This window comes from Mesoplodon mirus (assembly GCF_964341445.2).
Source record: "Mesoplodon mirus genome assembly, chromosome: X".
In the NCBI taxonomy this organism is placed as follows: Eukaryota; Metazoa; Chordata; class Mammalia; order Artiodactyla; family Ziphiidae; genus Mesoplodon; species Mesoplodon mirus.
Window position 1 is genome coordinate 49,883,583 of NC_138981.1, and position 573,431 is coordinate 50,457,013.

The 573,431-nt window shown below is 37.6% G+C and overlaps 1 protein-coding gene and 1 pseudogene across 9 annotated transcripts; both read left to right on the top strand.

The window, feature by feature from the left end:
- Positions 1-39,554: 39,554 nt before the first annotated feature.
- On the top strand, positions 39,555-354,158 carry KLF8 (KLF transcription factor 8). 8 transcript variants are annotated; one of them, XM_082610208.1, is made up of 8 exons: positions 39,555-40,179; positions 90,983-91,034; positions 91,790-91,969; positions 301,614-301,687; positions 314,695-315,259; positions 317,897-318,002; positions 318,614-318,753; positions 353,914-354,158. In XM_082610208.1, exons 4-8 carry the CDS (start codon positions 301,616-301,618, stop codon positions 354,093-354,095), a joined length of 1,065 nt encoding a protein of 354 aa, XP_082466334.1. In that variant the 5' UTR covers positions 39,555-40,179; positions 90,983-91,034; positions 91,790-91,969; positions 301,614-301,615; the 3' UTR covers positions 354,096-354,158. The 8 variants fall into 8 exon arrangements, 7 of the variants coding, with proteins under 7 accessions (XP_082466334.1, XP_082466331.1, XP_082466330.1 ...); XM_082610205.1 differs by lacking the exon at positions 91,790-91,969 and having other exon boundaries at positions 39,555-39,752; positions 40,064-40,179; XM_082610204.1 differs by lacking the exon at positions 91,790-91,969 and having other exon boundaries at positions 39,555-39,747; positions 40,064-40,179.
- On the top strand, positions 289,103-289,848 carry LOC309796834 (transcription factor Spi-C-like; annotated as a pseudogene). Its single transcript has one exon. The product of its transcript is annotated as a transcription factor Spi-C-like (transcript).
- Positions 354,159-573,431: the final 219,273 nt, after the last annotated feature.

Genomic DNA, 573,431 nt, shown 5'->3' on the forward strand with positions numbered 1-573,431 from the left:
TCCTTAAATTCCATATATATGTGTGAGCATACGGTATTTGCCTTTCTCTTTCTTACTTACTTCACTCTATATGACAGACTCTAGGTCCATCCACCTCATTACAAATAGCTCAATTTCGTTTCTTTTTATGGCTGAGTAATATTCCATTGTATATATGTGCCACATCTTCTTTATCCATTCATCTGATGATGGACACTTAGGTTGTTTCCATCTCCTGGCTATTGTAAATAGACCTGCAATGAACATTTTGGTACATGACACTATTTTGTTTGTTTGTTTTGTTTTGTTTTGTTTTTTACATCTTAATTGGAATATAATTGCTTTACAATGGCATGTTAGTTTCTGCTTTATAAAAAAGTGAATCAGTTATACATATACATATGTTCCCATATCTCTTCCCGCTTCCATCTCCCTCCCTCCCACCCTCCATATCCCAAACCTTTGGTGGTCACAAAGTACCGAGCTGAACTCCCTGTGCTATGTCCCTGCTTCCCACTAGCTATCTATGTTATGATTGGTAGTGTATATATGTCCATGCCACTCTCTCACTTTGTCAAATCTTACCATTCCCCCTCCCCATATCCTCAAGTCCATTCTCTAGTAGGTCTGTGTCTTTACTCCTGTCTTACACCTAGGTTCTTCATGACATTATTTTTTTTCTTAAATTCCATATATGTGTGTGTGTGTGTGTGTGTGTGTGTGTGTGTGTGTGTGTTAGCATATGGTATTTCTCTTTCCCTTTTGGGCTTCACTCTGTATGACGGACTCTAGGTCCACCCACCACATTACAAATAGCTCAATTTTGTTTCTTTATATGGCTGAGTAATATTCCAGAATATATATGTTCCACATCTTCTTTATCCATCCATCTGATGATGGACACTTAGGTTGTCTCCATCTCTGGGCTATTGTAAATAGAGCAGCAATGAACATTTTGGTACATGACTCTTTTTGAATTATGGTTTTCTCAGGGTATATGCCCAGTACTGGGATTGCTGGGTCATATGGTAGTCTTATTTGTAGCTTTTTAAAGGAACCTCCATACTATTCTCCATAGTGGCTGTACCAATTCACATTCCCAACAGCAGTGTAAGAGTGTTCTCTTTTCTCCACACTCTCTCCAGCATTTATTGTTTCTAGATGTTTTGATGATGGCCATTCTGACTGGTGTGAGATGATATCTCATTGTAGTTTTGATTTGCATTTCTCTAATGATTAATGATGTTGAGCATTCTTTCATGTTTGTTGGCACTCTGTATATCTTTGTTGGAGAAATATCTATTAAGGTCTTCTGCCCATTTTTGGATTGGTTTGTTTGTTTTTTTTAATTGAGCTGCATATGGTGTTTGTAAATTTTGGAGATTAATCCTTTGTCATTTGCTTCATTTGCAAATATTTTCTCCCATTCTGTGGCTTTTCTTTTTGTCTGGTTTATGGTTTCTTTTGCTGTGGAAAAGTTTGAAATTTAATAAGGTCCCATTTGCTTATTTTTGTTTTTATTTCTATTTCTCTAGGAGGTATGTCAAAAAGGATCTTGCTGTGATTTACATCATAGAGTGTTCTGCCTATGTTTTCCTCTAAGAGTTTGATAGTTTCTGGCCCTACATTTAGGTCTTTAATCCATTTTGAGCTTATTTTTGTGTATGGTGTTAGGGAGTGATCTAATCTCATACTTTTACATGTACCTGTCCATTTTTCACAGCACCACCTGTTGAAGAGGCTGCCTTTTCTCCACTGTACATTCTTGCCTCCTCTATCAAAAATAAGGTGACCATATGTGAATGGGTTTATCTCTTGGCTTTCTATCTTCTTCCATTGATCTATCTTTCTGTTTTTGTGCCAGTACCATTCTGTCTTGATTACTATAGCTTTGTAGTATAGTCTGAAGTCAGGGAGCCTGATTCCTCCAGGTTCGTTTGTCATTCTCAAGATTTTTGGCTATTTGGTGTTTTCTGTGTTACCATACAAGTTGTGAAATTTTTTGCTCTAGTTCTGTGAAAAAATGCCAGTGGTAGTTTGATAGGGATTGCATTGAATCTGTAGATTGGTTTGGGCACTAGAGTCATTTTCACAATATTGATTCTTCCAATCCAAGAACATGGTATATCTCTCCATCTATTTGTATCATCTTTAATTATTTTCATCAGTGTCTTATAATTTTCTGCATAGAGGTTTTTTGTCTACTTAGGTAGGTTTATTCCTAGATATTTTATTCTTTTTGTTGCAATGGTAAATGGCAGTGTTTTCTTGATTTCACTTTCAGATTTTTCATCATTAGTATATAGGAATGCCAGAGATTTCTGTGCATTAATTTTGTATCCTGCTACTTTACTAAATTCATTGATTAGGTCTAGTAGATTTCTGGTAGCATCTTTAGGATTCTCTATGTATACTATCATGTCATCTGCATACAGTGACAGCTTTACTTCTTCTTTTCCGATTTGGATTCCATTTATTTCCCTTTCTTCTCTGATTGCTATGGCTATAACTTCCAAAACTATGTTGAATAAGACTGGTGAGAGTGGGCAACCATGTCTTGTTCCTTATCTTATTGGAAAAGGTTTCAGTTTCTCACAATTGAGGATGATGTTGGCTGTGGGTTTGTCTTATATGTCCTTTATTATGTTGAGGAAATTTCCCTCTATGCCTACTTTCTGCAGGGTTTTTATCATAAATGGGTGTTGAATTTTGTCAAAAGTTTTCTCCACATCTATTGTGATGACCATATGGTTCTTCTCCTTCAATTTGTTAATATGGTGTATCACACTGATTGATTTGAGTATAGTGAAGAATCCTTGCATTCCTGGAATAAACCCCACTTGATCATGGTGTATGATCCTTTTAATATGCTGTTGGATTCTGTTTGCTAGTATTTTGTTGAGGATATTTGCATCTATGTTCATCAGTGATATTGGCCTGTAGTTTTCTTTCTTTGTGACATCCTTGTCTGATTTTGGTATCAGGGTGATGGTGGCCTCGTAGAATGAGTTTGGGAGTGTCCCTCCCTCTGCTCTATTTTGAAAGAGTTTGAGAAGGATAGGTATTAGCTCTTCTCTAAACATTTGATAGAATTCTCCTGTGAAGCCATCTGGTCCTGGGCTTTGGTTTGTTGGAAGATTTTTAATCACAGTTTCAATTTCTGTGCTTATGATTCGTCTGTTCATATTTTCTAATTCTTCCTGATTCAGTCTTTGCAGTTTGTGCATTTCTAAGAATTTGTCCGTTTCTTCCAGGTTGTCCATTTTATTGGCATAGAGTTTCTTGTAGTAATCTCTCATGATCTTTTATATTTCTGCAGTGTCATTTGTTACTTCTCCTTTTTCATTTCTAATTCTGTTGATTTGAGTCTTCCTTTTTTTCTTGATGAATCAGGCTAATGGTTTATCAATTTTGTTTATCTTCTCAAAGATCCAGCTTTTAGTTTTATTGATCTTTGCTATCATTTCCTTCATTTATTTTTCATTTATTTCCGATCTGATCTTTATGATTTCTTTCTTTCTGCTAACTTTGGGGGCTTTTTGTTCTTCTTTCTCTAATTGCTTTAGGTGCAAGTTTAGGTTGTTTATTCGAGATGTTTCCTGTTTCTTAAGGTAGGATTGTATTGCTATAAGCTTCTCTCTTAGAACTGCTTTTGCTGCAACCCACAGATTTTGGGTCATCGTGTCTCCATTGTCATTTGTTTCTAGTTTCGTAGTTCCCATTGTTTTTGGTGTCTGTCCCCATTGGCTAAAGTCAGTTCAGTGTGCTTTGTAGTTTCCTTGTGGAGGGGACTAGTGTCTGTGTTTTGGTGGATGAGGTTGTATCTTTTCTTTCTGGTGGGCATGTCTACATCTGGTGGTGTGTTTTGGGGTGTCTATGAACTTATTATGTTTTTAGGCAGCCTCTCTGCTAATGGGTGGGCTTGTGTTCCTGTCTTGTTAGTTGTTTGGCATAGGGTGTCCAGCACTGTAGCTTGCTGGTCGTTGAGTAAAGCTGGGTGCTGGTGTTGAGTTGGAGATCTCTGGGAGATTTTCGCCATTTGATATTACATAGCGCTGGGAGGTCTCTTCTGGACAGTGTCCTGAAGTTGGCTTCCCACCTCAGAGGCCCAGCACTGACTCCTGGCTGTAGCACCAAGAGCCTTTCATCCACATGTCTCCAAATAAAAGGGAGAAAATTTGGAAAGAAATAATTAGTAGAAATAGAAAGAAAGAAAGAAAGAAAGAGGATAAAGAAAATAAAATAAAGTAAGGTAAAATAAAATAAAGTTATTAAAATAAATAAAAATAGTTATTAAGAAAAAAACATTTTTTAAAAAAGTAAAAAAAATACAAAAAAAATACACGGCTAGAACCCTAGGACAAATGTTGAAAGCAAAGCTATACAGACAAAATCTCACACAGAAGCATACACATACACACTCACAAAAAGATGAAAAGTGGAAAAAATAATGAATCTTGCTCTCAAAGTCCACCTCCTCAATTTGGGATAATTTGTTGTCTATTCATGTATTCCACAGAGGCAGGGTACATCAAGTTGACTGTGGAGATTTAGTCCTCTGCTCCTGTTGCTGCTGGGAGAGTTTTCCCTTTCTCTTCTTTGTTTGCACAGCTCCCAGGTTTCAGCTTTGGACTTGGCCCCACCTCTGCGTGTAGGCCACTGGAGGGCGTCTGTTGTTCGCTCAGACAGGACACGGTTAAAGGAGCTGCTGATTCGGGGGCTCTGGCTCACTCAGGCCGGGTGTTGGGAGGGGTATGGTGTGCGCGGTGAGCCTGCAGCAGCAGAGGCTGGCGTGACATTGCACCAGCCTGAGGTGCGCCGTGCGTTCTCCCAGGGAAGTTGTCCCTGGATCACGGGACCCTGGCAGTGGCGGGCTGCATAGGCTCCCCAGAATGGAGGTGTGTAGAGTGACCTGCGCTCGTATACAGGCTTCCTGGTGGCAGCAGCAGCAGCCTTAGCTTCTCATGCCCGTCTCTGGGGGCTGTGCTGTTAACTGCAGCTCTCGCCCATCTCTGGAGCTCCTTTAAGCAGCGCTCTTAATCCCCTCTCCTCACGCACCAGGAAACAAAGAGGGAAGAAGAAGTCTCTTGCCTCTTCGGCAGGTCCAGACTTTTTCCCGGACTCCCTCCCAGCTGGGCGTGGTGCACTAACCCCTTCAGGCTGTGTTCACACTGCCAGTTCTTTCCCTGTGCTCTGACTGAAGCCAGAGCCTCAGCTCCCAGCCCCGCCTGCCCTGGCGGGTGAGCAGACAAGCCTGTAGGGCTGGTGAGTGCTGGTCGGCACCGATACTCTGTGCGGAAATCTCTCCGCCTTGCCCTCTGCACCCCTGTTGCTGCGATCTCTTCCGTGGCCCCGAAGCTCACCACCCCCCCGCCACCCACAGTCTCTGCCCGCAAAGGGGCTTCTAGTGTGTGGAAACCTTTCCTCTTTCACCGCTCCCTTCCACTGGTGCAAGTCCCATCTCTATTCTTTTCTCTCTGTTTATTCTTTTTTCTTTTGTCTTACCCAGGTACGTGGGGAGTTTCTTTCACTTGGGGAGGTCTGAGTTCTTCTGCCAGCGTTCAGTAGGTGTGCTGTAGGAGTTGTTCCACGTGTAGATGTATTTCTGATATATCTGTGGGGAGGAAGGTGATCTCTGTGTCTTACTCTTCCACCATCTTCCCCCTCTCTTCCCGTGACATATATTTTTGCTATCTCTTTTTTTTCTTGATGAGTGGGATTGTATTCCTGTCTTACTGTTTGTTTGCCCTGAGGCTTGCAACACTGGTTTTGTAGTCTGTTGTGTAGAGCTGCGTCTTAGTGCTTCAATGAGGAACTCTGGGAAACCTCACTCCAATAAATATTACCTAGTGTCTGAGGTTCTCTGTTAGTCCAATGTTTCGGACTCAGAGCTCACAACTTAGGAGCTATAGGCCAACCCCTAGCTCGTGAACCCAGATCCTGCAAGCCACATGGAGCAGCAAAAAAGAAAAGAAAAGGAGAACAATAACAAAGTAAAAAATAAAATTAGACTAGGAAACTTACAGATACGTTAGAAAGAATATAATAGTAAATATATAGATGAAACAACTATTGGAAGGTAAAGCAGAACCACAATATCAAAAGAAAGGAGGAGAAAAAAAGAAAGCTGGAAAAGGCCTTAGCCCCGCAGGGCTGGAAAAGACCCTGGTGGGTGTAGGGGGTGGGGCTTAGGCAAAAAGGAACAGAAGTTGCCCAGGCGTGCCTCTCACCTCTGGTCTCAGAAGCTAGGGGACCGGCCTGGGAGCTCAGCAGGTTTCCTGGGCTTGAGTGGGTGGGGCAAACGCCCTCCCTTACTTCTCTTCCTCCCGTCCTGGACGGCCCCTCCCATCTGCCTCTCCTGTTCTCTCCCTGACCTCCCGCCTTCGCCCCCGGGACCAACATGGCCTGGAGGAGGCCTCCAAGGGCATAGGACATGGCCTGAGAGCTGGACAGACATTTTCAACTGATTGGGCAGGGGAATTGCTGGGCACACTTCCCCCTGGTCCGAGCACCCAAGGGTCCTTCCAGGCGTGGGAATACCTCCCCCCTCTCAGCCACCCCTCAGCGGTGCCAGTCCTTTCTGGTCTCCACTTCTCCTCCCCCCTCAGTCCCCCCACATCCTACCAGTTCCCTTGGGGGTTCCTCCCACTCCTTGGGCGGCAAGGCCTCCCACCAGTGTCTGGCACGTGCCTTAGTTGTGGGGAGGTGCAAACTCTGCATCTTCTCACACCACCATCTTGACTCTACCCCACTTTCTATTTCTATATTCCAGTATTCTCTCTCTGGAAGTACTTCTTTGCCCAAACTGGAGCTATGGACTCAGTCCCTTCATCATTCTTATGGCCTTTACTATTTCAGTGCTGTCTTTTGTCAGTGCTTTTAAGTGTAAACCACTCCCTGTATTATGTCTCAACCTACACCCTCCTGTTTGGTCTATATCATTGGTACCCTGACTCCTGGTTTTTGCTCTTGCCAGTGTCTTCACATTCAGTATGTTTACTTGGATCCTGACTCATAAAGTGGTAAGGTAATAAAATTTGCATGCAAAATGCAAAAGCATGTAAAGCACAATTACCTTTATAACTACTTTAACCATAAAGCACAATATATATGGTTTTGTGAATACAGCTCTGTAGAATAACACACAGGTACCTGAAGGTTTGAGAACCACTCAACTAGACTAAAGCAAAGAACCTCTATATCCAGATGTCTTGTCCTTCAAATCATATACCTGTAAGATGGTCATCAAATTCCCAATGTTGAAATGAGATATTTGAAGAGAATTCAAAAGTGCCTCCATGTGTACAAAAATTTGTTTGTTGTTGTAAGAATTAAATGAGATAATAGAGTCATACTTTATGGCATAGGGGCTTGTGGGTGATTAGATTTTAAGGTAAATTAAAAGTGGTGGTGTGACTATTTTTAATAATTAAATTTCAGTTCAGCCTGTGCCTTCTTTCCTGATCCAGGTCTCTGCATGCTGACTTCTACTGTTCTGCTCTAAGCATGGGGAAAATCTCTATGCCTTCCTGTATGGAATTCCTCTCTGGTATATGATCCTTTACTTAGGAACTTGGTTATTACAACCTGTGCCCTTTTTCTCAGGTCCAATCCTTGGACTCCAATCTCCTGCCAGCATTCACTTGCCTGGATCTGACGCACCATGTAGTCTGATACTACTCTTGCTCCTTTCTGTTTGCTTTAAGACCCTATGGCCTATACCTCACCATTACTCCAAATGCTTTATTCTGAGCACTGGCCAACAGCATGTTCTATTCCTGGGTATGTCCTCCTGACATTTTAAAATTGCACACCTTGCCTCTACCTAATTTTAGTTAGATATCAGGAGAGATGGCGTGGAGAAATGGAACGGAAAGGGGTTTTGGAGTCAGATGTTCCTAGTTTCCAATTCTGCTTTAATCATTTACTAGCTCTGTAACCTTAAGTGAGCTGCTTCTCATCTCTGGATTTCAGTTCCTTCACTTGTGAAAAAGGAATACCTGCCTTGAGAGTTGTAGAAGTGCTGGTTCATAGTGTTTACTCCCATAGTCTTCAAAATCATTATAATTTACTTGTGTATAATGCTTTTCAGCTCTGTTGGTATCTCCAATCTCCAACTTGACTTTTTAACCTACTCATTTATTCACCATTTATTAAGTATCTATTATGGACTTGGCACTGTACTGGCTGCCAAGAATACAAAAGATGGATAAGAGAATGTTCCCTGTCCTTCAGAAGCTCACAGTTAGGAATTCTATTAAAGATACAAAGATGGTATAAAGGAGGAAGTATCAATCAAACTAGTTTTCTCATCTGATTAGTGGGGAGAAAAGTGCCTTATCTCAGAGGATTGTTTGAGGTTCAAATAAGTATTGTATGAACTGCTCTGAACAGTATAGCTCCGTAGATTTGATTTCAATATGATTGTAACAGACATTTACTAAGAATCACAACAGTCGAGGAAACGCAACACTCCAAGAAAGGCTGAAAGCTCGTAAGGGAAAAGCTGTGGCGCTGGGGCCCGGACCCAAGAGGAGCTAACCCACCACGTCCAGAGGCAGCGGGGAAGCAGCCGGGAAGCCGGGAGTTCAAGGAGCCCAGAGTTGCCCTGTATTCTTGGTGAAACATTTTCCTGGTTTCTGCAACAACGAGAGCTGTTTTCCACACCAGGGTGTCTGGGCTCCTCTGAAAGCATGTCACATCATCATTCACCACCAACTTGGCATAAATAGGATGATAAAATAAAAGAATTGAAATAGTGTGGGGCTGACCCCGGAGGAGGATGGCGGAAGAGTAAGACACGGAGATCACCTTCCTCCCCACAGATACATCAGAAATTCATCTACACATGGAACAACTCCTACAGAACACCTACTGAACGCTGACAGAAGACCTCAGACCCCCCAAAAGGCAAGAAACTCCCCACATACCTGGGTAGGGCAAAAGAAAAAAAGAATAAACAGAGACAATAGGATAGGGATGGGACCTGCACCCGTGGGAGGGAGCCGTGAAGGAGGGAAGGTTTCTATACACTACAAGCCCCTTCGTGGGCGGAGACTGCAGGTGGCGGAGGGGGAAAGCTTCGGAGTAGCGGAGGAGAGCACAGCAACAGGGGTGCGGAGGGCAAAGCGGAGAGATTCTGGCACAGAGGACCGGTGCCCTCAGGCACACAACAGCCTGAGAAGCTTGTCTGCTCGGCCGCCGGGGCGGGCGGGGCTGGGAGCTGAGGCTCGGGTATCGGCTTTCAGTCGGAGCGCAGGGAGAGGACTGGGGCTGGCGGCAGGAAGAGAGCCTGAAGGGGTTAGTGCACCATGGCTAGCCCGGAGGGAGTCCAGGGAAAAAGTCTGGAGCTGCCGAAGAGGCAAGAGACTTTTTTTCCCTTTTGTTTCCTGGTGCGCGAGGAGAGGGCATTAAGAGGGCTGCTTGGGGAAGCGCCGAAGACAGGCTCGAGCCTCGGGTAAGGCGCGGACCTCGGTGACGGGCATGGGACGCTGGGGCGGCTGCTGCCGCCGCCGCCGCCGCCGCCGCCGCCGCGGGGCCTGTGTGCGAGCGCGGGTCACTGTCCGCCCCGCCTTCTGGGGGCGCCTGTGCACCTCGCCACTGCCGGGGTCCCGGGACCAGGGAATGGCTTTCCCGGGAAAGCGCATGCAGCGCCACAGGCTGCTGCAACGTCACGCCGGCCGCTGCCGCCGCAGGCCCGCCCCACACTGTGCGCCCCTCCCTCCCCTCTGCCTGAGTGAGCCAGAGCCCCCGAATCAGCGGCTCCTTTAAACCCGTCCTGTCTGAGCGAAGAACGGATGCCCTCCGGCGACCTATGTGCAGAGGCGGGGCCAGGTCCAAGGCTGAGACCCGGGAGCTGTGAGAGCAGAGACAGGGAAATCTCTCTGTGCAGCCTCGGAGGCAGCAGATTAAAGCTCCACGGTCCATTTGATGTGCCCTGCATCTGTGGAGTACGTGAATGGACAGCGAATCATCCCAAATTGAGGAAGTGGACTTTGAGGACAAGATTTAAGACTTTCCCCCCTTTTCCTCTTTTTACAACGAATTATCCCAAATTGAGGAGGTGGACTTGGAGAGCAAGATTTTTGATTTTTCCCCCTGCTCTCTTTTTGTGAATGTGTATGTGTAATCTTCTGTGTAAGATTCTCTCTGTATAGCTTTGCTTCCACCGTATGTCCCAGGGTTCTATCGGTCCATTTTTTTTTTCAATAATTACTTTCTAATTTTAATAACGCTACTACATTTCATACTTTATTCTATTTTACTTTACCTGCTCTTTCTTTTTTTCCTACCTTCCCTTCCTCCCTCCCTCCCTCCGCTCCTCCTTTCCGTCTTTCTTTTTCTTTCCTCCCTCCCTCCTTCCCACCTTTCTTCTTTCCACTTTCTTTTTCTTTCCTTCCTCCCTCCCTCCCTCCTGTCTTTCTTTCTTTCTTTCCTTCCTTCCTCCCTCCCTCCCTTCTTCCATTCACTTTTCCTTTTGCTTTCATTCCTCCATCCCTCCCTCCTTACTTTCCATCCTTCCTCCCTCCCACCCTCCTTTCTTTCGTCCTTCCTTCCTTTCTTCCCTTCTTCCTTTCTTTCCCTCTCTCTTTCTTTCTTCTACTAATTCTTTCTTTCTACTTTTTCTCCCTGTTATTCTGAGCCGGGTGGATGAAAGGCTCTTGGTGCTGCAGCCAGGAGTCAGTGCTGTGCCTCTGAAGTGGGAGAGCCAACTTCAGGACACGGGTCCACAAGAGACCTCCCAGCTCCACATAATATCAAGCAGCGAAAATCTCCCAGAGATCTCCATCCCAACACCAGCACCCAGCTTCAGTCAACGAGCAGCAAGCTACAGTGCTGGTCACCCTATGCCAAGCAACTAGCAAGGCAGGAACACAACCCCACCCATTAGTAGAGAGGCTACCTAAAAACATAATAAGGCCATAGGCACCCCAAAACACACCACCAGACGTGGACCTGTCCACCAGAAAGACAAGATTGAGCCTCAAACACCAGAACACAGGCATTAGTCCACCCCACCAGGAAGCCTACACAACCTACTGAAATAACCTTAGCCACTGGGGACAGACACCAAAAACAACGGGAACTACGAATCTGCAGCCTGCAAAAAGGAGACCCCAAACACAGTAACATAAGCAAAATGAGAAGACAGAAAAACACACAGCAGGAGAAGGAGCAAGATAAAAACCCACCAGATCTAACAAATGAAGAGGTAATAGGCAGTCTACCTGAAAAAGAATTCAGAATAATGATGGTAAAGATGATCCAAGATTCTATTTCCAAGATCCATTATCTTGGAAATAGAATACACAAAATGCAAGAAACAGTTAATAAGGACCTAGAAGAACTAAAGATGAATCAAGCATCGATTAAAAACACAATAAATGAAATGAAAAATACTCTAGATGGGATCAATAGCAGAATAACTGAGGCAGAAGAACGGATAAGTGAGGTGGAAGATAAAATAGTGGAAATAACTGCTGCAGAGCAAAATAAAGAAAAAAGAATGAAAAGAACAGAGGACAGTCTCAGAGACCTCTGGGACAACATTAAATGCACCAACATTCGAATTATAGGGGTTCCAGAAGAAGAAGAGAAAAAGAAAGGGACTGAGAAAATATTTGAAGAGATTATAGTTGAAAACTTCCCTAATATGGGAAAGGAAATAGTTAATCAAGTCCAGGAGGCACAGAGAGGCCCATACAGAATAAATCCAAAGAGAAATACGCCAAGACACATATTAATCAAACTGTCAAAAATTAAACACAAAGAAATCATATTAAAAGCAGCAAGGGAAAAACAACAAATAACACACAAGGGAATCCCCATCAGGTTAACAGCTGATCTCTCAGCAGAAACTCTACAAGCCAGAAGGGAGTGGCAGGACATAATTAAAGTGATGAAGGAGAGAAACCTGCAACCAAGATTACTCTACCCAGCAAGGATCTCATTCAGATTTGATGGAGAAATTAAAACGTTTACAGACAAGCAAAAGCTGAGAGAGTTCAGCACCACCAAACCAGCTTTACAACAAATGCTAAAGGAACTTCTCTAGGCAAGAAACACAACAGAAGGAAAATACCTACAATAACGAACCCAAAACAATTAAGGAAATGGGAATAGGAACATACATATCGATAATTACCTTAAATGTAAATGGACTAAATGCTCCCACCAAAAGACACAGATTGGCTGAATGGATACAAAAACAAGACCCATACATATGCTGTCTACAAGAGACCCACTTCAGACCTAGAGACACATACAGATTGAAAGTAAGGGGATGGAAAAAGATATTCCATGCAAATGGAAATCAAAAGAAAGCTGGAGTAGCAATTCTTATATCAGACAATATAGACTTTAAAATAAAGACTATTAAAAGAGACAAAGAAGGACACTACATAACGATAAAGGGATTGATCCAAGAAGAAGATATAACAATTGTAAATATTTATGCACCCAACATAGGAGCACCTCAATACATAAGGCAAATACTAACAGCCATAAAAGGAGAAATCGACAGTAACACAATCATAGTAGGGGACTTTAACACCCCACTTTCACCAATGGACAGATCATCCAAAATGAAAATAAATAAGGAAACACAAGCTTTAAATGATACATTAAACAAGATGGACTTAGTTGATATTTATAGGACATTCCATCCAAAAACAACAGGATACACATTTTTCTCAAGTGCTCATGGAACATTCTCCAGGATAGATCATATCTTGGGTCACAAATCAAGCCTTGGTAAATTTAAGAAAATTGAAATTGTATCAAGTATCTTTTCCGACCACAATGCTATGAGGCTAGACATGAATTACAGGAAAAGATCTGTAAAAACTACAAACACATCAAGGCTAAACAATACACTACTCAATAACGAAGTGATCACTGAAGAAATCAAAGAGGAAATTTAAAAATACCTAGAAACAAATGACAATGGAGACACGACGACCCAAAACCTATGGGACGCAGCAAAAGCAGTTCTAAGGGGGAAGTTTATAGCAATACAGTCCCACCTTAAGAAACAGGAAACATTTCGAGTAAACAACCTGACCCTGCACCTAAAGCAATTAGAGAAAGAAGAACAAAAAAACCCCAAAGTTAGCAGAAGGAAAGAAATCATAAAGATCAGATCAGAAATAAATGAAAAAGAAATGAAGGAAACGATAGCAAAGATCAACGAAACTAAAAGCTGGTTCTTTGCGAAGATAAACCATTAGCCTGACTCCTCAAGAAAAGAAGGGAGAAGACTCAAATCAATAGAATTAGAAATGAAAAAGGAGAAGTAACAACTGACACTGCAGAAATACAAAAGTTCATGAGAGATTACTATAAGCAACTCTATGCCAATAAAATGGACAACCTGGAAGAAATGGACAAATTCTTAGAAATGCACAACCTGCCAAGACTGAATCAGGAAGAAATAGAAAATATGAATAGATCAATCACAAGCACTGAAATTGAAACTGTGATTAAAAATCTTCCAACAAACAAAAGCCCAGGACCAGATGGCTTCACAGGAGAATTCTATCAAACATTTACAGAAGAGCTAAAACCCATCCTTCTCAAACTTTTCCAAACAATATCAGAGGAAGAAACACTCCCAAACTCATTCTACGAGGCCACCATCACCTTGATACCAAAACCAGGCAAGGATGTCACAAAGAAAGAAAACTACAGGCCAATATCACTGATGAACATAGATGCAAAAATCCTCAACAAAATACTAGCAAACAGAATCCAACAGCACATTAAAAGGATCATACACCATGATCAAGTGGGGTTTATTCCAGGAATGCAAGGATTCTTCAGTATACGCAAATCAGTCAATGTGATACACCATATTAACAAGTTGAAGGAGAAAAACCATATGATCATCTCAATAGATGCAGAGAAAGCTTTTGACAAAATTCAACACCCATTTATGATAAAAACCCTGCAGAAAGTAGGCATAGAGGGAACTTTCCTCAACATAATAAAGGCCATATATGACAAACCCACAGCCAACATTGTCCTCAATGGTGAAAAACTGAAACCATTTCCACTAAGATCAGGAACAAGACAAGGCTGCCCACTCTCACCACTCTTATTCAACCTAGTTTTGGAAGTTTTAGCCACAGCAATCAGAGAAAAAAGGAAATAAAAGGAATCCAAATCGGAAAAGAAGAAGTAAAGCTGTCACTGTTTGCAGAGGACATGATACTATACATAGAGAATCCTAAAGATGCTACCAGAAAACTACTAGAGCTAATCAATGAATTTAGTAAAGTAGCAGGATACAAAATTAATGCACAGAAATCTCTGGCATTCCTGTACACTAATGATGAAAAATCTGAAAATGAAATCAAGAAAACACTCCCATTTACCATTGCAACAAAAAGAATAAAATATCTAGGAATAAACCTACCTAAGGAGACAAAAGACCTGTATGCAGAAAACTATAAGACACTGATGAAAGAAATTAAAGATGATACAAATAGATGGAGAGATGTACCATGTTCTTGGATTGGAAGAATCAGCATTGTGAAAATGACTGTACTACCCAAAGCAATCTACAGATTCAATGCAATCCCTATCAAACTACCACTGGCATTTTTCACAGAACTAGAACAAAAAATTTCAAAATTTGTTTGGAAAAACAGAAGACCCCGAATAGCCAAAGCAATCTTGAGAACGAAAAACGGAGCTGGAGGAATCAGGCTCCCTGACTTCAGACTATACTACAAAGCTACAGTAATTAAGACAGTGTGGTACTGGCATAAAAACAGAAAGATAGATCAATGGATCAGGATAGAAAGCCCAGAGATAAACCCACGCACATATGGCCAACTTATCTTTGATAAAGGAGGCAGGAATGTACAGTGGAGAAAGGACAGCCTCTTCAATAAGTGGTGCTGGGAAAACTGGACAGGGACATGTAAAAGTTTGAGATTAGATCATTCCCTAACACCATACACAAAAATAAGCTCAAAATGGATTAAAGACTTAAATGTAAGGCCAGAAACTATCAAACTCTTAGAGGAAAACATAGGCAGAACACTCTATGACATAAATCACAGCAAGATCCTTTTGGACCCACCTCCTAGAGAAATGGAAATAAAAACAAAGATAAACAAATGGGACCTAATGAAACTTCAAAGCTTTTGCACAGCAAAGGAAACCATAAACAAGACCAAAAGACAACCCTCAGATTGGGAGAAAATATTTACAAATGAAGCAACTGACAAAGATTTAATCTGCAACATTTATAAACAGCTCATGCAGCTCAATAGCAAAAAAACAAACAACCCAATCCAAAAATGGGCAGAAGACTTAAATAGGCATTTCTCCAAAGAAAATATACAGACTGCCAACAAACACATGAAAGAATGCTCAACATCATTAATCATTAGAGAAATGCAAATCAAAACTACAATGAGATATCATCTCACAACAATCAGAATGGCCATCATCAAGAAATCTAGAAACAATAAATGCTGGAGAGGGTGTGGAGAAAAGGGAACCCTCTTGCACTGCTGGTGGGAATGTGAATTGGTACAGCCACTATGGAGAACAGTATGGAGGTTCCTTAAAAAACTAAGAATAGAACTACCATATGACCCAGCAATCCCACTACTGGGCATATACCCTGAGAAAACCATAATTCAAAAAGAGACATGTACCAAAATGTTCATTGCAGCTCTATTCACAATAGCCTGGAGATGGAAACAACCTAAGTGTCCATCATTGGATGAATGGATAAAGAAGATGTGGCAAATATATACAATGGAATATTACTCAGCCATAAAAAGAAACGAAACTGAGCTATTTGTAATGAGGTGGATAGACCTAGAGTCTGTCATACAGAGTGAAGTAAGTCAGAAAGAGAAAGACAAATACCGTATGCTAACACATATGTACGGAATTTTTAAAAAAATGTCATTAGGAACCCAGGGGTAAAACGGGAATAAAGACACAGACCTACTTGAGAATGGACTTGAGGATATGGGGAGGGGGAAGGGTAAGCTGTGACAAAGCGAGAGAGAGGCATGGACATATATACACTACCAAACGTAAGGTAGATAGCTAGTGGGAAGCAGCCGCAGAGCACAGGGAGATCAGCTCGGTGCTTTGTGACCACCTGGAGGGGTGGGATGGGGAGGGTGGGAGGGAGGGAGATGCATGAGGGAAGGGATGTGGGAACAGATGTATATGTATGACTGATTCACTCTGTTATAAAGCAGAAACTAATAAAAAAATAAAAGAAAAGAAAAGAAAAGAAAAAGAAAAGGTGACATGCTTAATTAAAATGAACAAAACACCTTTTTTGGCCGTGCCACATGGCTTGTGGGATTTTAGTTCCCCGACCAGGGATTGAACCTGGTGCCCCAGCAGTGAGAGCACTGAGTCCTAACCATTGGACCGCCAGGGAATTCCCCCCAAAACAACTCTTCTTAAGAAAAGAGCAGTGAAAACTTTTTCATAGTTCAGCACCAGCCACCAGTCCTTGAATGGACATTTGTAAGGCTGCTTCAAGACTTCTTTCAAGAATCTTCTAAAATCTGACCATTTATAATGTATACTATATCTAAGTACTTATTAATATTTTACTGTTAAATAATTCTTCAGTCACTTCATATGAAAGTCTATCTCTCTAGGAAGATAGTATATCTTAGAACAAGATTAGTAATGTCACCTTTGTACACCTCAAAATGTTAACTATGGGGCTTCCCTGGTGGTGCAGCGGTTGAGAGTCCGCCTGCCAATGCAGGGGACGTGGGTTCATGCCCTGGTCTGGGAAGATCCCACATGCCGCGGAGCGGCTGGGGCCGTGAGCCATGGCCCCTGAGCCTGTGCGTCCGGAGCCTGTGCTTCGCAACGGGAGAGGCCACAACAGTGAGAGGCCCGCGTACCGGAAAAAAAAAAAAAAAAAGGGTCCCAGAAGGAGAAGAGAGAGGGAAAGGACCTGGGAAAATATTTGAGGAGATAATAGCTGAAAAATCACCTAACATGGGAAAGTAATCCAAGTCCAGAAAGTACAGTGAGTCCCAGGCAGGATAAAAACAACGAGAAAAATGCCAAGACACACAGTAATCAAATTGACAAAAATTAAAGACAAAGAAAAAATATTAAAAGCTACAATGGAAAAATGACAAATAGCATACAAGGGAACACCCATAAGGTTATCAGCTGATTTCTCAGCAAAAATTCTGTAGGCCAGAAGCGAGTGGCATGATATATTTAAAGTGATGAAAGGAAAGATCTTACAACCAAGAATACTCTATCAGCAAGGCTCTCATTCATATATGATGGAAAAATCAAAAGCTTTACAGAAAAGCAAAAGTTAAGAGAATTCAGCACCACCACACAAGTTTTGCAACAGAAGCTAAAGGAACTCCTCTAGGCAAGAAAGAGACCAGCAACTTAAAACAACTTTGTACATTTGTTGACTGCTATATCAAAACCTCATGCGAACAGCAAACCCAAAAACTACAACAAATACACACACAAAAAGAAAAAGCACCCCAAACACAACACTAAAGATCGTCATCAAACCACAAGAGAAGAGAATAAATGAGGAAAGGAAGAAAAAAGACCTACAAAAGCAACCCAAAACAATTAAGAAAATGACAATAGGAACATACATAATGATAATTACCTTAAGTGTAAACGGATTAAATGCTCAAACCAAAAGACATAGACAGGCTGAGGGGGTACAAAAGCAAGACCCATATATATGCTGTCTACAAGAGACCCACTTCAGACCTAGGGATACATACAGATTGAAAGTGCGGGAATGGACGAATGTATTCCATGGAAATCAAAACAAAGTGGGAGTAGCAATACTCATATCAGACAAAATAGACTTTAAAATAAAGAATGTTACAAGAGACAAGGAAGGACACTACATAATGATCAAGGGATCAATCCAAGAAGAAGATTTAACAATTGTAAATATATATGCACCCAACTTATATGCACCTCAATATTACATATATTAACAGCCATAAAGGGAGAAATCACCAGTAACACGATAATATTGGGCGACTTTCACACCCCACTTTCATCAATGCCCAGATCAAGCAGATGGAAAATAATTAAGGAAACACAGGCTTTAAATGACACATTAGACCAGATGGACTTAATTGATATTTATAGAGCATTCCATCCAAAAGCAGCAGAATATACATTCTGCTCAAGTGCACATGGAATATTCTCCAGGATGCTGGGCCACAAAGCAAGCCACAGTAAATTTAACAAAATTGAAATATATGAAGCATCTTTTCTGAACACAATGCTATGAGATTAAAAATAAACTACAAAAAAAGAAAAAAAAACTTTGAAAAACATAAAAAAGTGGAGGCTTAACAGTATGCTACTAAACAACAAATGGACCACTGAAGAAATCAAAGAGGATTTAAAATGTGCAAAGACAAAAGACAATGAAAACACAAAAACCCAAAACCTGTGGGATGCACAAAAGAAGTTCTAAGAGGGAAGTTTATAGCAATACAGTCTTAACTCAGGAAACAAGAAAAATCTCAAATAAACAACCAAAACTTAACACCTAAAGCAACAAGAGACAGAGGAACAAACAAAACCTAAAGTTACTAGAAGGAAATAAATCATAAAATCCGAGCAAAAATAAATGAAAAAGGGACTAAGAAAATATTAGAAAAGATCAATGAAACTAAAAGCTGGTTCTTTGAAAAGATAAACAAAATTGATAACCCTTTAGCCAAACTCATCAAGAAAAAAGGAGGAGGACTCAAATTGATAAAATTAGAAATTAAAAAGGAGAAGTTACTACTGACACCACGGAAATACAAAGGATCATAAGAGACTACTACAAGAAGCTATATGACAGTAAAATGGACAACCTGGAAGAAATGGAAAAAATTCTTAGAAAGGTGAATGCTTCCAAGACTGAACAATGAATAGAAAATATGAAAAGACCAAGCACAAGCACTGATATTGAAACTGTGATTTAAAAACTCCCAACACACAAAAGTCAAGGAACTGATGGTTTCACAGGTGAATTCTATTAAACATTTAGAGAAGAGCTAACACCTATCCTTCTCAAACTCTTCCAAAATATAGCAGAGGGAGGAACACTCCCAAACTCATTCTACGAGACCACCATCACCTTGATACCAACCAGACAATGATACCTCAATAAAAGAAAATTACAGGCAGATATCACTGATGAACATAGACGCAAAGATCCTCAACAAGATACTAACAATCCAACTCCAATAATACATTAAAAGGATCACACACAATGACCAAGTGGGATTTATCCCAGGGATGAAAGGATTTTTCAATATCCCAAAATCAATCAGTGTGATACACCACATCAACAAATTGAAGAATAAAACCACATGATCATCTATCTCAATAGATGCAGATAAGGATTTTGAAAAAAATTCAGCACTGATTTATGATAAAAACTCTCCAGAAAGTGGGCATACAAGGAATCTACCTCAATGTAATAAAGGCCATAAATGATAAACCTACAGCTAACATCATACTTAAAGATAAAAAGCTGAAAGCATTTCCTCTACAATGAGGAAAAAGATAAGGGTGTCCACTCTTGCCACTTTTATTCAATATAGTTTTGGGAGTCTTGGATATGGCAATCAGAGAAGAAAAAATAAATAAATAAATAAATAAATAAATAAATAAATAAATAAAAGGAATCCAAATTGGAAAAGAAGCAAAACTGTCATTGCAGATGACATGCTACTATACACAGAGAATCCTAAAGATGCTACCAGAAAACTACTAGAGTTCATCAATGAATTTGTTAAAGTTGTAGGATACAAAATTAATGCACAGAAATCTCTGGCATTCCTATACACGAATGACAAAAAATCTGAAAGAGAAAATAAGGAAACACTCCCATTTATCACTGTGACAAAAAGAATAAAATACCTAGGAATAAAACTACCTAAGGAGGTAAAATATCTATATTCTGAAAGCTATAAGATGCTGATGAAAGAAGTCAAAGACGACACAAACAGATGGAAAGTTACACCATGTTCTTGGATTAGAAGAATCAATATTGTCAAAATGATTATACACCCCAAGACAGTCTATAGATACAGTGCAATCCCTATCAAATTATCAAAGGCATCTTTGGAGAACTAGAACAAAAAATCATGAAGTTTGTATGGAGACACGTAAGACCCCAAATAGTCAAAGCAATCTTGAGAAAGAAACACAGAGCTGGAGGAATCAGGCTACCTGATGTAAGGTTATACTACAAAGCTATAGTCATCAAAACAGTATGGTACTGGCACAAAAATAGAAATATAGATTAATGGAATAGGAGAGAAACCCCAGAAATAAACCCACACGCTTATGGTCAGTTAAGCTATGACAAAGGGGACTTCCCTGATGGCACAGTGGTTAACAATCTGCCTGCCAATGCAGGGGACATGGGTTCAATCCCTGGTCCAGGAAGATCCCAAATGCCATGGAGGATCTAAGTCCATGCACTGCAACTACTGGGCCTGTGTTCTAGATCCCACGAGCCACAACTACTGAAGCCTGCGCACCTAGAGCCCGTGCTCTGCAACAAAGAGAAGCCACCTTGATGAGAAGCCCACACACTGCAATGAAGAGTATCCCCCACTCACTGCAACTAGAGAAAGCCTGCATGCAGCAACAAAGACCCAATGCAGCCAAAAACAAACAAACAAACAAATAAATAAATAAATAAATAAACTTGTTTTTAAAAAGCTATGACAAAGGAGGCAAGACTATGCATTGTAGAAAAGACAGTCTACTCAATAAATGGTGCTGGGAAGACTGGATAGCTACATGTAAAAAAAATGAAATTAGAACATTCTTTAACATCATACACAAAAATAAACTCAAAATGGATTAAAGACATAAGTGTGAGACCAGACATTATAAAATGCTTAGAGGAAAATATAGGCAGAACACTCTAACATAAATTGCAGCAATATCTTTTCTGATCTGTCTCACAGGATAATGGAAATGAAATCAAAAGTAAACAAATGAGACCTAATCAAACTCAAAAGTTTTTGCACAGCAAAGGAAACAATAAACAAAAGGAAAAGACAACCCACAGATTGGGAGAAAATATTTGCAAATGATGTGAGCCAGAGGGATTAGTACCCAAAACTTATAAACAGCTCATGCAGCTTAATGTCATCAAAACAAAAAACCCAATCAAAAAATGGGCAAAAGAACTAGATAGACATTTCTCCAAAGAAGACCCACAGATGGCCAGGAGGCACATGAAAATATGTTCAATATCACTAATTATTAGAGAATTGCAAATATCACATCACACTAGTTAAAATATGTATCATCAAAAAATCCACAAACAATAAATGCTGGAGCGGGTGTGGAGAGAAGGAACTCTTACACTGTTTGTAAATTTATACAGCCACTGTGAAGAACAGTATGGAGGTTCCATAAGAAACTAAATATAGAGCTAACATATGATCATTCAACCACACTCCTGGGCATATATCTGGAGAAAAACATGGTTTGAAAGGATGCATGCACCCCAATGTTCATTGCAGCACTGTTTACAATAGCCAAGACATGGAAGCAACCTAAATGTCCATCAACAGAGAAATGGATAAAGAAGATGTGGTACATATATACAATGGAATATTACACAGCTGTTAAATAGAATTAAATAATGCCATTTGCAGTAACATGGATGGACCTAGAGATTTTCATACTGAGTGACATCAGACAGAGAAGGGGAAATATCATATGATATCACTTACATGAGGAATCTAAAAAGAAATGATACAAATGAACTTATTTATATTAAAACAACAGACTCACAGACTTAGAGAACAAACTTATGGTTACCACGGGGGAAGGGTGGGGGGAAAAGATAGTTAGGGAGTTTGGGATTGACATGTACACACTGCTATATTTAAAATGGGTAGCCAACAAGGACCTACCGTACAGCACAGGGAACTCTGTTCAATATTATGTAAGAACCTAAATGGGAAAAGAATTTGAAAAAGAGTAGATACATGTATATGTATAATTTAATCACTTTGTTGTACACCTGAAACCATCACAACATTGTTAATCAACTGTACTCCAATATAAAATAAAAAGTTTTTTAAAAAGAAATCAATGAAATAGAGATGAAGAAAACAATTGTAAAGATTTATGAAACTAAAAGCTTGTTATTTAAAAAGATAAACAAAATTGATAAATCTTTAGCCAGACTCATCAAGAAAAAAAAGGGAGAAGACCCAAATCAATAAAATGAGAAATGAAAAAGGAGTAGTTACAATGGACACCACTGAAACACAAAGGACCATGAGAGACTACTACCAGCATCTATATGACAATAAAATTGACAACCTAGAAGAAATGGGCAAATTCTTAGAAAAGTACAATCTCCAAACACTGAACTAGGAAGAAATAGAAAATATGAACAGAACAATCACAAGTAGTGAAAGCAAAACTGTGATTAAAAACTCCCAACAAACAAAAGTGGAGGACAAGATGGCTTCACAGACGAATTCTATTGAATATTTAGAGAAGAGGTAATATTCATCAGTCTGAAACTATTTCAAAAATTGCTTAGGAAGGAACACTCCCAAACTCATCCAATGAGGACACCATCACTTTAATACAAAAACCAGACAAAGATACCACACATAAAAGATTACAGGTCAATATCACTGATGAACACAGATGCAAAAATCCTCAACAAGATACTAGCAAACCAAATCCAACAGTACATTAAAAGGATCATACACCATGATCAAGTGGGATTTATCCCAGGGATGCAAGGATTTTACAATATCCCAAAATCAATCAGTGTGATACACCACATAAAAAAAATTAAAGAACGAAAATCATATGATCATCTCAATAGATGCAGATAAAGCTTTTGAAAAAATTCAGCACACATTTATGATAAAAAATCTCCAGAGAGTGAGCAGAGGGAGCTTACCTCAACATAATAAAGGCCATAAATGATAAACCTACAGCTAACATCATACTCAATGGTGAAAGGCTGAAAGTATTTCCTCTAAGATGAGGAACAACATAAGAGTGTCCACTCTCGCCACTTTTATTCAACATAGTTAGGAATTCTTAGCCACTGCAATCAGAGAAGAAAAAGAAATAAAAGGAATCCAAATTGGAAAAGAAGTAGAAATTCAAATCAAAACTACAATGAGATATCATCTCACACTGGTCAGAATGGCCATCATCAAAAAATCTAGAAACAATAAATGCTGGAGAGGGTGTGGAGAAAAGGGAACCCTCTTGCACTGTTGGTGGGAATGGAAATTGATACAGCCACTATGGAGAACAGTATGGAGGTTCCTTAAAAACATAAAAATAGAACTACCATATGACTGAGCAATCCCACTACTGGGCATATACCCTGAGAAAACCATAATTCAAAAAAGGTCATGTACCAAAATGTTCACTGAAGCTCTATTTACAATAGCCAGGACATGGAAGCAACCTAAGTGTCCATCAAAAGACGAATGGAAAAAGAATATGTGGCACATATATACAATGGAATATTACTCAGCCATAAAAAGGAACGAAACTGAGTTATTTGTAGTGTGGTAGATGGACCCAGAGACTGTCATACAAAGTGAAGTAAGTCAGGAAGAGAAAAACAAATGCCGTATGCTAACACATATATATGGAATCTAAAAAGAGAAAAAAATAGAAAATGGTCAGAAGAACCTAGGGGCAAGAAGGGAATAAAGATACAGACCTACTAGAGAATGGACTTGAGGATACAGGGAGGGGGAAGGGTAAGCTGGGACAAAGTGAGAGAGTGGCATGGAGATATATATATATATATATATATATATATATATATATATATATATATATATATATATATATATATATACACACACACACACTACCAAGCGTAAAATAGATAGCTAGTGGGAAGCAGCTGAATAGCACAGAGAGATCAGCCCGGTACTTTGTGACCACCTAGAGGGTTGGGATAGGGAGGGTGGGAGGGAGGGAGATGCAAGAGGGAAGAGATATGGGGACATATGTATATGTATAACTGATTCACTTTGTTATAAAGCAGAAACTGAAACACCATTGTAAAGCAATTATACTCTAATAAAGATGCTTAAAAAAAAAGAAGTAGGGGCTTCCCTGGTGGCGCAGTGGTTGAGAGTCCGCCTGCCAATGCAGGGGACGCGGGTTCGTGCCCCGGTCCGGGGGGATCCCGCATGCCGCGGAGTGGCTGGGCCCGTGAGCCATGGCCATTGAGCCTGAGCGTCCGGAGCCTGTGCTCCGCAACGGGAGAGGCCACAACAGTGAGAGGCCCGCGTACCACAAAAAAAAAAAAAAAAAAAAAAAAAGAAGTAAAGCTGTCACTGTTTGCAGATGACATGATGTTATACATATAAGATACTAAAGATGCTACCAGAAAACTACTAGAGCTCATCAATCAATTTGGTAAAGTTGCAGGATACAAAATTAATACCCAGAAATATTTTGCTTTCTCTAAACTAACAATGAAAGATCAGAGAGTGAAATTAAGGAAACAGTCCCATTTACCATTGTATCAAAAAATAATAAAATACCTAAGAATAAACCTACCTAAGGAGGCAAAAAACCTGTACTCTGAAAACTGTAAGACGGTAATGAAAGGAATTGAAGGTGACATAGATGGAAAGATATACCGTGTTCTTGGATAGGAAGAATCAATATTGTCAGAAAGACTATACTACCCAATGCAGTCTACAGATTCAATGCAATATCTACCTAATTACCAATGGCATTTTTGACAGAACTACAACAAAAAACCTTAAAATTTGTATGGAGACGCATAAGACCCCGAATAGCCAAAACAATTTTGAGGAAGAAAACGTAGCTGGAGGAATCAGTCTCTCTGATTTAAGGCTATACTACAAAACTAAAGTCATCAAAACAGTATGGTCCTCATACAAAAACAGAAATATAGATGAATGGAACAGGAAAGAAATCCCAGAAATATACCCATGCACTTATGGTCAATTAATCTACAACAAAGGAGGCAAGACTATACAATGGAGATGACAGTCTCTTCAGTAACTTATGCTAGGAATACTGGACAGCTACATGTTTAAAAAAATGAAATTAGAACATTCTTTAACAGCATACACAAAAATAAACTCTGATACTATAAAACTCTTAGAGGAAATCATAGGCAGAACTCTCTTTGACATAAACTGCAGCAATATGTTTTTTGATCCATCTCCTAGAGTAATGGAAATAAAAACAAAAATAAACAAATAGGACCTAATTAAAGTCAAATGGTTTTGCACAGTAAAGGAAACCACAAACAAATAAAAAAAGAAAAAAAACCACAGAATGGGAGAAAATATTTGCACACAATGCAATTGATAAGAGATTAATCTTCAAAATTTACAAGCAGCTCATGTGGCTCAATGTAAAAAGAAAAAAACAAACAACCCAATCAAAAATGGGCAGAAGACCTAAATAGACATTTCTCCAAAGAAGATATACAGATGGCCAAGAGGCATATGAAAAGATGTTCAACATCACTAATAATTAGAGAAATTCATATCAAAACTACAATGAGGTATCACCTCATACCAGTCAAAGTGGCCATCATCAAAAATCTACAAACAGTAAATGCTGGAGAGGGTGTGGGGAAAAGGGAACCCCCCTACACTGTAGGTGGGAATGTAAATTGGTACAGCCACTGTGGAGAACATTATGGAGGTTCCTTAAGAAACTAAAAATAGAGCTACCATATGATCCTGCAACCACACTCCTGGGCATATATCCGGAGATAAACATGGTTTGAAAGGATCTGTGCACCCCAATGTTCATTGCAGCACAATTTACAATAGCCAAGTCATGGAAGCAACCTAAATGGCCATCGACAGAGTAATGGATAAAGATGTGGTACATATATACAATGGAATATTACTCAGCCATTAAATAGAATGAAATAATGCCATTTGCAGCAACATGGATGGACCTAGAGATTGTCATACTGAGTGAAGTAAGTCAGACAGAGAAAGAGAAATATCGTATGATATTGCTTATATGAAGAATCTAAAAATAAATGATACAAACGAACTTATATGTATCATTTGTGAGTCTGAATCACAGATTCACAGACTTAGAGAATGAACTTATGGTTACCAGGGGACAAAGGTTGGGGGAAAGGATCGTTAGGTAGTTTAGGATTGACATGTACACACTGCTATATTTAAAATGGATAAACACAAAGCAAAAACATAGGCCTTGAGAAAATAAACAAACAAACAAAAAAATTTTCTAAAAAATCTGTTTTTTTATTTTTGATCCTAATAATAATAATTTCAATTTTTTAATAGCTTTTATGTCTTTGCTGAGATTTTCTATTTTCTATTTTTTATTTATCTCAAGAGAATTTAATTTATAATTGAATTTTGAAGCATTTTTATAATGGCTACCTTAAAATCCTTGCCAGATAATTCCACCAATTCAAAATTTCAGCGTTGGTATAAGTTGATTACCTTTACTTATTCGAGTTGTGATTTTCTTGACTTTTAGCATGACGAGTGATTTTCTATTGTATCCTGAAAATTTTGTCTACTACCTTAATATAATTTATTTCAGAAGGCAGTTACTTTGTTTCAGTTTAGCATGCCTACTTTGGTTGCCTGTGGTTTTAATGACAGTTTAACAGTCGTTCTGGTCTTATTTTGATTGACTTGCTGCCACTAGGGCTGTTGCTGGACCCTGCTGGTGGAACCTGAAGTGGCAAAAAGGGTTTCCCCAGGCCAGGCTTCTGGGTGTCTCTAGGTTTTCTGGTCCCCATTTGGAAAAGGGACGTCTTATGGCTACAAGATCAAAGATGCTTCCCTTGAAAGCCCTTGTTGTGGCAGGAAATGATGCCCTGCAGTGGGTGATGGTGAGTATTTCCTGAGCCAGATGCTTGTTGTGGTGGGATCCTCTATTTGTGCCCCTTGGCTTCTCTGGGCAAGTGAGATTCTCAGGCTTGTAGGATTGAAGGGTGATCTGCTTGCCTGGTCCAATAATCTCAGGGTAAAGGGAGCTTCATGACCAGTGGGGAAAAAGAATCTCCTCAGGCCAGGCTGCTTACTGTGGCTCAGTCTCTCTTCCTAGTTTTGTCTGTCCACCTGGGTATCTCTTAGCAGTCTCAGGATCTGCAGGGAAGGAGAGGACTTCTCCTGAACTCTTATACTTGGTGGGGCTTCCAATGGATTCCCCCTTGCTGGTGGTGTCAGAAGAATTCCCTTTTAATCTAGGGGAGAAATGTGCCTACTTGTGTTGTCTTTTTTTAAAACATCTTTATTGGAGTATAATTGCTTACTTGGGTTGTCTTTTGTTGCTAGGAAATGCTGGTTCTGGGTCACCTTCTTTTGTTGTGTGTGGGAAGGGGACATAAGATGGCCTGCTGACATGTTTCTCTAGTCCTGAGGTCACAAACAAGTTCACATTTTTCTTACTACCTTCTTACCACAGATTTCTCCTTTGGTTGTCTCTTGAATAATTTCAAGGGTTTATAGTTGTGCTTAGTGGATGGGAGCAAGGAAAAATAGGTCTATATCATCTTATATAGACGGGAAGTTCCCCAGTTATTTACTTTTAGCAGAATATACTTAGAGATTTCATGATTTAAAATGAAGTATTAGATTTCTGATAATGGAAGTTCCAGATACTCATGCCCACTCAGAAGTAGATGGTACTAGCAAAACCGTTCTCTCCCATAGAGAGAGAATCTATGGCAAAGAGAAATGCAGTACCATATTCCCTGTGAGCTCACTGGCTCTCCAGATGAAGGAGAGAGTAAAAGGCAAATTATTGATATTTATTCCCATAAATATTTTATTGATGAAATTCTAATAATAATATAATATATTATAATTATAATGATAATATTATTATAGTTGAATAGAATTTTGTAATACAGGTTTAATATTGAGAAGAATTAAATTTTTTAAAAATAGTGATATATATATATATTTTTTCTTATTTGGTTTTTAATTTTTTCCAGTTTTATTGAGATATAATTGACATACATGACTTTATAAGTTTAAAGTATACAGCATAATGGTTTGACTTACATACATATTTAAACGATTATCACTATAGATTTAGTTAGCATCCACCATCCCATATAGATACAATAAAAAGAAAATACAAAAAAAGAAAATAAATTTTTTCCTTGTAATGAGAACTCTTAGGATTTACTCTAAAAACTTTCATACATATCATACAGTAGTGTTAAATATAGTCATCATGCTGTACATGTACATGTGGTACTTATTTATCTTATACCTGGAAGTTTGTACTTTTTCACAACCTTCATCCAAGAATTAAGTTTTTAAGGTAATATTTCAAAGTTATTGTTCCTATTACCAAAATCAACTGAAATGTGTCTGTCAATGATGATTTGCTATGAGATTTTATGTATTTCGCCTTTGAAAATGTCTTTTCATACAGATAGGTACTGCCACATATTGATATTAATCCATGTGCATATGATTTTTTTAGTAATAATTTTCAAGAATACAAGTAAGTACATTTACAGTGTTGTGACACCATCACCATTATACATTTCTGAACTTTTTCCATTATCCCATACAGAAATTCTCTACCTATTAATCAATACTTCCCACTTCCTCCTTTCCCACCAGCCTCTGGTAATCTCTACTTTACCTTCTGTGTCTATTATTGAATAACTTGCCTTTTCTAAGTATATCATATAAGTGGAATCATACAACATTTGTCCTTTTGGGTCTGTTAAACGTTCATCCATGTTTTAGCATATATCAGAATTTCATTCTTCCAGATGTTAACTAAACTAAGGCAGAATAAATTCCATTGTATGCATATACTGTATTTTACTTATCCATTCATCTGTTAGTGGACATTTGGGTTGTTCATACCTTTTGGCTATTGTGAATAATGTTGCTATGAACATTAGTGTACAAGTATCTGTTTGGTTCCTTGCTTTCAATTCTTTTAAGTATACACCTAGGAGTGGATTGCTGGATCATACAGTAATTTCATGTTTACATTTTTAAGGAACCACCATGCTATTTTCCACAATGACTGCACAATTTTACATTCCTATCAGCAATATACAAGGTTTCCAATTTATCCGCATCCTCACGAACATCTATTTTCTTATTTTTTAAGATAATAATCATCCCAATGGACATGAAGTGTTATCTCATTGTGGTTTTGATTTGTATTTCCCTAGTGAGTAGTAATGTTGATCATATTTTCATATGCTTGCTGGCCATGTGTATATCTTCTTTGGAAAAATGTCTATTCAACTCTTTTGTCCATTTTTTGTATTGGGTTATTTTGTTGTTGTTTTTGAGTTGTAGGAGTTCTTTATATACGAATCTCTTATAAGATACATGATTTGGAATTATTTTCTCTCATTCAGTGGGTCTACATTTCACTCTCTTGATTGTGCAGAAAATTTTAAAATTTTGATGAAATCCAATGTATTTAGCTTTTTTTTCTTTTGTAGCCTAAGCTTTTGATGTCATATCCAAGTAATCAATGTGAAATCCAATTTCATGAAGCTTTCCCCCTATGTTTTCTTCTAAGAGTCTGATAGTTGTAGCTTTTACATTTAGGTCTTTAATCCATTTTGAGTTAATTTTTGTATATGATATAAGGTAAGGGTCCAACTTCATTATTTAACATGTGGACATAATTCTCCCAGAACCAATTGTTGAATTGACTGTCCTTTGCAAATTACTGATTTTTACAATTTGCTTTAAGGGAGTGATGACAGGAAGATGGCAAAAGAGGAGTTCTCTACTGTCATTTCTCCATGTAACATTGATTTTGTCCATTACCCACAGATGAGAGTACCTTTGTTGGAGTCCTTGAGTCCAGTGGAGAAGTTTGAGAGCACTGTTGGAGCAAAAATGTCTGAGAATAGATGCATTGAAGACGGTAAGAGAAACAACTTCACTTTGCCCATATCATCCCTTTCTCAAGGTGGTATGACTCAGTGCCTAGGGAGATCCCCTCAACACACAATTTTTCCCATAAGGGAAAGTGAGAGATGTGGGTGAATGGCTTTCCCAGACATGCAAGATGCTACCCAAAAGGCCCCATTCTTTCTCACCTTACCCAGATTACTAAGGTGATCTGCAAGGCTGAGGGGTTGGGAGAGGTTGGGAGCATAGCAGCCAGGGCTCAGAACTCATCAAAGGAACACTACTAACTTCTTCATTGTTCTTCCTATTAACTCATTCTCGGACACCATCAAGAATCCTGCCCATGAATTGCTGGGGATGCTCACTTGAAGAACACCCAAACTGGCACACAGCCACCCCAAATGCTCTGCCCATCTCCCCTTCACTCTCTTTAACCCTCCAATGTCCAGGTCCTCACATGTACTCTTGTAGACAGTGGGTGCTGGTACTTGCTAGTGTGCAAGTACAGAAAGCAGACCAAAATATGAGGGATAAGGAAAAGGCTCAGAGACTTAAGCATTTCAGGGCACCACCCTAGAAAAAACAAACAGGAGGCTCTCAGCACCCACTCTGGATTTGTAGGATGGAGAAAAGGCATACATACAACAGCAGCAGAATACACATTCTTAGAAATATTCTTCAGGATATATGTTGGGTCACAAAACAAGTCTTAACAAATTTAAGTAGACTGAAATCATATAAAGTATCTTCTTCAACCACAGTGGTATGAAACTAGATATCAATAACAGTACAAATGCTGGACAATTCACAAATATGTGGGAACTAAATAATACATCCTTAATAATAAATGTCTCAAGGAAGAAATCAAAAAATGTCCTGACACAAACAAAAATGAAAACACACCACCCCAAAATTTGCAGGATATAGCAAAAGTAGTTAGAAGAGGGAAGTTTATAGTGATAAACACCAACATTAAGAAAATATATATATATTTTATATATATATCTCAAAAAAATCCCTCAAACTCTATACCTCAAGGAACTAGAAAAAGAAGAAAAAACTAAGTCCAAAGTTAACAGAAGGAAGGAAATAACAAAAATCAAAACAGAAATAAATATAAAAGAGAACAGAAAAAAACAGAAAAGATCAACCAGACTAAGAGCTGTTTTTTTTGAAAAAACAGAGAAAGAAAGAGAAATCTTTAACTAGACTAAGAGAAGAGAGAAGATTAAAATAAAACCAGAAATGAAAGGGGAGACATTACAATTGATACTGCAGAAATAAAAAGGATCGTAAAAGACTACTATAAACAATAATCAGCCAAAACATTGGATAACCAAGAAGAAATAGACAAATCCTAGAAACATACAACCTACCAAGAACTGAATCATGAAGAATAGAAAATCTGAATAGACTTATAATTAGTAGGGAGATTGAATCAGTAATAAGAAATCTCCTAACAGGGAAAACCCCAGACCAGGTGGCTTAACTGATGTATTTTATCAAACAATTAAACAGGAATTAATGCCAATCTTTCTCAAATTCTTACAAAAAGTTGAAGAGGAGGGAGGCTTCCAAGCTCATTTTATCAACCAAGCTTTCTCCTGATACCAAAGCCAGGAAAGGATACTACACATAAAGAAAATTACAGGACTATATTTCTAATGAACATGGATGCAAAAATGCTCCAAAAACTACTAGCAAACTTAATTCACCAGCATATTAAAAGGATAATATATCATTTGGGGTTTATCACTGGGATGTGAGAATGGTTCAATATATACAATCAATAAATGTTATACATCACGTTAACAGAATAAAGAATAAAAATCATATGATCATCTCAATAGATGCAGGGAAAACATTCAAAAATTCAATATCCTTTCATGATAAAAACTCTCAACAAATTAATTATAGAAGGAATGTATCTCAACATAATTTATTATGTTATTATGCTATAATAACAAGCCCACAGGTAACATTATAATCAATGCTAAAAAGCTGAAAGACAAGGAGGCCCACTTTTCCCACTTTTCCCACTTTTATTCAACATATTATTTGGAAGTCCTAAACAGGGCAATTAGGCCAAAAAAAAAAAAAAAGAAAAAAGAAATAAAGGTATACAAGTCAGAAAGAAGTTAAATTATCTTTGTTTGCAAATGACCTGATCTTCTATAGAGAAAACCCTAAAGACTCCAAAAAACAAAACAAAACAAAACAAACAAACAAACAAAAAACTGTTGGAATTACTAAAAACATTCAGTAAAGTTGAAGGATACAAAATCAACATACAAAAATCAGTTCTGTTTCTATACACTGACAACAAACTATTTGAAAGAGAAATTAAGAAAGCAATGTCATTACAATAGCATCAAAAATAATAAAATACTTAGGAATAAATTTAACTAAGTAGGTAAAAAACCTGTACACTGAAAACTATAAGACACTGATGAGAGAAATTGATGAAGACCCAAATTAATGGAAAGATAGTCTGAGTTCTTGGGTTGGAAGAATAAATATTGTTAAAATGTCCATACTACCCAAAGTGATTTATAGGTTCAGTGCAATCTCTATCAAAATTCTGATGCCATTTTTTTTACAGAAAAATAAGCAAAAATCCTAAAATTTATATGGAACCCCAAAGGCCCTGAATACTCAAAGCAATCTTGAGCAAGAAGAACAAAGCTGGAGGTATCAAGTTTTCTGATTTCAAATTATGCTACAAAAGTATAGTAATCAAAACAGTATGGTTCTGGCATAAAAACCACCCATACATCAAGAGAACAGAATAGAGTGCACAAAAATAAACCCATGCATATATGCTCAACTAATCTTTGATGTGGGAGCAAAGAACACATAATGAGGAAAGGATAGTCTCTTCAATAAATGTTGGGGACTGGATGCTCACATGCAGTTGAATGAAACTGGACTCCTATCTTACACCACTCACAAAAATTAACTCAAAATGGATTAAATATTTAAAGGTAAGTCTTGGAACTTTAAAACTAATTGAAGAAAACAGGGCTAAAATCTCCTTGACATTGGTTTTGGCAATAATTTCATGAATATGACAACCAAAGCCAAGAAACAAAAGCAAAAATAAACAAGTGGGGCTACAATAAACTAAATGGCTTCTGCACAGCAAAGGAAACCATTAGCAAAATGAAAAGTCAACCTATGGAATGAAAGAAAATATTGCAAACCACATTTCTGGTAAGGGTTAATATTCAAAATATATAAAGAACTCACATAACTCAAAAGTAAAAAACAAAAACAAAACAAAACAAATGTTCAGATTAAAAAATGGACAAAGGACCTGAATATTTCCAAAGAAGACATACAAATGGCTAACAGATACTTGAACATATGCTCAACATTATCAATCAACAGGGAAATACAAATCAAAACCACAATGAGGAATCAACTCACACCTGTCATGATGGCTATTATCAAAAAGACAAGAGATAACAAATGTTGGTGAGGATGTGAAGAAAAGGGAACCTTTGTACACTGTTGGTGGAATGTTACTTGGTATAGCTATTATGGAAAACAGTATGGAGGTTTATCAAAAAATTAAATATAGAATTACCATATGATGCAGTAATCCCACTTCTGGTTATATATCCAAAGGAAACAAAATGAGTATCTTGAAGAGAGAGCTGTACTCCCATGTTCATTTCACCATTATTCACAAAGGCCAAGATATGGAAAGAACCTAAGTGTGTGCTGGAAAATGAATGCATAAAGAAAATGTGGCATATATATATATATATATATATATATATATATATATATAATAGTGGCATATATAATATAATGTATATTATAATGTACATAAAATAGACTATTATTAAGCCATAAAAAGAAGGAAATCCTGCCATTTGCAGCAACATGGATGAACCTAGAGGGCATTATGCTAAACCAGACAGGGAAAGGCAAATACTGTATGGTATCACTTATATGTGGAATCTGAAAAAAAAAAGTCAAATTCACAGACAAAGAGAGTGAATGATGGTTTCCAGGGGTTTGGGAGGTGGGGGAAATGGAAAAATGTTAGTCAAAGTGTACAAATTTTTAGTTATATGATGAATAAGTCCTGAGGATCTAATGAACAACATGGTGACTATAGTTAATAATATTGTATTTCATCCTTGAAATTTACTAAGAAAGGAGATCTTAAGCATTCTTACTACTGGATAAAAAAGGTAACTACATGAGGTGATGGATGTGTTAGATAACTTGATTTTGATAATCACTTCTCAATGATCAAATCATCATGTTGTACACTTTCAACTCATACAATTTTATGTGTCAATTATACCTCAAAGCTGAAAATAAAATAAAATTTGCTTTAAGATGACTCACTTTCTCCGTGCTGATGACTATTTTTCTTAATATTTATAAGAGCACTTTATATATTAAGGACATTAACCTTTGTTGAAAATACTTTCACCCAATTTGTCCTTTGCCTTTTGCCTTTACCTATGGTATGTGGTGGAATATTTAACTTTTGTCTGTTAACAAATCTACTTATGTTTTGCTTTGTGGTGTTTCCACTGGTGTCATGTTTTAAAGTAGCTTTCTCAATCCGAGAGAATTCCAGTATTCTTCTCTGGTCTTTTATAGTTTTTAAAAACATTGTTAGTGGAGTTCAGTTATGTAGAATTAGATTAATGATAATCTTTAGTCCTTGACACATTATTCCTTGTCCATTTACATCATTTATTTTTTTAATAATATAAAAAATATCTGGGACCACCACTCAAACCAAAACCTAGTACATTACCAATAACTTATATCTACCTATGGGTATCTATTCTATCCCATTCTCCTTCCTCAGAAGTAACCTAGAAATATCTAGAAGTATCTCTCATTCCCTTGACCTAAAAATAGTTTTATTATATATATGTATATGTGAAATGAATAGGCTACATATTTCTTAGTTCTACTTACTTTCAAACTTTATCAATTGATATTAAATCATGTGCTGTCTGTCTTCTGGGGCTTACTTTTTTCATTCAACATTATGTTATTAAAATCTGGTCATTGCGTTGCATTACTCTATTGTTAATTTCTATTTGAATAATTAATAGAAGCAAACCAGGTAAAGAGTGAGTAGAAGAGTACTTCAGGTGAAAGAATAGCATGTGTTAAGGTCCTGAGATGGACAAAAGCATGCCAATCTTGAGGAACTATAGAAAGGAACATGAGTGACTCTGGAGTACTGAGACTTGAGGGAAGAGTAATTGAAGATGAGCTTGGAGCAGCAGTCCAGGGAGGGACTACAAAGTGCCTTTTAAATCATAGTGAGGATCTGGTCTTTTTAAGTGCAATGGAAGTCATTAGGCAGAGGAATAACATGCTCTGGTTGGCCAATTTTAAAAGATTAATCTGGCTACTCAAAGAACAGATTGAGAAGAGGTAGCAAGAATCCAATCTTGAGGTGGGTGTTATTATTGTCCCCACTTTACAGATAAGAAAACTAAGGTTCAGAGAGAATCTATATATGGATCTAGAGTTCAGAGAGGCTTGGTTTTGAGACAGATCTAGGTATTCATCAGCTTATAGTCAGAGCTACAGAACTGAATGAGATCACCCTAGGAAGAGAGTATAGATAGAAAAGAAAAGAGGGTTAAGGAGATGGCTTGAGGTACTCTAATATATAGACTTAGTTAGAGGAGGAGAAAAGGAGACTAAAAAGGAGCAGTCAGTGAGGCAAGAGTAAAATTATGGAAGTATATTTGCCAAGAGAAAAAAAAATGCTTCAAGAAAGCAACAGCGGTCAACTATGCCAAAAAAAGGTAAAGCAAATTAAGAACTGAAAAGTGGCCACTTGATTTAGTAACATGGAGATGATCACTCTCTACTTCCTTAGCCATCTTAAGATATGCACAGAGGAGCTTGAAAGACGTATTATTATTGTCTCCTGTATTTTTGTGTGAAGAAGCTAGAGCTCAAAAGAATTAGGTAACTTGCCTCAAGCAAAACAGCTAGGGAATAACAGATTTAGAAATGGAAGTCTCCTCATTCCAAATCCAGTTTTCTTTCCATGGCATCACAGCTGCTTTTAATATATGGGAGGCTTTTTGGTTTGCTACATGAGTGACTGAGGTTACATGTGTAGTGCGGAACTGAATTCATTCCAATATGCCTTGAGTGTCCATTATGTACAAAACTCTGGGATAGTCATTGCAAAAGATTTGAAAATGAAAAAGACACAGACCATATTCCCAAGGAGCTTGTACAGTCTAGTAAGATAGCATCTATACAACTGTATCCTAAGACAATGTGGAAGTAATGGAAGCACAGAAAAGTGAGAATTTGGATTAGGTCTGGACCAATGACTTGGTGAGGGAGAGCTTGTTCATCTTCCCATTTACTGCTACATACTCACTCTATGTCTCGTAGAAAAATAAGCTCAATAAATACTTGTTATAGCAAGTATTGAGCTTCAAATTTTTGCCAGGCACATAGTGATTATAGCAGTAAATAAGTAGACTCTAGCTAGAATAATTAATAAAAGTTTAAAAAAATAGGGAACTAGGGAACTTATTGAAAGGATAGTGGGCTATCTCACAGGGTTAAAGGAAGAGTTGACTCAGAAACGGCAGGAACCAGGTTAGCTCTGGGTACGAAAGCAGTGTACATTTATGTATCTTCTCTCCACTTTAAAGTGACTCCCCACCTCTCCGAATTCCCAATCTCTGTTTCAACTCAAAATGTCATGTTCTTGGGAGAGAGAAACTAGTTGGGTCAGGGATATTCCCCTGGAATAAGTTACGATGGTCATTAAGGAAGGTTCACATATCACAGACACCAGACATGGCCATTACAGGACAACCCATGGTTTCAAACCAATTCCAAAGAGGTAAGTCCTTGTTAATTGGACATCAACTCCATCCCAAGTGTTATGTACTAAAATCTAACATCAAGAAGAATGAAATTAAGGGAATGTGTTCACTCTCCCAGAAGATTGATATTGCAAGCCTTTTCCCATCATAAGAACTTTCTGACATCAGTGAGCTGACCATAGGGAACTGACAGAACTTCTGAGATGGAAGGAGCCTTTGGTAACCATTAATTCACTTCCTTATTGTGCAATGAGGAATATGAAGCCCTTGCATGCAGTCTTACATGTAGTCACACAGCAAATAAGTGGTAGTACTGGGTAGACCTTTGATCTTGTGGGTCCTTTCTCTGCCTACGCTCTACAGTGCTTAACACTGTGCTGAGAACATAACTATAGAATCTTTCAAATCTCCCTGGGGTATTGTGCTCAGGTATAGGCAGCAACATAGCAAGAGGTATCTATCATCCATAGTCAGAAGTCTAGAGAATTGGGCCGAGCTGAAGTAGCTTCTATGAACAGACAGATAGCTGAGGTTAGACCACATGATGGATAAGCAATCAAGGATGTGTCAATGACAGCTTAAGACAGGGCTAAAAGACAGGATTCTTTTCCTCCTGAAGCTAAACAGCCCTAGCTCCTTCCACTAGAAAAGGGAAATGGCTGCCTCATATGACCTTGCATAAAAGTCACAGCTTACAGAATTGCTCAAATCATCCTTCTTCCTTTATGTAACCAATGAGTCTATTTTCAGCTGCTCCCCTTCCTCTTTAACCAATTAACATCCAGAAAACTGGGTTGTCTGCTCTTCCCAATATCATGATTGATTATAAGTTTAGTTTAAGAAATAGGTATAGTGTAGTGGGAAAGTGTGTATATCTGGAGCTGTACTACCTGGGTTCAAATCCTAGGTTTCACCATTTCCTAGGGGTGTGATTTTTGGCAAGTCACACTATTTCCCTGGGCTTTTGTTTTCTCACCTGTAAAATGAGGACAATAATAATAATGTCTACTTCATAGGGAGGTTGTGGGAATCCAATGATTTAATAATACATCCTTGGGGGTACAAGAGAGCATATACAGATAATCTGACTCCAAAAAAGGAACACACCTAGAGACAAAGATTCTATTAATTCAGATGAACCAGCCCCTCAAGAACTATGCTCCCTAGCACTGACTTGACAAAACTAAGAACACTTAACCCCCAGCAATCAGCTGCAAACCCTAAAAGCCAACCTAAAAGCACACTACTACTGCTCCAACTACCATTGCTAACAGCCCAGAGACAAGGTGTCCAGATGTTCTAAGAGAATACATGGGGCCAGTGGTTCATAACAGGTGCAATTCTCTGCTGCCTTTTTTGTTTGTTTGTTTGCTTTTATACATTTATTTATTTATTTTTGGCTGCATTGGGTCTTCATTGCTGCGTATGGGCTTTCTCTAGTTGTGGCAAGCAGGGGCTACTCTTCATTGCGGTGCATGGGCTTCTCATTGCAGTGGCTTCTCTTGTTGCAGAGTACAGGCTCTAGGTGCATGGTCTTCAGTAGTTGTGGCATGCGGGCTCAGTACTTGTGGATTGTGGACTCTAGAGTGCAGGCTCCGTTGTTGTGGCACACGGGCTTAGTTGCTCCACGGCATGTGGGATCTTCCCAGACCAGGGCTCCAACCCATGACCCCTGCATTGGCAGGCAGATTCTTAACCACTGTGCCACCAGGGAAGTCCTGTTTGTTGTTTAAAAACAGATAACATCCAGATAGATACAAGAAGAAATTGCCTTCAATTGTTCTTTCAACAAATATTAACTGAGCTCCTGCTATATGGCAGCCACTGTTCAGTGTGCTGAGGACAGAGCAGAGAACAAAATAGATGAGGTCCCTGCTCTTACTGAGCTTATATTCTAGTGGGAAATACATTTTACCACAGAAGCAAACACATATCTAAGATTGTTTTAGATTGTGATCAGTGCTGTGATAAAATAAAAAGGGATTAGGTCACAGAGAGTGCCTGGGCCATCTGAGCTACTTTAATCTCCCTTTCCTGCGATCTGAAGGATATAGGGGCCCACCATAGGTACAACCAGATAGAAAGAAAAGGAAGTGCAAAGTCCCTGAGGTCGGACAGATCTTAGCATATTGTAATAAAAAGGAGATCAGTGTTGCTAGAGGAGAGTGAACAAGGTTTTTATAAATCAAGTCAAAGAGGCTGGATCTATTGATGGTGGTGTTTGGGACCAGGAAATTGTGAGAGATTCTGGACAAATTTTAAAGACAGGGCCAATAGGATTTTTTGAAGAACTGTATGTGAAACACGAGAGAAAAGGAGGATTCAAGGGTGGCTCCAAGATTTTTGGCCTGAACAACCAGGTGTTCCCATTAACTGGAATGGAGAATGTAAGTAACTATGATTTCTGATGGGTCATTCTGGAATTCCACTAATAGCTGTGGATGGGACCTCAGGGCCCTTCTCCAACTTTGAGCAGCCTAGTTATGGAGTGGGGCGCTGGCATAGGACTGTTGTTTTGGGTGAGAGGAATGAAGCACATTTCTGGGAATCCCCGCCCGCTCTCCCCCGATTCTATTCATAAACCTGGAGATTTACACAGATGAGAGATAGAGAAGACTGAGCACATCGGGCCAGGCAAAACGGAGAGGCCCCAGGGACAGGAAATCTGCTGTAGCCACTTCAGTACAGAAACTGTACGAGAGTGGGCAGCGCCAATGAGGGCGCTGCAGGAACTTTCTTGGCGATCTAGGGAACCACTTTTTACCATAAACGAAGTAAAGAAAAGAGATGGGGTGGGGTTTCGTGGCCTAGCCGGCCGGAAGGAATTTGGGTGGAGCCGACTGTGCAAGTTTCGGGGCAGAGGGGTAGAGGAGGCCGCCACTAGCAACTAACCTCAGCTTCCTAAACTCAACAGAAATGTCGGAGGGGTTGTTGGAAGTGCCAGGAGCCCCGTGATTGTGTCTGCCCGCCAAAGAGAGATGGAAACCCAAGTTGTGCGGTGCAGCTTTAAAGGGGCTGGTGATTGACAGAATGTGTAGCAGTGGATGGGGTGGAGCCGCTGGGTGGGGTCTGGGACAGGCAGCTGGGAGAAACCAAAAGGAAGAAAAAAGAAAACCATAGCCCCTGATATCGCTAATGCCAGGCGGGGGAAGCTAGCCAGAAAGGGAGGACAAGAGTGTTTTAGAGCTCACCTCCATTCCTACCCCGATCGACTCTCTCAAACCCTTCTGTCTCCTTTTCAGATAATTAAAATCGAGTGTACACCGGCCCTAGTCGGTGCCCATTCACCCTAACTCTCCACTGAACTAGGTTTGTAGTACGAGGGAGTGAGGACCCCGAGTCCACCAGCTCAACCCCGGCCCCGCCCCGTCGGCCTGGCCCGGGGCTGGGAGGAGAGGATGCCTTTGGAGGCGCAGAATCCGAAAGTAAGTCCCTTTCATTTTGCCTCCTCACCCCTCCCCTTCCTTTTGCCACCCTCACTGGGGTCTCCGCTGGGGAGGGGGGGCGGTGGGGAAGAGCCACCTTACAGAAAGAGACTCTTTCAAGAAGGATCCGGAGGGTGGGGCAGGGTAGGGTGGGGTAAGAAGAGGAGGGGAGCGGAGGAGGGGTGGTGCTTTAAAGCCTAGGGGAGCTGCCACCCACGGGATAGGTACCTCAGAATTTGCTGATTGTATGATTAGAGCCTTGATTTCCTCTGCTGTCCTTAGAGCCTCGACTTATCCCTTCCAGGCGTCCTTTCTTTTTCTCACCCTCCAGCATCCCTATCTGGCTGCTTAAAGCTTCTAACCGTGAGCTGGGAAGGCTCCATCTTGCCTGGCTTCTTAAAGGGACAGTGCACTAGTTCAACTGTGAGAAATAGATCCTGGAAATTAGATTTCGAGAAGGATGGCACTGACTCACCTTACTATGACAATACGTGTGTGTTGGGGGAATTTGTACAGAGAGGACAGTTTTTCTTCCTCATACCAGCCTCCAAACTTGTTCTAATATCCAGTTGATTCTCAGGAGGTGCATCCTGGGCAATGTTGCCAAGTTGCACATTAGTTAACTGAAGAGTCAATAGGCTCTGCAGTTATAGCTCAAGAGGAAAATTTCTGTTTCCTAAGAGGTGCCATGGCATTGCAGAAGATTTGGAAAAAAATAATTTATTCTACAAATATTGATCGAGTGCCAGATTCACTGCCTGTGGCTGATCCCACTGCTGAGTGTCTGTAATATGTCAAGACCATGTAGAGTGGTGTTTCCTTTCTTAACAGATTGACGGCCAAGGTTTCTTCCTAGAGATGAATGTTGAATTTGATTCCAACATTTACCAAGTATGTGTCACGTGAAAGTTCCCACTGTTCATCTTTATTGCCTTTTCTTTAGTACCACATCCATATACCCAAGCCCAAGTGACTGGGAGATCCAGCTGGAAGAGATAGGAGCTCAAGTTCAAATGGCATGCAAAGAAAGAAGGGCAGGATGCTTCAATAGGGAAGCCAAGGCCACCTTGGCTAATATGTCATTCACATGTCCATGTACAGTCTGGAAGATTGTATTGGGGAGGGGGGCTTCACCAGCTCCCTTCTGTCGTTAAATAAAAGAACTGGTGTGGTGGAAACTTGTTAGAAGGCCTCATACAGATCAGTGGCATCTCTTCCAAGCTTATTTTTCTCATGTTTCTGCTTCTGGAGTGTGGCAGGTCTGGATGGAGCCTAATGATATCCCACAGGTCAAAGAGATGAAAACATGTTGTTTAAGGTTTTAGGTCTAATATTTCACTCTGGATTTTCTTTTTAAGGTATGGATTGTCTATATGTATGTATGTATTTATTTCTATTTGGTCAATGGAATGCCACAGCTTCCAACGCTCTGCAATTTACCAGTTCAACTGTCTCTGGTATTACACACACAAGGCACAGAGACCCTCCCTTCTTTAATGTGCTAGGTTTCTTTGCATCCCCAGTGTCAACTCCCATCAAGGGCCTGTGTTGATTCTAGGTTTCTCAGCAACATTTAGCTAAAGCACCTTCCTCCATCCCTTGTCTCAATTGGTTTTAAAAACCTCAAAATGACATTCGGAATGGCCATATCATTGAATCCACTGGATTCAGATAAAGAAGAAAGCCTCACTTAGTGTTCTTTCTCTCTAAAGTCCCTGGTTTATGGGGTCCTAAAAACAAAGGAAACATGAATTCAACTGGAACTCTCCTGGTTACTTTCATCAGTGGGAGTACAGTCTTGTCCTAGAGCAAAGAGCCACTTGTACATGTCACACACACTGAACTCTGCTATCCATACCCTGGCGTGGAAGGTGGGGAAGGAACTATGTGCTGACTCCACAGCCTGCCTCTTGCATTTAGTAAGCATGGAATATGTTAGGTATTGCTGTGCTTCCATTTTAATATTTGATTGTCCCTTTGCATTCATGTTGTTTTTTCTTTGGGAGAGGATATAACAGCAGGATATAGCTGTCATAAAATATGGTTGATGAAATATGGTTATTCACTTCCTAGGACAATGAAAGTTTTGTGAACCCACTAACAATTACTATAGGCAAACAATAGAAATCCTTCTCCAAAGGCTTCAAGTGGCTTTCCCAGAGCAATTAGTTTGTTGTCATTCATTCTGCTTCCTGGGATTGCAGATAATTTCTGTCTACACAGAGGCAAAAAGGGTTCATAAGGGATAACTGCAAAAAGGACACTTTGCACACACTCTCTATTTCACAAACAGTAGTTTTGACCCCCAACTCCCGTTGTGTAATGCCAGGATCTGGTGGGCTAGGCTGTTCTTGCCTAGACTAGTACAGCTCACCCCTACATTTACTTTGGTCTGAGTTCCTTCCTAGTTTTTCCTCAGCCTTCAAGGGTAAGGACCCGTGATAGGCAAAGGAATCAATACGAAAGTACATTGTGTTATGAGATTCATTAATTCATTCATTCAACAAACGTTTACTGACGATCTACTCTGTGTCATCACTGCACAAGACTCTGGAGAGTCTACAAGTCCCCTGCATTTTTGGAGACTGTATTCTAATGAGGGTGTGTTAGTGGAGGGGAAAGACAATAAACAAAAGTTTTTGTCAGGTGGGAATAAGATGGGAGAAAGGACTGGGGAGAGCTGTTTGATATAGAACAGTCAAGGAAGGCTTCTCTGTTATGGTGCTTTTTTTTTTTTAATTGGGGTACAGTTGCTTTACACTGTTGTGTTAGTTTCTGTACAAAGAAGTGAATCAACGATGTGTATACATATATCCCCTCCCTCTTGAACCTCCATCCCACTGCCCCTCATCCCACCCATCTAGGTCACCATAGAGCACCAAGCTGAGCTCCCTGTGCTATTCAGCAGGTTCCCACTAGCTATCTATTTAACACATGGTAGTGTATATATGTCAACCTTAATCTCCCAATTCATGCCAACCCCCCTTCCCCCACTGTGTCCAATGTCTGTTTTCTATGTCTGAGTCTTTATTCCTGCCCTGAAAATTGGTTCATCTGTATCATTTTTCTAGATTTCACATATAGGCATTAACATACAATATTTGCTTATCTCTTTCTGAATGACTTCATTCCATATGACAGTCTCTAGGTCCATCCACATCTCTACAAAAAACCCAATTTCATTCCTTTTTATGGCTGAGTAATATTCCAATGTATGTATTTACCACATCTTCTTTATCCATTCATCTATTGGTGGACATTTAGGTAGCTTCCATGTCCTGACTATTGTAAATAGTGCTGCAATGAACATTGGGGTAAATGTGTCTTTTTGAATTATGGTTTTCTCAGGGTATATACCTAGTAGTGGGATTGCTGAGTCATATGGTAGTTCTATTTTTAGTTTTGTAAGGAACCTCCATACTGTTCTCCATAGTGGCTGTATCAATTTATATTCCCACCAACAGTGCAAGAGGGTTCTCTTTTCTCCACACCTTCTCCAGCATTTATTGTTTGTAGATATTATGATGATGGCAGTTCTAATTGTTGTGATGTGATAACTCATTGTAGTTTTGAGTTGCATTTCTCTAATGATTAGTGATGTTGAGCATCCTTTCATGTGATTTTTGGCAATCTGTATATCTTCTTTAGAGAAATGTCTATTTAGATCTTCCACCCGTTTTTGGATTGGTTGTTTGCTTTATTGATATTGAGCTGCATGAGCTCTTTGTATACTTTGGAGATTAATCCCTTGTCAGTTGCTTCATTTGCAAATATTTTCTCCCATTTTGAGTGTTATCTTTTTGTTTCGTTTATGATTTTCTTTGCTGTGCAAAAGTTTTAAACTTTAATTAGGTGCCATTTATTTGGTTTTGTTTTTATTTCCATTACTCTAGGAGATGGATCAAAAAATACCTTGCTGCGATTTATGTCAAAGACTGTTTTTCCTGTGTTTTCCTCTAAGAGTTTTATAGAGTCCAGTCTTATATTTAGGTCTTTAATCCATTTTGAGTTTATTTTTGTGTATTGTCTTAGGGAGTGTTCTAATTTCATTCTTTTACATGTAGCTGGGCAGTTTTCCCAGCACCACTTATTGAAGTGTCTGTCTTTTCCCCATTGTATATCCTTGTTCCCTTTGTCATAGATTAGGTGTCCATTGGTGCATGGGTTTATCTCTGGGCTTTCTATCCTGTACCATTGATTAATATTTCTGTTTTTGTACAAGTACCATACTGTCTTGATTTCTGTAGCTTTGTAGTATAGTCTGAAGTCAGGGAGCCTGCTTTCTACAACTCCATTTTTTCTTTCTCAAGATTGCTTTGCCATTCAGAGTCTTTTGTGTTTCCATACAAATTGTGAAATTTTTTGTTCTAATTCTATGAAAAATGCCATTGGTAATTTGATAGGGATTGCACTGAATCTGTAGGTTGTTTTGGGTAGGATAGTCATTTTCACAATATTGATTCTTCCAATCCAAGTACATGGTATATCTCTCCATCTGTTTTTGTCATCTTTGATTTCTTTCATCAGTGTTTTATAGTTTTCTGAGTACAGGTTTTTGCCTCCTTAGGTAGGTTTATTCCAAGGTATTTTATTATTTTGTTGCAGTGGTAAATGGGAGTGTTTCCTTAACTTCTCTTTCAGATTTTTCGTCATTAGTGTATAGGAATGCCAGATATTTCTGTGCATTCATTTTGTATCCTGCTACTTTACCAAATTCATTGATTAGCTCTACTAGTTATCTGGTAGCATCTTTAGGATTCTCTATTTATCATGTCATCTACAAACAGTGACAGTTTTACTTCTTTTCCAATTTGGATTCCTTTTATTTATTTTTCTTCTCTGATTGCCATGGCTAGGACTTCCATAACTATGGTGAATAATAGTGGTAAGAATGGACATCCTTGTTTTGTTCCTGATCTTAGAGGCAATGCTTTCAGTTTTTCACCATTGAGAATGATGTTGGCTGTGGGTTTGTCGTATATGGCCTTTATTATGTTGAGGTAGGTTCCCTCTGTGCCCACTTTCTGGAGAGTTTTTATCATAAGTTGGTGTTGAATTTTGTCAAAAGCTTTTTCTGCATCTATTGAGATTGCCATATCGTTTTTATTCTTTAGTTTGTTAATATGGTGTATCACATTCATTGATTTGCATATATTGAAAAATCCTTGCATCCCTGGAATAAATCCCACTTGATCATAGTGTATGATCCTTTTAATGTGTTGTTGGATTCTGTTTGTAAGCATTTTATTGCGGATTTTTGCATCTATGTTCATCAGTGATATTGGCCTGTGATTTTCTTTTTTTGTGATATCTGGACTGGTTCTGGTATCAGGGTGATTGTAGCCTCGTAGAATGAGTTGAGAGTGTTCTTTCCTCTGCAGTTTTTTGGAGGAGTTGCGAAAGAAGGGTGTTAGCTCCTCATTAACGTTGGATAGAATTCGCCTGTGCAGCTATCTGGTCATGGACTTTTGTTTGTTGGAAGATTTTTAATCACAGTTTTAATCTGATTACTTGTGATTTGTCGGTTTATATTTTCTATTTCTATTAGGTTCAGTGTTGGAAGTTTGTACCTTTCCAAGAATTTGTCCACTTCTTCCAGGTTGTCCATTTTATTGGCTTGTTTTAGTCTCTTATGATCCTTTGTATTCCTGCAATATCAGTTGTAATTTCACCTTTCTCATTTCTAATTTTATTGATTTGAATCCTCTCACATTTTTTCTTGATGAGTTTGGCTAAAGGTTTATCATTTTTATATATCTTTATAAAGAACCAGCTTTTAATTTCATTGATTTTTGCTATGTTTTCTTCATTTCTATTTCAGTTATTTCTGCTTTAATTTTTATGATTTCTTTCCTCCTACTAACTTTGGGTTTTGTTTGTTCTTCTTTTTCCAGTTGCTTTAGGTGTAAGATTAGGTTGTTTATTTGAGATTTTTTTTCTCTTGAGGTAGGACTGTATTCTTATAAAATTCCCTTGTAGAACTGCTTTTGCTTCTTCCCATAGGTTTTGGGTCATCATGTTTTCATTGTCATTTGCTTCCATGAATTTTTTGATTTCCTCTATGACTTCTTCAGTGATCTCTTGATTATTTAGTAGCATATTGTTTAGCCTCCATGTTTTTGTTCTTTTATGTTTTTTTTTTCTGTAATTGATTTGTAATCTCATATCATTGTTGGAAAAGATTCTTGAAATGATTTCAATTTTCTTAAATTTACTGAGGGTTGATAAATGACCCAAGATGTGATGTATCCTGGAGAATGTTCCATGTGCATTTGAGAAGAAAGTGTATTCTGCCACTTTTGGATGGAATGTCCTATTAATATCAATTAAGTCTATTTGGTCTATTGTGTGATGTAAAACTTGTGTTTCCTTATTAATTTTCTGTCTAGATGATCTGTCCATTGGTGAAAGTGGGGTGTTAAAGTCCCCCACTATTATTGTGTTAATGTTGATTTCCCCTTTTATGGCTGTTAGCATTTGCCTTATGTATTAAGGTGCTTCTATGCTGGGTTCATAAATATGTAAAATTGTTATATCTTCTTCTTGGATTGATCCCTTGATCATTACGTAGTGTGCTTCCTTGTCTCTTGTAACAGTCTTTATTTTAAAGTCTATTTTATCTTATATGACTATTGCTACTCTGACTTTCTTTTGATTGCTATTTGAATGGAATATCTTTTTTCCATCCCTTCACTTTCAGTCTGTATGTGTCCCTAGGTCGGAAGTAAGTCTCTTGTAGACAGCATATATACAGGTCTTATTTTTGTATCCATTCAGCCAGTGTGTGTCTTTTGGTTGGAGCATTTAATTCATTTACATTCAAGGTTATTTTCAATGTGTACATTCCTATTACCATTTTCTTAATTGTTTTGGGTTTGTTTTTGTGGGTCTTTTTCGTCTCTTGTGTTTCCTGCTTAGAGAAGTTCCTTTAGCGTTTGTCATAGAGCTGGTTTTGTGGTGCTGAATTCTCTTAGCTTTTGCTTCTCTGTAAAGCTTTTGATTTCCCTGTTGAATCTGAATGAGATCCTTGTTGGGTAAAGTAATCCTGGTTGTAGGTTTTTCCCTTTCATCACTTTAAATATATCCTGCCACTCCCTTCTGGCCTGCAGAGTTTCTATTGGAAAATGAGCTGATAACATTGTGGGGATTCTGCTGCTTTTAATATTTTTTCTTTGAATTTAATTTTTGTTAGTTTGATTAGTATGATTTTTGGTGTGTTTCTCCTTGGGTTTATCCTGTATGGGACTCTCTGCCCTTTCTGGACTTGGGAGGCTATTTCCTTCCCCATGTTAGGGAAATTTTCAACTATAATCTATTCAAATATTTTCTCAGACACTTTCTCTCTCTCTTCTTCTTCTGGGACCCCTATAATTTGAATATTGGTGCATTTAATCTTGTTCCAGAGGTCTCTGAGATGGTCCTCATTTCTTATCATCCTTTTTTTCTTTTTTCTTCTCCTCAGCATTTATCTCCATCATTCTGTCTTCCAGCTCACTTTTTCATTCTTCTACCTCAGTTATTCTGCTACTGATTCCTTCTAGTGTATTTTTCTTTTCAGTTATCATGCTGTTCATCACTGTTTGTTTGTTCTTTAGTTCTTCTATGTCCTTGTTAAATGTTTCTTGTATTTTCTCGATCTATGCCTCCTTTGTATTTCCAAAATTTTGGATATCATCATCTATCTTTACTCTGAATTCTTTTTTAGGTAGATTGTCTATTTCCTCTTCATTTGTTTAGTCTTGTAGGTTTTTACCTTGCTCCTTCATCTGTAACTTTTTTTTGGTCTCTTTTTGTTTTGTTTTGCTTTGATGTGTGGTGCTGTGGTCCTGTCTTGCTGGTTGTTTAGCCTGAGGTGTCCAGCACTGGATCTTACAGGCAGTTGGGTGGAGCCATGTCTTGGTGCCAAGATGAGGACCTCCAGGAAAACTCACACCAATTTATATTCCCTGGGGCCTGAAGTTCATGTTAGCCCAGTGGCTCAGTGCTCCTGCCGGAAGAATGCAGGCCTGACCCTCAGCTTGGAAACGAAGAACTTGCAAGCCATGTGGCATGCCCCCCCCAAAAAAAGAAAAAATGGCAACAAACAAAAAGGAGCAGAACAATAACAAAGAATAAAAATTATAAAAATGAAACAACAAAGCAAAACAGAACCACAATAGCAAAAAAAAAAAAAAAAAAAAGCTGGAAGAGGCCTGAGTGGGGGGCTTAGGCTCAGGACCTGTGTGGCTGGAGGGGGCCCTGGAGGCAGAGGTTCAGGGCTGGAACCACAGCACACTCACTGGGGCCTGAGCAGTTGGGGGATATGCTGGCTGCATTCTCCTCCCATTCCCTGAAGGTCTTTCCCCATCCCCACTGATCCCCTCACCATGAGTGGACCCCTCCAAGCATGAGAACCCCTCCCCTCCCCAAGCCACCCTTCAGGGGCACCAGTCCCATCCTGCATCCCCTTTTCCTCCTCTACTCCTTCCCCCCCACCCCACATCCTACCCAGTCACACAAGGATTCCTTCTGTCCCCTTGGGTGTCCAAGGTCCCCCACCAGCACCGAGTAAGTGCCCTAGTTGTGAGGAGATGTGAACTCCATGTCCTCCTGTTCTGCCATCGTGACTCCACCCGATATGGTGATATTTAAGAATATAATGAATGAAGTGAGAGAGCCAGCCATGAGAATACCCAAGGGAAGGGTATTCTAGACAGATAAATTAGAATAGTAAAAGCTTGTTGTGTTCAAGGACTAGCAAGACCAATATCACTGGAGTGGAGAGGAAAAGAGTGGTAGGACATGATTTCAGAGAGACAGAGAGGGCCAGATCATATAGGACCTTGTAAATATTTTGGCTTTTATTCTGAGTGAGATAGTAAGGCATTTTTAAAGAAGATAAATAATCAATAATTATCATATTTAAAATTCTAGTCTAGTAAAGAGGATGTAGATGCAAGAGGGAAGAGATATGGGGACATGTGTATATGTATAACTGATTCACTTTGTTATAAAGCAGAAACTAACACACCATTGTAAAGCAATTATAGTCCAATAAAGGTGTTAAAACAAAACAAAACAAAACAAAACCTTGCAATCCTTCCTCAAAACTCTCAGAAAAAAAAAAAAGAAGAGGATGAATCTTCAATTGTTCATCTTGACACAAAGTGGTTTATGTTTGTATGATTTGGATAATAATACTCCTTTGGAAAAAAAATAGTAAGCTTATTGCTGAATTCATGTCAACTAATACAATTTAATTTTATACTAACTATTGTTTTATAACTATTATCTGAAAAAGTTTCAAACGCATTTGAAACTACTGAAATACAAAAAGTATTTTCAACATACTTATTTTAAAAATCACAATAAATTTATTAGCACTAGAAGAATGCTTAACCTTTTTAAGGAAACATCACAAGATTGTATAACTGATGTAACTGTTTTACTCTAGCATGAAATTTTGAAAATTATTCACTTGATAACTTTTTTTTTAACTTTCAGTCTTGCTGGAACACATGATTTCATGTAGATTATACACCATTCTTCTCCCCAAGCTCTTCCCAGTAGGGAAGTGTGTTTCATGTAACATTTCATTTAATCCTCAAAATAGCTTTGTGAGGTAGGCATTATTGTCATCTCCACTTTACAGAATATGACACTGAGGCACAGGAATGTAAAGTACTTTACCCAAGGTCACAGATCTAGTAAGCAAAAGAAGATCCATTCTCTCCTATGCCTTCTGAGAAGTTGTTCCATCAGCTTCCTTCTCTCCAATCTTCTTCAATTTATTTTTCCTTCTTTGGTTCTTCCACCCATCCAACCATTCCCACCTAATATACCTAACATTTTATTGAACACCTACTCTGTGCCAAGCCCTCTACTGAACACTTTGCATTTATCAATTCACATAATGCTCACAACAATCCTATTAAGTAAGTACCGTTGTTTCCCCAATATTTTAGTTGTGAATTTAAGACAGAAAAACAAGCAACTTTCCCAGTTTACACAGCTAGGAAGTAGCAGAAGTGAGATTTGAACCCCAAAATAAAGTCTACACCTTCACTGTTATGCTCTACTGCCTAATCTTTATCTTGCAAACACATTTTTCACTAAATTGATCTTTCTTTAACAACACTTACTCAAATTACCACCCTATTTTTCTGCAGTTTCCATTTAAATCATTATTGAAACTGCTCCTGCAAGAGTTACCTGAAGATCTCCTAAATGACATGTCAAGTGCTCTCTCATTAGGTTTTCAACATATTGACTCTACTACATTTGAGGCTGTTGTACTTTCCTTTCATCTTTAAAGCCTTCCCTTCCTTGTCTTCTGTGACGATACTCTATCTTGGATTTCCACCTACCTCTCTGATTGTTTTTCTTTTTTTCATTCTCTTACCTTGCTACTCTATACTCCTTATTTGGGTCATCTCATCTACTTAAGATTTTCAACTGCCATTTTTATGCTGATGAAGGCCTGTATGACAACTTGGCATCTCCAAACTGAACACTTTTTCTGAGCCTGGACCCACCCACTTGTCTGTTAACTGGACATCTTAACTTGACACCTCACATTTAATATGTCTAAAACTGAATTCATCATCAAACCCCAACATACCAATTTCTATCCCTGACCAACAGTCACATAATCAACTGAACAATAAAGCCTAGAGTCATCTATGACTCTTCTTTCTCCTTAACATCTAGATTCTGCTTCTTGAAGCTTTGTATGCTCCCCATCCTTATTTGTAGGGTCTTTGCTTAGTTTTTCAGCATGTATGACCTGGCCTATTAATATAGCTCCTTTACTGTTGTTTAATCTGCCTCCAGTCTCTATGGCCTTTGTTACGTGTTGAATTATGTCCTTCAAAATATGTTGGAGTCCTAATTTCTGGTACCATGGAATGTGACTGTATTTGGATACAGGGTATCTACAGAGGTAATCAAATTAAAATGAGGTAGTTAGGACAGGCCCTAATCCAGTATGACTGGTATCTTTATAAAAGTGGGAAATTTGGACTGAAAGACTCATAGAGGGAAGATGATCTGAAGAGACAGAGGGAGAAGACAGCCATCTGCAAGCCAAGGAGAGAGATCTAGAACAGATCCTTCTCTCAGAGCTCTCAGGAGAAACCAACTCTGGTGACACTTTGGTTTCAGAGTTATAGCCTCCAGAACTGTGAGACAATAATTGTTTTTTGTTGAAGCCCCCCTGGTTTTTAGTACTTTGTTGTGGTAGTCCTAGCAAACTAATACAAACTCCAATCTAGTTTACATATTAGGATGTTTCTAAAATACATGTTTTTATCTTGACAATCCTATGTTCAGAATTATTCAAAGACTCCCCATCATGTACAAGATTAAATCCCTGACTTTCAGTAAGACACTTCACAATTTTTCCTCAACTTACCTTTCATGTTTATGGCCAGTGACTTTTGCTTATCACAGGAGTTACATTTAACTAACTGCTACTTCTCGAACATGCCATGGTCTTTCACAAACACCATGTCTTTGTTCATACTATCAGGACTTCCATAAATGTTCTTTTTCCTCTTACAACTTATACCAATCCACCTCCACCTTTCCTTCTATTCCATCCCTCTCTTTTTGGTAAGCTCCTATACATAGCATGATACCCAATTCATTTTATCTGTGAAGGCTTGAAGTATAGGTAAGATTTGGTTAGCCAGAGTGGAGGGGAAAGGATATTCTAAGCAGGACGAACCATATAATCAAAGGCAGGTAATGAGGATCAGCATAATGTAGGTTAGAGGGGGATGGAGTAGAGTTAGAGAACTCTTTGCCTTTGGTGATAGTATAGATGGGACCAAAGTAGCTTCTGGAGAAGGAGCAAGGTCAATATTCTTCCTCTGTAGTGTCTCAGGGAAACAGCTAGGTCTCAAAGAATGTTATTATCTAGCTAATGTCACCTGATGATGAGATAGCCTATGTTTTGTTCCTTGGAAACCTGGTCTTTATAATAGCACCCTGAGCTTGGGGCACTTTTGCTGGTCGGTGATGGTATGGTAGCAGAGCAGAAAATATTCAGCAGGGTTCAGAGTTCTTTTCTACTATACCCTATTTAAACATGACTGAATATATTTACCATTTCTACTTATATAAAGCAGATGGTTTTGAACGGAGGAAGCAAAAATCATTCATTAATCTTACTCACTCATTCAGCATACATGCTCTAGGAGCCCTCTATGTGGACAGTTCTGTACTACAGAAAGGGAATACACAAATATAAGACCGCAGCCTTGCCCTGGAGCTCAGCTGGGAGAGAGGCAAAGCTCTAGCTAACATCTAGTGCTTGTTGGTTACTTACTATATGTCAGGGACAAAGCTAAGCATTGCATGCTTCTCATTTAAATTCCCAATAGGGTTATACCCATTTTGTAGAAAAGGACACAGTGTTAGAGACAGGCTGAGTAAATTCAGGAGGGAGGAATTGGAAAACTGAAAAGTAAGCAACTCATTAACATGAGTAGAAAAGATCTGGGTGACATTTGGGTGAAAAGGTCACAGAAGACTTGGTGGAGGAGGTGATGTTTGAGTCTTAAAGGATAAATAGGAGTTTTCAAGTGTCAATGAAAAAATTAACAGTCAATCTAAGAAAGAAATGGGAAATTTTATTTGAGCCAACCTGAGGATTATAACCTGAGAGACCATCTTTCAGAAAGCTCTAAGGACTGTTCAGCCCATTAGAGGTCAAAGCACAGTTATATGAGTTTTTGAGACAAAAGTTTATATGTCAAGTCATGTATTGACAGTTTAAACAATCCAGATCTACATATACAAAGTGGGTCATGGCTCATTGTGGCCCTTTGCAAGAATAAGAAGGAAGATTACCTCCTAAGGAGTTGTGACTCTTTATGAAATTAAGAAGGAATGTTATCTCCTAAGGAGGTCTGGTTAATGCAGATGCACAAGACACACTAAATGGAAGGAAGGAGGCCTGAGTGGGCAAAGAAAATTTTTATGTTTAAATTTTTCTTGTCTTGCCATAAAATATGAATTTTATTTCATCAATTCTCCCCTTCTGATCATTAATCTCTTGTTAGAAAGAATAAAGTGATAAAATATTTGACCCCTAAATGCCAGGGTGGTGACTTACCTGCCCTGGATCCATCATGTCCCTTGATGTCTTAATGGCCTGGTTCTTTTTTTCCTTTTAGTAGGTGGTACTAGTAAAATGTCTGGCAAGGACTAACAGTCGATTCCAAGTTGTCCAACAGGACTTATGCAATTTTACCTTTCATGTGCATTGTGTATGTTCATTTATATAGAACTATAGATGTGATCAAAATTGACAATAGAAATGACCATGTTGTTAGTAAAGTTTTAAGCTAAGATTCTCCTAAACCAAACAATTTTCCTAGCATTTTTCCTAAACAGGGAAGAGGATCATTTATAGTGGAAATTTGATTACTCATGTGTCATAAGATTAGTTAAAAAATGTTATGGCCAAATGGTCTTTGTGTGTGGTGAAGTATACGGATCTGATTTGATATTTGTTCATGTGGTTATCCAGTTTTCCCAACACCATTTGTTGAAGAGATGATCCTTTCCCTTCTGGCTGTTCTTGGATCCCTTCTCAAATATTAGTTGACCATATATGAGGAGATTTATTTCTGGGCTCTCTATTCTGTTCCATTGGTTTATGCATCTATTTTTATGCCAGTACCGTACTGTTTTCATTGTTATAGTTTTGTAGTATAGTTTGAAATCAGGACGTGTGATGCCTCCATTTTTATTCTTCTTTCTTCATGATTCCTTTGGCTATTTGGGGTCTTTTGGGGTTCTATACAAACGTTAGGATTTTATTATCTATCTCTGAGAAAAATGATATTGGAATTTTATTTTTACATCTTTATTGGAGTATAATTGCTTTACAATGGTGTGTTAGTTTCTGCTTTACAACAAAGTGAATCAGTTATACATATACATATGTTCCCATATCTCTTTCCTCTTGCATCTCCCTCCCTCCCAACCTAGCTATCCCACCCCTCTAGGTGGTCACAAAGCACCGAGCTGATCTCCCTGTGTGATGCGGCTGCTTCCCACTAGCTATCTATTTTACGTTTGGTAGTGTATATATATCCATGCCATTTTCTCACTTTGTCATAGCTTACACTTCCCCCTCCCCATGTGCTCAAGTCCATTATCTAGTAGGACTGTGTCTTTATTCCTGTCTTGCCCCTAGGTTCTTCATGACATGTTTTTTCTTAAATTCCATATATATGTGTTAGCATACAGCATTTGCCTTTCTCTTTCTGACTTACTTCATTCTGTATGACAGACTCTAGGTCTATCCACCTCATTACAAATAGCTCAGTTTCGTAACTTTTTATGACTGAGTAATATTCCATTGTATATATGTGCCATATCTTCTTTATCCATTTATCCGATGATGGACACTTAAGTTGTTTCAATCTCTGGGCTATTGTAAATAGAGCTGCAATGAACATTTTGGTACATGACTCTTTTTGAATTATGGAGTTCTAAGGGTATATGCCCAGTAGTGGGACTGCTGGGTCATATGGTAGTTCCATTAGTAGATTTTTAAGGAACCTCCATACTGTTCTCCATAGTGGCTGTACCAATTCACATTCCCACCAGCAGTGCAAGAGTGTTCCCTTTTCTCAACACCCTTTCCAGCATTTATTGTTTCTAGATTTTTTGATGATGGCCATTCTGACGGGTGTGATATGATATCTCACTGTAGTTTTGATTTGCAATTCTCTAATGATTAATGATGGTGAGCACGCTTTCATGTGTTTGTTGGCAGTCTGTATATCTTCGTTGGAGAAATGACTATTTAGGTCTTCTGCCCATTTTTGGATTGGGTTGTTTGTTTTTTTGTTATTGAGCTGCATGAGCTTATAAATTTTGGAGATAAATCCTTTGTCAGTTGCTTCATTTGCAAATACTTTCTCCCATTCTCAGGGTTGTCTTTTGGTCTTGTTTATGGTTTCCTTTGCTGTGCAAAAGCTTTGAAGTTTCATTAGATCCCATTTGTTTATTTTTGTTTTTATTTCCATTTCTCTAGGAGGTGGGTCCAAAAGGATCTTGCTGTGATTTATGTTATAAAGTGTCCTGCCTAAGTTTTCCTCTAAGAGTTTGATACTTTATGGCATTACATTTATGTCTTTAATCCATTTTGAGCTTATTTTTGTGTATGGTGTTAGGGAGTGATCTAATCTCATACTTTTACATGTCCCTGTCTAGTTTTCCCAGCACCACTTATTGAAGAGGCTGTCCTTTCTCCACTGTATATTCCTGCCTACTTTAACAAAGATAAGTTGACCATATGTGCGTGGGTTTATCTCTGAGATTTCCATCCTGTTCCATTGATCTGTCTGTCTGTTTTGTTGCCAGTACCATACTGTGATTACTGTAGCTTTGTAGTATAGTCTGAAGTCAGGGAGCCTGATTCCTCCAGCTCCATTTTTCGTTCTCAAGATTGCTTTGGCTATTCGTGGTCTTTTGTGTTTTCATACAAATTCTGAAATTTTTTGTTGTAGTTCTGTGAAAAAAAACCAGTGGTAGTTTGATAGGGATTGCATTGAATCTGTAGATTGCTTTGGGTAGTAGAATCATTTTAACAATATTGATTCTTCCAATACAGGGACATGGTATATCTCTCCTTCTATTTGTATCATCTTTAATTTCTTTCATCAGTGTCTTATAATTATCTGCATACAGGTCTTTTGTCTCCTTAGGTAGGTTTATTCCTAAATATTTTATTCTTTTTGTTGCAAAGGTAAATGGGAGTGATTTCTTGATTTCACTTTCAGATTTTTCATCATTAGTGTTTAGGAATGCCAGAGATTTTCATGCATTAATTTTGTATCTTGCTACTTTACCAAATTCATTGATTAGTTCTAGTAGTTTTCTGGTAGAATCTTTAGGATTCTCTATGTATAGTATCACGTCATCTTCAAACAGTGACAGCTTTACTTTTCTTTTCTGATTTGATTCCTTTTATTTCCTTTTCTTCTCTGATTGCTGTGGCTAAAACTTCCAAAACTATGTTGAATAAGAGTGGTGAGAGGGACTTCCGGGTAAGATGGCGGAAGAGTAAGACGCGGAGATCACCTTCCTCCCCACGGATACACCAGAAATACAGCTACACGTGGAACAACTCCTACAGAACACCTACTGAACGCTGGCAGAAGACCCCAGACCTCCCCAAAGGCAAGAAACTCCCCACATACCTGGGTAGGGCAAAGCGGAGAGATCCCCACACAGAGGATCGGTGCCGAGCGACACCCACCAGCCCGAGAGGCTTGTCTGCTCGCCCGCCGGGGCAGTCGGCACTGGGAGCTGAGGCGCGGGCTTCGGTCAGAGCGCAGGGAGAGGACTGGGGCTGGCTGCGAGAACTCAGCCGGAAGGGGGCTAATGTGCCATAGCTAGCCGGGAGGGAGTCCGGGAAAACTCTGGAGCTGCTGAAGAGGCAAGAGACTTTTTCTTCCCTCTTGGTTTCCTGGTGCGCGAGGAGAGGGGATTAAGAGCGCTGTTTAAAGGAGCTCCACAGACGGACGCGAGTCGCGACTGAAAGCGCGGAGCCCAGTGACAGGCGTGGGACGCTGGGGCTGCTGCTGCCGCCGCCAAGAAGCCTGTGTGCGAGCGCAGGTCACTGCCCACACCGCCCTTCCGGGAGCCTGTGCAGCCCGCCACTGCTGGGGTCCCGGGATCCAGGGGCGGCTTCCCTGGGAGAACGCACGGTGCGCCTCGGGCTGGTGCAACGTCACGCCGACCTCTGCCGCTACAGGCTCGCCCCGCACTCCGTGCCCCTCCCTCCCTCCCGGCCTGAGTGAGCCAGAATCCCCGAAGAGGCTGCTCCTTTAACCCTGTCCTGTCTGAGCGAAGAACAGACGCCCTCCGGCGACCTACACGCAGAGGCGGGGCCAAATCCAAAGCTGAGACCCAGGAGCTGTGAGAACAAAGAAGAGAAAGGGAAACCTCTCCCAGCAGCCTCAGAAGCAGCGGATTAAAGCTCCACAATCAACTTGATGTACCCTGCATCTGTGGAATACATGAATAGACAACACATCATCCCAAATTGAGGAGCCCGGAGTCAGTGCTGTGCCTCTGAGGTGGGAGAGCCAACTTCAGGACACTGGTCCACAAGAGACCTCCCAGCTCCACATAATATCAAACGGCGAAAATCTTCCAGAGATCTCCATCCCAACACCAGCACCCAGCTTCACTCAACGACCAGCAAGCTACAGTGCTGGACACCCTGAGCCAAACAACTAGCAAGACAGGAACACAACGCCACCCATTAGCAGAGAGGTGGCCTAAACTCATAAAAAGTCTGCAGACACCCCAAAACACATCACCAGACGTGGACCTGCCCACCAGAAAGACAAGATCCAGCCTCATCCACCAGAACACAGGCACTAGTCCCCTCCACCAGGAAGCCTACACAACCCACTAAACCAACCTTAGCCACTGGGGACAGACACCAAAAACAACGGGAACTACGAACCTGCAGCCTGCAAAAAGGAGACCCCAAACACAGTAACATAAGCAAAATGAGAAGACAGAAAAACACACAGCAGGAGAAGGAGCAAGATAAAAACCCACCAGACCTAACAAATGAAGAGGTAATAGGCACTCTACCTGAAAAAGAATTCAGAATAATGATGGTAAAGATGATCCAAGATTCTATTTCCCAGATCCAAAATCTTGGAAACAGAATAGACAAAATGCAAGAAACAGTTAACAAGGACCTAGAAGAACTAAAGATGAATCAAGCATCGATTAAAAACACAATACATGAAATAAAAAATACTCTAGATGGGATCAATAGCAGAATAACTGAGGCAGAAGAACGGATAAGTGAGGTGGAAGATAAAATAGTGGAAATAACTGCTGCAGAGCAAAATAAAGAAAAAAGAATGAAACGAACAGAGGACAGTCTCAGAGACCTCTGGGACAACATTAAACGCACCAACATTCGAATTATAGGGGTTCCAGAAGAAGAAGAGAAAAAGAAAGGGACTGAGAAAATATTTGAAGAGATTATAGTTGAAAACTTCCCTAATATGGGAAAGGAAATAGTTAATCAAGTCCAGGAGGCACAGAGAGTCCCATACAGAAAAAATCCAAGGAGAAATACGCCAAGACACATATTAATCAAACTGTCAAAAATTAAACACAAAGAAATCATATTAAAAGCAGCAAGGCAAAAACAACAAATAACACACAAGGGAATCCCCATCAGGATAACAGCTGATCTCTCAGCAGAAACTCTACAAGCCAGAAGGGAGTGGCAGGACATAATTAAAGTGATGAAGGAGAAAAACCTGCAACCAAGATTACTCTACCCAGCAAGGATCTCATTCAGATTTGATGGAGAAATTAAAACGTTTACAGACAAGCAAAAGCTGAGAGAGTTCAGCACCACCAAACCAGCTTTACAACAAATGCTAAAGGAACTTCTCTAGGCAAGAAACACAACAGAAGTAAAAGACCTACAATAACGAACCCAAAACAATTAAAAAAATGGGAATAGGAACATACATATCGATAATTACCTTAAATGTAAATGGACTAAATGCTCCCACCAAAAGACACAGAGTGGCTGAATGGATACAAAAACAAGACCCATATATATGCTGTCTACAAGAGACCCACTTCAGACCTAGAGACACATACAGACTGAAAGTGAGGGGATGGAAAAAGATATTCCATGCAAATGGAAACCAAAAGAAAGCTGGAGTAGCAATTCTCATATCAGACAAAATAGACTTTAAAATAAAGACTACTAGAAGAGACAAAGAAGGACACTACATAATGATCAAGGGATCGATCCAAGAAGAAGATATAACAATTGTAAATATTTATGCACCCAACATAGGAGCACCTCAATACATAAGGCAACTGCTAACAGCTATAAAAGAGGAAATCGACAGTAACACACTCATAGTAGGGGACTTTAACACCCCACTTTCACCAATGGACAGATCATCCAAAATGAAAATAAATAAGGAAACACAAGCTTTAAATGATACATTAAACAAGATGGACTTACTTGATATTTATAGGACATTCTATCCAAAAACAACAGAATACACATTTTTCTCAAGTGCTCATGGAACATTCTCCAGGATAGATCATATCTTGGGTCACAAATCAAGCCTTGGTAAATTTAAGAAAATTGAAATTGTATCAAGTATCTTTTCCGACCACAATGCTATGAGACTAGATATCAATTACAGGAAAAGAGCTGTAAAAAATACAAACACATGGAGGCTAAACAATACACTACTTAATAACGAAGTGATCACTGAAGAAATCAAAGAGGAAATTAAAAAATACCTAGAAACAAATGACAATGGAGACACGACGACCCAAAACCTATGGGATGCAGCAAAAGCAGTTCTAAGAGGGAAGTTTATAGCAATACAATCCCACCTTAAGAAACAGGAAACATCTCGAATAAACAACCTAACCTTGCACCTAAAGCAATTAGAGAAAGAAGAACAAAAACATCCCAAAGTTAGCAGAAGGAAAGAAATCATAAAAATCAGATCAGAAATAAATGAAAAAGAAATGAAGGAAATGATAGCAAAGATCAATAAAACTAAAAGCTGGTTCTTTGAGAAGATAAACAAAATTGATAAACCATTAGCCAGACTCATCAAGAAAAAAAGGGAGAAGACTCAAATCAATAGAATTAGAAATGAAAAAGGAGAAGTAACAACTGACACTGCAGAAATACAAAAGATCATGAGAGATTACTATAAGCAACTCTATGCCAATAAAATGGACAACCTGGAAGAAATGGACAAATTCTTAGAAATGCACAACCTGCCAAGACTGACTCAGGAAGAAATAGAAAATATGAATAGACCAATCACAAGCACTGAAATTGAAACGGTGATAAAAAATCTTCCAACAAACAAAAGCCCAGGACCAGATGGCTTCACAGGCGAATTCTATCAAGCATTTAGAGAAGAGCTAACACCTATCCTTCTGAAACTCTTCCAAAATATAGCAGAGGGAGGAACACTCCCAAATTCATTCTACGAGGCCACCATCACCTTGATACCAAAACCAGGCAAGGATGTCACAAAGAAAGAAAACTACAGGCCAATATCACTGATGAACATAGATGCAAAAATCCTCAACAAAATACTAGCAAACAGAATCCAACAGCACATTAAAAGGATCATACACCCTGATCAAGTGGGGTTTATTCCAGGAATGCAAGGATTCTTCAATATACGCAAATCAATCAACGTGATACACCATATTAACAAATTGAAGGAGAAAAACCATATGATCATCTCAATAGATGCAGAGAAAGCTTTCGACAAAATTCAACACCCATTTATGATAAAAACCCTGCAGAAAGTAGGCATAGAGGGAACTTTCCTCAACATAATAAAGGCCATATATGACAAACCCACAGCCAGCATCGTCCTCAATGGTGAAAAACTGAAACCATTTCCACTAAGATCAGGAACAAGACAAGGTTGCCCACTTTCACCACTCTTATTCAACCTAGTTTTGGAAGTTTTAGCCACAGCAATCAGAGAAGAAAAGGAAATAAAAGGAATCCAAATTGGAAAAGAAGAAGTAAAGCTGTCACTGTTTGCAGATGACATGATACTATACATAGAGAATCCTAAAGATGCTACCAGAAAACTACTAGAGTTAATCAATGAATTTGGTAAAGTTGCAGGATACAAAATTAATGCACAGAAATCTCTGGCATTCCTATATACTGATGATGAAAAATCTGAAAGTGAAATCAAGGAAACACTCCCATTTACCATTGCAACAAAAAGAATAAAATATCTAGGAATAAACCTACCTAAGGAGACAAAAGCCCTGTATGCAGAAAATTATAAGACACTGATGAAAGAAATTAAAGATGATACAAATAGATGGAGAGATGTACCATGTTCTTGGATTGGAAGAATCAACATTGTGAAAATGACTCTACTACCCAAAGCAATCTACAGGTTCAATGCAATCCCTATCAAACTACCACTGGCATTTTTCAAAGAACTAGAACAAAAAATTTCACAATTTGTATGGAAACACAAAAGACCCCGAATAGCCAAAGCAATCTTGAGAACGAAAAATGGAGCTGGAGGAATCAGGCTCCCTGACTTCAGACTATACTACAAAGCTACAGTAATCAAGACAGTATGGTACTGGCACAAAAACAGAAAGATAGATCAATGGAACAGGATAGAAAGCCCAGAGTTAAACCCACGGACATATGGTCACCTTATCTTTGATAAAGGAGGCAGGACTGTACAGTGGAGAAAGGACAGTCTCTTCAATAAGTGGTGCTGGGAAAACTGGATAGGGACATGTAAAAGTATGAGATTAGATCACTCCCTAACACCATACACAAAAATAAGCTCAAAATGGATTAAAGACCTAAATGTAAGGCCAGACACTATCAAACTCTTAGAGGAAAACATAGGCAGAACACTCTATGACATAAATCACAGCAAGATCCTTTTTGACCCACCTCCTAGAGAAATGGAAATAAAGACAAAAATAAACACATGGGACCTAATGAAACTTCAAAGCTTTTGCACAGCAAAGGAAACCATAAACAAGACCAAAAGAAAACCCTCAGAATGGGAGAAAATATTTGCAAATGAAGCAACTGACAAAGGATTAATCTCCAAAATTTATAAGCAGCTCATGCAGCTCAATAGCAAAAAAACAAACAACCCAATCCAAAAATGGGCAGAAGACCTAAATAGACATTTCTCCACAGAAGATATACAGACTGCCAACAAACACATGAAAGGATGCTCAACATCTTTACTCATTAGAGAAATGCAAATCAAAACTACCATGAGATATCATCTCACACCAGTCAGAATGGCCATCATCAAAAAATCTAGAAACAATAAATGCTGGAGAGGGTGTGGAAAAAAGGGAACACTCTTGCACTGCTGGTGGGAATGTGAATTGGTACAGCCACTATGGAGAACAGTATGGAGGTTCCTTAAAAAACTAAAAATAGAACTACCATATGACCCAGCAATCCCACTACTGGGCATATACCCTGAGGAAACCATAATTCAAAAAGAGACATGTACCAAAATGTTCATAGCAGCCCTATTTACAATAGCCCGGAGATGGAAACAACCTAAGTGTCCATCATCGGATGAATGGATAAAGAAGATGTGGCACATATATACAATGGAATATTACTCAGCCATAAAAAGAAATGAAATTGAGCTATTTGTAATGAGGTGGATAGACCTAGAGTCTGTCATACAGAGTGAAGTAAGTCAGAAAGAGAAAGACAAATACTGTATGCTAACACATATATATGGAATTTAAGAAAAAAAAATGTCATGAAGAACATAGGGGTAAGACAGGAATAAAGACACAGACCTACTAGAGAATGGACTTGAGGATATGGGGAGGGGGAAGGGTAAGCTGTGACAAATTGAAAGAGCGGCATGGACATATATACACTACCAAACGTGAGGTAGATAGCTAGTGGGAAGCAGCCGCATAGCACAGGGAGATCAGCTCGATACTTTGTGACTGCCTGGAGGGGTGGAATAGGGAGGGTGGGAGGGAGACGCAAAAGGGAGGGGATATGGAAACATATGTATATGTATGACTGATTAAATTCGTTATAAAGCAAAAAAAAAAAAAAAAAAAAAAAAGAGTGGTGAGAGGGGCAAACTTGTCCTGTTCCTGATCTTAGTGATAATGCTTTCAGTTTTTCACCATTGAGGATGATGTTGGCTGTGGGTTCATCATGTATGGCCTTTATTATGTTGAGAAAACTTCCCTCTATGCCTAATATCTGCAGAGTTTTTATCATAAATCGGTGTTGAATTTTGTCAAAAGCTTTCTCTGCATCAATTGAGATGATCATATGGTTTTTCTCCTTCAGTTTGTTAATATGGTGTATCACGTTGATTGATTTACATATATTGAATCCTTGCATTCCTGGAATAAAACTCACTTGATCATGGTGTGTGATCCTTTTAATGTGCTGTTGGATTCTGTGTGCTAGTATTTTGCTGAGGATTTTTGCATCTATGTTCATCAGTGATATTGGCCTGTAGTTTTCTTTCTTTGTGACATCCTTGTCTGGTTTTGGTATGAAGGTGATCGTGGCCTCATAGAATGGGTTTGGGAGTGTTTCTATCTCTGCTCAATTTTCGAAGAGTTTGAGAAGGATAGGTGTTAGCTCTTCTCTGAATGTTTGACAGAATTCGCCTGTGAAGCCATCTGGTCCTGGGCTTTTGTTTGTTGGAAGATTTTTAATCACAGTTTCAATTTCAGTGCTTCTGATTGGTCTGTTCATATTTTCTATTTCTTCATGATTCAGTCCTGGCAGGTTGTACATTGCTACAAATTTGTTCATTTCTTCCAGGTTGTCCATTTTATTGGCATAGAGTTGCTTGTAGTAATCTCTCATGATGTTTTGTATTTCTGCAGTGTCAGTTGTTCCTTCTAGTTTTTCACTTCAAATTCTACTGATTTGAGTCTTCTCCCTTTTCTTCTTGATGAGTCTGGCTAATGGTTTATCAATTTTCTTTATCTTTTCAAAGAACCAGCTTTTAGTTTTATTGATCTTTGCTATCATTTCCTTCATTTCTTTTTCATTTATTTCTGATCTGATTTTTATGATTTCTTTCCTTCTGCTAACTTTGGGGTTTTTTTGTTCTTCATTCTCTAATTGCTATACGTGGAAGGTCAGGTTGTTTACTCGAGATGTTTCCTGTTTCTTAAGGTGGGATTGTATTGCTATAAACTTCCCTCTTAGAACTGTTTTGCTGCATCCCATAGGTTTTGGGTCATCTTGTCTCCATTGTCATTTGTTTCTCGGTGTTTTTTGATTTATTCTTTGATTCCTTCAGTGATCACTTCGTTATTATATAGTGTATTGTTTAGCCTCCATGTGTTTGTATTTTTTACAGATCTTTTCCTGTAATTGATATCTAGTCTCTTAGCATTGTGGTCAGAAAAAATACTTGATACAATTTCAATTTTCTTAAATTTACCAAGGCTTGATATGTGACCCAAGATATGATCTATCCTGGGGAATGTTCCATGAGCACTTGAGAAAAATGTGTATTCTGTTGCTTTGGATGGAATGTCCTATAAATATCAATTAAGTCCATCTTGTTTAATGTATCATTTAAAGCTTGTGTTTCCTTATTTATTTTCATTTTGGATGATCTGTCCTTTGGTGAAAGTGGGGTGTTAAAGTCCCCTACTATGAATGTGTTACAGGCAATTTCCCCTTTTATGGCTGTTAGTATTTGCATTATGTATGGAGGTGCTCCTATGTTGGGTGCATAAATATTTACAATTGTTATATCTTCTTGGATCGGTCCCTTGATCATTATGTAGTGTCCTTCTTTGTCTCTTCTAATAGTCTTTATTTTAACGTCTATTTTGTCTGATATGATAATTGCTACTCCATCTTTCTTTTGATTTCCATTTGCATGGAATATCTTTTTCCATCCCCTTACTTTCAATCTGTATGTGTCTCTAGGTCTGAAGTGGGTCTCTTGTAGACAGCATATATATGGGTCTTGTTTTTGTATCCATTCAGCCAATCTGTGTCTTTTGGTGGGAGCATTTAGTCCATTTACATTTAAGGTGATTATTGATAGGTATGTTCCTATTCCCATTTTCTTAGTTGTTTTGGGTTCGTTATTGTAGTTCTTTCCTTCTTTTGTGTTTCTTGCCTAGGGAAGTTCCTCTAGCATTTGTTGTAATGCTGGTTTGGTGGTGCTGAACTCTCTCAGCTTTTGCTTGTCTGTAAAGTTTTTAATTTCTCCATCAAATCTGAATGAGATCCTTGCTGGTTTGAGTAATGTTTGTAGCAGGCTTTTCTCCTTCATCACTTTAAATATGTCCTGCTAGTCCCTTCCAGCTTGCAAAGTTTCTGCTGAAACATCAGCTGTTAACCTTATGTGGATTCTCTAGTGTGCTATTTGATGTTTTTCCCTTGCTGCTTTTAATATGTTTTCCTTGTATTTAATTTTTGACAGTTTGATTAATATGTGTCTTGGCATATTTCTCCTTGGGTTTATCCTGCATGGGACTGTCTGTGCTTCCTGAACTTGTTTCACTATTTCCTTTCCCATATTTGGGAAGTTTTCAACTATAATCTCTGCAAGTATTTTCTCAGTCTCTTTCTTTTACTCTTCTTCTTCTGGAACCACTATAATTCAAATGTTGGGGCGTTTAATGTTGTTCCAGAGTTCTCTGAGACTGTCCTCAGTTCTTTTCATTCTTTTTTCTTTATTCTGCTCTGCAGTAGTTATTTCCACTATTTTATCTTCCAGGTCACTTATCCGTTCTTCTGCCTCAGTTATTCTGCTATTGATCCCATTGAGAGTATTTTTAATTTCGTTTATTGTGTTGTTCATATTGCTTGTTTCATCTTTAGTTCTTCCTGGTCCTTGTTAAATGTTTCTTGCATTTTGTCTATTCTATTTCCAAGATTTTGGATCATCTTTACTATCCTGATTCTGAATTATTTTTCAGTTAGACTGCCTATTTCCTCTTCCTTTGTTAGGTCTAGTGGGTTTTTATCATGCTCCTTCATTTCCTGTGTGTTTTTCTGTCTTCTCATTTTGCTTATTTTACTGTGTGTGTGGTCTCCTTTTTGCAGGCTGCAGGTTCGTAGTTCCCGGTGTTTTTGATGTCTGTCCCCAATGGCTAAATTTGGTTCCGTGGGTTGTGTAGGCTTTATGGTGGAATGTACTAGTGCCTGTGTTCTGGTGTATGAGGCTGGATCTTGTCTTTCTGGTGGGCAGTTCCACATTTGGTGGTGTGTTTGGGGGTGTTTGTGGACTTATTATGATTTTAGGCAGCCTCTCTGCTGAAGAGTGGTGTTGTTTTCCTGTCTTTTTAGTTGTTTGGCGTAGGGTGTCCACTACTGTAGCTTACTGGTCGTTGAGTGAAGTTGGGTCCTGGTGTTGAGATGGAGATCTCTTGGAGATTTTCGCCATTTGATATTATGTGGAGCTGGGAGGTCTCTTTGAACCACTGTCCTGAAGTTGGCTCTCCCACCTCAGAGGCACAGCACTGACTCCTGGCTGCAGCACCAAGAGCCTTTCATCCACACGGCTCAGAATAAAAGGGAGAAAAGTTAGAAAGAGAGAATTAGTAGAAATGAAAGAAAGAAAGAAAGAAAGAAAGAAAGAAAGAAAAAAGAAAGAAAGAAGGGAGGGAGGGAGGGAGGAAGGAAGGAGGTAATGAAGGAAAAAAGAAAGGAAGAAACAAGATAAAGGAAAATAAAATAAAGTAAAATAAAATAAAGTTATTAAAATAAAAAAATAATTATTAAGAAAAAAATTAAAAAACAAAGCAAAACAAACAAATGGACAGATAGAATCCGAGGAAAAATGGTGGAAGAAAAGCTATACAGACAAAATCTCACACAGAAGCATACACATACACACTGGCAAAAAGAGGAAAAGGGGAAAAAATCATAAATCTTGCTCTCAAGGTCCACCTCCTCAATTTGGGGTGATTCGTTGTCTAAAGCAGGGAAGGAAGGAAAGAAAGAAAGAAAGAAGATAAAGTAAAATAAAATAAAGTAAGAAAAATAAAGTTATTAAAATAAAAAATTATTTTAAAAAAATGGACGGATAGAACCCTATGACTAATGGTGGAAGCAAAACTATACAAAATCTCCCACAGAAGCATACACAAACACACTCACAAAAAGAGGAAAAGGGGAAAGAATAATAAATCTTGCTGTCAAAGTACACCTCCTCAACTTTGAATGATTCGTTATTTATTCATGTATTCCACAGATGCACGGTACATCAAGTTGATTGTCGAGCTTTAATCCACTGTTTCTGAGGCTGCTGGGAGAGATTTCCCTTTCTCTTCTTTGTTCTCATAGCTCCCGGGTCTCAGCTTTGGATTTGGTCCCGCCTCTGCGTGTAGGTCGCCGGAGGGCGTCTGTTCTTCATGAAGACACGATGGGATTAGAGGACCAGCTGCTTCAGGGACTCTGGCTCACTCAGGCCGGGGGGAGGGAGGGATATGGAGTGCAGGGCGAGCTTGCAGTGGCAGAGGCAGGCATGACGTTGCAACAGCCTGAGGCATGCCATGCGTTCTCCCAGGGAAGTTGTCCCTGGATCTTGGGACCCTGGCAGTGGCGGGCTGCACAGGCTTCTGGGAGGGGCGGTGTGGATAGTGACCTGTCTCACACACATGCTTCTTGGTGGTGGCAGCAGCAGCCTTAGCATCTTATGCCCGTCTCTGGGGTCCGTGCTTTTAGCTGTGGCTCACGCCCGTCTCCTGAGCTCCTTTAAGCAGTGCTCTTAATCCCCTCTCCTCACGCACCAGGAAACAAAAAGGGAAGAAAAAGTGTCTTGCCTCTTCAGCAGGTCCAGACTTTTCCCCAGACTCCCTCCTGGCTAGCCATGGTGCACTAACCCCCTGCATGCTGTGTTCACGACACCAACCCCAGTTCTCTCCCTGTGCTCTGTCCAAAGCCCGAGCCTCAGCTCCCAGCCCTGGCTGCCCCAGCGGGTGAGCAGACAAGCCTCTCAGGCTGGTGAGTGCCAGCCGGCACCGATCCTCTGTGTGGGAATCTCTCCGCCTTGCCCTCCGCTTCCCTGTTGCTGTGCTCTTCTCCGTGGCTCCGAAGCTCCCCCCTCTGCCACCTGCTGTCTCTGCCCACGAAAGGGCTCCCTAGCGTGTGGAAACCTTTCCTCCTTCACGGCTCCCTCCCACTGGTGCAGGTCCCGTCCCTATCCTTTTGTCTCTGTTTATTATATTTTCTTTTGCCCTACCCAGGTACGTGGGGACTTTCTTGCCTTTTAGGAAGTCTGAGGTCTTCTGCAGGCATTCAGTAGGTGTTCTGTAGGTGTTGTTCCACGTGTAGATGTTTTTCTGGTGTATCTGTGGGGAGGAAGCTGATCTCCACGTCTTACTCTTCTGCCATCTTCCCCTCGTCCCTTGACATTGGAATTTTTATAGGGATTGCTTTGAATCTATAGATGGCTTTTGGGTAAGTATGGATATTTTAACAATATTAATTCTTCCAATTCATCAAAATGGGATATCTTTCCATTTGCTTGTGTCATCTTTGATTTCTTTCAACAAAGTCTTGTTGTTTTTGTTATACAGATCATTCACATCCTTGGTTAAGTTTATTCCTAGGCATTTTATTATTTTTGATGATATTTTGAATGGGAAAGATTTCCTCATTTCTTTTTCAGATGTTTAATTATTAGTGTATAGAAGTGCAACAGAATTTAGGATGTTTATTTTTTTCCCTCTGTTAGATGTTTTATTTTTAAATTGTATAGTTGAAGGAACTGAGATATCAATAAGTTGTACAAATGAGGAAACTGAAACACAAATAAGTGTCATTCATAAGGTAATACAGCTGATTACATAGCTGGTGGATTAGAATGAGGATGTTTATTTTATATCCTGCATTTTTACTAAATTTGTTGATTAGTTCCAACAGTTTTTTGTTGAGTCTTTGGCATTTTCTATATATAAGATTGTATCATCTGCAAGTAATGACAATTTTGCTTGTTCCTTTCTGATTTGGATGACTTTTATTCCTTTTTCTTGCCTAATTGCTCTAGCTAGGACTTCTAGTAGTTTATTGAATAACAGTAGTGAGAGTGGACTCCCTTTCCTTGTTTCTGATATTAGAGGAAAAGCTTTCCACTTTTCACTGTTGGGTACAAAGTTACTGTGGGTTTGTCATATATGGATTTTAGTATATTGAGGTATGTTCTTTATATACTCAATCTGTCAAGGATTTTTATAACAAAATCATGCTGTATTTTATGAAATGCTCTTTCTGCATCTATTGAGATGAACCTGTGATTTTTCTTTTAATTTTATTAATGTGGTGCATCACTTTTTTTTTGATTTATGTATGTTGAAACATCATTGCATCCCAAGGATAAATTGCACTTGGTCATGGTATATAATCCTTTTAATGTGTTCTTGAATTCAGTTTGCTAATATTTTATTGAGAATTTTTACACCTGTATTCATCTGGGATATTGGTCTATATTTTTCTTTTATAGTATTCTTAGTCTTGCTTTTGTATCTGGGTAATGCTGGCCTCATAAAATGAGTGTGGAAATGTTTCCTGCTCTTCAATTTTATAGAAGGTATGAGAAGAGTTGGTGTTAAGTCATCTGTAAATGTTTGGTAGAATTCACCAGTGAAGATATCTAGTCATAGTGTTTTCTATGTTGGGAGGTTTTCAATGACTGATTCAATTTCCTTACTCATTATTGATCTGTTCAGCTTTTCTGCAATATTTCTTCCTGATTCAGTCTTGGTAGGTTGTGTGTTGCTAGGAACTTATCCATTTCTTATAGGTTTTCTAACTTGTTGATGTGTAATTGTTCATAGTAGCCTCTTATGATCCTATATATTTCTGGAGTATCAGTTGTAATATCTCCTCTTTCATTTCTAATTTTATTTATATGAGTCTCCTTTCTTTTTTTCTTGGTTAGTCTAGCAAAAAGAGTTTTCAGTTTTCTTTATCTTTTCAAAAACTCAGATCTTAGGGTTTTTAATCTTCTCTATTTTTTTCTGGTCTGTTTCATTTATTTCCACTCTGGTCTTTATTATTTCCTTCCTTCTGCTAATGTTGGGCTTACTTTGTTCTTCTTTTTCTAGTTCTTAGAGATGTAAAGTTAGTTTTTTTATTTTAGATCTTTCTAATTTCTTCTTCTTTTTTTTTTTTTTTTTTTTTTTCTTTTTTTTGCGGTACTTGGGCCTCTCCCTGTTGTGGCCTCTCCCGTCATGGAGCACAGGCTCTGGAAGCACAAGCTCAGAGGCCATGGCTCATGGGCCCAGCCACTCAGCGGCATGTGGGATCTTCCTGGACTGGGGCACAAACCCATGCCCCCTGCATCGGCAGGCAGACTCCCAACCACTGCACCACCAGGGAAGCCCTCCATTCTAATTTCTTAATATATGCATTTAGCACTATAAATTTCCCTCTCAGAACTGCTTTTGCAATATCCCATAGGTTTTGGTATGTTGTGTTTCCATTTTCATTTGTTTTGAGATACTGTTTAGTTTCCCTTTTGACTTTTACTTTGACTGATTGTTTGCGAGCTTGTCATTTAGTTTCAACATATTTGTAGATTTTCCATCTGTCCTGTTGCTGATTTCTAGTTTCATACCACTGTGGTCAGAAAAGATACTTGTTATAATTTTAGTCTTGTTGAATTTACTATGACTTGTTTTGTGTTCTGTCATATGATCTACTTTGGAGGATTTACCATGTACTCTTTAGAAGAATGTGTATTCTGCTGTTGTTGGATGGAAAGTTCTATAAATTTCTGTCAGTTTCATTTAGACTAACGTATGGTTCAAGTCCATTGTTTCCTTTTAAATTTTCTCTCTGGATGATGTATCCATTGCTGACATTGGGGTATTGAAGTTCCCCACTATTGTATTGTATTGTGTTTCTTCCTTCAGATCTGTTACTGTTTGCTTAATATATGTAATTGCTCCGTGATGAGTGTGTACATATTTACGATTTTTATATTCTCCTGATGAATTGACCCCTTTATCATTATATAATGACCATTTTTGTCTCTTGTTACCATTTTTGGCTTAAAGTCTATTTTGCCTGATATAAGTAGATCTACCTTCACTTTCTTTTGGTTTCCACTTGCCTGGAATATCTTTTCCCAGTCCTTCACTTTGAGCATATGTGTGTCTTAAAACTGAAGTGAATTTCTTGTGGGCAGCATATAGTTGGGTCTTTTTAATTTTTTTTTCCATTCTGTGCCTTTTGATTGTTGGATTCAATCCATTTACATTTAGAATAATTATTTAAGGACTCAAAATGCCATTTAATTGATTGCTTTCTGGTTGTTTTGCATTTACAATGCTTCTTTCCCCCTCTGATTCTCCCTACCATTGTAAATTGGTGATTTTTCATGGTGGTATGCTCTGTTTCCTCTTTTTAAAAAAATCTTTCCTGAATCTATTCTAGATTTTTAGTTTTGTGGTTACCATGAAGCTTGCATAAAACATCTTGTAGATAAAACAATTCACTTTATGCTCATAGCAACTTATCTTTGATCACCTACAATGGTACCACCCTTTATGCCCCCGCTTTGATCACAATTTAACTCTTTTTATGTTGTGCATTTGTTAACAAAGCATAGTAGCCACAGTTTTTTGTTTTTTGTTTTGTTTTGTTTTTGCGGTATGTGGGCTTCTCACTGCTGTGGCCTCTCCCACTGTGGAGCACAGGCTCTGGACGCACAGGCCCAGCAGCCATGGCCCACAGGCCCAGCCACTCCGCGGCACATGGGACCCTCCCAGATGGGGCACGAACCTGTGTCCCCTGCATCAGCAGGTGGACTCCCAACTACTGCACCACCAGGGAAGCCCACACAGTTATTTTTAATACTCTTTATTTAACCTTTATACTGTAGTTAAATGTTTAACACACCATCTTGTTATAGAATTAGTTTTCTAAATCCAACTATATATTTTTCATCTCTACCAGTGTGTTGTATTCTTTCATATGTTTTCATGTCACTGATCAGTATCTTTTTATTTCAGCTTGAAGAACTCTTTTCAACATTTATTACAAGACAGGTCTAGTGGTGCTGAACTCCCTCAGCTCCTGTTTGTCTGGGAAAGTCTTTATTTCTCCTTCATATCTGAAGGTTAACTTTGCTGGATAGAGTATTCTTGGCTGGCAAGTTTTATCTTTCTACAATTTGAATATTTCCTTCCACTGTCTTCTGGCCTGTAGGGCTTTTGCTGAGAAATCTGATAGTCTAATGATGGTTCCTTTTGTAGGTTACACATTTTTTTTTCCTGCTGCCTTTAGGATTCTTTCTTTATCTTTGACTTTTGACAGTTTCATTATAATGTGTCTTGCACAATGACTTTTGGCATTGGGATAATAGAGTGATCTATTAGTTCTTGAATTTGGATGTCCAAGTCTTTACTCATGTCTATGAAGTTCTCCATTATTTCTTCAAATAAACTTTCTACCCCCTTCTCCCTCTCTTTTCCTGCCAGAATCGTAATTATTCTAATATTTGTCTTTTGATGGAGTCCTACAGATAATGTGGGCTCTTTTTTTGCTCTTTTCAGTTTTCTCTTTTGTTCTCTTCTAACTGTATTTCAAAATTCCTATCTTCTAAGTCACATATTCTGTCTTCCATCTGCTTTACTATACTACAGATGCTCTTTATTTCAGTCTTTATCTCATTTATTGAATTCTCCAGAATTTCTGTTTGGCTTTTTTTATTATTTCTATCATTTTGGTAAAGAACTCATTTTGTTCATGTATTTTTTCTCTGATTTTCAATTTTCTTTTTGAGTTTTCTTTTATCTTAATTTTCTTTAGAACAGCTATTTTGAATTCTTTGTCAGGTGGATCACAATATTCCATGCCTTTGAGATTGGTTGTTGGAGAATTATTGATATCTTTGGGCAGTGACATGTTTCCTTGATTTTTCATGTTCCTTGTAGTTTTTGTGTTGGTACTTTTGTATTTGAAGTAGCAGACACCTCCTTAAATCTTACTGGTTGCCTTCACATGAGGTACTGTTCATTGATATTGGTATATCTGGGGTTTCCTCAGCTGTTGTTGGGCAGACCTGCTCCACTTTTCTTGCTCCTTCTTGTGGCAGTTAAGCTCTTCCGATTTCTCTTGTTCTTACAACTCACCAGGCTGGTTGCTGAAAACCTCACTTTTTTTTACCAGAAGGTGACAATATAGCTCTAGTTTGTGATTTCTCCCTGTCCACAGGTCCATTTTTCTGAGAGTACTCTGATTACCAGATCTGCTCTTACTGTTGCATTTTGGAACTTGTACAAGGATCGACCTGTAGAGTAGAGGGAGGTATGGGTTTAGCACTTGGGGCATTGGGGGTGCATGTGCACCCAGTGGGGAGATCCTTGGGTTGGGTGTTTCCAGAGCCTTTTGGGTGGACTTCCTGCTGAAGTCCTGAAGCAATTAGCAAGTACACCTTCTATTTAATATGCTTTAGTATTCTTACTTGCTTCTTTCCCTTTCTCCTTTCTCCTTCTCAAGTCATGGATGTCCTGCTTCAGTACTTAGGGTGCTGCTGAAGAGAAGCAGGTTTTTCCAGCTATGACCCATACAACTGGGGAAGCCAGACACTCACCACTTTCCACATTCTCCACAGGAGAAGTCACTACCACCAGCTCCATACAGTGTCACCTGGAAGGGGTGACTCTCAACAAGTTCCTCCCTCTCCACTACATCCAAACTTGATGGCTTGCTGGAATTTCTCTTCCCACTGTGGTGACTTGCTGGAATCTCCCTTCAGGCAGGCTGGCCTTCTACAAATTTCCTCTCGCCTGTGCATATCTGCCCAGGCCACCACTGTCCATGTGCTTTGCCTGACCATGCCAAGAGGGGATGGGTCAGGTTTGCTGATTCCACTGAACCCAGAACACTTACTGAGGTCTGTCTGCTTATTTTTAGATGCACAGTTGAGTAAGGGTCTTCCTGGGTCCCTTGGTATATGATGATGGGTCCTACGACTCCAAATGGGGTACTTTTGTCCATGGATCAATGTCTGATTAGTCATTTTTAAACAGGGGAGAGAAAGGAGGAATGCCTTACACTTCCATGATGCTGACACTTTGCCCATTTTAAAATAAAGCTATTTGATTTTTTTGTTGTTGAGTTGTAAGCATGCTTAATAGACTCTGGATATTAACCTCTTATTAAATATATGATTTTCAAAAATTTTCTCTTATTCTGTGGGTTGCTTTTTCACTCTGTTGATTTTACCCTTTGATGCACTAAAGTTTTTAAGTTTTATATATTCTAATTTGTCTATTTTTGCTGTTGTTGCCTGAGTTTTTTGTGTTATATCCAAGAAATCATTGTCAAATCCAATATCATGAAGATTTCCCCTATGTTTTCTTCTAAAAATTTTCTAGTTTTAGGTCTTACATGTAGGTCTTTAATCCATTTTGAGTTAAATTTTTGTATATGATGTAAGATAAGGGTCTGACGTCATTATTTTGCATGTGGATATCCAGGTTTCTCAACACCATTTATTGAAGAGACTGTCCTTGCCCTATTGAGTGGTCTTTGCACTCTAATTGAAAATCATTTTACCATATATATGAGGGTTTATTTCTGAGCTCTCTATTCTATTCTGTTGATCTATTTTTTTATTCTAATGCCACACTGTTTGGATTACAGTAACCTTGCAATACGTTTTTAAATCAGGATGTATGAGGCCTCCAAATTTGTTGTTCTGTTTCAAAATTGTTGTCTCTATTTGTGGTCCCTTGAGATTCCATATGAATTTTAGGATGAAATTTTCTGTTTCTTAAAAAAAAAGCCTTTGTGATTTTAATAGGGATTGTGTTGAATCTGTAGATCTCTTTGAGTAGTATTGATATCTTAATAATATTGTCTGCCAATTAATGAACATGTGGAGTCTTTCCATTTATTTGTGTCTTCTTTAAATTCTTTAGCAGTGTTTTTCAGTTTTCAGTGTACAAGTCTTTCCCCTTCTTGGCTACGTTTATTCCTAAGTATTTCTTTTTTTTTTTCTTTTTTTTTTTTTTGCGGTACATGGGCCTCTCACTGTTGTGGCCTCTCCCGTCGCGGAGCACAGGCTCTGGATGCGTAGGCTCAGCAGCCATGGCTCACGGGCCCAGCCGCTCCACGACATGTGGGATCTTCCTGGACCGGGGCACGAACCTGTGTCCCCTGCATCGGCAGGCGGACTCTCAACCACTGCGCCACCAGGGAAGCCCCCTAAGTATTTCTTGATGCTATTATAAATTGAACGTTTTTCTTAATTTCCTTTTTTATTGCTAATTTGTGTTTTTTAAAGTTTAGCTTATTCTTATCTAACCTTGTGGTTAGATAATGGGTAAATTATGGAATTTTTCTATGCAGAATATCATTATAACTTATTCATTTGGGCAATAATAATGACACATCATTAGCATTTACTATATGCCAGGCGTCAAGTGTTTGCCATAAACTCATTTAATTCATAACAACCCTATGAGGTTGTACTATTATTATTTTCATTTAACAGATGAGAAAATTAAGGCATGGTGTGACTAACTTGTCTAAGATTACACAACCAGGAAGAGGCAGATGCAGTAGTAGAAAAACAAACAAATCGTATTATGTTTGGATTAGCCAGATAAGCAATGTAGCCAATAGTAATTATGCCCTTGCCTCTTTGACTGGATATTCGAAATAAATATGCCATAATTCTGATGTAATAGATGTGGGAGAAAAGATCAGTCAAGAGTTGGCTCTCTTTCAGATAAATAGACATGGGGTAGGAGTACAGGGAGTTAAATAACATCCAGGGAATAGGGATGCTTAAAGGCCTATTTTGTCTTAGGTAATACTATGAGACTCAACTTAATCTTCTCATTACTTCCCTTATAAGAAGTCAAGTAACAGAAGTTGTGGGGCAGTGGGAGGGTGGAGTGGGGCACTGTTGCAGCTTCAGCAAAGTGTTCATACCTTTAACCAGCTACATTTAGTCTAAAGAAGGGCCCTCAGACTGCAAGAATCTTATTTCTTGGCATCAGAAATGAGAGTATGGGGCAATCGGTGCCATGTTTTGTTTCTCATTTGTCCTCCATACCCAAATAAATGAGCCTCTTCTATTTTTTAAGTCCCTGGTTAAGTGTGCTTTTCCTTTTGTAAGTGTGCACATATGTTCTTTATTCAATTGAAATACCCTGATGGGCTAAAGAGAACTGAAATGGACTAAGAGTGATGTCACCTAAATGGCCACATAGGAGACCCTAGGCTCTGTCTCTCCTCAAAGCTCAATAATTAGGCAGCTGCCCATGAACAAAACAGCTCTGGGTGATATCTGGAGTCTACTTAAGAAACTTTAGCAACATTGTGGAAGAAAAAACTGGAGAATGACTACACACAAATGACAGGAAAGCAACTTTATTTTGCTTGCATCATCCCATCCCCCTGGCCAACATTGCTCAGTTTCAAGGGGTAACTCCCCATCTAGAAAGAGTTACCCTCACTGGGAAAAAGAGAGGTGAGTGAGTGATATTTTTCCAGCCTTTTGAGGCACTGCACAAAGGACCCACTTAGGTTTCAGCCTACTCAGAGACCAGAAAAGCAAAGATGTATAGGGATGGCTAGGAACTAGGAAGAAAAGCAGGGGCTACCAGCATCAACCACTCAATGAGAATGATTACTGTTCCCAGTGACCTGCTCTTCAGATGGCCCCAGCAGCTTTCTACACTGAAGAAACCAATGGCCAGCATAGCCACAATGGACACCCTGAAGACTTCACTGGAATTTTTCCCCACAGCTATTTGCATTCACATACACCAGCCACCTGAGTCACTACTGGTTTCTTCCCCCACCTGCCAGAGCCATGACCTGGATTGGCAGCCAACCCAGGTTTCTGGAGCTGTGCAGGTACAAAATGACAGCCTAGATCCCCACAGCTGTCCCCCACCAACATATACACACTCAGGGTTAGCCCCTCCAGATGTGCACCTACATGCCTCTGGCATGACCCCCACACCAGCTTCCATTGCCATGCACCCATGGTGAGACCCAGCAGTCACAGTAGAATACACTGATAACCAGGGCCCCCACAGCTACTTTTGTATCTACAGTTGGCCTCAGCCTTCGCTGCTAGTTCTGGCTTCTACCACTATGTTTGTGTCTGCAACTGGCCCCTGCTACTACACAGGCACCTGCAGCTGGTCCCCACTGCTAAGTGTTTGAACACCACCAGCTCTGACCACCACTGCTGTCTGCACTGGTCCTTAGCCTCTGGACCTGGAGGTGTCACACACCCCTGAACTTGGTGCCCTGCACCACTTGACTTGGGTCTACAGCACACTCCAGTCTGCTCCCACCTTCAGGTGAGGGCCTTTGCTTACCAAAGTCAGTCCATAAAATTTGGATGAGGTGACTGCTTCTTCAAAGGCACAGACACCTATGCAAGACTTCAGAGATCATGAAGAATCAGGGAAACATGACACCACCAAAGAAAAATAGTAAATTTCCAGTAACTGGCCCCAAATAAATGGATATTCATGAATTGCCTGAAATATTCAAAATAATTTTTCTAAAGATGCTCAGAGAGCTAGAAAAATATTTCTCAGTGGATTTCCTATGAAGTCAATGTGTCTTGGGTTTAACTTTGAAACAAATTAAAAAATTTAAAAACTTAAAAAAAAGAACATAGATGAACAATGTAACAAAATCAGAAGAAAATTATACAAGAACAAAATGAGAACTTCAACAAAGAGATAGAAAACATAAAAAGAACCAAACAGTAATTTTGGAGCTGAAGAACACAATGATTAAACTGAAAAATTCAATAGAGAGCTTCAACAACAGTCTTGACCAAGCAGAAGAAAGAATCAGTGAGCTCAAAGAAAGATCAATTGAAATTATCTAGAGGAGTAAAAAGAATGAAAAGTAATGATCAAATGTATTGATTAAGAAATTACTGAAACTTGTCTAGAAACATTTTTCAATAACAAGTAAATCACTTGTTACTGCTGTAGAGAGTGTTTAAGCACTGAGTAGAGACTGGGAATAGGTGAGGTTTCTGTCGACTCAGATTATATGATTAAGAGCAGTACTAGAAAAGAGATGGTTTGGTGAGGGGATGAGTGAAGACCCTTTCTGTGCTGTATGTTTCCTATGAAGAATATCAAATACATCATGTTTGGCCATTTATAAAAAATTATATGGACTAACATAAAACTTGGGATAAATAAATATTTGCTAAAAGGCATTCTGATGAATATTACTCACTTATTCATTCAATACATTTTTAAACTACTATGTGCCAGGCACTGAAATAGGTGCTGGAGTACTGCATGAATGAAATATATTTTTTCCCTGCCCCTTTGGAACTTACAGTCTAGTTGGGGGAGACAGACAAGAACAAAATAAAGAGAAAATTAATGAATAAACTAGGACTAAAAACTACGAGTTCAGAGATGTGTACTGATGGAAATTAATGAGGTGTAATGTAAGAATGATTGGGCGGTCACTTAAGGTGGTCAGGCTTCTGTGAGGACATTATGTTTGAGTTGAGATCTGAAAGATAACAAACGAACAATGACAAAAGCTGGGAGCAATAGTGTTCCAGGCAGGGTAATAAGTGCAAGGCCCTGAGGAGAGAACGTACTTGTCAAGTTGCAGGATCTAAGTGTGGTAGAAGTGCAGTGACCAAGAGTGAGAGTAAGTGAGGAGGTCTGAAAGGTAGGCAGACCTTTTAAGGAATAAAAAATTCGGAACAAAATTTGTGTTTATTAATGTATTTCCTTTTCTTATTTTTAATCTCTCTCACCCCAACCCCACACTTTAAGGTTTTTCTCTTCTATAAGTATCACATATAGACTTGAATAAGCATATGTTCTTTCATGTTAGGGCAAATGCACTTTTAGCATGTGTGCTAGCTAAAGTTGACCTGGATTTTATTCTGAGTGTTATGGGGAAGCTATTGGAAAGTTTAAGGAAAGGGAGAGACATTATTTGATTTATCTTTTAAGAAGACTACTTGGGCTACTGGGTAGAGTTGAGATTGTAGGAGACAAGAGTGGAAGTAGAAACCAGTTGGACTGGAGTTGCATTAGTCCAGAAATGTCTTTTTTTTCTAGCTTTATCAAGATTTAATTGACATATAATACTGTATAAGTTTAAGATGTACAACATAATGATATGTATATATTGTGAAATTATTACCACAATAATTAACACATCCATCAACTGACATAGTTACATTTTTGTGTGCATGGAGTGAGAATTTTTAAGATTTACTCTTTTAGTGACTTTCAAGTATACAGTACAGTATTGTTAACTATAGTCACCATGCAGTACATTATTTCCCCAGAACTTATTGAACTTATAACTGAAAGTGTGCACCCTTTGACCACCTTCACACATTTTTACTTTACCCACCACCCCTGGCAACCACCAATCTGCTCTCTATTGCCATAATTTTTTTAAGATAACACATTTAAGTGTGATCACACAGTAATTGTCTGTTTTTGACTTATTCCACTGAGTATAAGTCCATCCATATTGTTGCAAATAGAAAGACTTCCTTCCTTTCTGTAGTTGAATAATACTCCATTGTATATATATAATATTTTCTTTATCCATTCATCTGTTGATAGACACTTAGATTGTTTCCATGTCTTGGCTATTGTAAATAATGCTGCAATAATCATAGGGATGTACACTTCAGAATAGTAACTTCATTTCCTTCAGACATATACCCAGAAGTGGAATTGCTGGATTATATGGTAGTTCTATTTTAATTTTTTAAGGAACCTCCATACTGTTTTCCTTAGTGGTGGTACCAATGTACATTCCCACTAATAATGTACAGTGCTCCTGTTTCATCACATCCTCACCAGCATTTGTTATCTCTCTTTTTGATAATATCCATTCTGACAGTTGTGAGGTGATATCTCATTTTGGTTTTTATTTGCATTTCCTTGATGATTAGTGATGTTGAACATCTTTTCATATAACTCTTGGCCATTCGAACATCTTCTTTGGAAAAATGTCTATTCAGGCCAGTTGCCCATTTTTAATTGGATTATTATTTTTATCTATTGAGTTGTCTGAGTTCCTTACATATTTTGGAGAATAACCCTTTTTCAGAGAGATGGTTGCAAATACTTTCTCCTATTGAGTAAGTTGCTTTCATGTTGCTGATTTTGGGGGTGTGGCTGTGAAGAAGATTTTTAGTTTGATGTAGTTCTATTTGTTTATTTTTTGCTTTTGTTGCTTGTGCTTTGGTGTCATATCCTTGAAATAATTGCTTTTTCCCTATGATTTCTTCTCTGAGTTTTATGGTTTCAGGTCTTACATTTAAGTCTTTAGTTCATTTCAAGTTAATTTTTGTGAGTGGTATAAGATAGGGGTCCAGGTTCAATCTTCTACATGTGAATATCCAGTTTTCCCCAACATCATTTATTAAATAGATTATCTTTTCTCTATTGAGTACTTTCTGCTCCCTTGTCAAATATTAGTTGACTGTATAAAGCAGGGTTTATTTCTAGGCTCTCAATTCTGTTCCATTCCTCTGTGTATTTATTCTTTGTGCCAGTATCAACTTAAAAAAAATATGATAGCTTTGTAATTTGGTTTGAAATCGGTAAGTACCTTCAGCTTTGTTCCTTTTTCCCAGGTTTGCTTTGGCTGTTTGGGGTTCTTTGTGGTTCCATCCGAATTTTAGGATTGTTTTTAGTAATTCTGTAAAAAATGCCATTGGAATATTAATAAGGATTGCATTGAGTCTGCAGGAGCCTCTTTATACAATCAGTGCAGGCAAAACTTCTTCACTTTCCATAGATGATTGTTATTTCTGCTGGATTGACTGTTTTGTTAGTCTCCATTATAATTGTGGGCTATTTCCAAAGGGAGGAGATATTGATGATCTGAGAGCTAAAGTGGTCCAAGGGCATTCTGCTCACTTTCTCTGTTTCTTTCTCTATGTTCCCATTCTCTCCTTGCTCTGAGTTCTCATCAATCCTACATAAGCACTGTTTCTATTTTGTGGCTTATCTTTATACTATTCTCTTAACCATAACAAATATAAGGGAGCATTCCCTAATATTTTTATTTGGAAGATCTTTCCACCACGACTTCTAGTTCCTTTATACAGATCTGTGTACAAGTTGTTCCTTTCCAACTTGTGACATTAAGTGTGGCAGAGGTTGCAATTCAGGAAACTGGTAACCTCACTTGAAAGTTCTCACTTATACTATTGTAGTTACTTTCTTCTTTAGAAGCTCTTCAGGAGAGAATGTATGCCAGGAAACGCTTTCCAATTTCTTTTTGCTATTGAAAAGCTTATTTCTTATAGCTTTTTGAGGTAAAACTTACAAACCACAAAATTCATCTATTTTAAGTTTACGGTTTGAAGAATTTTGGTAAAGGTAGCCACCAACAAATAAAATTGCAGAACACTTTCATCACAGTAAAAATTTTGAGGAGAAGGCCACGAGCCTTATTTTTTTACCCTTTGCAGAGGGAACCTACCTACATACATAGAAACAACCTGAGTTTTTATTATAAAGCACATGCTTAGATTGAGCTTAACTAGCATCCCTGCAACATTTGCCCTGCTTCATATTTTTTGTCTCATAGTCTAATACTGGAGATAAGCAGAGAAACAAATAAGAGCATTTAAATATTATAGCTTTCAAGAGATAAACACCTTTAGATTATTGTGAAGCTACAAAAGGCATGATATGTATACTGAGACCTAGAATGGGATGGCATAAGGAATGTTTGACCTGTCTTGAAAGATAAAAAGGTACACTTGAGGAGGCTTCAGATTTTGGTGCTATAGACAGATGATATTTTATGAATAAAGACATAGAGTAATGAGATAACTTGACCTGCTTCAAGGACTTGTAAGCATTTCCATAGAACTGGGGCATAGAAAGTAAGAGAAAGATGTGGTAAAATACAGGAAGAAGGCAACCAAATCACACAGGACCCTGTATGTTTTAATTTGGACCTTGTAATATTTTATAGGTAGTGGATAGACACTGATAAGTTTTAAGCAATCTGTATGGCCAGTTTTAATAAGACTACCCATTGTGGGGCATCAATATGGAGACTGGAGAGGAAGAACTGAGGCTTCAGGCAGGAAGACTGGTTACAAAATCACTGCTGGGGTCCACAAAGAGATGATTTCTAAAGGTAGGGCAATGGCTGTGGGAATGGAGAAAGGTTGGGTTTGAGAGATTTTTGAGATTGACTCAACAGGATTTGATGAAAAATTGGATGTGGAAGCTGAGGGAGGGTAAAGAATGATTAAGATTTTTGTCTGTTCGTTTGTATCTATTTCCCTTATATATATATATATATATATATATATATTTAACATCCTTATTGGAGTATAATTGCTTTACAAAGGTGTGTTAGTTTCTGCTGTATAACAAAGTGAATCAGCTGTACATAAACATATATCCCCATATCTCCTCCTTCTTGCGTCTCCCTCCCACCCTCCCTATCCCACCCCTCTAAGTGGACACAAAGCACCGAGCTAATCTATCTGTGCTATGTGACTGCTTCCCACTAGATATCTATTTTACTTTTCGTAGTGTGTATATGTCCATGCCACTCTCTCACTTCATCCCAGCTTACACTTCCCCTTCCCCATATACTTAAGTCCATCCTCTATGTCTGCATCTTTATTCCTGTCCTGCCCTTAGGTTCTTCAGGACAATTTTTTTTTTTTTAGATTCCATATATATGTGTTAGCATATGATATATGTTTTTCTCTTTCTGACTTACTGCACTCAGTATGACAGTCTCTAGGTCCATCCACCTCACTACAGATAACTCAGTTTCATTTCTTTTATGGCTTAGTAATATTCCATTGTATATATGTGCCACATCTTCTTTATCCATTTCTCTGTCAATGGACACTTAAGTTGCTTCCATGTCCTGGCTACTGTAAATAGAGCTGGAATGAACATTGTGGCACATGCCTCTTTTTGAATGATGGTTTTCTCAGGGTATATGCCCAGTAGTAGGAGTGCTGGGTGATATGGTAGTTTTATTTTTAGTTTTTTAAGGAACCTCCATATTGTTCTCCATAGTGGCTGTATCAATTTACATTCCCAGCAACAGAGCAAGGGTGTTCCCTTTTCTCCACACCCTCTCCAGCATTTATTGATTGCAGATTTTTTTGATGATGGCCATTCTGACCGGTGTGGGTGATACCTCATTGTAGCTTTGATTTGCTTTTCTATAATGATTAGTGATGTTGAGCATCCTTTCATGTGTTTGTTGCTAATCTGTATATCATCTCTGGAGAAATGTCTATCTAGGTCTTCTGCCCATTTTTGGATTGGGTTTTTTGTTTTTCTGATATTGAGCTGCAAGAGCTGCTTGAAAATTTTGGAGATTAATCCTTTGTCAGTTGCTTCATTTGCAAAGATTTTCTCCCATTCTGACGGTTGTCTTTTCATCTTGTTTATGGTTTCCTTTGCTGTGCAAAAGCTTTTAAGTTTCATTAGGTCCCATTTGTTTATTTTTGTTTTTATTTCCATTTCTCTAGGAGGTGGGTCAAAAACGATCTTGCTGTGATTTATGTCATAGAATGTTCTTCCTACGGTTTCCTCTAAGAATTTTATAGTGCATGGTCTTACATTTAGGTCTCTAATCCATTTTGAGTTTATTTTTCTGTATGGTGTTAGGGAGTGTTCTACTTTCATTCTTTTACATGTAGCTGTCCAGTTTCCCCAGCACCACTTATTGAAGAGGCTGTCTTTTCTCCATTGTATATTCTTGCCTCCTTTATCAAAGGTAAGATGACCATATGTGTGTAGGTTTATCTCAGGACTTTCTATCCTGTTCCATTGATATATATATGTCTGTTTTTGTGCCAGTACCATACTGTCTTGATTACTGTAGCTTTCTTGTATAGTCTGAAGTCTGGAAGCCTGATTCCTCCAGCTCTGTTTTTCTTTCTCAAGATTGCTTTGGCTATTCGGGGTCTTTTTTGTTTCCATACAAATTGTGAAATTTTTTGTTCTAGTTCTGGGGAAAATGCCATTGGTAGTTTGATAGGGATTGTATTGAATCTGTAGATTGTTTTGTGTAGTATAGTCATTTTCACAATGTTGATTCTTCCAATCCAAGAACATGGTATATCTCTCCATCTGTTTGTATCCTCTTTAATTTCTTTCATCCTTGTCTTATGGTTTCTGCACACAGTTCTTTTGTCTCCTTAGGTAGGTTTTTTCTTAGGTATTTTATTCTTTTTGTTGCAATGGTAAATGGGAGGGTTTCCTTAATTTCTTTTTCAGATTTTTCATCATTAGTGTATAGGAATGCAAGAGATTTCTGTGCATTAACTTTATATCCTGCTACTTTACCAAATTCATTGATTAGCTCTAGTGGTTTTCTGGTAGCATGTTTAGGATTCTCTATGTAGAGTATCATGTCATCTGTAAACAGTGACAGTTTTATTTCTTCTTTTCCGATTTGGATTCCTTTTATTTCTTTTTCTTCTCTGATTGCTCTGGCTAAAACTTCCAAAACAGTGTTGAATAACAGTGGTGAGAATGGGCAACTTGTCTTGTTCCTGATCCTAGTCAAAATGGTTTCACTTTTTCACCATTGAGAAAGATGTTGGCTGTGGGTTTGTCATATATGGCCTTCATTATTTTGAGGTTAGTTATCTCTATGCATACTTTCTGGAGAGTTTTTATCATAAATGGGTTTTGAATTTTGTTGAAAGCTTTTTCTGAATCTATTGAGATGATCATATGGTTTTTCTCCTTCAGTTTGTTAATCTGGTTTGTCACATTGATTGATTTGCCTATATTGAAGAATCCTTGCATCTCTGGGGTAAACCCCACTTGATCATGTTTTTTGATCCTTTTAATGTGCTGTTGGATTCTGTTTGCTAGTATTTTGTTGACGATTTTTGCATCTATGTTCACTAGTGATATTGGTCTGTAATTTTCTTTTTTTGTGACATCCTTGTCTGGTTTTGGTATCAGGGTGATGGTGGTCTCATAGAATGAGTTTGGGAGTGTTCCTCCCTCTGCTATATTTTGGAAGAGTTTGAGAAGGATAGGTGTTAGCTCTTCTCTAAATGTTTGATAGGATTTGCCTGTGAATCCATCTGGTCCTGGTCTTTGTTTTATGGAATATTTTTAATCACAGTTTCTATTTCAGTGCTTGTGATTGTTCTCTTTATATTTTCGCTTTATTCCTGGTTAAGTCTTGGGAGGTTGTGCTTTTTTAAGAATCTGTCCATTTATTCCAGGTTGTCCAATTTAATGGCATAGAGTTGCCTATATTAATCTCTCATGATCGTTTGTATTTCTGCAGTGTCAGTTGGTACTTCTTCTTTTCATTTCTAATTCTATTGATTTGATGACTCAGATTTTTGACTGTGTATATATCAGCCATTGAGTGAGATGGGGACAACATGAGGAAGTTGGCACTCTGAAGCCTCCATGTCAATATTTATCAGTGAAGTATAGTAGATGCCAACAGAGGTTGTTACTCAGAGCTTGGAGAGTGTCAAGGTAGAAAGGATTCTAAGGTGCAAGTAAATATATCATTGAATTAACTGACTGTAGGCCTAGAGGAAGGCAATTAAGGCTTCAGTTGGGCTGATATATTGAGAGAACTGGCATGTGGTGAAGGGCTAGATATCAGAATAAGGACTAAAAGGAGGTTTAGTGGGAGAGGCCCATGGGAGTAGTCAGGAGTTTAGAAGGATAAGACCATGTAATAATAGTTTTAGGGAATGAGAAGAGCAACTAGCATTTATTGAGTGCCTGTTATAAGTCTGTTGCCACGTGTGTTACCTCATTTATTCCTCAAGATAGATATAAACTTCTCTGAGCCTCACAAAATTATTCCGTTAAATGGGGACAATCTGATCATACATATGGAGTGAAGGAAGAAAAGATTTGTCGTTGAAGCGGCAGGAATGATAAACTCAATTTGAGTCATATTGCGTTTGCAGGCATCTCTGCTCTGAGGTAGATTAGTATATACCAGTATACTCTGTGACATCCATTCTGATTGGTTAATGCCCGTACCTTATTAGTTAGTTTTGAATATCATCCCTGCCCCTAGCAGTCTTCATTGTGCATACTTGGATGTCACTACGGGAAAGGATAAATGACTATAGAGCCCTGCATTTTAGGTTCTGTGTTAATCATTAACATCCCTGGGCTGAAAGACACGGTTGAACCAATTGTCCTTAAGACTACAGTTTCATTCCTCATTTTTGTGCTCTAAAAGGAGGCAGTACCATGTAATGGATAGAGTGTGGGCTTTGAGGGCAGATGATACAATTAATAAGTGTTTGAGCTGCTATTTGCCCTTAAAGTTCAGGCTCTTTTTTACCTCACCACACTGCCTCCTTTTATAGTTTGAGGTCTTGAGATAAGATTATTTCAAATAATGGCAAAGTTCAAAAGTAGGTGATTGAAGTAATATTGCAGCCCACTTAATTCTCTGGATAAGAAAATAAGTTCTTCAGAGCAACAGAAAATTTGGTAGTCATACTCCTGGAATTTAAGTGTTTAATTAAATTAAATTAATTAAATTAAATTAATGGTATGATATTGGCAGCAGTATATATATGTTCATATGACACTACTTTTATGAAACTCTAACTCTGTGAGACATTCTTACATTCTAACCTTTTCTCTTTTGGAAATATCAAACAATAAATTGACAATGTAAGAGAAAGAAGACTTAACTTGGGTGGTATTAAACTTTCCTTCTAGGACAAGGATCGTACATAAGATCTTACATAAGATTGCATTGAGTCTGTAGATTGCTTTGGGTAGTAGAGTCATTTTCACAAGGTTGATTCTTCCAATCCAAGAACATGGTATATCTCTCCTTCTATTTATATCATCTTTAATTTATTTCATCAGTGTCTTATAATTTTCTGCATACTGGTCTTTTGTCTCCTTAGGTAGGTTTATTCCTAGATATTTTATTCTTTTTGTTGCAATGGTAAATGAGAGTGTTTTCTTGATTTCACTTTCAGATTTTTCATCATTAGTGTACAGGAATGCCAGAGATTTCTGTGCATTAATTTTGTATCCTGCTACTTTACCAAATTCATTGATTAGCTCTAGTAGTTTTCTGGTAGCATCTTTAGGATTCTCTATGTATATTATCATGTCACCTGCAAACAGTGACAACTTTACTTCTTCTTTTCTGATTTGGACTCCTTTTATTTCCTTTTCTTCTCTGATTGCTGTGGCTAAAACTTCCAAAATTATGTGGAATGAGAGTGGTGAGAGTGGGCAACCTTGTCTTGTTCCTGATCATAGTGGAAATGGCTTCAGTTTTTCACCATTGAGGACGATGTTGGCTGTGGGTTTGTCATATATGGCCTTTATTATGCTGAGGAAAGTTCCCTCTATGCCTACTTTCTGCAGGGCTTTTATCATAATGGGTGTTGAATTTTGTTGAAAGCTTTCTCTGCATCAATTGAGATTATCATGTTTTTCCTCCTTCAATTTGTTAATATGGTGTATCACGTTGATTGATTTGCCTATAATGAAGAATCCTTCCATTCCTGGAATAAACCTCACTTGACCATGGTGTATGATCCTTTTAATGTGCTTTTTGATTCTGTTTGCTAGAATTTTGTTGAGGATTTTTGCATCTATATTCATCAGTGATATTGGCCTGTGGTATTCCTTCTTTGTGACATCTTTGTCAGCTTTTGGTATCAGGGTGATGGTGGCCTCATAGAATGAATTTGAAAGTGTTCCTCCCTCTGCCATATTTTAGATGAGTTTGCATAGGATATGTTTAGCTCTTCTCTAAATGTTTCATAGAATTCACCTGTGAAGCCCTCTGGTCCTGGGCTCTTTTTTGTTGGAAGATTTTAATCATAGTCTCAATTTCAGACCTTGTAATTGGTCTGTTCATATTTTCTATTTCTCCCTGGTTCAGTCTTGGCAGGTTGTGCATTTCTAAGAATTTGTCCATTTCTTCCAGGTTGTCCATTTTATTGGCATAGAGTTGCTTGTAGTAATCTCTCATGAACTTTTGTATTTCTGCAGTGTCAGTTGTTACTTCTCCTTTTTCATTTCTAATTCTATTGATATGAGTCTTCTCCCTTTTTTTCTTGATGAGTCTGGCTAATGGTTTATCAATTTTGTTTATCTTTTCAAAGAACCAGCTTTTACTTTTATTGATCTTTGATATCATTTTCTTCATTTCTTTTTCATTTATTTCTTATCTGTTTTTTATGATTTCTTTCCTTCTGCTAACTTTGGTTTTTTGTTGCTGTTGTTGTTCTTCTTCTTCTTTCTCTAATAGCTTTAGGTGAAAGGTTAGGTTGTTTATGCAAGATGTTTCCTATTTCTTAAGGTAGGATTGTATTGCTATAAACTTCCCTCTTAGCACTGCTTTTGCTGCATCCCATAGATATTGTGTCATCGTGTCTCCATTGTCATTTGTTTCTAGGTATTTTTTGATTTCCTCTTTTATTTCTTCAGTGATCACTTCATTATTAAGTAGTGTATTTTTTAGCCTGCATTTTTTTTTACAGATCTTTTCATGTAATTGATATCTAGTTTCATAGCACTGTGGTTGGAAAAGATACTTAATACAATTTCAATTTTCTTATATTTATGAAGACTTGATTTGTGACCCAAGATATGATCTATCCTGGAGAATGTTTGATGAGCACTTGAAAAAAAATGTGTATTCTGTTGTTTTGGTAAGGAATGTCCTATAAATATCCATTAAGTCCATCTTGTTTTATGTATCATTTAAAGCTTGTGTTTCCTTATTTATTTTCATTTTGGATGATCTGTCCATTGGTGAAAGTGATGTGTTAACGTCCCCTACTATGAATGTGTTACTGTTCATTTCCCCTTTTATGGCTGTTAGTATTTGTCTATGAATTGACCTGCTCCTATATTGGGTGCATAAATATTTACAATTGTTATATCTTCTTCTTGGATTGATCCCTTAATCATTATGTAGGGTCCTTTGTATCTTGTAATACTCTTTATTTTAAAGTCTATTCTGTCTGATATGAGAATTGCTTCTCCAGCTTTCTTTTGATTTCCATTTGCATGGAATATCTTTCTTCATCCCCTCTCTTTCAGTCTGTGTGTGTCCTTAGGTCTGAAGTGGGTCTCTGGTAAACAGCATATATATGGATCTTGTTTTTTTATCCATTCAGCCAGTCTGTGTCTTTTGGTGGGAGCATTTAATCCATTTACATTTAAGGTAATTATGGATATATATGTTCCTATTCCCATTTTCTTAATTGTTTTGGGTTTGTTATTGTAGGTCTTTTCCTTCTCTTGTGTTTCTTGCCTAGAGAAGTTCCTTTAACATTTGTTAAGCTGGTGCCTAAAATTGCTTCTGGCACAAGGTTAACAGAATATATATATATATATATATATATATATATATATATATATATATATATATATATATATATATATATATACTTTTTAACATCTTTATTGAAGTATAATTGCTTTACAATTACGTGTTCGTTTCTACTTTATAACAAAGTGAATCAGTTATACATATACATATATCTCCATATCTCTTCCCTCTTGCATCTCCCTCCCTTCCACCCTCCCTATCCCACCCCTCTAGGTGGTCACAAAGCACCAAACTGATCTCCCTGTGCTATTCATCTGTTTCCCACTAGCTATCTATTTTACATTTGGTAGTGTATATATGTCCATGCCACTCTCTCACTTTGTTCCTGCTTACCCTTCCCCCTCCCCGTGTCCTCAAGTCCATTCTCTGGTAGGTCTGAGTCTTTATTCCCATCTTACCTCTAGATCCTTCATGACCTTTCTTTTTTTTAGATTCCGTATACATGTGTTAGCATACAGTATTGGTTTTTCTGTTTCTGACTTACTTCAGTCTGTATGACAGAATCTAGGTCAATCCACCTCACTACAAATAACTCAGTTTCGTTTCCTTTTATGGCTGAATAATATCCCATTGTATATATGTGCCATATCTTCTTTATCCATCCATCTGTCTATGGACACCTAGGTTGCTTCCATATCCTGGCTATTGTAAATAGAGCTGCAATGAACATTGTGGTACATGACTTTTTGTGTATGTGTGTGTGGTACACGGGCCTCTGACTGTTGTGGCCTCTCCCGTTGTGGAGCACAGGCTCCGGACATGCATGCTCAGTGGCCATGGCTCATGGGCCCAGCCACTCCATGGCATGTGGGATCTTCCCGGACCAGTGCATGAAGCCGTGTCTCCTGCATCGACAGGCAGACTCTCAACCACTGCGCCACCAGGGAAGCCCAAGATGACTCTTTTGAATTATGGTTTTCTCAGGGTATATGCCCAGTAGTGGGATTGCTGGGTCGTTTGGTAGTTCTATTTTTAGATTTTTAAGGAACCTCCTTATTGTTCTCCATAGTGGCTGTATGAATTTATATTGCCACCAACAGTGCATGAGCATTTTGATTGAATCAGTGAATAGCTATCCTAAAGCATTTATGGGTTTTGGTACAGAATAGGTTCTCAATAAATATCTGTTGAATGAATGAGTAAGTGAATGCATAAATTAAGGCTACAGGTATGGTGTTCTAAGTTGTCATATTATTCCTATAAACTGCACCTTAGCCCAATAACTATCCTCAATCCTATTTACTCCCATGGCTTTGAAGGTTTCACAAGGCTCTCAGTCTAATTCAGTATAGCTTTCTTTTCAGATATCTTATTTGTCCTTAGATCATGGGATTCCAAAGGAAAAGAAGTGCTTCCCTGGTGGCACAGTGGTTGAGAGTCCGCCTGCTGATGCAGGGGACACAGGTTCGTGCCCCAGTCCAGGAAGACCCCACATGCCACAGAGTGGCTAGGCCCATGAGCCATGGCCACTGACTTTGCATGTATGGAGCCTGTGCTCCACAACGGGAGAGGCCACAACAGTGAGAGGCCCACGTACTGTAAAAAAAAAAAAAAAAAGAAGGAAAAGAAGAGTCTTTCTCTGTTTATTGGAAGAAAAAGGACACATATGAAACAGAAAAGAACAATCCAAGACTGTATATGATAGATGATATAATTACATATTGCAGTGTGGTATCTTTGAAAAAAGTACTGAACAAGATAATCAAAGACCTCTTTTCTAGTTAGACATTGGTTTGCATCTTTGGCCTATCTGCTTATACTCTTCTTTTCACTTCTCTTCTTGCTGGCTGATTTTAACAACTTTGTAAGACAGATTTATATTTTTCTATTGTTTTGCTTATCATGGGTTGTTGCTGCCTCTCCTTCGAACAATCTGTGTTTACCCATTCTTCTCCTTACTCTTTGTAGCCTGAAAATTATTATTCGTGACAGAAGGACAAAAAAAGAAGTAAAATGGAAGGTGAGGAGCATATTCCCCTATATCATTCGTCAGATTTATACCAGTGACCTTGTGCAATTTCTGTACCCATTCCTTACTTATCTTTCTCTGAATATAAACAAAGTATGTTACCCTTATTGTTATTTTTGCAATCCTTAGTGCATTCTGGGCCTTTTTGCTTTCTACTCCTTTGAACTATGGAGGAAGATATAGCTTCAGTTTCCTTTCACAGTAAAAGGGAGAGAAAAATATCTGGAACAGAGATAAAGAAAGGAGAAATGAAGTGATTTGTAGAGAAGAAAATAATACTTATAGAGTAGTTGTAAAGGTTTAAATATATCAGTAAATGCCAGGTGTTTGGAATAAAGCCTAGCACACAATAAATACTTACTAAATGTTAGCTATTACTCTTTGTATGGTATCTATGACGAAGGCTGCATCAGTAAAGGTCCTAGAAGAAAAAATAGATGCAACATTCATATTAAGTAATTTGAGGAGAGTTTAATACTTGAACTACTTACAAAGGTGTGAGCAAGGGATAGGAAAACCACAAAGGATAGTGTAATATCCTGGAGATAATAACAGTGGGTGCTGTTAGTACTCCTAGGACTTAAGGAGTGCAAGCAGGGAGTGATTCCTGGAACTCAGTATGAGTAGAGGGCCACTTGGCAGGAGCTGTGATCTTTGGTTAAAGGAAGTAGCCAGCCCACAGTGACCTTGTAGTGTAGAAGTTGGGAGAATAAATACCTCAACGATACTCTCCGTTTGCTTTCCAGACTCTTGCTGGTAACTCTCATTGGCCAAACCTCAACCAAAAGCAAGAGGAGTGGGGATCCTGTTGATGGAGTATATATAAGCTAGCCTCCTGGGACAAAAAGCAGGATGGAGAAAGTGGAGGGGTGGATCTGGAAGATAAAACAGAAGATATCACCACAGTCATTATATAAACATAGAAGGTATAGTCTTCTAAGTATTAGGAGATAAATTGTGAGGCATTTATGGTGTGACCAACAAGTCACCTTTGGAAACATCTGAAGATTTCTGTGAGAAGATATGCGTATTAGTTCACAAATAAAAGTCACCCACTTCTCCCCAGGGTTTAATTAATGACTTCAACCCAGAATGCTGCCCTGATGGAAGCTTCTTTATATGCCTACAAAAGTTATCTTTCTTTGGACCTTTTTCAGTCATAATACCTCAGACCTCTCTTGAAAGCTTATGCCCTTTTAAGGGAGGAGCTATGTTGCTGGTGTTTAAGAAATGATTGAGAAGGAGGTATATAAAAGAAAGAAGGTTGTTTCATCAGCTGGTACTACAAAAAAAGACCTCAAGCTTAAATAGTCAAGTTTGTATATTTTTCTTCCTCAATCACTACTACTCCACTCTTCTATCACCGAGGAAAAATAAGACTATATACAGTTGTGCTGGGAGAGTTCAAAGACCTCTGATTTGTTAGAAATCAGGGAAAGTCTTATAAGAAAAATGACATCTGAGCTAGGCTTTGTATAAAGGATATAGGCTTTAAAAATATAAACCAATATTTTAATACTTTTTGTTCATATCTCCTCTTATTTTCTATATGATTTAAAAGATAAATGCATAATCAATAATTATATATATATTAATTGGAACACAATGGGTAAACTTGTGTTTTTCCACATGTATAAATATCTCCTTTGTTGTTGTTTTTAATAGTACAACTTACATATTTCAAATGGACAACAAAATTAGTAGGATTTATGGTGTTTTAAGATAAAGTACTTTTGAATGGGCACTTACTTTCCAGTACTTTGAGATTCACAAGACATAGCTAGAATATTTACTACTGTAGAAAATGTAGACTGCTGAAATCAAATGAAAGAGGGGACTCTGTGTGTGTGTGTGTGTCTGTCTGTCTGCGTGTTTTGATTGCTTGCCATTACAATGTTTTTCAGGTATTGGAAGAAGTTTCATATTTTGTTTAGACATCATTAGGCACAGAAACATTTGTAGAATAACTTTGATGCTAGCACTGATATGACTCTTACATCCATTACTCTATAAGATCTATTAACCCAGTTAATTATTTTTAGTTACAAAGTGGAGTTCTTCTTACAAAGACTGTGCTCAAGGCCCACATTCTATTTTTAAGGCTTTATATCTGGTTTTCATAAAATTCCCGAGATTGTGATGGCTACAATCTTATATTGTGGTCACATCCCCTTGTATTTTTTTTAACTGAGGTAAGAACACTTAACATTGAGATTTACACAAATGTTAATTATCTTAGCATATTGTCCTCAAATTTGATCTATGTCATCATCTATGGAAGGATTTCCTTATATTTAAAGGGTGAATAATATATATATATATATATATATTAATCTCACATTTTCTTTATTCATATATGTATCTATGTACATTTCAGTTGTTTCCACATCTTGGCTATTGTAAATATGCTGCACTGAACATGGGAGTGCAAATATCTGTCATCATGATTTCAGTTCTTTTGGATAACTACCCATAAGAGGCATTGCTACGTAACATGGTATATATATATATATATATATTTTTTTTTCTGAATGGAAAATATCTTCTCTTTTTTATAGCAAGTTCTTATTAGTTACCCATTTTACACATATTAGTGTATACATGTCAATCCCAATCTTCCAATTCATCACACCACCCCCTCCCCCGCCGCCACCTCCCCCCCTGGTGTCCATACCTTTGTTCTCTACATCTGTGTCTCAAATTCTGCCCTGCAAACCGGTTCATCTGTACCAATTTTCTAGGTTCCACATATATGTGTTAATATATGATATATGCTTTTCTCTTTCTGCCTTACTTAACTCTGTATGACAGTCTCTAGATCCATCCACGTCTCTACAAATGTCCCAATTTCGTTGTTTTTTATGGCTAAGTAATATTCAATTGTATATATGTACCACATTTTCTTTATCCATTCATCTGTCAATGGACATTTATGTTGGTTCCATGACCTGGCTATTGTAAATAGTGCTGCAATAAATATTGAGGTGCATGTGTCTTTTTGAATTATGGTTTTATCTGGGTATGTGCCCAGTAGTAGGATTGCTGGGTCATACGGTAATTCTATTCTTAGTTTTTTAAGGAACCTACATACTATTCTCCATAGTGGCTGTATCAATTTATATTCCCACCAACAGTGAATGAGGATTTCCTTTTCTCTCCACCCTCTCCAGCATTTGTTGTTTTTAGATTTTCTGATGATGCCCATTCTAACTGGAGTGAGGTGATACCTCATTGTAGTTCTGATTTGCATTTCTCTAGTAATTAGTGATATTGAGCAGCTTTTCATGTGCTTCTTGGCCATCTGTATGTCTTCCTAGGAGAAATGTTGATTTAGGTCTTCTGCCCAGTTTTGGATTTGGGTTGTCTGTTCTTCTAATATTGAGCTGCATGAGCTGTTTATATATTTTGGAGATTAATCCTTTGTCCAATGATTCGTTTGCAAATATTTTCTCCCATTCTGAGGGTTGTCTTTTCGTCTAGCTTGTAGTTTCCTTTGCTATGCAAAAGCTTTTAAGTTTCATTAGGTCCCATTTGTTTATTTTTGTTTTTATTTCCATTACTCTAGGAGGTGGATCAAAAAAGATCTTGCTGTGATTTATGTCAAAGAGTGTTCATCCTAGGTTTTGCTCTCAGAGTTTTATAGCGTCCAGTCTTACATTTAGGTCTCTAATACATTTTGAGTTTATTTTTGTGTATGGTGTTAGGGAGTGTTCTAATTTCATTCTTTTACATGTAGCTGTCCAGTTTTCACAACACCACATATTGAAGAGATTGTCTTTTCTCCACTGTGTATTCTTGCCTCCTTTATCAAAGATAAGGTGTCCATATGTGTGTGGGTTTATCTCTGGGCTTTCTATCCTGTTCTATTGACCTATATTTATGTTTCTGTGCCCATACCATATTGTCTTGCAAACTGTAGCTTTGTAGTATAGTCTGAAGTCAGGGAGTCTGATTCCTGAAGCTCTGTTTTTTTTGGTAAAGACTGCTTTGGCTATTTGGGATCTTTTTTGTCTCCATACAGATTTTAAGTTTTTCTGTTCTAGTTCTGTAAAAATGCCATTGGTAGTTTGATAGGGATTGCATTGAATCTGTAGATTGCTTTCGGTAGTATAGTTATTTTCACAATATTGATTTTCCAGTCCAAGGACATGGTATATCTCTCCATCTGTTTGTATCATCTTTGATTTCTATCATCAGTGTCTTGTAGTTTTCTGCATGAAGGTCTTTTGTCTCCCTAGGTAGCTTTATTCCTAGGTATTTCATTCTTTTTGTTGCAATGGTAAATGGGAGTGTTTCCTTAATTTATCTTTCAGATTTTTCATCATTAGTGTATAGGAATGCAAGAGATTTCGGTGCATTAATTTTGTATCCTGCAACTTTACCAAATTCATTGATTACCTCTATTAGTTTTCTGCTGGAATCTTTAGGATTCTCTATGTATAGTATCATGTAATCTGCAAAGAGTGACAGTTTTACTTCTTCTTTTCCAATTTGGATTCCTTTTTCTTCTCTGATTGCCATGGCTAGGACCTCCAAAACTATGTTGAATAATAGTGGCGAGAGTGGACATCCTTGTTCTGTTCCTGACGTTAGAGGAAATGCTTTCAGTTTTTCACCATTGAGAATGATGTTTGCTGTAGGTTTGTCATATTTGGCCTTTATTATGTAGAGGTAGGTTCCCTCTATGCCCACATTCTGGAGAGTTTTATCATAAATGGGTGTTGAATTTTGTCAAAATAATTTTTCTGCATCCATTGAGATGATCATATGGTTTTTATTCTTCAATTTGTTAATATGGGGTATCACATTGATTGATTTGCACATATTGAAGAATCCTTGCATCCCTGGGATAAATCCCACATGATCATGCTGTATAATAATTTTAATGTGTTGTTGGCTTCTGTTTGCTAGAAGTTTGTTGAGAATTTTTGCATGTGTATTCACCAGTGATATTGGTATGTAATTTTCTTTTTTTTTAGTGCCTTTATCTGGTTTTGGTATCAAGCTTATGGGGGCCTCAGAGAATGATTTTGGGAGTGTTCCTTCCTCTGAAAATTTTTGGAAGAGTTTGAGAAGGATGGGTATTAACTCTTCTGTAAATGTTTGACAGAATTCACCTGTGAAGCCATGTGGTCCTGCACTTTTGTTTGTTGGAAGATTTTAAATCACAGTTTCAATTTCATTACTTTTGATTGGTCTGTTCACATTTTCTATTTCTTCCTGGTTCAGTCTTGGAAGGTTATACCTTTCTAAGAATTTGTCCATTCTTCCAGGTTGTCCATTTTATTGGCATAGAGTTGCTTGTAGTAGTCTCTTAGGATGCTTTGTATTTATGCAGTGTCTGTTGTAACTTCTCCTTTTTCATTTGTAATTTTATTGATTTGAGTTCTCTCTCTCTTTTTCCTGATGAGTCTGGTTAATGGATTATCAATTTTGTTTATCTTCTCAAAGAATCAGCTTTTAGTTTTATTGATCTTTGCTATTGTTTTCTTTGTTCTATTTCATTTATTTCTGCTCTGATCTTTATGATTTCTTTCCTTCTGCTAACTTTGGGTTTTGTTTGTTCTTCTTTCTCTACTTCCTTTAGGTGTAAGGTGTGATTGTGTATTTGAGATTTTTCTTGTTTCTTGAGGTAGGCTTGTATTGCTGTAAACTTCCCTCTTAGAACTGTTTTTGCTGCCTCTCATAGGTTTTGGATCATCGTGTTCTTATTGTCATTTGTCTCTAGTTATTTTTTTAAATTTCCTCTTAGATTTCTTCAGTGACCTCTTGGTTATTTAGTAACATATCATTTAGCCTCCATGTGTTTTAGTTATTTACATTTCTTTTCCCTGTAATTGATTTCTAGTCTCATAGTGTTGTGGTCACAAAAGATGCTTGATATGATTTCAATTTTCTTAAATTTACTAAGGCTTGATTTGGCACCCAAGATGTGATCTGTCCTGGTGAAAATTCCATGCTCACATGAGAAGAAGGTGTAATCTGCTGTTTTTGGATGGAATGTCCTATAAATATCACTTAAAAATATCTGGTCTATTGTGTCACTTAAAGCTTGTGTTTCCTTATTAATTTTCTGTTTGGATGATCTGTCCATTGGTGTAAGTGAGGTGTGAAAATCCCCCACTATTTTTGTGTTAATGTTGGTTTCCTCTTTTAGAGCTGTTAGCAGTTGCCTTATGTTGAGGTGCTCCTATATTGGGTGCATATATATTTATAATTGTTATATCTTCTTTTTGCATTGATCCCTTGATCATTATGTAGTGTCCTTCCTTATCTTTTGTAACATCCTTTATTTTAAAGTCTATTTGTTCTGATATAAGTATTGCTACTCCAGCTTTCTTTTGATTTCCTTTTGCATTGAATATATTTTTCTATACACTCACTTTCAGTCTGTATGTGTCCGTAGGTCTGAAGTGGGTCTCTTGTAGACAGCATATATATGGGTCTTATATTTTATCCATTCAGCACGCCTGTGTCTGATGGTTGGAGCATTTAATCCACTCACGTTTAAGGGTATTATCGATATGTATGTTCCTTTTACCATTTCCTTAATTGTTATGGGTTTGTTTTTGCAGGTCCTTTTCTTCACTTGTGTTTGCCACTTAGAGAAGTGCCTTTAGCATTTGTTGTAGAGCTGATTTTGTGGTGCTGAATTCTCTTAGCTTTTTCATGTCTGTAAAGCTTTTGATTTCTCCTTCGAATCTCCTTCGAGATTCCTTTCTCCTTCTAATGAGGTCCTTGAAGGATAGAGTAATATTCTTTGCAGGTTCTTCCCTTTCATCACTTTAAATATATCATGCCCTTCCCTTCTGGCTTGTAGAGTTTCTGCTGAGAAATCAGCTGTTAACCTTATGGGAGTTCCCTTTTATATTATTTGTCATTTTTGCCTTGTTCTGTTCAATAATTTTTCTTTGTCTTTAATTTTTGAAAATTTGATTACTATGTGTCTTGGTATGTTTCTCCTTGGGTTTATCCTGCCTGTGACTCTCTGCCCTCCCTGGACTTGGGTGGCTATTTCCTTTCTCATCTTAGGGAAGTTTTTGACTATAATCTCTTCATATATTTTCTCACATCCTTCCTCTCTCTCTCATCCTTCTGGGACCCTTATAATGTAAATGTTGTTGCATTTAATATTGTCCCAGTGGTCTCTTAGGCTGTCTTCATTTCTTTTCATTCTTTTTTTTCTTTATTCTGTTCTGCAGCAGTGAATTCCACCATTCTGTCTTCCAGTTCACTTTTCCGTTCTTCTGCCTCAGTTATTCTGCTATTGATTCCTTCTAGTGTATTTTTCATTTCAGTTATTGTATTGTTCATCTGTTTATTTGTTCCTTAATGTTTTTAGGTGTTTGTTCTTTTATTCTTGTATGTTTTTGTTGAACATTTCTTGCATCTTCTCGATCTTTGCCTCCATTCTTTTTCCGAGGTCCTGGATCATCTTCACTATCATTATTCTGAATTCTTCTTTTCTGGAAGGTTGCCTATCTCCACTTCATTTAGTTGTTTTTCTGGGGTTTTATCTTGTTCCTTCATCTGGTAAATAGCCTCTGCCTTTTCATCTTGTCTCTCTTTCTTTGAATGTGATTTTTGTTCCACAGGCTGCAGGATTGTAGTTTTCTTGCTTCTGCTGTGTGCCCTCTGCTGGATGAGGCTATCTCCAAAAATAACTTCTTGTTAATAAACGTATTTCACCAAATTGCTTGCAGGTGTGTCACAACGTACCAAACACCCACTTTCTGATCCTCCAAGAGTTAATGTCTTCTCAGAGTAGATGTCTGTTCTCATGCAGAGAAGGGAAAAGAAAGGTGTCCTCAAGGCAAAGAAAGTCTTGACATCTGCTAGGGCAACCTCTCCCATGATGTGTGCCACAGCCTTGGAATTCTCTCACATGGTATTTCTATGTTTAATATTTTGAGTAACTTTTATACTTTTTGCACAGTGGCTGTGCCATTTTACAATCCCACATTAGGAAAAAAGTTTTCCAATTTCTCCATATCCTCACCAAAACATGACTTTCTTTTTTTTTTTAATAATAACTATTCTAACAACTATGAGGTGATATCTTATTGTGGTTTTGATTTGAATTTCTTTGGTGATTAGGGATGTTGAGCACCTTTTAATATACCTGTTGGCCAATTGTACGTTGTCTTTGGAGAATTGCCCATTTAACTCCTTTGCCTATTTATTTATTTATTTATGCTAATCAGTTGAAGCAATTTCTTCTATACTTTGGATATTAACCCCTTCTCAGTTATATGGTTCACAGATATTTTATCCCAATCTATAGATTGCCTCTTCATTTTGTTAATTTTGTTCTTTGCTGTGAAGAAACTTTTTAGTTAGATGTAAAAAAAAAAAACTTGTCTAAATTTGCTTTTGTTTCCTGGACTTTTGGTGTCATATCCAAGAAATTATTACTGACACCAATGATATGAAGCTTCTCCCCTAAGCTTTCTTCTAAGAGTTTTTACTGTTTTAGATCTTATATTTAAATCTTTAATCAATTTTGAGTTGATTTTTATTTATGGTGTAGATAAAAGATTCAATTTCATGATTTTGCAAGTAGGTATCCAGGTTTTCCAGAATCATTTGTTAAAAAGTTTATCTTTTACCCATTGTATATTCTTGGAGTCCTTGTAGAGTATCAGCTGATTGTCTATGTGTGGATTTATTTCTGGGTTCTCTATGCTTTTCCATTTTCTATATGTCTGTTGTCATGTCACTACTCTACTGTTTTAATTACTTTAAATTTATAAAATATTCTGAAATCAGGAAGTGTGATGTCTCCAGCTTTATTTTTCTTATTCAAAATTGCTTTCACTATTTAGGGTCCTTCATTGTTCCATATGAATTTTAGGACTTTTTTCTATTTCTCTAAAAAATGCCATTCAGATTTTGATAGAGAATGAATTGTTTCTATAAATTACTTTTGGTACTATGGACATTTTAATGATAGTAAGTCTTCTAATTCATGAATATGGGATGACTTTCGACTTATTTTTGTCTCTTAAATTTTTTCATTAAAGTTTTATGGTTTTCAGTATACAAATCTTTCACTTCTTTAGTTAAGTTTGTAAGTATTTTATTTTTTTCGATGCTATTATAGTTAAAACTGTTTTTGTATGACGTCAGCTGTGGGCCTTTTATATATGAATTTTATTATGTTAAGATAATTTTCTTCTATCCTCTCTTGAGAGTTTTTATCATGACAGAATGTTGAATTTTGCCAAATGCTTTTTCTGCATCTATTGAGATGATCTGGTGATTTTATCCTTCATTCTGTTAATGTCCAATATTGCATTGATTAATTTTTATACGTTGAATCATCCTTGCACTCAAGCATAATTTCCACTTGGTCAAAGTTGTGTGATCCATTTAATAAGCTATTGAATTTGATTTGCTAGTATTTTGTGCAAAATTTTTGCATCTACATACGTTAGGGTAATTGACCTATAATTTGCTTTTGTGTGTGTGTGTGTGTGTGTTATTTTCTGCTCTATAACAAAGTGAATCAGTTATACATATACATATGTTCCCATATCTCTTCCATCCTGCATCGCACTCCCTCCCACCCTCCCTATCCCACCCATCCAGGCAGTCACAAAGTACCGCGCTGATCTCCCTGTGCTATGCAGCTGCTTCCTACTAGCTATCTACCTTACGTTTGGTAGTGTATATATGTCCATGCCTCTCTCTCGCTTTGTCACAGCTTACCCTTCCCCCTCCCCACATTCTCAAGTCCATTCTCAAGTAGGTCTGTGTCTTTATTCCCGTCTTACTCCTAGGTTCTCCATGATATTTTTTTCTTAAATTCCATATATATGTGTTAGCATACTGTATTTGTCTTTCTCTTTCTGACATACTTCACTCTGTATGACAGACTCTAGGTCTATCCACCTCATTACAAATAGCTCAATTTTGTTTCTTTTTATGGCTGAGTAATATTCCATTGTATATATATGCCACATCTTCTTTATCCATTCATCCGATGATGGACACTTAGGTTGTTTCCATCTGTGGGCTATTGTACATAGAGTTTCAATGAATATTTTGGTACATGACTCTTTTTGAATTATGGTTTTTTCAGGGTATATGCCCAGTAGTGGGACTGCTGGGTCATATGGTAGTTCTATTTGTAGATTTTAAGGAACCTCCATACTGTTCTCCATAGTGGCTGTACCAATTCACATTCCCACCAGCAGTGTAAGAGTGTTCCCTTTTCTCCACACCCTCTCCAGCATTTATTGTTTCTAGATTTTTTTGATGATGGCCATTCTGACTGGTGTGAGATGATATCTCATTGTAGTTTTGATTTGCATTTCTCTAATGATTAATGATGTTGAGCATTCTTTCATGTGTTTGTTGGCATTCTGTATATCTTCTTTGGAGATGTGTCTATTTAGGTCTTCTGCCCATTTTTGGATTGGGTTTTTTTTTTTTTTTATTGAGCTGCATGAGCTGCTTATAAATTTTGGAGATTAATCCTTTGTCAGTTGCTTCATTTGCAAATATTTTCTCCCATTCTGAGGGTTGTCTTTTGGTCCTGTTTATGGTCTCCTTTCCTGTGCAAAAGCTATGAGGTTTCATTAGGTTTCACTTGTTTACTTTTGTTTTTATTTCCATTTCTCTAGGAGGTGGGTCAAAAAGGGTCTTGCTGTGATTTATGTCATACAGTGCTCTGCCTATGCTTTCCTCTAAGAGTTTGATAGTGTCTGGCCTTACATTTAGGACTTTAATCCATTTTGAGCTTATTCTTTTGTATGGTGTCAGGGAGTGATCTAATCTCATACATTTACAGGTACCTGTCCAGTTTTCCCAGCACCAATTATTGAAGAGGCTGTCCTTTCTCCACTGTACATTCCTGCTTCCTTTATCAAAGATAAGGTGACCATATGTGTGTGAGATTATCTCTGGGCTTTCTATCATGTTCCATTGATGTATATTTCTGTTTTTGTGCCAGTACCATACTGTCTTGATTACTGTAGCTTTGTAGTATAGTGTGAAGTCAGGGAGCCTGATTCCTCCAGCTCCATTTTTCGTTCCCAAGATGGCTTTGGCTATTCAGGCTCTTTTGTGTTCCCATACAAATTGTGAAATTTTTTGCTCTAGTTCTGTGAAAAATACTAATGGTACTTTGATAGGTATTGCACTGAATCTGTAGATTGCTTTGGGTAGTATAGTCATTTCCAAAATATTGATTCTTCTAATCCAAGAACATGGTGTATCTCTACATCTGTTGGTATCATCTTTAATTTCTTTCATCAGTGTCTTATTGTTTTCTGCATACAGGTCTTTTGTCTCACTAGGTAGTTTTATTCCTAGGTATTTTATTCTTTTTTTTGCAATGGTAAATGGGAGTGTTTCCTTAATTTCTCTTTCAGATTTTTTGTCATTATTTTATAGGAATGCATGAGATTTCTGTGCATTAATTTTGTATCCTGCTTACTTACCAAATACATTGATTAGCTCTATTAGATTTCTCATGGCATCTTTAGGATTCTCTATGTATAGTATCATGTCATCTGCAAAGAGTGACTGTTTTATTTCTTCTTTTCCAATTTGTGTTCCTTTATTCCTTTTTCTTCTCTGATTGCGGTGTCAAGGACTTCCAAAATTATGTTGAATAATAGTGGTGAGAGTGGACATCCCTGTCTTGTTCCTGATCATAGTGGAAATGCTTTCAGTGTTTCATCATTGAGAATGATGTTTCCTGTGGGTTTGTTGTATATGGCCTTTATTATGTTGATGTAGGTTCCCTCTATGCCCACTTTCTGGATTGTTTTTGTCTTAAATTGGTGTTGACGTTTTTCAAAATCTTTTTCTGCATCTATTGGGATGATCATACGGTATTTATTCTTCAGTTTGTTAATATGGTGTATCACATTGATTGATTTGCGTATATTGAAGAATCCTTGCATCTCTGGACTAAATACATTTTGATCATGGTGTATGATCCTTTTAAAGTGTTGTTGGATTCTGTTTGCTACTATTTTGTTGAGGATTTTTGCCTCTATATTCATCAGTGATATTGGTCTGTAATTTTCTTTTTTTGTAGTGTCTTTGTCTGGTTTTGGTATCAGGGTGATGGTGGCCTCATAGAGTGAGTTTGGGAGTATTCCTCCCTCTGCAGTTTTTTGGAAGAGTTTGAGAAAGATGGGTGTTAGCTCTTCTGTAAATGTTTGATAGAATTCACCTGTGAAGCAATCTGGTCCTGCACTTTTGTTTGATGGAAAATTTTAAACACAGTTTCAATTTCATTACTTGTGATTGGTGTTCTCATATTTTCTATTTCTTCCTGGTGCAGTCTTAGAAGGTTATAACTTTCTAAGAATGTGTCCATTTCTTCCAGATTGTCCATTTTATTGGCATAGAGTTGCTTGTAGTAGTTTGTTAGGATGCTTTGTATTTCTGCTGTATTAGTTATAACTTCTCCATTTTCATTTCTAATATTATTGATTTGAGTCCCCTCCCTCTTTGTCTTGATGAGTGTGGCTAATGGCTTAATAATTATGTTTATCTTTTCAAAGAAGCAGCTTTTAGTTTTATTGATTCTTGTTATTGTTTTCTTTGTGTCTATTTCATTTATTTCAGCTCTGATCCTTATGATTTCTTTCCTTCTGCTAACTTTGGGTTTTGTTTGTTCTTCTTTCTCTAGTTCCTTCAGGTGTAATGTTAGCTTGTGTATTTGAGATTTTTCTTGTTTCTTGAGGTACACTTTTATAGCTATATACTTCCATCTTACAACTGCTTTTGCTGCATCCCATAGGTTTGGGATCATCGTGTTTTCATTGTCATTTGTCTCTAGGTATTTTTTGATTTCTTCTTTGATTTCCTTAGTGATGTCTTGGTTATTTAGTAACGTATTGTTTATCCTCCATTTGTTTTTTGTTTTTTTTTTTTACTTTTTTCCCCTGTAATTGATTTCTAATCTCATAGCATTATGGTCAGAAAAGATGTTTGATATGATTTCACTTTTCTTAAATTTACTGAGGTTTCATTTGTGACCCAAGATGTGATCTATCCTGGAGAATGTTCCATGCGCACTTGAGAAGAATGTGTAATCTGCTGTTTTTGGATGGAATGTCTTATAAATATCAACTAAATCTATCTGGTCTTTTGTGTCACTTAAAGCTTGTGTTTCCTTATTAATTTTCTGATTTGATGATCTGTCCATTGATGTAAGTGTGGTGTTAAATTCCCCCACTATTTTTTGGTTACAGTCGCTTTCCCCTTTTAGAGCTGTTAGCTGTTGCCTTATGTATTGTGGTGCTCCTCTGTTGGGTGCATATATATTTATAATTGTTATATCCTTCTTTGATTGATCCCTTGATCATTACATAGTTTCCTTCCTTGTCTCTTGTAACATTCTTTAGTTTAAAGTCTATTTTATTTGATATGAGTATTGCTAGTCCAGCTTTCTTTTGTTTTTCATTTGCATGGAATATATTTTTACATCTCCTCACTTTCAGTCTGAATGTTTCCCTAGGTCTGAAGTGGGTGTCTTGTAGACAGCACATATATGGGTCTTGTTTTTCTCTCCATTCAGCAAGCCTATGTCTTTTTGTTGGAGCATTTAATCCATTCATATTTAAGGAAATTATTGATACATATGTTCCTATTACCATTTTCTTAATTGTTTTTTTTGTTTGTTTTTTGGGGTATTTTTGTAGGTCATTTTCTTCTCTTGTGTTCCCCACTTAGAGAAGTTCCTTTAGCATTTGTTGTAGAGCTGGTTTGGTGGTGATGAATGCTCTTAGCTTTTGCTTGTCTGTAAAGCTTTTGATTTCTCCATCGAATCTGAATGAGATCCTTGCTGGGTAGAATATTCTTGGTTGTAGTTTCTTCCCTTTCATCACTTTAAGTATATCATGCCACTCCCTTCTGGCTTGTAGAGTTTCTTCTGAGAAATCAGCTGTTAACCTTATGGGAGTTCCCTTGTATGTTACTTGTCATTTTTCCCTTGATGCTTTCAATGATTTTTCTTTGTCTTTAATTTTTCCAATTTGATTGCTATGTGTCTCGGAATGTTTCTCCTTGGGTTTATCCTGTATGGGACTCTATGCACTTCCCGGACTTGGCTACCTATTTCCTTTCCCATGTTAGGGAAATTTTCGACTATAATCTCTTCAAATATTTTCTCGTGTCCTTCCTCTCTCTCTTCTCCTTCTGGAACCCCTATAATGCAAATGTTGTTGTGTTTAATGTTGTTTCAGAGGTCTTTTATACTGTCTTCATTTCTTTTCATTCTTTTTTCTTTACTCTGTTCTTCAGCAGTGAATTCCACCATTCTGTCTTCCAGGTCACCTATCCGTTCTTCTGCCTCAGTTATTCTGCTGTTGATTCCTTCTAGTGTATTTTTCATTTCGTTTATTGTATTGCTCATGTCTGTTTGTTTTTTCTTTAATTTTTCTACATCTTTGTTAAACATTTCTTGCATCTTCTCGATCTTTGCCTCCATGCTTTTTCCGAGGTCCTGGATCATCTTCACTATCATTATTCTGAATTGTTTCTCTGGAAGATTGCCTATCTCCATTTCATTTAGTTGTTTTTTTCTGAGGTTTTATCTTGTTCCTTCATGTAGTATATAGCCCTCTGCCTTTTCATCTTGTCTATCTTTCTGTGAATGTGGTTTTTGTTCCACAGGCTGCAGGATTGTAGTTCTTTTTGCTTCTGTTGTCTACCCTCTGTATTTCTCCTTTAATGTCTCTCTGCACCAGAATTTCCCAAAATATTTTGTCTTAGGAACTTTACAATCTTAAAAATTATTGAGGATTCCAAAGGGTTTTGTGTATATGGGTTTTATTATCCAAATTTACAGTACTAGAAGCTAAAAAAAATTTAAAATAATATTCAAGCAGAGACTATTAACTTATTTATAATTAACTAAGCAGAAGAAAAAGAGAAAGGAAAACAAAGATGACAGAAATAGAAAACAAATAATAAAATGGTAAATTTAATTTTAACACATCAGTAATCATAGTCAATATAAGTCATGTAATGGCTGTAAGAAAGGCTGTGACTGTCACACTTGTTAAAAGGCAAGACAGAGCTGTCTGCTACCTACAATGAATTTTAAGAACCACAATTTATAAATATAAAGTCACAAATAGATTAATAAAAGATGGAAAAGGATATACTATGCTAACACTAATCAAAAGAAAGCTGAGAAGTTTATATTAGTATAAGACAAATTAAATGTCAGAGCAAAGAATATTATCAAGGATGAAAAATGTAATTTCATAATGAAAATGTTATCAATTCATAAAGAAGACATAAATATGTTTATGAAACTAGTAACAGAGCTTCAAAATACTTGAAGCATAAACTTAGAGAACTTAAAGGAGAAATGGACAAAGTCACAATTATAGCCAGAGGTTTTATCACTCCTTTCTTAATATTTGATAGAAAAAAGGACGAATCAGTAAGGATATATAAGACTATAAGAGCATTGTCAATCAACTTGTCCTGATATTAATAGAACACTCTACCTGGAAAGAGAAAATTATACATTCTTTTCAAGCACAAATGGAACATTTACCAAGGTAGACTATATTTGAGGCTATAAAACAATCCTCATAACTTTAAAATAATGCAAACCTTATAAAGTATATCCTGTGATCAGAAATGATTATTTTAAAAATCTAATAACAAAAAGTTACCTAGAAATCCTCCAAATATTTGGAAACTAAACAATAACTTTGAAGTAACCCAATGATTAAAGTATAAATCAAAATAGAAATAAGAAGGTAAGTGAATTGAATAAAAATAAAAATGTGATATCAAAATTTGCCAGGTGCAACTTAAGCAGTGCTTGGAGGGAAATGTGTAGCACTAAATGACTATATTAGAAAAGAAGAAAGGTCTCATTACAATGGCCTCAGCTTCTACTTATGAAACTTGAGAAAGAATTGTAAATTAAATCCATAGTGAGCAGATGAAAGTATATAATACACACAAGAACAGAAACCAATGGAGGAGAAAAGAGAAAAGCAATGTAGAAAAGCAATGTTTCCTAGAGAAGATCAATAAAATTGGCAAACACCTAGCCTCACTCAGGAGGAAAAAGAGAAAAGAGAAATCATCAACATCAAGAGTGATGGGTCAGGGACACCCCTGGTGGTGCAGTGGTTAAGAATCTGCCTGCCAATGCAGGGGACACGTGTTTTAACCCTGGTCTGGGAAGATCCCACATGCCACAGAGCAACTAATCCTTTGTGCTACAAATACAGAACCTACCTTCTAGAGCCTGTGAGCCACAACTACTGAGCCTGCATGACTAGAGCCCATGCTCTGCAACAAGAGAAGCCACCGCAATGAGAAGCCCATGCACTGCAGCAAAGAGTAGCCCCCACTCACTGCAATTAGAGAAAGCCCGAGTGAAGCAATGAAGACACAACACAGCCAAAAATAAATAAATAAATTTAAAAAAATGAGTGAAGGGGCAGACATCGCTAGTGATCTTACAGACATTAAAAGGATAATAAATGAATACTATATAAAACTTAATACCAAAAAATTTGAAAAATTTGATGAAATGGACAAATTTCTTGAAAGGCACTAACTATCAAAGCTAACTGAAGAAGAAATAGATTGTCTGAATTGTCTTATATTTATTTTAAAATGATTTTGTAGATTAAAACTTTCCCAGAAGGAAAACTGGAAATCTCTTTTCCTATATGTGTTCCTTGGTGAATTATTCCAAATATTTATGTGAGGAATAATACTAATCCTACACAAACTCTTCTAGAAAATAGAAGACAGAACCCTTCCCAACTCATTATATAAGGCCCTGGTACCACAACTAGACAAAGGCAGTATAATTAAAGAAAACTACAGACCAATAGCTTTCTCCATAAAATTTTTGGAAATAAAATTCAATAATATATTGAAGGAGAATATATCATAACCAAGTAGAGTTTATCACAGCAATTCAGGATTGGCTTAACATTTGAAAATCAATCAGTGTATTTTATTATATTAACAGATTAAAGACAAAAAGGTCTGATCATCTCAATGGATATTTAAGAAGCATTTGTTAAAATTAAGTACCCATATGTCGAAAAATTTCAGCAATCTTGGAATAGAAGGGAACTTCATCAATCTGATGAGTATCTACAGAAATCCTCCTGCTATTACTGTATTTACTGGGAAGACTAGTAATCCCCCCACCAATCAGGAGTAAGACAGGCATACCCACACTAATTACTTCTACTCAGCATTACTGGGCATTCTAGCAAGTGCAATAAGAAAAGAAATAAGAGCCAAACAAGCTGGAAAGGAAGAAATAATTTTTTTTATTCATAGATGATCTGATTGTCTACTTAGAAATTCCTAAGGACTTTTTAAAAACATTACTATAACTAAGAATTGACCTTAGTAAGCTCACAAGATACAAATATTAATTGTATTTCTCTAATGCAGCAATGGAAACTCTGAAATATACATTTAAAAGATCACTACCAATTATAATACTATCACACATGTTATATAATTAAAGAAAATATTGACAAAAGATGTGCAAGACCTGATGACAAAATTAAAAGACATCACTAAGAAGAATTAATGAAGATCTAAATAATATACTATGCTTGTGTATTGGAGCATTCAATATTGCTTGCTAGGTTGGCATATCTCCCCAAATTGATCAATAGATTCAGAGCAATCCAAATCAAAAGTCCAGCAGGGTTCTTGTTTTTTTAAATAACATTTCACGAGTTGGTTCTAAAATTTACATGGGAATCAGAAAACGTAGAATAGCCAAGCAATTTTGAATATGAGGAGCAAATTCGAGGATTTACACTACCTGATTTCAAACTTATTGGAAAGCTACAATAAACAAGACAGTGTGGTGTGGGTGTAAATATCAATGTATAAATCAATGGAACAGAATGGAGAGTCCAGAAATAGATCAACATATATATGGTCAATTGTTTTCCAACTAAGTTGCTGAGGCAATCCAAAAGGAAAATATATACCTTTCAACAAATTTATTAAAATAAATGAGAACAATAAACCTCATGATTTTTTTTTCTTTTTACACAATGACTGCATTTATTAAAAAGATATTAATGAATCTCATGGGCTTCAAGGCAAAGGTAAACTCCACAGCCTCTGGAAGATCCAGAAACTTCCGTAAACTGAAGTGTCATCCCCCTGCTATTTTTCTATTAACATCTTTAATGGAGTATAATTGCTTTACAATAGTGTGTTAGTTTCTGCTTTATAACAAAGTGAATCAGCTATACATATACATATATCCCCATATCTCTTCACTCTCACGTCTCCCTCCCACCCTCCATATCCCACCCCTCTAGGTGGTCAAAAAGCATTGAGCTGATCTCGCTGTACTATGTGGCTGATTCCCACTAGCTATCTATTTTACATTTGTTAATATATATAAGTCCATGCCACTGTCTCACTTCGTCCCAGCTTACCCTTCCCCATCCCCATGTCCTCAAGTCCATTCTCTACACCTTCATCTTTATTCCTGACTCTGCCACTAGGTTCTTCAGAAACATTTTGGGTTTTTTTTTTTAGATTCCATATATATGTGTTAGCATATGGCATTTGTTTTTCCCTTTCTGAATTACTTCACTCTGTATGACAGACTTTAGGTCCATCAAACTCACTACAAATAACTCACTTTCATTTCTTTTTATGGCTGAGAAATATTCCATTGTATATATGTGCCACATATTCCTTATGCATTCATCTGTCGCTGGACACGAAGGTTGCTTCCATATTTTGGCTATTGTAAATACAGCTTCAGTGAATATTGTGGTACATGACTCTTTTTGAATTATCTTTTTTTCAGGGTATATGCCCAGTAGTGGCATTCCTGAGTCGTATGGTAGTGCTATTTTTACTTTTCAAGAAAATTCCATACTCTTCTCCATAGTGGCTGTATCAATTTACATTCCCACCAATAGTGAAAGAGGGTTCCCTTTTCTCCACACCCTCTCCAGCATTTACTGTTTGTAGATTTTTTGATGATGGCCATTCTGAGTGGTGTGAGAAGATACCTCATGGAGTTTTGATTTGCATTTCTCTAATGATTAGTGATGTTGAGCATCCTTTCATGTCTTTGTTGGTGATCTATATATCTTCTTTGGAGAAATGTCTATGTAGGTCTTCTGCTCATTTTTGGATTGGATTGTTTGATTTTTGATATTGAGCTGCATGAGCTGCTTGAAAATTTTGGAGATCAATCCTTTGTCATTTGCTTCATTTGCAAAAATTTTCTCCCATTCGGACGGTTGTCTTTTCGTCTTGTTTATGGTTTTCTTACATTTGCAAAAGCTTTTAAGTTTCATTAGGTCCCGTTTGTTTATTTTTCTTTTTATTTCCATTAATCTCAGAGATGGATCAAAAAAGATCTTGCTGTGGTTTATGTCAAAGAGTGTTCTTCCTATCTTTTCCTGTGAGAGATTTATAGTGTCTGGCCTTACATTTAGGTATTTAATCAAATTTCAGTTTATTTTTGTGTATGATGTTAGGGAGTGTTCTAATTTCATTCTTTAATATATACCCGTCCACTTTTCCCAGCAACACTTAGTGAAGAGGCTGTCTTTTCTCCACTGTATATTCTTGCCATTTTTATTAAAAATGAGGTGACTTGGGTTTCCCTGGTGGCGCAGTGGTTGAGAGTCCACCTGCCAATGCAGGGGACACAGGTTCATGCCCTGGTATGGGAAGATTCCACATGCCATGGAGCAGCTAGGCCTGTGAGCCATAGTCGCTGAGCCTGCGCATCTGGAGCCTGTGCTCTGCAATGGGAGAAGCCACAACAGTGAGAGGCCCACGTACTTAAAAAAAAAAGAAAGAAAAAGAAAGGTGACCATAGGTGCGTGGGTTTATCTCTGGTGTTTCAATCCGGTTCCATTGATCTATATTTCTGTGTTTGTGCCAGTACCATACTGTTTTGATTAGTGTCTCTTTGTAGTATATTCTGCAGCCTGGGAGCCTGATTCCTCCAGATCCATTTTTCTTTCTCAAGATTGCTTTCGCTATTCAGGGTCTTTTGTGTTTCCGTACAAATTGTGAAATTTTTTGTTCTAGTTCTGTAAAAAATTCCATTTGTAGTTTGCTGGGATTACATTGAATCTGTAGATTACTTTGGGTAGTTGGGTCATTTTCACAATGTTTATTCTTCCAATCCAAGAACATGGTTTATCTCTCCATTTGTTTGTATCATCTTTAATTTCTTTCATCAGTGTCTTATAACTTTCTGCATACAGGTCTTTTGTCTCCTTCAGTAAGTTTATTCCTAGATATTTTATTCTTTTTGTTGCAATGGTAAATGGGAGTGTTTCCTTAATTTCTCTTTCAGATTTTTCATCATTAGTGTATATGAATGCAAGACATTTCTGTGCATTAATTTTGTTTCCTGCTACTTGACCTAATTCATTGAATAGCTCTAGTAGTTTTGTGGTATCATATTTATGATTCTCTATGTATAATATCTAATTCTACAAACAGTGACAGCTTTATTTCTTCTTTTCCTATTTGGATTCCTTTTATTTCTTTTTTTCTCTGTTTTCTGTGACTAGCACTTCCAATAGTATGTTGAATAATAGTGGTGACGGTGGAAAACCTTGTCTTGTTCCTGATCTTAGAGGAAACGGTTTCAGTTTTTCACCATTGAGAATGATGTTGGCTGTGAGTTTGTCATACATGGCCTTTATTAAGTTGAGTTAAGTTCCCTCTATGCCTACATTCTGGAGAGTTTTATCATAAATGGGTATTGAATATCGTTAAAAGCTTTTTCTGCATCTATTGAGATGATCATATGGTTTTTATCCTTCAATTTGTTAATATGATTTATCACATTGGTTAATTTGTGTATATTGAAGAACCCTTGCATTCCTGGAATAAACCCCACTTGATCATGGTGTATGATCCTTTTAATGTGCTACACATTTCCCTCCAAGCACTGCTTAAGTTGCACCTGGCAAATTTTGATATCACATTTTTATTTTTATTCAATTCACTTACCTTCTTATTTCTATTTTGATTTATACTTTAATCAATGGGTTACTTCAAAGTTATTGTTTAGTTTCCAAATATTTGGGGGATTTCTAGGTAACTTTTTGTTATTAGATTTTTAAAATAATCATTTCCTTTAGTACTTGTTGTAGAGGTGTTTTTGTGGTGCTGAATTCTCTTATCTTTTGCTTATTTGTAAATGTTTTAATATCTTTGTCAAATCTGAATGAGATCTTTGCTGGGTAGAGTAATCTTGGTTGCAGGTTCTTCCCTTTCATCACTTTAAATATGTCCTGCCTCTCCTTTCTGCCTTTCAGAATTTCTGCTGAAAGATCAGCTGTTTCCCTTATGGGGATTTTCTTGTATGTTATTTATTTTCTTCCCGTGCTGCTTTTAATATTTTTTCTTCGTATTTAATTTTTGAACGTGTGATTAATATGTGCCTTGGCGTGTTTCTCCTTGGCTTTTCCAGTATGAGACTCTGTACTTCCTGGTCTTTATTGACTATTTCCTTTCCCATATTAGGGAAGTTTTCAGCTATAATCTCTTCAAATATTTTCTCCATCCCTTTCTTTTTCTCTTCTTCTTATGAGACCTGTATAATTCAAATGTTGTGCATTTAATGTTGTCCCAAAGATCTCTGAGCCTGTCCTCAGTTCCTTTCAGTCTTTTTTCTTTATTCTTCTCTGCCATAGTTATTTCCATGCTTTTATCTTCCTGGTCACTTATCCATTTTTCTGCCTCAGTTATTTTGCTATTGGTTCCTTCTGCAGAATTTTTAATTTCATTTATTGTGTTGTTCATCATTTTTTGTTTGCTCTTTAGTTCTTCTATGTCCTTGTTAAACATTTCTTATATTTTCTCCATTCTCTCTCCAAGATTTTGGATCATCTTTACTATCATTACTCTGAATTCTTTTTCAGGTAGACTGCCTATTTAGTCTTAATTTGTTTGGCCTGGTGGTTTTTTACCTTACTCCTTCATCTGCTGTGTGTTTCTCTGTCTTCTCACTTTGGTTAACTTACTGTGTTTGGGGTCTCCTTTTCACATGCTGCAGGTTTGTATTTCCCATTGTTTTTGGTGTCTGCCCCCAGTGGCTAAAGTTGGTTAAGTGGGTTGTTTAGGATTTCTGGTGGATGGACTGTTGCCTGTTTCTGGTTGATGATTCTGGATCTTGTCTTTCTCTTGGGCAGGACTTCCTCCTGTGCTGCGTTTTGGGGTGTCTGTGAACTTATCATGATTTTTAGCAGCTTCTGTGCTAATGAGTAAATTGTGTTCCTGTCTTGCTAGTTGTTTGACATAGGGTGTCCAGCACTGTAGCTTGCTGGTCACTGATTAGAGGTGGGTCTTAGCGTTGAGATGGCCATCTCTGGGAGAGCTTTCATCATTTGATATTATGTGGAACTGGGAGGTCTTTGGTGGACCAATATCCTAAACTCAGCTCTCCCATCTCAGAGGCACAGGCCCGACACCCATCCAGATCACCAAGATCCTGTCAGCCACATGGCTTTCATCCCTCAATCTTCCACCTCTGCTACCTCCTTTTTGTTGTGGAAATCAGTTCTGTCTGAGACCCAGGTTAATAGCTGCCTTGAAAGCCCTGGGACTCGAAGGAGTCTGGCACTCCTGGTGTGATTGGCCTTACCTGGCTTCTGCTGGAGACAGGTGGGGACTTGGGCCAGACTTTGCACCTGGTGTGAAGAGCCCACAACTGTTTACAAACCTTATTCTTTATGTCATACCATATACAAACATTAACTCTAGAGATCTTAAATCTAAAGGGAAGAACTAAAATGACAAATCTTCTAGTTGAAGCAATCTCAGTGTCACTGAGTTTGGCAAAGGTTTTCTTTTTTAACTTGTAGTATAGTTTATTTACAATGTTTCAGGTGTACAGCAAAGTGATTGTTATATGTATAAAGTGATTGTTATATCTATATCTATATCTATATATAGATATATAGATATATAGATATAGATATATATAAAGGACATGGGGAAACTTAGGGCTGATGAATATATTCCTTATCTTGATTGCAGTTTCACAGGTGTATGTATATGTCAAGGCTAATCAAACTGTACACTTGAAATATGTGCAATTTATTATATGCCACCTAAACCTCAGTAAATCTGTTTAGTAAAAATAATACACAAGCATGCATTATATTAGCTGTCAGGAATATGACATCATTACATATCTTATAGATTTTGGAAAACACCACTATATATTGCTAAGAGAATGAGAGTGAAGGAGACCAATAACATTTGAGAAATATTTCAAAAATTGGTTTTAACTCATGGCCCTCCTGAAAGGGAATTGTGGACCCTTGGGGGTCCCTGGACAGCATCAGTGTTGTACATGTTGACGTCCTTTTTTTTTTTAATCTCTATTGGAGTATAATTGCTTTACAATGGTGTGTTATCTTCTGCTAAACAACAAAGTGAATCAGTCACACATATACATATGTTCCCATATCTCCTTCCTCTTGCATCTCCCTCCCTCGCACCCTCCCTATCCCACCCCTCCAGGTGGTCACAAAGCACCGAGCTGATCTCCTCATGCTATGTGGCTGCCTCCCACTAGCTATCTATTTTATGTTTGGTAGTGTATATATGTCCATGCCACTCTCTCGCTTTGTCACAGCTTACCCTTCCCCCTCCCCATATCATCAAGTCCATTCTCTAATAAGTCTGTGTCTTTATTCCTGTCTTACCACTAGGTTCTTCAAGACATTTTTTTTCTTAGATTCCATATATATGTTGTAACATATGGTATTTGTCTTTCTCTTTCTGTCTTACTTCACTCTGTATGACAGACTCTAGGTCCATCCGCCTCATTACAAATAGCTCAATTTCATTTCTTTTTATGGCTGAGTAATATTCCACTGTATATATGTGCCACATCTTCTTTATCCATTCATCTGATGATGGACACTTAGGTTGTTTCCATCTCAGGGCTATTGTAAATAGAGCTGCAATGAACATTTTGGTACATGACTCTTTTTGAATTATGGTTTTCTCAGGGTATACGCCCAATAGTGGGATTGCTGGGTCATATGGTAGTTCTATTTTTAGTTTTTTAAGGAACCTCCATACTGTTCTCCATAGTGGCTGTACCAATTCACATTCCCACCAGCAGTGCAAGAGTGTTCCCTTTTCTCCACACCCTCTCCAGCATTTATTGTTTCTAGATTTTTTGATGATGGCCATTCTGACTGGTGTGAGATGATATCTCATTGTAATTTTGATTTGCATTTCTCTAATGATTAATGATGTTGAGCATTCTTTCATTTTTTAGGCTACTTCTTACCAATCTAATATTATACACACAGGCCAGGGAAGGATGAGGTTTTGTGGATCATGAAGTTCACATGATTTGGGAGTCCATCTCTGAGGAAAAGAATACAAAAATGTCTAACTTTTGCAAATTTTACACAAAGTAGAATAAGGTGAAAACATTGTTTTCAAAGTTTTGGAATGGGTTTTACAAACGAGGAGACCTTAAGATCAAATTTAATTAGCTATATAGGAAGTCTACATTTGATCACTGGCAACTATGGCTTTCATATTTCTACCTTCATAACCACAAAGAAAAAGGAAACTCTTCCCCTTTAGCTCTAATTAGAAAAGTATAGTTGGATGATGGGTCAACTCTGGATATATGTTCATCCCTATACAATCAGGAGTTATTGATTGAGGAGTAGGGCATCATGACTAATAGTCCCAACCAGAACCAAATGCTTTCATTAGAGAAATATTTTTAAAAATGAAATACTGTTGGGCTTCCCTGGTGGCACAGTGGTTGAGAGTCCACCTGCCAATGCAGGGGATACGGGTTCATGCCCTGGTCCAGGAAGATCACACATGCTGTTGAGCGGCTAGGCCTGTGAGCCATGGCCTCTGATCCTGCGTGTCTGGCGACTGTGCTCCGCAACGGGAGAGGCCACAACAGTGAGAGGCCCGTGTACCACAAAAAAAAAAAAAAAAAAGAAATACTATTGAATACACTATATTATATCTACTAATTTACCAGATAATATATCATAAACACCTTTCATGCCAATAAATATATATTCACTGATAGATATATCAACAATTCTCCATAGGGTAATGTACAGGTAAATGATCTATGCACCTTGCAAAAAGTTCCATTCATGTTTCCATTATATATCCTGTGCTTGAAAACAACTGGATTATATCATTTTTAATGACTCCATACTATTCCATTGCCTGAGTGTGCTAAGATGTACTTAAGTTTTATTTATTTACTTATTTATTTAACATCTTCATTTGAGTATAATTGCTTTACAATGGTTTGTTAGTTTCTGCTTTTTAAAAAGGTGAATCATTTAAAAGTTTTTATTATAACATTAATACATTAACCTTGTAAGGTTTAAAAACACAATTAGGTTTTCAATTTTATGAAAAATAACAATACGTTGTTGAATACTTGTCTACTTCTTCTTTATGGAAAATGCCTAGGAGTGGTACTTTTTGGATCAAAGTTTGTGCATTTATTATGGCTTTAAAAAATTATTATTTTGGGGGTATAGTTGTTTTACAATGTTGTTTTTGTTTCTACTGTAGAGTGTAGTGAAGTAGAATTCCCTGTGCTATATAGCAGGTTCTCATTAGTTATCTATTTTATACGTATTAGAGTATATATGTCAGTCCCAATCTCTCAATTCACCTTACCTCCACGTCCTCTCTTGGTGTCCATATGTTTGTTCTCTGGATCTGAGTCTCCATTTCAGCCTTGCAAACTGGTAAATTTGTATCATTTTACTAGTTTCCACATATATGCATTAATATATGATATTTGCTTTTCTCTTTCTGACTTACTTCACTCTGTGTGAGAGTCTCTAGATCCATCCACGTCTCTACAAATGACCCAATTTTGTTCCTTTTTATGGCTGAGTAATATTCCATTGTATATATGTACCACATCTTCTTTATCCTTTTGTCTGTCAATGGACATTTAGGTTGCTCTTGTAAATCTTGCTGCAATGAATATGGGGGTGCCTGTGTCTCTTTTTTTTAAACATCTTTATTGAAGTATAATTGCTTTAAAATCTTGGTGCAGTTTCTGCTGTATAAGAATGTGAATCAGCTATACATATGTATATATATCCCCATATTCTCCTCCCTCTTGTGTATCCCACCCACCCTCCCAATCGCAACCCTCTAGGTGGTCACAAATCACTGAGCTGATTTCCCTGTTCTATGAGGCTGCTTCCCACTAGCTATCTATTTTACATTTGTTAGTGTATATATGTCAATGTTACTGTCTCACTTCGTCCCAGATTACCATTCTCACCCCATGTCCTCAAGTCCATTCTCTATGTCTGCATCTTTATTCCTGTCCTGCCCATAGGTTCTTCAAAAGCTTTTTTTTTTTTTAGATTCCATATATATGTGATAACATACTGTATTTGTTTTTCTCTTTCTGACTAACTGCACTCAGTATGACAGTCTCTCAGTCCATCCACCTCATTACAAATAACTCAATTTTGTTTCATTTTATGGCTGACTAATATTCCAATTTATATATGTGCCACATCTTCTTTATCCATTGATCAGTTGATGGACACTTAGGTTGTATCCATATTCTGGCTATTGTAAATAGTGCTGCAGTGAGCATTGTGGTACATGACTCTTTTTAAATTATGATTCTCTTAGGGTATATGCCTAGAAGTGGGACTGCTGAGTTGTATAGTAATTCTATTTTCAGTTTCATAAGGAACATCCATACTATTCTCCATAGCGCCAGTATCAATTTACATTCCCACCAGCACTGCAGGAGTGTTCCCTCTTCTCCACATCCTCTCCAGCACTTATTGTTTGTAGATTTTCTTAAGATGCCCATTCTAACTGGTGTGAGGTGATAATTCATTGGAGCTTTGATTTGCATTTCTCTAATAATTAGTGATGTTGAGCATCTTTCCATGTGCCACTTGGCCACCTGTATGTCTTCTTTGGAGAAATGTCTATTTAGGTCTTACTTTTTTAAAAAACATATTTACTGGAGTATAATTGCTTTACAATGGTGTGTTAGTTTCTGCTTTATAAAAACATGAATCAGCTTTACACATACATATATCCCCATATCTCCTCTGTCTTAGGTCTCCCTCTCAACCCTCCCTATCCCACCCCTCTAAGTGGTCACAAAACACCAAGCTGATCTACCTGTGCTATGCGGCTGCTTCCCACTAGCTATCTACTTTACATTTGGTAGTATATATAAGTCCATGGCACTCTCTCACTTCATCCCAACTTACCCTTCTTCCTCCCTGTGTCCTCAAGTCCATTCTTTACATCTGTGTCTTTATTCCTGTCCTGCCCCTAATTTCTTCATAAGCTTTTTTTTTTTTAGGTTCCATACATATGTGTCAGCATATGGTATTTGTTTTTCTCTTTCTGACATACTTCATTCTGTATGACAGACACTAGTCCCATGCACTTCACTACAAATAACTCAATTTCGTTTCTTTTTATGCCTGAGTAATATTCCATTGTATATATGTGCCACATCATCTTCCAACTATTCTTTTTTAGATATTTACATTTATTTATTTTATGTATTCTTTTAAAGATACATAAAATACAGTAAGTTACTTTAAATTTTGTAAAGGGCAAAAGGAAGAAAATATTTTTTAATAAATTTATTTATTTATTTTTGGATGTGTTGGGTCTTTGTTGCCGCATGCGAGCATTCTCTAGTTGTGGAAAGTGGGGGCTACTCTTCGTTGTGGTGTGCAGGGTTCTCATTGTGGTGGCTTCTCTTGGTGCAGAGAATGGGCTGTAGGTGCGTGAGCTTCAGTCGTTGTGGCTCGTGTGCTCTAGAGTGCAGACTCAGTAGTTGTGATGCACAGGCTTAGTTGCTCTGCAGCATGTGGGATCTTCATGGACCAGGGCTTGAACCCATGTCCCCTGCATTGGAAGGCAGATTCTTAACCACTGCCCCACCAGGGAAGTCCCCTCACTTTTTTAAATTCAAACAGAAAGTCACAAAATTATAATCATCCGCATCAGTTCACTCAGTCTCATGTAATTAATTTTCTTTTCATCTTGATCTTTTTTTTAGCACTTTTATGAGTTCATCAGTTTCCCATTTGAGTTATGAAAATGCTTATTCATTCAGTTCAGCAGTATAGTCAGTTACCAGAAACCTGTACTTGTCAGAGTCTTTGACATGAATTCCTTGAAGATGAAATCCTTTTATAGGAACATATTTGCAAAAACATCAGAGTACACCCAGAACTGTCTGTAAATGACAAAAGACTTAAAAATGACCACGCTTAAAGATTTCATGAAAGTTCATAATAATGCAATTGACAAGGAAATTTAGTTATTTCTGAGATATACATTTTAAAGTAATAACTAGAATTGTGACTTATAACATTATAGCAGAACATATAAGATTTTTAGATATTCCATGTAATGTCTGAAACATTTATATTAACATATTTCCATAAAAACAACCCAAAGAAAGTTTAGTATTAGTTGTTTTGTTTGTTTGTTTGTTTATACTGCATGTTCTGATTAGTCATCAATTTTATACACATCAGTGTGTACATGTAAATCCCATTCGCCCAATTCAGCACACCACCATCCCCAACCCACCGCAATTTTCTCCCATTGGTGTCCATACATTTGTTCTCTACACCTGTGTCTCAACATCTGCCCTGAAAACTGGTTCATCTATACCATTTTTCTAGGTTCCACATACATGCATTAATATATGGTATTTGTTTTTCTCTTTCTGACTTACTTAACTCTGTAAGACAGTCTCTAGATCCATGCATGTCTCAACATATGACTCAATTTCGTTCCTTTTTATGGTTGAGTAATATTCCATTATATATATATATATGCCACAACTTCTCTATCCACTTGTCTGTTGATGGGCATTTAGGTTGCTTCCATGACCTGGCTATTGTAAACAGTGCTGCAATGAACATTGGGATGCATGTGTCTTTTTGAATTATGGTTTTCTCTGTGAATAGGCTCAGTAGTGAAATTGCTGCATCATATGTTAATTCTATTTTTAGTTTTTTAAGGAAGTGCATACTGTTCTCCATGGTGGCTGTATCAATTTACATTCCCACCAACAGTGCAAGAGGGTTCCCTTTTCTCCACACCCTCTCCAACATTTGTTGTTTGTAGATTTTCTAATGGTGAACATTCTAACTTGTGTGAGATGATACCTCATTGTAGTTTTGATTTGCATTTCTCTAATGAATAGTGATGTTGAGCAGCTTTTCATGTGCTTCTTGGCCATCTATCTGTCTTCTTTGGAGAAATTCCTATTTAGGTCTTCTGCCATTTTTAGATTCAGTTGTTTTCTTCTTTAATATTGAGCTGCATGAGCTGTCTATATATATTGGAGATTAATCCTTTGTCCTTTTCATTCGTTTGCAAATATTTTCTCCCATTCTGAGGGTTGTCTTTTCGTCTTGTCTATGGTTTCCTTTGCTGTGCAAAAGCTTTGAAGTTTCATTATGTGCATTTTTTTTTTTTTTTTTTTGCAGTACATGGGACTCTCACAGTTGTGGTGCACAGGCTCCGGACGCACAGGCTCAGCAGCCATGGCTCATGGGCCTAGCCACTCCACAGCATGTGGGATCTTCCCGGACCAGGACACAAACCCATGTCCCCTGCATTGGCAGGCAGACTCTCAACCACTACGCCACCATGGAAGCCCCCGTTTTTTTATTTTTGTTTTTATTTTCATTACTCTAGGAGGTGGATCAAAAAAGATCTTGTTGTGATTTATGTCAAAGAGCATTCTTCCTATGTTTTCCCTTAAGAGTTTTTTATTGTCCCATCTTACATTTAGGTCTTCAATAAATTTGGAATTTATTTTTGTGTATGGTGTTAGGGAGTGTTCTAATTTCATTCTTTTACGTGAAGCTGTCCAATTTTCCCAGCACCACTTATTGAAGTGACTGTCTTTTCTCCATTGTATATCTTTACCTCTGTAGTCATAGATTAGTTGACCATAGGTGTGTGGTTTTTCTCTGGGCTTTCTATCTTGTTTCATTGATCTATGTTTCTGTTTTTGTGACAGTACCAGGTTGTGTTGATTACTGTACATTTGTAGTATAGTCTGAAGACCGGGAGTCTGATTTGTCCAGCTCCGATATTTTCCCTCAAGACTGCTTTGGCTATTCTGGGTTTTTTGTGCCTCCATACAAATTTTAAGATGATTTGTTCTATTTCCGTAAAAAATTCAGTTGATAATTTGATAGGGATTGCATTGAGTCTGTAGATTGCTTTGAGGAGTATAGTCATTTTCACAATATTGATTCTTCCAATCCAAGAACATGGTATATCTCTCCATCTGTTAGTATCACGTTTAATTTCTTTCATCACTGTCTTATAGTTTTCTGCATACAGGTCTTTTGTCTCCCTGGGTAGGTTTATTCCTAGGTGTATTATTCTTTTTGTTGAAATGGTAAATGAGAGTGTTTCCTTAATTTCTCTTTCAGAATTTTCATCATTAATATGTAGGAATGCAAGAGATTTCTGTGCATTAATTTTGTATCCTGCAACTTTACCAAATTCATTTATTAGCTCTAGTACATTTCTGGTGGCATTTTTTTAGGATTCTTTATGTATAATAGCATATACTATAGTCAAAAACTTCCCTAACATGGGAAAGGAAATAGGCACCCAAGTCCAGAAAGCATGGAGAGTCCCATACAGGATAAATGCAAGGAGAAACATGCCAAGAAACATAGTAATTAAATTGGCAAAAATTAAAGACAATGAACAATTATTGAAAGCAGCAAGGGAAAAATGAGAAATAACATACAAGGGAACTCCCATAAGGTTAACAGCTGATTTCTCAGCAGAAACTCTACAAGCCAGAAGGGAGTGGCATGATATACTTCAAGTGATGAAAGGGAAGAAACTACAACCAAGATTACCCTACCCGGCAAGGATCTCATTCAGATTCAAAGGAGAAATCAAAAGTTTTATAGACAAGCAAAAGCTAAGCGAATACAGCACCACCAAACCAGATCTACAACAAATGCTAAAGCAACTTCTCTAAGTGGGAAACACAAGAGAAGAAAAGGACGTATAAAAACAAACCCAAAACAATTAGGAAAAAGGTAATAGTAACATACATACTGATAATTACCCTAAACGTGAATGGAGTAAATGCTCCAAGCAAAAGACACCAGCCTGCTGAATGGATACAAAAACAAGACCCATATATGTGCTGTCTACTAGAGACCCACTTCAGACCTAGGTAAACACACAGACTGAAAGTGAGGAGATGGAAAAAGGTGTTCCATTCAAATGGAAATCATAAGAAAGCTGGAGTAGGTATACTCATATCAGATAAAATAGACATTATAATAAAGAATGTCAGAAAAGACAAGGAAGGACACTACATAATGATCAGGGTATCAATCCAAGAAGAAGATATAACAATTATAAATATATATGCACCCAACATAGGAGCACCTCAACATATAAGGCAACTGCTAGCAGCTATAAAAGAGGAGCTCATAAGTAACACAAAAATAGTGAGGGATTTTAATACCTCACTTACACCAATGGACAGATCATCTAAAATGAAAATAAATAAGAAAAAAAGCTTTACATTACATAATACACCAGATAGATTTAATTGATATTTATAGGTCATTCCAACCAAAAGCAGCAGATTACACTTTCTTCTCAAGTGTGCATGGAACATTCTCCATAGATCACATCTTCGGTCACAAATCAAGCCTCAGTACATTTAAGAAAATTGAAATCATATCAAGGATCTTTTGTGACCACAATGGTATGAGATTAGAAATGAATTACAAGGGAAGAAAACGTAAAAAACACAAACACATGGAGGCTAAACAATACATTACTAAATATCCAAGAGATCACTGAAGAAATCAAAGAGGAAATCAGAAAATACCTAGAGACAAATGACAATGAAAACACGACGATCCAAAACCTATGGAATGCAGCAAAAGCAGGTCTACGACGGAAGGTTATAGCTATACAAGCCTACCTCAAGAAACAAGAAAAATCTCAAGTAAACAATCTAACCTTACACCTAAAGGAACTAGAGAAAGAAGAACAAACACAACCCAAAGTTAGCAGAAGGAAACAAATCATCAAGGTCAGAGCAGAAATAAATGAAATAGAAACAAAAAAAACCAATAACAAAGATCAATAAAACTAAAAGCTGGTTCTTTGAGAAGATAAACAAAATTGATAAAGCATTACCCAGACTCATCAAGAAAAAGAGGGAGAGTACTCAAATCAATAAAATTAGAAATGAAAAAGGAGAAATTACAACAGAGCCCACAGAAATGAAAAGCATCCTAAGAGACTACTACAAGCAACTCTATGCCAATAAAATGGACAACCTGGAAGAAATGGACAAATTCTTAGAAATTTATAACATTCCAAGACTGAACCAGGAGGAAACAGAAAATATGAACAGACAAATCACAAGTAATGACATTGAAACTGTGATTAAAATTCTACCAACAAACAAAAGCCAGAGACAGTAGAAGATGGTGAAATAGTAGGATGTGGAGATTACCTTCCTCCCCACAGATACATCAGCAATACATCTACACGTGGAACTGCTCCTATGGAACACCCACTGAATGCTGGCAGAAGACCTCAAGCCTCCTAAAAGGCAAGAAACTCCCCCACGTACCTGGGAAGGGCAAAAGAAAAAAGAAAAAATCAGAGACAAAAGAATAGAGATGGAACCTGCACCAGTGGGAGGGAACTGTGAAGGAGGAAAGGTTTCCACACACTAGGAAGCCCCTTCACGGGCAGAGACTGCGGGTGGCAGAGGGGAAAGCTTCCGAGTCACAGAGGAGAGTGCAGCAAGAGGGGTGTGGAGGGCAAAGCAGAGAGATTCCTACACAGAGGATCGGTGCCAACAAGCACTCACCAGCACAAGAGGCTTCTCTGCTCAGCTGCCGGGACAGGCAGGGATTGGGAGCTGAGGCTTGGTCTTCGGAGATTAGATCCCAGGCAGACGACAGGGTTTGGTGGCATGAATGCAGCCTGAAGGGGTTATTGTTCCACGGCTAGTCAGGAGGGGGTCCGGGAAAAGCCTGGAGCTGCCGAAGAGACAAGACACTTTTATTGCCTCTTTGTTTCCTGGTGCACAAGGAGAGAGGATTAAGACAACTGCTGAAAGGAGCTCCAGAGACGGGAATGAGCCGTGTCTACCACACCAGATCCCAGAGGTGGGCATGAGACACTAAGGCTGCTGCTGCAGCCACCAAGAGCCTGTATGTGAGCACAGGTAACTATCCCCTCCTCCCCTTCTGGGAGCCTATGCAGCCCGCCATTGCCAGGGTCCCGTGACCCAGGGACAACTGCCCTAGGAGAACGCATGGCACGGCTCAGGCTGCTGCAACTTCAAGCCAGCCTCTGCCACCACAGGCTCACCCCGCATCCATACTTCTCCCTCCCCCCAGCCTGAGTGAGCCAGAGGCCCCGAATCAGCAGCTCCTTTAACCCTCTCCTGTCTGAGGGAAGAACAGGCGCCCTCAGGCGACCTACACAAAGAGGCAGGGCCAAATCCAAACCTGAACCCCAGGAGCTGTGTGAACAAAGAAGAGAAAGAGAAATTTCTCCCAGCAGCCTCAGAAGCAGCGGATTAAAGCTTCAAAATCAACTTGATATGACCTACATCTGTGGAATAACTAAAGAGACAATGAATCATCCCAATTTTGAGTAGGTGGACTTTGGGGGCAAGATAGATTATTTTTTCCCCTTTTCCTCTTTTGGTGAGTGTGTATGTGTATGCTTCTCTGTGAGATTTTCTCTGTATAGCTTTGCTTTCACCATTTATCCTAGAGTTCTTTCCATCTTTTTTTTCTGATTTTGTAAGTTTTTTTCTTAATATTTATTTTTTATTTTAATAACTTTATTTTATTTTACCTTACTTTATTTTATTTTATCCTCTTTCTCTCTTTCTTTCTTTCTTTCCTTCTTTTTTTCCTCCCTTTTATTCTGAGCCACGTGGAGTACAGTCTCTTGGTGCTCCAGCCAGGCATCAGGGCTGTGCCACTGAGGTGTGAGAGCCAACTTCAGGACACTGGTCCACAAGAGACTTCCAGCTCCACATAATATTAAACAGCGAAAATCTCTCAGAGATCTCCATTTCAACACAAACACCCAGCTTCATGCAACGACCAGAAAGATACAGTGCTGGACACCATATGCCAAACAACTAGCAAGACAGGAAAACAGCCCCATCCATTAGCAGTGATGCTGCCTAAAATCATAATAAGGCCACAGACATCCCAAAACACACCACCAGAAGTAGACCTGCCAACAAGAAAGAAAATATCCAGCTTCATCCACCAGAACACACGCACTAGTTCCCTCCACCAAGAAATATACATAACCCACTGAACCAAACTTAGCCACTGGGGACAGACACCAAAAACAACAGGAACTTCGAACCTGCAGCCTGAGAAACGGAGACCCCAAACACAGTAAGATAAGCAAAATGAAAACACAGAAAAACACACAGCAGATGAAGGAGCAAGGTAAAAACACAGCAGACCTAACAAATGAAGAGGAAGTAGGCAGTCTACCTGAAAAAGAATTCAGAATAATGATAGTAAGGATGATCCAAAATCTTGGAAATAAAATAGAGAAGATGCAAGAAATATTTAACAAGGACCTAGAAGAACTAAAGAGGAAGCAAGCAATGATGAACAACACAATAAATTAAATTTAAAAATACTCTAGAAGGGATCAATAGCAGAATACCTGAGGAAGAAGAACGGATAAGTGACCTGGAACATAATATAGTGGAAATAACTACTGCAGAGCAGAATAAAGAAAAAAAAAAGAATTAAAAGAACTGAGGACAGTCTCAGAGACTTCTGGGACAATATTAAACGCAACAACATTCAAAGTATAGAAGAAGAAGAGGAAGAGAAAGGGACTGAGAAAATATTTGAAGAGATTATAGATGAAAACTTACCTAATATGGGAAAGGAAATAGTTATTCAAGTCCAGGAAGCACAGAGAGTCCCATACAGGATAAATCCATGGAGAAACACACCAAGAAACATATTAATCAAACTATCAAAAATTAAATACAAAGTAAACATATTAAAAGCACAAGGGAAAAACAACAAATAACACACAAGGGAATCCCCATAAGGTTAACAGCTGATCTTTCAGCAGAAATTCTTCAAGCCAGAAGGGAGTGGTAGGACATATTTAAAGTGATGAAGGAGAAAAACATTCAACTAAGATTACTCTACCCACCAAGGATCTCTTTCAGATTTGTTGGGGAAATTAAAATCTTTACAGACAAGCAAAAACTGAGAGTTCAGCACCACGAAACCAGCTTTACAACAAGTGCAAAAGGAACTTCTCTACAGAAGAAACACAAGAGAAGGAAAAGAACTACAATAACAAACTCAAAACAATTGAGAAAATAGGAAGAGAAACATACATATCGATAATTACCTTAAATGTAAATGGATTAAATGCTCCCACCAAAAGACAAAGACTGACTGAATGGAAACAAAAATGAGACCCATATATATGCTGTATACAAGAAACCCACGTCGGACCTATGGACACAAACAAACTGAAAGTGAGGGGATGGTAAAAGATATTCCATGCAAATGGAAATCAGAAGAAAGCTGGTGTAGCAATTCTCATATCAGACAAAATAGTATTTAAAATAAAGACTATTACAAGAGACAAAGAAGGACACTACATAATGATCAAGAGATTGACCCAAGAAGAAGATATGACAATTGTAAATATTTATGCACCCAACATAGGAGCACCTCAATACATAAGGCACATACTAACAGCCATAAAAGGGGAAGTCAACAGTAACACTATCATAGTAGGGGACTTTAACACCCCACATTCACCAATGGACAGATCATCCAAAATGAAAATAAATAAGGAATCAAAAGTTTTAAATGATACATTAAACAAGACGGACTTAATTGATATTTATAGGACATTCCTTCTAAAAACAACAGAATACACATTTTTCTCAAGTGCTCATGGAACATTCTCCAGGATAGATCATATCTTAGGTCACAAATCCAGCCTTGGTAAATTTAAGAACATTGAAATTGTATCAAGTATCTTTTCTGACCACAATGTTATGAAACTAGATACCAATTACAGGAAAAGATGTGTAAAAAATACAAACACATGGAGGCTCAACAATAAACTTCTTACTAACGAAGTGATCACTGAAGAAATCAAAGAGGAAATCAAAAAATACCTAGAAACAAATGACAATGGAGACAAGATGAGCCAAAACCTATGGGATGCAGCAAAAGAAATTCTAAGAGGGAAGCTTAAAGCAATACAATCCTACCTTAAGAAACAGGAAACATCTAGAATAAAGAATCTAAACTTGCACCTAAAGCAATTAGAGAAAGAAGAACAAAAAACCCCCAAAGTTAGCAGAAGGAAAGAAATCATAAAGATCAGATCAGAAATAAATGAAAAAGAAATGAAGGAAACGATAGCAAAGATCAATAAAACTAAAAGATGGTTCTTTAAGAAGATAAAAAAATTGATAAACCATTAGCCAGACTCATCAAGAAAAAAAGGGAGAAGACTCAAATCAATAGAATTAGAAATGAAAAAGGAGAAGTAACAACTGACAATGCAGAAATACAAAGGATCATGAGAGATAACGACAAGCCAATAAAATGGACAACCTGGAAGAAATGGACAAATTCTTAGAAATGCACAACCTGCCGAGACTGAATCAGGAAGAAATAGAAAATATGAACAGACAAATTGGAACCACTGAAATTGAAACTGTGATTGAAAATCTTCGAACAAACAAAAGCTCAGGACTAGATGGCTTTACAGGCGAATTCCCTCACACATTTAGAGAAGAGCTAACACCTATCATTCTCACACTCTTCCAAAATATAGCAGAAGGAGGAACACGCCCAGATGCATTGTATGAGGCCACCATCACCCTGATACCAAAACCAGACAAATTTATCACAAAGAAAGAAAACTACAGGCCAATATCACTGATGAACATAGATGCAAAAATCCTCAACAAAATACTAGCAAACGGAGTCCAACAGCACATTAAAAGGATCACACACTATGATCAAGTGGGCTTTAGTCTAGGAATGCAAGGATTCTTCAATATACACAAATTAATCAACGTGATACACCATATTAACAAATTGAAGGGGAAAAAACATACGATCATCTCAATACATGCAGAGAAAGCTTTTGACAAAATTCAACACAGGTTGATGATAAAAACATTGCAGAAAGTAAGCATAGAGGGAACTTTCCTCAGCATAATAAAGGCCTTATATGACAAATCCACAGCCAACATCATCATCAATGGTGAAAAACTGAAACCATTCCCACTAAGACCAGGAAGAAGACAAAGTTGCCCACTCTCACCATTCTTACTCAACATAGTTTTGGAAGGTTTAGCCACAGCAATCACAGAATAAAAAGAAATAAAATGAATCCATATTGGAGAAGAAGAAGTAAAGCTGTTACTCTCTGCAGATGACTTGCTACACTACATAGAGAATACTAAAGATACTACCAGAAAACTACTAGAGCTAGTCAATGAATTCGGTAAAGTAGCAGGATACAAAATTAATGTACAGAAATCTCTGACATTCCTGTACACTAATGATGAAAAATCTGAAAATGAAATCAAGGAAACACTCCCATTTACCATTGCAACAAAAAGAATAAAATATCTAGGAATAAACCTACCTAAGGAGACAAAAGACCTGTATGCAGAAAATTATAAGACACTGATGAAAGAAATTAAAGGTGATACAAATAGATGGAGAGATATACCATGCTCCTGGATTGGAAGAATCAACATTGTGAAAATGACTCTACTACCCAAAGCAATCTACAGATTCAATGCAATCCCTATCAAACTACCACTGGCATTTTTCACAGAACTAGAACAAAAAATTTCAAAATTTGTTTGGAAAAACAAAAGACCCCGAATAGCCAAAGCAATCTTGAGAATGAAAAACGGAGCTGGAGGAATCAGGCTCCCTGACTTCAGACTATACTACAAAGCTACAGTGATCAAGACAGTATGGTACTGGCACAAAAACAGAAATATAGATCAATGGAACAGGATAGAAAGCCCAGAGATAAACCCATGCACATATCATCACCTTATCTTTGATAAAGGAGGCAAGAATATACAGTGGGGAAAAGACAGTCTCTTCAATAAGTGGTGCTGGGAAAACTGGACAGCTACATGTAAAAGTATGAAGTTAGAATACACCCTAACACCATACACAGAAATAAACTCAAAATGGATTAAAGACCTAAATGTAATGCCAGACACTATCAAAATCTTAGAGGAAAACCTAGGCAGAACACTCTTTGACATAAATCACAGCAAGATCCTTTTGGACCCACCTCCTAGAGAAATGGAAATAAAAACAAATATAAACAAATGGGAGCTAATGAGACCTACAACCTTTTGCACAGCAAAGTAAACCATAAGCAAGATGAAAAGACAACCCTTATAATGGGAGAAAATATTTGCAAATGAAGCCACTGACAAAGGATTCATCTCCAAAATTTACAAGCAGCTCATGCAGCTCAATAATAAAAAAAAGACAACCCAATCCAAAAATGGACAGAAGACCTAAATAGACATTTCTCTGAAGAAGATACTTAGATTGACAACAAACACGTGAAAGAATGCTCAACATCATTAATCACTAGAAAAATGCAAATCAAAACTACAATGAGATATCATCTCACACTGGTCAGAATGGCCATCATCAAAAAATCTAGAAACAATAAGTGCTGGAGAGGGTTTGGAGAAAAGCAGACTCTCTTGCCCTGGTGATAGGACTGTAAACTGATACAGCCACTATGGAGAACTGTATTGAGGTTCCTTAAAAAACTAAACATAGAGCTACCATACGAAGCATCAATTCCACTACTGGGCATAAACCCTGAGGAAACCATAACTCAAAAGAGTCATCAGGCTTCCCTCGTGGCGCAGTGGTTGAGAGTCCGCCTGCTGATGCAGGGGACATGGGTTTGTGCCCCAGTCCAGGAAGATCCCACATGCCATGAAGCAGCTGGGCCTTTGAGCCATGGCTGCTGGGCCTGCGTGTCTGGAGCCTGTACTCCACAACGGGAGAGGCCACAACAGTGAGAGGCCTGTGTACCGCACAAAAAAAAAAAAAAAAATGTCATGAACCAAAATGTTCATTGCAGCTCTATTTACAATAGCCAGGCCTTGGAAGCAACATACATGCTCATCAACAGATGAATGGATAAAGAAGTGGTGACACATATGTACAATGAAATATTACTCAGCCATAAAAAGAAACGAAATTGAGTTATTTGTTGTGAGGAGGATGGACCCAGAGTCTGTCATACAGAGTGAAGTAAGTCAGAAAGGGAAAAACATATGCTAACACATATATATGGAATCCAAGAAAAAAAAGAAAGTCATGAAGAACCTAGGGGTAAGATGGGAATAAAGACAGAGACCTACAAGAGCATGGACTTGAGGATATGTGGAGGGGGAAGCGGAAGCTGTGACAAAGTGAGAGAGTGGAATGGACTTATAAACACTACCAAATGTAAAATAGATAGCTAGTGGGAAATAGCTGCATAGCACAGGGAGATTAGCTAGGTGGTTTGTGACGTCATAGAAGGGTGGGATATGTAGGGTCGGAGGGAGGTAGACGCAAGAGGGAAGAGATATGGGAATATATGTATATGTATAACTGATTCACTTTGTTATAAAGCAGAAACTAACACACCATTGTAAGGCAATCATACTCCAATTAAGACGTTTAAAAAAAACAAAAACAAAACAAAACAAAACAAAAGAAGTCCAGGACCAGATGGCTTCACAGGTGAATTCTATCAAACATTTAGAGAAGAGTTAACACCTGTCCTTCTCAAACTCTTCCAAAAATTTATGGAGGAAGGAACACTCCCAAATTCATTCCATGAGGCCACCATCACCCTCATATGAAAACCAGACAAAGATTCCACCCATTTTTTGATTGGGTTGTTTGCTTTTACTGATATTAGGCTTCCTGAGCTTCTTGTATATTTTGGATATTAATCCTTTGTTTGCAAATGTTTTCTCCCATACTGTGCATTGTCTTTTTTCCTTGTTTATGGTTTCCTTTTCTTTCTTTTTTTTAAAACATCTTTATAGGGTTATAATTGCTTTGCAATGGTGTGCTAGTTTCTACTTTATAAGAAAGTGTATCAGTTATACATATACATTTATACCCATATCATTTCCTGCTTTCATATCCCTCCCTTCCACCTGCCCTATCCCACCTCTCTAGGTGGTCACAGAGCACGGAGGTGATCTCCCTGTGTTATGGAGCTGCTTCCCACTAGCATCAATTTTATGTTTAGAAGTGTATAAGTGTCCATGCCACTCTCTCACTTTGTCCCAGCTTACCCTTCCCCCTACCCGTATCCTCAAGTCCATTCTCCAGTAGGTCTGCATCTGTATTCCCGTCTTGCCTCTGGCTCTTCGTGATCTTTTCTTTTTCTTTTCTTTTTACATTCCTTATATATGTGTTAGAGTATGGTATTTGTTTTTTCTTTGTGACTTAATTCACTCTGTATGGCAGACTCCAGGTCAATCCACCTCACTACAAATAACTCAATTTCATTTCTTTTTATGGCTGTGTAATATTCCATTGTATATACATGCCACATCTTCTATACCCATTCATCTGTCGATGAACACATAGGTTACTTCCATGTCCTGGCTATTGTAAATGGAGCTGCAATGAACATTGTGGTACATGACTCTATTTGAATTATGGTTTTCTCAGGGTATATGCTGAGTAGTTGTATCCTGCTTCTTTTTATTTCCTGCAAACAGTGACAATTTTACTTCTTTTCTGATTTGGGATCCTTTTATTTATTTTTCTTGTCTTATTGCTGTGGCTAAAGCCTCCAAAACTATGATGAATAATGATGGTGATAGTGGGCAACCTTGTCTTGTTCCTGATCTTAGTGGAAATGGTTTCAGTTTTTCACCATTGAGAACGATGTTGGCTGTAGCTTTGTTATGTATGGCCTTTAATATGTTGACATTAGTTCACTCTATGCCTACTTTATGGTGGGTTTTTATCCTAAATAGGTGTTGAATTTTGTTGAGAGGTTTTTCTGCATGTATTGAGATGATCATTTGTTTTTTTCTCCTTCAGTTTGTTAACATGTTTTATCACATTATTTTGTTTGCATATTGATTGTGTGTATTGAAGAATCCTTGCATTCCTGGGATAAACCCCTCATGATCATGGTGCATGATCCTTCTAATGTGCCGTTGGATCCTGTTTGCTAGTATTTTTTGAGGATTTTTTCACCTATGTTCATTGGTGATATTGGCCTGTAGTTTTCTTTTTTTGTGACATCTTTGTCTGGTTTTGGTATCATGGTGATGGTGGCAAGAAGGGGGAGATTAAAAGCCTGTCCCAGGGGTGATAGTAAATGAGATTGTTCACAACCCATAGCTATGGAAGGAGGAGAACAGGACTGTGAGAATGCTGTTTTGAAACCCTATCCCAGCAGGTTATTCAGTAACAGAATACTCTAAATTGAAATTATTTTGTGCCCTGTATCATACAGTTTAGTGGTGTTTCTTTCTAAATTCAAGTCCATTTCTCTACTTGATAGTAAACTCTAATGTGATTTGTTGAGCTCTCTTACACCTGTCACCCTATGACACCAAAGATGGGGCCAAAAACATAAATATGGGGCCATCAAGCAATAGATACTTGGTGACTGATTGAATTCCACTTAGAAACAGCTTTCTTTCTTTTGTCCTCAAACAGATACAGGTTTATGCTGTAAGAAACATGGTGAAGAAAAAGTAAAGGACATCATAGGTTTTAGAGTCATACAGATTTTAACAGTTTTCAAATTCTTCTCAACCATTTATCAACCTTTGACATATAATTTAATCAGTATAAAAGGGTTTTCTCATCTCTAAAGTGGGTATATTAATATGTATTACAGTTAATATGAAGTGCTAGTAAATTGTGGCCACTTAAAATGGTAGTTATATTAAATAATGCTTATTGAGTGCTTCCTTCATGCTAGGCACTGAAATAAGAGCTTAATGGGCATGTATTCATTAAATTCCTACAGTAGCCTCATGAAGTAGGTATTACTATATTTCATTAAATCTAAGACATCATAGATTGTAGGCTGTGCCACAATTTTATATTCCACTAAGAAAAATATTGCCAATTAAACTATAACATAATGCCATAACAATTCTTTTGCAGGATGTATGAAATGATCATACAATCTACTGCTCATTCCTTTGAAATTCCTTTATTCTGAGGAATTTAAGATTCCTCTGCTTTCAGTTGCATTGCTTGCTGTGTGATCAGCAAGAATTTTGCACATATCTTCATAAAAAAAATAACACCAGTTCTTCTACTTGTGGATATCTTCCATTCTTAGGGCCTATAAAGTACTTGGTTGTTGAATTGTAAGAAAACAGGAAGTTTGGTAATTCTACAATGACAAATATATGACTTACTAATACCAAATGCACTTTTTTCTCCATTTCTGTGCCTGTGTGTTATACAGTAGCTTTCCCTTTCAATGTTTAATCTTAATGTAATATTTTCTATTTTTGAATATTATTTTATTATTTTTATACAGCAGGTTCTTATTAGTTATCTATTTTATACATATTATTGTATATATGTCAATCCCAATCTCCAAAATAATGCAATTTTTTGAAGATTTATAATATGTGTGTACATGAATAAATACATTTAATTTTTTTTTTTTTTTGTGGTACGTAGGCCTCTCACTGTTGTGGCCTCTCCCGTTGCTGAGCACAGGCTCTGGACATGCAGGCTCAGCAGCCATGGTGCATGGGCCTAGCTGCTCTGCAGCATGTGGTATCTTCCCGGACCAGGGCACAAACCCGTTTCTCCTGCATTGGCAGGCGGACTCTCAACCACTGCGCCACCAGGGAAGCCCCAATACATTTAACTTTTAATCATGGAAATTTTGAAACAGACACAAAGTAGAAAGAATGGAATAATATACCCATACACCAACTTTCACAGTTATCAATATTTAGAGGCCCCCACTTTTAAAATTTGCTGAAGTATCTTCAGAAAATTACCAGTTTATATCATATCACTCTTAAATGTATGAGCATTTTAAATGGTAGTTAGGAGGTGAGTACAAGAAGGTGGAGTAGGAGGATGCAAAGCTCACTTCCTCTCATGAACACATGAAAACTACAACTACATATAGAAAACCTCTCACTTAAATAGACCTGAAGACTAGCAGAATGGCTCTTCTACAACCAAGGCTATAAAGAAAGATCCAAATGGAGTCTGCTAGGAAGGGGGGTAGAGATGTAGTAGGGACCTGCACATTTAGTGGGAAACCCACAAGAAGAGAGGGATATCATAGGTTCAGGAATCATCCCTTAGGAGCAGGGTTCAAGCCACATATTAGGTACCTCGGCCCTGGGGTCTGACACTGGGAAAACAAGTCCCCTTAGCTGGCTTGAAAACCAATGGGACTTAATGGTAATATGTAAGAAACTGAGACTTCACTCATGAAGAGTGCATGAACAGGCTTGCTTGCTCCCAGTCACAGCATGGAGGAAACAGATTTAAACCTGCCTGGTAATTCAGCTTACTTGCCAGAACTACCCCAGTTTACCCCCGCCCAGCCCACACCAGGCTCATTATCCAACCACTTTTCTTTTGGCACCGCTAACTGCTAAGGTAGAAACTGCCATTTCCAATAACAGAGTGTACACTTAGAGGAAATGAAGCAAGCTCTGGCCCATGCCCTGCCTCTGATCAGGGCAGAGGCAACGATTGCCAGTGTATATATCTCTGTGCATACTTGGGAGGGGGTGAAAATTGCTCCACAGTGAAAACTGCCATTATCGACATGTAAATATATGCAAAAACATGGGAAGGAGTGAAGCCAGCTCAGTACTGTGGCTCCAACCTCTCTGGCCTCAACCCTGCTACTAACCAAGGTGTGAACAACAGGGGAAAAGTGAAAGCAGTGCAAAAGTACAGACCCAAGCTCTTGGGCACTGGTCATACCCTCAAAGAAGGCAGGGACTGCCATCACACTCAGGAGAAACCCAACACCCTCAGGACACCTGCTTTAGCCTTGAGGCTCCAAACATACCCCCATTAGGTGATGACTGACATTGAACATAGGAGAAGTCCCAGCTCACACCTTGCTCTGGCTCTAACCCCTCCAAATCCAGCCTTACCTCCACTAAAATGGTGGCTACCAATTCCAAGATGCAGCCTTTGCTCACTTCAGATCCAGCTCTCCCATCAAAGCTAGTGGGCACACACAAATTGCATAGGGATGCTCCCACACAAGGGCAAACCTTCAAGACTGGGATAGGTAACTGTTTCCCTTAATTTCATTGAGACAAAGAAAGCTTGTAAAATGAGAAAACAGAGGAATATGTTTCAAATGAAATAACAAGGTAAAACCCTGTACATACCCTAATAACAGAGATAATTTACTTGATAAAGAGTTCAAAGTGCTAATAAGAAGAATACTAACAGAACTTGAGAAAAGAATAGAATAACACAGCGATATTTTCAACAAAGGACTAGAAAATAAAAAAAAACAGTCAGAGCTGAAGAATACAATGACTGAAATGAGAAATACACTACAAGGAATTAACAGCAGACTAGGAGGCACAGAAGAACATATATGCTGTCTGGAAGATAGAATAATGGAAATTACCCAATCAGAGTGCAAAAAGAAAAACAAATTTTAAAAAAAGATATTATTTAAGGGAGCTCTGAGAAAACATCAAGCATATTAACATTCACATTATAGAGGTCTCAGAAAGAGAGAAAGGGGTAGCAAATTATTTGAAGAAATTATGGCTGAAAACGTCCCAAACTTGAAGAAGATATCTAGATACAGGAAGCACAGACATTCCCAAACAAGATGAACCCAAAGAGAGTCATTCCAACATATATCATAATGAAAATGGCAAAAAAATTAAAAATAGAGAATTCCAAAGGCAGCAAGAGAAAAACAAAGAATCACATACAAGGGAATCCCCATAAGTTGATTTTTCTAGAGAAACTTTCCACGCTAGAAAAGAGTGGCATGTTATATTTAAAAAGCTGAAAGGGGAAAACCTATAACCTAGGATACTCTACCCAGCAAAGTTATCATTCAGAATTGAAGAAGAGATAAAGAACCCAGACAAGCAAAATCTAATAGAGCTCACCAATACTAAACCAACTTACAAAAAAAGTGTTAAAAGGGCTTCTAAAGTGAAAAAGAAAAGGCTACAATATGAAATAAGGTGTTATAGGAAGGGAAATGTCACCTGGTTAAAACAAATATACAGTAAAGGCAGTGCATCAACAACTTAAATAAGCTAGTATGAACTTTAAAGACAAAAACTGTAAAATCAACTATAACCAAAGTGAACAGTTAAGAAATAGGCATGAAAATATAAGTTATGACAAAAACACAAAATGTGAGTAGGGATTAAAATATGTACATCTTTTAGAATGTGTTTAATCTTAAATGATTATCAATTTATTTTATTTTTTAACATCTTTATTGGAGTATAATTTCTTTACAATTGTGTGTTACTTTCTTCTTTATAACAAAGTGAATCAGCTATACATATACATATATCCCTATATCTACTCCCTCGGGCATCTCCCTCCAACCCTCCCAGTCTCACCCCTCTAGGTGGTCACAAATCACAGAGCTGATCTCCCTGTGCTATGCAGCTGCTTCCCACTAGCTAGCTATTTTACATTTGGTAGTATATATAAGTCCATGCCACTCTCTCACTTCGTCCCAGCTTACCCTTCCCACTCCCCATGTCCTCAAGTCCATTAAACAAGTATATATAGTTACATGTCAACATATATGGACTTCATGGCAACTACAAATCAAAAATTTACAATAGATACTCAACAACTAGAGAGAGAGGAACACAAACATAAGGCCAAAGAAAATCATCAAACCACAGGGAAGAGACTAAAAGAAGAAAAGAACAGAGAAGAACTACACAAACAATCAGAAAACAAGTAACAAAATGGCAATAAGTACATACCTGTCAATAATCACTTTAACTGTCAATGGGCCAAATGCTCCAATCAAAGCATACAGTGTGGTCAACTGGAAAAAAAAAAGACCCATCTATATGCTACCTAAAAGAGACTCATTTCAGAGCTAAAGATACCCACAGACTGAAAGTGAGGGGATGGAGAAAGATATTCCATACAAATGGAAATTAAAAGAAAGCTGGGTAGCAATACTCATATCAGACAAAGTAGACTTTACAAAAATTTTATAATAGAAGATATAGTAGGACATTCAATAATGATAAAATCATCAGTTGTAGTTGGGGATAATAGTAGGGGACCTTAAAACCCTACTTATAACAGTGGATAGTTCATCCAGACAGAAAATCAATAGTGAAACAATGGCCTTAATTAATACAATACACCCATTGGAATTAATAGATAGCTATAGGATATTTCATCCCCAAACAACATAATACACATTTTTTTCAAGTGAACATGGAATGTTCTTCAGGATACATCACATGCTAGGCCACAAGAGACATAAATTTAATCAAGCATGTTTTCTGACCACAAGAACATGAAGCTAAAAATCAACTACAGAAAGAAAAATGGAAGAAACACAAACACATAGACAATAAACATGTTACTAAAAAAACAATGTGTCAACCAAGAAATCAAAGAAGATATCAGAAAATACATTAAGACACAAAAAGCAGTTCTAAGAGGAAAGTTTATAGCAATAGAGGTCTACCTCAAGAAACAAGAAAAATCTCAAATGAACAACCCAAGTTACCACCTAAAGGAATTAGAAAATGAAGAACAAACAAAGCCTAAAGTTAGCAAAAGGAAGAAAATAATAAACATCATTTTGGACATAAATAAAATAGAGACTGAAAAAAATATATAGAAATAATTAATGAAAAGAAGAGTTTGTTTCTTTTCTTTGAAAAGAGAAAACTAATAAGCCTTTAGCTAGTCACAATAAGAAAAAAGAGAGGTCACCTAAATAAACAAAATAAGAAATGAAAGAAGATAAATTATAACAGTTATCACAAGATACAACAAATCATTAGAGAATACTAGGAACTGTTATTTGCCAACAAATGGGGAAACCTAGAAGAAATGGACACATTTATAGAAACATACAATCCTCCAAGACTGAATCAGAAAGAAATAGACTATTTGAACAGACTGATCACTAGCAGTGAAATTGAGTTATCAATGTAATCAACTCCCAGCAAACAAAAGACCAGGACTGGATGGCTTCACAGGGAATTCTACCAAACATATAAAGAGGAGCTAATACATACCCTTCTCAAACTATTCAAAAAAAATTGAAAAGGAGGAACACTCCCAAATGCATTCTACAAGGCCACAATTACCCTACCCAAAACCAGACAAAGATACACACACACACACACACAAATTAAACTAACAGGCCAATATCTCTGAAGAATATAGATGTAAAAATCCACAATAAAATATTAGCAAATCAAGTTCAACAATATATGAAAAGTATCATACAGTATGATCAAGAGGAATTTATTCCAGGGATGCAAGAATGTTTTAATATCTACAAGTTAGTGTGACACACCACATTAACAAAAGGAAGGATAAAAAGCACATGATTTTCTCAAAAGATGTGGAAAAAGTATTTGACAAAATTCAACATCAATTCATGATTAAAAACTGTCATCAAAGTTGGTATAGAAGGAACATATATCAAAATAATAAAACCCATATATGACAAGCCCACAACTAACATCATATTCGGTGAAAAGCTGAAAGCTTTTCCTCTAAAATCAGGAACAGGACAAGGATGCCCACTCTTGCCACTCTATTTAAAATAGTATTGGAAGGGAAGAAGTAAAACTGTCACTATTTGCAGATGACACAATACTATATACAGAAAACCCTAAAGTCCCCACCAAAAAACTATTAGAACTAACTATTGAATTCAGTAAAAATGCAAGATACAGGATCAATATACAGAAATCTGTTGTTTCTCTATACACTAATAATGAACTATCAGAAAGAGTAAGCAAGAAAATAATCCCAGTTAAAATTGCATTGACTCCTTAGGTAGGTTTATTCCTAGGTATTTTATTCTTTTTGATGTGATGGTAAATGGGATTGTCTCCCTAACTTCTCTTTCTGATCTTTCACTGTTAGTATATAAGAATGCAAGAGATTTCTGTGTATTAATTTTGTATCCAGCAACTTTACCAAATTCGTTGATAAGCTCTAGTAGTTTTCTGGTAGCATCATTAGGATTTTCTATACATAGTATCATGTCGTCTGCAAACAGTGACAGTTTTACTTCTTCTTTTCAAATTTGGATTATTTTGTTTCTTTTTCTTCTCTTATTGCGATGGCTAGGACTTCCAAAACTATGTTAAATAATAGTGGCGAGAGTGGACATCCTTGTCTTCTTCTTGATCTTAGAGGAAATGCTTTCAGTTTTACAACATTGATAATGATGTTTGCTGTGGATTTGTTGTACATGGCTTTTATTATGTTGAGGTATGTTTCCTCCATGCCCACTTTCTGGAGAATTTTTGTCCTAAATGTGTGTTGAATATTGTGAAAAGCTTTTTCTACATCTATTGAGATGATCATATGGTTCTTGTTCTTCAGTTTGTTGAGTGGTGTATCACATTGATTGATATGTGTATATTGAAAAGTTATTGCAGCCCTGGGATAAATCCCACTTGATCAGGGTATATGGTCCTTTTAATGTGTTGTTGGATTCTGTTTGCAAGCACTTCACTTAGGATTTTTGTGTCTATGCTCACCAGTGATATTGGCCTGTAATTTTCTTTTGATACCAAAAGTCTGCTTTTGATATCAGGGTGATAGTGACCTCATAGAGTGTGCTTGGGAGTGTACCTCCCTCTGCAAATTTTTGGAAGAGTTTGGGAAAAATAGTTATTAGTTCTTCTCTAAATGTTTGATAGAATTTGCGTGTGAAACCATCTGGTCCTGGACTTTGGTTGGTTGGAAGATTTTTAATGACAGTTTCAATTTCAGCACTTGTGATTGGTCTGTTCATATTTTCTATTTCTTCCTGGTTCAGTCTTGGAAGGTTATAACTAAGAATTTGTCCATTTCTTCCAGGTTGTCCATTCTATTGGCATATAATTGCTTGCAGTAGTCTCCTATGACCTTTGTATTTCTGTGGTGTCCATTGTAATTTCTCCTTTTTCGTTTCTAATTTTATTGATTTTAGTCTTTGTTTATCTTCTCAAAGAAACAGCATTTAGTTTTATTGATCTTTCCTATTGCTTTCTTTGTTTCTATTTCATTTATTTCTGTTCTGGTCTTTAAAATTTATTTCCTTCTTTTTTTAAACATCTTTATTGGAGTATATTTGCTTTACAATGTTGTCTTACTTTCTGCTGTATAATGTATACATATATCCCCTATCCCCTCCCTCTTGCGTCTCCCTCCCACCCTCCCTATCCCACCCCTCTAGATGGTCACAAAGCACTTAGCTGATCTCCCTGTGCTATGCGGCTACTTCCCTCTAGCTATCTATTTTACATTTCATAGTGTATATATGTCAATGCCACTCTCGCACTTCATCCCAGCTTACCCTTCCCCCTCCTTTGTTTGTTCTGCTTTCTCTAGTTGATTTAGGTGTAAAGTTAGACTGTTTATCTGAGATTTTTCTTGTTTCTTGAGGTAAGATTGTATTGCTATAAACTGCCCTCCTAGAACTGGTTTTGATGCATCCCATATGTTTTGTGTTGTTGTATTTTTATCATCATTTTCCTCTAGATTTTTAAAATTTCCTCTTCAGTGATGTCTTAGTTATTTAGTAACATAATGTTTAGCCTCCATATGCTTGTGTTTTTACAGGGTTTTTTTCCCTGTAATTGATTTCTAATCTCATAGTGTTTTGGTCAGAAAAGATGTTTGATATGATTTCAATTTTGTTAAATTTACCAGGGCTAGATTTGTAACCCAGTATGTAGTCTATCCTAGAGAATGCTCCGTGTGCACTTGAGAAGAAAGTGTATTCTGCTGTTTTCAGGTGGAATGTCTTATAAATATCAATTAAGTCTATTTGGTCTATTGAGGCATTTAAAGGTTGTGTTTCCTTATTAATTTTCTGTCTGGATGATCTGTCCATTGGTGCAAGTGGGGTGTTAAAGTCTCCCACTATTACTGTGTTACTGTCAATTTCCCCTTTTTTAGCTGTTAGCATTTGTCTTATGTATTGAGGTGTTCTTATGTTGGGTGCATAAATATTTACAATTGTTATATCTTCTTCTTGGATTGCTCCCTTGATCATTATGTAGTGTTCTTCCTTGTATCTTGTAACAGTTTTTATTTTAAAGTCTACTTTGTCTGATATGTGTATTGCTACTTCAGCTTTCTTTTAATTTCCATTTGCATGAAATATCCTTTTTCCATCCCCTCACTTTCAGTCTGTACATGTCCCTAGGTCTGAAGTGTCTCTGATAGACAGCATATATATGGATTTTTTTAATCCATTCAGCCAGTCTATATCTTTTGGTTGGAGCATTTACATTTAAGGTGATTATAGATATCTATGTTCCTATTGCCATTTTCTTAATTGTTTTAGGTTTATTGCTGTAGGTCTTTTCTTTTCCCTTCCTCTTCTCTTGTGTTTCCCTCCTAAAGAAGTTACTTTAGCATTTGTTGTAAAGCTGGTTTGGTGTTGCTGAATTCTCTTAGCTTTTGCTCATCTGTAAAGCTTTTAATTTTTCCATCAAATTATGATATCACGTATATGTAGAATCTAAAAAAAAGGCTACAAATGGACATATTTACAAAACACAAGTAGAGTCACTGATGTAGAAAACAAACTTATGGTTACCAGGGGATAATGGGGAAGGGGTAAAATAGGATATTGGGATTGACATATGCAAACTACTATCTATAAAATAGATAACTATAAAGAACCGGTTGTATAGCACAGGGAACTCTACTCAATACTCTGTAACGGCCTATATGGAAAAAGTATCTTAAAAAAAAGAGAAGAGAGTGAATATATGTATATGCATAACTGATTCTCTTTGCTGTACACCTGAAACTAACACAATATTGTTAATCAAATACACTCCAATAATTTTTTAAGAAAAAATATTAAAAATAAAATTACATTGAAAAGAATAAAATTTGGGGGAATAAATTTAACCAAGTTGGTGAAAGAACTATATTCTGAAAACTATAATATATTGATTAAGGTAATTTAAGATGACACAAATAATTGGAAATATACCCCATGTTCATGGACTGGAAGAGTTGATACTGTTAAACTGGACATTCTACCCAAAATAATCTATAGATTTAATGAAATCCCTATCAAAATACCCATGACATTTTTCACAGAACTAGAACAAATAATCCTAACATTTTCATAGAATCACAAAAGATACCAAATAGCAAAAACAATTTTGAGAAAATTAACAAAACTGGAGGTATATGCTCCTTGACTTCAGAATTCAACACTACAGTAAACAAAAGAGTATGATACTGACCCAAAAACAGAAATATAAATCAATGACACAGAATAGAGAAACTAGAAATAAACACAGGCACATAAGGTCTATCTATGGTAATTGAGGCAAGAATATACAACAGGAAGTATATATTTGAAGTGGTATTGGGAAAACAAGACAGCTACACGTAAAAGAATTAAACTATATCATTTTCCCATTCATACGCAAAATGGATTAAAGACCTACATGAAAGACATAAAACCATAATACTCCTGGGAGAATACATAGGCAGTACACATTTTGACCTAAGCCTTTATATATATAGGCACCTCAATGCTCATAGCAGCAGTATTTATAATACCCAAGATATGGAAGTAACCTAAATGTCCATTAACAGAGGAATGGATAAAGAATATATATATATCAGTCCTTAAAAAAAGAATGAGAATTTTCCATTTGTAATGACATGGATGGACCTGCAGGGTATTATGCTTAGTGAAATAATTTAGATAGAGAAAGACAAATACTGTATGTCACCACTTATATGTGGAATCTAAAAAATTGAAGCAAATGAATGAATGTAACAAAACAGAAACAAACTCACAGATGCAGAGAACCAACTAGTGGTTACAAGTGGGGAGAGGTTTGGGGAGAGGAAAGATTGGGGTAGGGAATTAAGAGGTACAAACTACTATGTATAAAGTAAATATGCTATGAGATTGTGTTGTACAGAACAGGGAATATAGCCTATATTTTATAATAACTTTTCTTTTAACAACTTTATTGGAGTATAATTGCTTTACATTGTTGTGTTAGTTTCTGATTTATAACAAAGTGAATCAGCTACACATATACATATATCCCCATATCCCTTCCCTCTTGCGTCTCCCTCCCACCCTCCCTATCCTACCCCTCTCGGGGTCAAAAAGCACTGAGCTGACCTCCCTCTGCTAGGCGGCTGCTTCCCACTAGCTATCTATTTTACATTTCTTAGTGTATATATGTCAATGCCACTCTCTCACTTCATCCCAGCTCACCCTTCCCCCTCAATGTCCTCAAGTCCATTCTTTATGTCTGTGTCTTTGTTCCTATGCTGTCCTTAGGCTCTTCAGAACCTTTTTTATTTTTCTTAGATTCCCTATATATGTGTTAGCATACAGTATTTGATTTTGTCTTTCTGATTTACTTCATGAAAGGATGCTCAACATCACTAATCATTAGAGAGATGCAAATCAAAAGTACAATGAGGTATCACCTCAAACTGGTCAGAATGGCTATCATCAAAAAATCTACAAACAATAATTGCTGGAGACGGTGTGGAGAAAAGGAAACCCTCCTGCACTCTTGGTGGGAATGTAAATTGATACAGGCACTATGGAGAACAGTATGGAGGTTCCTTAAAATATTAAAAACATAACTACCATATAACCCAGCAATCCGACTACTGGGCATATACCCTGAGAAAACCATAATTCAGAAATAGTCATGCACCACAATGTTCATTGCAGCACTATTTAAAATAGCCAGGACATTGAAGCAACCTAAGTGTCCACCAACAGATTAATGGGTAAGAAAGATGTGGCACATATATACAATGGAATATTAGCCATGAAAAGAAACAAAATTGAGTTATTTGTAGTGAGGTGGATAGACCTCAAGACTGTCATACAGAGTGAAGTAAGTCAGACAGAGAAAAACAAATACCGTATCCTAATACATATATATGGAATAACTTATAGTGGAGTATAATCTCTCTCTCACTTTGTAAATGTGTGTGTGTATATATATCAATATATCAAATCATTATGTTCTACACTTGAAACTAATCTACATTCTAAATCAACTATGCTTCAGTATAAATAAGATGAATGATAATTAAACTTAGTACTATATAGTACCAACAGTGCACATAACTCAATTGAAGACAACATATATATATCCGTGATCAGATTTAACATACACAAACAATGACAATTTTGTTTACAACTGACAGCTAAACAACAATTTTAAGACAGTCCTGATTTTTAAATGTGCATCTTTCAAAAAAGTTGGTAATTGAACTGTATAAAAATTAATAACTCTCCATTTCAGAAGACAACAGTATGAGAAAAAAAAAAGCAAGCCAAGGAATGGGAAATTATATTTGAAATACTTATGTTTTACAAAGAATTTTTACCCTAACTAATTTATTGAAAATAGTGCATCATAAATTCTGTGAAATATGATCTTATTATTACCCATTTTATGGATGGTTAACGTGAGTCTCAGAGGTAAGGTAGCTTACCCAAAGTAACACAGCTAAAAATGGCAGATCCAGGATTCAAATGGAAGCATTCTATCTCCATGTCATGGATTCTTAACTTTTACACCCATGTTTTTGTGTGTGTGTTTTTTTTAGTATATTGGAGTATAGTTGATTAACAATGTTGTGTTAGGTTCAGATGTACACCAAAGTTTTGCAGTTATATATATACATGTATTTATTCTTTTTGAAAAATTTTTCTCAGTTAGGTTATTGCAGAATATTGAGCAGATTTCCCTGTGTGGTAAAGTAGGTCCTTATTCATTATCTATTTTAAATATAGTAATGTGTATATGTCAATCCCTAACTCCTAATTTCTCTCTCCCCTTCACCTTTCCCATTGGGTAACCATAAGTTTGGTTTCCAACCTGTGAGTCTCTTTCTGTTTTGTAAATAAGTTCATGTGTATCGTTTTTTTTAATTCCAAATATAAGCATATCATATGATGTGTCTTTGTCCGACTTACTTCATTTAGTATGATAATCTCCAGGTCTATCCATGTTGCTGCAAATGGCATTATTTCATCCGGACGAACATAGATTCAAAAATCCTCAACAAAATACTAGCAAACTGAATCCAACAATACATTAAAAGGATCAGACACCACGATCAAGTGGGATTTATCTCAGGGAGGCAAGGATTTTTCAATATCTGCAAATCAATCAATTTGAAACACCACTCAACACACTGAAGAACAAACACCATATGCATCAATAGATGCAGAAAAAGCTTTTGACAATATTCAACATGCGTTTATGATAAAAACTTTCCAGAAAGTGGGCATGAAGGGAAATTACCTCAACATAATAAAGGTAATATATGACAAACCCACAACTAACATCATTCTCAATGGTGAAAACCTGAAAGCATTCCCTCTAAGATCAGGAAGAAGACAAGGATGTCCACTCTCACCACATTTATTCAACATAGTTTTGGAAGTCTAAGCCACAACAATCAGAGAAGAAAAAGAAAGAAAATGAATCCAAATTGGTAAAGAAGAAGTAAAATGGTCACAGTTTACAGATGACATGATACTATACATAGAAAATCCTAAACATGCTACCAGAAAACTACTAGAACACATCAATTAATTCAGTAAATTTGCAGGATACAAAATTAATACAGAGAAATCTGTTGCATTTCTATACACCAACAATGAAAGATTAGAAAGAGAAATTAAGGAAACAATCCCATTTGCCATTTCATCAAAAATAATAAAATACCTAGGAATAAACCTACCTAAGGAGGCAAAGAATCTATACTCTGAAAACTATAAGATGTTCATGAAGGAAATTGAAGATGACACAAACAGATGGAAAGATATACTATGTTCTTGGATTCAAAGAATCATTATTTTCAAAATGACTATACTACCCAAGATAATCTACAGATTCAATCCACTCCCTTTCAAATTACCAATGTCATTTTTCACAAAACTAAAACACAAAAAAATTTAATTTGTATGGAAGAACAAATGACCCTGAATAGACAAAGCAATCTTGAGAAAGAAAAATGGAGCTGCAGGAATCATGCTTCCTGACTTCAGACTATACTACAAAGCTGCAGTCATCAAAACAGTATGGTACTGGCAGAAAAACGGAAATATAGATCAATGAAATAGAATAGAAAGCCCAAAAATAAACCAACACACCTTCATTCAATTACTCTATGACAAAGGAAGCAAGACTATACAACTGGGAAAAGACAGTCTCTTCAATAAATTGTGCTGGGAAAACTGGACAGCTACATGGAAAATAATCAAAGTAGAACATTCTTCAACGCCATACACAAAAATAGACTCAAAATGGATTAGAAACCTAAATGTAAGACTGGATACTATAGAACTCTGAGAGGAAAACATAGGCAGAACACTCTGACATAAATCATAGAAATACATTTTTCGATCCATGTCCTAGAGTAACGAAAATAAGCAATATCTTTTTTGACCCACCTTGTAGAGTAGTGGAAACAAAAACAGAAATTTTAAAATGGGACCTAATTAAACTTAAAAGCTTCTACACAGCAAAGGAAATGATAAACAAGGCAAAAAGACAACCCTCAGGATGGGAAAAAATAATTCCAAATAAATCAACGGACAAAGGGTTAATCTCCAAATTATACAAAGAGCTCATGCAGCTCAATATCAAAAAACAAACAACCCAATCAAAAAATGGACAGAACACCTAAACAGACATTTCTCCAAAGAAGGCATACAGATGGCCAAGAGGCACACGAAAAGATGCTCAACATCACTAATTATTAAAGAAATCCAATTCAAAACTACAATGAGGTATCACCTCACGCAGGTCTGAATGGTCATCATCAAAAAGTCTACAAACAATACATTCTGGAGAGGTTGTACATGAAAGGGAAACCTCCTACATTCTTGGTCAGAATGTAAATTGTTACAGCCACTATAGAGAACAGTGTGGAGGTTTCTTCATATCTACACCAATGGTTTTTAAACTTGCGTATGCATCAGTATCCTTTTGAGGGCTAGTTAAAACATTAATTTCTGGGCCCAAACCCTAGTGTTTCTGATTCAGTAAGTCTGCTTTAGGACCCAATAATTTCCATTTCTAAAAAGTTCCTAGGTGAAACAGATGCTACTGGTCTAGGACCAATATTTTGAGAACCACTGAACCATGTCTTATTACTTCTTAATGATTACTAGATACAGAAGAGGCTGCACCAAGTTGGGAAGTCGGACATTAGATTTTTGGTTCACATGTAACTTTGGTAGGTAATTTGTAAGTGGTCTTCTTATGAAGAATAAATTTCTAAAGCTCTGTCTCAACATTTTTGGCCTCAGATGTGTCTAGTGTTTGGAGAGCTATTGAACAGGGCACCTCTTCTCTCAATTAAGTTTTGAAGAAAAAGAGAAATTATTTTAAAAATCTGTCTAGTTGTGGTATCCTCCATCAAACTCTCCATGTGTGCACTGTAGTTACCTCTGACAGATGCTCAAATGTAATCTCTAAGTAACATGCCTAAGGTGGGGACTACTTAAATATGAAGCACCAATACATGAAATGACTTTATAGTTCATCATAGGGTACAAACAACATTAATGATGAATCCCACAAGTGAGCCCCTTGTCTGTCCTCTAGAGTGTTTTCTCCATATAGCTGTCACTCCTCTACAAAGAACCTTGAAAATCACTTCCAGTTACAGTCAGAGTAAAAGCAAAAATGCTGTTAATGCCCTATATTTATCATAGGGCCTACACAAACTGCCTCCCAGCTCTATCTCTAGTATCATCTTTTATCATTCTATTAACTTTCCTACCTATTCACTGCTACCTAGCCTCAATAAACTTGATATTCTTTAAACATAACCATACATACTCATGCTTCAGGACCTTTGGAATTAATGTTTCCTCTATCTGGAATGCACTTTTCTCAAATATACAGAAGGTTAGTCCCTGGTGCATTCAGATATCTGCTTAAATGTCCTGCCAACCTTAAATAAAATGGTTATATCTGCTCAATTTCTTTCATATTCTCCATTGCATTAGAACCTATTTTTGAGACATGATATCCTTTATCACATGATGCAGCTTAGGAAATTCTTCACACACACATACACACACACACACACACAGCATTTAAAAGCTATACACTTAGTAAACAACACTTAGTTCAGGACTAAAATATCATTATTGCACTTCTCAGATGGACTTTAATCCAGAAAAAAAAAATTACATGTGATCACTTACAGTTCTGAGACAAGATGGAATAAATACACTTCTTACTGCTCTGCCTACAAAGTATAGCTTAAAACTCTGGACCTTAAATTTGAGAAAAATTTTAAAAATTAGGGAAAAAAAGAAGATGCACTTTCAAAGTGTAGAAGAAAGAAGGTGGGGTTGAAAATATTTTAGGAAATAATGGCTAAATTTTTCTGAAATTTGACAAAAACCACAAAACAGCATGTTCAAGAAGCTGAGAGAATGACAGTCAGTATAATCCAAAGGAATCATTATAGTCAAATTGTGAAGATTTAACAGAAAGAAAAATTCATGAAAGCAACAAAATAAATGTGGAACCTCATCTGTAAGAGAGAAACAATGAAAATGAGAGTAGATTTCTTATTAAAAAGCATGGAGTCCAGATGGAAGTGGCATATTTTTCAAATGCTGAAGGAAAATAACTGACAACCCAGAATTTTATACCCACCAAAAAAATATGCTTCAGAAAGGTATGATTTTAAAAACTACCTCCCAAATAAATCTCCATACACAGATGGATTCACAGCAAAATTTCATCAAATGTTTAAGAATTAGCCCTAATTCTATACATAAAAACATACAAAAGAATAAAACACACAGGTAAATGTGAAAAATATATACTCAGATTTAGAAAGATTGAACAGGGTAAAACAGGGTAAAAACTACTAAAATTTATTAAGAAATAAACAACAGAAAAAGAGGTAAGTTCAAACAAATGTGACAGGATTAAAGTATGTAATCTATGTAGGCGATTGAAGATAATTTGATATGAGCATAAAATTGTTTTTTTGTTTTTTTGTTTGTTTTGGGGTTTTTTTGCAAAATAAAGTTGCAACTTTATTTCTATATTTTGAAGTTGTAATTCAATGTTTTTCCCAAATCATTTCAAGCCTTCTCCAGTCAACATTCGCCCTCTCATCAATAACTTCCAAGAACCTTATTATGTTTTAAATCTTTATTGAAGTATAATTGCCTTAAAATGGTGTGTTAGTTTCTGCTGTATAATAAAGTGCATCAGTTATACATATACATCTGTTCCCATATCTCTTCCCTCTTGCATCTCCCTGCCTCCCACCCTCTCTATCCCACCCATCTAGGTGGCCACAAAGCACCAACTTGATCTCCTTCTGCTATGTGGCTGCTTCCCACTAGCTATCTATTATATGTTTTGTAGTGTATATATGTCCATGCCACTCTCTCACTTTGTCACAGCCTATCCTTACCCCTCCACATATCCTCATTCCATTCTCTAATAGGTCTGTGTCTTTATTCCTGTCTTACCCCTAGGTTCTTCATAACATTTTTTTCTTAGATTCCATATATATGTGTTAGCATATGGTATTTGTCTTTCTCTTTCTGACTTACTTCACTAGGTAGGATAGACTCTAGGTCCTCCCACCTCACTACAGATAACACAATTTCGTTTCTTTTTATGGCTGAGTAATATTCCATTGTATATATGTGCCACATCTTCTTTATCCATTCATCCGATGATGGACACTTAGGTTGTATCCATCTCCTGGCTAGGGTAAATAGAGCTGCAATGAACAATTTGGTACATGATTCTTTTTGAATTATGGTTTTCTCAGGGTATATGCCTAGTAGTGGGATTGCTGGGTCATATGGTAGTCCTATTTGTAGTTTTTTAAGGAACCTCCATACTGTTCTCCATAACAGCTGTATCAATTCACATTCCCACCAGCAGTGCAAGAGTGTTCCCTTTTCTCCACACCCTCTCCAGCATTGATTGTTTCTAGATTTTTTGATGATGGCCATTCTGACTGGTGTGAGATGATATCTCATGGTAGTTTTGATTTGCATTTCTCTAATGATTAATGATGTTGAGCATTCTTTCATGTATTTGTTGGCAGTCTGTATATCTTCTTTGGAGAAATGCCTATTTAAGTCTTCTGCCCATTTTTGGATTGGGTTGTTTGTTTTTTTGTTATTGAGCTGCATGAGCTGCATATAAATTTTGGAGATTAATCCTTTGTCAGTTGCTTCATTTGCAAATATTTTCTCCCATTCTGAGGGTTGTCTTTTGGTCTTTTTTATGGTTTCCTTTGCTGTGCAAAAGCTTTGAAGTTTCATTAGGTCCCATTTGTTCATTTTTGTTTTATTTCCATTTCTCTAGGAGGAGGGTCAAAAAGGATCTTGCAGTGATATATGTCATAGAGTGTTCTGCCTATGATTTCCTTTAAGGGTTTGATAGTTTCTGGCCTTACATTTAGGTCTTTAATCCATTTGGATCTTATTATTGTGTATGGTGTTAGTGAGTGTTCTAATATCATACTTTTACATGTCCCTGTCCAGTTTTCCCAGCACCACTTATTGAAGAGGCTGTCCTTTCTTCACTGTACATTCCTGCCACCTTTATCAAAGATAAGGTGACCATATGTGTGTGGGATTATCTCTGGCCTTTCTATCCTGTTCCATTGATCTATCTTTCTGTTTTTGTGCCAGTACCATACTGTCTTGATTACTGTAGCTTTGAAGTATACTCTGAAGTCAGGGAGCCTGGTTCTGCTCCAGCTCTGCTTTTCGTTCTCAAGATTCCTTTGTCTATTCCAGGTCTTTTGTGTTTGCATACAAACTGTGAACTTTTTTTGTTCTAGTTCTGTGAAAAATGCCAGTGGTAGTTTGATAGGGATTGCATTGAATATGGAGATTGCTTTGGATAGTAGAGTCATTTTCACAATGTTGATTCTTCCAATGCAAGAACATGGTATATCTATCCATCTATTTGTATCACCTTCAGTTTCTTTCATCAGTGTCTTATAATTTTCTGCATACAGGTTTTTTTTCTCCTCAGGTAGGTTTATTCCTATATATTTTATTGTTTTTGTTGCAATGGAGAATGGGAGTGTTTTCTTGATTTCATTTTCAGATTTTTCATCATTAGTGTATAGGAATGCCAGAGATTTCTGTGCATTAATTTTGTATCCTTCTACTTTAACAAATTCATTGATTAGCTCTGGTAGGTGTTTGGTAGCATCTTTGGGATACTCTATGTAGAATATCATGTCATCTGCAAACAGTGACAGGTTTACTTGTTTTCCGATTTGGATTCCTTCTATATGCTTTTCTTCTCTGATTGCTGTGGCTAAAACTTCCAAAACAATGTTGAATAAGAGTGGTGAAAGTGGGCAACCTTGTCTTGTTCCTTATCTTAGTGGAAAAGATTTCAGTTCTTCACCATTGACGATGATGTTGGCTGTGGCTTTTTCATATATGGCCTTTATTATGTTGAGGAACATTCCCTCTATGCCTACTTTCTGGAGTGTTTTTATCAAAAATTGGTGTTGAATTTTGTCAAAAGCTTTCCTGCCTCTATTGAGATGACCATATGGTTTTTCTCCATCAATTTGTTAATATGGTGTATCACATTGATTGATTTGTGCATATTGAAGAATCCTTGCATTACTGGAATAAACCTGACTTGATCACGGTGTATGATCCTCTTAATGTGCTGTTGCATTCTGTTTGCTAGTATTTTTTTGACGATTTTTGCATCTAATTTCATCAGTGATATTAGCCTGTAGTTTTCTTTCTTTGTGACATCATTATCTGGTTTTTGTATCAGGGTGATGGCGACCTTGTAGAATGAGTTTGGGAGTGTTCCTCTGCTATATTTTGGAAGAACTTGAGAAGGATGGGTGTTAGCTCTTCCCTAAATGATTGATAGAATTCGCCTGTGAAGCCACCTGGTCCTGGGCTTTTGTTTGCTGGAAGATTTTAATCACAGTTTCAATATCAGTGCTTGTGATTGGTCTGTTCATATTTGCTATTTCTTCTGGATTCAGTCTTGGCAGGTTGTGCATTTCTAAGAATTTGTCCATTTCTTCCAGGTTGTCCATTTTATTGGCATAGAATTGCTTGTAGTAATCTCTCATGATCCTTTGTATTTCTGCAGAGTCAGTTGTTACTTCTTCTTTTTCATTTCTAATTCTATTGAATGAAAAGAATTGAGGACAGTCTCAGAGACATTTGGGAAAACATTAAAAACATCAACATTCTAATTATAGGGTTCCCAGAAGAAGAGAAAAAGAAAGTGTCTGAGAAAATATTTGCGGAGACTATAGTTGAAAACTTCCCTAACTAGGGAAAGGAAATAGTCAGTCATGTCCAGGAAGCACAGAGAATATCATACAGGATAAACACAAAAAGAAATATGCTAAGGCATATATTAAGCACACTATCAAAAATTAAATAAAAAGAAAAAAATATTGAAAGTAACAAGGGAAAACAACAAATAATATGCAAGGGAATCTCCATAAGGTTAACAGCTGATTTTTCTTCAGAAACTCTGAAAGCCATAAGGGAGTGGAAGGACATGTTTAGAGTGGTGCAAGGGAAACACCTACAACCAAGATTACTCTACCCAGCAAGGATTAATTCAGACTTGACAGACAAATTAAATCTTTACAGATAAGCAAAAGTTAGGAGAATTCAGAACCACCAAACCAGCCTTACAACAAATGCTAAAGAAACTTCTCTAGATAGGAAACACAAGAGAAGGAAAAGACCTACAATAACAAAACAAATACAGTCAAGAAAATGGTAATAGGAGCATACATATCTATAATTACCTTGAATGTAAATGGATTATTTGCTCCAACCAAAGGACATACACTGAATGAATCGATAAAAAAAGAGGACCCATACATATGCTGTCTACAAGAAACCCAATTCAGATGTAGGGACACATACAGACTGAAAGTAAGGGATGGAAAATGATAGTCCATGTAAATGGAAATCAAAAGAAAGCTGGAGTAGCAATTCTCATATCAGAAAAAGTAGACTTCAAAATAAAGTCTATTACAAGATACAAAGAGAGACAATATATAATGATAAGGGACCAATCCAAGAATAAGATGTAACAATTGTAAATATTTATGCTCGCCACATAGGAGCACCACAGTACATAAGGAAAATGCTAATAGACAGAAAAGGGGAAATTGGCAGTAACAAAATCATAGTAGGGGACTTTAACACCCCACTTTCACCAATGGGCAGATGATCCAAAATGAAAATAAATAAGGAAGCACAAGGTTAACATGACACATTAAACAAGATGGACTTAATTGAAATTTATAGGACATTCCATCAGAAAAAAAAACCAGAATGCACTTTGTTCTCAAGGGCCCATGGAACATTCTCCAGGATAGATCATATCTTGGGTCACAAATCAAGCCTTCATAAATTTAAGAAAATTGAAATTGTATTAAGTAACTTTTCTGAAAACAATTCTGGGACCAAATAACACTTACAGTTAAACAACTGTTAAAAATACAAACACATTGAGGTTAAGCAATATGCTACTAAATATCCAAGAGATCACTGAAGAAATAGAAAAGGAAATCAAAAAATACCTAGAAACAAATGACAATGAAAACATGACTAACTAAAACCTATGGGATACAGGAAAAGCACTTCTAAGAGGGAAGTTTATAGCAATACAATCCTACCTCAAGAAACAAGAAACATCTCAAATAAACAACATAATCTTACACCTAAAGCAATTAAGGAACAAAGAAAAAAAACAAAAAGTAACCCAAAGTTTGCAAAAGGAAAGAAGCCATAAAGATCAGATCAGAACTAAATTGAAAAGAAATGAAAGGAACAATAACAAAGATCAATAAATCTGAAAGCTGGTTCTTTGAGAATATAAACGAAATTGAAAAACCATCAGCCAGACTCATCAAGAAAAAAAGGGAGAAGACTCAAATCAATAGAATTAGAAATGAAAAAGGAGAAATAACAACTGACGCTGCAGAAAAAGAGAGGATCATGAGAGATTATTACAAGCACCTATATGCCAATAAAATGGACAACCTGGAAGAAATGGACAAATTCTTAGAAATGCACAACCTTCTGAGACTGAAACAGGAAGAAGTAGAAAATATAAACAGACCCAAGAAGAGCACTGAAATTGAAACTGTAATTAAAAATCTTCCAACAAACAAAAGCCCAGGACAATATGGCTTCACAGGCGAATTCTATCAACCATTTACAGAGGAGCTAACACCTATCCTTCTCAAACTCTTCCAAAATATAGCAGAGAGAGGAACACTCCTAAACTCATTCTGCGAGTCCACCATCACCCTGATACCAAAACTAGACAAAGATGTGAAAAGAAAAACTACAGGACTCTGATGAACATAGATGCAAACATCCTCAACAAAATACTAGCAAACAGAATCCAACAGCACATTAAAAGTATCATACACCATGATCAAGTGGGTTTTATCCCAGGAATTCAAGGATTCTTCAATATATGCAAATCAATCAATGTGAGACACCATATTAAAAAACTGAAGCAAAAAAAAAAACATATGATCTTCTCAATAGATGCAGGAAAAGCTTTTGAAAAATTTCAGCACCCATTTATGATAAAAACTCTCCAGAAAGTAGGCATAGATGGAACCTACCATAATATAATAAAGGCCATATATGACAAGCCCATAGCCAACATCATTCTCAATGGTGAAAAACTGAAACCACTTCCTCTAAAATCAGGAACAGGACAAGGTTGCCCACTCTCATCACTATTATTCAACATGGTTTTGGATGTTTTAGACACAGCAATCAGAGAAGAAAGAGAAATAAGAGGAATCCAACACTGAAAAAAATAATTAAATTGTCACTGTTTGCAGATGACATGATACTATACATAGAGAATCCTAAAGATGCTACCAGAAAACTACTAGTGCTTATCAGTGAATTTGGTAGAGTAGCAGGATATAAAATTAATGCACAGAAATCTCTTGCATACCTATACACTAATGATGAAAAAACTGAAAGTGAATTTAAGGATACACTCCTATTTACCACTGCAACAAAAATAATAAAATACTTAGGAATAAACCTACCTAAGGAGACAAAATACATGTATGCAGAAAACTATAATACACTGATGAAAGAAATTAAAGAGGATACAAACAGATGGAGAGAAATACCATGTTCTTGGATTGGAAGCATCAACATTGTGGAAATGACTATACTACCCAAAGCGATCTACAGATTCAGTGCAATCCCTATCACACTACCAATGGCATTTTTATAGAACTAGAATTAAAAAAAATTCACAATTTGTATGGAAATATCTAAGACCCCGAAGAGCCAAAGCAATCTTGAGAAAGAAAAATGGAGCTGGAGGAAGCAAGCTCCTGGACTTCAGACTATACTACAGAGCTACAGTAATCAAGAAAGTTTAGTACTGGCACAAATACAGAAATATAGATCCATGGAAGATAGAATGCCCAGAGATAAACCCACACACATAAGATCATAAAGCAGGCAAGAGTATATAATGCAGAAAAGACAGCCTATTCAATAAATTGTGCTTGGAAAACCGGACAGCTACATGTAAAGAATGAAATTACAACACTTCTTAACACCACACACAAAAATTAACTCAAAATGGATTAAGGACCTAAATGTAAGGCCCAACACTGTAAACCTCTTAGAGGAAATCATAGGCAGAACAACCTATGGCATAAATCACAGCAAGATCCTTTTTGTCCCACCTCCTAGAAAAATGGAAATAAAAACAAAAATAAACAAATGGGACCTAATGAAACTTCAAAGCGTTTGCACAGCGAAGGAAACCTTGAACAAGATGAAAAGACAACCCTCAGCACTGGAGAAAATATTTGCAAACAAGGCAACTTACAAAGGATTAATCTCCATAATATACAAGCAGCTCATGCAGCTCAATATCAAAAATACAAAAAATGCAATCCAAAAATGGGCAGAAGACCTAGATATACATTTCTCCACAGAAGATAAATGGACTGACAACAACCACATGAAAAGATGCTCAACATTGCTAATCATTAGAGAAATCAAAATCAAAACTACAGTGAGATATGGGAACATATGTATATGTATAACTTATTCACTTTGTTGTAAAGCAGAATCTAACACACCATTGTAAAGCAATAATACTCCAATAAACATGTTAAAAAAAGCTCCAATGACAAAATAAAAAAAAAGAAATAACACATGTTGGTGAGGATGTGGATAAAAGGGAATGTGTGGACTGTTGAAGGTATTTAAATTAGTGCATTTACTATGGAAAACAGTTTGGAGGGTCCTCAAAATACTAAAAATAGACTACCATATGGTCCAGTGATCCCACTTCTGGGTATAAAATAAAAGAAAATGAGAATAGGACAGGATATTAAAGACATGTCTTCAAAAAAAAAAAAAAAACTACCATGAGGTATCACCTCACACCAGTCAGAATGGCCATCATCAAAAAATCTATAAACACTAAATGCTGGAGGTTATGTGGAGAAAAGGGTACCCTCTTGCACTGTTGGTGGGTATGTAAACTGATACAGCCACTGTGGAGAACAGTATGTAGGTTGCTTAAAATTTACAAACAGGACTACCATATGACCCAGCAGTCCCACTACTGGGCATATACCCTGAGAAAACCATAATTCAAAAAGAGTCATGTACCATAATGTTCATTTCAACATTATTTACAGTAGTCAGGACATGGAATCAACCTAAGTGTCCATCAACAGATGAATGGATAAAGAAGATGTGGCACATATATACAATTGAATATTACTCAGCCATAAAAAGAAACGAAATTGAGGTCTTTGTAGTGAGGTAGATGGACCTAGAGTCTGTCATACAGAGTGAAGTAAGTCAGAAAGAGAAAAACAAATAACGTATGCTAACACATATATATGGAATCTAAAAATATATATATGGATCTGAAGAACCTAGGGGCAGGACAGGAATAAAGACGCAGATGTAGAGAATGGACTTGACATGGGGAGGGGGAAGGGTAAGCTGGGACAAAGTGAGAGAGTGGCATGGACTTATATATTCTACCAAATGTAAAATAGATAGCTAGTGGGAAGCAGCCACATAGCACAGGGAGATCAGGTCAGTGCTTTTTGATCACCTAAAGTGGTGGGATAGGGAGAGTGGGATGGAGATGCAAGAGGGAGATATGGGGATATATTTATATATATATATCACTGATTCACATTGTTATATAGCAGAAACTAACACACCACTGTAAAGTAATTATTCTCCAATAAAGATGTTTTTAAAAAGTTTTTATATGCCTGTTTGTGTGTGTGTGTTTGTGTGTGTGTGTATATATATATATATATATATATATATATATATATAATTACTTTAAGTACAAATGGATTGAATTCAGAAGTCAAATGTCACACAGTGGCTAGATGGATAAAATACCGTGACCCAACTATATGCTGCCTACAGGAGACTGATTTCAGCTTTATGGCCACACATAGGCTCAAAATGAAGGTATAGGATAAGATATTCCATGCAGGTGGAAGCCACATGAAAGCAGCTTTCACCAAACAAAGTCTTTAAGCACAAAATGGCAACAAGTTATAAAGAATATCATTATATAATGATAAAGTGGTCAATATATTATCAGGAACATATAATAATCATAAATATATATGCAGCCAATAGTGAAGACCCAAATTACACTAAGCAAATACTAAGTCTGAAGGGAAAAATAGAAAACAATATAGTAATAAGAGGGGAAATCAATACCTCACCTTCAGGAATAGATCAGCCAGACAGTAAATCTATAAGGAAATGTTCCACCTGAATCATACATTAGACAAAATGGACCTTACAGACACATATAGAACATTCTTTCTAACAGCAGAAGAATATACTTTCTTCTCAAGTGCACATGGAACATTCTATGGAATGGGTCATATAATAAGACAGAAAACAGTTCTTAGCAAACTTAAGAAGATCGATATACCAATTTTCTTTTATAAACAGAATGGTATGAAACTAGAAATCAATAACAGGAGAAAAGCTGAAAAATCTACACATATGTGAAATCTAAACAACATATGTCTGAACAACCAATGGGTTGAATAAGAACTTAAATAGAATTTTTTTAAAAAAATTCAAAACAAATGATATTTGAAAAATAACATAACCAATTTTGTGGAATGCTGCAAAAGCAGTTCTGAAAGGAAAGATATATCTTCTGATGTATGCATAAATTAACATTTAGAAAGAACTCAAATAAACAATCGAACTTTAAACCTCAAGGAAGTAGAAAAAGAAAAATAAATTAAGCCCAAAATTAGCAGAGTAAGGAAATAATAAAGATCAGAGTGGAAATAAATTGAGAAGTCAGAAAAAAATAGAAAAGATTGACAAAACTAAGAAGTTTTTGCAAAGATAAACAAAATTGAGAAACATTTGGCTAGACTACCAAGAAAATGAGCAGACTCAGATAAAATCTGAATTTAAAAAGGAGACGGGCTTCCCTGGTGGCGCAGTGGTTGAGAGTCCGCCTGCTGATGCAGGCGACACGGGTTCGTGCTCCGGTCCAGGAAGATCCCACATGCTGCGGAGCGGCTGGGCCTGTGAGCCATGGCCGCTGAGCCTGTGTGTCCAGAGCCTGTGCTCCACAAGGGGAGAGGCCACAACAGTGAGAGGCTCATGTACAGCAAAAAAAAAAAAAAAAAAAGGAGACATTACAATTGATACTACAGAAATGCGTAGTGTCATAAGAGACTACTATGAACAATTATATGTCAACAAATTAGATAACTTAGTAGAAATGAATATATTCATAGAAACAAAGAACCTCCAAAACTGAATCAGGAAGAAAAAGAAAAGCAAAAAAGACAAATAATTACTAAATGTATTGAATCAGTAATCAAAATCCTCAGCACAGAAAACTTCAGGACAAGACAGCTTCACTGGTGAACTCAACCAGACACTTAAAGAAAAATTAATGCCAATATTTTTCAAATTCTTCTGAAAAAATAAATACGAGAGAACACATCCAAACTAATTATTTGAGGCCAGAATTACTCTTCTACCAAAGCCAGATAAGAACATTATAAGAAAGAAAACTATAGACCAATATAACTGATAGGTATTGATGCAAAAATTCACAATAAAATATTGGCAAACTGAATTTGAAAACACATTAAAAGGGACATAACCAAACGTGATTTATCCCTGTGGTACAAGAATGGTTCAACAAATGCAAATCAATAAATGTGATGCATCATATTGATAGAATGAAAGATAAAAATCACATGATCATCTCAATAGATGCAGAAAAAGCATTTGGCAAATGCATCATCCTTTCATGATAAAGACCCTCAACAAATTGATTATAGAATGAAAAAGTCTCAACATTACAAAGGCCAAATACCAGAAACCCACAGGTAACATTATACTCAATGTTGAAAAATTGAAAGCTTTTCCTCTAAGATCAGTAGCAAGACAAGGATGCACACTGTCACCACTGTTATTCATATAGTACTGCAAGACCCAGCTACAGCAATTAGTCAAGACAAAGAAACAAAAAAGCATCTAAATAGGAAAGTAAGAAGTAGAATTGTCTGTATTTGCAGAAGATTCAATTTATTATAGAAAATTACAAAGCCTCAAAGGAAAAAAAATGTTTTAATTACTAAAGGAATTCAGTAACGTTGCAGCATATAAAATCAACCTATGGAAATCAGTTGCATTTCTGTGCAATAACAATAAAACATGAGAAAGAAATAAAGAAAACTATCTCAGGGGGCTTGAAATGCTGGAATAGGAAGATCCTGAGCTCACATCCTCTCACAGACACACCAAGTCTACAACTACATATAAAAAATATCTTGGAGAATGACCAGAAGACTAGTAGATCAGAGTTTCTATAGCTAAGGATATATTTAAAATGCTACATTGAAATGATTAAGAGCACAGAGATGAGATATAGTCAGAACCCAAACCCTGGTGCAACAACAAAAGCAGGAGGGATAACACAACCATGAAGATTTCCCCAGAGGAGAAAGATGTCCAAACTTCAAGGAATCTGCATTGGGAAGTTGAGCCATTGGGATCTGCACTGTGGACCAGCAACAGGAAGATGAACCTTGTCTGATTTTGAAAACCAATCCCAAGGTCCTGTACTGGGAAGATGAGCAGGGACTTGGTGGAACATTTTCTGGGGATGGAAATGCTGGTGGGTGCAATTTTTCTTTTTCTTTTCTTTTCTTTTTTTTTTTACTCTCCTTCCCCATAGATGGCCTGGCACTGGCAGGAGCCATTTCTGTCACTCTCCATCTATATAGTTAATAACGTGCACTGGCATTCCCTTGCAGACCAGCCCTGCCCACTCTCACTGGCTGTCTGAAGCAGCAGTTCCCCACACCACCTGATGGACTGCCTCACCTGGCACCAGCAGCAACTCCAACCAGCTACTGCCCTTAAACACCTGATGGGCCACCTAGGATGGCACCACTGATCTTCAAAAAATGCTGCTGCCCCATCCTACCTGATGCTTAGCCCCAGTCTGCACCAGCATCCTTCCAAAGTGGTTCCTACAACCTTGACCCCCAGTGCACCAGTAACAGTTATGGCCACATCTTGTGGCCAGCCAGTTTGGGGTCCAACACTGCCCATCAGTATGGCACAGCACTCGATGTCCAACCACAACAGGAGGACACACACAGCCCACACAGTGGATAACTCTGGAGCACCTAGCTCTGGTGACCAGGGAAGTTGTGCCACTGAGCCCCAAACAGCACCTTCAACATAAGGACACTCTTTCAAGACCATAAGTTATAGCTGATCTATATAATACATACAAACAAACACAGAACTAGACAAAATGAGGAGACAGAGGAATACCTTCCAAACAAAACAAACGAACAAAACCTAAGACAAAAAACTAAAGAAAAAGGAGGTGAGCAATTTACCAAATAAAGAGTTCAAAGAAATAGTCATAAAGACGGTTACCAAACGCAGGAGAGAAGTTGATTAATTCAGTGAGAAATTTTTAAAAAGAGAAAGTATTAAAAAGAAAGAATCAGAACCAAAGAATGCAATAACTAAAATGAAAAATATGAAAGAATCAACAACAGATAGAGGATGCAGAAGAATGGCTCAGTGATCTCAAAGAGAGGACAGTGGAAATCGCCCAACTGGAAAGAAAAGAAAATTGTTTTGAAAGGAGTATTACTTAAGGGACCTCTGAGATAACATCAAACATACTAATCTTCACTATAGGGGTCCCAGAAGGAGAAGAGAGAGAAAGAGACAGAAAACAAGCACCAATGGAGAACAAAGGATCATGAGTTTGCCACAAACAATTATAAGCCAACAAATTGAACAACCTATAAGAAATGGATAAATTCCTAGAAACACAAAAACTTCCAAGACTGAATCAGGAAGAAAAAGAAAATCTGAACAGACAAATCACTAATAAGGAAATCAAATTAGTAATTAAAAAAATCCCAATGAACAGAAGTCCAAGATCAAATGGATGACCTCACAGGAGAATTCTACCAAATATTTAAAGAAGAGTTAGCACCTATCCTTCTTAAACTATTCCCAAAAATTGAGCAGGAAGGAACACTTTTAAACTCATTCTACAAGGCCACCATTACGCTGAAACCAAAAGCAGATAAGAATGTCACACAAAAAATTATAGGTCAATATCTCTGATGAACAAAGATACAAAAGTCCTCAACAAATTGTTAGGAAACCAAATTCAGCCATGAATTCAAAGGATCATACACCATGGTCAAGTGGGATTTATTCTAGGGATTCAAGCATGGTTTACCATCTGCAAATCACTCTCTGTGATACACCCCATTAACAAAATTAAGGATAAAAATCATATGCTCATCTCAATAGATGCAGAAAAAGCATTTGACAAAATTCAACATCCTTTTACGATAAAAAATCTCAAAAAATGGTTATGGAAGGAATGTATCTTAACATAATAAAAGCCATATATGGCAAACTCACAGCTAATATAATAATGGCAAAATGCTGGAAGCCTTTCCTCTAAGATCAGGAACAAGACAAGGATGCCCACACTTGACAATTTTATTCATCATAGTGTTGGAAGTCCTAGCTACAACAGTCAGGCAAAAAAAAAAAAAAAAAAAAAAAGAAAGAAAAAAAAGAAAGAAAGATAAAAGTGATCCAAATTCGAAAGGAAAAAGTAAAACTGTCATTATTTGCAGATGACATGATACTATATACAGAAAACCATAAAGACTTCACCAAAAACAAAATGAGAAGTAAAAAATGAATTGGTGAAGTTGCAAGATACAAAATCATTATACAGAAATCTGTTGTATTTCTATATACTAATAATGAACTATCAGAAAGAGAAATTAAGAAAACAATCCCATTTACAATTGCATGAAAAAGAATAAAACACCTAGGAATAAATGTAACCAAGGAGGTAAAACTTCATACTCTGAAAACCCTAAGACACTGATGAGTGAAACTGAAGATAGCACAAATAAGTGGGAAGATATACTCATGTATTGGAGGAATTAATACTATTAAAATGTCTGTAGTACCCAAGGAAATGTACAGATTCAATGCAATTTCTTCAAAATATAATGGCAATTTTCATGGAACTGGAAAATACAATCATAAAATAGATATTAAAACACAAAAGTCCCTGAATAGCCTAAGCAATCTTGAAAAAGAACATGTCATTCTCCCTGATTTCAAACTATACTACAAAGTTATAGTATTTGAAACAGTATGGCACAAAACACATAGATCAATGGACCATAATAGAGAATGCAGAAATAAGCCCATCCTTATATGGTCATTCAATTTACAACAAAGGACCCAAGAATATACAGTGAGGAAATATATTCTCTAAACTAAATAGCATTGGGAAAACTGGACAGCTACATGCAAAAGAATAAACCTGGAACAATTCTTACACCATATATAAAAATAAGCTCAAAAGGGATTAAAGACTTAAGTGTAAGACTGTAACCATAAAACACCTAGAAGAAAACATAGCCAGTATGCTTTTTGACGTCAGTCTTAACAATATTCTTTTGGATCTTCCTTCTCAGTCAAGGGAAACAAAAGTGAAAATAAACAAATGAGATCACATCAAACTAAAAAGTTTTACACAGCAAAGGAAACCATCAACAAAACAAAAAGGCAACCTACCTAGTGGGAGAAGTTATTTGCAATTGATATATTCAATAAGGGGTCAATTTCTAAAATATATAAAGAACTCATAAAACTAAATATCAAAAAACAAACAAACAAAAAAACAATCTGATTTAAAATGCACAGAGGAACTGAACAGACACTGTTTCAAGGAAGAGTTACAGATGGCCAACAGACACATGAAAAGATGCTCAACATCACTAATCATCAGGAAAATGCAAATCACAAATACAATGAGATATCACCCCATACCTATCACAGTGGCTATTATGAAATAGACAACAAAAAACAAGTTTGGGCCAGGATGTGAATAAAAGGGAAGACTCATGCAGTGTTGGTGGAAATGTCAATTGGTGCAGCCATTATGGAAAACAGTATGGAGGTTACTCAAAAACTTAAAAATAGAACTACCATATAATCCAGCAATTCCACTTCTGGGTATTTATCAAAAGAAAATTAAAACACTGATCAAAAGATATATAAATTCATATGTTTATTGGCAGCATCACTTACCACAGCCAAGATATGGAAGCAACCTAAGTGTTCATCAATAGGTGAATAAATAATGAAGATGTGTTATGTGTGTATGTGTTTGTATATCTATCTATCTATATATCTATACATATATAACAATATTACTTGGCCATTAAAATGAATGAGACATTGTCATTTATGACAACATGGATGGACCTAGAGGAAATAAGTGAAATAAGTCATATAAGTCAGACAGAGAAAGACAAATATTATATAATTTTACTCATATGTAGAATCTAAGAATCAAAACAAACAGAAAGAGACTCACAGATACAGAGAACAAACTTATGTTCATCAGAGGGGAGGGATGGGGTGTTGAAGGAAAGAGGTGAGAGGGATTAAGAGGCACAAACTTCCAGTTATAAAATTAATAAATTGTGGTGATGTAATGCACAGCATAGGGAATATAATCAATAATATTGCAATATTTTCTTTCACCAGAAACTAATGTAATATTGTATGTCAATTATACTTTCAGTAAAAATGATTTTTAAAAACTTTATACAAAGCTACAGTAATCAATCAGTGTGGTATTGGTGTCAAGGATAAACACAGAGACCAATGGGATAAGATTGAAGAAGTCTAGAAAAATGAGCAGTAACAAGTAAGTAACAAATGAAAAATAACAAGTGTTGGAGAGAGTATGGGGAAATTGGAGCCCTCATACATTGGTGATGGAAATGTAAAATGGTACAGCTGCTGTGGAAAATAGTTCATCAGAGAACGACAAATAGTATATGATCGTATTTGTATAATGTAAAAAAACAAAACTCTTAGAAACAGAGTAGATTTGTGGTTGTCAGGATTTGGGGTGTGGGGGAAATGAGGGAAGGTTTGTCAAAGGGTACAAACTTCCAGTTAGAAGATGAATATGTTCTAGGGATCTAATGTATATCATGGTGATTGTAGTTTATAATACTATATTATATACTTGAAAGTTGCTAAGAGAAAGTTGCTAAGAGAGAACATCTTAAATGTTCTCATGACAAAAAAGAAATGGTCATTATGTGATGTGACAGAGATAATAGCTAGTGCTAAGGTGGTAATCATTTTGAAATATAAGGGTATAAAACCAATATGTTGTACACCTCATAACAAAGCTAGTGAAAAAGAGGATGTCAAAACAAGATATGGACTGGGAGAAAATATATGCAAACCATATTTACAGAATATAGAAAGCTCTCTGAAAACTCAACAGTAAAATATTAAACAAACAGTCCAATTAGAAACTGGGCAAAAGACATGAAAGGACATTTCATCATAGAAGATGTACAGTTATCAAATAAGAATATGAAAAGATTTTTAATATTGTTAGCTATTAAGGAAATGCAAATTAAGACTATGATTAGGTATCCCGATACACCTATTAGAACAGCCAAAATTCAAAATATTGACAATACCAAATGCTGAGGAAGATATGGGGAAACTAGATCTCTTATAAATTGCTGGTGGGAATGTAAAATTGTACAGTCACTCTGGAAATTAGTTTATCAGTTTCTTTAAAGTAAACATATACTTACGCTATGACCCAGCAATTGTACTCCTTGGCATTTATCCCAGAGAAATGAAAACTTATGTCCACAAAAAGCCTGTATAAGTGTGTCCAGAGCAGCTTTATTTGTAATAACCCCAACTGGTATCAACCCAGTTAATTTTGTGTAGGGAGTGGACTAGTTTCATTATTTTGCATGTGGCTGTCCAGTTTTCACAACATGGTTTACTGAAAAGACAGCACTTGCCCAATTGTATATTTACCTCCTTTATTGTAAATTAATTGACCATATAAGGGTGGGCTTATTTATGGGTTCTCTATTTTGTTCCAATGGTCTATGTGACTATTTTTCTGCCAATATCATACTGTTTTGATTACTATAGCTTTGTAATATAGTTCAAAATCAGGGAAAGTGATTTCTTAAGGTTTGTTCTTCTCAAGATGGCTTTAGCTATACAGGGTCTTTTGTGGTTCTATACAAATGTTAAAATTGTTCTGTTTCTGTTAAAAATACTGTTGGAATTTTGATAGGGATTGCATTCAATTTGTATATTGCTTTGGGTAAAATAGAAATTTTAACAATATTAATTCTTCCAATCCAAAAGCACAAACTATCTTTCCATTTATTTGTGTCTTCAATTTCTTTCATTCATGACATAGATTTCAGCGTACAGGACTTTCCCCTCCTTGGTTAAATTTATTCTTAGGTATTTTATTCTTTTTTATGCAATTGTAATTGTATTTTTTCTTAATTTCTCCTTCTGATATTTTGTTGTTAGTGTATAGAAATGCAGCTAATTTTTGTACATTGGTTTAGTACCCTGCCACTTTCCTGAATTTGTTGATTATTCTAACAGTTTTGGTGGAACATTTTGGGACTTCTCTATATAGAACCATGTCATCTGCAAATAGTCACAATTTTACATCTACCTTTCCAGCTTGATGCCTTTTTTTCTTACCTAATTGCTATAGCAAGGACTTCCAATACTATGCAGAATAACAATGGGAAGAGAGGAGATCCTTGTGTTGTTCCTGATCTTGGAGGAACAGTTACAGATTTTCACCATCGAGAATGATGTTAGCTATGGGCTACTCATATGTAGCTTTTATAATGTTAAGGTACATTCCCCCTATACACACTTTGTTGATAATTTTTATCATAAATGAATGTTGAATTTTGTCAAATTATTTTACTGCATCTACTGAGATGGTCATATGATTTTTATCATTCATTTTGTTAATATGGTGTATCACATTGATTGACATATGTTGAAACATCATTGAATCCGTGGAATAAATCAACATTGATTAGGGTGTATGATCCTTTGAATGTATGGTTTAATGTGGTTAGCTAATATTTTGTTGAGTGTTTTTGCATCTATATTCATCAGAGATATTAGCCTGTAATTTTATTTTTTGGTGTGTGATACCACACCAAAAAAACTAGATACCTTGTCTGGTTTTGGTATCAGGGGAATGCTGACCTCATAATAATGAGCTTGAAAGTGTTCCCTCCTCTTCATTTTTGAAGACTTTGAGACTTTACACGTTTGGTAGAAAACACCAGTGAAGCCATCTGGTCCTGGACTTTTGTTTGCTGGGAGGCTTTTCATTACTGATTCAATCTCCTTATAAATCAGTATATTTATTTATTTTTTTTATTTTTTATTTTTTTCGCGGTATGCGGGCCTCTCACTGTTGTGGCCTCTCCCGTTGCGGAGCACAGGCTCCGGATGCGCAGGCCCAGCGGCCATGGCTCACGGGCCCAGCCGCTCCGCGGCATATGGGATCCTCCCAGACCGGGGCACGAACCCGTATCCCCTGCATTGGCAGGCGGACTCTCAACCACTGCGCCACCAGGGAGGCCCTAAATCAGTATATTTATATTCTATTTCTTCGTGATTCAGTCATGAAGATTATGTTTCTAAGAATGTATCCATTTCTTCTAGGTTGTCCAGTTTGTTGACTTATAGCTGTTCATAATATTCTCTTGTAATCTTTTGTATTGCTGTGATATCCATTGTAATTTCTCCTCTTTTCTGGTCTTATTTATCTGAGCCTTCTATCTTTTTTCTTAGTAAGTCTAGCTAATGAGTTATCTATTTTGTTTAGCTTTTCAAAAAACAGTTCATAGTTTTATTGATACTTTCTATTCTCTTTTTAGGCTCTATTGCATTTATATCAGCTCTAATTTTTATTATTTCCTTCCTCCACTAACTTTGGACTTCATTTGTTCTTTTTTTTTTCTCAAGTTCTTTAGGTCTAAAATTAGATTATTTATTTGAGATTTTTCTTGGTTCTTGGGGTAGTCCTGTATTTCTACAAACTTCCCTCTAAGAACTGCTTTTGCTGCATCTAACATATTTTGGTATGTCATATGACCATTTTCATTTGTCTCTGGATACCTTTAGATTTCTCCTTTTTGCTACATTTTTCAGGCATGTTTTTAATCTCCACATACTGGTGATTTTTAAAGCTTTTTTCATATAATTGATTTCTAGTTTTATGCCACAGTTGTCCCAAAAGATGCATGATATGATTTCAGTCTTCTTGGGTTTATTAAGACTTGTTTTGCAGCACAACGTGTGATATAATGTGGAGAATGTTCACTGTGTACTAGAATAATGTGTATTCTGCTGCTTTTGATAGAATGTTCTGTATATAACTATTAATTCAATCCATTCTAATGTGTCATTTAAGGCTGATGTTTACTTAATGATTTTCTGTCTGGATCCTTTATCCATTGATGTAAGGGGGATGTTAAAGTCACCTTCTATTAATAAATCAATGTCAAATTCTCCCTTTAGGTCAGTTAATATGTGCTTTACATACTGTGGTGCTCCTATATTGGGTGCATATATATTTTAAAATGTTGTGTCTTCTACTTTGACTTACTCCTTTATCATTATGTAATGCCATTTTGGTCTTTTACTACGTGCTTGTTTAAAGTCTATTTTGTCTGAGATGAGTATACCTACCTCACCTTTCTTTTCATTTCCAATGGCATGATATATATTTTTGCATCCCATCACTTTTTTTATTTTATTAATCTAATTTTATTTGACTTTTTATTTTTCAGTGTGTGTTAGTTTCTGCTTTATAACAAAGTGAACCAGCTATACATACACATACATCCCCATATCTCCTCACTCTTGCATATCCCTCACACCATCCCTATCCCACACCTACAGGTGGTCGCAAAGCACCAAGCTGATCTCCCTGTGCTATGTGCCTGTTTCCCACTAGCTATCTATTTTACATTTGGTAGTGTATATATGTACATGCCATTCTCTCACTTCATCCCAGCTTACCCATCCCCCTGCCTGTGTCCTCAAGTCCATTCTCTACATCTGTGTCTTTATGCCTGTACTGCCCCTATGTTCTTCAGAACAATGTTTTTTTCATTTAGATTCCATATATATATGTTAGCATAAGACATCTGTTTTTTTCTGACTTAATTCACTCTGTATGACACACACTAGGTCCATCCACCTCACTATAAATAACTCAATTTCGTTTCTTTTTATGGCTGAGTAATATTCCATTGTATATATGTGCCACATCTTCTTTACCCATTCATCTGTCGCTGGACACATAGGTTACTTCCATGTCCTGGCTATTGTAAATAGAGCTGCAATTAACATTGTGGTAGATAATTATTTTTGAATTATGGTTTTCTTACGGTATATGCCGAGTAGTTGGATTGCTGGGTCGTATGGTAGTTATATTTTTACATTTTTTAGGAACATCCATACTGTTCTCCATAGTGGCTATATCAATTTACATTCCCACCAACAGTGCAAGAGGGATCCCTTTTATCCACACCCTCTCCAGCATTTATTCTTTCTAGGATTTTTGATGATGGCCTTTCTGACTGGTGTGTGGTAATACCTCATTGTAGTTTGATTTAAATTTCTCTGATGATTAGTGATGTTGAGCATCTTTTCATGTGTTGGTTGGCAATCTTTATGTCTTCTTTGGAGAAATGTCTCTTTAGGTCTTCTGCCCGTTTTTGGATTAGGCTGTGTTTTTTTTTTTTTTTTTTTTTGATACTGAGCTGCATGAGCTGCTTGTAAATTTTGGAGAAACATCCTTTGTCAGTGGCTTCATTTCTAAATAATTTCTACCATTCTGAGGGTTGTCTTTTCGTCTTCTTTATGGTTTTCTTTGCTGTGCATAAGCTTTTAAGTTTCATTAGGTCCAATTTTTTTATTTTTGGTTTTATTTCCATTTCTCTAGGAGGTGGGTCAAAAAGGATCTTGCTGCGATGTATGTCATAGAGTATTCTGCCTATGTTTTCCTATAAGAGTTTTATAGTGTCTGGCCTTACATTTAAGTCTTTAATCCATTCTGAGTTTATTTTTGCATATGATATTAGGGAGTGTTCTAATTTCATTCTTTTACATGTAGCTGTCCAGTTTTCTCAGCACCACTTATTGAAGAGGCACTCTTTTCTCCCTTGTAAATTCTTGCTTCCTTTATCAAAGTCAAGGTGACCATATGTGTTTGGGTTTATCTCTGGGCTTTCTATCCTGTTCCATTGATCTATATTTCTTGTTTTGTGACAGTACCATACTGTCTTGATTAATGTAGCTTTGTAGTGTAGTCTGAAGTCAGCGAGCCTGATTCCCCCATCTCTGTTTTTCTTCCTCAAGATGGATTTGGCTATTCAGGGTGTTTTGTGTTTCCATACAACTTGTGAAATATTTTGTTCTAGTTTTGTGAAAACTGCCATTGGTAGTTTGATAGGGATTACATTGAATCTGTAGACTGCTTTAGGTAGAAGAGTCATTTTTACAATGTTGATTCTTCCAATCCAAGAACATGGTATATTTCTCCATCTGGTTGTATCATCTTCAATTTCTTTCATCGGTGTCTTATAGTTTCTTAATACAGGTCTTTTGTCTCCTTTGGTACCTTTATTCCTAGGTATTATATTCTTTTTGTTGCATTGGTAAATGGGAGTGTTTCCTTAATTTCTCTTACAGACTTTTCATCATTAGTTTACAGGAGTGCAAGAGATTTCTGTGCATTAATGTTGTATCCTGCTACTTTACCAATTCATTGATTAGCTCTAGTAGTTTTCTGGTAGCATCCATAGGATTCTCTATGTATAGTATTATGTCATCTGCAAACAGTGACAGATTTACTTCTTTATTTATTTATATTCTTTTTATTTATTTTTCTTCTCTGATTGCTGTGTTTAAAACTTCCAAAACTATGTTGGATAAGAGTGGTGAGAGTAGGCAAACTTGTCTTCTTTCTGTTCTTAGTGGAAATGCTTTCAGTTTTTCACCATTGAGAATGATGTTGGCTGTGGGTTTGTCATATATGGCTTTTATTATGTTGAGGAAAGTTCCCTCTATGCCTACTTTCTGGAGGAATTTTTTCATAAATTGGTGTTGAATTTTTTTGAAAGCTTTCTCTACATCCATTGAGATGATCATATGGTTTTACTCAGTCAATTTGTTAATATGGTGCCTCACATTGATTGATTTGTGTATACTGAAGGATCCTTACGTTCCTCGGATAAACCCCTCTTGACCATGGTGTATGATCTTTTAATGTGCTGTTGGATTCTGTTTGCTAGTATTTTGTTGAGGATTTTTCATCTATAATCATCAATCATACTGGCCTGTAGTTTCCTTTCTTTGTGATATCTTTGTCTGGTTTTGGTATCAGGGTGATGTTTGCTTAATAGAATGAGTTTGGGAGTGTTCCTCCCTCGATATATTTTGCAAGAGATTGAAGGATAGGTGTTAGCTCTTCTCTAAATATTTGGTAGAATATCACTGTGAAGCCATCTGGTCCTGGGCTTTTGTGTGTTGGAAGATTTTTAGTCAAAATCTTAATTTCAGTGCTTGTGATTGGTCTGATTATATTTTCTATTTCTTCCTTGTGCAGTCTCAGAAAGTTTTATTTTTCTAAGAATTTATCCATTTCTTCCAGGTTGTCCATTTTATTGGCATATATTTGCTTGTAGTAATCTCTCATGATCCTTTGAATTTCTTCAGGGTCATCTGTTCCTTCTCCTTTTTCATTTCTAATTTTTTGATTTGAGTATTCTCCCTTTTTTTCTTGATAATTCTGGATAATGGTTTATCAATTTTGTTTATCTACTCAAGGAACCAGCTTTAAGTTTTATTGATCTTTGCTATCATTTCCTTCATTTCTCATTCATTTATTTCTGATCTGATTTTATGTTTACTTTCCTTCTGCTAACTTTGAGGTTCTTTTGTTCTTCTTTCTCTAATTGCTTCTGGTGTAAGGTTAATTTGTTTATTTGAGATGTTTCTTTTTCCTTGAGCTAGGATTGTATTGCTATAAACTTCCCTCTTAGAACTGATTTTGCTACATCCCATAGGTTTGGGTTGCCGTTTTTTCATTGTCATTTTTTTCTAGGTATTTTCTGAATACTTCTTTGATTTCCTCAGTGATCTCTTGGTTTTTAGTAGTGTATTGTTTAGCCTCCATATGTTTGTATTTTTTACAGATTTTTTCATGTAATTGATAAGTAGTCACATAACATTGTGGTTTGCATAGGTATTTGATATGAGTTAGATTTTCCTAAATTTACCAAGGTTTTATTTTTTGACCCAAGATATGACCTATCCTAGAGAATGTTCCATGAGCCCTTGAAAAAAAAAGTGTATTATGTTTTTATGGATGGAATGTCCTAAAAATATCAAATAATTCCATCTTGTTTAATGTATCAATTAAAGCATGTGTTTCCCTATTTACTTTCATTTTGGATCATCTGTCCATTGGTGAAAGTGGGGTGTTAAAGTCCTCTTCTATGATTGTGTTACTGTCAATTTCCCCTTTTATGGATGTTAACATTTGCCTTATACATTCAGGATCTCCTATGTTGGGTGCATAAATACTTACAATTGTTATATATTGTTCTTGGATTGATCCCTTGATCATTATGTAGTGTCCTTCCATGTCTCTCGTAATAGTCTTTATATTAAAGTCTATTTTCCCTGATATGAGAATTGCTACTCCAGCATTCTTTTGATTTCCATTTGCATGGAATATCTTTTTCCATTCCCTCACTTTCAGTTTGTATATGTCCCTAGGTCTGAAGTGGGTCTCTTGTAGACAGTATATATATGGGTCTTGTTTTTGTATCCATTCAGCCAGTCTATGTCTTTTGTTTGGTGCATTTAATCCATTTACAGTTAAAGTAATTTTTGATATTTATGTTCCTTAAAACCATTTTCTTAATTGTTTTTGCTTGGTTATTGTAGGTCTTTTCCTTCTATTGTGTTTCCTGCCTAGAGAAATTCCTTTAGCATTTGTTGTAAAGCTGTTTTGGTGGTGCTGGATTATCTTAGCTTTTGCTTGTCAGTAAAGGTTTTAATTTCTCCATCGAATCTGAATGAGATCGTTGCTGGGTAGAGTAATCTTGGTTGTAGGTTTTTCCCTTTCATCACTTTAAATATGTCCTTCCACTCCTTTCTGGCTTGCAGAGTTTCTGCTGGAAGATCAGCTGTTAATCTTAGGGGGATTCCCTTGTGTGTTATTTGTTGTTTTGCCCTTGCTGCTTTTAATATTTTTGCTTTGTATTTAATTTTTAATATTTTGATTAATGTTGTCTTAACATGGTTTTCCTTGTGTTTATCCTGTATTGGACTCTCTGTGCTTCCTGGACTTGATTAACTATTTCCTTTCCTATATTAAGGATGTTTTCACCTATAAGCTCTTCAAATATTTTCTCAGACACTTTCGTTTTTTTCTCTTTTTCTGGACCCCTATAATTCAAATGTTGGTGCATTTAATGTCATCCTCAATGTGTCTGAGACTGTCCTGAATTCTTTTCATTATTTTTTTTTATTCTGCTCTGTGGTAGTTTTTTCCACTATTTTCTCTTTAAGGTCACTTATTCGTTCTTCTGCCTCAGTTATTCTGCTACTGATCCCTTCTAGAGAATTTTAAATTTCATTTATTGTGTTGTTCATCATTGTTTGTTTGCTCTTTACCCCTCTAGATCCTTGTTAAACGTTTCTTGTATTTTCTCCATTCTGTTTCCAAGACATTGTATCATCTTTACTATCATTACTCTGAATTCTTTTTGAGGTAGACTGCTTATTTCATCTTCATTTTTTGGTCTGGTAGGTTATTTATTTTATTTTATTTTTTTCAGTTTCTGCTTTATAACAAGGTGAATCAGTTATACATATATATCTGTTTCCATATCCCTTCCCTCTTGCGTCTCCCTCCCTCCCAAACTCCCTATCCCACCTTTCCAGGTGGTCATAAACCACCGAGCTGATCTCCCTGTGCTATGCGGCTGCTTCCCACTAGCTATCTACCTTACATTTGGTCATGTATATATGTCCATGCCTCTCTCTCGCTTTGTCACAACTTACCCTTCCCCCTCCCCATATCCTCAAGTACATTGTCAAGTAGGTCTGTGTCTTTATTCCTGTTTTACCCCTAGGTTCTTCATGACATTTGCTTTTTTCATAAATTCCATATATCTCTGTTAGCATACAGTATTTGTCTTTCTCTTTCTGACTTACTTCACTCTGTATGACAGACTCTAGGTCTATCCACCTCATTACAAATAGCTCAATTTCATTTCTTTTTATGGTTGCGTAACATTCCATTGTATATATGTGCCACATCTTCTTTATAAATTCATCAGATGATGGACACTTATGTTGTTTCCTTCTCTGGGATATTGTAAACAGAGCTGCAATGAACATTTTGGTGCATGTCCATTTTTGAATTATGGTTTTCTCAGGGTATATGCCTAGTAGTGGGATTACTGGGCCATATGGTAGATTTATCTGTAGAATTTTAACGACCCTCCATACTGTTCTCCATAGTGGCTGTACCAATTCACATTCCCACCAGCAGTGCAAGAGTGTTCCCTTTTCTCAACACCCTCTCCAGCATTTATTGTTTCTAGATTTTTTGATGATGGCCATTCTGACTGCTGTGAGATGGTATCTCATTGTAATTTTGATTTGCATTTCTCTAATGATAAATGATGTCGAGCATTCTTTCATATACTTGTTGGCAGTCTGTATATCTTCTTTGCAGAAATGTCTATTTAGGTCTTCTGCCCATTTTTGGATTGGGTTGTTTGTTTTTCTGCTATTGAGCTGCATGAGCTGTTTATAAATTTTGGAGATTAATCCTTTGTCAGTTGCTTCATTTGCAAATATTTTCTTCCATTCTGAGGGTTGTCTTCTGGTCTTGTTTATGGTTTCCTTTGTTGTGCAAAAGCTTTGAAGTTTCATTTGATCCCTTTTGTTTATTTTGGTTTTTATTTCCATTTCTCTAGGAGGTGGGTCAAAAAGGATCTTGCTGTGATTTATGTCATAGAGTGTTCTGCCTATGTTTTCCTCTAAGAGTTTGATAGTTTCTGGCCTTACATTTAGGTCTTTAATCCATTTTGAGCTTATTTTTGTGTATGGTGTTAGGGAGTGATCTAATCTCATACTTTTACATGTCCCTGTCCAGTTTCCCCAGCACCACTTATTGAAGAGGCTGTCCTTTCTCCACTGTACATTCCTGCCTCCTTTATCAAAGATAAGGTGACCATATATGCGTGTGTTTATCTCTGTGCTTTCTATCCTGTTCCATTGATCTTTCTGTTTTTGTGCCAGTACCATACTGTCTTGATTACTGTAGCTTTGTAGTATAGTCTGAAGTCACCGAGCCTGATTCCTATAGCCCCATTTTTCGTTTTCAAGATTCCTTTGGCTATTCGGCGTCTTTTGTTTTTCCTTACAAATTTTGAAATGTTTTGTTCTAGTCCTGTGAAAAATGCCAGTGGTCGTTTGATAGGTATTGCATTAAATCTGTAGATTGCTTTGTGCAGTAGAGTCATTTTCACAATATTGATTCTTCCAATCGAGGAACATGGTATATCTCTCAATCTATTTGTATCATCTTTAATTTCTTTCATCAGTGTCTTATAATTTTCTGCATACAGATCTTTTGTCTCCTTAGGTAGGTTTATTCATAGATATTTTATTCTTTTTGTTGCAATGGTAAATGAGAGTGTTTCCTGGATTTCACTTTCAGATTTTTCATCATTAGTGTATAAGAACGCCAGAGATTTCTGTGCATTAATTTTGTAACCTGCTCCTTCACCAAATTCATTGATTAGCTCTAGTAGTTTTCTGGTAGTATTCTTAGGATTCTCTATGTATACTATCGTGTCATCTGCAAAGAGTGACAGCTTTACTTCTTCTTTTCTGATTTGGATTCATTTTATTTCCTTTTCTTCTCTGATTGCTGTGACTAATACTTCCAAAACTGTGTTGAATAAGAGTGGTGAGAGTGGGCAACCTTGTCTTGTTCCTGATCTTAGTGGAAGTGGTTTCAGTTTTTCACAATTGAGGATGATGTTGGCTGTGGTTTTGTCATATATGGCCTTTATTATTCTGAGGAAAGTTCCCTCTATGCCTACTTTCTGCAGGGTTTTTTATCATAAATGGGTTTTGAATTTTGTCAAAAGTTTCTCTGTATCCACTGAGATGATCATATGTTTTTTCTCCTTCAATTTGTTAATATGGTGTATCACATTGATTGATTTGCGTATATTGAAAAATCCTTGCATTCCTGGAGTAAACCCCACTTGATCATGGTGTATGATCCTTTTAATGTGCTGTTGGATTCTCTTTGCTAGTATTTTGTTCAGGATTTTTGCATCTTTGTTCATCAGTGATATTGCCCTTCAGTTTTCTTCCTTTGTGACATCCTTGTCTGCTTTTGGTATCAAGGTGATGGTGGCCTCGTAGAATAAGTTTGGGAGTGTTCCTCCCTCTGCTATATTTTGGAAGAGTTTGAGAAGGATAGGTGTTTGCTTTTCTCTAAATGTTTGATAGAATTCACCTGTGAAGCCATCTGGTCCTGGGTTTTGGTTTGTTCAAAGATTTTTAATCACAATTTCAATTTCAGTGCTTGTGATTCATCTGTTCATATTTTCTATTTCTTCCTGATTCAGTCTTGGCAGGTTGTTCATTTCTAAGAATTTGTCTATTTCTTCCACATTGTCCATTTTATTGGCATAGAGTTGCTTGTAGTAATCTCTCATGATCTTTTGTATTTCTGCAGTGGCATTTGTTACTTCTCCTTTTTCATTTCTAATTCTATTAATTTGAGTCTTCTCACTTTTTTTCTTGATGAGTCTGGCTAATGGTATATCAATTTTGTTTATCTTCTCAAAGAACTATCTTTTAGTTTTATTGGTCTTTGCTATCATTTCCTTCATTTCTTTTTCATTTATTTCTTATCTGATCTTTATGATTTCTTTCCTTCTGCTAACTTTGCGGGATTTTTGTTCTTCTTTCTCTAATTGCTTTAGGTTCAAGGTCAGGTTGTTTTCTCGAGATGTTTCCAGTTTCTTAAGGTGGGATTGTATTGCTATAAACTTCCCTCTTAGGATTGCTTTTGCTGCATCCCATAAGTTTTGAGTCGTCGTGTCTCCATTTTCGTTTGTTTCTAGGTATTTTTTTATTTCCTCTTTGATTTCTTCAGTGATCACTTCGTTATTAAGTAGTGTATTGCTTAGCCTCCATGTGTTTGTGTTTTTTACTGATATTTTCCTGTAATTGATATCTAGTCTCATAGCATTGTGGTCGGAAAAGATACTTGATAAAATTTCAATTTTCTTAAGTCTACCAAGGCTTGATTTGTGACCAAAGATATGATGTATCCTGTAGAATGTTCCATGGGCACTTGAGAAAAATGTGTATTCTGTTGTTTTTGGATGGAATGTCCTATAAATATCAGTTAATTCCATATTGTTTAATGTATCATTTAAAGCTTGTGTTTCCTTATTTATTTTTATTTTTGATGATCTCTCCATTGTTGAAAGTGGGGTGTTGAGGTCCCCTACTATGAGTGTGTTACTGTCGATTTCCCCTGATTTGGCCGTTTGTATTTGCCTTATGTATTGAGGTGCTCCTATGTTAGGTGCATGAATATTTACAATTCTTATATCTTCTTCTTGGATCCATCCCTTGATCATTATGTAGTGTCCTTCTTTGTCTCTTTTAATAGTCTTTATTTTAAAGTCTATTTTGTCTGATATGAGAATTGCTACTCCAGCTTTCTTTTGATTTCCATTTGCATGGAATATCTTTTTCCATCCCCTTGCTTTCAGTCTGTATGTGTCTCTAGGTCTGAAGTGGGTCTCTTGTAGACAACATATATATGTGTCTTTTTTTGTATCCATTCAGCCAATCTGTGTCTTTTGGTGGGAGCATTTATTCCATTTACATCAAGGTAATTATCGATATGTATGTTCCTATTCCTATTTCTTAATTGTTTTGGGTTTTTTATTGTAGGTATTTTCCTTCTGTTGTATTTCTTGCCTAGAGAAGTTCCTATAGCATTTATTGTAAAGCTGGTTTGGTGGTGCTGAACTCTCTCAGCTTTTGCTCGTCTGTAAACGTTTTAATTTCTCCATCAAACCTGAATGAGATCTCTGCTGGTTAGATTAATCTTGGTTGCAGGTTTTTCTCCTTCATCACTTTAAATATGTCCTGCCACTCCCTTCTGGCTTGTAGAGTTTCTGCCGAAGGATAAGCTGTTAACCTGACTGGGATTCCCTTGTGTGTTATTTGTTGTTTTTCCCTTGCTGCTTTTAATATGTTTTCTTTGTGTTTAAGTTTTGACAGTTTGATTAATATGTGTCTTGGCCTGTTTCTCCTTGGATTTATTCTGTATGGTGCTCTCTGTGCCTCCTGGATTTGATTCGGTATTTCCTTTCCCATATTAGGGATGTTTTCAACTATAATCTCTTCAAATATTTTCTCAGTCCCTTTCTTTTTCTCTTCATCTTCTGGAACCCCTATAATTCGAATGTTGGTGTGTTTAATGTTGTTCCAGAGGTCTCTGAGACTGTCCTCAGTTCTTTTCATTCTTTTTTTCTTTATTCTGGTCTGCAGCTCTTATTTCCACTAGTTTATCTTCCACGTCACTTATTCATTCTTCTGCCTCAGTTATTCTGCTCTTGATCCCATTTAGAGTATTTTTAATTTCATTTATTGTGTTGCTCATTGTTGCTTGATTCATTTTTAGTTCTTCTAGGTCCTTGTTATCCGTTTCTTGCATTTTGTCCATTCTATTTCCAAGATTTTGTATCATCTTTACTATCATTATTCTGAATTCTTTTTCAGGTAGACAGCCTATTTCCTCTTCATTTGTTAGGTCTTGTGGGTTTTTATCTTGCTCCTTCACCTGCTGTGTGTTTTTCTGTCTTCTCATTTTGCTTATCTTACTCTGTTTGTGGTCTCCATTTTGCAGGCTGCAGGTTCGTAGCTCTCATTGTTTTTGGTGTCTGTCGCCAGTGGCTAAGGTTTTTTCAGTGGGTTGTGTAGGCTTCCTGTTGGAGGATACTGGTGCCTGTGTTCTGGTGGATGAGGCTGTATCTTGTATTTCTGGTGGACAGGTCCACGACTGGTGGTGTGTTTTGGAGTGTCTGTGCCCTTATTATGATTTTAGGCAATGTCTCTGCTAATGTGTGGTGTTCTGTTCCTGTCTTGCTAGTTGTTTGGCATAGGGTGTCCAGCACTGTGGCTTGCTGTTCGTTGAGTGAAGCTGGGTGCTGGTGTTAAGATGGAGATTTCTGGGAGATTTTCACCATTGGATATTATGTGGAGTTGGGAGTTCTCTTGTGGACCATTGTCCTGAAGTTGTCTCTCCCACCTCAGAGGCACAGCACTGACTCCTGGGTGCAGCACCAAGAGCATTTCATCCACACAGCTCCTCAATGTGGGATGATTCCTTGTCTATTAATGTATTCCACAGTTGCAGGGTACATAAAGTTGATTGTGAACCTTTAATCCACTGCTTTTGAGACTGTTGGGAGAGATTTCCGTTTCTCTTCTTTATTCTCACAGCTCCCAGGTCTCAGCTTTGGATTTGGCCCCGCCTCTGCATGTAGGTTGCCAGAGGGCGTCTGTTCTTTGCTCTGACAGGACGATGTTAAAGGAGCAGGTGCTTTGGAGACTCTGGCTCACTCAGGCCGGGGCATAGGATGGGTACGGAGTGCGGGGCGAGCTTCCGGCGGCAGAGGCTGGCATGACGTTGCACCAGCCCGAGGCCTGCCATGCGTTCTCCTGGGGAAGCCATCCCTGTATCCCTGGACCCTGGCAGTGGCAGGCTGCACAGGCTCTCTGGAAAGGGTGTGTGGACAGTGACCTGTGCTCACACACAGGCCTCTTGGCAGTGGCAGCAGCAGCCCCAGCATCCCACACCTGTCTCTAGGGTCCGCACTTTTAGCCGTGGCTCACGCCCATCTCTGGAGCTCCTTTAAGCAGCGCTCTTAATCCCCTCTCCTTGCACACCAGGAAACAAAGAGAGAAGAAAATATCTCTTGCCTCTTCGGCAGGTCCAGACTTTCTCCCGGACTCCCTCCCAGCCAGCCGTGGTGCACTAACCCCTTCAGGCTGTGTTCATGCTGCCAACCCCAGTCCTCTCCCTGCGCTCTGACCGAAGCCCGAAACCCGAGTCTCAGCTCCCAGCCCCGCCTGCCGCAGCAGCCGAGCAGACAAGCCTCTTGGCTGGTGAGTGCCGGTTGACACCGATCCTCTGTGTAGGAATCTCTCCACTTTGCCCTCTGCTCCCATGTTGCTGTGCTCTCTTCCGCTACTCCAAAGCTTTCTCCCTCTGCCACCTGCAGCCTCTGCCCATGAAGAGGTTTCCTAGTTTGTGGAAACCTTTCCTCCTTCACAGCTCCCTCCCACTGGTGCAGGTCCCGTCCATATTCTTTTGTCTGTTTATTCTTTTTTCTTTTGCCCTACCCAGGTATGTGGGGATTTTGCCTTTTGGGGTGTCTGAGGTCTTCTGCCAGCGTTTAGTAGGTGTTCTATAGGAATTGTTCCATGTGTAGATGAATTTCTGGTGTATCTGTGGGGAGGACGGTAATCTCTGTGTCTTACTCTTCAGCCATCTTCCCCTCTCTCCAGTCCGGTAGGTTTTTACCTTGCTCCTTCATCTGTTCTGTGTTTCTCTGTCTTCTCATTTTCCTTCCTTAGTGTGTTTGGGGTCTCGTTTTCTCAGGTTGCAGGTTCATAGTTCTCATTGTTTTTGGTGTCTGCCCCCCAGTGTATGAGGTTGTTTCAGTGAGTTGTGTAAGCTTCCTTGTCGAGGGGACTGGTGCCTGTGCTCTCATGTATGAGGCTGGATCTTGTCTTTCTGGTGGGGAGGACCACGTCCAGTGGTTTGTTTTAGGGTGTCTGTGACCTTCTTATGATTTTAGGCAGCCCCTCTGCTAATGTGTGGGTTTGTGTTCCTGTCTTGATAGTTGTTTGACATCGGGTTTCCAGCACTGTATCTTGCTGGTCATTGAGTGGAGCTGGGTCTTAGCGTTGAGATGGAGATCTCTGTGAGAGCTTTCGCCATTTGATATTATGTGGAGCTGGGATGTGTCTGGTCGACCAATGTCCTGAACTCAGCTATCCCACCTCAGAGGCAGAGGACTGACACCTGGCCAGAGCACCAAGACCCTGTCTGCCACATGGCTCAGAAGCAAGGGAGAAAAGTAGAAAGAACAAAATAATAAAATAAAATAAAATAAAATAATTAAAGTAAATATTTTTTGAATTACTATAAATAAGAAAATTAGAAAGTAATTTAAAAGAAAGAAGGAAAGATAAAAGAGAACAACCAACCCAAAAGACAAATACACCATTGATAACAAGCGCTATAAAGTATAGAAAAAAATAAGGACAGACATAACACTAGCACAAATGGTAAAAGCAAAACAGATAAAATTACACAAAGATACATCCACTTTGACACTTACAAAATGAGAGAAAGGAAAAAATATATATATATATATATATCAGTATATTAAAAAAGGAAGAGAGCAACCAAATCAGTAAACAATACTACCAATGATTATAAACTCTAAATACTAAACTACACTAAACATAAAACCAGAGGAAAATTTGATGCAGAAAACAAACTCCAAGTCTACAGTTGTTTCCATAGTCCATCGCCTGAATTTGGGGATGGTTCATTGTCTATTCAGGTGTTCCACAGATGCAGGGTATATGAAGTTGATTGTGGAGATTTAATCCGCCTCTCCTGTGTCTGTTGAAAGAGATTTCGCTTTCTCTTCTTTTTTTGCACATCTCCTGGAGTTCAGCTTTTGATTTGGCTCTGCCTCTGCATGTAGGTCACCTTAGGGCATCTGTTCTTCACTCAGACAGGACAGGGTTAAAGTAGCAGCTGATTAGGAGGCTCTGGCTCACTCAGGCCATGGGGAGCGAGGGGTAGAGAATGCCAGATGAGCCTGTGAGACAGAGGCCAGCGTGACATTGCAACAGCCTAAGGCTCACCCTATGTTCTCTTGGGGAAGTTGTCCCTGGATCATGGGATACTGGCCTTTGCAGGTTGCACAGGCTCATGGGAGGGGAGATGTTTATAGGGACCTGTGCTTGCACACAGGCTTCTTGGTGGCTGAAGCAGCAGCCTTTGCATTTCATGCCTGTCTCTGCTGTCTGCGCTGATTGCCGCAGCTCATGACTGTCTCTGGAGCTCATTTAGGTGGTGCTGTGAATCCCCTCTCCTCACACACCCCAAAATATGGTCTCTTGCCGGTTAGGCAGTTCCAGACATTTTCACAGACACCCTCCTGGCTAGCTGTACTGGACTAGCCCCCTTCAGGCTGTGTTCACACAGCCAACCCCAGTCCTCTCCCTGGGATCTGACCTCCGAAGCCTGAGCCTCAGCTCCCAGACTCCACCCTCTCTGGTGGGTGAGCTGAGAAGCATCTCAGGTTGGTGAATTCTGGTCAGCACTGATCCTTTATGTGGGAATCTCTCCACTTTTCCCTGTGCAGCCTTATTATTTCAGTCTCTTCCATGGCTCCAAAGCTTCCCCCCGCCACCCCCCATCTCTGCCAGTGAAGGGGTTTCCTAATGTGTGGGAACTTTTCCTCCTTCACAGATCCCTCTCAGAGGTGCAGGTTCTGTCCCTATTCTTTTTTCTCTACTATTTTCTTTTGCCCTACCCAGATACATGGGGAGTCTCTTGCCTTTTGGGAAATCTGAGGTATTCTGCAAGTGTTCAGTAGGTGTTCTGTAGGAGTTGTTCCACATGTAGATTTATTTCTGATGTATTTTTCAGCAGGAAGGTGATCTCCACATCTTACTCCTGCACCATCTTGAAGGTCTCCCCACTTCACTTTTAGTCTGTTTGTGTTTTTACATCTGAAGTGAAGTTTTTTGTAGGCAGCATATACACGTCTTCTTTTTTTTTTCCACTCAGCCATTCTATGTCTTTTGATTGGAGAATTTAATCTATTAATATTTAAAGTTATTATTAATAATATGTACTAATTGTCATTCTGTACAATATTTTCTGAATGTTTTGGTAGTACTTTTGTAGTTTCTTTCTTCTTGTCTTGCTACCTTCCCTTTAGATTTAATAACATTGTTTAGCATTATATTAAGATTTCTTTCCTATTTTCTTTAGTGAATCTACTATAGGTTTGGCTTTGTTACTATCCTGAGGTACACATATAAATAATTTATGTATATAACTATCTTATTTTGTACTGATAGCAACTTACATTTGAATTCATTCTAAAACTCTACATTTTTAACCCCCTCATTTTGTTTTTCATGTCACATTTTATATCTTTTTATTTTATATATGTCCTTAAATAATTATTATAGTTTTCATTAATTTTACTACTTTTGCCTTTTAACCTTCATACAAACTTTACAAGTGATTAATAGACTAACTTTACTGTTTTTTTTACCCTTATCAGTTTTATAATTTTTTTTTCAGTTAGCAGTGTCATTTCTTTTCAGTTTAAAGAAGTACTTTTAATATTTTCTATAAAGCTGATTTGGTGGTGGTGAACTATTTTATCCTTTCTTGTCTGGAAACTATCTCTACTTCAAATCTTTACATGTAGGATGTTCTTGGTTAGATTTTTTCCTTTCAATGCTTTGAATATATCATGCCAATTTCATCTGGCATGCAAATTTTCTGCTAAAATATCTGCAGATTTTCTTATGTCACTTCCTTTTTATGTAACAAGTTGCTATTCTCTTGCTGTTTTTAGGATTCCCTAAGTTTTGGAGCAGTTTTCTCAGGGTTACTTTAGATGCTGCCTCCTGGGCTTGAATTCCTCAGTATGTCCATTGGATAAAACATAACTCTAAACATTTAGATTGTGTACATGTTTTTTTTAGCTGGCAGCTATGGTGACTGATGAATGGACCAGAGCAGACTTGTCTCCTTCACCTGAACTCTGTGAGGATCTGGAACTTTGGTACCAGCAGAGGCCTCTTGTGCCCATCTGCCTCCTCAGGGAGTATAGATGAATTTAAGTGAGTCTCTCCTGGTTCTAGGATCTCCTGTTATTGATGATTGTAAGTTTTATTCAGTGGTGTTAAATTCCTTTCTGGAAAAGTAGCTTATCCTTGAAACTTAGTTTCAAGAAGAGGTACCTGATTGATCCTCAGTATAAAATACACTGGGAAGATTTTGCTCAGTTTAGACACTGAACAGGTTATTCTCAGTGAAAGGGACTGGGAATATTTTACTCAGCTTAGACATTGAGTGGTTTAGTCTCAGTTTAAAGACTTGGAAGACTTTGCTCAGTTAAACACTGAACAAAGTTGGACTCAGTAATTAGGGGGAATACTGGTCTGTCGTTTTTCCTTGAATTGGCTACATTAATAGACTTTTTCAAAATAAAACTGAAAACCTATGAGAGCTTCTGATCTCTGAAGAAGGGGCTCCTCCTGGCCAGCAACAGCTTTCTCAGGCAACTGAGAAACTTGCAGGAGTGGTGAAGGCAAGACCTCATGTTGTGCAGCTGTCTCTATAAGGAAAACAACTCATTTTAATTAACAACCTTCTCAACTGGGGACACAAATAACTGGCCATTCCATAATCCAAGCACCTCTGGTAGTCTTATACACCACTGGGAGGACCTGAGACACATAAAAGGGGGCTGAAACAACTCTGGGTCCAAAACCTAGAGGAGTTAAGCTCTTAAGCAGCACATTGGCCCACTACACAATTGTCACCAGCAATTTTAATTTTGACAAACCATCCTCAGAATGGGAAATAAAGCTTTCAGAACAAAAGATAAAGGAATGACAGATTGCCAGCCTCCAACTAATACTCCAGCCAGGTTTATGTACAAAACTTACAAGTATTTACTTAATTGGGAATTAAAAGAAATCTTGCTTTTTTATTGTGTAGGAAGCTAATTTAAGTTTAAAAAAACAGCTTGATAAAAATATATTTTCAAAATTCTGACTTTAAACAAAGGCCTTCTAGGGAGACTTGCATTTCTCTTGTGTCTTTGATATGTAAAAGTTCTACCTGATCTTCCTAGGGGGTTATGTGTGTATGTGTTTTGACAACTTGACCTCTGTCATACAATTTTTGAGAGTAAACTCTCTAGACCTCACTTAGGTGACATCCTCTTCCACTCTCTTATGGAGAAGCCTCTTAAGTCTTACTAGTTTGAATCACTATTAAAATATTTCATTAATGGCCAAATGATGATGGATCATTTAAATTGGAAAATCTTCTAACTTGGTGGATTTCTGGAGTACTGTCATTATAAACAGCTGTTTTATTGGTACCTATAAAAACGAAAATCAAATTAAAAGTAGAAAAAAGAAATATGGTCAAAAATGGTCAAACTAAGAACTTCCTTAGTTTAAATCAAATAAAGAAAAATCGGTTTGGGAAGGTTTACTTGCTTCCCCTCAATGGGTGTTACAGATGCTAATAAAAACATTTAAATAATTAATTTTAACAGGAAAAAATAACTTGTAAGGAAGAGTCTAGATACTTTTTCCAACAAGGTAGAAATTTTTAAAAGGACTTATCTTAAATGAGTAAAGAAATCTTTAGATAGTTATTTAAAATAGGCTAAATAAAACAGAAACATGATTAAAACTCAAGGTTTTCATATTACACTACCGAAGGTTAAATGGGCCAAAAGAGACCCCCTACTGGTCCTCAACATTAAAAGCCATAAAGGTCGGCTCTATTTACCCAAATATATATATATATATATATATATATATATATATATATATATATATATATGTATATATACTGAAAAAAAAATACACTGAGATACCTGAGCAGCAATTATTTGGGGGCAACAATTAGGCAAAAGAGCCTGAGTTCTTCGGCTCAACCCCCCTCTGGGGATCCCAGAACTTTTTATATAAAAATAGATAAAATGGACATGGAATAAAAAGAAAGAAAAACTTCTAGAGCTCCTCCTGTAAGATCAAAACTTGTTGATTGGAGCCTAATGAAAGCTAAAGGTCTAAAAGTTGATGGAACTGAGATGAAAGTGTATAAAATTAGTATATTTAAATGGGCTTTATATAAGATGGTTACATCTCTTTTGTTTAATTATATTTTGGGATAGGCATGTTTCTCTGGGGAATGCTTCCCCTATGTGGTATAATAATACAAAGCATATAGATCTGCACCTGAGGAAATATTAAACATACTAAAGGAAACCAATAGGGGTACCTGAGACATTCAAAAAATTAAAACTGGGAACTAAAATTCAAAGGCTAATAAAAATAAAAATAGTGATTTTGCTCTGGGTTTAACTTGTAAACTCAAAAACAAGGACTAGCTCAATGCCTTCTACAAGTTTTTGAAGGCATGATAAACTAAACTCTAAAGTTCTAGAACTCAGAGCTCATAAATTTCAATTTCGTTAGAAATCTTCTCACTGATATAATATATAGTTGGACAAATAATACTTTTAGTATCATTTAGACAACAGACGGGGTCTCTGCTGAAATAAAAGCAGCTGTCTTTCTCTTGAAAATCTCTACAAACCAGAAATGTAAATACAGGTTACAAGGACCTGAGACTGAGCCTAACTAACTCAATCAGGCAAAACCAGAAACCAAAGAAAAACAGTGACAAAGTGGCAGTTTTAAAATTCAAACCACTGGGAATGCTCCCTCAGCCAAACTTTACAAATAGTAAGGCCTTAGTCATCTGAGCAAGAAACTTTGATGTATTCCAACTGTTTTTGTAAACTAGTAAGTTTATATAGTAATACCTGATTCATAAGTAAGTTTTTTTTTTAAGTGAGGGCATGAGATCTCTACTTTTGCCTGTTTATATGTCTGTGTACACATTATACATAGGAGATATCTCTACCTCTGGAAAATATTTTCAAAATTCAATTTATAAAGAGTTCAACTTAAAAGTAAGCACTTACAAATTAAATATAAAAAAACCTCACCAAAATGACTTTCAGGTTCATATAAACTGGGAAGTATGTAATATTAAGTTGATACCTGATATTAAAGTTAGATTAATTTTGTTGATCTAATTAATATAGACATGTCTATAGAGTCATCAACATTAAATATAAAACTTTATTGTACCTAGGTTTAATAAAAGTCAAATAAGCCCTTATTATATCTAGTGCAAGAAAAATTACTTGATATGATGAAACTTTAAAGTAAATGTAAATGAGATAAGAGCTTTTGGGTCAACTCTTTAATAATAATTATATCTGAGAAATGTCTAATTAAAATGTCCTCTCCTGACATTTGGTAACATAAAGTTCTAGAGTTGTGCTAATTTAAGTGAAATGATGGAAGTTTATTGACATAAAATACTGAGACATCAATTACAAACAGAGAAACTAAAGGTATTTAGGATATTAATGAATATGTTTGGTGCCACCCTGAGATGTTCTCTGTAAGAAAACGAATGTTTTGGGGTTTTTTTAGAAATTATCATTGGTATTTGTGTTCACCAATCTACAGAATGCTAATGTAAAAGACAGTTCATAATTGCTTACTTCTTAGTTTTCAATGGAAATTAAGGTTTTTAAAAGTTGAAGATTCTAATTTAAACATATAATCAAAACTAATAGGAATAATAAGGAAACATTTCAGTATAGAATAAGAAAGTAGAATGCATGTTTTCAGTAAAGAAGGTATGAGGGATAGCCGCATCCACCAGAGGGCAGACAGCAGAAGCAAGAAGAAATACAATCCTGCAACCTGTGGAACAAAAACCACATTCACAGAAAGATAGACAAGATGAAAATGCAGAGGACTATGTACCAGATGAAGAAACAAGATAAAACCCCAGAAAAGCAACAAAATGAAGTGGAGATAGGAAAACTTGCAGAAAAAGAATTCAGAATAATGATAGTGAAAATGATCCAGGACCTCGGAAAAAGAATCCAGGCAAAGATCAAAAAGATGCAAGAAATGTTTAACAAAGACTCAGAAGAATTAAAGAACAAACAAACAGAGATGACTAATACAATAACTGAAATGAATACTATACTAGAAGGAATCAATAGCAAAATAATTGAGGCAGAAGAATAGATAAGTGACCTGGAAGACACAATGGTGGAATTCACTGCTGCAGAACAGAAAAAACAAAAAAGAAAGAAAAGAAATGAAGACAGCCTATGAGACCTCTGGGACAACATTAAATGCAACAACATTTGCATTATAGGGGACCCAGAAGGAGAAGAGAGAGAGAAAGGACCAGAGAAAATATTTGAAGAGATTATAGTTGAAAAGTTCCCTAACATGGGAAAAGAAATAGCCACCAAAGTTGAGGAAGCACAGCGAGTCCCATACAGGATAAATGCAAGGAGAAACATGCCGAGACACATAGTAATCAACAGCAAAAATTAAAGACAAAGAAAAATTATTGAAAGCAGCAAGGGAAAAATGACAAATAAAATACAAGGGAAATCCCACAAGGTTAACAGCTGATTTTCTCAGCAGAAACACTACAAGCCAGAAGGGAGTGGCATGATATACTTAAAGTGATGAAAGGGAAGAACCTACAACCAAGATTACTCTACCCAGCCAGGATCTCATTCAGATTCGATGGAGAAATCAAAAGCTTTACAGACAAGCAAAAGCTAAGAGCATTCATCACCACCAAACCAGCTCTACAACAAATGCTAAAGGAACTTCTCTAAGTGGGAAACACAAAAGAAGAAAAGGACCTACAAAAACAAACCCAAAACAATTAAGAAAATAGTCATAGGAACATTCATATCGGTAATTACCTAAACGTGAATGCACTGAATGTTCCATCCAAAAGACACAGGCTTGCTGAATGGATACAAAAACAAGACCCATCTATATGTTGTCTACAAGAGACCCACTTCAGACCTAGTGACACACACAGACTGAAAGTGAGGGGATGGAAAAAGATATTCCATGCAAATGGAAATCAAAAGAAAGCTGGAGTAGCAATACTCATAAAATAGACTTTAAAATAAAGAATGTTACAACAGACAAGGAAAGACACTACATAATGATCAAGGGATCAATCCAACAAGAAGATGTAACAATTATAAATATATATGCACCCAACAAAGGAGCACTTCAATGCATAAGGCAACTGCTAACAGCCTTAAAACAGGAAATCAACAGTAACACAATAATAGTGGGGGACTTTAACACCTCACTTACACCAATGGACAGATCATTCAAAATGAAAATGAATAAGGAAACAGAAGCTTTAAATGACACATAGACGTGATAGATTTAATTGATATTTATAGGACATTCCATCCAAAAACAGCAGATTACACTTTCTTCTCAAGTGCGCATGGAACATTCTCCAGTAGAGATCACATCTTGGGTCACAAATCAAGCCTCAGTAAATTTAAGAAAATTGAAATCATATGAAGCATCTTTTCTGACCACAACACTGTGAGATTAGAAATGAATTACAGGGAAAAAATGTAAAAATACACAAACACATGGAAACTAAACAATACGTTACTAAATAATCAAGAGATCACTGAAGAAATCAAAGAGGAAATCAAAAAATACCTAGAGGGCTTCCCTCGTGCTGCAGTGGTTGAGGGTCCGCCTGCCAATGCAGGGAACACGGGTTCGTGCCCCAGTCTGGGAGGATCCCACATGCCACAGAGCGGCTGGGCCTGTGAGCCATGGCCGCTGAGCCTGCACATCTGGAGCCTGTGCTCCACAATGGGAGAGGCCACAACAGTGAGAGGCCCACATACTGAAAAAAAAAAAAAAAAACCTAGAGACAAATGACAATGAATACATGACAAACCAAAATCTATGGGATACAGCAAAAGCAGTTCTAAGAGGGAAGTTTATAGCTATACAAGCATACCTCAAGAAACAATAAAAATCTCAACTACAAAATCTAACCTTATACCTAAAGGAACTAGAGAAACAACAAACAAAACCCAAGGTTAGCAGAAGGAAAGAAATCATAAAGATCAGAGAAGAAATAAATGAAATAGAAACAAAGAAAAGAATAACAAAGATCAATAAAACTAAAAGCTGGTTCTTTGATAAGATAAACAAAATTGATAAAGCATTAGCCAGACTCATCAAGAAAAAGAGGGAGAGGACTCAAATGAATAAAATTAGAAATGATAAAGGATACGTTACAACAGACACTGTAGAAATACAAAGCATCCTAAGAGACTACTACAAGCAACTGTATACCAATAAAATGGACAGCCTGGAAAAAATGGACAAATTCTTAGAAAGGTATAACCTTCCAAGAATGAACCAGGAAGAAATAGAATAAATGAACAGACCAATTGTAAATAATGAAATTGAAACTGTGATTAAAAATCTTCCAACAAGCCAAAGTCCAGGACCAGAAGGCTTCACGGGTGAATTCTATCAATCCTTTATAGAAGAGCTAACACCCATCCTTCTCAAACTCTTCCCAAAGCTTGTGGAGGAAGGAACACTCCCAAACTCATTCTGAGGCCACCATCACACTGATACTAAAACCAGACAAATATGCTACAAAAATGAAAATTACAGACCAATATCACTGATTAATATAGATGCAAGTATCCTCAACAAAATACTAGCAAAAAGAATTCAACAACACATTAAAAGGATCCTACACAATGATCAAGTGGGATTTATTTCAGGGATGCAAGGATTCTTCAATATACGCAAATCAATCAATGTGATACACCATATTAACAATTTGAAGAATAAAAAACATATGATCATCTCAATAGATGCAAAAAAGTTTTTCCACAAAATTCAACACCGGTTTATGATAAAAACTCTCCAGAAAGTGGGCATAGAGGGAACCTACCTCACCATAACAAAGACCATATATGACAAACCCACAGAAAACATCATTCTCAATGGTGAAAAACTGAAAGCGCTTCCTCTAAGATCAGGAACAAGACAAGAATGTCCACTCTCACCACTATTGGTCAACATACTTTTGGAAGTCCTAGCCATGGCAATCAGAGAAGAAAAAGAAATAAAAATTGGAAAAGAAGAAGCAAAACTGTCACTCTTTTCAGATGACATGGTACTATACATAGAGAATGCTAATGATGCCACCAGAAAATTACTAGAGCTAATCAATGAATTTGCTAAATTAGCAGGATACAAAATTAATGCACAGAAATCTCTTGCATTCCTATACACTAATAATGAAAAATCTGAAAGAGAAATTAAGGAAACACTCCCATTTACCATTGCAACAAAAAGAATAAAATACCTAGGAATAAATCTACATAGGGAGACAAAAGACCTGTATGCAGAAAACTATAAGACACTGTTGAAAGAAATTAAAGATGATACAAATAGATTGAGAGATATACCATGTTCTTGGATTGGAAGAATCAATATTGTGAAAATGACTATAAAACCCAAAGCAAGCTACACATTCAAGGCAATCCCTATCAAATTACCAATGGCATTTTTTACAGAACTAGAACAAAAAATCTAAAAATTTGTATGGAGACACAAAAGACCCTGAATAGCCAAAGCAGTCTTGAGGGAAAGAAATGGAGCTGGAGAAATCAGACTCCCTGACTTCAGACTATACTACAAAGCTACAGTAATCAAGACAATATGGTACTGGCACAAAAACAGAAACATAGATCAATAGAACAAGATAGAAAGCCCAGAGATAAACCCACACACCTATGGTCAAGTAATCTATGACAAGGGATGCAAGGATGTACAATGTAGAAAAGACAGTCTCCTGAATAAGTGGTGCTGGGAAAACTAGACAGCTACATGTAAAAGAATGAAATTAGATCACTCCGTAACACCATACACAAAAATAAACTCAAAATGGATTACAGACCTAAATGTAAGACCGGACACTATAAAACTCTTAGAGGAAAACTTAGGAAGCACACTCTTTGACGTAAATCACAGCAAGATCTTTTTTGATCCACCTCCTGGAGTAATGGAAATAAAAACAAAAATGAACAAATGGGACCTAATGAAACTTAAAAGCTTTTGCACAGCAAAGTAAAGCATAAACAAGATGAAAAGACAACCCTTAGAATGGGAGAAAATATTTGCAAATGAATCAATGGACAAGGGATTAATTTCCAAAATATATAAACAGCTCATGCAACTCAATATTAAAAAAACAAACAACCCAATCCAAAAATGGGCAGAAGACCTAAATAGACATTTCTCCAAAGAAGACATACAGATGGCCAAGAAGCCCAAGAAAAGCTGCTCAACATCACTAATTCTTAGAGAAATGTACATAAAAACTACAATGAGTTATCACCACCCACCAGTTAGAATGGGCATCATGAGAAAATCTACAAACAATAAATGCTGCAGAGGGTGTGGAGAAAAGGGTACCCTCTTACACTGTTGGTGAGAATATAAATTGATACAGCCATTATGAAGAACAGTATGGAGGTTCCTTAAAGAACTAAAAATTGAATTACCATATAACCCAATAATCCCACTTCTGGGTAATACCCAGAGAAAACCATAATTCAAAAAGTCACATGTGACTTCCGGGTAAGATGGCGGAAGAGTAAGACGCGGAGATCACCTTCCTCCCCACGGATACACCAGAAATACAGCTACACGTGGAACAACTCCTACAGAACACCTACTGAACGCTGGCAGAAGACCCCAGACCTCCCAAAAGGCAAGAAACTCCCCACATACCTGGGTAGGGCAAAGCGGAGAGATCCCCACACAGAGGATCGGTGCCGAGCGGCACTCACCAGCCCGAGAGGCTTGTCTGCTCGCCCGCCGGGGCGCGCGGCGCTGGAAGCTGAGGCTCGGACTTCGGTCAGAGCGCAGGGAGAGGACTGGGGCTGGCGGCGAGAACTCAGCCTGAAGGGGGCTAATGTGCCACAGCTAGCCGGGAGGGAGTCCGGGAAAACTCTGGAGCTGCCGAAGAGGCAAGAGACTTTTTCTTCCCTCTTGGTTTCCTGGTGCGTGAGGAGAGGGGATTAAGAGCGCTGCTTAAAGGGGCTCCACAGACGGGCGCGAGTCGCGACTGAAAGCGCGGAGCCCAGTGACGGGCGTGGGACACTGGGGCTGCTGCTGCCGCCGCCAAGAAGCCAGTGTGCAAGCGCAGGTCACTGCCCACACCGCCCTTCCGGGAGCCTGTGCAGCCCGCCACTGCCGGGGTCCCGGGATCCAGGGGCAGCTTCCCTGGGAGAACGCACGGCGCGCCTCGGGCTGGTGCAACATCACGCCGAACTCTGCCGCTGCAGGCTCGCCCCGCACTCCGTGCCCCTCCCTTCCGCCCGGCCTGAGTGAGCCAGAGTCCCCGAAGAGGCTGCTCCTTTAACCCTGTCCTGTCTGAGCGAAGAACAGACGCCCTCCGGCGACCTACACGCAGAGGCGGGGCCAAATCCAAAGCTGAGACCCAGGAGCTGTGAGAACAAAGAAGAGAAAGGGAAACCTCTCCCAGCAGCCTCAAAAGCAGCAGATTAAAGCTCCACAATCAACTTGATGTACCCTGCATCTGTGGAATACATGAATAGACAACACATCATCCCAAATTGAGGAGCCCGGAGTCAGTGCTGTGCCTCTGAGGTGGGAGAGCCAACTTCAGGACACTGGTCCACAAGAGACCTCCCAGCTCCACATAATATCAAACGGCGAAAATCTTCCAGAGATCTCCATCTCAACACCAGCACCCAGCTTCACTCAATGACCAGCAAGCTACAGTGCTGGACACCCTATGCCAAACAACTAGCAAGACAGGAACACCACACCACCCATTAGCAGAGAGGTGGCCTAAAATCATAAAAAGTCCGCAGACACCCCAAAACACACCACCAGACGTGGACCTGCCCACCAGAAAGACAAGATCCAGCCTCATCCACCAGAACACAGGCACTAGTCCCCTCCACCAGGAAGCCGACACAACCCACTAAACCAACCTTAGCCACTGGGGACAGACACCAAAAACAACGGGAACTACGAACCTGCAGCCTGCAAAAAGGAGACCCCAAACACAGTAACATAAGCAAAATGAGAAGACAGAAAAACACACAGCAGGAGAAGGAGCAAGATAAAAACCCACCAGACCTAACAAATGAAGAGGTAATAGGCAGTCTACCTGAAAAAGAATTCAGAATAATGATGGTAAAGATGATCCAAGATTCTATTTCCCAGATCCAAAATCTTGGAAACAGAATAGACAAAATGCAAGAAACAGTTAACAAGGACCTAGAAGAACTAAAGATGAATCAAGCATCGATTAAAAACACAATACATGAAATAAAAAATACTCTAGATGGGATCAATAGCAGAATAACTGAGGCAGAAGAACGGATAAGTGAGGTGGAAGATAAAATAGTGGAAATAACTGCTGCAGAGCAAAATAAAGAAAAAAGAATGAAAAGAACAGAGGACAGTCTCAGAGACCTCTGGGACAACATTAAACGCACCAACATTCGAATTATAGGGGTTCCTGAAGAAGAAGAGAAAAAGAAAGGGACTGAGAAAATATTTGAAGAGATTATAGTTGAAAACTTCCCTAATATGGGAAAGGAAATAGTTAATCAAGTCCAGGAGGCACAGAGAGTCCCATACAGAATAAATCCAAGGAGAAATACGCCAAGACACATATTAATCAAACTGTCAAAAATTAAACACAAAGAAATCATATTAAAAGCAGCAAGGGAAAAACAACAAATAACACACAAGGGAATCCCCATCAGGTTAACAGCTGATCTCTCAGCAGAAACTCTACAAGCCAGAAGGGAGTGGCAGGACATAATTAAAGTGATGAAGGAGAAAAACCTGCAACCAAGATTACTCTACCCAGCAAGGATCTCATTCAGATTTGATGGAGAAATTAAAACCTTCACAGACAAGCAAAAACTGAGAGAGTTCAGCACCACCAAACCAGCTTTACAACAAATGCTAAAGGAACTTCTCTAGGCAAGAAACACAACAGAAGTAAAAGACCTACAATAACGAACCCAAAACAATTAAGAAAATGGGAATAGGAACATACATATCGATAATTACCTTACATGTAAATGGACTAAATGCTCCCACCAAAAGACACAGATTGGCTGAATGGATACAAAAACAAGACCCATATATATGCTGTCTACAAGAGACCCACTTCAGACCTAGAGACACATACAGACTGAAAGTAAGGGGATGGAAAAAGATATTCCATGCAAATGGAAACCAAAAGAAAGCTGGAGTAGCAATTCTCATATCAGACAAAATAGACTTTAAAATAAAGACTATTAGAAGAGACAAAGAAGGACACTACATAACGATAAAGGGATCGATCCAAGAAGAAGATATAACAATTGTAAATATTTATGCACCCAACATAGGAGCACCTCAATACATAAGGCAAATACTAACAGCCATAAAAGGAGAAATCGACAGTAACACACTCATAGTAGGGGACTTTAACACCCCACTTTCAACAATGGACAGATCATCCAAAATGAAAATAAATAAGGAAACACAAGCTTTAAATGATACATTAAACAAGATGGACTTAATTGATATTTATAGGACATTCCATCCAAAAACAACAGAATACACATTTTTCTCAAGTGCTCATGGAACATTCTCTGGGATACATCATATCTTAGGTCACAAATCAAGCCTTGGTAAATTTAAGAAAATTGAAATTATATCAAGTATCTTTTCCGAACACAATGCTATGAGACTAGATATCAATTACAGGAACAGAGCTGTAAAAAATACAAACACATGGAGGCTAAACAATACACTACTTAATAACGAAGTGATCACTGAAGAAATCAAAGAGGAAATTTAAAAATACCTAGAAACAAATGACAATGGAGACACGACGACCCAAAACCTATGGGATGCAGCAAAAGCAGTTCTAAGAGGGAAGTTTATAGCAATACAATCCCACCTTAAGAAACAGGAAACATCTCGAATAAACAACCTAACCTTGCACCTAAAGCAATTAGAGAAAGAAGAACAAAAACATCCCAAAGTTAGCAGAAGGAAAGAAATCATAAAAATCAGATCAGAAATAAATGAAAAAGAAATGAAGGAAACGATAGCCAAGATCAATAAAACTAAAAGCTGGTCCTTTGAGAAGATAAACAACATTGATAAACCATTAGCCAGACTCATCAAGAAAAAAAGGGTGAAGACTCAAATCAATAGAATTAGAAATGAAAAAGGAGAAGTAACAACTGACACTGCAGAAATACAAAAGATCATGAGAGATTACTATAAGCAACTCTATGCCAATAAAATGGACAACGTGGAAGAAATGGACAAATTCTTAGAAATGCACAACCTGCCGAGACTGAACCAGGAAGAAATAGAAAATATGAACAGACCAATCACAAGCACTGAAATTGAAACTGTGATAAAAAATCTTCCAACAAACAAAAGCCCAGGATCAGATGGCTTCACAGGCGAATTCTATCAAGCATTTAGAGAAGAGCTAACACCTATCCTTCTGAAACTCTTCCAAAATATAGCAGAGGGAGGAACACTCCCAAACTCATTCTACGAGGCCACCATCACCTTGATACCAAAACCAGGCAAGGATGTCACAAAGAAAGAAAACTACAGGCCAATATCACTGATGAACATAGATGCAAAAATCCTCAACAAAATACTAGCAAACAGAATCCAACAGCACATTAAAAGGATCATACACCATGATCAAGTGGGGTTTATTCCAGGAATGCAAGGATTCTTCAATATACGCAAATCAATCAACGTGATACACCATATTAACAAATTGAAGGAGAAAAACCATATGATCATCTCAATAAATGCAGAGAAAGCTTTTGACAAAATTCAACACCCATTTATGATAAAAACCCTGCAGAAAGTAGGCATAGAGGGAACTTTCCTCAACATCATAAAGGCCATATATGACAAACCCACAGCCAGCATCGTCCTCAATGGTGAAAAACTGAAACCATTCCCACTAAAATCAGGAACAAGACAAGGTTGCCCACTCTCACCACTCTTATTCAACCTAGTTTTGGAAGTTTTAGCCACAGCAGTCAGAGAAGAAAAGGAAATAAAAGGAATCCAAATTGGAAAAGAAGAAGTAAAGCTGTCACTGTTTGCAGATGACATGATACTATACATAGAGAATCCTAAAGATGCTACCAGAAAACTACTAGAGCTAATCAATGAATTTGGTAAAGTTGCAGGATACAAAATTAATGCACAGAAATCTCTGGCATTCCTATATACTGATGATGAAAAATCTGAAAGTGAAATCAAGGAAACACTCCCATTTACCATTGCAACAAAAAGAATAAAATATCTAGGAATAAACCTACCTAAGGAGACAAAAGACCTCTATGCAGAAAACTATAAGACATTGATGAAAGAAATTAAAGAGGATACAAATAGATGGAGTGATGTACCATGTTCTTGGATTGGAAGAATCAACATTGTGAAAATGACTCTACTACCCAAAGCAATCTACAGATTCAATGCAATCCCTATCAAACTACCACTGGCATTTTTCACAGAACTAGAACAAAAAATTTCACAATTTGTATGGAAACACAAAAGACCCCGAATAGCCAAAGCAATCTTGAGAACGAAAAATGGAGCTGGAGGAATCAGGCTCCCTGACTTCAGACTATACTACAAAGCTACAGTAATCAAGACAGTATGGTACTGGCACAAAAACAGAAAGATAGATCAATGGAACAGGATAGAAAGCCCAGAGATAAACCCACGGACATATGGTCACCTTATCTTTGATAAAGGAGGCAGGAATGTACAGTGGAGAAAGGACAGTCTCTTCAATAAGTGGTGCTGGGAAAACTGGATAGGGACATGTAAAAGTATGAGATTAGATCACTCCTTAACACCATACACAAAAATAAGCTCAAAATGGATTAAAGACCTAAATGTAAGGCCAGACACTATCAAACTCTTAGAGGAAAACATAGGCAGAACACTCTATGACATAAATCACAGCAAGATCCTTTTTGACCCACCTCCTAGAGAAATGGCAATAAAGACAAAAATAAACACATGGGACCTAATGAAACTTAAAAGCTTTTGCACAGCAAAGGAAACCATAAACAAGACCAAAAGACAACCCTCAGAATGGGAGAAAATATTTGCAAATGAAGCAACTGACAAAGGATTAATCTCCAAAATTTATAAGTAGCTCATGCAGCTCAATAACAAAAAAACAAACAACCCAATCCAAAAATGGGCAGAAGACCTAAATAGACATTTCTCCACAGAAGATATACAGACTGCCAACAAACACATGAGAGGATGCTCAACATCTTTACTCATTAGAGAAATGCAAATCAAAACTACAATGAGATATCATCTCACACCAGTCAGAATGGCCATCATCAAAAAATCTAGAAACAATAAATGCTGGAGAGGGTGTGGAAAAAAGGAAACACTCTTGCACTGCTGGTGGGAATGTGAATTGGTACAGCCGCTATGGAGAACGGTATGGAGGTTCCTTAAAAAACTACAAATACAACTACCATATGACCCAACAATCCCACTACTGGGCATATACCCTGAGAAAACCATAATTCAAAAAGAGACATGTACCAAAATTTTCATAGCAGCCCTATTTACAATAGCCCGGAGATGGAATCAACCTAAGTGTCCATCATCGGATGAATGGATAAAGAAGATGTGGCACATATATACAATGGAATATTACTCAGCCATAAAAAGAAATGAAATTGAGCTATTTGTAATGAGGTGGATAGACCTAGAGTCTGTCATACAGAGTGAAGTAAGTCAGAAGGAGAAAAACAAATACTGTATGCTAACACATATATATGGAATTTAAGAAAAAAAAGTCATGAAGAGCATAGGGGTAAGACAGGAATAAAGACACAGACCTACTAGAGAATGGACTTGAGGATATGGGGAGGGGAAAGGTAGGCTGTGACGAAGTGGGGGAGCGGCATGGACATATGTACACTACCAAACGTAAGGTAGATAGCTAGTGGGAGGCAGCCGCATAGCGCAGGGAGATCAGCTCGGTGCTTTGGTGCTTTGTGACCGCCTGGAGGGGTGGGATGGGGAGTGTGGGAGGGAGACGCAAAAGGGAGGGGATATGGAAACATATGTATATGTATAACTGATTAAATTTGTTATAAAGCAAAAAAAAAAAAAAGTCACATGCACCCCAATGTTCATTGCAGCACTATTCACAATAGCCAGGTCATGGAAGCAACCTAAATGCCAATCAACAGACGAATGGATAAAGAAGATGTGGTACATATATACAATGGAATATTACTCAGCCATAAAAAGGAACAAAATTGGGTCATTTGTTGAGGCGTGGATGGACCTACAGACTGTCATACAGAGTGAAGTAAGTCAGAAAGAGAAAAGCAAATATCGTATATTAAAGCATATATGTGGAACCTAGAAAAGTGGTACAGATGAACTGGTTTGCAGGGCAGAAATTGAGACACAGATGTAGAGAACAAACATATTGACACCAAGCAGGGAAAACGGTGGGGGGTTGGGTGTGTGTGTGATGAATTGGGCGATTGGCATTGACATGTATATACTGATGTGTATTAAATTGATGAGTGATAAGAATCTGTTGTATAAAAAAATAAATAAAATAAAAATCATTCAAAAAAGAAAGTATGAGGAATGGAATTACATTTTCTTGAGGGAAAAGAAAGTATGTCTTAGAGCTGGTCATATTTGGATGGAAAAATAAAGGACTAACTAATATGGATACAGAAAGTGATGAAGTTTGTTGAAAAGAACCTTTCGGGGGGTGGGGGGAGTTTTATGCATGGTCAGGATTAACTAATTTTAGATAGAAGTTAAATAAGTAAATGGATTTTGTTGTTAAGTGAGTACAAGACTGGAATTTGAAGGAAATTTCTTAGGGTGATCCTTTTTGATAAGAGATTGTGTGAGTTCTCTGCCCTTAAGTGATCTGTATTTGGTTTTTTCTTCCAAATTTTTGTGACTTTGGTTAAATGAATAAGTATTGCTTCAAAGAGACCTATGATCCTGTTGTGTTTTAAAACATTTTTGATATTTTTAATAAACTTCCCAAATATCAAAATCCAACTAAAGATCTTTTAGCCTCCAACTAACTCAGATGCTTTGAAGGACCCCTGAGACATCTCAGAGAGGAATGTTAAACTAATTAACTTTATTTGCTATATGAAATTATTTGAAAAACATTGTCAAGTGATTGGAGATGAGACCTAGGTTATAGTGTATAGATAAATGTCATTAATAGAGGTATTCCAAAATTTATATGGAATTTCTAACATCTGATATGCCCTGATATAATGTTATCAGTTATAATTCTAGTTTTTATCCTAAAATGTTATATGTCACAGGAATATCCACATTTCTTGCTAATTGTTTTGTAATGAAATCTTTAACCTTTCTATTTTAAGTTTTGACCTTTATAGACAATTATTATTTTACAGTGATGCTTTTACAAAATTAAGATCTTCGAGAAGACACATAAAAAGGACTTTTTAACAAATATAAGTTTTTGATAGCCTTTAGATAATACCACTGAATTGGGTAACAAATGACAAAACTCTAATGGAAAACCCTATGACTTCATCCAGATTAACAGGAATTAATTTCATGGGACTGAATGAACTGATGAATATAATTTATAACTTTATGACATTTTGGGAATCATACTAGCTTTAATCTTTGTTTTCCAGAAAAACCTTGGCTCTTATGCTATGACCTACAAGTTGATAAAGTATACCTTTTAAAAAAGGATGAAACACTTATCTTTTTCTCTCTACCTGATCCTGTTAGTGTTTGGCTTCTCCAGCGGGCTCTCCTGTGGACTTGATGGTTTATTGCAACTGGATTACAACTAGTTATACTAATCATTATTTTAATTTGTTCTTTGTTTCCAAATTGTTTATGATTTTTGTCTCCCTACTACACTATGACTTTGTCAATGTTACTAGATGCATTATTTATATCCTGTCTATTTTATCAGATTGTCATCTCTTACAGTACCCAGTGTGCCACCAGGCCTCCAACAAAATTGATGATGGCTAAACACCTTGAGGAAATAGATCACATTTATGACTCTAATAATGTAATTATAATAGTGTGATTCTAGGTATGGGAAGAAGCAACAAGGGAAAACATTTCCTGGATCATTATAGACAAGTAAGATAGAGGATCCAGAGAATATTTAATTATCAACAGGGCCTAATCCAGAAATTAGCACCTGGGGTGGAATATAAACAAGAATTTTTGCCTGATCTGAGATGAGCCTCCCATCATCATGGGACAAAAATTGGTCATGAAATGTCTCCCAAATATTGGTCGAATTTCAAACCAAGAGAAGGAACCAAGAAATAAAATATTGTCTACCATATCAGTAAACAAAGGATGTCACAATCACCAGCAATTGCAGCCACCACTGACAATGGTGAGCTGGTGAGCCCTGAGGGAACTCAGGAAGGAAACAAAAAATACCCGCCATTTAGCAGCCATCAGACTGCAACCACTCCTGATAGCGAGCCCTGAGGAAACTCAGGATGTGAAAAAACAGGATACTGGCCCCAGATAGCTGAGGTGTATATCAAAGGAGTGATTTCAGTGAGCCCAGACTCTTGCATCTTCCCATACATATAGAAATGCTAAATTCCTTAACTTGAGATATCTAGTTTTCTTTTATTAACAGTAATCTTTTGCTCCTACTACCTGCCCTTTGTTGCAAAACTCCTATATATCCCAGCTCCCCCCTTGCCTCCTCAGAGCAGTTTTCTCAGAGTTACTTGAGATGCTGCCTACTGGGCTTGAAGACCTAAGTATGTCTGCCGAATAAAACATAACTCTCAAATGAAAAACAAAACAAAACAAAACAAAACAAAAAAGATTATCTAACTGTTGACAGTTTAATTATAATGTGTCTTGGTGTGGATCTCTTTGGATTTATCTTATTTAGAACTCTCTGGGCTTCCTGGACCTGGGTATTTATTTCCTCCCACAGGTTAAGGGCGTTTTCATCCATCATTTCTTCAAATTATTTTTCTTCGCCTTTCTCTCTCTCTCTTTTCCTTCTGAGACCCCTATAATGTGAATGTTACTCTGCTTGATGTTGTCCCACAGGTCCCATAAGCTATCTTCATTCTTACTTCCTTTTTCCTTTCACTGCTCTGTTTAGGTGAATTACCTTGCCCTGTCTTCCAGAGTGCTGATCCTTTCTTCTGCTTCATCTATGCTGCTGTTGAAACCTCTAGAGTACTTTACAGTTCAGTTAACATATTATTTGGCTCTGTGAATTCCATTTCGTACTTTCTTATATTTTCTATCTCTTTGTGGAAGTTCTCACTGTTTTCATCCATTGTTCTCCCAAGTTTGGTAAGCATTTTCATGACCATTAATTTGAATTCTTTATCAGGTAGGTTATTTATCTTTGTTGCATCAAGGATTTTTTCTTATAGTATTATCTTATATTTTCATTTGGAACATGTCCAGGACACACTCAACTGCTTCATCATGGCATTGGGAAAATGCCTTGATTTGAAACACCCACCATCTTCAATGATGCAGTGGGAGAGTGCCTTGTCTAAACGTGCCTATCAGGTTTACCAAGGGAGCAATAGAATGTCATGAACACAAGTGCTACTGAGCCCCTGTCAGGAGGCATGGGGATATTGCAACTGCCTGCACTCAACAGCTTCAGCAAGGCAGCTGGGTAGTGTTGTGATCTCTTGCCCTGGCAGACCTTAGCAAGGCAGCAGGATGGTGCCACATTTGTTTGTTTTTGTCTGTGCTAATAGGAAGAGGAAGAGTGCAAATTGGTGTCCACCAGTGCCTCCTTCTTTGCAGAATCCAAACTGTGCCATGCCCCTCCAGCAGATGCTTTTTTTTTCTTTTTTTAATTTTGACTTACAATATTACCTTAGTTTCAGGTATACAACATAGTGACTATTTTTATAGAGTATACTCCATGTGAAGCTATTATAAAACACTTCCTATACTGTACATTATATCCATGTATCTTATTTTATATTAATATTACCTCTTAAACCTCTTCCCCTATCTTGTTTGGCCCCCTACCTCTCCACCCACTGATAACCACTACTTTGTCCTCTGTATCAGTGAGTCTGCTTCTGTTTGGTTATATTTATTCATTTGTTTTATTTTTTAGATTCCACATATAAGGGAAAATATAGAGTATTTTTCTCTGACATATTTCAATAAGCATAATATCCTCCAGGTACATCTATGTTGTAGCAAATGTAAAGTTTTGATTCCTTTTTTCTGACTGATAAATAAATAAATAAATAAATAAATAAATCTATATGTCTATATGTATATATCTACATAAGATATATAGATAATATAGACATTTATACATATATGCTATATCTTCTGTATCCATTCATCTGTTGATGAACACTTAGGTTGCTTCCATATTTTATCTATTTTAAATAATGCTGCTATACATATTGAGGAACACATATCTTTTTGAATTAGCATTTTTGTTTTCTTTGGATATTTACCCAGCAGTAGAAATGCTGGATCATAGAGTAGTTCTATTTTTTTTTAATATTTTGAGGAAACTCCATATTGTTTTCCATAGTGGCAGTAGAAGTTGACATTTCCACCAACACCATACTGTTTCCCTTTTCTCCACATCCTCACCAATACTTGTTATTTCTTGTCCTTTTGATGATAGCCATTCTGACAAGTGTGAAGTTATATCTCACTGGGGTTATTATTTGCATTTACTTGATGATTAGTGACATTGAGCATCTTTTCATGTGTCTATTGACCATCTGTATGTCTCCTTTGGAAAAATGCCTATTCAGGTCTTCTGTACATTTTTTATTTGACATTTTTTTGATATTGAGTTTTGTATATATTTTGGATATTAGCCCCTTATCAGACACATCATTTGCAAATATCTTCTCCCATTCAGTAGGTAGAGTTTTTGGTTCTTTGATGGCTTCCTTTGCTGTGAAAAACTTTTATGTTTGTTTAGGTTCCATTTGTTTATTTATTTGTTTTTTCTTTTACCTGAAGAGACAAACCCTCCAAAATATTGCTAAGGCCTATGTTAAAGAATATATTTCCTATGTATTCTGTAGAAGTTATATGGTTTCATGTTTTACATTTTTTTTTTTACTGTAAGATGTAGTTTTTTTTTTTTTTTTTTGGTGGCATGAGGGATTTTCCCTAACCAGGGATTGAACCCGCACCCCCTGCAGTGGAAGCGTGGAGTCTTAACCACTGGACCACCAGGGAAGTTCCCAGGTTTTACATTTAGGTCTTTAATTCATTTTGAGTTTATTTTTTTAATGGTGTGAGAAAATGTTCTAATTTTATTCTTTTACATGTAGCTGTCCATATTCCCCAACACCACTTATTGGAGAGACTGTCTTTTCCCCTTTGTATATTCTTGTTTCCTTTGTCAAAGATTGATTAACCATATGTGCATGGGTTTATTTCTTGACTCTGTATTCTGTTCCATTGATCTCTGTGTCTGTTTTTCTGCCAGTACCATGCTGTTTTGATCACTGTAGCTTTGCATTATAGTCTGAAGTCAGAAAGTGATGCCCCTGGCTTGTTTCTTTGTTTCAAGATTGCTTTAGCTATTTTGAGTCTTTTTTGGTTCCATACAAATTTTAGGATTGTTTGTTCTAATTATACGATAATTGTAATGGGTATTTTGATAGGAATTACATTAAATCTGTAGATTTCTTTGGATAGTATGGCTATTTAAACAATCTTAGTTCTTCCAACCCAAGAGCATAAGATATCTTTGCACTTATTTGTATCATCTTCAGTTTCCTTCATCACTGTCTTACAGTTTTCAGAGTATAGTTCTTTTACCTGCTTGATTAACTTTATTCCTAGATATGTTACTCTTTTTTATGTGATTGTAAATGGGATATTTTGTATTCTCTTTCTGATAGTTCATAATTAGTTTATAGAAAAGCAATAGATTTCCATATATTAATTTTTATACAACTTTACTTATTTAATTTATTAATTTTAATAATTTTTTTCTGGTGTCTTTAGGATTTTCTATATGTAGTATTATGTCATCTGCACACAGTGACAATTTTCATTTTTCCTTTCCAATGTGGATGTAATTTTTTTTTCTTGTCTGACTGCTGTGGTTATAACTTCCAATACTATGTTGAATAAAATTGAGCAGAGTGGATATCTTTGTCTTCTTGTTGACATAGAGAAAATGCTTTCATCTTTTCACCATTGAGTATGATTTTAGCTATAGGTTTGTCATATACAGCCTTTGTTATATTAAGACTCATTCCTTCTATATCCACTTTACTGAGATTTTTTATAAATGATGCTGAATTTTGTCAAATGCCTCTGTATCTGTTAAGCTGATCATAGAAATTTTATTTTTATTTTTTTTTATAAATGTGAGTGGTGTGTCACATTGACTGATTTGTGGATTTTGAACCATTCTTCTATCCCTGGAATAAATCCCACTTGATCATTGTGTATGGTCCTTTAATGCATTGTTGAATTTAGTTTGCTAATATGTTGCTGAGGATTTTTGCATCTATGTTCATCAATGATATTGGCCTGTAATTTTCTTTTTTTTGTGTGGTGTCTATGTTGTCTGGTGTTTGTATCGGGCTGATGCTGGTCTTGTGAAATTAGTTTGAAAGCATTCCTTACTATTCAAATTTTTGGAAATGTTTGAAAAGGATGTGTTAAGTCCTCTTTAAGCATCTGGTAAAATTCAGTTGTGAAGCTGTCAAATCCAGTCTTTTGCTTGTTTGGAGGGTTTTTTTTTCCTTCTTTTTTTTTGAATTACTGATTCAATTTTATTACCAGTACTTGGTCTGTTTATATTTTGTATTACTTCCTGATTCAGTCTTGGGACATTGTATATTTCTAGCAATTTATCCATTTTTTCTTGGTTGTTCAGTTTATTGGTGTATAACTGTTCATAGCAATCACTCCTGATCCTTTGTATTTCTGTGATGTCAGTGGTAACTTTTCCTTTTTCCTTTTCTTTATTCACGTCCTCTCTTTTTTCGTGATGTGTTTGATTTAAGGTTTATCAATTTTGTTTATTTTTTCAAGGAACCAGTTCTTAGTTTCATTTATCTTTCTATTCTTTTATAAAATTATTTTCTTGTTTATATTATTGAAATTATTATTTTTGTTTCATTTATTTCTTCTCTGATATTTATTTCTTCTTCTAGCTGTGGGTTTTATTTGTTCTACATTTTCTGGTTCCTTTCAGTGTAAGGTCAGCATGTTTAGTTGAGATTTTTGTTTGTTTGTTTCCTGAGGTAGACATGTTTAACTATAAATGTCTCTCTTGTAACTGCTTTTGCTGTGTCCCATAGATTTGTATAATTGTGTTTTGATTTACATTTTTCTCCACTTTTTTTTTTTTTTTTTTTTTTTTTTTTTTTTGCGGTACACGGGCCTCTCACTGTTGTGGCCTCTCCCTTTGCGGAGCACAGGCTCCGGACGTGCAGGCCCAGCGGCCATGGCTCACGGGCCCAGCCGCTCCACGGCATGTGGGATCTTCCCGGACTGGGGCACGAACCCGTGTCCCCTGCATCAGCAGGTGGACTCTCAACCACTGAGTCACCAGGGAAGCCCACATGTTTATTTTTTGCAGTCTTTTTTCTTGTATTTGATTTCTAGTTTCATAGTGTTGTCATTGGAAAAGATGCTTGACATGATTTTAATCTTAAGTTTGAGGCTTGTTTTTTGCCCTAGAATGTGATCTATCCTGAAGAATGTTTCATGTGCACTTGAAAAGAATGTGTACTCTGCTGCATTTGGATGGAATGTTTATATATATATATATATATATATATATATATATATATATATATATATGGTTTAATGTGTCATTTCAGGCCAGTATTTCCTTATTGTTTTTCTCTCTGAATGATCTGTCCACTGATGTAAGTTGGGTGTTAAAATCCTCTACTATTGTGTTACTGTCAGTTTCTTTCTTTATGTTTGTTAATATTTACTTTATATATTTAGGTGTTCCTTTGTTGGGTGTATGTATATTAACAATTGCTATGTCCTTTGCTTGGATCAATTCTTTTATTATTATGTAATGTCCTTCTTTTTTTCTTATAACTGTCTTTATTTACAATCTGTTTGATATACATATTGTTACTCTAGCTTTTTTTTTGTTTTCATTGGCATGAAGTACCTTTTTTCATCTTCTCACTTTGAATCTGTATGTGTCTTTACATCTGAACTGAAACTATTGTAGTCATCATATATAGGGTTCTTGTTTTTTTTTTAATCACTTCAGCCATTTTTTTTATGGAAGCCTTTAGTCCACTGATGTTTAAAGTAATTATTGATAGCTATGTACTTATTGCTATTTTGTTAATTTTTCTCAGGTTATTTTTGTAGTTCTTCTTTTACTCTCTTCCCTAGTGATTTGATGACTATCTTTAGTGTTATGTTTGAATTCCTTTCTCTTTTTTGTGTGTATCTATTTTAGTTTTTTGGTTTTTAGTTACCATGAGGTTTATATAACTATATATATATATATAATTACAATAATCATATGATATATATATATATATAATTATTTTAACTTGATTATTTCTTAAGTTTGAATACATTCTAGCAACCTTGTATTTTTACTTCCCCCAATATTTAATATTTTTGACCTCATATTTTATATCTCTTTGTTTTGTGTATCCTTTAACTTTTATTGAGTATGTAGATGATTTTACTACTTTTGTCTTCTACCCTTTCTTTTTTTAATAAATTTATTTATTTATTTATTTATTTATTTATTTATTTATTTATTTATGGCTGTGTTGGGTTTTCATTTCTGTGTGTGGGCCTTCTCTAGTTGCAGCGAGCGGGGGCTAGTCTTCATTGCAGTGCGTGGGCTTCTCATTTTCATGGCTTCTCTTGTTGCAGAGTACAGGCTCTAGATGCACAGGCTCAGTAGTTGTGCCTCTCGGGCTTAGTTGCTCCACAGCATGTGGGATCTTCCCAGACCAGGGCTTGAACCTGTGTCCCCTGCATTGGCAGGCAGATTCCTAACCACTGTGCCACCAGGGAAGCCCTACTCTTTCTTTAGCTTTGTAGGTGGGTTGATCTATTACCTTTACCAATGAGATTTCTCCTTTCATAATACATATATATATATATATATATATATATATATATATATATTATTTCTAGTTGTGTCTTTTCTTTTCCAGTTAGAGAACACCCTTTAACATTTCTTGTAAAGCTAGTTTAGTGGTGCTGAATTATTTTATCTTTTGCTTGTCTTTAAAACTATATTTTCTACAAAACTTAGTAATAGACTTGCTGGGTAGAGTTCTTGGTTGTAAGTTCTTTCCGTTTATCACTTTAATTATATTGTGCCACTCCCCCTGGCCTACAACATTTCTGCTGAGTCAGCTGACATTTTTATTGGAGTTTCTGTGTTTGTAACTTGTTGCTTTTCCCTTGCTGCTTAATTTAATTTTTGCCATTTTAATTGCAATGTGTCTTGGTGTGCACCTCTTTGGGTGATTTTCTTTGGGATTACCTGTCCTTCCTGGACCTGGATATCTGTTTCCTTTCCAGGGTAGGGATGCTTTCAATTATGGTTGCTTCAAATAAGTTCTCTGCTCTTTTCTCTCTCTCTTCTCCTTCTGGGATCCCTGTAATGTGAATGTTAGTGTGCTTGATGTTATCCCAGAGATCTCTTAAACTGTCTTTGTTTTTTAATTTTCTTTCTTTTTCTGTTCAATTTTGGTGTTTTCCACTACCCTGGCTTCCAGTTTGCTGACCCATTCCTCTGTATCTTCTAATCTACTGTTGATTTCTTCTAGTGTATTTTTATTTCAGTTATTGTATTTCAACTCTGATTCTTCTTTATATTTTTTAGCTCTTTGTTAAATTTCTCATTGTATTCATCCACTCTTCTTCCAAGTTCATTGAACATCTTAATGATCACTACCTTGAACTCATGGGTAGCTTCCTTATCTCCCGTCACTTACTTCTTCTTCTGAGAATTTTTTCTTGTTCCTTCATTTGGAGCATATTCCTTTGTCACCTCGTTTTGCCTAATTTTCTGGGTTTATTTGTGTGTATTAGGTAGGTCGGTTATGTTTACCAGTATTGAAGTAGTGGCCTTATGTAGGAGATGTCCTATTGGGCCCAGATGCACATTCCCCTCTGGTCACCAGAGTTATATGATCCAGGTATGCCCCTTATGTGAGCTGAGTGTGCCCTCCTATTGTGGTAGGGCTGACTAAAATGAGCATGCTGATAGGTGCTGCTGGTCCCTGGCATTATTGGCTGCTGGGCCCTGCCACTAGTGGAGGCTGATGACTGCTAGTGGGCATGGCCATGTTCTGGTGCAGCTGGCTATGGGCCCAGGGTATCCTAGGGCAGCTAGTTCCAGGGCCTATGTGATCTTGGGGCTGATGCTGGCCTGCTGATTGGCAGGACCAAGTCCTATGGTGTCTTTCTCTGGGTGGCAGGGGGTCCAAGGCTGGTGCCAGACTTCTGGTGAGAGGGGCTAGGTCCCACTGTGGCTACCTATAGGCCTGATATATCCTGGGGCAGCTGGCTGTTGGGCTCAGGGGTGATGGGGCTGGTGCCATCTCACTGGTGTGCAGGGCTATTTCCTCATGTGACTGTCTGCTAGGCCTGTGGAGTCCTGGCACTGGTGCCCACTGATTGGTGGGCAGGGACAGCTCCCAGCACTTATAGGTTAGAGAGAGGACTCCAAAATGGTACTTACCAGCACCAGTGTCTTCATGGTAGAATGAGCTTTTAAAAATCACTGCCACCAGCATATATGTCTCCAGGAGAAATCCTAGTTACCTTCTCCCTCTCTGGGAGGTTCACCAAGATCAGAAAGTGGGTCTGATTAGGCTCCTTTCAAATTAATGCCTCTGCACTGATTCTTGTAGTGTATGAGATTTTGCATGCACCCTTTAAAAGCAGAGTCTCTGCTATAGCCCTCAGGGTCTCCAATAAACAAACCATGATGGCCTTCATAACCAGACATTCTGTAGGCTTGTCTTTCCACACAAGACTCCAGGATTAGGAGCCCTATGGGAGGTTTGGACCCCTTGATCCGTGGGGAAACTTCTGCAGTTATGATTATTCCCCCCTTTTGTGGGTCGCCTACCTGGGGGCATAGATCTTGGCTATATTGTATCTCTGCATCTCCTACCCATCTTGTTGTGGCTCCTTCTTTATATCTTTAGTTGTGGAAAATCTTTTTTGTTAGTTTTCAGTTCATTCTAATCAGTAGTTGCTCTCTAAATGGTTGTAATTTTGGTGTGACTGTGAGAGGAGATGAGCTCAGGATCTTCCTAATCTGCCATTTGTGCCATTCCATCACAAGTAAATAATTTCAAATAGTGATAAACAGTATTAAGGAAATGAAATAAGGAATGTAGATAGAGTTACAAATATGGTTGGAAATACAGTCAGGAGGCAAGTCATGAAGGGTATTATAGACCAAAATAATGAGTATGAATTTTATTTTAAGTCTATTGGGAAGCTATTGGAGGATTTTTAATACTTATTAGATGATTGGTAGACATATAGAGAGCATTAGAGCCATTTGAGATTGGATTCTGAATTGTTAGATAGGCACATTAACTAGCCAAGCAGCTCTATTCAGGAAACAAAATACACAAGTATAAAATTCACGAGTTGTGGTACTGTAGTAATATTTATTTAAAATAAATTTTAAGTTAGGAATTTTATTCAATTTTAATTTGTATCTGCAGTGAGGTATGACTACAACAATGATTCTCAAGCTTCAACATGCATCAGCATCACTTGTAGGCCTTGTTAAAACAAACTTCCAGATTATCTAATTTAGTAGATCTAGAGGTGGGCCCTCAAATTTTGCATTTCTAACAGGTTTTAAGGGGATATTGATGCTGCTGGTTGTGGGATTTGATAACTGCTGGATTACACAAACACAAAATAAATTTCATTAGACCTAGGCTACATTAAAATACATCCAGTAAATCATTGGTGTTTGAGGATTTAATATTGATCTTTTCAGTTATTCATGAGTGAGTCCAAAGTTCCGGAACCTAAAGTAATTTGTGACATCTGGCTCTTTTTAGGATCTTGATTTTATATTACCTAACAGTGGCATCATCTACCCTATTTCTGTCTTTAGGATAAAATCTTCACTTTAATGCAAGGTTCCTGTATGGTCAAATCACCAAGTAGTCATTGTCAGCAATCAGTGAATATGATCACTTGCATGTAGTTAATAACCAAAATCATGATAAGTAGTGGTTATGAGTACTATTGGAGTTTGAGCAGCATTTCCAAGACATTATATATATATATATATATATATATATATATATATATATATATATATATATAAAACCTTCATGACTTTTGCCAGATCCATGTATTTCTATTTTATTAATGATTTTGTTTACATCATTTTTTTTGTTTTTGCTTTTCTTTGTCCTTAGTGGTGATATTTATAAATTTATGGATGAGATATGCTAGTAATATTGGCATATATTAAAATAAGTTCATAACCATTAAAATAAATAATCATTCATACCAACTAAAATTATCTCATGTACCACCAGTGATATACATGTCTGGGTTTGGGAATAATTGAGGTAGAGCAAATTTTTGATGATGCCTGATTCATTTACTCAAAAATTATTTGTTCACTCTACTCTCTTCTAGGCACTGTTAGAAATGTCAGGTACAGAGCAGACATTTTTGTGATAATTGTTTAGCGGAATAGATAAATAAAAAACACATAAATAAAATAATTTTTCTGATATTACATGTTATCACACACACACATCAGAATGGTAGGTTAAAATAACATCAGAGGAGATACCTTAGCTATGATGGTCATGCAAATCTCTGGAGAAAGGGCATTCCAAGGAATAACAACAGATACAAAGGATCTGAAGTGGAAATGGAGGAAAATATTTGAGAAAGAGCCAAAGGGCCCATGTGGCTGGAGCATAGTGCATGAGAGAGCATGTTACTAGGAGGTGAGGTTGAAGACATAGATTGAGTCAGATAGTATAGGACTTTGTAAGCCATGTTTAGAGGTTTGAATTTTATTCTAATTGTGATTGGAAACATTGGAGATTATTAAGCAGGGAAATAACCTGATTTGAATTTTTTTAAAAAATCACTCTGGCTATTCCGTAGAGAATGGATTGTAGTAGAATTGGGAAAACCAATTAGGATTCTATTATAAGTGAGATGATAGTAGCATGGAGCAACCTGGTAGCAGTGGAGATAGAAGTGGTCAGATATAAAATAGGTTTGGGGGTAGAATTGGCAATATTTGATAATAGATTGAATATCTATTATCATCTATCATTGAATATCTAAAGGGAAGGAAAAAGAACAATCAAAGATGACTCAATGATTTTTGTGCAATTAAAAGGATAATGGTGTTATTAATTGAGATGGGGTAAACCAGAGAAGGAGAAGGTTTTGGGAATAAATCAATGCTTCTGCTTTGGATATGCTAAATTTGAGATGCCAATTAAACATCTATATGTAGCTATCAAGTGATCGTGCATGTATACAAATCTGATGTTCAGGGAAGAGGTCCAAAATGGAGATATAAATTTGAGAGTCATTAACATCTAGAAGGCACATTAAAAGCCATGAATCTGGATTTAGATGACCAGGGGGGAAATTGTAGATAGAGGAGAGGGCATACCTTAACCTTGAGACCTTTCAGTAGCAAAGGAAATTAATTAAACTAATCACACAATATAGAATTGCAAATCATTATATTGTTTGATTCATTTTAATTCCAGGTCGTGGGAAAAAAAAAAAACTAAGGTACAATAATGGCAGCAGCTTGAGCTCCAATTTTATAGGTCTTGCCCTGACACTAACTAAGAGGGTGACCTTGCACAACCACTTGCTTCATTTTGAAACTCAGTGTTCTCATTTGACAAATGAGGAGGGTTTGCAATTATATGGCTCTCAAACCTTTTGCAACTTTGATTCATAGAATTCTATAATCCAGCAGCTGAGACAGAAAACTTTGGATATGACTACCTGTGCCAAGAGGAGTGAAAAGTATAATGCCTTCGTATTGCACATGGAAGTAGACATAGCTTTTTATATAGAATGTTGGGGGTCAAAGCAAATAACTTCTCTGTACTTCAGTTTGCCTATCTGCTTTTGAGAAAGATCAGGGACTAAGAAAAGTTTGGTTACTTATTCTAGAAATGACTTCTTTTCTCAAGTTGCCTTAAGTGAGAGTGAGGGATATGTGGGGCAGAGAGAATCACTGAAATTTTATTCAAACAAACCAAAGGTAGCACAAGATAATTGAATTTGGCTTCAGGAGCCTTGGCTTCTAGTATTTTTTTACCCACTAGCCTGGCTTATTTTGTGTACGGTCTTTTCTCTGCATTTCACTTTTTCTCATCTATAAAACAAAGAGGTTGTTCAAACTCAGTGGTCCCTAGTAAACTTTAAAAAATTGGAACAGTTATGGATTTCTTTGAATATGTATCACATTGGATTCTGCTTTTCCATTTGTGATAATATTATATTTTCAATTTTAAATTATTTTTACATGAGTCGAGTACAAAATCTATTAAATAAAAATAGTCAAAGTCATAAAGGTGAAAGTAGGTGGTCTCTGAGTTCTCTTTATTGTTTTTCTTGATGGCTGAGGTACATTTTATTGGTTTTCTCTGAGGTCTCTTTCTAAACCTCAGTGAGTCTCCATTTTTCTCATCTGCTAGATGGAAACAAGACAAATCTGAAAAGGGGCATCTGCTGAGAATTTTTGTGACTAGTCTAGATTTGTAGTCAACTGTTTGTCTCCCATGCATTTTGAAGTGATGCTATTCCCAATTAATGAGTGATTGGGGTGGACTTTACCATATACAAGAGCTGGGAGTGGCTTTAACTCTTAAAGACCTTGAGGGAAGGCATTATGTAGTAAAACATCTTTCAGTGCACCAGATGTAGCTTTAGTGGACTGAAATGGGACCTGGGTAAGCAGAGTCCAAAGCTGGCATTTCCATAATAATAATGTCACTTACTGAGTGCTTACTTACCTTGTGTCAGTCAAGGTTCTAGGTGCTTTATATGGAATATCTCATTGGATATTCATGACAATTCTACAAGGTAAATACTATAATTATTACTTTTTTCCTGATGAGAAAACTGAGGCACAGACCAAATAATTACCATACCCAAGGTCACACAGCTAAAACTCAGAAGGGTTTAGATTCAAGCATCCATCTTTTCCTGCTACTTCTGAGGAGCAGTTCCATTAGCTAAATCCCCTCAAAAGTTACCAAATACACATGATTAAATATGAACCCATCTAAGTTGTGGTCAGTTTGTGTCTTGAGCAGCATCGTCTTCCCTGAGCTCTCTCCTTATTCTGTGCTTTCCTAGCTCTCTGTGTTGGAACCCAGACTGCTTCTGTTCTAAAACAGAACTGTGCTGGTACTGTGTGGCATTGGCAGTCTGGGGTGTAACGTCTGGCCAAAGGGATCTCAGGTACAAGCCTGAGTGCTCACAAGGAGCTGAGCCTAATAAGGTGGATCCAGCCAGAGGTTCTTTATTTTATTTTATTTTATTGGATTATAGTTGATTTACAATGTTGTGTTAGTTTCAGGTGTAAAGCAAAGTGATTCAGTTATATATATACATATATTCATTATTTTTCAGATTATTTTCTCATATAGGTTATCACAAAATATTTAGTAGAGTTCCCTATACTATACAGTAGTTCCACATTAGTTATCTATCTTATATATAGTAGTATGTGTATGTTAATCCCAAGCTCCTGATCCATCCATCCCCTAACCAGAGCTTCTAAGAGGAAGACTAGTTCTATTGTAATACAGTACTTGTGAGAGAAAAGGTTACCTGATAGGATCTGTTGTTAAGAAATGATGAATAGTATCATGTCATCTGCAAACAGTGACAGCTTTACTTCTTCTTTACAAATTCGATTCCTTTTATTTCCTTTTCTTCTCTGAATGCTGTGGCTAAAACTTCCAAAACTATGTTGAATAACAGTGGTGAGAGTGGGCAGACTTGTCTTGTTCCAGATCTTAGTGGAAATGGTTTCAGTTTTTCACCATTGAGGACAATGTTGGCTGTGGGTTTGTCATATATGGCCTTTATTATGTTGAGGAAAGTTCCCTCTATGCCTACTTTCTGCAGGGTTTTTATCATAAATGGGTGTTGAATTTTGTCGAAAGCTTTCTCTGCATCGATAGAGATGATCATATGTTTTTTCTCCTTCAATTTGTTAATATGGTGTATCACGTTGACTGATTTGCGTATATGGAAGAATCCTTGCATTCCTGGAATAAACCCCACTTGATCATGGTGTATGATCCTTTTAATGTGCTGTTAGATTTTGTTTGCTAGTATTCTGTTGAGGATTTTTGCATCTATGTTCATCAGTGTTATTGGCCTGTAGATTTCTTTCCCTGTGACATCCTTGTCTGGTTTTGGTATCAAGGTGATTGCAACAAAAATAATAAAATACCTAGGAATAAACCTACATAGGGGACAAAAGACCTGTATGTAGAAAATTATAAGACACTGATGAAAGAAATTAAAGATGATACAAATAGATGGAGAGATATACCATGTTCCTGGATTGGAAAAATCAATATTTTGAAAATAACTCTACTACCCAAAGCAATCTACAGATTCAATGCAATCCCTATCAAACTACCACTGGCATTTTTCACAGAACTAGAACAAAAAATTTCAAAATTTGTTTGGAAAAACAAAAGACCCCGAATAGCCAAAGCAATCTTCAGAAAGAAAAACGGAGCTGGAGGAATCAGGCTTCCTGACTTCAGACTATACTACAAAGTTACAGAATCAAGACAGTATGGTAATGGCACAAAAACAGAAAGATAGATCAATGGAACAAGATAGAAAGCCCAGAGATAAACCCACACACATATGGTCACCTTATCTTTGATAAAGGAGACAGGAATGTACAGTGGAGAAAGGACAGCCTCTTCAATAAGTGGTCCTGGGAAAACTGGACAGGGACATGTATAAGTATGAGATTAGATCACTCCCTAACACCATATATGATCACACATATATAAGATCACACAAAAATAAGCTCAAAATGGATTAAAGACCTAAATGTAAGGCCAGAAACTATCAAACTCTTAGAGGAAAACAGGCAGAACACTCTATGACATAAATCACAGCAAGATCCTTTTGGACCCACCTCCTAGAGAAATGGAAATAAAAACAAAGATAAACAAATGGGACCTAATGAAACTTCAAAGCTTTTGCACAGCAGAGGAAACCATAAACAAGACCAAAAGACAACCCTCAGAATGGAAGAACATATCTGTAAATGAAGCAAGTGACAAAGGATTAATCTCCAAAATTTATAAGCTGCTCATGCAGCTCAATAGCAAAAAAACAAACAACCCAATCCAAAAATGGGCAGAAGACCTAAATAGACATTTCTCCAAAGAAGATATACAGATTGCTAAGAAACACATGAAAGAATGCTCAACATCATTAATCATTAGAGAAATGCAAATGAAAACTATGATGAGATATCATCTCACAACAGTCAGAATGGCCATCACCAAAATATCTAGAATCAATAGATGCTGGAGAGGGTGTGGAGAAAAGGGAACACTCTTGCACTGCTGGTGGGAATGTGAATTGGTACAGCCACTATGGAGAACAATATGGAGGTTCCTTAAAATACTACAAGTAGAACTACCATATGACCCAGCAATCCCACTACTATGCGTATACCTGAGAAAACCGTAATTCAAAAAGAGACATGTACCAAAATGTTCATTGCAGCTCTATTCACAGTAGCCAGGAGATGGAAACAAGCTAAGTGTCCATCATCGGATGAATGGATAAAGAAGATGTGGCACATATATGCAATGGAATACTACTCAGCCATAAAAAGAAACGAAATTGAGCTATTTGTAATGAGGTGGATAGATCTAGAGTCTGTCATACTGAGTGAAGTAAGTCAGAAAGAGAAAGACAAATACCGTATGCTAACACATATATATGGAATTTAAGAAAAAAAATGTCATGAAGAACCTAGGGGTAAAACAGGAATAAAGACACAGACCTACTTGTGAATCGACTTGTGGATATGGGGAAGGGGAAGGGTAAGCTGTGACAAAGCGAGAGAGAGGCATGGACTACACTACCAAACGTAAGGTAGATAGATAGTGGGAAGCAGCCGCATAGCACAGGGAGATCAGCTCGGTGCTTCATGACCGCCTGGAGGGGTGGGATAGGGAGGGTGGGAGGGAGGGAGACTCAAGAGGGAAGGGATATGGGAACAGATGTATATGTATAACTGATTCACTTTGTTATAAAGCAGAAACTAATAAAAAAAGAATTGATGAAAGTGCTAGTGAATAATAACTACTCTTATATCCACTGAGAAGAGGGCTGATTCTCAAGCCTTCCTTCCCACCCTGGTGGCCTTATTTTCTACCATAAATCAGTGTTACAGCCAAAGGGAGAGAAACTGCAAGTTCATGAAGAGAGCCTAGAAAGCTCCGGGGGACTGAGAAAGAGGGTAAGCTTTAGTTTGGTATGGTTATTTTTTTTTCACTTTACACAACAAGTTTAAATTTGTTTTCAAAAAAAAAAAGGAAAAGGTGAACTTCCCTGGCAGTGCAGCGGTTAAGACTCCGAGCTCCAATGCAGGTGGCATGGGTTCAATCCCTGATCAGAGAACCAAGATCCTACATGCTGAGTGACACGGCCAAAAAGATAAATAAATTTTAAAAAATTAAAAATAAATAAAAGTTAAAAATAGTTCCAGCTTTCTTGATCTATAATTGACATATTATGTAGTTTAAGGGGTATAATGTGATGATTTGTTACACATTTTTGTGCATGACACACATTTTGCAAAATGAAAAATGTTTACCATGGTAAGTTTAATTGACACATCCTTCACCTCATATAATTACAATTTCTTTTTTGTGGTGAGAACATTTAAGATGTTCTGCAGACAGTTTTTCAGTACCGGAAAGCCAGACTGAGTGCTGACAATTTCCTGTTTGCTTGCTTTCCCTAAGGCAACACTGAATACTGAAGTTTGTGTGGTTTCTCCCAGTTCCCTAGAGTTGGACCAGCTTTCTGTTCATGCTCATTGGCTTTCTGCAAGTGCTCATTCTCTCTGCCCTTGGGGGCATAGACAGAGAGCCAGCCATGGGGTGGAGGTGTGTGTGGCTGAGGCATGTGGTACATTTGAGGTGCCCATGGGCCAGTTGGGAGCATCTAAACGTGAGAGGTCCCCAGCAGTTCATGGGCAGTTTTCTTGATATGTGTTTCTTTGATGCCTTCTGAGAACCCTGGGTGCTGCTCTCCCAGCCACTTCCCACCCACCAGTTGTTCAGCACACCTCTGTAGAGTAGTCAGTACTAAGAGTAGGCTGCATTTCTCACAGGGAAACTGGGCCCTCACTCACATGCTCTCACTTTCATCTGTTGGAAAAATTATGGGCCAAGAAATTCTCTCTTGACGCTGGGCTCTGCCACCTTGGGGGAGGGCTGACACAAGTAAAATGAAACTGATCCTCTTACCCTCATCAATGCATCCAATCTTGGATTTTTTTTTTTTTTTTTTTTGCTCCAACAGTATGCTGGGACTTTTCTGCTGGATTCACAGACTTCCACAAATGCACTCTTGTTGATGGGTGATTGTCAAAATCTTCTTCTTCTTTTTTTTTTTTTTTTTGATGGGAGACGATGATAGAAAATTCCTTCTGCCATTTTCATGATGCCATTCTCCCATTTGCTGTGGCTTTAAAACTGCATTTAGTCTGGCTGTCTGGCTTGAGATAGAGGCTGTGTGTATCTGCCATGTAGCAAGAGCTTTTTATGACTGGAATTCTTTTCTGGAAAAAGTGATTTGGATATAATCTTAATTTCTCTGAGAATTTTGACATTGTGATTGTGGACAGGGGTGGATGAACAAACAGGAAGTCCCATAGAGTAGTCATTTAAAGGTCACTTAACTTTCTGAGTCTCAGATTATGTCCTGATTTTCTCAAAATTTCTCTCAAATGGCCCTGAGTTAAGGAAATTAACTGGGACTGGGTGAAGCTTGGACCAGGATATTGGTGTAGAGTATGCAAGCATTTGAAGTGTTCTTCCCTTAAAGTATTTTAATGTTCATGAATACTATAACATGGTAGAACTTCCATCTTACACTTTCTTTGGTACAACATTGTGCTCTAATAAATTCCTGTGCTGTATTTCTTAGTGATATTTCTAATGGGCTAGAATTCTCTAATGGGCTAGACTTCTCATATTGCACCTTGTAAGAATCAGGGACATTGATGACTATCCTAGCTCATTTCAGTCCAAGTAGCCACTTTCCCATTTATTCTTCCTCCTCTCCTACATTTGAGCCCCCTCTAAAACAGTAGCTATCATGTTCCTTGTTGCAACCAAATTCACCCAGCAAATACTCCCTTAGCACTCACTGTATATCTCAATTCTTGTCTTGAGTGCAGATGCAGGTGCAGGTGCCTTAGAACTGGAGTTTTGTACTTGCTGAGTTTTTGCATTCTATGACAGTGCATGATTCTGGCCTCTTACAGAATTTATAGTCAATCTTGGCCAGCTCTATTGTCTCTGGAAAGGAAGACAAGAAGAACTTGAATGATTAAAATACATCTAATCTCAGTTTATCATTGATTTCAACCTCTTCCTCAATCAGAACTGTGACTTAGAAACAGACAATTTGTTTTACCTTCTTGTTAAATATGTCACTTTCAGATAGTGATATCTCAGAAATAAAACTTTCCAAAAGCAAGATGCCTGCAGGACCAACACATTGGATCATCAGTTCTTAATTAACTGAGAGACTGGCTATCTCCCTCTAGTATTCAAATTCATTCATCTTTCACTTTTTTTTATTTAATCAATGAGATAATATGGTGTGTTAGCCTCTGAAATCAGACTGCCTAAAATTAAATCCTAGCTTCTCTCTTTCCTAGCCTTAGACAAGTTACTTAACCTCTCTGGATACACAGTTTACCCACCCCACTGTGATGCTGTGAGTTGTAAAAGGACATAATATATGTAAAACACTTATACAGTACTCAATATAAGTTAGCTATTACTATCTATGTGCACAATGAGAAGGAAACTGCTGAATTCCATTACCCCATGAATGACTTAGAAAGTCAGTTCTACCTTAGTTGGAAATAGAAATTATAAATATTTATGATTATTACCTTTTCTATTATTCTTAAAATATATTGTACTGTATATTGTATGTATTTATCTTTTTCTAAGGCTCTCACGCTCTTATTGTCACTTGCTCACTATAACATCCCTGTGAGATAGGTAGAGTGGAGATTGTGACTTCAGTTAACTGAGGCCTAAAGAGACTTGTTCTTAGGTGATTTGCTCTGGATCACACTTGAAAGCCAGGTCTCCTAACTCCCAATTTCAGATCCTTCCACCACAAAAAAACTTATTGTTCTCTGTAGGTTATCAATGCAAATATTATTGTCATTTTTTTTTTCTTTTTGCGGTATGCGGGCCTCTCACTGTTGTGGCCTCTCCCGTTGCGGAGCACAGGCTCCGGATGCGCAGGCCCAGCGGCCGTGGCTCACGGGCCCAGCTGCTCTGCGGCATATGGGATCCTCCCAGACCGGGGCACGAACCCGTATCCCCTGCATCGGCAGGCGGACTCTCAACCACTGCGCCACCAGGGAGGCCCCTATTATTGTCATTTTTATTATCAATAAACAGTAATGGAAAAACTTTGGGGTGATGAAATTTTGCCATATCACTATACATATACATAGTCTGTGGTAACTGAGCTGAGTCTATGATACTGTACCAGGAGTTTCTAATTTAGATTGTTTTTTATTGTGTGTGTATATAAGTATGCCTCAATCATGATCATGTATAACATACACTCCTAGGCTCATAGATGGGTGGGGGATATGGAAATCTCAAATGGGAGGAAATTCTTGGGGAAGGTGTGGATATAGAATGCGTTGGGTGTAAATCTGTTTTGCAAAACCCATCTTGGCTTTTCTTAAATCTATGAGTGCTTCTCTCATCTGAACAATAGAATCAAGAGGTATTTGATGTAGTTTGAAATCAGGAGGCCTGTGTGTGATAGTTTGAAATCAGGAGGCTTGTGTGTGAAAGAAAGAGAGTGGAGAAGTCAGAGACTGGTCTACTTCCCACAGAGCCTTCTTCCCTCCTGCTGGGTCCTCTTTGACTGAAGATAGCTTTGATTTCCTTTGCCAAGGATGAGGAGGGGTAAGATAATGGAGGGGGAGTGAAGAAGCAGCCCAGGAGAAGCAAGCTGGCTATAAAAAAGCAATCTCATTACCACACCAGATTCCATTAATTTCCAATCATTTAAAAGCCTTTGGGTTTTAATTTTTGTTTTAGTGCCATGTAGTTTCTGTATATTGATTTGTTTCTCCATTACCAAAGTGGCTGGCTTCTCCAGTTTGCCTGCAAACAGAAGAATGGGTTGTGGGCATTCAGGTCCAAGGTTGCATGAGGTAGGAGCCACATAAATATTTGTTGGCTAATGGGAAATGGGAAGCCCACAGGCGGTCACCTCATAGATGATAGCTACTCCGTTTGGCCTTTTTTACACTCCTGGAGGATTTTTTTAAAAAGGAACTTACAAAGAGTGTGTATGTTTATGTGTGTATATGTGTTCTTATCTGTTGGAATCTATGTGTGTCTATGTTACAAGCCTCATTTCCTGAGCGGCCCTTAACCACAAATTATACTTACATCCTGGTTATTCCCACTCCCACACTTTTTCCTATGGCTGTTTGGCTACCTTGGAGGACCTGGCTTCCCACTCAGCATCTCACCCCCACTCTGTGTCCATACAAAGAAGCAAATCCTCCATAATTTCCATTTGTGTCCCCTAACCACATCAATTATAAAAAATATATTTGGGCTTCCCTGGTGGCGCAGTAGTTGAGAGTCCGCCTGCCGATGCAGGGGACACGGGTTCGTGCCCCAGTCCGGGAAGATCCCACATGCCGTGGAGCGGCTGAGCCCGTGAGCCATGGCCGCTGAGCCTGCGCGTCCAGAGCCTGTGCTCCGCAATGGGAGAGGCCACAACAGTGAGAGGCCCATATACCGCAAAATAATAATAATAATAATAATAATAATAATAATAATAATAATAATAAGTGGCTGATTGATATTTACTCAATCTTACATCAAGTGTAAGTAAAAGCATCCCTGAAATCTTTATTTTTAACTCATCTGTAATCTACAACCTAAGTAAAACAGTACTCTTATAATGTAAGTACAGCTTCAAGATAAGTCCTTTAGTCTCTCCTTTCCAACCCAGCTTACTGCCCCTAAGCTTCTCTAAAGTGAGAATTCTGGATGCCACCACCGTCTTGCCTCATTTTTCTCCTTTTGTGTCACCCAATCCCATTTTTATTCCAAACCCTGATGACAGAAGTGACCAGCTTTAGGTAGGATGCCCAAGGATGTTTAACTTTCACTGATGGCCCTCTTAAAGGTTCAGGATTTTACTTTTAAGCCTTTGTAATATAGAAAGATTTTGGTGAGTCCTTTCCACTTTTAAACTGACACTTTCCCACTGTCCAGCTGACATTTGTGCAGTGGCTTATCTTAAGGGAGGAACATATTCCAGGCAGCTGGCCGGGCTTCCAACCAGTTTTCTGTGCTCCTGGTGCCTATATGAAGGACTGGGGAGAAGAGAAAAGGGGAAAAATGTCCTCCAGTTCCTCAATTTATACCAGCTTTTCAGAAATCCTCTTAGTCCCCTAGGCCTTGGGATGAGAGATGTTGCCAGCAAGAGTAACATGCCTTGGGTTACCCCTTTCTGCCTCCTCCCTCTAGTTCCTCTAGGTCTTTCCTCTTCTTTATGAAAGTAGAAGATAAAGAGAATATAGCCCACCTTCTCCCCTTTGAATCCCAGGAAGAATAAATGCTGGGTTCTGGAGGGCATGTTTCCAAGGGAAGATGAAAGTTTGATGCTTTCCCATATTTTTTCAAGGAATCCTGCTGGTTTTTGAGCAGTGTGTTGTAGCATGTCCTAGAATTAAGGAAAGCAATCTATTCCGCTCCTATACACATAAGGCTTCCAGCCAAGACTGTGCAAGGGATATTTAAGAAAGAAAAGGAGAAAGGGAAAGGGTGGAGAGAAGTCTGGAAAAGAAGAGGCTGGAAGGAAAGTAGGCTGAAGTCAGAGAAAGGGGAGAAAAGTAAGGTAAGGGGAGATAAAAGGGAAAGAGAAGGCCTTTGAATGGGCAGGACTCACTTCCTTGTCTATTTGTGTTATTTACTGATTTTGGATGTCTGTCCTGAGTCTTTTGGTTTTCATCTAGCTCTTATTCTCTCAGCCTGCCCTGGAAGTTCAGTTCTTCTGACCTATACATTCTCTTTACAAAGACAGAAAAGCAAAATTGTGATTTATCTTGTCATGTTTCTGCCTTTGTTAGCTTTTTCAAAGGCAGCCCACCAGGCTGACTCTTAGAGGAGAGCCATGTAGCCCATATTGGCTGAACTTTAGGTTTACATAAAGACTACTTGCCCCAGCCAGGGCCTCCTGGCTTTCACTAACACAACAATACCTATGAAAGTTTGATGCGATTTGTAGCATACTTCAGAAAGCAGTTAATGGTGCTTAGTGAATAAGGTCTTAAGTGGGAGAGTCCTCATTTCAGAGAAAATACTCCCATTTAAATGTCTTGAAAAAATCGCTTCCAAGTGTGTGGGAGATAGGAGAGATATCTTGCTGAGTGTCTTTATTATACAATCCCTTGCACTTAGTAGATGCTTAATAAACATTTAGGGAATCAGTATCTGTGTCTGCAAATAATGGGTGGTGGTTTATTCTCTGGCCATGTTTTGAGTAAAGTTTGATAATTGTTATTACCTTAAGGTTGTTATGTTTGAATATTTCTTGTTCCTTGTCAACCAAAATGTTGGTAAAACCACAAAAATTTATGGACCACTCAGCAGGACATTATTAAAGTTTGTTGTATGCCCTTGTGTTATGGACTGTAGGAAAGATAAGAAAGAAAACTCAATGATGGCTCATGTCTATTTGAGCAGGTAAGATGCACCTATGAAAAAAGCACAAAATGTGGACAAGTCCTATTTGGAAGAAAAACATGCTAAAGTGAAAGGTTTGGGAGTCAGTCCAATCTTCATTCCAGACCTGGCCTCACTATTTATCAGCTGAGTGCCTTTGGGCAAGTACTTAACCACTTTGAGCCTATGTTTTCTCATCTGTAAAAATTAAGATACCATACAAAAAGGAAATAAGAGAGACAAAATATATAAAGTGCCTGATACTTGGTAGTTACTTAATGATGATAGTAATAATATGTATTACTCTAATACTCTTGTAAAACCTGCTTTAAAGAAAAGTGAAAATTTTTTAGGATGGTGATAAGTTTCTAATTATTCCATATCATATTATTTTTAATTAAAATAGCAAGTACTTTAAAATAAAAGGGTGGAGAAATTGAGCTTCAGTCTTCAAATGTCCATTTGAGCCTCATGATTTAAGCCCTATTCAAATGGCAAATTTCCATGTACCTATATTTTCTTTTTCTCTTCCTTTTTTATCTCGTAATGCTAGTCCCTGGAGTTGAACTTAGTTTTAAGACTTCTGATTTGCTTTGCCTTACTTAATTCCTTTCCTGCTTCTCTTCCTTTGATGGATCTCATACACTATTCTCCAAATTTCCCTTTTCTCCACCCACCCTTCACCCTGAAAGACACATGCACACAATAAATGAGTGAAGTCTAGGAGGTCAAGGGAGTTGTATCTAAGCATTCCTGCTTCTTGGCAACTCTAGTGTCTTAGAGAACATCACTTCTGGAATGAGAGTGCCTCTTTATGCTTCCTTTCAACACATTCCTCTTTCTAGCTTTCTCCTTAAGTGTATTTGATGAGAACAATTTGATGAGTACAATCTCGTTACTTCATGAAAAGAGTCATTAATAATGATTAGCCATGAAATCTAAACTTGTGAAAGGCTTGACCCTGGACAAAAGCCTAAAACAACCTCAAAATGCCTTAAGATGATAATTCCTCTGGCCATTGGATAAAGGCAGGGGACTTGGACAGAGGCCAGGCACTAGTAAGACTAGAAGGGGAAAGTTGTTTAAAGGAAAGGATCAATAAAAGGAGTTATTGCTAAGTGGAAGAGTGATGAAGTATCACTCATTGAGGGAGGAAACAGATTTCATAACTAAGTTATAAGTGTAGTGTTTGCTTTCTATATTTACTTTCCATGTAATAGGGATATTTTACAGAAGTGGCATCAAATCTAGCTGGTCCCTTCTCCTCAGCCATTCCTGAAATCTACCTAATTTTGGAGTGGATTGCTGTGACTATTTCCACAAAAGAGAAGATGAACAGAAGAATTATTTTTCTAGGGGATTAATGGCATTTTGGTAGGGAACAGTCTTTGGCCAAATTACTTCGTGGGGCAGTAATAACTGTAGTTAAAATTAATGAAGTATGTCCTATGTGCTAGGAACTATTACATCACTTTACCTTTATAAGTCACTTAAAAACCCATTTTTCAAATGAGGAACCTGAAGCCAGAGAGGTTAAGTAACTCCCTTCCACCTAGCCTTTTGATTTCCCTTATCGTGTCCTATGTTTTTTTTCTCTCTAGCACTTTTCACCCACAAGCAAACATAGTATGAAATTGTTAGATTTATTGTTTACTGTCTTTGTTACCCCACTAGAATGCAGACTTTATGAAGGAAGGGATCAGTACCTGTTTTTTTGATTGAGATATCTAAAATGCCTTTAAAAAAAGCTTTCTACATATTAAAACCTCATTTAAAATTTGCTGAATAAATAACTTGCCCAGAGACACACAACTTGTAAATAGCAGAGATTGAATTTGAACCCAGGCAAACTTTAGTGTCTGCTTTATCTATCTACTGCACTGTTTCTCTGCCTGAAACGTGAATTATTCATCAATTTCTGATGCCATATAAAATATTATGCTTTCCACAGCTAGCTTTACAAACTGTAGGCCATTGTGGCCTGTATAGGGAGAGGTCAGTGGAGTGTTCTGCATCGTTGCCAAGGGATTTTCTTGGAAGAACTCCCAACCTGCATCAAGCCTCTGTGGGTTCAGTTTAGCCTAGCTTGTGTACACTATGGTCATTCTTGGTAAAGAAGGGTGATGTCATAAAGACTAGTGCATTTTCTTTTTTGTTTTGGCTGTGGCTGAAATCAGAGAAAATGACTCTTTTGTTTGATATAGCTGTGACCTTTTAGTGTCCATGCTTTTCACATTCTCTATACCCTTTCCCGAGTTACAAGAACAACTCCCTTAATGAAGATCAAAAGTCAGAGGAAGTTCAACTGTGGGTTTCATTCAGAAATGGAAATACACTACAAAATCCCTTCAGAAGTCTCTTTCTATAATGAGTTGATTTTAGGCTAGCAGTCAATTGAGCAGGCTTGACTGAGATGGCAGCTGAAAGAGCACTGGTGTCTGGGTCAGCTCAGCATCTGAACCAGTTTTCCAATTTATGCCTTCATAGGAACTACGGTATGATTAATAATGCTTTTTTTCCACCTGCACTTTTAAGAAGCATTTTAAAAAAAGGCTGGTTGTTCTTTTAAGTTAGAAGACCAGATGTACCTGACATTTTGTGCTTTGACTCCCCCATCCTCATAGTATAGAGACATCAAATATAACCCTTCCTTATTTGTCTGGCCCTTACAAATAATTTCTCAGTGTCTTCTCAGCATAAGAGGTGCTTCTCAGGGGAACAGAGAGACAAATGTTCACATAACAATTTTCAAGGTCGTAAGGAATATAATGTGTCATATAGTAAAAATGGAACAGAGTATCTTGACCTTATTTAAAGAATGAAAATTAGTCAAGATGATTTCATGTGTTAGAGTCTACACTCATCAGGGTATGAATAATGCAGCCTGCTCTCTCCATTAGATTATGAAGCTCTCAAGTCTCATTAACATTCATTGTCTGGCATCTTTTCTAGTGCTCAGCAAATGTGTTCTTTCTTCTATGTTTTGGCAAATAATGTTTTCTCCAGCTTTATTGAAATATAATTGAAATATAACATGGTGGAAGTTAAAGGTGTAAAATGTGATGATTTGATATATGTAGTTATTGTGAAATGATTACCACAATAAGGTTAATTAACACATCCATCACCTCACATAGATACAATTTTTTGTGTGTGGTAAGAATTTTTAAGATCTATTCTCTTAGCAACTTTCAAGTATACAATGTATTATTGTTAACTATAGTCACCATGTTGTAAATTACCAAAACCTAGTCATCTTATAACTGGAAATAACCACCTTCACCCATCTTTCCCACTCCTCTACCCCTGACAGCAACCAATCTACTCTTTTTCTATGAGTTCATTTTTTAAGATTCCATATATAAGTGATATCATACAGTATTTGTCTTTCTCTGTCTGACATTTCACTTAGCATAATGCTCTCAAGGTCTATCCATGCAGTCACCAATGTCAAGATTTCCATCTTTTTCTGGATGAATAGCATTTCATTCCATTTCTTTATCCATACATCACTTGCTGGACACTTAGGTTGTTTCCATGTCTTGGTTATTGTAAATAATGGCTATAACGAACATGATGTTGCAGATATCTCTTCCAGGTACTGATTTTATTTCCTTTGAGTATATACACATACCTCATTCTATTGTGCTTTACCTTATTGCACTTCACAGATAATCACATTTTTTACAAATTGAGGAAATCTATTGTCGCTATTTTTCCAGCAGAATTTGCTCACTTCGTATCTCTGTCACATTTTGGTAATTCTCACGATATTTCAAACTTTTTCATAATTATTATATTTATTATGGTGAATTGTGATAGATGATCTTTTATGTTACAATGGTTTTGGGGCACCACAGACCAGGCCCATATGAGATGGTAAACAATTGATAAATGGTGTGCATGTTCTGACTCCTCTGCTGACTGGATGTGTCCCCATCTCTCTCCTCTTTTCAGGTCTCCCTATTACCTAAGACACAACAACATTGAAATTAAGCCAATTAATAACCCTATAATGGCCTTTAAGTATTCAAGTGAAAGGAAGAGTTGCATGTCTCTCACTTTAAATCAAAAGCTAGAAATGATTAACCTTAGTGAGGAAGGCATGTTGAAAACTAAGATAGGCTAAAAGCTACACCTCTTGCCTCAAACAGGCAAGTTGTGAATGCAAAGGAAAAGTAATTCTTAAAGGAAATTAAAAGTGCTACTCCACTGAACATATGAATGATAAGAAAGCAAAAACAACCTTTGTGCTGATATGGAGAGATTTGAGTGATCTAGCTAGAAAATCAAACCAGCCACAACATACCCCTAAGCCAAACCTTATCCAAAGCAAGGCCCTAATTCTCCTCAATTCTATGAAGGCTGAGAGAAGTGAGGAGGCTGCAGAAGAAAAGTGTGAAACTAGGAGATATTGGTTCATTAGATTTATGGAAAGAAACCATCTACATAACATAAAAGTATGAGGTGAAGTGCTGCTTGCAAGTGCTGATGTAAAAGCTGCAGCAAGTTATCCAGATATTCTAGCTAAGACAATTAATGAAGGTGGCTACACTAAACAACAGATTTTCAATGTGGATGAAACAGCCTTCTACTGAAAGAAGGTGCCATCTAGGGCTTTCATAGCTGTAAAGGAGAAGTCAATGTCTGGCTTCAAAGGCCAGGTTGATTTTCTTGTTAGCGGCTAAGGCAGCTGGTAACTTTAAGTTGAAGCCAGTGCTCATTTACCATTCCAAAAATCCTAGGACCCTTAAGAATTATGTTAAATAATCTGCCTGTTCTCTGTAAATGGAAGAAAAATGCCTGAATGACAAGCACATCTGTTTACATCATTGTTTACTGAATATTTTAAGCCTACTGTTGAGACCTACTTCTCCAAAAAAAAATGATGCGTTTCAAAATATTAATGCTCATTGGAATCACACTGGTCACTGAAGAGCTCTGATAGATGTGCCACAAGATTAATGTTGTTTTTATGCCAGTTAACACAAAATCCATTCTGTAGCCCATGGATCAAAGGGTAACTTGGACTTTAAGTGTTACTGTTTAAGAAATACATTTTGTAAAGCTATAGATGCCATACAAAAAGATTCCTCTGGGGCTTCCCTGGTGATGCAGTGGTTGAGAATCCACCTACCAATGCAGGGGACATGGGTTCGAGCCCTGGTCTGCGAAGCTCCCACATGCCACGGAGCAACTAAGCCCGTGCACCACAACTACTGAGCCTGCGCATCTGGAGCCTGTGCTCCACAACAAGAGAGGCCGTAACAGTAAGAGGCCTGTGCACCGCGATGAAGAGTGGCCCCCACTTGCCGCAACTAGAGAAAGCCCTCACACAGAAACGAAGACCCAACACAGCCAAAAATAAATAAATAAAATTAAAGGAATCTCACAGATCAACACAACAAAGGTTTAAAAAAAAAAGTATTCCTCTGATGGATTTGGACAAAGTAAATGAAAAACTTTCTGGAAATGATTCACCATTCTAGATGCCATGAAGAATATTCATGAGTCATGGGAAGAGGTTAAAATATCAACATTAACAGGAGCTTGGAAGAAGTTGGAATCAATAACTTAAAGGTGTTCATGAATAACTTTGAGGTGTTCAAGACTTCTGCAGAGGGAATGGCCATCATCAAAAAATCTACAAACAATAAATGCTGGAGAGGGTGTGGAGAAAAGGGGATGCTCATGCAATATTTGTGGGAATATAAACTGATACAGACACTATGGAGAACAGTACAGAGGTTCCTTAAAAAACTAAAAATAGAACTACCATTTGACCAGCAATCCCACTACTGGGCATATGCCCTGAGAAAACCATAATTCAAAAAGAGTCATGTACCACAATGTTCATTGCAGCTCTATTTACAATAGGCAGGACATGGAAGCGACCTAAGTGTCCATTGACAGATGAATGGATAAAGAAGATGTGGCACAAATATACAATGGAATATTAGTCAGCCATAAAAAGAAATGAAATTGAGTTATTTGCAGTGAGGTGGATGGACCTAGAGACTGTCATGCAGAGTGAAGTAAGTCAGAAAGAGAAAAACAAATACTGTATGCTAACACATATATATGGAATTAAAAAAAAAAGGTTCTGAAGGACCTAGGGGCAGGACAGGAATAAAAACGCAAATGTAGAGAATGGACTTGAGGACATGGGGAGGGGGAAGGGTAAGCTGGGACAAACTGAGAGAGTTGCATGTACTTATATGTACTACCAAATGTAAAATAGATAGTTAGCGGCAAGCAGCCACATAGCACAGGGAGATCAGCTCGCTGCTTTGTTATTACCTAGAGGGGTGGGATAGGAAGGGTGGGAGGGAGACGCAAGAGGGCAGAGAAATAGGGATAAATGTATATGTATAGCTGATTCACCTTGTTATAAAGCAGAAAATAACACACCATTTTAAAGTAATTATACTCCAATAAAGACGTAAAAACAAACAAACAAACAAACAAACAAACAAAGATTTCTGCGGAGGAAGTAAATTCAGATGTGGTAGAAATAGCAAGAGAACTAGAATTAGAAGTGGAGCCTAAAGATGTAACTGAGTTGCTGCAATCTCATGATAAAACTTTAATGGGTGAGGGGTTGCTTCTTATGGATGAGCAAAGAAAGTGGTTTCTGGAGATGGAATCTATTGTTGGTGAAGAAACTGTGAAAATTGTTGAAATGACAACAAAGAATTTAGAATATTACATAAACATAGTTCATAAAGCAGTGGTAGAGTTTGAGAAGATTGACTCCAATTTTGAAAGAAGTGTTACTGTGGGTAAAATGCTATCAAACAACATTGTATGCTACAGAGAAATAGTTAATGAAAAGAAGAGTCAATTGATGCAACAAAGTTTATTGTTGTCTTATTTTAAGAAGCTGCAGAGCAGCTTCAAGACAGTGGAAGAGTAAGACGTGGAGATCACCTTCCTCCCCACAAATACATCAGAAATACATCTGCATGTGGAACAACTCCTACTGAACTCTAGCAGAAGACCTCAGACCTCCCCAAAGGCAAGAAACTCCCCACGTACCTGGGTAGGGCAAAAGAAAAAAGGAAAAAACAGAGACAAAAGAATAGGGACGGGACCTGCACCAGTGGGAGGGACCTGTGAAGGAGGAAAGGTTTCCACACACTAGGAAGGCACTTCGTGGGCGGAGACTGTGGGTGGCAGAGGGGGAAAGTTTCAGAGCCATGGAGGAGAGTGCAGTGACAGGGGTGTGGAGGGCAAAGCAGAGAGATTTCCTCACAGAGGATCCATGCTGACCAGCACTCACCAGCCCGAGGGGCTTCTCTGCTCACCCGCCAGAATGAGTGGGGGTTGGGAATTGGGGCTCCGGCTTCGGAGGTCAGATCCCAGGGAGAGTACTGGGGTTGGCTGGGTGAACACAGCCTGAAGGGGGCTAGTGCGCCACAGCTAGCCAGGAGGGAGACTGGGAAAGTCTGGAGCTGCCGAAGAGGCAAGAGACTTTTTCTGCCTCTTTGTTTCCTGGTGCATGAAGCGAGGGGATTAAGAGCACTGCTTAAAGGAGCTCCAGAGACAGGTGCGAGCCATGGCTATCAATGCAGACCACAGAGACGGGCATGAAACGCTAAGGCTGCTGCTGCCACGACCAAGAAGCCTGTGTGCAAGCACAAGTCACTCTTCACACCTCCCCACACAGGAGGCTGTGCAGACCATGACTGCTAGGGTCCAGTGAACAAGGGACAACTTCCCCGGGAAAACACACAGTGTGCCTCAAGCTAGTGAAACGTCACACTGGCCTCGGCCACCACAGGCTCTCCCTGCATGCGTACCCCTCCCTCCCCCCGGCCTGAGTGAGCCAGAGCACCTGAATCAGCTGCTCCTTTAACCCCGTCCTGTCTGAGTGAAGAACAGAGGCCCTAAGGCGACCTACAGGCAGAGGCAGGTCAAAATCCAAAGCTGAACCACGGGAGCTGTGCGAACAAAGAAGAGAAAGGGAAATCTCCCCCAGAAGCCTCAGGCACAGTGGATTAAATCTCCACAATCAACTTGATGTATCCTGCATCTGTGGAGTACCTGAATAGGCAACGAATCTTCCCAAAATGAGGAGGTGGACCTAGGGAGCAATGATATATATATATATTTTCCCCCTTTTTTCTCTTTTTGGAAGTGTGTATGTGTATGCTTCTGTGTGTGATTTTGTCTGTATAGCTTTGCTTTTACCATTTGTCCTAGGGTTCTGTCAGTCGGTTTTGTGTTTTGTTTTTTTAATTAAAAATTATTTTTTCTTGGGCTTCCCTGGTGGCGTGGTGGTTGAGAATCTGCCTGCCAATGCAGGGGACACGGGTTTGAGCCCTGGTCTGGGAAGATCCCACATGCCGTGGGGCGGCTAGTCCCGTGAGCCACAACTACTGAGTCTGCGCGTCTGGAGCCTGTGCTCCACAACGAGAGGCCACGACAGTGAGAGGCCCGTGCACCATGATGAAGAGTGGCCCCCACTTGCCACAACTAGAGAAAGCCCTCGCACAGAAATGAAGACCCAACACAGACAAAAATAAAAATAAATAAATTAAAAGAAGACTCAACATTTAAAAAAAAATTTTTTTTCTTAAAATTTATTTTAATTATTTTATTTTATAATCTTCTTCTTTCTTTCTTTCCTTTTTCCTCCCTTTTATTCTGAGCTGTGTGGAGGACAGGCTCTTGGTGCTCCAGCCAGGTGTCAGGGCTGTGCTACTAAGGTGAGAGAGCCAAGTTCAGGACACTGGTCCACAAAAGACTTCCCAGCTCCATGTAATATCAAACGGTGAATATCTCCCAGAGATCTCCATCTCAATGCCAAAACCCAGATCTACTCAATGAGAAGCAAGCTACAGAGCAGGACGCCCAATGCCAAACAACTAGCAAGAGAGGAACACAACCACATCCATTGGCACAGAGGCTGCCTAAAATCATAATAAGGCCACAGACACCCAAAAACACACCACTAGCCGTGGACCAGCCCACCAGAAAGAAAATATCTAGTTTCATCCACCAGAACACAGACACTAGGCCCCTCCACCAGGAAGCCTCCACAACCCACTGAAACAAACATAGCCACTGGAGACAGCCACCAAAAACAATGGAAACTACAAACCTACAGCCTGAAAAAGGAGACCCCGAACACAGTAAGTTACGCAAAATGAGAAGACAGAAAAACACACAGCAGATGAAAGAGCAAGGCAAACAGCAACCAGACATGACAAATGAAGTGGACATAAGCAGTCTACCTACAAAAGAATTCAGAATAATGATAGTAAAGATGATCCAAAATCTTGGAAATAGAATGGAGAAAATACAGAAAACCTTTAACAAGGATCTAGAAGAGCTAAAGAGCAAACAAACAGTTATACACAATAAATGAAATGAAAAATCCTCTAGAAGAGATCCATAGCAGAATAACTGAGGCAGAAGAATGGATAACTGACCTGGAAGATAAAATAGTGGAAATAACTACTGCAGAGCAGAATAAAGAAAAAAGAAAGAAAAGAATTGAGGACAGTCATGGAAAACTCTGGGACAAAATTAAACACACCAGTTAGGAATTATAGGGGTCCCAGAAGAAAAAAAGAAAGGGATGGAGAAAATATTTGAAGAGATTATACTTGAAAACTTCCCTAATATGGGAAAAGAAATAGTTCATCAAGTCCAGGAAGAACAGAGAGTCCCATACAGAATAAATCCAAGGATAAACATGCCAAGACACATATTAATCAAACTATAAAAAATTAAATACAAAGAAAACATATTAAAATCAGCAAGTGAAAAACAACAAATAACACATAAGGGAATACCCATAAGTTTAACAGCTGATCTTTCAGCAGAAACTCTGAAAACAAGAAGGGAGTGACAGGACATATTTAAAGTGATGAAGGAGAAAAAACTACAACAAGGATTACTCTACCCAGCAAGGATCTCATTCAGGTTTGACAGAGAAATTAAAAACTTTACAGACAAGGAAAAGCTAAGAGGATTCAGCACGATCAAACCAGCTTTACAACAAATGCTGAGGGAACTTCTCTAGGCAGGAAACACAAGAGAAGGAAGAGACCTACAATAACAAAGCCAAAACAATAAAGAAAATGGTAATACGAACATACATATTGATAATTACCTTAACTGTAAATGGATCAAATGCTCCAACCAAAAGTCATAGACTGGCTGAATGGATACAAAAAAAAAAAAGAAAAGACCCATATATATGCTGTCTACAAGAAATGCTCTTCAGACTTAGGAACACACACAGACTGAAAGTGAGGGGGTGGAAAAAGATATTCCATGCAAACACAAATCAAAAGAAAGCTGGAGTAGCAATGCTCATATCAGAGAAAATAGACTTTAAAACAAAGACTATTACAAGGAACAAAGAAGGACACTATATAATGATCAAGGGATCAATGCAAGAAGAAATAAGAATTGCAAAATATTTATGCACCTACATAGGAGCACCTCAATACATAAGGCAAATACTAACAGCCATAAAAGGGGAAATCGACAGTAACACAATCATAGTAGGGGACTTTAACACCCCACTTTCACCAATGGACAGATCATCCAAAATGAAAATAAATAAGGAAACACAAACTTTAAATGATACATTAAACAAGATGGACTTAATTGATATTTATAGGACATTCCATCCAAAACCAACAGAATACACATTCTTCTCATGTGCCAATGGAACATTCTCCAGGATAGATCATATCTTGGGTCACAAAGCAAGCCTTGGTAAATTTAAGAAAATTGAATTTTGTATCAAGTATCTTTTCTGACCACAACAATTGAGACTAGATATCAATTACAGGAAAAATATCTATAAGAAATACAAACACATGGAGGCTAAACAACACACTACTTAATAACCAAAAGATCATTGAAGAAATCAAAGAAGAAATAAAAAATACATAGAAATAAATGACAATGAAAGCACAGCAACCCCAAACCTATGGGCTGCAGCAAAAGCAGTTGTAAGTGGGAAGTTTATAGCAATACAATGCTACCTTAAGAAACAAGAAACATCTCAAATGAACAACCTAACCTTACACCTAAAGCAATTAGAGAAAGAAGAACTTAAAAACCCCAAGGTTAGCAGAAAGAAAGAAATCATAAAGATCAGGCCAGAAATAAATGAAAAAGAAATGAAGGAAATGATAGCAAAGATCAATAAAACTAAAAGCTGGCTCTTTGAGGAGATAAACAAAATTGATAAACCATTAGCCAGACTTATCAAGAAAAACAGGTAGAAGACTGAAATCAATAGAACTAACATGAAAAAGGAGAAGTAACAACTGACACTGCAGAAAAACAAAGGATCATGAGAGATTACTACAAGCAACTATATGCCAATAAAATAGAAAACCTGGAAGAAATGCACAAATTCTTAGAAATGCACAACCTTCTGGGATTGAACCAGGAAGATATAGCAATTGTGAACAGACTAAACACAAGCACTGAAATTGAAACTGTGATTAAAAATCTTTCAACAAACAAAAGCCCGGGACCAGATGGCTGCCCAGTAGAATTCTATCAAATATTTAGAGAAGAGCTAACACCAATCCTTCTCAAACTCTTCCAAAATATAGCAGAGGGAGGAACATTCCCAAACTCATTCTACGAGGCCACCATCACTCTGATAACAAAACCAGAGAAAGTAGTCACAGAGAAAGAAAACTACAGGCCAATATCACTGATGAACATAGATGCAAAAATCCTGAATAAAATACTAGCAAACAGCATCCAACAGCACATTAAAAGGATCGTACACCATGATCAAGTGGGGTTTATTCCAGGAATGCAAGGATTCTTCAATATACGCAAATCTTTCAATGTGATACACCATATTAACAAATTGAAGGAGAAAAACCATATAATCATCTCAATAGATGCAGAGAAAGTTTTCGACAAAATTCAACACCCACTTATGATAAAAACCCTCCAGAAAGTAGGCATAGAGGGAACTTTCCTCAACATAATAAACGCCATGTATGACAAACCCACAACCAACATCATCCTCAATGGTGAAAAACTGAAACCATTTCCACTAAGATCAGGAACAAGACAAGGTTGCCCACTCTAACCACTATTTTTCAACACAGTTTTGGAAGTTTTAGTCACAGCAATCAGAGAAGAAAAAGAAATAAAGGGAATTCAAATTGGAAATGTAGAAGTAAAGCTGTCACTGTTTGCAGATGACATGATACTATACCTAGGGAATCCTAAGATGCTACCAGAAAACTACTAGAGCTAATCAATGAATTTGGTAAAGTAGCAGGATACAAAATTAATGCACAGAAATCTCTTGCATTCATATATACTAATGATGAAAAATCTGAAAGTGAAATCAAGAAAACACCCCTATTTACCATTTCAACAAAAAGAATAAAATAGCTAGGAATAAACCTATCTAGGGAGACAAAAGACCTGTATGCAGAAAATTATAAGACACTCATGAAGAAATTAAAGATGATACAAATAGATGGAGAGATATACCATGTTCTTGGATTGGAAGAATCGGCATTGTGAAAATGACTCTTTTACCCAAAGCAATCTACAGATTCAATGCAATCCCTATCAAACTACCACTGGCATTTTTCACATAACTAGAACAAAAAATTTCACAAATTGTATGGAAACACAAAAGACCATGAATAGCCAAAGCAATCTTGAGAAACAAAAATGGAGCTGGAGGAATCACGCTCCCTGACTTCTGACTATACTACCAAGCTACAGTAATCAAGACTGTATGATACTGGCACAAAAACAGAAATATAGATCAATGGAACAGGATAGAAAGCCCAGAGATAAACCCACGCACATATGGTCACCTTATCTTTGATAAAGGAGGCAGGAGTATACAGTGGAGAAAGGACAGCCTCTTCAATAAGTGGTGCTGGGAAAACTGGACAGGGACATGTAAAAGTATGAGATTAGATCACTCCCTAACACCATACACAAAAATAAGCTCAAAATGGATTAAAGACCTAAATGTAAGGCGAGAAACTATCAAACTCTTAGAGGAAAACATAGGCAGAACATTCTATGACATAAATCACAGCAAGATCCTTTTTGACCCACCTCCTAGAGAAATGGAAATAAAACCAAAAATAAACAAATGGGACCTAATGAAACTTAAAAGCTTTTGCACAGCAAAGTAAAGCATAAACAAGATGAAAAGACAACCCTCAGAATGGGAGAAAATATTTGCAAATGCAGCAACTGATAAAGGATTAATCTCCACAACATACAATCCACACATGCAGGTTAATATCGAAAAACAAACAACCCAATCTAAAAGTGGGCAGAAGACCTAAGTAGACATTGCTCCAAAGAAGATATATGGATTGCCAACAAACACATGAAAAGATGCTCAACATCACTAATTATTAGAGAAATGTAAATCAAAACTACAATGAGATATCTCACACTGGTCAGAATGGCCATTATCAGAAAATCTAGAAGCAATGAATTCTAGAGAAGGCGTGTAGAAAAGGGAACCCTTTTGCAGTGTTTGTGGAAATGTAAATTGATACAGCCACTATGCAGAACATTATGGAGGTTCCTTAAAAAACTAAAAATAGAACTACCATATGACCCAGCAATCCCACTAGTGGGCATAAACCCTGAGGAAACCATCATTCAAAAAAGTCATGTAGGGCTTCCCTGGTGGCACAGTGGTTGAGAGTCCGCCTGCCAATGCAGGGGACACAGGTTCGTGCCCCAGTCCGGGAAGATACCACATGCCATGGAGCGGCTAGGCCCGTGAGCCATGGCCGCTGAGCCTGTGCATCTGGAGCCTGTGCTCCACAATGGGAAATGCCACAGCAGTGAGAGGCCTGCGTACCACAAAAAAAAAAAAAAAAAAAAAAAAATTCATGTACCAAAATATTCATTGCAGCTCTATTTACAATAGCCAGGACATGGAAGTGACCTAAGTGTCCATTAACAGATGAATGGATAAAGAAAATATGGCACCTATATACAATGGAATATTACTCAGCCATAAAAAGGAACGAAACTGAGTTATTTGTAGTGAGATAGATTGACCTAGAGACTGTCATACAGAGTGAAGTAAGTCAGAAAAGAAATACATATACCACATGCTAACACATATATGAGCCTGATCTTTGGCACCAGGCCGAGCTGAGAGGTGAGTGACATGGAGCGAAGTGAACATGAGAGAAGAGGAAGAGCTTCCAGAAAGGGACATACCAATGGCTCAGTGGGCAGGAACGGCCTCCTACAAATAGGCCCAAGGCCCCTTCTTCTTCCCAGACCTGCTGCCCACGGGGCAGTGATTCATGGCCAAATCCTTATGGATGGGCCCCACAAGACTGGCTTCTCCTTTGTCTACCTGTCCCCAACCTCCAGCTCTGCAGTTCCCGGTGCTCCCGTGGAGGGCTCAGTGGGGGAAAACTCATCAGAATATCAAGCTAAGCTAAGACAGCTAACTTGCCAGGGAGACGCAAGGAAACTAGACCTAGAGGGCTACATACAAAACACTGTTTGGAATGTCTGCACCAAAGCCAAGGTAGAGTTGGGACAAGCTTGGAGAGACAGGCTGGGAACCCCGGGCAACATCCCCCAGACTTTCATTCTAGGGCGCTGGCCCTGATATATGGAATCTAAAAAAAGAGGGAAAAAAAGGTCAGAAGAACCTAGGGACAAGATGGGAATAAAGATGCAGACCTACTAGAGAATGGACTTGAGGATATGGGGAGGGGCAAGGGTAAGCTGTGACAAAGTGAGACATAGCATGGACATATATACACTACTAAACGTAAAATAGATAGCTAGTTGGAAGCAGCTGCATAGCACAGGGAGATCAGCTCGGTGCTTTGTGACCACCTAGGGGGGTGGGATAGGGAGGGTGGGAGGGAGGGAGATGCAAGAGGAAAGAGATATGGGGACATATGTATATGTATAACTGATTCACTTTGTTATACAGCAGAAACTAACACACCATTGTAAAGCAATTATACTCTAATAAAGATGTTTAAAAAAAAAAGAAGTTTCCATGGCCACCCTAGGCTTCAGCAACCACCACCCTGATCAGTCAGCAGCCATCAACATTGAGGCAAAACCCTCCACCACCATCTGAGTTGAAGCCTCATTTTTTAGCAGTAAAGTATTTTTTAATTAAGGTATGCACTTTTTTTAGATATAATGGTATTACACACTTAATAGACTACAGTACAGTGTAAACATAACTTTAATATTCACTGGGAAACCAAAAAATGTGTGTGACTCTCTTGATTAAGATGTTTGCCTTATTGCAGTGGTTTGGAATCAAACTCGCAGGTGTGCCTTGTCTTACCCAGAAATGTGATTGTTGTATTATATTGTAGTTCTATTTTTTTAAATTTTTTTGAGAAACCTCCATAGTGTTTTCCATAGTGGCTGTACCAATTTACATTACCACCAACTGTGCACAAGTGCCCCCTTTTCTTCATATCCTTGCCAACATTTGTGATCTCTTTTTGATGATAACCATTCTGACAGGTGTGAGGTGATATCTCATTGTGGTTCTGATTTGCATTTCCCTGATGATTAGTGATGTTGAGCACCTTTTCATTCACCTGTTGACCATGTTTACGTCTACTTTGGAAAAATGGTCCAAAGGTCTTATGCTCATTTTTAATTGGATTTTCATTCTTCTTTCCTTCCTTCCTTCCTTCCTACCTTCCTTCCTTCCTTCCTTCCTTCCTTTCTTTCTTTTGCTATTGATATTTATGAGTTCCTTATATATTTTGGATATGAACCCCTTATCAGGTAGATAGTTTGCAGATATTTTTCGTATTCCATCAGTTGCCTTTCATTTTGTGTATTTATTTATATATTTATTTATTACTTTTCAGAAGCTTTTTAGATTTATGTAATCCCACTTATTTATTTTGTTTTTCTCCTTATGCTTTTGGCTTCATATCCAAAAATTTATTGCAAAATGGTACAAAATTCCATTTATAAGATGAATAATTTTCTGGAGATCTAATTGACAGCATGGTGACTATAGTTAACAATACTGTATTGTATACTTGAAAGTTGCTGAAAGAGTAGATCTCAAAACTTCTCACCACATGACAAAAACTGATAACTATTTGAGGTGATGGATGTGTTAACTAACCTTATTCTGGTAATATTTTGCAATATATACATATATATGTAGAAAACTCATTGACCACGGAGTTATTTCCCTACATTTTCTTCTAGAAGTTTTATGGTTTCAAGTCTTACAATTCTTTAAGCCATTTCAAGTTAACTTTTTGAGTGGTGTAAGATGGGGGTTCAGTTTCATTCTTTTGCATGTGTACATCTAATTTTCCTAACACCATTTATTGAAGAGACTATCTTTCCTCACTGAGTATTTTCTGCTCTCTTGTCAAATATTAGTTGTCCATGTATGCGTGAGTTTATTTCTGGGCTCCTGATTCAGTTTTATTGGTCCATGTGTCTGTTTTTATTCCAATACTATACTGTTCTGCTTACTATAGTTTTGTAACATAGCTTGAAATCAAGAAGTGTGATGCCTCACTTTATCATTCTTTCTCAAGACTGCTTTGACTATTTGGGGTATTTTGTGACTCCATAAAAATTTCAGGATTTTTTTTTCCATTTCTGTAAGAAAATGCTATTCAGTCTTGATAAGGAGTGCAGTGAATCTATAGATGGCTTTGGGTTTTATGGACATTTTAACAACATTAATTCTTCTGATCCATGAACGTTGGATATCTTTCCATTTATTTGTGTCTGCTTCAATTTTTTCATCAGTGTCTTATTATTTTCACTGCACAGATCTTTCACCTTCTTGATTAAATCTATTCTTAAGTATTTTGTTGGTTTTGATACTGTTGCAAATGGGATTGTTTTATTTATTTATTTTTCAGATACTTTATGGTTAGTGTAAAGAAACATGATGGATTTTTGTATGTTGACTTTGTATCCTTCACCTTTATTAGTTCTAACAATTATTATTTAGTAGTTCTAACAATTATTTGTTAAGTCTAACAATTGTTTTGTGGAATCTTTAGGTTTTTCTATATATGAGATTATGTCTGCAAACAGAGACAATTTTACTTATTTTCTGACTTGGATGACTTTTATTTCTTTCTCTTGCCAAATTGCTCTGGCTAAGACTTATGGCACTATGTCAAATAGGAGTGCTGGGAGAAGACACCCTTATCTTTTTGCTGATCTTAGAGGAAAAGCTTTTCATCATTGAGTATGATGTCATCTGTGGGCTGATCATATGTAGCCTTTATTATGTTAAAGTAAGTTTCTTCTATACCTAATTAGTTGAGGGTGTTTATCATGAAAAGGTGTTGTATTTGTCAAATGCTTTTTCTTCATCTGTTGAGATGATCATGTGAACTTATCCTTTACTCTTTTTTTTTTCTTTTTCTTTGGCTGCACTGTGTGGCTTGCAGGATCTTAGTTCTCCAAACAGGGATTCAACCTGGGCCCCCGGCAGTGAAAGCATGGAATCCTAACCACTGGATCACCAGGGAATTCCTGTTATCCTTTATTCTTTTAATGTTGTGTACCACATGATTGATTTGCATATGAGGAATCATCTTTCTATCCCAGGGATAAATCCCACTTGAACATGGTATATGCTTTTTTTTTTTTAAGATTTATTTTAGTTTATTTATTTGGCTGCATCAGGTCTTAGCTTCAATGTGCTGGCTTTTTGTTGCAACATGCAGGATTCTCTAGTTGCAGCACACATGTGGGCTTCAGAGCACATGGGCTTAGTTGCCCCAGACATGTGGGATCTTATTTCCCTGACTAGGGATTGAACTCGCATCTCCTGCATTGGAAGGTAGATTCTTAACCACTGGAACACAAGGGAAGTCCCAGTATATGCTCTTTTAGTGTGCTGTTGAATTAGGTTTAGTAATATTTTGTTGAGAATTTTTGCATCTCTATTCATCAGGGATATTGACCTGTAGTTTTCTTGCATTGTCCTTATCTGCCTTTTGGTCAGTGTAATGTTGGTCTCCTAAAATGAGTTTGGGAGTGTTCCCTCCTCTTCAATTTTTTGGAGGAGTAGAGGAGGATTAGCATTAATTTTTCTTAATTATTTCTTTAAATATTCACCAGTGAACCCACCTAGTACTGGCCTTTCCTTATTTGGGAGGTTTTTGATTAGTGATTCAATTTTGTTACCTGTTATTAGTCTTTTCTTATGTTCTACTTTTTCATGATTCAGACCCAATAGATTGTATTATTCTAGGAGTCTCTCTACTTCTTCTAGGATGTCCAATTTGTTGGTGTATCATCTTTCATAGTCTTTGTATTTCTGTGGTACAAGTTGTAATGTCTCCTTTTTCACTTGTAATTTTTAAAATTTAAATTCTCTCTTTTATTTCTTGGTTAGTATAGCTAAATACTGTCATTTTTTGTCTTCTCAAAAAACCAACTCTTGGTTTTGTTAATCTTCTCTATTGTGTTATTATTCTCTCTTTCCTTTACATCTGCTCTAATCTTTTTTTTTAATATTTTTTATTAGTTTCTGCTTTATAACAAAGTGAATCAGTCATACATATACATCTGTTCCCATATCCCTTCCCTCATGCATCTCCCTCCCTCCCACACTCCCCATCCCAACCCTCCAGGCGGTCACAAATCTCCGAGCTGATCTCCATGTGCTCTGCGGCTGCTTCCCACTATCTATCTACCTTACGTTTGGTAGTGTATATATGTCCATGCCTCTCTTTCGCTTTGTCACAGCTTACCCTTCCCCCTCCCAATATCCTCAAGTCCATTCCCAAGTAGGTCTGTGTCTTTATTCCCATTTTACCCCTAGGTTCTTCATGATATTTTTTTTAAATTCCATATATATGTGTTAGCATACGGTATTTGTCTTTCTCTTTCTGACTTACTTCACTCTGTATGACAGACTCTAGGTCTATCCACCTCATTACAAATAGCTCAATGTCGTTTCTTTTTATGGCTGAGTCATATTCCATTGTATATATGTGCCACATCTTCTTTATCCATTCATCCGATGATGGACACTTAGGTTGTTTCCATCTCCGGGCTATTGTGAATAGAGCTGCAATGAACATTTTGGTACATGTCTTTTTTGAATTATGGTTTTCTCAGGGTATATGCCTAGTAGTGGGATTGTTGGGTCATATGGTAGTTCTATTTTTAGTTCTTTAAGGAACCTCCATACTGTTCTCCATAGTGGCTGTACCAATTCACATTCCCACCAGCAGTGCAAGAGTGTTCCCTTTTCTCCACACCCTCTCCAGCATTTATTGTTTCTAGATTTCTTGATGATGGCCATTCTGACTGGTGTGAGATGATATCTCATTGTAGTTTTGATTTGCATTTCTCTAATGATTAATGATGTTGAGCATTCTTTCATGTGTTTGTTGGCAGTCTGTATATCTTCGTTGGAGAAATGCCTATTTAAGTCTTCTGCCCATTTTTGGATTGGGTTGTTTTTTTGCTATTGAGCTGCATGAGCTGCTTATAAATTTGGAGATTAATCCTTTGTCAGTTGCTTCATTTGCAAATATTTTCTCCCATTCTGAGGGTTGTCTTTTGGTCTTGTTTATGGTTTCCTTTGCTGTGCAAAAGCTTTGAAGTTTCATTAGGTCCCATTTGTTTATGTTTGTTTTTATTTCCATTTCTCTAGGAGGTGGGTCCAAAAGGATCTTGCTGTGATTTATGTCATAGAGTGTTCTGCCTATGTTTTCCTCTAAGAGTTTGATAGTTTCTCGCCTTACATTTAGGTCTTTAATCCATTTTGAGCTTATTTTTGTGTATGGTGTCAGGGAATGATCTAATCTCATACTTTTACATGTCCCTGTCCAGTTTTCCCAGCACCACTTATTGAAGAGGCTGTCCTTTCTTCACTGTACATTCCTGCCTCCTTTATCAAAGATAAGTTGACCATATGTGTGTGGGTTTATCTCTGGGCTTTCTATCCTGTTCAATTGATCTATCTTTCTGTTTTTGTGCCAGTACCACACTGTCTTGATTACTGTAGCTTTGTCAGGGAGCCTGATTCCTCCAGCTCCGTTTTTCGTTCTCAAGATTGCTTTGGCTATTCGGGGTCTTTTGTTTTTCCAAACAAATTTTGAAATTTTTTGTTCTAGTTCTGTGAAAAATGCCAGTGGTAGTTTGATAGGGATTGCATTGAATCGGTAGATTGCTTTGGGTAGTAGAGTCATTTTCACAATATTGATTCTTCCAATCCAGGAGCATGGTATATCTCTCCATCTATTTGTATCATCTTTAATTTCTTTCATCAGTGTCTTATAATTTTCTGCATACAGGTCTTTTGTCTCCTTAGGTAGGTTTATTCCTAGATATTTTATTCTTCTTGTTGCCATGGTAAATGGGAATGTTTTCTTGATTTCATTTTCAGATTTTTCATCATTAGTGTACAGGAATGCTAGAGATTTCTGTGCATTAATTTTGTATCCTGCTACATTACCAAATTCATTGATTAGCTCTAGTAGTTTTATTGTAGCATCTTTAGGATTCTCTATGTATAGTATCACATCATCTGCAAACAGTGACAGCTTTACTTCTTGTTTTCCAATTCAGATTCCTTTTATTTCCTTTTCTTCTCTGATTGCTGTGGCTAAAACTTCCAAAACAAAGTTGAATAAGAGTGGTGAGAGTGGGAAGCCTTGTCTTGTTCCTGATCTTAGTGGAAATGGTTTCAGTTTTTCACCATTGAGGACAATGTTGGCTGTGGGTTTGTCATATATGGCCTTTATTATGTTGAGGAAACTTCCCTCTATGCCTACTTTCTGCAGGGTTTTTATCATAAATGGGTGTTGAATTTTGTCGAAAGCTTTCTCTGCATCTATTGAGATGATCATATGGTTTTTCTCCTTCAATTTGTTAATATGGTGTATAACATTGATTGATTTGCATATATTGAAGAATCCTTGCATTCCTGGAATATACCCCACTTCATCATGGTGTATGATCCTTTTAATGTGCTGTTGGATTCTGTTTGCTAGTATTTTGTTGAGGATTTTTGCATCTATGTTCATCAGTGATATTGGCACGTAGTTTTCTTCCCTTGTGACATCCTTGCCTGGTTTTGGTATCAAGGTGACGGTGGCCTCATAGAATGAGTTTGGGAGTATTCCTCCCTCTGCTATATTTTGGAAGTGTTTGAGAAGAATAGGTGTTAGCTCTTCTCTAAATGTTTGATAAAATTCGCCTGTGAAGCCATCTGGTCCTGGGCTTTTGTTTGTTGGAAGATTTTTAATCACAGTTTCAATTTCAGTGCTTGTGATTGGTCTATTCATATTTTCTATTTCTTCCTGATTCAGTCTTGGCAGGTTGTCCATTTCTAAGAATTTGTCCATTTCTTCCAGGTTGCCTGTTTTATTGGCATAGACTTTCTTGTAGTAATCTCTCATGATCTTTTGTATTTCTGCAGTGTCAGTTGTTACTTCTCCTTTTTCATTGCTAATTCTATTGATTTGAGTCTTCTCCCTTTTTTTCTTGATGAGTCTGGCTAATGGTTTGTCAATTTTGTTTATCTTCTCAAAGAACCAGCTTTTAGTTTGGTTGATCTTTGCTATCGTTTCCTTCATTTCTTTTTCATTTATTTCTGATCTGATCTTTATGATTTCTTTCCTTCTGCTAACTTTGGGGGTTTTTTGTTCTTCTTTCTCTATTTGCTTTAGGTGCAGGGTCAGGTTGTTTACTCGAGATGTTTCCTGTTTCTTAAGGTGGGATTGTATTGCTATAAACTTCCCCCTTAGAACTGCATTTGCTGCGTCCCATAGGTTTTGGGTCATCGTGTCTCCATTGTCATTTGTTTCTAGGTATTTTTTAATTTCCTCTTTGATTTCTTCAGTGATCACTTCGTTATTGAGTAGTGTATTGTTTAGCCTCCATGTGTTTGTATTTTTTACAGATCTTTTCCTGTAATTGATGTCTAGTCTCATAGCATTGTGGTCGGAAAAGATACTTGAAACAATTTCAATGTTCTTAAATTTACCAAGGCTTGATTTGTGACCCAAGATATGATCTATCCTGGAGAATGTTCCATGAGCATTTGAGAAAAATATGTATTCTGTTGTTTTTGGATGGAATGTCCTATAAATATCAATTAAGTCCATCTTGTTTAATGTATCATTTAAAGCTTGTGTTTCCTTATTTATTTTCATTTTGGAAGATCTGTCCATTGGTGAAAGTGGGGTGTTAAAGTCCCCTACTATGAGTGTGTTACTGTCGATTTCCCCTTTTATGGCTGTTAGTATTTGCCTTATGTATTGAGGTGCTCCTATGTTGGGTGCATAAATATTTACAATTGTTATATCTTCTTCTTGGATCGATCCCTTGATCATTATGTAGTGTCCTTCTTTGTCTCTTCTAATAGTCTTTATTTTAAAGTCTATTTTGTCTGATATAAGAATTGCTACTCCAGCTTTCTTTTGATTTCCATTTGCATGGAATATCTTTTTCCATCCCCTTACTTTCAGTCTGTATGTGTCTCTAGGTCTGAAGTGGGTCTCTTGTAGACAGCATATATATGGGTCTTGTTTTTGTATCCATTCAGCCAATCTGTGTCTTTTGGTGGGAGCATTTAGTCCATTTACATTTAAGGTAATTATCGATATGTATGTTCCTATTTGCTCTAATCTTTATTAGTTCTTTACTTCTACTAACTTTGGGCCTAGTTTGTTTTTTTCCTAGTTCCTTGAGTTGTAATGTTAGGTTGTTTGTTTGCGATATTTCTCTGTTCTTAATGTGTATGTTTATAGCTATAATTATTCCTATTAATACTGTCTTTGCTGTACCCCATACGTTCTGGTATGTTTTATTTCTATTTTCATTTGTCTCAAGATTATTTTTTATTTTCTTTTTGATTTCTTCTTTGATTGTTCAAGAGTATGTTGTTTAATTTCTATTTATTTGTGAGTTTTCTAGCTTTCTTCCTGGTTTTTTATTTCTATCAAAGAATGTGCCTTAAATGAGAAGACATATCTCTGGACTGTGATATCTTTCTGTCTGAATCACTTAAGTATTTTCTGCCTTCTAAGTTCTTAATTTATCCAATTGTAATACTGGACAAGGTATATACTATAACAGGGGTAGTTCAAATCTAATTCATGGGCAAGGATGTATAGTAGAAATACATGATCATCTTGGAGTGTTTGTATAGACTCTCTGGCACTTACCAGTGCAGTGTCATTTCTTGCACAGGATGTTTAAGTGCTCTGAACCTCAGCTATATCATCTTAAAAGAGGGAAAAGTAATTTGTAATTTCTAGGGTTTGGAGAAATATTAAATGAGATCATGCATATAAAGTCCCCACAGTGCCTAGTACTTATTTTCTGTTCAATAAACTGTAGTGATTTTTATAACTGTTGTTACTGATTTCTGTTTTGTGGTTTTGTAAAGAATAGTACCTTAGAAAACACCAAAGTCAGGTAGACTTAATCTAGCTCATGAAAACTGCTCATCTTCATCTATTCATCTTACTTTGTCCCATTATTAACCTAGCCAAAGCACTACTCAATGTTTCCATGGCTCTCATCAACCTGCTCTTCTCAGCCTTATTTTTTTCAGTAACTTGCAATGCTTTTAGTTTTTCGGGCCCGAAACATTAGAGTCACTATTATATCCCATATGTAATAAATACAGCAGCACATGCTATTAGCTGTAAACTTATAAAAGAGAATCTCCTAAATCCAAGCACTTCTCACCACTTCCAGCATACCAAACTGTCCTGAGCTACCACTATCTCTCCCCTAGCATAATGTAATAGTGTCATAAGTAGTCCCCCCTATTCTTTCTTTGTCCCTAAAAATTTATTCCTAATACATCAGCCAGAGTGATCCTATTATAACCTAAGGTAGATCGGGTCAGTTCTCTGCTAAAATCTCTCCAATGACATCCTGTCAAACTGAAAGCCAAAGTACTTACCTTGGCATACAAGAAACTGCATGATTTTGCACCTTCTCCCTCTCTGACCTCATCTCCTACCCCCTCTCTCCATTCATTCTGTTTAGGCCATGAGAACTTTGAATTTGCCATTCTTTCTGTTTGGAATTCTCTTCCCTGCAATATCCACATGACTCACTTTCTCCATTCTTTCAGTCCTCTTTTAAAATATTACCTCTCCAAAGAGGTCTATATAAAATAATAACACACTCTCCATCACTCTGCATCTCTACTACCCTGTCTAATTTTATCTGACATATTCTATATTGTTTATTGGCCATTTTTCCTGACTAATATTTAATAACCTCCATAAGGGATATTGTTATTTTCACTAATTCCCAGTGCTGAACAAATGAGTGAACAATTAGCTCAGTGCCTGCTATGTTACAGACACCTGTATCAAGCACCAGGGCTGCATACAACACATTAGCTCTAGCCTTGAGGAGTTCACAAACAAGGTAAGATGAAGGCCCTCAAAGAAGTAATATAAATATGCAATTCCTATTATAATGCTAAATGCTATAATAATGATCTTTACCAGGTGTTGTAGTATTTTAGAGGATAGAGCTTAACTAGAGGATGGAGCTTAACTGCATGATAGATGACAAGAAAGTCTTCATTAAGAAGGTAATGCTAGAGCTAGAATTTGAGCTGAATCTGAAGAATAAATATTCAATAAACAAAAGAGGGGCAAAAATGGTGATGGGAGGGGTGCATTGAGAAGACATTCTAAATAGAGAGAAAAGCAAGTAAAATGACATGGAGATGTAAAATATAGAAGCAGCTATATATAAAGAAAATGATTTAAATATGGACTGAAAGAGGGACTTCTCTGGTGGTGCAGTGGTTAAGAATCAGCCTGCCAATGCAGGGGACATGGGCTCTAGCCCAGGTCCTGGAAGATCCCGCATGCTGCAGCTCAACTAAGCCTGTGCACTACAACTAGTGAGCCTGCACTCTAGAGCCTGTGAGACACAACTACTGAGCCTGCATGCCATAACTACTGAAACCCATGCACCTAGAGCCCGTGCTCCACAACAAGAGAAGACACTGCAATGAGAAGCCCGTGCACCACAAGGAAGAGTAGCTCCCAGTCACTGCAACTAGAGAAAGCCCGTGAGCAGCAACGAAGAACAAATAAATAAATAAATAAATAAATAAATAAATAAATAAATAAGATAGACTGAAAGAAACTCTTGGAACTAGGGTATTGAGCATACATGGTGGGGAAGGGGGGTTCTTGCTCATTTTTCTCAAGGAACTTGCCTTTTCTCAACCCAGTCAAAGGATAGAGTAAATAGGAAGAGTATGTGGAATGTGCAAAGTTTCATTCACTGGGGAGGAGCCCTGATAGACTGGAGGAGCTACTGACGCTTTTAGAAGTTATTTGAATTATGTCCTTCAGGACTGGATTATGTTCCTCAGGTCAGCATAACTTCTACTTTGGGTAAGGAAGAAAACAATAGAAAACATATTATTAGAAGTCAAACCTTAGTGCAGCTCACCAGATATGGGTGAAATTGTCAGGATATCCTTTCTCCACAGCTTTTGCAAGGAAATCTATTATTTATTTCCAGATTACCTTTGCTTGCCCACAAGAGACCATTTGTCAACCAAATCCCAACCCAATAGATGAAAGAAGAAAATGCAGATGTATTTCCTTATTTGACATAATATAAGGAGATTTTTCTTTAAATCAATGGCTTAGCATTTACTTGTTTGATTATTTCAGAGCCAGTGCTGAAGGTTTTGCACACCCATCTACAAGCCAAAATGCTACCCTCTGGTAATGTACCAAATGGGATCAAAATTAGGTCCGTTGTGTTACTCTGCATTTAGTCTAGGTTGTGAAGGTTTTATCAGACTGACAAATCAGATCAGAAGTACAAAGCAAAGCAAACCAAAACCCACATCCACAGTGTAGTTGCTGTGGAATACAGCTGAGAGAATTGGATTAGTGTCATACTGTGAAGTGTTGTGAACTTCTCAAACACCCTTTATTGAACAAATATAAATTGAGTGACAGCTGTGTGCAAGGCAGTGTATGAGGGAGAAGAGAAATAAATGACTAGTTGTACAGTTTTTTAAAAATCTTCTTATGCTAGATCATACTTTGTGGTAGGTTAATGGGGGTACCACTGGTAGAGTTGGACAGTAAAAATGATTGTTACCTATGCCACCTAGGTCTAATTAGTTGTAAAGTCAAAATGTGTCTTTTAAAATCTCTGTCATATTTGTCTTTTCTAGTTCCTCTAGGATCTCATGCCTGAACTAGTACAATTGTTATGAGACTACTTTCTCTGCCTCAAGTTTGAGCAGATTCCACATACAGGGGTATCTGAGTAATGCCATTTCCTCATGTTACTTCCATGTTTTCTGTTAATCATCATCATCAATCTGTGTCTGACTTCCATAACCTTCCATAAATAGATCATTCCAGTAGGAGCCCTCCTTCTGGTCTGTCTGCTCTCTTTTCTCCCCCAGGAATGGATTCTGTTCCTTTCTGTTTACACGATTTGTTTTAGTTAACATCTTTATGATAATCCAGAAACAGCAGTTGCAGAGACATGGTGGAGAAGGATCTTATAGTACTGTAGTTTACTATTGAAAAAAATCCACATATAAGTGGACTTGTGAAGTCCAAACATGTGCTGTTCAAGGGTCAACTGTAGTTACCTAACTCAGAGATTTGTTGAGGGAATTAAATGAGTGGTATAAATAAAAATGCTTCGAACATTTTCTGGCCCACAGTAATGCATAATAAGCGACGATGGGGACTTCCCTGGCGGTCCAATGGTTAAGAATCTGTGTTTCCAATGCAGGGGCTGCGGGTTCAATCCCTGGTTGGGGAACTAAGATCCCACATGCTGTGTGGCCAAAAAAGAAAAATCACTATAAAATATTTTTAAAAAGTGTTGATGATGATGATGAAGATGATGATGATGATGATTATGATATGGACATGTTTGTTCTTCCGTCTTTGCACACTTGTAAACTACATTTCTGGACATGACATTGCTGGGTAAAATGGCATTCACATTTGCTGTCTTAATAAAAATGTTGTACCAATTTACATACTCACCAACTGTGCATAAAACTACCTAATTCTTCACACTCTTGCCAATTCAGAGTAGTTTTTAATTGCCAATATGAGAGGCTAAAAACATCTCATTTTTGTTTAATTTGCATTTGCTTGACAGTTAATTGAGATTAAGCTACAAGCCATCTATATTTTTCTGTGAATTTCCTATCTGCATTTTTGCCCTTTGTGTGTGTGTGTGTGTGAGTGTATGTGTGCAGGTGGAGGGTGGATTATATTGTATTAGGTAAGAATTTAACTTTGTTGTTCCCAAACAGTTGGTCCAGTGCCTTTATTAAATAATCTATCTTTTTTCTAATTAATTTCTAATTAATTTTAAATGCCACCATATTTATTAAATACTAAATCCTCATATATATGTCTATTTTTAAACTCTATAATTTTTATTAATTTTTGTCTAATTATATGTCATTATCACACTGTTTTTACTTCTGAAAATTTATGGTATCAATTTTGATATCTGGTAGAATAAGACTGTTCATATATTAGTCCCCCTTAACTAGGGAAAAACTGATGCAACATAAATGCCTACTTATTCTAGCTTGAATATAATATCAAGCTGAAATTTACACAATAAATATTATATGGTGATGCCTTTACTACTAGCTGATGATGGTGCAAATGACCAAAGGTCTCATCTGAAATCCTTCTCACATGCTGCATATATAAGCAAAATGTCCATGGCAAATCTTCACCTCTCATGAATCCTATATTTTCAGCTAAAATGGATTGCTTATTGTGCCTTGAGCACATTGTGCAAGTCAACACTTCTGTGCCATTGCCTCATGCCACTTCTTCTATCTGGACTATCCCTCCTGTTTCTTTTCCCAGCAAACTTGTATTTATCCTTCAAAGCTCACTTCATTTTACACCTTCTGTGTTATGCCTTCTCTAATAGGCACATAACGTTTTGATGAAGCCTATAGAATTAACCATTAAATTATCTTTTTGTTTGTTATGTGTATCTATAGGTTTTTCCCCTGACCACTCCACTGAAAATGCTCTTGTCAAGGTCATCAATAACCTCCAAGTTATTAAATCCAACAGTAAATTCTCAGTCCTTATCTTACTCAAAATTATCTGCAGGAAATGATAGCTTTAATCATGCCTCCTGGAAACACTTTCTTCACATGACTTCCAAGCTTCTATGCTGTCTTGGTTTTCCTCCTAGCATTTTGGCATCTCTTCTCAGTCTCCTTTTTTTTTTTTAATTTAATTTTATTTTTTTAAATTTTATTTTTTTATTAGTTTCTGCTTTATAACAAAGTGAATCAGTCATACATATACATCTGTTCCCACATCCCTTCCCTCATGCATCTCCCTCCCTCCCACACTCCCCATCCCACCCCTCCAGGCGGTCACAAAGCACTGAGATGATCTCCCTGTGCTATGCGGCTGCTTCCCACTATCTATCTACCTTACGTTTGGTAGTGTATATATGTCCATGCCTCTCTTTCGCCTTGTCACAGCTTACCCTTCCCCCTCCCCATATCCTCAAGTCCATTCTCAAGTAGGTCTGTGTCTTTATTCCTGTTTTACCCCTAGGTTCTTCATGACATTTTTTTTAAATTCCATATATATGTGTTAGCATACGGTATTTGTCTTTCTCTTTCTGACTTACTTCACTCTGTATGACAGACTCTAGGTCTATCCACCTCATTACAAATAGCTCAATTTCATTCCTTTTTATGGCTGAGTAATATTCCCTTGTATATATGTGCCACATCTTCTTTATCCATTCATCCGATGATGGACACTTAGGTTGTTTCCATCTCCGGGCTATTGTGAATAGAGCTGCAATGAACATTTTGGTACATGTCTCTTTTTGAATTATGGTTTTCTCAGGGTATATGCCTAGTAGTGGGATTGCTGGGTCATATGGTAGTTCTATTTGTAGTTTTTTTAAGGAACCTCCATACTGTTCTCCATAGTGGCTGTACCAATTCACATTCCCACCAGCAGTGCAAGAGTGTTCCCTTTTCTCCACACCCTCTCCAGCATTTATTGTTTCTAGATTTCTTGATGATGGCCATTCTGACTGGTGTGAGATGATATCTCATTGTAGTTTTGATTTGCATTTCTCTAATGATTAATGATGTTGAGCATTCTTTCATGTGTTTGTTGGCAGTCTGTATATCTTCTTTGGAGAAATGCCTATTTAAGTCTTCTGCCCATTTTTGGATTGGGTTGTTTGTTTTTTTTACTATTGAGCTGCATGAGCTGTTTATAAATTTTGGAGATTAATCCTTTGTCAGTCTCCTTTTTTTAACCTTCCTTATCTCACCCACCTTTAAACTTTGGAGTGCTACAAGGCTCAGTCTTCAGAGATCTCTATATACACTCACTTTTTAGGTACTGTCATCCAGTTCCATGACTTCACATAACATCCATATGCCAATGATTCCTAAATTTTATATGCCCAGGTAAAACCATGCCCCTGAAATCATAACACATATATGTAACCACCTACTTGATATCTTTACTTGGATGTCTGTTAAGCATCTCAAATCTAATATACCCAAAACTTAACTCTCGTCTTTATCCCCTCATCACCAAACCTGCTTAACCCTAAGTCTTATCTATTTCAGGTAATGATAATTGTATCTTTTCATTTGCCAAGGCCCCAAAACTTGAAGTAATCTCCTGGAAGTCTCTCTAGTGTTCTACATCCAATCCACAGCGTATAACATTTCTGACTTCAGATTCTGATCTTCTCAATACCTCTATCACTGTTTGCTTGATACAAGCCAACATCATCCCTTACCTGGATTAATGCAATAGCTGACTTAGTGGTCTCTTTGCTTGCCCCTGATATAAAGTGAGCCTTTCAAAACATGTGTCAGATACTATCACTCCTCTCCTCAAAACTTTCTGATGGTTTTCCATCTCATGCAGATTAAAAATCAAAGATTATTTTTACCATGACCTCAAAGGCCTTATGCACTCTGGCCCTCTGCTACATTTGTGACCTCATCTCCTGCCATTCCTCCCTTTACTGTCTGCACTTTAGCCCTGCTGGCCCCTTCACTGTTCCTAGAATGTGCCAGACAAGCTCTCACCTCAGGGACCTTGCATCGACTGTTCCCTTTGTTTAAAATATTTTCCCCCAGATCTTCCTATGCCTTATCAATTATTTGCCTCTGCTTAAATGTGATTTTTCTACAAAGACCTTCTTTCAGTAGAGTGGCACTCATTCACTCAATATCTTTTAACTTACTTGAAGTTAACACATTAGAACTTTATATATCTGTTTATGTGTTTATTATGACTTCCCAATTTGAATGTAAACAACACAAGGGCAGAGGTTTATCATACCTGTTTACTAATATATACCCCAGTGTCAAGAATTGTGTCTGGCACATAGTAGGTATTCAATAAAGAGTTGATGAATGTACAAATGTGTGAATTAATGGTTTGCATGATAGACACCATCATATCTTCCCAGCTCCCTCTCACATCCCTGAGCTTTATTCCATTACTGAGTTTCACCTCACCCCTTATTCTTTTTTGTAACTAATTATTTTTATCAGAATATACTTGATTTACAATATTATATTAATTATAGATGTACAACATATCAACAGTAATTCAATATTTTTATAAATTATACTCCATTTAAAAATATTATAAAATAATGGCTATATTCCTGTGATATACATTACATTCTTGTATCTTTTTTTAACATCTTTAATGGAGTATAATTACTTTACAATGTTGTGTTAGTTTCTGCTGTATAACAAAGTGTATAAGCTATATGTACACATATATGCCCATATCCCCTCCCTCTTGCATCTCCCTCCCACACTCCCTATCACACCCCTCTGGGTGGTCACAAAGCACTGAGCTAATCTCCCTGTGCTATGCTGCTGCTTCCCACTAGCTATCTATTTTACATTTGGTAGTGTATATATGTCAAAGCTACTCTCTCACTTCGTCCCAGCTTACACTTCTCCCTCCCCATGTCCTCAAGTATATTCTCTAAGTCTGTGTATTTATTCCTGTCCTGTCCCCAGGTTCATAGAGCCTTTTTTTTAGATTCCATGTATGTGTTAGCATATGGTATTTGTTTTCCTCTTCCTAACTTACTTCACACTGTATGACAGACTCTAGGTCCATCCACCTCACTACAAATAACTCAATTTCATTCCTTTTTATGGCTGAGTAATATTCCACTGTATATCTGTGCCACATCTTCTTTTTTTTTCACATGAATATCTTCCTGATTTATTTACATAACCACAGTTGGTACAGCTGGTCAGTTGTGCTAACTGACCTATTTGCCATATAAATGATTATGCTCTCTTTTCCAAAGGATTAAACCATACAGGTGGGAAATTGTCTTTTATTCTGAAATCAAGCAGCTGTAAAAAATCCAAAATTCTGAGGCTGTATCAGGGGACTGAAGTCAATGGGTTGATACTGCAGGAATCTATACTGCTGCTTTACTCAGGCATCTACCAGGAGACTGCTGTTTTTCAAGTATACATCCTTCAGCCAGACTCAGCAAATCTTAAGTCAGAATCCTGACAGATTTAACTGGATTTCCTCACCATCTGTATACCCTGAAAATAACATTTCTCATGAAACAGACTTCCATCCCAGTGATTTGGGTCCTGGACTTTTGGGAGCTGCTATATTCACAGACGACTGGGCAAAAGTCTTCTTTTTTAAATTTTTATTATTTTTTTTACATCTTTATTGGAGTATAATTCTTTTACAATGGTGTGTTAGTTTCTGCTTTATAACAAAGTGAATCAGTTGTACATACACATATGTTCCCACATCTCTTCCCTCTTATGTCTCCCTCCCTCCCACCCTACCTATCCCACCACTCTAGGTGGTCACAAAGCACTGAGTTGATCTCCCTGTGCTATGCAGCTGCTTCCCACTAGCTATGTATTTTGCGTTTAGTAGTGTATATATATATCCATGACACTCTCTCACTTTGTCACAGCTTAACCTTCCCCTTCCCCATATCCTCAAGTCCATTCTCTAGTAGGTCTGTGTCTTTATTCCCATCTTACCCCTAGGTTCTTCATGACATTTTTTTTTCTTAGATTCCATATATATGTGTTAGCATACGGTATTTGTCTTTCTCTTTCTGACTTACTTCACTCTGTATGACAGACTCTAGGTCCATCCACCTCACTACAAATAACTCAATTTCATTCCTTTTTATGGCTGAGTAATATTGCATTGTATATATGTGCCACAACTTCTTTACCCATTCATCTGTTGATGGACACTAAGGTTGCTTCTATGTTCTGGCTATTGTAATTACAGCTGCAATGAACTTTGTGGTACATGACTCTTTTTGAATTATGGTATTCTCAGGGTATATGTCCAGTAATGGGATTGCTGGGTTGTATGGTAGTTCTATTTTTAGTTTTTTATGGAAGCTCCATACTGATCTCCACAGTGGCTGTATCAATTTACATTCCCACCAACAGTAAAAAGGGTTCCCTTTTATCCACACCTTCTCGAACATTTACTGTTGTAGATTTTTTGATGATGACCATTCTGACTGGTGTGAGGTGATACTGAATTGTAGTTTTGATTTGCATTTCTCTAATGATTAGTGATGTTGAGCATTGTTTCATATGTTTCTTCACAATCTATATATCTTCTTTAGAGAAATGTCTATCTAGATCTTCTGCCCATTATGGATTAGTATTTTTTTTTAACTGAGCTGCATGAGCTGCCTGTATATTTGGAGATTAATCATTTGTTGGTTGCTTTGCTTGCAAATCTTTTCTCCCACTCTGAGGGTTGTCTTTTCATCTTGTTTATGGTTACCTTGGCTGTGAAAAAGCTTTTAAGTTTCAATAGGTCCCATTTGTCTATTTTAGTTTTTATTTCCATTTCTCTAAGAAGGGGGTCAAAAAGTATCTTGTTGTGATTTATGTCAAAAAGTGTTATTCCTATGTTTTCCTCTAAGAGTATCAGTGTGTCTGGCCTTACATTTAGGTGCTTAAGTCATTTTCAGTATATTTTTGTGTACGGTGTTCAGGATATTCTAATTTCATTCTTTAAAATGTAGCTGTCCAGGGTTTCCCTGGTGGTGCAGTGGTTGAGAGTCCGCCTGCCGATGCAGGGGATGCAGGTTCGTGCCCCAGTCCAGGAGGATCCTGCATGCCGTGGAGCAGCTGGGCCCGTGAGCTATGGCCGCTGAATCTGCATGTCCGGAGCCTGTGCTCCACAATGGGAGTGGCCACAGCAGTGAGTGGCCCACGTACCGCAAAAAAATAAAATAAAATAAAATGTAGCTGTCCAGTTTTCCCAGCACCACATAGTGAAATGGCTGTTTGTTCTCCATCGTATATTATTGCCTCCTTTATCAAAGATAAGGAGTCTGTATGCACGTGGGGTTATCTGTGGGCTTTCTATACTGTTCCATTGATCCATATTTCTGTTTTTGTGCCAGTACCATACTATCTTGATTACTATAGTTACTGTAGCATAGTCTGAAGTCAGGAAGCCTGATAGCTCCAGCTCTGTTTTTCTTTCTGAAAATTTCTTTTGCTATTTGGGATCTTTTGTGTTTCCATACAAATTGTGAAAACCTTTGCTCTAGTTCTGTGAAAAATGCCAGTGGTAGTTTGATAGGGATTGCATTGAATCTGTAGATTGCTTTGGGTCATAGGGTAATTTTCACAATGTTGATTCTTCCAATCCAAGAACATGGTATATCTCTCCATCTATTTGTATCACGTTAAATTTCTTCCATCAGTGTCTTATACTTTTCTGCATACAGGTCTTCTGTCTCCTTAGGAAGGTTTATTCCTAGATATTTTATAATTTTCATTGCAATGGTAACTGGGAGTGTTTTCTTAATTTCAATTTCAGATTTTTCATCGTTAGTGTATAGGAATGCCAGAGATTCCTGTGCATTAATTTTGTATCCTGCTACTTTACCAAATTCATTGATTAGTTCTAGTAGTATTCAGGTAGCAAATTTAGGATTCTCTATGAATAGTATCATGTCATCTGCAAACAGTGACAGCTTTACCTCTTCATTTCCAATTTGGATTCCTTTTATTTTTTTTTCTTCTCTGATTGCTGTGTCTAAAACTTCTAAACCTATGCTGAATAATACTGCTGAGAGTGGGAAACCCTGTCTTGTTCCTAATCTTAGTGGAATTGGTTTCAGTTTTTCACCATTGAGGATGATGTTGGCTGTGGGTTTGTCATACATGGCCTTTATTATGTTGAGGAAAATTTCCCCTGTCCCTACTTTCTCTAGGGTCTTTATCATAAATAAGTGTTGAAATTTGTCAAAAGATTTCTCTGCATCTTTTGAGATGATCATATGGTATTTCTCCTTCAGTTTGTTAATATGATGTATCACGTTGATTGATTTGCATATAATGAAGAATCCTTGCATTCCTGGGATAAACCCCACTTGATCATGATGAATGATCTTTTTATTGTGCTGTTGGATTCTGTTTGCTAGTATTTTGTTGAGGATTTTTGCATCTATGTTCATCAGTGATATTGGCCTGTAGTTTTCTTTCTTTGTGACATCTTTGTCTGGTTTTGGTATCAGGGTGATGGTGGCCTCCTAGAATGAGTTTTGGAGTGTTCCTCCCTCTGCTATATTTTGGAAGAGTTTGAGAAGGATAGGTGTTAGCTCTTCTCTAAATGTTTGCTAGAATTCGCCTGTGAAGCCATCTGGTCCTGGGCTTTTATTTGTTGGAAAATTTTTAATCACAGTTTCAATTTCAGTGCTTGTGACTGGTCTGTTCATATTTTCTACTTCTTCCTGGTTCCATCTCAGAAGACTGTGCATTTCTAAGAATTCGTCTATTTCTTCCACGTTGTCCATTTTGTTTGCATATACTTCCTTGTAGTAATCTCTCATGATCCTCTGTATTTCTGCCGTGTCAATTGTTATTTCTCCTTTTTCATTTCTAATTCTATGGATTGGAGTCTTCTCCCTTTTTTTTCTTGATTAGTCTGCTAATGGTGTATCAATTTTGTTTATGTTCTCATAGAACAAGCTGTTAATTTTACTGATCTTTGCTATCGTTTCCTTCATTTGTTTTACTTTTATTTCTGTTCAGATATTTATGATTTCTTTCCATCTGCTAACTTTGGGGTTTTTTGGTTCTTCTTTCTCTTATTGCTTTATGTGTAAGGTTAGTTTGTTTATTTTCAATGTTTCTTGATTCTTTTTTAAAAATTTTATTATTATTATTATTTTTAACAACTTTATTGGAGTATAATTGCTTTACAATTGTGTGTTAGTTTCTGCTTTATAACAAAGTGAATCAGTTACACATATACATATGTCCCCATATCTCTTCTCTCTTGCATTTCCCTCCCTGCCACCCACCCTATCACACGCCTCTAGGTGGTCAAAAAGCACCGAGCTGATCTCCCTGTGCTATGGGGATGCTTCCCACTAGCTATCTATTTTACTTTTGGTACTGTATATATGTCATGCCACTGTCTCACTTTGTCCCAGCTTACCCTTCCCCCTCCCCGTATCCTCAAGTCCATTCTCTAGTAGGTCTGCATTTTTATTTCTGTCTTGCCCCTATGTCCTGCTGAATATATATATATATTAGATTCCTTATATATGAGTTAGCATAAAGTATTTGCTTTTCTCTTTCTGACTTACTTCAATCTGTATGACAATCTCTAGGTCCATCCACCTCATTACAAATAACTCAGTTTCGTTCCATTTTATGGCTGAGCAATATTCCATTGTATATATGTGCCACCTCTTCTTTATCCATTCATTGATGATGTACACTTAGGCTGCTTCCTTGTTCTGTCTATTGTAAATAGAGCTGCAATGAATATTTTGGTACATGACTCTTTTTGAATTATGGTTTTCTCAGGGTGTATGCCCACTAGTAGGATTGCTGGTTCATATGGTAGTTCTATTTTTAGTTTCATAAGGAACCTCCAGTCTGTTCTCCATAGTGGCTCTATCAATTTACATTGTCACCAACAGTGAAAGAGGGTACCATTTTCTCCACATACTCTCTAGCATTTATTGTTTCTAGATTTTTTGATGATAGCCATTCTGACTGGTGTGAGATGACATCTCATTATAGTTTTTATTTGCATTTTGCTAACGATTAATGATGTTGAGCATTCTTTCATGTGTTTGTTGGCAATCTGTATATCTGGAGAAATGTCTGCTTGAGTCTTCTGCCCATTTTTAGATTGGGTTGTGTGTTTTTTTGATATTGAGCTGCATGAGTGGCTTGTATGTCTTGGAGATTAATCCTTAGTTAGTTGCTTCATTTGCAAATATTTTCTCGGATTCTGAGGGTTGTCTTTTCGTCTTGTTTATGGTTTCTTTTGCTTTTAAGTTTCCTTAGGTACCATTTGTTTATTTTTGTTTTTATTTCCATTTCTCTAGGAGCTGGGTCAAAAAGGATCTTGCTCTGATTTATGTCATAGAGTGTTCTGCCTAGGTTTTCCTCTAAGAATTTGAAGGTGTCCAGCCTTACATTTAGGTCTTTATTCCATTTTGAGTTTATTTTTCTGTATGGTGTTAGGGAGTGTTCTAATTTCATTCTTTTATATGTAGCTGTACAGTTTCCAAGCACCACTTATTGAAGAGGCTGTCTTTTCTCCCCTGTATATTCTTGCCTCCTTTACACAAGATAAGGTGACCATATATGTGTGGGTTTATCTCTGGAGTTTCTATCCTGTTCCATTGATCTATATTTCTCTTTTTGTGCCAGTACCATGCTCTCTTGATTACTGTAGCTTTGTAGTATAGTCTGAAGTCACAGACCCTGTTTCCTCCAGCTCCATTTTTTCTTTCTCAAGATTGATTTTTGGGGTCTTTTGCCTTTCCATACAAATTATGAAGTTTTTTTTCTAGTTCTGTGAAAAATGCCAGTTGTAGTTTGATAAGGATTGTCTTGAATCTGTAGATTGCTTTGGGTAGTAGTCATTTTCACAATGTTGATTCTTCCAATCTAAGAACATCATATAATTCTACATTTATTTGTATATCTTTAGTTTCTTTCATCAGTGTCTTATAATTTTCAGAGTATAGTTCTTTTGCCTCCTTAGGTAGGTTTATTCCTAGGTATTTTATTATTTTTGTTGTGATGGCAAATGGGATTGTTTCTTTAATTTCTCTTTCTGATCTTTTGTTGTTGGTGAATAGGAATGCAAGCAAATTCTGTGTATTAATTTTGTATTCTGCAACTTTACCAAATTCATTGATGAGTTCTAGTAGTTTTCTGGTAACCTCTTTAGGATGTAATATGTATAGTATCATATTATCCCCAAGCAGTTACAATTTTACGTCTTTTTTTCCAATTTGGATTTCTTTTATTTCTCTTTTTTTCTCTGATTGCTGTGGTTAGGAATTCCAAAACTTTGTAGAATAGTGGCAAGAGTGGACATCCTTGTCTTGTTCCTGGCCTTAGAGGAAATGCTTTCAGCTTTTCACAATTGAGAATGATGTTTGCTGTGAGTTTGTCAGATATGGCCCTTATTCTGTTGAGGTAGGTTCCTGATCTGCATTTCTATTGATAATCTTTCTTCATTCATTTAAATATTTATTACCACTTTTTTTTTTTTTTTTTTTTTTTTTTTTGCGGTACGCGGGCCTCTCACTGCTGTGGCCTCTCCCATTGTGGAGCACAGGCTCCGGACGCGCAGGCTCAGCAGCCATGGCTCACGGGCCCAGCCGCTCCACGGCATGTGGGATCTTCCCAGACTGGGGCACGAACCCGTGTCCCCTGCATCGGCAGGCAGATTCTCAACCACTGCGCCACCAGGGAAGCCCCTATTACCACCTTTTTAAACTTGATGTCCACTAGAATGATGTTCTCCGTTTTATTATTTATTCTTTCAGGGGATTTCACTTGTTCTTTTAATTGGGAGTAGTTCTTCTGCCTTTTCATTTTACTTAACTTTCTTTCTATGAATTTAGGAGAAACCGTTGTCTACTGTGGTTTTGAATGGGTGTTTTTATGTGGGAACACCCCTGTCTAGACTGTGTATGTTCAGTATTTTTAATGTGAGGGCTGATTTTGGTATGATAGCCAAGCTGAGTGTGCTGGCGGTTATCCCTTTGATAGGGGGTGTAGTTGGTGTTGTAATATCTAGAGCTTGTGCTAGATGTGTGGTGGGACTTCCTATCTACTTCAAGGCTGTCCCCACTCTCTCATGGGTGGGTTCTACTCCTCATTTGTTGGAGTAAAAGCCCTGAGGGTTGGGTTTTATCAGGCTCCATTGCCCTTGAGTGAAAGCTCTGCCGCAAAGGTGGTGATTACTGAAGCAGCTGAGGCCCATGGTTTCACATTAAACCTATGTGCCACCTGTGTATACATCCGCAGTTCTGCTCAGAAGCAGCCTACATTTATGTCCTTTTCTCTGTGTGTTCGTCCCAAATCTAGTGCAAGGCTGTGGTGTGGAATAGGCTGAGGTTGGGGGTTGAGTTATTTTGGCTACAAGAATCGTGGTGGATCCACTTCCACTGAGATGTGGGCTGCCTTTGTGGTAGAGTTCTCCCATGACCTGTCTACTCCAGATCTAGTGCTAAGCTGTTGAGTAGGTGGGGTTAAGGCACTCTCACTAGGAAATGAACTACTGTGTACTCCTGCCCAGTGCCTGTCTGCCTGAGATTCAGAGCTCAGCCACTGTGCCCTCTTGTGGAACTGCTCCATGTGTGCACTGGCAAAGTTTGCTGAATCCTCTCCTGCTCCACCATGCTGACAATGTGCTCTGTGGCTCCACCAAGCTCATACACCATGTCCTCTGGGTATCTCTGCATACCTATATTGAGTGCTCTCCCATAGCCTCTCTGCCCAAGATTTCACCAGTTCTTAGCCATTGCTTCTTCTTCAGACTCACTGTGCCATTCACATGCTGAAAATGGCCTCTGTGCTTCTTCCAGGTTAACTCCCCAGACAACCCTCATCTCTCTCTGCATAGCAAGAATGAATCTTTGCTCAGACCTTGCACCAGCCTCTGGTGTAGCATGCGTGGGTCAGGGTGTTTTCCACTTTGGATGGGGAAGTGCAACAAGGCAGAAACCACTGGTGCAAATCTCTCTCTGTCCTGATTGTTAGCAAGGCAGCATGCATGCACTCCTTGTGAGTAAAGTCTAGGCTTCCCCAGCCCTTCTCTTCTATCTTTGGCTATTCGAGGTCTTTTGTGTTTCCATACAAATTTAAAAATTATTTGCTCTAGATTCTATGAAAAATGTCATTGGTAATTTGATAGTGATTGCCTTGGTTATTTTGGTCATTTTGGCATTATTGATTCTTCCAATCCAAGAACACGGTATATCTTTCCATCTCTTTGTGTTGTCTTACATTTCTTTCATCAGTGTCTTATAATTTTCAGAGTACAGGTTTTTGTCTCCTTAGGTAGGTTTATTCCTAGGTAGTTTATTCTTTCTGATGCAATGGTAAATGTGATTGTTTCCTTAATTTCTTTTTCTGATCTTTCATTGTTAGTGTATAGAAATGCAACATATTCCTATATATTAATTTTACATCCTGCAACATTATCAAATTCATGGATGAGCTCTAGTAGTTTTCTGGTAGTATCTTTAGGATTTTTTATGTAAAGTATCATGTCCTCTGCAAACATTGACAGTTTTACTTCTTCTTTTCCAATTTGGAATCATTTTATTGCTTTTTCCTCTGTGGCTAGGACTTCCAAAACTATGTTGAAAAAAAGTGGTGAGATCAGCATCCTTATCTTGTTCCTGATGTTAGAAGAAATATTTTCATCTTTTCACCATCAAGTATGATGTTAGTTGTTGGTTTGTCATAGATAGTCTTTATTATCCTGAGGTTTGTTCCCTCTAGATCCAGTTTCTAAAGAACTTTTATCATAAACCCATGGTAAATTGTGTCAAAAGCTTTTCTACACTTATTGAGATGATCATGCTGTTTTTATTCTTCAGTTTGATAATGGGCTGTATCACCTAGATTGATATGAGGATATTGAAAACTTCTTGCATACCTGATATAAATCCCACTTGGTCATGCTGTATGATCCTGTAAATGTATTGTCAGTTTGGGTTTATTAATATTTTGTTGAGGGTTTTTGCATATATATTCATCACTGATATTGGCCTGTAGTTCCTTTATTGTGATCCTATTGTCTGGTTTTGGTATCAGAGTGATGCTGGCCTCATAGAATTAGTCTGCAATATTTTTGGAATATTTTGAGAAAAATAGGTGTTAACTCTTCTCTGAATGCATGGTAGAATTCACTTGTGAAGCCATCTGGTCCTGGACTTTTGTTTGTTGAGGTACTTTTAATTACAGATTCAAATTTCTTACTAGAAATTGGTTTGTTCTATATTTTCTATTTTTTTCTGCTTCAGTCTTGTGAGATTGTTCATTTCTAAGAATTTTTTATTACCTAAAGTTTAGCCATTTCGTTGACATATAATAATGTCTTATGATCTTTTATATTTCTGTAGTGCCATTTATAATTTCTTTATCATTTCTTCTTTAATTGATTTGAACTCCCTCCTTTTTTTTTCCATTATGATTTGGCTAACATTTCATCAATTTTTTATTCTTTTCAAAAACCAGCATTCAGTTTTATTGATCTTTTCTGTTGTTGCTTTTTAAGTCCTTATTTCATTTATTTCTCTCTGATATTTATGATTTCCGCATTACTAACATTAAGTTTTGTTTGTTCTTCTTTCTCTAGTTCCTTTATGTGTACATTAGATTATTTATTTGAGATTTATTTTGTTTCTGGAAGTAAGCTTGTTTCAAAATAAACTTCCCTCTGAAAACTGCTTTTGCTGTGTCTCATAGGTTTTGGATAGTTGAATATTCATTTTCATTTGTCTCTAGGCATTTTTTAAGTTCTTTAATGATACATGGATTATTTAGTAGTATATCGTTTGGCCTCCACGTGTTTCTGTTTTCTACAGTTTTTTTAAACATATTTTTTGGAGTATAATTGCTTTACAATGCTGTGTTAGTTTCTGCTGTATACCAATGTGAGTCAACTATATGTATACATATATCCCCATATACCCTCCCTCTTGCATCCCTCCTAGCTTATCCCACCCCTCTAGGTGGTCACAAAGCACCTAGCTGACCTCCCTGTTCTATGCAGCTGCTTCCCACTAGCTACCTATTTTACATTTGGTAGTGTATATAAATCAATGCCACTCTCTCACTTCGTCCCAGCTTACCCTTCCCCCTCCCTGTGACCTCAACTCCATTCTCTATGTCTGCATATTTATTCCTGCCTTGTCCCTACGTTCCTCAGAATCTTTTTTTTTCTTTTTAGATTCCCTATATATGTGTTAGCATATGGTATTTTTTTTCTCTTTCTGACTTACTTCACTCTGTGTGAGAGACACTAGGCCCATCCACCCCACTACAAATAACTCAATGTCATTTCTTTCTATGGCCAAGTAATATTCCATTGTATATATGTGCCACATCTTCTCTATCCATTCATCTGTCAATGGAAAATTAGGTTGCTTCCATGCCCTGGCTATTCTAAATAGTGGTGCAATGACTATTGTGGTGCATGACCCTTTTTGAATTATGGTTTTCTCAGGGTATATGCCCAGTAGTGGGATTTATGGTTCATATGGTAGTTCTATTTTCAGTTTTTTAAAGGAACCTCCATACTGTTCTGCATAGTGGCTGTATCAATTTACATTCCCACCGAGAGTGAAGAGGGTTCTCTTTTCTGCAGATCCTCTCCAGCATTTATTGTTTGTAGATTTTTTGATGCTGGCCATTCTGACCAACATGAGCTGATAGTTCATTGTGGTTTTGATTTGCATTTCTCTAATGCTTAGTGATGTTGAGCATCCTTTCATGTATTTGTTGGAAAACTGTATGCCCTCTTTGGAGAAATATCTATTTCGGTCTTCTGCCCATTTTTCATTGTATTTTTTTTTTTTTTGATATTGAGCTGCATGAGCTGCTTGTAAATTTTGGAGATTAATCTTTTGTCAGTTGATTCATTTGTCAATATTTTCTCCCATTCTGAGGGTTGTTTTTTCCTCTTCTTTATGGAATCCTTTGCTGTGGAAAAGTTTTTAAGTTACATTAGTTCCCATTTGTTTATTTTTGTTTTTATTTCCATTTCTCTATGAAGTGGGTCAAAAAGTATCTTGCTGTGATTTATGTCAAAAACTGTTGTTCATATGTTTTTCTCTAAGAGTTTTAGAGTGTCTGGCCTTACTTTTAGGTATTTAATCCATTTTGATTTTATTTTTGTGTATGGTGTTAGTGAGTGCTCAAATTTCACCCTTTTACATGTAGCTGTCCAGTTTCCCCAGTACCACTTATTGAAGAGGCTGTCTTTTCTCCATTGTATATTCTTGCCTTCTTTTATCAAAAATAAGGTGACCATATGTGTGTGGGTTTACTTCTGGGCTTTCTATCTTGTTCCATTGGTCTATATTTCTGTTTTGGTGCTAGTACCATACTGTCTTGATTAAGGTAGCTTTGTAGTATAGTCTGAAGTCAGGGAGCCTCATTCTTCCAGCTCCGTTTTTCTTTCTGAAGATTGCTTGTGCTATTCGGGGTCTTTTGTGTTTCCATCCAAATGTTGCAATTTTTTGTTCTAGTTCTGTGAAAAATGTCATTGATAGTTTGATAGGGATTGCATTGAATCTGTAGATTGCTTTCGATTGTATAGTCTTTTTCACAATGTTGATTCTTCCAATCCAAGAACATGGTATATCTCTCCATCTGTTTGTATCAACTTCAATTTCTTTCATCAATGTCTTATAGTTTTCTGCATATGCGTTTACAAGTCTGTATATGTCCCTGGGTCTGAAGTGTGTCTCTTGTAAACAGCATATATACTGGTCTTGTTTTTGTATCCATTCAGCCAGTCTATATATTTTGGTTGGATCATTTAATCCATTTACATTTAAGGTAGTTATCGATATGTGTGTTCCTATTTCAATTTTCTTAATGTTTTGGGTTTGTTTCTGTTGGTCTTTTCCTTCTCTTGTGTTTCCTGTCTGGATAATTTCCTTTAGCATTTGTTGTAAAGCTGGTTTGGTGATGCTGAATTCTCTTAGGTTATACTTCTCTGTAAAGTTTTTAACTTCTCTGTCAAATCTGATTGATATCCTTGTTGGGTAGAGTAATCTTGGTTGTAGGTTTTTCCCTTTCATCACTTTAAATTTGTTCTTCCAGTCCCTTCTGGCTTGCAGAGCTTCTGCTGAAAGATCAGCTGTTAACCTTATGGTGATTCCCTTGTATGTTATTTGTTGTTTTCACTTGCAAATTTTAATATTTTTCTTTGTATTTATTTTTTGATAGTTTGATTAATATGTGTCTTGGCATGTTTCTGCTTGGATTTATCCTGTATGGGTCTCTGTGTGCTTCCTGGATTTGATTGACTATTTCCTTCCCCATATTAGGGAAGTTTTCAACTATAATCTCTTCAAATATTTTCTCAGTTTCTTTCTTTTTCTCTTCTTCTTCTGGGACCCCTATATTTCAAATATTGGTGCATTTAATGTTGTCCCAGATGTCTCTCAGACTTTCCTCAATTATTTTCATTATTTTTTCTTTATTCTGCTCTGCAGCAGTTATTTCCACTCTTTTGTCTTCCAGGTCACTTATCCTTTCTTCTGCCTCAGTTATCCTGCTATTGATTCCTTCTGGAGTATTTTTAATTTCATTTATTGTGTTGCTCATCATTGTTTGTTTGCTGTTCAGTTCTTTTAGGTCCTTGTTAAGCCTTTCTTGTGTTTTTTCCATTCTATTTTCGAGATTTTGGATCATCTTTACTATTATTACTGTTGAATTCTTTTTCATGTAGACTGCTTAATTCCTCTTCTTTTGTCTGGTCTGGTGGGTTTTTCCTTTGCTCCTTCATCTGCTGCATATTTCTCTGTTTTCTCATTTTGTCTAACTTTCTGTGTTTGGGGTGTCCTTTTTGCTGTCTGCAAGTTTGTATTTCCCATTATTTTTTGTGTCAGCCTCCAGTGTATGAGGTTGGTTTAGTGTGTTGTGTAGGCTTCCTGGTGGAGGATACTTGTGCCTGTGTTCTGGTGGATGAGGCTGGGTCTTGTCTTTCTGGTGGGCAGCACTGCATCCAGCCGTGTGTTTTCAGGTGTCTGTGAACTCATTATGATCTTAGTCAGCCTCTCTTCTAATGTGTGGTGTTGTGTTCCTGTCCTGCTATTTGGCATGGGGTGTCCAGCTCTGAAGCTTGCTGGCCTTTGCTTGTAGCTGGGTCTTAGTGTTGAGACGACAATCTCTGGAAGAGATCTTTCCGTTTGATTTTACATGTGCCTGGTTTGTTTCTTGTGGTCCATAGTCATAGACTTGGACCCCCACCTCACAGGCTCAGGCCTGACATCCAGCCAGAGCACCAGTACTCTGCCAGCCACATGGTTCAGAAGAAAAGGAAGAGACAAAAATAAGCAAAAAGAAATACAAAGACAAAAATGAACACAAAAAAACGTGCAGACTGAACCCTAGGACAAATGGTAAAAGCAAACCTATACAGACATAATCACAAAAAGAAGCATACACATACACACTGACAAAAAGAGAAAAGGGAAAAAAACGAACAACAAAAAAAATATAAATATATATAAAGGAAGAGAGCAACCAAACCAATAAACAAATCCACCAATGATAATAAACACTAAATACGAAACTAAGATAAACATAAAACCAGAGTCAAATTAGACGCAGAAAGCACACACCAAGTCTGCAGTTGCTCTCAAAGTCCACCGCTTCAATTTTGGGAACATTTGTTGTCTATTCATGTATTCTTCAGTTGCAGCCTTTATCAAGTTGATTGTGGGGATTTTACCTCCTGCTCCTAAGGCTGCACGGAGAAATTTCCCTTTTTCTTCTTTGTTCGCACATCTCCTGGGGTTCAGCTTTGGTTTTGGCCCTGCCTCTGAGTGTAGGCTACCCTCAGGAGCCTGTTCCCTTCCCAGAGAGGAGGGGGTTAAAGCAGCGGCTGATTCAGTCTCTTTTGCTCACTCAGTCTGGGGGTAGGTAGGCGTATGGTAGTCATAATTGGAATGTGAGGTGAGCCTGAGGCGGCAGAGGCTGTTGTGATCTTGCAACAGCCTGAGGCATGCTGTGTGTTGTCCCAGGGTACTTGTCCCTGAATCACGGGACCCTGGCAGTGGCTTGCTTCACAGACTCCTGGGGGTGTCAATAGTGACCTGTCATTGCACACAGGATTCTTGCTGGCAGTGGCAGCATTGTTCACTGTTCATGCCCATCTCTGGGGTCCAAGGTGATAGCCATGGCTCATGCCTTTCTCTGGAGCTCACTTAGGCAGTGCTCTGCCTTCTGTGGGCCCACAGGTAAGGCATCCCCTCTCTTTGTGCCCCCCAAAATAAAGGTGTCTTGCCTCTCTGGAAGGTCCAGATATTTTCCTGGACTCCCTCCCAGCTAGCCGTGACACACTAGCCCCCTTCAGGCTGTGTTCCCACAGCCCACACCAGTCCTCTTCCTGGGATCTGACCTCTGAAGCCCAAGCCTCAGCTCTCAGCCCCCACCATCCCGTTGGGGGAGCAGAAAGCCTCTCAGGCTGGTGAGTGCTGGTCAGTACTGATCCTTTGTTTGGAATCTCACTGATTTGCCCTCTGCACTCTGGTTGCTATGCTCTCCTACATGGCTCTGAAGCCTCCCCCTTACCCATGCCCCGTCTTGACCAGTGAAGGGGTTTCCTAGTATGTGGAAACTTTTCCTCCTTCACAGCTCCCTCCCAGAGGTTCAGGTCCTGTCCCTATTCTTTTGCCCCTGTTTTTTTTTTTCTTTTTTCTTTTGTTCTACCCAGGTACGTGGGGAGTTTCTCACCTTTTGGGAAGTCTGAAGTCTTCTACCAGCATTCAGTAGGTGTTCTGTAGGAGTTGTTCCACATGTAGATGTATTTTTGATGTATTTATGGGGAGGAAAATGATCTCCACGTCTTACTCCTCCACCATCTTGAAAGTCTCTACAAATAGACTTTTGAGGACCTAAATTTCTTCCTGCATTGCTTAGGCCATTATTCTCAATGATATTGTTGTTAGCCTGGGTCAACTGGTGGTAGTGTTATCTTAGATGACAAAGTATATATATGACCAATTACTGTTGCTAATCAGAGACCAACAGACAGTGGGATGCTCACACTGATGCATGAAGTCATCGACCATATCTGAAAATATTTCTATGGCAGTTTCACAGAGACAACAACCTAGTCACCTGATGATGCCTCATGGTATAGTGAAACATGCATCAGGTTTGAGATCAGTCAGAGCTAGGTTACAATCCTGGCTCTACCAAAAAATAGCTGTGTGACATAGAGTCTCAGTGTGTTAATCATTAAAAATTACCTACTTAATATGGGTCATATGTATACAGATTAAATGAAATAATATAGTTAACTTAATAGTTAACATTCATTGAGTGTGCACAATGTGCCAGGAATTGTTTTAAGTAATTTATGGATGCTCTTTTTAAATCTTTGCTATAATCCTATAACATAGTATTATTAGTTGAATTGTGTCTCCCCTTCCAAACTTCATATGTTGAAGTCCCAACCCCCAGTATAACAGATGTAATTTCTTAAGATAAGGTCATTAGGGTGGACCCTAATCTGATGTGACTAGTGTCCTTATAAACAGGGAAATTTGGATATAGAGATGTGTGTAACGGGAAGATGATGTGAAAAGACATAGAAAGAAATCACCCATTTACAAACTAAGGAGAGAGACCTGGAATAGATACTTCCTTCACAGCCTACAGAGGGAACCAACCCTGCTAACATCTTGATTTTGGACTCCCAGCCTCCAGAATTGTTAGACAATAAATTTATGTTATTTAAGCCAACAGTTGTGGCACTTTGTTATGTCAGCCATAACAAACTACTATACATAGGTATTACTGTTAGACTCATTTTACAGAGGAAGAAACAGAGGCACAGAGAGATTAAGTAGTCATACTTAATCATATAGATTAAGTCATAGTCATAGAGCCAGGAGTGGAACTCAGGCAGTCTAACTCCAAAGTTTACCCTCTTAACTACTATTTTATACTGCCTTCCATGCACAAGTACATTTCAAATACCAGTTTCATATTTGACACATAACAGGTACTCAATGCATGTCCTTGGCCTTCCAATTTAGAAATATAACTATTGCTAAGTTATATGCTATAGGACAGAGGTAGGTGGCCAGTTTGATCAGTAGACTATGAGTCTCTTGCACACAATGAGCAAATCTCAATTTACTGTGGAATCTCCAGAGTCTATGAAATAAGATGTATCACATATTAAGCGCTCAATAATTATTTGCTCTTCTTGTTCTTATCAAGAGAACGTAACTAACAAATTGAGACTACCACTATTACATTGGTGATATGTATGCTAAATGACCAAGTCCTCATTATTTTAGAGATGACTAATTCAATAAGAGTTGGTTGGAGGATTCAAGAGAAGTTGTTTTGAAAAAAGAAAGAAAAAGTTAGCTGCAAACTAAACAAATCTCCCCTAATTAAATGCAAAATGTTGCTAGAAGAGAACCCCAAGTAGAAGCTCTGAAAAAACACTTTTATATAAAGTAGAATAACTGAAGTCTGCAGAAGCAACCAGTGTTCTATAAGGTTTAGATCCTCTACAGTGAGCATGCAACTCCTCAGAAACCCACATGTCCAATATCTTACTTGGCATTGCCACAAAGCACCTCAAACTCAACACATCCAAAACTAAATTCATTCTCTTCCCTCCCTAAACATGGTTCTTTTACATTGTTCCTCATTGAATGACTTCACTATCCAGTTGCTCAAGTTAGAATTCTAAGAACCATCTTGGACATTTCCCTCTCCCTCACCTCCAATATTAAATCCCTTACCAAATTCTGTTGATAGGACCTCCTAAGTTTCTCTAAAATCAGTATGAGTCTCTGCATCCTCACTGCCTTTACCTAAGGTATAATCTAAGCTATGATCTAAATTATAATAATTTATTGCTGAACTCCTGCACCTCCTAACTTGTTTCCCCTAATTTACCACAGCCCCCTCCAATCTGATCTCCACACTACAGCCAAAGACACATTTCAAAATACATATCTGATTATGTTGCTCCTCTGCTAAAAATATTTAGTGGCTCTTTGGAGAAAAACACAACTGTTTAGGATCTCTATGAACTCCTGTATAGTCTGGCCCCTTCCTGTATCTCCAGCCTCAATGTGTACTACTCTCACTCACTTTCCTCCAACCTCTCTGGCTTCTTGGGTTTTTGGACATATATAAAACACTATATTTAAGACCCTAATGCTGCCAGGCCTTTGCCCATGATATTTCTTCTTCCTGTGTATTCCCTCTTGGCCTAGTTAGTGTTTACTTAACCTCACGTAAGCTTTCTCTGATCTTCCTTGATACCTCAAATCTCTCTCCCATAGCAAATAGTATGTGCCAAACAAATATGAACTTGTGCACAATGGTTTTCACAATGGTAGTGAATGTATGTGTTGCCTATTTGAAGAGCATAACTAATAGCAAAAATTAGTACATGATGATTTTCTGTCTTGGAGGCATACTCAACGGTAGTAAGCCACATCCTGGCAATGATTTCATATGTAGAATGCCCATTAGAAACCAGAACATCTCCACTACAACACTGGTGCTGTGGAAAAGTTTATTATTGGGAGTGTTTTCCTGATAGAATCCAGTAGAACTAAATTAAAGGCTAATTGCTCCAGGTTCTAACTAACTGGGGTTGTAGAATCCAGGATTCTTCCATGTCTTCTTCAATTGTACCTTTAAAAGTCTGATGATATTCGATGGACCCAAGAGTTAGAACAAAAAGTATTATGGAGGGAATTTCTGTCCCTCCCAGTAGCCTAGTAGACTCTACTTCTGGAGATTTTACTGAACTTTCTGAACAGAGGGAATTATGCCTTTGAGATAAGAAAACAACATTGGAGTTAACAGATATTCTGACAGGCAGAATATTGAAAGGAAGAAGTAAATTAGGATTGGTAATATGGAGAGAGATGAATGAGAAAGGGACAGTACACTGAAGAAGGATGGATGGTGGGTAGGAGGTCCTAGCTTATAGGTCCCTGGCTGTAGCTGGGGTCACTTGCTGCAGACCAGGTGGGAGTGAAATCACTGCTAGCGATGTAATTGGCAGACTCCCAACAATCAGTTGGGTCTGAAATAAGACTACTGATCATCCATTGCAGCAGTTGTCCTAGTAAGAAGCAGAATCATCTGACTCGCATCACATACCAACGGCAGTAAGGAAAACCAGTACCAGTGCCTGTATCTGTACAGAGAGGATCCAAAGGGAACCTGTTTCTAGGGGGCAGGGATGAAGAACCTTGATGCTTTGATTTAAATTAATTTAGAACTCTGTAAGTGTCTGAGGTACCAGATAGTGTCCAAACTCTCCTCTGCTAAAAACAGAAGTAGTGAGGTGATATACCTAGGCTAGAGTTCTGGGACCTGAACCCAGATTTTGGGTTAGAGTGATGGAAAGCAAAGTGTCCTGCTCAGTAGAAGATATATTTTGGGGTCTGATGAAAACAATCCTTTTTCTGGTTCAAAACATGTTCTGTGGTAAGAACTCATAAGTAAGTTGGCTGTGTCCTACATACAAAGCTAGCAATAAACATACTGCCAATGTCTCATCTTAAAACCAATAATCTTTCCCTTTTATTACAAGCAGATCATCATTCTACCTGAGCAAAATGCTCTGAAGATCAAAAAGACTCATAATGTTTTAGTAACATAATCAAACTAGAATGTAAAAGTTAATCTAACATATGTTTACTGATATACATAATTGCTATTTAGTCTCACTGTAATTAGGCATAAATAGTAAGGAAAGTTGAAAGGCCAAGGAAATTTTTAATTCTTTTAATTTAACCCTAGATAAATTGGGGGGGGGGGGAATCTCCTCTCCAGAAGCTCTCTATACAGGTTTGCAGAAATGTAAAAGGGTTTGTGAGGATTAGGTTAAGCTTTCACTTTAACAGAGTAAATATGTGGGATTAGAGAATCTAGAGTCAGTTTAGGGAAGGGGGTCTACATGAGGCCAGACCTCACAGCAGTCAAAGGAAATTGGTTTACTTCTTTTTGTTGAAATTCTCAGAATATTTTTAAATGAAATATCAGAAATGTCTGCAAAATTGTGGTATGTTTTAAATTATCACATTAAACAAAATGACATTTTAATAAGCATGCATAATTCAATGTTATTCACAAGATTTTTAAAATTTTTTATGTATAAATATTGAAAATAGTGTATCACAGGAGGTGTGGTCCAATCATGGGCTCCACCTTTGAATTTATATGATGAATCTTTCAATGTTGCAATTTGGCAATAAAGGGAAATTTGAGATTTGATGTCTTTAGGGAATGTGAAGCCTTGGCCAAGTGATTTTTTTAGGCTCTGCCTGTGATAGGCTATTGAAGGAATCTAAAGCTGTTTGGAGACCTCTCTGAAGAATGAGTATCATCAAACACAAATGGTGAGTGGCCAGTTATTACAGCTTCTCCCACAGGAGGAATGTGTCTGCCAGGAGTTCTGTGCAGACAGACAGATGATTAATATTGAGTGGCTCTAAGCCCCAGGTATTAGCAACTGGGGAATGGGCCATTGCTAAAGCTACCAGACTCATTTTTTTCTCAGACTAAAAATAACCTCCAAAAAATATGATCCTTAGCTATCATAAGGCTAGAATCCATGGATATCCAGGTTTAAACCAATGCTAGAGATGCCCACTGACCTCCAGCCTCTCTCCAGTACTTCTCCTTCTCCCATTTACATTGCTGTCTTCCCCATCCACCCAATTCAAAATGGGTGAATTAAAAAGCCTGAGACTGAGCATTGGGAAACAGTAGAGGTTAAGCACACACACGCACACTCTGGCATGTACTTGGCTATAAGACTGGGATATTAACTCTGAGCGTGCTTTCATGGATTAAATAAAGCCAGTATTGGGCTTATCACAGTGCTCCACCAATGTTAGATGATGATGATGATGATGATGATGATGATTTAGTCTCTCCAGTTGTGTTCTTCAGAGCCACCTTTGTCTTCAGCTAGCTTTTTCATCAGTGGTCCTTCAGCTCCTACCCAGGGCAAAATGAGAATCTCAGTGATGTAGTGAGGAGTAAATGAGGTAATGACTAAAAAAGTGCTTAGCAGTGCAGTAGGTACTCAGAATATGGTGGCCATTATTATTAGCTGCTTCTATAAAATGGGAAAAAACTCATTAACTATAGAAAGCATTCTTTTTTCTGAAAATCAACAAAAAGTGCTTCCTATGGATCAGTCAACTGTTGATTTCTAACACCTGTAGAGCAATATGGGATAGAAGGGTATATGTTCCCATTACCTTAATGAGCAAAACTCAGACCATTAGTTTTCCAAGTACGGTCCCCAGAATAGCAGCATCAGCATAACCTGGGAACTTGCTAGAAATGAAAATTCTTAGGTCTCACCCACAACCTACTAAATCAGAAACCCTGGGGGTGGGGCCCTGCAATCTGTTTTTAACAAGATATCCAGGTGATTCTAATGCACACTCAAATGTGAGAATCATGATATACTGGAGTTTTAAATGCTGTCACAAAATCTTGATTCTGTGCAAGGCACTTTTTCACAAATACTGTGCACTTCTGATACTCTAAAATGAGAACAATAATATTGGCTGGAATTGTCCGGACTAATTTTAAAGCAAATTCATAATGCAAAAATAATTCCACAACAAATGACCTTTTTGGTCACCATGGAATAGTGTCTCCTGCTTCATTCCTACTGGGGTCATTAGATGAGACTTCCCTGTTCAAAACTTGTGCAGGTTTAAAACAGGTTCTTACTCATATCTCTAGAACCTATTTCTGAGGATACTGAGGCTTGTCCCATGTTCTTTGGATCCAGATAAAATCAGGATAACTAAAAGGGGTGATATGATATGTGATCTTGGCAAAGTTACTTAAGTTCTCTCTGCCTTAATTTCCTCATCTGTAAAATAAGGATAATGGCACTTATAGGATTGTTGCAGGAATTAAAATGTCTTTCTACCGGTAAAGTGTTTGGAAGAGTGACTATACACCATTCATATGTGTTGTTATTATTATTATTACAGCAATGTAGACTAATTTCAGCCCTAAGCTCTTTACCCAATTATTATGAATGGGAAACACCTACTCCACTTTACCCTACCCCCCACTACTATGACCCCTTGCCATCCAGGCACATTCAGGACCTTTATAGAGGAGAGGAGTCAAAGATGAACACTTAGCAAAAAAAAAAAAAAAAAAAAAAAGATGAGGATATTATTCAGATAGCTTGTCAGTGAGGTAACAAATATTCATTGAGCATCTATTCTCTTCCAAGCAGTGGACTACATCTGAGAGTAAAATTGACCTGGATTCTGCCTTTACAAAAAAGTAAGTCTAGGGACTTCTCTGGTGGTCCAGTGGTTAAGACTCTGCGCTCCCAATGCAGGGGACATGGGTTTGATCCCTGGTCGGAGAACTAAGGTCCTTCATGCTGTATGGCATGGCCCAAAAAAAACCCAAAAGAGGTCTAGTGGGAGAGACAGGTAAAGAAAAAGTAATCACACAAATGCACAACATACCCAATTAAAAATTGTGGTTATTGCTACTAAGGAAAATTGTTCTGCCAAATGTATAAGGGGGAAAAGGGACATTCAACCAGAATTCCTGTACTTCGGCTTGCAAAACATTGGCCAGAGCAGATGGCAAGTCCTGGTTGAGGAGATGAGGCTAGGAAAAATGTATGAAACATTTATGAAGGCCTTTCTTGTAGGTCACACTAAAATGTTTTAGCTTTTATCTTGAGGACAATAAGATACCTTTGAGAAATTTCTGATTTTGGAATAATCGATCCTAGCTTCAGTGCATGAGAGCAAAAGTAGAGACAGGGAGACTAATTAGGAGTTTATTTTGATAAGCTAGTTAAGAAATGATGTGAGTGGTTCCTATTACTAGTATTACATATACGTGCTACTTGAGTATCCTTTCTTTAAGCTGATGTGATTCAGGCAAGTGAGGGTCATGATAAGATGCTGATTTACAAACAATTCATCTGAGTTGTTTTATTCTAATTATAGAAATAGTACAAATTTGTTATAGAAAATTTAGAAAACAAAGTATAAAAAAGGAAACAAACTTCCCATAATCCTTCAACCTACAACTTTAATTTGACATCCAACTCAAATATTTTTTTCCAATTATAAAAGCAATACATGCTCATTATAGAAAAATTTTAAAAAAAAACAAAATTGTCTTATAATTCTACTGCTATCCTTTTTTAATACTAAAATGTGTTTATTTCTGTGGTAAAAATGTGTGGCATGTATGTTGAACAAAAATGAAATGATAGTGTAAGTGTACTTTTGTGTCCTATTTTTACATTTAACATTACTATACAAATGTTTTCCATGGTCACTGAGAATATTTGAAAACCTTAAATTTGAATAACTCTGTCGTCATATGCATGCACTATAATTTAGCTACCCAACATCTTGTTGTGAACATTCAGATTCTTTCCAACTTTTCATTGTTATATTTAAATCTGGGATGAGCTTCCTTTGTCCACATCTCTGCTTTTCTGGTTATAGAGATATACTCATCCTTGCACTTGCTTACCTGGTAAACAATATGGGGAAGTACGTTGGTCTCTGTGAGACAGCATCTCTAGCCTGGGAGTTCTGATCATTTTGCTGTAACCAACCAAGAAAACAGGTTGTTGAAAGTATGGAAACCATATTATACAGGGGATGGATTAAGCAATCAGGGATGTTTATGGGAGGGAAAAGAAGGTGAGACATTTCAGGGACCATGACATGGAAGAAGGAGTAGACTTGCTCTTTGTTTTTCCATGGGTCAGTCCCAGGATGCACAGGTAGAAATTTCAAAAAGCATATTTAGTTCAACATAATAATAGCAAAATTTTGTATAGTGCTTAGTCTGTGCCAAGTTCTGTTCTAAGCATGTTATATGTATATGTATTAAATTACATAATCCTCTCAATATCCTATGAGATAGGTACTATTATTATTCCTATCTTACAGATGAGGACACCAAGGCCCAGATATGTTAAATAACTTGTTCAGGGTCACACAGCTAGCAAGTGGTAAAATCAAAATTTACACTGAGACATGTGGCTCTAAATTATTCAATTCCACCAACTTTTATTGAGTACTTGTTATATGACAAGTACTGAGCAAAGAGCTAAAAATATAAAGATAATTGAACTACTGATGATTGAACTCCTAACCTCAAGGAAATGACAGTCAAATGAATGAAACTGCCATATAAAAAGATAGGCATACTATAATGTGGTGAGTCTTATGAAAGAATTATGTCAGCGTGCTCTAAGGACTAGAAGAGACCCCCTTAGCCCAAACTGGAGGTTCAAGGAAAACTTGCTGTAGAAGTGTGTTCAAAAACATATAAGGTTTCATCCAAACTCAGTGGAAAACTTACATATTATATTAGCAATTCTGTCATGGGTATAGGAGGAGGAGGAGGCAGGATTGCTATACATTTTTTATTTGAGGGTTAGACCCTCCTTTAAACCAAAGTGTCTAATAAAGGAGCTCCTGAATTGGGAAGATAATTGGGTTCAATCATTGTTTGCTAAAGTTCAGTTATTTACATTTCACCTTCATGATTTAGACCATATCTGAGTATTAGCTGTACTGTTATTTACTTAGTATGCTTCCTTAAATAAACTGACTTATTTTACTAAAAAAATTGCATCAAAAATAGCACTACCATAAGTAGAAAGCCAGTCTAACTCCCCATAAATAGAAGGCAACCATTAAAATACATGGGTACTATTAGAAAATAGTTAACTCTGTACTGCCTAAGATAATCTTTCATACCACTAGGGTTATGCCTAAGACATGTTGAAAAATGCTGAATGAAATTATCTCTTCAGGCCCTTCCTACAACAACATTCTGTGCTTGGGTGACTAACTCTTGCCTCTAGTGTATGGCTTCAGTGTTTTATTTTCATCGTATTTGTGTATATTTTTCCACCTGTGCTTCACATAGTCCTGATCATTTCAGCTGTGTGTTTATACCATGTAAACAGGTGGAGTTGCCTATATCCCCATGACATACTATAGATTCACTTCCCAGATCAAACCATTTATCTCACTTTATGAAGTGAACTACCACTGCTAATCTGCCTGCCTTACACTTTTAAATTCACTATTAGCCTGACCTGAAAAGGTAATGTCCTGTCATTGTGGCTTAATGGTAGGCTGCTACAACTATATTTGTGGTATTGACTTGGGAGGAAAGAGCTACCACAATACAGGGCCATTTGGACAAACAAAGAGCAGAGGAAGGAAAGAATAAAGGTGCAATACCTCAATAGGTATGTTAATAGAAAGGTTTTAAGAAAGCACTGAAGACATCCTCCCCATCTTCTTTCTTCTCTCCCTCTTACTTTCTCAGGGAAATGATACGACCACAATAGGCTGCAGGGTGAAAGCCATTCTCCCACTGGTTTGGGGGACAGCGGTAGATGGACACAGCCCATCTGTTAGGAAAGTGGGAGCTACTTGTGGTAATGCAAGGATGATAATCATGAGTCTGCTTTGCGGGGGAGGGCTGCAGGGCCCTGGTGCCTCTCTGAATCCAGCTCATTAATAAAGAAGTTCTTGTTTTATTTATACATTTCCTTAGACAATCTTGTATATTTATGTGTTTAATATGAAAGCGAGAATGCAAGCCTTTTTCTTGTATACTCAGTAGAATCCTTCCCTGACTCAGGAATATACATTTTTGGGACCAGGCCAAGGATGTTATTCCTTTCCTGCAGATGAGGCTGAGGATCCCAGTTTTTCTGCTTTGGCTTGGTTGTTGATTATAAAGCCTCTTCCCTCCTCCAATTTATAGGTGTGGTAGCATCTAGGGTCTAAATAGTGTGAAAAGTCCATGCATACACACACACACACACACACACACACCCCACACACATACTCACCCCTAGTCAAGCTCTGCTCATAAAGTTAGCAGCCTGAGATACAACTAAACTTGTGGATGGTAGCAGACCTGCTAGAGCTTGGCTAGGATGGTGCTCTTCCAAGAGAATTTCAAAGCCTGGTCACCTGCTCCTGGACCACTGGCCATTCCTAAGGTGAATTTAGTCATACCTCTGAATCTCTCAAGCAAGCAGTTTAGTTATTAATTTTTATAAGTTATTCATATATACAAGTATGGGAGTTATGGGAAACATGGAGGCATGTTCCCAATATCTGTGTCCAGAAAGGGACACAATCTAAAGCTAGTAGATTTAAGAGCTGCCATTGCCAAGAATAATAGTTATCCTATCTTGAGTGCTTTCTTTTTGTGAGGTACTCTGTTTTGTAGGCTATAATCTCATTGGGGGCAGATCCAGGACTTGTGGGGCCTGAAGCTTATACAACTTTGGGGATCCTCTTTAAGAAAAACACAGTTTGATCACTCTCAGTGTCTTGGAAAGAGGCCATTCAAATGAAGGGCCTCGAAGCTCAAACTTCATTAATTTCACTGTAAAGCCACCTCTGCAACTTTTTAAATCTTTTGACAATTCTGAGAAGTACTAGCAGTATACCTTTAAAAGAAATAGGTGAGGAAACTGACTTTTAGAGAAGTGAGGTCACTTGCCCAAGGTTGTACAGTTTGTAAGCTAAGTCATTGTTTTTCTCCAACAATCTCTTTCCAGGCTTTCTCTTCTCAGCTAACTGAATTTCCTTCTCTAAAATATCCTTATCCTTTGCTGGCAGAACTTAGCACTGTCTTCTGGCATGTGTGAGGAACTTAACACTTGTTCAACATTAGCAGAGGGGCGAAAGGTCTCCTTCTAGCTGAGCTCACAGGGGGAATATTCCCTCTGGGGAACTGCAGAACAAGAAGAAAGCGGGTGAGGAGGGCAATATTTTTCCTATTAGATCTGAGCTATGTGCTACTTTCAGCTACACTTTTTTTGTTCCATGAACAACAGTGACTTAAGAATGCAGGCTTTTCTGTTTATATACAACTTGACTTCCCCAGACCAGCTCTACCCTGTTGGGCCCCTATCTCCCCATGCTCTCCCCTCCCTTCCTCACTTCACCCTATTCTGCCCCACCTTCCTCTCAGCCCCAGCTCCCCAAGACTTCTCTTTTGTTGTTGTTCTACTGGGAGCGGGGAGGGTGGAGTCCTCTTACTGAGGCTTTTCCTCCCCTCCCTCCAGCCCTCACACTGGGCTCCACCCTACTAGTTTGTCAGCTGGCTTTCAAGAAAAGGAGGAGAAGAGGCAGGAGGATGAAGAGGAGGAAGAGGGAAAGGGAAAAACAGCATTTCTTGGGCCCTGACACCTGGGGTATCTGCATATTTCTTAGCTGTTGTTCATTGGTTCCCTACTTAATTTAACTCTTACATCCCTCATCTGACTCTGGTTATAAAGAGGAAAGTACAGGCTTCTACTTCAAGAAGGCAGTCTCCTTAAGCCTTCGGGTTTGATGGAAGGCATTGAAGGTATTGCAGGTCGCTGTTTGATTTATTTCTTAAGGAAGCTAATACAAAGGAGAGTCTGCGTTGCTTCCTGGAAGGAGAGGGAAAATGATCTCAATTTCTACTTCTCCATACGTGTTCCCCCATACCCTTGCCTGTGACTTACATGGCCACTTGCTGATTATTGATGTGTCAAGAGGCAAAGAATATAAAGAAAAGTCCTGCCTTTGTAATTAGCTGTGATATATAAAACCTACATATATATATATATATATATATATATATATATATATATATATATACTCAATAAGTGTATATATGTATACACATATGGCTTAGAACAGTTTGGCACATAGTTAATGGTCAATAACTATTATTATTGTTAATAATAATACCTGGCACTCAGGTTACAGAGATGATAACATCTGGTGCCTAACTTCAGGGACTTTATAGTCTAGTATGGGCAAGCAATTATATCAACAAATATGTGCCCTGAGGTAGAGAAGGGCACAGAGGAAGCGATGGTTAGTTCTGCCTGAAGGAATTAAGTCAGGAGGGGAGATGATCTTGAATTAGTCCTTTCAAGGAGGTAGACAGAGAACTTAGGCCATTTGAGAAAGAGAAAGAAAAGTGAGCCAAAGCACAGAGAATGGAAATAACCTGGCATTCTCAGGGATTTGTAATACAGGTAAGGCCCAGGAAATCAGCAAAAGCTCTGCTGCCTGAGAGGTAGGCAGGGTCCAGATCACAGCAGATTAAAGGATGAATTCCAGAGTGTTGCCTTGGATGTTGGGGTACATGGAGATGTCATTCAGGTGAACTACAGGAGGAATAACCGAGTTTGGGGTGGAATAAGAAAATAGACGATTAGAGACATTCTGGCAGCAATATCACGCGAGTGGGCATATATGTGTTGGGAAGTACTGGGCTGTGAACCTCAGTTTTCTTATTTTTAAAAGGGGGCTTGGGAATTCCCTGGCGGCCAAAAAAATAAAGGAGGGGCTTGGAGAATATAATATCACCTATTCTCCAGGGTTGTTATCCAGAATAAATGAGAAATGATGAATGTAAAAACACCTGGCCTAGTGACTTGCCCATATTAGGTGCTGAATACACAGTAGCTATTATTATTTCTCCTGTCTCTCTGCTCCCTCCTTCTCTCTGCTTTGTTTCTTCTCTCCCTCTTTCCTCCTCTTTAAAAGAACTGTGGTAGCAAAGAGGCACTGAAAAAGGCCTGTGGTTGCCTGTGACTTCCTGGCCTCCTATCAAATCGTTTAGAGAGGGACTTTCAAGCAAGGGCAAAGAAATCCTGGAAATGTGGCTGATTTGCTATGGATTCAGCTCCACAGGGATCTTCCACAATGCCTGGAAGAGAGGCCATCTCAGGGGTTTGAGGACTCTATTCTTAGAGGTCTGGTATTTGGGAGACTAAAAAGAATCTTTCTGTATTCACAGTTCCTTCATCTCCTCCTTCTTCCCTTATCTCTTGCTAGAAAATGCCCCCAGTTCCATTCTCCTTTGCTCTTAGTCTCCTCCCTGAGAAGATACTGTGACTTCGTTGTCCTTGCTAGTGTCACATTGTTACCATGGAGAGCTAGGACTGTAAATATTTTTCAGTTGCCAGCTTTCTTGCTTTTCCCCTTCCCTATTCCTCCCTTCCTATACAGCCCCCACCCCCAATTCCCGCATACCTTTCACCCTCTCTCAGCTTAACACGCAAATGGATAGGTGACCAAACGGTGTGCTTGCAAGCCTCTTTGAGAATAAGGAACTGAACTTGATTGAGTCGTACCTGCTGCTTCTGGAGACTGCCGCCAGGGACAAGACCAGAGCTCTCCACACTGGGCCCCGCCCCACCCCCTCCCTTCTCCCTCCTTGGTCTCAGCAGCCCCCTTCTCCACCTCCTTTCACTATCCTCTAGTGTCCGCCTGTCCCTTTTAAGTAACTCCACCCTCAGGATAGTCACACCCCTTCTCTGGGTCTAGCCGGGCAGGAGGCAAGTCACCCCACCCACTCGGGTTGCCCAGCTAGCACTGTCGGTCCTGACCCTAATGAACGTGAGGTCCCCAGTGGGGCAGCTAGGTGCACCCAAGAAACCTCGCTCTAGAGTACCCGCACAAGTTCTTGACGTTTTTTGCTGAAGCCCCTGTCCTAGACTTGGGTTTCCACCAATCGTAGGCATTTGCCCCTCCCTTCTTTCTTTTTAGGAAGGCTTTGGGGTGTGCAGCGGCACCAACGGCAGTAAAGTTTTGTGGTATATTCTCCTGGGTTCCTGTCTTGAAGGAGTCCTCCGCCTTAACTTTGTATTCCGGTAGTGCTTTGGGGTTTGGGTTGGTTTTCTTAGCTCTTAGCCTCGGCACTCTCCTCAAGGGTGTGTGGAGTTCAGAGGATGGGTGGAGAGTGGGTTTGGCCGGAACTGAATTGGTAGAGGTGAAAGGGGAACGGAGGATCCTCAACCTTGGCCACTTGGGCCCAGCGAACCCACTTTATTTTTAGCCAAGGAAAAGAGCTAAAAGAGCATTGCAGCAAGGGGAAGATTCTTTTTAGGAAGTCGGTTTTGCTGGCTCCCCAATTTGGGGTTGGATGCTTGAGAGCTTTGTTTCCCTTGTTTCGAGGGTGGTCCAGCTGGGTCTGAATCGACTCTGTGGGCTCTAGCCCTCCTCCTCATTTCCAGCCAGGAGAAAAAGAGGAGGTGGGGGGTCGAGAAGGAGAAGGCAAGAGCGAGCCGCCTGGCGCGCTGTCAGACAGGGGCGGGTGTGAGGGAAACAGCTGTCTTGCGATCAAGAGTATGAGCCTCTCAGAGGACCGCATGAGCTCCGGACACTTCAGGAGTCCCCAGCTAGTGACATGGGCGGTAAGTGACTCCCGAATTAGAACCCGCCCACTCCCATCTCCTCCCTCTAGGTTTTATCCCCCATCCCACCCCCAGTCCTCACTTCTATAGGTTTTAGTAGAGGGAGTGCGGCGGGGGCGGTGGGGAGAGAAGGGTACAAACATTATGTGGAATCAAATGAAACTCAAGGGAAAATGACTTTGCTAAAGGGCTGAGCAAAGACGAGTTCGGAATGGGAGGAGCACTTTGGGGAGCCTTGTAGGAGAAATGAAGAGGGGCACGAATGGATGGATTTGTTTAATTTAATCCGCCCTGGTTTGGCGCTTTCATTTTTCCTTCAGGGGTAAGTTTTGTCTTTGACTTAACCCCACACAGCCAAAGTTGCTACCAGAGAGAACGGAATTCGGAAGGCCAACGTTCCAAGGTAACCCCCTTAAATAGTAGCAGGTACCTAGATATGCTTCTAAAAGGAAGGAGAAGAGCAGGGGTTAAGGTTTGAGCCGAGGCCATTGAACGGCGAGGCCCTGAAGGCAGTCGCCGGGGAGGAGCTGCTTTGGGCGTGCCGGCTCTTTAAGGAGGGGCTGGGCATGGTTGGAGGAGAAAGCATAGGCCCTGCCCTGGCTCTTTAAAACGTGGCTAAGGCGGTTGGTTTGTCTGTGTAGGTGGAAGATTGGGCCGAATTGCTGGGATTGCTGGAGAGTATAGATTTGCAATGGTCACTTAGAAGAGCTGCCTTTTTGTGGGCTTTTTATGTTTAACTCTAAGAATTTGGGGAAAAATAAATCACAAAATAAATAAAACTTATTCTTTGGAAAGATAAATACAAACAGATGGTCAAGGGAATGATCCTTTATTTCCTTTTGTTCTGTCTACGTTGTAAAGAAAAGCGTTTATTAAGCAGCAGTCTGATGGTACTCAATGTGATAATAACTAGGCAAAGAGAATAATCTCCAAATTTGGATTTGAAGCTGATGGAGACTATGATGGTTGGGGTAACAGGCAGATCTGCTTTGAAATCCTAATGCCACCACTTACTGGCCGTGTGACCCTGGGCATTGCTTTTCTCCACTAGAGAATGTGGATTAATAAAGATATTTGGGTAGATTAAATACCTTAGTGTATGTGACGGAGGCTGCCACTCCATGTATATCTTAGTTTCACTTCCTTTTCCCACTCAGTTTGAGACTCTTTCTTTGGAGCACCGCTGATAGAATTAGTGTTTTGCTGTCCTTAAAACACCTTCCAGGGGGTGAAAGGAGACCTTGGAATATTGAATTAGCTTGCCCAAAGTCTGGAGCTAGAACATAGGTTTTGCTTGCTACTGATTTAACATTGTTCCCACTGGACTTTAGCACCTCTGAGAGAAAGGGACACTAGCCTGCCTTTCCCCTCATTCTTTGGACAACTTAACTAGGATGATATAACCAACAGGACCTTTGGACAACAGAAATCAGTGACTTACAAATGACCTCATCCCATTCTTCAGATTTTTTCGGGGGGACCCTTATATATGAAGGTTGTTCATTTTTGGTGACTGTTGGGAACACAGAGAATGGGCTGGGAACAGTGTCTTCAGGTTGGCTTGGGGGGCAGACAGGCAGAAAACATAGGAAGGGAAGAAATATAAACTCAAAAGTAAAAGTGATAGGTGAATCTAGTCCATCCTCAAGACCAGACTAGTTAATGGCTCTATTTTCAGAGCTCTGGGGAGCCATAGGTACCTCTCATTAGGGCTTTCAGGATACATTGGAAAGAAAACTGGGGAAAAAACATGAACTAGATTACTACCACCATTTCTTCAACTCCCCCCAACCCATATCATCCTAGTATATGCATTTCTGTAATGAGGTCCTTGTTGGTTCAGTTAATTGAATTCCAATAACCAATTCACCAAGCCTAGTCTAGTCATCTTTCATCTCTCCGGATTGTGTGTATCTGGTGGTGAGGGAGATCAACCTTTTCTCATTCTGGCAGGGGCATTATTATCATGTGACACATTTATATATTTGCCCTTGCCTTGAGTCAGTTCTAGTTTATTGTCCCACACTGATGAAGAATAAGATTGCCTTTGGATATATAATTAATTTAGCAAATATGTGTTGGCATGCTGTGTCAGGCACTGATAAACTTGTTAAAAACTCACTTCCTATTCCTCCATCTTAAATGACTTCTTTTTACTCACCCCCTCATTTAAACCTCAATCTTCCTTCAAGTCCTATTTTAGTCCTTAGCTCCCACATAAAGCTGTCCTTATCTCCTCAGCTATTCCTTAGAAATTGTACATCACTCTCTGTTCTGCTCAGTGGATACTTATAAATGAACTGCTTTGTAATGTACTTGTTTTTTATGATTTTTTCCTTAAAACAGTATTTCTAATATTCCTCTCATTATTAATCCCAAATCAAATGCCATTTGTATGAAAATTTACCTGATCCTTGCATATAGAAAAACTCTTCTGAGTTTCCGTATCACTTTACCCACATTATCTGGAACCTACACAACTCTCTTCCCTGTATTTTGGTCATTTCTGTACATATCTAAGCCCTTAGCCCCTTTCTAGACAGAAAGGTGCTTGAGGATATTACTATGATTGTATCTTCAAAGTACTTACCCAATTAACTTTCCCATGTAAACACGGAGTACCTATATTATAGATGATCTTCTAAGATTTGGCTCCAAAATATCATGTTTTTGTCAGTGAAGGAAAACTTGATTGGGATGATTGACCTAGATGATCATCTAGTACAGTTGTCATCTCATTACTAAGTAGAGTGTGAATGAATAACATTGTCATATCAGGTTCATTAGTTTATCCAAAGATGATGTGAAACCTTGTTTGGTGTACTTTCTGATTATCATATAATAATGTGTTCAATTCAGGTTGTATACCTGAAGTTGGGTTTTTGTTGTATTTATTGTCCCCAACTCAGCTTTATCATCTAGCCTCAGTTTTCTCACATCTAAAATAATACAGTAATTTGTAATTATAATTAATGTAAGTAAAACATTGGACTCTGTACCTAACTTCTAATACATATTTCTTAAGTGGAGGGTCTCATCATTTTGTTACTTAAGAGTAGTTTATTTTATTTAAACGTTGTTTGGTTTTTGGAAAAAAGGAAGGTAATTCAGTGAGACAGGAAGCTGGATTTAAAAGTCTGTAACAAGCTTGACGCTTTGTATAAAAAATTAAAGATATCTGTGTACTTAGATAAAATAGATGTAATGTGGGCAAAGCAAACTCTAGAAGTATTAAACACTTTAAATTAAGGAGCTATAACCTAACTCTAGAGCCAAATCCAGGTATTTGATACCAATCCAGGTATCAAATCACTAGCATTTTGATATTTTGTTGTAACCTCAAACTCATCATTTCTAAAATAGAACCCATCATTATCACTAGACTCTTCTTCCCCCACCTCTCATTCAAGATTTCTCCTTTTCATTTACCTAGTCCCGCAATTTACCATCATCATAATCTTGGTGAAGTCATTTAAATTCTGAACTTGAGTTTTCTCATCTTTGCACTGAGGATAATAGTAGAAACTACCTCATAGGGTTGCAGTAAGGAATAAATGTGCTAATTTTGTAAAGCACTTAGAAGAATGCATGATAGTGTAGTAAGAAATGGGGAAACATAGTTGTTGTGGTTCCCATATTCCATGCTCAAAATGCTGGCATCAACTCTCTTCCTCAGTTTCCCTGTCTACTTGGTTGCCAAGGGCTATGTTTTTCTTTCCCTTTGTATCTGGCATCAGTTCCTTTCTTTTTATTCTAACTACCACCACTTTAATTTAGTCCAGAGGTACAACGAATTAGCCTACAGACCAAATATAGCCTACGCATGTGTTTTGTTTCCCCTAAATTGATAAAACTTTCATTTTAAAATGAATTTTAAATTAATAATGCATTATACATCCCTTAAAATTTGAAATATACAAAGTGATATACAATGAGGAGTCTCCCTCCTAGTCTTGTCCCCAGTTGCCTCAGGCAACTAAAGTTATCTGTTTATTAGAAATTCTTCCACAGACATTTTATGCATATCAAACAAATGAGTATTTTTCCCCCTTTCCTTTTCTACACGGATAGTGACACACTCTGCATATTGTTCTACACCTTGCTTTGTCTACTTAAAAATATACTTTTGAGACCTTTCCATATCTGTATGTAAAGAAATATCTCATTCTCTTGTGTGACTGCATAGTTTCTCACTATATGGATGAGCCACAATTTATTTAAACAGTTTTCTATTGAATGCCATTTAAGATATTTACAAACTTTTGCAGTGTTTTTGTAATAACAATAAAAACTTTATAAGTATGTGTGTGTATTAGTCTGCTAGGGCTGCCATAACAAAACACTATATAGATTGGGTGGCTTAAACTACAGAAATTTATTTTCTTACAGTTCTGTGGGCTGGAAGTCAAAGATCAGGGTACCAGCATGATCAGGTTCTGGTGAGAGCCCTCTTCCTGGCTTTCAGATGGCGGCCTTCTCCCTGTGTGCTCATATGACCTCTTCTTTGTGCTCCTGGAGAAAGAGAGTGAGCTCCCTGATGTCTCTTCTTATAAGGACACTAACCCCATTGGAGGAGGATCCTACCCTTATGACCTCATTTAACCTTAATTACTTCCATAAAAGCCTTATCTCCAAATACAGTCACACTGGGGATTGGGAGTTCAACATATGAATTTTGGGAGGGACACAATTCAGTCTGTAGCAGTATGTCAATTTGCCCAGACCCACACTTTTAAAAAATGGTTGATTGCCAACATTTAAATAAATCATACTTTGAAGGGTGTTGCCGACCTGCGCTTCAGAGGGGAAAGTTATTTCCACCTGGAGTATACCTAAATGTTAGATTGGCCTCAGATTGACAGAATTGTCAATTTATTAATGAAGCATGGCTTGTTTTGAACAAGACAAGCTGGGTCAAGCATTTGAAGATGCTTTTGAAGTACTGAGGCAACATTCAACTGGTGATCTTCAGTACTCCTCAGATTACAAAAATTACCTGGCTTTCATCAACCACTGTTCTCATGTCAGAGGAAATTCCAACAGCTATGGTGTGCTGCCCACAGAGGAACCGGTCTACAATTAGAGAACAGTAATAAACAGTGCTGCGGACCTCTATTTTGAAGGAAATATTCATCATTTTCTGTAGAACATCCCTGAAAACCATCTGGTGCAACCTACTCTTCTCCAGCAAAAGGGAGGAAAAGGCAGGAAGAAGCTCCGACTGTTTGAATACCTTCATGAATCCCTGTGTAATCCTGAGATGGGTCTTGTGTTCAATGGATAGATCAAACCAAAGGCATCTTTCAGTTTGTATCAAAAAACAAAGAAAAACTTGCCCAACTTTGGGGGAAAAGAAAAGGCAACCAGAAGACCATGACTTACCAGAAAATGGCCAGAACACTGAGGAATTATGGAAGAACTGGGGAAGTCATCAGAATCCGGAGAAAGTTAACTTACCAATTCAGTGAGGCCATTCTCCAAAGACTGTCTCCATCTTATTTCTTGGAAGAAGAGATCTTCTACTCATGGTATGTTCAACCTGATCAAGGATACCTCAGTTTAAATAACTGGAATGCATATTATAATTATACATACTCCACTTACCATGATCTAAGTCACCCTGATTGCTAAATATACTCTTATATATCAAAATTTTCTGGCATCAGAAATCCCTACAAGTTTTAGGATTTTTCTCTGAAAGCAAATACTGAAAAACAAAACAAAAACCCAAACTTAATTATTGCTATCTTTTATGAAGTAGCATATAATCTATACTAACTTGGTGAAAAATTTTGCCAGTGAACAACTTTAAAATGATCAAGTCCCATTTGAAAATATAGACTAAATGTCCTTCCTTTTACTACTGTCTATGTAATACTTCCTTCTAGATTAATAATGCTAGTGGAGATGCTTTGATTTACATATTGATTTAAACATTATTTTCCTGTCATACACTCAGATAAAAAAAAATCATTCTAACATGTATCCAACAGCTTTAGCAACAAAACAAAAAATGATTGCCTGTGATAGTGTTCCGCTAAATTACATTCATGGCTTTAAAAATTTCAGTGACTAAAACTAGAACTACTATATGATCCAGCAATTCCACTCCTGGGTATACATCCAAAGAAAATGAAAACACTAACTTGAAAAGATATATGCACCCCAATGTTCACAGCTGCATTATTTATTTATTTATTTATTTGGCCACACTGCACAGCTTGCAGGATCTCAGTTCCTGACCAGGGATTGAACCCAGGCCTCTGCAGTGAAAGCACAGAATCCTAACCACTAGACTACCAGGGAACTCCCATAGCAGCATTATTTATAACAGCCAAGATATGGAAGCGACCTAAGTGTCCACCAACAGATGAATGGATAAAGAAGATGTGGTATATATACACAATGGAGTACTATGAAACCATAAAAAAGAGTGAAATTTTGTCATTTGCAACAACCTGGATGGACCTGGAGGGTATTATGCTTAGTGAAATAAGTCAGGGAGAGAAAGGCAAATACTGTATATTATCATTTATATGTGGAATCTAAAAATTGAAACAAATGAATATAACAAAATAGAAACAGACTTAAAGATATAGAGAACAAATTAGTCACCAGTAAGGAGAAGGAATGAGGGAGGGGGCAAGATAGGGGTGGAGGATTAAAAGGTACAGACTACTATGTATAAAATAAATAAGATACAAATATGTAATGTACAGCACAGGGAATATAGCCAATATTTTATAATAGCTTTGAGTAGAGTATAATCTAGAAAAATATTGAATCACTATGTAGTACACCTAAAACTAATATAATACTGTACATCTGAAACTAATATTGTAAATCAACTATATTTCTATAAAATAAATAAATAAAAATTTAAAAGTAAAAACTTTAAAAAAATTAAAAATCATACTTTACTTAAAACTCTAGAATTCCAGCTTCTCTTAAATAATCAGAAGATACCAACCCGTATGCCCTCTTGTCAACAATTGCCTGGAGTTGGTGAACTGCTTCCTCCTTTCCCTTTTAGACAGGACATGTATTCTCAGTTCATCATATTTCCTATCTGGCCTCAGTGATCTTAACCTGCCTGACCCCTCTAGGTATTGAGTTTGTGACACCTATGTAAGCTCTTACCATGATACACATAAAGTATTCCAATAGCTTCTAGTTCTACCTTGGTTCTTTTGCCTTCTCTATTCTGTAGACCACTGCCTGAATATGTTCTCTAAAACACATTTTAAAAAGTATGCCACTTTCCTTTGCTCCACAATCATTTACTGGGTGCCTACAAAGTTCCAGGCATTATGCTAGAAGCTGGGGTTAGGGTAGTGAACAATTTAGATGGGACCCTTGCCTTCACAGAGTGTATAGTCTACTCTTCCTCTCATCTGGATTTCCTTTCTGTCTCTTCTTGACCAATCTTAGTTCCTCAAGGCTGACCTCACCACAAACCATTTCTTTGGAATTTTTTCTGACTATTCTACTTTCAGTTATCTCCTCTTGTAATTAGTGTTCCTAGCTTCAAATCATAATTAAGCACTTTAGCATCTATTATCTTGTAATATTTGGTTATTGTTTTATTCATAGTTATGTCTCACTACATAGACTTGGGAGCTCAGATCTCTACAGGGCCCAATAAAATGACAGAAGCATGTCCTGTATAAAGAGGGCAGACATTTATCAACTCCAGGTAATTTTTCTCTTGTGCCAATGTAGATTCCATGTTGTAAGATCTCTCAACTTTTTCAGAAAAGCAACAAATGGAATTTTTAAAAAATATTTATTTATTTATTTGGCTGTGTCGGGTCTTAGTTGTGGCATGCGGGATCTTTCGTTGTGGTGTGTGGGCTTCTCTAGAGTTGTGGCACATGGGCTCAGTAGTTGCAGCGTGCAGGCTCCAGAGCATAAGGGCTCAGTAGCTGTGGCACGTGGGCTCTCTAGTTGTGGTGCACGGGCTCTAGAGCCTGTGGGCTTAGTTGCCCCGAGGCATGTGGGATCTTAGTTCCCTGACCAGGGATCTTACCTATGTCCCCTGCATTGGAAGGTAGATTCTTAACCATTCGTCCACCAGGGAAGTCCCAAGAAATGGAGTATTTTAAAAAAGGAATCTCCTTTTAAAGGAGAATGTAAAAAAAGAGAAAAGAATATATATATATATATATATATATATATATATATATATATATATATATATAAAGAATATAGATATAATATATATATATATAACTGAATCAGTTTGCTGTAACCTGAAACTAACACAACATTTTAAATCAACTATATTTCAATAAAAAATTAAAAATAAATAAATAAATATGGGGTGAGGGAAAATAAAATATTATCAGCTAATTTGATTTTATTTTTTAACAACGCAGTGGGAACAAGGCCAGCATCTGCAGTGGGCTGACAATTTTCTCTATCTGACCTACACTGCAAAACTCCCGGAATGTAGAGACCAGGTGGAAGCTTGGTACTATCTGCTCCCCCTCTCGTATATATACACAGTATCTACTACAGCGTTAGCTATTTAGTAAGTTATCTATAAAGCCTTGGTTATCATCAGTAAGGTCCTCTTTAAGTCAACTGTAATCTCCAATAATAATATAGCAGTTCTGTTTTCTCCTAATACCTAACATGTGCCTTTGAAGGCAATTATCAGGACAGCCTTCCTTTCCCTTACCTCCTTTTTTCCAAATGTAACCATCTAAATTTCTTGACCTAGCTCCATTTTTTTCATTTTAAAAAATTTATCATTTATTTCTCTAGAGTTTCTTTCATTATTTTCTGCAATTCTCTTCCATTTCATTTCCCTTGAAATACAAACACAAACAAGGTACAATATCCTCAGAAAGGTCTTCACAATGCTTAACTTTTATTTATTTGGGGCTGATTATTCCAGCTCTGTTGTCTCTTTCTGTGTTGTCAATGATTTAGCTGTTTCATCTTCAATTAGAATAAGGATGTGTGATGTGATTCTATTCATTTTCTTTTTTTAAAAAACTAGTTCTGATAAATATGTACAATATAGCCCCTCCAGTTTTTTGTAGCGAGATCCTAGAATCAATGTGGAGCCTTTAAAATAACAATAATGATTATTGTTATTGGTACGTTCATTTACATGACCTCTGTGGGTCCTATAAATTGAGATGGCCCAGGACTCTTATAGGACTTGATGTTCTTGAGCCAGGTAGCTCAGGCAGTGAGTGGAGAGACCATTCAAAAGAGAAAGTCTCTACCCTTAAGCACTGTACTAAGCATGGGCAAAGACCCCTGTGCTGTACATTCTTTTTGGTTGCTGCAGTGGCACCATGTTTAATTTGTTGGAGGAGACTGTTGCATGAAACAATAGTATAAAGTAATGAAGTGGATTGCATGAGATTTTACATGATGGTGTAGAGTAGTGAGCTTGTATTGCTGTGGCTTTTTGTCCTTTTTCTAAACCAATGCCTCAGTGCCAAGCTGGAGCTCTGTATTCCTAGAGGTTTTGTCTGATGATTAACATCACAGTTAGTGGGAATCTTTTAATATTCTTTTCAGATGTTCAATAGTAGAGCATACTGCTAATGTATAAAAAATCTCCAATATTATTATTTTCAAAATCATCAAACTATTTCAAAGTTCAGGATAGTAGCAATTACTTTAAGGGAGAAAAAGAGTGTTGCTATCAGACATCATCCCTGGATTCAGATCCCTGTAATTTACCAGCTATGTGACCTTGAGATTACTTAATTTCTCTGAGTCTGTATTTCTTCATGTGCATAATGGAATCAACAGTAGTACCTACCTCACAGAGATTGTGAAAATTAAATATGTCCCTTTGGAAATGCCATAGGAATGAAATGATATCTGGGATTTGCCTAAAAGTAGCCATTGAGGTGGAGGAGAGAGTTGGGAGTACAAATGAAACAAGATTTTTCATGAGCTGATAATCACTGAAACTGGGAATAGGTGGGAACAGGTACATGGGATTCATCTTTACTTTTGTACGCATTTGTGATCATACAAAATAAAAAGGTTTTTTTTTAATGCTGTAGGAGTGAACTCAATTTCGCCTAATGGTTTGTGGAGAACTTAATTGTCTTTCTTGATATCAGCTTCACAGATTAAGCAGAAACTTGGAAAACTATAGCTCTTTCATCTATGTCCTCTGTCGTATATTATAGAGTGTTATGGAAGAGATCTGAAAAGGGCTAAGTAGTTTACTCAAAATGACACTCCTAGATAACAGTGAACTAGAACCCAGGTCTCCAGCTCCTAGGTAAAAGATTTTCCCATTGTTCATGCTGCTTTCTTTAACTATAGCACTTTTAACATAAGTTCTATCAGTTTCTTGCATGTAAGATTATTTTTAAAAAATAAATTTACCTGTTTGATGGAGGACAAGGGAACTAGTTCTAGAAATCTGAGGTTAATTTATACAATACTTTTAAATCTGTCTTTCAGTTGATCCTCTCAATGATCCTGTGAGGTTCACAGTGATCTTATGAGCAAGAATTATTTCTACTTTCTGTATTAAGTGATGGGACTTGTCCAAAGTTATTCAACAATTTGGTCATTAAACTAGAACTAAAACTCAGGCCTGGAGTTCATTGAACCTTGAATCCACTAGTTTTAGACATTTATAATAACTCCCTTTAGCTTTCATCTTTTCCAGAATCAAGAATCTTAATCTCTAGCACATTCCAGAGTGATTTTTCTTTCATGCATATTTGGGTTTCTCTGTGGAAAAGAAAATGGAGCTTAACATCAGCATCTAGGGGGAATGAAAGTGGCTGAAAGCACTGGAAGGCTTGCAGGTGATCCTGTAGAACATGAACTCATGTGAGAATGGAGATAAACATATAAAAATTCATAAGATTAGATATTGTTATTGTGAGTGGTTTGGATCTTTAAAATGTGACTGTATGTATTGTACATATCTTTATGTACTTTAGTTTTGGATTTTCTGACAAAAGTATTCCTAAAAATTTATATGGAGATTTCACATTTACACCTTATAAAGAAATTTTATGTGTTATCACAATGGTCTTCATAACAACCCTCTGAGGGGTAGGGTCAAGCTGATGTATCTCTATTTTGCAGATGAGAAAACTGAGGCATGGAAAAGTCAAATGGTTTGCCCAAAGTCATACAACTCTTTTCTGGTGTTTCTTATCACCTTATCTTTTTATTACCTCACATTACTTCACTGCTTCAAGCTTAGCTGGCTATTGTAGTAATGATGATATACTGTTTCTTTCTTTCACATGGTATATGATGTCAGTCTTCAGGTTTTTTGTGGTAATATGCTCTTTCCTCTTAAATTCATGTTGTTGTTTTTTTAAACATTTCAGTTGCCCCTACTTTCTTTAATCTCGCTCAGGAAAGCTGAGAAAACAAGCTGCAGACATTTCTTGTCTTGGAGCCACTTCTGAGTACCTGCTCTGGTGGTCATTCCTATACTTTGGACTAAGTACCTCAGACACCCTCCAGATTTTATGTATGTTGAGACTCTTGAATAGAAAACTCATAGTGAGCTACCTGCTGAGATGCCACAAGTGGAGGCTCTTTGAGTTTGGGTTTTCCAGTCTTTCCTATGGTGATAGGTATGACCCTGTTTGGAAGAAATGAGAGAAAATGGAGGATCTTGCAATCTCCTTTTATTAAGTTTTTTTTTCTAGCAACGGTATACCCCCCATTATGTAACCTTCAAGCAGAGGTTGGGAGATCTCACTGGCACCCAGGTCATGGAGCATTATAGCTTCATTATAGCTCTAGACTGCTGAGGTTCATATCTCAGTTCTACCATTTACTAGCTGGGTGATTCGGGGATAAGCTACCTCATCTCTCAGGTTCCTCATTTTAAAAATGGGGAAATAATGTGCCCACTCCTAAAATTATGAGGATTAAATGAGCTAATGTAAGTATTTGTTCTTTTAGTAGCACTGTACCTAACACATAGTAAGTACTCAGTGTCTGTTGGTAATTATTGTTCTTTTATCAACATTCTATTGTTAATGTCATGCTCAGAGTAGCCTCAATCTTGAAGGTTTTCCCAGAGATCCATTGTAAAACTCTCTATTCCCCTGGAAGTTATATAATTAAACTGTCTGAAAATATATGTGTATCTACTTGTCCTTTAGTTACCTTTTTCTAATATAAAAGACATAAGAAATACTCTTTTAAAAATACCTATAGGGCTTCCCTGGTGGTGCAGTGGTTGGGAGTCCGCCTGCCGATGCAGGGGACGCGGGTTCGTGCCCCGGTCCGGGAGGATCCCACATGCCGCGGGGCGGCTGGGCCGGTGAGCCATGGCTGCTGGGCCTGTGCGTCCGGAGCCCATGCTCCACGGCGGGAGAGGCCATGACGGTGAGAGGCCCGCGCACCACAAAAAATAAATAAATAAATAAATAAAAAGTAAAAATAAAAACCCCTATAATCTCAAAACCCTAAAACATTGATTTTCAATTTTCAAGCAGTTTCAGAATTTCTTATGGGTCAGAGGCTGAAAGTGAATGCTTTCTCAAGATCTTCCAAAATAATTGACTTGTTTTCCTTAAACTTGTTTTTCTTTTAGCGAGCAGTTTTCTAGAAAGAAGGTGCTCACCAGATTTGGGATATTAGAAAGTAGTTAGGGAGCACTTTAATTTGAGTTAGAGGATAAGATTTCTGGTTCTGACTCCATCACTGCTAAAATATGTGACCTTGGTCCTCCAAATTCATTATCTGTAAAATGGGAATGATATATGAAAGCTGTCTATTTCCCTACTGTAAAGCTATGTAGATGCACATGAGGAATTATTATTTGTATTGTCAAAATGCGCTGTCTTGTTAAGTACTAAGTACCTTCATAGGTCAGTGTCAAGATTCCCAAAGCTTTGCTTTCTTTTGTATTGATAGTTGTAGGCTCCAGTGACTCTGCTTTGCTTCCCTCCTTATAGGCTTAACTTCTCACTTCATCCCTAGACACTTTTTTCCTCCTCAGTGCTAACCAAAGAGTGGGTTATGTTCTTACTAGTCAGTCACCTGCTCCTATCCCTTAGAGGCACTGTTCACTTTCATAAAACAAGCAGATCAGTGTGGAAAACAGTTGGTAATAAAATAAACTTTGAACATGACAAAGGTAGTATAATCTTATGAAATTTCTGTGGTCATGGTCCCTGGAGCATCGTTTGTGAGGTTCTACATATATGAGACGTTGACCTGCTGTGGATAGAGCTCAGTTCTCCTTGCTCTCGCCTCCTTTATTTCTTCCTCCAATACTCCCTTTCTTAGAAGAAGGACCAGAAAGTCCAGCTTCTAGACCTTTTTTTGTTTTTTTTTGGCGATGCCACTCAGCATGTGGGATCTTAGTTCCCCAACCAGGAATTGAACCCCGTGGCCCCACCACCACCGCCGCCCTGCAATGGAAGCATAGAGGCTTAACCACTGGACTGGCAGGAAAGTCCAAGAAAGTCCAGCTTCTAGACACAAAGGCTTTAAGAGCCAATTCAAGCAGAATAATGGTTATTATCTCAAGTAGGTAACTTGCATTTCTGAAGCTCTCCTGCCTGTGCGATTCACATCTCAGTGGCCCAAGACATACCCTAACCCCCTTTGGGTATTTCCTGACCAATTATCTCACAGCTTCTGAGCAGCTGTCTAGTCTCAGACACTTAGAATAGCAACTCCAACTTTAGAGAAAAGTGAAAGGTTTATAAAGCACTTAAAAAAAATAACTGAGCTTTCTTTAACTGTTCTGTAAGCCCTAATTTCCTTCTGTTTTACATTTTGTCTGGCAAAATATTAAAGTAAACATTTTTTTAAAAAAAGAGAAGCTTATACACCTTCCTGATAGCTTTCTCTTTACTCATTTTTACCAACATTTAAAATGTTATCCTGGGTTATCTAATGGCTATTCCAATTGGCTGTTCTATGGAGAGTACGTTAACCAGAAATGGCTGAGACATTCCTGACATTGTCAGCTATCCTCCTTGTGCCATTTGACTAAAATATTTGTGATATGGGTGGGAGAAAAAGTATTTTTCAGAATCCTTGATTATTGCTATTAAATAATATTAATATTATTTTATATTATAATATTTTGTCATTAAATAACCATTCTTATTCCCATGATCATTCATTCACCGGACATTAGCACATTGTATGGAGGAAGTACTCTGCTAAAAGAAAGGGATACAGAGAAGAACAAGACGAGGTAACTATTGTGGGGCTCACCTTATGGTAAGGGAAACAGACAACGCCTTTGTGCCAGGTACTGTTTTAAACATTTGAACACATATTAAATTGATAAATCCTATGAGCTGGTACTATTATTATTCCCATTTTACAGTTGAGGGAACAAAGGAAAACTTTCCCAAAGTCTTATTGTTAAGAAGTTGCAGAACCAGGATATGACCCTAGGCAATGTGATGTACGGACTAGAAGGGGAAGTGACTGGGAGATGAAGGTCTAGGTTTAAGAGATATTTCTGAAGTAGAATTTATGCTGCTGATAACCAATTGGCTGGAGATGGAGAGAGAAGGGTCAAAGGTGACTGACCCTCAGTCACTGAGACTGAGAATGTGTTGATAGTGGTGCTAAGCAATTTAGATTGTAAATATAGGAGGTGGAGAAGGTTTGTAAGCACGTTGAGTATAAACAACCTGTCTGATTCCTAGGAGCTATTCTTCTGGGCCAGAGAGAAAAAGAGATTCTGGCCATCAACAATAATAATTGTGGTGATGATAACAATAGCTAATTATATTGAAAACTTTTTATATGCCAAGAACTATTTTAAGTGAGTTTACATGTACTAATCCATAGAATCCTCACATCAGCCCTATTAAATCAGTGTCATTTCCTCTACCTCTAGGCAGGTAGAGAAATTGAGGTTCACAGGGGCTAAACATTTTGTCAAAGTCACTCTGCTTCCTCAACCCTGTTGTTTCATAATCCATAGGAATTGAGGAAGACCAGATAGGAGAGGGCTCTTGTAAGTTGTCCTGGCTAGAAATAACAAGGCTTAGTTTAACCCATGTCCCCTGCATTGGAAGGTGGATTCTTAACCACTGAACCACCACCAGGGAAGTCCCCTCCCCTCCTTCTTAAAATCAGAAAAGGCTGCCCTCTCTGGCATCTCATACTTCACAGTTAATTACACCTCAAACATCTCTCATACATAACCTCTCTAATTTTCTTTTATTCTTTCCCACTCTTGTCCAACTCCTGTACTTGAGAAAACACACTTCATTCTCCTTTTCTGTCACTCATCAAAATCTTTCAGAAATGTATTGAACACCTGCATGTGCCAGACACTCTTCTAAGCCCTTGAAATACATCACTGAAACAAAAATTAAAGATGAAAATCTCTGACTTCAAAGAGCTTAGAGTCTAATGGAAATTAGAGTTTTCTGCATCTGACTTCTAGTGTGCTTATTCCTTACTATGCTTCTTCCTTCATTAACCCCAACCCCTACTCTTAAAGAGGCTTCATAGAAGCCTTAGGACTCTGCAGAGAACAATTTTAAATCTTTTAATTTTAAGTAGAGGCTTAGAAAACAAACTGCCTTGACAAAGATTATAAGATATAATTCCTGGGCATCTAACTCCCAGGTCAGTGCTCTCTGCTGTACTTGCTGACTCTCCATGTCTGGTTGACCCAGATCTAAAACTGATAACAATGTGCCTAGTATAACCTCTGACACATAGTAATATGCATAAATATTTAGTGAATGATGAATGTATATGTGAGCAGTTCTACTCATATACTTAGATCAAAGAAAAGAAATTGTGTTTTGAGATAAAATTGGAGATATTTTAGAGTGTCAGAATTCTCCAGATTCTTTGATAGTGGCTCACAAATTTTCCTCATAATCTCAAGAGAAGATTCATTGTGTGTTATTGCCTATCTAATAATCTAATTAGAACTGGTTTCCTCAATTCCTGACAGTTAATAAATAAAAGAATTATTTATAGGTTTATCTTTTACTTTTTGTGTGACTGTATTATAATTTGTATCCTTGCAGGTTGTTCATTTGCTGTGTTTTAACTGCATTAGGTCTTAAAAAGGATATTGTGAAGTGACCTGTAAAATGAACATTTCTATGGGTAAATGTAGTTGACATCCAAAGCAATTAACTGATTTATGGACTGTCTTTTGAAATGCAACCAAGTCATAAATGAGGAAACTAATTGTAATTGACTTGGAGGCACTTAGTGTGATCTGAAATCTGACCAATCAAGTCAAAAGCAAGCTATGAATTCATCTTTCTTACCCTATCTTTTCATCTCTGATGAATGCAGATAAATCAAAGGAAATCTGGTTGAAGAGGTGCTGGTAGGTACTAATGATGGAAATGATTGTAATGGTATAGGGCAGCTGAATGAAGCCACCGAGTGTTTACTTTCATAAGAGGAAAAAGTAAACACTTGGTGGCTTCAATCAACTGCTCTACGCCATCACAATCATTTCCTTAACTTGGGATTTCTGGTTTTCTTTAATTAACAGTAATGTTTTGATGTTCCAACTACCTGCCCTTTGTTGCAAAGCTCCTATACATCCTAGCTCCCCCCTCACCTCCTCAGAGCAGTTCTCTCAGGGTTACTTGAGATGCTGCCTCCTGGGCTTGAAGTCCTAAAATTTCCTGCCAAATAAAACATAAATCTCAACTTTTAGGTTGTGAGTATTTTTTTAGTTGACTCTCTCTCTCTCTCTCTCTCTCTCTCTCTCTCTCTCTCTATATATATATATATATATATATATATATATATATAGAGAGAGAGAGAGAGAGAGAGAGAGAGAGAACTTAATCCCTGTGCTGTACACCTGAAACTAACATGACATTGTAAATGAACTATACTTCAATTTAAAAAACCCTAAAAAACAGAAAATAAAAACAAAAAAACAAAATAAAAAAGAGGAAAAATTATCTAAGAAGGAAATTAAAAATTGCTTATATTATCCCCACTTGGCTTGTATGTTTAAGAGAAATAGGAAGATAAAATGCTTCTTTAGAGAGATTCGGCACTGATGTGTAAGCAAGTTCATTAGGGTAAATATCCACACAGGAGCATGGAACTCTTTAGAATGAGAACTAGGCCAGGAAGGGGAGGATTCTGGAAACTATGTAGCTATGATGATATTCCTGTGAAGATAGTGCTAGTTGGAGATGTTGGAAGAAACAGATTCATGTGCATACAGGATATGAGGGGAGGAGGCAGCTAGTATTGTTGGGGACCAGTCAGAGCTATCTTGGTGAGTAGAATATGTAAATTAGAGTGTTGTCCAAATACTGACTTCTCAGTATCTATTAAGTCCTGAAAAATAATGTTCATAGAATACAAACAGGGGTAACCAGGGGTAATGGCATACTATATGCATATAGTGGGTTAGATTTAATTTTTAAATTGTCTTTCCCTTGATTCTTTTCCAGATATGGATCAACTCATAAACAACTTGGAGGTCCAACTTAACTCAGAAGGTGGCTCAAAGCATATATTCAAACAGGTCAGTTATCAAGAAAATGAGATACTAATATTGAGCCATAATAGTGTTGAGTATCTGGTAATTGTCATAGAGCTGAAGCTCATTTTTCTTTCTAACAACATGTTGGGAGCTGAGAAGGGGTGAATGAAGGGAGGTTTCCAGGAGGTACCTGGAAGCCTGGGTTTCTGGTTCAAATAGGGAGTAAATCTGGCGTAAAAGTAACATAGCCTTTGGAATCAAGGTTATAGGGACAAGATTAGACACTTCGTAGACAACAGCAGTCATTTATCTAGCACTAGTCCATATTTTGGGCACTCTGAAGACTAAATGCAATGTCTTATTTAATCCTCACAATAACTGTTGGATAGTGTGTTAGTCAGGGATCTCCAGATAAACAGAACCACCAGAATGTGTATTTCTCAATTTCTCTCTATCTATAGATATACATAAAATATGTATCTATCTATATCTATCTACTCTATGTATATCTGTCTATATATATAATTAATATATATATTATATATAAATATATAACTTTACATATAAAATAAAAATATATCTATATCTATAGATCTATCCAAATATATCTATATCTATCTACCTATTTATAGAGAAAGAATTTTTAAATATTTATTTTATTGAAGTATAGTTGATTTACAATGTTGTATTAATTTCTACTGTACAGCAAAGAGATTCAGATATATATATATATATATACACATTCTTTTTCATATTCTTTTCCATTATGGTTTATCACAGGATACTGAATATAGTTCCCTGTGTTACACAGTCTTTTTTGTTTATTCCTTCTATATATAATAGTTTCCATCTGCTAATCCCAAACTCCCAATCCATCCCTCCCCCACCCTCTCCCCCTTAGCAACCACAAGTCTGTTCTCTATGTCCCGGATATATGCCTAGGAGTGGGATTGCAGGATCATATAGCAACTCTATTTTTAGTTTTTTTGAGGAACCTCCATACTGTTTTCCATAGTGACTGCATCAGTTTACACTCCCACCAACAATGTAGGAGCGTTCCCTTTTCTGCACACCCCAGAGAGAGAAAGATTTTAAGAAATTGGCTCACATGATTATCGAATCCTAGTGTATCCAAAATCGGATGGGGTAGGCTGCCAAGCTGGAGAGCCATAGAAGATTTACAGTTCTAGTCCAAAGGCAGACTGCTGGAAGAATTTGTTCTTCCTTGGAGATCAGTCTTTGTTTATTGAAGCCTTCAAGTGATTGGATGAGGCCAACCCACATTATGGAGGGTAATCTGCTTTAGTCAAAATTCAATGATTTAAACATTAATCTCACCCAAAAAAAACTTCTTCACAGAAACATTCAGAATAATGTTTGACCAAATATCTGGGCACCTGGCCCAGCCAAGTCGACACATAAAATTAACCATCACAGATATGTATTCTTAATGTTCCCATTTTACAGATAAGAAAGTTGTGACCTTGGGCATTCCCGAACAAGGATTCAAAACGGATTGCCTGGTTTTTACAGCTAACCACTCTGTGTTAGATGTGGAAGTCCCATCTTGCTCAGGGTTGAGTTCTAATGTCATTGCATAAGTGAAAACCAAATACAGTCAAAATTATCCTTGAAAATCCTTTAAATTGCCTGTAAAATTGAGCATACAGTTTTGTGTATCCAGTACTGATCTGTTTCTTTACTTAAGTCACCAGATAAAGTACCTGGCTGACAATTAAGAGTCATATTTTAGAAAAAAAAATGTTTTTAATCATTAAATGCTTTGCCTTTGGTGTACAACTGAATTTGTTTGTTACATGTGCATATGGATGAGATGCCCTTATACTCTTTTAATGACATTAAATCCAATGTAATGTCTTATTTACCTTACTTGTAGCTGTTGCCATTTAGGAACTATTAGCACATCAAAAGTTGCTAATTATTGCAAAACTTCTGCTTGTTGCTGGTGCTTTGTTATAGTAAATACTAAGAGGAAGCTGAGTATAAGTGTTAGTTAAAAATTGATTAAACTTGTAATAAAAAAATTCAGGGAAATGTTGTCAAGCATGCATAGCTATCTTATTTTGAAATCTCAGTACACCTAAATACAATTCAAAATGTTTTTCCATGCGTTAAGTAGAGTAAGGTTCCAAAATTTGAGGTCACTTTGAAATTGGTGTAATGTATAGAAAATTCTGGATAGTAGATGATCTAAGCATTTTTTTGTTTGTTCATTTCTTGCCATTTCCAAGATATCTTGTTTTTAGTAAAGCTAGGGTACTTGTGGTACATGGCCACAAAACACTAACCATGTCCCAGGCCCAGAGCTTGTGTTCTATAACAGTGCAATGCTGGCAACATCTTAGTGGGCAGAAGCCTCCTAGTTTGGTTCATTACATGATTTGTTTATGTCATGAGGTAGGATTGGTGGATGGGTGTCTAGCTCAGTACACACATCCTGCTCTCACTTCTTTGAATTCCTACATCACCATACCATATAATGAATGAGTACTTGCTTGTCACCTGTCCTTTGTTTATGGTTTATGATTATTTCCCAGAAGTAGGATTTCTTGGAAAAAGTGTATGAGCAGATCTAAGGTTCATACTGTATCATACATATCTTCCCCCCTCCAACTTAATATTGTTAACATTTTGGCACATATTCTCACATAGTTGTATATATTCTCTCTCTTTCTCTGCCTCTCTCTGTGTGATTCTCTCCCTCTCTCTCTCTCTTTCTCACTTATTACCTTTGAAAGTAACTTACATCAAGAAACTTCAAGCCTAAATAATTCATCATGCATCACATACAAATAATGACATTCTCCTACATAATTACATCAACACTAATACACCCAGGAAAATTAGCAATGTTTCTATAATATTACCTAATTGGGTCATTCATTTCTCAATGGTTCTCAGTGACACCTTTTCCCAAACCATTCTTTCTTTCTGGAATGTGTTTCAGTCAGCCTGTTTAATTTACCAAATCCCACACTATCCGTAGGACCCAAATTCTAATTTCTTCTCTTCCATAAAGAACTTTAATTGATAACCCCAGCTCTCACTAATCTCTAGTGCCCTGAACTCCTGGAATGCTAAATTATCTGTATCAGTCACTCATGTGGCTCTGCTTGTTACTTTTTTTCTAATTGTCAACAGCTTCATGTAAATATCTCATTTAAAAAAAAATAAAAATAAAGTCTTGTGATGATGGCAGAAGAAGAGTAATGACTGAAGCCTTATTGTGGACAGGGTTTTTGTTAAGAATTGTTAGACCACAGGGCAGACTTTGTCTACAGAAGGACAACTCATGATGGTTTGCTGAAGCAGGACCCTGCAAGATCTTATTTCGTCAAGGCAATAAGAATAGCCTATATGTTCTTCAAGTTCTATACTTTCATCAGTCAGTTTCCATTTTGGATTTTCCTGAATAATATATTTGTCAATATAATGAATAACTGTGGATTGAGTACTAGCTAATCACAAGGCCTTGAACTCATGACATTATTCTCAGCAACACTCAAGGTCTAGGAGATGGCCTCTATTTAGCAAAAGATAGTAAGTTTGCCAAAGTAATATCCATTTTATATTTAACATTCAGAACTTCAGCTTCCTTAGGTTTCTGGGACTAAAGCAGAGTCCAGAAACTCCCTGAAAATTTAACTAGATCTTTCCTTAATGTATACTGGCAGACTGTTTATTTCTATATCTGCACCCTTAGGTTTCTGGGACTAAAGCAGAGTCCAGAAACTCCCTGAAAATTTAACTAGATCTTTCCTTAATGTATACTGGCAGACTGTTTATTTCTATATCTGCACCCACAGTCTACATACTTCTAGAGAAACGATATTATACCTAACCTCTTCTTTTGTTTTTGTTTTGTTTTGTTTTGTTTTTCTTGGCCATGCCCCACTGCTTGCTGGATCTTAGTTCCCCGACCAGGGATTGAAGCCAGGCCATGGCAATGAAAGCCCCGAGTCCTAAACACTGGAACACCAGGGAATTCCCAACCTAACCTCTTCTTATGCTTTCTGTTGTAACTCTATTTCTCAGTGTTATCAGGATAATCTCTGTTATCTCAGATATTCCTGGGATTCTGCCTCTTTAATCTGGGAAGGGAGCTAGTTAGGTGAAGGGACAGGTAGGAAATATGGGAAAAATATGAGCTTAAGTTGATATTAGGGATTCAGAGGAGAAGGAATTTTTAAGTTCAGCACAGCCATTCTTGACAACTTCTCCACATCCTCCCCCTCCCCACCAACACAATTCTACTGCTCACCTTACCTGGATGGAGTGAATCCACCCATGAGGGATGGATTACATTAGAAGTATGTCAAACAGTGGGACAAATCACAGAAGACATGTCTTAGAGGGGCAGATTGAAGCAATATGTGGACCACAAACAAGGCGTGAGTTGGGATTAGGTCCTGTAAATCGAGAAATACCATAGAATAGCAGAGGGAGAAATCAGATGGCTGTCTGGCTAAATTCTGCGAGTAAAATGTGGATACTTCTTGGTGCCTTTATTCATGCTCAGCATGCTCGGAGGGTATTTTAAAGAAAGTCAGAACAAGAGAACACTGCCTATTCTTGCCCCTCATCATTCTCTGAGTTAAGGCCCATATTATCTTTCATCTAAAATTTAGAAATCATAACCATAATATCATTTGATAATGATATTATGGATAATGATATTATGGATTGAGTCCTTTAAAAATTACCAGTAATTCTTTAATATCATCCAATATGCAGTTAATATTCAAATTTATCCAATTGTCTCATAAATGTCTTACCAAGATTTTTCCTTATGATTCCATTTTGACCTCTTTAAATCCTGTCTTATTCCTTCTTGAATCTATCCTTCATTAAGGAGCTAGTTAAATATCACAGAAATAGCTCTGCCCATGTCACTCCCCTCCTCAAAACAATTATCTTTTATCTCACCCAGCCTTTCCTTGAAATTCACTTTCTCTCATATTCCAAAAATAAAGCATAGTCATATTTTGTGTAAGGGATGCATTCCTGAACATCTCTCATAATTCAGAACTCCCACACCTCAAGTATAATCCTGATAGAGAATGGAGTCTTGTTTGTTTACTGGCTAAGTAGCACTACTATCTCCAAAGCCATCTTCAAGGTCCAGATATTGCTTGGCAATGGCAGTAAACAGTCCACAATATCCTTGACCTTTTTTTTTTAAATTGAAGTATAGTTGAATTATAATTTTATATAAGTTTCAGGTGTACAGCATAGTGATTCAGCATTTTTACATATTATACTCCATTAGAAGTTATTACAAGATAATAGCTATAATTCCCTGTGCTATACAATATATCCCCATTGCTTATCTATTTTATACATAGTAGTTTTTATCCCTTAATCCCCTACCCCTAATTTGTCTACTCCCCTTTGGTAGCCACTAGTTGGTTTTCTATATCTGTGAATCTGTTTCTGTTTTGCCTATACATTTGATAGTATTATTATTATTTTTTTTTGGCTGTGCCATGCAGCATGCAAGATCTTAGTTCCCCGACCAGTGATTGAACCTGCAGTGAAAGCGCTGAGTACTAACCACCGGACCACCAGGGAATCCCCTGTATTATATATTAGATTCCATATATAAGTGATATCATACAGTATCTTTCTGTCTGACTTCTTTCACTAAGCATAATATTCTCCAGGACCATCCAAGTTGCTGCAAAAGGCAGAATTTCATTTTTTATGGCTGAGTAATATTCCATTGTGTGTATGTGTGTGTATGTATACATATACATACAGCAGGTTCATATATATATATACACCACATCTTTATCTATTCGTCTATTGATGGACATGGGTTGCTTCCATATTTGACAGTTATGAATAGTGCTGCTGTGAACATTGGGGTGCATGTATCTTTTTGAATTAGTGTTTTTTTTGTTGTTGTTGTTGTTTTTCCAAATGCATACCCTGGAGTGGAAATGCTGAAGCATATGATAGTTGTATTTTTAATTTTTTGAGGAATCTCCATACTGTTTTCCATAGTGGCTACAACAATTGATATTCCCAACAGTGTAGGAGGGTTCCTTTTTCTCCACATCCTCTCCAACATTTGTTATTTGTAGACTTTTTGATGATACTCATTCTGACAGGTGTGAGGTGATATCTCATTGTTGTGTTGATCTGCATTTCTCTGATAATTAACAATGTTGAACATCTTTTCATGTGCCTGTTGGCCATCTGTATGTCTTCTTTGGACAATGTCTATTCAAGTCTTCTACCCAATTTTTTTTTAACTTTTAAATTTTTATTTTATTTTTTATACAGCAGGTTCTTATTTGTTATCCATTTCATACACAACAGTGAACACATGTCAATCCCAATCTCCCAATTCATGACAGCACCACCACCCCACCCGCCGCTTTCCCCCTTGGTGTCCATATGATTGTTCTGTACATCTGTGTCTCAATTTCTGCCCTTAAAACCAGTTCATCTATACCATTTTTCTAGGTTCCACATATATGCGTTAATATACGATATTTGTTTTTCTCTTTCTGATATACTTCACTCTGTATGACAGTCTCTAGATTCATCCATGTCTCTACAAATGACCCAATTTCTTTCCTTTTCATGGCTGAGTAATATTCCCTTGTATATATGTACCACAACTTCTTTATCCATTCATCTGTCAATGGGCATTTAGGTTGCTTCCATGACCTGCCTATTGTAAATAGTGCTACAATGAACATTGGGGTGCATGTGACTTTTTGAATTATGGTTTTCTCAGGGTATATGTCCAGTACTGGGATTGCTAGGTCATAAGGTAATTCTATTTTTAGGTTTTTAAGGAACCTCCATAATGTTCTCCATAGTGGCTGTATCAATTTACATTCCTACCAACAGTGCAAGAGGGTTCCCTTTTCTCCACAGCGTCTCCAGCATTTGTTGTTTGTAGATTTTCTCATGATGCTCATTCTAACTAGTGTGAGGTGATACCGCGTTGTAGTTTTGATTTGCATTTCTCTAATAATTAGTGATGTTGAGCTGCTTTTCATGTGCTTCTTGGCCATCTATGTCTTCTTTGGAGAAAAGTCTATTTAGGTCTTCTGTCCATTTTTGGATTGGGTTCTTTGTTTTTCTTAATATTGAGCTTCATGAGCTGTTCATATATTTTGGAGATTAATCCTTTGTCTGTTGATTCATTGGCAAATATTTTCTCCCATTCTAAGGGCTGTCTTTTCATCTTGTTGTAGTTTCCTTTGCTTTGCAACAGAGTTTAAATTTCATTAGGTCCCATTTGTTTATGTTTGGTTGTATTTCCATTACTCTAGGACATGGATCAAAAAAGATCTTGCTGTTATTTATGTCAAAGAGTGTTCTTCCTATGTTTTCCTCTAAGAGTTTTATAGTGTCCAGTCTTACATTTAGGTCTGTAATCCATTTTGAGTTAATTTTTGTGTATGGTGTTAGGGAGTGTTCTAATTTCATTCTTTTACATGTAGCTGTCCAGTTTTCCTAGCATCACTTATTGAAGAGACTGTCTTTTCTCCATTGTATATCTTTTCCTCCTTTGTCATAGATTAGTTGACTATAGGTGCATGGGTTTATCTCTGGGCTTTCTATCCTGTTCCATTGATATATGTTTCTGCTTTTTTGTCAGTACCATATTGTCTTGATTACTGTAGCTTTGTAGTATAGTCTGAAGTCAGGGAGTCTGATTCCTCCAGCTCCGTTTTTTTCCCTCAAGACTGCTTTGGCTCTTCTTGGTCTATTGTGTCTCCATAAATACTTTAACTTTTTTGTTCTAGTTCTGTAAAAAATGCCATTGGTAATTTGATAGGGATTGCATGGAATCTACAGATTGCTTTGGGTAGTATAGTCATTTTCACATTATTGATTCTTCCAATCCAAGAGTATGGTATATCACTCCATCTCTTTGTATCATCTTTAATTTCTTTCATCAGTGTCTTATAGTTTTCTGCATACAGGTCTTTTGTCTCCCTAGGTAGGTTTATTCTTAGGTATTTTACTCTTTTTGTTGCAATTGTAAATGGGAGTGTTTCCTTAATTTCTCTTTCAGATTTTTCACCATTAATGTATAACAATGCAAGAGACTTCTGTTCCTTAATTTTGTATCCTGAAACTTTACCAAATTCATTGATTATTTCTATTAGTTTTCTGGTGGCATCTTTAGGATTCTCTATGTATAGTATCATGTCATCTGCAAAGAGTGACAGTTTTACTTCTCCTTTTCCAATTGGTATTCGTTTTATTTCTTTTTCTTCTCTGATTGCTGTGGCTAGGACTTCCAAAACTGTGTTGAATAATAGTGATGAGAGTGGACATCCTTGTCTTGTTCCTGACTTTAGAGGAAATGCTTTCAGATTTTCACCTTTGAGGATGATCTTTGCTGTGGGTTTGTCGTATATGGCCTTTATTATGTAGAGGTAATTTCCCTCTATGCCCACTTTCTGGAGAGTTTTTATCATAAATGGCTGTTGAATTTTGTCAAAAGCTTTTTCTGCATCTATTGAGATAATCATGTTTTTTCTTCTTCAGTTTGTTAATATGGTGTATCACATTGATTAATTTGTGTATATTGAAGAATCCTTGCATCCCTTGGATAAATCTCACTTGATCATGGTGTATCATCCTTTTAATGTGCTGTTGGATTCTGTTTGCTAGCATTTTGTTGAGGATAATTGCATGTACATTCATCAGTGATATTGGTCTGTAATTTTCTTTTTTTGTAGTATCTTTGTCTGGTTTTGGTATCAGGGTGATGGTGGCTTCATAGAATCAGTTTGGGGGTGTTCCTTCCTCTGCAATTTTTGGGACTAGTTTGAGAAGGAGGGGTGTTAGGTCTCCTCTAAATGATAGAATTCACCTGTGAAGCCATCTGGTCCTGGAGTTTTGTTTGTTGGAAGATTTTTAATCACAGGTTCAATTTCATTACTTGTCATTGGTCTATTCATATTTTCTATTTCTTCCTTGTTCAGTCTTAGAAGGTTATACCTTTCTAAGAACTTGTCCATTTATTCCTGGTTGTCCATTTTATTAGCATAGATTTACTTGTAGTAGTCTCTTAGGATGCTTTGTATTTCTGTGGTGTCTCTTGTAACTTCTTGTATTTCCATTTCTAATTTTATTGATTTGAGGCCTCTTCCTGTTTTTCTTGATGAGTCTGACTAATGGCTTTTCAATTTGGTTTATCTTCTCAAAGAACCAGCTTTTAGTTTTATTGATCTTTGTTATTGTTTTCTTTGTTTCTATTTCATTTATTTCTGCTCTGATCCTTATGATTTCTTTCCTTCTGCTAACTTTGGGTTTTGTTTGTTCTTCTTTCTCTAATTCCTTTAGGTTTAAGTTTAGGTTGTTTATTTGAGATTTTTCTTGTTTCTTGAGGTAGGCTTGCATTGCTATAAACTTCCCTCTTATAACTGCTTTTGCTGCATCCCATAGGTTTTGGATCATTGTGATTCTGTTTCCAGTTGTCTCTAGGTATTTTTTGATTTCCTCTTTGATTTCTTCAGTGATCTCTTGGTTATTTAGTAACGTATTGCTTAGCCTCCATGTGTTTGTGTTTTTTACATTTTTGTTTTTGTTTTTGTTTTTCCTGTAACTGATTTCTAATCTCATAGCGTTGTGGTCAGAAAAAATGCTTGATATGATTTCAATTTTCTTAAATTTACCATGGCTTAATTTGTAACCCAGATGTTTATCCTGGAGAATGTTCCATGCACACTTGAGAAGAAAATGTAATCTGCTGTTTTTTGATGGAATGTACTATAAATATCAATTAAATCTGTCAGGTCTATGTGTCATTTAAAGCTTATGTTTCCTTATTAATTTTCTGTTTGGATGATCTGTCCATTGGTGTTAGTGAGGTGTTAAAGTCACCCACTATTATTGTGTTATTGTTGATATCCTCTTTTATAGCTGTTAGCAGTTGCCTTATGTATTGATGTGCTCCTATATTGGGTGCATATATATTTATAATTGTTATATCTTCTTGGATTGCTCCCTTGATGATTATGTAGTGTCCTTCCTTTTCTCTTGTAACATTCTTTACTTTAAATTCTATTTTGTCTGATATGATAATTGCTACTCCTGTCTTCTGTTGATATTTCCATGGAATATCTTTTTCTATCCCCTCACTTTCAGTCTGTATGTGTCCCTAGGTCTGAAGTGGGTCTCTGGTAGAGAGCATATATATGGGTCTTGTTTTTGTATCCATTCAACTAGCCTGTGTCTTTTGGTTGGAGCATTTAATCCATTCACGTTTAAGGTAATTATTGATATGTATGTTCCTATTACCATTTTCTTAATTGTTTGTGTTTGTTTTTTGTAGGTCCTTTTCTTCTCTTGTTTTTCCCACTTAGAGAAGTTCCTTTAGCATTTGTTGTAGAGCTGGTTTGGTGGTGTTGAATTCTCTTAGTTTTTGCTTGTCTGTAAAGCTTTTGATTTCTGCATCAAGTCTGAATGAAATCCCTGCCAGGTAGAGTAATCTTGATTGTAGGTTCTTCCCTTTCATCATTTTAAATATGTCATGCCATTCCCTCTGGCTTGGAGAGTTTCCTCTGAGAAATCAGCTGCTAACCTTATGGGAATTCCCTTGTATGTTAACCTTATGGGAGTTCCCTTGTATGTTGTCATTTTTCCCTTGCTGCTTTCAATATTTTTTCTTTGTCTTTAAATTTTTGCCAATTTGATTACTATGTGTCTCAGCCTGTTTCTCCTTGGGTTTATCCTATATGGGACCCTGTGCACTTCCTGAACTTGGGTGCCTATTTCCTTCCCATATTAGGGAAGTTTTCGACTATAATCTATTCAAATATTTTCTCAGTTCCTTCTCTCTCTCTTCTCCTCTGGGACCCCTATAATGCAAATGTTGTTGCATTTTATATTGTCCCAGAAGTCTCTTAGGCTGTCTTCATTTCTTTTCATTCTTTTTTCTTTATTCTGTTCCACAGCAGTGAATTCCACCATTCTCTCTTCCAGGTCAATTATCCATTCTTCTGCCTCAGTTATCCTGCTATTGATTCCTTCTAGTGTATTTTTCATTTCAGTTATTGCATTTGTCATCTCTGCTTGTTCTTTAATTCTTCTAGTTCTTTGTTAAACATTTCTTGCATGTTCTCTATCTTTGCCTCCATTCTTTTTCCACAGTCCTGGATCATCTTCTCTTTCATTATTCTGAATTCTTTTTCTGGAAGGTTGCCTATCTCCACTTCATTGAGTTGTTTTTCTGGGGTTTTATATTGTTCCTTCATCTGGTACATAGTCCTCTGCCTTTTCATTTTGTCTATCTTTCTATGAATGTGGTTTTTGTTCCACAGGCTGCAGGACTGTAGTTCTTTTTGCTTCCACTGTCTGTTCTCTGGTGGATGAGGCTATCTAAGAGGCTTGTGCAAGTTTCCTGATGGAAGGGACTGGTGGTGGGTAGAACTGGCTGTTGCTCTGGTAGGCAGAGCTCAGTAAAACGTTATTCTACTTGTCTGCTGATGGGTGGGGCTGGGTTCCCTCTCTGTCGGTTGTTTGGCCTGAGGCGACCCAACACTGGAGCCTACCCGGACTCTTTGTTCGGGCTAATGGCAGACTCTGTGAGGGCTCACACCAAGGAGTATTTCCCAGAACTTCTGCTGCCAGTGTCCTTGTCCTCACGGTGAGACACAGCCATCCCCTGCCTCTGCAGGAGACCCTCCAACACCAGCAGGAAGGTCTGGTTCTGTCTCCCATGGGGTCACTGCTCCCTCGTTTGGGTCCCAACACACACACCACCCTGTGTGTGCCCTCCAAGAGTGGAGTCTCTCTTTCCCCCAGTCCTGTTGAAGTCCTGCAATCAAATCCCGCTAGCCTTCAAAGTCTGATTCTCTAAGAAGTCCTCCTCCTCTTGCCAGACCCCCAGGTTGGGAAGCCTTACGTGGGGCTCAGAACCTCCACTCCAGTGGGTGGACTTCTGTGGTATAAATGTTCTCTGGTTTGTTAGTCACCCATCCAGCAACTATGGGACTTGATTTTATTGTGATTGTGCCCCTCCTACCATCTCACTGGGGCTTCTCCTTTGTCTTTGGATGTGGGGTATCTTTTTTGGTGAGTTCCAGTGTCTTCCTGTTGATGATTGTTCCCTTCTACCCATTTTTTAATTGGGAATATCCTTGATCTTTGAATTCATGGAACTCAGAAAAATTGTAATTAGGTTGAGGTTTTATATTATTTTATATATTACCTGTAAAGTGATCATTTAATTAGTATTTACTTTTTGGCCATGCTGCATGTGGGATCTTAGTTCCCCTTCCAGGAATCAAACCTGCGCCCCCTGTATTGGAAGCACAGAGTCTTAACCACTGGACCACCAGGGAAGTCCCTTAATTAGTATTTTTAAATTTAAAAGTTGCACAGTTAGATTTTGCATTTAATACAACTGACTGTACTGCATCATTATTCCCTAAGCATATTGTTTGTTGTTATGTCTCTGTAGATGGAAATTTTTTTTTACCTTTCTCTTCTTACAGAACTTCTATTAATTCTCTAAGACTCATCTGAAATATCACTTTCTCCTTGAAACCTTCCCTGATCATCTAGACAGAATGAATCATTCCCTTTTCTTTTTCTAAAATTCCTTGCTTGTATATCTGCTGCTTCACTTATTATGTTATGACTTATAAGCAACTCATATTATTCTATCATTGTAGTTGGTATATTAGTATGTACTTCATGGCTATACCTTATTCATTTGTGCCCTCACTGAGCTTAACACAGTACTAATAGTGGATACTCAGACGTGTTGATTCTAATTAATCTTGCAGAATTATTATAAAGTTTAAATGAAATAATTTGTATCAATTGCCTTATACAGTGCCTGATGCTGGTACTCAATAAAGTTTCCCTCTTTTTTCCTCTTTACCCTTGTTTTACTTTTTCTTGCCTCATTTTTCTCGACTCCCTGTATATTCTGTCCATGACAACAGAATAGAGATTTCTTTCTTTCTTTGCTCACATCTCTCTTCTTCAGGGTACTAACACTCACTGTTTGCATCTCTCATTTGTTTATGTATTTATTTTAGGTCACTGGCCCTGTTAAAATTAGAGATTCCCTTAAGGCAGCAGACAGAGGTAATATGACATCTCCACCACTCCTGGATGCCAACCCCATGGAGAACCCAGCACTGTTAAATGACATCAAGATTGAGCCCCCAGAAGAACTTTTGGCTAATGATTTCAACCTGCCCCAGGTGGAACCAGTTGACCTCTCCTTTCACAAGCCAAAGTCTCCTCTTCAGCCTGCCAGTATGCTGCAAGCTCCAATACGTCCTCCCAAGCCACAGTCTGCTTCCCAGACTCTTGTAGTATCCACTTCAACATCAGACACAGGCACTTCAGCAAACATCCCTACTGTTCTGACTCCAGGCTCTATCCTGGCTTCCTCTCAGGGCACTGGTGGTCAGCAGATCTTACATGTGATTCACACCATCCCCTCAGTCAATCTGCCAAATAAGATGGGTAGCCTGAAGGCCATCCCAGTGATGGTGCAATCGCTGCCCATGGTGTATACTACTTTGCCTGCAGACGGGAGCCCTGCAGCCATTACAGTCCCACTCATTGGAGGAGATGGCAAAAATGCTGGATCAGGTGAGCATCAATCTGCCCCTTTGATGGACCTTACCTTCCTTCATCTATTCCCTTTTTGAATACCCTATCTCCTATTTCGTTTCCAATTATTCTTGCATGCATCTTTAAGAGAAATTTTTCATAAATACTGTTTTTATCATGTCTCTTCAATGCTTACAAATGTACAAAGAATCTTTTTCATTTAGCCCATGTTTCTCAAACTGGAGTATACATATCTTTGCGTGAAATACTATATATCTTCCTGGAACCTCTCTATTATTTGACAGTAAGTAATTTAAAACATTTTATATTTTTAAAATATGGTTTTATTAAAGAGAAAAATATAATATTTGAATAATATTTTAAAACATGACCTTCAAAAATAGTTTTAAGCTACTAAAGCAACTACACTGGGACTTTCCAGGAGGATGTGTTTAGTCTTCTATGCCATTAGGAATGCTTTGGTAGAAAAGTTGAGAATGTTTCTAGCCCTATATACATAGCCAGCCTTATCTCTCAGCCTCTCCCAGCACTGTACCTTTTCTCTTCCCTACAGGTAAAATAGTTTTCTTTGAAATTTTGCCATCTTTCCTGTGTTCCACCTCATCTGGCATCTATCACATTCCATGTTACTTTTTTACATGCCTGTATCACAAATTTATGGGCATTCTTCCCAATTGAATTGTAAATTTCTCCAGGACAAGACTCCATCTTATTTTTCTTTGTGCATCTCCAGAGAGCACAGTGGTAGATAGTAGTTGTCTTGTAACAAATAATGTGATGAACAAACATGAAATTGTTTCCAGGAGAGAGTTCATATGCTGTAATCTTACTTTTTATTTATTTTTAAAATACGTTCAGAATTCAGAAAGCTATGTTTATCTCCCTTTCACCACTATCCCCCAGCTACCCAGTTCCCCTCCTAGAGACATATCTAGTTTGTAATGGAGAATGATGGAAGAAAATTATATGGCTTCTTGAAGTGGTTCAAGATATTTATCTTCACAGCATCTGTAGAATTACAAGCAGTTTTGGATGTGCAACTTTAGGAAGGATGTTGGGAAATTGGAGTATAATCAGAGGAGAAAGATTAAGATGGTGAGAGGACTAAAACCCATGTCAGAAAGGAGATGATAAATGTTTAGCATGAATTAAAAATACCAAAGGGGAGATATGCGGGTGGAAATGACTAGGAACCAGATTTCAGCTCAGTGTAGAAAAAAAACTTTCTAAGAGTTTTCTACCTTTGAAATTCAATGCCATGCCTTGTGATCTTTCCCTCACTAAATGTAGGAGAATGACATACTAAGCATCAAGTTGCTGAGACTGCGCCGGGTTCTTTTGAATAAAAATGCCGTTATCGATTAGTGGTTAATTGTGGTAATTATAAGTATTCATAACAATCTTGTTTTTGAGATCCCCTGAGGGGGTTATTTAAAATACAATTATCAATTTTCATATAGGGAGAGAGCCAAACAAAACAGGAAATGGGAAAATAAAATTCTTTGTGTGAGAATTTGCTGATATCAAGGCAGTGGTAACACCAAGGGATGGTTTGATGGGCTTTGAATTCCCCCCCCCACCATAATATCCATCAGTCCATCAGAACCATTTTAAATAAATGGAATAAATTTTAAGGTGTTCAATGTAGTTTCAAGCTAAGACCATTAGCACAGTGGTCTCCAAATGGTATGCTTACACCTTGGTGGGGGACAAAGGGGGTATTGCACAAAGTATTTGGAGCACAAAAAGAAAGCATCAAAACTTCTATTTGTATTGTCTCACCCTTTACATGTTATTTTGTTTATTTTTTATATTGAACACAAAATTTTAGGATGCTAGTACATTTATATCATAAACACACACATATGCATGCAGAGACACAGACACAGCTATATGCTTAAAACGTTTTAGTGAATGATACACAATGTATGGAGGTGACTGCGCTAGCCAAATACTCCCCATCCCCAACTTTATTGCCACCCTTAAGTTTCTTCTATATAGAAATTTTGAAGCTTTCACTAGATCTAGATGTCTGACCATCTGACTGAGTTTTGTTAGGCGTCAGAAACACCATTGGTTGACAATAAATATTTAAGGGCTTCTGCCAACATAGGTGGAAGGGGAGGACGTTAACATGTATCAAGCACCTACTAGACATTCATTATGTGTCTCATCTCATTCTGTGTTTCCATTAAGGAACACAAAAGCCAAAGGGGATGTTCTCACCTCTAGCATGAGCCTAGGCATTGATCTGAGGACAGCCAGGGAACTATTTAGAGTTTGATTCAACAAATACGAATTGAACCTGACTTTTCAACAGACACTGTCTTTGGTCCTCGAGATAGGGAGTTGAATCATACCCAGACCTTATCCTAGAGAAACCCACTATCTTATCTTACTCACTATCCTAGAGAAGCTCATTCTAGTGAGAGTGCTCCACACTACCTTTCCCTCAAAGGAATTTCTTTATCCTGCTCTGCTAAAATTTTAAATGCTCTTCTCTTCCTTCCATATAAATGTACTTCTTCCATCTTTGCTTTTTCTTTATTTCTCTATCTTGCTGATACTTTTCATTGTGGGCCAAACTGGGAATCCTGAAAATGATTAGAGGCTCATATATTTGTAGCCCACACTGCTCCTTTTCTTTGCTTTTAGTTAAAGTTGACCCCACCTCCATGTCTCCACTGGAGATCCCAAGTGACAGTGAGGAGAGTACAATTGAGAGTGGATCCTCAGCCTTACAGGGTTTTCAGGTACAAGAGTAAGTACTTTTATCTTTACTTCAAGTCTGTCTCTGTGTGTGTGTCTGTGGTAAAAGTGGAACAAGTTCTCAGACACAATAGTAAGAATTTGAGGACAACAAAATATAGGTAAACTGCCTTTTCAGTGAAGGTATGAGCTTGTATGCACACATGTGCACGGACATGGATGTTATGACACAATAATGTTTTAATTTTAGATAATCAGTTTTTACCCTTGGAAAATTTACAAATTTCCTATAAAGTACAGTTGCATTCTCTTTCTCTCTGTAAGTTTAAAGCAACCTTATCATTGGTTTGTGTTTTAGCAACCATGTTGGATGAAAAATACATTTCTTTAAACCTAAGAATGAAGCTTATTAGAGTGAAATGCTCATACTGCTTGGGAACAGAAACCACCCAAAAAAACATTACCACCTTGTGGGACCTGCATTTACTGAGCAGAATGGCTTAGTTGAGGGAATTGCTGGAGCTATTTCAATTATTGGGGGGGATGGTATTAAATTTGCATAAATTAAATGCATGTATCCGGTGATCCCATTATATGTAAGTCCATTTATTTAGCCTCCACTTTAAAATCACTATTTGGCCTTATCTCTCTTTCTTTGCTCAGACCAGCAGCAATGAGCCAAATACAGGGAGAAGAGTCCCTTGACTTGAAGAGAAGACGGATTCACCAGTGTGACTTTGCGGGATGCAGCAAAGTGTACACCAAAAGCTCTCACCTGAAAGCCCACCGAAGAATCCATACAGGTCTGCCCACTTCCACCCTACCCCCAACACACACACACACACACACACACACACACACACACACACACACAGTCTCTGAGTGACAGGAAGAAAAGAAAGTCTTGAAACAAAGGTTGATCTATTTATACTCATCAGCACAGGTTCCATTCATGGCTTTTACCCCTATGTCTTGTTTCTACTCTACGGTATCTTTCATGAAACCAGCCTAAGAAAACACTAAACCTGGTGTCTTCTGAATAGTTATCATTCCCATTGAGCACCTGTAGGTCTTCCTGATTGGGAAGTCATAACATTTATAAAAAGATTAAGGCAGATAAGACTCCCTCCCTTGCTACCAGAGCCCCACAAGTTTTATTGAGTATTGAAAAGTACAGTGAAATTAAAGCAGGCTTTTGGAACTCAGCATCATTTACCAACCTATAACATATCTTTGTTCTCATTAGAAATGAAAGGTGGGCATTAGAAAGAATAAGTAAAGCAGACCTGGGGGCTGAGGACGGGGGCTGGGGGAGTGAGCAAATTGCCCCATCTGAAGGAGAACTATCACTCAACTCCAAATAAGTATTACCAAATCTCCCAAATTAAAAAGAATCATGATTTTTATGTGAAACATCCTAGATTTTGAATGTTGGCATGTAATTAAGCAAATTTTATAACACCACAGATTCAAAGAAACCTGCCTATGGGCCAGAAATAGCTTTTCAGTCACCAGTTTGTACCCTCTCCTTGAAGACTCCTCATCCCCATTCATCTCCAGCTCAGAAGTGAGATTTGGACACCCTGGACTAGGAAGGGGAACTCTTTTCTTGTAAACATATACTGTATTAGAGTTTGTATAGAACCCAACCTTGGTATGCAACCTGGGTATACTTTTTTTCTATTACTGGTATTCCACAGGTTCTTTGGAACTAAGAGAGCTGAAGAAATGCCTGCTTTATTGCACTCTAAAGATTGGGATTCATTGCGAGGGGTTCCAGAGAGTGATATCCTTGTCTCTGGTAGATATTCTCAGCAGAGAGCCATGAGGCTCTAGATTATCTGGATACCACCTCTAGTATGCAATGCAGCCCTTCATCTCTTTTGAGCTTACAATCATGCAAAGCAGAAAGTACAGATACAACAATTTCCATTTAACATACAGTTAAGCCCCAGTTTTTAATAACAGCATCACCCATTCACATAACGACTGATTCTTAACATTCTCTGTGCCCCCAGTTATGTGTTTCTAAACTTCTATTATTTCTCTCTTCAAATAGCTCCTTTATTGAGGATGTAAACATAATAGCCAAGAGCATACACTGTGAAACTACACTGCCTGAATTTGACATCCCAGTCTATCACTCATTAGCTGAAAGTTACTTCACCTTTCTTTGCCTCAGTTTCCTTATCTGGGAATATTAATAGTTCAAACACTTAGAATACTGTCTGACATATAGTAAACTCTCAATAAATGTGAGCTATTATTTGTATCCTTTCAATTCCAGTCTCACTTCCACACAGTTAGGCTTTCTGTCTTAATTTATACTTTTTCTCCTACAACTTTGTAGTTGAAAATTAAAATTGTTCATATTTAAGATATAAAAATGGGTGATTTGATATGTATACATTCTGAAATATTCACCACAAACAAACTGATTAACCCGTCCATCACCTCACAAAGTTACCTTGTGTGTATGTGTGTGTTTCTCGTGAGAACACCTAAGATACATCCTCTTAGCAAATTTCAAGTATACAATATTGTTAACTACAGTCACATTGTTGTACATTAGATTTCTAGGACTTATTTATCTTGCAGAACTGAAATTTGTACCCCAGACCAACATTTCCCCATATCCCCACCTCAAACCCTGGTTAGCAAGATTCTATACTCTGTTTCAATGAGTTTGACATTTTTTAAAAAATTATAGTTGATTTACAATACATATTAAGTTCTGGTGTACAACATACTGATCCAATATTTCTTATAGATTATACTCCACTTAAAGTTATTATAAAATAATAACTATATTCACTGTCAAAAAAATAAAATATGTATATATATATATATATATATATATATATATATATATATATATATGATTTTACACCTTATTTGACATACTGTTTGAAGATATTTTCTCCCATTCAGTAGGTTGCCTTTTCATTTTGTAGATGGTTTCCTTGGCTGTGCAAAAGCTGCTAAGTTTAATTAGGTCCCATCAATTTATTTTTGTTTTGTTTCCTTTGCCTGCGGAGACAGATCCAAAAAAAGTATTGCTACAAATTATGTCAAAGAGTGTCCCCCTTATGCTTTCTTCTAGACGTTTTATGGTTTATGGTATTAAATTTAGGTCTTTAATATATTTTGATTTTATTTTTATATGGTGTTAGAAAATGCTTTATTTCATTCTTTTATATGTAGCTGTCCAGTTTTCCCAGCACCACTTACTGAAGAGACTGTCTTTTCCTCATTGTACATTTTTGTGCCCTTTGTCATGGATTAATTGACTATATGTATATGGGTTAATTTCTGGGCTTTCTGTTCTGTTCCACTGATCTATGTGTCTGTTTTTGTGCCAGTACCAATCTGTTTGGATTACTGTAGCTTTGTAGTACAGTCTAAAGTCAGGTAGCATGACAATTTCAGTTTCGTTCTTTTTTTTTTTTGATGATTGCTTTTGCTATTCAGGGTCTTTTGTTGTTCCATATAAATTTTAGGATTACTAGCTCTAGATCGGTGAAAAATGTCATGGGTATTTGGATAGGGATTGCATTAAATCTGTAGATTGCTTTGGGTGGTATTGATATTTTAACAATATTAATTCTTCAAATCCAAGAACATGGAATATATTTCCATTTTTTGTATTATTTTCAAATTTCTTTATCAATGTTTTATAGTTTTAGAGTATAGGTCTTTCATCTCCTTGATTAAGTTTATTCCTAGGTATTTTATTCTTTTTGATGTGATTGTAAATGGGATGGTTTCCTTAATTTATATTTCTTCTAGTTCATTATTAGTGTATAGAAAATCTACAGATTTCTGTCTATTAATCTTGTATCCTGTAACTTTACTGAAATCATTTATCAGTTCTAATAGCTTTTGGGTATAAACCTCAGGTTTTCTATGTCATCTGCAAATAGTGAGTTTTACTTCCTCTCTTCCAATTTGGATGCCTTTTACTTCTTTTTCTTGTTTAACTTCTCTAACATGAATTTCCAATACTATGTTGAGCAAAAATGGCAATAATGGGCATGCTAATCTTGTTCTTTGTATTAGAGCAGAAGTCCCAACCCCCGGGCCACTGACTGGTACTGGTCTGTGGCCTGTTAGGAACCAAGCTGCACAGCAGGAGGCAAGCAGTGGGCAAGCAAGTGAAGCTTCATCTGTATTTACAGCTGCTCCCCATCACTAGCATTACTGCCTGAGCTCCTTCTCCTGTCATATCAGTGGTGGCCTTAGGGTCTCATTGGAGCACGAAACCTACTGTGAACTGTGCATACGAGGGATCTAGGTTGCACACTCCTTATGATAATCTATGCCTGGTTATCTGAGATGGAGCTGAGGCAATGATGCTAGGGAGCTGGGGAGTGGCTTCAAAAACAGATTATCATTAGCAGAATGGTTTGACTGCACAGAGACCATAATAAATCAATTGCTTGCAGACTCATATCAAAACCCTATCAATGAGTGGCAAGTGTAAACAAACTCAGGGCTCCTACTGATTCTGCATTATGGTGAGTTGTGTAATTATTTCATTATATATTACAATGTTATAATAATAGAAATAAAGTGCACAATAAATGTAATGCACTTGAATCATCCCGAAAACATCTGCACCACCCCAGTCCATGGAAAAATTGTCTTCCATGAAACTGCCCTGGTGCCAAAAAGGTTGGGGACCACTGTATTAGAGAAAAAGTTTTCATCTTTTCATCATTGAGTATGATGTTAACTGTAGGCTTGCCTTTATTATGGTGAGGTATATTCCCTCTATGCTCACTTTTTGAGAGTTTTTATTATAAATAGATGCTGATTTTGTCAAGTGCTTCTTCAGTGCTTATTCAGATGATCTCATGATTTTTATTCTTCTTTTTGTTAATTGGTTTTGATTGATTTGCACATATTGAACCATTCTTGCAACCCTGGAATAAGTCCCACTTCATCATAGATCCTTTTTATGTACTGTTGGATTTGGTTTGCTAATATTTTGTTCAGGAGTTTTACATCTATATTCATCAGAGATATTGGTGCATAATTTTCATTTTATAGTTTCTTTTTCTGGTTTTGATATCAGGGTAGTGGTGGCCTCGTATAATGAATTTGGGAATATTCCATCCTCTAAAAATTCTTTGTATGGTTTCAGAAGAATAGGTATTAACTCTATTTTTTTAATTTATTTTACTTATTTTATTTTTGGCTGCATTGGGTCTTCATTAATTGTGTGCAGGTTTTCTCTAGTTGCAGCGAGCAGGGGCTACTCTTCATTGTGGTGCACGGGCTTCTCACTGCAGTGGCTTCTCTTGTTGCAGAGTATGGGCTCTAGGCACATGGGCTTCAGTAGTTGCAACACATGGGCTTAGGAGTGGTGGCTCGTGGGCTCTAGAGTGCAGGGTGAGTAGTTGTGGTGCATGGGATTAGTTGCTCTGTGGCATGTGGGATCTTCCCGCATCAGGGTTTGAACCCATGTCCCCTACATTGTCAGGCAGATTCTTAACCACTGTACCGCCAGAGAAACTGTAACTCTTCTTTAAATGTTTGGTAGAATTTCCCTTTGAATCCAACAGACGATGAAGTTTTGTTTGCTGGGAATATTTTTTTTGTTTGTATTTTAGGTAACAAATTTAATTTCACTACTAGTGATCAGTCTGACTAGGTTCTGTATTGCATTCTACTTCAGGTTTGGAAGGTTGTATGTTTCAACAAATTTGTCAATTTCTTCTACGTTTTCCATTTTGTTGACATATAACTGTTGATAGTTTTCTCTCTCTCTTTTTTTTTACATCTTAATTGGAGTATAATGGCTTTACAATGGTGTGTTAGTTTCTCCTTTATAACAAAGTGAATCAGTTATACATATACATATGTTCCCATATCTCTTCCCTTTTGCGTCTCCCTTGCTCCCACCCTCCATATTCCACCCTTCTAGGTGGTCACAAAGCACCGAGCTGATCTCCCTGTGCTATGAGGCTGCTTCCCACTAGCTATCTATTTTACGTTTGGTAGTGTATATATGTCCATGCCAATCTCTCGCTTTATCACAGCTTACCCTTCCCCTCCCCATATCCTCAAGTCCTTTCTCTAGTAGTCCTGTGTCTTTATTCCTGGCTTACCCCTAGGTTCTACATGACATTTTTTTTTCCGTAAATTCCATATATATGCGGTAACATGTGGTATTTGTCTTTCTCTTTCTCACTTATTTCACCTTGTATGACAAACCCTAGGTCCATCTACCTCATTAAAAATAGCTCAATTTCATTCCTTCTTATGGCTGAGCAATATTCCATTGTATATATGTGCCACATCTTCTTTATCCATTCATCCGATGATGGACACTTAGGTTGTTTCCATCTCTGGGCTATTGTAAATAGAGCTTCAATGTACATTTTGGTACATGACTCTTTTTAAATTATGGTTCTCTCAGGGTATATGCCCAGTAGTGGGATTGCTGGGTCATATGGTAGTTCTATTTGTATATTTTTAGGAACCTCCATACTGTTCTCTATAGTGCCTGTACCAACTCACATTCCCACCAGCAGTGCAAGAGTGTTCCCTTTTCTCCACACCCTCTCCAGCATTTATTGTTTCTAGATTTCTTGATGATGGCCATTCTGACTGGTGTGAGATGATATCTCATTGTAGTTTTGATTTGCATTTCTCTAATGAGCAAAGATGTTGAGCATCCATTCATGTGTTTGTTGGCAGTCTGTATATCTTCTGTGGAGAAATGTCTATTTAGGTCTTCTGCCCATTTTTGGATTGGATTGTTTGGTTTTATTTTTTTTTGTTATTGAGCTGCATGAGCTGCTTATAAATTTGGAGAGTAATCCTTTTTCAGTTGCTACATTTGCAAATATTTTCTCCCATTCTGATGGTTGTCTTTTGGTCTCGTTTATGGTTTCCTTTACTGTAGAAAAGCTTTGAAGTTTCATTAGGTCCCATGTGTTTATTTTTGTTTTTATTTCCATTTCTCTAGGAGGTGGGTCAGAAAGGATCTTGCTGTGTTTTATGTCATAGAGCGTTCTGCCTATGTTTTCCTCTAAGAGTTTGATAGTTTCTGGCCTTACATTTAGGTCTTTAAACGATTTTGAGCTTATTTTTTTGTATGGTGTTAGGGAGTGATCTAATCTCATACTTTTACATGTCCCTGTCCAGTTTTCCCAGCACCACTTATTGAAGAGGCTGTCCTTTCTCCACTGTACATTCCTGCCTCCTTTATCAAAGATAAGGTGACCACATATGCGTGGGTTTATCTCTGGGCTTTCTATCCTGTTCCATTGATCTATATTTCCGTTTTTGTGCCAGTACCATACTGTCTTGATTACTGTAGCTTTGTAATAGACTCCAAAGTCAGGGAGCCTGATTCCTCCACCTCCATTTTTCATTCTCAAGATTGCTTTGGCTATTCGTGGTCTTTTGTGTTTCCATACAAATTGTGAAAATTTTTGTTCTAGTTCTGTGAAAAATGCCAGTGGGAGTTAGATAGGGATTGAAGTGAATCTGTAGATCACTTTGGGTTGTAGGATCATTTTCACAATTTTGATTCTTCCAATTCAAGAACATGGTGTATCTCTCCATCTACTTGTATTATCTTTAATTTCTTTCATCAGTGTCTTATAATTTTCTGCACACAGGTCTTTTATGTCCTTATGTAGGTTTATTCCTAGATATTTTATTCTTTTTGCTGCCATGCTAAATGGAAGTGTTTTCTTGATTTCACTTTCAGATTTTTCATCATTAGTGTATACGAATGCCAGAGATTTCTGTGCATTAATTTTGTATCCTGCTACTTTACCAAATTCATTGATTAGCTCTAGTAGTTTTCTGGTAGCATCTTTAGGATTCTCTATGTAGAGTAACATGTCATCTGCAAACAGTGACAGCTTTACTTCTTCTTTTCTAATTTGGATTCCTTTCATTTCCTTTTCTTCTCTGATTGCTGTGGATAAAACTTCCATACCTATGTTGAATAATAGTGGTGAGAGTGGGCAACCTTGTCTTGTTTCTGATCTTAGTTGAAATGCTTTCAGTTTTTCACCATTGAGGATGATGTTGGCTGTCGGTTTGTCATATATGGCCTTTAATATGTTGCCGAAACTTCCATCTATGACTACTTCCTGTAGGGTTTTTATCATAAATGGGTGTTGAATTTTGTCGAAAGCTTTCTCTGCATCCATTGAGATGATCATATGTTTTTTTCTCCTTCAATTAGTTAATATAGTGTATCACATTGATTAATTTGCATATATTGAAGAATCCTTGCATTCCTGGAATAAACCCCACATGATCATGTTGTATGATCCTTTTAATGTGCTGTTGGATTCTGTTTGCTTTTATTTTGTTGAGGATTTTTGCATCTATGTTCATCAGTGACATTGGCCTGTAGTTTTCTTTCTTTGTGACATCCTTGTCTGGTTTTGGTATCAGGGTGATGGTGGCATCGTAGAATGAGATTTGGAGTGTTCCTCCCTCTGCTATATTTTGGAAGAGTTTGAGAAGGATAGGTGTTAGCTCTTCTGTATTTATTTGATAGAATTCTCCTGTGAAGCCTTCTGGACCTGGGCTTTGGTTTGTTGGAAGATTTTTTAATCACAGTTTCAATTTCAGTGCTTGTGATTGGTCTGTTCATATTTTCTATTTCTTCCTGATTTAGTCTTGGCAGGTTGTGCATTTCTAAGAATTTGTCCATTTCTTCCAGGTTGTCCATTTTATTGGCATAGAGTTGCTTGTAGTAATCTCTCATGATCTTTTGTGTTTCTGCAGTATCAGTTGTTACTTCTCCTTTTTCATTTCTAATTCTACCGATTTGAGTCTTCTCCCTTTTTTTTCTTGATGAGTCTGGCTAATGTTTTATCAATTTTGTTTATCTTCTCAAAGAACCATCTTTTAGTTTTATTGATCTTTTCTATAATTTCTTTCATTTCTTTTTCATTTATTTCTGATATGATTCTTATGATTTCTTTCCTTCTGCTTAATGTGGGGTTTTTTGTTATTCTTTCTCTAATTCCTTTAGGTGCAAGGATAGGTTCTTTACTCTAGATGTTTCCTGTTTCTTAAGGTAGGATTGTATTGCTATAAACTTCCCTCTTAGAACAGATTTTACTGCATCCCATAGGTTTTCAGTCGTCGTGTCTTCATTGTGTTTTGTTTCCAGGTATTGTTTTTTAATTCCTCTTAGATTTCTTCAGTGATCACTTCGTTATTAAGTACTGTATTTTTTAGCCTCCATGTGTTTGTATTTTTTATTTTTATTTATTTTATTTTATTTTTTTATTAGTTTCTGCTTTATAACAAAGTGAATCAGTCATACATGTACATCTGTTCAAACATCCCTTCCCTCCTGCATCTCCCTCCCTCCCACCCTCCTCATCCCACCCCTCCAGGCAGTCACAAAGCACCGAGCAGATCTCCCTGTGCTCTGCGGCTGCTTCCCACTATCTATCTACCTTACGATTGGTAGTGTATATATGTCCATGCTGCTCTTTCGCTTTGTCACAGCTTACCCTTCCCCCTCCCCATATCCTCAAGTCCATTCTCAAGTAGGTCTGTGTCTTTATTCCCGTTTTACCCCTAGGTTCTTCATGACATTTTTAAAAAAATTCCATATGTATGTTTTAGCATACGGTATTTGTCTTTCTCTTTCTGACTTACTTCACTCTGTATGACAGATTCTAGGTCTATCCACCTCATTACAAATAGCTCAGTTTCGTTTCTTTTTATGGCTGAGTAATATTCCATTGTATATATGTGCCACATCTTCTTTATCCATTCATCCGATGATGGACACTTAGGTTGTTTCCATCTCCGGGCTATTGTAAATAGAGCTGCAATGAATATTTTGGTACATGTCTCTTTTTGAATTATGGTTTTCTCAGGGTATAGACACAGTAGTGGGATTCCTGGGTCATATGGTAGTTCTATTCTTAGTTTTTTAAGGAACCTCCATACTGTTCTCCATAGAGGCTGTACCAATTCACATTCCCACCAGCAGTGCAAGAGTGTTCCCTTTACTCCACACCCTCTCCAGCATTTATTGTTTCTAGATTTTTTAATGATGGCCATTCTGACTGGTGTGAGATGATATCTCATTGTAGTTTTGATTTGCATTTCTCTAATGATTAATGATGTTGAGCATTCTTTCATGTGTTTGTTGGCAGTCTGTATATCTTCTTTGGAGAAATGCCTATTTAGGTCTTCTGCCCATTTTTAGACTGGGTTGTTTGTTTTTTTGCTCTTGAGCTGCATGAGCAGCTTATACCTTTTGGAGATTAATCCTTTGTCAGTTGCTTCATTAGGAAATATTTTCTCCCATTCTGAGGGTTGTGTTTTGATCTTGTTTATGGTTTCCTTTGCTGTGCAAAAGCTTTGAAGTTTCATTAGGTCCCATTTGTTTATCTTTGTTTTTATTTCCATTTCTCTAGGAGGTGGGTCCAAAAGGATCTTGCTGTGATTTATGTCATAGAGTGTTCTGCCTATGTTTTCCTCTAAGAGTTTGATAGTGTCTGGCCTTACATTTAGGTCTTTAATCCATTTTGAGCTTATTTTTGTGTATGGTATTAGGGAATGATCTAATCTCATACTTTTACATGTTCCTGTCCAGTTTTCCCAGCACCACTTATTGAAGAAGCTGTCCTTTCTCCACTGTACATTCCTGCGTCCTTTATCAAAGATAAGGTGACCATATGTGTGTGGGTTTATCTCCGGGCTTTCTATCCTGTTCCATTGATCTATCTTTCTGTTTTTGTGCCAGTACCACACTGTCTTGATTACTGTAGCTTTGTAGTATAGTCTGAAGTCAGGGAGCCTGATTCCTCCAGCTCCGTTTTTTGTTCTCAAAATTGCTTTGGCTATTCGGGGTCTTTTGTTTTTCCAAACAAATTTTGAAATTTTTTGTTCTAGTTCTGTGAAAAATGCCAGTGGTAGTTTGATAGGGATTGCATTTAATCTGTAGATTGCTTTGGGTAGTAGAGTCATTTTCACAATATTGATTCTTCCAATCCAGGAGCATGGTATATCTCTCCATCTATTTGTATCATCTTTAATTTCTTTCATCAGTGTCTTATAATTTTCTGCATACAGGTCTTTTGTCTCCTTAGGTAGGTTTATTCCTAGATATTTTTTTCTTCTTGTTGCAATGGTAAATGGGAGTGTTTTCTTGATTTCATTTTCAGATTTTTCATCATTAGTGTACAGGAATGCCAGAGATTTCTGTGCATTAATTTTGTATCCTGCTACTTTACCAAATTCATTGATTAGCTCTAGTAGTTTTCTGGTAGCATCTTTAGGATTCTCTATGTATAGTATCATGTCATCTGCAAACAGTGACAGCTTTACTTCTTCTTTTCCAATTTGGCTTCCTTTTATTTCCTTTTCTTCTCTGATTGCTGTGGCTAAAACTTCCAAAACTATGTTGAATAAGAGTGGTGAGAGTGGGCAGCCTTGTCTTGTTCCTGATCTTAGTGGAAATGGTTTCAGTTTTTCACCATTGAAGACGATGTTGGCTGTGGGTTTGTCATATATGGCCTTTATTATGTTGAGGAAAGTTCCCTCTATGCCTACTTTCTGGAAGTGGTTTTATCATAAATGGGTGTTGAATTTTGTGTTAAGCTCTCTCTGCATCTATTGAGATGATCATATGGTTTTTCTCCTTCAATTTGTTAATATGGTGTATCACATTGATTGATTTGCGTATATTGAAGAATCCTTGCATTCCTGGAATAAACCCCACTTGATCATGGTGTATGATCCTTTTAATGTGCTGTTGGATTCTGTTTGCTAGGATTTTGTTGAGGATTTTTGCATCTATGTTCATCAGTGATATTGGCGTGTAGTTTTCTTTCTTTGTGACATCCTTGCCTGGTTTTGGTATCAAGGTGATGGTGGTCTCGTAGAATGAGTTTGGGAGTATTCCTTCCTCTGAAATTGTTTGGCAATTTTGAGAAGGATTGGTGTTAGCTCTTCTCTAAATGTTTGATAGATTTCGCCTGTGAAGCCATCTGGTCCTGGGCTTTTGTTTGTTGGAAGATTTTTTATCACATTTTCCATTTCAGTGCTTGTGATTGGTCTGTTCTTATTTTCTATTTCTTCCTGATTCAATCTTGGCAGGTTGTGCATTTCTATGAATTTGTCCATTTCTTCCAGGTTGTCCATTTTATTGGCATAGAGTTTTCTGTAGTAATCTCTCATGATCTTTTGTATTTCTGCAGTGTCAGTTGTTACTTCTCCTTTTTCATTGCTAATTCTATTGATTTGAGTCTTCTCCCTTTTTTTCCTGATGAGTCTGGCTAATGCTTTGTCAGTTTGGTTTATCTTCTCAAAGAACCAGTTTTTAGTTTTATTGATCTTTGCTATCATTTCCTTCATTTCTTTTTCATTTATTTCTGATCTGATCTTTATGATTTCTTTCCTTCTGCTAACTTTGGGGGTTTTTTGTTCTTCTTTCTCTAATTGTTTTAGGTGCGGGGTCAGGTTGTTTACTCGAGATGTTTCCTGTTTCTTAAGGTGGGATTGTATTGCTATAAACTTCCCCCTTAGAACTGCTTTTGCTGCGTCCCATAGGTTTTGTGTCGTCGTGTCTCTATTGTCATTTGTTTCTAGGTATTTTTTTATTTCCTCTTTGATTTCTTCCGTGATCACTTCTTTATTGAGTAGTGTATTGTTTAGCCTCCATGTGTTTGTATTTTTTACACATCTTTTCCTTTAATTGATATCTAGTCTCATAGCGTTGTGGTCAGAAAAGATACTTGATACAATTTCAATTTTCTTAAATTTACCAAGGCTTGATTTGGGACCCAAGATATGATCTATTCTGGAGAATGTTCCATGAGCACTTGAGAAAAATGTGTATTCTTTTGTTTTTGGATAGAATGTCCTATAAATCTAAATTAAGTCCATCTTGTTTAATGTACCATTTAAAGCTTGTGTTTCCTTATTTATTTACATTTTGGCTAATATGTCCATTGGTGAAAGTGGCGTGTTACAGTCCCCATCTATGAATGTGTTACTTTCGATTTCCCCTTTTATGGCTGTTAGTATTTGCCTTATGTATTGAGGTGCTCCTATGTTGGGTGCATAAATATTTACAATTGTTATATCTTCTTCTTGGTTCGATCCCTTGATCATTATGTAGTATCCTTATTTGTCTCTTCTAATTGTGTTTATTTTAAATTCTATTTTGTCTGATATGAGTATTTCTACTCCAGCTTTCTTTTGGTTTCCATTAGCATGGAATATATTTTGCATTCCCCTTACTTTCAGTCTGTATGTGTCTCTAGGTCTGAAGAGGGTCTCTTGTAGACAGCCTATATATGGGTCTTTTTTTTTTTTTGTATCCATTCAGCCAATCTGTGTCTTTTGATGGGAGCATTTAGTCCTTTTACATTTAAGGTAAGTATCGACATGTATGGTCCTATTCCAATTTTCTTAATTGTTTTGGTTTCGTTATTATAGGTGTTTTCCTTCTCTTGTGTTTCTTGCCTAGGGAAGTTCCTTTAGCATTTGTTGTAAAGCTGGTTTGGTGGTGCTGAACTCTCTCAGCTTTTGCTTGTCTGTAAATGTTTTAATTTCTCCATCAAATCTGAATGAGATCCTTGCTGGGTAGAGGAACCTTGGTTGCTGATTTTTCTCCTTCATCACTTTAAATATGTCCTGTCACTCCCTTCTGGCTTGCCGAGTTTCTGCTGAAAGACCAGCTGTTAACCTTATGGGGATTTCCTTGTGTGTTATTTCTTGTTTTTCCCCTGCTGCTTTGAATATGTTTTCTTTGTATTTAATTTTAGACACTTTGATTAATATGTATCTTGGCATATTTCTTGTTGGATTTATCCTGTATGGCACTCTCTGTGCTTCCTGGAGTTGATTATCTGTTTCCTTTCCCATATTAGGGAAGTTTTCAACTATAATCTCTTCAAATATTTTCTCAGTCCCTTTCTTTTTCTCTTCTTCTTCTGGAACCCCTATAAATTGAATGTTGTTGCCTTTATTGTTGTCCCAGAGGTCTCTGAGACTGTCCTCAGTTCTTTTCATTCTTTTTTCCTTTATTCTGCTCTGAAGTAGTTATTTCTATTCTTTTATCTTCCAGGTCACTTATCTGTTCTTCTGCCTCAGTTATTCTGCTATTGATCCCTTCTAGAGTATATTTAACTTAATTTATTGTGTTGTTCATCATTGCTTGTTTCCTCTTTAGTTCTTCTAGGTCCTTGTTAAATGTTTGTTGCATTTTCTCTATTCTATTTCCAAGATTTTGGATCATCTTTACTATCATTATTCTTAATTCTTTTTCAGGTAGACTGCCTATTTTCTCTTCATTTGTTGTGCCTGGTGGCTTTTTATCTTGCTCCTTCATCTGCTGTGTTTTTCTATCTTCTCATTTTGCTTATCTTCCTGTGTTTAGTGTCTCCTTCTTGCAGGCTGTAGGTTCGTAGTTCCCATTGTTTTTGGTGTCTCTCCCCAGTGGCTAATGTTGGTTCAATGGGTTGTGTAGACTTCATGGTGGTGGAGACTAGTGCCTGTGTTCTGGTGGATGAGGTTGGATCTTGTCTTTCTGGTGGGCAGGTCCATGTCTGTTTGTGTGTTTTAGGGTGTCTGTAGACTTATTATGATTTTAGGCAGCCTCTCTGCTCATGGGTGGTGTTGTGTTCCTGTCTTGCTAGTTGTTTGGCATAGGGTGTTCAGCACTGTAGCTTGCTGGTCATTGAGTGTAGCTGGGTGCTGGTGTTGAGATGGAGATCTCTGGGGGATTTTCACCATTTGATATTATATGGAGCTGGGAGGTCTCTTGTGGACCAGTGTCCTTAAGTTGGCTCTCCCACCTCAGAGGCACAGCACTGGCTCTTGGCTGCAGCACCAAGAGCCTTTCATCTACATGGCTCAGAATAAAAGGGAGGAAATTTAGAAAAAAGAAAGAGGAAATGAAGGAAAGAAAGAAAGAAAGAAAGATAGAAAGAGAGATAGAAAGAAAGAAAGATAGAAAGAGAGAAAGAAATAAAGAAAGATAGAAAGAGAGATAGAAAGAAAGTAGGGAGGGAGTGAGGGTGGGAGGGTGGAAGGAAGGAAGGAAAGAATGAAAGAAGATAAAATAAAATAAAATAAAATAAAGTAAGATAATATAAAGTAACATTATTAAAATAAAAATGATTATTAAGAAAAAATTTTCAAAAAAAGAAAAAAAAATAGAAAAAGAAAACGGACGGATAGAACCCTAGGACAAATGGTGGAAGCAAATCTATACAGACAAAATCTCACACAGAAGCGTACACATACACACTCACAAAAAGAGGAAAAGGGGAAAAAATAATAAACCTTGCTCTCAAAGTCCACCTCCTCATTTTGGAATGATTCACTGTCTATTCATGTATTCCACAGATGCAGGGTACATCAAGTTGATTTTGGAGCTTTAATCCGCTGCTTCTAAGGCTGCTGGGAGCGATTTCCCTTTCTCTTTGCTGTTCACACAGCTCCCGGGGCGCAGCTTTCGATTTGGCCCTGCCTCTGCATGCAGGTCACCGGAGGGCGTCTGTTTTTCACTCAGACAGGATGGGGTTAAAGGAGCAGCTGTTTCGATGACTCTGGCTCACTCTGGCCGGAGGGATGGAGGGGTGCGGAGTGCGGGGCGAGCCTGTGGCAGCAGAGGCCAACGTGACGTTGCACCTGCCTGAGGCACACCGTGCATTCTCCCAGGGAAGTTGTCCCTGGATCCCAGGACCCTGGCAGTGGTGGGCTGCACAGGCTCCCCGGAACAGGGTTGTGAATAGTGACCTGTGTTCTCCCACAGGCTTCTTGGTGGTGGCAGCAGCAGCCTTAACAGCTCATGCCCGTCTCTAAAGTCCATGCTTTTAGCCGTGGCTCACGCCCGTCTCTGGAGCTCTTTTAAGCAGCACTCTTAATCCCCTCTCCTTGTGCACCAGGAAACAAAGAGGGAAGAAAAAGTCTCTTGCCTCTTGGGCAGGTCCAGACTTTTCCCCAGATTCCCTCCCGGATAGCCGTGGTGCACTAACCCCTGCAGGCCGTGTTCACACCGCCATCCGCAGTCCTCACCCTGCACTCCGACCGAAGCCTGAGCCTCAGCTCCCAGCCCCGCCTGCACTGGCGGGTGAACAGACAAGCCTCTCGGGCTGGTGAGTGCCGGTCGGCACTGATCCTCTGTGCGGGAATCTCTCCACTTTGCCCTCTGTACCCCTGTTGCTGTGCTCTCCTCTGCGGCTCTGAAGCTTTCTCCCTCCCCCACCCACTGTCTCTGCCCGTGAAGGGGTTTCCTAGTGTGTGGAACCCTTTCCTCCTTCACAGCTCCCTCCCACTTGTGCAGGTCCTGTCCCTATCCTTTTGTCTCTGTTTATTCTTTTTTCTTTTGCCCTACCCAGGTACTTGGGGCCTTTCTTGCCTTTTGGGAGGTATGAGGTCTTCTGCCACTGTTCAGTACGTATCCTGTAGGAGTTGTTCCACGTGTAGATGTATTTCTGGTGTATCTGTGGGGAGGAAGGTGGTCTCCGCATCTTACTCTTCCACCATCTTCCCCTCGTCCCCCAATAGTTTTCTCTTTTAATTTTTTGTATCTCTGTGTAATTCATTGTTATTTCCTCTTCTTTCATTTGTTTTGTTTATTTGTATCCTCTCTCTTCTTTTTTGATGAGCCTGCCTAAAGACTTATCAATTTTGTTCATCTTCTCAAAAAAACTAGGTCTTAGTTTTGTTGACCATTTCTATTGTATGTTTTTGTTTATGTTTTGTCTCCATGTTATTTATTTCCTCGCTGATCTTTATGATTTCCTTTCTTCTGCTGACTTTGTCCTTTCTTTGTTCATCTTTTTCTAATTCTTTTAGATGGAAGTTTAGATTGGTTTTTTTGAGATTTTTCTTGTTTCTTCTGGTAGGCCTGTCTTGACAAAACTTCCCTCTTAGAACTGCTTTTGCTGCATCCCATAGATTTTGAAAAGTTGTGTTTCCATTTTCACTTACCTGGAGGTATTTTCTGATTTCCTCCTTGATTTCTTCATTGAACCATTGGTTTTTTTAGAAGTCTGTTGTTTGGTCTCCATGTGTTTGTGCTTCTCCCATTTTTCTTCTTGTAATTGATTTCTAGTTTTATACTATTGTTGTTGGGGAAAAGTACATGATATTATTTCTATCCTCTTAAATTTATTGAGGCTTCTTTTGTGGCCTAGCATGTGATCTATCCTGGAGAATGTCCCATGTGCACTTGAAAAAATGTATATTTTGCTATTTTGTGATCAAATGTCCTATAGATATCTATTAAGTCCAACTGGACTATTGTGTCATTTAAGACGACTGTTGCCTTATTGATTTTCTGTACAAATGGTCTGTCAAATGCTATAACTGGAGTGTTAAAGTCCCCTACTATTATTGAATTATTGTCATTTTGTTTTATGTATTTAGGTGCTCCCATATTGGGTTCTTATATGTTAACAAAATATCATCTTCTTGTATTGATTCCTTTGTCATTATATAATGCCTTTGTTTGTCTTTGGTTATGGCCTTTGTTTTAAAGTATATTTTGTCTTTGAGTATTGCTACCTCTACTTTAATATTTATTTCATTTGTATGAAATATCTTTTTCCAACCCCTCAGTTTCTGTCTGTGTGTGTGTTTAACTCTGAAGTGAGTCTCCTGTAAGCAGCATACTCATGGGTCTTGTTTTGGTATTCAGTCACCATATTTTTTTGTTGGAGCATTTATTCCATTGACATCTGAAGTAGTTATTGATAGGTATGTACTTATTCCCATCTTATTGCTTGTTTTCTCTTTGTTTTTGTAGTTCTTCTCTGTTCATTTCTTCTTCTGTTTTTCTTCCCTTGTGGTTTGATGATTTTTTTAAGTAATATTATTGTATTCCCTTATTTTTATTTTTTGGGTCTCTACCATAGGTTTTTGATTTGTAGTTAGCATGGGGTTCATATATGTTGATCTATAACTATATCTACTCTTTTAAACTCATAGTCATTTAAGTTCAAACACATTTTAAAAAATCCACATTTTTTACTTCCTTCCCCAACATTTCAATTTTTTTGAAGTCATATTTTACATCTTCATGTTTATCTCTTAACTGTTTATGTAGTTATAGCTGCTTTTATAATTTGTTGTCTTTTTTTAACTTTATACTGTCTTACTTAATTCGTTGATCTTCAATCCTTACTATATATTTGCCTTTCCTGGTGGGATTTTCCCTTTACAATAGATTCTTACTTCTTTTCCACTTAGAGAAGACCCTTTAATATTTATTTTATGGTAGGTTTAGTATTGATGAACTCTTTTAGTTTTTTCTTGTCTGAGAAGTTCTTTGTCTCTCTGATTCTGAATGATAATCTTGCTGGGTAGTTGCAGGGTTTTTTTTCCCTTTCAACCCTTTGAATATATTATACCACTCCCTTCTTGCCTACAAAGTTTCTGCAGAGAAATTAGCTGATAGTCTTATGGATGTTCCCTTGTATATGACTTTGTTTTTCTATTGATTCCTGTATAATTTTGTCTTTAACTTTTATTGTTTGTACAAATATGGTATATCTTGGTGTAGATCTGTTTGGATTAATCTAGTTTGGTACCCTCTGTGCTTCCTGTACTTGTACATCTGTTTCCATCTTTAAGTTTGGGAAGTTTTCAGCCATAATTTACTCAAATACATCTTCAATCCCCTTCTCTCTCCCTTCTTCTGAGACCCCTATAATGTGAACATTGGTAAGCTTAATGTTATCCCAGATATCTTATACTGCTTTTATTTTTAAATTTGTTTTTCTTTTTGCCGTTCTGATTGGGTGATTTCCACTATTCTACCTTCCAGATCACTTATGTGTTCTTATGTATCACTTAATTTGCTATTCATTCCTTCTAGTGTGTTTTTTATTTCACTTATTTAATTCTTCATTTCTGAATGGGGCTTTATAAATGTTTTCTACCTGTTAAAATTTTTACTGTGTTCATCTATAATCTTCCCTAATTTACTTAACGTTTTTGTTACCAATGCTTTGAATTCTTTATTTGTCAAATTGTTTATTTCTGTTTCATTATTCATTTTTTTCAGGTATATTCTCTTGCTCTTTTGATTGAGAGCAGTTCCTCTGCCTTTTCATTTTGCTTAACTTTCTCTGTCTCTATTAATTTAGGTGAAACAGTTACCTATTAATTTCTTGAAGGGGTGTTCTTATGTGGGAGTGCCCTGTACAGAATGTGTGTGCCCAATGCCTTTGCTTGAAGAGCTGGATTTGATGTGGATGCAAGTCATTTCTTTCCCCAGGGTGTGCTGGCAGCTATCACTTTGGTGGCTAGAGATGGAGAAGCTAGAGATGGATTTGGGTGTGAGGTGGAACTTCCCCTCTGCTCAGTAACCATCATGGCCCTATCAGGGGTGGGGTCTGATCCTATGTTGCTGGAGCAGAAGCCCTGAGGGTAAGGCCTGAGCTGTCTCTGTTTAAGTGTGTGTTTTCCCTTCTCCCAGGATTGGGGTCCTTGCCCCAGAGGGGCAGAGTGCTGAAGCAATGTGACTCTGTGCAAGCTCTAGGCTCGGGTCAGCTACAGACAGAGGTTGAAGCTATCTCCATTTTACTGCCTGTGGAGGAACCCACAATTGTTTGCCTTGCTTGGCTCAGACACAGCAGTGGATGGAAGTTCCCTTTGTCCCTCACAGCTGATTTAGACCCCAGCTTCTGCTGCACCCACCCAGTTGTGGAATCATAAGGCAGGGAAGGTGGGAGTCCTGTGGGGATTCTCAGCATATACAGGGCATGAGCTGTGGTAGAGTGGCCACTGTCAGAGTTTTGGGCTACATCTGATGCACTGCTTGAGTAAGCATTAACAATAGCTACCACCACTCTACACAGGCTCAACTCTGGGAATCAGTATCCTCTGCATTCTACAGCCAAGTCTTCTTCCTGGTCATGGCAACCCTAGATCCAGTGCAGCGCTGTGACAAGAAGTGAGCAGACCAAAGCATTTGCTGGGCTCAGGCTGGGATGCATGCAGAGAAGGCCATGGAAACCTGGCAACCATTACATCAGTCTTCTGTCCATCCTGCCTCAGAGGCAAGCCAACATACACACGTGCTTATCACTAGTGAAGTCCAGGCTTCCTACAGCCCTCCTGTTAGTCCAATCATTCCTCCAACCAACCAAGTGAGCTCATCTCCTCTGCTCAGGAGTCCGGGACTTGGGTACCCAATCTGTGACTCTCATGGCTCATTTCCAAGGGCTGGTGTCTGCCTGTGCATTCTCCCCTTCCTTCTGAGGCCCCTCTCAGGGGCACAGATCTTGACCCAATCACTTTTCTTTCCCTCCTACCACACTACATGTGGATTTTTCTAACAGCCTTGGTTGTATAGGAGTCTTTCTGCCAGTTTTCAGCTAGCTTTCCATGTGACTTGTTCCATGTATAGTTGAATTTTTTCTGTGTTCATGGGGAAGATGAGCTCGATGTCCTCTTACTCCTCCATCTTGATCAATCCCCCTCTTGCTGCATTTAGAATTCTCTCTTTGTGTTTAATTTTTGCCATTTTCATTATGAAATGTCTTGGTATGAGTCTCTTTGCATTCATCTTGTTTAGGAATCTCTTTGCTTTCTGTACTTGGATATCTGTTTCCTTCTTCACATTTGGGAAGTTTTCCGCTGCAATTTCATTAAATTCATTTTTGACACTTTCTCTCTCTTTTCCCCTTCTGGAAGCCCTATAATGTGAATGTTAGAACATTTGATATTGTCTCAAAGGTCCCTTAAACTACCTTAATTTTTTAAAATTGTTTTTCTTTTTGCTGTCCTGATTGGGTGATTTCCATTATTCTACCTTGCAGATCACTTACACATTTTTCTATATCACCTAGTCTGCTGTTATTTTTTTCTAGTGAATTTTTAATTTCAGTTATTATATTCTTCAGTACTGACTGTTTTTTAAAATATTCTCTAGTCTCTAGTGAAATTCTAATGTGTTCATCTGTTCTTTTCACAAGTTCACTTAGCATTTTATTAGTAATGCTTTGAACACTACTTCTGATAATTTATTTATTTTTTTAAAATAAATCAGTGTGTACATGTCAATCCCAAACTCCTTAACTATCTTCCCTGCTACCTTTCCCCTTTGACAACCAAAAGTTCATTCTCTAAATCTGTGAGTCTGTTCCTGTTTTGTAAATAAGTTCATTTGTATCATTTTTTTGATTGTGCATATAAGTGATGTAATATAATATTTGTCTTACTCTGACTTACTTCACTTTGTGATAATCTCCAGGTCCATCCATGTTGCTACAAATGACATTATTTTATTATTTTTAATGGCTGAGTAATATTCCATTGCATATATGTACCACATCTTCTTTATCCAGTCCTCTTTTGAAAGACATTTAGGTTGCTTCCATGTCATGACTATTGTAAATACTGCTTCAATGAATATTGGGGTGCATGTATATTTTGAATTATGGTATTTTCTGGGTATATGCCCAGGAGTGGGATTGCTGGGTCATATGGTAGTTTTATTTTTAGTTTTTTAAAGAATCTCCATACTGTTCTCATAGTGGCTGTACCAATTTACATGCCCACTAAGAGTGTAGGAGGCTTATCTTTTCTCCACATTCTCTCCAGCATTTATTGTTTGTAGATTTTTTGATGATGGCCATTCTGAATGGTGTGAGTTGATACCTCATTATAATTTTGATTTGCATTTCTCTAATAATTCCTGATGTTGAGCATCTTTTTCTTATGTGCATTTTGGCCACTTGTATATCTTCTTTAGAGAAATGTCTATTTAGATGTTCTGCCCATTTTTTGTTTGGGTTATTTATTTTTTTGATATTGAGCTCTATGACCTGTTTGTATATTTTGGTGATTAATATCTTGTCAATTGTTTCATTTACAAATATTTTCTCCCATTCTGTGGGTTGTCTTTTCAATTTTCTTAAAGTTTCCTTTGCTATGCAAAAGTCTTTATGTTAAATTAGAACCCATTTGTTTATTTTTCTTTTTAATTTCATTACTCTAAGAGGTAGATAAAAAAACTTCATGCTGCAATTTATGTCAAAGAGTGTTCTGCCTGTTTTCCTCTAAGACTTTTATAGTGTCCAGCCTTACATTCAGGTCTTTAATCCATTTTGAGTTTATTTTTCTGTATGGTGTTATGGAGCATTCTAATTTCATTCTTTTACATGTAGCTGTCCAGTTTTCACAGCACCATTTATTGAAGAGACTGTCTTCTCTTCATTGATTTTTCTTGCCTCCTTTGTTATAGATTATGTGACCATAGGTTCATGGGTTTATCTCTTGGCTTTATATCTTATTCCCTTGATCTATATTACTGTTTTTACACCAATACCATACTGTCGTGATTACTGTAGCTTTGTAGTATAGTCTGAAGACTGGGAGCCAGATTCCTCCAGATCTGTTTTTCTTTCTCAAGATTGCTTTGGCTATTTGTACTCTTTTGTGTTTCCATACAAACTGTAATTTTTTTTCTAATTCTGTGAAAAATGCCTTTGGTAATTTACAAGGAATTGCACTGAATCTGTACATTGCTTTGAGTAGTATAGTCATTTTAACAATATTGACTCTTCCAATCCAAGAATATCTTATATATCTCCATCTGTTTGTGCCATCTTTGATTTCTTTCATCAGTATCTTATAGTTTTCTGAGGACAGGGCTTTTGTCTCCTTAGGTAGGTTTATTCCTAGGTATTTTATTCTTTTTGCTGTAACGGTAAATGGGATTGTTTTCTTAATTTCTCTTTTTGATCTTTCATTGTTAGTGTATAGGGATGCAAGAGATTTTTGTGTATCAATTTTGTAACCTGCAACTTTACCAAATTCATTGATTAGCTCTAAAAGTTTTCTGGTGGCATCTTTAGGATTTTCCATGTATAGAATCATGTCATCTGCAAACAGTGACATTTTTACTTCTTTTCCAGTTTGGATTCCTTCTATTTATTTTTCTTCTCTGATTTCCATAGTTAGGACTTTAAAAACTATGATGAATAATAATGGTGAGAGTGGACATCCTTGTCTTGTTCTTGATCTTAGAGGAAATGCTTTCAGTTTTTCACCAATGAGAATGATGTTTGCTATGGGTTTGTCACATATGGCCCTTATTATGTTGAGATAGGTTCCCTCTATGCTCACTTTCTGGAGAGTTTTTATCGTAAATCATTGTTGAATTTTGTCAAAAGCTTTTCCTGAATCTATTGAGATGATCATATGGGTTTTATTCATCAGTTTGTTACTATGGTGTATCACATTGATTGTTTTGCATATATTGAAGAATCCTTGCATCTCTGGGATAAATCCCACTTGATCAGGGTGTATGATTCTTTTAATGTGTTGTTGGATTCTGTTTGCTTGTATTTTTTTGAGGATTTTTGCGTCTATGTTCATCAGTGATACTGGCCTGTAATTTTCTTTTATTGTGATATCATTGTCTGGTTTTGGTATCAGGTTAATATTGGCCTGATAGGAAGAGTTGGGAATGTTCCTTCCTCTGCAATTTTTGGAAGAGTTTGGGAAGGCTAAGTGTTTCTTCTCTAAATGTTTGATAGAATTCACCTGTAAAGCCATCTGGTCCTGGACTTCAGTTTGTTGGAAGATTTTTAATCACAGTTTCAATTTCATTACTTGTGGTTGGTCTGTTCATACTTCCTATTTCTTCCTGGTTCAGTCTTCGAAGGTTTTACCTTTCTAAGAATCTGTCCTTTTCTTTCAGGTTTTCCATTTTATAGGCATATAGTTGCTAGTAGTCGTATGTTATGATCCTTTGTATTACTGTGGTGCCAGTTGTAACTTATCCCTTTTTATTTCCAGTTTTATTGATTTAAATTCTCTCCCTTTTTTTCTTGGTGAGTCTGGATAAAGTTTTATCAATTTTGTTTATCTTCTCAAAGAACTAACTTTTAGTTTCATTGATCTTTGCTATTTTCTTTCTCTCTATTTCATTTATTTCTGTGCTGATCTTTATAATTTCTTTCCTTCTAAGTTTGAGTTTCTTTTGCTCTTCTTTCTCTAGTTGCTTTAGGAGTAAGGTCAGATTGTTTATTTGCGATTTTTCTCGTTTCTTGAGGTAGGATTGTATCGCTATTAACTTCCCTCTTAGAACTGCTTTTGCTGCATCCTATATGTTTTGGGACATCATGTTTCCATTGTCATTTGTTTCCAGGTATTTTTGATTTCCTCTTTGAGTTCTTCAGTGATCTACTTGTTATTTAGTAGCATACTGTTTAGCCTCCATATGTTTGTGTTTTTACAGTTTTTTTTCCTGTAATTGATTTTTAATCTCATACCATTGTGGTTGGAAAAGATGTTTGGTATCATTTCAATTTTCTTAAATTTACCAAGGCTTCATCTGTGACCCAAGGTGTGGTCTATCCTGCAGAATGTTACACATGCACTTGAAAAGAAAGTGTATTCTACTGCTTTTGGATGAAATGTCCTATAAATATCAATTAAGTCTATCTGGTCTAATGTGTCATTTAAGGCATGAGTTTCTTGGTTAATTTTCTGTCTGCATAATCTGTCCATTGGTGTAAGTAGCATGTTAAATCCCCCCACTATTATTGTGTTACTGTTGATTTCCCTTTCTGTGGTTGTTAGTATTTGCTTTATGTATTGATATTATGCTATGTTGGGTGCATAAATATATACAAATGTTATATCTTCTCCTTGGATTGATTCCTTGATCATTATGTAGTGTCCTTCCTTGTCTCTTGCAACAACCTTCTTTTAAAATCTATTTTGTCTGACATGGGTATTGCTACCCCAGCTTTCTTTTGGTTTCCATTTGCCTGGAATATCTTTTTCCTTCCACTCACTTTCAGTCTGTATGTGTCGCTAGGTCTGATGTGGGTCTCTTGTAGACAGCATACATATAACTCTTGTTTTTGTATCCATTCAGCCAGTCTATGTCTATTTGTTGGAGAATTTAATTTATTTACATTTAAGGTAATTATCAATATGTATGTTCCTATTGCCATTTTCCTAATTGTTTGGGGTTTGCTTTTGCAGGTCTTTTTTTTCTTCCCTTCCTCATTTGTTCTATTCTCTTGTCTTTCTTGCCTAGAGAGGTTCCTTTAGCAATTGTTGTAAAGCTGCTTTGGTGGTGCTGAATCCTCTTAGCTTTTGCTTGTCTGTAAAGCTTTTGATTTCTCCATCGAATGTGAATGAGAGCCTTGCTCGTTAGAGTATACTTGGTTGTAGGTTTTTTTTTTTATTGTGGTATGCGGGCCTCTCACTGTTGTGGCCTCTACCGTTGCAGAGCACAGGCTCCAGACATGCAGGCTCAGCGGCCGTGGCTCACGGGCCCAGCCACTCCAGGACATGTGGGATCTTCCCAGACTGGGGCACGAACTTGTGTCCCCTGCATCGGCAGGCAGACTCTCAACCACTGCACCATAAGGGAAGCCCTGGTTGTAGGTTTTTTTTAAAAATGCCATAAAGAAAGACATCATAACTTATAAAGGGATCAATACAAGAAGATAATATTACACTTGTTAAATTTATGCACCTTATATTGGAGCACCTAAATATATAAAATAAATACTAAGGGACATAAAGGGAGAAAGGGATAGTAATACAACCATAGTAGGGGCCTTTAATAACCACTGACATCAATGGACAGATCATTTAGACAGAAAATTCAATAAGGCACCAGAGGTCCTAAATGACACAGTAGACCAGTTGAACTTAACTGATATCTACAAGACACAATATCCAAAGAACAAAACAAAGCAAAACATCAAAATACACATTCTTTTCAAGTGTATATGGAATGTTTTCTAAGGTAGACCATATACTAGGTAACAAAACAAACCTCATAAATTTAAGAGGATGGAGATAATTTCACACATCTTTTCTGACAACAGCAGTGTGAATCTAGAAATTAAACACAGAAAGAAAAACAGAAACAGAACAAACACGAGGAAAATAAACATGCTACTAAAATAACCAATGGGTCAAAGATGAAAGCAAAGAAGAAATCAGAAAATACCTAAAGACAAACAAAAATAAAAACACAACCTTACAAAATTTATGGGATTCAGCAGAAGCAGTTCTAAGAGGTAAGTTGATAGCAATACAGGACTTCCTCAAGAAGCAGGAATAATCAAATAAACAAACTAACCTACCACCTAAAAGAATTTCAAAAAAGAAGAACAAACAAAACCAATGGTCAGCAGAAGAAAAGAAATAATGAAGATTGGAGGGGAAATAAATAAAATAGATTTTTTTTAATAATAGAAAAGGTCAATAAAACCAGGAGCTGGGCTTCACTGGTGGCACAGTGGTTGGGAGTCCGCCTGCAGATGCAGGGGATATGGGTTCATGCCCCAGTCCGGGAGGATCCCACGTGCCATGGAGCGGCTGGGCCCATGAGCCATGGCCGCTGAGCCTGCATGTCCGGAGCCTGTGCTCCGTGGTGGGAGAGGCCACGGCAGTGAGAGGCCCGCGTACTGCAAAAAAAAAAAAAAAAAAAAAAAAAAGGAAAAAACCAAGAGCTGTTTTGGGGGATTTTGTTTGTTTGTTTGTTTTTTAAGGTAAACAAAATCAACAAATTCTAGCCAGGCTCACCAAGAAGAAAAGAGAGAGGACCCAAATAAATAAAATAAGGAATGAAAGAGGAGAAATATCTGATAACACAGATATTAAAAAAAAATTACCAGAGAATACTATGAAAAGTTATGTACCAAAAAGGTGGACAACCTGGAGGAAATGGACAAGTTTCTAGAAACATACAGCTTGCCAAAAGTGATTCAAGAAGAAAGAGATACTTTGAACAGACTAATCACTAAAAGTGGAATAGAATTTGTAATTTTAAAAACTTCCTTCAAACAAAAGTCCAGGAACAGATGACTTCACTGGGGAATTCTATCAAACATACAAAAAAGAGATTATACCTCTCCCTCTGAAACCATTCCAAAAATATTTAAGAGGATGGAACACTCCCAAATTCATTCTATGAAGCCACCATCACCCTGATACCAAAACCAGACACTACAAAAAAAGAAAAAGAAAAAGAAAATTACAGGCCAATGTCTTTGATGAATATTCAGGCAAAAATCCTTAACAAAATACTAGCAAACCAAATCCAACAATGCCTAAAAAGGATCATGCACCATAATCAAGTTGGATTCATTCCAGATGATTCAACATTTGCAAATCAATCAGTGTGATACACCACATTAAAAAAAGGAAAGACAAAAACCACATGATCATCTCAAAAGAGGCAGAGAAAACATGTGACAAAATTCAACATCCATTCATGATAAAAACTCACAAAAGTGGGTATAGGGAGAATGTTTCTCAACATATTAAAAACCATTTATAACAAACTCATAGCCAATGTAATACTCAATGGTGAAAAACTGAAAGCCTTCAAGCTAAATTCAGGAACAAGACAAGGACGCCGACTCTCACCAATTCTATTCAACACAGTATTGGAATTTCTAGCCACCACAATCAGACAAGAAAAAGAAACAAAAAGTATCTAACTTGGAAAAGAAGAGGTAAAACTGTCACTATTTGCAGATGAAATGATCATCTATATATAGAGAGAACCCTATAGTCTCCACACAAAAACTATTAGAACTAACAAATGAATTAAGAAAGTTAGCAGGATACAAGATTAATATACAGAAATCTATTGCATTTCTTTACACTGACAATGAAAGAATACCATTTAAAGTCACATCAAAAAACTTTAGGAATATTCTAAACCTAGGACGTGAAAATTATAAAACATTCATAAAGGAAATTGAAGAGGATTCAAAGAAATGGAAAGATATCCCATGCTCTTAGATTAGAAGAATTAATATTGTTAAAATGGCCATACTACCCAAAGCAATCTACAGATTTAATGCAATCTTTCTCAGAGTACCCATGTCATTTTTCACAGAACTAGAGCAAATAATCCTAAAATTTGTATGGAACTACAGAAAAACAGAATTGGCACAGCAATCCTGAGGATAATGAATAGAGCTGGAGGCATAGCCCTTCCAGAATTCAGACTATCCTAAAAAGCTACAGGAATCCAAACATTGTGGTATTGTCACAAAAACATACATATAGCTCAGTGGAACAGAATAGAGAGCCCAGAAATAAACCCACACACCTATGGTCAATTAATCTATGACAAAGGAGGCAAGAAGGAACAATGGAGAAAAGACAGTCTCTTCAACAAGTGATGTTGGGAAAGTTGGACAGTTTAATGTAAATCAATGAAATTAGAGCACTGCCTCACACCATATACAAAAATAAACTCAAAATGGTTTAAAGACCTAAATATAAGACATGACACCATACAACTCCTAGAGGAGAACATAGGTAAAACATTCTTACACATAAATCATAGGAACATTTTCTTAGGTCAGTCTCCCAATGCAAAAGGAAAAACAGCAAAAATAAGTTGGACCTAATTAAACTTAAATTCTTTTGCACAGCAATGAAAATCATAAAGAAAATGAAAAGACAACCTATGGAATTGAAGAAAATATTTGCAAATGATGCAACCAACAATGGGTTAATTTCCAAAATACACAAACAGCTCATACAGCTCAATATCAAAAGAACAAACAACCCAATCGAGAAATGGGCAGAAGACTTAAACAGACATTTCTCCAAAGAGGACATACAGATGGCCATCAGGGACATGAAAATATGCTCAACATTGCTAATTATTAGAGAAATGCAAATCAAAACCACAATGAGGTATCATCTCACACTGGTCAAAATGGTTATCATCAAAATCTACAAATAATAAATGGAGAGGGTGTGGAGGAAATGGGAACCCTCTTATATTGTTGGTGGGAATGTAAATTGGTGCAGCCACTGTTGAAAACAGTATGGAGATTCCTTTAAAAACTAAAAGTAAAGCTACTATATGATCCAGCAATCCCATTCCTGGCTATATATCCAGAAAATATAAAAACTCTAATTTGAAAAGATATGTGCACCCCATGTTCATAGCAGCACTATTTATAATAGCCAAGACATGGAAAAAAACAGTTACCCATCAACAGAGGATTGGATTGAGAAGATGTGGTATATATATAATGGAATATTACTCAGCCATAAAAAAGAATGAAATATTGCCATTTGCATCAACATGGATGGACCTAGAGAATATTATCACTTACATGTGGAATCTAAAAAGTAATACAAAAGAATCTCTATACAAAATAGAAACAGACTCATAGACATAGAAAACAAACTTATGTTTACCAAAGGGGAAAGGATTATGGGAGGGATAATTTAGACTTACGGGATTAACAGATACAAACTATTATACTTAAAATAGATAAGAAACAAGGATATACTGCATAGTATAAGGAGTTATATTCAGTATCTTGTAATAACTTGTAACGGAAAATAATCTGGTAAGAAATATACATGTATAAATATAACTTCAAATATATGTGTGTATATATATATTTTTACAATGTTGTATTAGTTTCAGGTGTACAGTGAAATGATTCACTTCATTTTGCTCTACACCTGAAACTAACACAACATTGTAAATCAATTATACTTCAATAAAGGAAAGAAGCTTCCCCCTATGTTTACTTCTGTAATTTTATGGTTTCTGGTTTTACATTTTAGATGTTAATCCATTTTGAGTTTATTTTTGTATATGATATGAGATAAGGGTCCAATTTCATTCTTCTGTATGTGGATATCCAGTTTTTCCAACGCCATTAATCAAAGACATTCTTCTCCCATTGTTTGTTATAGACACGATGTTGAAGATCAATTGACTGTAGATGCATGTATTTCTATCTGAGCTCTCTATTCCATTGGTCTATATCTCTATTTTTATGTCAGTACATTACTATTTTGATTACTGTAGCTTTGTAATATATTTTGAAATCAGGACTTGGAATGCCTCCAACCTTATTCTTTTTTATCAAAATTGCTTTGGCCATTCAGGGTCTTCTGCAGTTCCACATGAACTTTAGAATTCTCTTTTCTATTACTGTAAAGAACACCATTGGGGTTTTGATAGGAGTCACATTGAATCTGTAGGTCATTTTGAGTTATGGATATTTTAACAATATTAATTTTACCAATCCATGAACACGTGATATCTTTCCAGATGGAAAGATGTGTGTACCTTCTTTAATTTCCTTCATCGTTGTTGTATAATTTTCTGTGTACAAGTCTCTAACCTCATTAGTTAAATTCATTCCTAACTATTTTATTATTTTTGTAGCTATTTTGAATTGTATTCTTTCCTTCATTTCTGTTTCAGATACTTTGTTGTTTGTGTTTAGAAACATGAATAATTTTTCTCTTTTGATTTTGTATATTTCAAGTTTACTGAATTTTTAATTAATTCTAAATCCTTTAATTAGATCAGTTTTTGTTTGTTTAAAATTTGGTGTTGAAGTAAGTCAGAAAGAGAAAAACAAATACTGTATGCTAACACATATATATGGAATCTAAGAAAACAAACAAACAAAAAATGTCATGAAGAACCTAGGGGTAAGATGGGAATAAAGACACAGACCTATTAGAGAATGGACTTGAGGATATGGAGAGGGGGAAGGGTAAGCTGTGACAAAGTGAGAGAGTGGCATGGACATATATACACTACCAAACATAAAATAGATAGCTAGTGGGAAGCAACCGCATAGCACAGGGAGATCAGGTCGGTGCTTTGTGACCACCTAGAGGGGTGGGATATGGAGGGTGGGAGGGAGGGAGATGCAAGAGGGAAGAGATCTGGGAACATATGTATATGTATAACTGATTCACTTTGTTATAAAGCAGAAACTAACACATCATTGTAAAGTAATTATACTCCAATAAAGATGTTTAAAAAATTGGTGTTGTTTATATATATGATCATATCATCTGCAAATGAAGGTAACTTTTTTCTTCCTCTCTGTTTTGGGTGCCTTTCTTTTACTGAAGTGTAGTTGATTTACAATGTTGCATTAATTTCTGTTGTAGAGAAAAGTGATTCAGTTATACATACGTATACATTCTTTTTTATATTCTTTTCCATTATGGTTTATCACAGGATATTGAATATAGTTCCCTGTGCTATACAGTAGGACCTTGTTTATCTACTCTATATATAATAGTTTGCATCTGCTAACACTAAACTCCCAATCCATCCCTCCCCCATGCTCCCTCCCCTTTGGCCATAAGTCTGTTCTCTAAGTCTGTTAATGTATTTCTGTTTCACAGATAGGTTCATTTGTGTCACATTTTAGATTCCACATATAAATGATATCATATGGTATTTGTCTTTCTCTTGCTTGCTTCACTTAGTATGATAATCTCCAGGTCCATCCATGTTGCTGCAAATGGCATTATTTCATTCTTTTTTATGGCTGAGTAATATTCCATTGTATATATGTACCACATCTTCTTTATCCATTCATCAGGCTATGGATATTTAGGTTGTTTCCATGTCTTGGCTATCATGAATAGTGCTGCTATGCACAGAGGGGTTGCATGTATCTTTTTGAATTTTAGTTTTGTCCAGATATATGCCAAGGAATGGGATTGCTGGATCATATAGCAACTTTACTTTTAGTTTTTTAAGGAAACTCCATACTGTTTTCCATAGTGGCTGTACCAACTTACATTCCCACCAAGAGTGTAGGAGGGTTCCCTTTTCTCCACACCCTCTCCACCATTTGTTTTTTGTAGACTTTTTAATGATGGCCATTCTGACCAGTGTGAGGTGTTACCTCATTGTAGTTTTGATTTGCATTTCTCTAATAATTAGTGATGTTGAGCATCTTGGGTGCCTTTTATTTCCCTTTTTTGTATAATGCTCTGGCTATGAGTTCCAGTACTACGTTGAAAAGAAAGGGGAAGAGTCAGCTTCCTTACCTTGTGCTGGATCTTAGGACAAAAGCTTTTAGTTTTTTGCTACGGGTTGTGATGCTAGCTGTTGTGATGTGTCTTGTGTTGAAGGAAGTTCTTATATATCTACTTTGTTGAGCATTTTAATTATGAATGGATATTGAACTATTTCAAGTGCTTTTACTCCATCTATTAAGATGATCATGCAGATATTTTCTTAAATTTGTTAATGTGTTTTATCACGTTCATTGATTTAAGTATATTGAACCATCCTTGCACCATCCCAGGGATAAGTCCAACTTGATCATGGTGTATAATCTTTTTTTTTTTTTTTTTTTTTTTTTTTTTGCTGTACGTGGGCCTCTCAATGTTATGGCCTCTCCCGTTGTGGAGCACAGGCTCCTGACACACAGGCTCAGTGGCCATGGCTCACAGGCCTAGCCGCTTCGCGGCACGTGGGTTTCTTTCAGACTGGGGCATAAACCTGCGTCCCGTGCATCGGCAGGTGGACTCCCAACCACTGCCCCACGAGGAAAGCCTTATAACCTTTTTTTTTTTTCGGTACGTGGGCCTCTCACTGTCGTGGCCTCTCCCTTTGTGGAGCACAGGTTCCGGACGTGCAGGCTCAGTGGCCATGGCTCACAGGCCCAGCCGCTGCACGGCATGTGGGATCTTCCTGGACCAGGGCACGAACCCGTGTCCCCTGCATTGGCAGGCAGACTCTCAACCACTGCGCCACCAGGGAAGCCCCCTATAATCTTTGTAATGTACAGTTGAATTCAGTTTGCTAGGATTTTATTGAGGATTTTTGCATGTATATTCATCAAGGATATTGGCCTATTGTTTTCATATCTTGTGCTTTGTTTGGTTTTGTTATCAGGGTGATGTTCTTCTCATGGAATGAGTTTGGAAGTGTTCCCTCCTCTCCCATTTTTTGGAAGATTTAAGGAGAATTAGTATAAATTCTTTGAATGTTTTGTAGAATTCACTTGTGAAGACCTCTGGTCCTGGGGTTTTCTTTGTTCAGAGATTTTTGATTACTGATTCAATTTCCTTATTTTTTATTGATCTAGTCAGGCTTACTATGTTTTAATTCAGTTTTTGTAGGTTATGTTTCTAGGAATTTATCCATTTCTTATAAGTTATCTAGTTTGTTGGCATATAACTGTTTATAATTGTCCCTTATAATCCTTTTTATTTCTGGGGCATCCGTTGTAATGTCTCTTCTCTTATTTCTGATTTTATTTACTTCAATCTTCTGTTACTTTTATTCTTGATTCCTTCATCAAATCAATAAATGATTTGAGTACCTGTGTGTGTCAGACAATAGATTACACCAGTAGCCTTATATTCATTGTAATCCATCTTGCATATCATGGCTAGATCATTTCAACTTTCAGATTTGATCAAGTCACTCTCGAGTTCAAAAATGTTTAGTGTTGCACACTCCCCCCACCCCCCAACCACTGCCCTCTGGCAGTGGTGTACCAAGAGGGACAGGGCAGTGGGAGCTGTCATAGCCCGAAGGAGTATCTTATCATTGGCTTACAACTGGAACATGATGATAACAAAGAGCAAGCATTTAGTTTATTTTGTTTTAAAATTCTTTATAATCAATGCATCCCCCTTATTGCCTATATCTGAGGCAGACTACTCTCACTGCCCCCCTCTTTGGTATGTCACTACATTTCATGCTGAAATCCAAATTCTTTAGTCTGGCCTTTGCAATAGGGACCATCTCATGGAAATTCTGTAAACGTTTTTACAGAATTCAGGATGGCTGATCCCATGCCCCATGCATCAGTTATGGTACTTCCTACCAGCCCATGCCCCCAACTGACTGGGTTGCTTTTCACCTACTGTTCTACACATCTAAACTTACCCATGTTTCAAGCTTCACACTAGCCCACAGATTATTAAGCCTTGGAACTTATATCATACTTTGTCACATGGCTAATATGTACATTTTATATTATTAATTATTTTCCCTATGTATGTTTTGTTCTTCAATATCGATGATGTACTGATGAAGGTCATGAGTTGAGTTGTGCCACATGAAGTGCATTAGCACAAACAGGAGCCTGTTCAATGATAATAAAAGGTAACAGCTTTGGCAATAGGAAAAATTGGTCTCCTTGCTGAATTCTGTAATCTGTGTATTCTAGCAATGAGCTCTTATAACCACAGGGTGTCACTGCTTTACAAGTCAAATTTTCTTCATTTGATTGTAGAGAAGATAGAAGTAGGAGAAATTCGTGAGAGATTGCAACAAAATGTATAGCAGTGTTTGGAGATGTGGAGATGGAATAGAATTATATAGACCAAACTGAAAAATCCCATTTACACACTAAACACCATCTACAGTCTCATTCTCCTTTCCACTGGTAATTTGTTGTGTAGTCTTCCAGATCTTTTCTCTTTGTTTGGGGGTTGTGTGTGTGTGTGAGAGGGAGAGAGAGAGAAACAGAGAGACAGACACAGAGACACAGAGGTAGAGAAGTTTAGGGAACATAAATGGGATCCTACTCTGTGTGTGTGTATGTGTGTGGTGCATAGCCATTCAGTAGCATTTTCTTTTCATTTTATAACATTTCATTGGCCATCTTTTGTTCTCACTACATCCAACTCTATCTCATTCTTTTTAGCAGCTAATGCAGCAATTTCTGTGTATTGAAATGATCAGTAATTGGCATCTTTAATCCTCAAAATAGTTGCCTTGGTATTGTCCACAACTGTGAGTCAGAGTGAATTCCATTCTGTTGCCCATTGTTTGAAAGCTGTACAGTTAATTAGTAAGCACTTAGGAGGACTGATAAGTGTTGAGCAGTAAGTTGCAAAACAGCATATGCAAACCAGATTGCCACCAGAATTTAGAACAACATAAAATAAAATGTTCTGGAGTATTTATAAGGAGAAGAGAAGAAAGAGCCAAAGTAAGAAAGACCATTAAAATACCAATACATTTTGTACGGGTTGACTAAAACGTTCATTCGAGTTTTTCCGTAAGATGTTACAGAAAAACTCAAACGAACTTTTTGGCCAACCCAATACCTAAATTATCTCTTATTTATGATTATAAGATTATACATGCTCATCGTAGAAGATGGGAAATAGAGAAACACATTAAAAAGAAAACAATCATTACCCTAACCCCATAACTTAACCATAGTTAATATTTATTTTTTACTCATAGCTTCTTACATTTTTATGTTTAAATTTGTATTATAAGATACAGGTACATGATTTTTAAAACATTCCAACAATACAGGAAGGTGAAAAGTAAAAAGAGAAAGTTCTCTTCTCACCTGATTCTCATCTTCTCTTCTCATTCTCATCCTCACTTTCCAGATATTCACTCACTCTTAAAAATCTCTCATAATTTACATTTAAGTGTGTTGATATTGCCTTTATTCTGAGTATATAAATATGTGTTATGTGACATATACACCATTATAGAGTTATACTGTGTTAATGTTTTTTTATATTACTTTTCTTTTTCATATAGTTTTCTACCCAAAGCATACATATTCCATATATAACCCAGGTGCAACCTGGGGGTACAGAGTAAGCATGTAACTATTTCAAAAAGTTTGACTTGACACTTCTCCTCACCCCATTCCATGCCACTGAGTTTCTGATCTTTCACAGAAAAAGGCCTGTAGCCTTAGCTGAAGACCCATTCCAGTGAACTGCACATTCTTTCTGTGTGTATGGCTCTATTTTAGACTATTACTTTTGGGGAGCTATTAGAGGAGAAAATACAGTTACTACTGTGTGGTATAGTGGAAAATGTCAAAGATTTGGGTTTTGATCCCAGTTTTATCATTTATTGGCTGTGTTTAAAGGATAAAATGTTTCATACAACCTTGTGAGATATTTTTATCCCTCTTTAGAGATGAAAAAACAGAGATCCAGCCAGGGAGAAGTGAATTATTTAAGGTCACACAACTACTATGTACTAGAGCCAGGATTCAAGCAAAGGCCTGTTTGAGGCACAGCCTATGTGTTTTCCATTCAACCATCGTGGCTTCTCTTTGGGACTTCAGTAAAGGTGAAAGAGAACATGACTTTAAAGTGATTGCTTGATTTTTTGACGTTATAAAAGGTTATGTACTCTGTTATCTTTTCGGGATCCAAACGTCTCTTATCTGACTCCCTTTGTTTTGTCATATTCCTTTTTTTAGGAGAGAAGCCTTATAAATGCACCTGGGATGGCTGCTCCTGGAAATTTGCTCGCTCAGATGAGCTAACCCGCCATTTCCGCAAGCACACAGGCATCAAGCCTTTCCGGTGCACAGACTGCAATCGTAGCTTTTCTCGCTCTGACCACCTGTCTCTGCACCGCCGGCGCCATGACACCACGTGAGCGGCACAGACTGCACTAGAAGAGCTGCACTGGTCTCTTTCTTGTGTGTGTGTGTGTGTGTGTGTGTGTGTGTGTGTGTGTGTGTGTGTTCGTGTGCGTGCAGTGGGATCATGACCATCTTTTCCTCTTTGACTCAGCTTGCCTCTGGGATGGGATTGGAACAGTTCACTGAGCCAGGCTGACGAAACTGGAGGAAAAGATAGCTGATCTTCCATAGGGACTCTTTATATTCCACCTTCATTTCTCCACTGACTAGTCACCAGTTTTTTCAACCTCCGCATGGGTTGAATTCCAGTGCGGCACCCATGGTTGCCCCCCTCCTGTCCCTGTTATGAGATAGGACATTTTTCCTACAATATGAAAACAGGAATCAAATTCAAGGCTGTGAACAAACATACGCTGCTTTTTGTTCTTATTTTCCTCTTGTTTTATAGAATTCTTATCATATTTCTGAATCAGTACATCAAAGTGGTTTGTAGTGTCCTAAATTGACTTTTTTCAAGTTCCTAGACAGAAAAGAGCATAACACTGTAGTTGGCTGGTAAGATTTACAGGGATTTGGGTCCTGAGTATAGGGCACATTCTCAGTGAATAAGCTGAGTCCCATACCAAGCTCCAAGGTTTTGTAAAGCCAATTCTATTTGTTCTTACAGTTTGGTTTTCAGACAGTGCTGGTGCTTCTTGCTTCTTTAGTCCATCAAAGGGAATGAAAGGATCTTTTTGTCCTTCTCCTTTTCCTCCTCTTCTTCCTCCTCCTCCTTCAGGATTAAAGATTTTGCTGCACAATTACATTCTTTGTTTTGTTAAATTTGAACAAAAATTCAAAGCACACATCGACCTGCCAGTAGGGTAAAAAGTGTTCCAGGAGAGTAAGTTGGGCAGTGACAGGAACAAGTAGACCCAGGATGATCCTGAAAACAAATAGAGGAGGACTTTTTTTGGATAGGATATCAAAAGTGCTATAATCACAAGTCTCATTCAAATGGCAATCTGTTGAGACAATGTCTTGAGAGGCTACACTGTACTGTGTATTCTTCTGTTTACATAAAGCAACTGTTATGCGCATATTGCATGATGAGAAATGACACACTGGGACCATGTTATACTGAGGTGAGGGGTTGGAAGAAAAAAAGGTGTTAAGTCCATGGCATTATTAGCATGCATTCCTATGTTTCAAATGGAACTATAAGAGGCTTTTAGTGAAAACTGACAAACAGAAAGCAATTCGATGTTCTGCAACTGCTATGAACATCTAAGCCATTTACTTTAGCCATTATAACATGTTGCATAATATACACATTTGCTTACCCAATCAGACTGTTTTATAATAGTCTCTGGGACATAAAACCCTCTGTTCCAGGCCCTGGACCTCAGATCTACCTCCACATGGCATATTTCCTCTCCTGGGGTCAGGGAGGGGAGGTTTGCATCACTTAATTGTGGACACAGCCTCTCTCCTGGAAAAGGTTGTCTTCATATGGTACCCTTTTTCCTTGACAGATATTCAACCAGTCTCTCTTGAATACTTCGGGTCATTACTTCCCAAGGCCACCTAGTCTGACTAAATCATAGAATTCTAGCACCAAGAAGGGATCCTATTAGCTATCTAGTCCTACCCATCATTACTATTTTACAAATGAAACAAATACGGGTCAGATTCCTTTCCCAGATGTTTCCTTGAGGCCTTACAGACCTGCACACCCATTCTCCCAGGGATCACATTATTAAACCAAATTAAAGAAATATTTACATGATTGGTTGCAGTATTTGTCCAAGTTTATATGTTAGGCTTCAGAAAACTTTAGACCACTCACAAAATCATTTACAGTTGACTAAATGGTAAGTAAAATGTGCTTGTGGTCATTGATATATAACATTAGGAACACAGTTTTTCTATTCTAACACTTTCTATAATATCTCAGGTTTGATTTACCTCATTTCAAGTTACAGTGTCTTTTCAGACCATAAACCCTCATAAATTTAAGGACTACCTGTATTTTTCAAAATGATATGTAGATTTTTACTATTTTTGCCTTGTTATTTTGATATAGGTTTTACCCTGACTTTTGGTGTGCAAGTTCCACACTGTAGACTAATTGTTAAAGCACTAGGAAATATCTAGGACCAATCTGTTAAAGGGGACATCTATGCAGGTGTAAGACAGGTTGTTAAAGGTGAATTACCATCATACATAAGTTAAGCTTATAATTGAGTAGTTGATATGGTATTTCACAGTAGAGTCTAAGGGCTTACCCATTTTCTCCAGAGTTTGGATTTGAGACTCCTTTTCCAGAGTTCATAACTGACCTGTGCCCATCAGGATCTTTTGCATTGGAGCATATGATCTATTTATAAATAAAGACTATAAAACATAGTGTTGTACTAACTAGGATAATCAAATTAGAACTCCAAATATTGGTATCCCTGACATCTCTAAGCCTTTATTCAATTTTTTCCCTTCAAAGTAATGAGGGGCTTTGTTAATGCTTTATTAATTGTCTATGGTCAGGAAACAATTCTAATCCTATTTTTATTGCCCTCTTCCCTCCAAATAATGATAAAATCTTTACAAATTATTTCCATATTCTTTAAGAAATATATCAACATTCATTAAGAGTATTTCATGGAGTACAGGTACTCGAATACAGTATAATACTGTACCACACCAAAAGCATGTAGAACTTTGCTAAATAGTGAGATGGAAAAGAACTGGCTTTCTTAGGTAGCATTTGGAATTAATTGAATTTGCTGTGCTCACATCAGCTAACCACCATTATGTGGACAGTTGCCTAGGGCATGGAAAATTGCCTTGATCGATAGGGTTGAATAATATCTTGGAATTTATTGCAGTGGAATTCCTCCATTTGTAGATGATTGGCAAATGAACATTACTATTGATAATTATGATTGGAAAATTCAGGAAAAATTATGAAGAATATGAACTGCTGAGTACATTAGGTGGAGTGCATTATGGGCAAGACAGAAAAGTTTGTGAGAAAAAATTCTTAAATTCTTTTTAAATAAAATTTTTATTTTAACACAGTTTTAGATTTACAGAAAAATTCTGAAGGTAGTACAGAGAGTATCCCTATATCTCAAACCTAGTTTTCCCTATTACTAACATCTTTCATTAGATGTACATTTGTTGCAATTAATGAAATAATGATACATTATTATTAATTAAAGTCCAAACTTTATTCAGATTTTCTTAGTTTTTACCTAATATCCTTTTTCTTTTCCAGCATCCTGTTCAGGATACCACATCACATTTAGTAGTCATATCTCCTTAGGCTTCTCTTGGTTGTGACAATTTCTCAGACTTTCCTTGTTTCCTATGGCCTTGGCAGTTTCGAGGGGTCCCTCAATTAATATCTGTCTGATGTTTTTCTCATGATTAAACTGAGCTTATGGGTTTGGGGGAGGAAGACCACAGAGGTGAACTGCCATTTTCATCACATCATATTAACATGACTTATACCCTTGATGTTAATCTTGATCACCTGGCTGAGATAGTGTTTGTCAGCTTTCTCCTCTATATTCCACCCCACCTTCCATACTGTACTCTTTGGAAGGAAATCACTATGTGCAGCCCACACTTAAGGAGTGGTTAGCTATGCACTACATGCCTGAGGGTGAGTATCTACATAAATTATTTGGAATTCTGCGTGGTAGAGTTGTCTTTTCTCCCTCATTTATTTATTTATGCAATAATTTTCTTGTATCAGTATGGACTCATGGATATTTATTTTGTACTTTGGGTTATAGTCCAATGCAACTTATTTTGTTACTCAGATTGTTCCAGCTTTTGTCATTGGGCACTCTTTTGGGTTGGTTTCCATGTTCTTTTGACATACCCCCATCTTTTTTTTAGCACACCTTTATTTTCCAGCACTACAAGATGCTGCAAACTCATCTTGTATATTTTTTTTTGCCGAATCCTGTAATCAACCATTTCTTTAAGGAGTCCTGGTTTCTTTTAATGGAGAATTGTATTAGAAACGAAGATCTGGGCATTAGGTATGCTTGTTGCTTCTTGTATTTTTGCTTCTAGGTCATCTCAACTGACAGAGCAAGGAAATATATGTGTGTACACTAACCCATGTACATCTATACATAGATATCTACAAATATTTCTGTATGTAATCATCCGTATCTTTATTAAGCTAAACATGAGTTTATACTGATGTCTCCTACTCCAATCCCTTACCACATGGATCATCTTATCCTAGCCTTTTGCCTTTGTTCACTCTAACCTTCCACTCCAAAAGTGAGAAACCTGGCTCCCACACGTTGCCATCTACTTACTTAATTGTTCAGTTCCAGAGTACCTGTATAGTGGTATCTGAATTGTTAGCCTTTACACCTGTGGGAACACCTAGAGCACAGTACTTATGTACATGATAGTAACAGTTTTAGAACTCTAACAGCTCTTTGAAACAAAGTGATCTGCAAAATTCAGGAGTTAGAGATTTCTATGACCTGAGTTCCAGGAACTTGGGGTGTATCCTACCCTCAAAAGGTTTTCCGAAGATCAAAACCATTGGGAATTGATCTAATCATTAGTAAGCCAAGGGAAATTATTGATCCTCCCTAGTGTGTTAATACCTATATAGAAATGGGTACACTGAAGAAAGTAGGTGTGCCCAATTTAAAGAAACACTTAGCACTGTCTTTTCTCACTGGTAAATATGGCTCTCTGACAATAGAGGTGCTACCCTAAGTTACCTCTCTTCCATATTTTCCCATCTCTCACTTTATTGACCTTAGGCAAGTCACATAGCCTCTCTGTGCCTCAGTTAACCCATCTGTAAAATGGGGATCCAAATACCTACCTCACAGGATTGTTGTGAGGATTCTCAATAATGGATGTTGGCAAAACTGACAAGTGATCCTTAAATGAACAACAAAATATTATGATTACCATTATGATGATAATTAGAGTACTCTATATTTACCCTAGAAAAAGGAGAGGATTAGGTTTCCTGGATGATAAAGAGCTAAATTTGAGTAAGTAACAAGGATAATTGAAGAGTGGTCACTGGAAGTAATATTATCTCTTCCTCTCACTTTCCCTACATTCTCTTCATTGCTAGCTATAAGATTCTCATCTGTTTCTATACTCAAAGCATATTAGCGTCTAAAGGAATAAGTAGGCAAAATCCATTGCTGTAAAAGCAGTATTCTTCCCCTTTCCTCACTCTGCCTGGACCACATTTCATGTCCCCCTGTCAGAAGCACAGAGGCAATCTCCCACAGCCCTTCAAACTTTGGCCAGTCCAGCTTCACCAGTTACATTTTGTCTTTCCACACTTATTATATTCTGAACAGTATAGGTTGAAGGGAAGTGGGGTGGGGTGGTTGGGGTGGGAGTGGGATGGAAGAGAATAGAACTTATACTAGTGACAGGATATTTCTTTGATTCTCAAATACTGGTTTTACCTCCCATTTCTTTTTCTGGTGGTGGGTTGGGAACAGGGGGAAAGACACTATTTTGTTTATTAAGAAACTCTCCTTCCTTTCCAGTAGATGTTTCCCAGGATCAGTATAAGTAGTTGTTTTGGACATTATAACTATGTTGTATGCAGTGCTGTTTTCATTGTATTTCTGAATAAAAAGAGGAAGAGAATCCCTAGTGCTGTCCATCCTTGTTTTTTGACAGGCGGACACAGCGGGAAAACAGTGCTAGAAACTGACTGTTCATTTTTGTGTTGGGGAAAGGAGCCTGCAGTGAAATGATTGTTTTTTGTCATTGTTTGTTTAAAGAAGTTATAGAACAGTATATTAAGCTTTAGTATTTATAACTCATGTCTCTGCCTTGTTATTTCAGTACTTTAGAACAGCACCCTGTTTTTTCTCTATTTTATACTAGTTCTTGCTCCAGCGACATGGCTGTGAGACTAAGATTGTGAGCAATCTCTCATATTCAAGCCTGTTAGGTCCCTGGAGATACTCAAAAACTGCCTCAGTTAGCATGGTCACTTAGAGACTACTATGTTCTCGCTCAATGGGACTTTTCCTCTGTGGCATCCAGGCAGGGTGTATGTTTGGGAACTAAGCAATCTTGTTACGTTTGATTATTGTACTTTTATTAATAAAAAATATTTTAAACTTCAGAATCCACGGCTGTTATCTCGAATTTGTCTTCATTTATGTTTCCACAGTATTGCATGGCACCAGTAAATCATTCTCGTTTTCTTTCCCTTAACTGGGTAAAATTTTGGTGAAACTACTTTATACTAGCATGGGGCAAGAAAGGAAGCTGGGCTGTCTTAAACACAATAATTTCTCTAAGTACATGAGGCCCTCCCCATTCTTGGAAATCTACTCAGCATGTCCCTGAATGGGACTGCATGGAGACTGTGCTCCTTTTACATATTTCTTACAGAGAATCAACCTGTATGATACAGGCTCAGCTGGTAAGGTTTCCCTGCCCATCCCTGTTCCCTTCACCATCTTGTTTGTTTTTTTCCTGAGAAGGAATTCAAGAGAGTAGGGTATTGGGACAGCTTTAAACTTCGAAGCTACCTCAGTACAAATACCACCCCTGGGTGGGGATCTGGGAAGCTGATTCTGCTTTGGGAAACTTCATCTCTCAGAGAGATGCTGGGGAGAAAGGTAAAAGGGAGGAAATCCTGTGAGAGATTAAGACCAAGAGCTAGAAGAACAGATTGAAGAGTAACTGCTCTTGGAGCTGACAGAAAGGGATTATTACTACAAATTATATAAAACAAGGAATCTCAAGCTTTATAAGTTTCTCCAAATTTTTTTTTACTCATTTATTTATTCTGAGAGTCATTGTCATCTCTTTGGGTTAAAAGCATCATCAACTCGATGCTACAAATACACTGACTGAAAAACTACCAATAATCCAGGCTTTTTGCTGGTTGTTATGGACATAAATAAAACACACATGCTCTCAAGAAATTCACTCCTTAAGAGGGGATACCAGCATGAAAAAAAAAACACAGTAATGTCTTAAGTCTCATAATAGATATATGTTCCATATTACTGAAAATTAAAAACATTTAAACAGTAAAAGATAACATAAAAAGTTAAGGCAGCCACATATAACACAAGATTTATGTCTAGCACATATAAAAATCATACAAATAATTTAAAAATGCAACATGAATAAAAAATTAACAATTCACAGATGGATTTTATATAGCCAATGAACCTATAAAAAATGTTCGACCTCACTACTAATCATGGAAATTCAATTCAAAAAGAACAAAATAATGTCATTTGCAGCAATATGAATGGACCTAGAGATTGTCATGCTGAGTGAAGTAAGTTAGAGAAAAACAAATATGATATCGCTTACATGTGGAATCTAAAAAAAATGGTACAAATGAACTTATTCATAAACAGTCACATATGTAGAAAACAAACTTATGGTTACCAGGGGGGAAAGGGGGTGAGGGATAAATTGGGAGATTGGGATTGACATATATACACACTACTATATATAAAATAGATAACAAATAAGGACCTACTGTATAGCACAGGGGACACTTCTCAATACTCTGTAATGACCTATATGGGAAAATAATCTTACAAAGGGTGTATATATGTATATGTATAACTGATTCACTTAGCTGTACAGCAGAAACTAACACAATATTTTAAATACACTATACTCCAATAAAAATTTAAAAATAAATAATAAAAAGTAAAATGAGAACAATTTTCCACTCATTTGAATGGAAAATATTTACAAGTTTCATAAGAACAAGTGTTGGCAAAATATATGGAAATGTGTAATTATTATACACCACTGGCTGAAGATAAAAAATGGTAGTCATACTGGAGGAAACTTTTTCTTTGTTTATTATTACAAAAAAGACCAAATACTCTATGTCCCAGAAATTTCACTTTTGAGTGTCTAAAGAGAGGTTGGTTCATATACAATAAAGATGTTTATTTCAGCATTGATTATAATCATGAAAAATTATAAATAACATAAACATCTATCAAAAGGGGAATGACAGTAAACTATGATATAAGTTATACTGTGGAACATAATGCAGCAGTCAATGGGAATGGGGTAGATCCATATTAACCTGTATGGAAAGATCTTCAAATCATATTGTTTTGGAAGGATCCACACCAACCAGATTACTGTGCCTTTGTATTAAGAGAAATGAAGAACCTCAGCTTGAGGGTTTAAAATAAATCTGTAAGAATTCAGGAGGTAAACATCTTGTAGGGCTGTCAGAGAATATGGTCAAAGGAACAGTGAACACAAAGGCACTTCTCTTCTGAAATATGTTATAAAAAATACACAGGAGTTACTTGGGACAGTTAATATGTATATTCATATTTGAACACCTACAATTACATTACCCTGATTCATTTATCAGATTAGCTACAGTCACTGGGCAGAGAGTGAGTGGGGATAGAAGAGAATGGGACCAGGTACATTTTTAGAAGAATGAGTAGGTCAGCAAGGGTTAAGGTGCATATCCTGGTGAAACCACAGCAAGTAACTATTGCATCTTGGACAAGGGATCATAAGAAGCCAGAATAGCTAAGAATGAGAGACCCAGAATACAGGCTTTTTGCACTTTTCAAGAGGTGAGGGGTGAAATGAGAACTGACCTGAAGGTTTGGCTCCTCATGCAGACTATCTGGATCTGTTGCTATAATCTTATTTGTAGATGGGATATTTTCCCTCAACATTTTCTTCAAATTATATTTTCTTTTCCCTTCCCCCAGCTATATTCAGATAAAGTTGGCAAATAATATTGTGTAAGTTTAAGGTATACAATGTGATGGTTTGATACACATATATTGTGAAATTTTTACCACAATAACGTTACTTAACATGTCATTCACCTAACATAATTACCGTTTTGTTATAGTGAGAATATTAAAGTCCTACTCTCATAGCAACTCTCAAGTATACAATACACTATTGTTAACTATACTCACCATGCTATTTATTAGGTCCCCAGGATCTGTTCATCTTATAACTAAAAGTTTATAATCTTAGACCAACATCTTTGTATTTTGCTCATGACTCAGGCCTTGGCAAACACAATTCTACTCTCTGTTTCTATGTGTTTAATGTTTTTAGATTTCACGTATAAGTAAGAATATAGAATATGTGTCTTTGACTTATTTCACTTAACAATATGGCCAAAAGGTCCAACCATGTTGTTGCAAATGACAGGATTTCCTTCTTGTTGATGGCTGAATAATATTCAACCATATATATCTGTGTGTGTGTGTGTGTGTGTGTGTATAACATTTTTATTATCCATTCATCTGTTGAAGGAAACTTAGGTTATTTCTATGTCTTGGCTATTGTGAATAATGCTGAATTGAATATGGAAAAACACATACCTCTTCAAGAGAGTGAATTCACCTCTTTCAGAAGTGGGATTTCTTCTACAGATTCAATGCAATCCCTATCAAATTACCAGTGGCATTTTTTACAGAACTAGAATAAAAAAATCTTAAAATTTGTATGGAGACACAAAAGGCCCTGAATAGCCAAAGCAGTCTTGAGGGAGAAAAACGGAGCTGGAGGAATGGACTCCCTGATTCAGACTATACTACAAAGCTACAGTAATCAAGACAATATGGTACTGGAAAAAAAACAGAAATATAGATCAATGGAACAAGATAGAAAGCCCAGAGATAAACCAACACACCCATAGTCAACTAATCTTGACAAAGGAGGCAAGGATATACAATGGAGAAAAGAGAGCCTCTTCAATAAGTGGTGCTGGGAAAACTGGACGGCTACATGTAAAAGAATGAAATGAGAACACTCCCTAACACCATATACAAAAATGAACTCAAAATGGATTAAAGACCTAAATGTAAGACCAGACACCACAAAATTCTTAGAGGAAAACATAGGAAGAACACTCTTTGACATAAATTACAGCAAGATCTTTTTTGATCCACCTCCTAGAGTAATGGAAATAAAAACAAAAATAAACAAATGGGACCTAATGAAACTTAAAAGCTTTTGCAAAGCAAAAGAATCCACAAACAAAATGAAAAGGCAACCCTCAGAAAGGGAAAAAAGAATATTTGCTAATGAATCAACAGACAAAGGATTAATCTCCAAAATATATAAACAGCTCATGCAGCTCAATATTAAAAAAATAACAACCTAATCAAGAAATGGGCAGAAGACCTAAATAAACATTTCTCCAAAGAGGACATACAGATGACTGAGAAGCACATGAAAAGCTGCTCAAGGTCACTAATTATTAGAGAAATGCAAATCAAAACTACAGTGGTGTATCACCTCACACCAGTTAGAATGGGCATCATCAGAAAATTTACAAACAACAAATTCTGGAGAGGGTGTGGAAAAAAGGGAATGCTCTTGCACTGTTGGTGGGAATGTAAATTGTTACAGCCAGTATGGAGAACAGTATGGAGGTTCCTTCAAAAACTAAAAATAGGGCTTCCCTGGTGGCTCAGTGGTTGAGAGTCCGCCTGCCGAGGCAGGGGACGCGGGTTCGTGCACCGGTCCGGGAAGATCCCACATGCCGCGGAGCAGCTGGGCCCGTGAGTCATGGCTGCTGAGCCTGTGCATCCGGAGCCTGTACTCCACAACGGGAGAGGCCACAACAGTGAGAGGCCCGCATACTGCAAAAAAAAAAAAAAAAAAAAAAAACTAAAAATAGAATTACCATATGACCCAGCAATTCCACTACTGGGCATATACCCAGAAAAAAACATAATTCAAAAAGACATATGCACTGCAATGTTCATTGCAGCACTATTTTAAATAGGCAGGTCATGGAAGCAACCTAAATGCCCATCGACAGACAAATGGATTAAGAAGATATGGTACATATGTATAATGGAATATTACTCAACCATAAAAAAGGAATGAAATTGGGTCATTTGTAGAGACATGGATTAATCTAGAGACTGTCATACAGAGTGAAGTATGTCAGAAAGAGAAAAACAAATATCATAAATTAACACATATATGTAGAACCTAGAAAAATGGTACAGATGAACTGGTTTGCAGGGCAGAAATTGAAACACAGATGTAAAGAACAAATGTATGGACCCCAAGGGGGGAAAGTAGTGGTGGTAGGGGGTGGTGTGATGAATTGGGAGAATGGAATTTACATATATATATATATAATATATATATATTATATATATATATACTAATATGTATAAAACTGATAACTAAAAAGAACATGCAGTATGAAAAAATTAATTAAATAAAATTCAAAAAAAAGAAATTGGATTGCTGGATCATATGGTAATTCTATTTTAAATTTTAAAGAAAACTCCATATTATTTTCCAGGAGGATTTACCAATTTACATTCCCATCAACAGTGTACCATGGTTATGTTTTATCCACATCCACACCAGCATTTGTTATTTCTTGACTTCTTGATAATAGCCACTCTAAGAGGTGAGAAGTGATCATGGTTAGATTTGCATTTCCCAGATGATTAGTGATGTTGAGCACATTTTTACATACTTGTTGGCCACTTGTATGTTTCTTTGGGAAAATGTCTACTCAAGCCCTCTGCCAACCTTTAACTGGATTTTTGTTTGTTTTTGCTTTTCACATTGTAGGATTATTTTTTCTGTTTCTGTGAAAAATGACATTGGAATTTTGATAGGGATTACATAGATTCTACAGATGGCTTCAGGTGATACAGACAGTTTAACAATATTAATTATTCTGATCCATGTACACAGAATAACTTTCTATACATTTGTGTTTTCTTCAATGTATTTCATCAAAATCTTGTAATTGTTATTGTACAGATCTTTCACTCCTTTTGTTAAATTTATTCCCAAGTATTTTATTATTTTCAGTGCTATTGTAAATAGATGTTTAACTTTCTTTTTCAGCTATTTCACTGTTAATGTATAGAAACACAATTAATTTCTGCATGTTGATTTCATATACTGCAACTGTATTGAATTCATTGATTAGTTCCAACAGTTTTTTGTTACATCTTAAGAATATTCTATATATCATATCATCTTCAACAATTTTACTTCTTCCTTTCCAATTTAGATAATTACTATTTATTTATCTTGACTGATTTGTTCTAGCTAGGATTTCCTGTAATATGTTGAATAAAAGCAGGTATAGTGAGCACCCTTGTCTTGTTTCTCATCATAGAGGAAACCTTTCAACATTTCACTGTTGAGTATACTGTTATCTGTGGCTTTGTCAGATATGGCCTTTATGATTTTGAGGTATATTCTTTCTATACCCAATTTGTTGAGGAATTTATCACGAAAGGATCTTGTACTTTGTCAAAATCTTTTTCTGCACTCATTGAGATAACCATATTTTTGTCTTTCATTTTATTAATATGGTGTATCATATCTGTTGATTTTTGTATATTGAACAAATCATTGCATCTCAGATATAAAGCACACTTTTTCATAATGTAAGATCCTTATAATAAGGTATTGAATTTTCTTTGCCAGTATTTCGTTGATAATTTTGCATGTAATTTAACCAGAGATATTGTTTTCTTGTAATATCCTTATATGACCATGGTATCATTGTAGTGCTGGGCTTGTAAAATGAGTGTGAGAGTGTTCCTTCCTCTTCTATTTTTTGGAAGAGTTTGAAAAGGGTTGACATTAATTCTTATTTAGGTGATTGGTAAAATTTATCCATGAAGCCATCTGGTCCTGGGCTTTTCTTTGTTGGGAAGATTTTGATTACTGATTCAATATCCTTAACTTGTTATTGCTGTGTTTAGATTTTCTACTTCTTCATGATTCACAATTGGTAGGCCATATGTTTCTCAGGATTTATCCATTTATTCTAATTTGTCCAATTTGTTGGCATATAATTGTTCATAGTGGTCTCATTATCCTTTTATTTATATTTTTAGTATGCTCAAAAATTTTATTTCCTTTATTCTTTCCTAGCTTTCTATCTTTATTCCCTTTGTTCTATCCATCCTTCCTTTCCTTCCTTCTTTTGTTCCATTCTTCCTTCCTTTCTATAATTTTTTCTTTCCTTCCTTCTTTTTATTTATTGAGATATAATTGGCATACAGAACTGTATAAGTTTAAGACATACAGCATAATGCAGTTGACTTAAATGTACTGTGAAATTATTTCCAAAAAAATAATTAAATCCATTATCATATATAGATAGAAAAAAAGAAAAAAAGGTTTTTTTCTTATAATGAGACCTCTTAGGATCAACACCCTTAAAGTTTTTCAAATATACCACACAGCACTATTACCTACAGTCATCATGTTGTACATTGTATCCCTAGTATTATCTTATAAGTGGATATTTGTTTGTTTTGACTGCCTTCATCCAATTCCCCCACACCTTAGGCCCCAACTCTGGTAAACTGGTAACCACAAATCTGATCTCTTTTTCTGTGAGTTTGGTTTCTCATTCCAGGGGAATTCCCTGATGTACAGTGTTTAAGACTCCATGCTTTCACTGACAAGGGCATGGGTTCAATACCTGGTTGGGAAACTAAAATCCCACAAGCTGTGCCAAGCGGCCAAAAATAAAATAAATAGCGTTAAAAAAAGATTCCATATATAAGTGAGAAAATAGAGTATTTGTCTTTCTCTGTCTGACTTATTTCATTTAACATAGTGCCCTCAAGTTCCATCTATGTCATTGCAAATGGCAGAATTTCCCTCTTTTATTTAAGTAAAGTTGATTTGCAATATTATATTAGTATCAAGTGTACAACGGAGAAGAATTTCCTTTATAATAGCATTCTCTTATAATTGAAAAAATGCTCAACAATGCTAATTACTATAGAAATGTAAATCAAAACAAAGAGATATCACCTCACAACTGTCAGAATGACTATCATCAAAAAGCCTACAAATAACAAATATTGGGAGGACTTCCGGGGAAGATGGTGGAAGAGTAAGATGCAGAGATCACCTTCCTCCCCACAGATACACCTGAAATACAGCTACACGTGGAACAACTCCTACAAAACACCTACTGAATGCTGGCAGAAGACCGCAGACTTCCCAAAAGACAAGAAACTCCCCACGTACTTGGGTAGGGCAAAGTGGAGACATTCCCGCACAGAGGATCCATGCCGACCAGCACTCACCAGCCCGAGAGGCTTGTCTGCTCGCCCACAGGGGTGGGCGGTGCTGGATGCTGAGGCTCGGGCTTCGGCCAGAGCGCAGGGAGAGGACTGGGGCTGGCGGCGAGAACTCAGCCTGAAGGGGCTAATGCGCCACAGCTAGACGGGAGGGAGTCTGGGAAAACTCTGGAGCTGCCGAAGAGGCAAGAGACTTTTTCTTCCCTCTTGGTTTCCTGGTGCACGAGGAGAGGGGATTAAGAGTGCTGCTTAAAGGAGCTCCACAGATGGGCGCGAGTCGCGGCTGAAAGCGTGGAGCCCAGAGACAGGCGTGGGACGCTGGGGCTGCTGCTGCCACAGCCAAGAGGCCTGTGTGCGAGCGCAGGGCACTGTCCACGCCGCCCTTCCAGGAGCCTGTGCAGCCCGCCACTGCCGGGGTCCCGGGATCCAGGGACGGCTTCCCTGGGAGAATGCACGGCACGCCTCGGGCTGGTGCAACATCACGGCTGCATCTGCTGCTGCAGGCTTGCCCCGCACTCTGTGCCACTCCCTCCCCCCCCTGGGCCTGAGTGAGCCAGAGTCCCAGAAGCGGCTGCTCCTTTAACCCTGCCCTGTCTGAGCGAAAAACAGACGCCCTCCAGCGACCTACACACAGAGGCAGGGCCAAATCCAAAGCTGAGACACGGGAGCTGTGAGAATAAAGAAGAGAAAGGGAAATCTCTCCCAGAAGCCTCAGAAGCAGTGGATTAAAGCTCCACAATCAACTAGATGTACCCTGCATCTGTGGAATACATGAATAGACAAAAAATCATCCCAAATTGAGGAGCCAGGAGTCAGTGCTGTGCCTCTGAGGTGGGAGAGCCAACTTCAGGACACTGGTCCACAAGAGACCTCCCAGCTCCACACAATATCAAATGGCGAAAATCTTCCAGAGATCTCCATCTCAACACCAGCACCCAGTTTCACTCAACGACCAGCAAGTTACAGTGCTGGACACCCTATGACAAACAACTAGCAAGAAAGGAACACAACGCCACCCATTAGCACAGAGGATGCCTAAAATCATAAAAAGTCCGCAGACACCCCAAAACACATCACCAGACGTGGAACTGCCCACCAGAAAGACAAGATCCAGCCTCATCCAACAGAACACGGGAACTAGTCCCCTCCACCAGGAAGCCTACACAAACCACTAAACCAAACTTAGCCACTGGGGACAGACACCAAAAACAATGGGAACTACGAACCTGCAGCCTGCAAAAAGGAGACCCCAAACACAGTAACATAAGCAAAATGAGAAGACAGAAAAACACACAGCAGGAGAAGGAGCAAGATAAAAACCCACCAGATCTAACAAATGAAGAGGTAATAGGCAGTCTACCTGAAAAAGAATTCAGAATAATGATAGTAAAGATGATCCAAGATTCTATTTCCAAGATCCAAAATCTTGGAAATAGAATAGACAAAATGCAAGAAACAGTTAACAAGGACCTAGAAGAACTAAAGATGAATCAAGCATCAATTAAAAACACAATAAATGAAATGAAAAATACTCTAGATGGGATCAATAGCAGAATAACTGAGGCAGAAGAACGGATAAGTGAGGTGGAAGATAAAATAGTGGAAATAACTGCTGCAGAGCAAAATAAAGAAAAAGAATGAAAAGAACAGAGGACAGTCTCAGAGACCTCTGGGACAACATTAAACGCACCAACATTCGAATTATAGGGGTTCCAGAAGAAGAAGAGAAAAAGAAAGGGACTGAGAAAATATTTGAAGAGATTATAGTTGAAAACTTCCCTAATATGGGAAAGGAAATAGTTAATCAAGTCCAGGAGGCACAGAGAGTCCCATACAGAATAAATCCAAGGAGAAATACACCAAGACACATATTAATCAAACTGTCAAAAATTAAACACAAAGAAATCATATTAAAAGCAGCAAGGGAAAAACAACAAATATCACACAAGGGAATCCCCACCAGGATAACAGCTGATCTCTCAGCAGAAACTCTACAAGCCAGAAGGGAGTGGCAGGACATACTTAAAGTGATAAAGGAGAAAAACCTGCAACCAAGATTACTCTACCCAGCAAGGATCTCATTCAGATTTGATGGAGAAATTAAAACCTTTACAGACAAGCAAAAGCTGAGAGAGTTCAGCACCACCAAACCAGCTTTACAACAAATGCTAAAGGAACTTCTCTAGGCAAGGAACACAACAGAAGGAAAAGACCTACAATAATGAACCCAAAACAATTAAGAAAATGGGAATAGGAACATACATATCAATAATTACCTTAAATGTAAATGGACTAAATGCTCCCACCAAAAGACACAGAGTGGCTGAATGGATACAAAAACAAGACCCATATATATGCTGTCTACAAGAGACCCACTTCAGACCTAGAGACACATACACACTGAAAGTAAGGGGATGGAAAAAGATATTCCATGCAAATGGAAACCAAAAGAAAGCTGGAGTAGCAATTCTCATATCAGACAAAATAGACTTTAAAATAAAGACGACTATAAGAGACAAAGAAGGACACTACATAATGATCAAGGGATCGATCCAAGAAGAAGATATAACAATTGTAAATATTTATGCACCCAACATAGGAGCACCTCAATACATAAGGCAAATACTAACAGCCATAAAAGGAGAAATCGACAGTAACACAATCATAGTAGGGGACTTTAACACCCCACTTTCACCAATGGACAGATCATCCAAAATGAAAATAAATAAGGAAACACAAGCTTTAAATGATACATTAAACAAGATGGACTTAATTGATATTTATAGGACATTCCATCCAAAAACAACAGAATACACATTTTTCTCAAGTGCTCATGGAACATTCTCCAGGATAGACCATATCTTGGGTCACAAATCAAGCCTTGGTAAATTTAAGAAAATTGAAATTGTATCAAGTATCTTTTCCAACCACAACGCTATGAGACCAGATATCAATTACAGGAAAAGATCTGTAAAAAATACAAACACATGGAGGCTAAACAATACAGTACTTAAAAACAAAGTGATCACTGAAGAAATCAAAGGGGAAATTAAAAAATACCTAGAAACAAATGACAATGGAGACACGACAACCCAAAACCTATGGGACGCAGCAAAAGCAGTTCTAAGGGGGAAGTTTATAGCAATACAAGCCCACCTTAAGAAACAGGAAACATCTCGAATAAACAACCTAACCTTGCACCTAAAGCAATTAGAGAAAGAAGAACAAAAAACCCCCAAAGTTAGCAGAAGGAAAGAAATCATAAAGATCAGATCAGAAATAAATGAAAAAGAAATGAAAGAAACGATAGCAACGATCAATAAAACTAAAAGCTGGTTCTTTGAGAAGATAAACAAAATTGACAAACCATTAGCCAGACTCATCAAGAAAAAAAGGGAGAAGAATCAAATCAATAGAATTAGAAATGAAAAAGGAGAAGTAACAACTGACACTGCCGAAATACAAAAGATCATGAGAGATTACTACAAGCAACTCTATGCCAATAAAATGGAAAACCTGGAAGAAATGGAAAAATTCTTAGAAATGCACAACCTGCCAAGAATAAATCAGGCAGAAATAGAAATTATGAACAGACCAATCACAAGAACTGAAATTGAAACTGTGATTAAAAATCTTCCAACAAACAAAAGCCCAGGACCAGATGGCTTCACAGGCGAATTCTATCAAACATTTAGAGAAGAGCTGACACCTATCCTTCTCAAACTCTTCCAAACAATTTCAGAGGAAGGAACACTCCCAAACTCATTCTATGAGGCCACCATCACCTTGATACCAAAACCAGGCAAGGATGTCACAAAGAAAGAAAACTACAGGCCAATATCACTGATGAACATAGATGCAAAAATCCTCAACAAAATACTAGCAAACAGAACCCAACAGCACATTAAAAGGATCATACACCATGATCAAGTGGGGTTTATTCCAGGAATGCAAGGATTCTTCAATATACGCAAATCAATCAATATGATACACCATATTAACAAGTTGAAGGAGAAAAACCATATGATCATCTCAATAGATGCAGAGAAAGCTTTTGACAAAATTCAACACCCATTTATGATAAAAACCCTGCAGAAAGTAGGCATAGAGGGAACTTTCCTCAACATAATAAAGGCCATAGCTGACAAACCCACAGCCAACATTGTCCTCAATGGTGAAAAACTGAAACCATTTCCACTAAGATCAGGAACAAGACAAGGCTGCCCACTCTCACCACTCTTATTCAACATAGTTTTGGAAGTTTTAGCAATAGCAATCAGAGAAGAAAAGGAAATAAAAGGAATCCAAATCAGAAAAGAAGAACTAAAGCTGTCACTGTTTGCAGATGACATGATACTATACACAGAGAATCCTAAAGATGCTACCAGAAAACTACTAGAGCTAATCAATGAATTTGGTAAAGTAGCAGGACACAAAATTAATGCACAGAAATCTCTGGCATTCCTGTACACTAATGATGAAAAATCTGAAAATGAAATCAAGAAAACACTCCCATTTACCATTGCAACAAAAAGAATAAAATATCTAGGAATAAACCTACCTAAGGAGACAAAAGACCTGTATGCAGAAAATTATAAGACACTGATGAAAGAAATTAAAGATGATACAAATAGATGGAGAGATATACCATGCTCCTGGATTGGAAGAATCAATATTGTGAAAATGACTCTACTACCCAAAGCAATCTACAGATTCAATGAAATCCCTATCAAACTACCACTGGCATTTTTCACAGAACTAGAACAAAAAATTTCAAAATTTGTTTGGAAAAACAAAAGACCCCGAATAGCCAAAGCAATCTTGAGAACGAAAAACGGAGCTGGAGGAATCAGGCTCCCTGACTTCAGACTATACTACAAAGCTACAGTAATTAAGACAGTGTGGTACTGGCATAAAAACAGAAAGATAGATCAGTGGATCAGGATAGAGAGCCCAGAGATAAACCCACGCACCTATGGCCAACTTATCTTTGATAAAGGAGGTAGGAATGTACAGTGGAGAACCGACAGCCTCTTCAATAAGTGGTGCTGGGAAAACTGGACAGGGACATGTTAAAGTTTGAGATTAGATCATTCCCTAACACCATACACAAAAATAAGCTCAAAATGGATTAAAGACCTAAATGTAAGGCCAGACACTATCAAACTCTTAGAGGAAAACATAGGTAGAACACTCTATGACATAAATCACAGCAAGATCCTTTTGGACCCACCTCCTAGAGAAATGGAAATAAAAACAAAGATAAACAAATGGGACCTAATGAAACTTCAAAGCTTTTGCACAGCAAAGGAAACCATAAACAAGACCAAAATACAACCCTCAGAATGGGAGAAAATATTTGCATACGAAGCAACTGACAAAGGATTAATCTCCAACATTTATAAACAGCTCATGCAGCTCAATAGCAAAAATACAAACAACCCAATCCAAAAATGGTCAGAACACTTAAATAGGCATTTCTGCAAAGAAGATATACAGACTGCCAACAAACACATGAAAGAATGCTCAACATCATTAATCATTAGAGAAATGCAAATCAAAACAACAATGAGATATCATCTCACACCAGTCAGAATGGCCATCATCAAGAAATCTAGAAACAATAAATGCTGGAGAGGGTGTGGAGAAAAGGGAACACTCTTGCACTGCTGGTGGGAATGTGAATTGGTACAGCCACTATGGAGAACAATATGGAGGTTCCTTAAAAAACTAAAAATAGAACTACCATATGACCCAGCAATCCCACTACTAGGCATATACCCTGAGAAAACCATAATTCAAAAAGAGACATGTACCAAAATGTTCATTGCATCTCTATTCACAATAGCCCGGAGATGGAAACAACCTAAGTGTCCATCATCGGATGAATGGATAAAGAAGATGTGGCACATATATACAATGGAATATTACTCAGCCATAAAAAGAAACAAAACTGAGCTATTTGTAATGAGGTGGATAAACCTAGAGTCTGTCATACAGAGTGAAGTAAGTCAAAAAGAGAAAGACAAATACCGTATGCTAACACATATATATGGAAGTTAAAAAAAATGTCATGAAGAACCTAGGGGTAAAACAGTAATAAAGACACAAACCTACTTGAGAATGGACTTGAGGATATGGGGAGGGGGAAGGGTAAGCTGTGACAAAGTGAAAGAGAGGCATGGACATATATACACTACCAAACGTAAGGTAGATAGCTAGTGGGAAGCAGCCACATAGCACAGGGAGATCAGCTCGGTGCTTTGTGACTGCCTGGAGGGGTGGGATGGGGAGGGTGGGAGGGAGGGAGATGCATGAGGGAAGGGATGTGGGAACAGATGTATATGTATGACTGATTCACTTTGTTATAAAGCAGAAACTAATAAAAAATTAAAAAAATAAGAAAATAAAATAAAACTAAAAGCTGGTTCTTTGAGAAGATAAACAAAATTTATAAGCCATTAGCCAGACTCATCAAGAAAAAAGGGAGAAAACTCAAATCAATAGAATTAGAAATGAAAAAGGAGAAGTAACAACTGACACTGCAGAAATATAAAAGATCATGAGAGATTACTACAAGCAACTCTATGCCAATAAAATGGACAACCTGGAAGAAATGGACAAATTCTTAGAAATGCACAACCTGCTAAGACTGAATCAGGAAGAAGTAGAAAATATGAACAGACCATTCACAAGAACTGAAATTGAAACTGTGATAATAAATCTTCCAACAGCAAAAGACCAGGACCAGATGGCTTAACAGGCGAATTCTATCAAACATCTAGAGAAGAGCTAACACCTATCCTTCTCAAACTCTTCCAAAATATAGCAGAGGGAGGAACACTCCCAAACTTATTTTACGAGGCCACCATCACCTTGATACCAAAACCAGGCAAGGATGTCACAAAGAAAGAAAACTACAGGCCAATATCACTGATGAACATAGATGCAAAACTCCTCAACAAAATACTAGCAAACGGAATCCAACAGCACACTAAAAGGATCAGACACCATGATCAAGTGGGGTTTATTCCAGGAAAGCAAGGATTCTTCAATATATGCAAATCTGTCAACATGATACACCATATTAACAAATTGAAGGAGAAAAACCATATGATCATCTCAATAGATGCAGAGAAAGCTTTCAACAAAATTCAACACCCATTTATGATAAAAACCGCTCCAGAAAGTAGGCATAGAGGGAAATTTCCTCAACATAATAAAGGCCATATATAACAAACACACAGGCAGCATCGTCCTCAATGGTGAAAAACTGAAACCATTTCCACTAATATCAGGAACAAGACAAGGTTGCCCACTTTCACCACTATTATTCAACATAGTTTTGGAAGTTTTAGCAACAGCAATCAGAGAAGAAAAGGAAATAAAAGGAATCCAAATCAGAAAAGAAGAACTAAAGCTGTCACTGTTTGCAGATTACATGATACTATACATAGAGAATCCTAAAGATGCTACCAGAAAACTACTAGAGCTATTCAATGAATTTGGTAAAGTAGCGGGATACAAAATTAATGTACAGAAATCTCTGGCATTCCTGTACACTAATGATGAAAAATCTGAAAGTGAAATCAAGGAAACACTCCCATTTACCATTGCAACAAAAAGAATAAAATAGCTAGGAATAAACCTACCTAAGGAGACAAAAGACCTGTATGCAGAAAATTATAAGACACTGATGAAAGAAATTAAAGATGATACAAATAGATGGAGAGATGTTCCATGTTCTTGGATTGGAAGAATCAACATTGTGAAAATGACTCTACTACCCAAAGCAATCTACAGATTCAATTCAATCCCTATCAAACTACCACTGGCATTTTTCACAGAACTAGAACAAAAAATTTCACAATTTGTATGGAAACACAAAAGACCCCGAATAGCCAAAGCAATCTTGAGAACGAAAAATGGAGCTGGAGGAATCAGGCTCCCAGACTTCAGACTATACTACAAAGCTACAGTAATCAAGACAGTATGGTACTGGCACAAAAACAGAAAGATAGATCAATGGAACAGAATAGAAAGCCCAGAGTTAAACGCACGGACATATGGTCACCTTATCTTTGATAAAGGAGGCAGTATGTACAGTGGAGAAAGGACAGCCTCTTCAATAAGTGGTGCTGGGAAAACTGGATAGGGACATGTAAAAGTATGAGATTACATCACTCCCTAACACCATACACAAAAATAAGCTCAAAAGGATTAAAGACCTAAATGTAAGGCCAGACACTATCAAACTCTTAGAGGAAAACATAGGCAGAACACTCTATGACATAAATCACAGCAAGATCCTTTTTGACCCACCTCCTAGAGAAATGGAAATAAAGACAAAAATAAACACATGGGACCTAATGAAACTTAAAAGCTTTTGCACAGCAAAAGAAACCATAAACAAGACCAAAATACAACCCTCAGAATGGGAGAAAATATTTGCAAATGAAGCAACTGACAAAGGATTAATCTCCAAAATTTATAAGCAGCTCACACAGCTCAATAACAAAAAACAAACAACCCAATCCAAAAATGGGCAGAAGACCTAAATAGACATTTCTCCACAGAAGACATACAGACTGCCAACAAACACATGAAAGAATGCCCAACATCTTTAATCATTAGGGAAATGCAAATCAAAACTACAATGAGATATCATCTCACACCGGTCAGAATGGCCATCGTCAAAAAATCTAGAAACAATAAATGCTGGAGAGAGTGTGGAGAAAAGGGAACACTCTTGCACTGCTGGTGGGAATGTGAATTGGTACAGCCACTATGGAGAACAGTATGGAGGTTCCTTAAAAAACTAAAAATAGAACTACCATATGACCCAGCAATCCCACTACTAGGCATATACCCTGAGAAAACCATAATTCAAAAAGAGACATGTACCAAAATGTTCATTGCATCTCTATTCACAATAGCCCGGAGATGGAAACAACCTAAGTGTCCATCATTGGATGAATGGATAAAGAAGATGTGGCACATATATACAATGGAATATTACTCAGCCATAAAAAGAAACAAAACTGAGCTATTTGTAATGAGGTGGATAGACCTAGAGTCTGTCATACAGAGTGAAGTAAGTCAGAAAGAGAAATACAAATACTGTATGCTAACACATATATATGGAATTTTAAAAAATGTCATGAAGAACCTAGGGGTAAAACAGGAATAAAGACACAGACCTACTTGAGAATGGACTTGAGGATATGGGGAGGGGGAAGGGTAAGCTGTGACAAAGTGAAAGAGAGGCATGGACATATGTACACTACCAAACATAAGGTAGATAGATAGTGGGAAGCAGCCGCATAGCACAGGGAGATCAGCTCGGTGCTTTGTGACAGCCTGGAGGGGTGGGATAGGGAGGGTGGGAGGGAGGGAGACACAAGAGGGAAGGAATGTGGGAACAGATGTATATGTCTGACTGATTCACTTTGTTATAAAGCAGAAACTAATAAAAAAATAAAGCACTACTTATTATAAAAAAAAAAGAATACACTACATGGCAAGGCTATCATTCAAATTTGAAGGCGAGATAAAGAGTGTTACAGACAAGCAAAAGCTAAAAGAGATCATCACCACTAAACTGGCTTTATAAAAAAATATATTAAAAGGACTTCTCTAAGTGGAAAAGAAAAGATCACAGGTAGAGATATAAAAATTACAAAAGGAAAAACCTCACTGATACAGGCAAATATATAGTAAAGTTAGTAGATCAACCACTTATAAAGCTAGGAGGAATGTTAAAATACAAATGTAGTAAAAGCAGGGAGTTCCCTGGTGGCCTAGTGTTTAGGATTCCAGGCTTTCACTGCCAGGGCCCAGGTTCAATCCCTGGTTGGGGAACTGAGATCCCCCAAGCCACATGACACAGCCATAAACAAGCAAACAAACATAAATAAAAACATGATTCTCAAAAGCATCTATAACCACAATAAGTAGTTAAGGGATATTTAAGGGATACACAAAACAAAAATAATTAAAATGAAACATCAAAAACGTAAAAGTGGGAATAAAAAGTCAGGGCTGTTTGAATGGATTTGACTTCATACATCATCAATTTAAAATAATCATATATTTATATTATTTACTATATATAAACTGCAGGGTAACAACAAACAAAAAATGTATAATTTATACACAAATAAGAAAGAGAAAGGGATCCAAACATAACAGTAACGGTATTCATCAATCACAAGGGAAGAGAGAAAAAGAAAAGAAAGGAACAAAAAGAACTACTAAACAACATGAAAACAATTAAACTGGCAACAAATACATACCAGATAGTAATTACTTTAAATGTAAGTAGACTAAATGCTCTGATCAAAAACACAGAGTGACAGAAAGGATTCAAAACAAGACCTACATATATATATATATATATATATATATATATATATATATATATAATATACATCTATACCATATATAGAACAGTGCATCCAAAAGCAGAAAAATCCATATTCTTTTTTTTTTTTTTTTTTTTTTTTTTTTTTTTTTTTGCGGTACGTGGGCCTCTCACTGTTGTGGCCTCTCCAGTTGCAGAGCACAGGCTCCGGATGCACAGGCTCAGCAGCCATGGCTCATGGGCCCAGCCGCTCCGTGACATGTGAGATCTTCCTGGGCCAGGGCATGAACCCGTGTCTCCTGCATCAGCAGGCGGACTCTCAACCACTGCGCCACCAGGGAAGCCCCATATTCTTTTCAAGTGCACATGGAATACTCTCCAGGATCACATGTTATGGCACAAAATAAGTCTCAAAGCTAATAAGATTGAAATCATATCAAGCACCTTTTCCAACCACAACGATATGAGACTAGAAATCACCTATAAAAAAACCCTGCAAAAACACAAACACAAAAAAAGCTGAACAATATGCTACTAAACAACCAACAGGTCACTGAAGGAATGGAAGAGAAAATAAAAAATTATATGGAGACACATAAAAATGGAGCTACAATGGTTAAAAATCTATGAGACATAACTAAGTCAATTCTAAGACGTTTATAGTGATACAAGTCTACCTCAGCAAACAAGAATGTAATCAAAAGAGCAACATAACATTATGCTTAAAGAAACTAGAAAAAGAACAAACAAAACCCAAAATTGGTCGAAGGAAAGAGATAATAAATATCAAAACAGAAATAAATAAAATAGGGACTAAAAAAAATAGAAAATATCTGCAAAACTAAGAGCTGGTTATCTGAAAAGATAAACAAATTGAGAAACTTTAGTCAGATTCATCAAGAAAATAAAAGAGGTTACATATAAATAAAATCACAAATGAAAAAGGATAAGGTACAACCAACCCAATAGAAATACAAATGATCATAAGCAATTACTAAGAACAAGTATATGCCAATAATATGGTCAACCTAAGAAAAATGGATAAATTCCTGGAAATGTTCACTTTCCCAAGAATGAATCAAGAAGAAATAGAAAATATGAACAAAAGAATTACAAGTAATGAAATTGAATCAATAATTTAAAAAATAAACTCCCAAACAAGCAAAAGTCTAGGACCAGACAATGTCACAGGTTAAATCTACTAAACACTGAAGGAAGAATTAACACCTATCCTTCTCAAACTATACCAAAAATTTGAAGAAATAGCCCTTCAGCACTCATTCTGTGAGGTCAGCATGACCCTGATACCAAAATGAGAGAAAGACACCACACCCACAAAATAAATTACAGGATTACATCACTGATGAACATAGATGAAACATTCCTCAACAAAATATTGGCAAACAGAATTCAACAGTACATTTAAAGGATTGTAAACTGTAATCAAGAGAGATTTATCCTAGGGATGTGAGAATGATTGCATATCCAAAATCAGTCAATAATGATACACCACATTAAGAAATTGAAAAATAAAAATCAAATGATAAGCTCAGTAATTACCATTATTGAATTTATAAAATTCAAAACCTATTGATGATAAAAATCTCTCAGCAAATGGGTATAGAGGAAACATACATGAACATAATAAAGAACATATATGACAAACATACAGCCAACATCATCCTCAATGGTGAAAAGCTGAAAGCATGTCGTTGAAGATCAGGAAAAAGACAAGGATGCCCAATCTCACCACTTTTATTCAACTTAGTATTGGAAGCTCTAGCTACAGAAATCAGAAAAGAAAAAGAAATCCAAAGTGGAAAAAAGCAGTAAAACAGTCACTGTTTTCCAATGACATGATGCTGTATATAGAAAATCTTAAAGACACTACCAAAAAACTATTAGAAATCATCATTGAATTCAGGAAAGTTGCAGGATACAAAACTAATATACAGAAATCTCTTGTGTTTCTATATACTAACAATGACCTAACAGAAGAAGACATTGAGAAAACAATCTCATTTATATTCACATCAAAAATTTTAAAAAAATGTTGAGGAACAAATTTAATGAGGTAAAAGACCTGTACTCGAAAAACTGTAAGACATTGATGAATAAAAAAATAGAAGACAAAAATGAATGGAAAGATAGACCATGCTCACAGATTAGAAAAATAATATTGTTAAAATAACCTTACTGAGGAGAGATCAAGATGGCAGAGTAGAAGACATGGAGCTCACTTTCCACTACAAACAAATCAAAAATACATCTACATGTGGAACATTTCTCACAGAAAGCTAACTGGAAACTGTCAAAAGTACTCCTGTACAACCAAGGCTGTAAGAAAGTTACAAACATAGTCAGGTAGGATGGGAAGAAAAGCATTGAGTTGGGACCTGCACCCCTGGGAAGGGACTCAGAGGAAAAAGGAGATGACACAGGTGGACACTCATTCTGGGGAGTGAGTGGATCAAGCCACAGGCTGGGGGTCCCAGTCCTGGGGTCCTAAATGTAGAACAGCGCAACCCTTGTCTACTTGGAGAATCACTGGGACAAAGAAAACAGCTGGAGAAGCCTAGACACCACTCATGAGGGTTGTTTGGTTTCTGGCTTGCCTCCAGGCAGGGTAGTAAGAGGTCTTCCCTAGGGATTTCCACATTGCTTTGCTCCCCATGCCCTAGCCCCACTCACTACATGCCACAACTTGACACTGGACCTAGGGCAGCCAGGACTTGGGAATATTCTTGACCTAGGGATGTAGAAATGGCCCAAGGGCCTGGGGCATAGCCCAGGTGGGGAGGTGATGGCTTCGGTTGGCACTTACTCAAGCAACACCCCAGAAGCAGTCCAGATTTCTGATGGCAGTGAGGATGCCAGAATTTCCCTGACCATCTCACTACATTTCTGAGCACTAGCCAATCAAATGCTCCAACTGTACTCACTCCACACCACTGCTAGCATTACATCTGGGGCAGCCATGAAAGGGAAAATATGTAGCTATGGGCTGCAAGTGAGAGGAGCTGCAGACCCCTACAGTCAAAGCATTGGACCTCAGTAGGTACGTGAACCACACTTGCTTCAGTACTCCCCTCCTTTGGGACAAAGTTCCCAGTGAAAGGAGAAGGAAAAACACTCAATTAAACAAAAAAGAGTCAGCTCGAGCCTGACTCCAGGGCTTCTGCTCCAGCAACTTGGGAGCAGACACAGCCCCTGACAGGGCAATGATGGCCAATGAGCAGAGAGGAAGACCTTCCCCACCTCCTAAGTAGGCTCTAGCTCGTCCATTATCAATCACACCACATGCCAAGTTGATAGCTGCTAGCACCCCCTGAGGAAAGACGTGACTATCATTCAGGTCAAATCCAGCCCTGTAACCAAAGGTTTTGGACACCCACACCCTATCTGGGCACTTCCACATAAGACCACCACTTCAAGAGTACAATAAGTAACTGTTTAATGTAAATTCATATAGACAGAGAAAGTTAAGTAACATGAAAAGGCAGAGGAACTACTCAATTGAAAGAGCAAGAGAAAAACCCTGAAAAAGTGAATAAACAGAAATTGACAATATACCAGATAAAGAATTCAAAACATTGGTAATAAAAATGCTAACTTTACTAATAAGGGGTTAATTTCCAAAATATAAAAAACAGCTCATATGACTCAATATCAGAAAACAAACAAATAAACAAACAAAACAAAAGAACACAATCAAAAAATAAGAGGAAGACCTAAATAGACATTTCCCCAAAGAAGAAACACAGATGACCAACAGGCACATGAAAAAATGCTCAACATCGTTAATTATTAGAGGAATGCAAATCAAAACCAAAATAAGGTACCACCTCACACCAGTCAGGATGGATATCATCAAAAATTCTACAAATAATCAATGCTGGAGAAGTTGTGGAGAAAAGGGGACCCTCCTACACTGTCTTGTGGGGATGTAAATTGGTGTAACCACCATGAAAAAGAGTATGGAGGTTCCTTTAAAAGCAAAAATATACCTGCCATATCATCCAGTAATCTTACTCCTGAGCATATATCTGGAAAAGACAAAAACTCTAATTTGAAAAGATGCATTCACCCTCATATTCAGAAGAGCCTATTTACAATAGCCAAGACATGGAAGCAACCTAAGTGTCCATAAACAGGTAAATGGCTTAAGATATATATAACTATAGCTTCAGCTATACATAGCTATGGCCCAGTATAACTATATTTGCTGTCATTTACAGCAACATGGATGGACCTAGAGAATATTATACTTAGTGAAGTAAGTCAGACAGAGAAAGACAAATATTATATCACTTATATGTGGAACCTCAAAAATAATACAAATGAATCTATTTACAAAACAGAAACAGACTCACAGACATAGAAAACAAATTTATGGTTACCAAAGGAGAGAGGAGGGATAAATTAGGAGTATGAGGTTAACAGATACACACTACTACATATAATATAGATAAGCAATAAGAATTTACTGTATAACACAAGGAACATTATTCAGTATTGTGTAATAACTATTAAGGAAAATAATCAGATATATATATGTGTGTGTGTGTGTGTGTGTGTGTGTCTGAATCACTTTGCTGTACACCTGAAACAAACACAATATTGTAAATCAATTATACTTCAATAAAAAATAAATACAAATTTAAAACTTTTTAAATGTTAACAGAATTAGGGAAGTGAATTCATCTAAACACAGATCTTTTTAACAAGAAAAAAGAAAATAAAAAAATACTCAATCAAAAATAGATAATTCAGGGCTTCCCTGGTGGTGCAGTGGTTGAGAGTCCACCTGCCAATACAGGGGACACGGGTTCGAGCCCTGGTCTGGGAAGATCCCACATGCCGCAGAGCAACTGGGCACGTGAGCCACAACTACTGAGCCTGCGCATCTGGAGCCTGTGGTCCACAATGAGAGGCCACAACAGTGAGAGGCCTGCACACCACAATGAAGAGTGGCCCCCACTCGCTGCAACTAGAGAAAGCCCTCGCACAGAAAGGAAGACCCAACACAGCCAAAAATAAATAAATAAATTTTTTTAAAAAGAAGGTAGGGTAGGGGGTCCCCCAGAGGAAGAGAACCAGACATAACCTTTAAAAAAATAGATAATTCAATATCTGAGATTTAAAAAAATACACCAGAAAGGAGTGGCTTAATATATTCAAAGTGCTGAAATGAAAAACCTGCAAACCATGATACACAGCAACATTATCATTTAGAATAGAAATAAAGAACATCTCAAATGAACAAAAACTAAATAATTCAGCAATATTAAACCTACACTAAAATTCAGCAATACTAAATCTACACTAAAAACAAAGTCTAACAGTATTCTCTAAATGGAAAATAAGTAAGGATCTATAGGAATAAGAAAAGCCCACTAGGAAAGGAAAATGTATAGTAAGAATGTAAGCTCACTTAAATACCAGCACATAGATTAATAGATAAAAAAATTGTAAAACCAATTATAACTACAATGAATGGTAAACTGATAAGCATAAAGGTGTAAAATATGACATCAAAAACACAAAATTGGTGGGAGAAGAGGAAAAAAGTTGAATATCTTGTGTTTGAGCTTAAGTGACTATCAGTTTAAATCAAGTAGATATAATGATGGGTGAACATATATGAACCCCATGGTAACCACTAATCAAAAACCTACAATAGATATGAGAGAGAGAGAGAGAGAGAGAGAGAGCGATTCAAGCAAAGTACTAAAGAAAAAGATCAAACCACAGTGGTAGAACCAAAAACAGGAAGAAATGAAGAGAGAAGAACTATAAAAACAACTGGAACACAAGTAGTGAAACAGGACTAAGTACACACCTATCAATAATTACTTTAAATATCAATGGAGTGAATTCTCCAATCAAAAGACATAGGGTGGTTCATTGGGTAAAAAAAAAATACCTTTCAACATGCTGCCTATATGAGATTCATTTTGGGGCTAAAGACACACAGTATGAAAGTGAAGGGATATAAAATATTTCATGCAAATGGAAATGACAAGAAAGTGGGGGGAGCAATATTCTAATTAGATAAATTAATTTTTTAAATAATATTTGTGGTTCTATTAAAGGGATGGAACACATTTAACATTCAAATTCCTCACTTTAAAAACAGAAATAGAGAGGAGCTTCAAGATGGTGGAAGAGTAAGACGTGGAGATCACCTTCCTCCCCACAAATACATCAGAAATACATCTACATGTGGAACAACTCCTACAGAACACCTACTGAACGCTGGCAGAAGACCTCAGAGCTCCCAAAGGCAAGAAATTCCCCACGTACCTGGGTAGGGCAAAAGAAAAAAGAAAAAAACAGAGACAAAACAATAGGGACGGGACCTGCAACTAGGGGAGGGAGCTGTGAAGGAGTAAAGGTTTCCACACACTAGGAAGACCCTTCACAGGAGGAGACTGTAGGTGGCGGAGGGGGAAAGCTTTGGAGCCATGGAAGAGAGAACAGCAACAGGGGTGCAGAGGGCAGAGCAGAGATATTCACAAAGAGGGGATCGGTGCTGACCAGAACTCACCAGCCCGAGAGGCTTGTCTGCTCACCCGTCAGGACAGGTGGGGGCTGGGAGCTGAGGCTCGGGCTTTGGAGGTCAGATCACAGGGAGAGGACTGGGGTTGGCTGCGTGAACACAGGCTGAAGGGGGCTAGTGTGCCACAGCTAGCCAGGAGGGAGTCCGGGTAAAAGACTGGAGCTGCTGAAGAGACAAGAGACTTTTTCTTGCCTCTTTGTTTCCTGGTGCACGAGGAGAGGGGATTAAAGGAGCTCCAGAGATGGGCACAAGCTGCGGCTATCAGGGCAGACCACAGAGTCGGGCATGAGATGCTAAGGCTGCTGCTGCAGCCACCAAGAAACCTGTGTGCGAGCACAGGTCACTATCCACACCTCCCATCCCAGGAGTCTGTGCAGCCCACCACTACCAGGGTCCCCTGATCCAGGGACAAATTATGTGGGAGAACACACGGCATGCCTCAGGCTGGTGCAACGTCATGCCAGCCTCTACTTCCATGGGCTCGCCACACATTTCATACCCCTCACTCCCCCCAGGCTGAGTGAGCCAGAGCCACTGAATCACATGCTACTTTAACCCCATCCTGTCTGGGAGGGGAACAGACACCCTCAGGCAACCAACATGCAGAGGCAGGGGCCAATCCAAGGTGAACCCCAGGAGCTGTGCAAACAAAGAAGTGAAAGGGAAACCTCTCCCAGCAGCCTAGGGGGAGGGGAGTATATCTCCACAATCATCTTGATGTGCACTGCATCTGTGGAATACCTGAATACACAACAAAACATCCCAAATTGAGGAGGTGGAATTAGGGAGAAACTATATATATATATGTATGTATATATATATATATATATATATATATATATATATATATATATATATATATAATTTTCCCTTTTTCTGTTTTTTTGAATGTGTATGTGTATGCTTCTGAGTGTGATTTTGCCTGTATAGCTTTGCTTTTACCATTTGTCCTATGGTTCTGGCTGTCCGTTTCTGTTTGTTTGTTTTTAGTATAATTTTTAGTGATTGTTATCATTGGTGGATTTGTTTTTTGATTTGGTTGCTATCTTTCGTTCTTTCTTTCTATTTTAATAATCTTTTTTTCATTTTAATAAATTTATTTTATTTTTTAATTTATCTTCTTTCTTTCTTTCATTTTTTCTCCCTTTTTTTCTGAGCCGTGTGGATGACAGGCTCTTGCTGCTCCAGCCAGGCATCAGGGCTATGCCTCTGAAGTGGGAGAACCAACCTCAGGACATTGATCCACAAGAGTTCTCCCAGCTACATGTAATTTCAAAAGGCAAAAATCTCCCAGAGATCTAGATCTCAATGGCAAGACCCGGCTCCACTCAATGACCAGCAAGCTACAGTGCTGGACACCCTATGCCAAACAAATAGAAAGACAGGAACACAACCCCACCCATTAGCAGAGAGGCTGCCTAAAATCATAATAAGGCAAAAGACACCCCAAAGCACACCACAAGTCATGGACCTGCCCAACAGAAAGAAAAGATCCAGCCTCATCCTCCAAAACACAGGCACTAGTCCCCTCCACCAGGAAGCATACACAACACACTGAACCAACCTTAGCCACTGGGGGCAGACACCACAAACAAAGGGATCTACCAACATGCAGCATGCGAATAGGAGACACCAAACACATTAAGTTAAGCAAAATGAGAAGACAAAGAAACACAGCAGATGAAGGAGCAAGATAAAAACTCACCAGACGTAACAAATGAAAAGGAAATAGGCAGTCTACCTGAAAAACAATTCAGAATAATGAGAGTAAAGATGATCCAAAATCTTGGAAATAAAATGTAGAAAATACAAGAAACTTTTAACAAGGATCTAGAAGAACTAAAGAGCAAACAAACAGTGATGAACAACACAATAAATGAAATTAAAAACTCTCTGGAATGAATGAATAGCAGAAGAACTGAGGCAGAAGAAAGGATAAGTGACCCAGAAGATACGATAGTAGAAATAATTACTACAGAGCAGAATAAAGAAAAAAAGAATGTAGGGGGACGAGGGGAAGATGGCGGAAGAGTAAGACGCGGAGATCACCTTCCTCCCCACAGATACACCAGAAAAACATCTACACGTGGAACAACTCCTACAGAACACCTACTGAACGCTGGCAGAAGACCTCACACCTCCCAAAAGGCAAGAAAGTCCACACGTACCTGGGTAGGGCAAAAGAAAAAAGAATAAACAGAGACAAAAGGATAGGGACAGGGCCTGCACCAGTGGGAGGGAGCCGTGAAGGAGGAAAGGTTTCCACACACTAGGAAGTCCTTTTGCGGGTGGAGACTGCAGGTGGCGGAGGGGGAAAGCTTCGGCGTAGTGGAGGAGAGCACAGCAACAGTGGTGCGGAGGGCAAAGCGGAGAGATTCCCGCACAGAAGATCAGTGCCGACCAGCACTCACCAACCCGAGAGGCTTACCTGCTCGGCCGCCGGGGCAGGCGGGGCTGGGAGCTGAGGCTCGGGCTTCTGTCAGAGCGCAGGGAGAGGACTGGGGTTGGTGGCGTGAACACACCCAGAAGGGGTTAGTGCATCACGGCTGGCCGGGAGGGAGTCCAGGAAAAAGTCTGGACCTGCCAAAGAGGAAAGAAACTTTTTCTTCCCTATTTGTTTCCTGGTGAGCGAGGAGAGGAGATTAAGAGCGCTGCTTAAAGGAGCTCCAGAGATGGGCGCAAGCCACGGCTAAAAGAGCGGACCCCAGAGACGGGTGTGGGACGCTGGGGCTACTGCTGCCACAGCCAAGAGGCCTGTGTGCGAGCGCAGGTCACTGTCCATGCCCCCTTTCTGGCGAGCCTGTGCAGCCCGCCACTGCCAGGGTCCCAGGATCCAGGGACAGCTTCCCCGGGAGAGCGCATGGAGCGCCTCAGGCTGGTGCAACGTCACGCCGGCCTCTACCACTGTAGGCTCGCCCCTCACTCCGTACCCCTCCTTCCCCCCGGACTGAGTGAGCCAGAGTCCCCGAAGCGGCTGCTCCTTTCACCCAGTCCTGTCTGAGCGAAGAAAAGATGCCATCCAGTGATCTATATGCAGAGGCGGGGCCAAATCCAAAGCTGAGACCCTGGAGCTATGAGAATAAAGAAGAGAAAGGGAAATCTCTCACAGCAGCCTCAGAAGCAGCAGATTAAAGCTCCAAAATCAACTTGATGTACCCTGCATCTGTGGAATAAATGAATAGACAAAGAATCATCCCAAACTGAGGAGGTGGACTTTGAGAACAAGATTTATGATTTTTCCCCTTTTCCTCTTTTTCTGAATGTATATGTGTATGCTTCTGTGTGAGATATTGTCTGTATAGCTTTGCTTCCACCATTTATCCCAGGGTTCTATCCATCTGTTTTTGTTTTTGCTGTTGCTGTTTTTTGTTTTTTGTTTTTTAATATGTTTTTCTTAATAACTATTTTTATTTTTATAAATTTATTATATTTTATCATACTTTATTCAATTTTACTTTATCTTCTCTCTTTCTTTTTTTCTACCTTCCCTCCTTCCTCCCTCCTTCCCTCCTTTCGTTCTTTCGTTCCTTCTTTCTTTTCTTTCTTTCTTTCTTTCTTTCTACTTCTACTAATTCTCTCTTTCTACTTTTTCTCACTTTTATTCTGAGCCGTGTGGATGAAAGGCTCTTGGTGCTGAAGCCAAGATTCAGTGCTGTGCCTCTGAGGTGGGAGAGCCAACTTCAGGACACTGGTCCACAAGAGACCTCCCAGCTCCTCATAATATCAAATGGCGAAAATCTCCCAGAGATCTCCATCTCAACACCAGCACCCAGCTTCACTCAAAAACCAGCAAGCTACAGTGCTGGACACCCTATGCCAAAAAACTAGCAAAACACGAACACAGCCCCACCCATTAGCAGACAGGCTGCCTAAAATCATAATAAGTCCATAGACACGCCAAAACACAAAACCAGACATGGAGCTACCCACCAGAAAGACAAGATCAAGCCTCATCCACCAGAACACAGGCAATGGTCCCCACCACCAGGAAGCCTACCCAACCCACTGAACCAACATTAGTCACTGGGGACAGACATCAAAAAAAAGCGGAACTGTGAACCTACAGCCTGCAAAAAGGAGACTGCAAACACAGTAAAATAAGGAAAATGAGAAGACAGAAAAACACACAACAGATGAAGGAGCAAATAAAAACACACCAAACCTAGCAAATGAAGAGGAAATAGGCAGTCTACGTGAAAAAAAATCAGAATAATGATAGTAAAGATGATACAAAATCTTGGAAATACAATATACAAAATGCAAGAAACATTTAACACGGACTTAGAAAAACAAAAGATAAATCAAGCAAAGATGAGCAATGCAATAAATGAAATTAAAAATACTTTAGATGGGATCAACAGCAGAAAAACTGAGGCAGAAGAATGGAGAAGTGACCTGGAAGAAAAAAATAGTGCAAATAACTGCTGCAGAGCAGAATAAAGAAAAAAGAATGAAAGGAACTGAGGACAGTCTCAGAACCCTCTGGGACAACATTAAACGCACCAACATTCAAATTATAGGGGTCCCAGAAGAAGATGAGAAAAAGAAAGGGACTGAAAAAATATTTGAAGAGATTAGAGTTGAAAACTTCCCTAATTTGTGAAAGGAAATAGATAATAAAGTCCAGGAAGCATAGAGAGTCCCATAAAGGATAAATCCAAGGAAAAATATGACAAGACACATTTTAATCAAACTGTCAAAAATTAAACACAAAAAAACATATTAAAAGCAGCAATGGAAAACAACAAATAACACACAAGGGAATCCCCATAAGGTTAGCAGGTGATATTTCAGCAGAAACTCTACAAGCCAGAAGGGACTGGCAGGACATATTTAAAGTGATGAAGTAGAAAAACCTGCAACCAAGATTACTCTACCCAGCAAGGATCTCATTCAGATTTGATGGAGAAATTAAAAGGTTTACAGACAAGCAAAAGCTGAGAGAGTTCAGCACCACCAAACCAGCTTTACAACAAATGCTAAAGGAACTTCTCTAGGCAAGAAACACAACAGAAGGAAAAGACCTACAATAATGAACCCAAAACAATTAAGGAAATGGGAATAGGAACATACATATCGATAATTACCTTAAATGTAAATGGAGTAAATGCTCCCACCAAAAGACACAGATTAGCTGAATGAATACAAAAACAATACCCATATATATGCTGTCTACAAGAGACCCACTTCAGACCTAGAGACACATACAGACTGAAAGTAAGGGAATGGAAATAGTTATTCCATGCAAATGGAAATCAAAAGAAAGCTGGAGTGGCAATTCTCATATCAGACAAAATAGACTTTCAAATAAAGACTATCAGAAGAGACAAAGAAGGACACTACATAATGATCAAGGGATCGATCCAAGAAGAAGATATAACAATTGTAAATATTTATGCACCCAACATACGAACACCTCAATACATAAGGCAAATACTAACAGACATAAAAGGGGAAATCAACAGTAATACACTCATTGTAGGGGACTTTAACACTCCACTTTCACCAATGGACAGATCATCCAAAATGAAAATAAATAAGGAAACACAACCTTTAAATGAGACATTAAACAAAATGGACTGAATTGATATTTATAGGACATTCCATCAAAAAACAACAGAACAACATTTTTCTCAAGTGCTCATGGAACATTCTCCAGGATAGATCATACCTTGGGTCACAAATCAAGCCTTGGGGAATTTAAGAAAATTGAAATTGTGTCCAGTATCTTTTCCGACCACAATGCTATGAGACTAGATATCAATTACAGGAAAAGATCTGTAAAAAATACAAACACATGGAGGCTAAACAATACACTACTAAATAACGAAGTGATCACTGAAAAACTCAAAGAGGAAATAAAAAAATACCTAGAAAAAAATGACTATGGAGACACGACGACACAAAACCTGTGGCATGCAGCAAAAGCAGTTCTAAGATGGAACTTTATAGCAATACAATCCCACCTTAGGAAACAGGAAAGATCTCGAGTAAACAACCTGACCTTGCACCTAAAGCAATTAGAGAAAGAAGAACAAAAAAACACCAAAGTTAGCAGAAGGAAAGAAGTCATAAAAATCAGATCAGAAATAAATGAAAAAGAAATGAATGAATTGAGAGCAAAGATCAATAAAACTAAAAGCTGGTTCTTTGAGAAGATAAACATAATTCATAAACCACTAGCCAGACTCATCAAGAAAAAAAGGGAGAAGACGTAAATAAATGGAATTAGAAATGAAAAAGGATAAGTAACAACTGACAATGCAGAAATACAAAATATCATGAGAGATTACTACAAGCAACTCTATGCCAATAAAATGGACAACCTGGAAGAAATGGACAGATTCTTAGAAATACACAACCTGCCAAGACTGAATCAGGAAGAAATAGAAAATATGAACAGACCAGTCAGAAGCACTGAAGTTGAAAGTGTGATTAAAAATCTTCCAACAAACAAAAGCCCAGGACCTGATGGCTTCACAGGCGAATTCTCTCAAACATTTAGAGAAGAGCTAACACCTATCCTTCTCAAACTCTTCCAAAATATAACAGAGGGAGGAACACTCCCAAAGTCATTTTACAAGGCCACCATCACCTTGATACCAAAACCAGACAAAGATGTCACAAAGAAAGAAAACTAGAGACCAATAACACTGATGAACATAGATGCAAAAATCCTCAAAAAAATACTAGCAAACAGAATCCAACAGCATATTAAAAGGATCATACACCATGATCAAGTGGGATTTATTCCAGGAATGAAAGGATTCTCAATATATGCAAATCAATCAACGTGATGCACCATATTATCAAATTGAAGGAGAAAAAACATACGATCATCTCAATAGATGTAGAGAAAGCTTTCGAGAAAATTCAAAACACATTTAAGATAAAAACCCTGCAGAAAGTAGGCATAGAGGGAACTTTCCTCAACATAATAAAGGCCATATATGACAAACCCACAGCCAACATCATCCTCAGTGTTGAAAATCTGAAACCATTTCCACTAAGATCAGGAACAAGAGAAGTTTGCACACTCTCAAAACTCTTATTCAACATAGTTTTGGAAGTTTTAGCCACAGCAATCAGAGAAGAAAAGGAAATAAAAGGAATCCAAATCGGAAAAGAAGTAAATCTGTCACTGTTTGCAGATGTCATGATACTATACATAGAGAATCATAAAGATGCTACCAGAAAACTACTAGAGCTAATCAATGAATTTGGTAAAGTAGAAGGACACAGAATTAATGCACAGAAATCTCTGGCATTCCTGTACACTAATGATGAAAAATCTGAAACTGAAATCAAGAAAACACACCCATTTACCATTGCAACAAAAAGAATAAAAATATATAGGAATAAACCTACCTAAGGAGACAGAAGACCTGTATGCAGAAAATTATAAGACACTAATGAAAGAAATTAAGGATGATACAAATAGGTGGAGAGATATACCATGTTCTGGACTGGAAGAATCAACATTGCAAAAATGTTTCTACTATCTGACACAATCTACAGATTCAATGGAATCACTATCAAACTACCACTGGCATTTTTCACAGAACCAAAATAAAAAATTTCACAATATGTATGGAAACACAAAAGACCCCGAATAGCCAAAGCATTCTTGAGAACGAAAAACATAGCTAATGAATCAGGGTACCTGAATTCAGAATATACTACAAAACTATAGTAATCAAGATTGTATGGTACTGGCACAAAAACAGAGAGCTAGATCAATGGAACAGGATAGAAAGCTCAGAGGTAAACCCATGCACATATGGTAACCTTATCTTTGATAAAGGAGGCAGGAATATACAGTGGAGAAAGGACAACCTCTTCAGTAAGTGGTGCTGGGAAAACTGGACAGGGACATGTAAAAGTTTGAGATTAGATCACTCCCTAACACCATACACAAAAAAAAGCTCAAAATGGGTTAAAGACCTAAACGTAAGGCCAGAAACTATCAAACTCTTAGAGGAAAACATAGGCAGAATACTCTATGACATAAGTCACAGCAAGATCTTTTTTGACCCACCTCCTAGAGAAAAGGAAATAAAAACAAAAATAAACAAATGGGACCTAATGTAACTTCAAAGCTTTTGCACAGCAAAGGAAACCATAAACAAGACCAAAAGACAACCCTCAGAATGGGAGAAACTATTTGCAAATGAAGCAACTGACAAAGGATTAATCTCCAAAATTTATAAGCAGCTCATGCAGCTCAATAACAAAAAAACAAACAATCCAATCCAAAAATGGTCAGAAGACCTAAATAGACATTTCTCCAAAGAAGATATACAGACTGCCAACAAACACTTGAAATAATGCTTAACATCATTAATCATTAGAGAAATGCAAATTAAAACTACAATGAGACATCATGTCACACCAGTCAGAATGGCCATAATCAAAAAATGTAAAAAAAATAAATGCTGGAGAGAGTGTGGAGAAAAGGGAACACTCTTGCACTGCAGGTGGGAATGTGAATTGGTACTACCACTATGGAGAACAGTATGAAGGTTCCTTAAAAAAACTACAAATAGAACTACCAGATGACCCAGCAATCCCACTACTGGGCATATACCCTGAGAAAACCATAATTCATAAAGAGTCATGTACCAAAATGTTCATTGCAGCTCTATTTACAATAGCCCAGAGATGGAAACAATCTAAGCGTCCATCATTGGATGAATGGATAAAGAAGATGTGGCACATATATACAATGGAATATTACTCAGCCATAAAAAGGAAACGAAATTGAGCTATTTGTAATGAGGTGGATAGACCTAGAGTCTGTCATACAGAGTGAAGTAAGTCAGAAAGAGAAAGTCATGTACCATATGCTAACACATATATATGGAATTTAAGGAAAAAAATGTCTTGAAGAACCTAGGGGTAAAACAGGAATAAAGACACAGACCTACTTGAGAATGGACTTCAGGATATGGGGAGGGAGAAGGGTAAGTTTTGACAAAGCGAGAGAGAGGCATGGACATATATACACTACCAAACATAAGGTAGATAGCTAGCCGGAAGCAGCCGCATAGCACAGGGAGATCAGCTCGGTGCTTTGTGACCGCCTGCAGGGGTGGGATAGGGACGGTGGGTGGGAGAGAGATGCAAGAGTGAAGGGATATGGGAACAGATGTGTATGTATAAATAATTCACTTTGTTATAAAGCAGAAACTAATACACCATTGTGAAGCACTTATACTCCAATAAAGTTGTAAAAAAAAAGAAAAAGTAAGAAGAATGAAAAGAAATGAGGACATTCTCAGAGACCTCTGGGTCAACATTAAATGCACCAACATTCGAATTCTATGCATCCCAGAAGAAGAAGAGAAATTGAAAGTGGATGAGAAAATATTTGAAAAGATTATCATTAAAAACTTCCATATTATGGGAAAGGAAATCGTTTATCAAGTCCAGGAAGCACAGAGAGTCCCCACACAGGATAAATCCAAGGAGAAACATGTCAAGACATATATTAATCAAACAATTAAAAATTAAATAGAAAGAAAATATACTAAAAGCCACAAGGAAAAAACAACAAATAATATACAAGGGAATCCCCATAAGATTAACAGCTGATCATTCAGCAGAAATTCTGCATGCTTGAAGGGAATGGCAAGATATATTTAAAGTGATGGAAGGGAAACACCTACTAGAAAGATTACTCTGTCCAGGAACGATTGCATTTGGATTTCACAAAGAAATTAAAACCTTTACAGACAAGGGAAATCTAAGAGAATTCAGCACCACCAAACCAGCTTTACAACAAATGCTAAAGGAACTTCCCTAGGCAGGAAACACAAGATGAAAGAAAGACCTAAAATCAAAAAACCCAAAACAATTAGGAAAATGGTAATAAGAGCATACATATTGATAATTACCTTAAATGTAAATGGAATAAATGTGATCACCAAAAGACATACACTGGCTGAATGGATACAAAAATGAGACCCATATATATGCTGTCTAAAAGGGACCCACTTCAGACATACCAACAGATACAGACTGAAAGTGAAGGGATGGAAAAAGATATTCCATGCAAATGGTAATCAAAAGAAAACTGGAGTACCAATTCTCTTATCAGACAAAATAGACTTTAAAACAAAGACTATTACAAGAGAAAAAGAAGGACACTACATAATGATCAATCGATCACTCCAAGAAGAACATATAACAATTGTAAATATTTATGCAACCAATATAGGAGCACCTCAATACATAAGGCAAGTTCTATCAACCATAAAAGTGGAAATTGACCAAAACACAATCAGAGTAGGGACTTTAACACCCCACTTTCACCAATGGACAGATCATCCAAAATGAAAATAAATAAGGAAACACAAGCTTTAAATAAAACATGAAACAAGATGGATTTAATTGATATTTATAGGAAATTCCATCCAAAAACAACAGAATACAGTTTCTTCTAATGTGCTCTAGGAACATTCTCCAGGATAGATCATATCTTGGGTCACAAATCAAGCCTTCATAAATTTAAGAAAATTGAAATCATATCAATTATCTTTTCCAACCACAGTGCCATGAGACTACATATCAATTACAGGAAAAAATCTGGAAAAGTACAAACACAGAGAAGCTAAACCATACACTAAGTAATAAACAAGACATCTCTGAAGAAATCAAACATGAAATTTAAAAATACCTAGAAACAAATGGTAATGAAAACAGGATGACTCAAAACCTATGGGATTCAGCAAAAGCAGTTCTAAGAGGGAAGTTTATAGCAATAAAATCCTACTTTAAGAAACAAGAAACATCTCAAATGAACAACCTAACATTACACTTAAAGCAGAGAAAGAAGAAGAAAAAAACCCCAAGGTTAGCAGAAGGAAAGAAATCATAAAGATCAGAAAAGAAATGAATGGAAAAGAAGTGAAGGAAACAAAAGCAAAGATCAATAAAGCTAAAAGCTGGGTCTTTGAGAAGACCAACAAAATTGTTAAACCATTAGCCAGACTCATCAAGAAAAAAAGGGAGAAGACTCAAATCAATAGAATTAGAAATGAAAAAGGAGAAGTAACAACTGACACAGCAGAAATACAAAGGATCATGAGAAATTAATACAGGCAGCTATATGCCAATTAAATGGACAACCTGGAAGAAATGGACAAGTTCTTAGAAATCCACAACATTCAGAGGCTGAAATAAAAAATATAAACAGACAAATCACAAGCACTAAAATTGAAACTGCGATTAAAAATCTTCCAACAAAAAAGCCCAGGACAAGATTGACTCACATGTGAATTCTTTCAAGCATTTATATAAGAGCTAACACCTATCCTTCTCAAACTCTTCCAAAATATAACAGAGGGAGGAACACTCCAAAACGCACTCATCGAGGCCACCATCACCCTGGTACCAAACTCAGACAAAGATGTCACAAAGAAAGAAAACTGCAGGCGAATATCACTGATGAACATAGATGCAAAAATCCTCAACAAAATACTAGCAAACAGAATCCAACAGCACATTAAAAGGCTCATACACAATGATCAAGTGGGGTTTATCCCAGTTATGGAAGTATTCTTCAATATATGCAAATCAATCAATGTGATACACCATATTAAAAAATTGAAGGAGAAAAATCATATGATGATCTCAATAGATGCAGAGAAATATTTAGACAAAATTCAAAACCCATTTACTATAAAAACACTCCAGAAAGTAGGCATAGAGGGAACATTCCTCAACATAAGAAAGACTATATATGAAAAACCACAGCCAACATCATACTCAATGGTGAAAAAATGAAAACATTTCCACAAGGAACAGGAACAAGACAATGTTGCCCACTCTCACCACTATTATTCAGCATAGTTTTGGAAGTTTTAGCCACAACAATCAGAGAAGAAAAAGAAATAAAATGAATCAAAATTGGAAAAAAAGTAAAGCTGTCACGGTTTGCAGATGACATGATACTATACCTAGAGAATTCTAAAGATGCTACCAGAAAACTACTAGAGCTAATCAATGAATTTGGTAAGGTAGCAGGATACAAAATTAATGCACAGAAATCTCTGGCATTCCTATACACTAATGATGAAAAATCTGAAAGTGAAATTAAGAAAACACTCCCATTTACAATTGCAACAAAAAGAATATAATATCTAGGAATAAACCTACCTAAGGACACAAAAGACCTGTATGCAGAAAATTATAAGACACTGATGAAAGGAATTAAAGATGATACAAATAGATGGAGAGATATACCATGTTCTTGGATTGGAAGAATCAACATTGTGAAAATGACCCTATGACCCAAAGCAGTCTACAGATTCAACGCAATCTGTATCAAACTAACCCTGGCATTTTTCACAGAACTAGAACAAAAAATTTCACAATTTGTATGGAAACACAAAAGACCCTGAATAGCCAAAGCAATCTTGAGAATGAAAAACGGAGCTGGAGGAATCAGGCTCCCGGACTTCAGATGATACTAAAAAGCTACAGTAATCAAGACAGTATGATACTGGCACAAAAACTGAAATATAGATCAATGGAACAGCATAGAAAGCCCAGAGATAAACCCACACACATATGGTCTCCTTATCTTTTATAAAAGAGTCAAGAATATACAGTGGAGAAAAGACTGCTTCTTCAATAATTGGTGCTGGGGAAACTGGACAGCTACATGTAAAAGAATCAATTAGAACACTCCTAACACCATACACAAAAATAAACTCAAAATGGATTAAAGACCTAAATGTATGGCCACACACTATAAAACTCTTAGAGGAAAATATAAGCAAAACGCTCTATGACATAAATCACGGCAAGATCCTTTTTGACCCACCTCCTAGAGAAATGGAAACAAAACAAAAATAGGTAAATGCGACCTAATGAAACATAAACCTTTTGCACAGTAAAGGAAACCATAAACAAGACAAAAAGACAACCCTCAGGATGGGAGAAAGTATTTGCAAATGAAGCAACTGACAAAAGATTAATCTCCAAAATTTGCAAGAAGTTCATGCAGTTCAATATCAAAAAAAAAATCCAATCCAAAAATGGGCTGCAGACCTAAATAGACACTTCTCCAAAGAAGATATACAGATTTCCAATAAAGACATGAAAGAATTCTCAGCATCATTAATTATTAGAGAAATGCAAATTAAAACTACATTGAGATATCATCTCACACCTGTCAGAATGGTCATCATCATAGAAACTACAAACAATAAATGCTGGAGAGGGTGTGGAGAAAAGAGAACCCTCTTGCACTGTTGTTGGGAATGTAATTTGATACAGCCACTACCAAGAACAGTATGGAGGTTCCATAAAAAATAATAATAGAACTACCATATGACCCAGCCATCCCACTACTGGGCATAAACCCTGAGAAAACCATAATTCAAAGAGAGTCATGTACCACAAAGTTCATTGCAGCTCTATTTACAATAGCCAGGATATGGAAGCAACCTAAGTGTCCATCAACAGGTGAATGGATAAAGAAGATGTGGTACATATATACAATGGAATGTTACTCAGCCATAAAAAGAAACGAAATTAAGTCATTTTATGTGAGGTGGATGGACATAGGGTCTTTCATGCAGAGTGAAGTAAGTCAGAAAGAGAAAAACAAATACTGTATGCTAACACATATATGTGGAATCCAAAAAAAAAAAAGATCATGAATACCTAGTGACAAGACAGGAATAAAGACGCAGACCTACTAGAGAATCAACTTGAGGATACGGGGAGGGGAATGGTAAGCTGGGACAAAGTGAGAGAGTGGAATGGACATATGTACACTGCCAAATATAAAATAGATAGCTAGTGGGAAGCAGCCGCATAACACAGGGAGATGAGCTCGGTTCTTTGTGACCCCTGAGAAGGGTGGGATAGGGAGAGTGGGAGGGAGGGAGATGAAAGATGGAAGAGACATGGGGATATATGTATATGTATAACTGATTCAGTTCATTATAAGGCAGAAACTAACACACCATTTTAAAGCAATTATACTCCAATAAAGATGTTAAAGGACATTAAAACAGAAATAATAGTATCTATTTCATAGTACAGTTGTGAGTATTGAGCGAGATAAGGACTATAACAGGCTTAGCATAAGCAGGCCAATAGAGATAAAATACACTTTAAAACAAATGTTATAACAAAAGACAAAGAAAAACATTATATAATGATATATACATATACATATACATATATATCAAATACTAAGAGACATGAAGGGAGAAATTGAAAATAATACAATAATAATAGGGGACTTTAACACCCTAAATACATCAATGAACTGATGACCCAGGAAGAAAAATTAATAAGTCAACAGTGGTTTTAAATGACACAGTAGATCAATTTGTCTTAATATGTATCTACAGGACATTACATACAAAAACAGGAGAATACACATTCTTTTCAAGGGCACATGGAATTTTCTCCAGGATAGATCACACATGAGGCCATAAAAGAAGTCTCAACAAAAAAGAACCAAAAGAAAATTATAGGCCAATAACTTTGATAAACTTACATGAAAAAGTCCTCAACAAAATATTAGCAAACTGGATCCAACAATATATGTAAAAGATCATACACTATGATAAAATTGGGTTTATTCCAGGGGTGCAAGTGTGTTTCAGCATTTGCAAATAAATTAATGTGATACACCAAATTAACAAAAGGAAAGATAAAATCACATGATAAACAAAATAGATGCAAAAAAAGAAATTGGCAAAAGTCATTATACATTCATAAAAAAACTCATCAAACTGGGTATGGGGGGAATATACCTCAATATAATGAAGGCCAATTATGGCAAGCCCACAGCCAACATAATATTCCATGGTGAAAAGCTGAAAGTCTTTACTCTAAATTCAGGAATGATACAAGGATGTCCACCCTTGCCACCACTATTTAACATAGTATTGAAAGAACTAACCACAGCAATAAGGCAAGAAAAAGAAATGAAAAATGTCCAACTTGGAAGGAAAGAGGTAAAAATGTCACTAATGACAGATGATATACTTTATCTAGAGAACCCTAAAGTCTCCATAGAAAACCTATTAGAAATAATAAATGAATTTGGCAAGATTGCAGGTTACAAGATTAATATACAGAATTCTGTTGCATTTCTATATACAAAAAATAAAATATAAGTAAGATAATGTAAAAAAACCCCACAATACCATTTACAGTCACATCAAAAAGAATAAAATACCTTGTGATAAACGTAACAAAGGAGGTGCAACACCCATACTCTGATAACTATAAAATATTGATGAAATCAATGGAGGATGATAAAAAAATGGAAAGTTATCCCATGCTCTTGGATTGGAAGAGTTAATATTGGTAAAATGGCCCTACTACCCAAAACACTTGGGCATAAAATATTTTATTCCATCCCCTCACTTTCAGTGTGTGTGTGTCTTTAGCACTGAAGTGAGGGTCTTATAAGCAGCATATAGGTGGGTCTTGTTTTTGTATCTAATCAGCCACTCTGTTTTTTGTTGGAACAGTTAAGCTATTTACATTTAAAATGATTATTTATAGGTATGTTCTTATTACCACTTTGTGTTTTTTTGTTTGTTTTCTAGTTGTTTTGTAGCTATCTGTTCTTTTCTTCTAGTTTCTTCTGTTATGGTTTGATGATTTTCTTTAGTGGTATGCTTGTGTTCCTTCCTCTCTATTTTTTATGTACCTGTTTTAGAGTTTTTATTTGTGGTTACAAGGAGGCTTATATATGTTGAGCTATATCTATATTTACTTGTTTTAAACTGATAGTCATTTAAGTTCAATCACATCCTAAAAGATATACATATTTTACTTCCCTTTCCCTAGTTGTGTTTTTTAATAATTTTCTTTTTTGTAGATCTATTTATTTTTAATTGTTTATTTTTTGGCTGTGTTGGGTCATTGTTTCTGCTCACGGGCTTTCTCTAGTTGCAGCGAGCAGGGTATACTCTTTGTTGTGGTGCACATGCTTCTCATTACAGTGGCTTCTCTTGCTGTGGACCATGGCTCTAGGCAAACGAGCCTCAGTTGTTGTGGCTCACCAGCCATACAGCGCAGGCTCAGTAGTTGTGGCACATGGGATTAGTTGATCTGCAGCATGTGGAATCTTCTCAGGCCAGAGATTGAATCTGTGTCCCCTGCATTGGCAGGCAGATTCTTAACCACTGCACCACAAGGGAAGTCCTCCCACGTTGTGTTTTTGATGTCATATGTTACATCTTAATGTTTATTGTAGTGACAAGTAATTTTACAATTTTTGCCTTTTAATCTTAACACTAGATTATTTAATTGATTGATTCACAGCCTTTACTATATATTTGCCTTTACATGGGATTTATCCTTTCCTATAAATTCTTACTTCTTGTTGTAGCCTTTTCTTTTCCATTTAGAGAAGACCCTTTAACACTTATTTTAGGGTCAATTTAGTATTGAAGAAATCTGTTAATTTTTGCTTGCCTGAGATAACCTTGCTAGTTACAATCCTAGGTTGTAGATTTTTCCCTTTCAGCAGTTTAAATGTATTATGCCACTCCTTTGTAGTCTGCAGAATTTCTGCAAAATTGGCTGAGAGCTCTATGGGAATTCCCTTGTATGTGACCATTATTTTCTCATGCTGCCTTTAGAATCTTCTCTTTATCTTTAACTTTTGCATTTTAAATTATGCCATATCTTGGAATGAGTAGCTTTGATTTAATCTAGTTTGGGACCCTCTGCTTTCTTGAACCTAGATATCCATTTTCTGCTTCAGGTTTGGAAAGTTTTCATCCATAATTTCATCAAACACAATTTTTTAACGTTTTTATTGGAGTATAATTGCTTTACAATGGTGTGTTAGTTTCTGCTTTATAACAAAGTGAATCAATTATACATATACATATATCCCCCTATCTCTTCCCTGTGGCATCTCCCTCCCTCCCACCCTCCCTATCACACCCTTCTACTGGCCACAAAGCACCAAGGTGATCTCCTTCTGCTATAGAACTGCTTCCCAATAGCTATCCATTTTACATTTGGTAGTGTATATATGTCCATATATACACTACCATTCTCACACTTTGACCGAGCTTAACATTCCGCCTCCCTGTGTCCTCAAGTCCATTCTCTAGTAGGTCTGAGTCTTTATTCCCATCCTGTCCCTGGTTCTTCATTACCTTTCTTTTTTTTATTTTTAGATTCCATATATATGTGTTAGGATAAGGTATTTGTTTTTATCTTTCTGACTTACTTTATTCTGTATGATAGATGCTAGGTCCATCCACCTCATTAAAAATAACTCAATTTTGTTTCCTTTTATGACTGAGTAATATTCCATTGGATATATGTGACATATCTTCTTTATCCATTCATCTGTCGATGGACACTTAGATTGCTTCCATGTCCTGGCTATTGTAAATAGAGCTGCAATGAACATTCTGGTACATGACACGTTTTGAATTATGGTTTTCTCTGTGTATATGCCCAGAAGTGGGATTTCTGGGTCATATGGTAGTTCTATTTGTAGTTTTTTAAGGGACCTCCATAATGTTCTCCATAGTGGTTGTATCAATTTACATTCCCTCAAGCAGTGCAAGAGGGTCCCCTTTTCTCCACACCCTCTCCAGCATTTATTGTTAGTAGATTTTTTCCTGATATCCATTCTGACCGATGTGAGATGATATTGCATTGAACATTTCATTTGCATTTCTCTAATGATTAATGATGTTGAGCATTCTTTCATGTGTTGGTTGGCAATCTATATATCTTCTTTGGAGAAAAGTCTGTTAGGTTTTCTGCCCATTTTGGGGTTGGGTTGTTTGTTTTTTTGATATTGAGCTTCATGAGCTACTTGTAAATTTGGAGATGAATCGTTTGTCAGGTGCTTCATTAACAAATATTTTCTCCCATTCTGAGGGTTGTCTTTTTCTCTTGTTTATGGATTCCTTTGCTGTGTAAAAGCTTTGAAGTTTCATTAGGTCCCACTTGTTTATTTTTGTTTTTATTTCCATTTCTCTAGGAGGTGGGTCAAAAAGATCTTGCTGTGATTTTTGTCATAGAGTATTCTGCCTATGCTTTCCTCTAAGAGTTTGATGCTGTCTGGCCTTACATTTAGGTATTTAATCCATTTTGAGTTTATTTTTGTGTATGGTGTTAGGGAATATTCTAATTTCATTCTTTTACCTGTAGCTGTCCGATTTTCCCAGCACCACTTATTGAAGGGTGTCTTTTCTCCACTGTATATTCTTGCCTCCTTTATCAAAGATAAGGTGACCATAGGTAGCTGTGTTTATCTCTGGGCTTCATATCCTGTTGCATTGACCTAAATCTCTGTTTTTCTTCCAGTACCACACTGCGCTGATTACTATAGCTTTGTAGTATAGTCTGAAGTCTGGGAGCCTGATTCCTCCAGCTCTATTTCTCTTTCTCAAGATTACTTTGGCTATTTGGGGTATTTTGTGTTTCCATACAAATTGTGAAATTTTTTTGTTCTAGTTCTGTGAAAAATGCCAGTGCTAGTTTGTATAGGGATTGCATTGAATCTGTAGATTGTGTTGGGTAGTAGAGTCATTTTTACAAGGTTGATTCTTCCAATCGAAGAGCATGGTATATCTCTACTACTATTTGTAGCATCTTTAATTTCCTTCATCAGTGTCTTATCATTTTCTCCATACAGTTCTTTTGAATACTTAGGTAAGTTCATTCCTAAGTATTTTATTCTTTTTGTTGCAATGGAAAATGGGAGTGTTTTTTTTATTTTCACTTTCAGATTTTTCATCATTAGTGTATAGGAATGCAAGAGACTTCTGTGCATTAATTTTGTACCTTGCTACTTAACAAAATGCATTGATTAGCTCCAGCAGTTTTCTGTTAGAATCTTTAGGATTCTCTATATATAGCATCATGTCATGTAGAAACAGTGACAGCTTTACTTCTTCTTTTACAATTTGGATTCCTTTTATTTCTTTTTCTTCTCTGATTGCTGTGGCAAAAATTTCCAAAACTATGTTGAATAATAGTGGTGAGAATGGGCAACCTTGTCTTGTTCCTTATCTTGGTGGAAATTGTTTCAGTTTTTCACCATTGAGTACCCTGTTGGCTATTGGTTTGTCATATATGACCTTTATTCTATTGAGGTAAGTTCCCTCTATGTCTAGTTTCTGGAGGGTTTTTATCATAAATGGGTGTTGAATTTTGTCAAAAGCTTTCTCAGCATTTATTGAGATGATCGTAAGGTTTTTCTCCTTCAGTTCATTAATATGGTGTGTCACATTGATTGAATTGTATATATTGAGGAATCCTTGCATTCCTGTGTTAAACCACACTTGATCATGGTGTGTCATCCGTTTAATGTGCTGTTGGATTCTGTTTGCTAGTATTTTGTTGAGGATTTTTGCATCTATATTAATCAGTGACGTTGGTTTGTAGTTTTCTTTTTTTCTGACATCATTGTCTGGTTTTGGTATCAGGGTGATGGTGGCCTCGTAGAATGAGATTGGGAGTCTTCCTCCCTCTACTATATATTGGAAGAGTTTGAGAAGGATAGGTATTAGCTCTTCTCTAAATGTTTGGAAAAAAATGAGCCTGTAAAGCCACCTGGTCCTGGGCTTTTGTTTGTTGGAAGATTTTTAATTACAGTTTCAATTACAGTGCTTGTGGTTGGTCTGTTCATATTCTCTATTTCTTCCTGGTTCAGTCTCGTATGTTGTGCATTTCTAAGAATATGTCCATTTCTTCCAGGTTATCCATTTTATTGGCATATATTTGCTTGTGGTAATCTCTCATGATCCTTTGTATTTCTGCAGTGTCAGTTGCTACTTCCCCTTTTTCATTTCTAATTCTGTTGAGTTGTGTCTTCTCCCCTTTTTTCTTGGTGAGTCGGGCTAATGTTTTATCAATTTCATTTCTCTTCTCAAAGAATCAGCTTTTAGTTTTATTGATCTTTGCTCTCATTTCCTTTCTTTCTTTTCCATTTATTTCTGACCTGATCTTTATGATTTCTTACCTTTGGCTAACTTTGGGGGTTTTTTGTTCTTCTTTCTCTAACTGGTTTAGGTGTTAGGTTAGGTTGTTTATTTGATATGTTTCTTATTTCTTAAGTTATGATTCTTTTGCTATAATCTTTCCTCTTAAAACCACTTTGCCTGCATCCCATAGGCTTTGGGGCATCATGTTTTCATTGTCATTTTTCTAGTTCGTTTTTATTTCCTCTTTGATTTCTTTAGTGATCTCTTGTTTATTAAGTAGTGTATTGTTTAGCCTAAATGTTTTTGTATCTTTTACAGATTTTTTCCTGTAATTGATATCTAGCCTCAAAGTGTTGTGTTTCAGGAAAGATACTTGATGCAATTTCAATTTTCTTAAAGCTACAAAGGCTTGACATGTTACCCAAGAGATGATATATCCAGGAGAATTTTCAATAAGCACTTGAGAATAAAGAGAATTTTGTTGTTTTTGGATGGAATGTCCTACAAATATCAATTAAGTCCATTTTGTTTAATATATCATTTAATGTTTGTGTTTTGTTATTTATTTTCATTTTGGATGGCCTGTACTTTGGTGAAAATGGGGTGTTGAAATCCCCTACTATGATTGTGTTACTGTTGATTTCCACTTTTTTGGCTCTTAGTATTGCCTTATGCATTGAGGGGCTCCTATGTTGGGTGCATAAATATTTAAAATCGTTATATCTTCTTATTGGATTAATCCGTGATCATTATGTTCTGTCCTTCTTTCTCTCTTGTAATACTCTTTGTTTTAAAGTCTATTTTCCCAGATATGATAATTGCTACTCCAGCTTTCTTTTGATTTCCATTTGCATGGAATATCTTTTTCCATTCCCTCACTTTCAGTCTGTATGTGTCATTAGGTCTGAAGTGGGTCTCTTGTAGACAGCATATACAGTTCTTGTTTTTGTATCCATTCAGCCAGTCTATGTCTTTTGATTGGAGCATTTAATCCATTTACATTTAAGGTAATTATCAATATATATTTTCCCCTTATCATTTTCTTCATTGTTTTGGGTTTGTTATTGTAGGTGTTTTCCTTCTCTTTTTTTTTCCTGCCTAGAGAATTTCCTTTAGCATTTGTTGTAAAGCTGGTTTGATGGTGCTGAATTCTCTTAGCTTTTTCTTGTCTGTAAAGCTCTTATTTTTTCCATCAAATCTGAATTAGATCCTTGCTGGGTAGAGTAATCTTGGTTGTAGTTTTTTCCCCTTCATCACCTTAAATATGTCCTACCACTCCCTTCTGGACTGCAGAGATTCTTCTGAAACTTCAGTTGTTAACCTTATGGTGATTCCCTTTTATGTTATTTGTTGTTTTTCCCTTGCTTCTTTTAATATTTTCTCTTTGTATTTAATTTTTGATTGTTTGATTAATATGTGTACTGGTGTGTTTCTCCTTGGATTTATCCCGAATTGGGCTCTCTGTGCTTACTGGTCTTTAACTATTTCCTTTCCCATATTAGGGAAGTTTTCAACTATAGTCTCTTGAAATATTTTCTCAGTCCCTTTCTTTTTTTCTTCTTCTTCTTGGACCCCTATAATTCGAATGTTGGTGAATTTAATATTGTCCCAGAGGTCTCTGAGACTGTCCTCAATTATTTTCATTATTTTTTCTTTATCCTGCTCTGTAGTAGTTATTTCCACTATTTTATCTTCCAGGTCACTTATAAGTTCTTCTGCCTCAGTTATTCTGCTACTGATCCCTTCTAGAGAATTTTTAATTTCATTTATTGTGTTGTTCATCACTGTTTGTTTTCTCTTTAGTTTTTCTAGGTCCTTGTATATATTTCTCATATTTTCTACATTCTATTTCTAAGATTTTGTATCATCTTTACTATCATTATTCTGAAATATTTTTCAGGTAGACTGCCTATTTCCTCTTCATTTGTTAGGCCTGGTGGGTTTTGCCTTGCTCCTTCATCTGCTGTGTGTTTCTCTGTCTTCTCAATTTGCTGAACTTACTGTGTTTGGTGTCTCCTTTTTGCAGGCTGCAGGTTCGTAGTTTCCGTTGTTTTTGGTGTCTGCCCCCAGTGGCTAAATTTGGTTCTGTGTGTTGCGTAGTCTTCTTGGTGGAGGGGACTAGTACCTGTGTTCTTGTGGGTGAGGCTGGATTTTTTCTCTCTGGTGGGCAGATCCAAGTCTTGTGATGTTTTTTCGGGTGTCTGTGAACTTATTATGATTTTAGGCAGCCTCTCTGCTAATGGCTGGTGTTGTGTTCCTGTCTTGCCAGATGCTTGGCATAAGGTGTCCAGCACTGTGGCTTGCTGGTCGTTCAGTGGAGCTGAGTCTTTGCATTGAGATGGAGAAATCTGGGTGATTTTTGCTGTTTGATATTACGTGGAACTGTAGGGCTCTAGTGGACCAATATCCTGAACTTGGCTCTCCCACCTCAGAGGCACACCCCTGATGCCTGGCTGCAGAACCAAGAGCCTGTCATCCACATGGCTCAGAAGAAAAGGGAGATAAAAAGTGATAGAAAGAAAGAAAAAGATAAAATAAAATCAAATAGAATAAAATAAAAAATTATTAAATTTTTTAAAATCATTATTAAAAAATTCTAAAGTAATTTTTAAAAAAAGAAAGAATGAAAGAACAACTAAACCAATAAACAAATCCACCAATGATAAGAAGCACTGAAAACTATACTAAAAAAACAAACAAAACAAAATCAGACAGACAGAACCCTAGGACAAATGGTAAAAGCAAAGCTATACAGACAAAATCAGACACAGAAGCATAGGCATACACACTCACAAATAGAGAAAAAGAGAGAATATATATACATATATATATATATATATATATATATATATATATATATATATATATATACTGTTGCTCCCAAAGTCCACCTCCTCAATTTGGCATGATTTGTTGTCTATTCAGGTATTCCACAGATGCAGGGTACGTCAAGTTGATTGTGGAGATTTAATCCACTGCTCCTGAGGCTGCTGGGAGAGATTTCCCTTTCTCTTCTTTGTTCGCACAGCTAAGGGTGTCTTTTCTTCACTTACATGGTACAGGGTTAAAGGAGCAGGTGCTTCGGAGGCTCTGGCTCACTCAGGCCGGGGGGAGGGGAGGGTACAGAATACGGGGTGAGCCTGTGGTGGCAGAGGCTGGTGTGACATTGCACCAGCCTGAGGTGCACCTTGTGTTCTCCTGTGGAAGCTGTCCCTGGATCAGGGGACCCTGGCAGTGGCAGGCTGCACGGGCTCCCAGGAGGGGAGGTGTGGATAGTGACCTGTGCTTGCACACAGGCTTCTTCGTAACTACAGCAACAGTCTTAGAGTCCCATGCCCGTCTCTGCAGTCTGCGCTGATAGCCATGGCTTGAACCCATCTCTTGAGCTCCTTTAAGTGGTGCTCTTAATCCCCTGTCCTCGTGCACCTGGAAACAAAGAGGCAAGAAAAAGTCTCTTGCCTCTTTGGCAGTTTGAGATATTTTCCCGGACTCCCTCCCAACTAGCTGTGGCACACTAGCCCCCTTCAGGCTGTGTTCATGCAGCCAACACCAGTCCTCTGCCTGGGATCCAACCGAATACTTAGCCTCAGCTCCCAGTCCCCACCTGTCCTGGTGGATGAGCAGACAAGCCTCTTGTGCTGGTGAGTGCTGGTCTGCACCGATCTTCTGTACGTGAATCTCTCTTCTTTGCCCCCTGTACCCCTGTTGCTGCACTCTCCTCCATGGTTCTAAACCTTGCCACCTCCACCACCCACAGTCTCCACCCACGAAGGGGCTTCCTAGTGTGTGGAAAGCTTTCCTCCTTCACAGATCCCTCCCCTGGTTGCAGATCCCATCCCTATTCTTTTGTCTCTGTTTTTTTCTTTTGCCCTACCCAGGTACGTGGGGAATTTATTACCTTTTGGGGTGTCTGAGGTCTTCTGCCAGCATTCAGTAGGTGTTCCGTAGGAGTTGTTCCACATTTAGATGTATTTCTGATGAATTTGTGGGGAGGAAGGTGATCTCCAAGTCTTACTCTTCAACCGTCTTGAAGCTCCTCCCTCAAACCATTTTTGACCATTTTTACTTCTTTCTTCTCCTTCCAGGAACCATATAGTGCAAATGTTCCTATGCTTGATGTTGTGTTAAAGTTAACCTAAACTGTGCTCATTTTCTAAAATTTGCTTTTATTTTTCCTCTTCTGTTTGGATGACTTTCACTACTTTATCTCCTAGGTCACTTATATGTTCTTCTGTATAATCTAGTCTGCTGTTAATTCCTTCTAGTGTGTTTTTCATTTCAGTTATGGTATTATTCTGTTCTGACTGATCACTTTTAATATTTTCTAGTTCATTAATTAATATTTTCTAGTTAAAATTCTCAGTGTGTTCATTTACATTTTACCTAGTTCAGTTAGCATTCTTATTGCTAATGCTTTGAACTCTATCTCTGGTAAATTGTCTCTGTCTCATTAGTTGATTTTTTTTGTATGTGGTACATGGGCCTCTCACTCTTGTGGCCTCTCCCATTGTGGAGCACAGGCTCTGGATGTGCAGGCTCAGCGGCCATGGCTCACGGGCCCAGCCACTCCACGGCATGTGGGATCTTCCTGGACCGGGGCACGAACCTGTGTCCACTGCATTGGCAGGAGGACTCTCAACCACTGCCCCACCAGGGAAGCCCTCATTAGTTGTTTTTCTATTTTTTTCTCTTTTCTTTCATTTGAAATAAATTTCTCTGTCTTCTCATATTTCTTAACTTTCTCTCTCTCTATGAAGTTAGGTGAAACAGTTACCTATCCCATCCTTGTGTGGGTATGTCCCTATGCAGTCTATGTGTGCTCAGTAGCTTTGGTGGGAGAGATGGAGATCAAGTGAGTATGGGTCATGTCTGACTCCAGTATGTACTGGCAGCTATCTGTTTACTTGGGAGGTAGGGCTGGAGATGGAGGGGCTAGAGGTAGAGTCAGAGCCAGATGTGATCCAGGGCTTCTCCTATTCTCAGTAGCTGTTACCACCCTATCAGGGGGAAGGGACTGTGTCCTAATGTGTTGTAGCAGCTCTGAGGATCAGACCTACTGATTCCATTCCCTTCAAATTTGTGCCCTCCCTTCTCCCACCAATGGCATCTTTGCCCCAGAGGGTAACAGTGCTGGAGCAAGAGTGGACAGATCTGGCTCACAATGTGGGGAAGGATGCAGGCTGGGGTTGTTGTGGTACACCAAGCAGAGCTCAAAATAGCGACCAATATGCTGCATCCACGAACACTATTAATGGCTACCCTTGCCCCATTCAGATGCAGTTCCATCCCCTTCAACCACGCACCCTCCTCAGCAATGGCAACATTTGGCCTTCTGAGGAGCTGCACTGGAGCAAAAATGACCATAATGGGCAATCAGCGTCTGCTGGGGCACATGCTGGGGCAGTTCCTGCACACCAGTCAGATCTTCAGACTGCTCTTGATCTGCGTCCTCCATGGATGCCAGTAATGGCTGCCCTCACTCAGTTCAGATGCTGTGCAGTGTCTGAGCCAGCTCTCTGCCTCACAATTGTGCACCATCCTTGGCAACAGCAGCTATCTCCCTAGTAGGAAGCTGATAGTTTGAGGGGCTGGAGCTGGTGCTTGGCGTGGACTGGGTGCACACTGGGATGTTTCAAGAAACTGGGATGTACAGCTTCAATCTGCTTCCTCCACCTTGTTCCTGAGAGTAAGCAAGCTTGTGCTCACTCTTAATGAATGGAGTATTTGATTCTTACAGCCCCCTTGTTAGTTCCACTCATTTTCAAACCAGCTAATGGGACTCATCTTTCCCATATCAGACCTCTAGGAGGACCTCTGGGCCCATGATATTCCCCACTTATTCTGTGTCGTCTAAGGTTGTGTGTCCTGACCTGATTGCTACTCCTCCCTTACTGCCTGAGTCGATGTGGATCTTCCTTTACAGCCTTGGTTGTACAGGAGTTTTTCTGCCAGTCTCCAGTTTGTTTTCAGTGAGAATTGCTCCAGATGTAGATGTATTTTTGATGTGTTTGTGGAGAGAGGTAAGTTCTATGTCCTCCTTCTTTGCCATCTTGATCTCTTCTGGAAATGGTACACTTAAAGTGCTTAAATAAAACTGTTAACTGGGAATTCTATGAACAGTCAAACTGCCTTTCAATAATAAGGGAGAGGGGCTTCCCTGGTGGTGCAGTGGTTGAGAATATGCCTGCTAATGCAGGGGACATGGGTTCGAGCCCTGGTCTGGGAGGATCCCACATGCCGTGGAGCAACTAGGCCCATGAGCCACAACTACTGAGCCTGCGCATCTGGAACCTGTGCTCCGCAACAAGAGAGGCCACAATAGTGAGAGGCCCGCATACCACGATGAAGAGTGGCCCCCGCTTGCCACAACTAGAGATAGCCCTCTCACAGAAACGAAGACCCAACACAGCAAAAATAAATAAATTAATTAATAAACTCCTACCCCCAACATCTTCTTTAAAAATAAATAAATAAGGGAGAAATTAAGGCATTCTCAGATAAACAGAAGCTAAGGGAGTTACCACAAGACTTGCCTTGACAGAAATGCAAAAGGGGATTATTCAGGTTGAAACAAAAGGTTGCTCGACACTAACTTGAAGTATTATGAAGATATAAAAATATCTCATAGAGGTAAATACATGTGCAAATATGAAAGCCATTATACTATAATTTGGTTCTTAGCTCCACTTTTTATTTTCTACATAATTTAAAAGACATTTCAAACTATAGATCTTACACCTCTTTGGTGAAGTTTATTGCTAGGTATTTTATGATTTTTGGTGTGATTTTAAATGGGATTTTTAAAACTTTATCTGATATTTAAGAAATAGTGTATACAAACACAACAGATTTTTCTTCCTTCCTTCCTTCCTTCCTCTTTCTTTCTCGCTTTCTTTCTTTCTTTCTATCTATCTTTCTCTCTGTCTCTCTCTCTCTCCCTCTCTCTCTCTCCCTCCCTCCCTCCCACCGTCCTTCCCTCCTTCCCACCGTCCTTCCCTCCCTCCCTCCCTTCCTTCCTTCCTTCCTTCCTTCCTTTCTTTCAGTTATACAGCAGGTTCTCATTACTAATCTATTTTATACATATTAGTGTATAGTGTAGGTCAACCCCAATATCACAATTCATCCCACCACCACCACCCCGCGCTTTCCCCCCTGATGTCCATAAGATTGTTCTCTACATCTGTGTCTCTATTTCTACCTTGCAAACCACTTCATCTGTATGAAGTTTCTACGTTCCACATATATGCGTTAACATACGATATTTGTTTTTCTCTTTCTAACTTATTTCACTCTGTATGACAGTATCTAGGTCCATCCACATCTCTACAAAAGACCCAATTTCGTTCCTTTTTATTGCTGAGTAATATTCCATTACATATATGTACCATGGCGTCTTTATCTATTTATCTGTCGATGGGCATTTACATTGTTACCATGACCTGGATATTGTAAATAGTGTTGCAGTGAACATTGGGGTGCATGTGTCTTTTTGAATTATGTTCTTCTCTGGGTATATGCTCAGTAGTGTTGTTGCTGGGTCATACGGTAGTTCTATTTTTAGTTTTTTAAAGAACCCCATAGAGTGGCTGTATCAATTTACATTCCCACCAACAGTGCAATATGGTTCCCTTTTCTCTGTACCCTCTCCAGCATTTGTTGTTTGTAGATTTTCTGATGATGCCTATTCTAACTGGTGTGAGGTGATACCTCATTGTAGTTTTGATTTACATTTCTCTAGTGATTAGTGCTATTGAGCATCATTTCATGTGTTTGTTGGCAATCTGTATATCTTACTGGGAGAAATGTCTATTTAAGTCTACTGCCCATTTTTGGATTGGGTTGTTTGGCTATTCGAGGTCTTTTTTGTTTCCATACAAATGGTGAAATATTTTGTTCTACTGTGAAAATTGCCATGGGTAGCTTGATAGGGATTGCATTGAATCTGTAGATTGCTTTGGGTAGTATAATTATTTTCACAATGTTGATACTTCCAATCCAAGAACATTTGTATCATCTTTAGTTACTTCCATCAATGTGTTATAGTTTTTTGCATACAGGACTTTTGTCTCCTTAGGTAGGTTTATTCCTAGGTATTTTATTCTTTTGTTGCAGTGGTAAATGGGAGTGTTTTCTTAATTTCACTTTCAGATTTTTCATCATTAGTGTATAGGAATGGAAGAGATTTCTGTGCATTAATTTTGTATCCTGCTACTTTACCAAATTCATTGATTAGCTCTAGTAGTTTTCTGTTAACATCTTTAGGATTTTCTATCTATAGAATCATGTCATCTGCAAACAGTGACAGCTTTAATTCTTCTTTTCTGATTTGATTTCCTTTTATTTCTTTTTCTTCTCTTATTGCTGTGGCTAAAACTTCCAAATCTAAGTTGAATAATAGTGGTGAGCATGGGCAACCTTGTCTTGTTCCACATCTTTTTGGAAATGCTTTAAGTGTTTCACAATTGAGGACGATGTTGCCTGTGAGTTTGTCATATATGGCCTTTATTATATTTAGGTAAGTTCCCTCTATGCCTACTTTCCCTCTATGTTTTTATCATAAATGTTGTTAAACTTTGTTGAAAGCTCTTTATGCATCTATTGAGATGATTATATGGTTTATATTATTTACTTTGTTAATATGGTGTATCACGTTGATTGATTTGCATGTATTGTAGAATTCTTGAATTCCTGGGTTAAACCCCACTTGACCATGGTGTATGATCCTTTGAATGTGCTGAAGGATTCTGTTTGCTAGTATTTTGTTGAGGATTTCTGAATCTATGTTCATCTGTGATATTGGCCTGTAGTTTTCTTTCTTTGTGGCATCTTTGTCTGGTTTTGGTATCAGGGTCACAGTGACCTCATAGAATGTTTTGGGGACTGTGCCTCCCTCTGCTATATTTTGGAAGAGTTTGAGAAGCATAGGTGTTAGCTCTTCTGTAAATGTTTGATGGAATTCACCTGTGAAGCCATCTGGTCCTAGGCTTTTTTTTTTTTTTTTGGAAGATTTTTATCACAGTTTCAATTTCAGTTCTTGTGATTTGCCTGTTTAAATTTTGTATTCCTTCCTGGTTCCATCTCAAAAGGTTGTGCATTTCTAAGAATTTGTCCATTTCTTCCAGGTTGTCTGTTTCATTGGCATAGACTTGCTTGTAGTAATCTCTCATGGTCCTTTGTATTTCTGCAGGGTCAGTTGTTATTTCTCCTTTTTCATTTCTAATTCTATTGTTTGAGTCTTCTCCCTTATTTTCTTGTTGAGTCTGACTAATGGTTTATCAATATTGTTTATCTTCTCAAAAAAACAGCTTTTAGTTTTATTGATCTTTGATATTGTTTCCTTCATTTCTTTTTCATTTATTTCTGATCTGATCTTTATTATTTCTATCCTTATGCTAACTATGGGTTTTTTTGTTCTTGTTTCTCTAAGTGCTTTATGATTTTGGATCATCTTTACTATCATTACTCTGAATTCTTTTCCCGGTAGGTTTCCTATTTCCTCTTGATCCATTTGTCTGGTGCATTTTTACTTTGCTCCTTCATTGGCTGTGTGTTTCTCTGTCTTCTCATTTTGCTTAACTTACTGTCTTTGGGGTCTCCTTTTTACATGCTGCAGGTTCGCAGTTCCTTATGTTTTTAGTTTCTGTCCTCTGTGGCTAAGGTTGTTTCAGTAGGTTTTGTAGGCTTCCTGGTGGAGGGAACTAGTGCCTGTGTTATGTTGGATGAGCTGGATCTTGTCTTTCTGGTGCACAGGCCCGCATCCGATGTTGTGTTTGCATCTTCTGTGACCTTATTATGATTTTATGCAGCCTCTTTGCTAATGGGTGTGGTTGTATTCCTGTCTTGCTAGTTGTTTGGCATAGGGAGTTCAGCACTGTAGCTTGCTGGTCGTTGAGTGGAGCTGGGTCTTAGCATTAAGGTGGAGATCTCTGGGAGAGTTTTCGCCATTTGATATTACTTTGAGCCTGCAGGTCTCTGGTGGACCAATATCTTGAACTCAGCTCTCCCACATCTGAGGCACAGGGCTGACACCTGGCCAGAGCACCCAGACTCTGTCAGCCACATGGCTCAGAAGAAAAGGGAGAAAAACAGAAAGACCAAAAGAAAAAATAAAGTGAAATAAAGTTATTACAATAAAATAAAAAATAAAATATTGAAAGGTAATTTTTAAAAAAAACAAGCAAGCAAGAAAGAAAGCAACCAAACCAAAAAACAAATCCACCAATGATAACAAGCACTAAAAATTATACTAAAAAAAGAAAAGAACTAAAATACAAAAATGACAGACAGATAGAATCCTAGGACAAATGGTAAAAGCAAAGCTATACAGACAAAATCACACACAGAAGCATACACATACACACTCACAGAAAGAGAAAAAGGAAAAACATAAATAAATAAATAAATAAATATATATATATATATATATCGTTGCTCCCAAAGTCTACCTCCTCAACTTGGTATGATTCATGGTCTATTCAGGTATTCCACAGGTGCAGAGTATATCAAGGTGATTGTGGAGATTTAATCTGCTGCTCATGAGGCTGCTAGGAGAAATTTCCCTTTCTCTACTTTCACACAACTCCTGGGGTTCAGCTTTGGATTTGCCCCCCTTCTCTGTGAGTAGGTCGCCTGAGGACTTGTGTTCCCTCTCAGATAGGCTTATATTGCTATAAGTGTCATTCTAAGAACTGCTTTTGTTGCATCCAACAGATTTTGGAAATTTAGGTTTCCATTTTTATTTTGCTCAAGGTATTAATTTTGTTCATTTTTTGGATGATTTCATAGACTGAAGTATAATTGATGCACAATATTATGTAAGTTACAAGTGTACAATATAGAGATTCACACTTTTTTGATGGTTATACTCCATTTATAGTTTGTACCTCTTAATCTCCTACTCCTATATTGCCTCTCTCACCTTCCCCCTACTGATTAACCACTAGTTTGTTTTCAATGTCTGTGAATCTGCTTCTTTTTGGTTATATTCACTAGTTTGCTGTATTTTTTAGATTCCACATAAAAGTGATATCAAACTGTATTTTTCTTTATGTATCTGACTTATTTCACTTAGAATAATACCCTCCAAGTCCATCCATGTTGCTGTAAATGGCAAAAATTCTTTATTTTTTATGGCTGAGTAGTATTGCATTGTGTGTGTACATATATATATGTTTCACTATCTTGGCATTTGTAAATAATGTTGCTGTCAATATTGGGGTGCATCTGTCTTTTCAAAATTGTGTTTTTGTTTTCTCCTGATATATACCCAGGAGTGGAATTGCTTGGTCATATAGTAGTATTATGTTTAGTTTTTTGAGAAAACTCCATAGTGTTTTCCACAGTGGTTTCACTGCTTTACAATCCCATCAACATTGTACAAGAGTTCTCTTTTCTCCACATCCTTACCAACATTTGTTATTTGTGATCTTTTTGATGACAGCCATTCTAACAGGTGTGAGGTGATGGTTCATTGTGGTTTTGATTTGCATTTCTCTGAGGGTTAGCTATATTGAGCATCTTTTTATGTGCCTGTCGGCTGTCTGCATTTACTCTTTGGAAAAATGTCTACCCAGCTCTTCTGCTCATTTTTGAATGAACTTGTTTGTTTTTTTTGATGTTGAATTGTACGAGAAGTTTATATATTTTGGTTATATATATTGGTTATATATATTGGTCACGTCATTTGCAATATCTGCTCCCATTCAGTATGTTCTCTTTTGTCATTGTTGATGGCTTTCTTTGATGTGAAAAGCTCTTAATTTTCATGAGTTTGCATTTGCTTATTTTTGCTTTTAACTCCTTTGCTTTAGAAGACAGATCCAAAAAAATATTGCTGTGATTTATGTCAAAGAGTGTTCTGCCTATGTTTTCCTCTGGGAGATTTATTGTTTTGGTCATACATTTAGGTCTTTAATCCATTTTGAAGTTTTTTTTTCATATATGGTGTTAGAGAATGTTCTAATTTCATTCTTTTACATGTAGCTGTTTGCTACAAATTTGTGTAGTATTATGTATTGAAGAGACTCTCTTTTCTCCATTATATATATGTGCCTCCAAGGTCATAGACTAACCGACCATAAGAGTATGGGTTTATTTTTTGGTCTCTATTCTTTTCCATTGATATGTGTCTGTTTCTGTGCCACTATCATAGTGGTTTGATTACTGTAGGTTGGTAGTATATTCTGAAATCATGGAATACGATTCCTCCAGCTCCATTCTACTTTATAAGAAATGTTTTGGTTATTCATGGTCTTTTGTGTTTCCATACAAATTTTAAAATTATTGTTCTATTTCTGTGAAAAATTCCATTGGTATTTTGATAGGGATTGCATTGAATCTCTATATTTCCTTGGGTGGTACGGTCATTAAACAATACTAATACTTCAAATCCAAGAACATGGTATATCTTCCCATCTGCTTGGGTCAACATCAATTTCTTTCATAAGTGGTACTTCCCTGGTGGTCCAGTGACTGACTCCACATTCCCAATGCAGGAGGCCTGGGTTCAATACCTGCATAGGGAACAAATCGCCCATGCCACAACGAAGATCCCGCATGTGGCAACAAAGATCCCATGCGCCCCAACTGAGCCCTGACACAGCCAAATAAATAAATAAATAAAAATTTAAAAGATTTCTTTCATAGCTGTCTTATAGGTTTCTGTTTTTTATATAAATTGCTTATTTATTTATTTATTTATTGCTGCATCAGGTATTAGTTGCTGCATTCGGGATCTTTCATTGCAGCACATGGGCTGTTCACTGCGGTTTGCAGTATTCTCTCTAGTTGCAGCATTCAGCTTTTCTCTTCTCTAGTTGTGGATCACAGGATCCAGGGCACATGGGCTCTGTAGTTTGTGGCATTCGGGCTCTATTCCTGAGGCAGGTAGGATTAATTGCTCTGTAGCATGTGGGATCTTAGTTACCTGACCAGGGATCAAACCCATATCCCCTGCATTAGAAAGCAGATTTATTTTTACAACTTCATTACAGTATAATTGCTTCACAATGGTGTATTAGTTTCTGCTTTATAACAAAGTGAATCAGTTATGCATATACAAATGTTCCCATATCCATTCCCTATTTCATCTCCCTCCCTCCCACCCTTCCTATCCCACCCCTCCAGGCGGTCACAAAGCACTGAGGTGATCTCCCTGTGCTATGCGGCTGCTTCCCACTAGCTATCTACCTTACATTTGGTAGTGTATATATGCCCATGCCTCTCTCGCTTTGTCACAGCTTACCCTTCCCCCACCCCATATCCTCAAGTCCATTCTCAAGTAGGTCTGTGTCTTTATTCCTGTTTTACCCCTAGGTTCTTCATGACATTTTTTTCTTTTTCTTAAATTTCATATATATGTGTTAGCATATGGTATTTGTCTTTCTCTTTCTGACTTACTTCACTCTGTATGACAGACTCTAGGTCTATACACCTCATTACAAATGGCTCAATTCCATTTCTTTTTATGGCTGAGTAATATTCTATTGTATATATGTGCCACATCTTCTTTATCCATTCATCCGATGATGGACACTTAGGTTGTTTCCATGTCCTGGCTATTGTAAATAGAGCTGCAATGAACATTTTGGTACATGACTCTTTGAATTATGGTTTTCTCAGGGTATATGCCCAGTAGTGGGATTGCTGGGTCATATGGTAGTTCTATTTGTATTTCTTTAAGGAACCTCCATACTGTTCTCCATAGTGGCTGTACCAATTCACATTCCCACCAGCAGTGCAAGAGTGTTCCCTTTTCTCTACACCATCTCCATCATGTATTGTTTCTAGATTTTTTGATGATGGCCATTCTGACTGGTGTGAGATGATATCTCATTGTAATTTTGATCTGCATTTCTCTGATGATTAATGATGTTGAGCATTCTTTCATGTCTTTGTTGGCAGTCAGTATATCTTCTTTGGAGAAATATCTATTTAGGTCTTCTGCCCATTTCTGGATTGGGTTGTTTGGTTTTTTTGCTATTGAGCTGCATGAGCTGCTTATAAGTTTTGGAGATTAATCCTTTGTTAGTTGCTTCATTAGCAAATATTTTCTGCCATTCTGAGGATTGTCTTTTGGTCTTGTTTATGGTTTCCTTTGCTGTGCAAAAGCTTTGAAGTTTCATTAGGTCCCATTTGTTTATTTTTGTTTTTATTTCCATTTCTCTAGGAGGTGGGTCCAAAAGGATCTTGCTGTGATTTATGTCATAGACTGTTCTGCCTATGTTTTCCTCTAAGAGTTTGATAGTTTCTGGCCTTACATATAGGTCTTTAATCGATTTTGATTTTATTTTTCTGTATGGTGTTAGGGAGTGATGTAATCTCATACTTTTACATATCCCTGTCCAGTTTTCTCAGCACCACGTATTGAAGAGGCTGTCCTTTCTCCACTGTACATTCCTGCCTCCTTTATCAAAGATAAGGTGACCATATGTGCACGGGTTTATCTCTGGGCTTTCTATCCTGTTCCATTGATCTATCTTTCTGTTTTTGTTCCAGTTCCATACTGTCTTGATTACTGTAGCTTTGTAGTATAGTCTGAAGTCAGGGAGCCTGATTCCTCCACCTCCGTTTTTCATTCTCAAGATTGCAGAAAGTGGATTCTATACCATACCACTGGACCATCAGGGAAGTCCCTGGTCTTATATGTTTCTGAGTACATGTCTTTTACCTCCAGAGTTAGATTTGTTCCTACGTATTTTTTTTTAAGTAATAGTATATGGAATTGTTTCCTTATTTTCTCCTTCTGATAGTTCATTATTAGTGTAAAGAAATGCAGCATATTTGTTTATATTATTTTTATATCCTGCAACTTTATCAAATTCATTAATGAGGTTAGTAGTTTTTTGTGTCATCCTTAGGATTTTCTATGTATAATATCATGTGGTCTGCAAACAATGACAGTTTTACTTCTTTCTTTCCAAGTTGGATTCTTTTATTTCTTTTTATTCTTTGATTGTTCTCACTAGAATTACCAATACTAAGCTGAATGAAAGTGGTGGAAGTGGGCAATCTACTTGTTCCTGATCTTACAGGAATGTTTTCAGCTTTTCACCATTGCATATGATATTAGATGTGGGCTTGTCATATATAAACTTTTTTTAACATCCTTATGGGAGGATAATTGCCTTACAATGGTGTGTTAGATTCTGCTTTATGAAAAATTTAAACAGTTATATACATACATATGTTCCCATATCTCTTCCCTCTTGCCCCTCTCTCCCTCCCACCCTCCCTATTCCACCCCTTTAGGCGGTCACAAAGCACTGAGCTGATCTCCCTGTGCCATGCGGCTGCTTCCCACTCTCTATCTATTTTACCTTTGGTAGGGTATGTATGTCCATGCCACACTCTCACTTTGTCACAGCTTACATTTACCCCTCCCCATATCCTCAAGTCCATTCTCTAGTAGGTCTATGTCATTATTCCTGTCTTACCCTTAGGTTCTTAATGACCATTTTCTTATTCTTAGATTCCATATATATGTGTTAACCTACAGTATTTGTTTTTCTCTTTCTGACTTCCTTCACTCTGTATAACAGACTCTAAGTCCATCCACCTCACTAAAAATATCTCAATTTCTTTTCTATTTATGGCTCAGTAATGTTCCATTGCATATATGTGCCACATCTTCTTTATCCATTCATTCGATGATGGACATTTAGGTTGCTTCCATGTTCTGGTTACTGTAAATAGAGCTGCAATGAATATTTTGGGACATGACTCTCATTACCTTTTTTTTAACATCTTTATTGGAGTATAATTGCTTAACAATGTTGTGTTAGTTTCTGCTTTATAACAAAGTGAATCAGTTATATATATAGATATGTTGCCATATCTCTTCCCTGTTGCAGTGATTTATGTCATAGAATATTCTGCCTATGTTTTCCTCTAAGAGTTTGATAGTGTCTGGCTTTATATTTAGGTCTTTAATCCATTTTCAGTTTATTTTTTTGTATGGTGTTAGGGAGTGTTCTAATTTCATACTTTTGCATGGACGTGTACAGCTTTCCCAGCACCACTTATTGAAGAGGTTGTCTTTTCTCCACTATATATTCTTGTCTCCTTTATCAAAGATAAGGTGACCATATGTGCGTGGGTTTATCTCTGGGCTTTCTATCCTGTTCCATTCATCTATACTTCTGTTTCTGTGCCACTACCATACTCTCTTGATTACTGTAGCTTTGTAGTATTGTCTGAATTAAGAGAGCCTGATTCCTCCAGCTCAATTTTTTGTTCTCAAGCTTCCTGTGGCTTTTCGGGGTCTTTTGTGTTACTATACAAATTGTGAAATTTTATGTTCTAGTTCTGTGAAAAATGCCAGTGGTAGTTTGATAGCAATTGCATTGAATCTGTAGATTGCTTTGGGTTGTAGAGTAATTTTCACAATGTTGATTTTTTCCAATCCAAGAACATTGTATATCTCTGCATCAATTTGTATCATCTTTTCATCAGTGTCTTATAATTTTCTGCATACAGGTTTTTTTTTCTCCTTAGGTAGGTTTATTCCTACATATTTTATTCTTTTTGTTGCAATGGTAAATGGGAGTGTTTTCTTGATTTCACTTTCAGATTTTTCATCATTAGTGTATAGGAATGCTAGAGATTTCTGTGCATTAATTTTGAATCCTGCTACTTTATGAAATTCCTTGATTACCTCTAGTAGTTTTCTGGTAGCATTTTTAGGATTCTCTATGTAAAGTATCATATCATCTGCAAAGACTGACAGCTTTATTTCTTCTTTACTGATTTGGATGTATTTTATTTCTTTTTCTTCTCTGATTGCTGTGGCTAAAACTTACAAATCTATGTTAAATAAGAGTGGAGAGAGTGGGCAACCTTGTCTTGCTCCTGATCTTAGTAGAAATGGTTTCAGTTTTTCACCATTTAGGACGATGTTGGCTGTGGGTTTGTCATATATGGCCTTTATTATGTTGAGGAAAGTTCCCTCTATGCCTACTTTCTGGTGGGTTTTTATCATAAATGGGTGTTGAATTTTGTCGAAAGCTTTCTCTGAAACTATTGTGATGATCATATGGTTTTTCTCCTTCAATTTGTTAATATGCTGTATCACATTGACTTATTAGCGTATATTGAAGAATCCTTGCAATCCTGGAATAAACCCCACTTGGTCATGCTGTATGATCCTCTTAATGTGCTGTTGGATTCTGTTTGCTAGTATTTTGTTGAGGATTTTTGCATCTATGTCCATCAGTGATATTGACCTGTAGTTTTCTTTCTTTGAGATATCCTTGTCTGGTTTTGGTATCAGGGTGATGGTGGACTCATAGAATGAGTTTGGGGGTGTTCCTCCCTCTGCTATATTTTGGAAGAGTTTGAGAATTCTAGGTGTTAGCTCTTCTCAAATAGTTTGAAAGAATTCGCCTGTGAAGCCATCTGGTTCTGGGATTTTGTTTGTTGGAAGATTTTTAATCACACTTTCAATTTCAGTGCTTGTGATTGGTCTGTTCATATTTTCTATTTCTTCCTGATTCCGTCTTGGCAGGCTGTGCATTTCTAAGAATTTGTCCATTTCTTCCAGGTTGTCCATTTTATTGGCATAGAGTTGCTTGTAGTAATCTCTCATGATCTTTTGTATTTCTGAAGTGTCATTTGTTACTTCTACTTTTTCGTTTCTAGTTCTATGGATTTGAGTGTTCTCACTTTTCTTCTTGATGAGTCTGACTAATGGTTTATCAATTTTGTTTACCTTCTCAAAAAACTGGCTTTTAGTTTTATTGATCTTTGGTATCATTTCCTTCATTTTTTTTCATTTACTTCTGGTTTGATCTTTATGATTTCTTTCCCTCTGCTAACTTTAGGGGTTTTGTTTTTCTTCTTTCTCTAATTGTCTTAGGTGCAAGGTTAGGTTGTTTATTCGAGATGTTTCCTGTTTATTAAGGTAGGATTGTATTGCTATAAACGACTCTCTTAGAACTGCTTTTGCTGCATACCATAGGTATTTGTTCATCTTTTCTCCATTGTCATTTGTCTCTAGGGTTTTTTTTTAAACATCCTTATTCCAGTATAACTGCTTTACAATTGCGTGTTAGTTTCTGCTTTATCACAAAGTGAATCAGTTATACATATACATATTTTCCCATATCTCTTCCCTCTTACTTCTCCCTCCCTAAAACCCTCCCTATCCCACCCCTACAGGCGGTCACAAAGCACGATGCTGATCTCCCTGTGCTGTGCAGCTAATTCCCACTAGATATCTCCCGAATGTTTGGTAGTGTATATATGTCCATGCCTCTCTCGCACTTTGTCACAGCTTACTCTTCCCCCTCACCATATCCTAATGTCCATTCTCTAGTAGGTCTCAGTCTTTATTCCTGTCTTACCCCTAAATTCTTCGTGACTTTTTTTTCTTAAATTCCATATACAGCTGTTAGCATACTGTATTTGTCTTTCTCTTTCTGACTTACTTCACTCTGTATGACAGACTCTATGTCTATCCACCTCATTACAAATAGCTCAGTTTCACTTCTTTTTATGGCTGAGTAATATTCCATTGTATATATGTGTCATATCTTCTTTATCCATTCATCTGATGATGGACACTTAGGTTGTTTCCATCTCTGGGCTATTGTAAACAGAGCTGCAGTGAACATTTTGGTACATGACTCTTTTTGAATTATGGTTTTTTCAGGGTATAGTCCCAGTAGTGGTATTGCTGGGTCATATGGTAGATCTGTTTGTAGTTCTCTAAGGAACCTCCATACTGTTCTCCATAGTGGCTGTACCAATTCACATTCCCACCAGCAGTGCAAGAGTGTACCCTTTTCTCCACACCCTCTCCAGCATTTATTATTTCTAGATTTTTTGATGATGACCATTCTGACTGGTGTGAGATGATATCTCATTGTAGTTTTGATTTGCATTTCTCTAATGATTAATGATGTTGAGCATTCTTTCATGTGTTTGTTGGCAGTCTGTATATCTTCTTTGGAGAAATGTCCATTTAGGTCTTTTGCCCATTTCTGGATTGTTTTTTGTTGTTGTTGTTCTTGTTATTGAGCTGCATGAGCTGCTTATAAATTTTGGAGATTAATCCTTTGTCAGTTGCTTCATTTCCAAATACTTTCTCGCATTTTAAGGGTTGTCTTTTCTCCTTGTTTAAGGTTTCCTTTGCTGTGCAATAGCTTTGAAGCTTCATTAGGTACCATTTGTTTATTTTTGTTTTTATTTCCATTTCTCTAGGAGATGGCTCAAAAAGGATCTTTCTGTGATTTATGTCATAGAGTGTTCTGTCTATGTTTTCCTCTAAGTTTGATAGTTTGTGGCCTTACATTTAGGTCTTTAATCCTGTTTGAGCTTATTTTTGTGTATGGTGTTAGGGAGTGATCTAATCTCATACTTTTACATGTACCTGTACACCTTTCCCCACACCACTTAGTGAAGAGGCTGTCTTCATCCACTGTATATTCCTGCCTCCTTTATCAAAGATAATGTGACCATATGTGCATGGATTTATCTCTGGGTTTTCTATCCTGTTCCATTGATCTATCTTTCTGTTTTTGTGCCAGTACCACACTGTCTTGATTACTGTAGCTTTGTAGTATAGTCTGAAGTCAGGGAGCCTGATTCCTCCAGCTCCGTTTTTCGTTCTTCAGATTGCTTTGACTATTCAGGGTCTTTTGGGTTCCATACAAATTGTGAAATTTTTTGTTCTAATTCTGTGAAAAATGCCAGTGATAATTTTATAGGGATTGCATTGAATCTGTGGATTGATTTGTGTAGCAGAGTCATTTTCACAATGTTGATTCTTGCAGTCCAAGAACATGATATATTTCTCCATCTCTTTGTATCTTCTTTAATTACTTTCATCAGTTTCTTATAATTTTCTGCATACATGTCTTTGGTCTCCTTAGGTAGCTTTATTCCAAGATATTTTATTCTTTTTGTTGCAGTGGTAAATGGGAGTGTTTTCTTGATTTCACTTTCAGATTTTTCATCATTAGTGTACAGGAATGCCAGAAATTTCTGTGCATTAATTTTGTATCCTTCTTCTTTACCAAATTCATTGATTAGCTCTAGTAGTTTTCTGGTAGCATTTTTAGGATTCTCTATGTAAAATATCACGTCACCTGCAAACAGTGACAGCTTTATTTCTTCTTTTCCAATTTTTATTCCTTTTATTTCCTTTTCTTCTCTGATTGCTGTGGCTAAATCTTCCAAACCTATGTTGAATAAGAGTGGTGAGAGTGCGTAACCTTGTCTTGTTCCTGATCTTAGTGGAAATGCTTTTAGTTTTTCACCATTGAGTACGATGTTGGCTGTGGGTTTGTCATATATGGCCTTTATTATTTTGAGGAATGTTCCCTCTATGCCTACTTTCTGCAGGGTTTTTATCATAAATGGGTGTTGAATTTTGTTGAAAGCTTTCTCTGCATCTGTTGAGATGATCATATGGTTTTTATCCTTAAATGTGTTAATATCATGTATCACCTTGATTGATTTGTGTATATTGAAGAAATCCTTGCATTTCTGAAATAAACCCCACTTAATTATGTTGTATGATCTGCTTAATGTGCTGTAGGATTCTGTTTGCTAGTATTTTGTTGAGGATTTTTGCATCTATGTTCATCAGTGATATTGGCCTGTAGTTTTCTTTCTTTGTGACATCCTTGTCTGGTTTTGGTATGAAGGTGATGGATGGCCTCGTAGAATGAGTTTGGGAGTGTTCCCCCCTCTGCTATATTTTGGAATAGTTTGACAACGATAGGTGTTATCTCTTCTCTAAATGTTTGATAGAATTCGCCTGTGAAGCCATCTCGTCCTGGACTTTTGTTTGTTGGAAGATTTTTAATCACAGTTTCAATTCCACTGCTTGTGATTGGTCTGTTAATAATTCTTCCTGATTCAGTCTTGGTAGGTTGTTCATTTCTAAGAATTTGTCCATTTCTTCCAGGTTGTCCATTTTATTGGCCAAAGTTGCTTGTAGTAATCTCTCATGATCTTTTGTATTTCTCCAGTTTCAGTTGTTACTTCTCCCTTTTCTTTTCTAATTCTATTGATTTGAGTCTTCTCCCTTTTTTTCTTGATGAGTCTGGCTAATGGTTTAATAATTTTGTTTATCTTCTCAAGTAACCAGCTTTTAGTTTTATTAATCTTTGTTATTGTTTCCTTCATTCCTTTTTCATTTATTTCTGATATGATTTTTATGATTTATTTCCTTTTTCTAACTTTGGGGTTTTTTTGTTCTTCTTTCTCTAATTGCTTTAGGTGCAAAGTTAGGTTGTTTATTCGAGATGTTTCCTGTTTCTTAAGTTAGGTTTGTGTTGCTATAATCTTCCCTCTTAATACTGCTTTTGCTGTCTCCCATGGATTTTGCTTCTTCATGTATCCATTGTCATTTGTTTCTAGGTATTTTTTGATTTCCTCTTCAATTTCTTCAGTCATCACTTCGTTGTTAATTAGTGTATTGTTTAACCTCCATGTATTTGTATTTTTACAGATGTTTTCCTGTAATTGATATCTAGTCTCATAGACTTGTGGTAGGAAAAGATACCTGATACAATTTCAATATTCTGAAATTTACCAAGGCTTTATTTCTGACCCAAGATATGATCTATCCTGGAGAATGTTCCATGAGCACTTGAGAAAAGTGTGTATTCTGTTGTTTTTGGATGGAATGTCCTATAAATATCAATTAAGCCCATTTTTGTAATGTATGTTTTAAAGCTTGGGTTTCCTTATTTATTTTAATTTTGGATGATCTGTCCATTGGTGAAAGTGGGGTGTTAAAATCCCCTTCTATGATTGTGTTTCTCTCGATTTTCCCTTTTATGGCTGTTATTATTTGCCTGATGTATTGATGTGTTCCTATTTTGGGTGCATAAATATTTATGATTGTTATATCTTCTTCTTGGATCAATCCCGTGAACATTATGTAGTGTCCTTTGTCTCTTCTAATAGTCTTTATTTCAAAGTCTATTTTGTCTGACATGATAATTGTTACTGCAGCTTTCTTTTGGTTTCCATTTGCATGGAATATCTTTTTCCATCCCCTGAATTTCAGTCTGTATGTGTCTCTAGGTCTGAAGTGGGTCTCTTGTAGACAGCATATGTGTGGGTCTTGTTTTTGTATCCATTCAGCTAATCTGTGTCTTTTGGTGGGAGCATTTAGTCCATTTACATTTAAGATAATTATCAATATGTATGTTCCTGTTCCCATTTTCTTCATTGTTTGGTTTCGTTATTGTAGGTATTTTCCTTCTGTTGTGTTTCTTGCCTAGAGAAGTTCCTTTAGCATTTGTTGTAAAGCTGGTTTGGTGGTGCTGAACTCTCTCAGCTTTTGCTTGTCTGTAAACGTTTTAATTTCTCCATCAAATCTGAATGCGATCCTTACTGGGTAGAGTAATCTTCGTTGTATGTTTTTCTCCTTCATCACTTTAAATATGTCCTATCAGTCCCTTCTGACTTGCAGAATTTCTGCTGAAACATCACCTGTTAAACTTATAGGGATTCTCTTGTGTGTTATTTGTTGTTTTTCCCTTGCTGCTTTTAATATGATTTCTTTGTGTTTAATTTTTGACAGTTTCATTAATATGTGTCTTGGCTTGTTTCTCCATGGATTTATCCTTTATGGGACTCTCTGTGCTTCCTGGACTTGATTAACTATTTCCTTTCCCATATTAGGGAAGTTTTCAACTATAATCTCTTCAAATATTTTCTCAGTCCCTTTCTTTTTCTCTTCTTCTTCTGGAACCCCTATAATTCGAATGTTGGTGCGTTTAAGAGGTCTCTGAGACTGTCATCAGTTCTTTTTATTCTTTTTTCTTTATTCTGCTCTGCAGTAGTTATTTCCACTATTTTATCTTCCAGGTCCGTTATCCGTTATTCTGCTTCAGTTATTCTGCTACTGATCCCTTCTAGAGTATTTTTAATTTCATTTATTTTGTTGTGCATCATTTCTTATTTCATTTTTCGTCCTTCTAGGTCGTTGTTAAATGTTTCTTGCATTTTCTCTATTCTATTTCCAAGATTTTGGATCATCTTTACTATCATTATTCTGAATTTTTTTTCAGGTACAATGCCTATATGCTCTTTCTTTGTTAGGTCTGTTGGACTTTTATCTTGCTCCTTCATCTGCTGTGTGTTTTTCTGTCTTCTCATTTTGCTTATGTTACTGTGTTTGGGGTCTCCTTTTTTCAGGTTGCAGGTTCATAGTTCCCATTGTTTTTGGTGTCTGTCCCCAGTGGCTAAGGTTGGTTCATTGGTTTGTGTAGGCTTCCTGGTGGAGGGGACTAGTGCCTGCGTTCTGATGGATGAGGCTGGATCTTGTCTTTCTGGTGTGCAGGTCCACGTATGCTTGTGTGTTTTGATGTGTCTGTGACCTTATTATGATTTTAGGCAGCCTCCCTGCTAATGGGGGTGGGGTTGTATTCCTGTCTTGCTAGTTGTTTGGCATAGGGTGTCCAGCACTGTAGCTTGCTTGTCATTGAGTAGAGCTGGGTTTTTGTGTTGAGGTGGAGATCTCTGGGAGATTTTCACCATTTGATATTAGTGGAGCTGGGAGGGCTCTTGTGGAACAATATACTGATCTTGGCTCTTCCACGTCAGAGGCACAGGCCTTACTCCTGTCTGGAGCACAAAGAGCCTGTCCTCCACATGGCTCAGAATAAAAGGGGGGTGGGGGAAAGAAAGCAAGCAAGAAAGAAAAACCTTTTTTTTAAAGTTATTAAAATAAAAACAAAAAATAATTATTAAAAATTATTTTTAAGTATTTTTTTAAAAAAGAAAGAAAGAAGAGAACAAGGAAACAAAAAAAGAAATCCACCAATGATAACAAGTGCTTAAATCAATACTAAGGAAAAAAAAAAGACAGACAGAACCCTAGGACAAATGGTAAAAGCAAAGGTATACAGACAAATCACACACAGAAGCATATGCATACACACTCACAAAAAGAGAAAAAGGGGAAAAAATATATTTGCCCTCAACGTCCACCTCCTCAATTCGGTATGATTTGTTGTCTATTGAGGTATTCCACAGATTCAGGGTACATCAAGTTGATTGTGGAGATTTAATCTGCTGCTCCTAAAGCTTCTGGGAGAGATTTCCCTTTCTTTCCTTTTTTCACACAACTCCTGGGATTCAGCTTTGAATTTGCCATACCTTTGGGTGTTGGTCACCTTAGGGCATCTGTTCTTTGCTCAGACAGGGTGGGATTAAAGAGCAACTGCTTCGGTGGCTCTGGCTCACTCAGGCAGGGTGGAGGGAGGGTTATGGAGTGCAGGCCGAGCCTGTGGTTGCAGAGGTCAGCTTGATCTTACACTAGCCTGAGTCCCACCCTGTGTTCTCCTGAGGAAGTTGTCTCTGAATCACGGGACTCTGGGATTGGCGGGCTGCACTTGCTCCTGCCATGTGACGTGTGGATAGTGACCTGTGCTTGCACACAGGCTTCTTGGTAGCTGCAGCAGCAGCCTTAGTGTCTCATGTCCGTCTCTGGGGTCCATGTTGATAGCCACAGCATGACCTCGTCTCTTGAGCTCCTTTAAGCAGCGCTCTTAATCCCCTCTCCTCACACACCAGGAAAGAGAGGCAAGAAAAAGGCTCTTGCCTCTTCAGCAGTTTGAGACATTTTCCCAGACTCCCTCCCAGCTAGCTGTGATGCACTAGCCCCCTTCAGGCTTTGTTCACTCAGACAACCCCAGTCCTCTCCATGGGATCCGACCGAAGCCAGAAACTCAGCTCCCAGTCCCCATCCATCCCGGCTGGTGAGCAGACAAACCTCTTCTGCTGGTGAGTTCTGGTCTGCACCAATCCTCTGGGCAGGAATCTCTACACTTTGCCTCTGAACCCCTGTTGCTGTGCTCTCCTCTGTGGCTCCGAAGCTGCCCCCCTCCACCCCCCACAGTCTCCACCCGAGAAGGGGCTTCCTAGTGTGTGGAAACCTTTCCTCCTTCACAGCTCCCTCCCACTGCTGCAAGTCCCATCCCTCTTCTTTTGTCTCTGTTTTTTCTTTTTCCCTACCTAGCTACGTGGGGGAGTTTCTTACCTTTTGGGAAGTCAGAGGTCCTCTGCCAGCGTTTAGTAGTTGTTCTGTAGGAGTTGTTCCACAAGTAGATGTATTTCTGATGTATCTGTGGGGAGGAAGGTTATCTCCACCTCTTACTCTTCCACCATCTTGAAGCTCCTCTCTGGGAGATTTTTGCTGTTTGATATTATGTGGAGCTGGGAGGTCTCTGGTGGACCAAAGTCCTGAACTCGGCTCTCCCAACTCAGAGGCACAGGCCTGACACCTGTCTGGAGTACCAAGACTTTGCCATCCACATGGCTCAGCATAAAAGTGAGAAAAAGAAAGAAAAAAAATAATAAAATAAAACAAAATAGTTATTAAAATAAATAAATAATTATGAATTTTTTAAAAATTAAAGGAAAGAAAGAAGAGAGCATACAAACCAAGAAACAAATCCACCAATGATAACAAGTGCTAAAAGCTATACAAAAAGAAAAAAGAAAAAAAAATCGGACAGAGAGAACCCTAGGAAAAATGGTAGTAGCAAAGCTATACAGACAAAATCACACTCAGAAGCATACACATACACATTCACCAAGAGAAGGAAATATATATATATATATATATATATATATATATATATATATATATATATATATATATATATATATAGTTGCTCCGACAGTCCACCACCTCAATTTGGGGTGATTCGTCATCTATTGAGGTATTCCACAGATCCAGGGTACATCAATTTCATTGTGGAGATTTAATCTGCTGCTTCTGAGGCTGCTGGGAGAGATTTCCCTTTCTCTTTTTTGTTCCCACAGCTCCTGTTGTTCAGCTTTTGATTTGGCCCCGCCTCTGCTTGTAGGTCACCTGAGGGCGTCTGTTCTGCCCTCAGAGAGGGCAGGGTTAAATGAGCAGCAGATTAGGGGGCTCTGGTTCACTCAGGCTTGGGGAAGGGATGTGTTCGGAATGCGGGGCCAGCCTGTGGTGGCAGAGGCCGGCCTGACGTTGCACCAGCCTGAGGCATGCCGTGTGTTCTCCTGGGTAATTGTCCCTGGATCAAGGGACACTGGCAGTGGCGGGGTGCACACTCTCCCCAGAGGGAAGGTATGGATAGTGACCTGTGCTTGCACACAGGCTTCTTGCTGGCTGCAGCTGCAACCTTAGAGTCTCATGTCCATCTCTGTGGTCCGCGTTGATAGCTGCGGCTCGCGCCTGTCTCTGGAGCTCATTTAGGCGATGCTCTGATTCCCCTCTCCTCGTGCACTGCAAAACTAAGAGGCAAGAAAAAGTCTCTTGCCTCTTTGGCAGTTCCAGACTTTTTCCCGACTACTTCCCGGCTAGATGTGGTGCACTAGCCCCCTTCAGGCTGTGTTCACGCAGCCAATCCCAGTCCTCTCCCTTGGATCTGACCTCCAAAGCCCGAGCCTCAGCTCCCAGCACCCACCCACCCAAGCGAATGAGCAGAGAAGCCTCTCAGGCTGGTGAGCACTGGTCAGCACTGATCCTCTGTTGGGAATCTCTCTTCTTTTCCCTATGCACCCTGTTGCTGTGCTCTCCTCTGTGGCTCCGAAGATTCCCACCCGCCACTCCCCATCTCCGCCAGTAAATGGGCTTCCTAGTGTGTGGAAACATTTCCTCCTAAATAGCTCCCTCCCACTGGTGCAGGTCCCGTCCTTTTTCTTTTGTCTCTGTTTTTTTCTTGTTTCTTTTGCCTTACCCATGTATGTGGGGAATTTCTTGCCTTTTGGAAGGTCTGAGGTCTCTGCCAGTATTCAGTAGGTGTTCTGTAGGAATTTTTCCACATGTAGATGTATTTCTGATGCATTTGTGGGGATGAACTGCTCTCCATATCTTACCCTTCTGCCATCTTGATGGTCTCTCCCCCTTCAATTTCTTTTAACAAAGTCTTGTTTTCATTCTATATACCTTTCATTTCATTGGTTAAATTTATTCCTATATATTTTATTGTTTTTGGTACTATTGGGAATGGGATAGATTTTTTGTTTCTTTTTCAGATGTTTCATTGTTAGTGCATAGAAATACAATTGATTTCAGTATGTTGATTTTACATCCTGTAGTTTACTGAATTCTTTGATTAGTTCCAAAAGTTTCTGTTTGGTTCTTTGGGGTTTCTATATATAAAATTATATAACCTGAAAATAATAACAATTTTATATTTTTTCTGATTTGTTTGCCTTTTAATTCTTGGTCTCGCCTAATTGCTCTAGATAGCACTTCCAGTACTATATTCAATAACGGTGTGAGAGTATCTTTCTTTTTTTCCTGACTTAGGGGAAAACCTATCCATTTTTCACCATTGTATATAATTTTAGCTATGGGTTTTTTATATATAGTGTTTATTATGTTAGGTATGTTTCTTCTCTATCTAATGTCAGGGTTTTTATCATGAAAACATGTTATATCTTGTCAAATGCTTTTTTGGCATCTATTGAGATTATAATGTGATTTTCTTATCATTCATTCCATTAATGTGGTATATCACACATGATTTGCATATGTTGAACCATCCCCATTTTTATCTTTAGGGAATGTACGCTAGATTTTAGTTTTGTTTTTACCATGTGGCTTATATAAAATGTCTCATAGAAGAAACAGTCCTCTTTATACATCATCAGTTGCCTATGAAGATTCCAACATTTTATTCCCCCTTTATAATTTTTATTTCACATTTTGCCTCATTTTATGCTGTCCACTAAGAAATTGTAAGAGCTATTGTTATATTAATACTGTTTCCTTTAACATGTATACTGTATTTAAGTTGTGCATACACCATACTATTATAGATTGAGAGATTTTTCACCTTTACCAATGCGTTTTATAATTTTATTTGTTTCATGTCACTGATTAGCATCATTTCATTTTAGCTTGAAAAACTCATTTTAACGTTTCTTGCAAAGCAGGTCTATTGGTGATAAACTTCCTCAGGTTTTATGTGGGAAAGTCTTTATTTCTCTTTCATAGCTAAATAATAACTTTGTGTGATAGAATATTCTTGGCTGTCAATTTTTATATTTGGCCATGTTGAATATGTCATTATACTCTCTCCTGGCCTTTAAGGATTCTGCTTAGAAATCTGCTGGTAGCCTAATGGGGGTACCTTTGTAGGTTATACTCTTTTTTTTTCTTGTTGTTTTCTTATTGCTGCCTTTAGTATTCTTTATGTTTGATTTTTGGTAGTTTCATTATAATGTGTCTTTGAAGAAGGTCTTTTGGCATTGCGATAATAGGGTGTTATATTAGGTTTGTGAACTTGGGTGTCTAAATCTCTCCCCAGGATTAGGAAATTTTTGGCTATTATTTTTTTAAATAAGTTTTCTACAATTTCCCCCACTTTTTCTTCCAAAATTTTCATTATTCTGATATTGTCTTCTTGATTGAGACCCATAGATCACACGGGAATTCTTTGCTTTCTTTTATTCTTTTGTTGTGGTTACTTCTAACTTTATTAATTCAAAATTCTTATCCTATAGGTTACTTATTTTATCATCCATCTACTTTACTATGGATGCTCTTTATTGTATTCCTTATCTTATTCATTGAGTACTTTAGCTCTCTAATTTCTGTTCGTTTTTTTTATGATTTCTTACTCTTTGGTAAAGAGTTCATTTAGTTCACATATTTTCCCCCGGATGTCACTGAACTTTCTTTCTGTGTTTCCTAGTAGCTCACTGAGTTCCTTCGGAACAGCTATTCTGAATACTTTATCAGCTAGATCACAGTATTCCATAGCTTTGAGCCCAGTTTTTGAATTATTGATATACTTGAGGGATAAAATATTTTCTGGATGCTTCATGCTTCTTGTATTTTTGCATTGCTTTCTATCATGTGAAGTAGTAGACACCTTCTTAAACACTTATTGGTTGCCTTCAGATAGGGTACTAATCATTGGTGCTGCTATATCTGGGGTTTTCCCTGTTTTTTAATGAGCAAAGCTGCTCCACTCTTCCTGCTCCCTCATGGCAGCATTCTTAAGCTTTTACGTTTGTTGTTGTTGTTGTTATTATTGTTCTTATAATTTACCAGGCCAGCTGCTGGAAACTCTCTTGTTTTCCAGAAGGTTGCTCTATAGCTCCAGTTTGTTGTTTCTCCCATGCCCACAGGTCTTAGTCTTTTTCTGAGAGTCTCCAATTACCCATTGCCAGGCCTGCTCTTGCTGCCACAGTGGGAATCATGCACAAGGATCTGGCCGTGGAGTGGTGGGTGGTGTGGGTTTAGTACTTTGGGTACTGGGAGTATCCATCAACCCAGTAAGGAGATATTTGAATTGCACATTCCCAGAGGCTTGTGGGCAAATTTCCTCCTAAAGTCCTGAAGCAGTTGGCAGAAACTACATTCTTTAATGACCTTTGATAGTCTTATCTTTTTCCTTCCTCTTCTCTTCTCTGGTCATTGAGGTCCCACCTCAATAATCTGGATACTCCTGGAGAGAAATGGGTTTCTCCAGCTCTGACCCACAAAACCATTGTAGCAGGGCACTTCACTCACTGCTTACCGTCTACTCTGAGGGAGCAGTCACCACTGTCTTGCAGCTCAGCCTAGTACGGTGTCACTATGGGGGAAGCAGCTTTTAGCAGAGTTTCTCACTCTCCACAGCACACAAACTCTTATGCCCCCCAATTTGATGATGTGCTGGAATTTACTGTCAGGCAGGCTGGACTTCCACAAATTCTATCTCACCCATGGGTATATGAACAGTTCCAGGTTTTTTCCCTGACCACATTGAGTGGGAGTGTAGTCTCACTTACTCCCTTGGATCCACAGCCTTTACTAAGTCTGTTTGTCTATTTTCAGAAGCACAGATGGGCAAAAGTCCTCTAAGTTTCCTTGGCGTGGGTTGTTGGGTCCACAGCTCCAAATAAAAGACACTTTTATTCATGAATGATTGTCTAACTAATTGTTTAAATGAGGAGAAACCAAAGGAGGTATGTCTTACACTGCCATTATGTTCTGGAGAAGTTACTCCAATTACATTTAAAGTAAAATTGATATATAAAGACTGAATAATGCAAACATTGTTTTCTGGCTGCTTGTTGGAATCATTTTTTTCTTTCTTCCTCTCTGTGTTTATTTGTGGATTTTACTGTTGTGGTTGTGGTAGTATGCTTTAGTTCTTTTCTCTTTATCTTTTCTGTGTCTAGTGGAAGGCTTTTGTGGTTAACCTGAGGCTTATATAAAACACTTTACAGTTATAGCAGTCTATTTTAAGCTGATTATAACTAAATTTAATTTCATATTAAACTCTAAACTTTGACTCCCCCTCCATTTTCATCTTTTTAAATTGTGTGTCAGTTTAAAAATTATTCTAGCTGTGGTTACCTTAAATACTCATTTTAAACTCTTATGTTAAAGACAAAAGTTATTTACATCTATCTTCAAAAAATGTAGGAAAATAATAATTTAGAGCATTAGTATGCATTCAAAGTTAAGTTGATACCAGCTTAAAATATACGTTATAAATATAAGATGTTTTCTGTAACAATCATGGTAACCACAAAGCAAAACCTAGTAGTAGATACACAGAAGATAAATAAAAAGGAATCTAAACATAACACTTAAAATACCAAAGAAAATCATGAAATTAAAAAGGAAGAGAGCAGTGAAGGAGAAAGAAACAAAAGAATTACAAAAGATAAAAAGCAATTAAAAATATGACAATAGCAGGTCCATCCCTATTGATAATAAAAAGTTATTATTATAATTGGACTAAATTATCCAATCAAAAGACACACAGCAGATGAACTGATTTTGAAAATACCCATCTAGGGGGAGGAGATCAAGATGGCAGAATATGAACACACTGAGCTAAATTGCCCCATGAACACATCAAAAATGCATCCACATGTGAAGCAATGCTTGCTGAAAACAAACAGGAGACTGCCACAACAACTCTTCTACAAATAAGGCTATAAAAAAGATCTACACTCTGTTGTGTATGAAGGGAAAAGAAGTGATAAGGGCAGATAAGGACCCATGCCCCTAGCAAGGGACAAAGAAAATGAGGGGGATATCACAGTCTCAGTGATCTGCCCTGGAGAGTGGGGGATTCGATCCACATATTGGGCACCCCAATCCAGGAGTCCAACATTTGGAAGATGGGTCCCCTTAGGAAGTTTGAAAACCAGTGGGGTTTACAGGAAAGCTGTAAAAAAATTAGACTCTGCTCATAAAGAGCATGCACACACTTGCTTACTCCCCAACACAAGATTAAGTAAGTGGATTGAAATTGCCTAGGGCTCTGGAAGTTTTCCTGGGACTGTCCCAGCATGTGCCCCAGCCTCTCTAGCTCCAGTGCAGCTTCCCACTAGGGAGAGTGTGCACTGAGGAGGATGCACACTAGGGGGACATAGTTGGCTCATACCCTGCACTGCATCTGAACAAGGGGAGGGCAGACTTTGCTGATGCTTGTGAAGACTGTGGCTCAGGAGCTGTCTGGAACCCTGAATGGTGTGACAGAACCATCCCAGCATGTGGAGATTTGTACCAGGCACCCACTTCAGCACCTCTTGCTTCAGCATGGTTCCTCTATGGGAGAAAGGTGCCATTGCCAGGAGGGGGGAAAGTGCACACATAAAGGAAATGGAAGCAGGTCAAAACTGACCCACAGTTTCTGCTCCAGCACCTTGAAACCTGATGCCATCCCCAATAGGGTGGTGAGGGACACTAAGCAAAGGAAAAACGCTGGTTTGGGCTCTAACCACTCCACCTCCAGCCTCATCTCCTTCGAAGGTGGCTACCAGCACACCCTGGGAAAAGACATGAAATGTGCTCCCTTAAGATCCAGCTGTCCCACCAAAGACACTGAAAACAGATTGCATAGGGGCACTCCAGAACAAGGGTGTGATAGGTAACTCTCTCACCTAATTCCATAAAGAGAAAGTTAAGTAAAATGAGAAGACAGAAGAATTTGTTTCAAATGAAAAACAATAAAAACAAACAAACAAAAACAACTAATGAAACAGATAAATAATTTACCAGATAGATGAATACAGTGAGAATTTTAACAAGACATTAGAAATATAAAAAAGAATCAATCAGACCTGAAAAATACAACTGAAATGAAAGACACACTAGAAGGAATTAAGAACAGATTAGTGTGACCAAGGGGATAAAGTAATGCAAGTCACCCAATCAGAATATGGATCAGCAAAAAGAGAAACAAATTTACAAAAATGAGCCCAGAGGAGGGTACTTCTGAGACAACATCAAGCATACTAATATTTGCATTATATGTGTCCCAGAAGGAGAAGAGACAGAGAAAGTATTTTTAAAATGTATTTGATGAGATTATAACTGAAAATTTCTCAAACCTGAAAAAGAAAATAGATATTGCAGTACGGAAAGTACAGAGTCCCAGACAAGATGAATTCAAAGAGACCCGCTCCAAGACATATTATAATTCAAGTGTCAAAAGTTAAAGAGATAATTCTAAAGGCAGCAAGAGGGAAACAAGAGTCACACACAAGGGAACCCCTAAAGGCAATCATCTGACATTTCTGAAGAAATTTTGCCAGCCAGAAGGGAGTGACATGATATACTTATAGTGCTGAAAGGGAAAATCCTACAACCTAGGATACTATACCTAGCAAGATTTTCATTCAGAATTGAGGGAGAGACAAAGAACTTCTAGACAAGCAAAAACTAAGAGTTCAACAGTACTAAACTGAACTGAAAAGAAGTGTTCAAAGGTCTTCTCTAAGTGGAAAAGAAAAACTAAAATGAGAAATAAGAATTTGAAGGAAAGAAAAAATCTAAATAGTAAAGCCAAATATATAGTAAAGGCTGTGAAATAACCAATTAAATAAGCTAGTACAAGGACTAAAAGACAAAAATTATAAAATCAACTATAACCACAATGAACAGTGAAGGGATAAATATGAAGATACAAACTATGACCACAAAAACACAAAATGTGGGGAAAGGGAGTAAAAATCTTACATCTTTTAGAATGTGTTTGAACTTAAATGAATACCAATTTAAAGCAAGTAGATATAGATATAGATCAACATATATAAAAATAGTAAGCACAAATCAAAAAACCTACAATAGATATACATGGGGAGGAAGGAACAAAAGAATACAACTAAAGAAAATCATCAAACCACAAAGGTGAAAACTAGAAGAAGAAAAGAACAAAGAACTACAAAAACAACCAGAAAACAAGTAACAAAATGGCAATAAGTACATATCTATCAATAGTCATTTTAAAAGTCAATACACTAAATATTCCAATTAAAGGACATAAGGTGGCTGACTGGGTACAAAAATAAGATCCATCTATATGCTGCTTATAAGACATTCACTTCAGTGCTAAAGACAACAAACAATCTGAAAGTGAGGGGATGAAAAAAAGATATTTCATGCAACTGGAAGTGAAAAGAAATCTGGGTAGCAATATTCGTATTAGACAAAGTTGACTTTAAAACAACATCTAGAACAAAGCAAAAATATGGGCATTATACAATGATAAAGGAATCAATAGAAGAAGAGAAAATAACATTCGTAAACATATATGCACCTAATACAGGAGCACCTAAATATGTAAAGCAAATCAACACATATAAAAGGGGAAATTAACAATAATACAAAAATAGTAGGGGACTTTAACAACCCACTTATATCAATGGACAGTTCATCCAGACAGAAAATCAATAAAAACAGCGCTTTTAAATGACACATTAGACCAGTTGGACTTAAAATATATCCACAGGACATTTCATTCAAAAAGAGCAGAATACACATTTTTTTCAAGTGCACATAAAACTTTGGCAGGAAAGAGCATATGTTAAGCCACAAAGTAAGTCTCAACAAATTTAAGATGACAGAAATTATATCAAGCATTTTTTCCAAGCACAATGTTATGAAATTAGAAATCAATCACAGGAAGAAAAATGAGAAAAACAAAAACACATGGAGTCTAAACAACATGCTACTAAAAAACCAGTGGGCCAATGAAGAAATCAAGGGGAAATCAGAAAATACCTTGAGACAAACGAAGGTAAAAACACAACTTTCCAAAATCTATTGGACACAACAAAACAATTTCTTAGAGGGAAGTTTACAGCAATGCACGCCTACTTCAAAAAGCAAGAAATGTCTCAAACAAACAACATAACCTAACATCTAAAGCAATTAGTAAAAGAGCAAACAAATCCAAAAGTCAACAGAAGGAAGGAAATAATAAAGATCATAGTGGAAATAAATAAAGTAGAGACCTAAAATTCAATATATAAGATCAAAGATACTAAGACCTGGGGTTTTTTTTTTAAGATAAACAAGCTAATAAGCCTTTACACAAGCTTATTAAAAAAAAGATCCAAATAAACAAGATAAAAGAAAAGAGGAGGAATAAGAACTGATATCAGACATACAAATATATATATATATATATATAAGAATATTATAAAATTATATGTCAAAAAATTGGACAACTTTGAAGAAATAAATTTCTAGAAACATACAATCTCCCAAGAGTCAATCAGGAAGAAATAAACAATCTAAACAGACCAATAACTGTTAGTGAAATTGAATTAGTAATCAACAAACTCCCAGCAAACAAAACTCCAAGACTGGATAGTTTCAAAGGGGAATTCTACCAAATAGAGAAGAACTAATACTTATCCTTCTCAAACATTTCCAAAAAATTGAAGAGGAGCAAATGCTCCTGAATTCATTCTACAAGGCTACCATTCACTGATATGAAAACCAGCTAAAGACATTACAAGAACAGAAAATTACAGGCCAATATCTCTCATGAAAATAGGTACATAAATCCTCAACTAAATATTAGCAAACCAAATTCAACAGAATATAAAATGGATCATACAATATGACAAGGAGAGATTTATTCCAGCGATGAAGGGTTGGTAAAATATCTGCAAATTAATCCATGTGATACACCACACAAAAAAAATGAATGATAAAAATCACCTGATCATTTCAATAGATGCAGATAAAGAATTTGACAAAATTCAACATCCATTCATGATAAAATCTCTCATTAAACTTGGTATAGAGGGAACATATCTCAGTATAATAAAGACCAATTATGACAAAACCACTACTAATATTATACTCAATGCTTTCAGCTTTTCCTCTATAATCAGGACCACGGCAAGGGTGCTACCTCTTGTCAAATCTATTTACCATAATATTGGAAGTCCTAACCACAGCAATTGGACTGAGAAAGGAAATAAAAGACTTCTAAATTGGAAGGAATAAGTAAAATTGTCACTACATTAAACATAGAAAATCCTAAAGACTCCATCAGAAAATTATTAGTACTAATCAATTCAGTAAAGTTTCAGAATAAAAGATTAATATACAGAAATCCATTGATTTTCTATACACTAATAATGAACTATCAGAAAGAGAAAGCAAGGAAAAAGCCCTGTTTAAAATCACATAAAAGGGAGGATAGGGGAAGATCGGGGAAGAGTAAGACACAGAGATCACCTTCCTCCACACAGATACACCAGAAATTCATCTACACAAGGAACAACTCCTACAGAACACCTACTGAACGCTGGGAGAAGACCTCAGACCCCCCAAAAGGCAAGAAACTCCCCCACGTACCTGGGTAGGGCAAAAGAAAAAAGAATAAACAGAGACAAAAGGATAGGGACGGGACCTGCACCACTGGGAGGGAGCGGGGAAGGAGGAAAGGTTTCCACACACTACTAAGCCCCTTCGCGGGAGGAGACTGCGGGTGGGGGAGGGGGAAAGCTTCGGAGTAGCGGAGGAGAGCACAGCAACAAGGGAGCGGAGGGCAAAGTGGAGAGATTCCCGCACAGAGGATCGGTGCCGACTGTCACTCACCAGCCCGAGAGGCTTGTCTGCTCGGCCGCCAGGGCGGGCGGTGCTGGGAGCTGAGGCTCGGGTTTTGGGTTTCAGGTTTCAGTTGGAGCGCAGGGAGAGGACTGGGGTTGGCGGCGTGAACACAGCCTGAAGGGGTTAGTGCACCACGGCTGGCTGGGAGGGAGTCCATGGAAAAGTCTGGACCTGCCAAAGAGGCAAGAGACTTTTTCTTCGTCTTTGATTCCTGGTGCGCGAGGAGAGGGGATTAAGAGTGCTGCTTAAAGGAGCTCCAGAGATGGGCGCAAGCCGTGGCTAAAAGTGCAGACCCCAGAGACAGGCGTGGGATGCTGGGGCTGCTGCTGCCGCCGCCAAGATGCCTGTGTGTGAGGACAGGTCACTGTCCACACCCCCTTTCCAGGAAGTCTGTGCAGCACTCCACTGCCGGGGTCCCGGGATCCAGGGACGGCTTCCCCAGGAGAGTGCACGGCACACCTCAGGCTGGTGCAACGTCATGTCAGCCTCTGCCGCCACAGGCTCACCCTGCACTCCGTACCCCTCCCTCCCCGTGGCCTGAGTGAGCCAGAGTCACCGAAGCAGCTGCTCCTTTAACCCAGTCATGTCTGAGCGAAGAACAGACGCCCTCTGGCGACCTACACGCAGAGGCAGGGCCAAATCCAAAGCTGAGACCCGGGAGCTGTGAGAATAAAGAAAAGAAAGGGAAATAAATCTCTCCCAACAGTCTCAGAAGCAGCGGATTAAAGCTCCACAATCAACTTGATGTACCCTGTATCTGTGGAATGCAAGAATAGACAACGAATCATCCCAAATTGAGGAGGTGGACTTTGAGAACAAAATTTATGATTTTTTCCCCTTTTCCTCTTTTTGTGAGTGTGTATGTGCATGCTTCTGTGTGAGATTTTGTCTGTACAGCTTTGCTTCCATGATTTGTCCTAGAGTTCTATCCATCCGTTTTTAAAAAAAAATTTTTTTTCTAATAATTATTTTTATTTTAATAACTTTATTTTATTTTATCTTACTTTATGTTATTTTACTTTATCGTCTTTCTTTCTTTCTTTTTTCCTTCCTTCCCTCCTTTAGACAACAAATCATCCCAAATTGAGGACGTTCAGAGCAAGATTTATGATTTTTTCCCCTTTTCCTTTTTGTGAATGTGTATGCTTATGTGTGAGATTTTGTCTGTATACCTTTGCTTCCAGAATTTGTCCCAGGGTTCTATCCGTCCATTTTTGTTTGTTTTTTTATTTTTTTAATAATTATATTTATTATAATAATTCTATTACATTTTACCATACTTTATTAAATGGTACTTTATCCTCTCTCTTTCTTTTTTCTTACCATCCCTCCTTTGTCCCTCCCTCCTTTCTTTCTTTCTTTCCTGCTTTCTTTCTTTCTACCTCTACTAATTCTTTCTTTCTACATTTTCTCCCTTTTATACTGAGCCGTGTGATGAAAGGCTCTTGGTGCTGCAGCCAGGAGTCAGTGCGGTGCATCTGAGGTGGGAGAGCCAACTTCAGGACACTGGTCCACAAGAGACCTCCCAGCTCCACATAACATCAAATGGTGAAAACCTCCCAGAAATCTCCATCTCAACACCAGCACCCAGCTTCACTCAACAACCAGCAAGCTACAGTGCTGGACACTCTATGCCAAACAACTACCAAAACAGGAACACAACACCACCCATTACAAGAGAGGCTGCCTATAATCATAATAAGTCCACAGACACTCCAAAACACACCACAAGATGTGTACCTGCACACCAGAAAGACAAGATCCAGCCCAATCCACCAGAACACAGACACTAGTCCCCTCCACCAGGAAACCTACACAACCCTCTGAACCAACCTTAGCCACTGGGGACAGACACCAAAAACAATGGGAACTACGAACCTGAAGCCTGCAAAAAGGAGACACCAAACACAGTAAGATAAGGAAAACGAGAAGACAGAAAAACACACAGCAGGTGAAGGAGAAAGATAAAAAACCACAAGACCTAAAAAATGAAGAGGAAATAGGCAGTCTACCTGGAAAAGAATTCAGAAGAGTGAGAGTAAAAATGGAACCAAATCTTGGAAATAGAATAGACAAAATGCAAGAAACACTTAACAAGGACCTAGAAGAACTAAAGATGAATCAAGCAATGATGAGCAACACAATAAATGCAATTAAAAATACTCTAGATGGGATCAATAGCAGAATAACTGAGGCAGAAGAACGAATAAGTGACGTGGAAGATAAAATAGTGGAAATAACTGCTGCAGACCAGAATAAAGAAAAAAGAATGAAAAGAACTGAGGAAAGACTCAGAAACCTCTGGGACAACAGTAAATGCACCAACATTCGAATTATAGTGGTTCCAGAAGATGAAAAGAAATAGAAAGGGACTGAGAAAATATTTGAAAAGATTATAGTTGAAAACTTCCCTGATATGGGAAAGGAAATGCTTAATCAAGTCCAGGAGGCACACAGAGTCCCATAGAGGATAAATCCAAGGAGAAATACGCCAAGACACATATTAATCAAACTGTCAAAAATTAAACACAAAGAAAACATATTAAAAGAAGCAAGGGAAAAACAAAAATAATACACAAGGGAATCCTCATAAGGTTAACAACTGATCTTTCAGAAGAAACTCTACAAGCGAGAAAGATGTGGCAGGACATATGTAAACTGATGAAGGAGGAAAACCTGCAACCAATATGACTTTACCCGGCAAGAATTTCATTCAGATTTGATAGAGAAATTAAAAACTTTACAGACAAGCAAAAGCAGAGAGAGTTCACCACCATGAAACCAGAAAATGCTAAAGGAAGTTCTCTAGGCAAGAAACACAACAGAAGGAAAATACCTACAGTAACGAACCCAAAACAATTAAGAAAATGGGAATAGGAACATACATATCGATAATTACCTTAAATGTAAGTGGTCTAAATGCTCCCACCAAAAGACACAGATTGGCTAAAGTGATACAAATACAAGACCCATATATATGCTGTCTACAAGATATCCACTTCAAACCTAGAGACACATACAGACTGAAAGGAAGGGAATGGAAAATGTTATTCCATGCAAATGGAAATCAAAAGAAAGTTGGAGTAGCAATTCTCATAAAAGACAAAATAGACTTTGAAATAAAGACTATTAGAAGAGACAAAGAAGGACACTACATACTGATCAAGTGATCGATCCAAGAAAAAGATATAACAATCATAAATATTTATGCACCCAACGTAGGAGTACCTCAATACATAAGGTAAATATTAACATCCATAAAAGGGGAAATCGACAATAACACATTCATAGTAGGGAATTTAACAATTCACTTTCACCAATGGACTGATCATCCAAAATGAAAATAAATAAGGAAACACAAGCTTTTAAGGATACATTAAACAAGATGGACTTAATTGATATTTATAGGACATTCTATCCAAAGACAACAGAATACACATTTCTCTCAAATGGTCATGGAACATTCTCCAGGATAGATCATATCTTGCATCACAAATCTAGCCTTGGTAAATTTAAGAAAATTGAAATCACATCAAATATCTTTTCCAATCACAATACTACGAGACTAGATATCAATTACAGGAAAAGATCTGTAAAAACTACAAACACATGGAGGCTAAACAATACACTACTTAATAAAGAAGGGATCCCTGAAGAAATCAAAGAGGAAATAAGAAAATACTTAGAAACAAATCACATTGGAGACACGATGACCCAAAACCTATGGGATGCGGTAAAATCAGTTCTAAGAGGGAAGTTTATAGCAATACAATCCCACCTTAAGAAACAGGAAACATTTCGAGTAAACAACCTGAAATTGCACCTAAAGCAATTAGAGAAAGAAGAACAAAAAAACCCCAAAGGTACCAGAAGAAAATAAATCATAAAAATAAGATAAGAAATAAATGAAAAACAAATGAAGGAAATGCTAACAACAATCAATAAAACTAAGAGATTGTTCTTTGAGAAAATAAACAAAATTAATAAACCATTAGCCAGACTCATCAAGAAAAAAAGTGAGAAGACTCAAATCAATAGAATTAGAAATGAAAAAGGAGAAGTAACAACTGACACTGCAGAAATACAAAAGATCATGAGAGATTACTGCAAGCAACTCTATGCCAATAAAATGGACAACCTGGAAGAAATAGACAAATTCTTAGAAATGCACAACCGGCCAAGACTGAATCAGGAAGAAATAGAAAATATGAACAGACAAATCACAAACACTGCAATTGAAACTGTGATTAAAAACCTTCCAACAAACAAAAGCCCAGGACCAGATGGCTTCACAGGCAAAATCTATCAAACATTTAGAGAAGAGCTAACACCTATCCTTCTCATATTCTTCCAAATTACAGCAGAGGGAGCAGCACTCCCAAACCCATTCTACGAGGCCACCATCACCCTGATACCACAACCAGGCAAAGATATCACAAAGAAAGAAAACTATATGCCAATATCACTGATGAACATAGATGCAAAAATCCTCAACAAAATACTACCAAACAGAATCTAATAGCATATTAAAAGGATCATACACCATGATCAAGTGGGGTTTATTCCAGGATTGCAAGGAATCTTCAATATATGCAAATCAATCAATGTGATACACCATATTATCAAATTGAAGGAGAAAAACCATATGATCAACTCAATACATGCAGAGAAAGACTTCGCCAAAATTCAACACGCATTTATGAAAAATACCCTTCAGAAAGTAGGCATAGAGGGAACTTTCCTCAACATAATAAAGGCCATATATGACAAATCCACAGTCAACATCGTCCTCAATGGTGAAAAACTGAAACCATTTCCACTAAGATCAGGAACAAGACAAGGTTGCCCACTCTCACCACTCTCATTCCACATAGTTTTGGAAGTTTTAGCCACAGCAATCAGAGAAGAAAAGGAAATGAAAGGAATCCAAATCGGAAAAGAAGAAGTAAAGCCGTCACTGTTTGCAGATAACATGATACTATACATAGGGAATCCTAAAGATGCTAGCAGAAAACAACTAGAGCTAATCAATGAATTTGGTAAAGTAGCAGGATACAAAATTAATGCACAGAAATCTCTGGCATTCCTGTACACTAATGATGAAAAATCTGAAAGTGAAATCAAGAAAACACTCCCATTTACCATTGCAACAAAAAGAATAATATATCTAGGAATAAACCTACCTAAGGAGAAAAAAAGACCTGTATGCAGAAAATTATAAGACACTGATGAAAGAAATTAAAGATGATACAAATAGATGGAGAGATATACCATGTTCCTGGATTGGAAGAATCAATATTGTGAAAATGACTATTATCCAAAACAGTCTACAGATTCAATGCAATCCCTATGAAATTACCACTGACATTTTTCACAGAACTAGAACAAAAAATTTCAAAATTTGTATGGAAATACAAAAGACCCCAAATAGCCAAAGCAATCTTGAGAACGAAAAACGGAGCTGGAGAAATCATGCTCCGTGTCTTCAGACTATACTACAAAGCTACAGTAATCAAGACATTATGGTACTGGTACAAAAACAAAAACATAGATCAATGGAACAGGATAGAAAGCCCAGAGATAAACTCATGCACATATGGTCACCTTATCTTTGATAAAGGAGGTAGGAATGTACAGTGGAGAAAGGACAGCTTCTTCAATAAGTGGTGCTGGAAAAGCTGGACAGGTACATTCAAAAGTATGAGATTAGAACACTCCCTAACACCGTACACAAAAATAAGCTCAAAATCGATTAAAGACCAAAATGTAAGGCCATGAACTGTCAAACTCTTAGAGGAAAACATAGGCAGAACACTCTATGACATACTTCACAGAAAGATCCTTTTGGACCCACCTCCTAGAGAAATGGAAATAAAAACAAAGATAAACAAATGGGACCTAATGAAACTTCAAAGCTTTTGCACAGCAAAGGAAACCATAAACAAGACCAAAAGACAACCCTCAGAATGAGAGACCAAAAGACAACCCTCAGAATGAGAGAAAATATTTGCAAATGAAGCAACTGACAAAGGATTAATCTCCAAAATTTATAAACAGCTCATGCAGCTCAATAGCAAAAAAACAAACAACCCAATCCAAAAATGGTCAGAAGACCTAAATAGACATTTCTCTAAAGAAGATATACAGACTGCCAACAAACTCAGGAAAGAATGCTCACCATCATTAATCATTAGAGAAATGCAAATCAAAACTACAATGAGATATCACCTCACACCAGTCAGAATGGCCATTATCAAAAATCCTAGAAACAATAAATGCTGGAGAGAGTGTGTAGAAAAGGGAACGCTCTTGCACTGCTGGTGGGAAAGTGAATTGGTACAGCCACTATGGAGAACAGTATGGAGGTTCCTTAGAGAACTACAAATAGAACTACCATATGACCCAGCAATACCACTACTGGGCCTATACCCTGAAAAAACCATAATTCAGAAAGAGTCATGTACCAAAATGTTCATTGCAGCTCTATTTACAATAGCCCTGAAATGGAAACAACCTAAGTGTCCATCATAGGATGAATGGATAAAGAAGATATGGCACATATATACAATGGAATATTACTTAGACATAAAATGAAATGAAACTGAGCTATTTTTAATGAGGTGGATAGACCTAGTGTCTGTCATACAGAGTGAAGTAAGTCAGAAAGAGAAAGAGAAATACCGTATGCTAACACATATATATGGAATTTAAGGAAAAAAAAGACACGAAAAACCTAGGAGTAAGACAGGAATAAAGACTGAGACGTTCTAGAGAATGGACGTGAGGAAAATGTGAGGGGGAAGGTTAAGCTGTGACAAAGCAAGAGAGAGGCATGGACATATATACATTACCAAACGTAAGGTAGATAGCTAGTTTGAAGCAGCAGCATAGCACAGGGAGATGAGTTCGGTTCTTTGTTACCGCCTGGATTGGTGGGATAGGGAGTGTGGGAAGTAGGGAGATGCAAGAGGGAAGCAATATGGGAACAGATGTATATGTATAACTGATTAACTTTGTTATAAATCAGAAACTAATACACCATTGTGAAGCAATTATACTCCAATAAACTTTTAAAGAAAAAAAGTGTATTGTGATCATCTAGTGGTGTGGGATAGGGAGGGTGGGAGGGAGACGCAAGAGGGAGGAGATATGGGGATATATGTATATGTGTAGCTGATTCACTTTGTTATAAAGCAGAAACTAACACACCATTTTAAATCAATTATACTCCAATAAATATGTTAAAGGAATTTAAAAACATCACATAAGATAAAGAAAAAACCCTAGGAATAATCTTAACCAAAGAAGTGAAAGACTGATACCCTGAAAACTATACAATATGGATGAAGTAAATTGAAGATGATAGCAAGAAATGGAAAGCTATTTCATGCTTATGGGTTAGAAGAATTAATACTGCTAAAATATCGGTATTCCCCAAAGCAATCTACAGATTTAATACAATCCCTATCCAAGTACCCATGACATTTTTCACAGAACTAGAACAAATAATTTCAAATTTTGTGTAGAAATACAAAATACCTTGAATAACCAAATGAATTCAGAAAAAAGAACAAAGCTGTAAGTACCATGGTCTCTGGCTTCAGACTATATTACAAAGATATGGTCATAAAAACTGAATGGTACTGGCACAAAAACAGACACATAGATCAATGGAACAGAATAGAGAGCCCAGACATAAACCCAGTCACTTATGGTCAATCAATCTATATCAAAAGATGCAAAAATATACAATGGGGAAGAGACAGTCCCTTCAATAAGTAGTGCTGGATAAACTGGGTAGCTACATATAAAAGAATACAGTTAGAACATTTTTTCACACCATACAAAAATAAACTCAAAATGGACTAAAGACCTAAATGTAAGAGTGGAAACTATAAAATTCCTAGAAGAAAACTTAGGCAGTACATTTTGACAAAAGTGGTAACAATATTTTTTTTAAAAATCTTTCTCCTCAGGCAAAAGAAACAAAAGCAAAAATAAAGTAATTGGCCTAGTTAAACATAAAAGGTTTTGCACAGGAAAGGAAACTATTGACAAAATGAAAACACAACAAACTGAATGGGAGAAAATTTTAGAAACAAGATGACTGATAAGGGGTTTATATCCAAAATATATACACAGCTCATACATTTTTTTTAAAAAAACCTGGTTTAAAAAAATGGGCAGAAGACCTTAGTAGACATTTTTCCATAGAAAACATACAGATTGCCAACAGGCACATAAACTGATTGTGATAACACTACTCATCAGAAAAATGAAAATCAAAACCACAGTGAGATATCAACTCACACGTGCCAGAATGCCTATCATTAAAATGGCCACAAAAAAATTTTGGCAAGGGTGTGGACAAAAGTGAACACTAGTACAATATGAGGGGAATGTAAATTAGGGCAGCCACTATAAGAAATTGTAAAGCTAAAAATAGAACTATCATATGATCAAGCAATTCCACTCTTGGTTATGAATTCAAAGAAAACAGAAGCACTAATTTGAAAAAATACATGCACTCCAATTATCAACCTAAGCCATGATATTGAAGCAACCTAAGGGTCCATCAACAGATGAATGGATATAGAAGATACGATGCAATTGTAAATTGAAATGTTAGCCATTAAATAGAATAAAAGATTGTCCTTTGCAACAACATGGAGAGACCTGGAGATTATTATGCTTAGTGAAATAAGTCATACAGAGAAAGATATATAATGCATGTTATCACTTATATGTGGAAAATTTTAAAAAGTACCGAATATAACAAAACAGAAACAGGCTCACGGATATAGAGAAAAAACTAATGATAACCAGTGGGGAAAGGGAAGGGGGAAGAAGCAAGATAGGAGTAGGGAATTAAGAGGTGAAAACTACCATGTGTAAAATAAATAAGCTACAATGATATATGGCATAGCACAGGAAATATAGTCAATATTTCATAATAACTTTAAATGGATTATAATCTATAAAACTGTTGAATCACTCTGTTGTACACTTGAAATTTATATAATATTGTAAATCAACTATACATCAATTTTAAAAATAAATTTTTTCCCAAAATAAATCCCATCTCGGTGCTTCCTATGATTCTTTCAACATTAAACACACACACAGAGTGAAAATTAATTAATAGAAAAACATATTCCATGCAAATGGTAATCAAAAGGAAGCAGGAGTAGCTATGCTTATATCAGACAAATAGACTTTAAGCCAAAAACTTTAACAAGAGACAAAGAAGGTCATAATATAATGAGAAAGATTCAATCTAAAAAGAGGATATATGGGCTTCCCTGGTGGTGCAGTGGTTGAGAGTCTGCCTGCCGATGCAGGGGTCACGGGTTCATGCCCCAATCCGGGAAGATCCCACATGCCGCGGAGCGGCTGGGCCCGTGAGCCATGGCCGCTGAGCCTGTGCTTCCAGAGCCTGTGCTCCGCAACGGGAGAGGCCACAACAGTGAGAGACCAGTGGACAGCAAAAATAAATAAATAAATAAATAAAATAAAATATAAAAATAAAAAGAGGATATAACATTTTAACATATTTGTACATCCAACATAGGAGAACAAAGCAAATATCATATAATAGGAGATTAAAGCAAATGTCAATAGGCATGATAGATGAAATACGTATCAATACATAATCAACAGACATGAAAGATGAAATAGATATCAATAAATAATCTGACATTATAATACCTTCCATTCAACAATGGATATATCATTCAGACAGAATATCAATAAGGAAGCATTAGACTTGAGCTATCAATATCTTAGAAAAGATGCACTTACCAGACATTTACAGAAATTTCCATACAGCAGCTTCAGAATATGTATTCTCCATAAGTGCACATAGAATATTCTCCAAGATAGATCATATGTTACTACACAACATTTCTTAGTATTTTAAGAAGACAAATCCTATCAAACATTTTTTCATTCCAACCAAAATGGCATGAAATTAGAAATCAATTACAAGCAGAAAAATGGAAAATTCACAAATATGTGATTAAACAACCAATGGGTCAGTGAATAAATCAACAGAAATAAAAAATATCTTCAGACAAAAATATAAATACAACATATCAAAAATTATGGAATTCAGCAAAAACACTTCTAAGAACGTAGTTCATGCTTACATTAAGGAATAAAGAAATATTTCTAACACTAACTTTAGACCACAGGGAACAAGGAAAGGAATGAAAAACTAAGCCCAGAGTTAGTAGAAAGAATAAAATAACAAAGATCAGAGCTGAAATAAATGGAAAAGAGACTAAAAAGACAACAGAAAAGACCAATGAAACTAAGGGCTGATTTTTGAAAGGATAAAAAAAGACAAACTCTTAGCTGTTTTTACCAAGAGGAAAAGAGAGAGGATTAAAATAGAATTATAAATGAAAGAAGAGATATTACAACTGATATCACATAAATAAATAGGATCATAATAAACTAATGTGAAAAATTATACCCCCCAAATTGGACAACCTTGAAGAAAAGGATAAATTCCTTGAAACTTAAAAACTGAACCATGAATAAATAGAAAATATGAGTCAATCAATTACTAGTAAATAGATTGAGTCTGTAATTAAAACCTCTCAGTAAATAAAAGTTCAGGACCAGAAACCTTAACTGGTGAATTCTACCAATTATGTAATAAAGGAATGAGACTAATCCTTCTTTGGATCTTCAAAAAATAGAAGAGAAGGGAACATTTTGAAACTCATTTTGTAGGCCAATGTTACCTTGATCTCAAAATCAGACAAGGGTACTATAAGAAGACAATTACAGAACAATATTCTTGATAAAATTCAATGCAAGTATCATCAACAAAATATTAGCAAACAAAATTCAACAGTACATTAAAAATACCATACACCATGCTCAAGCAGGATTACAATTTATAGTTACATCAAAAAGAGTAAAATAATTAGGAATAAAATTAACCAAGGAGGTGAAAGATCTGTACACTGAAAACTATAAGACTTTGATTAAAGGAATTGTAGGAGACACAATTAGGTGTAAAGTTAGCCCATGCTCATGGGTTGAAAGAAACAATTTTGTTAAAATGTTCATACTACCCAAAGTGATCTAAAGCTACAATGGAATCCCTATTATAATTCTAATATTTTTTCACAGAAATAGAAAAAAACACCTAATACTGAAATTGATATGGAAACACAAAAGACCCCAAAGAGCCAAAATTCTTGTTAAAAAGGAATAAATCTAGAGGTATCACAATTTCTGCTTTCAAACTATATTACAGACCTGTAGTAATGAAAATGGTCACAGAGGAAGAAACACTTCTGAAATCATCCTATGAGTCCAGAATAACCCTACTACCAAAACCAGACGAAGATATCACACAAAAAAGAAGATTACAGGCTATTATCAATGATGAACATAGATGCATAAATCCTCAACAAAATACTAGCAAACTGAATCCAACAGTACATTAAAAGAATCACACACCATGATCAAGTGAGATTTATTCCAGGGATGCAAGGATTTTTCAATATTGGCAAATCATTCAGTGTGATACACCACATTAACAAATTGAAGAATAAAAACCATATGATCATTTCAAAGGTGCAGAAAAATATTTTGATAAAATTCAGCACAATTTATGATTAAAACTCTACAGAAAGTGGGCATAGAGGTAACATACCTCAACATAATAAAGGCCATATATGACAAACCCACAGCAAACATGATACTCAACAGTGAAAAGCTGAAAGCACTTCCTCTAAGATCAAAAATAAGATGAGGATGTCCACTTCCACCACTTTTCCTCAACATAGCATTGGAAGTCCTAGCCACAGCAGTCAGAGAAGAAAAAAGAAAAGAAAGGAATCTAAATTGGAAAGGAGGAAGTAAAACTGTCACTGTTTCTAGATGACATGATACTATATATAGAAAATCCTAAAGATGACACCAGAAAACTAGTAGATCTCATCAATGAATTTGGTAAAGTTGCAGGATACAAAATTAATATATATAAATCTGTTGCATTTCTATACTCTAAGAGCAAACAATAAGAAAAAAATAAAGGAACATTTCCATTTACCATTGCATTAAAAAATATAAAATACTAGGAATAAACCTACCTAAGGGGGCAAAAACACCTGTACTCAGAAAACTATAAAACACTGATGAAAGAAATTGAAGAAAACAAAAACAGATGGAAAAATATACCATGTTCTTGGATTGGAAGAATCAATATTTTTAAAATTACCATACTACAAAAGGCAATCTACAGATTCAATGCAATCCCTATCAAAATACCAATGGCATTTTTCACAGAACTAGAACAAATACTTTTAAAATTTATATAGAAACACAAAAGACCCCAAATAGCCAAACCAATGTTCAGAAAGAACAGAGGTAGAGGAATAATGCTTCCTGACTTCAGACTATACTACAAAGCTACTGTAATCAAAATAGCATTGTACTGACACAAAAGCAGACACATAGACCAATGGAACAGGATAGAAAACCCAGAAATAAACCCACGCACTTCTTTTCAATTAATCTATGGCAAAGGCAAGAATATATAATGGAGGAAAGAAAGTCTCTTCAATAAATGGTGCTGGAGAGCTACATGTAAAATAATGAAATTAAAACATTCCCTAACACCATATACAAAAATGGATTAAAGACCTAAATGTAAGACCTGATACTATAAAGCTCCTAGGGGAAAATTTAGTCAGAACACACTTTGACATAAATTGCAGCAATATTTTTTGGGGGAATCTATCTCCAAAAGTAAAGACAATAAAAATAAAAATAAACAAATGGAAACTAATGAAATTGAAAATCTTTTGCACAGCAAAGAAAACCATCAACAAAACAAGACAACGTCCTGAATGGGAGAAGATGTTTGCAAATGATATGACCAATAAGAGATTAATATCCAACAAATAAAAACAGCTCATAGAACTCAACATCAAAAAACAAGCAACCCAATTTTTTTTAAATGGGTGGGGCAGAATGACTGAACATTTTTCCAAATAGGAAATGCAGATGGCCAACTGGCACATGCAAAGCTGCTCAAAATTGCTAATCATCAGGGAAATACAAATCAAAACCACAATGAGATATCACCTCACAACTGTCAGAATGGCTATCACAAAAAAGAACCCAAATAACAAATGTTGGTGAGGATGTGGAGAAAAGTGAACTCTTGTTCACTGATGTTGGGAACTTAAAGTGGTGCAGCCACTGTGGAAAACAGTATGGAGGTTTCTCAAAAAAACTGAAAGTAGAACTACCATATGACCCAGCAATTCCACTCCTGGATATATATATGAAAGAACAACAAAATACTCATTCAAAAAGTGGCTTGCATGCCAACGTTGATAGTAGCATTATTTACAATTGCCAAGATGTGGCAGCAACATAAGTGTCCATCAACAGATGAATGGATAAAGAAGATGTGCTATATAAATAAAATGGAATACTACTCAGCCATAAAATAATGAAATTTTGTTATTTTCAGCAACATGAATGAACTTGGATGGCATTATGCTAAGTGAAATTAGTCAGATAAAGAAAAAGAGTGTTTGATAACATTTGTATGTAGAATCAAAAAATACAACAAACTAGAGAATATAACAACAAAGAAGCAGACTCATAGATATAGAGAACAAATTGGTGCTTAACAGTGGGGAATGGGGGGAGGGGCATTACAGGGGTTGGGGATTGGGAGGCACAAACTATTGGGTGTAAGGTAGGCTCAAGAATGATTTCAAAACACGGGGAATATATTCAATACTTCGTAATAACTGTAAATGGAAAGTAACATTTAAAATTGTATTAAAATTAAAATTAAAAAAGAAAAAATAGATAAAAATTTTTAAGTGATATGGTATTGGCATAAACACAGGCATATAAATCAGTGGAATGTTATTGAGAGCCAGAATTAAACCTGTGTCTATATGGTCAATTAAATTTATGACACTGGAGCCAAGAATATGCAATGGGGAAAGAATAGTCTCTTCAATCAATGAATGGTTGAGAAAACTGGACAGTCAGTTGCAAAAGAAGGAAACTGTACCCCTATCATACACCAATCACACAAAGCAACTCAAAATGGATTAAAGACCTGGAACCATAAAATTCATTGAAGAAAATATAGATATTAATCTATCTTTGTTTTTGATTTTTAACAATGATTATAATATGTCTGGGTAATCAATTGTGGCTTGATGTTATTTGGAGACCCTTGTGCTTACTGTATCTGGATGTCCATATCTCTTCCCAGATTGGGACATTCAGGTGCTTTTTTTATTTTATTATTAACTTTATGCCCCTTTCTTTTTCTGTTCTCTTTAGGCAACTCCCATTATGTATATATTCATTTTCTCAATATTTTATGATAATTCTCATGGGCTTTCTTCACTCCTTTTCATGTTTTTTCTTTTTGTTTATCTAATTGGCTAATTTTATTTTATTTTATTTTTAATAAGGTACAGTTGATGTACAATATTATATCAGTTTCAGTTGTACAACAATGTGATTTACAATTTTAAATGTGTTCCATTTATAGTTATTATAAAATATTAACTATATTCCCTGTGTTGTACAATATATCCTTGTAGATTATTTATTTTATACATAGCAGTTTGTACCTTAGTCCCCTAGCCTGATGTTGCCCCTTTCCCCACTGGTAACCACTAGTTTGTACTCTATATATGTGAGTTTGTTTCTTTTTTGTTATATTCACCAGTGTGTTTTATTTTTTAGATGCCACATATAAGTGATATCATACACTATTTGACTTTCTCTGACTTATTTCACTTAGCATAGTACCCTCCAAGTTCATCCATGTTGTTACAAAGAGCAAACCTTTACTCTTTTTTATGGCTTAGTATTATTCCCTTGTCTATATCTACAACATCTTCTTAATCCATTCATCTGTTGATGGGCACCTAGGTTGCATCCATATCTTGGTAATTATAAAGAATGCTGTTATCAACACTGAGGGGCAAGTGTCATTTTTTATGAGTGTTTTTGAATTTTTCGGATATACATCCAGTAGTGGAATAGCTGGGTTTTGTGGTAGTTCTTTTTTTTTTTTTTTTTAATTTTAGTTTTTGAGAAACCTCCATACTGTTTTCCACAGTGGCTGCACCACTTTACATTCTCATTATCAGTGTACAAGAATTCCCTTTTCTCCACATCTTCAACAACATTTGTGATTTGGGTTCTTTTTGATGATGGCCATTCTGACAGGTGTGAGGTGATATCTCATTGTGGTTTTAACTTGCATTTCTCTGATGAATAATGATGAGCTTTGTTCATGTGTCTGTTGTTGATCTCTATGTCTTCTTTGGAAAAAATGTCTATTTGTTTCTTCTGTCCATTTTTTTTTAATCCAGACATTTGGTTTTAGTTTTTTGGGTATTTTTTTTGTTGTTTGTTTGTTTGATGTTGAGTTTTATGAGCTGTTTTTATATTTTGGATAATATCCCCTTATTGGTCATATCATTTGCAAATATTTTCTCCAATTCAGTAGGTTGTCTTTATGTTTTGTTGATGGTTTCCTTTGCTGTTCAAAATCATTTTAAGTTTAATTAGGTCCCATGTGTTTAGTTTTGCTTTTGTTTCTTTTGCTTTAGGAGAGGGATCCAAAAACATATTGCTGCAATTTATGTCAGAGGTGTTCTGTCTATGTTATTCTCTAGGAGTTTTATAGTATCTGGTCTTATATTTAGGCCTGTAATCCATTTGGATTTTATTTGTGTGTATGGTGATAGAGAATGTTCTAATTTCATTTTTTACATGCAGCTGTCCAGTTTAACCAGCACCACTTATTGAAGAGACCTTCTTTTCTCCATTTTATATTCTTGCCTTCTTTGTCATTAATTGACCAGAACTGTGTGCGTTTATTTCTGGGTTCTCTATCCTGTTCCATTGATCTATGTGTCTATTTTGTGGCACTACAATGCTATTTTTTTATTCATAAAGAATAAAATTTATTTGTTAAATATTCTTAAAGATAGTAGCTAAAAAATAAAGTTTATCCAAGTTAAGAAAGAATGGATGTGTGAAGGACATTTCTGAACGGAAGAAATAGAAATGCTGTTACTGAAAAGTGAATTAAGTTGTTTTTACCATTGTGTGAGCTTAATACTTTATATTTGAAAATACAAGCCATTCAATTAAGAACACCTAAAATTCCAAATAACATTGAGTTCAACGAACCGGACATAAAACCAAATCTGCTCTTGGTTTACATCCTGGGTGCTAAGACCAAAGGCTTGACTTTGCCCTTATAATATTTTTTTTACATCTTTATTGGAGTATAATTGCTTTACAATGGTGTGTTAGTTTCCACTTTATAACAAAGTGAATCTGTTATACACATACAATGCTATTTTGATTACTGTAGATTTGAAGTATAGTCTGAAGTCAAGGAGCATCATTCCTCCACTTCTGTTCTTCTTTCTCAAGATTGTTTTGGTTATTTGGGGTCTTTCTCTTTCCATATAAATTTAAAAAGTATTTCTTTTAGTTCTGTGAATAATGTCGTTGGTATTTTGATAGGGGTTACATTGAATCTGTAGATTGCCTTGGGTAGTATGACCACTTTAACAATATTAATTCTTCCAGTCCATGAAAAATGTATATATTTCCCTCTGTTTGTTTCATCTTCAATTTCTTTCATCAATGTCATAGTTTTATGAGTACAGGTCTTGTGCCTCCTTAGGTAGGTTTATTCCTAGGCATTTTATCCTTTTTGATGTGATGCTAAATGGGATTGTTTCTTTAATTTTTTTTCTTATGTTTTGTTGTTAGTGTATAGAAATGCAACACATTCCTGTATATCAATTTTGTATCCTGAAACTTTACTAAATTTATTGATGAGCTCTAGTTTTTTGGTGGTGTCTATCGGATTTTCTATGTATAGAATCATGTCACCTGGAAACAGTGACAGTTTGACTTCCTCCTTTCCAATTTGGATTCCATTTATATCTTTTTGTTGTCTAATTGGATTTGGCTAGGACTTCCAAAACAATGTTGAATAAAAGTGGTGAGAGTGGGCATCCTTGTCTTATTCCTGATCTTAGAGAAAATGTTTTCAGCTTTTCACCATTGAGTATGATATTAGTTGTGGGTTTGACATATATGGCCTTTTACATTTTGAGGTTTGTTCCCTCTATGCTCCCTCTATGCCCACTTTCTGGAGAGTTTTTACCATACATGGATGTTGAAAATGTCAAAATATTTTTCTGCATCCATTGATATGTTCCTATGGTTTTTATTCTTCAACTTGCTAATGTGGTGTATCACATTGAATGATTTGCGGATAATGAAAAATCCTTGCATCCCTGGGATAAATCCCACTTGATCATGGTGCCTCATCCTTTTAATGTATTGTTGGACTTCGTTTGCCAATATTTTGTTGAGGAATTTTGCGTCTATGTTCATCAATTAACTTGGACTGTAATTTTCTTTTTTGTGTGATATTTTTGTCTGGTTTTGGTATCAGGGTGATGCTGGTTCATAGAGTTAGTTTGAAAGCATTCCATCCTTGGTAATTTTTTGGAATACTTTGAGAAGGGTAGATGTTAACTCTTCCCTAATTGTTTGCAATGTAAAATTTCACCTGTGAATCCATGTGTTCCTGGAATTTTGTATGTGGAATTTTATTTTTTTAATTACTGATTTAATTTCCTTACTTGTTACTTTTCTGTTCATATTTTCTATTTCTTCTTGGTTCAATCTTAGGAGATTGTACCTTTCTAAAAATTTGTCCATTTCTTCTAGGTTGTCCATTTTATTGGCATATGGTTGCTAATAGTAGTCTCTTATGATCCTTTGTATTTCTGTGGTGTCCAGTTGTAGCTTCTCATTCTTCATTTCGGATTTTATTGATTTTCTCCCCATCTCTTTTTTTCTTGATAAGTCTGGCTAAAGGTTATTAATTTTGTTTACCTTTTCAAAGAGGCAGCTTTTAGTTTCATTGATCTTTTTACTTTTTTTTGTCTTTTTCATGTATTTAATATCTCATCTTTATGATTTCTTTCCTTCTACTAAATTTGCATTTCGTTTGTTCTTTTTCTAGCTACTTTAGGTGTAGGATAGGCTGTGTATTTGAGATTTTTCTTGTTTCCTGAGGTAAGCTTGTGTCGCTATAAACTTCCCTCTTAGAACTGATTTTGCTTTGTCCCATGGATTTTGGATTGTTGTGTTTTCATGTTTGTTTTCTTCAGGTATTTTTTCTTTGATTTCTTCAGGTATGCATTGGTTGTTTAGTAGCATATTGTTTAGACTCCATGTGTTTTGTTTTTTGAAATTTTTTCTTGTAGTTGATTACTAGTTTCATGGTACTGTGGACAAAAAGATGCTTGATAGAATTTCAATTTTCTTAAAGTTTCAGAGGCTTGTATTATGGCCTAGCATGTGATAAGTTCCATGTTCACTTGAGAGAATTGTGCATTCTGCTTCTATCGGATGGACTGTTCTACATATATTTACTAAGTCTAGCCAGTATAATGAGTCATTTAGGTCAGTATTTCTGCATTGATTTTCTGTCTAGATGAGCTTTCCATTGACATAAGTGGGGTGTTAAAATCCTCTACAGTTATTGTTTTACTATCTATCTCTCGCTTTATATCTGTTAATATTTTCTTTATGTATTTAGGTATAACTACATTAAGTGCATTTATCTTTACATTTGGTATATATTCATCTTGGATTGATCCCTTGATCATTATGTAGTTTTCTCCTTTGTTTCTTTAAACAGTCTTTATTTTAAAGTCTAGTATGTCTGATATTATTGCTACCCTAGCTTTCTTTTCATTTACATTTTCATGGGATGCCTTTTTCCATTCTTTCACTTTCAGTCTGTGTGTTCCTTTATGTCTGAAGTGAGTCTCTTGCAGAGAGCACATATACAGGATAGGTATTTATATCCTTTCAGCTAACCTAGGTCCTTTCTTTTTTTTAAACAACTTTATGGGAGTATAATTGGTTTACAATGGTGCATTAGTTTCTGCTTTATAACAAAGTGAATCAGTTATACATATACATATGTTCCCATATCTCTTCCCTCTTGCGTTCCCTCCCTCTCACCCTCCCTATCCCACCCCTCTAGTTGGTCAAAAACCACTGAGCTGATCTCCCTGTGCTACTCGGCTGCTTCCCATTAGCTATGTATTTTACGTTTAGTAGTGTATATAAGTCCATGCCACTCTCTCACTTTGTCAAAGCTTAACCTATGCCTCCAAATATCCTCAAGTCCATTCTCTAGTACATCTCTGTCTTTATTCCCGTCTTAACCCTAGGTTCTTCATGACCTTTTTTTTCCCCTTAGATTCCATATATATGTGTTAGCATACGGTATTTGTTTTTCTCTTTCTGACTTAAGTCACTCTGTATGACAAACTCTAGGTCCATCCACCTCACTACAAATAACACAATTTCATTTCTTTTTATGGCTGAGTAACATTCCATTGTATATATATGCCACATCTTCTTTATCCATTCAGCTGTTGACGGACACTTAGGTGGCTTCCATGTCCTGGCTATTGTAACTAGAGCTGCAATGAACATTTTGGTACCTGACTCTTTTTGAATTATGGTATTCTCAGGGTATATGCCCAGTAGTGGGATTGCTCGGTCGTATGGGAGTTCTATTTTAGTTTTGTAAGGAACCCCTACTGTTCTCCATAGCGTCTGTATCAATTTACATTCCCACCAACAGTGCAAGAGTGTTCCCTTTTCTACACAACCTCTCCAGGATTTATTGTTTCTAGATTTTCTTTTACATCTTTATTGGAGTATAATTGCTTTACAATGGTGTGTTAGTTTCTGCTTTTTAACAAAGTGAACCAGTTATACATATACATATGTTCTCATATCTCTTCCTTCTTGTGTCTCCCTCCCTCCCACCCTCGCTATCCCACCACTCTAGGTGGTCACAAAGCACCGAACTGATCTCCATGTGCTATATTTCTAGATTTTTTATGATGGCCATTATGACCAGTGTGAGATGATGTCTCATTGTAGTTTTGATTTGCATTTCTCTAATGATTAATTATGTTGAGCATTCTTTCATATCTTTGTTAGCAATCTGTATATCTTCTTTGGAGAAATATCTGTTTAGGCCTTCTGTCCATTTTTGAATTGGCTTCTTTGTTTTTTGTTATTGAGCTGCATGAGCTGCTTGTAAATCTTGGAGATTAATCCTTTGTCAGTTGCTTCATTTGCAAATATTTTCTCTCATTCTAAGGGTTGTCTTTTGGTCTTGTTTACTTTGCTGTGCAAAAGCTTTGAAATTTCATTAGGTCCCATTTGTTTACTTTTGCTTTTATTTCCATTTCTTCTTTCTTTGACCCAACTCCATTTCTCTAGGAGGTGGGTCAAAAAGGATCTTGCTGTGATTTATGTCAGAGTGTTCTGCTGTTTTCCTCTAACAGTTTGAGAGTATTTTCCTCTAAGAGTTTGATAGTGTCTGGTCTTACATTTAGGTCGTTAATCCATTTTGAGTTTATTTTTGTGTATGGTGTTAGTGAGTGTTCTAATATCATACTTTTACATGTACCTGTCCAGTTTTCCCAGCACCACATATTGAAGAGTCTGTCCTTTCTCCACTGTATATTATTCCCTACTTTATCAAAGAAAAGAGGACAATATGTGCATGGGTTTTTCTCTGGGCTACTATCCTATTCCATTGATCTTTATTTCTGTTTTGTGCCAGTACCTTACTGTTTTGATTACTGTAGCATTGTAGTATAGTCTGAAGTCAGGGAGCATGATTCCTACAGCTTCACTGTTCGTTCTCAAGATTCCTCTTGCTATTCGGGTTCTTTATTGTTCCATACAAATTGTGAAATTTTTTGTTCTAATTCTGTGAAAAATGCCAGTGGTAGTTTGATAGGGATTGCATTGAATCTGTAGATTGCTTTGGGTAGTAGAATCATTTTCACAATGTTGATTCTTCCCTTCCAAGAACATGGTATTTGTATCATCATTAATTTCTTTCATCAGTGTCTTATAATTTTCTTCATAGAGGTATTTTTTCTCCTTAGGTAGGTTTATTCCTAGATATTTTATTCTTTTTGTTGCAGTGGTAAATGGGAGTGGTTTCTTAATTTCACTTTCAGATTCTTCATCATTAGTGTATGGGAATGCCAGAGATTTCTGTGCATTAATTTTGTATCCTGCTACCTTACCAAATTCATTGATTAGCTCTAGTAGTTTTCTGTAATATCTTTAGGATTCTCTATATATAGTATCGTGTCATCTGCAAACAGTGACAGCTTTACTTCTTCTTTTCTGATTTGGACTCATTTTATTTATTTTACTTCTCTGATTTCTGTGGCTAAATTTTTCAAACCTATGTTGAATACGAGTGGTGAGAGTGGGTAACCTTGTCTTGTTCCTGATCTTAGTGGAAATATTCTCAGTTTTCACCATTGAGGACGATGTTGGCTGTGGGTTTGTCATGTATGACCTTCATTATATTCAGGAAAGTTCCCTCTATGCTTACTTTCTGCAGGGTTTTTATCATAAACCGGTGTTGAATTTTGTCGAAAGCTTTTTCTGCATCTATTAAGATGGTCATATGATTTTTCGCCTTCAATTGGTTAATATGGTGTATCACGTTGATTGATTTATATATATTGAAGAATCTTTGCATTCCTGGAATAAACCCCACTTGATCAAGGTGTATGATACTTTTAATGTGCTGTTGGATTCTGTTTGCTAGTAGTTGGTTGAAGATTTTTGCATCTATGTTCATCAGTGATATTGGCCTGTAGTTTTCTTTCTTTGTGGCATCTTTGTCTGGTTTTGGTATCAGGGTGATGGTGGCCTCGTTGAATGAGTTTGGGAGTGTTCCTCCCTCTGCTATATTTTGGAAGAGTTTGAGAAGTATAGGTGTTAGCTCTTCTCTAAATGTTTGATAGCATTCGCCTGTGAAGCCATCTTGGCTTTTGTTTGTTGGAAGATTTTTAATCACATTTTCACTTTCAGTGCTTGTGATTAGTCACTTCATATTTTCTATTTTCTATTTCTTCCTGATTCAGTCTTGGCAGGTTGTGCATTTCTAAGAATTTGTCTATTTCTTCCAAGTTGTCCATTTTATTGGCATAGAGTTGCTTGTAGTAATCTCTCATGATCCTTTGTATTTCTGCAGTGTCTGTTGTTACTTCTCCTTTTTCATTTCTTACCCTATTGATTGGAGTATTCTCCCTTTTTTTCTTGATGAGTCAGGCTAAAGGTTTATCAATTTTGTTTATGTTCTCAAAGAACAAGCATTTAGCTTTATTGATCTTTGTTATCATTTCCTTCATTTCTTTTTCATTTATTTCTGTTGTGATCTTTATGATTTCTTTCCTTCTGCTAAATTTGGGGGGGGGGTTGTTCTTCTTTCTCTAATTGCTTTAGGTGCAAGGCTAGGTTGTTTATGTGAGATGTTTCCTGTTTCCTAAGGTAGGATTGTATTGATATAAACTTCCCTCTTAGAATTGCTTTTGCTGCATCCCATAGGTTTTGGGTCATCGTGTCTCCACTGTCATTTGTTTCTAGGTATTTTTGTTTTGTTTTGTTTTGTTTTGGGGGGTACGTGAGCCTCTCAATGTTGTGGCCTCTTCCGTTGTGGAGCACAGGCTCCGGACGTGCAGGCTCAGCAGCCATGACTCACGCACACAGCTGGGATCTTCCTGCACTGGGGCACGAACCTGTGTCCCCTGCATTGGCAGGTGGACTCTCAAACACTGTGCCACTGAGGAAGCCCGATTTCTATGTATTTTTTGATTTCCTATTTGATTTCTTTAGTGATCACTTGGTTATTAAATTATGTATTGTTTAGTCTCCATGTGTTTCTACTTTTTCAGATCTTTTTCTATAATTGATACCTAGTCTCTCACTTTTCTGGTCAGAAAAGATACTTGATATGATTTCAATGTTCTTAAATTTACCAAGGCTTGATTTGTGACCCAAGATATGATCTTTCCTGGAGAATGTTCCATGAGCTCAAGTTCCATGAGCACTTGAGAAAAATGTGTATTTTGTTGTTTTTGGATGGAATGTCCTGTAAATATCAATTAAGTCCATCTTGTTTAATGTATCATTTAAACCTTGCGTTTCCTTATTTATTTTCATTTTGGATGATCTGTCCATTGGTGAAAGTGGGGTGTTAAAGTCCCCTACTATGATTATGTTACTGTCAATTTCCCTTTTATGACTGTTAGTGTTTGTCTTATGTATTGAGGTGCTCCTACGTTGATGCATATATATTTACAATTGTTATATCTTCTTCTTTGATCATTCCCTTGATCATTATGTGGTGTCCTTCTTTGTCTCTTGTAATAGTCTTTATTTTAAAGTCTATTTTGTCTGATATGAGAATTGCTGCTCCAGCTTTCCTTTGATTTCCATTTGCATGGAATATATTTTTCTATCCCCTCACTTTCAGTCTGTATATGCTCCTAGGTCTGAAGTGGGTCTCTTGTAGACAGCATATATATGGCTCCTGTTTTTGTATCCATTCAGCCAGTCTGTGTCTTTTGGTGGGAGCTTTTAATCCATTTACATTTAAGTTAATGATCAAGATGTAAGTTCCTATTCCCATTTTCTTAATTGTTTTGGGTTTGTTATTGTAGGTCTTTTCCTTCTCCAGTGTTTCTTGCCTAGAGAAGTTCCTTTAGCATTTGTTGTAAAGCTGCTTTCGTGGTGCTGAATCCTCGTAGCTTTTGCTTGATGTAAAGGTTTTAATTTCTCCGTCAAATCTGAATGAGATCCTTGCGGGGTAGGGTAATCTTGGTTGTAGTTTTTTCTCCTTCATCACTTTAAATATGTCCTGCCAGTGCCTTCTGACTTGCAGAGTTTCTGCTGAAAGATCAGCTGTTAACCTTATGGGGATTCCCTTGTGTGTTATTTGTTGTTTTTTCCCTGCTGCTTTTAATATGTTTTCTTTGTATTTAATTTTTGACAGTTTGATTTATATGTGTCTTGGTGTGTTTCTCCTTGGATTTATCCTGTATGGGACTCTCTGGGCTTCCTGGACGTGATTAACTATTTCGTTTCCCATATTAGGGAATTTTTTAACCAAAATCTCTTCAAATATATTCTCAGTCTCCTTCTTCTCCTCTTCTTCTACTGGGACCCCTATAATTCGAATGTTGGTGCATTTAATATTGTCCCAGAAGTCTCTGAAACTGTCCTCAGTTCTTTTCATTCTTTTTTCTTTATTCTGCTCTGCAGTAGTTATTTCCACTATTTTATCTTCCAGGTCACTTAGCCATTCTTCTGCCTCAGTTATTCTGCTATTGGTATCTTCTAGAGTATTTTTAATTTCATTTATTGTGTTGTTCATCATTGCTTGTTTCCTCTTTAGTTCTTCTAGGTCCTTGTTAAATGTTTCTTGCATTTTCTCTGTTCTATTTCTAAGATTTGGATCAACTTTACTATCATTATTCTGAATTCTTTTTCAGGTAGACTGCCTATTACCTCTTCATTTGTTAGGTCTGGTGGGTTTTTATCTTGCTCCTTCATCTGCTGTGTGCCTTTCAGTCTTCTCATTTTGCTTATCTTACTGTGTTTGGGGTCTCCTTTTCACAGTCTGCAGGTTCATAGTTTCCTTTGTTTTTGGTGTCTGTCTCCTGTGGCTAAGTTTGGTTCAGTGGGTTTTGTAGGCTTCCTTGTGGAGGGGTCTAGTGCCTGTGTTCTGGTGGATGAGCCTGGATCTTGTCTTTCTGCTGGGCACGTCCACATCTGGTGGTGTGTTTTGGGTAGTCTGTGGCCTTATTATAATTTTAGCCAGCCTCTCTGCTAATGGATGAGGCTGTGTTCCTGTCTTGCTAGTTGTTTGGCCTAGGGTGTCCAGCACTGTAGCTTGCTGGTCATTGAGTGAAGCTGGGTGTTGGTGTTGACATGGAGACCTCTGGAGGATTTTTGCCATTTGATATTACATGGAGCTGGGAGGTCTCTTGTGGACCAGTGTCTTTAAGTTGGCTCTCCCACCTCAGAGACACAGCACTGACTCCTGGCTGGGGCACCAAGAGTCTTTCATCCACACGGCTCAGTATGAAAGGGGGAAAAATATAAAGAAAGAAAGAAAGAAAGAAAGAAAGAAAGAAAGAGTATAAAATAAAATAATGATAAAATAAAATAGTTATTATAATAAAATATAATTATTAAGAAAAGTTTTTTTTAAAGTAAAGTAACAAAAAGAAAAAAGATAGACAGACAGAACCCTAGGACAAATGGCGAAAGCAAAGCTATACAGACAAAATCTCACACAGAAGCATACACATACACACTCACAAAAAGAGGAAAAAGGGGAAAAATAATATATCTTGATCCCAAAGTCCACCTCCTTATTTTGGGATGATTTGTTGTCTATTCAGGTATTCTACATATGCAGTGTACATCAATTTCATTATGGAGATTTAATCCGCTGCTTCTCAGGCTGCTGGGAGAAATTTCCTTTCTCTTCTTTGTTCGCACAGTTCCTGGGGTTCAGCTTTGGATTCGGCCCCGCCTCTGCATGTAGTTTGCTTGAGGGCGTCTGTTCTTTGCTCAGAAGGGCCAGGGTTAAAGGAGAAGCTGATTTGATAGCTCTGCCCACTCAGGACAGAGGGGATGGAGGGGTATGGAATGCACGGCTAGCCTGCAGTGGCAGAGGCCGGCTTGACGTTGCACCAGCCTGAGGCATGCCCTGCATTCTCCCAGGGAAGATGTCGCTGGATCATGGGACCCTGGCAGTGGTGGGCTGCACAGGTCCCCAGGAAGGGCGGTGTGGATAGTGACTTGTGTTTGCTCACAGGCTTCTTGATGGCTGCAGTAGCCGCCTTTGTGTCTTATGCCCGTCTCTGTGTTCTACACTGATAGCCGTGTCTTGCGCCCGTCTCTGGAGCTCCTTTAAGCAGCGCTCTTAATACCCTCTCCTCGCACACCAGAAATCAAAGAGGCAAGGAAAAGTCTCTTGCCTCTTCAGCAGGTCCAGACTTTTTCCCGCAATCCCTCCCAGCTAGTCGTGGTGCACTAGTTCCCTTCAGGCTGTGTTCATGCCACCAACCCTAGTCCTCTCCCTTCGATCAGACCTAAACCCGAGCCTCAGCTCCCAGCCCCCACCCACCCTGGTGGGTGGGCAGACAAGCCTCTCGGACTGGTGAGTGATGGTCAGCACAGATCCTCTGTGCGAGAATCTCTCCACTTTTCCCTCTGCACCCCTGTTGCTGCGCTCTCCTCTGTGGTTCCGAAGTTTCCCCCTTCCGCCTCCTGCAGTCTCCACCTGCGAAGGGGCTTCCTAGTGTGTGGAATGTTTTCCTACTTCGCAGCTCCCTCCCAGAGGTACTGGTCCTGTCCCTATTCTTTTGTCTCTGTTTTTTTCTTTTTTCGTTTGTCCTACACAGGTACATGGGGAGTTTCTTGCCTTTGGGGATGTCTGAGGTCTTCTGTCAGCATTCAGTGGGTGTTCTATAGGAGGAGTTCCACATGTAGATGTATTTTTGATGTATCTGTGGGCAGGAAGGTGATCTCTTCATCTTACTCTTCTGCTATATTCTCAAATCCTCCCCATGTCCTTTAATTGGAGCTTTTAGTCCATTTACATTTCTCCATTGTCTATTCTTCCCTCCTTTTTCATGGATTAATTGACTATAGGTGTGTGGGTTTATTTGTGTGCTCTCTAGTCTGTTTCATTATTCTATATATTAGTCCATTTACACTTAAAATAATTATTAATATGTATGTGCTTATGGCCATTTTAAAAGTTGTGTCTGGGGGACTTCCCTGGTGGTGCAGTGGTTAAGACTCTGCACTGCCAATGCAGGGGGTCCGCGTTTGATCCCTGGTCAGGGAACTAGATCCCACATGCATACCAAAAATAAGAGTTCACATGCCACAACTAAGGAGCCCACATTCTGCAACTAAGGAACCAGTGAGCCACAACAAAGGAGTCCATGAGCCACAGCTAAGGAGCCCACCTGTCACAACTAAGGAGCCCACATGTCACAACTAAGGAGCCAGTGAACTGCAACTAAGGAGCCCATGTACCACAACTAAGACCCGGCACAACCAAACAAATAAATATATAAATTTTAAGTTGTTTTTGGCTTGTTTTCATTGGTCTTTTTTCCTCCTTTCTTCTTTTGTTCTCTTCTCTTATGATTTGACGACTGTCTCTAGTATTATGTTTGGATTCCTTTTCGTGTGTGTGTGTGTATCTATCATAGATTTGTAGCTTGTGGTTATCATGATGTTTATATATAGCAATCTCCATATATACTTGTTTGTTTTAAGTTGCTGATCTCTTAATTTTAAATATATTTTAACAACACTGCATTTGTACACTTCTCTCTTCATGATTTCTTTCTTATCCTATTTCACATCTAATTGTTTTGTGTATCCCTTAACTGCTTATTGTGGATATAGATGATTTTACTATTTTGTCTTTTAACCTTCCTACTAGATTTGTGCATGGATGATTTTCTACTTTTATTATATCTTTGTCTTTATCAATGAGTTTTTCCTTTCTTAATTTTCATGTTTCTAAGTGTGGCCTTTTCTTTTTTGCTTAGAGAAGTACCTTTCACATTTCTTATAAAGCTGGTTTGGTGGTGCTGAACTCTTTTAGCTTTCATATTTCTGTAAATCTTGTGAGCTCTCCATCAAATATGAACAAGAGCCTTGCTATGTAGAGTGTTCCTGGTTGTACAGTTTTCCATTTCATCACTTTTAATATATCATGCCACAGCCTCTGGCCTGCAGAGTTTCTGCTGAAAAGTCAGCTGATAGTCTTATGGGAGTACCCTTTTATGTAACATGTTCCTTTTCTTCCCTTCTTTTAATATATTTTTCTTTATCTTTATTTTTGTCATTTTAATTACAGATTGTCTTGATGTTTTTCTCTTCAAGTTAATTCTGTATGGGACTATGCACTCCCTGGACTTTGTTGACTTTTCCCTTTCCTAGATTAGGGAAGTTTTCAGCTATTATGTCTTAAAATATGTTCTCAGCCCCTTTCTCTCTTCTCCTTCTGGGATCCCTATAAGGTGAATGTTAGTACACTTCATGTTATCCCAGAGGTCTCTTAAACTGTCCTCACTTCCTCCTTTCTTCTTTCTGTTCAGCATCAGTGATTTCCAATACTCTATCTTCCAGCTTGCTGATGCATTCGTCTGTATCATTTAGACTACTGTTGATTTCTTCTAGTATATTTTTTCATTTTAGTTATTGTATTTTCATCTCTGTTTGGTTGTTCTTTATATTTTATAACTCTTTGTTTAAAACTTCTAACTTCTTGCTCTTCATCCCTTCTTCCCCCAAGTTCTTGGATTACCTTTGCGAGCACTACTCTGAATATTTTCCTGGGTAGATCATCTATCTCAACTTCATTTAGTTCTTCTTCTGGGGCTTCATCTTATTCCTTCTTTTGGAATGTGCTCCTCTGTTTCCTCATTTTGCCTAAATTGTTTGCATCTGGTAGATTTGTTACATTTCCTGATCTTGGAGAAAACCAGGTAGATTTGTTACATTTCCTGATCTTGGAGATTTGTTACATTTCCTAGTAGATTTGTTACATTTCCTGATCTTGGAGAAGGGACCTTTTGTAGGAGATGGCCTAGGCATCCTAGCAGTGCACCCTACTCTCCTCATTAGAGCTATATACTCTAGCATTTTCTCCTATGAGGGTTACATTAGTCTTATTGTGTCCACAGAATATATGGGCAGTCTGGTAGTCTTGGTTGTCCACCCCCTCCATCCATTTTTTTTTGTCAGGTCCTGCCTTGTTCACTGGTTCCTGGCTTCTGGTTGATGGGACTGTGTCATGAGGTGGCTGCCTGAAGAACCCTGAGGGACCCTCAGGCTAGTGCTGTGTTACTGGTGGGTGATGCCAAGGTCCAGGAGACCCCAGGTCTTCTTCCACTCATTGGTTGGTGAAGTCATGTCCTTGGGCTAGTGCTGGTCTCTTCGATAACAAAGTCAGGTCCTGTGGTGTGGTTGCAGGGCCAGGGTTCCCAGAGCTGGGTTGGATTTCTGGTTGGTGGAGCTGGTCGCTGAAATAGTTGGCTGTATTTTCAGGGTTGTCTTGAAGCTTGTGTTGGCCTGCTAGTGAGTGGACCCAGGGCCCAACCAGTCCCAATGCAGGATCTGGTCTACAAGTGTGTGGGCTGGGTCTGCAGGCTGTGAAGCTGCGGTTTTCTTGTGGCTGGTGTTTGCTGCTTGGTGAGTGAGGCAGGTCCTGAGCTAAAGCCAGCTCACTGGTGGGTGGGGCTAGGGCCCAAGTGGTCCTGGGATTGCTGCCTGCCCACTTGTGGGTGGGACTTTCTGGCCTGAGGACCTTGGGTGTGTCTCAGTTCTAGTGCCTGTACACTGGTGTGTGAGGCCTGGTTATGACCCCTTCTGGTAGGCAGAGCCATGTACAGGTGTGGCTCTGAGATCAGGGATTCTTAAGCTATTGGTGGGTGGGGTCGTGTCCATACCCAATTAGTTACTTTTCCTGAGGCATCACAGAGTTGGTGCCTACAGACCATTAGGCTAAGATAGAGATGGATTGTGAGGCTAATAAGCTAGAGGGAAGATTCAAAAATGACACTTACCAGTACCAGTGTCCATGTTAAGGGTGAAATCCTTATTTACTCCAGCCCTCTGGGGCTCCCAAAATAAGCTCGACTGGACTTCAAAGCCAAATGCTCTGGGGCCTCATCTTCCTGGTGCAGGACCCCTGGGCTGGGGCACCAGACATGAGGCTCAGGCGTCTCACTCCTTTGGGAGAACCTCTGCAGTTGGAATTATTGTCTTGTATTTATGTCACTCACCCGGGGGTATGGGACTTGACTATTTCACAACTTGCAGTGCCTTCTTTATATCTTTATTTGTAGAACATCTTTTCTGGTATGCTGTGGTCTTTTTCACCAATGGTTGTTCTGCTAATAGTTATGATTTTGGTGTTTCTGTGAGAGGAGTTGAGCTCAGGGTCTTTCTACTCTGCCATCTTTGTCCAGTTTCTCACTCACTGACTAATTTAAATGACATTTCTTCATACTTTTTCTTTTTAGATCTTTATTGGAGTATAATTGCTTCACAATACTGTGCTAGCTTCTGTTGCACAACAAAGTGAATCAACCATATGCATACACATGTCCCCATATCCCCTCCTTCTTGAGCCTCCCCTCCACTCTCTCTATCCCACCCCTCTAGGTGGTCACAAAGCACTGAGATGATCTCCCTGTGCTATGCAGCTGCTTCCCACCAGCCAAGTATTTTACATTCGGCAGTGTATATATGTTGGTGCTACTCTCACTTCACTCCAGCTTCGCCCTCCAACCCTATGTCCTCAAGTCCATTCTCTATGTCTACATCTTTATTCCTGCCCTGCAACTAGGTTCATCAGTACCATTTTTTTTTTTAGATTCCATATATATGTGTTAGTGTACAGTATTTGTTTTTCTCTTTCTGACTTACTTCACTCTGTATGACAGACTCTAGGTACATTCACCTCACTACAAATAACTCAATTTTGTTTCTTTTTATGGTTAATGTTCCATTGTATATATGTGCCACATATTCTCTATCCATTCATCTGTCGATGAACATTTAGGTTCATGTCATGTCTATTGTAAATAGTGCTTCAATGAACATTGTGGTACATGTCTCCTTTTGAATTATCGTTTCCTCAGGGTATATGCCCAGTAGTGGGATTGCTGGGTCATCTGGTAGTTCTGTTTAGTTTTTTAAGGAACCTCCATACTGTTTTCCATAGTGGTTGTATCAATTTACATTCCCACCAACAGTGCAGGAGGGTTGCCTTTTCACCACACTCTTTCCAGCATTTATTGTTTCTAGATTTTTTGATAATGGCCATTCTGACCATCGTGAGGTGATACCTCATTGCAGTTTTGATTTGCCTTTCTCTAATAATTAGTGATGTTGAGCATCTTTTCATGTGCCTCTTGGCTATCTGTATGTCTTCCTTGGTGAAATGTCTGTTTAGGTCCTCTGCCCATTTATTAACTGGATTGTTTGTTTTTTTGATATTGAGCTCCATGAGCTATTTGTATATTTTGGAGATTAATCCTGTGTCTGTCACTTCATTTGCAAATATTTTCCCCCATTCTGAGGGTTGTCTTTTTGTCTTGTTTATGGTTTCCTTTGTTGTGCAAAAGCTTTTAAGTTTCATTAGGAAAAATTTGTTTATTTTTGTTTTTATTTCCATTACTCTAGGAGGTGGATCATAAAAGATCTTGATGTGGTTTATGTCAAAGAGTGTTCTGCCTATGTTTTCCTCCAAGAGCTTTATAGTGTCTGGTCTTACATTTAAGTCTTTAATACATTTGGAGTTTATTTTTGTGTATGGTGTTAGGTAGTGTGCTAATTTCATTCTTTTACATGTAGCTGTCCAGTTTTCCCAGCACCACTTATTGAAGAGGCTGTCTTTTCTCCATTGTATGTTTTTGCCTCCTTTTTCATAAATTAGGTAACCATCTGTGCATGGGTTTATCTCTGGGTATTCTATCCTGTACCATTGATCTATATTTCTGTTTTTATGCCAGTACCATACTGTCTTGATTACTGTAGCTTTGTGTTATAGTTTGAACTTGGCAAGCCTGATTCCTCCAGCTCCATTTTTCTTTCTCAAGATTGCTTTGGTTATTTGGAGTCTTTTGTGTTTCCATACAAATTGTAAATTTTTTTTGTTCTAATTCTTTGAGGAATGCCATTGGTAGCTTGATGGGGTTGCATTGCATCTGTAGATTGCTTTGGGTAGTATAGTCATTTTCACAATATTGACGCTTCCAATCCAAGAACATGGTACACCTTTCTTCATATTTATTGAATCTTTTTTCTGTATGACCAAGTCTGTTTTGATATTCTCTATTGAATTTTTCAGTTTTCTCATATTTTTCAGATTGAGGATTTCTGTTTGTTTTTCTTAATGGTTTCCATTACTTCATTAAACTTCTCATTTTTTTCATGAAATCTTTCCTGATTTAATTTAGTTGCCCATGTAACCTCTTCCATTTCATTGCATTTCTTTAAGATGAGCATTTTGAATTCTTTGTTAGGCAATTCATAGATCTCCATTTTTGGGGATCAGTTCCTGTAGCTTTATTAGTTTCCTTTGGTAGCATCATGTTTTCCTGATTCTTCATCATCCATTCAGCCTTCATTTCTCTCTCTGCATTTGAAGGAGCAAACACTTTCTTTAGTCTTTACAGACGTGTTTCTGCGTGTAAAGACCTTCTCCTGTCAGTTATCTGGGCTGATGGGATTACCTCAAGAAGTGAAATCAAGTTGGGCTGGAGCCAGATCATTTGACTGTTGCTGGATCCACACTGGGATCCTTGGTTAGCTAGCCTGTATCAGTGTATTGGAAATATGTGGTTACAGTCAGATTCCTAGGTGTATGGGACTGCCTCTAAAACCCTGTTCAGTAAGTCTAGCCATTGGAACAAGTCTCAACTTAACGTCTTCACTTGGATCCACAAACAATAATACTGTTATGTTCCATGGATAGGTGTAGGTCCCAACAGGTTCCTGCAAATGCTCCTGCTGTGTCACTGGTTGGTTCCCTAGTTTAACAAGTTTGCTCCTTGTTCTTGGCTGAGAGGAGTTAGATCTGAGTCTCTGGGATACTTCAAAGTTCACAGCCAGGTCCAAGTTATACATACCTGGCTCCAAAAGCAAGGTCAGGTGCATGTCTCACCTGGTCACTGGGTGGGCATGAGTGCTTCCTGATCGTGGCTTGGAGGGGCTGTATCCAAGTCACAGAGCCTTTTTAAAATCTGCTGTCAGAGCAAGGTTTGCCAGCCTATTTCCAAGAACACTAACAGGAATATCCCCTTGCTTGTCTGCTTACAGACCAAGGCTGAGAGGGGCTATAGTCAAGTCACAGAGTCATTTCAGGGTATATTTTCCATTTGTGGTCACTAATGGGCATATGTTCTGGTGGCCACCTTCATTAGCATGTCTCCTTATTGACTGTATCTAGAGGTGCTGTAGCCAGTCACAGTGCTATTTCAGGATCTTTGGTGGTATAGATTGGTGTTTCTCCTTCTGGGTCCCTGTGCTGGCAAGAATGCTCATGGACTACGGGTGGGAGTGACTGGAGCAAGTTTTAGTGCCATTTCAGGATTCTGGTGGCATGTCTCCTGGCAGATCCCTAGCTGGCTGGACTGTTCTCAGACTACCATGAGGAGGAGCTGGAGTTGAGTTACAGGATCATTTTAGGATCTCTGGGTGTGCACATGGATGTGTCTCCCAGTGGGTCCCTCGCTCAACAACATTGCTTTCAGGGGCTTGAGCCCCTCTAGAGGGCAGTTTCAGAATCTGCAGCCAGACCGATTTTGGTAGGTTTGCGTCCAGGGGCTCCAGACTATGGCTGTAAAGGGCTAGAGCTGGATCATGGTCCACTTTAGAGTCTACATCGGGACTGAAGTCTGAAAGCCTATTACCTGGGGCCCAATTGAACCAGACTTTTCCTTGTTCCCTTGGTGTATAGCAGTGGTGGCAAGACCAATATCAATTGGGGCTCTAACCAAGTCAACAGCTCTGTTTCTTTGTAACCAAAAGCACGTTTGGCAAGTCAGCCACCTGGTTGTGGTCCTATTTTTTTCAAAATGATCCTCTTCAGTTTTGGACTCCACTGAGGTTTCACAATCTCCCATCTAGGTCCCAAAGCTCCCATAAAGCACTTCTGTCCATGGATGGTGGCAAAATTATTGTTGCTGAAAAGGGTTATGAGTGAGGTACCTCCTATCCCACAATCTTGGTGATGTCACTTTACACCACATTCTGATTACAACTATTCTTAATAATTTAGTCTTTTATCTTTTATACTAGAGTTAATAGTGGTTTACCAATCACCATTATATTATTACATTATTCTATATTTGTCTATGTTTTTACCTTTACCAGTGATATTTTTACTTTCCTATGCTTTTATGTTGCTCTTTATTGTTCTTTCAACTTGAAGAACTCCCTTTTACACTTCTTGTAAGATAGGTCTAGTGATGTGTTCCATTAGTTTTTATTTGGGGGGAGCATCTTTATCTCTCCTTCATTTTCAAATGTACAATTTTGCCAGGTATACTATTTTAGGTTGGCAATTTTTTTTTCTTTCATCACATTGAAAATATCATCTCACTCTTTCCAGGGCTGCAAGGTTTCTGCTGGTAAATTGGCTTATAGTCTTAGAAGAGTACACTCGTATGTGATGAATCACATTTTCTCTTACTGTTTTCAAATGTTTCTTTGTATTTTATTTTTGACAATTTAATTATAATGTGTCTCAGTGTGGAAATCTAGTTTCAAACTCTTTGTGATTCTTTGGACCTCTTGAATCTGGATGTCCATTTCCCTCCCAAGATTTGGGAAGTTTTCAGCCATAATTTCTTTAAATTCTTTAAATAAAATTTCTACACCTTGTTCTCTCCCTTTCCTCCTCCTCCTCCTCCTCTTCTTCTTCTTCTTCTTCTTCTTCTTCTTCTTCTTCTTCTTCTTCTTTCTTTCTTCTTCTCCTTCTTCTTTATCTTCATCCTCTTCTCCTTCTCCTTTTTCTTCTTCTTGAAATCCCATAATGTGTATATTTGTCCTCTTGATGGTATCCCATAATTTTCATAGGTTTTCTTAACTCTATTTCATTTTTTTCTTTTTGTCCCTCTGACTGTACAATTTAAAATGTCCTGTCTTTGAGTTTACTGATTCCTTTTTCTGCACTATTGAATATGCTATTTGTCTTACTTCATTCAGGCTACTATTAAAAAAATATCACAGAGTGTAGCTTTTAAACAGAAATTTATTTCTTACAGTTCTGAAGTCTAGAAGTCCAAGTTTAGGGTGCCTGAGTGGCCAAGTGAGGAAATCCTTCTTGGTTGCATTGTGTCCTCACATGGCAGAAGGGACTAGAGAACTCTGTGGGGTCTCTTATATAAAAACAGTAATATCATTCACAAGGTCTCCACCCTCATGACCTAGTTACTGCCCATAGGTCCCACCTCATTATACCATCACATTGAACATTAGGATTTCAACATATGAATTTTGGGGACACTCAAACATTAAGACCATAACAATATTGAAGCTCTCCATTGAATTTTTTTAGTTCAGTCATGGTATTCTTCATCTCCAGAATTTGGTTCCTTTTTTATGGTTTCTATCTCTGCTGAACTTCTCATTTTGTTAATGTATTGTTTTCCAGTTTTCATTTTGTTGTCTATCTGTGTTGTCTTGTAGATCACTGAACTTCTCTAAGACGTTTATTTTTAATTCTTTGTTAGGAAGTTTGTAGATCTCCATTAATTTAGTCAATTACTAGATCTTAATTTTGTTATTTTGTTGGTGTCATTTTAATCTGATTCTTGGTGATCCTTGTAAACTTACATTGGTGTTCAGGCATTTGAAGAAGCAGTCACTTCTTCCTATCTTTACAGACTGACTTCTTCTGGTAAAGCCCTACCTCAGTCAGTGTGACCAGAGATTTCGTGTGGTCTGATTGCAGGACCATGGGTGAGCTGACTGGCAGAGTCCATGAGAAGGCCAACTGGAGGAATCCATGGGTGGGCTAGCTGGTGGTGTTTAGAGGTGTGCCTCTTTCCTGATTCAGCAAGCATATGGAAACTGTGCTATTTTCTGTGTGTGGGCAGGTCTGGTGCCATGGTATGCAGTCAGGCTTGGTGTCAGGGTCTGTGGGTAGATGACCTGGTCTTAGGTTACCTTTGTTGGTCTCTTAATTTATTTCATATATTCTAGCACAGTTTTTATTTTGTCAATAAAAATGGAAGATTTTGTAAATCTTCAATCTTTCAGCTCTTTGTTTCACTACTTACCATTTTTATTTATGGTGACCATTTTTATTTGAAAAATTGTCAATCATTTATTATACCCTATTATATGTGTTATCCTCTTTTATATCTCTGTGAATATTAATCATATTTTAAAACTATCTTTTTGTTTTTGCTATTACCTTTATGTCTTCTGTGTTGACCTTCATTCATTTTTTTATGTTCTTGTTTTTCCTCAAGTGTTTGATATAAGTTTTCTGGGCTTATCTTAAAATTCGAGATTTTTTGTTTGCTTCTCTGTGGGTTTTACTTCTGCTTACCACAGTTTGCCCCCAGTGATATGGGGGAGAAATGGAAGATTTCTCCAGGAAAGTTCTATGAGAAGCTTGTCCTAAGGGCACGTTTTCCTTCTGTCACCACAATTCAAAGCATTCAGTTTCCTGTTTGGCCCAATCATCCACATGTTGCACACCTTAGTAGCAAAACCCTCTGTTACCTGATTCTTAATAGGAATTGGAGAGGTGAACTGTCTGGCTACTTCAAACATAATTCCTCAACCAATCATACTGACAATTGCTCACAGAGCTCTTGCTGTAGTCCAAATTTGTTTACTTTTTGACTTTCTATTACCTCTGATCCAATACTATTTTATGAGTACTCTTCTATATATATTTAAGACTCTGGTTTCCTTTGTCAATCCAATCTCATTTGTGTTCATCTTTCAGGAAGTTCTCATAATTTGGTATATTAGAAGTGTCCTTTTGTTTTTCAGAATTGTTGTGGATTTTTTCCCATAATTTTAGTGATTTGGAGCAGAAGGAGACAGGTGCATGTAAACAGATCACCATCTTATCCAGTTCAAGACAATGACTACTTGTATTTTTTTTTCATACACCATGACAAAGTGGGATCCATTCCTGGGATACATGGATGGTTCAACACACAAAAATCAATGTGGGAGGAACAGAGGAAGATGGTGGAAGAGTAAGATGCAGAGATCACCTTCCTCCCCACAGATACATCAGAAATACAACTACAAGTGGAAAAACTCCTACAGAACACCCACTGAACGCTGGCAGAAGACCTCAGACCCCCCAAAAGGCAAGAAACTCCCCACGTACCTGGGTAGGGCAAAAGAAGAAAGAATAAACAGGGACAAAAGAATAGGGATGGGACCTGCACCAGTGGGAAGGAGCTGTGAAAGAGGAAATGTTTCCACACACCAGGAAGCCACTTCACAGATGGAGACTGTGGGTGGCGGAGGGGGGAAGATTCAGAGCAACGGAGGAAAGTGCAGCAACAGGGGTTCAGAGGGCAAAATGGAAAGATTCCCACACAGACCATTGGTGCCGACCAGCACTCAACAGCCCGAGAGGTTTGTCTGCTCACCCACCGGGGCAGGCGGGGGCTGGGAGCTGAGGCTCGGGTTTTGGTTGGACTGCAGGGAGAGGACTGGTGGAGTGAACACAGCCTGAAGGAATTAGTTCCCCAGGACTAGCCAGAAGGGAGTCTGGGGAAAAGTCTAGACCTGTCTAAGACGCAAGAGACTTCTTCTTCCCTCTTTGTTTCCTGGTGCACAAGGAGGGGGGATTAAGAGTGCTGCTTAAAGGAGATCCAGAGACAGGCGCCAGTGGTGGCTATTAGCGCAGACCCTAGAGATGGTCATGAGACCCTAAGGCTGCTGCTACCACCACCAAGAAGGCTGTGTGTGACCACAGGTCACTATCCACACCTCCCTTCCAGGGAGCATGTGCAGCCCACCACTGCCAGGGTTCTGGGATCCAGGGACAACTTCCACGGGAGAATGCATGGCGTGCCTCAGGCTGGTGCAACCTCCCACAGAGCTCTGCCACCACAGGTTCACTGCGCACTCCGTGAACCTCCCTGCCCCCAGCCTCAGTGAGCCAGAGCCCCCGAATCAGCTGCTCCTATAACCCCGTCCTGTCTGAGCGAAGAACAGGCTCCGTCCGGTGACCTACACGCAGAGGCGGGGTCAAATCCAAAGCTGAACCCCCGGAGCTGTGCGAACAAAGAAGAGAAAGGGAAATTTCTCCCAGAAGCCTCAGGAGCAGCGGATTTAATCTCCATAATCAACATGAAGTACCCTGCATCGGTGGAATACCTGAATAGACAAGGAATCATCACAAATTGAGGAGGTGGGATTTGAGACCAAGATTTATTATTTTTCCTCTTTTTCTCTTTTTGTGAGTGTGTAGATGTATGCTTCTGTGTGAGATTTTGTCTGTATAGCTTTGCTTTCACAATTTGTCCTAGGGTTCTCTTCATCAATTTTTTTTACACTTAAAATATTTTTTAATAATCATTTTTTATTTTAATAACTTTATTTTATTTTATCTTTATTTTACTTTATTTAATCCTCTTTTTTTCCCTTCTACTTTTTCTCCCTTTTATTCTGAGCCGTGTGGATGAAAGGCTTTTGGTGCTGCAGCCAGGAGTCAGTGCAGTTCCCCTGAGATGGGAGAGACAACTTCAGGACACTGGTGCACAAGAGACCTGCCAGCTGGACATAATATCAAACAGCAAAAGTTTCCCAGAGATCTCCATCTCAATACCAACAACCAGGTTCACTCAACGACCAGCAAGCTACAGTGCTGGACACCCTATGCAAAACAACTAGCAAGACAGGAGCACAGAACCACCTATTAGCAGAGAGGCGGCCTAAAATCATAAGGCCACAGACACCCCAAAACACACCACCAGACATGGACCTGTCCACCAGGAAGACAAGATCGAGCCTCATCCACCAGAACACAGGAACCAGTCCGCTCCAAGAGGAAGCCTACACAACCCACTGAAACAACCTTAGCCACTGGAGACAGACACCAAAAACAACGGGAACTATGAACCGGCAGCCTGCAAAAAGGAGACCCCAAACACTGTAAGATAAGCAAAATGAGAAGACAGAAAAACACATAGCAGATTAAGGAGCAAGACAAAAACCCACCAGACCTAACAAATGAATAGAAAATAAGCAGTTTACCTGAAAAAGAATTCAGAATAATGATAGTAAAGATGATCCAAAATCTTGGAAATAGCATAGAGAAAATGCAAGAAACATTTAACAAAGACCTAGAAGAACTACAGAGGAAACAAGCAATGATGAACAACACAATACATGAAATTAAAAATACTATAGAAGGGATCAATAACAGAATAACTGAGTCAGAAGAACGGATAACTGACCTGGAAGATAAAATAGTGAAAATAACTACTGCAGAGCAGAATAAAGAAAAAAGAATGAAAAGAACTGAGGACAGTCTCAGAAACTTCTGGGGCAACATTAAATGTACCAGCATACGAAATATAGGGGACCCAGAAGAGGAAGAGGAAAAGAAAGGGACTGAGAAAATATTTGAAGAGATGATAGTTGAAATTTTCCCTAATATGGGAAAGGAAATGGTTAATCAAGTCCAGGAAGACCAGAGAGTCATATACAGGATAAATCCAAGGAGGAACACAGCAAGACATATATTAATCAAACTGTCAAAAACTAAATACAAAGAAAATATATTAAAAGCAGCAAGAGAAAAACAACAAATTACACACAAGGGAATCTCCATAAGGTTAACAACTGATGTTTCAGCAAAAACTCTGCAAGCCAGCAGGTAGTGGCAGGAAATAATTTAAGTGATGAAGGAGAAAAAACTACAAGCAAGCTAACTCTAACCAGCAAGGAACTCATTCAGATTTGATGGAAAAATTAAAACCTTTACAGACAAGCAAATGCTGAGAGAGTTCAGCACCACCAAACCAGCTTTACAACAAATGCTAAGGAACTTCTCTAGGCAAGAAACACAAGAGAAGGAAAAGACCTACAATAACAAACCCAAAACAATTAAGACAATGGGAATAGGAACATACATATCAATAATTACCTTAAATGTAAATGGATTAAATGCTCCAAACAAAGGACACAGACTGGCTGAATGGATTAAAAAAATGACCCATATATACGCTGTCTACAAGAGACCCACTTCAAACCTAGAGACACATACAGACTGAAAGTGAGGGGATGGAAAAATATATTCCATGCAAATGGAAACCAAAAGAAAGCTGGAGTAGCAATTCTCATATCAGACAAAATAGACTTTACAATAAAGACTATTACAAGAGACAAAGAAGGACACTACATAATGATCAAGGGATCGATCCAAGAAAAAGATATAACAATTGTAAATATTTATGCACCCAACATAGGAGCACCTCAATACATAAGGCAAATACTAACAGCCATAAAAGGGGAAATCGACAGTAACACATTCATAGTAGGGGACTTTAACACCCCAGTTTCACCAATGGACAGATAATCCAAAATTAAAACAAATAAGGAAACACAAGCTTTAAATGATACATTAAACAAGGTGGATTTAATTGATATTTATAGGATGTTACAAACAAAAACAATGGAATAAATATTTTTCTCAAGTGTTCACGGGATCTTTTCCAGGAGAGATCATATCTTGGGTCACAAATCAAGCCTTGGTAATTTTAAACAATTTGAAATTATAGCAACTGTATTTTCTGACCACAGGGCTATGAGACTAGATATCAATTACATGAAAATATCTGTAAATAACACAAACACAGCTTCCCTCGTGGCGCAGTGGTTGAGAGCCCGCCTGCTGATGCAGGGGACACGGGTTCATACCCAGATACAGGAAGATACCACATGCCGTGGAGTGGCTGGGCCCCTGCACCATGGCCGCTGAGCCTGCACTTCTGGATCCTGTGCTCTGAAACAGGAGAGTCCACAACAGTGAGAGGACCGCGTACTGAAAAAAAAAAAAAAAAACCACATGGAGGCTAAACAATAAACTACTTAATAACAAAGTGATCACTGAAGAAATCAAAGAAGAAATAAAAAAATACCTAGAAACAAATGACAGTGGAGACACGAGGAACCAAATCCTATGGGATGCAGTAAAAGCAGCTCAAATATGGAAGCTTATAGCAATAAAATCCTACCTTAGGAAACAGGAAACATCTCAAATAAACAACATAACCTTCCACCTAAAGAAATTAGAGTAAGAAGAACAAAAGCACCCCAAAGCTAGCCGAAGAAAAGGAATCATAAAGATCAGATCAGAAATAAATGAAAAAGAAATGAAGGAAATGATAGCAAAGATCCATAAAACTAAAAGCTGGTTCTTTGAGAAGATAAACAAAATTGATAAACCATTAATCAGACTCATCACAAAAAAAGAGAGAACACTCAAATCAATAGAATTAGAAATGAAAGAGAAGAAGTAACAACTGACACTGCAGAAATATAAAAGATCATGAGAGAATACTACAAGCAACTTTAGGCCAATAAAATGGACAACCTGGAAGAAATGGACAAATTCTTAGGAATACACAATCTGCCAAGAATGAATCAGGAAAAATAGAAAATATGAACAGACCAATCACAAGCACTGAAATTAAAACTGTGATTAAAAATCTTCCTTCAAACAAAAGCCCAGGACCAGATGGCTTCACAGGCGAATACTATCAAACATTTTGAGAAGAGCTAATACCTATCTTTCTCAAACTCTTCCAAAATATAGCAGAGGGAGGAATACTCCCAAACTCACTCTACGAGGCCACCATCACCCTGATACCAAAACCAGACCAGGATGTCACAGAGAAAGAAAACTCCAGGCCAATATCACAGATGAACATAGATGCAAAAATCCTCAACAAAATACTACCAAACAGAATCCAACAGCACATTAAAAGGATCGTACACCATGATCAAGTGGGGTTTATTCCAGGAATGCAATGATTCTTCAATATATGCAAATCAATCAACGTGATACACCATATTAACAAATTGAAGGAGAAAAACCATATGATCATTTCAGCAGATTCAGAGAAAGCTTTCGACAAAATTCAACAACCATTTATGAATAAAACCCTCCAGAAAGTAGGCATAGAGGGAACTTTCCTCAACATAATAAAGGACATATATGACAAACCCACACCCAACATCATGCTCAATGGTGAAAAACTGAAGCCATTTCCACTAAGATCAGGAGCAAGACAAGGTTGCCTGCCCACTCTCCCCACTCTTTTTTTTCTTTTTTATTTATTTATTTATTTATTTATTTATTTATTTATTTTTAGCTGTGTTGGGTCTTCATTTCTGTGCGAGGGCTTTCTCTAGTTGCGGCAAGCGGGGGCCACTCTTCATTGCAGTGCGCAGGCCTCTCACTATCGCGGCCTCTCTTGCTGTGGAGCACAGGCTCCAGACGCGCAGGCTCAGTAGTTGTGGCTCACGGGCCCATTTGCTCCGCGGCATGTGGGATCCTCCCAGACCAGGGCCCGAACCCGTGTCCCCTGCATTGGCAGGCAGACTCTCAACCACTGCGCCACCAGGGAAGCCCCTCACCACTCTTATTCAACATAGTTTTGGAAGTTTTAGCCAGAGCAAACAGAGATGAAAAGGAAATAAAAGGAATCCAAATCAGAAAAGAAGAAGTAAAGCTGTCACTCTTTGCAGATGACATGATACTATACATAGAGAATCCTAAAGATGCTAGCAGAAAATTACTAGAGCTAATCAATGAATTTGGTAAAGTAGCAGGATACAAAATTAATGCACAAGAATCTCTGGCATTCCTATATACTAATGATGAAATATCTGAGAGTGAAATTAAGAAAACACTCTCATTTACCATTGCAACAAAAAGAATAAAATATCTAGGAATAAACCTATGTAAGGAGACAAAAGTCTTATATGCAGAAAATTATAAGACACTGATGATAGAAATTAAACATGATACAAATGGATGTAGAGATATAGCATGTTCTTGGATTTGAAGAATCAACATTTTGAAAATGATTCTACTACGGAAAGCAATCTACAGATTCAATGCAATCCCTGTCAAACTATCGCTGGCATTTTTCACAGAACTAGAACAAAAAATTTCACAATTTGTATGGAAACACAAAAGACCCCGCATAGCCAAAGCAATCTTGAGAACGAAACACAGAGCTGGGGGATCAGGCTCCCTGACTTCAGACTATACTACAAAGCTACTGTAATCAAAACAGTATGGTACTGGCACAAAAACGGAAAGATAGATCAATGGAACAGGATAGAAAGCCCAGAGATAACCCCACTCACATGTGGTCACCTTATGTTTGATTAAGGAGCCAGGAATGTACAGTGGAGAAAGGACAGCCTCTTCAATAAGTGGTGCTGGGAAAACTGGACAGGGACATGTAAAAGTATGAGATTAGATCACTCCCTAACACCATACACAAAAATAAGCTCAAAATGCATTAATGACCTAAATGTAAGGCTAGAAACTATCAAACTCTTAGAGGAAGAAATAGGCAGAACACTCTATGACATAAATCCCAGCAAGATCCTTTTTGACCCACCTCCTAGAGAAATGGAAGTAAAAACAAAAATAATCAAATGGACCTAATGAAACTTCAAAGCTTTTGCACAGCAAAGGAAACCATAAACAAGACCAAAAGACAACCCTCAGAATGGGAGAAAATATTTGCCAATGAAGCAACTGACAAAGGATTAATCTCCAAAATTTATAAGCAGCTGATGCAGATCAATAAAAAAAAAGAATGTAATCCATAAATGGGCAGAAGACCTAAATAGACATTTCTCTAAGGAATATATACAGATTGCCAACACAGACATGAAAGAATGCTCAACATCATTAATCATTAGAGAAATGCAAATCAAAACTACAATGAGATATCATGTCACACCGGTCAGAATGGCCATCACCAAAATATCTAGGAACAATAAATGCTGGAGAGGGTGTGGAGAAAATGGAACAGTCTTGCACTGCTGGTGGGAATATGAATTGGTACAGCCACTATGAGAACAGTATGGAGGTTCCTTAGAAACTACAAATAGAACTCCCATACGACCCACCAGTCCCATTACTGGACATATACACTGAGAAAACCATAATTCAAAAAGTGTCATGTACCAAAATATTCATTGCAGCTCTATTTACAATAACCAGGAGATGGAAGCAACCTAAGTGTCCGTCATTGGATGAATGGATAAAGAAGAGGTGGCACATATATACGATTGAATATTACTCAGCCATAAAAAGAAATGAAATTGTGTTATTTGTCGTGAGGTGGATGGACCTAGAGTCTGTCATACACAGTGAAGTAAGTCAGAAAGTGAAAACAAATACCATATGCTAACACATATATATGGAATCTAAGGGGAAAAAAATTGTTCATGAAGAACCTAGGGGTAAGACAATTATAAAGACACAGATCTACTAGAGAATGGACTTGATGATATGGGAGGGGGAAAGGTAAGCTGTGACAAAGTGAGAGAGTGTCATGTACATATATACACTACCAAACGTAACGTAGATAGCTAGTGGGAAGCAGCCACATAGAACAGGGAGATCAGCTCGGTGCTTTGTGACCACCTAGAGGGGTGGGATAAGGAGGGGGTGTTGGAGGGAGATGTAAGAGGGTAGGGATGGGAACATAGGTGTATGTATAAGTGATTCACTTTGTTATAAAGCAGAAACTAACACACCAGTGTAAAGCAATTATACTCCAGTAAAGATGTAAAAAAAAATAAATAATTTTTAAAAAATTAAAGAAAAAAAAAGTAAATGTATGCAGAGGGTTAAACTGAAAGTAAACTGATATTCTGCTCATTTAAAGGAGAGGATGATGATCCTAGAGCTATGAAATAGCAACATAGGCGGACCTAGAAATTATCATATTAAGTGAAATGTCAGACACAGAAAGAGAAATATCATATGATATCATTTATATGTGGAATCAAAAAGATGATATAAATGAACTTATTTACAGACTAGTAATAGCCTCACAGACTTCGAAACAAACTTATGGTTTCCAAAGGGGAAAGGTGTAGGAGGGAGGGATAAATTAGAAGTTTGGGATTAACACTTACACACTACTATATATAAAATGGATAGCCAACAAGGACCTACTGTATTGCACAGGGAACTCTACTCAATATTCTGTAATAACCTATATGAGAAAAGAATCTGAAAAAGAATGGATAAATGTGTATGTATAACTGAATCACTTTGTTGTACACCTGAAATTAACCCAACATTCTAAATCAACTATAATCCAATATAAAATAAAAATTAAATTTTAAAAAATGCAAAAATAAAAATCAATGTGATACACCACATTAACACAATAAAGGATAAAATCACATGATCATCCCAATTGATGCAGAAAAATCATCTGACAAAGTTCAACAACCCTTCATGACAATAACTCTCAATAAATTAGGCATAGAAAAAACCCACCTTGATACAGTAAGGCTCAATATGAAAAGCCCACAACTAATTTCATACTCAGTAGTGAAAATTGAAAGTGTTCCTCTAAAATCCAGAACAAGGCAAGAATGCACACTTCCGCCACTTCCATCCAACACAGTAATGGAAATACCATCCTGATCAATTTAGGCAAGGAAAAGAAGTAAAATCCTCAAAATTGGAAATGGATAAGGAAAATTATCTCTTTTTGCAGATGGCATGATTTTATATGTAGAAAACCCCAAAGACTCCACAAAAACATGATTAGAACTGATAAAGGAATTGGGTAAAGCTGCAAGATACAAGATCGACATACAAACCTCAGTTGCATTTCCTTTTTTGTTGTTTTTGAATTTTATTTTATTTATTTTTGTATACAGTAGGTTCTTATTAGTTATCCATTGTATACACATCAGTGTATACATGCAATGACTACTAGTATTAATTAACCTACTCCTCCTTTTCCTCTTCCTCCTACTCTTCCTCCTTATTTTCTTCTTCTTCTTCTTCTTCTTCTTCTTCTTCTTCTTCTTCTTCTTCTTCTATCATCATCATGATCATCATCATAAGTATCATTATTACCATTAATATTTTGACTGGAGAAGTCTCCTGTCATTCCTAAAGAGACCAAATAATTCTTCTGAGCAAAACAGATGCTGTCATTTATGCATTTACTTTAGCTATTTCAAGAAATTTCTGTACAGAAACTGTATCCAATACACCAGGCAGAAGAAGATTATGAAGCTGAAATTATGGTGTAAACTATTAAAAATATCCTGAATTATGTGCTAAAAAAAGAATATCCAATAGGGCTTTCTGGCCTTTTTATCTTTAACATATGATTCTATGTTGGAAAATAAAAGTACATCTTGGTAAATTTATTATGAGGTGATATCTCAATACTTTACTCAGCCTTACCAATCCAGTCTTCTTTGAGGACTTATAAGATGCACAAAGTTTTACTGATGCTTCCTGCTTTTCAATTTTAGTCTTTATTTATAGATTTCTTGTTATAAAATGATATATACATATTGTTAAAATATTAAAACAATGCTTAAAATACAAAGGAAAAGTAAAATCTATACCAAATTCTACTTTTCAAAGATAACCATTGTTGTCTTGTAGAACATTCTTTATTTTTCACTCTTTTGGCAAGAGATAGAAATATGCAGCATAAAAAGTGGGATCCTTCTTTTCCTGAATTCTGAAGTCATTTGTTTTCACCTAACAACGTAGTCTGGATATTTTTCCAAGTTAACAAACACCATCATTATTAACATTGTTAAACATTATTAAATGTGCAGTATTCCATTGTATGAGTTAAACTACAGCTACCATAACTGACCCTTAATGTTGGATGATTATGTTGTTTAAATTAGTTTTGTTGTATATTGTTAAAAACAGGTTTTATTTTTAGATACATCTTTATTGGAGTAAACAGTTTTAAATTGAAACGTTACTTCATGCAACTTCTTTCACTTGTGCCATTATCTGCTTAGGGTAAATTCCTAGAATTGGGATTATTAGAGCAATAGTATACTCGTTTTACATTTTGTTACATATTACCCAATGATTCTCCAGAAGAACACTTATTTACAGTTTTACCAGAAATGTATGATCAAGTGGTGAATTCCCTGTTCTTGTTATGATGGATTTTTTAAAATTGTATGATGGACACTTTGGCTATTGCATTAAGAGAATCTTGATTTTCTTATTTTTATTTCTATTTATCAGGCAGTCATCTTGTTTATGTTTGGCATGCAGATTCTGGCCTAATTTTGTGAGATGCAGTTCCAATAACAGTCTAAGTTTCAGAGCCTATGCAGTGCTATTTGGTCTGCTTCATGTTATCTCATTCAACTGAGTCTCTCCCTGATCCCTGATGGTGCTGTTTTAGGGAGTAGAAATAGTTTCCCCAGGCCAGGCAACTTGTTTCTCCAGGTAAGGGAAGGGTTTCTCAGGCTTTGAGCAGGGTTTGATGAGTGTCAGTTTAACAAAAAAAGACTTCCTGGACCTGTCACTTGTTATGGTAGGGTCACTTCTGACTGTGGGGTATTGAGACCATTTTCAGGGTTGAGTGGTTATACAGCATAATTCCATTTACACTCATTTGCTAGCTATGTGGTTTCACATATGAGAAAGTCTTTGCTCATTTTTATGCTCATTTTTAATTTTAAAAAATTATTTTAAGCTTATTAGCACCAGGACCTAGCCCTGTCCATCAGCTGATTGGCACCAGACCTGGGATGCCCTAAGCCAAGGAACTAGCTGGGGGTGGGGGGGAACAGCTCCATCCACCAGAAGGCCAGCTGCCATTGGCCCCAACTGCCCAGGGAACCGGCCTTGCCCACCAGAAAATCCAGGACCCAGCCACACCCACAAGTGGGTTGTCACTAGCCCCAGGACACCTGGGCTCCTTCAGCCAGCTGTCAGGACCTGGCCTGCTCACCAGCACTCCAGCACCACTCTGGAATCCTGGATCCTGCATCCACAGAACCCAGGATTTGGCTCTGCCCATCAGTGGACTGACGCTAACCAGGGGGACCTGGTCTCAACCACCACTGGGCAGCAACAGCACCAGGACCACCTAGGCCTTGATTCCACCCACCAGCAGGTCGACATCAACTCCAGATACCCAGGGCCACACAGCTAGATTTTAGGACCTGGCTCCACCTGTGAGTGGGCTGGAACTAGCTCATGGACACCTTGGGGCCAGGTCCCTCTTATAAGTGGGCTGACACCAGCTCTGGGACCCCTGGGACCCTCAGTCACCCCATTATCCATTCCTACCCATAAGCAGGCTGACATGAGCTCTGAGACACAACTGACCCCAGATCCAGCCATGTCAGGAACCAGCTTCACCCACCAGTGGGATGACACTAGCTCCAGGAAGCCCATGGGTACTGTCTCACCCACCAGAAGCTTAGCACTAGCTCTGGAACCCCCACCACCATAGTCAGCAACACTAGGACCCAGCTCTACACACTTGTGGAATAGCACTATCCCTGGGAAACACCAGGGATCTGCAGTCAGCTGCCTTGTGACCCAATCCCACCCACCAGAGGGCTGGCACTAGGACTGGGACTGTCCAGGCCATGCAGCCAGGCAAACTAGAAACTGGCCTCACCCAACAGCAGTCTCCATACTAGCAGCATGTGGCAAACAACCAGGAAGGGGCTACCCACATGTACAAGTACACCCACAGTAGTCAGCTTGCCACAATAGAAGGGCCCACATAACCAACATAGAGGATACCCTGAAAGCATATAGCTCTGGTGACCAGACAGCAATGTGCTTCTGGGCCCCATAGAATGTCTCCTAAAAAGGCCACTCCTCTAAGATTGGGAAAAGTAATCAAACTACCAAATATATAGAAATAAAAATGTGAATTAGGCAAAATGAAGCAACAGAGGAATATGTTCTAAAAGAAGGAATAAGATAAAACCCAAGATAAGAACTAAATAAAGTAGAGATATGAAATCTAACCAATAAAAAGTTCAAGAAAATGATCATAGAGTTGCTTGGGAGAAGAATGGATGAAGACAGTGAGAAGTTAGAAGCTTCTAACAAAGAGTTAGAAAATATAAAAGAGCTAAACAAAGCTGAAGTGTACAATAACTGAAATAAAAAATACAATAGAAGGAATCAACAGTGTATTACATGATGCAGAGGAATGGATTAGCACTAGAAGACAGAGTAGTTGACATCACACAAGCTGAACAGAATAAGGAAAAGAAAAATTGAAATGACAATTTAGAAGTATAGAAGGCCTTTGGGACAATAACAAGCATGCTAACATTTTCATTGTAGGGGACTCAGAAGAGAAGCGAGAGAAATGGGCAGAAAATATACGTGAAGACATAAGAGCTGAAAAAATCTGTAACATGGGAATGGGAACAGACAACCCGGAAACACAAAGAGTCCCAAATAAGATCAACCCAAAGACATCCAAACCAAGATACAAAGTAATGAAAATGGCAAAAATTAAGGCTAAAGAGGTAATACTAAAAGCAGCAAGGAAATAGCAACAAGTTTCATAAAAGAGAACTCCATAAGACTATCAGCTATCTTCAGCATAAACTCTGCAGGTCAGAAGGGAGTGACACAATTTAGTTAAAGAAATGAATGGAAAAAACCTACAACCTAGAATACTCTGTGCAGCAAAGGCTACCTACCATTGACATTTGAAGAAGAGATAAAGAGTTTTACAGGCAAGAGAAAGCTAAAAGAATTTAGAACCATGAAACTAGTTTTACAGAAACTAACACCATTGTAAAGCAATTATACTCCAATAAAGATGTTAAAAAAAAGAAAAAAAATGTGTTGAATGGATAAACCAATGAATAAATAATGGATGCCCATTTAAAAAAATGTTAAAGGGACTTATCTAAGCAGAAAAGAAAAGGCCACAATTAGAAATATGAAAATTACAAAAAGAAAGAAATCCAGGGTAGCAATACTTATGTAAGGCAAAATAGACTTTAAAATAAAGACTATAACAAGACAGAAAGAAGGACATTATATAGTAAAGAGATAGATCCAAGAATAAAATATAACAACTGTATATATATATATATATATATATATATATATATATATATATATATATATATATATATATATGAACCCAACATAGGAGCACCTAAATAGATGAAGCAAATATTAACAACCAGATGGACTTACTGGACATTCAACAAAAAGCAGCAGACTACTCATTCTTTTCAAGTGCACATGGAATATTCTCCAGGATAAATCACACGCTAGACCACAAAACAAGTCTCAGGATATTCAAGAAAACTGGTATCATAGCAAGCATCATTTCTGACTACAATGCTATAAGACTAGAAATCAACTACAAAAAGTGCCAAAAAAACATAAACACATGGATGCTAAACAATATGCTACTAAAAACCAATAGGCTACTGAGGAAATCAAAAATAGAATTTAAAAATTCATGGAGACAAATAGAAATGAAACGACAAAGATCCAAAATCTACTGGATAGAGCCAAAGCAGTTCTAAAGGAAACAAGAAAAATCTCAGTCTAACCATACATATAATGGATCTAGAAAAAGAAGACCAAGCAAACTCTAAGTTATTGAAAGGAAAAAAAAAATAAAGGTTACAGCAGGAACAATTAAAATAGGGAATAAAGAATAGAAAATATCAATGAAACTAAACACTGGTTCTTTGAAATGATAAACAAAATTGATAAATCTTTATCCAGAGTCATCAAGGAAAAAAAAGGAGAGAGAGATGACCCAAATCAATAAAATCAGAAATTATAAAGGAGAAGTTATAATCAAATCATGGAAATATAAAGGATCATAAAAGATTACTATGAATGGTATACTCCATTAAAATGGACAACCTAGAAGAAATAGGAAAATTCCTGGAAATGTACAGTCTCCTAGCATTGAATCACAAAGAAATAGAAAATATGAACAGACCAATTATCAGAAATGAAATTGAATCAGTAATAAAAGAAACTCCCAACAAACAAAAGTCCAAGAGCAGACAGCTTCACCTGTGAATTCTGCCAATTAAAGAAGAGTTAACACTTATACTTCTCAAACCATTGCAAAAAGATGCTGAATAAGAAACACTTCTGAACTCATTATAGAAGGCCAGCATCACCCTGACACCCAAACCAAACAAACATACAACACACAAAAAAGAAAATTACCAGACAATAGCACTGATGAACATAGATGCAAATATTCCAAACAAAATATTAGCAAAACAAAATCAAAAATACATTAGAAGAGTCATGCACCATGATCAAGTGGGGTTTATCCCAGGGATGCAAGGATGGTTCAAAATCCACAAATCAATCAATGTGATGATACACAACGTTCACAAAAAGAAGGGAAAAAAATTACATGATCATTTCAACAGATACAGAAAAAGCATTTGGCAAATTCAAGATTGATTCATGACAAAAACTCTCATCAAAGTTGGTATAGTGGGAAAATATCTCGATATAATGAAGGTCATTTTTGACAAATCTGAAGCTAGTGTCATAGTCAATGGTGAAAAGTTAAAAGCTTTTCCTCTAAAATCAGGAACAAGACACGTTTTCCCACTCTCACCACTTCTATTTATGATGGTATTGGAAGTTCTAGCCACGACAATCAGACCAAAAAAAAAAAAAAAGAAAAGAAAAAAGCATCCAAATTGGAAGAAAAGAAGTAAAGCTGTCACTATTTGTGGATGACATGATATTATATATAGGAATCCCTAGACTCTACCAAAGAACTATTAGAATAAATTAATTCAGTAAAGTTGCAGGATACAAGAATAATACACAGAAATCTGGTGCTTTTCTGTAAAATAATAATGAACTATCAGAAAGAGAAAGCAAAAAATCCATTTATAATCACATCAAAAAGAATAAAATACCTAGGAATAAACTTAACAAAGGAGGTGACAGATCTATACTCTGAAAACTGTAAGACACTAATGAAGGAAACTGAAAAGGATACAAATAAATAGAAAGATATTTCATGTTCATGGATTGGAAGAATTAATATTGCTAAAACATCCATATTACTCAAAGCAATCTACAGATTCAGTGCAAAATACCCATGACGTTTTTTACCGAACTAGAACGAATAATCCTAAAATTTATATGGAAACACAAAAGACCCTAAATAGCCAAGGAAAAATTTAAATAACAGAACAAAGCTGGAGGTATCACACTCCCTGACTTCAGACTATACTGCAAAGTTACTGTAAGCAAAACAATATGATAGTGGCACAGAAACAGACACAAAGATCAAAGAAACAGAATGGTGAGCCCAGAAATAAGCCCTTATGTTAATTTATCTATGACAAAACCAGTAAGAATATACAATGGAGAAACAATAGTCTCTTCAATAAATGGTGGTAGGAAAACTGGACATGTAAAAGAATAAAATTATAATTTTTTACATCACATACAAGAATAAGCTCAAAATGGATTAAAAACCTATTTGTGAGACTGGACATCATAAAACTCCCAGAGGAAACCATGGGCATATTCTTTTACATAAGTCATAAAAATATTTTTTTGGATCAGTCTCCTAAGGAAAAGGAAACAAACAAAAATAAATAACTAGGACTTAGTTAAATGTAAAAACTTTTGTACAGCAAAGGAAATCATAAACAAAACAAAAAGACAACTCTCAGAATGGGAGAAAATATTTGCAATTGATATGATATGTCTGATGAGGGGTTAATTTTCAAAATATATAAGGTGCTCATACAATTTAATATCAAAACAACAAACAACCTAATTTTAAAAATGGACAGAGGCTTGATAGACATTTTCCCAAAGAGTACATATAGATAGCCAACAGGCTCATGAAAAGCTGCTAAACATCAGTAATCATCAGGGTAATACAAATTAATACCTCTCACCTGTCAGAATGGCTGTCATTAAAAAGACAACAAATAACAGATGCTGGATGAAGATGTGAAGGAAAGGGAACACTTGCAAACTCTTGGTGGGAAAGTAAATTGGTGCACGGACTATAGAAAACAGTATGGAGATTCCTCAAAAAGTTAAAATAGAACTACCATATGATCCAGCAATTCCACCCTTGGGTATATATCCAAAGAAAACAAAAACACTAATACACTAATTCAAAAAAAAAAAAAAGAAGTATATATATATATATATATATATATATATATATATATATATATATATATATATATATATATATATATATGTATGTATGTATATATATGCATCCCAATGTTTTTTTTTTTTTTTTTTTTTTTTTTTTTTTTTTTTTTTTTTTTGCTGTACGTGGGCCTCTCACTGCTGTGGCCTCTCCCATTGCGGAGCACAGGCTCCGGACGCACAGGCCCAGCGGCCACAGCTCACGGGCCCAGCCGCTCCGCGGCATATGGGATCCTCCCAGACCGGGGCACGAACCCGTATCCCCTGCATCAGCAGGCGGACTCTCAACCACTGCGCCACCAGGGAGGCCCCATCCCAATGTTTATATCAGCCTTATTCACAATAGCAAAATGTGGAAGCAACCTAAGTTCATCAATAGATGAATTGATAAAGAACATGTGAGATTATATATATAATAATTATATATATAAGTTAATATTACCCAGCCATAAAAAAGAATGAAATTTTGCCATTTCCATCAACATTGATATACCCGGAAGGAGTTATGCTTAGTAAAATAAGCCAGACAGAGAAAGACAAATAATGTATTATTTCATTTATATGTGGAATCTAAAAACCAAAAGAAATGAACAAAATACAAAACAGTAACAGACTTAGAGATACAGAGAACAAATGAGTGATTGACAGAGGGAAGGAGGGTGGAGGCAGGAGAGAAATATGTAACGGAAATTAAGAGGTACAAACCTCCAGTTGGCAGGACCATGTCTAGGGGCATGTCTAGAGGTAGCTGTGTGCTCAAGAAGTCTTTAGGAAGCCTGTTGATGGGCGGGATTCCATTCCCACCCTGTTGGTTGTTTGGCCTGAGGTGTCCCAGCACGGGAGCCTACATGCTGTTGAATGGGGCCAGGTCTTGGTGCTAATGACCCAAACAAGATGCCAGCCTTCAGGTGAGAACTCCCAGATATGTTTGCCACCGGCCCTTATGTCCCCAGTGAGAGCCACAGCCTCCCTCTGTGTCCCCAGGAGATCCTACAAGACCAGCAGATAGGTCTGGCCTAGGATCCTATAAAGTCACTGCTTTTGCCCTGGGTCCTGGTGCACACAAAATATTGTGTACACCAAGAGTGGAGTCTCCATTTCCCCCAGTCCTGTGGAGCTCCTGCGATCAAGTACAACTGGCTTCAAAGCCAAATGCCATAGGGGGTCCTCCTCCCAATGCCAGATCCCCAGGCTGGGGAGCCTGACATGAGGCTCAGGTATAATTATTCTACAGTTTGTGGGTTACCCACCCAGATGGTATGGGATTTGATTTTATCACGAGTGTGCCCTTCCTACTATCTCATTTTGGTTTCTTCTCTGTCTTTGGAAGTAGAATATATTTTTTGGTAGGTTCCTGTCTATTTTATTGATGGTTGTTCAGCAGTTAGTTGTGATTTTTGTGTTCTTGTGGGAGGAAGTGTGTCCAAGGTCCTTCTACTCCACCATCTTGACTGCTATCCTCCCCATTGTTTTTTGAGTAGCATGTTGTTTAATCTTAATGTGTTCATTCTTTTCTCATTTTCCTTTCTGTAGGTGATTTCTAGTTTCATACCAATTTGTTCAGAAAAGATGCTTGAGATAATTATTCTCTTAAATACATTGAAGCTTGTTTTGTGACTTACTATGTGGTATATCCTAGAGAATGTCCCATACATGCTTGAAAAGAATGTTTTCCTGTTTTGGGGGAATGTAGTCTCCTGTAGATATCAATTAAGTCCAACTGGTCTATTATGTCATTTAGGACCTCTGTTGTCTTATTGATTTTCTGTCTGGATGATCTGTCCATTGATATCTGTGGGATGTTAAAGCCTCCTATTATTATTGTATTCCTATCAGTTTCTCCCTTTATGTCCAAAACAGACTTTTTGATTTCTTGAAACAGTCAAACCTTTCTAATTTTAGCATATGTGAGAAAAGCCATTCAAACTAGTGACATGTCTAATATTTAAAGTGATGCAAGAGTAACTTATTTCAAAGAAATACAATAACCTAACTGGATAATGAAGAGTTGACTTATAAAAACATTGGGACCTGACAGAGAAGCATTTATACCATGTCCATGAATTGTGTTTCTAGGTGGGTGCTTCTAAAGGCTTGAAAATGTGTCCTTTTCCATAGTTTGTTAAATACCTACTCTTGCACAATTATTTATAGTATGCATTTACTTAACAAACTTTTACCATATATAGTATAGCAGTAAAATTCATCCCCATCTGGTTCTGGATTATGCAGATCCTTAATCAGATGGTACAAATTCATGAGGTTATCTTTAACATTATTTCATCTGATGGTTTTCATTAGCCTTCAGCCTTGTTAGAAACAGATGCAATCAGGTTGAAGATCCCATATATGGGAAGACAAACAAAAGCTCATATGAGATCCAATTCTTCTGAATCAGCCTGTTAGGCAGGTGTTAGATTTACTAATTTGGCAGCCAAAAAGTGATGGTGCTCTGAACAGCTGCAACTACAGTATAGGGAAAAGTGGCACATGTGACGTTGCAATTCCTTTCTGGGAGAGAGAGAAGAGGAGGAAGACATTTTGAGACTCAAAGAATCTCTCATTTCTAAGCTCTTTAGATTTTCTCCCTGTGTTTTTTATTCCCTCCCTACCTTAAAACATCTCAAAAAGTGCCACAGATTTAGAAGTGTCCCACAGCCTATTTGCCAGTTATGGAAAATACATGGCTTTGTTCCAGGCTCTTCAATCTAGGAACACTTTCATCTGTATTTCTTTCCCATCCTCTCATTGCTTCGACAAACTCAAAAAGGAATGTATCTAATTGCATCACACTGGAAGAATGCAATGGTTTCCATGTTCTTGGCCTAGGAGCAGCAAAGGCTTAATCAAGGGCCAATTTGGCTCATGTGTATTTCATTAGATGATTATAAAAAATTAATTTCCCTTCCTTGTTTCTTTCCAAGTGACTTCAGAGAAATTGAAAGAAAACAATTTAAAACTCAGATGTAAGAGATAGAAGGGAACACTTTAAAAGAGAAATTAGCCACCTATGAATGTACCCTTATGCCATATACAAATTACCCATAATAATAATTATTTCTTGAGAAAATCTGATTTTTCTCTATCTCTGGCCCTGTACTGAAAGCTTAGAAACTGGTTCAAGGGTCAAGATTTGTCTATGTGAATACATCCCTAAATTTATTTATGCTACTGCTTCTCCTTTTGGGAACTTACCAAGTGTTCATAGGCAGAGTGAAATGAGATGTGAGAAGCAATCTGGACTCACCCTAGAGGTAGAGTTGCCAGATAAAGTACAGCTTGCCCAGTCAGATAATTTTTAGTATAAACATTTCCAAACAATTACATGGGAAATACTCATAATAAAAATTGTTTATTTATCTGAAATTCAAATTTAACTGTATGCCCTATATTTTTATTTGCTAAATATGGCAACCCTACCTTGAGGACAATTATTGCTGTTGGCTATGGAAAATACAATCAATAATAGCTTAAGTGAAATGAAAGATTGAACTACAAAGAAGAAATAAAATATTGGTGCTCTGAATATAAAAGCTTTATTGGTTAAAAAGATTTGACTCTGAGCAAATGAGCCCTTTCCCAGTCAATAGTCTTGATTGTCTTTTTGACAAATGCACACATAGCAGGACAAAGAGGGACATGGCATTAATGAACAAAGAATAGGTCAGTTCTGGGGCTGGGTGTTGAGTCCATTTAGCACTGGTGTGTATATGTATGTGTGTGTCTGTATATATATATATATATATATATATATATATATATATATATATATAATCAGGATTAGCTGTCCCAAGGGGTGGGAAAGGCAGAAGGTGAACCACTTATTTGGAGTGGTTTTTCATGTATAGTGCCAGATGATCAGAGCAGGAAAAGCAGAAGCCACACAAGCTGGACGTCAGAGGGCTTAGCCCCAGTATACTTCTGGTTCTGGTAACACCTGGTGAAATCACCAAATCAGGAAAAATGCCAGTGACATCCATCCCACGTTCATTTACATGGCTTCTCACCTTCAGAGAGGAGCAGGAAAGAATTGATCCAGGTTATAGGCTGAAAAAGTTTTCCCAGGCCAACTTGTATTCAATCTACCCAAAAGAGTACTCACACCATAAATGTGATGTTGTTATTTGGAGAATTTTGCTGAACATAGTTGAAAAGTGATCACTAAAAATATAGACAATGAAAAATATAATGGTTTTTGAATAGAGTGGGAAAAAGACCTATGAGGTCTATGGTTACAAAGTTGTGGAAAACAAATGATTTTACTTTAACCCTTTGCTCTTGTTGGGGCCTAAGGATTGGTTTAAAGTTTTCCACTTGGTATGAGACAGAAGGGAGAGAATCAAAGAGGTCAAAAAAAAAGGAGTGGAATATTGAGGTAGAAAGAGAAGGAAAAGCAGATCTCCCTGTGACTAGCTAGTTTACCTTTCCCAAATAATATTCTACTTGGAAATAAACACCATTTAACTCAATATGTACTGATTGTACATTTTCTGGCAGATAGTCACATTACTGTTACAGTTACTCCAGCATATGAACCTCGATGTCACCTTTGATCTCTCCCTTTCCTTTACTCACCAGTCCTAATCGTTTGGCCCACAAACCTGAGTTTGTTAATCCACTGATACACAGGGAGCCACCACCTCCTCACAGTGCCATGGGAGAAATTTTTAAAAGATTAAGCCATACTTTCTGTCCCCGAGGAGCTTACTGTCTAATTGGAGAAACAGAACTAACAAACAAAAAATAAGTCTCTCAGGATAAACTTAGTATAATATGTTTCCAGAAAAGAATCATTACCCATAAGGATTGGAGGAGTTAGAAAAGGCTTCAGAGAGAAACCAGAAATTAATTAGGTTAGGTCTTCAAGGATAAAGATAATTTTGTTAATAAATCAGAGGAAGAAAAGGGGCTTTCCAGGCTGAAGTAGCAACAATAAACCAATGTAGGGCATGGAATTAAATGTGATGTGTTCTGGGAAGAGTGCAACAGCATATAAGGTGCAGTGGAGTATGTATGAAGAAGATTAGGAAATAAAGTTGTATAGGTGGGGTTATTATAAAAAGTTAAAATGCTAAGTTAAGAACTGTGTACAAATTAAAAAAATAAGGAGGAAGGTAACATGATTTGGGTCAGGTTTTAGAAAGATTTTACTAGCATTATAAACATTGGATGAGAAAATGAAGATTAGAGCAAAAGGATACTATGAGAATGAAATAACATTGGATGAGAACATTAAGATTAGAGCAGAAGGATAACTATGAGAATGAAATAACACTTTTTGAGATATGCCATAACCAATTTAGAGAATATTTGAGCTCCCAAACAAGTATATGAAGAAATAAGTCTGTTATTACTTTTCATGAGGAGTGTCTTAACTTGCATCACAGATTTTATTTTTTGTTCCAAAACTTGTTCATTTGATGCCATCAATAGTTCTCTTTACCTTCATAACAGAAATCTTGAGGCTTTTCACTCATCTTATTTAACAAGCACCATTACTCGTAATGCATGTGCCTCTCTGACAGTTAAAAATATTTACAAGGGGGAGGAGACAAGAAGATGGAGGAATAGAAGGACTTGAACTCACCTCTTTGACGAAAACAACAAATTCACAACTAACTGGGGAACAACCATCAACAACAACAAAAAGATTGGAAACTACCAAAACAGATATTCTATATACAAAGACAAAGAAGAAGCCACAACGAGATGGTAGGAGGCATGCTTTTGCAATATAATCAAATCACATACATGCTGGTGGGTGACCTACAAACCAGAAAATAATTATACTGCAGAGGTTCTCCCATAGGAGTGAGAGTTCTGAGCCCCACATCAGACTCTCCAGCCTGGGGATCTAGCATTGGGAGGAGGGGCCCCCAGAGCATTTGGCTTTGAAAGCAAACAGGGCTTGAGTGCAGGAGCTGCATGAGAATGGGGGAAACAGAGTCTCCATTCTTGGAGGGTACACACAAATTTTCACATGCAATGGAACCTAGGGCAAAGCAGTGACTCCACAGGAACCAGGACTAGAACTACCTGCAGGTCTTAAAGAGTCTCATGGGAGGCAGAGATTGGCTGTGGTTCACTGTGGGGCAAGGACACTGGTGGTGGAGGCCCCAGGGAATATCCATTGGCATGAATCTCTCAGAGGTTGCCATTTTGGTCCCAAAACCTGGCCCCACCCAATAGCCTGGAGGCTCCAGAGCTGGGACACCTCAGGCCAAACAAACAACAGAGAACACAGCCCCACCCACCAGCAGACAGGCTGTTTAAAGTCATCTTGAGTGCAAAGCTGCCTCTAAACACACCCTGTGAAACGGGCCTGAGCAACAGAGGGAGAAAACCCAGCTCTACCCACTAGTGGGGAGGGACCACTCCCTTTCACCAGAACCCTGCACAAGCCCCTGGACCAACATCACCCACCAGCGGGCAGACAACAGACGCAAGAGGAACTACAAACTTGCAGCTGGAGAAAGAGAGACCACAAACAGTGTTAGACAAATTAAGAAGGCAGAGAATTATGTTCCAGACAAAGGAACAAAATAAAACTCCAGAAGAACAACAAAGTAAAATGGAGATAAACAATCTGCCTGAAAAAGAATTCAAAGTAATAATAGTAAAGATGATCTAAGGACTCAGAAACAGAATGGAGGTACACAATGAGAAGATACAAGAAATGTTTCAGAAAGCACAAGAATATTTAAAGAACAAACAAATGAAGATGAACAATACAATAACTGAAATGAAAAATAAACTACAAGAAATCAAGAGCAGAATAATTGAGCAGGAGGATAAATAAGTCAGCTAGAACACTGATCGGTGGAAATCACTGTTGTGGAACAGAATAAAGAGAAAAGATGAAAAGAAATGAGGACAGTATAAGAGACCACTGGGACATTAAATACACCAACATTCCCATTATAGGGATACCATTTGTAGAAGAGAGAGAGAAAGAGCCTGAGAAAATGTTTGAAGAGATAATAGTCAAAAACTTCCCTAGCATGGGGAAGGAAACATTCGCTCAAGTCCAGGAAGCACAGAAAGTCCCATACAAAGTAAGCCCAAAGAGGAACATGCCAATACACATATTAATCAAATTAACAAAAATTAGAGACAAAGAAAATATTAAAAGCAACAAGGGAAAAGAAACAAATAACATACAAGGTAATCCACATAAGTTTATCAGCTGATGTTTCAGCAGAAACTCTAAAAGCCAGAAGGGAGTGTCATGATGTATATAAAGTGATGAAATGGAAAAATTTAACAACCAAGAATACTCTACCCAGCAAGTTTCTTGTTCAGATTTGATGGAGAAATCAGAAGCTTAACACACAAGCAACAGCTAAAAGAATTTAGTACCACCAAACCAGATTTAAAACAAGTGTTAAAGGAACGTCTTTAGGTGGAAAAGAAAAAAGCACAATCTGAAATAAGAAAATTAAGAAATGAGAAAGCACACCAGTAAGGCAAAAATAAAGTAAACGTAGAAAACCATCCACAAAAAAATATGATATCTGAATCAGTAATCATGAGAGGAGAAGAGTACAAATTCAAGATACTTGAATTGCATTTGAAATTAAGAGACCAGGAATTTAAAAGAATCATATATATATATATATATGATTGATATATACTACTATATTGAAACCTCATATCATGTATATGTATAGTTGATTCACTTTGTTATAAAGCAGAAACTAACACATCATTGTAGAGCAATTATAATCCAAAAAAGATGTTTAAAAAAAACTGCTTTTGCTGTGTTCAATAGGTTTCAATCGTCATGGTTTTTTTTGTTTTTAGATTCCATATATATGTGTTAGCATACAATATTTGTTTTTCTCTATCTGACTTACTTTACTCTGTGTGACATATTCTATGTCCATCAACCTCACTACAAATAACTAAATTTCATTTCTGTTTATGGCTGAATAATATTCCACTGTATATATGTGCCTTATCTTCTTTATCCATTCATCTGTCAGTGGACACTTAGGTTGCTTCCATGTCCTGGGTATTGTAAATAGAGCTGCAATGAACATTGTCATACATGACCCTTTTTGAATTATGGTTTTCTCAGGGGATATGCCCAGTAATGGGATGGCTGGGTCATACGGTAGTTTTATTTTTAGTTTTTTAAGGAACCTCCATACTGTTTTCCCATAGTGGCTGTATCAATTTACATTCCCACAAACAGTGCAAGAGGGTTCCCTTTTCTCCACACCCTCTCCAGCATTTATTGTTCGTAGATTTTTCGATGATAGCCATTCTGTGAGCTGTGACGTGATACCTCATTGTGGTTTTAATTTGCATTTCTCTAATGATTAGTGATGTTGAGCATCCTTTCATGTGTTTGTTGGCAATCCATATATCTTCTTCAGAGAAATGTCCATTTAGGTCTCCTGCCCATTTTTGGACTGAGTTGTTTGTTTTTTGATATTGAGTTACATGACATGCTTGTATATTTTGGAGATTAATCCTCTGTCAGTTGATTCATTTGCAAATATTATCTCCCACTCTGAGGGTTGTCTTTTTGTCTTGTTCAAGTTTTCCTTTGCCGTGCAAAAGCTTTTAAGTTTCACTAGGTCCCATATGTTTATTTATTTTTTTATTTCCATTTCTCTAGAATGTGGGTCAAAAAGGATCTTGCTGTGGTTTACATAATAGACTGTTTTGCCTGTGTTTTCCTGTAAGAGTTTTATAGTGTCTCGCCTTACATTTAGGTCTTTAATCCATTTTGAGTTTATTTTTGGGTATGGTGTTAGGGAATGTTCTAATTTCTTTCATTTACGTGTAGCTGTCCAGTTTTCCCAGCACCACTTATTGAAGAGGGTGTCGTTTCTCCATTGTATATTCTTGCCTCCTTTAAAAAAAATAAGGTGACCATAGGTGCTTGGGTTTAGTGCCGGGCTTTCTATCATGTTCCATTGATCTATATTTCTGTTTTTCTGCCAGTACCATACTCTCTTGATTGTTGGAACTTTGTAGTATGGCCTGAAGTCAGAGAGCCTGGTCCCTCCAGCTCCGCTTTTCATTCTCAAAATTGCTTTGGCTATTCGGGCTCTTTGTGTTTTCACTTCTCTTAAATTTACCAAGGATTGATTTGTGACCCAAGATATGATCTATCCTGGAGAATGTTCCATGAACACTTGAGAAGAATATGTATCCTGTTGTTTTTGGATGGAATGTCCTTTAAAAATCAATTAAGTTCATCTTGTTTAATGTATCATTTAAAGCTTGCATTTCCATATTTATTTTCATTTTGGATATCTGTCCATTGGTGAAAGTGGAGGGTTAAAGTCCCCTACTATGATTGTGTTACTATCGATTTCCTCTTTTATGGCTGTTAGTAATTGCCTTACGTATTGAGGTGTTCCTATGTCGGGTGCATAAATATTTACAATTGTTATATATTCTTCTTGGATCGATCCCTTGATCATTATGTAGTGTCCTTCTTTGTCTCTTGTAATAGTCTTTATTTTGAAGTCTATTTTGTCTGATATGTGAATTGCTACTCCAGCTTTCTTTTGATTTCCATTTGCGTGGACTATCTATTTCCATCCCATCACTTTTAGTCTATACGTGTCCCTAGGTCTGAAGTGGGTCTCTTGTAGACAGCAAATATATGGGGCTTGTTTGTATCTATTCAACCTGTCTGTGTATTTTGGTTGGACCATTTAATCCATTTAAATTTTAGGTAGTGGGCTTCCCTGGTGGTGCAGTGGTTGAGAGTCCTCCTGCCAATGCAGGGGATGCAGGTTTGTGCCCCGGTCCTGGAAGATCCCACATGCTAAGGAGCGGCTGGGCCGGTGAGCAATGCCTGCTGGGCCTGCGCATCTGGAGCCTGTGCTCCGCAACAGGAGAGGCCACAGCCACAACAGTGAGAGGCCCACGTACCACAAAAAAAAAAAAAAAAAAATTAGGTAGTTATCAATACGTATGTTCCTATTACCATTTTCTTAATTGTTCTGCGTTTGTTATTCTAGGTTATTTCCTTCTCGTGTCTCCTGCCTAGAGAAGTTCTTTTAGCATTTGTTGTAAAGCTGGTTTTGTGGTGCTGAATTCTCTTAGCTTCTGCTTGTCTGTAAAGTTTTTTTTTTCTTTCTTTTTTTTTTTGTGGTATGCGGCCTCTCACTGTTGTGGCCTCTCCCGTTGCAGAGCACAGGCTCTGGACGTGCAGGCTCAGCAGCCATGGCTCATGGGCCTAGCCGCTCCACGGCATGTGGGATCTTCCCGAACCGGAGCATGAACACGTGTCCCCTGCATCAGCAGGCGGAGTCTCAACCACTGCGCTACCAGGGAAGCCCCTGTAAAGATTTTGATTTCTCAGTTGAATCTGAATGAGATCCTTGCTGTGTAGAGTAATCTTGGTTGTAGGTTTTTCCCTTTCATCACTTTAAATATGTCTTGCCACTCCCTTCTGGCTTGCAGAGTTTCTGCTGAAAGATCAGATCTTAACCTTATGGGGATTCCCTTGTATATCATTTGTTGTTTTTTCCTTGCTGCTTTTAATATATTTTTCTTTGTACTTAATTTTTAATAGTATGATTAATATGTGTCTTTGCGAGTTTCTCCTTGGATTTATCCTGTTTGGCACTCTGAGATTCCTGGACTTGATTGACTGTTTCCTTTCCCATATTAGGTAAGTTTTCAACTATAATCTCTTCAAATATTTTCTCACTTTTTTTTCTCTTCTTCTTCTGGCACCCATAATTTGAATGTTGTTGTGTTTACTATTGTCCCAGAAGTCTCTGAGACTGTCCTCAATTCATTTTTTTTTCTTTATTCTGCTCTTCAGTAGTTTTCTCTACTATGTTATCTTCCAGGTCACTTATCCATTCTTTTTTTTTTTTTCACTTATCCATTCTTATGCCTCAGTTATTCTGCTATTCATTCTAGAGAATTTTTAATTTTATTTATTCTGTTGTTCATCATTGTTTGTTTGCTCTTTAGTTCTTCAAGGTCCTTGTTAAACGTTTCATGTATTTTCTCCATTTTATTTCCAAGATTTTGGAACATCTTTATTATCATTACTCTGAATTCTTTTTCAGGTAGACTGCCTCTTTCCTCTACATTTGTTTGATCTGGTGGGTTTTTACCTTGTTTCTTCATCTGCTCTGTTTGTCTTCTCATTTGCTTTACTTACTGTGTTTGGGGTCTCCTTTTTGCAGGCTGCAGGTTTGTAGTTCCCATTGTTTCTGGTGTCTGTCCCCAGTTGCTATGGTTGGTTCAGTGGGTTGTGTATGCTTCCTGGTGGAGGGGACTAGTGCCTGTGTTCTGGTGGATGAGGCTGGATCTTGTCTTTCTAGTGGGCAGCACCGTGTCCAATGGTGTGTTTTGGGGTGTCTGTGACCTTATTATGATTTTAGGTAGCCTCTCTGATAATGGGTGGGGTTTTGTTCCTGTCTTGCTTGTTGTTTGGCATAGGGTGTTCAGCACCGTAGCTTGCTGGTACTTGAGTGGACCTGGGTCTTAGCTTTGAGATGGAGGTCTCTGGGAGATCTTTAGCCATTTGATATTATGTGGATTTGGGAGGTCTCTGGTGGACCAATATTCTGAACTCAGCTTAACCACCTCAGAGACACAGGCCTGACACCCGGCCAGAGCACCAAGGCCCTGTCAGCCACATCGCTCAGAAGAAAAGGGAGAAAAAAGAAAGAAAAATAAATAAAATAAAATAAATTTATTAAAATAAAAAAATATATTAAACATAAAATAATGAAAAAGTAATTTTAAAAAAAGAAGGAAAGAAGAGAGTAACCAAACCAAAAAATAAATCTACCAATGATAACAAGTGGTAAAAAAACTACACTAAAATTAGAAAAAAAATAAAGACAGACAGGAGCCTAGGACAGATTGTAAAAAGAAAGCTACACAGACAAAATCATACAGTGTCCACCACCTCAATTTTGGGATGATTCATTGTCTATTCAGGTATTCCAGAGACTCAGTGTACATCAATTAGATCATTGAGATTTAATCCCCTGCTCCTGAGGCTGCTGACAGTAATTTCCATTTCTCATCTTTGTTCAGACAGCTCCTGGTGTTCAGCTTTGTATTTGGCCCGGCCTCTGAGTGTAGGTCATCTGAGGGTGTGTGTTCTTTGCTCAGAGAGGATGGGATTAAAGCAGCAGTTGATTAGGGGGCTGTGGCTCACTCAGGCGGGTGGAGAGGGAGGGGTAGGGAATGCAGGGCGAGCCTGTGGTGGCAGAGGCCAGAGTGTTGTTGCAACAGCCTAAGGCATGCCGTATGTTCTCCTGGGGAATTTGTCCCTGAATCTCGGGACCCTGGCAGTGGTAGGCTTCACAGGCTGCTGGAAGTGGAGTTGTGGATAGTGACCTATGCTTACACACAGGCTTCTTGGTGGCTGCAGCATCAGCCTTAACATTTCATGCCCGTCTCTGGTCTCTGTGCTGAAAGTCATGGCTCGTGCCCATCTCTGGTGCTCGTTTAGGCAGTGCTCTGAATCCCCTCTCCTCGTGCACCACAAAACAATTGTCTTTTGCCTTTTAGGAAGTTCCAGACTTTTCCCGGACTCCCTCCCATCTAGCTGTGGTTTACTAGCCCCCTTCAGGCTGTGCTCACGCAGCCAAACCCAGTCCTCTCCCTGGATTCTGAACTCTGATGCCAGAGCCTCAGCTCGCAGCCCCCACCCACCCCGGCTGGTGAGCAGACAAGCCTCTCAGGCTGATGAGTGCTGGTTGGCACTGACACTTTGTGTGGGAACCTCTACACTTTGCTCTCTGCACCCCCGTTGCTGTGGTCTCCTCCATGGCTCTGAAGCTTCCCCCCTACCACCCCCCATCTCCACCAGTTAAGGGGCTTCCTAGGGTGTGGAAACTTTTCCTCCTGCACAGCTCCCTCCCAGAGGGGAAGGTCCTGTTCCTATTATTTTGTCACATTTTTTTCTTTTTTCTTTTGCCTTACCCAGGTACATGGGGAGTTTCTTGTCTTTTGGGAAGTCAGGTCTTCTGACAGGGTTCAGTAGGAGTTCTGTAGGAGTTGTTCCACATGTAGATGTATTTCTGATGTATTTGTGGGGAGGAAGGTGATCTCCATGTCTTACTCCTCTGCCATCATGAATGTCTCCTCCCACATCCCAAAAGCAGTTCTTAATAGGGAAATTTATAGCAATACAATCTTACCTCAGGAAGAAAGAAAAACCTCAAATAAACAACCTAACATTACACATAAAGCAACTACAGAAAGAAGAACAAACAAAACCCAAATGTAATAGAAGACAAGAAATCATAGACATCAAAGCAGAAATTAATAACATAGAGAGAAAAAATAGAAAAAAATAAAGAAACTAAAATCTGGTTCTTTGGAAAGATAAACAAAATTGATAAACCCTTAGCCAGACTCATCAAGAGAAAAAGGGAGAAGGCCTAAATCAAAAAAGTCACAGTGAAAATGGAGAAGTTACAACTGTCACCACAGAAATATGAAGGACCATGAGAGACTACTACATGCAACTATATTCCAATAAAATGGACAACCTAGAAGAAATTGACAAATTCTTAGAAAGGTACAATCTCCCAAGACTTAAACAGGAAGAGATAGAAAATATAAACAGACAAATTTGAAGTTCTGAAGATAAATCTGTGATTTAAATACTCTCAAAATAGACTTCCCGAGTAGTCCAGTGGTAAAGAATCTGCCTTCCAATGCAGGGGATGCAGGTTTGATCCCTGGGCAGGGAACTAAGATCCTACATGCTGCAGGGCAACTAAGCCTGTGTGTCAAAACAGCTGAGTTCATGTGGCTCAACTAGAGGGGCTGCATGGTATAAACTAGAAAGCCCACATTCTCTGGTGCCCATGTGCCACAACCACAGAGCCCATATGCTATGGACCCCACATGCCACAACTAGAGAGGGAGAAAACCTGTACACCAAAACTAGAGAGAAGCCCACATGCCACAACTAGAGAGCAACCCATGCCCCATAACTAGAGAGAATCCCAAGCACTGCAACTAGAGAGAAACCCATGCACTGCAATGAAGAACACGTGTAACACAACAAAAGATCCCGCATGTCATAAAGATCATGCATGTCACAACTAAGACCCTGAGGCAGCCAAAAAAATTAAAAATAATAAAAAAATTAAAACTCCCAAAATACAAAAGTCCAAGGGAGGCCTTCAAGATGGCAGAAGAGTAAGATGTGGAGATCACTTCCTCCCCATAAATACATCAAAAATACATTTACGTGTGGAACAACTCCTACAGAACACCTACTGAACACTGGCAGAAGACCCCAGGCTTCCCAAAAGATAAGAAACTCCTCACGTACCTGAGTAGGGCAAAAGAAAGAAGAAAAAAACTGAGACAAAGAATAAGGGCAGCACCTGCACCACTGGGAGGGAGCTGTGAAGGAGGAAAAGTTTCCACACACTAGGAAGCCCCTTCACTGGCAGAGACAGGGTGTGGGTGGGGGGAAAGCTCCAAAGCAGTGGAGGAGAGCATAGAAACAGGGGTGCAGAAGGCAAAGCGGAGAGATTCCCACACAGACAATTGGTGCCGACCAGCACTCACCAGCGTAAGACGCTTGTCTGCTCACCATCCGGGGCAGGTGGGGGCTGGGAGCTGAGGCTCGAACTTCGGAGGTCAGACCCCAGGGAGATGACTGGGATTGCCTGTGTAAACACAGCCTGAAGTGGGCTAGTGGGCCACAGCTAACCAGGAGGGAGTCCAGGAAGAAGTGTGAACCTGCCTAAAAGGCAAGAGACTGTTGTTTTGGGGTGCACGAGGAGAGGGGATTCCTTCCCTCTGTGCCCACAAAAGATGAAGCACCACCTAAACAAGCTCCAGAGATAGGCATGGAGTGCAGCTATTAGCTCAGACCCCAGAGACAGGCATGAAACACTAATGCTGCTTCTGCAGCCACTAAGAATCCTGTGTGAAAGCACAGGTCACTGTCCACAAGAAAAACCCGCAACCCCCCCGCCACAAAGGAGCCTGTGCAGTCCGCCACTGCCAGGGACCCGTGTTACAGTGTGAACTTCCCCGGGAGAACACATGGCATGCCTAAGGCTGTTACAAGTCACACAGGCCTCTGCCACAGGAGGTTCGCCCCACATGCCAATTATAACTACCATACTCCTCCCTCCCCCCAGCATGAGTGAGCCAGAGCACCCTAATCAGCCGCTGCTTTAACCCCATTCTGTCTGGGTAGGAACAGAAGCCTGAGGGTAACTTACATGCAGACGTTTGGCCAAAATGAAAGCTGAATCACAGGAGCTGTGTGAACAAAGAAGAGAAAGGGAAATTTCTCCGTACAGCCTCAGGTGCAGTGGATTAAATCCCCACACGCAACTTGAGGTACCCTGCATCTGTGGAATACCTGAATAGACAAAGAATCAACTCAAAATTGAGGCAGCAGACTTTAGGAGCAACTGTAGACTTCCAGATTCTTATCTGCGACTGACTTGTTTCTGATTTTTATGGTTATCCTACTATAGTTTTTAGTGCTTGCTATCATTGGTGGATTTGTTTACTGATTTGGTTACTCTATTTTTTAATTGTTTATTTTTATAATTTTTAAATTTTAATTATTTTATTTATTATTTTTGTGTCCTTATTTTTTCTCCATTTTCTTCTGAGCTCTGTGGCTGACATGGTCTTTGTGCTCTAGCCTGATTTCTGGCCTGAGCCTCTGCGGTGGGAGAGCCAAGTTCAGGACATTAGACCACCAGAGACCTCCCGGCCACATGTAATATAAATTGGTGAGATCTCCCAAAGATCTCTGTCTCAAGGCTAAGCTCCAGCTCCACTCAATGGCCAGCAAGCATGATTACTGTATGTCCCATGCAAAACAACTAGAAAGAGAGGGACACAAACCCAACCATTACTAGAGAGGCTGCCTAAAATCATACTAAGTTCACAGACACCCCAAAACACAACACTGGATGCAACAGTGCCGAACAGAAAGACAAGACCCAGCCCCACACACCAGAACAGAGGCACTAGTCCCCTCCACCAGGAAGCCTACACAAGCCACTGAACCAACCTTACCAACTGGGGGCAGACACCAAAAACAACACAAATTACGAATGTGCAGCCTGTAAAAAGGGAACCCGAAACACAGTAAGTTAAGCAAAATGGTAAGATAGAAAAAATGCAGCAGATGATGGAGCAAGGTAAACCCCACCAGATCAAATAAATGAAGAGGAAATAGGCAGTCTACCTGAAAAAGAATTCAGAGTAATGATAGTAAAGATGATCCGAAATCTTGGAAATAGAATGTAGAAAATACATGAAACTTTTAACAAGGACCTAGAAGAACTAAAGAGCAATATGGGGATATATGTATACATATAGCTGATTCACATTGTTATATAGCAGAAACTAACACAACATTGGAAAGCAATTATACTCCAATAAAGATGTGTTTTTTTAAAGGACTAAAGAGAAAACACACAATGATGAACAACACAGTAAATGAAATTAAAACTTCTCTAGAAGGAATCAGTAGCAGAATAACTGATGCAAAAGAACGGATAAGTGACCTGGAAGATAAAATAGTGGAAATAACTACTATGTTGCTGCACAGCAACATAAAGAAAATTGGAGGAAAAGAATTGAGGACAGCCTCAGAGACCTCTGGGACAACATTCAATGCTCCAACATACGAATTATAAGGGTCTCAGAAGAAGAATAGTAAAAGAGAGGGTCTGAGAAAATATTTGAAGAGATTATAGTTGAAAAATTCCCTAAGATGGGAAAGGAAATAGTCAATCAAGTCTATGAAGCACAAATAGTCCCATACAGGATAAATCCAAGGATAAACACAAAAGACACATATTAATCAAATGATCAAACATTAAATACAAAGAAAAAATATTAATACCAGCAAGGGAAAAGAAACATATAACATACAAGGAATAGCCAGGATATGGAAGCAACCTAAATATCCATTGACAGATGAATGGATAAATAAGATGTACCACATATATGCAACGGAATATTACTGAGGCATAAAAAGGAATGAAACTGATTTATTTGTAATGGAGTGGATGGACCTCGAGTCTGTCATACAGAGTGAAGTAACTAGAAAAAAAACAAATACTGGATGCTAATGTACATATATGAATCTAAAAAAAAAAAAACCGGTACTGATGAACCTAGTGGCAGGGAATGAATAAAGACACAGACGAAGAGAATGGACTTGAGGACAGAGTGGGGAAAGGGGAAGCTGGGACGAAGTCAAAGCATAGCATTGACGTATATAAACTACCAAATGTAGAATGGATGGCTAACGAGAAGCTGCTGCATAGCACAGGGGACCAGCTCAATGCTTTCTGATGACCTAGAGATGTGGAAGAGGGAGGGTGGGAGGGAGGCTAAAGAGGGAGAGAATATGGGGATATATGTACACATATAGCTCATTCACTTTGTTATACAGCAGAAACTAACACACAATTGTAAAGCAATTATACTCTAATAAAGATAATTTAAAAAATAATAATAATAATATACAATTGAATGTCCATAAGGTTAACAGTTGATCTTTCATCAAAAACTCTGCAAGCCAGAAGACAGTGGGAGGGCATATTTAAAATGATGAAAGGGAAAAAGCTACACCCAATATTACTCTACCCAGCAAAAATCTCACTCAGATTCAAAGGAGAAATTAAAACCTTACAGGCAGTCAAAAAATTTTAAGGGCCTCCCTGGTGGCGCAGTGGTTGAGAGTCCGCCTGCCGATGCAGGGGATACGGGTTCGTGCCCCGGTCTGGGAGGATCCCATATGCCGCAGAGCGGCTGGGCCCGTGAGCCATGGCCGCTGAGCCTGCGCATCCGGAGCCTGTGCTCCGCAACGGGAGAGGCCACAACAGTGAGAGGCCCGCGTACGGAAAAAAAAAAAAAAAAAATTTTAAAAACTGTAAAAATACAAACACATGGAGGCTAAACAATACTCTATCAAATAACCAAGAGATCACTGAAGAAATCAAAGAGGAAATCAAAAAAACACCTGGAAACAAACAACAATGAAAATACAATGGCCCAAGACCTATGCAAGGTGGCAAAAGCAGATCTAAGAGGGAAGTTAATAGCAATAGAATCTGATCTCAAGAAATAAGAAACGCCTCAAATAAACAACCTAAACTTACACCTAAAGCAATTAGAGAAAGGAGAAAAAAAAAGCAACAGTTACCAGAAGGAAAGAGATCATAAAGATCACATCAGAAATAAGTGAAAAAGAAATGAGGGAAATGATAACAAAGATCAATAAAACTAAAAGCTGGTTCTTTGAGAAGATAAACAAAATTTATAAACCATTAACCAGACTCATCAAGAAAAAAGAGAGAAGACTCAAATCAACAGAATTAGAAGTTGAAAAGGAGAAGTAACAACTGACACTGCAGAAATACAAAGATTCTGAGAGTTTACTAAAAGCAACTATATGCCAATAAAATGGACAACCTGGAAGAAATGGACAAACACTTAGAAAAGCAAACCTTCCGAGACAGAAACAGGAAGAAATACAAAATATAAACAGACCAATCACAAGCACTGAAATTGAAACTGTGATTTAAAATCTTCCAACAAACAAAAGCCCAGGACCTGATGGATTCACAAGCAAACTCTATCAAACATTTAGAGAAGAGGTAATACCAATCTTTCTCAAACTCTTCCAAAATATAGCAGAGGGAGGAACACTCCCAAACTCATTCTATGACGCCACCATCACCCTGATACGAAAACCAGAAAAAGATTCACACAAAAAGAAAACTACAGGCCAATATCACAAAAACCCTAAACACAATACTAGCAAACAAAATTCAGCAGCACATTAACAGGGTCATACACCATGATCAAGCGGGGTTTATCCCAGGAAGCCAAGTATTTTTCAGTATATGCAATTCAATCCATGTGATACACCATATTAACAAACTGAAGGATAAAAACCATATGATAATGTAAATAGATGCAGAAAAGCTTTTAACAAATTTCAGCACCAATTTATGATAAAAAACTCTCAAGATAGTATGCATAGAGGGATATTAACTCAATATAATAAAGGCCATATATGACAAATCCTCAGCCAAAATTGTTCTCAATGGTGAAAAACTGAAAATAGTTCCACTAAGATCAGGAACAAGACAAGGGTGCCCATTCTCACCACTATTATTAACATAATTTTGGAAGGTATAGCCCCAGCAATCAGAGAAGAAAAAGAAATAAAAGGAATCCAAATTGGAAAAGAAGAAGTAAAACTTTCACTGTTTGCAGATGGCATAGTACCAAACATAGAGAATACTAAAGATGCTACCAGAAAACTAATAGAGCTCATCAATGAATTTGGCAAAGTAGCAGGATACAAAATTAATGAACAGAAATATCTTGCATTCTTATAAACTGATGATGAAACTCTGAAAGAGAAATCAAGGAAACACTCCCATTTACCATTGAAACAAAAAGAATAAAATACCTAGGAATAAACCTACCTAAGGAGACAAGAGAACTGTATGCAGAAAAATATAAGACACTGATGAAACAAATTATAGATGATACAAACAGATGGAGAGATATACCATGTTCTTGGATTGGAAGAATCAATATTGTGAAAATGACAATACTACCCAAAGCAATCTCCAGATTCAATTCAATCCCTATCAAATGACAATGACATTTTTCATAGAACTAGAACAAAAAGTTACGCAATTTGTATGGAAACAAAAGAGACCCTGAAAAGCCAAAGCAATCTTGTGAAAGAAAAACAGAGCTAGAGGTATCAGACTCCTGGACTTCAGACTATACTAAAAAGCTACAGTAATCAAGACAGTATAGTACTGACACAAAACCAGACATATAGCTCAATGGAACAGGACAGAAAGCCCAGAGATAAGCCCACACACATATGATCACCTTATGTTTGATAAAGGAGATAAGAATATACAATACAGAAAAGATAGGCTCTTCAATAGGTGGTGCTGGGAAAACTGGACAGCTACATGTAAAAGAATGAAATTAGAACACTCCCTAATACCATACACAAAAATAAACTTGAAATGGATTAAAGACCTAAATGTAATTCAAGACACTGAAAAACTCTTAGAAGAAAAGATAGGCAGAACACTCTATGACATAAATCACAAGATCCTTTTTAACCCACCTCCTAGAGAAATGGAAATAAAAACAAAAATAAACAAATGGGACCTAATGAAACTTCAAAGCTTTTGCACAGCAAAGGAAACCATAAACAGATGAAGACAACCTTCAGAATGGGAGAAAATATTTGCAAATGAAACAACTGAAAGGGGATTAATCACGAAAATATACCAGCAGCTCATGCAGCTCAATATCAAAAAAAAAAACCTAATCCAAAAATGGGCAGAAGACCTAAATAGACGTTTCTCCAAAGAAGATATACAGATTGCCAACAAACACATGAAAGGATGCTCAACATCACTAATAATTAGAGAAAAGCACATCAAAACTACAATGAGGTATCACCTAACACCTGTCAGAAAGGCCATCATCAAAAAATCTACAAACAATAAATGCTGGAGAGGGTGTGGAGAAAAGGGAACACTCTTGCACTGTTGGTGGGAATGTAAATTGGTACAGCCACTATGGAGAACAGTATGGAGGTTCCTTAAAACACTAAAAATAAAATTACCATATGACCCAGCAATCCCACTATTAGGCATATACCCCGAGAAACCAATAATTCGAAAAGAGTCATATACCAAAATGTTCATTGCAGCTCTATTTACAATAGCCGGGATATGAACACAACCTAAGTGTCCATCAAGAGATGAATGGATAAAGAAGATGTGGCACATACATACAGTGGTATATTACTCAACCATAAAAAGAAATGAAATTGAGTTATGTGTTGTGAGGTGGATGGACCTAGAGTGTCATAAAGAGTGAAGTAAGTCAGAAAGAGAAAAACAGATACTGTATGCTAACATATATATATGGAATCTAAAAAAGAAAAGAATGGTTATGAAGAACCTAGGGGCAAGACAGGAATAAAGGCGCACATGTACAGCATGGACATGAGGACACAGGCAGGAGGAAGGGTAAGGTGGGACACAGTGAGAGACTGGCATTGACTTATATACACTACCAAATGTAAAATAGATAGCTAGTGGGAATCAACCTTATAGCACAGGGAGATCAGCTCGGTGGATTGTGACCATATAGCGGGGTGGGATAGGACGTGTGGGAGGGAGATGCAAGAGGGAGGGGATATGGGGATATATGTATACTATAGCTGATTCACTTTGTTATACAGCAGAAACTAACACAACAGTGTAAAGCAATTTTACTCCAATAAAGATGTTTAAAAAAAATGATGTGGTACCTATATACAATGGAATATTACTCAGCCATCAAAAGGAATGAAACTGAGTTATTTGTAATGAGGTGGATAGACCTGTCTGTCATACAGAGTGAAATAAGCCAGAAAGAGAAAAAGCAAATACCAGATGATAATGCACATATGTGGAAACTAAATAAATGGTAATGATGAACCTAGTGGCAGGGCAGGAATAAAGACACAGATGTAGAGAATGGACTTGAGGACACAGTGGAGGAAAGAGATGATGGGACGATGTGAGAGAGTAGCATTGACATATATACACTACCAAATGTAAAATGGATGGTTAGTGGGAAGCTGCTGCATAGCACAGAAAGATCAGCTTTATGCTTTGTGATGACTTAAAGAGGTGGGAAAGGGATGGTGGGAGAGTGGCTCAAGAGGGAGGGCATATGGGGATATATGTATACATATTGCTGATTCATTTTGTTGTACAGCAGAAACTAACACTACTTTGTAAAGCAATTATACTCCAATAAAGATGTTAAAAAGAAACAAAAAAACCCTGAAAAACAACAGTTCAGGATCGGATGGCTTCACAGGAGAATTATATCAAACATTTAGAGAAGAATTAACCTATCCTTCTGAAACTATTCTGAAAAATTGCAAAGACGCAGCACTTCCATTCTCATTCTATGAGACCACTACAATCTGATACCAAAACCCAACAATGATACCATAAAAAAGAAAATTATAGGTCAATATCACTGATGAACACAAAAGCAAAAATCCTCAACAAAATACTAGGAATCCAAACCCAACTATACATTAAAGGGATTATACACCATGATCAAGTGGGTTTTATCCCTGGGATGCAAAGAGCTTCCAAACCTGCAAATCAATCAGTAAGATACACTACTTTAACAAACTGAAGAATAAAATCCACATGATTATTGACATAGATGCAGAAAAACTTTTTGATGAAATTCAGTATCCATATGATAAAAGTCCTCCAGAAAGTGGGGATAGGGGGAACATACCTCAACATAATAAAGTCCATATATGACAAATACACATCTAACAGCATTCTCAACAGTGAAAAGCTGAAACCATTTCCTGTAAGATCAGGAACAAGACAAGGATGTCCACTCTCACCACTGTTATTCAACATAGTTTTGGAAGTCCTAGTCACAGCAATCAGAGAAGAAAAAGAAATGAAAAGAATCCAAATTGGAAAAGAAGAAGTAAAACTGTCACTATTTGCAGATGACATGATACTATAAAAAGAATATCCTAAAGATGCTACAAGAAAACTCATAGAGTTCATCAATGAATTTGGTAAAGTTGTAGGATACAAAAGTAATACAGAGAAATTTGTTGTATGTTTATACAATAACAATAAAGAATAAGAAAGCTAAATTCAGGACACAATCTCATTTACCATGGCATCATATCAAATAAAATACTTAGGAATAAACTTACCTAAGGAGACAAGAGTCCTGTACTCTGGAAATTATGAGATGCTGATGAAATAAGTGAAAGACCACACACATGGATGGAAAGATATACCATGTTCTTGGATTGGAAGTATTAATATACTCATGTGACTATATTACACAAGGCAATCTACATATTCAATATAATCCCATTTAAATTACCATTGGCATTTTTCAGAGAAATAGAATGAAAAATTTTGAAATTTGTATGGGCACAAAAAAGACCCGCAATTGCCAAGTGATACTGAGAAAGAAAATCAGAGCTGGAGGAGTTAGGCTCCTTGTCGTCAGACAATACTAAAAAGCTACAGTAATCAAAACGGTATGGTACTGGCACAAAAACAGAAATATAGATCAATGGAACAGGATAGAAGGCCCAGAAACAAACCCATGTTCTGGTGGTCAATTAATCTACCACAAAGGAGGCAAGGATATACAATGGAGAAAGACAGTCTCTTCAATTACTTGTGTTGGGAAAACTGGACAAATATATGTAAAAGAATGATATTAGAACATTTTCTAATACTGTATACAAAAATAACCTCATACAAAGCTAGAGTAATCAAGAGAGTATGGTACAGGCACAAAAAGAGAAATATAGATCAATGGAACAGGATAGAAAGCCCAGAGATAAACTCATGCACATATGGTCACCTTATCTTTTATAAAGGAGGAAAGAATATACAGTGGAGAAAAGACAGGCTTTTAAATAAGTGGTGTCGCCGACGCCCGCCGCCGCCGCCGTCGCCGCCGCGGCCCGCCGCCGACGCCGACGCCGCCCGCCGCGGCCCGCCGCCGCCGCCGCCGCCGCCGCGGCCCGCCGACAACGCCGCCGCCATCGCCGGGGCCCGCCGCCGCCGCCGCCGCCGCCGCCGCCCACCGCCGCCGCCGCCGCCCGCCGCCGCCGCCGCCGCCGCCGCGAGGCCTGTGTGCAAGCGCGGGTCACTGTCCGCCCCGCCTTCCGGGGTGCCTGTGCACCCCGCCACTGCCGGGGTCCCGACACCCGGGGACGGCTTTCCCGGGAAAGCGCACGAAGCGCCACGGGCCGCTGCAACGTCACGCCAGCCTCTGCCGCCGCAGGCCCGCCCCACACTGCACGCCCCTCCCTCCCCTCTGCCTGAGTGAGCCAGAGCCCCCGAATCAGCGAATCAGCGGCTCCTTTAAACCCGTCCTGTCTGAGCGAAGAACGGATGCCCTCCGGCGACCTACACGCAGAGGCGGGGCCAGGTCCAAGGCAGAGACCCGGGAGCTGTGAGAGCAGAGACAGGGAAATCTCTCTGTGCAGCCTCGGAGGCAGCGGATTAAAGCTCCACGGTCCATTTGATGTGCTCTGCGTCTGTGGAGTGCATGAATGAACAGCGAATCATCCCAAATTGAGGAAGTGGACTTTGAGGACGAGATTTAAGACTGTCCCCCCTTTTCCTCTTTATACAACGAATTATTCCAAATTAAGGAGGTGGACTTAGCAAGATTTCAGACTTCTCGCCCCTTTCCTCTTTTTACAACGAATTATCCCAAATTGAGGAGGTGGACTTGGAGAGCAAGATTTTTGATTTTTCCCCCTGCTCTCTTTTTGTGAATGTGTATGTGTAATCTTCTGTGTAAGATTCTCTCTGTATAGCTTTGCTTCCACCATATGTCCCAGGGTTCTATCGGTCCGTTTTTTTTTTCCAATAATTACTTTCTAATTTTAATAACGCTACTATATTTCATACTTTATTCTATTTTACTTTACCTGCTCTTTCTTTTTTTCCTACCTTCCCTTCCTCCCTCCCTCCCTCCGCTCCTCCTTTCCTTCTTTTTCTTTCCTCCCTCCCTCCCACCCTTCTTCTTTCCACTTTCTTTTTCTTTCCTTCCTCCCTCCCTCCCTCCTGTCTTTCTTTCTTTCTTTCCTTCCTCCCTCCCTCCCTCCCTTCTTCCATTCACTCTTTCTTTTGCTTTTATTCCTCCCTCCCCCCTCCTTTCTTTCCTTCTCTCTTTCCATCCTTCCTCCCTCCCTCCCTCCTTCCTTTCTTTCTTTCTTCCTTCCTTCCTTTCTCCCCTTCTTCCTTTCTTTCCCTCTCTCTTTCTTTCTTCTACTAATTCTTTCCTTCTGCTTTTTCTCCCTGTTATTCTGAGCCGGGTGGATGAAAGGCTCTTGGTGCTGCAGCCAGGAGTCAGTGCTGTGCCTCTGAAGTGGGAGAGCCAACTTCAGGACACGGGTCCACAAGAGACCTCCCAGCTCCACATAATATCAAGCAGCGAAAATCTCCCAGAGATCTCCATCTCAACACCAGCACCCAGCTTCAGTCAACGACCAGCAAGCTACAGTGCTGGTCACCCTATGCCAAGCAACTAGCAAGGCAGGAACACAACCCCACCCATTAGCAGAGAGGCTACCTAAAAACATAATAAGGCCATAGGCACCCCAAAACACACCACCAGACGTGGACCTGTCCACCAGAAAGACAAGATCGAGCCTCAACCACCAGAACACAGGCACTAGTCCCCCCCACCAGGAAGCCTACACAACCTACTGAAACAACCTTAGCCACTGGGGTCAGACACCAAAAACAACGGGAACTACGAATCTGCAACCTGCAAAAAGGAGACCCCAAACACAGTAACATAAGCAAAATGAGAAGACAGAAAAACACACAGCAGGTGAAGGAGCAAGATAAAAACCTACCAGACCTAACAAATGAAGAGGTAATAGGCAGTCTACCTGAAAAAGAATTCAGAATAATGATAGTAAAGCTGATCCAAGATTCTATTTCCAAGATCCATAATCTTGGAAATAGAATAGACAAAATGCAAGAAACAGTTAACAAGGACCTAGAAGAACTAAAGATGAATCAAGCATCGATTAAAAACACAATAAGTGAAATGAAAAATACTCTAGATGGGATCAATAGCAGAATAACTGAGGCAGAAGAACGGATAAGTGAGGTGGAAGATAAAATAGTGGAAATGACTGCTGCAGAGCAAAATAAAGAAAAAAGAATGAAAAGAACAGAGGACAGTCTCAGAGACCTCTGGGACAACATTAAACGCACCAACATTCGAATTATAGGGGTTCCAGAAGAAGAAGAGAAAAAGAAAGGGACTGAGAAAATATTTGAAGAGATTATAGTTGAAAACTTCCCCAATATGGGAAAGGAAATAGTTAATCAAGTCCAGGAGGCACAGAGAGTCCCATACAGAATAAATCCAAGGAGAAATACACCAAGACACATATTAATCAAACTGTCAAAAATTAAACACAAAGAAATCATATTAAAAGCAGCAAGGGAAAAACAACAAATAACACACAAGGGAATCCCCATCAGGTTAACAGCTGATCTCTCAGCAGAAACTCTACAAGCCAGAAGGGAGTGGCAGGACATAATTAAAGTGATGAAGGAGAGAAACCTGCAACCAAGATTACTCTACCCAGCAAGGATCTCATTCAGATTTGATGGAGAAATTAAAACCTTTACAGACAAGCAAAAGCTGAGAGAGTTCAGCACCACCAAACCAGCTTTACAACAAATGCTAAAGGAACTTCTCTAGGCAAGAAGCACAACAGAAGGAATATACCTACAATAACAAACCCAAAGCAATTAAGGAAATGGGAATAGGAACATACATATCAATAATTACCTTAAATGTAAATGGACCAAATGCTCCCACCAAAAGACACAGAGTGGCTGAATGGATACAAAAACAAGACCCATATATATGCTGTCTACAAGAGACCCACTTCAGACCTAGAGACACATACAGATTGAAAGTAAGGGGATGGAAAAAGATATTCCATGCAAATGGAAATCAAAAGAAAGCAGGAGTAGCAATTCTTATATCAGACAAAATAGACTTTAAAATAAAGACTATTAGAAGAGACAAAGAAGGACACTACATAATGATAAAGGGATCGATCCATGAAGAAGATATAACAATTGTAAATATTTATGCACCCAACATAGGAGCACCTCAATACATAAGGCAAATACTAACAGCCATAAAAGGGGAAATCGACAGTAACACAATCATAGTAGGGGACTTTAACACCCCACTTTCACCAATGGACAGATCATCCAAAATGAAAATAAATAAGGAAACACAAGCTTTAAATGATACATTAAACAAGATGGACTTAGTTGATATTTATAGGACATTCCATCCAAAAACAACAGAATACACATTTTTCTCAAGTGCTCATGGAACATTCTCCAGGATAGATCATATCTTGGGTCACAAATCAAGCCTTGGTAAATTTAAGAAAATTGAAATTGTATCAAGTATCTTTTCCGACCACAATGCTATGAGACTAGACATCAATTACAGGAAAATATCTGTAAAAAATACAAACACATGGAGGCTAAACAATACACTACTCAATAACGAAGTGATCACTGAAGAAATCAAAGAGGAAATTAAAAAATACCTAGAAACAAATGACAATGGAGACACGACCACCCAAAACCTATGGGACGCAGCAAAAGCAGTTCTAAGGGGGAAGTTTATAGCAATACAATCTCACCTTAAGAAACAGGAAACATCTCGAGTAAACAACCTGACCCTGCACCTAAAGCAATTAGAGAAAGAAGAACAAAAAAACCCCAAAGCTAGCAGAAGGAAAGAAATCATAAAGATCAGATCAGAAATAAATGAAAAAGAAATGAAGGAAACGATAGCAAAGATCAACCAAACCAAAAGCTGGTTCTTTGAGAAGATAAACAAAATTGACAAACCATTAGCCAGACTCATCAAGAAAAGACGGGAGAAGACTCAAATCAATATAATTAGAAATGAAAAAGGAGAAGTAACAACTGACACTGCAGAAATACAAAAGATCATGAGAGATTACTATAAGCAACTCTATGCCAATAAAATGGACAACCTGGAAGAAATGGACAAATTCTTAGAAATGCACAACCTGCCAAGACTAACTCAGGAAGAAATAGAAAATATGAATAGACCAATCACAAGCACTGAAATTGAAACTGTGATTAAAAATCTTCCATCAAACAAAAGCCCAGGACCCGATGGCTTCACAGGCGAATTCTATCAAACATTTAGAGAAGAGCTAACACCCATCCTTCTCAAACTCTTCCAAACAATATCAGAGGAAGGAACACTCCCAAACTCATTCTATGAGGCCACCATCACCTTGATACCAAAACCAGGCAAGGATGTCACAAAGAAAGAAAACTACGTGCCAATATCACTGATGAACATAGACGCAAAAATCCTCAACAAAATACTAACAAACAGAATCCAACAGCACATTAAAAGGATCATACACCATGATCAAGTGGGGTTTATTCCAGGAATGCAAGGATTCTTCAATATACGCAAATCAATCAATGTGATACACTATATTAACAAGTTGAAGGAGAAAAACCATATGATCATCTCAATAGATGCAGAGAAAGCTTTCGACAAAATTCAACACCCATTTATGATAAAAACCCTGCAGAAAGTAGGCATAGAGGGATCTTTCCTCAACATAATAAAGGCCATATATGACAAACCCACAGCCAACATTGTCCTCAATGGTGAAAAACTGAAGCCATTTCCACTAAGATCAGGAACAAGACAAGGCTGCCCACTCTCACCACTCTTATTCAACCTAGTTTTGGAAGTTTTAGCAACAGCAATCAGAGAAGAAAAGGAAATAAAAGGAATCCAAATTGGAAAAGAAGAAGTAAAGCTGTCACTGTTTGCAGATTACATGATACTATACATAGAAAATCCTAAAGATGCTACCAGAAAACTACTAGAGCTAATCAATGAATTTGGTAAAGTAGCAGGATACAAAATTAATGTACAGAAATCTCTGGCATTCCTGTACACTAATGATGAAAAATCTGAAAATGAAATCAAGAAAACACTCCCATTTACCATTGCAACAAAAAGAATAAAATATCTAGGAATAAACCTACCTAAGGAGACAAAAGACCTGTATGCAGAAAATTATAAGACACTGATGAAAGAAATTAAAAGATGAAATTAAAAGATGAAAGAAATTAAAGACGATACAAATAGATGGAGAGATATACCATGCTCCTGGATTGGAAGAATCAATATTGTGAAAATGACTCTACTACTCAAAACAATCTACAGATTCAATGCAATCCCTATCAAACTACCACTGGCATTTTTCACAGAACTAGAACAAAAAATTTCAAAATTTGTTTGGAAAAATAAAAGACCCCGAATAGCCAAAGCAATCCTGAGAACGAAAAACGGAGCTGGAGGAATCAGGCTCCCTGACTTCAGACTATACTACAAAGCTACAGTAATTAAGACAGTGTGGTACTGGCATAAAAACAGAAAGATAGATCAGTGGATCAGGATAGAAAGCCCAGAGATAAACCCACGCACATATGGCCAACTTATCTTTGATAAAGGAGGCAGGAATGTACAGTGGAGAAAGGACAGCCTCTTCAATAAGTGGTGCTGGGAAAACTTGACAGGGACATGTAAAAGTTTGAGATTAGATCATTCCCTAACACCATACACAAAAATAAGCTCAAAATGGATTAAAGACTTAAATGTAAGGCCAGAAACTATCAAACTCTTATAGGAAAGCATAGGCAGAACACTCTATGACATAAATCACAGCAAGATCCTTTTGGACCCACCTCCTAGAGAAATGGAAATAAAAACACAGATAAACAAATGGGACCTAATGAAACTTCAAATCTTTTGCACAGCAAAGGAAACCATAAACAAGACCAAAAGACAACCCTCAGAATGGGAGAAAGTATTTACAAATGAAGCAACTGACAAAGGATTAATCTCCAAAATTTATAAACAGCTCATGCAGCTCAATAACAAAAAAAACAAACAACCCTATCCAAAAATGGGCAGAAGACTTAAATAGGCATTTCTCCAAAGAAGATATACAGACTGCCAACAAACACGTGAAAGAACGCTCAACATCATTAATCATTAGAGAAATGCAAATCAAAACTACAATGAGATATCATCTCACACCAGTCAGAATGGCCATCATGAAGAAATCTAGAAACAATAAATGCTGGAGAGGGTGTGGAGAAAAGGGAACACTCTTGCACTGCTGGTGGGAATGTGAATTGGTACAGCCACTATGGAGAACGGTATGGAGGTTCCTTAAAAAACTACAAATAGAACTACCATATGACCCAGCAATCCCACTACTGGGCATATACCCTGAGAAAACCATAATTCAAAAAGAGACATGTACCAAAATGTTCATTGCAGCTGTATTCACAATAGCCCGGAGCTGGAAACAACCTAAGTGTCCATCATCGGATGAATGGATAAAGAAGATGTGGCACATATATACAATGGAATATTACTCAGCCATAAAAAGAAATGAAACTGAGCTATTTGTAATGAGGTGGATAGACCTAGAGTCTGTCATACAGAGTGAAGTAAGTCAGAAAGAGAAAGACAAATACCGTATGCTAACACATATATACGGAATTTAAAAAAAAAATGTCATGAAGAACCTAGGGGTAAAACGGGAATAAAGACACAGACCTACTTGAGAATGGACTTGAGGATATGGGGAGGGGGAAGGGTAAGCTGTGACAAAGCGAAAGAGAGGCATGGACATATGTACACTACCAAACGTAGGGTAGATAGATAGTGGGAAGCAGCTGCATAGCACAGGGAGATCAGCTCGGTGCTTTGTGACCTCCTGGAGGGGTGGGATGGGGAGGGTGGGAGGGAGGGAGATGCATGAGGGAAGGGATGTGGGAACAGATGTATATGTATGACTGATTCACTTTGTTATAAAGCACAAACTAGTGAAAATAAATAAATAAATAAATAAATAAATAAATAAGTGGTGTTAGGAAAACTGGACAGGTACATGTAAAAGTATGAAATTAGAACACTCCCTAATGACATACCAAAAAAGAAACTCAAAATGGGTTAAAGACCTAAATATAAGTCCAGACACTATCAAACTCTTAGAGGAAAACATAGGCAGAACACTCTATCACATAAATCACAGCAAGATCCTTTTGGACCCACATCCTAGATAAATGGAAATAAAAACAAAAATAAACAAATAGGACCCAATGAAACATCAAAGCTTTTGCACAGCAAAGGAAACCATAAACAAGACCAAAAGACAACCCTCAGAATGGGAGAAAATATTTGCAAATGAAGCAACTGACAAAGGATTAATTTTCAAAATTTACAAGCAGCTCATGCACCTCAGTAACATAAAAACAATCAACCCAATCCAAAAATGGGCAGAAGACCTAAATAGACATTTAACAAAGAAGATATACAGATTGCCAACAGACACATGAAAGAATGCTCAACATAATTAATCATCAGAGAAATGCAAATCAAAACTATAATGAGATATCATCTCACACCAGTCAGAATGGCCATCATCAAAAATCTAGAAACAATAAATGCTGGAGAGGGTGTGGAGAAAAGGGAGTCCTCTTGCACTGTTGGTGGTAATGTAAATTGATACAGCCACAATGGAGAACCGTATGGAGGTGCCTTAATAAACTAAAAATAGAACTACCATATGACCCAGCAATCCCACTACTGGGTATATATCCTGAGAAAAGCATAATTCAAAACGAGTCATGTACCAAAATGTTCATTGCAGCTCTATTTAGAATAGCCAGGACCTGGAAGCAACCTAAGTGTCCATCGACAGATGAATGGATAAAGAAGATGTGGCACGTATATACAATGGAATATTACTCAGCCATAAAAAGAAACGAAATTGAGATATTTGTAGTAAGGTGGATGGACCTAGAGTCTGTCATACAGAGTGAAGTAAGTCAGAAAGAGAAAAAAATACTGTATGCTAACACATATATATGGAATGTAAGAAAAAAAAAAAGGTCATGAAGAACCTAGGGGCAAGACGGGAATAAAGACTCAGACCTACTAGAGAATGGACTTGAGGATAAGGGGAGGGGAAAGGGTAAGCTGTGATAAAGAAGAGAGTGGCGTGGACATATATACCCTACCAAACACAAAATAAATAGCTAGTGGGAAGCAGCCACATAGCACAGGGAGATCAGCTTCATGCTTTGTGACCACCTAGAGCGGTGGGATATGGAGGGTGGTAGGGAGGGAGACACAAGAAGGAAGAGATATGGGAACATATGTATATGTATAACTGATTCACTTTCTTATAAAGCAGAAACTAACACACCATTGTAAAGCAATTATACGCCAATAAAAATGTTAAAAAATTTCATATACTTTCTGGAAAAAAAATATAAATAAATAAATAAATAAACTCAAAATCGATCAAAGACCTGAATATAAAACTGCACACTATAAAACCGCTCGAGGAAAACATAGGCAGAACACTCTTTGACACAAATTGCATCAATATGTTTTTGTATCCGTCTCCTAGGGTAATGGAAATAAAAATGAAAAACCCAAATATGTCCTAATTAAACTTAAAAGCTTTTTCACAGCAAGGAGAACCATAAATAAAATGAAAAGACAACTCTCAGAATGGGAGAAAATATTTGCAAATGAAGCAACCGACAAGGGATTAATCTCCAAAATAAACAAACAGCTCATACAGCTCAATTTTAAATAAAAGCTCAATTAAAAATTTCACAGAACATGTAAATAGAAATTACTCCAAAGAAGACATACAAATGGCCAAAGGCACATGAAAAGATGCTCAACTCTGCTAATTATTAGAGAAATGCAAATCAAAACTACACTGAGGTATCACCTCACACAAGTCATAATGGCCATCATCAAAAAGTCTACAAAAAATAAAAGCTGGAGGAGAGGTGTGAAGAAGAAGGAACCCTCCTACACTTTTGGTGGGAATGTAAATTTGTACAGCTACTATGGAGAACAGTATGGGGTTCCTTAGAAAAACTAAAACAGAGTTACCATATGATACTGCTATACCACACCTGGGCTTATATCTAGAGAAAACCATAATTCAAAAAGATACATGCACTCCAACACTCATAGCAGAACTGTTTACAATAGCCAAGACATGGAAGCAACCTAAGTGTCCATCAATAGATGAATGGATAAAGAAGATGTGGTATATATATATATATATATACAATGGACTATTACTCAGCCATAAAAAAGAATGAAATAATGCCATTTGCAGCAGCATGGATGGACCTAGAAATTATCATACTAAGTGAAATAAGCCAGACAAAGACAAATATCATATGATATCTCTTATATGTGGAATCTAAAAAAGGATACAAGTGAACTTATTTACAAAAACAGAAATAAACTCAGAGACATAGAAAGCTAACTTATGGTTACCAAAGCAGAAATGGGAGGGAGGATAAATTAGGAATTTGAGATTTAAAAAATTATATATATATATATATATATATATATATATATATATATATATATATATACATAACTGAATCACTTTGCTCTACACCTGAAACTAACACAGCATTTTAAATCAATTCTATTTCAATAATTTTTTTTAAAAAAATGCAGTGGGTCAATGGAGAAATCAAAGTAGAAATCAGAAAATACCTTCAGGTGAGTGACAGTGAATAAACAACTTCACAAAATCTATGGGATGCAGCAAAAGCAGTTTTAAGAGGAAAGTTCATATGGATATACGTCTTCATCAAGAAACAAGAAACATCTTAAATAAACAACATAACCTACCTCCTAAAATAATCAGAAAAAGGAAAACAAATAAAATCCATAGTCCACAGAAGGAAAGAAATAAAAAGATCAGAGAGGAAATAAATAAAATAGAGGTCAAAAAATAATAGAAAGGATCAGTAAAACAAAGAACTGTTTTTTTGAAAAGATAAACAAAATTGACAGACCTCTAGCCAGATTCACCAAGAAGAAAAGAGAGAAGGCCCAAAGAAGCAAAATATAATTGAAAGAGGAGAAATAACAACTGTTTCCACAAAATACACCAAATCATAAGGGAATACTGTGAACAGTTATATGCAAATGAAGTGGATAACATAGAAGAAATGGACTAGTTTCTAGAAACATATAGCTTCCAAAACTGAGTTAAGGAGAAACAGATGATTTGAACAGACTAAACACGAGAAGTGAAATAGAATCCGTAGGGAAAAAACAAAAACAACAAACCTCTCTGGACAATAGTCTAGGAATGGAGGAATGGATGGCTTCTCTAGGGAAATCTATCAAACATACAAAGAAGAACGTATACCTATCCTTATCAAACTATTCATGAAAAATGAAGAGGAGGGAACACTCCCAAATTCATTCTATGATGCCTCCATAACCCTGATACCAAAACCAGACAAAGACACTACCAAAAAAAGAAAATTACGGGCCAATATCTTTAATGGATATAGATGCAAAATTCCTCAACAAAATATTAGCAAATGAATCAAACAATATATAAAAAGGATCATACACCATGATTAAGTTGGATTCATTCCAGTGTGCCAAGGATGGTTCAACATATGCAAACCAATCAATGTGATTCAAAACATTAACAAAAGGAAATATGCAAAGCACATGATCATCTCCATGGATGCAGAAAAAAACATTTGACAAAATTCAACATCAAGTCTTGATAAAAACTCTCACCAAAGTGGGTATAGAGAGAACATATCTCAACATAGTAAAAGCCATTTATGACAAACCCACATTCAACATAATAATCAACAGTTAAAAGATGAAACCCTGTTAAATTCAGGAACAAGAGGGACTTTCTTGGTGGTGCAGTAGTTAAGAATCCGCCTGCCAATGCATGGTACATGGGTTCAAGCCCTGGTCCAGGAAGACCCCACAGGCCACAGAGCAACTAAGCCTATGTGCCACAACTACTGAACCTGCACTCTTGAGCCCATGAGCCAGAACTACTGAAGCCCACATGCCTAGAGCCCGTGCTCTAAAACAAGAGAAGCCACCACAATGAGAAGCCCGTGTACCACAATGAAGAGGAGCCCCTGCTTGCCGCAACTAGGGAAAGCATTCACGCAGCAATGAAGACCCAATGCAGGCAAAAAGAAGTGAACAAATAAATAAATTTAAAAAGAAATAAAGTCAGGAACAAGACAAGGATACCCACTTTCACCACTTCAACATAATATTGAAAGTTCTAGCCATAGTAATCAGACAAGAAAAAGAAATAAAAGGTATCCACATTGGAAAGATACCATCTACTACTTGCAGATGACATGATACTCTATATAGAGAACTCTAAAGTCTCCACACAAAGACTATTAGAACTAATAAATGAATTCAGCATGGAAGTAGGACACAAGATTAATATACAGAAATCGGTTGCATTTCTTCACACTAATAATGAAATATCTGAAAGAGAAAGTTGAAGAAAACAATCCCATTTAAAATTGCATCAACTTGGTTCTTTGTGACCACCTAGAGGGGTGGGATAGGGAGGGTGGGAGGGAGGGAGATGAAAGAGGGAAGAGATATGGGAACATAGGTATATGTTTAACTGATTCACTTTGTTATAAAGCAGAAACTAACACACCATTGTAAAGCAATTATACTCCAATAAAGATGTTAAAAATAAATAAATAAATGTTTAAAATAAAATAAAATAAAATTGTATCATAAAAATACCTAAGAATAAACTTAACCAAGTATGTGAAAGACCTATACACTAAAAAATATAAAACATTGATAAAGGAAATTGAAGAAGATTCCAAGAAATAGAAAGATATCTATGCTCTTCGACTAGAAGAGTTAATACTGCTAAAATGGCTACACTGGAAAAAGCAATCTATAGATTTAATGCAAGCCCTATCAAAATATCCATGGCATTTTTCACAGAACTAGAACAAGTAATTCTAAAACTTATATGAAACTGCAAAAGAGCCAGAATTGTCAAAGCAATACCGAGGGGGGGGGAATAAACAAAGCTGGAGGCATAACCCTCCCAGACTTCAGACTATACTACAAAGCTCAGTAATCAAAACAGCATGGTATTGACACAAAAACAGATATACAGACCAATGATATAGAGTAGAGATCCCAGAAATAAATTCACACTCTTATGGTCACCTAATCTATGACAAAGGAGGCTAGAATATGCAACGGAGAAAACAGTCTCTTCAACAAGTAGTGTTGGAAAAGCTGGACAGCTACATGTGAATCAATGAAATCATAACCCTCACACCAGATTCAAAAACAAACAAAATGGTTTAAAGACCGAAATATAAGACATGACACCATAAAATTTCTAGAAGAGAAAACAGGTAAAACATTCTCTGACATAAATAAGAACATTTTCCTAGATCAGTATCCCAATGCAAAAGGAATAAAAGTAAACCTAAACAAATGGGACCTAATCAAACTTAAAAGCTTTTGCAGAGCAAAGGAAGCCATTAACAAAATGAGAAGATAACCTATGGAATGGGAAAAAATATTTGCCAATGATGCAACTGACAAAGGTTAATATCCAAAATATACAAACAGCTTATACAAATCAATAGTGAAAAAAGAAAAACCCAATCAAAAATGGGGAGAAGATTTAAATAAACATTTCTCCAAAGAAGACACAGTTGGCCAACAGGCACATGTAAAGATGCTCAACATCACTAATTATGAGAGAAATGCAAATCAAAACCGCAATGAGATATTCCCTCACACCCGTCAGTGTGGCTCTCATTAAGATGTCTACAAATAATAAATTCTGGAGAGGGTGTGGAGAAAAGGGAACCCTCCTACACTCTTGGTGCAGCCACTATGGAAAGAGTATGGAGATTTCTTAAAAAACTGAGAATAGAACTACCATATGATCCAGCAATTCTATTCCTGGGTATATATCTGTAAAAACGAAAACACTAATTCAAAAAGAGACATGGACCCCAGTGTTCATAGCAACACTATTTACAATAGCCAGGACATGGAAATAACTCAAGTGACCATCAAGAGACTATTGACTTAAGAAGATGTGAGATATATATATATATATCCATCATAAAAAGAATGAAATATTGCCATTTACAGCAGCATGGTGCACTTAGAAAATATTATACTTAGTGAGTTATGTCAGACAGAGAAGGATGTTATATAATATCACTTATATGTGGAATCTAAAAAAAAATAACACAAGTGAATCTATATACAAAACAGAAACAGACTCACAAACAGGGAAAACACATTTATGTTTACCAAAGTGGAAGGGATTGGGGGAGGGATAATTTAGGTTTATGGGATTAACAAATAAAAACTACTATGCATAAAATAGATGAGCAACAAGTATTTGCTGTATAGTACAGGAAACTATATTTAATATCTTGCAATAAACTATAATGGAAAATAATCTGAAATATATATATACATATACAACTGACTCACTTTGTTAGATGCCTGAAACTAACAGAATATTGTAAATCAACTATTCTCCAGTTTTAAAAATATCTTTTTAGGGGCTTTCTCTGTCTCACCATCTAAACCCCAGGGAGGAGGAAAGCTACAACTAAATCCCAGTGACAGCTACATATTCTGGGAGGAATGCAGAGAGCTCGTATTTCATTTGCAAAGGCATACTACAGACCCTTGGATATAGGGAGATGACACAGCACAGCAGGTTCTGAACTAAGACTGTCTGGGATGCAAATCAAGCTCTGCCAGCTCATGTTATTTTTTTTAAATGTCTGCTTTGGTTTATTAGTAAAAGAAGTCAGTTAAAGGTGCTTCACCACTTCTCCTTGCACACATACAAATAATTCTCATAAGTATATTCCAGAACAACCCCATCCTTTTCACACAGAATGAAGGCATAAACCCCATGGAGTATTAACAAAGGTAAAATAATTGCAGAAATCACTTTCAAACACTCCAGTCCGTCTTTTTATCATAATTAGTTTTAGTTCTTAGAGTCCAGGTGCTCATGCCTTGAAGAGGCTTAGAAAAGGATGTCAGAAAGCATGATCTGTAGGGTCTCAGCTTCTAGCAGGAAGCATGCTGCCAGGCGAGCCAGCAACTATAATTTAATCCTTGAATCATCCTCCTGATTTGGACAATAAAGATAATCCAAGAGAAAATGTCTTGCCGCCCAAGAAAACAACCTCGATGTTTCTAACTAAAATAAATGAAAAAAATCAGGGTTATGAATGCCGTAGAGTGGCACTGGCCTCTCTGGTGTAATAGCAGACCTGTGCACAGCATACAGTAAATCCTTTCAAAACCGATTCTACATTCATCCAATGACGGACACTTAGATTGATTCCATCTCCGGGCTATTGTGAATAGAGCTGCAATGAACATGTTGGTACATGTCTCTTCTTGAATTATGGTTTTCTCAGGGTATATGCCTAGTAGTGGGATTGCTGGGTCATATGGTAGTTCTATTTTTAGTTTTTTAAGGAACCTCCATACTGTTCTCCATAGTTGCTGTACCAATTCACATTCCCACCAGCAGTGCAAGTGTTCCCTTTTCTCCACACCCTCTCCAGCATTTATTGTTTCTAGATTTTTTGATGATGGCCATTCTGACTGGTGTGAGATGATATCTCATTGTAGTTTTGATGTGCATTTCTCTAATGATTAATGATGTTGAGCATTCTTAGCAATCTGTATATCTTCTTTGGAGAAATGTCTATTTAGGTCTTCTGCCCATTTTTGGATAGGGTTGTTTGATTTTTTGCTATTGAGATGCATGAGCTGCTTATAAATTTTGGAGGTTAATCCTTTGTCAGTTGCTTCATTTGCAAATATTTTCTGCCATTCTGAGGGTTGTCTTTTGTTCTTGTTTATGGTTTCCTTTGCTGTGCAAAAGCTTTGAAGTTTCATTAGGTCCCATTTGTTTATTTTTGTTTTTATTTCCATTTCTCTAGGAGGTGGGTCCAAAAGGATCTTGCTGTGATTTATGCCATAGAGTGTTCTGCCTATGCTTTCCTCTAAGAGTTTGATAGTTTCTGGCCTTACATTTCGGTCTTTAATCCATTTTGAGCTTACTTTTGTATATGGTGTTAAGGAGTGATCTGATCTCATACTTTTCCATGTCCCTGTCCAGTTTTACCAGCACCACTTATTGAAGAGGCTGCCTTTTCTGCACTGTATATTCCTGCCTCCTTTATCAATGATAAGGTGACCATATATGGGTGGGTTTATCTCTGGGCTTTCTATCCTGTTCCATTGATCTATCTTTCTGTTTTTGTGCCAGTACCATACTGTCTTGATTACTGTAGCTTTGTAGTATAGTCTGAAGTCAGGGAGCCTGATTCCTCCAGCTCTGTTTTTCGTTCTCAAGATTGCTTTGGCTATTCGGGGTCTTTTGTTTTTCCAAACAAATTTTGAAATGTTTTGTTCTAGTCCTGTGAAAAATGCCAGTGGTAGTTTGATAGGGATTGCATTGAATCTGTAGATTGCTTTGGGTAGTAGAGTCATTTTCACAATATTGATTCTTCCAATCCAGGAACATGGTATATCTTTCCATCTGTTTGTATCGTCTTTAATTTCTTTCATTGGTGTCTTATAATTGGATAAAGAAGATGTGGCACATATATACAATGGAATATTACTCAGCCATAAAAAGAAACGAAATTGAGCTATTTGTAATGAGGTGGATGGACCTAGAGTCTGTCATACAGAGTGAAGTAAGTCAGAAAGAGAAAGACAAATAACGTATGCTAACACATATATATGGAATTTAAGAAAAATATATATATGATGAAGAACCTAGGGGTAAAACAGGAATAAAGACACAGACCTACTTGAGAATGGACTTGAAGATATGGGGAGGGGGAATGGTAAGCTGTGACAAAGCGAGAGAGAGGCATGGACATATATACACTACCAAACATAAGGTAGATAGATAGTGGGAAGCAGCTGCATAGTACAGGGAGATCAGCTCGGTGCTTTGTGACCGCCTGGAGGGGTGGGATAGGGAGGGTGGGAGGGAGGGAGACGCAAGAGGGAAGGGATATGGGAACAGATGAATATGTATAACTGATTCACTTTGTTATAAAGCAGAAACTAATAAAAATAAATAAATAAAAATTTAAAAATAAATAAATTTTTAAAATAATTAATTTTTAAAAAAGAAAAACAAATACCGTCAATGAAAATGTATCCATTTGTAATACAAATAAACTCTTTTGAATCAAAATAAATAAATAAATATAGTCTAAAACAAAACAAACAAACAAAAAAACCTTTTCTCAAGCCACCACAATGAGAAGCCCACGCACTACAACGAAGAGTAGCCTGGGCTCACCGCAACTAGAGAAAGCCCATGCGCAGCAACGAAAACCCAATGCAGCCAAAAATAAATGAATTATCTCGGTGCTTTGTGACCACCTGGAGGGGTGGGATAGGGAGGGTGGGAGGGATGGAGACACAAGAGGAAAGGGATATGGGAACAGATGTATATGTATGACTGATTCACTTTGTTATAAAGCAGAAACTAATAAAAAAAAATTTTCTCAGTTTGTTCAACATTTTCCTGGGATGGCTTTTCTGCCATTGCCTGAGTTGAGCATATTTCTTGCCTTTTCCTTTAGTGATACCCCTAATCTAAAGAAGCCTAACTCTGGTCCAGTGTTTGGGGTGGGGGAAATCCAGAACTCTTTAAACTTGTTTATTGAGAGGTGGTGGATAGCAGGGTATAATGACAATTAAAATGCCTTTCTTTTCATGCCTTAAAAATACAAAAGAGGGCTTCCCTGGTGGCGCAGTGGTTGAGAGTCCGCCTGCCGATGCAGGGGACGCGGGTTCGTGCCCCGATCCCGGAGGATCCCACATGCCGCGGAGCGGCTGGGCCCGTGAGCCGTGGCCGCGGAGCCTGTGTGTCCGGAGCCTGTGCTCCGCAACGGGAGAGGCCACGGCAGTGAGAGGCCCGCGTACAGAAAAAAAAAAAAAAAAAAAAAAAACAAAAGAGAGTAAAGGGTAAGACTTTGTGCAAAAGAGAACTTCGGAAACAAAATACTAAAGAGACTAAAATATTCAAAAATGTATGTAAAATAAAGCCCTTGTGCTTGTTTGTTATACTAAGATGCAAACCATTTTTTAAAAGACTAAGATAAAACTTTAAAAAATAACATCAAAGTAATGAAACAAATAATTGCATTGCTGTGATGCTTTCTTTGGGGTGATACTGGAAAACCCCTTGGAATTTATCAGAGAAAAGATATCTATTTGGAAGGAAAACAACTCTAAGGGTGAGCAGTCCAAGAAGGCAGCATAAGAAGATATTCAACTCACCTCCACAAAGGGACACACCAAATATACAGTTACATATGGAATAATTCCCACTGAAAAAGAATTAAAAATAAGCTGAACAGCTGCCTCCACAACAAGGGATAAAAGGGTCACATCAAGACTGCTAGGAGAGACAGAGATGTGGTCTCACCAGAAACACCACTCCTGACATGGTGACACACAATAAGGAGGGATCTCAAGAGACTATAGTTTCTCCCCAAGGAGACCTCAAAACCTTGAGACCCAAACCTTTGGACACCTAAACCTTTGGGCTTGCACCATAGAGACAGGCCCCCAAAATATCTCTCTTTCAAAACCAACAGGGCTTACATCCAGGGGACCTGGGGGCTGTAGGGATCCGAGATACTCTTTGTGAGGGGTTTGCATGTGAACTCACTCATCCTAGGAACCAGCATAAACTCAGCAGTTTAAGAGGTAACTGGATTATATGTGAAGGAGATTCATTTGCTAATATTAAAGCATCCAGAGGAGCAGGAAGTAAATTGGAAACAGAATGTTTTCAGAGACAAAAGCACTGACGAGCACCATTTTTGCACTCTCCCTCTTTTTTTTCAGTTTTCTAATTTTTTTTTATTTAGAGACTAACACAGAAAAGCATGACTTTGTCAGCAATAATGTAACCATCAAGAATTTAACTAGATGCTGTCTTTTTGTAAATTATCCAGATGCCCCAAGTGAAGATAGACCTATTAATACTGAAATGCAAATGTCATTGAGTTCAAAAGTTTGCAACTGATAAGGGGCTTGTATCTAGAACATACAAAGAATTTTCAGAACTCATAGATAAAAAGACAACCCAATTTATAAACGGGCCAATGACTTGAAGATATTTCTCTGAAGAAGATTTACAAAAGGCCAATAAGTTCGTGAAAAGATGTTCAGCATCATTAGTTACTAAGGAAATGCAAAATCAAAGCATGATGAGGCAGTCACTTTGGAAAATACTTTGGCAGTTCCTTAAAACATTAGAGCAATTATATTCCTACAATTCCGTTCCTTTGTATGGACCCAGGAGAACTGAAAACCTATGCCCCACACAAAGCCTGTATGAGAATGTTCATAACAGTGTCCTCCATAATAGCCAAAAATTAGGAGCATACCAAATGTCCATCAGTGGATGATGGATAAACAATATGTGGTCTACCCACACGATGGAATATTATTCATCTGTGAATGAAGCACTGACACATGTTACAACGTGGATAAACCTTGAAAACCTGCTCAGTGAAATAAGTCAGACACAAAAGGTCACTAGTGTATGATTCTGTTAATATGAAACGTCCAGAAAAGGCAAATTATAGCAACAGAAAGTAGATTGGTGTCTGCCAGGGGCTGGAGGAGGAGGACGGGGAGTGATGCTCATGGGTACAGGGGTTTCTTTTGAGGTGGTGAGAATTTTCTGTAACTGAATAGAGGTGATGGTTGAGCACTAAACTGACTGAACGGACCGTAGGAATAACAGAAGGGCTGTTCTTCCCGTTAGTCACTGGCTTTATTCGTCAGGACTCGAAGGAACAGCAGGATCCACACTGAACGAGTCAGGAGTCAGCTGGCTGTGCTACGGAGCCACATCCCAGACCTTCTGCAGGAGCAGGTCGTTGGGGTTAAGGCAGCCAGAGACATAGCGGGCAAAGCAACTCACAGAAAATCAGGTGCCATCTCCTGTTGATTCAATGTTAGAAGGACAGTTTCCTCCTCAAACTCTTAGGGCACCAAACTAGTACTAAAGCTCTCTTATTTTAACTCAAGTATCTCAACTCAAGAATCAATCAAACCAGTTACAAAAGTGAATTTCTAGAAGTTAGTTAAATTTCTTATGAACTAGCTGAAACAAACCACGTAACTTTGCTTTGGATGAAAGGAGATGTCCTATAACAGAGATTCTGTATGGTCTTCTTCCTGTGAAGCTCACCTGCTTGATAGCTGTGACAGAGATGACGAAGAACAGTGGAAGTCCACTCATCACTGGACTAGTGGGTATATCAGTAATCAGCTGTACCAGAAATATGATAAGAAAATAAAAGCTGGCTATTCTTCTGAATTGTTCAAATAAGTTATTGGGTATGAAGTCCCAAAATGTGTACTTGGAGGAGATTATTTTGTTGCCTGGAGACTATTCTGTTGTACCTCTGCGGGATGTAGGCCTCGGAACCCGGCGTGGGCTCCCGGTGACCCACGTAGATGGTCCGGCTGTCCACCCAGTCCTCCTCCCCAGCACAGTATCTGTGCACGAGCATCAGCAAGAGGCTGCAGTCCATGGCTCCTTCGGCTGCGTCTGCCCGCTCAGGGCTCCCGCGCCCAGCTTGGCCCTCCCATGTGCCCGGCCCGCACACCCAGCCCAGATCACGGCCTGGGATTGCCCTCAAGCCGGCCCCGGCCCGCGGCGGCCAGCGCGGAGGGGGCTGTGGGGGATGGGGCGCTCGGCGGGATGGCTACTTGGAGGCCGGCGGCCAGAGCCCGGGCGCGCCGGGACTTGGGCGTTGGGGCTGCAGGCTGGGAGCGTGGCGGCCGGCAGATCCAGCTGCTGCTCTGCTGCTCCACTCTCCCGCTCCGCTCTCCTCCACTCCACTCCGCTCCGCTCCTCTCTGCTCTCTCCCTCTATCTTGCTAGTGCAAATAGGTGTGCATGGGTACACTCTCACTAAAGCCATTTGTGTGCCCTTCCCCCAGTGCTCTTCTCCTACATCACTAAAGCCACGGATATGCCATGCCCCCAGTCTTCTTCCTTGCCTTGCTAAAGCCACAGGTGTTCCCAGTTGACAACATTTTTTTCCCAGCCTCAAGAAAGCCATGGGCATGACCCACTCCCCAAAACCTTCCCCAGCATTGCTAAAGCCACTGGTGTGCACCACTCAAAGAGCTCTTCCCCTGCCCTCCCCTCAACACTCTCCCACACCTCACTAAAACTGGTAATCAAGTTCAGTACACACAGAGGGGCCAGAACGAATAGCACTCCTAAGCCCTATGGGACTGTAACAACCAGAAAAACAATTTGGGACAGGATACCACCTCCAGGGCACTGCCCAGACAGCAGGTGAAACACACCCCCAATCTGCCTGTGAAAAAGGCCCATTTAATTTTCCAGGAGCCTCAATCTGAGGGCCAGGCTTCAGGTTTATGACACATCTAGAGGCTACAGAGGAGTTCTCAGGGAATGTAGGCAAGAAAAACAATCTTTGTGCCCTCCCTTGGCCTCACAACATCTTTCTGGTATCTCTGAGAATGGAGGTTATACACTTATCTGAAGCCCAGATTCTTGCAGTTGTCACACATGGGACACCTCCATATCTTCTGCTCTGGAGCTTAGCAGGGTCTATTGTTGCAGTCCCACAAGACTGTATATCTTTGTCACCTTAAATGCTGCTGCCTGAGGATCTGGCAGCAAGAAATGAGGTGCTGACTGAAATCAATCCCTTCGGAATACTGACAGTTCTTGGGAAACCCTCAACAACTGGGACCTATTAAGAATAACTCAGAATATTTAGATAATCACAATGTTTCAACAGACAACCAAGAGCTATGGAAAGGTTGAACAATAAGGTTCATCTCCTATACAATTACATTCCTTCAATAAGGAGAAGTAGCTGCTTCACCTAGTACATAGAAAGACACAGAAAGTCAAGAAAAGTGAGTAAACAGAGGAATATGTTCCAAATAAAAGAACAAGACAAAATCTCAGGAAAAAACCTTAACAAAATGTAGCTAAGTAATCTACCTGAAAAAAAGTAAGTATTGTTTATAAAGATGCTCACTGAACTTAGGAGAAGAATGGATGAACACAGTGAGAATTTCAATAAAGATATAGAAAATATAAGAAAGTACAAAACAGAAGTCACAGAGCTGAAGAATACAGTAACAGAACTGAAAGGTACACTATAGGGTTTCAATAGCAGCCTAATGAAGTAAAAGAATGGATAAACAAACTGAAACACAGGGCTGTGGAACTCACTGAAACAGCAGCAATAAATAATAATAATAATTTTTAAAAGGTGAACAGATTAAGAGACTTACAGGTAAGAGACTTACAGGACTACATCAAGCAGAATAACATTTACATTATAGGAGTCTCAGAAGGAAAAGAGACAAAGAGGCAGAACTTATTTGAAGAAATAATTGATGAAAATGTCCCTGAACTGGGGAATAACCAGTTCCGGGAAGCACAAAGGGTCTACAAACAAGATTAAACCAAGAGGTCCACACCAAGAAAAGATTGTAATTAAAATGGTAAAAATTAAAGAGAGAATCTTTTTTTGGTTGGTTGGTTGGTTTTTTTGTTTGTTTTTGTTAGACATGCTACTTTTTGAGCATGTAAAGAGATAATCTTAAAAGCAAAAAGAGAAAAACAACTTGTTAAATACAAGGGAACTCTCATGAGACAGTCAGGTGATTTTTCAGCAGAAACTCTGCAGGCCACAAGGGAATGGCATGATATATTCAAAGTGCTGAAAGAAAAAATGCTAACCAAGCATATTCTTTTTTTTTTTTTTTAAAGATGTTGGGGGTAGGAGTTTATTAATTAATTAATTTATTTTTGCTGTGTTGGGTCTTCATTTCTGTGCGAGGGCTTTCTCTAGTTGTGGCAAGCGGGGGCCACTCTTCATTGCAGTGCGCGGACCTCTCACTAACGCGGCCTCTCTTGTTGCGGAGCACAGGCTCCAGACGCACAGGCTCAGTAGTTGTGGCTCACGGACCTAGTTGCTCCGCGGCATGTGGGATCCTCCCAGACCAGGGCTCGAACCCGTGTCCCCTGCATTAGCAGGCAGATTCTCAACCACTGTGCCACGAGGGAAGCCCGCAACCAAGTATATTCTAACTAGCAAGACCATCATTCAGAATTGAAGGAGAGATAAAGAATTTTCCAGGCAAGCAAAAGCTAAAGGAATTCATCACTGCTAAACCAGCCTTAAATATTAAAGGGACTTATTTAAAATGAAAAGACACTAATAACAAGAAAACATATGAAAGTAAAAATCTTACAGGTAAAGGCAAATACATAGTAGTGGTAGTGGATTAACCACTTATAAAACTAGTATAAAGGTTAAAAGACAAAAGTAGTAAAATTAATGATAACTACAATGATTAGTTGAGGGATACACAAATTAAAAGAGGTAAAATATGACATCAAAAACAAAACATGGGGTAAGGTAAAAATGTAGACTTTTTAGAATGTGTTCAAGAATAAATTGCTAACAACTTAAAATACACTGTTTTAGAGAGAGAGAGACTGTGATACATAATCCTCACAGCAACCACAAAGCAATAATCTATAATAGATAAAGATAATGAAAAAGAAATCCAAACATAACACTAAAGAAAATCATCAAACCCCAAGGGAAGTGAGCTAGAGAAGAAAAAAGGAACAGAGAGGAACTACAAAAATAGCCCCCCAAAATTAACAAAATGGCAATAAATATATACCTATCAAAAATCATTTTTTAAACTGAAGTATAGTTGATTAACAATATAATATTAATTTCAGGTGTACAGCATAGTGAGCCAATATTTTTATGGATTATACTCCATTTAAAGTTATGACAAAATAATGGCTACATTTCCCTATGCAATATATCCTTGTTGCTTATCTACTTCTTATGTAGTAGTTTGTAAATCTTAATCCCATACCCCTAATTTGCCCTTCCCATTTCCCCCTCCACACTGATACCCACTAGCTTGTTTTCTATATTTGTAAGCCTGTTTTTGTTTTGTTATAGACATTCCTTTGTTTTATTTTTTAGATTGCCCATATAAGTGATAAAAGTATTTGTCCTACTCTGTCTATGTCTCACTAAGAATAATATTCTTTAGGTCCATACACATTGTTGCAAAGAGCAGAATTTCATTACTTTTATGGCTGCATAATATTTCATTGTATATATATACCACATATTCTTTATCCATTTATCCATTGATGGACACTTGGGTTACTTCTGCATCTTGGCTATTGCAAGTAATGCTGCTATGAACATTGGAGTACATGTATCTTTTTGAGTTAGTGTTCTTGGATTTTTTGGATATATACCCAAGAGTGGAATTACAGGATCTCATGGTAGTTCTATTTTCAGTTTTTTTAAAGAAACCTCTGTACTGTTTTCCATAGTGACTGCATCAATTTACATTCCCACCAACACTGTACAAAGGTTCACTTTTCTCCACATCCTTGCAAACATTTGTTATTTGTAGTCTTCTTCATGATGGCCATTCTGGTAGGTGTGAGATGATATCTCATTGTACTTTGATTTTCATTTCTCTGATGAATAGTGATGTTCAGCATCTTTTTATGTGTCTCTTAGCCATCTGAATGTCTTCTGTGAAACAAAAAAAAGTCTATTCAGATCTTATGCCCATTTTTGAATTGGGTTGGCTGGTTTTCATATTTTGAAGGAATGAGCTGTTTAAATATTTTGTATATTGACCCCTTGTTGGTCATATCAGTTGCATATATTTTCTCCTATTCATTAGGATGTCTTTTCATTTTGTCCATGGATTCCTTTGTCATGAAAAATATTTAAAGTTTAATTAGGTTACATATATATATTTGCTTTTCTTTCTTTTGCCTTAAGAGAGAGATTCAAAAAAATAATTTCTAGGATTTATGTCAAATAGTGTTGTGCCTATTCATTCCCCTAGGAGTTTTAAGGTTTCAGGTCTTACATTTAGGTATTTAATCAATTTTGAGTTTATTTTTTTACATGCTGTTAGGAAATGTTCTAATCACATTGTTTTACATGCAGCTGTACAGGTTTCTTAGCACCACTTGTTTAAGAGATTGTCTTTTGTCCATTGTATATTCTTGCCTCCTTTGTCATAGATTAATTAACCATAGGTGCATGGGTTTATTTCTGGGCCCTCTACTCTGTTCCATTGATCTATATTTATGTTTTAGTGCCAGGACTATGCTGTTTTGACTACTGTAGCTTTGTAGTACAATGTGAAGTCTGGAAGGGTTAGACTTCCAGCTTTTTTACTCTCAAGAGTGCTTTGGAAATTAGGGGTCTTTTATGGCTCCATATACATTTCAGTATTATTTGTTTTAGTTCTGTTAAAAATGTCATGGGTACTTTGATAGGTATTGCATTATATCTGTAGACTGCTTTGACTAGTATGGTCATTTTAAAAATATTAACACTTCCATGGCTTCCTTGGTGGCACAGTGGTTAAGGCTCTGCCTGCCAATGCAGAGGACACGGGTTCGAGCCCTGGTCCAGGAAGATCCCACAAGTTGTGGAGCAACTAAGCCCATGCACCACAACTACTGAGCCTGCGTGCCACAACTACTGAAGCCTGCATGCCTAGAGCCCGTGCTCCACAACAAGAGAAGCCACCTCAGGGCTTCCCTTGTGGCGCAGTGGTTGAGAGTCTGCCTGCCGATGCAGGGGACATGGGTTCGTGCCCCGGTCCGGGAAGATCCCACATGCCATGGAGCGGCTAGGCCCATAAGCAATGGCTGCTGAGTCTGCACGTCCGGAGCCTGTGCTCCACAATGGGAGAGGCCACAACAGTGAGAGACCCACGTACCGAAAAAAAAAAAAAAAGAGAAGCCACCTCAATGAGAAGCCCATGCACTGCAACGAAGAGTATCCCCCACTTGTTGCAACTAGAGAAAGCCTGCACACAGCAATGAAGACCCAACACAGCCAAAAATAAATAAATAAATAAATAAATAAATAAATATATATATATATATATATATATATATATATAAACTCTTCCAATCCAAGAACATGGGATATCTTTCCATTTCTTTTATCATCTTTAATTTCCTTCATCAGTGTTTTATAGTTTTCATAGTATAGGTCTTTCACCTCCTTGGTTAAGTTTATTCCTAGTATTTTATTCTTTTGATGTGATTTTAAATGAAATTATGTTCTTTCTCTTTCTGATAGGTCATTATTAGCATATAGGAAAGCAACAGATATTTGTATATTAATTTATGTTCTGGAACTTTATTGAATTCATTTATTATTTCCAATAGTTTTTCATTGGAGACTTTAGTGTTTTCCATATAAAGTATCATGTCATCTCCAAGTAGTGACTATTTAACTTCTTCCCTTCGAATTTGGATGTCTTTTATTTCATTTTCTTGTCTGCTTACTGTGGCTAGGACATCCAATACTATGCTAAATAGAAGTGGTGAAGTTGGGAGTCCTGGTCTTGTTCCTGAATTTAGAGGAAAGGCTTACAGCTTTTCACCTTTGAGTATGATATTAGCTGTGATTTTGTCATAAATACCCTTTATTATGTTGATATATGTTCCCTATATGCCAACTTTGATGACAGTTTTCATCATTCATGGATGTTGAATTTATCAAATGCTTTTTCTGCATCTATTGAGAGGATTATGTGATTTTCATCCTTCCTTTTGTTAATGTGGTGTATCACATTGGTAGACTTGCAAACGTTGAATCCCCCTTGCAACCCTGGAATAAATCCCACTAGATCATGGTGTGTGATCCTTTTTATATATTGTTTGATTCAGCTTTCTATTACTTTATTGAGGAATTTTGCATCTATATTCATCAAAGGCCTTTAATTTTCTTTTCTTGTCATGTGTTTGTCTGGTTTTGGTATCAGGGTAATGGTGGCCTCATGGAGTGAATTTGGGAGTGTTCCATCCTCTTTAATTTTTTGGAATGGCTTCAGAAGTATAGATAATAGCTCTTCTTTATATGTTTGGTATACTTCCTCTCTGAAGCTGTCTAGCCCTGGTCTTTTCATTGCTGTAAATATTTTATTAAAAATTTAATTTCACTACTAGTGATCGTTCTGTTCAGATGATCTATTTCTTCCTGATTCAGTGTTGTATCTTTGCATGTTTATATAAATTTTCCCAATTCTGCTGCTTTTGGCATATAACTCTTCATGGTATTCTCATGATTTTTTGTATCTCTGTGGAATCAGTCATTATTTCTCTTCTTTCATTTCTTTTTTTTTCCTTCACCTCTAAAGCAAATTTATTTCTGATTTCTGAACTCTATATGGATTCAGAGTTTTTTAAATTTTTATTCAGATATAGTTGATTTACAATGTTGTGTTAGTTTCAAGTGTACAGTAAAGTGATTCATATATATGAATATGTGTGTGTGTGTATATATATATATATTTTTACATTATCTTCCATTATAGGTTATTACAAGCTTTTGAGTATAATTTCCTGTGCTATACAGTAGGTCCTTGTTCATTACCTATTTTATATATAGTAGTGTGTATATTTTAATCCCAAACTCCTAATTTATCCCTCTCCTCCCCTCCCCTTTGTTAACCATAAGTTTGTTGTCTATGTCTGTGAGTCTCTTTCTGATTTGTAAATAAGTTCACTTGTATCCTTTTTCAGAGTCCTCATATAAGCAATATCATATGATATTTGTCTTTGTCTGGCTTATTTCACTTAGTAGGATAATCTTTAGGTCCATCCATGTTGCTGCAAATGGCATTATTTCATTCTTTTTATGGCTAAGTAATATTCCATTGTGTATATATACATTCTCTAACACCATATACAAAAATAAATTCAACATGGATTAAGGACCAAAGTGTAAGACCAGATACTATGCAACTCCTAGAGGAAAACATAGGCAGAACACTCTTTAACATAAATTGCAGCAATATCTTTTTGGATCCATCTCCTAGAGTAATGGAAATAAAAACAAAAATAAACAAATGGAACCTAATCAAACTCTTTCATTTCTTATTTTGTTTGTTTGAGTCCTCACTCTTTTCTTCTTCATGAGACTGGCTAAAGACTTATGAATTTTGTTTATGCTTTCAAAAAAGCCCGCTCTTTGTTCTATTGATCTTTGGGGTTTTTTTGTTTGTTTGTTTGTTTAATTCCTCTCTAACCATTATTATTTTTCTTTCTTCTGCTGAATTTGGGCTTTGTTTATTTTTCTTTTTTAATTCCTTTGATGGTAGTTGAGGTTGCTTATTTGAGATTTTTGTTTCCTGAGGTAAGTTGTATTATTATAAAATTCCCTCTCATAACTGTTTTTCCTGTGTCCCATAGATTTTGTAAAGTTTGGTTTTTGTTTTCATTTGTCTCAAGGTGTTTTTCGATATAACTCTTTGATTTCTTCATTGGCCCATTGACTTTTTTAGTAGCATGTTGTTGAGTCTCCACATGTGTCTGTTTTTCCCAAATTTCTTCCCATAATTTTTTTTTATTAGTTTCTGCTTTATAACAAAGTGAATCAGTCATACACATACATCTGTTCCCACATCCCTTCCCTCATGCATCTCCCTCCCTCCCACCTACTTTCATAATGCTGTGGCCAGAAAAAAATATGCTTAACATAATTTCTGTCCTCTTAAATTTGTTGAGACTTGTTTCATGGCCTACCATGTGATCTATCCTGGAGAACATTCCACGTGCATTTGGAAAGAATGTATATTCTGCTGTTTTTGTATGGAATATCCTATAGTTATCTATTAAGTCCTACTAGTTAATGTGTCCTTTAAGACTACTGTTTCCTTATTGATTTTCTCTCTGAATAATTAGTCCATTGATATAAGTGGGTTGTTAAAGTTCCCTGCTATTTTTGTACTGTTGTTAACTACTTCCTTTATGTCTTTTAATATATGCTTTATATATTTAGGTGCTCCCATATCAGGTGCATGTATGTTAATAAGCATTATATCCTCTTCTTGCACTGAATGCTTTATTATTATATAATGTCCACTTTGTCTTTTGTTATAGACTTTGTTTTAAAGTCTATTTCGTCTCATATAAGTATCATTACACCTACTTTTCTGTCATTTCTATTTGCATGAAATATCTTTCTTCATCCCCTCACTTTCAGTCTGTGTGTGTCTTTAGCTCTGATGTGAATCTCTTATAAACAGCATATAAATGGATGATGTTCTTTAATCCAATCAGCCATCCTAAATCATTCGTTTGGAGCATTTAATCCATAGACATTTCCATGACTGTTGATAGGTATGTACTTGTTGCCTTTTTGTTACTTGTTTTTCGTGTTGCTTTTATCATTCTTCTTTGTCCTTTTACTCTTCTTTTAGTTTCCTCACCGAGGTTTGATGATTTTCTTTAGTGGTATGCTTCTGTTCCATTCTCTCAAGTCTTTGTGTATCCATTGTAAGTTTTTGATATATGGTTACCATGGGGTTCATGTATTTTGACCTGTATGTGTATCTACTAGTTTTAAGCTGATAGTCATTTATGTTTAAATACATTCCAAAAGGTATACTTTCTTTTACTGCTCTTTCTCCTTGTTTTGTGCCTTTGATGTTTTATTTTACATCTTCATGTTTACCCCTTTACTCTTTACTGTAGTTATAGTTGATGTTATAATTTTTTGTTTTTTAATTTTTGTTCTAGCTTATTTTAATGGTTGATCTACTGCCTTCACTTATATTTGCCTTTACTAGAGTGATTTTTCCTTTTCTATAGATTCTTACTTCTTGTCATAGCCCTTTCTTTTCCACTTAGAGAAGACTCTAAGATTTCTTTTAAATTCTTTAACTTTTGCTTGTCTGAGAAGTTCTTTATCTCTCTTTCAATTCTGAATGAAAATCATGCTGGGTAGAGTTTCCTATGTTGCAGGACTTTCCCTTTCAGCATTCTAAATATATCATGCTCTCCCATCTGGCTTGTAACATTTCTGTAGAAAAATCAACTGACAGAGTTATAAGGGTTCCCTCATGTGTGACTCTTTGTTTTTCTCTTACTGCCTTTAGAATACCCTCTTTAACATTAACTTTTGCCATTTTAATTATAATGTCTTGGTTCAGGTCTTTCTGGGTTTATCTTGTTTGGGAATCTCTAAGCTTCCTGTACTGTTTTCTTCTTCAGGTCTAGGAAGTTTTGTTTTGTTTTGTTTTGTTTTAACTTTTATTGGAGTATAGTTAATTCACAGTGTTGTGTTAGTTTCAGTTGTACAACAAAGTGAATCTGTTATACATATCTGTATATCCACGCTTTTTTAGATTATTTTCCCATATAGGCCATTAGAGAGTATTGAGTAGAGTTCCCTATACTATACAGTAAGTCCTTATTAGCTATCTGTTTTATATATAATAGTGTGTATACGTCAATTCCAATCTTCCAATTTATCCCTCTCCCCTTTACCCCTCTGGTAACAATAAGTTTATTTTCTACATCTGTAACTCTATTTCTGTTTTGTATATAAGTTCATTTGTATGTTTTTTTCTTAGATTCCGCATATAAACGATATAATATGATATTTGTCTTTCTCTATCTGACTTACTTCATTCAGTATGATAATCATCAGGTCCATCCATGTTGCTGCAAATAACATTATTTCATTTTTTTATGGCTGAGTAATATTCCATTGTACATATGTTCCACATCTCCTTTATCCATTCCTCTGTTGATGGACATTTAGGCAGCTTCCATATCCCAGCTATTGTAAGTAGTGCTGCAAATGAACACTGGGGTGCATGTATCCTTTCAAACCATGCTTTTCTCCAGATATAGGGCCAGGAGTGGGATTGCTGGATCATATGGTAGCTATATTTTTAGTTTCTTAAGGAACCTCCATACTGTTCTCCATAGTAGCTTCACCAATTTACATTTCCACGAACAGTGTAAGACGGTTCCCTTTTCTCTACATCTTCTCCAGCACTTATTGTTTGTAGTTTTTTTTTGATAATGACCATTCTGAGTGGTGTGAGGTGATACCTCATTGTAGTTTTGATTTGCATTTATCTAATAATAAGTGACGTTGAGCATCTTTTCATGTGCTTTATAACCATCTGTATGTCTTCTTTGGAGAAGTCTCGATTTAAATCTTCCACCCATTTTTTGATTGTTCTTTTTTGGTTTTTTTTATATTGAGCTGCATGTGTTGTTTGTATATTTTTGAGATTAATCCCTTGTCAGTTGCTTCATTTGCAAATAGTTTCTCCCATTCTGAGGGTTGTCTTTTCATTTTGTTTATCATTTCCTTTGCTGTGCAAAAGCTTTTAAGTTTAATTAGGACTCATTTCTTTATTTTGTTTTTATTTTCACTACTCTAGGAGCTGGATCAAAAAAGATCTTGCTGTGATTTATGTCAGAGAGTGTTCTGCCTATGTTTTCCTCTAAGAGTATTATAGTATCTGGCTTTACATTTATGTCTTTAATACATTTTGAGTTTACTTTCGTGTATAGTGTTAAGGAGTCTTCTAATTTCATTCTTTTCCATGTAGCTGTCTAGTTTTCCCAGCACCACTTATTGACGAGATTGTCTTTTCTCCTTTGTATATCCTTGCCTCCTTTGTCATAGATTAAGTGACTGTAGGTGCATGGGTTTATCTGTGGGCTTTCTATCATTGTCTTCCATTAAGCTGTATTTCTGTTTTTGTGCCAGTACCATACTGTTTTGATGACTGTAGCATTGTAGTATAGTCTGAAGTCAGGGAGCCTGATTCCTCCAGCTCCATTATTCTTTCTCAAGATTCCTTCAGCTATTCATGGTCTTTTGTGTTTCTATACAAATTGTGAACATTTTTGTTCCAATTCTGTGAAAAATGTCATTGGTAATTTCATAGGGATTACATTTAATCTGTAGATTGCTTTGGGTAGTATAGTCATTTTCACAATATTGATTCTTCCAATTCAAGAACATGATCAGGTCTAGGAAGTTTTAAACCATAATTTCATTAAATATATTTTAAACCCCTTTATCTCTCTCTTCTTCTGGGACCCATATAATACAAATATTAGTATGTTTGATGTTGTCTCAGAGGTACCATAAACTGTGCTCATTTTTGTAATTTTTTTTTTGCTGTTCTGATTGGGTGACCATTACAATATCTTCTAAGTCACTTATTCATTCTTCTATATCACCTAGTGTTTTGTTTATTCATTTAATGTGTTTATCATTTCAGTTAATTTATTCTTCATTTCTGAATGGTTCTTTTTTTATATTTTATAATTCCTTTTTATAATTCTCACTGTATTCATTTTTTTTTCTTTTCCCCAATTCAGTTAGCATTCTTCTTACTAATGCTTTGGACTCTTTAACTAGTAAATTATTTATTTCTGTTTATTAGTGTATTTAAGGTGCTTTCTCTTTTTCTTTCATTTGAAATAAATGTATCTGTCTTCTCATTTTGCTTAATTTTCTCTGTCTCTTTGATATTAGATGGAAACATTACCTCTCCTGGTTTTGAAGGGGTGTCCTTGTGTGGGTGCACCCATATAGAGTCTTTGTGTGCCCTGTGGCTTTGGGGGGAGTGCTGAATTTGATGTGAGTTCAAGTCACATATTCCTCTGGGTTGTGCTGGCAGCTATCACATTGTTAGGAGGTGGTGTTGGTGATGGAGGGTCTAGACCCAAAGCCAGGTGTGAGCTATGCTTAGTGGTCAACAGCACCCTTTTCAGGGTGGTGTCAGGTACCTTCTTGCTGGGAACAGGATCCCCGTGATTTGAATCCAAGTTGTCCTGTTTCATCTAAACACTGGCACCCTCATCCCAGAGTGCAGCAGTGCTGGAGTGAGTTAAGAGTGGCCAGACTGGGTGCTCGGCATGGGTTATGTGGTGGTGGTCCTGATCCATCAGAGTTCCAGACGACTTCTGATGGGCTGTCTACACAAGCTCTAGCAATGGTCTTCCATCCATTTTCATAAGAGGGACCATGTCTGGGTTGGCTCTGTTCCTCACTACTACACACTCTGCTCTCCAGTGAGACCTCTCACTCTATTGTGGAGCTGCACCATAGAGCAAGTGGGGCCAGGGAAAATGCTTGGCTCAGGTTAAGGTATGTGCTAGGGTGGTCATAGGAAACTTTCCATAGTTCCAGGCAGTTTCAATCTTCTTCCTTCACTTTGTTTTGGGAGTAAGCAAGTGTATACATGCTCTTCACGAGTGGCATCTTGGTTTCTTACAGGCTTCTTTTACTCCTGCTGGTTTTCAAACCAGCTAAGGGGACTCATTTTCTCAGTGTTGGACCACAGAGCTGAGTTCCGAATATGTGGCTTGAACTACTTGCTCCTCAGGGAGGATCTCTGAGTCCATTTTATCCCTCTCCTCTTCTGTGTTCTCTCCTAGGAGGGCAAGTTCCAACCTGATCACTTCCCTTCCCTTCCTACTCGATTCTGTGTGGGGTTTTCTTACTGCATTGGTTTTACAAGAGTCTTTCTGCTGGTCTCCAGTTTGTTTTCAGTGAGAATTTTTCAACATGTAGAGGTATTTTTGGTGTGTTCATGGTGGGAGGTGAGCTCTGTGTCCCCTACTCCACCATCTTGATCTCTTCAACCCTCTTTATGGTTTTAATTTGTACTTCCTTAATGATTAGTAATGTATCTGTTGGCCATTTGAATACGTTTTATGTAAAAATGTTAAATCAGGTCCTTTGCACATTTTTACTTGTATTATTTGTATTTCTGCTATTGAGTTTTATGAGTTTTTATATATTTTGTATATTAACCCCCATTAGATGTATGATTTGCAAACACCTCTGTCATTCTGTAGGTTTTGTTTCTATTTAGTTGATCATTTAATTTCTTGTGCAGATTTTTAGTACTACTAATCTATGAATTTGTTACTTTTACCTTATGCTTTATTTGATATGCAATTGAGGTTCAAGAAGTGAAGTGATTTGACTAAAATAATAAGCCTTGCTATTAGGCATGCTCTGGTCTTGGACTACAGTTCGATAATTATTGTTTATAATTGCTCCTTATTTATTTTGCAATTGAAGTTCAGGGATTTTTTTAGATTTTATTTATTTTTTAATTGATTCTTATTGGAGTATATTTATTTGTTTTACAATGTTGTGTTAGTTTCTACTATAAGGCAAAATGAATCAGCCATATATATACACATACCCTTCTTTTTGGGATTTCCATCCCATTTATTTATTTTATTATTTTTTTTACATCTTTATTGGAATATAATTGCTTTACAATGTTGTGTTAGTTTCTGCTTTATAACAAAGTGAATCAGATATACATATACATATGTTCCCATATCTCTTCCCTCTTGCATCTCTTTCCCTCCCACCCTCCCCATCCCACCCCTCTAGGTGGTCACAAAGCACCGAGCTGATCTCTCTGTGCTATGTGGCTGCTTCCCACTATCTATCTATTTTACGTTTGGTAGTGTATATATGTCCATGCCACTCTCTTGCTTTGTCATAGCTTACCCTTCCCCCTCCCCATATCCTGAAGACCAACCATCCCATTTAAGTCAGAACAGTGGATTAAGTAGAGTTCCCTGTGTTTTACAGTATGTTCTCATTTGTTTTCTATTTTATATATAGTATCAATAGTGTATATACGTCAATCCCAATCTCCCAATTTCTCCCACCAGTCCCCCTTTCACCACTGAACAAATCCATACATTTGCTCTCTATATCTGTGTCTCTATTTCTGTTTGCAAATAAGATCATCTATACCGTTTTCTTAGACTCCACATATATGAGTTAATATACGACATTTGTTTTTCTCTTTCTGACTTACTTCACTCTGTATGACACTCTCCAGGTCCATCCACATCTCTACAAATGACTAAGTTTCATTCCTTTACGTGACTGAGTGATATTCCGTTGTATATATGTATCACATGTTCTTTTTCCATTCCTTTGTTGATGGACAATTAGGTTGCTTCCATGTTCTGGCTACTGTAAATGGTGCAGCAATGAATATTGGGGTGCATGTGTCTTTTTGAATTATGGTTTTTCTCTGTGTATATGACCAGTAGTGGGATTGCTGGATCATATGGTAGTTCTATTTTTAGTTTGTTAAGGAACCTCCATACTGTTTTCCATAGGAGCTGTATCAGTTTACATTCCCACCAACATAGTAAGAGGGTTCCCATTTCTCCACACCCTCTCCAGCATTTATTGTTTCTAGAATTTTTGGATGATGGTCATTCTGACCAGTGTTAGGTAATAATTCATTGTAGTTTTGATTTGCACTTCTCTAATAATTAGAGATGTTGAGCATCTGCTTATGTCTTTATTGCCCATCTGTATGTCTTCTTTGGAGAAATGTCTATTTAGGTCTTCTACCCATTTTGCGATTGGGTTATTTGTATATCTGATATTGAGCTGCATGTGTTGTGTGTATACTTTTGAATTAATCCTTTGTCAGTTGCTTCATTTGCAAACATTTTCTCCCATGCTGAGGGCTGTCTTTTCATCTTGTTTATGGTTTCCTTTGCAGTACAAAAGCTATTAAATTTAAATAGGTCCCATTTGTTTATTTTCATTTTTATTTTCCTTACTCTAGGAAGTGGGTCAAAAAAGATGTTGCTACAATTTATGTCAAAGAGTATTCTGTTTAGGTTTTCCTCTAAGAGTTTGAGAGTGTCTGGCTTTATATTTAGATCTTTAATACATTTTGAGTATATTGTTATGTATGGTGTTAGGGAGTGTTGTAATTTCATTATTTTACATGTTGCTGTCCAGTTTGTCCATCACCATTTATTGAAGAGGTTGTCTTTTCTCCATTGTATATTCTGCCTCCTTTGTCACAGATTAGGTTGCCATAGGAGTGTGGGTTTGTCTCTGGACTTTATATCCAGTTCCATTGATCTATATTTCTGTTTTGTACCAGTACTATACTATCTTCATTACTGGAGCACTGTTGTATAGTCTGAAGACAGAGAGCATGATTCGTCCAGCTCTTTTTTTCTTTCTCAAGATTGCTTCAGTTATACATGGTCTTTTGTGTTTCCACACAAATTGTGAAATTTTTTGTTCTAGTTCTCTGATAAATGCCATTGGTAGTTTGATAGGTGTTACAATGAACCTGTAGATTGCTTTTGATAGTATAGGCATTTTCAAAACGTTGATTCTTCCAACAAAGAACATGATATATCTCTCCATCTGTTTGTATCACCTGTAACTTCTTTCGTCAGTGTCTTATACTTTTCTGCATACAAGTCTTTTGTCTCCTTAGGTAGGTTTATTCCTAGGTATTTTGTTCTTTTTGTTGCAATGGTAAATGGGAGTGTTTCCTTAATTTCTCTTTGAGATTTTTCATCATTAGTGTATAGGAATGCAAGAGATTTCTGTGCATTAATTTTATATCTGGCTACTCTACCAAATTCATTGATTAGGTCTAGTAGTTTTCTGGTAGCATCTTTAGTATTTTATATGTATACTACCAAGTCATCTGCAAACAGTGACAGCTTTATTTCTTCTTTTTCAATTTGGATTCCTTTTATTTCTTTTTACTCTCTGATTGCTGTGTTTAGGACTTCCAAAGCTATGTTGAATAAAAAGTGGTGAGAGTGGATATCCTTGTCTTGTTCCTGAACTTAAAGGAAACGTTTTCAGCTTTTCAACATTGAGAATAATATTTGCTGGGGGTTTGTCATATGTGGCCTTTTTATGCTGAGGTAGGTTCCTTTTGAGCCCACATTCTTGAGAGTTTTCCTCATAAACGGGTGCTGAATTTTGTCCAAAGCTTTTTCTGCATCTATTGAGATGACAATATGGTTCTTATCCTTCAATTAATTAATATTGTGTATAACATTGATTGATTAGGGTATATTGAAGAATCCCTGTATCTCTGGGATAAATGTCACTTGTTCATGGTGTATGATACTTTCAATGTGTTGTTACATTCGGTTTGCTAGTATTTTGTTGAGTATATTTGCATCTACATTCATCAGTGATATTGGTTTTTAATTTTCTTCTCTTGTAATATCTTTGTCCGGGTTTGGTACCAGGGTGATGGTGGCCTTGTATAATGAGTTTGGGAGTTTTCCACCCTTTACAATTTTATGGAAGATTTTGCGAAGGATATGTTTTAGCTCTTCTCTACATGTTTGATAGAATTCACATGTGAAACCATCTGGTGCTGGACTTTTGTTTGCTACACGATTTGTAATCAGAGTTTTAATTTTATTACTTGTGATTTGTCTCATCATATGTTCATTCTTTTTTTAACATCTTTATTGGAGTATAATTGCTTTACAATGGTGTGTTAGGTTCTGCTTTATAACAAAGTTAATCAGTTATACATATACATATGTTCCCATATCTCTTCCCTCTTGTGTCTCCCTCCCTCACACCCTCCATATGCCACCCCTCTTGGCGGTCACAAACTAAGTAGCTGATCTCCCTGTGCTATGCAGCTACTTCCTAATAGCTATCTATTTTACTTTTGGTAGTGTATATATATATCAATGTCACTCTCTCACTTTGTCACAGCTTACCCTTCTCCCTCCCCATATCCTCAAGTCCATGCATTAGTAGGTCTGTGTCTTTATTCCCATCTTACCCCTAGGTACTTCAGGACCCTTTTTTCTTTTTTTGTAGGTTCCATATATATATATATATTAGCATACGGTATTTGTTTTCCTCTTTCTGACTTAATTCACTCTGTATGACAGACTCTAAATCCATCCACCTCACTACAAATAACACAATTTAGTTTCTTTTTATGACTGAATAATATTCCACTGTATATATGTGCCACATCTTCGTTATCCATTCATCTGTTGATGGACACTTAGGTTGCTTCCATGTCCTGGCAATTGTCAATAGAGCTGCAATGAACATTTTGGTATATGACTCTTTTTCAGTCATGGTTTTCACAGGGTATATGCCGAGTAGTGGGATTGCTGGGTTGTACGGTAGTTCTCTTTGTAGTTTTTTAAGGAACCTGCATATTGTTCTCAATAGTGGCTGTATCAATGACATTCCCACCAACAGTGCAAAAATTTTCCATTTTCTCCACACCCTCACCCGCATTTATTGTTTCTAGATTTTTTTTTTTTTTTTTTTTTTTTTTTTTTTTTTTTGCTGTACGCGGGCCTCTCACTGCTGTGGCCTCTCCCGTTGCGGAGCACAGGCTCCGGACACACAGGCTCCGCGGCCATGGCTCGCGGGCCCAGCCGCTCCGCGGCATGTGGGATCTTCCGGGATCGGGGCACGAACCCGTGTCCCCTGCATCGGCAGGCGGACTCTCAACCACTGCGCCACCAGGGAAGCCCGTTTCTAGATTTTTTGATAATGGCCATTCTGACCAGTGTGAGATACTATCTCATTGTAGTTTTGATTTGCATTTCTCTAATGATTAATGATGTTGAGCATTCTTTCATGTGTTTGTTGGCAATCTGTATCTCTTCTTTGGAGAAATGTCTATTTAGGTCTTCTGCCCATTTTTGGATTGAGTTGTTTGTCTTTCTGTGATTAAGCTACATGAACTGCTTGTAAATTTTGCAGATTATTCCTTTGTCAGTTGCTTCATTTGCAAATATTTTCTCCCATTCTGAGGGTTGTCTTTAAATCTTGTTTATGGGTTCCTTTGCTGTGCACAAGCTGTGAAGTTTCATTAGGTCCCATTTGTTTGTTTTTGTTTTTATTTTCCTTTCTCTAGGAGGTGGGTCAAAAAGGTCTTGCTGTGATTTATGTCATAGAACGTTCCGCCTATGTTTTCCTCTAAGAGTTTGATACTGTCTGACTTTACATTTAGGTCTTTAACCCATTTTGAATTTATTTTTCTGTATGGTGATAAGGAGTGTTCTAATTTCATACTTTTATATGTACCTGTCCAGTTTTCCCAGCACCACTTATTGAAGAGGATGTCTTTTCTCCACTGTATGTTCTTGCCTACTTAATCAAAGATAAGGTGGCCATATGTGCGTGGGTTTATCTCTGGGCTTTCTATCCTGTTCCATTGGTTTATATTTCTGTTTTCATGCCAGTACCATACTGTCTTGGTTACTGTACCTTTGTGGTTTAATCTGACGTCAGGGAGACTGATTCCTGCAACACAATATTTCATTCTCAAGATTACTTTGGCTCTACGGGGTCTTTTGTGTTTCGATACAAATTGTGAAATTTTTTGTTCTACTTCTGTGAAAAATGTCAGTGGTTGTTTGATAAGGGTGGCATTGAATCTGTAGGTTGCTTTGGGTAGTAGAGTCATTTTCACAATGTTGATTCTTCCAATACAAGAACATGGTATATCTCTCCATCTACTTGTATCAACTTCAATTTCTTTCAACAGTGTCTTATAATTTTCTGCATATGGGTCTTTTGTCTCCATATGTAGGTTAATTCCTAGATATTTTATTCTTTTGTTGCAATGGTAAATGGGAGTGGTTTCTTAATTTCACTTTCAGATATTTCATCATTAGTGTACAGGAATGCCAGAGATTTCTGTGCATTAATTTTGTATCCTGCTACTTTACCAAGTTCATTGATTAGCTCTAGTAGTTTCCTGGTAGCATTCTTGGGATTCTCTATGTATAGTATCATGCCATCTGCAAACAATGACAGCTTTACTTCTTCTTCTCTGATTTGGATTTGTTTTACTTTTTTTTCTTCTCTGATTGCTGTGGCTAAAACCATCCAACACTATGTTGAATAATGGTGAGAGTGGGCAGCCTTGTCTTGTTCCTGATCTTAGTGGAAATGGTTTCAATTTTTCACCATTGAGGGTGATGTTGGCTGTGGGTTTGTCATATATGACCTTTATTATGTTGAAGAAAGTTCCCTCTATGCCTACTTTCTGCAGGGTTTTTTTAATCACAAATGGGTGTTGAATTTTGACGAAAGATTTCTCTGCATCTATTGAGACAATCATATTGTTTTGCTCCTTCAATTTTTTAATATGGTGTATCACGTTGATTGATTTATGTATACTGAAGAATCCTTGTATTCCTGGAATAAACCCCACTTGATCATGGTGTAAGATCCTTTTAATGTGCTGTTGGATTCTGTTTGCTAGTATTTGGTTTAGGATTTTTGCATCTATATTCATCAGTGATGTTGGCCTGTAGTTTTCTTACTTTGTGACATCTTTGTGTGGTTTTGGTATCAGTGTGATGGTGGCTTCATAGAATGAGTTTGGGAGCGTTTCTCCCTCTGCTATATTTTGGAAGAGTTTGAGAAGGATAGGTGTTAGCTCTTCTCTAAATATTTGATAGAATTCGCCTGTGAAGCCATCTGGTCCTGGGCTTTTGTTTATTGGAAGATTTTTAATCACAGTTTCAATTTCAGTGATTTTGATTGGTGTGTTCATATTTTCTGTTTGTTCCTGCTTCAGTCTCGGCAGGTTGTGCATCCCTACGAATTTGTCCATTTCTTCCAGGTTGTTCATTTCATTGGCATATAGTTGCTTGTAGCAATGTCTCAAGATCCTTTTATTTCTGCAGTGCCAATTGTTACTTCTCCTTTTTCATTTCTAATTCTATTCACTTGAGTCATCTCCCTATTTTTCTTGATGAGTCTGGATAATGGTTTATCAATTTTGTTTTTTTTCTCAAAGAACCAGCTATTAATTTTATTGATCTTTGCTATCGTTTCCTTCATTTATTTTTTATTTATTTCTGATCTGATCTTTATGATTTCTTTCCTTCTGCTAAGTTTGGGGTGTTTTGTTCTTCTTTCTCTAATTGATTTAGGTGCAAGGTTAGGTTGTTTATTTTAGATGTTCCTGTTTCTTAAGGTAGGATTGTATCGCAATAAACTTCCCTCTCAGAACTGCTTTTCCTGCATCCCATAGGTTTTGGTCCTCGTGTCTCCATTGTCATTTGTTTCTAGGTATTTTTTGATTTCCTCTTTGATTTCTTCAGTGATCAGTTCGTTATTAAATAGTGTATTGTTTAGCCTCCATGTGTTTGTATTTTTTACAGGTCTTTTCCTTTAATTGATATCTAGTCTGAGAGTGTTGTGGTCGGAAATGGTACTTGATACAATTTCAGTTTTCTTAAATGTACCAAGGCTTTATTTGTGACCCAAGATATGACCTATCCTGGAGAATGTTCCATGAGCACTTGAGAAAAAATGTGTATTCTGTTGTTTCTGGATGGTAAGTCCCATAAATATCAATTAAGTCCATCTTTTTTAATGTTTCACTTAAAGCTTGTGTTTCCTTATTTATTTTCATTTTGGTTGATCTGTCCATTGGTGAAAGTTTGGTGTTAGGGTCCACTACTATGTTTCTGGTCTTCTCCATTTCCCCTTTTGTGGCTGTTAGTATTTGTCTTATGTATTGAGGTGCTCCTATGTTGGGTGCATAAATATTTACAATTTTTAAATATTCTTCTTGGATCGAGCCCTTGACCATTACGTAGTGTCCTTCTTTGTCTCTTCTAATAGTCTTTATGTTAAAGTCTATTTTGTCTGGTATGAGAATTGTTACTCCAGCTTTCTTTTGATTTCCATTTGCATGTAATATCTTTTTTCATCCCCTCACTTTCAGTCTGTGTGTGTCCCTAGGTCTGAAATGGTTCTCTTGTAGATAGCATATATATGGGTCTTATTTTTGTATCCATTCAGCCAATCTGTGTCTTTGGGTGGGCGCATTTAATCCATTTACATTTAAGGTAATTATCGATATGTATGTTCCTATACCCATTTTCTTAATTGTTTTGGGTTTGTTATTGTAGGTCTTTTCCTTCTCTTGTGTTTCTTGCCTAGAGAAGTATCTTTAGCAGTTGTTGTAAGGCTGGTTTGGTGGTGCTGAACTGTCTAAGATTTTGCTTGTATGTAAAGCTTTTAATTTCTCCATCAAATCTGAATTAGATCTTTGTTGGGTAGAGTAATTTTTTAAGTGTTTCCGTTTTAATGTTTAGCAATTTTCATGACGTGTTTAGTATTCTAAGCTGTTAAATGGTAGAATGGGAACTGCCTTTTCCTGTGACTATAATTTTTTTAATAAATTTATTTATTTATTTTTGGCTGTGTTGTGACTTCGTTTCTGTGCTAGGGCTTTCTCTAGTTGTGGTGAGTGGGGGCCACTCTTCATTGTGGTGCATGGGCCTCTCACTCTCTCGGCCTCTCTTGTTGTGGAGCACAGGCTCCAGACGCACAGGCTCAGTACTTGTGTCTCACGGGCCTAGTTGCTCCACGACATGTGGCATTTTTCCAGACCAGGGCTCTAACCAGTGTCTCCTGCATTGGCAGGCAGATTCTCAACCACTGTGCCACCAGGGAAGCCCTGGGTAGAGTAATCTTGGTTGTAGGTTTTTCTCCTTCATCACTTCCAATATGTCCTGCCACTCCCTTCTGGCTTCCAGAGTTTCTGCTGAAAGATAAGCTGTTAACCTTATGGTGATTCCCTTGTGTGTTATTTGTTGTTTTTCCCTTGCTGATTTTAATATGTTTTCTTTGTATTTAATTTTTGATAGTTTGACTAATATGTGTCTTGTCGTGTTTCTCCTTAGATTTATCCTGTATGGGACTCTCTATGCTTCCTGGACTTGATTAACTATTTCCTTTCCCATATTAGGGAAGTTTTCAACTATAATCTCTTCAAACATTTTCTCAGTCCCTTTCTTTTTCTCTTCTTTTTCTGGTACCCCTATATTTCGAATGTTGTTGTATTTTATGTTGTCCCAGAGGTTTCTGAGACTGTTCTCCATTCTTTTCATTCTTTTTCCTTTATTCTGCTCTGCAGTCACTATTTCCACTATTTTATTTTCCAGGTCACTTATCCGTTCTTCTATCTCAGTTATTCTGCTATTGATCCCTTCTAGAGTATTTTTAATTTCATTTATTTTGTTGTTCATTGTTGCTTGTTTCCTCTTTAGTTCTTCTAGTTCCTTGTTAAATGTTTCTTGTATTTTCTCTATTCCATTTCCAAGATTCTGGATCATCTTTACTATTACTATTCTGAATTCTTTTTCAGGTAGACTGCCTATTTCCTCTTCATTTGTTAAGCCTTGTGGGTTTTTATCTTGCTCCTTCATCTGCTGTGTGTTTTTCTGTCTTCTCATTTTGCTTATCTTACTGTGTTTGGGGTCTCCTTTTTGCAGGCGACAGGTTCGTAGTTCCCGTTGTTTTTAGTGTTGTCCCCAGTGTGTAAAGTTGGTGCAGTCGGTTGTGTTGGCTTGCTGGTGGAGCAGACTAGTGTCTGTGTTCTGGTTGATGAGGCTGGATCTTGTCTTTCTGTTGGGCAGGTCCACGTCTGGTGGTGTGTTTTGGTGTCTGTGGCTTTATTATGATTTTAGGCAACCTCTCTGCTAATGGGTGGGGTTGTGTTCCTGTCTTGCTAGTTGTTTGGCCTTGGGCGTCCAGCACTGTACCTTGCTGGTCGTTCAGTGTAGCTGGGTGTTTGTGTTGAGATGGAGCTCTCTCGGAGATTTCCGCCGTTTGATATTACATGGAGCTGGGAGGTCTCTTGTAGACCAGTGTCCTGAAGTTGGCTCTCCCACCTCAGAGGCACAGCACTGACTGCTGGCCGCAGCACCAAGAGCCTTTCCTCCACACGGCTCAGAATAAAAGGGAGAAAAAGTAGAAAGAAAGAAAGAAAGGGATGAAGGAATGAAGGAATGAACAAACAAAAGAAGGAAGAAAGAAAGAAAGATGGTAAAATAAAATAAAGTTATTAAAATAAAAAAATAATTATTAAGAAAAAAAATTTTAAGTAAAAAACACAAACAAACAAACAAAAAATGGCCGGACAGAACACTACTACAAATGGTGAAAGCAAAGCTTTACAGACAAAATCTGACACAGAAGCATACACATACACACTCACACAAAGTGGAAAAGGGGAAAAAATAATATATCTTTCTCTCAAAATCCACCTCATCAATTTGGTATGATTCGTTGTCTATTTAGGAATTCCACAGATGTAGGGTACATCAAGTTGATTGTGGAGATTTAATCCGCTGCTCCTGAGGCTTCTGGGAGACATTTCCCTTTCTCTTCTTGGTTCACACAGCTCCCGGGGTTCAGCTTTATGATTTGGCCCCGCCTCTGCGTGTAGGTCACCTGAAGGCGTCTGTTCTTCGCTCAGACAGGACGGGGTAAAAGGAGCAGCTGATTTGGTGGCTCTGGCTCTCTCAGGCCAGGTGGAGGGAGGGGTACGGATGCGGGGCGAGCCTGCGGCAGCAGAGGCCAACATGATGTTGCATCAGCCTGAGGTGCACAGTGCATTCTCCCGGGGAAGTTGTCCCTGGATCACGGGACCCTGACAGTGGTGGGCTGCACAGGCTCCCAGGCGGGATGGTGTGGATAGTGACCTGTGCTCACACACAGGCTTCTTGGTGGCAGCAGCAGCAGCCTTAGGTTCTCATGTCTGTCTCTGGGGTCCACGCAGTTAGCCGTGGCTCGCGCCCATCTCTGGAGCTCCTTTAAGCAGCGCTCTTAATCCCCTCTCCTTGCACACCAGGAAACAAAGAGGGAAGAAAAAGTCTCTTGCCTCATCAGCAGGTCCAGACTTTTTCCCTCACTCTCTTTCGGCCAGCCATGGTGCACTAACCTCTTCATGCTGTGTTCTCGCTGTCAACCCCAGTCCTCTCCCTGGGATCCGACCGAAGCCCGATCCTCAGCTCCCAGCCCTGCCCGCCCCTGCGGATGAGCAGACAAGCCTCTCGGGCTGGTGAATGCTGGTCAGCACTGATCCTCTGTGCGGGAATCTCTCCACTTTGCCCTCCACACCCCTGTTGCTGCGCTCTCCTCCGTGGCTCTGAAGGTTCCCTCCTCCACCACCTGCAGTCTCCGCCCACGAAGGGGCTTCTAGTGTGTGGAAACCTTTCCTCCTTCACGGCTCCCTCCCACTGGTGCATGTCCCTTCCCTATCCTTTTGTCTGTTTTTTTCTTTTTTCTTTTGCCCTACCCAGGTATGTGGGGAGTTTCTTGCCTTTTGGGAGGTCTGACATCTTCTGCCAGCGTTCAGTGGGAGTTGTATAAGAGCATTTCCACGTGTAGATGTATTTCTGATGTATCTGTGGGAAGGAAGTTGATCTCCGTGTCTTACTCTTCCACCACCTTCCTCAACTCCTTGATCATATTTTCTATTCCTTCCTGGTTCACTCTTGGAAGGTTGTACCCTTCTAAGAATTTGTCCATTTCTTCCCGGTTGTCCATTTTATTGGCATATAGTGTTTGTAGCAGTCCTTTATGATTCTTTGTATTTCTGCAGTGTCAAATGTAACTCTCCTTTTTCATTTCTAATTTTAATGATATGAGTCCTCTCCCTTTTTTTCTTTATGAATCTGCCAGTTTATCTTCTCAAAGAACCAACTTTTAGTTTTATTGATCCTTGCCAATTGTTTTCTTTGTATATATTTCATCTATTTCTGCTCTGATTTTTATGATTAATTTCCTTCTACTAATATTGGGGGTTTTTTTCTTCTTTCTCTAGTTTCTTTAGGTGTAATGTCAGGTTGTTTATTTGAGATTTTTTTGTTTCTTGAGTGAAGATTGTTATGTTATAATCTTCTCTCTTAGAACAGTTTTTGCTGCATCCCAAAAGGTTTTGGGTCATGTTGTTTGCTTTGTCATTTCTTTCTAGGTATTTTTAAATTTCCTCTTTGATTTCTTCAGTGATCTCTTTGTTATTTAGTAACATGGTGTTTAACCTCCTTGGGTTTGTATTTTTTACAGTTTTTGCCATGTAATTGATTTCTAATTTCACAGTGTTTTGGTCGGAAAAGATTTCAGACATGATTTCAATTTTATTAAATTTACCAAGGCTTGATTTTTGACCCATGATGTTATCTACCCTGTAAAATGTTTCATGAGCACTTCCGAGGAAATTGTATACTGCCACTTTTGGATGGAATGTCCTATAAATAACAATTAAGTCTATTTGGTCTACTGTGTTTTTTAAAGTTTGTGTTTATTTATTTTTGCTCTGGATGATCTGTCCATTGCTGTAAGTAGAGTGTTAAGGTCCCCCACTATTATTAGGTTACTGTCAGTTTTCCCTTTTATGGCTGTTAGCATTTGCCTTATGTACTGAGGTGCTCCTCTGTTGGGTGCATATATATGCACAATAGTTATATCTTTTATGGATTGATCCTTTGATGATTATGTAGTCTCTTCCTTGTCTCTTGTAATAGTCTTTATTCTATCTTGTCTGATATGAGTACTGCTACTCCAGCTTTCTTTTCATTCCAATTTGCATGGAATAACTTTTTCCACCCCCTCACTTTAAATCTGTATTTGTCCCTAGGTCTGAAGTTGGTGTCTTGTAGACAGTATATATATGGGTCTTGTTTTTGTATCCATGCAGCTAGTCTGTGTCTTTTGATTGGACCATTTAATCCATTTATATTTAAGGTAAATACTTTAATACATCTTTATTGGAGTAAACTTGCTTCACAATACTGTGTTAGTTTCTGTTGTACAAAAAGGTGAATCAGCCATATGCATACATATATCCCCTTATACCCTCCTTCTTGAGGCTCCCTCCCACCTTCCCTATCACACCCCTCTAGGTCATCGCAGAGCACTAAGCTGACCTCCCTGTGGTATGATGTTGCTTCCCACTAGCTACCTGCTTTACATTTGGTAGTGTATATGTTTCAATGCTACTCTCACTTTGCCCCAGCTTCTTCTTTGCCCCCCCGTGTTTTCAAGTACATTCTCTATGTCTACATCTCTATTACTGCCCTTACACTAGGTACAACAAACCATTTTTTTTAGATTCCATATATATGCATTAGCATACAGTATATTTTTTAAACATCTTTATTGGAGCATAATTGCTTTACAATGGTGTGTTAGTTTCTGCTTTATTATAAAAGTGAATCTGTTATATATATACATATGTTCCCATATCTCTTCCCTCTTGCATCTCCCTCCATCCGACCCTCCCTATCCCACCCCTCTAGGTGGTCACAAACCACCGAGCTGATCTCCCTGTGCTATGTGGCTGCTTCCCACTAGCTATCTGTTTTACATCTGGTAGTATATATATGTCCATGCCACTCTCTCACTTTGTCACAGCTTACCCTTCCCGCTCCCCTTATCCTCAAGTCCATTCTCTAGTAGGTCTGTGTCTTCATTCCTGTCTTACCCCTAGGTTCTTCATGACGTTTTTTTTTCTTTCTTAGATTCTATATATATGTGTCAGCATACAGTATTTGTTTTTCTCTTTCTGACTTACTTCACTCTGTATGACAGACTCTAGGTCCATCCATCTCACTACAAATAACTCAATTTCATTTCTTTTTATGGCTGAGCAATATTCCATTGTATATATGTGCCATATCTTCTTTATCCATTCACCTGTTCATGGACGCTTAGGTTGCTTCCATGTCCTGGCTATTGTAAATAGAGTTGCAATGAACATTTTGGTACATGACTCTTCGTGAATTATGGTTTTCTCAGGGTATATGCCCAGTAGTGGGATTGCTGGTTCGTATGCTAATTCTATTTTTAGTTTTTTAAGGAACCTCCATACTGTTCTCCATAGTGGCTGTATCAATTTACATTCTCACCAACAGTGCAAGAGTGTTACCTTTTTTCCACACCCTCTCCAGCATTTATTTTTTCTGGATTTTTTCATGATGGCCATTCTGACCGGTGTGAGATGATATCTCATTGTAGTTTTGATTTACATTTCTCTAATGATTAATGATGTTGAGCATCCTTTCATGTGTTTATTAGCAATCTGTAAATCTTCTTTGGATAAATATCTATTTAGGTCTTCTGCCCATTTTTAGATTGGGTTGCTTTTTTTGTTGTTGTTGTTATTGAGCTGCATGAGCTGCTTGTAAATTTTGGAGATTAATCCTTTGTCGGTTGCTTCATTTGAAAATATTTTCTCCCATTCTGAGGGTTGTCTTTTTGTCTCGTTTATAATTTCCTTTGTTGTGTGTAACCTTTTAAGTTTCATTACGTCCCATTTGTTTATTTTTGTTTTTATTTCCATTTCTCTAGGAAGTGGGTCATAAAGGATCTTTCTGTGATTTATGTCATAGAGTGTTCTGCCTATGTTTTCCTCTAAGAGTTATATAGTGTCTGGCCTTACATTTTGGTTTAACCCATTTTGAGTTTATTTTTGTGTATGGTGTTAGGGAGTGTTCTAATTTCATACTTTTACATGTAGCTGTCCAGTTTTCCCAGCACCACTTATTGAAGAGGCTGTCTTTTCTCCACTGTATATTCTTGCCTCCTTTATCAAAGAAAAGGTGACCATATCTGCATGGGTTTATCTCTGGGCTTTCTATCCTGTTCCATTGATCTATATTTCTTTTTTTGTGCAAGTACCATACTGTCTTGATTACTGTAGCTTTGTACTACAGTCTGAAGGCAAGGAGCCTGTGATTCCTCCAGCTCCATTTTTCATTTTCAAGATTGCTTTGGCTATTCGGGGTCCTCAGTATTTGTTTTTCTCTTTCTGACTTACTTTACTCTGTATCACAGACTCTAGGTCCATCCACCTCACTACAAATCACTCAATTTTGTTTCTTTTTATGGGTGAGTAATATTCCATTGTATATATGTGCCACATCTTCTTTATCCATTCATTTGTATTGGACACTCAGGTTGTTTCCATGTCCTGGCTATTGTAAATATTGCAGCAATGAACATTGTTGTACATGACCCTTTTTGACTTATGGTTTTCTCAGGGTATATGTTCAGTAGTGGAATTGCTGGGACATGTGGCAGTTCTATTTTTAGTGTTTTAAGGAACCTCCCTACTGTTTCCATAGTGGTTGTATCGATTTACATTCACACCAACAGTGCTGGAGTGTTCCCTTTTCACCACACCCTTTCCATCATTTACTGCTTTGAGATGTTTTGATAATGGCCATTCTGTCCAGTGTGAGGTAATATCTCACTGTAGTTTTGATTTGCATTTCTCTAAGAATTAGTTATGTTGAGCATCTTTTCATGTACCTCTTGGTCATCTGTATGTCTTCTTTATTGAAATGTCTATTTAGATCTTATGCTCATTTTTAAATTAGATTGTTTGTTTGTTTGTTCTTTTGATATTGAGCTCTATGAGCTGTTTTTATACTTTGGGGTTTAATCCTTTCTCCGTTGTTTCATTTGCAAATATTTTCTCCCATTCTGAGGGTTGTCTTTCCCATTTAAGGTAATTATAGATATGTATGATCCTATTGCCATTTTCTCAACTGTTTTGTATTTGTTCTTGTAGGTCTTTTTCTTCTCTTGTTTTTTCAGCCTAGAGAAGTTCCTTTAGAATTTGTTGTAAAACTGGTTTGGTGGTGCTGAATTCTCTTAGCTTTTGTTTGTCTGTAAAGCTTTTGATTTCTGTGGAATCTGAATGAGATCCTTACTGTGTAGAGTAATCTTTGTTGTAGGTTTTTCCCTTTCATCACTTTAAATATGTCCTGCAACTCCCTTCTTGCTTGTTGAGTTTCTGTTGAAAAATCAGCTGATAAACTCATGGGGATTCCCTTGCTGTTTATTTGTTTCTTTTCCCTTGCTGCTTTTAATATTATTTTCTTTGTATTTGATATTTTTATTTCGATTAATATTTGTCTTGGTGTGTTTCTCCTTCGGTTTATCTTGTATGGGACTCTCTGTGCTTCCTGGACTTGATTGACTATTTCCTTTCCCATGTTAGGGAAGTTTTTGAGAATAATTTCTTCAAATATTTTCTCAGGTCCTTTTCCTTTCTTTTCTTCTTCTGGGGCCCCTATAATTTGAATGTTTGTGTGTAAAATAAAATAATGTTATTGAAATAAAAAAATGATATTTAAGAAAAAAAAAATTTTAAGGTTAAAAAAAAAAATCCCTTCTGGCTTGTAGAGTTTCTGCTGATAGATCAGCTATTAAACTTATGGGGATTCCCTTGTATGTTATTTATTGTTTTTCTCTTCTGATTTTAATATTTGTTCTTTATATTTAATTTTTGATAGTTTGAGTCTTGGCATTTTTCTCATTGTATTTATCTTGTATGGGACTCTCTGTATTTCCTGGGCTTTATTACCTATTTCCTTGCCCATATTAGGGAAGTTTTCAACTATAATCACTTCAAATATTTTTTCAGTCCTTTTCTTTTTCTCTTCTTCCTTTGGGACCCCTATAATTCGAATGTTTGTGCATTTAATGTTGTCCCAGAGGTCTCTGAGACTGTCCTCAATTCTTTTCATTCTTTTTTCTTTATTCTGCTTTGCAGTAGTTATTTCCACTATTTTATCTTCCTGACCCCTTATCCATTCTTCTGCCTCAGTTATTCAGCTACTGATTCCTTTTAGTGTATATTTCATTTCAGTTACTGTGTTGTTCATCACTGTTTGTTCTTTAGTTCTTCTAGGTCCTTATTAAACTTTTCTTGTATCTTCTTGATCCGTGCCTTCATTCTATTTCTGAGAACTTGGATCATCTTTACTATCATTACTCTGAATTCTTATTCAAGTAGATTGTCTCTTTCCTCCTCATTTATTTGGTCTTGCGGGATTTTACCTTCCTCCTTTGTCTGCAACAAATTTATCTGTCATCTCATTTTGTCTAACCTACTGTGTTTATTGTCTCCTTTGCACAGGCTGCAGTGTTGTAGCTCCTCTTGCTTCTTTTGTCTGTCCTCTGGTGAGTAAAGTTGTTCCAGGTGTTTGTGTAGGCTTCCTGGTGGGAGGGACCGTTACCTGTTCTCTGGTGTGGAGCTGTGTTTCTTCACTCTAAAGGGCAGGGCTGCATCAGGTGGTCTTTTCTCGGGTGCCTGTGAGCTTACTAGGACTTCAGACACTCTGTCTGCTGATTGGTGTGTCTGTGTTCCTGTCTTGCTGGTTGTTTGGTGTGAGGCATCCAGCACTGGAGGCTGTAGGCAGTTGTGTGGGTCCAGGTCTTGGTGTTAATACCGATACCTCCAGGAGCACACACACTGATTAATATTGCCTGAGCCTGGTAATTCTCAGCATTCCCACCCTGGAGACCCAGGTCCAACTCCTGGCTGGGGAACCAAGAGCCCACAGGCCGCACAATGCAGCCAGAAAAAAAAAAGAAAGAAAAGAAGAGAAAAGAAAAGAAACAGACAAACAAAATCCAAGACAAACAGCAAAAACAACAGCAAACATGCAGCAGCAACAACAATGCAACACACACGCACACAGAAAAAAGAAAAATAAACAAGAGAAAAAGAGTACAAACAAAAGAATTCAATAATGAGAAGAGTCAGTAAGGACTAAACTAACAGAAACAAAAAAATGAAAAATAATACAAAAACAGAAAGCAAATGAATAACAAAAAAGTGTGGAAAACATAAAATATGCATATAAAAGCAATCAAAATAATAAAGAAAAAATCAAATTAAAAACAAAAATAAGCAAAAAACCATCAAACAACAAAAAGTTAAATAAAAATAGAAAAATCAATATATATATATTAAAAAAATAAAACTTAAAATAAAAGATAAAATAAAAGCAACAATGCCAACAGCTCAATTAAATAAAACAAACAAAAAATAATAATAGTAATAAGAATATTTTCCTGGAGCCTCCTCTGTCAGTGTCATTGCACCCATAGTGAGCCAGAGCCAATCCCTGCCTTCCCAGGAGGCCTTCCAGTACCTCTAGATAAGTCCCTGGATCTGCTTTGGGCACTGTAGGGCCAGCTGAGGCTCTGACCTGGCCTGAGTCTCATGTGTATTTGTCCCCAAAGTCCACTGCTGTGAAGGCTAGACCAGTCTCCATTGTGGGAACACTCTTTGTCTATTCAGATATTCCACAGATGCAGGATTTACCAAGCCAATCTCAAAGATTTAATCTGCGGATTGTGCAGCTGCACAGAAAGATTTCCGTTCCTCTTCCTTAGTCACACTGCCCCTCGGGCTCACCTTCAGTTTTGATCCTACTTCTGTATGTGCGCCACACTCAGTCATCTTTCCTTGCTGAAGAGAGAGGGGGCAAAAGCAGTAGCTTCTTGGGACACACTTACTCACTTAGGCCTGGGAGGGGTACAGCAGGCACAGTTGGGATGTATATGAGTTGCCTGCAGTGGCAGGGAGCAGCAGGCAGTTGCAGCAGACTGTGGTGAGCTTGCTCTGGGTGGAGACCCTCCCAGTGCACAAGGAGGCAGTAGCTGGCATGTGGGGGCAGTGGTGGCCCTGCCCCCCATGCACCTCTCAACAATGGCACCTCACTTTCCAGGCAGATCATGCTTCCTATAGGTGCATTCCCGGCCACACATCCCCTCACTCCCATCCCCTCTGCTGTATCTGCACAGCCAATGGTGTTGCTCTCCCTGGATCTCTTTACCTAACCCCACGCTTTAGCACTCAGCCCCTGGCAGCATCGGTGGTGTCTCATACCAGGCAGGGGTGCCCAGGGCTGATTTCCAAGGAGGCTTTGGGATGGGTGACACTCAGGCCCCTGGAGTGCACGTGGGCAGAGGAGACCCCGACCTGAGTGGTGGGAGGGACTGCTCAGATAGGAGCCTCTCCCAGTGCCTGCAGTAGCAGAAGAAGCTGGTGGGTGTGGAAAGGGGTTGTAATGGTGGCTCTGTCCCTTGCGCATCAGTCAACCATGATGTTTTGCTTCTATGGTGTCCTGGATTTATTCTGCAGACTTTCCTGGATGTGGAGCTCCTTACTCCTGTCCCTTCAGGCTGTATTTTCCCAGACAACATCTGTCCCCTCCCTGGGTCCACACTCCAAACCACACTTTCCAGCACCAATTCCGCCTTTGAAACAGGAGACTCACAACTCTGGTTGGAATGTGCAGAGTTGCAGTATAGACCATGTGTGCAGTTCTTACTTTGTCCTGCCTTCCACAGACCATCTGTTGCATTCTTCTTTGATCCCCCAAGTGTCCTTTTCTGTCCCAGATGATTTCCCCACCGAGAGGGAGTTTTTCTGAGTGTGGGGACCTCCCTTCACCTTTGGCTTCCCACCAGGGTTGCTGGTCCCTTTTTTGATTCCTCTTTTCTCTTTTTCTTCTTTCTTAATGTACACGTCAGGAGCAATGAATTCTATATCCTCCTATTCCGCCATTTTGACTCCTCCTCCTATTTGTTTTTGACATATGTGATTTATGTGTATATATAAAATGTATATATATATATATATAGTACAAAGTGATATTTAGATGTATGTATACATTGTGAAATATTACCACAATTAAGCTCATTAATATATCTATCATTAATAGTTAACATTTTTGGTGTGTGTGAGAACACATGATCTATTTTCTTAATAAATTTCAAGTATACAATATAATATTATTTACTGAAGTTCACCATGTTGTACATTAGGTCTCCATATCTTATTCGTCTTTTAACTGAAAAACTGTACCATTGATTTCTTTAAAAAAAAAATAAGATTCTCTGTTTATTTCAGAGTTGAGAGGTTCAACTTTTGAACTTGCAGATTTCAGTTAATTTTCTTTTTTTTAATTTAATTTAATGTATTATTTATTTATTTATTTGGTTACACCGGGTCTCAGTTGCAGCATGTGGGCTCCTTAGTTGCGGCCAGTGGGCTCCTTAGCTGCAGCTTGCCACCTCCTTAGTTGTGGCATGTGAACTCTTAGTTGAAGCATGCATGTGGGATCTAGTTCCTTGACCAGGGATCAAAGCCAGGCTCCCTGCATTGAGAGTGTGGAGCCTTAAACACTGCACCGCCAGAGAAGTCCCTTTACCCATTGATTTCTATCTCCCTCTTCCCCCTCAAACCCCAGCCTCTGGAAACCACCATTATATTCTGTTACTATGGGTTCATCTTTTTTTTTTTTACATTCCCCATATAGGTGATATCATGCAATATTTGTCTTTCTCTTATCTGTCTTATTTCATTTAGCATCATTTCCTTAAGTTTTGTCCATATTGTCACAAATGGCAGAATTATTTCTTTCGTATGGTGAAATAATTATCCATTGAATATAAATACTACATCTTCTTTATACATTCTTCCATTGAAGAACACAGGGTTGTATCCATGTCTTGGCTATTGTGAATAATTCTGCAATAAACACGAGTGTACAGATGTCTCTGAGATAGTAATTATATTTTCTTCAAATATAACCCTGGAAGTGGGATTTCTGGATCATATGGTAGTACCATTTTTAATTTTTTGAGGAATCTTCACACTGTTTTCCATAGTGGATATAAAAATTTACATTTCCAGCAACAGTGCCCGAGGGTTCACTTTTCTCCTCATATACCTCAAAGTTATTTTTGATTCTTCATAATAGCAATCCTAACATACATGAAGTGTTATCTTACTGTGGTTTTTATTTACATTTCCCTGATCATTTGTAATATTGAGCATCTTTTCATATACATGTTGGCTAATTGTATGTCTTCTTTGGAAAAGTATTTATTCAGTGGCTTTGCTCACCTTTTAATTAGGTTATTGGGGTTTTTTGTTATTGACTTGTATGTGTTCCTTATGTATTTTGGGTAGTAAATCTCTATGGTTTTCAAATATTTTCTTCCATTCTGTGGTTTAACTTTTTAATGTTGTTGTTTCCTCTGCTGTAAAAAAAATAGTTTGATATATTTCCACTAGTTTTTCCTTTTTTGCCTATGCTTTTGCTGTCAATTTCAAGAAATTATTGCCAAGACCAATGTCAAGATGTTTTTCCACTGTTTTCTTCTAAGAGTTTTACAGTTTCAGACTAAAGTCTTTAATCCATTTTGAGTTGATTTTTGTGAATGTTGTAAGACAGGGTTAAAACTTCACTTTTGCATGTATATATGCAGTTTTCCAAACACCATTTATTAAAGAGATTATCCTTTCCCCATTGTTTACTCTTGGCACTTTTGTTGAAAATTAGGTAATCATATATGTGTTGGTTTATTTCTGGGTTCTCTACTCTGTTCCTTTGGTATATGTGTTTATTTTTATGCCAGTACCATTATTGTTTTGAATACTATAGCTTTGTAATATAGTTTGAAGTTACAGCATTTAATGCATTCAGCTTTGTTATTCTTACTCAAGATATCTTTCCATTGGGGCTTCCCTGGTAGTGCAGTGTTTAAGAATCCACCTGCCAATGCAGGGGACACAGGTTTGAGACCTGGTCCAGGAAGATCCCACGTGCCACAGAGCAACTAAGCCCAGGAGCCACAACTACTGAGCCTGTGCACCACAACTACTGAAGCCCGTGCACCTAGAGCCTGTGCTCTGCAACAAGAGAAGCTACCACAATGAGAAGCCCACACACCACAACTAAGAGAAGCCCCCGCTCACCACAACTAGAGAAAGCCCGCATGCCACAATGAAGACCAAGAGCATCCAAAAATAAATAACATAACATAAAGATATCTTTCCATTTATGGTGTCTTCAACATCTTTCATCATTGTTTTATAGTTTTCAGTGTACTGGTTTTTACCTCCTTGGTGGTGTGGAGCATGTGGAGATATACCTTCTAAAGTGAAGGGATCTTCATCCTTTCATACAACCAAAAAAAAAAAAAGAAAGAAAGAAAGGCATAATGCCTATCGAGTGTCTTTGAATTTTAGAGGCAACATATTCCACATTTGAGTCTGTTACTCCAGCCCATTTGCCAAGTGATCCAAAAATCTTCTAGCTTTTAGTGAGGTCCATAGCAGGAGATGGCTCTGCAACAGGTCCATACTGTGCAAGTTGATCTGTCACTTGGGCTATATGATATAGCAGGTCCAGTGGTACTTGGAGTGGCAGATCTGGTTTGGCAGACCCCAACATATAAGCAAATCACAATGCCAGTTCGTAGGATCTTTGAGCCATGACCTGCCATTCTCTGCAGATAACTACTATTTTTTTTTTTGAGAAACAGCTCTTATCTTGCACTGGGACTTAGTAGACATTGAGCACTTAAACACTGGCTACCAAGTTACCATGTAAACTGAGTTGCCTATTAAGAACTGGATGTTACCTGATCCACCAATCCATAAAGTTGGTTGTGCACAGTAGCACTTCATCATCAAATGGATCAGGACCTTAATGCATAAGTATGTTACATGAAGAAGTGGCTCAAATGTCCATGGTCCCCATTCCTGCTACACTGCCTTACCTCTCCCAGCCTGTACATATGGTTTTAAGGGAAGTTCCCTATGATCAGTTTATGGAAGAAGAGGAGAATTTGTAAACTATCATTTACAAATTGTTCTGCAGGTTATGCAGGCATCACCATATGCAGTGAACAGCTCCAGCACTACAGCTCCTTTCTGGGAGATCACTGAAGTAAAGTGGTGAAGGAAAATCCACCCAGTGGGAAGAACTGCATACAGTGCTCTTGGGTGTTCATATTGCTTCAAAGGAGAAACAGCACAAAGATTTGTGATTATACATTTTTTATGGGCTGTAGCCAAAATGTTACCTGGAAGGTCAGGAACTTGGAAAGAATATGATTGGAAAACTGGTGTCAAGGAAATTTGGGAAAGAAGTATGTGGATAAACTTCCCTGAATGGGCAAAAAATTTGAGGATATTTGTGTTCCATATGAATGTTGCCCAAAACTGACCTCAGCAGAGGAGGATTTTAGTAATTAAATGGATAGAATGACCTATTCTGTGGATACCAGTCATCTTCTTTCCCCTGTTGTAGCAGACATGGAGATATGCATGAGCCCAGCTACAAGGACTTTTACTCACCAAGGCTTACCTGGCAATAGTCACCATTGAGTGTGCAATCTGCCAGCAGCAGAGACCAAAATTGAATCCCTGATATGGCACCATTCCCAGGGGGATCATCCATTTACCTGGTGGCAGGTTGATTACATTAGACAACTTCAATCATGGGAGCATTTTGTTCTTACAGGAATAGACACGTACTCTGGATACAGATTTGCCTTTCTTGTACCCAAGATTCTGAGAAAACTACCATCTGGGGGCTTGCAGAATGTCCTCTCCACTATGATGGTATTCCACACAGCATTGCTTCTGATTAAGGGACTCATTTCACAGGAAAAAAAAAACTGTGGTAATGGGCCCATGCTCATGAATTCACTGGTCTTAGCATGTTTCCCACCATTCTGAAGCAGGTGGCTTGATAGAGCAGTGTAATGGCCTTTTGAAGACCCAGTTGCAGTGCTATCTAGATGGTAATACCTTGCAGGGCTGGGGCAAGGTTTTCCAGGGCTTTGTATATGCTCTTAATCAGTATCCAACACGTAGTGTTGTTTCTCCCATAGCAAGGATTCACAAGTCCAGGAATCAAGGGGTGGACATGGGGGTTACACCATTCACTTTTACCCATAGTTACCCACTATCTAAATGTGTTTCCTGTCCCCATGACCTTATGCTCTGCTGACCTAGAGGTCTTTGTTTAAAAAAGAAGGTTTTTTCCACCAAGAGACACAATAATAATTCCACTGAACTGGAAGTTAAGACTCCCATCCACTTTGAGCTCCTCATGCTTCTGAATCAACAGGCAAATAAGGGAGTTACAGTGTTGACTGGGGTGACTGATCCT

What these genes read in the sequence shown, in the direction of transcription:
- KLF8 (XM_082610205.1), top strand. An exon ending in CAGGGTTTTCAGGTACAAGA is followed by an intron (nt 318,003 to 318,613) that starts GTAAGTACTTTT and finishes TTCTTTGCTCAG; the next exon opens with ACCAGCAGCAATGAGCCAAA. An exon ending in CCACCGAAGAATCCATACAG is followed by an intron (nt 318,754 to 353,913) that starts GTCTGCCCACTT and finishes TCCTTTTTTTAG; the next exon opens with GAGAGAAGCCTTATAAATGC.